Below are 576,716 nucleotides of genomic sequence, written 5' to 3'. Positions count from 1 at the left end.
ACCTGCATGACTTTCTTTCTTCCATGGAACACAAAATCTGATGTTAGATAGAATGTTAGCTTCAGTCACCTTCATTTTCATTGTATGAAAAAAAAGCTGCAATGAAAGTAAATGGTGACTAGGGCTGGGTATTGATACAGATTTCCCGATTCAATTCGATTCCGATTCACAAGCTCTCGATTCGAATTTAATTGAGAGCTTGTGTGAATTGGTATCGAATTTAATTCAATACTGATTCAAATGGGTTTATTTCAGCTATAATGTCCCTTTTGCTTATATATGAAATAAATTCTCTCCCAGCTAATGCTGTTAATTATACAGGGGACCTTTTAACTAGGTACATTAGGCAAATATTAATTTTACTAATTATATTTTATAACTTTTTCATCATTTTGGTCACATTTTGGCTTTTAAAAAATTCACAAATTAATGTATTCAATCAATAAGATATTATATTTGATATATTATTTGTTTGTTACATAAGTATTGTTAAATTGCATAATTTGTACTATTTACAAGTGTTTACATTGATTTGTTGAACACATGCTAAAACCTGTACTGTCTCTTTAAAAATAAAAGCTTTTCCGTAAACAGCGTCTTTAAATGAGCGCAGGTTAACGAGAGAGGACTCGAATGGCTTTACCTCATCTGTGCAATGCATGATTAGAATTAAATGTATTTTTTGTAGATGCTTTTGACCAACAACTGACTGTAAATAACAGAAAGGGTATTAAAAGGGACATTATTCAGTGACAAATGGGTTGCATGGATCTCGTCTTTGGACACACATTACACAGAACAACTTTTGCTCTCAACATGCTGTGAAAGGATTTCGCTTCTGAATACTTCACCACTAAACTGCACAATTACTGGTGAGTGAAATGTAAACATTTACCAACCAGTTGCCAAATATATTCATTTTAATGGCATAGCGTGAAATTTAATTGCTAATGCAAATGGTTTCCTCTCACTGTTTAAGCAATGAGCATAGAGGATTGCTTATTCCTCTATGCTCATCATTTTATCCTTTGCCATTTTACCATGTGCTTTGTTTTTTTCCCATTTGAACTGTGTATATATTACCCCACGCACTGTTTTCTTTTCTATTTTTCCTATTTGTCTACATCTCACATTTCGACTGCATGCATTTATTTTCTCTGTTCTGTTTTACACGGATTACTGCATCAATCTCAAACATCTGCTGATCAGGAACCAACACAACAACAGCAAACAATTGCGTGAGGGATTCACACCGATCTCAAACCCTCGCCATAATAACAATAAAGAATTGCGTTAAAGTCATGGCATCCGCTCATGTTATTGCTTCCTGCTTTGCATGCCACATGTTTACAATTGGTTCTTCCATCAGCAGTGAGGGATTTACATGTGATAAATGTAAGGAATTAGTCAGGCTGATGGGAAGGTTAATGAGTAAGAGACATGCATCCGAACGCTAGTGGAGGTCAGTGAGAGAGAAGCTGGTAGATACAGTTTCGGATGTGGGTAGAACAGCGAGCAACACACACACTTTGGTTCCAGCTGTAGAGCCCCCACAGCAGGGCATTTGGGTGATGTCTCGGCAGCATTCTCGCTCAGCAATGCGACACCACTCTCCTGTTCCTGTTAGGGTTTCCAAACTATTCTCCACAGTCAGTGATGCACCCACTGCGAATCATGTTGGAAGTGCCCTTGTTATAGGAGATTCTATTGTAAGGAACGTGGAAATAGAGACTGCAGCCACAATTGTTAAATGCATTTCGGGGGCTCGGGCATCTGACATCAGATCAAATTTACAAGTGCTGGCTAATGCTAAACGTAGATTTTCTAAAATTGTTATTCATGTCGGCACTAACGATGTCCGGCTTCGCCAGTTGGAGATCACTAGAGATAATATTAAAGAGGTGTGTGGACATGCAAAAATGATGTCAGACACTGTAATATGCTCTGGCCCCCTCCCTGCTCATCATGGTGACGAGGTTTATAGTAGATTATTGTCACTGAATAGCTGGATGTCTGAGTGGTGTCCAAAGAATAGCATAGGATTTATAGACAATTGAAAGAGTTTTTGGGGTAGACCTGACCTGCTAAAGAGAGACAGACTCCATCCCTCTAGGGAAGGTGTCGCTCTCCTTTCAGGTAATATGGCTCATAGTCTTAATAGTGATAGTATTTGACTAACTGGGGCCCAGGTCAGGAAGCAGACAAACTGGCTAATCCGAACGTCTGCTAGATGCCTTGAGACATCACACAGGTCACTTAAACCAGTGGTTCTCAAACTTTTTTGTTCCAAGGCACATCTATGTAAATATTAAATTTCCAAGGCACACCATTTTTTCCCCCTCAAAATACAATGATGTGTACATCCTCATAAATGTGAAATAAACTGTATTAAACCTTATGCTGCCTCTGAAACACAAATTAAAAATGGACTTTTTTACAAAAAAATTTACTTCACAAATTTCATGGAATATTTGAAAAGGGTTATTTAGGCTGTAAGGACAAATCAGGGCTCTAAGCAACCATTTCTATTTAGGAAAAAATGCAAAAGAATAATGACGGATAAAAATAATATATTGATTATAAAACAATGTTTGTTTATTTTTTGGAACTTGCATTGACCTGGAATTTGCATAAATTCCTGTTTGGTAGTCTCATTATAAAGTGTGAACATTTCAACAGGATATGCAGTTTAAAATCTGGCAGTGCGTAGTTATAATGTTACAATGCGCACCTCTGTTAGAAGCAGAATACTGTTCGGTTCGGTGCGCTGTCACCCTCTCGCAGTTGTGCAAGGAGGCTCTTATTGTTAGCGTGACATTTCATGTTTTTTTTTTATGTTTGAGATTTTGCTTATCACGTTGAGTTAGACGAGGATGCCGACATGCTGTTTACTGGTATCGCGCATTTTATGGATTCATGCATTTTTATTTGACACTATTTTTCTCAGAAACTTGTGTTTGAGCGCGAGGTTAAGACATCATCCATCAATAATTAATTATTCAAAACACTGTCAATCATTTTGACAGATAGGCCTACAAGCAAGAATCTCCGCTTTAACGATCTTCAAGTGGTATATCTTCACTATCTGTCGGTCTATGCGTGCATGCGAAAGAGAGAAGAGGAGAGCGCACGCAGCCGCGTGAGACTGAGAAAACGGCACTTTGAATGCAAAACTAACTAACGTGCCTCTTTTAAAAGTACTTGGTATATGATGCAAGATGCATCAGGGAGTTTTTATTCTGAATGTAGGTTGCAATAATAAGTTCATAACTTTGGGTGTAAGATCAGCTGTCACTCGCACTGGTGCAGCCAAATAATTGTCCGAATTCACACGCAGTAATTTTCACTCGCAAATGCTGGAGCTCTGCAAATTCAATGGCACACCGGCCCACCTGCCATGGTACACCAGTGTGCCGCGGCACACCGTTTGAGAACCACTGACATAAACTACAACACATTGAGACTGTATGACCTAGATTTCACATAGAGACTGTGTCTGTTCCCCGAACTACCAAACTCAAACCCTTCACTAAATCATTTAGGAAAAAAAATTAAGGTAAAACTTGAAAATAACAAAAACATTAAAGATAAACATCATATAAAGGTAGGGTTACCAAACATTAGATCTCTTTCAAACAAAACACTAATTGTAAATGAAAGTATTACAGATCATAGTTTGGATGTGCTCTGTTTGACTGAAATCTGGTTTAAACTTGATGACTATATTAGTTTAAATGAATCTACAACCCCAGGTTACTGTTATAAACATGAGCCTCATCTGAAGGGTCGAGGAGAAGGTGTTGCTGCAATTTACAGTGAAGTATTTGGTGTTACTCAGAGGACAGGATATAAGTTTAAATCTTTTGAACTAATAATGCTTAATGTGACACCGTCAGATACAAATAAAAAAATCTGTCGTCTTTTGCCCTTGCTACAGTATATAGATCACCTGGGCCGTATTCTGATTTCCTTTGTGAATTTGCAAATGTTCTATCAGATCTAGTAGTTACTGTGGGTAGAGCTTTCATTTTTGGTGACATCAACATTCACATAGATAATGAAAATGACACACTGGGATTAGGATTTATCAATATTCTCAACTCTTTTGGAATCAGACAAAATGTGACAGGACCAACTCATCACCATAATCATATACTAGATTTAATTCTGTCATATTGAGTTGATGTTGATACTATAGAAATTCTGCCACAGAGCGATGACATCTCAGATCATTACCTCGTCTCTTGTATGCTGTGATCAGCTAATGGTACTCAGTCTACACCATGCTATCATTCAGGTAGAACTATTCTTTCGACCACTAAAGACAGCTTCACTAATAATCTTCCAGATTTATCTCATACACTCAGTAAGCCAAAAAGTCTAGAAGAACTTGAAATAATAACAGAAAATATAAATAGTCTTCTCTAGCACTCTTGATAGTGTTGCCCCCTTCAATTAAAGAAAAAAGCCCCGCACCATGGTTCAATGATCACACTCATGCTCTCAAGAGAGTAGCTCGGAAAATGGAGCGCAAGTGGAAGAATACAAAATTAGAGGTATTTTGCGGTGCATGGAAGGATTGTGTCTGTAGCTACAGGCAGGCACTAAAAGCTGCCAGGTCAGCATATTTTAGGAATCTTATAGAAAATAACCACAACAATCCTAGGTGCTTATTCAGTACTGTGGTTAAATTGGTTAGGAATAAAGCCTCGACTGAACCAGATATTCCGTCGCAGCACAATAGTAATGTCTTCATGAATTTCTTTACTGATAAAATTGAAATAATCAGAAATAAAATTGGAATTATGCAATCGTGTCATAGTACCGCAGAAAAGTGTCTAAATTTTCCTCACAAGCATCTTCAATCATCCACTGTCATAGGTCATGAAGAGCTAACAAAACTTATCGAAACATCAAAAGCCACAACATGAATGTTAGATCCAATACCAACTAAGCTCCTAAAAGAGGTATTCCCTGTAATCTCAGAACCTCTTCTTAACATTAACGCCTCACTATCCTTAGGACATGTCCCAAGAAACTTTAAAATGGCAGTTATCAAACCGCTTATTTACTAGAAATTTCCTTCTACTCAATTCCAACAAAACAGAGGTACTAATTATTGGAACAAAAACCTCTAAAAATAAGCCGCTAATATATAATTTGACTCTTGATGGACGTACTGTTACATCGTTACAGCGAAGAACTTAGGTGTTATATTTGGTACCAATCTGTCCTTTGAAAATCAAATTTCCAGTGTTTGTAGAACAGCATCCTTCCACCTCAGAAATATTGTTAAGTTACAACACATGCTCTCTGTTGCTGATGCTGAAAAATTAATTCATGCGTTCATGACCTCAAGATTATTGTAATGCATTACTCGGAGGATGTCCTACAAGTTCACTAAATAAACTTAAATTGGTTCAAAATGCAGCAGGCAGAGTACTGACTAGAACCAAGAAATATGATCATATTAGCCCCATTTTATCATCATTACATTGGCTACCTGTTAAAATTTCGTATCAGTTTTAAAATGTTGTTAACTACGTACAAAGCTTTGAATGGTCTAGCTCCGCAGTACTTAAGTGACCTTCTACCACGCTATTTTCCATCACGTTCATCAAAAATCTGGCCTGTTAATAGTTCCTAGAATATCAAAATCCACAAAAGGAGGTAGATCCTTTTCCTGTTTGGCTCCTAAACTATGGAATAGTCTCCCTAACTCAGTTTGAGTCTAGACTAAAGACTCATCAATTTAGCCAGGCATACACCTAATTTATCCATCAACTCACAATATTAGGCTGCTTTAGTTAGTATCTGCCGGAAGCAGAAACTTTTATCATGATCTATAACTCTTGAATGGCATCTACACAAATATTATTCTATTTGTTTCCCTGTTTCAACCTCGGGATTCATATCCCAAGGTTACCAGAGCTGGCCAGACCCAGCTCCGTTCCTGCTTGGTGTCGGACTCCATTACTACATGTCTTTGAGTGATGATGACTAAATGTAGCCGGTGCCAGCTAGACATCACTTCAGTCTATTACGATGGACTTCAGGGGATGAACTGATGCCAACTCCAACCATAAGACATGGGATACTTCATATGCCAATACCTGAACATTGGACTTAGGATAGACCTCACCGAAATGACCTGCCGGTTGAACTGCGATGCACCTCACAGATCTCTGCCTGCATCACCTTGGTCTAATGATGGACTACACTCTTAAAATGGAATACATAGTCTATCAATTAATTGCCAACAAAAGCCTTCATCAGCCAACTAACAAAGGACAATGCATCTATGTGAATTTCTGCAGTTAATCCAGGATGAACTTCAAAGACATTAGTCTTACAGTTCATACAAAATCTTTGTTTAAACACTAGCCCTTAACATTTACAGTTGAAATCAGAAGTTTACATACACCTTGGCCAAATACATTTTAACTCAGTTTTTCACAATTCCTGACATTTAATCGTAGAAAACATTCCCTGTCTTAGGTCAGTTAGGATCACTACTATATTTTAAGAATTTGAAATGTCAGAATAATAGCAGAGAGAATTATTTATTTCAGTTTTATTTCTTTCATCACATTCCCAGTGGGTCAGAAGTTTACATACCCTTTGTTAGTATATGGTAGCACTGCCTTTAAATTGTTTAACTTGGGTCAAATGTTTTAGGTAACCTTCCACAAGCTAAGTTGCTGGAATTTTGGCCCATTCCTCCAGACAGAACTGGTGTAACTGAGTCAGCTTTGTAGGCATCCTTGCTCGCACACGCTTTTTCAATTCCCCCACAATGAGCCTGGTTTCTCCCAAGGTTCTTTATCTCCATTAACCAACCAGTTTTGTGTTCCTTGCCACAGTCGCCTTCGGCTTGCTCACTGGGGTTCTAAATACAATTATTATTTAATTATTTATTTTTATACAAAATTTACTAAGATTTTATAGATATTACAGTTTCATTTTCTGTTAATGCATGATTTTCTGTAAAGCTGCTTTGAAACTATGCGTGTTGCGAAAAGCGCAATACAAATAAAAATGACTTGACTTATTGTAGTAGAGGGTTGCGCACTGAGTGAAAGATCGATCTTGGGATTTAAGAATCGATATCGAGATTGTTCAAATGAATCTATATTTTTACCCACCCCTAATGTTGACTAAGGCTAACATTCTGCCTTACATCTCCTTTGGGTTCCATGGAAGAAAGAAAGTATTATGGGTTTGGAACAACATGAAGGTGAGTGAATAATAACAGAATTTTATTTTTGGGGCAAAAGTTTTTTTTTAAATAAACAGCTAAACAAGTTTTTTTTTCCCAATGTGATTTGGCTCACCTGCCAATCTGTATGGTCTACAGAAACGTAGGCCGATGGCAAACAGGGGAAAGGAGTTGATGAAGTCAACACTTAGATGAATCACTCCCTGGAACAGCACCACCACCAGCCGCAGCTAGAAATAAGCAGAGAAACTCTTACCATTGCTAACAAACACCAACCCAGCTAGATATTGCTTTATATAAATAAAAATAACTTTTCTAAGATATTTATGAGTTGTGATTTTTTTTATTTATGGATGAACCAATATTAACATATTTGGCCGATACTGATTGAAACAAATAACTATTGGCCAATACTGATATTTTGCCACTCACCTTATTTTGTTATCAGATCACTGTTTTCCTTAAGAATTATGCTTTCGAAATGTACAAAAGCTTTTTTTTTTTTTTTTTTTTACAGTTCTAACAAAAAAAACTTTCATTGAACATGGACTGGATCTTTTGAACACATGCAGCTGCCATGTGTGTTTGTGTTGTGTGTCTTTTTGTTTAAATTAAATATAATTTTGACTGTTCAGCCGGTTCCCGCCTCCTCCTTTCCCAACCTTAACCGTGTTACATTGGTGCTGAAGCCTGGGAAGGAGGTGGGATGCGCTATCGTGGAGTCCTCGCAACTACAGCCAACCCAAAGGAGCAGCCGCGGCCATCCGCCGGGGGACAAAGGAGTTGCTGCCGAATGCCTGGATGCGGAGGAACGGCCGCCGTCCGCGAGGGGAGGAGGGGCTCGCTGCCGGCCACCTGGAGCGGTGGAGCCGCTGTCAGGGGCGGAGGACTTGCTCCGGTCTGCCCGGGGAGGAGCGGCTATCATCTGCCAGAGGTTGGGGAGTGGCTGAGGGCCGGGCAACAGCGTATCTGGGCGCCGGCGAACCAGGTTATTCCTCTCTCTCTCTCTCGATCCACTTTGCCCTTTCCCTCTCCTTTTTTTTTTTTTTCCTTTTTTCCCTCCCCTCGTCCCCCTCCCCAGCCCTAGAGAGGCAGGGAAAAGCCTGCCGGCAGGCGGAGCCAAAAACAAATCTATACAGTATCAGATTTGTATAAGAACAAAATAAAAACCACTAAGGACATCATAAATTTATACTAATAAAATATTTTAATGGTGATTTTCACAACACAAAGCATGATGACAAAAGGAATGCAATTAACAATCTGACTGATACAGTCCAGAGTTTCCAAACTGAAACACTAGTAACACATGAAAATAGAAAATGGTATCTGCATCAGACTGTTTAATTGAGATAGCATAATGAGGATGAGGGGGAAAAAAGTGACTCACCAGCGTAAAGACTAGGTAATACAGTGCGGTGGTAGGCAGCAGGAACAGCAGAATCGTAAAGAGCAACGTGCCAATGAACAACTGCAAAGGCAACAGACACAGGAAATGTCAATGGGACTGTGTTAAATGTAGCAAGATTATGTTGAATGAGCAGTCGATGAACGAGGGATATAAAATTGTGATGTACCTGGTCCAGGTCGTATGAACACGAGTCAACCCTCTGCCTTAGTACGTTCCATTTCTTTCCTCTGAAGAGCCGCCACAGGGAGGAGAGGCCACAGATCTTTAGGCAATACAATCTGGGTAAAAAGATCAGATGACAAGAAAGTCAGACAATTTCCCGCTCAATCAGCATGCACTGCAATTTTCAGTCAAGATTAAAAGCCCTGGAAATTGCATGAGGGGTAATATGAAAAGAAACTATCTGCCCAGACAGAACTGAGATCACACCACCGTCACAGGCCTCAAGTAATTAAAAATTTGACACTGCCCTCTACTGGAAAACATTGAAAGTGCATGAATATTAAGTGACTTGCCAGTGAAATAATTACAGGTAAACATAAGTGAAACTCACCTGGCACCATACACATAAAAACAGTAGATGTGGAAAGTCAGAAGAGCCACAATGTCAGACACTATGGAGAGAGCAAATGTCAATCCCAAGCAGGCTGAGAGGCCTACATACCACAGTATCCTCTCAATGAAAGGAGACATCAAGTGGATGTAACCTGTGGACACCATCACATACCATACATGAACTACTATGACCATCTCCAACTACAGTTCAGAAGAACTAACCAATTAGAGTCAACGTGTACACTTCAACCTTGAACATTTTACTCACTGATCCACAGATGAATGTGGTAGAGAAAGAATCTCCCCAGCACTTGGTCGAGAGATCTGTTCATCTTCAGACCAGCAGGAGCTCCCATCAGCCATTGTAACAGCTCCTGCAGCTCCTTTGCTACATGCTGAAAGAAATTCAGAAAGACAATTCAGACATTGTCTTTTATTGTTATATTGCTGCATCTATGAGCACTATAAGTAAAATGCATGCTTTTGTGATCCTTCTTGAAATAGAGATACTTAAAGGGATAGTTCACCCAAAACTGAAAATTCTTTCATCATTTACTCACCCTCATGCCATCCCAGATGTGTATGACTTTTTCTTCAGCTTAACACAAATTAAGATTTTTAAAAGAATATATCAGCTCTGTAGGTCCATACAATGCAAGTGAATGGTGACCAGACCTTTGTAGCTCCAAAAATCACAAAGGAATTAAAGAAGTAATCCATAAGACTCCAGTGGTTAAATCCATGTCTTCAGAAGCATATAATAGGTGTGGGTGAGAAACAGATCAAAATTTAAGTCCTTTTTTTCACTCTAAATCTCCACTTTCATTTTTACATCTGAAAGTCACGTGGTGCCTGTTAAGTTTAATTTTCACGTCTCAAAGTGAAAGTTTAAGTGGATGTTTAGAGTAAAAAAGGACTTAAATATTGTTCTGTTTCTCACCCACACCTATTACAATGCTTCTGAAGAGACTGGATTTAACGACTGGAGTCTAGGGCTGGGTGATATGTAAAAAATATTTTAGTGATAATCGCCTTAAAAAATATTGCGATATACGATTATATCGTCAACTCTCCTGCCGAGGGTCAGTTAATATTTTTGCTTTATTGATTTTGTTTTAAAAATTAAATTTATTGAAACATGAAAAACATAAAAGACATTTCTAAATTTAAAATGCACTTTAAACTAAATGAAGAAGCAATTAAAATAAAGTGATCAAAAAATCTTATTTAACCTCCCCGAATCCAAACATTTAATGTCTCCACGGTTCCATTTGCCATCACACAAGCATCCGTCAACGACAACAGGTGGAAAATTACTAACAGCCTACAGATTAAGAACTAAAGACAATTATACATTTACAAATAATAATCTTAATAAATAACCTAATAAATTCCCTTGTGTTTCCAAAATAATGCTGCCAAATGTGTTTGTGTTGCGTTTTGGTAATACAGTTTATGCTACCTAAAGAAAGTAAAATAGAACTCAATTTTAGGTTTAAGGTGAACGTGTCTTGTATTACTTTATGATTTAATCACTTTCGTATTTGTTTCTTTAATACAAAGATACCTGTATATTTACTGAACCTGCAGAGTTGTATTCACAATGCATGTAAACCGCAAACTGCTTTGTGGAAATAAAGTGAACTAAACTCACAGCACCTCCTGAGATGATCGGAGATCATTTGCAGCATTCTCATAGATGACATTATTCTTGCAAACAGTTTTCAGACGAATGAAACAGAGAAAAATGAGTGAAAACTCTTTACATGCACCTGTTCCACAAGACAGCCTCATGCTGCACGCCTCTGAACAAACAGCGAATCAGACACGAGCTTTGATGGCTTTTATTTTGTGTGTCTGTGACTAACAGCATTTCTTTTCATGTGTCACTTTGAGACGTCTTACAGGTCCCCCGCCTGTTGTGGGTAGATGAGCAAAATTACCCACACATGAAATACATTCGGACGAGGAGCTTGCCAAAAGGATTCAGACTCGTCGCATTTGGCGGGTGCTAGTTTCACACCCTGGGCTACAGTTGAATATATTTGCTGACTTCCCAGATCCATGTTTTTGCCATTTCCCAATATTTTCGATCATCGTCTGTCAATTGAGTGTCGCAGTCGGCATCGGGATCTTTGTAAGATATCATCGATATCCAATAACATCGTCCCATCGCCCAGCCTAATCTTCGTTTCTGTTCTGCTGAAGAAAGAAAGTCATACACATCTGGGATGGCATGAGGGTGAGTAAATGATGAGAGAATTTTCATTTTTGGGTGAACTATCCCTTTAACTTGATATTTATATTGAAGTCAAGTTGTTTATTTGTCATTTGCAAAGCTTACACAGGGTTCACTGGGCATTGGAATGCTTGTGACGAGTAATATTACTAAAATGAAATAGAATTTACTAACTTGCTGTAATAGTAACAGTAATGTGTTCAATTAATATTCTCGGTTCAATAGAAGTTAATCTCAACCAAAAGCATTTCTAGAATTGTTTATTACCACAAAAAATAATTTAAACTAAAAATGGAGGTTACAGTGAGGCACTTACAATAGAAGTGAATGGGCCAAGTATTGGAAGACAGAAATGTGAAGCTTATAATTTTATAAAAGCACTTACATTATTTCTTCTTTTAAAACTTGTGTATTATTTGAGCTTTAAAGTTGTTTAAATCATTATTTTTACAGGATTACAGGGTTTATGGCGTTACGCCATCATGACAATGAATATAAATTTACACAAAAATGGTTAGTAAGCAGTTTTATCACACTAAAATCATGTTAACTTGCATATTGGTTACGTCTTGTGGCTATACCTGAAACAGTGAGTATTTTAACACTTATGTATTGGCCCCATTGAATTCCATTGTCAGGGCCTCACTGTTACCCAGATTTTTGCATATTTTTTTTTATTTTTCAAAAAGGAAGGACAAGTTTGGTGTTTATCAACATTATGCCACAAATGCTGTCGATGAGCTTAACTTGTATTGAATGCAGAATATTCCTTTAGGAACTGCAAGTGGGAAAAAAGCGAACAAGTCAGAATGTACAGAACTCTTGCTATACTTACATCAGCCACTGGCGCTACAGTATTCGCTAGCTTGCCAATGCGATTCTCCCTGTAGAGCCACGAGATAAGCAGCAAACCAAGGGCTATGTCCACAAGAAAGGACACAAAAACGTTTGCTTTTCTGTGAGGGAGTGGAAATGAGGTCTTAGTAGGGCTACATGCCTTATTGAATAACAGAGCAAATGACAAAGTCCTAGATAAAGACCTTATAAATGCTGTACCTCATGAAATCCATGTGTGTCGTAGCTTTTTTCGTAGAGAAAACAGTCTTGAAATGTCCTGCCCTGTATCCTGACTGAACACAGGTAGACAGTTTGCTTGAGATTAACAACACTGGGTGTAAATTTAAAATCCTGAAATACAAAAAAAAAAAAAAAAGTTCAGTCTGACACTCTTTGTTTTAGGTTAAAACAAAGCTATACACAAAATAAAAATGAACTAATTATTTACTCACCCTCATGATATTCCAGGTGTGTATTGCTTTCTTTCTTCACCAGAACACATTTGAAGAAAAATAGAAAAATATCTTTGCTCAGTTGGTCCTTAAAATGCAAATGAGTGGTGATCTCTCTTTTGAAGGTCCAAAAATCACAGACAGTCAGCATAAACATCATCCATACGACTCCAGCTGTTAAATCAATGTCTTCTAAAGCAGGGGTCTTCAACAATTTTCGGATCAAGGACCACTTGTGGGTAGAGAGACGGAGCCGGGACCCCTGTTACATATTGTATAAAATTGATTGTTGTGCCTTATGCCTATAAAAATGTGTATGGTAGGCACCATATTATTGCATGTACATACTTTATGGTGTTTTTATTGCAAAGCAATTGAAATAATTATTAAATAATGTACAGCAGCGTTCTGCTACTTTTCTGACATGAAGTGACATTTTTCATTTTCCTTCTTAAACACTGTTTCATACCCCCTCCTTAATAAAAAAGAAAAAGATAGACAGACAGACAGACAGATCCATGCAGAATAACATTTTTTTTAAGGTTACTAATATGGAGTGTTCATCTCATGTGAGTGATCAATTTTATACATATATTTTAAAATTTCATTTCATTAGGAGTAAAAGTTTGCAATGATCAATGGAAACATGTAAATGCTTCACGCAAACAATAATTTGGGGACCCCCTGTGGTACCACCATGCATCCACTGTTGAATACCCTTGTTCTAAAACGTCAATCGCTTATTTACTTTGTACTTTTTAATGATAATCCAATGCTTCAGGAGAGGGTGGAGTCCAAGCGGTCTCTCGTGTGACGTATTTGCATTGCCGTGATACAGACGTAATCTCACATTCTCCACTCAGTTGAGACATCCAGGATAAGCACACAAACGCACCATTGTGAGTAAAGAAACAGATAAATACAGATCTAAACCAAAACCAACCAAGCTACTGTACAGCGTTCCTTCTCACTTGTAAAAAGTGCTGCTCTTCCAGCTGTGACTCACGTGCGTTAGTTCTCACGTTTCAAGTGCGATTACGTCACATGCGCATACCACTGCTGACCGGAAGCATGATTTAGAGTTTAAAAAAGTACTTAAATATTTCTCTTTTTCGCACCAAAAGCAATCGAGTTGCTTTAGAAGACATTTATTTAACAGATGTTGTCATACGAATTAAGTTTATGCTGACTGTCTGTGATTTTTGGAGCTTCAAAAGAGAAATCGCCATTCACTTGCATTTTAAGGACACACTAAGATTTATTTCTATTTTTCTTCAAATGTGTTCTGGTGAAGAAAGTCATACACCCTGTCTACACCGGGCGCGTCCATTGTCGCCACGCACTGCAACGGCTTGAGGCTGTCTACATTGGATGCGTGACACAAATGTTCTAAACCGTTTAATTTGTGTAGTAGCACAAGCATGTGCAGCGCAAAATGGAACACGACACCCATTTATTGTTGGCGCAACGGACGCCTCCAGTGTAGACAGCATCATTGATTATAATGGGGTTCTATTGTTTTCGACGCAACGTGTCACTCACGTCTGGTGTAGACAGGGTGTTACACACCTGGGATATCATGAGGAAGAGTAAATAATGACAGAATTTTCATTTTTGGGTGAACTCTCTCTTTAAGAGTTGAGAAGACACAAGACATGGTTTTATTGATGTTTGTGTTAACGATATACACATTGTACCCAGCAAAGTGTGTGTCAGGGACACATGAACTCACCTGAAGCTACAAAACCAGTTCCACAAAGAAAGTAAATAGGTTAGAAGGATACAGACTGGTACAGAGACCTGTTTTAGAAGCTCTACAATAATACTAGCTTCCCTGCCTTCAGACTGCCAGTGGGTGAGCTTGAGAGGCCCATCATCATATTTGTCCAGGAAAAAGAGAGACTGACTCTGAGCTACTGTCTGAAAGACCAAAAGCAACTCGGAGGGCTCAACGTCAGACTTCTGGCCAACCTCCTGTATTGGGTGGAGCTGGGACAGCATAACCTTCCTCTGATCGTAATGAATGAGGATGATCTTATCTTTCTCACTGCTGCTGTCACCATCCTTTCGTTCTTGGTCTTTTAGAGGTTCCCCATTGTTTTGGACCACCTGGCAAGTAAAACCCCTTTTTCCAATCTCACGACTCAACTGCAGCCAGCATTTCTGAGGAAAGATGGTACTCAGGTCCTTGAGAAAGCTGTCCATTCCTTCTTGTCCTTCTTTGGGCATACTCCAGGAACCCAGGACAGTAAGATCCATTTGCGTCTGGCTCTGCATCTCACTCAAGTATTTCTTCACCTGACCAGGTATGAACGGGTAGTGAATGACAGCCAGTAACACAGCAGCATTGTGACCTGGGATCCAGCGCCCAACCAGCAGGCCGCTGTCAGCAGTGTTGCAGCACTGGGGAAAGAAAATCTTCAGCACCATGACGGTGTGCTATGAAGTCCAGCAACAGTGAACGATAAACTCCTGTATGGGTAAAGCATAGAAAAGGCTTATTTTATGTGCACATTTTTTTAAATAAGCATCTATAGACGTTAGGTGCTTATAATTATTTTTTAGATTGTAAATGGTCAGAAAAGAGATACATGCATAATTCAGCAGCATCCACAGGTCTAGCTGTGTATTCTTGCCCTTCAAATTCATTGAACAGTCGGGTCGTTTCTATGGAAACCACACGCTCCGGGCAAATTTGCTATCGATTTAATTCCCTTTATTTTTACCGGGACCAAATGCAAAGCCGCAGATGCTCTACTTTATATTGTAATAAGAAAATATGCGGTACCTTGTGGAATTTGAAGGGCAAAAATTTGGAGATGTTGCTCTTATCTGATGACCGCCAATGAGCAAGCTAATTTTAAACAAACTAGCTAACGTTGGCATGCTCTCTGTTTAAAACTTTTAGCAAAATATAGGAAGAATTATCGGCATTCATCTGTCCAGACTCTCTCTAAACTCTGTCGAATGACTGGAAACACGTTTTTCTCTACAAGAGAGTACCGATCACAGCAATGCACCGTTCTCATTGTTTATAGCCCGTCTTTTAATCTCCGCCGGACGAACACAATGGATATTTTCTGTTCCGACCCAAGTCATGAAAGCTCGTGACTTTCCGTCGACTTGAGGGAGTTATAAACTATGAAAAATAAATGTAAAATAAATAAAGGAATAAATTATTAAGAAAACGTGAATTATCTAATGAATAAATGTGTAGTAATATATATATATATATATATATATATATATATATATATATATATATATATATATATATATATATATATATATATATATAGACACACACCGATCAGCCACAACATTAAAACCACCTGCCTAACGTTGTGTAGGTCCCCCTCGTGCTGCCAAAACAGCACCAACCCGTATCTTAGAATAGCATTCTGAGATGTTATTCTTTTCACCACAATTGTACAAAGCGGTTTTCTGAGTTACTCTAGACTTTGTCAGTTTGAACTAGTCTGGCCATTCTCTGTTGACCTCTCTCATCAAGTTATTTCCATCCACAGAACTGCCGCTCACTTGATGTTTTTTTTGTTTTTGGCACCATTCAGAGTAAACTCTAGAGACTGTTGTGTGTGAAAATCCCAGGAGATCAGCAGTTACAGAAATACTCAAACCAGCCCATCTGGCATCAACAATCATGCCACACTCCAAATCACTAAGATCACATTTTTTTACCCATTCTGATGGTTGATGTGAGCATTTACTGAAGCTCCTGACCCGTATCTGCATGATTTATGCACTGTACTGCTGCCACACGATTGGCTGATTAGATAATTGCATGGATGATTGCTGGTGCAAGACAGGGTCAGAAATTAACTTTTTTATAATGGGGCAATTTTTGCCATCCGGGTTTGATTTTTAGAGGCATTGTTCTGCCTTTATGAGGGCATTTAAAAAAAAAAGAAAAAAAAAAAGAAAGAAAACAGTGTCACCCTTTTAGGTAAAATACTTTAATTTAATAAATTTATTCAAATACATTTCTAAATTAATTCAGTAAGGTTGTTACTTATAAATTTAAATCAAGTTTGTTACTTATTAATTTGTTCCGGCATAAAGTCATATTTTGTGATGTAAGGTATTAGGCTTTAAATAAAATATTAGAAAAAGTATTAGATGCTAAGAGGGTATTCCTTAAAAGTATTTTTATTTTATTTTTTGCCCCAAAATTTTTAATTTCGAGGGCATTTTTGTCACTTTCAGTGGCATTTTTTGCCCCAAGCCACCATTAATTTCTGACCCTGAAACATATTGTACTAGACATATCACAAGAAATACTGAATATATAATATATAGTCAGGGTTGGGAGGGTTACTTTTGAAATGTATTCCAATACAGATTACAGAATACATGAGGTAAAATGTAATTTGTAATGTATTCAGTTAGATTACTCAAGTTCAGTAATGTATTCCAAATACTTTGGATTACTTCTTCGGCACCGGTAGATTTTTTTCACTTGTTTTGACTATAAAAACTCTGCCAGTACAGTAAGACAAAATACACATGTTAAAAATACATTCTCTGAAAAACCTAAATATCTTATGCAGTGTTGTTTCTAAAACAAGATAAATCAAACTGATCTTGTTTTAAGGATTTTTAGATATGTTTACACGAAAACAACACAAAAATTATCATCAAGAATATGATTTTTGCCCTAATATCAAAGGTCTTACTAGAAAAAAAGAAATTATGATCCAACGTGAATTTTCTTGATAAAAAAATATGATCGTGCCTGGTAACATGTGCATGTAAAATGGCTAGAAATAGCATTTTAGCTTAGCGTAAAGCTGACAATTTACACAAGGTTTATTTCTATTTCTTCTGCTCCAAACTTACTTCAGACTTACTTCTCTGTCTGCTCGTATGAATGTAACACATCATAAGAAAGTGTTTCACCGCTGTTCAAATGCACTTTGAATCGCATCATATATATGTATAAATGTTTTCCATCTGAAAGGACTAAATATTAAATGCAACAAATGACAATAAAATGCAAAGTAATCTCTTCAGTAATCAAAATACTTTTTGAATGTAACTGTATTCTAATTACCAATGATTTAAATTGTAACTGTAGTGGAATATTGTTACTTATATTTTGTATTTTTAATACGTAATCCTGTTACATGTATTCCGTTACTTCCCAACCCTGTATATAGTACTGAATATAAGTGCCTCCTAGATTTACATAGATTTTAACTTCATTTTTTTTATTTTATTTTTTTTTACAGAAAATGAGGGGCAAATCAAAATAATTTTTTTGTGGTTATCAATATTATGCCACAAATATTGTCGATTGAGCTCAACCTTTATGGGCTACTTGCACAAGTGCTTCCGCGTTCTAGTTAGTGCGGCTCAGGCGTTTCCGGTCACAGCGTTCAGTGCAGAGATTTATACATGGGAAGGCAGATTATTTTTTTTTTAGGGCTGTCAGTTGATTAAATAAATAAATAAATAATATTTCTGGCGCTAACGTGACGTCTCAATTTTATAATTTGCTGAAATTTGCCTCTAAATATATTTTTTCCTTTCCAAATGTATAAATCAAACACGTATAACCTGCAGCAGTCTGGCCGTCTCACTGACACGTGTTTCATTCATTGATGATATTTCATACCAGTTGAGATTCAATGATAAATTCCACCATACACCGATTGCAAATGACTTTTCTTTGGATAAATGTCCCAGATGTATTTATTTATAAATGCATATGCTGTTATCTTACTCTGAACATGCTTTAAAATACACTCTGATGAAGCCGTTGTATTATCAAATTACATAAATAAATAACTGAGCTAAAATACTGTATATTTAACCACAATACATATATTTAATCTATTTCAAACGTTATAACTCACTATCTTTAGCAGCTCTTATGGGTTTGCATTTCAACATTTTTTATATGCAGTACTTTTCAATGAAACAATGACACAAAATAAGGATTAAAACATACATTTATTAAAAACAGGGTGATGCATGCGTTCATCGCATCTTTCTCCTCCCTTACACATGGATCACAATGGTGACTGAAGAGATCACCGCTGGTGCTGACACCCTTTGACTCATTCAACCTTTTGTCATTTGCGTTTCGAGCTGATCAGTGTTTAAATGTCTGCTACAGACCTCCGTGTGAGGAGAAACGGTGAAATGCGCTAGGATTGGAGTATCTACTTGACCAGACATTCTCAGATCGGCTCGGGCTGAATTAAAGCTCCGAAAACTGTTCTTCCACTGAAATGTGAAGAAGCTGTACACGGTAATGTTCAAAATACTTCATCTCCTACCTCAGAAAAGATCCTTACTTTAAAATACTCCTTCGAACACATTGCGATTGCATTGCTGTATAGGAGAAACAGAACAACCTATCGGAAGTATGTAGAAAGGCAATACACTTGCTTTCACTTTCATTTTCCCGTAAAACACTGGAATACACAGCGAGGACAGGGAAAACAGACAGGCATGTTTAAATAACAAATGCTGCCGTCCAACCCTACAAGAACCAGGTTTATATAATTATGTAGGTGGATTGCGTGCAACAAGCCTTTTTGCAGGCATACCCTGTATTGCTCTGGCGATTCAATCATATATATATATATATATATATATTAATCTGAGGTGAATGGTCTTGTGAATCAGACAGGTAAACACAAATATGCGATGGAGTGGTCTGCATCCCCAACACAGACCTCAGGCAATTTTGACTTTGAGCAATCCACTGATAGCCTACATGCATCTATGCGAGATAAATAAATGAAATCTAAAAGGAATTGATCATATATTGTTATCACACTTATATCTGTTGGATAATTTGGGGAATGCATACCAATGATTATGGCAAGATTCAAAAACTTTCTCCAGAACATGTTCCCGCATTTCCCCATTCTGATAAAAAGTCTTGTTGCAGGGAAAAGCACTGATTCTTCACACATGTCTGTCATCTGTTTAGATTCCTCTTCCTTGTGTGGAAGTGTAGGCACGTTACCCTCCACTAGTGGTCCTCCTACTGTAAATATATTGTTTCTGAGAAATACAAGAGAACCGAAAGTACAAGTAATTCTACTCCCAAGGCAAACAATTCATTGTAAAGAAGAAGAAGAAGAAGAAGAAGAAGAAAAAAATACACTATTTTGCATGACTGGAATTTCAGTTTCACAATGAGATCATTTAAACGAATGTCAGTGTCAGGAGAGGTCAGCTTTACTCAAACTGCTACGAAGTTGTTTTGATACATACTGATGTCATCATTCTTGTTAAATGGGCAAATGACACATAACACTCCCAAGATATAGCTTATTCTTATGCTTGTCACATGGAAGGCTTCTTAGCTGGGCCATACGCACATGCACCCACTGGAATCGTTTTGATTCCACCAAAAATTGCATGCAAAACTGTAATAACAGGATCTAGATTAGGCTACTTAACATATTGGCACAAGTTGCCATGATGTTTATTACCCAGAGGATTTTTGTGCAGTTGGGGGAGTGTTTACCATACCTGCCTAAAATCAAACATGGTGCATGAAGTCATGCAACTTTAGGTCTATCTCTATTTGCAAGAAATGAAACTCACGGACCAATGTTTGCTCTGTCCACTGTTGTGGATTTATGTTAGACCGATAGTAAGTTTAATTTAACGTGTCAGTCTGGATCTGAACTGTCCTGCACGGATCTGTCAACTGACAGTGTGCCACGTTAACTGGGGAAATGAAAGCATGTGCATCCCATGCATAATCCATTATAATCCCACAACTAATTCTTTATGCTATGTATGAAAATAAACAAGTTTAATGCGGTGAAGATCTATTAAAAGGCAGCTAGGTAGAAGTACACATGGCATTAGGATATTCTCATGTATCTCAATGTTGATCATAAGTATATTTAATTTCTATAAAAATTCAACCTTTTGTTCTTTGAAAATGTTGCTATAGATGTAACTTTACACCAAAGCAAACACAAATACTTCCCATTAATCATTTAACCACATTTTACCAAAAAAAAAGTTTTGAAAAATGTCTAAATGTAGAAATAGCATTGAAAGAACAAAAGCATAACTTTGCTTTGGCTCAGGTAAGAGTGTCGAATCCCTGATTGATTTCACAGAAAGCCTAAAAGTGTAAAGATTCCGGGAAATGGGCGGTGTCTATATTACTCGCAGCTCGTGCTTGTGGCAAATGGAGTTTAAAAGCGCCTGTCAGTTGATTCTGACATTGGAACGCACAGACATAGTTGCGAAGAGTCGATGTCGCGCGCAGCTGTGGAAATAAGTCAATGGGAGTTCCAAACAACCTGATTTTGGAAGCGGCGGCAAGAGTTTGTCAAAGAAAAAGTTGTATTGACTACTCTTGGAGTTCAAATTTGCTAGAACGGTAAGACGCGAGTTACTTTACACAACCGTCTTTACTCTTAGGAGCGGTTTAAGGGTCTACTTTATGCCTTTATAACGCTAATGTATCAATGTGTGCCTTACGCGATCATATTTAAGAGATAATTGTTTTGTTTTGCTTGCTTTACCTTATAATGTAACACTTATAACATGAAAGGATAAAATAAACTAAACGTACTCAAAATAAACGATAAATGCATTGTTAATGGCGTAAACATAGTATAACAGTAATTCTTGAAATAGTCATGTGATAGAAATATCTCCCAGACAATAATTAACCTTAAAAACTAGAGTAGAACAGTAGTGAATCCTGATTTCTACTAAATATCTGAAATCCTTTTAAAACATGAGGTCATTATGGATGTTGCAATGGACGCTTTCCATCAGTCAAGAGTTTTATGTGATGTTTGATACAATATGTGGCTTGACTCGTTGAAGTGCCCATTCGTTAATGGTGTTATTTACTTGATTTTCGACAGACGAATGAGCCTCATCTAGATGACCTTTATATGGTACGGTATGGAAGACCACATTGGCTGGTCTTTCCTGTAGGATGGTGGCGCACAGTTCAGTGGAAGGGAATCAAGGCACAGAAGAACCCAGCGCGAGCACAGAGCCTTCCCCAGAAGTCTCCCAGTCCCAGCGGTCCAGGCCGAACCAGCAGGCAGCGTCTAGGACTGTATTCCAAACACATTTCATGCCCTTCAGCTTTGAGAGAGATTTCAAGACCATCGCAAACACCACTTCTATGCTGGAAGAGAGTGGCTTCTACTGGGGTCCTATGACTGTGGAGGAAGCACATCAAAAGCTGAAGAAGGAGCCAGTTGGAACTTTCCTGATCCGGGACAGTCGTCAAATCAACGTGTTCTTTACACTGAGTTACAAAAGCCAAAACGGTCCCGTGAGTGTCCGGATTAACTTCAAGAATTCCAAATTCAGTTTGACGGGCAGCAAGGAATCTTTTGACACTCTTTTCAAACTCCTGGAATTTTACATCAGTTCCCCTAAGAAGGGTCTAGTCAGGCCCTACAGGAAAGAACCAGTGCAGTCCCTGCAGCAGCTGTGCCGCAGACGGATAATCGAAACATGCGGCGGAAAAGACATCGACCGCATCCCTGTGCACACAATCCTCAAAGACTTCCTTCATGCCTTCCCTTATCCGCTATGAAGACTAGACTTGTTGCATTAAAGCGCTGCTGGAATATTCTGGAGATACTTGAGAGACTCCTCGTGGTCCTGCTCTGTTTTAAGAAGCAGGCATCCGATTGTAGCACATTTTGGAATATGAGACTTGAACACTTCACAATGAAAGTTTACATTGTCTGTGAATGTTTACACTATACAGGAAAACTGTTTTCCTTTCAACATATTTCTGCTATGCAGAGAGAATTATTTCAACATAATTATTTTTATAAAAATAATAAATATATTTGTGACCAATTTAAACCACCTCATTTTCTATTGTCTTTGTTGTTCTAAGCGTGGGGTATATATATACACACAGAGCCCTCACAAAATGATCATAATATTACACAGGACATCAGATCTTTAGTTGTCAAACTAAAACAAGTATTATGTCAATGAAAGGCTAACATGAACACTAATTAATAGGAAAGCATGTCAGAATTCTTATTTAATTGTGCTTAAAGTTGTCAGGCTTTTCAGAATTAAAATATGTAGGTGAGAGCATCTCGGTGACAGTTAAACTTACTAGACTGGCACGTCAGCTATTTTTTCATCACTCTCCTGAATCAAATTGAGCCTCACCCTTACTTAACAAAACTCCCTATTCACACCCTGGCTGAATCCATGCCCAAGAAACCACCCCTTTGTAGGCTATATTTCACTAGAAAACAGACTTACTAGTATCCTGAAATGACACTTATTGGAACTTTAGCCCAGACATTCTATATTGAACTAAGCTGATTAATCTAGGTAGAAGCGTGGTTGAGGGGCAGAGTTGTGGTGACTGTAAACTGCTTATGGCTCAGACAGACATTTACAAGAAATAAAGTGGGTTGTGAGGACTGACGGAGTGTGACGGGGCGGAGCCTGTGATCTCCAAAGACACTCGTACATTATATCAATAAGATGCTTCAACACTTCTGTCAGGCTTACGCAGAAAAATGACTCAGAACAAAACAATACTCAGCATCAGGGGTTCACGTAAACTCTAGATCAATGTTTGGAATTTCTTTTACAAGGCAGAATGAAATGATCTGCACAAAGTGCTGCAAGGCATATGCATAGTCATGAGATAAGGTCTTCCTCTTGTTTAACACTAAGATAAGACCATATATCTGAAGATCAAACATTCGGATACATGTGATTGTGTGTCTGAATTTTCAAATTCAAACCTCACTCTGAGTGGTCTACAATAGAACAATAGAACTTTTTTCAACAAGTGGTGTTTCTTCACAGTCCTAAATACGTAAATCATTAGCTTATATTGGAGTTTTAATGATTTTTCAGAAACGGCACGAAGACAAAGGTCAGCCATACAATCCACAGAAGCATCACCAAGCTCTATTTCAAGTACGTTTATCTCTTACTGAGAAGCATTTAGTGATTCTAATGAAATCATGTTATCATACTGGGGAAGTAAAGGGGAACTCATTTGACGTTCCCGTTCAGCTAGTTTAATTGCGTTATAATTTATCAAGGGATTTCCCATCACCAGACTAAACCTCAGAATGCCTAACACACAGATTACTGATTAACTTGACATTTATATGTTAATTTTACAGGTGAATTCAACACAATAAAGGAAACTACCTAATTACACAGAAAACAAACACAATTAGATAGCCGAAGCCTCATCTGATCACATCTTAGGTGGCTACAAATTTCTGCGCTGATGTTGCCTATAGGGCTCTTGCCATGGTCTCTGTGAATTGGTGATATGGTACGCAGGGCTAATCAGTCTATCTCCCCTTGCTCGCCCAAAGTGATTAATACACATGAAAGTGCACAGTCACTTCCAGGAAAAGAGACAGTTGTTTCCCTGAAGAGCCCCTAATCTCCACTGCATCTGGCCTCAACTCACACAAACATACATACACACACATGGTTCCTGAGCTGTGTATTTCTTTTGGAACTGCAATGCTCCCCTCCAAAACACAGATACTTACAGATATACACACAAGCTTGTGTGGGTAATCTGTTCATAGAAACAGCCCTGGTTTGAGTGTCATGGTTCTTGAATGGTCCTCTCTCAGTTACAACAGTACACAGCATGTATGGTGAATCGAAGTGAACAACCTCAACCGATCCAGACAAAAGAACAGTCTAAATTCCACTCCTGCTACATTTTATTAGAAAGAGGAAGATGAAACTAAAGGAAAAGATTGAATAATGGATGTTTAACTTATATATATATATATATATATATATATATATATATATATATATATATATAAAAAGAAGAAGCAAAAGATGGTATTTTTGTGTGTTACATCCAGAACCACTCATTGACTAAAAACATACTCTGGAAACTCATGACACACCATTAAACTGTAATTTTTTAATCTATTTATGGTTATGACGTTGAAGACCCCTGGGAGTGGTTTTAATAAATTTACAATGTTTCAGATCACAGAGCTAAATTCCAGGAAGGCAAGTGATAAGGCTACCCACATAATGGTTACTATGACAACACTCATCTCTTGTCATCCCACATCAAGGTAGAACGTTCCCATGGCCTCCACTGAGAATAAGTGGGCAGGACTTTCAATTTACTGATTCACAAAGATAAATGTGTTTCACACTGACAGAACACAGAGACCACCTTTCAGTCAAGCCCTCACCCCCTTTTCCATACATGAGCAGATGGGTTTTACGTGATCTGATGACTGTAGAGTGATGATCAGGGGCTGTAAAACATCCTGGCTCTGTTCCAAAACTTAGTGAGCTGCCTTGATGCCTCTTGCCTACATTGGCAGCATCCTAACTGAAATGAAGCCTCATGCGGGAGCAATTTGGAATGCTCTAAATAGGTGGCAACTCTGCGCAGCATACAAATAGACCCTATTCACGCTAGCGCCATCTTTGATTTTTAATAGGAATGAAAACGAGGCTATGAGGGATAAACTTTCCATCGCTTCAATGGCACGAACGGTATAAAGTTCCTAGATCACATCTGATTTTCCACAACTCATGTTGTCTGGAGTTCTTTGTATACTGAATGTTCTTGAACAGATATTTTATCAATGTTTTGTCCGCAGAACAATCCAGAAACACTTTAAACTGCAGTAAAGCCCACTGAAGAGACTGTAAGTCTATCCCTCACAGCCAAAGATGGCGCTAGTGTGAATAAGGTCTATCGCACTGCTCATGCGCAGAGGAGACTCCACTTGAAACTGATTGCAATTGAAGTACCATTTAAGGGAAGTCAGTCCTCTTGGTGTTCATCTTGACTCCCGGCAGCTATTTCTATGGGTCCAAGCAGCATAAAAGTAGATATACTATCTACTTGAATGGGGAAAGGCAGAAATCTCCAAAATAGTTGGTCAAGATTATGACCAAAGAGCATATTTCAAATCAGCAGTAAAATCTGACAACTCTGGTTTCATAAACTGTGCTTCTTTAGCTCAGATCATGCTAAAAAAACGTAACTTTCCAGCTGGTCTAGCTAATGCACATGCACATTCTCGTGTTCATTGACAGGCGATGTCTGTATCTAAAAGGTGACTGGCTCTTTTACCTTTAAGGCGGGACTCGCTTTTCTACATTTGTCATTTTGGGCATTCTAATTTCTCCCATTCATACAAGTGCTCCATCTTGGGCTTAACAGTCTTTGTTTCAATACAAGTGGCATGAGTAGAACGATGCAATACTCTAATGAACATAAATATACATATATTACACACATATTTTCACATATTATAACCATATTTTAGAAATATTGTAAATAGTCAGTTTTCTCTAATTTTTAAGTATTTTGTATCAATATCTTTAGATATTACTAATAACTTAAGTAATGAATGAAATACAATTATATTTATAATCAAAATTCCTCTTGCTTCATCCACCATCTTGGATAAAAATAATACAAATTCCTCTTGCTTTGTCCACAATCTTGTATTTATTTCTTCATAATAAACTCAACACATAGTTCATTCTGCCATCTTTTCTTTCTTTCTTCATCGTCAACCCCACACATAATTCCCTCCAAAATGATTATTTAATGTAAAACATGTTGAAGATCAGAGGACAGGAAGTCACTTCATTAAGTGAGCCATATGCACTTATTATAAATTACTTTGGGCTTTTTTTTTTTTTTTTTGCTTATAAATTTGGGCAGTCGCTGGTTGTTTATTCGGGCTTATTTTTCCAGACCAGATCTGCAATATTGTATATTCTCTAGAACATATTATAAATGTACTGTATGTTCTCTAGGTCTTTGACAAACACATGATTCAATCTGAGAGAAAAAAAAACTTCAATCTCAACATCTCATATATTTACAGTGAAATATAGGTTGCTGTATTGTGGCGAGTCATATGGCTCTTCTCATGCAAATGCTGTGTTATGAAAACCACAAACTACTGAGTAAATGTTCGTTAGATATAACACCCCTGTGCAGCACAACAATTAGTAAGAATTAACACCCCTTCAGTATACATCTCATGCGACTGTGTACTCAATGCATCCATGTATAGTCGTCTTAATTAGTCCCTTTCCAATCACCTAGTTCTTGGACAAAAAAAAACAGCACAAAATGTGCTTATGTGTGTATAAATATATAAAGATATGCATTTAGCAAGTCGAATTACAAGTGCATGATCACGGGTACCTAATTTTCCCCAAATTGCTCATCAATGAATGCTTATCAGGGAATCAAAACTGGTTCACAGCATATTGTGACATTCGTTTATCAGTCAAAGACGAAGAGGTTCTCATGTTAAGCAGAAGTGGTACCCTTGACTTAACGTTTTTCTGCCACAACAGAATACAGGCACAAGTCAATTCCTAATTGCTCACTTTTTTGTTCAAATGAAGTGGGGGTGAATTTCATGTGAATTCTCTGGGAAAACTTTAATGGCCTGAAAATAAAAGGTCAATAATAAATGGTATTGCAGTGATCCATTGGCCTAGTTTCCGGTCTGGCAACAAAATCAATCAATCAGTCAATCAATAAATCAAATCACATTTATTTCTATTGCACATTTAAAAACAACACATGCTGACCAAAGTGCTTTACATTAATTTATAAAAAAAGAAAGATTTAAAATACACACATTTAAAACAATGGACAATATAGAACATAAACCCAAGAATAAATACAACGCATCTAGACACAGTTATAGGCAATAGAGAAAAGATGAGCCTTCAACGGAGATTTAAAAGACTCAGTTGTACCAAAGGATCTAATGTGAAGAGGCAAACTATTCCAAAGGTGAGGGAAATCAACAGAGAAGGCACGATCTCTTTTAGATTTTAAATGAGACTTGGGGACACTCAAAAGCAGGCTCTGTGAAGATCTTAGTGGTCTAGCCGTTTGATATTGAAGTAAAAGTTCTGAAATGTAATCAGGTGCAAGCCCATGCAGACCCTTAAAAACAGTCAAAAGCACTTTAAATTGAACTATATTTAACTGGAAGCCAGTGTAGAGAAGACATCACAGGAGAAATACTAGTGTGCTTCCTGGCGCCAGGAAGAGAACCACTTTAGTGCAATCCCCTGAATCCCAACCCATTGACTTAAGCGGTCCAGGAGAATACCATGATCTATAGTGTCGAAGGCCGCACTAAGATCAAGGAACACTAAGATAGCACAGTCTCCTAAATCTACAGACATCAAGTCACACTCTCTGGTGTGTTTTGCTCTAAAACCTGACTGAAATATATCAAAGATCCTATTTTTGTTTAAAAAGGCAGAAAGCTGAAGTAAAAACAACTTTCTCCAATATTTTTGATAAAAATGGCAATTTCGAGATTGGCCTATAATTCTTTAAAACTGTGGGAGCAAGACCAGACTTTTTAAGGAGGGGTTGCACGACATCATGCTTAAAACAAGATGGGACTGTACCATTCACTAAACTACTGTTCACTATTTCCAAAAGTCTAGGGCCGAAAACATCCAGAACCTGGATCAAAAAGTGAGGGGGAATAATACCTGAAGAACAGTAGGCAGGCTTCAGATGTTGGACAATGTCCACCAAGTGAGAGAGAGTGACAGTCTCAAACTTCACTAAATGAGCAGAAGTAGTGAAGGAACAAAAATAGCTTGATCATGACCAGGCTCAAGATTAAAAAAAAGGTATACTAGATCTAATGGTATTAATCTTACTTTTGAAAAAATATAGAACATTTTCACATGCTGTCAAGGATTCATCATGAAATGTGTTAAGGGCAGGATTGAGTACTGTATTTATTGTGCGAAACAGAACTTTGTGACAATGAGAATTCTTCTAAATTAAATCTGAAAAATTAAGGTGTTATAGTTTTAAAAGGAGCAATAGAGTCCAGGATATTATTGCATGTACTGTTGAAAGAAGACACCAACTCATCTATTCCCAGACTAAATTGAGAAGACTCAAATGGCATGAAACAGCAGAGAGGAATCATATGCCTCATAGAACTGGCAGGCCGATGAAGGTTTTATAAAACAGACACGATGTCCTAATGGCTTAGGGGTGGAAACTAACCCAAAAAAAGAAACATTAAAAATTATAGGCATATGATCAGAGTGACAAATATTATCTATTAACACATCACAAACAGGGACACCCCATGACAATACCAAATCCAAAGTGTGACCCCGTTTGTGAGTGGAGCCCACCACAGATTGAGTATGAATAAAAGAATCCAGCAAATGTAAAAACTCTCTAACCAGCGGGTTAATGGGACAGCAGACATGAATGTTAAAATCACCTACTATTAAAAGGCTGTCACAATTGGGTATCACAGAAGATAAAAACTTCAGAAAATCCTTATTCTAGGAGTGGGTGTAAGGCCCAGTGTTTAATATATGTGTTCATGGGAAATAAAAAAAAAAAAAAAAAAAAAAAAAAAAAAAAACTTCCAAATTGTTGACGCTTTTCACAGTAAGAAAAAAAAAAAAAAACCCTCAACTGCATATCATTAATTTCCTAGAGAATCAGTTTAGTCTGCGTTGCTGTGTATTCTGTTTTTCTTTTCTTATTTTTCCTAATAAAATACACATTTTATTTCCAGAAATCTTTTTATATAACAAATATTCAACAGGGTGTATACATTTATGTTAAAATGAAATCAAAGACCAAGCTTTTAGACTTGAAACTGGATTTCTTCCAGATCACCCCTCTTCTGAGACCCAAACACACAGAAACCGAACTATTCCAAGGATTGATGACCATCAAAAATTTAATAAGCTTGTAAAACAACTCTCCAATACAGGAATTTTGGAAGTTTACACAACTACTACAGATAAAACTTTGAAGGGACAGATTTTATGGCAGATTTATGAGCCCTGGATCATGCACAGAACTGGATCACAATTTGAAAGAAGGGAAAACAAGGCAACAAGACCAAAGTGTATGTCAGAATAATTTATTGCATGACCTTGATAGTTGCTGTTGGTAAATTAATTAACGGATCAAAAGAAAGCTATACACTGTGTACAAACTAAGACATTTTTGATGCCCTGCCACCCACTTCTATGATGAATTTAACCTCAAAATACTGAAATAAGCAGAATTTATTTTATTGCTTTATTATTTAATAAACTCAGCCAACAAAGCTCAAATCTGGGTGATTTTCTTGCGGAGAGAAGCACCTAGTCGTAGCTACCACAACGCAAAGTATATGTGCCATTTCTATGCCCTGCTGTCTAGAAACTGAAAACTAATTTTCCATTTCAGTCCATAAGTACTCACATTTCTTGAATCTGTAAGTGAATTAAATTAGGTCATATAACTTATTTCACACCAAAGTAAACTTAAATCACAAATACATCACACCCAGTTTTGATTACATGTGTCCAGCACAAGCTCTTGAACATTAAAACTTGCCTCAGCTTGAAAATAAGCAAAGGGCCACTTCCAAGTATGTAAAATATATGTGAAAGAGAACAGGTTTATTCACCCTGTGTTGGCAGATTCCAGAACATTTCAAAACAAAAATGTGTGACAGTACGTCTAAGTGGCAGTGAAATAAATGTGTAGGAATTATCAATGACCTCATGCTCCTTTACGTGACAAAAAAAAAACAAAAAAAAAAAACTGAAAAAACTCCTTTTAAAACATGGCTGACATATGTGACTTTTTCATACAAAAAGGTGCAGCAAGAGTGGACTTGTTTGGATAAACCTCCTACGATCGCCGGAACGGAGTGAGAGTTCAGGGGTTTTCAGTGCTAATTATGCAAATGGTATTCAACAAACTTTTTAATCAAAAGAGGAGCTCAGTGAAGCATATGCATTCCTTACAATCTCCAAGGAATAAGACCAAGGGCTTTTTAAAAAAAACACCTGTTGAAGTGCAAATGAATGTTCAGTCAAAATGAAATATACCTTCAGAAAAGAGCACCACTGGATAGACCCAGAAGTCTTTGTACATTCCTCAGTGTTAAGACTGGTAAAATCAAGCGGGCATTCCCCAATAACCCACTCAGATACATATTTATATAAACGCGTCCTTTCATCTTCTGCTCAGTATCATAAAACCACACAGACACACAAAACTCTCAATTACACACATACATACACACACACACAAACAAACAAAAGCTGGAGCTCTTTCAGCACCTTCGCAGAAAGAATGATACACAACACACTCAACAATGCTGTGCTTATAGCAGTGCTCGTGACAATCAATGGTGTAATTCTCTTCTGAGAGTGCTGTTGTCCTTTGAAATTCATCATGGTCTAGATGTAAAGAAAAGTTTTCAGAACCGCCATGTTAAATCAACAGACGCAAGTGTTGACACAATCGGTTACCTACACACAGATTAAACTTGGGCCTGAAACACTAATGCCAAAAGCATGTGGAAACTAGCTTTACTAGCTTGTGCAAAACCAGAACACAACCATTGATTGTGCAAGGAATCAGTCATGCTTATTTCACATTACTGAAACTGCACGGACTGACCGACATAATATGTATTTCTTGTTTTGGCCACAATTTTTCAGCCTTTGAGTTTTTGTACTATTGTTCTTCAGTCAGAGGACTGTTATGGACTAGATCCATCAGTCTATTGCTGTCTCCTTCTCCAGGTCAGGGTTATCGGTCTCGGGCTGAATCACGGGTTCCTCCCATGAATCACCACTAGGCCCAGACTCGGATGTTACAGACTCAAGAGATGGTTCATCTTCTTCAGCTATGACTGAAATGTCCTTCTTGTCCTCTTGAAGCTGTGTATTCACCGCCTCCGTGCTGTCGTCTTCCATTTGGATGGCAGCTGTCGTCTCGTCCCCATCCGCAGATGCGTCATACTGGACAGAGAACTGAGTGCTGAAGGAGCGCAGGCGAGGAGGGTCGGCGGGGGGCAGCAGGGTCAAGGAGTCTACGCTTAGCGTCTCGGCATCGTTGCCAGACAGGAGAGAGATGGTGGGCTGCGGCGCAGGGGTGAGGCTAGGCGCCAGGGCGAGTCCTGAAACAGGAAAAGCAGGGTTGGTCAGATCCAAATATGCCCCTTGTGGAGGAGGGTGATAAGAAAGACACACATGCAAGATCATCTTACTCAAACCAAGTGGCAAAACAAGCAAAGGGCAAGCTAAACCCCATCCAGGGTCAGAAATTAAGCAGGACTCAGGGCAGTGAGAAAATGCCACCAAAATTTTAAATGTGAATTTCTGTTTTTATTTTTATCATTTCATTAATTTCTTCAATTTCAATTCTAAGCCTAGTTAATTAATCTTATAATTCATATGGAGAATTTATTTGAACAGATTAAACTGAATAAATGTTATTAATTTGTCTTATTCACTAGCAACCCACAATCTGGTTTAAGCAGGCACAAACAGCAATAAAACAGCACTATGTCTGCAGTTTAGGCTACATCTACATTAATCCGGATACATTTGAAAACTTCGTTTTCGAAACTCTCTCCATCTACACTGCCGTTTTCAAGCGTTTTCCAAAAGTTGCTCGTCCACACTGAAATGTATGAAAACACTTAAATCCCCTTATTGTGCATGCAAAAAGTCACCGTTGCATGTACGGTCTGAAACGCAATTGTCCTCCTGTTCCGTCACCAGACATCAATTCAGAGTAAACTTCTGGTCGCCTTTGAAGGAATGCAATGTGATGTTATACAAAGTAACATTTATCTTTAACAATGCTATCAAAGTGAATATCAGGCACAGCAGCTCCGATATAACATGGACCGCCATCTTGATTGTTTTGGTTGAATGGATCACATGACTGTGCCACATAACAACAAATACGTCATCATTTTCAGATATACCCTTTTTCCCAGTCCACACTACAATGTGAAGACAGCATTTTCAAATTTATCCACTTGGGAGAGCGTTTTCAAAAAGCTCAGTTTTCGCTTACACAAATGATGTCTCAGGGTACGTTTACACAACAACGATGTACTAAAAATGGAAAAGTTTTTCCTTTGCATTTTTGAAAAGTTTCGCGTACAGACGACAACGTTGTCAAAATGATCCCCGTTCACACGGATCCACGAAAACGACTAAAAATTTTGTATTATGCATGTCAGGCCAGTAGTTGGCGATGTCACTTTGTAAAGAAACTACACACCTGCGCACATAAGCATTCTTCCACAGAGCAGTGAATACAAACAATGAAGTTGGCGAAAGCGTCGAGCAATTTTGTCTGGACGGACGATGAGGTTGCTTTATTACTACAATTACTTTGCTGGAAAAGCGTCAATAAACTCAAAATCTTGAGCAGCACAAACACAGTCCTGTAGTCCGCCATTGTAGTTTTGAACGTCTCGCGTGTTGTTTTGAAGTACTCGTGTGCATGCCTATAGACTGAACACGTAATACGCATGCGCATGACGTCATCCTTTTGTATGTTTACACGGAGACGATAATGGTATCGTTTTCAAAAACTTGCACTTTGAAACCTGTTTTCAGAAGTTTGCATTTTCAGGCCCCAAAACGCCGTTGTCGTGTAAACTAACAGCCAAAACGCATAAAAAGTTTTCCGTTTTTAGTTGAAAACATTGTGGTGTAAACAGCCCCTCAGTGTGGACAAAAGGCCAAAACGTAGAGAAAAAGATGCATTTTCAAACAAAAATGTATTAGTGTGGACATGGCCTTAATTAAGTAATTGTCGTTCCGAACAAACACACCACCTTTCTATGCAATTAGACTCATTATAGATTTATATTCATTCAAAAACTCTGTGCTATTTGCCAGATGCAATACACATTGTGCTATTACCACCCAAGGAAAGCAGGTGGTCAACTGAATTTTATTTAAAAGAGATGCAGTAATTCATCAAATAATTATCAAATGATGGAGAAGAGCATTATAATCTGGCATGAATATCCAGATGCGTTTGTAGTCAAGCGCACTTTCGACATTTTAAAGGGATGGTTCAGGTCTGGATCAAAGAAGTGGAGTGATGCTGTACAGTCCGGGCAGTGTGTGAGATCGCATCTGGTCTTCAGCATTCTCTGCTATGTAGCACTCAGAACTGGTCCGCAAAATTGGAATTACAGAGTGCAAATATGGTTTAGCACAGAATTTGTGGGCGTGTTTGCCTGATTTGCATAATTCCTTTAGTCAATCCTGTGCCGGGAATTCCCTATTCATTCTTGGTAAATTTGCTCCACAGTATTTTAAATAGTCAGAAGAAGAGACCTCAAAGGTAAAAAATGTATTTGAAAATTAATTTCAGGGGGCAAATATTGGCCCCTTAACACAAAAGTGAATTTCGTACACTGATCTCATCCATGCAATTCAGGAGGAAGCCAAATTTGATAGATGGTTCGTTAGTTGTGTATGCTGTGATAAGAAAGTTAAATGGTGTGAAAGTTTGGCAACGTTGCAGACAGTTAATATCTAAATGGTGTGAGAGTTTATCCATTCTGGTGAGATTTACACGAAAGTTAATCACTGAAATTGGCAGGGGTTTTCAATACATAATTCATACAAACAGACAATGGAGAATTCATGCCATAAAGTAAATAGAAACACTTATGAATTAAGTGCAAGAGTCATGTGGGAGGGACGCATGACATGTCAAGAATGAGTGAGTCAGATGCGTGTAAAGCCTTTCTGGTTAGAAACTGTCTGGAAAGATCATGAATGAGAATCTAAATAGAGGAATCTTAATGGCAGAGTGCCATTGAATTGAAAAGGTGAAGATATAAAAGGGTGAAGCTAAAAAACAGAAAATAGAAATGTATTTCTCTTTCTGGGGTGAGATTCATTCATTGGTCCTTTGGAATAACGTTATGCAACACTTGCTATTAAATACCATACACTTTCAAAGACAAGTTTTACCGTTCTTATTTTTTACTTGTTTACATTTAGAAATACCAGTCACCTAGACACAGTCCCATTCAAAACCTTTGACACACCTGACTGAAAGTTCGTTTCTCATGGTCTGTAGACCTATTAATCCATCTGTCTCTCCATTTGTTTGTCTGTCTGTGTCTAAAATAGATTTAATAATTATAACTTAAATGGATGAGTTGAAACATCCAAAAATGTTTTGGTCACTATATAATTCCTCTTAGTTCATTAGTGTTTTTTTCATAGTTTTGATGATTGTATTGTTCCTATTTTTCACATTTTAGAATAATAACAAACAATGAGCAGCTCCGTCTAAACTGATGCTGTATGAATTCAATGACTATGTGCAAAATCTTTCAATATGTAGACTATATATTTTATGCACTAATGCCATTCATTTTGTGAGCAATTATATTATACCAAGCTTACCAAGATCACACACATGCACAAAAGCTAATTTAGTAATTGTCTTTGTTTAATAGCACAAAGCAGGTCTCTGGAAACTCTGCGTAGTCAATCTAAGTAAGAGGGTCATGCCTGTTACGTGTGCATGGAGCTCTAAACCCACTCTCCATCGTGACTGTCATCCTCTGACAGTCTCTCGCCGGTCTTCCCTGCCAGATCTGACTAAAGAACAGAGGGACAGATCAAAGGATAGACAGTGAAACAAATCCTACGGCCAAATGCATATAGCATCTAACCGGAAAGGTGCATGGAACAAAACCTACAGCTTGTGTTACCTTTACATGACAAGATCAAGCACCAAGTAGATTGCCAGCTAGCATAACATGAAAAGCATGCTATTTTTTAATATAAAGTGCATTCATAAAGTATTCAGCCCCCTTCATTTTTTCACATTTTGTTATGTTGCAGCCTTGTGTTAAAATGCTTTAAATGATTTTTTTTCCCATCAATCTACACTCCATACCCCATTTGGGGATTGCCTGCCATTCTTCTCTGCAGATCCTCTTAAGCTCTGTCAGGTTGGATGGGGACCGTCGGTGGACAGCCATTGCTCCAGAGATGTTCGATTGGGTTCAAGTCCATGCTCTGGCTGGACCACTCAAGGACATTCACAGAGTTCTCCCTAAGCCACTCTTGCGTTGTCTTGGTTGTGTGCTTAGGGTCATTGTCCTGTTGGAAGGTGAACCTTCGGCCCAGTCTGAGGTCCTGAGCGCTCTGGACCAGGTTTTTATTAAGGGTATCTCTGTATTTTGCTGCGTTTAGCTTTCCTTCAACCCTGACCAGTCCCCCAGTCCCTGCCGCTGAAAAACACCCCCAAAGCATGATGCTACCACCACCACGCTTCACCGTTGGGATGGTATTGCGCAGGTGATGAGCAGTGCCTGGTTTCCACCAGACATGATGCTTGCAATTGAAGCCAAACAGTTCAATATTAGTTTCATCAGACCAGAGAATCTTGTTTCTCACTGTCTTAGAGTCCTTTAGATGATTTTTTGCAAATTCAAAGCTGGCTTTCACGTGTCTTGCACTGAGGAGTGGCTTCTGCCATAAAGCCCAGATCGGTGGAGTATTGCAGTGATGGCTGTCCTTCAGCGAGTTTCTCCCATCTCCACACATGAGCTCTGGAGCTCAACCAGAGTGACCATCTGGTTCTTGATCACCTCTCTTACCAAGGCTCTTCTCCCCTGATTGCTCAGTTTGGGCAGCTTTAGGAAGAGTCTTGGTTGTTCCAAACTTCTTCCATTTAAGAATTATGGAGGGCACTGTGCATTTTGTTATATTTTTTGCCTTCCCCAGATCTGTGCATTGACACAATCCTGTCTCTGAGCTCTGCAGGAAGTTCCTTTGACCTCATGGCTTGGTTTTTGCTTTGATATGCATTTTCAGCAGTGAGACCTTATATAGACAGGGTGTGCCTTTCCAAATCATGTCCAATCAATTGAATTTGCCACAGATGGACTCCAATCAAAGTGTAGAAAAATCTCAAAGATGATCCAGAGAAATGGGATGCACCTGACCTAAATTTTAAGTGTCATAGCAAAGTGTCTGAATACTTATGTCAATGTGATATTTCAGTTTTTTCTTTTTAATAAAATTGCAAAGTTTTCAAAAATCTGGTTTTTGCTTTGTCATTTTGGGGTATGGAGTGCAGATTGATGTGAAAAAAATAATAATTTAAAGCATTTTAGTATAAGGCTGCAACACAACAAAATGTGAAAAAAAATGAAGGGGTCTGAATACTTTCTGAACGCACGGTATATAAGCAAACAAAATAGGAGGCATATAGGGAAGCTTAATTAAAACTTATTTGCTCATTTGAGAAGTGACGTAGTAGTTGGCACACATGCTCCAGAGATGTTGAGCCTTGGTGCTCAAGCAGGTGACCCAAGTTCAATTCCGGCCCGCGACATGTCCTGATTCCATTTCCCCTCTCTCTCCTAATGAATTCCTGCAACTCTTCACTATTTACTTGTCTGATAAAAGAGGCAATGGCCCCAAAATAAAATCTAAATGGAAAAAAATCAGCTGGTCACCAACGGCTAAAGCAGTTTAAAGTCAACACGAGTAAAGCAGGACATTTAATGAGAAAATACATGTAATATATGGTGGGAATTATTTTATCTAGAGGGAACTGTGATTGGATTGCAAAAAGTAAGTCTCTTTCCCAGAGACATAAGAGACGGGTCACTGATATACTTATGAGTGGGAGAAATCATAACGCTGAATATGGCGGCTGTATGAATGGAAGTCCCACCTTACAGTTAAAAGAGCCAATTGTTTACTCAAGAACGTTTTTTTGAAAAACAGCAGGTTTTTGTGTGTGTGTGTGTGTGTATGTGTGTGTGTTATCCGGGCTAAAGAAGCACATTTTATGATCCTATTGTTGTAAGATTTTACTGTTGAAATATGTTATTTGATTGTAATCTTGACCTACCATTTTGGAGATTTTAAGACCCCATTTAAGTAGATAGGATCTGTATTTGTATGACGGAAAATAAAATTACGAACACGGGCGCAGAGTGATCTGACTTGCCTTAAATGGACTTTGGTGGTCCATAGCAGAATGGAGCCAGACCTGAATGAAAGTTGGGATTGATTGTAAAGGACTACCCCCTCCTGAAACACCACCAGGACACACTTTTAAGAAGGCTTTTTGAGTGGGATGGGAGGCTTAATGTCAGGTTGAACCTTAACAGAATCCTAAATTCCAATGTTAATGCATCTTTTTCCAAATCTAGTGCTACATGCTATTATTATCACAACCTTTATTTCTTTAATGTCAATCAGCATTAAATTACTGTGTAATTATTGGCAAGATTTTAAACAGGCTGCATTACCTACAACAGTAGCCAAAACAGTAACTAAATAGCCATTTGAGTATTGGTTAAAATTATTTTCCTCACCCAAAAGGCTTAGGTGGCCTCCACCGAAAAGGAAAGTCATTTCAGAGACAGAGTAAGTTATTATATTTTAATGAAAGATTATACATAAGCATGAATCGTGCACAATAAGACCATGAACATGTATCAAAAGAGTTAGTGTCAATTTGATTTCATGTTGAATTTAACTCTATACTTGGTGCAAAGGCAAGTTCACATTTACATACAGTATGTGCATTACGTGTCTGTTATGATAGAGGCCAGTTACATGTCTCGCCACAATTCCACACCTCCAAAACAACACGTCATCTGCTGCCGTGGCTGCTACTTCTAAGAACTCCTCTTCAAAAACCAACGAAGCATTAACCAACACTGAATGTGGTCGGCTCACTTAGGGTTGTGTATCTATGTGACAATGTCCCTTATCCAGACACTGTCTCCAAACATCTAGATCAGGTGACTTCATAGAAAAGAATCACAAGCTCTGTCTTTTCAGTTTGAAGAGTTTGTTAAATGTTGAGGACAGCTTCACATCAGACAAAGCCCTAAAGGTTACTCTAATTCAAACAGATCTTTATAGTGATTTAGAGAATAAAGGGAACAAAGATACATACTGAAAGAGAGGGGGGAAAAGTCTATGACCATATTAGTTAAACGCCCCCACAATACAGACAGAAATCTGTAGTAGACTTCACAGAGGCCACAAGGCTCTACTCCTCTGTTCAGAGAAGTCAACTACCAGAATGGTTCCTGGGCTTTTGTGGTGTGAAGACTTTGTGAGCTTTCAGTTTTTCCAAAGTCACACCATGACCACCAGATCTGTTCAGAGATGCAGTGTGGGAGGGAGATGAGCTGAGTGCCCCCACAGTGATTAATAACAGCCTTTCAGAGGCTCCCCAAAAAACGCTCCTCCAGTAAGATGGCTAAACAGCAACCGCATAAATTCCTAAAAGGTCATTTGGGTCAATATTTAGCTGGTGGTTGTTAAATAGTCTACCACTTGACCATCACTTACCACAGAATTGTGTTCAGTGGGGTTGTACTAAATTCTAATTTGCCGAAATAGGCTGTGATTTCTGACAAACACTCAAAGGCTTAAATGGAAATAGACCATAAAAATAAAAATACTCATACACTCAACAGTGTTTACATTTTCTTGAAGAATTTGCAGAGAATTGGAGGATAAATTATACAAGTGAATAAGTGTATGTGTTGTTATTCTTTAAGTTTGTTGTAAAAGAAACATAGGAGTGTTAAGAGAAGGAATATTCCAGGTTCAATTCAAGTTAAGCAAAAAATACTTCAGACTAACCCCTAGTTATTACAAAACGTTATAGTAAGGCACTTAGAATGGAAGTGAATGGGCCATAAATGTAAAAAATACATTTCAAAAGTATAGCCACAAAACATTTGATGTTCAAACATGACTAGTGATAAAATGTGTAATTTTCTAGCGTTACAGAGTTTACCAGATTACGGGTTTTACCACTGTAACATTGGATATTGGATATAATATCTGTAACCCAGTTTTTTTGTACAAGTCAAAAGTGGTGAGTCAAATGTTTTTTTTTTGTAGCATAATTAACATTATGCCACAAATGATGTCAGTTGAGATTGAGATAATTTGTATTGAAGCCAGAACATTCCTTAAAACATGCACTACAACTATAATAGTGCAGTCAAGTTCATAATCCTTAATCATTTAGTGGGGCTGCAACTATCGAGCACACAACAGTGATATCTGCATGATCTAATACAGATGGGATGCAGACATATACTGGAGAAAAGACCAGTGAATGTACTTCTAACAACTTTTTCCACAGTGGAAAATATAACATCAGGGTTTTTGCTAGGAAGTTTTTTCTTTTTCTTTTATTGTGGCAATCATAAGACTCCAGTGTTATTCCACAATGGAGACACAATACACAGAAATAGAAATATGAGGAGGAAAAAACCACAATATTTTTTTATAACAGGTGGCGACTGACTCATATACAGTGGACTGTATGTTTGTGTGTTAATGTTTCGGTCAAGCAGGACGAAGAAATGTCTGGTGAGCTTGAGTGAAGTGAAGTGGAAGTGGAATGATTGAGCATAAGGGGAGGTGGGGGTGGCGTCTGGTTTGTGTTACCTGTTTGATTCTGTGTGGCAGAGTTTGTGGATGCACTGCTGGTTGTGTTGGAGTTGCAGGGTCCAGTGCCGCCACTGGAAGGGGTTGAGGAGGAAGAGGCTGGTGTGGAGCTGTGCTGAGGAACATGAGCAACTGCAAAACCTGGAACACCACACACACATGTGTAACTTGCTTAGATACTGATAGCCAAATCAGTGATTGCCCTGAAACATTTTCTTTATCAGATTACTCAAAAAACAAGTTGGAATCATGTCTAGTGGTTAGTCCTTGATGCTTTAGACATATTGAACTGTAGTGCTCATGTGGGTGATGCAGGTTGAGGTGAGTCAGAGCTGCAACGTATTACAATCCCATTTTCTGCTCTTTCTCACCAATAATATTCTGTCTTCCCTTCACTGACTCTGTCCAATAAAGTGGCAAAAAAAGTATAAAGAGGTCACATACACTGGCGGCCAAAAGTTTGGAATAATGTACAGATTTTGCTGGTTTGGAAGGAAATTGGTACTTTAATTCACCAAAGTGGCATTCAACTGATCACAAAGTATAGTCAGGACATTACTGATGTAAAAAACAGCACTGTCACTATTTGAAAAAAGTATTTTTTGATCAAATCTTGACAGGCCCCATTTCCAGCAGCCATCACTCCAACACCTTATCCTTGAGTAATCATGCCAAATTGCTCATTTTACCAGTTTCATGTACAACAGTAAAGATAAGACTCAGGGGTGCAGGCCTTATGGGAAGAATTGCAAAGAAAAAGCCACTTTTGAAACAGAAAAACAAAAAGAAAATGTTACAGTGGGCAAAGAAACAGACATTGGACAACATATAATTGGAAAAGAGTGTTATGGATCTTAACCCCATTGAGCATTTGTGGGATCAGCTAGACTGTAAGGTGCGTGAGAAGTGCCAGACAATACAGTCACATCTTTGGCAAATGCTACAAGAAGCGTGGGGTGAAATATCACCAGAGTATCTGAACAAACTGACAGCTAGAATGCCAAGGATCTGCAAAGCTGTCATTACTGCATGTGGAGGATTTCTGAATGAGAACTCTTTGAAGTAGTTTAAGAAGTTCTGAATTTTTTTTTTTCAAATTGTAATAGTAATATTTCATGTTATTAATGTCCTGACTATACATTGTGATCAGCTGAATGGCACTTTGGTGAATAAAAGCACCAATTTCTTTCCATAAGAGCAAAATCTGTACATTATTCCAAACTTTTGGCCACCATTATACATCTTATTATATCAAACACTTGTAAATACACTCTTCATCCAAACTTTACTTACTGATTATTGCCATACTAATATTTCAGATCTCTACATTTTACCACAAAATGACAACAACCCTTTTCTAAATGAATGTAAATTAAGCCAGACTGTGAAATGCCAGGCCTGTTGAAGCACTTGGCACTAAGCCAAGAACCAACCTGAACCAACAACACGTCATCAAAAGGGACCGGGAGACTACTCTTAGTCATCCATTTCTCTATACAGACGACGCGCATATTAGTCTAAAAGCCACCTAAATCTAAGCAAAGTAACAAAATATCAATACATTATTAAATATTGAGTGAATTGTTATGATGTGTTTTGGTGCTATATAAGGCCGAAACTGCCAAAATGTGATGCTGATGAAAGTGTGTGGCACAACTTTCCTTCTCTCTACTTATGGGGTGGTCAGCCAAAAAAATCTAAATTCATAATTTACTCACCCTCATGAACACATTTAAGCGGTTCCAAACCTTTTCTTCTGTGGAACACAAAAGATGTTAGGTAAAACTGGCAGCCTCAGTCATCATCATCTTTTTCCATACAATGAAAGTGAATGGTGACTGAGGCTGTCAGTACCTAACATTCTGCCTTGCATCTCCTTTTGTGTTCCACAGAAGAAAGAAAGTCAAAAAGGTTTGGAACTACATAAGGGTGAGTAAATTATGGCAGACTTTTCATTTTTGGGTGAATTATCCCTTTAACAAAACACAGTGCCATATACTGTATGTTCAACAGGTGCCTAATGCACTGATCCCCCATAGGGATGAGTGATCATATTTAAATTCACATGAAACCTACTCAATTTAAAAAAAAAAAAAAAAAAACACTGATCTGGAACCAAAAAAGAAAGGTCAAGTCCAAATAAGGGTAATGTATTCTGACAATGCAAGATCACAGTCAGCTGAGAGGAAGCATTACCTAGAAATCTGGCTCAGGCAAAACACAACTGTAACTAGAAGCACTAGAAAAATTCTGAGGAAAAAAAAATTAGGATGTGCGATTTGCAAGAGAAGTAGTCAAATTTCTATGCAGATCTCAACGGAAAGTGTGCTAGCAAAAGGTTTTAGTATTGTGGTCTCTCTCTCTTTACAATTTCTATTTAAAGGTTGAACAAATGAAAAAGCAAAAGAAAAAAAAAAAATAAAGAAAAAAACAAAATGCAAGGAAACTATTTCCCAGCATGTTTCACAGCATATACTAAATATAACTTATTTAAAAAGAAACAGGAACCTCTGATGTTGTGAACAATTTCCTATAAAAACCAAATTAAAAATTGTAAATAAAAGTCTTCCACTACCATGTCATCTAGAATAATTATCAGAATAACAGAGAATAGCATTTGAATGGATTTTGAAAAATCTTGCGGAAGTTATGCAGCAACTTGCTTTAAAACTGCAATAATAGACAAACAACAAATGCATGTTTTTCATTACCTTTAGCAATAAACAATCACAAATTATCAAAGAAACCCACAAGACATGAAAAATACTGTACAACAGCAAGAGTTTTAAAATACTGTATACTACCACACTTTTTTTTTTTTATATTAGTAGGCCATCTGGGTATTCAAAACATACTAAATAATGCAGAAACAGTAAGGGTAGTATGTTCGACTTGTAATTGTGCCTTCATAAAACATTTGTGATTTAGGGGCATGATTCTCACTTCAAATGTGGAAGGTCCCAGATTCAAATCCTGAATAAGTGTAATATTGTTTTATTATCACAGTTCTGAAGTATGAGGCATAAAACGTCTGTGCACTTGATTCAAGCCTTTGGAACACTCCAGTGAAAATGTGCAACTATTTAATCTTCTGTGATTTCCTCCTTACTCATTCACAAAATTACCTGGAACTTTATCAACAGACACGAAGGCTGGGCCTCGTCTAGACTGGTCATAGAAGCGGAAAGGCAGCTGAGATGAAGTAACAGACGGCTGGCTGAAGCCCAGCACCTCAGTGGAAGGCTGAACAGGAAGGTCCAACAGAGCTACAGCACCAATGTTTATGGGAAGAAAAGGAAGGTGTGATGAGAGAGATGGAGATACTGAATTAGTTTCTGTCACTTTTCCTCTGGCTACTCATTAAAAGAATAGTTCACTCAAAAATGAAAATTCTGTCAACGTTTACTCACCCTCATGTTGTTCCAAACCTGTTTTTCTTTCTTCTGCGTATAAGAAAAGAAAATGTTCCATAGAATGTGCTGGTCGCTCTTTTCCATGCAGTTACAATGAATAGGGACTGAAGCTTTCAAGCTTCAAAAAGGATGCAAAAGCACCAGCTTGGCATGGTCATGAGGAATATCCGATTCGCAAACAAAATCAATCTTTTGAGTCATTCCTTTTCCAGTCCCTTCAGGATTTTGCGATCTTGTGATCACAAGAATTCTTGCAAATTCAACCAATCTCCACATTATTTGGGGTAGCTTGCGATTTTTTTTATAATTTCCGCAAAAAACATAAATCTGAGGGAATCCCATGGCTTCCCTTCATGTTTGACAGCGGAAAAACAAATGTTTGAAAAGCTTGAAGCAGTCGCATCATATCCAAACGCACAGCTGCCATTGTGTCATCTCCACAGTAACAGCTTAAGCGTCTCCGCCTCGTCACCTCCACGTTGTGCGTTCACTATCAAAATCCTTGTCTAAACTTTCACGGGACCACAGACAGCACACATGCCACATACATCACAGCTAGCATTTAATATCCCGTGTGCTACGAATGAGACACAAAACCTGGATTTACACAAAGATTCCCAAACATTCACTTAAAATCCCCATTAGTTGTGTAGTAAAATGTGATTTGATTTTGAAGTGCTTAATACAGTAGGCTACGAATCTGAAAATGGCAATTTATGCTGAACACTTATATACTAAAAACAAATGTTCACGAAGGTATTTTTTTTTTTACTTAAAGGCCTATATGCAACTTATATTTCAAAATATTACAAAAATTTACATTTTCATATATGCAACATATTGTTTTGAAACACTTGAGGAATTCAAATTTGTACATTAATGCTCAAATATATGAATTCTAATTGTATTTGTTCATCTATGGCCATATATCAGATTTCAATATCAGACAATGTAATAATTGCAACAGGCATAATTATTGAATCCTCATTTGTGTTTTAGTTTACAGATTTATTGCATGTCTATTTTAACCTTAGATAAGATTTCTTGCAATGTCTGAGGCAGAACATTTTAATACAAAAATTATTAAGGGTCTTCCAATACCCACAGGTTTCACCTAAATATATGGTATTTTTGTGTGTAATTATTTGGGTTTTTTGCTAACTCCATATTCAGTTATTGTGCACTAAAATATTTACATGTAATTGCATTTACAATGTAATTAACACAATAACAGAGGTGTATAATGATGATTTGTTAGTTTTCACTTCAAAACAGGAAAAAGTGCCACGAAATCCTGGAGGGACTGCTTTTCAGAACAATTCTATGAACCGGATCACATGAATTACTGAGAATGATTCTGCTTTTGTGCATCACTGAAGAAATAAAGTCATTCAGGTTTGGAACGACATGAGGTCGAGCAAATGATGAAAGAATTTTCATTTTTGGGTGCACTCTTCCTTTAAAATGAAGAATAACTGTATAAGAACTGTTGATTAATTAACAATTAATTAATTAACAACTTTACACACCTGGCATCCATTAATCTGATATTTTATGTTTACTCTGTACTGTTAAGTATGACTAAAGTCTAACTCAAAGAACCTATTCCAACTACCCCTCCCTAATGTTGCACAGCAGCTGGGATGGCTGGGAGAGTGTAATTATGTAAACAGACGATACGAGTTGCTGTTTAAAGACACAGTTTATGGACTTGGCTGCAAACAGCAGATTACAGTTTACAACTGGCAGGCATCCAGGAACTGACCTGCTATCCTCTGCATTTTCATGCGTCTGGCCTGGATGCGACCCTTGGCCAGTCTCTGTTTGGCAATGATGCAGCGAATGTGGTCGGCAAAGATGAAATTGGCCTGCAGGATAGGGAGAGGCTTGGCGTGGGGGTTGGATGTGGGCTTGTGAATTATGATATTCAGAGCCCTGCTGTCATCTTCTACCCCTGAAACCTGCATGTCCTGTGAAAATAAGCCTGACAGTTTCTGCACAGTACATACTTTTTGCCTTTTTAAATTGAATCATCAACATATGCAGGGACATTTGATTACGGACATTAGAAGCATTACATCAGCCTTTTAAGCATTCTATCCTGCCAATCAAACTAGCATTCCTTTTATTGCTTGATTACGGCTGTGCCTAATTCAAAACTTCAAAACATGTAATTACATATGCGATGCATCACTTAAGACCAAACATCACCAAAGGTGATTGGTGGTGGCTTTCCGTTAATAAAAATGTTGATGAATTTAGTACAAACATGCAGGCCTATCCATCTCATTACGAGAAGGTAAGAAGTAGAGGTAAACTGATATATCGGTTTTACCGATTAATCGGTGCCGATAGTTGCTTTTTTGAAACTATCGCTATCGGCAAAAATCTATGGTGATATTTAATTGCAGATAGTTTTTTATTTGTCGATTTTTTCATAATTTCAAAATAATAGTCCCTGGTGTGTTTTGGGCTTGTTTATACTTAAAAGTCTCGTGTTATGCACCAAATCTTTATTTTTTCTGGTTATTCTTGGGATTTTGGTTGAACAATAAACAGCATCTGGGATTTTAATCATTAAGGACTCTTTGTCTGTATCCGTCATACCAAGGAAAGAAAAGGATTTTTTTTTTTTTACATTCTATAAATAAATGTTAAAAACTATCAGCCGATTAAAAACTATCTGCCTTTCCCACCATCTTAGTTATCATATCGGTCAACCTCTAGTAAGCAGCAAAAATTTTTTTATTCATAATTAAAACTTGTATATTAATATTAGCTGAAAATTACATTAAAATTGTCTGTTATTGTAGTTAAAATATGTAAGGCTTAGAAAAATAGAAAACGTTATAACAGTTAACATTTTTTGATTATGCCTCTAGCTTTTACCATGTTTAGGTGAGATAGAGTGATGAGGTTTGAAAAGTTCTAAAAGGGTCTAAAGGCTCACATTCACCCTTGCACTGTGAAATTCCACAGGTGATGTAAAGTAATCCCAACCAGAATCTGCATGTTCAGGAATTTCTCCTGATGGACTTCCAGCGGTAAAAATAAAATAAAATAAAAAATAAAATTCCCTATGCAAATTTTGTTCAGGACTTAAGTTTGGTGAACACTGGTGCATGAATTTGCATAGTTGACCAATAGCAAATCTGTGTTTTGCAGTCCTTAACAACTGCTTCACATTCAGCCACAGCTTCTTCACCTGAGAACTTTCACAGTGCAAGCATAAATAAATTTGAAATTTAAGGGTAATTTCATCCATACTGGTTTGTTTAGGATATTTAGGAGTTCACGTTCTCTTTCATTTTAAGGCATTTTGTTTGAGGTAGTGTATTTGTACTTCTGCAACTTTAAACAGCAAGAACAACCAAAACAGATTTACCATTCAGAGATTTTTAGAGTTGGTCTTTAGGGGAAGCCCCTAAATCCATTCCTACATTACATGTGTTAACCCTGTGATCTGATAAAAAGACTATTTTCTCTACTGAGCAGATCAGGGTCCTGACAAGAACAAGGGAAAAGTGCACTTTGCATTGTTTGTTTGCACATCACATTTGCAATGTAGGAGTGGGGTTGAAGCAGACCTGCAGAAGGCCGGCAAACTTGACAACACCCCAGCCCAGACGCTTGGAATCCGGTTCCACCAGACTCATCTGGTACACGTCCACAGCAAGGAAGCGCTGTGCCTGAAGCCCATCTTTACTCACCACCATGCAAGCAATAAGATCACTGTTATCTACAAGACAAAAAAAAAAATGACAAAAATGCTTAGGCTAAATGGATAATTCCAAGGGTCCTTCAACAAACTTACATAAATCAGTAAAGCACGCTCAAAGTTCAGACTATGAATAGGAGCGGTGTGTAACCACTTTGTAGATCAACGTGTTTAAATACACAATAAAGAAATCTATCATGATAAATGGCACAGTTGCCCCAAGAAGTATTTGGCCTCATAAGCCACATTTTAAAAATGTATGAATGTCACTGCGTTAGAATATCCAAGTGGCATCTGCAAACAAATGTGTGACAAGGTCTCTTGCTTAGTCTTGGAGGTAGCAGGGGCCAGGTATACGGTCCATGTAAATCTTTATTTTGCACACTTTTTCTTTCTAACACACAAAGGATTGTTTTTCAGCACACCAATGAACACACACACTGGACTGCTGCATGCGTCTCCCTCTCTCTCTCTCTCTCTCTCTCTCTCCTCCGGTGGTCTGGATTGCCCTTTTATTCCTCTCCACTCTCACTGCAAACACAAAACAGCTGTTAATGGTGATTTCCCACAGGTGTCAATCCTTACTGTTCTGTCTCTTTCCCAGCCTCGCTCTCTGCAAACGTCACTCGGCCACGCCCCCACCACCACAAAATGATGCAGGAGATTTCTCAGAACTCTCTTCACTTTTCCAAGCCATTTTTTTCAATTATTTTAATCAACCAGGCCAAACGTCACTCACAGAATGATCACAGGGGGTTAGTTTGCAACTATGGACATGTTCTACTAACGTTTGACAACCCGAAAGAGTTCAAATACTTTGTCTTAAATCAAAAAATCGATAATTTAAAACATAACAAGCTTCTTTGCAAAATGTTTAGATTGAAAAGTGTGCTTGCGCTATGTTTCTTAAAAATAAATGCACCTTTGTGTGATATATTGTTATCTAACGCAATTTTAAAAATGGCCTAAGTGCCCAAATATTTAGGAGCCACTGTATTCTGGGTACAATGTGTTCTGTACTATACACAATATCACATTGTTTCAATATCCTCTGATTGCATGTTTCATGAACTTTACAATTTAAAATCACCCACTAAACCATTTCCAAAGAAATAGTAGGACTTGCACAGATAAATATTCATCCATTTCCTATTACAAAGTGCTTAAAAAATGTCACCGAAGAGTGAATTCAATCATATTAAAAGTGTGAAAAAGTCAGTGAGTGTTAACCTGGCATAAAACAAAACACTCTTACATGAGGGAGTTTTCAAAAACACTCCATTGAGTCATGACCTACACAGTATATGGCATCTACTAGACCAGGCGTGGGTGGGGAGGGGATGCAGGTCACAGACGACTGAAATTGGTTTCAGGTAGACAAACTAAAACTACTCATGACTGAAACAGCACTGTTACACCTGAGCTCAACAGAGTATGACTTGGTAACAGTTTCTCTTTGTGCACTTCCCAAGAAGTCACTCTTATGAGGTTTTGAGAAATAAATTTAGAACTGAAAGGCAGAGCGCCACTCTTCCTTAACGCATAGCCAAATGTGATGACAGAGAATTGAGTCGCCCCTGGGTAATTTACCTGCTCTATACCAAGGAATACACATCCATGCAGCTGCTGGTTTATTAATCATCCAGAGAGAAAAGGAAAAGTAGTCTTTTGCATATTTAAAGCCACAAATAGCATGAGGCTCAGGAGGCACAGCAGCTTTAAGACATCTCGTATTCTAAGAACGATCGGGAAGCATTTTACTGGTGGTTAGTTCTGGTTGTGTTGGCTAATTTGTAATAAAGTTGTTTTTAAAAAAGGAAACAAAATGGACTGTACTTACACTGTCCTTAAAAAATGACAATGTCTCTCGCTCAACACTGGCAAAAAAAAACAGAAAGAGCTATCTAAAGAATGACCAAGAGCATGTAAAAATAACCATGACCACATATGAGTAACTAAGGAAGACAATCCAGACACTACAGTATCTACTGAATCATCAATACACCCAGAAAAGCAACATTCGGTTTAATTTCAAGGGAATATACAATCTGCAAGTGTGTTTAAACAAACCCTTATTAATAGAAAAGATTTCAGCACTCAACCAAAGTAGGGATAGGGAGTTACATGTAAAAGTATCAAGTGACTAAGTGTTTAAGGTGAGAAACTTTTGCTGAGAACTTAGCAAAAACCATTCACATGACAAGAGTGTTATAATTACTATGTATATACATGCAAAAAAGAAAGCGAGTGGGGCATAAAATATATTTGAGCATGCAGTTGCATGTTTATCCATTAAAATGAATTCTTTAAAACATTGAGAGTAGTGACAGCAAAAAATGGAAAATATTAAATAAGAATTAATGTACAGCTGAAGTCAGAAGTTTACATACACCTTAGCCAAATACATTTAAACTCAGCTTTTCACAATACCTGACATTTAATCGTAGAAAACATTCCCTGTCTTAGGTCAGATAGGATCACTACTTTATTTTAAGAAAGTGAAATGTCAGAATAATAGTAGAGCGAATGATATATATCATCTTTTATTTCTTTCATCACATTCCTAGTGGGTAAGGTTTATATACAATTTGTTAGTATTTGGTAGCATCGCCTTTAAATTGTTTAACTTGGGTCAAATGTTTTGGGTAGCCTTCCACAAGCTTCTCACAATAAGTTGCTGGAATTTTGGCCCATTCCTCCAGAAAGAACTGATATAACTGAGTCAGGTTTGTAGGCCTCCTTGCTCGCACACGCTTTTTCAGTTCTGCCCACAAATTTTCTATCAGATTTAGGTCAGGGCTTTGTGATGGCCACTCCAATACCCTGACTTTGTTGTCCTTAAGCCATTTTGCCACAACTTTGGAGGTATGCTTGTGGTCATTGTCCATTTGGAAGACCCATTTGTGATCTATTTTGTGAAGTGCACCAGTCCCTCCTGCAGCAAATCACCCCCACAACATGATGCTGCCTCCCCCATGCTTCAAGGTTGGGATGGTGTTCTTCGGCTTGCAAGCCTCACACTTTTCCCTCCAAACATAACGATGGTCATTATGGCGAAAAAGTTCAATTTTTGTTCATCAGACCAGAGGAAATTTCTCTAAAAAGTAAGATATTTGTCCCCATGTGCACTTGCAAACTGTAGTCTGTTTTTTTATGGCAGTTTTTGAGCAGTGGCTTCTTCCTTGATAAGCAGCCTTTCAGGTTATGTCGATATAGGACTCGTTTTACTGTGGATATAGATACTTGTCTACCTGTTTCCTCCAGCATCTTCACAAGGTCCCTAGCTGTTGTTCTGGGATTGATTTGTACTTTTTGCACCAAACTACGTTCATCTCTAGGAGACAGAATGCATCTCCTTCCCGAGTGGTATGATGGCTGCATGGTCCCATGGTGTTTATACTTGCGCACTATTGTTTGTACAGATGAACGTGGTACCTTCAGGCATTTGGAAATTGCTCCCAAGGATGAACCAGACTAGTGGAGGTCCACAATTTTTCTTCTGAGGTACAGAGAGGCACTGAGATTGGAGGCAGGCCTTAAAATACAACCAAAGGTACACCTCCTATCAGAAGCTAATTGGCTAATTGTCTAAAGGCTTGACACCATTTTCTGGAATTTTCCAAGCTGCTTAAAGGCACAGTTAACTTAGTGTATGTAAACTTCTGACCCACTGGAATTGTGATATAGTCAATTAAAAGTGAAACAGTCTGTCTGTAAACAATTGTTGGAAAAATTACTTGTGTCACGCACAAAGTAGATCCTAAATGACTTTCCCATACTATAGTTTGCTAATATGAAATCTGTGGAGTGGTTAAAAAATTTGTTTTAATGACTTCAATCTAAGTGTATGTAAACTTCTGACTTCAACTGTAGGTTCATACAATGCATCATGATCTACTCATCATTTCCTGCATGTCTAAAAATAACCCATGTCGACAGAAGCACATCAATATCTCAGGTTTATCTGTCTGTCTATCTGTCTGAATATCTGTCTCTCTCGTCGCTTGAGAGCGAGGCGCTTGTTCCATCCACTCACTCATGAGCCATTCCTGGATGCACATTCAAAGGACATCAAAGGCAACTGCTATTACAAATCATGATGGTGCAAGATGTGCCAGCTGTACATTGCAGGGCAGTTATTGTGAAGTAGGGCTATATATTCAGAGATTTTCCAGACAGGAAAACTGGTGTTCTTAAGAGCCAACAAAAAGGGCAAATCATTTAAAAAATATATTTGAAGTGTACAACCCCAATTCCAAAAAAATTGGGAAAGTATGCAAAATGGCATTAAAAACAAAAAGGAGTGAATTTTTAATTCTATTTACCCTGTGCTATATTGAAAGCACTACAACAACACATTATTTGATGTTTACATAATTGTTTTGGTGTGGAAAATATACACTCATTTCAAATCATTCCAAAAACGTTGTGACAGTCAAATGTTTACCACTGTGTAACATGACAATTTCTTCTAATGACAATTATTAAGCATTTGGGCACTGAAGACACAAGTTTGTTAAGCTTAGCAAGCAGAATGTTCCCCCATGTATGGGCCTTTGTTGCCCTATTTTAAGCTTCATAATGTGGCAACACATTTATTTGTTTTAGTGCGGGCAGTATGTGGTTTGCCGTTGTCCTGCTGGAAAATGCAGGGATGTCCATGGAAAAGATGGCATCTGGATGGCAGTGTATGTTGCTCCAAAATGTATACATATCTTTCTGCATTAAAGATAGGGTGTGCAATATTTTCCAGAAACATTTTTTGTTATACTGGTTGAAAGTCTCTTCACATCCTGTGAATCAATCAATAATTTAAATATATATAAAAAAAAAAAAAAAAAATATATATATATATATATATATATATATATATATATATATATATATATATATATATATATATATATATATATATATCTCTTCTGTGGAAGGGACATGACTAAAAAATGATCGACCAATCATTGCATTCGATCGAATGTAATAATAGGATGTCCTTCCTGTCTGTCAATCTATATTTGCATACTGCCACGCAACTTGTTCGCACAGACAATCACACATCATCAGCGCGGGTTCCTTGATGCTGTGCAGAGCGAGCGCGAGAATGGAAGGCGAACCGCAGCTACCTTATGTTCCTCCTGAACCACTAGTAAAAGGAAACAAGAAAAGACCGTGTTAGAAACTTCTACAATGAAAAAACGTCTGGATCAAGAGCGTGCTAAAAGCAAAATTAACATTGGTGTTGCTTTTCCATGCTGGAGGCAACTGCGGGACTCAAAGGGTCTGAAAAATGAAGCCATGGTTGCTGTTTTTCCTTTTGGACAGTAATTACATGGTTTGATTTGTTTTTAATATATTTTGTTAATGTAATGAAGTATTTAACTCATGTAGTTTGTGTACCTTTACGAAATTATCTCAATGCTAACAGCAGCTATGGTGTAAAATGAAACTATTTTTATGTTTTCAAAGTTACAAAAACACTGCAACATCCACACCTTTGGTGCATGGATTCATAAGGCCACCACCACCAACTGTTTCGACTATTTCATCAGTCTCTCCCAAAACAGTGAGTACAATGTCATGTTTTTACTTGATGTGTGATAGAGGAGGCGTGGCTTTGGAGACACCTCTGAAGCGAGGGCGGGCTCTATGCTTTCAAAGCTAGCTTGCTAACTGCTAACCTCTCTGGATTACACACCCTAGCTTTAATGGTGCCCTCACAGATGTACAAGTTACCCATGCCATGGGCACTGATACACACCCATACCATGACAGACACTGGCTTTTGGACAGGACATTGATAACAGCTTGGACAGTCCTTTTCCTCTTTGGCCTGGAGAACACGACAGCTTTTCTTTCAAAAAACGATTTGAAATGTGGAATCGGACCACATAACACAAATCCACTGTTCAACTTTCCATCTCAGATGAGCCTAGACTCTGGACTGTGTTGATGTATGGCTTAACTTTCATCTGTGGATGCAGCGGCAAATGGTGTTGACTGACAAAAGTTTACAGAAGTATTTCCGAGCCCATGTCATGACGTCAATTACAGAAGTGGTTTTCGCCTTGCCCTTTATGTACCGAGATTTGAAAAAGTTCCACCAATTTCAAGTAATAGTCGACTGCAACCGTCAACATGGTGTTTTAGGCTGTACTCATTGGAAATGGTCCCATGAAATCGACACAAAGTATCTCACCAGGTGCTATAACCTCCGTCGCTTGCATTTTCTCTGCTGGGGTGTGATTTACAGACAATACAGCATCAGATATTTCTGTCCCATTTTTCACTGAAACTAAGCTTAATTGTTATTTTTTGGACATTCAAAACATTAATTTAAGTGAATCAGTGTTGATCAGGGATTTTTGGTGGGACTGACCACGGAAATACACTCACCAGCCACTTTATTAGGTACACCTATACATCTACTTATTCATGTGATTATCTAATCGGCCAATCGTGTGGCAGCAGTGTAATGAATAAAATCATGCAGATATGGGTCAGGAGCTTCAGTTAATTTTCACATCAACCATCAGAATGGGGAATAATGTAATCTCAGTGATTTAGACAGTGGCATGATTGTTGGTGCCAGATGGGCTGGTTTGAATATTTCTTTAACTGCTGATCTCCTGGGATTTTCATGAGCAACAGTCTCTAGAATGTATAGAGAATGGTGCGAAAAACAAAAACCAACCAGTGAGCGGCAGTTCTGTGGACGAAAACACCTTGTTGATGACAGAGGTCAATGGAGAATGGCGAGACTGGTTTGAGCTGACAGAAAGGCTACGGTAACTCAGATAACCCCTCTGTACAATTATAGTGAGCAGAATAGCATCTCAGAATGCACAACATGTTGAACCTTGAGGTGCATGGGCTACAACAGCAGAAGACCACGTTGGGTTCCATTTCTGTCAGCCAACAACAGAAAACCGAGGCTGCAGTGGGCCTACCATTTGTGTACCTCAGCAGAAATCCAGATTTGTCAGACCAGGCGATGTTTTTCCAATCATCTACTGTCCAGTTTTGGTGAGCCTGTGCCCACTGCATCTTCAGTTTCCTGTTCTTAGCTAACAGCAGTGGTACCCGGAATGGTCTTCTGCTGCTGTAGCCCATCCGCCTCAATGTTCGAGGTGTTGTATGTTCAGAAATGCTTTTCTGTATAGAACTGTTGTGATGTGTGTTTACTTGGGTTACGGTCACTTTCCTATCAGCTTGGACCAGTCTGGCTATTCTCTTCTGACCTCCGTCATTAACAAGCCATTTTCACCCACAGAACTGCTGCTCACTGAATGGTGCGAAAAACAAAAAACATTCTCTTTATACTCTAGAGACTGTTGGACATGAAAATCCCAGGGGATCAGTAGTTACAGAAATACTCAAACCAGCCCGTCTGGCACCAACAATCATGCCACAGTCTAAATCAGTGTTTCCCAACCTTTTTTTCTGCCACGGCATAGTTTTTTATGAATAAAACATATCACGGCACACCACTATCCCACATAACCATCGTCAATAGTTTTCCTTTTCAAGAACTTGTCCATGTTTTCTGTCCGTCTTAGTAGTGTGTTTACTTGTAATGTTTAAAATTCGGCTATGCAAAAAACACAAGTCACATAGGTACGCTGTATGAGGTCACAAGTGCTAATTGGGTAATGAAAAAAAAAAAAAAATTTGCTTCTTTTCTAATTTGTAGATTTGTTCTTGCAAATTTGTTCTTGCAATGCCACAGCAAATTACAAGGATGCAAACTCATGAGGGGTGAAAAAAGTCAGACAATCACTGGTCCATGAAAATGTTTTCCGGGGATATTTTTTTTTAAAAGAATAAGCTAAAAGCACCAATTCCAGCAATTTTAGTGATTCAAGTATATCAAATTAACTGCACAACTGTGCAGAATTAGCTGCAAAAATAAAAAGTATTTTGGTGAGAGTCTTGTGGCGCCATGCGAGGCGCAGACGTGTGAATGGCGAGCTCGGTGCACTTTGCTAGTTTCGTTACTATTTGTGTCATAAACCGGTGAGATTCAATACACCCTGATACTTAACTGTTCTAGAAAGACAAAATGTCAAAGAAATCAAAATCCTCAGGCTCTGGAGATATTAAAAGACACTTATGTGCTCAAGCTGCAGCCCCTGAACAACAGGCTGAAAGCCCGGGACTCAATTTGGCCAGTGCAGTGGAAGAGATCCAGCGTCAACTGTCAAACATGATGGCAATGCAGACTTGGAGGATCTTGCTGTAATATGTCGATTGATCACTGCCTTGGAGACGAAATTCACTGAGTTGGTTACAAAAGTATCGGATGTTGAGAAACGGATCGATTATCTGGAGTCACTGGAGAGGGAATTAGCTGCAAACCCACTAGCGACCAAGGTGGATTTGCAGTGCATCTGGGAAAAACTGGAGGATTTAGAAAATCGTAATCGAGGAAACAATGTTCGAATTGTTGGAATTCCTGAGCAATGAGGAAGGCCGAGATATGGTAAAATTCCTAGATGGGCTCTTGCCGAGCCTGCTCGACATAACATGCCATAAGCTAGAAATCGAGGGAGCTCACAGGGTTCTGGCTCGGAGATCCGCTGAGGGAGACAGGCCCCGAGCAATTCTGTGTGAGGCTGAGAGAGGCTGGACTGAGGGCTTGTAGGCCTGTTGTAAGGCAGGTACTTACCAGACATCACCATCGCCTATGGGCACAAACCCACCTTCGCTGGACCAGATAGAACTGGCAAAAATTGCTCTTCACTGACGAGTCGCGGTTTTGTCTCACCAGGGGTGATGGTCGGACTCGAGTTTATCGTTGAAGGAATGAGCGTTACACCGAGGCCAGTACTCTGGAGTGGGATCAATTTGGAGGTGGAGGGTCCGTCATGGTCTGAAGCGGTGTGTCACAGCATCATCGGACTGAGCTTGTTGTCATTGCAGGCAATCTCAATGCTGTGCGTTACAGGGAAGACATCCTCCTCCCCTCATGTGGTAACCTTCCTGCAGGCTCGTCCTGACATGACCCTCCAGCATGACAATGCCACCAGCCATACTGCTCGTTCTGATTTCCTGCAAGACAGGAATGTCAGTGTTCTGCCATGGCCAGCAAAGAGCCCGGATCTCAATCCCGTTGAGCATGTCTGGGACCTGTTGGATCAGAGGGTGAAGGCTAGGGCCATTCCCCCCAGAAATGTCTGGGAAATTGCAAGTGCCTTGGTGGAAGAGTGAGGTAACATCTCACAGCAAGAACTGGCAAATCTGGTGCAGTCCATGAGGAGGAGATGCACTGTAGTACTTAATGCAGCTGGTGGCCACACCAGATACTGACTGTTACTTCTGACCCCTAGATTACATTTTAATAAGTTACACAGGCCGATTGACAAAGGTGGGCTAGGCCTACCCAAGATTTTGTTTTATTATTATGCATTCGGTCTCAGGCATTTGGCTAATTGGTTGCTTCCACTTGAGAGATCCCCTCCCTGGTTTTGTATTGAACAGGAAGTTCGTTTCGTCATTGCAAAGCCTATCAAACTAACCGGAGAGGTTAAGTTACACCCCGTTATCTTGCATTTGCACTCGGTATGGACAAAAGTATCCAGAGTGTTTAATTCGGATATTTATTTAAATGTTGTCTCAAGTATATAGCTGAACCCTAGATTAAGTATTAATAAGTCCCCTTTCTGCTGGTCAGACTGGATTGTGGTGGGGGTGGTGTTACTACACTCTGTAACCTATATGAGAGTGGAGTATTGAGATCTTTTGAAAATTTGTTTCAACATTTTGGGATTCCCAGATCTCAATTCGATAGGTATTTACAGCTGCGCTACCTGCTCTGTATAGTTTTTGGGAGTAGCAGACACCCCCCTAAAGTGGCAGATACTCTGGAAAAGGTGATTACTGCTTTCGGAAAAGGTCATGAGGCATCAGTGTATTACTCCCTGCTAATTCAGAGTCTGAGGGACGGAACTTCCAACTTCTCTTCAGAGATTATGTGAGAAAGATTTAAACTTGGTATTGGAGGAGGGAGTGTGGGCTAGGATTCTAAAAAACGTCAAGTCTGCATCTAGAGATGCAAGGGTTCGCCTTATGCAATTCAAGATATAGATTCTATTGGACCCCCTCATATTGTATAGGCTTGGTCTTAAAGACACACCCACCTGCTGGCGATGCCAATCAGAAGATGGAGACACAACCCATGTTTTCTGGGGGTGTGTTAAGATCCAAGAGTTTTGGTTGAAGGTTCAGAGTTTCATATGTGACATTTTGGGCACTCGAATTTCGTTTTGCCCCAGACTCTGTATTCTGGGTGATGGGGTGGTCATAAATTTGGGGGACAAACACACAAAAAATTGGATCCTGACTAGTATTATGATTGGCAGGAAGATTACTTTAAGGGGATGGAAGTCAGATGGGGCTCCCTCATTTCCGGAGTGGTATGCGAAGATGGGGAGGGTGGCAGCTTTTGAAAAGATGTCAAGCAGAAGGCTGGGGGTTCGAGATTTGTTTGATAGGAAATGGGGCAAGTATTTAGTGTTTTTGGGGAACTCTCATGGAGGGGCTGTGGAGAGAAAAGTTTTGTTTTATTTATATATGATTATTATATTTTCTTTTTTGTTTTCAGTATTCTATTTGTGACCACAGGGGTGTTCGCTGGGGGTCAGGGTGGGGTTGGTGATTGGGGAGGGGTAATAGTGGGGATTAAATGTTAAATGTTGACTCAGTGTATATTTGTTGTGTTTTCTCTTTGCTATATGTTTATGAGTCAAGAAAATGTTAATTAAAAATTATTTTTTTTAAATCTGGATCTGGGACAAGGCCAAAAATAAATATACCAAAAATAAATGATGAAGGCCTGGTAAAACATTTCTAATTACATTTTATTGAGACCATTTTATTGAGAAAAAAAATAAAAAATAAAATAATAATAATAATAATAATAATATATATATATATATATATTTTGGTGAGGCTTGCTTCTGTTTCACAAATTTGTTCAATTTTATTAACTGATTAGTTCAGTGACCCCTTCTGGAGATGCCACTATTTGGTGACAAATGAGCGTCATTGAATCATTTTAAGTCATTCACGACCTAAATCTACCAAGAGACTTTATAGTGTTTAAGCATTAAAAGAACAAAGCAGATCCTTCAGGTTGAGCATGTTTTTTCTTCCAAAAAGACAACAATAATAGTCTAATAATATTAATGAGTATCAATAATGTCCTTAGCTTCTCCTTCATTAAAACGTGCATGAATACAAATCTACTGACTTCAGTCGAACGTTTAAGTATTATAAACACAAAGCAGATTTACGGTATAATTTTCCTACAGTATTTAAACTGCTGAGCATGGCTTTTATCAGAAAAGACCACAATAATAGCCAAATAATAATAATTTTGAGCTTCAGTAATGTTCTTTCGTCACTGTAAATGCATTTTACATGAGTTGAGTTGAGGTGTCAATGCTCCGTTCAACACCAGCATCAAGCAGCGCATTGCACTCCACATGACAAGAGTTGCAGAAAGCGTCACAGAGAGGCAATTTAAGAGTCTGCCACATAAGAATGCGGGAGATGTGCACAATAAATATTGAAAATGTATTTGGAAGAGAGAAAAAAAACTGGGACTCGTTTATGAAAGGACTCGTTTATGTTTAGGCATTTTCTTGGTGAATTTAAATTAGTTCAACAACTGGGGTCTCTGATATTCAGAAACGATAAGGTAATATTTAATTAAAAGAAATTATGAGACATTCAATATCTCTTCACAAATTTGGACAGTTTTTTAATATTTCTTGTTGCGTAGTACTCTCAAAGACATTATTTGTAAAAACGTGTGTGAAAAACACTTTGGTGTAGTAGCTTCACTTCATAGACTTCAATGTCTGCAGCACTGACGCAAGTCATGTGAAAGCCCTTTAACCTGAATAAATATCAGTCACTTTTGCACATAAAAAAAGTGACTGATTATGGTTTCAAACCGGCGAATTTTGTCGAAAGGTGAGGAGTCTGGATCCCTGAAATTATTTTTTTATTATTTATTTATTTTGTGGTATTTGATAATTTTCCATGGCACAGTGGTTGGGAAACACTGGTCTAAATCTGAGATCACATTTCCCCCCATTCTGATGGTTGATGTGAACATTAACTGAAGCTCCGGACCCATATCTGCATGTTTACACTCCTACCAGATGATTGGCTGATTAGATAATCACATGAATAAGTAGATGTACAGGTGTACATGATAAAGTGGCCAGTGAGTGTATATACCTGTATATTTTATTTATTTATTTATTAACATAACCTTGACCTGTCCTTGCTATTGAAGGACTAGGCTTTTTTTGGAGGATCCTTATATACCACAACACGATTGCCTAACCTGTTTAATTCCTGTTTAATCTTCTGTTACACATTACCTAGTTATTTAAATTCTTCAGATTGTTATTAGTCCTAAATTGACCATCTCAACTTTTTGAGTGTGTTGCAATCATCTGATTTGAAATGTGTGTATATATATATATATATATATATATATATATATATATATATATATATATATATATATATATATATATATATAGTCATGTGAAAAAGAAAGTACACCCTCCTTGAATTCTATGGTTTTACGTATCGGGACATAATAAAAATCATCTGGTCCTTAGCAGGTCTTAAAATTAGGTAAATACAACCTCAGATGAACAACAACACATGACATATTACACTGTGTCATGATTTATTTAACAAAAATAAAGCCAAAATGGAGAAGCCATGTGTGAACAACTAAGTACACCCTTACTGCTTCCATAGGATTTAAGAGGCTAAGTAGTAGCCAGGTGATGCTAATCAAATGCCCTTGATTAATTAATCATCAGCAAGTGTGACCACCTCTATAAAAGCCAAAGTTTTAGCAGTTTGCTGGTCTGGAGCATTCAGGTGTGTGTTAACACAATGCCAAGGAGGAAAGACATCAGCAAGATCTTAGAGAAGCAACTGTTGCTACCCATCAATCTGGAAAGGGTTATAAGGCCATTTCCAAACAATTTAAAGTCCATCATTCTACAGTGAGAAAGATTATTCACAAGGGGAAAACATTCAAGACAGTTGCCAATCTTCCCAGGAGTGGACGTCCCAGCAAATTCACCCCAAGGTCAGACCGTGCAATACTCAGAGAAATTGCAAAAAACCCAAGAGTTACATCTCAGACTCTACAGGCCTCAGTTAGCATGTTAAATGTTAAAGTTCATGACAGTACAATTAGAAAAAGACTGAACAAGTATGGTTTGTTTGGAAGGGTTGCCAGGAGAAAGCCTCTTCTCTCTAAAAAGAACATGGCAGCACGGCTTAGGTTTGCAAGGTTGCATCTGAACAAACCACAAGACTTCTGCAACAATGTCCTTTGGACAGACGAGATCAAAGTGGAGATGTTTGGCCATAATGCACAGCACCACGTTTGGCGAAAACCAAACACAGCATATCAGCACAAACACCTCATACCAACTGTCAAGCACGGTGGTGGCGGGGTGATGATTTGGGCTTGTTTGCAGTCACAGAACCTGGGCACCTTGCAGTCATTGAGTCAACCATGAACTCCTCTGTATACCAAAGTATTCTGGAGTCAAATGTGAGGTCATCTGTCTGACAGCTAAAGCTTGGCTGAAATTGGGTCATGCAACAGGACAATGATTCCAAGCACATCAGCAAATCTACAACAGAATGGCTGAAAAAGAATCAAGATGTTGCAATGGCCCAATCGAAGTCCAGACCACAACCCGATTGAAATGCTGTGAAGGACCTTAAGAGAGCTGTGCATAAACAAATGCCCTCAAACCTCAATGAACTGAAGCAACATTGTAAAGAAGAGTGGGCCAAAATTCCTCCACAATGATGTGAGAGACTAATAAAGTCATACAGAAAACAATTACTTGAAGTTATTGCTGCTAAACATGGTTCTACAAGCTATTGAATCATAAGGTGTACTTAGTTTTTCACACATGGCTTCTCCATTTTGGCTTTATTTTTGTTAAATAAATCATGACACAGTGTAATATGTCATGTGTTGTTGTTCATCAGAGGTTGTATTTACCTAATTTTAAGACCTGCTAAGGACCAGATGATTTTTATTATGTCCTGATACGTAAAACCATAGAATTCAAGGAGGGTGTACTTTCTTTTTCACATGACTGTGTGTGTGTGTGTGTGTGTGTGTGTGTGTGTGTGTGTATATATATAAACAATTAAATGTAAAAAATATAACATCAAATAATATTATGTTGCAGTGCTTTCAATTTAGCACAGGGTGAATATAATTTACAAATAACACCTTTTTGTTTTTATTAGCCTTTCCAATCCTTTCCCAACTTTTTTGGAATTGGGGCTTTTTTCACTTTCTTCTATCCCAGCTTAATATACAATGACAAGTACAAGAAAGCCATTTTTAAGTTGATTACCCTGAAAAGTGTAAACACTGCAGGTCTGCTGTGTTTTCAAAAGACTTTTTTGTGCATCCTGACCAGCCTGATACAGACACATTGGCTAAACCAATGGCGTGAGGTTGGGGTGTGATTAACTGTTTGCCCAACAAATGGCAAACAGAGGGAGGGTTCAGGAAACCTGTTTGAAAACAAAAGTGGTGTCCGAAATGCACTATACACTGTGCATGGCGCCTCGTAGTGCCATCTCAAAGAAGCACAAAATCACTGTCTAGGACTTTCACTGCAACTGTTCCTCGCTGGTAGAATGACCTGCCTAATTCCACCCGAGAAGCTGGTTCTCTAACATCCTTCAAAAAGCACATAAAGACACTGCTCTTCCGTGAGCACTTGACCCAATCCCTTTAGTCTTCTTATAAAAATAAATAAATAAATAAAACAATTTTGAAACTTGTATTACAGCACTTGTGTTACTACTGCCTCCCTAGGGTGATTCTCTTCTGTTGTTCTCCTCATTTGGATAAAAGCGTCTGCTAAATGAATAAATGTAAATGTGCACTTACACTAAATGCTATACACTCTGCCATCTAGTGTATAAATATTACAAGTCCAGTATTGTCCCAAATGGAACACTAAAGTTTTTTTTACCACACAGAAGCATTTACAGTTTTTCATTTTACCACTGACTTGCATTTTATATATATATTCACATCACATCTCCATCAAAATATCTTAGTTTGTGTCCTGCAGAAGAAAGAGTTTGAGCAGGCATAAGCGTAAGAAACTATGAGAGAATTTTAGGTTGAACTATTCCCTGAAGTCAAAATGCTCAGTGACCTACTAATGCTCTTTGCAGAAAGTATTTTTATCAATTTATCTTGAATCCTAGTGCTCGACCTATTCAAACACAGACTGAAAACAGTCAGCCAGATGTCTGGCTTGTGCATTAACCCTTTTGTGCACGACTGTGAGACAGGAAGCAACAGTGGGTTGATTTTGGCAGCACATTCTGAGCTTCCTCCCACCTGCTTACACTTCCAGGGCTTGTTCTGCCCACTCTTTGACCCAGCCTGTAGGTGCTGCTCAAAAAGCCTTACTGTTAAGACTCAAGATGTACTGGAAGAGCTCAAGGCTGCTTCCCACAACGGCTGCACCAGCTTTAGCAACGGCCTCGTTGACAATGGAAGGTCTGAGTCAGTTCTCTTGCTCACACACCCCCTCTTACCTGTCAAAGTGAGAGGCCCTGAGATAACCAGGACACCTGGACACAAGAGCTATGTTGGAGGTGCTGAGACAAGGGGCCTCCATGCAACACATTAGGGTGAAGTGAGAATCGGTTAACAGTGCAAACCCACAGATTGCATGAAAGATGTGTACGGTGCATAGGCGATGAGAGTGTGATTTCGTCATGCGTGGTAAACACTTTTTGACTGAGTGAGAGATACAACAAGAAGGAAGGTCATCAGATCTCAAAACCAAGAAAATGGTTGTAGTTCATGAGAAATATATCAATTCCACTTATTTTTCTGTTAAAATTCATTCGTATTAGCATCTTTATCTAACTGCAGTTTATGTGAAACCACAGAAAATAAATGTTCTTAAGAAGAAATTTCTTCTTGACTACCATTTTCTTCTTAATTTGTAACTTAAGATAAAAGTTAAGAATATTTTGCATTCCTGAATAAACTTCTTAAGAAAGTTCTTATATTTTTTTCTTAAGAACATTCAAATTCTCAAAAAAAAAAAAAAAAGTTCTCAAATATTGTCATAAATAACATCTTAAAGTTAGGATAACCTCACAGTTGTCTTAAATTCTAAAAGGTAAGATGTTAATTAATGTGCAATACACAGCATAGTCTTTTCATCTTATCCAACACATCCAACCTCTTCTGACATTACTTTCCCTTGCACTGTATATAACCGATCTGTATTTAGATTTGCACTACGTATGTGTGGTATGTATGTGTTTATGTATATATGTATGTATGTATGTGTATATATGTAGAGTTGTGCTCAAAAGTTTGCATACCCTGGCAGAAATTGTGGCATTGATTTTGAAAATAAGACTGAATATGTCTTTTATTAAGGATAGTGATCATATGAAGCTATTTATTATTACATAGTTGTTTGGCTCCTTTTTAAATCATAATGATAACAGAAATCACCCAAATAGCCGTGATCAAAAGTTTACATACCCTTGAATGTTTGGCCTTGTTACAGACACACAAGGTAACACACATAGGTTTAAATGGCAATTAAAGTTTAATTTCCCACACCTGTGGCTTTTTAAATTGCAATTAGTGTCTGTGTATAAATAGTCAATGAGTTTGTTAGCTCTCACGTGGATGCACTGAGCAGGCTACATACTGAGCCATGGGGAGCAGAAATGAACTGTCAAAAGACCTGCGTAACAAGGTAATGGAACTTTATAAAGATGGAAAAGGATATAAAAAGATATCCAAAGCCTTGAAAATGCCAGTCAGTACTGTTCAATCACTTATTAAGAAGTGGAAAATTCAGGGATCTCTTGATACCAAGCCAAGGTCAGGTAGACCAAGAAAGATTTCAGCCACAACTGCCAGAAGAATTGTTCGGGATACAAGGAAAAACCCAAAGGTAACCTCAGGAGAAATACAGGCTGCTCTAGAAAAAGACGATGTGGTTGTTTAAAGGAGCACAATACGACGATACTTGAACAAATATGAGCTGCATGGTCGTATGGTCAATGCCACAAAAAAGCCTGGTTACAATATGCCCGACAACACCTTGACACGCCTCACAGCTTCTGGCACACTGTAATTTGGAGTGACGAGACCAAAATAGAGATTTATGGTCACAACCATAAGCGCTATGTTTGGAGAGGGGTCAACAAGTATTGTGCTCCTTGAAACAACCACACCGTCTTTTTCCAGAGCAGCCTGTATTTCTCCTGAGGTTACCTGTGGGTTTTTCTTTGTATCCCGAACAATTCTTCTTGCAGTTGTGGCTGAAATCTTTCTTGGTCTACCTGACCTTGGCTTGGTATCAAGAGATCCCCGAATTTTCCACTTCTTAATAAGTGATTGAACAGTACTGACTGGCATTTTCAAGGCTTTGGATATCTTTTTATATCCTTTTCCATCTTTATAAAGTCCCATTACCTTGTTACGCAGGTCTTTTGACAGTTCTTTTCTGCTCCCCATGGCTCAGTATCTAGCCTGCTCAGTGCATCCACGTGAGAGCTACAAACTCATTGACTATTTATACACAGACACTAATTGCAATTTAAAAAGCCACAGGTGTGGGAAATTAACCTTTAATTGCCATTTAAACCTGTGTGTGTCACCTTGTGTGTCTGTAACAAGGCCAAACATTCATGGGTATGTAAACTTTTGATCAGGGCCATTTGGGTGATTTCTGTTATCATTAGGATTTAAAAAGGAGCCAAACAACTATGTGATGATAAATGGCTTCATATGATCACTATCCTTAAATAAAAGACAGTTTTTATGCATGATCAGTCATATTTTCAAAATCAATGCCAAAATTTCACAATTTCTGCCAGTGTATGCAAACTTTTGAACACAACTGTATATATATATATATATATATATATATATATATATATATATATATACACACACAGGTGCATCTCAATAAATTAGAATGTCGTGGAAAAGTTCATTTATTTCAGTAATTCAACTCAAATTGTGAAACTCGTGTATTAAATAAATTCAATGCACACAGACTGAAGTAGTTTAAGTCTTTGGTTCTTTTAATTGTGATGATTTTGGCTCACATTTAACAAAAACCCACCAATTCACTATCTCAAAAAATTAGAATATGGTGACATGCCAATCAGATAATCAACTCAAAACACCTGCAAAGTTTTCCTGAGCCTTCAAAATGGTCTCTCAGTTTGGTTCACTAGGCTACACAATCATGGGGAAGACTGCTGATCTGACAGTTGTCCAGAAGACAATAATTGACACCCTTCACAAGGAGGGTAAGCCACAAACATTCATTGCCAAAGAAGCTGGCTGTTCACAGAGTGCTGTATCCAAGTATGTTAACAGAAAGTTGAGTGGAAGGAAAAAGTGTGGAAGAAAAAGATGAACAACCAACCGAGAGAACCGCAGCCTTATGAGGATTGTCAAGCAAAATCGATTCAAGAATTTGGGTGAACTTCACAAGGAATGGACTGAGGCTGGGGTCAAGGCATCAAGAGCCACCACACACAGACATGTCAAGGAATTTGGCTACAGTTGTCGTATTCCTCTTGTTAAGCCACTCCTGAACCACAGACAACGTCAGAGGCATCTTACCTGGGCTAAGGAGAAGAAGAACTGGACTGTTGCCCAGTGGTCCAAAGTCCTCTTTTCAGATGAGAGCAAGTTTTGTATTTCATTTGGAAACCAAGGTCCTAGAGTCTGGAGGAAGGGTGGAGAAGCTCATAGCCCAAGTTGCTTGAAGTCCAGTGTTAAGTTTCCACAGTCTGTGATGATTTGGGGTGCAATGTCATCTGCTGGTGTTGGTCCATTGTGTTTTTTGAAAAGCAAAGTCACTGCACCCGTTTACCAAGAAATTTTGGAGCTTCCTTCTGCTGACCAGCTTTTTAAAGATGCTGATTTCATTTTCCAGCAGGATTTGGCACCTGCCCACACTGCCAAAAGCACCAAAAGTTGGTTAAATGACCATGGTGTTGGTGTGCTTGACTGGCCAGCAAACTCACCAGACCTGAACCCCATAGAGAATCTATGGGGTATTGTCAAGAGGAAAATGAGAAACAAGAGACCAAAAAATGCAGATGAGCTAAAGGCCACTGTCAAAGAAACCTGGGCTTCCATACCACCTCGGCAGTGCCACAAACTAATCACCTCCATTCCACGCCAAATTGAGGCAGTAATTAAAGCAAAAGGAGCCCCTACTTAGTATTGAGTACATATACAGTAAATGAACATACTTTCCAGAAGGCCAACAATTCACTAAAAATGTTTTTTTTATTGGTCTTATGATGTATTCTAATTTTTTGAGATAGTGAATTGGTAGGTTTTTGTTAAATGTGAGCCAAAATCATCACAATTAAAAGAACCAAAGACTTAAACTACTTCAGTCTGTGTGCACTGAATTTATTTAATACACGAGTTTCACAATTTGAGTTGAATTACTGAAATAAATGAACTTTTCCACGACATTCTAATTTATTGAGATGCACCTGTATATATATATATATATATATATATATATATATACACACACACACACACACACATACATACACACACATACACACACATACACACACTACCGGTCAAAAGTTTTGAAACACTTACTCATTCTTTATTATAATTTTTTTTCCCACATTTTAGAATAATAGTGAAGTCATTAAAACTATGGAATAACATAAATGGAACTATGGGAATTATGTTGTGACTAAACAAAATCCAAAATAAATCAAAACTGTGTTATATTTTAGCATCTTCAAAGTAGTCACCCTTTACCTAGAATTTGCAGACATGTACTCTTGACATTTTTTCAACCAACTTCTTGAGGTATAACCCTGGGTTGCTTTTTAAACAGTACTGAAGGAGTTCCCATCTATATGCTGGGCACTTATTGGCAGCTTTTCTTTATTATTTGGGCCAAGTCATCAATTTCAAAAACTATTTTTTTTTTAATTAAATAAATTAATATGGTGGCACAATTATATTTTTGTCTACAAAACTAATTTCAAACATTTAAGAATACGCCTTCAGATCAAAAGATTTTTAAGATCATGAGAAACATTTCAGTCGTGTTTCAAAACTTTTGACTGGTAGTGTAAAAAATGTCAAAGTTTATACTTGCAAATTTTTCAAGAATTTAATTTAGGAACACTCTTACGAACTTCTTATAATTTATCCTAAGAACTTTCGTTATTTTTGTCTTAAGAACATTTTTGTGAATCCGGCCCCAGACCACAATTAATTTGATCATAAACATTCCAATGTAGAGGTGAGTCATCGTAAAGATTCATATGAATCGAATGGCAACTTTTGGTTGAGATTTGCTTGATATTGCCATAGTGAAAAGGTTTAACTGATGAAGCACTAGCAAGAAATTGCATAATTGTTACGTCACTGGATGCCAGCTATTGTACATAAGTCAAAGAGTACTTTTGACACGGTAAAGTGGTAAATGCTGAGAAAACTATTGAGTGGTATTTGTGCCACTAGGACTTGACTTTGAATATTGAATATGCAGTTTTGATCTTAAAATTTTGTAACCTGATTTGTCACCCTGCTATGTTTTTGTCAGAGTACTCCAGATGTTACAAAATCTGAAATCTTGTAACCTGAATCAGTGTATTACAAAGTTAAAAGTGAATTTTAAGATCTGAATTCATGCCATGTGCATTTGAATTTCAAGTTGGATGCAATTCAAGTTCAAAACTGCATGTTCAATTTCAAGAAAACATATTCAAATTCAAATCCTAAAATTTAAATTCCCATCCTAGTGACGCAAATATCATTCCATAGAAAACCGTAGATTTGAAAACCAGCATAATCATCAAGCTTTGTTTTTGGAATAACTTGTGTAGCATCAGGGCTACGTGACTCAAAAGGTCTTACTCAGGTCAAGCACATCGTCTGTCTTGATGAGATCCTCAGGTCGGGTGAGAGGAAGTTGAGTTTCTGGTTCTCCCTGAAGCTGTAGAGACAGTGAGCGCAGCATAAAGAACACACGGATAGCCTGCAGGGAAACACACACACACACACACACAATTCATTAACACATAATTAATTCATCACAGCCATTACGCATCTTCCTGGAATGTCTGTTTATACAAGGCAATAATAAAAGCCTACATGAAAGCTAAGAGCTATTTTCCTTTGGTGTATTTTAGTGCTTTAGGGTTAATATTTTGTTCTCACTGTCCTCAAATAAAGGACCTATTCATATTAGCCTCAATGTAATGTATTGCATTACAAATGTGACATTACCAGTTATTTATACTGACCACTTCTGATACACTTGACATAAAATCAGTTTCTCAGTATCTCAAACTACTTTGGATGTTTTTTCCAGAATGGCGTACACAAACTGCCCAAGGAACACATGGTTTCATGGACTGTAAGAAATTAGATTCTGGATAAAGTTAACATATTTGACAAAAGGCTACTTTTCCACTTATATACCATCATCTCAGAAATTTCAGTAAGAGTTTATGTTTATCTCTAACCCTGCGTGTCCTTTCAACATCTCCACAGGGCAGTCTCTTCACAAAGTCAATGCCGGTAAGGGGGGTGCCAGTGGGAGGAAGTAAAATGGATGCATCCATCATGAGATACTCCACATTTAGGGGCTTATTCTAAGAGGAAAACAGCACAATATTAATCACTCTAAGAAAAACAATATTTCCAGGAATCTGATTTTTACTGTATAAGAGGAAGAAATATCAAACCATGTGGCATTTGGAAACAAATGATGCTAGAGGTTTTCTCAGGACTAACTCCATTTTTCTGAGCCAACTGCTTTTAACCAACTGGTCTCAAAATCATTTTTAGTGTTTGTATGAAGAAACTTCCCCTTAAGTTCACGCAGGTGCCCTAGCAGAGTAACCACTGGTGTACTTATCATATTATATAGTCCAAGTATGATATATATATATAAATATAAATATCTATAGACATAATCTACTAACATTTGACAACCGGTTGTATTTTGTTATCTAATGCAATGACATTCATACATTTGTTTGTGTGTGACTTCAACACTCACAGGGGCCACAGTAAATAAACACTGCATTAGTCACCCCTTATCCAGTAAATGTCTAATATTGATGTGACAAAGTTTTCCTCTCATCCCGGAAGCAGGATGTATTGCTGTATCATCAAGCAATGGCATAAACTAAGAGTGAGGTTGCAAAAGAGACTGGAAGTGTTTTTGTTCTGTAAGGTGGCTTACCATCATGCTCCTGTATTCATCCTCAAACATGTCCAGGAAGATCTCCTCCCCCTACATGAGCATTCCAGAAAACACGTCTCACCATGAAGTAAACAAGGTACACATAACAAAAGCAAAGCCCACTGCCCTACTGAGAAAGACAAACTTCTTAAAAGATGAAAAATGAGGCCTCTAGGAGAATAACAGTGTGAACAATTATTGCGAAATGTAAGTTGTGTTAAAGAGATAGTTCACCCAAAAATGAAAATTCTGTCATTATTTACTCAATCTAATGTCGCTCCAAAACCATATTTTCGTCATTTAACTTTAGTCTGTTTATCACATAATGTCATTGTATGGCTTCAGAAGACTTGGAATACAGTGTACAAGTCGTATTGACTACTACAGACCTTATTCACAGCAGCGCCATCTTAGATTTTTGACAGGAATGACAACGAGGCTGTGAGGGATAGACATACAGTCTCTTCAATGGGTTGTGTAGTTTCTTAAAAGTGTTTTTGGAACGTTCTGCTGACGAAACATTGAAAAATATCTAATTTCAGTAGAACAGGAGTTGTGGAAAATTAGGTCTGATCTAAGAGCTTTACACTGCTTTTTACAGAGCAAGTCATTGAAGAGACAATAAGTCTATCCCTTACATTTTTATTCCCATCGAATATCAAAGATGCCGCTACTTTGAATAAAGGTCTATTGCTGTGGTTTAATAGTGTGTTTTGTCCTATTTGGAGAATGACAGGCCAGAGTCACTATTTACTCAATAGACTTAAAAAGGGGTTTGGAGCGACATAAGGGCGGGATATCATTTTTGGGCAAACTATTCCTTTAAGAGGTTAAAATAAATAAATAAATAAATAAATAAATAAATAAATAAAACTCACCCCTGACCATTCCAACTTGTATAAACTAACACGTCTCTTATTCGACTAATAGGATGACTATTAGTATTACTTTCCTAAATGGAAATTCATGGTTTAATGTTACTACTTGACTTGTGTTAGTACTAGACTCAAGATCACCACTGCAGAGAACGCAACTGAACATATTAACATAATTCAATTGAACATTCTGTGCCACTAGAAGTCCAGTGGGAAGATGGAGGGAGGGACAGGATGAGAAAGGGTGTTAACGACAGAGAATCCAAGAGAAATTGAGCCTGGCCTCGTCAATTTACATTCTCATGACCTTAAAAACATTTTGATCTAAAGGCTTTTGCTTAACTGCTTGAAATGACAGATGTACAGATGTATATTATGTGCCTATGTCTGAATCTATGTATGATTTTGAATATTTTTGGAATAGATGAGTTGGACTGGAGAGTGTTGGAAAAACAAATCAAAACGTGGCCAGCCTACATGGGAACTCCTTCAATAGTGTTTAAAATTACCCCTGGTGGCACCTCATGTGCAGAGCTATAATCTAGGCAAAAGGTGACTACTTCGAGGAACCCAAATTAAAAGATCATCTTGAAAAAAGTTTGGTCACTACACACTTCTCATACCTCCATCAGTGTTTTTCCATTTTATAGCTCTGATGACTTTACCACTACTCTAAAATGTGAATAATAGTAATATTAAAGAATGAGAAGGTGTGTCCATACGTTTGTCTGGCACTGTGCGTGTCTGGCCAGTTTTGGGACAGCTGGGACACTGATAAACGCACGTAAAGGAATGTAATGTGATACTAAAAACATGGGGCCTCCCAGGGCTCTCCATAATCTCAGAACAGAACATTCAGCACTGCGGTAATTTGTGTACAGTGCATGGATCCTGTTGTCCTAAATAATAATAAACTTGTCAGATAACATCAATTGGAATGTACTGCTTACGTATTGTGTACTGTGTTTTTCTTAGAATTGTGAAAGTAAAACCAACTGCAGTGTCCACATACGCTAAAAACAGTATCATGCCAGGGTACTCAGATTTCATGAGTCAAAATGTCTTAGAGGGAAAATACAAAGGTACAAAAAAGCTGTAGGCTTCTGTAGGCTACAGTAAAAGTCAGGAACAGAAAGAACATCCATCCCTGTTCAGACAAAAATCTTATGGTGGCCAGGGTCCACAGCAAAAAGGTGAACACACTCAGCTACTGTTATCTCGCAGGAACCTGCCTGATTGCCAAAGTCCTGATAGCTGTCACTGATTAGAGTATTCTACTCTACTTAACTGAAGCTCACTTTCACAGAAATGTCTGAAAGTGGATAAGCCACCAAGAGTGCTGACATGTTTTAACAGGATTTTCACGAAAATCTAAACAGCAAAGTCTTAAGGATGAGCTGTCTGAGCTTAATTCTACATCTGTCGTTAAAGGAAATCAAATACAATTGGAGGAAACACTGAGGATAATTACAAGAACAGGAAAACACATTATTAGCATGAAGCTCTGTTGCCTTGAACTAGCAGGGTTCTAGTTCCAGTAAGCAACTGCAAGAGCATTGCTGATCTTGATGTGAGATTTAAAAAGGATAGTGCACCCAAAAATACAAATTCTGTAATTTTTTTACACACCCTCATGTCGAAACCCATATGCTTTTATTTTTTTAGTCGAACACAAAAATGTACATTTTAAGCAGCTTTTGTTTTACATACAATGACGGTTCATAGTGACCATGTCAGTCAAGCTCCAAAAAGGACAATAAATAAATCACCAAAAAAGTGCCAGAAAAAGTAGTTGCATAATATGACTCCTGAAGGCATTTGCTTGGAACAACATGAGGGTGAGCATATAATGATAGCATTAAAATTTTGGGGAGAATTATTCCTTTAAAAGAAGCAACAAACACAAAAAGAGCATCTTGCCTTATAAAACCGCCTCAAAAGGTGAAGACTCTCTTCTCGAGCACCCTAAAAAAGAAACATCATCTTATTCCTAGTATGACTGAGTTGCGCAACACAATATAATAAACAAGTACAGTTTAGCATTGAATAAGGAGTGATTCTTGGATATATTCCATGTAATCTGCCCAGTTTCAAAATAAGAATGAAAGGAACCATTACCCAGTGTGAGAAAAATTACTGGGAAAAACCAATGTGTGCATACTGAGTATTTAGAAACGACCGATAAATCAGAAATATGATGCAACTGATCTTGGATAATCTTGTGTGCAGTGGTTCATGAGCAAATTTGCATGAATCATTTCATTTCTCTTCAACCTAACTGCACATGTCATGAGACACACTTCTCTATTACTGAGAAAGACAGTAAATGCAAAAGTTGCCACAGTTTTTATCCTTGTCGGCCAAGCAGGCCATTAGGAAAATCTTAAAGCCTAGAGTAAAACAGTCAACACAGCTCCATGCTGCAGTGTATTTGGCAATACAACCAACATAATTCTGAATAAAATTTGTTTGCCATGTTTTCATGTGTCATATAGCCTTTTGGACTTCAGTTATTGCAAGCAAGGGCGTGGTGAAATTCAGCAAGGGCACTGTGATGGAAAGCCTAGGGAACAGTCTCCCATCACGGATCATAACAGTGTCTTTATTGACTCAAACCTTGTTTTATTATATTTTTATGGTAATTATTTATTTTGGATCTGCTTTTTACATTTTCTGGGTCTTAGCTGAGAGCGTGTAAACTATAGGGAAGCACAAACCAATGTGGAAGTGCTCATTTGAGCTATTTAAAGAAAATCGACACCATTTAATAGTGCAAATGTTTGTTTTATTTTATCCGTCGTAATTATTATTATTTTTTATTTTTTTGATGTGTTTATTTTCACTCTCTTAATTACAGAGAAGACGTGGTTTAATTGTTTTTAAATTAAAACGTTTTGTTCCAAATAGCAGAGGTGGCAAGGGTTGTGTATTTAAGTTAGCTATCACTTGAGGGGGAAGAGGCGAGTAGATGGATAGTAAGTAACTAGACAAGGTTATGTTACTACTGAGCACAAGAGTCCCTAGCCTCCGATTGCTTGATGGAGGGGAGACGGTGCTGTTTAAGTACCGCAGTGGAACCTTTTCACACTTCCAGGTTTGGAACATGGAAGTTAAGAATGCAGGCTAAACCTTGATAGCGGTGAATGGGAGGGACTGGGTGGCCACAACAAGTATTATTTTTGCTTACCCATTTGCTCCAACATCAAAAGTAAAATGCTGCTGTTACGTTTCCAAATGTATCCTAATGTATTACTAAATACTCTACCTGAGTGGTTACGATTAGGGGTAGGGCTATAGTTTCTCCGACCAATCAGGTAGCGCTTTCCTGATAAATATTACTGAATCATCCAATCAGGTATTGCTTTCCTTGTGAATATTAATGACTCCTTCAATGCCATCATGGAAGCTTCTTTTTGTGTGTTTGTGTGTGTTGTGAGAGCGCTTACGGATACGCATCTATGTGATATGGATACAATCTGGATATGCAAAAAATCTGATTTTTAGTGGCAGTCTGAACAAGGCCTATGTCATTAATATTAACAATAACAAGAAAACCATTCATTGCTCTTGGCTGAATAACTTAACGTTTACTTGAATACTTAAGTTACCTGATACTGCCATTAGAATTTTGTCTTGAATAATTATTTGAGAACTTGAAACAATGTTTACCCAATTAACAAATTAGTTAGTATTAGTTTTTGCATCGAGAATCATCACATTTCACTGGTATTGGTTCCAACTACTGAAATGTTGGTATCGTGACAACACAATATATATTTAAATTGTGCATGGTAGATCTTACTGTAATAGCATTATGGAAAAATAGATCTCATGCCATAAAAGTGTGAGCACCCCTAACTTAAGAAAACAGTTTATTACAGGGATTTTTCAAAAATGCTAATTTACTAGAACGCTGATTTCCTAAAGCCCCTTCAAGGATTAAGAGAAAGCGGTTTAACACACCTAGGTTTCTCTCAGAGAACGCGGCTTAATGTGGTCATGAAAAAACATAAGCGCCATTCTGATGGGTGTTTGAAGAGCGCGTGTGCGTGGAACAGACCGGGATAACAAACGTCATAGGATGGAGCCCAACAACATGTCAACACAGCAGAAAGAATTCAACATTTCTGGAAGTATAGTGGGAAAAAAAAAAATCACACTGGCTCAGCTGATAGTCTATGGTAACATAGAATGAAAACAAAAGATAGACTAGGGGTCTATTGTCTTACATTTTGGTCTTAAATTAGACTGATTTAAGTTTTTATGCAACTGACTAACTAGTAAGACTAGTCTAAAACAGTTTTTTATGCAACCAGCCCCTGAAGTGTGCAATTTCTGCGCCACCGAACTGAATTAGATAGATGGTCATTATTGTCCCAGAGGGAATTGCAAAAATATAAGTTTGTTTTCAAACAGCTTTCTGTATACGCCTCCCATCTGCTGAGTGAACAAATAGACAGTCTTGCCCCCAACTCATGACATTGGTAGTGTCTTTTTTTTTGGGGGGGGGGGGGGGGGATTTTTCCCCTTTTTCTCCCAATTTGGAATTCCCAATGCGCTCCAAGTCCTCGTGGTCGCACAGCGACTCGCCTCAGTCCGGGTGGCGGAGGACGAATCCCAGTTGCCTCCGCGTCTGAGACAGTCAACCCACGCATCTTATCACGTGGCTTGTTGAGCGCATTGCCATGGAGACATAGCGCGTGTGGAGGCTTCACGCCATCCACCGCGGCAACCACGCTCAATTCACCATGCGCCCCACCGAGAACAAACCACATTATAGCGACCACGAGGAGGTTACCCCATGTGACTCTACCCTCCCTAGCAACCGGGCCAATTTGGTTGCTTAAGAGACCTGGCTGGAGTCACTCAGCACGCCCTGGGATTCGAACTAGCGAACTAGCGAACTCCAGGGGTGGTAGCCAGCGTCTTTTACCACTGAGCTACCCAGGTCCCGGTAGTGTCTTTTTTTAAAGAAAAGGAGGGACAAGTCAAAATAAATTTTTGGGGTAATCAATATTATGCCACAAACGCTGTCAATTGAGCTTAACTTGTGTTGAACCCTGAATGTTCTTTAAAAAAGTAAAAAGATTAAAGGGAAGGAATTTTCTGTGTTCTAAAGAACGTACCTCCAAACAGGCCAAATGAACATCCTTTATATTGCACTGAGAGCCGGAGAGCACAGACTGTTTCAGAAGCAGACAGCTCAACTCCAGAGTTGCAAGACGCACCTTCCCATCTAAGACACACAAACACACACTAGGTAAGCTCAGATTGTTAACAAAGTTTTGATTTATTTTTTTAACCGATTTTGTTGTGTGTGATGCTATACACGTTAGGTGTAATTCACTTGGTTTCCAATTATAAATGTCTAAGTGGTATTATGTAAAAGCCTACTGAACATGTGACACTTCCTGTTATGTAATTAACACTCTGACATTCTCCAGAGTGGAAAATCAAAATAATATATTAAAAGGGAAGTGCAGGGCATAAGAATAGCTCACATGTGAAATGTGTGTAACCAAGACACCAGCCACTCAGGTATGGCAATAGACAAACATGCACTGTGAATAAAAGAGCAAGTCTGTGGATTACAGGGAGAGAGGACTATAACTTCTTGGTTGAATGTAGACTTCTATTGCCTCCACTCATTTATGTACTCAAAAGGTTCTTAATGGCCATCATCACAGACAAATGATTTCAAAATGAGTCAAGAGTCACATTGGACACTGGACAAAAGTGTCAAATGTACAAAGCAGCAAGCATCACAAAGCGTGAGGACAACAGCTCATCAAGTTATTATTACTGACTCAACCTTCAGTTCCATATTATAAACCTAAATATAGAACCAGTCATGTGCTACAGAAAACTCAATCGGTAACACTTCATAATAAGTCTGCATTCATTAAATACATTCAACATATTAATATATGTTTAAAATTAAAAGTTGCGTACATTAACGTTAATGCATACTGAACTTACATGAACTGACATTGAAAAATAGTTTTCATACATTAAAATACACCAAGATTAATAAACCAAATCATTGCTCATTGTTGATTCATGATATCTGCTGCCTGTACTAATGTTAAATTTTTTTCATTTTACTCTTGCACAATATATGACCAGATACATTTATCAACAAGTAGATATTAAATTTTCATTTAATGTCATATTTAACTGCTTTGAAATTTCTTATGGCAAAAAGTTTATTGATGCATTGAAATGCTTGATGAAACATATAAAAAGCAGAAGTAACAGATGAGGTTTATTTTGTCATCTAAACTGTGTGTGGCACAAGCAACGGTTGCATAACTACAAGACTAAATTTCTCAAGAAACGGTGAACGCTTTGCTTTACACTGTCAAGTTCAGACACACCAATGGAGTCTGCCGCTGCCAATATTTAATGAGCATATCTAAGCAGGTGAGTGTTTATATTTGGGGTCAGTTAGTAAAGTACAGTAGAGCGAGACAGTGCAGGTGAGACGAGGAGAATGTGTGAGTGTGTGTGTGTACCTGGCTGAGCAGCCTGGCTCATGATTCGGATCACTCTTTCCACTAGCACCTGGCTGTAAGAGCTCCTCTCCTGATCTGGCACGGGCAACTGGATCTTCTCCAAGAGCTCTGGGTTTATACCTGCACGTACACACACACAGCAATGAACCTCTTCCCTTTTAATGGAGGACATTTCCTGAAATTTCTGTGACAAGCAGTATGATCCCATACGTGATCCCACACGTGGGTCCTCAAACACTAGACTGAACACTACAGGTGCATCTCAATAAATTAGAATGTCGTGGAAAAGTTCATTTATTTCAGTAATTCAACTCAAATTGTGAAACTCGTGTATTAAATAAATTCAATGCACACAGACTGAAGTAGTTTAAGTCTTTGGTTCTTTTAATTGTGATGATTTTGGCTCACATTTAACAAAAACCCACCAATTCACTATCTCAGAAAATTAGAATACATCATAAGACCAATAAAAAAAACATTTTTAGTGAATTGTTGGCCTTCTGGAAAGTATGTTAATTTACTGTATATGTACTCAATACTTGGTAGGGGCTCCTTTTGCTTTAATTACTGCCTCAATTCGGCGTGGCATGGAGGTGATCAGTTTGTGGCACTGCTGAGGTGGTATGGAAGCCCAGGTTTCTTTGACAGTGGCCTTCAGCTCATCTGCATTTTTTGGTCTCTTGTTTCTCATTTTCCTCTTGACAATACCCCACAGATTCTCTATGGGGTTCAGGTCTGGTGAGTTTGCTGGCCAGTCAAGCACACCAACACCATGGTCATTTAACCAACTTTTGGTGCTTTTGGCAGTGTGGGCAGGTGCCAAATCCTGCTGGAAAATGAAATCAGCATCTTTAAAAAGCTGGTCATCAGAAGGAAGCATGAAGTGCTCCAAAATTTCTTGGTAAACGTGTGCAGTGACTTTGCTTTTCAAAAAACACAATGGACCAACACCAGCAGATGACATTGCACCCCAAATCATCACAGACTGTGGAAACTTAACACTGGACTTCAAGCAACTTGGGCTATGAGCTTCTCCACCCTTCCTCCAGACTCTAGGACCTTGGTTTCCAAATGAAACACAAAACTTGCTCTCATCTGAAAACAGGACTTTGGAACACTGGGCAACAGTCCAGTTCTTCTTCTCCTTAGCCCAGGTAAGACGCCTCTGACATTGTCTGTGGTTCAGGAGTGGCTTAACAAGAGGAATACGACAACTGTAGCCAAATTCCTTGACATGTCTGTGTGTGTGGTGGCTCTTGATGCCTTGACCCCAGCCTCAGTCCATTCCTTGTGAAGTTCACCCAAATTCTTGAATCGATTTTGCTGGACAATCATAAGGCTGCGGTTCTCTCGGTTGGTTGTGCATCTTTTTCTTCAACACTTTTTCCTTCCACTCAACTTTCTGTTAACATGCTTGGATACGGCACTCTGTGAACAGCCAGCTTCTTTGGCAATGAATGTTTGTGGCTTACCCTCCTTGTGAAGGGTGTCAATTATTGTCTTCTGGACAACTGTCAGATCAGCAGTCTTCCCCATGATTGTGTAGCCTAGTGAACCAAACTGAGAGACCATTTTGAAGGCTCAGGAAACCTTTGCAGGTGTTTTGAGTTGATTAGCTGATTGGCATGTCAAAATATTCTAATTTTTTGAGATAGTGAATTGGTGGGTTTTTGTTAAATGTGAGCCAAAATCATCACAATTAAAAGAACCAAAGACTTAAACTACTTCAGTCTGTGTGCATTGAATTTATTTAATACATGAGTTTCACAATTTGAGTTGAATTACTGAAATAAATGAACTTTTCCACGACATTCTAATTTATTGAGACGCACCTGTATTTCACCAAGCAGGTTTTGAAGACCCTTCGTTAAAGGGCTGTACTCTGATTTAGGGGTGTATCCATCACTGAGCATTAAAGTTATATTTCTGTAATAAAGTTATATTTCAAATAATCTCTGACAGCTGTCAATTACCACATTGTTGATTTGTCCCTCAGTTTGTAAAAACAAAGACATTTTTTTTTAACAGTAATGCACTTAGAATGGAAGCCTAGCAGGTAAGATAGCTGAAGGGTTTAAAAGCAGAAATGTGAATTTCATTTATTTTTAAAGCATACGACTCCAGTGGTTAAGATAGTTTCTGAAGCAATATGATAGGTGTGAGAGAGAAACAGATCAATATTTAAGTCCTTTTTCTGAAAATCTACAATTTCACTTTCACTTCCACATTCTTTCACTTTCAGCCACCTACTGGTTGGGGCTGGTCAAAAGTGGAGATTGATAGTAAAAAAAGACTTAAATAATGAACTGTTTCTCACCCACAGCTATAATATCGCTTCAGAAGATCTGGGTTTTACCACTGGAGTCGTATGGATTACTTTTATGCTGCCTCTATCTCTTTTTTAGGACCTTCTGAGTTCACCATTCACTTGCATTGTATGGACCTACAGAGCAGAGATATTCTTCTAAAAATCTTCATTTGTGTTCTGCAGAAGAAAGTAAGTCATACACATCTGGGATGGCATGAGGGTGAGTAAATCAATCCCTTTAACCTTGTTTTGAACTTTCAATAATGATCAATGTCTAATGCATATGAAGAGGCATAAAGTTAGAACATTTTGATAGCACGGTTTCTGTTAATGTTATAGAAAGTGTAATGGTATAAACATTCTTTGATGTATGATATATAAATGGTTAATGATACATCTTTTATTTAACATTTTAGCACTTACCTTTCACTTGTTTGGCTGTTCGGCCATCATTCGGATCGCGTGTGCTACAGTTTTGGTTACATGTTTGTAACAGTGTGATCTGTGGTGCTGCCACCTTGCCTGCTAGGTTTCTATTGTAAAACTACTGTACGCAAATTTAGTCATGAATTTTTTATAAACAGAGGAATGAATTTACATTATTTTTTGTGGTAATTGACATCAAGATGTACCCATTATTATCATGGACAGTTACAGACTGCAAGTGTTGAAGAGACAGAATGGGTACCTTTACTGTGAGACACGGCGTACAGGAGACAAAGCACAAAAAGAGCCTGGTAATCCTCTGTGTCACAGTCCAATGCATTATACAACATGTCCAGGAAGGGCCTAAGACAATAACAGACAACGGCCATTCGTTCATTCGTTTCCACTGGAAATCAAAGTACGCATGACAAAAGAATGTGCATGCAGCACATGATGATATACTGTAATGTTTGAGAACACGAAGGTATTTACTTAACTAGTTTATTGTTTTAGGAAAGCTAATGACTACAAATATGTTTTGTTCCCAAATGAGGAAAATCCAGTCTGTCAGACTTTGAGCAGCAATCATAGCAAGCTAAACAATTAGATCATATAAACAATCAATGTCTTCAAATGAATGAGCTCTTGCTTCTTCTAAACAACTAAATCATGTCCAAGCAGAGTATTCTTAAGAACTGACTGTTAGAAGGAAGCAACACGAGACTTTATTTGTTATAGATTGGTATTGAGAAAATACATAAATAATGCCTTTGAAAATCATGGAGATCAGTCTGAACACATCCCGGGCCATTTTTCCGTGGAGCATGCTGAATCTAAACAAAGGAGCCTTCTAGGCTGCACTTAAAAGGAACTGAGGATGACATGAAAACTGCAGGGCCATCGGGTTCAACGTTAAGAACCACAGATAGTAAAGAAACTCACAGAGCACAATCTTGGACAATGACACAGTTTGAATGGATGCTCTCAACAGTATGTTGCTTTTCAGTTCAAGGGGAAGACTTATTCTATGGCTACTAAACATGCCAGAAGTAAGATACATACAACTGAGTGGAACAGTACAAATGTGCAGCCACATGGATGAGCATATAGAGCTTGATATTCAATATTTAAGTCTGTTTATAACTCTGACACACTGGTGTCAGGAGCACAACCTCTCCCTCAACATCAGTAAGACAAAGGAGCTTGTGGTGGACTTCAGGAGAAGAGAAAGGGAACACAGCCCCATCACCATCAATGGAGCACCAGTGGAGAGAGTCAGCAGCTTCAAGTTTCTGGGTGTCCACATCACTGAGGAACTCACATGGTCCGTCCACACTGAGGCCGTTGTGAAGAAGTCTCATCTGCGCCTCTTCTTCCTGAGACGGCTGAGGAAGTTTGGAATGAACCACCACATCCTCACACGGTTCTACACCTGCACTGTAGAGAGCATCCTGACTGGATGCATCTCCGCCTGGTACGGCAATAGCACCGCCCACAACTGCAAAGCCATGCAAAGGGTGGTGCGAACTGCCAGACACATCATTGAAGGTGAGCTTCCCTCCCTCCAGGACATATATACCAGGCGGTGTGTGAAAAAAGCTCGGAGGATCATCAGAGACTCCAGCCACCCGAGCCATGGGCTGTTCTCACTGCTACCATCAGGCAGGCGGTATCGCAGCATCAGGACCCGCACCAGCCGACTACATGACAGCTTCTTCCCCCAAGCAAGCAATCAGACTTTTGAACTCTTGATCTCTCACGATCAAAATACATTAGCACTGCACTTTATTACTCTTATATCTCACACCGGACTGTCATAAATTATATTTTCTCTTAACAACACACTGGCAACTTACTATCAACCGACAGCCTGAATGTCAATACAGTACAGTACAACCTACTGTATATTTTATATATACAATTTCTATTGTATAATGTGTATTCTATATTGTGTGTATTGAATACTGTACATTGTATGTTATTTGTATATTGTGTTGTGTGTAATTGTATATTAGATTTTAAATTGTGTTGTGTAAATCTAATGTTTATTGTAAATTGGTATATGTCTCATCACTGTCACGACTACTATGTTGCTCGGAACTGCACCCAAGAATTTCACACACTATTGCACTTGTGTATATGGTTGTGTGACAATAAAAGTGATTTGATTTGATTTGTTTTTACCATACATGTCCCTCCCTGCCCAGTAGGTGGTGATGTGCATGAAGAATGCAAATCACCAAAAACAAAAGTAGAATTTAAAAGTAAAAGTTAAAGTGGAGAGTGATAGTAAAAAAGGACTTAAATATTCAACTGTTTCTCACCCACACTTATCATATTGCTTCAGAACATATGGATTAAACCACTGAATTCTTATGGATTACTTTTATGATGGCTATTTGTGCATTTTGAAGCTTCAAAATTTTGGAACCCATTCACTTGAATTGTATGGACCTACAGAGCTGAAATATTCTTCTAAAAATCTTCATTTCTGTTCAGCAGAAGAAAGTAATACACATCTGGGATGGCATGAAGGTGAGTAAATGATGAGAGAATTTTCATTTTTGGGTGAACTGTCCCTTTAAAACACTTTCTCGGATTCCAGCTTAATATGCAGAGTCAACTGTAAGTAAGCCGAGGTTGATTTCCACAAAAAGTGTGAACACTGTGGCTCTATTAAAACATTGCTCTGTTTGTTTTAGCATCCTGACCAGAAGGACATAGCATTATTGGCTCAACAAATGGCCAATGAGTTTGGAGAGGGATAATTTGTCTATATCCATAAGTCTAAAAATTCTAAATAAACCCACGTGTGTAAATGTGTGTGTGCATATTACCTGCTCTTCTGGCCTTCAGATCGAGCCGCACTCTTTTCTTCATCTGTAATGTTCTGTTCTGTTAACACAGACACTTCTGAAATCCTACATTTTTCCATCACCACCATCTCAATCTCTGCAATAAAACACACACACAGACACATCGACACACACACATACCACAGAGAATATAACGGCAGAGCTGGATTTTGGCATTACTTAGCTCAGATGTCAGCCTTGGAAAATCCCTGCACAAATCCTATCTGAGGTTGCTAGTAATGAATTTCCCTTGAAATTTGTTAATATCTGCTGACAATGTCTTTTTATTGAAGGAGGATACCACTCTGTTTTATATCTTCCAGACGTAAAACTAACAGCCCCAAACAAAAAGGAATGTTTTTTTAAAGCGAAACATAGAGGCTGTTGTGATTATAGATAACAGCTTCAATAGTACAGACTAGTAGTGGCTGGCTAGACCATGACTATATATGCACTAAATAAAGACAAAATCTGCACGCTTCAAAAAAATCTATGAAACGGATTTCAACAAGGTAAAACCTATTAAACAGAGCTGAGCTTACTACTCTTGTATTGGTAGCTGAAAAGATCCTCAAGTTAACCAAAAATTTACCTTTATTTAAACCACATTACAAACTAAAAAAGGTTTTTTATTTTTTTAAATAACAGTTCTAAAGACCATAGGGCACAGAATGTGTAGAGTTTTGTAAAAAATGAACATCTGAATTCTTTGAAAAGCTGGAATTACCAATAATACTAAAGAAATAATACTAATAACAATACTAACAACAACATCAAAACTGTAGCCCTCCAATGACTGAACATCTGATGACTGATCAACTTGTGAACCTTGCAAACACGTGAATGCTGTAATGTAAGCGGTGGATACATTTTTAAAGACAAAAGTTACATGTATGAAAAGTCTTAATCATGAGTTGCAATCGGCTGTGTGTCACATGTGTTGATGTTACAGAAAACTGTGGGGGTTGGAGGATTGACAGAATGGCTGCCATCACACATAGAAGTGAATAAGACAGGAGACAGGGCTTAGCTCACTTTTCCTCTCAATTTTGACAATTCCCAGCAAGACATTTTAAAGTGAGATTAAGATTGAGGTTCTTCCCAGCTCAGAGAGATGGAGAGCACAGAATGAATGTGTACCAAAGTGACCGTGTCAGAACAAAGACATGGAGTGAAACAGCGGCCAAAGTGGAGGGCTCTCGCAACTGACCCAATGTAATTTAGTTAAGTAGGACAAATTCCTTTATTAACTTGCTTTGTAGGTCGTGGAACAACATCCTTATCAAAACAATTATAGGCCAAACACTAAGCATAACCTTTCCATAAAATCAATAAGAATGTTGTTCTAGCCCCTAATCTCAGCCAAAAGCCTACATCTAACCCTAAAATTTGATTGGTTGATAGGAATGTTTTCCCAGGGCCAATAAGGACGTATATCATTTGACATTTACTCACTCTAATGTTGTTCCAAACCTGCATAAGTTTCTTCCATGGAACATAAAAGGAGATATTATGCAGAATGTAAAGGACTGACAGCCTCACTCACCATTTACTTTCATTGTATGGAAAAAGCTGCAATGTAGGTGAATGGTGACTGAGGCCATGCCACTGAACAAAGAAAGTCATACAGGTTTGAAACAAAATGAGGGTAAATAAAGCCTAAAAGCCACAAATCTAAGCTAAGGCTTGTGCAGAGCTCCACTATGGGGCTCGCTAAAGGTTGTCACAGCAGAAACAAACTTACTCGAACACAATGCAGCTGTTTGGGTTAGTTTTGACAGTAGAGCCACGGTCAAAGTGGGGTGTGATTCCAAAGAATGGAGGGTCAATCAGTGATGCTGGGACATTCATCTAGTGCTACTCACCTTCCTTGTCCCCACTTGTCCTGCTGGCCTTTGAGTTAGCCTCTGTACCTTTAGCCTTCTCTTCTTCTGGCCCCTCCTCTGATCCCCGCTCTTCCTCCTCTTCCTCGCCAACATTCTTGTAGTTGGGTCTTTTCTGGGCCCTCTTCCGCCCACGTTGACAACTCATCTCCAGTGAACGCTCCAGACTCTCTGGTGGCTTGGTAAAGCGACGCACACCAGCATTGCTCTAAAATGAATCGAGCAGTGGACGAGGCGTATTACAGACATACATCTTTCTAAGGCCATGTTTACACCTGACATTTAGACGCGTTTTGGTCAATATGATCACAAGTGGTCACGTGAGACACATGATGTTTACACCTGGTTTTAATATGTATCTCTTTTGACCACTTGTGTTTGAATTTTGAGGGGAGGGTGTCTGATTTTTTACAGCGGCATGAAATTACAACGTTAGTGCATTTCCCCCAATTATAATTGCATTTAATTTATGCACAGACATTTAGAGCAGACATTTATTCTCAGTTATTGAGCTTTGTGTATGTGTGCCTCACATTAGAGAGTACCGTGAAGTTTGTGTGGATGTATATGTGCGCTTTTTCAATTTTTCCGATCAGGTGGTTATTTACTTTCAAAAACTGCACGTACATGGCAAAGTTTAAAACCTTTGTTTTAGCACAGCAGTTGACTGACAAGCAGTGTTGGGTGTAATGCATTACTAAGTGGTGGTCAACCGATATATCGCAGAGGCTGAAAATCGCCTGCTTGCATGTGAAGTGACTGAGACATGTAAACAACTAGTCACGGTTCATTTTGTTATTATGTGCATTGTGTTACTACAATAATAGATCAGTGTGCAACACAATCTCATTTAAACAGTCCGCATATCAGAGCCGCGTTTAAGCTCAAAATGTTAAAGTGCTCGCCTGTTTCATTCTCTCTCTCTTCTCAACAGTTCCCTGTAACTTTTAACTGTCTTGTCTAATGATAAAAAGGCAAATATCAATAAAATTAACATCATATATACCGTCAGCTAATATGCATATATCGTTTAAACATGTAATAAACCAACCTCACAACTTCAGCAGATCCAGCATCCTGTGGAACTCTCATTTAATTACATCTAAAGCATGTATTCTAACAGTCTATCCTCAACAGTTCCCTGTACCTTTTCTATTGATAAAAGGCAAATATCAATAAAACTTCTATTATATACCATTTGCAAATATGCAGATATCTCGTTTAAACAGATGTAATTCACGAACCTCACGGAAATCCATTGTTCTCTTCCCATCTAGCACTTATCTAATATCTTCCTCTGAAGCTTGTATTCTATCAGCCAGAATCAAAACTTCAGGATCAGGATCAAAAGTTCCTCTGATTCACAAATCATGACGGTCACTCCATGACAATCCAAGCAGGCGATCCATGCTGTTTAAACTGTCAGGAGATTGCTGCTGCTAGCTGGATCTGCACGGGCATGTAAGTGCAACCAAAGTCTTTCTAGCAAGCCAGTCCACTGTCGGCCATGTTTGGAATGCACTCGGGAGGCTATTTCCAGTCATTACAGTGCAGCTCCTATCTACTTGAATCGGGAAAGACCGAAATCTCCAAAACGGTTTGTCAAGATTATGATAAAAAAACACTGGTATCATAAATGGTGCTTATTTATCTCAGATTATGCTAAAAAATGCATGCACATTCTCGAGTTGATTGACAGGCGATGTCTTTATCTAAAAGGTGATTGGCTATTTTACCTGTAAGGTGGGACTTCCTATATACATTCGTTGACCGTAGGCTGCAGTTGGGGGTTCAAATTTCTCCCATTCATTATAATAGTAGTGGCCCGTCTCTGCTAAATAGTCTCTGGTGCAACTTCAAGGTAAAAGCGCTTCACGTGTGCTATAAGTAAATGTCTTATTCACTGTGCACTGTATGTACAATTGGTTTGATTCTAATTTTTTTTTTAGAAAATGCGATTGCTAACGTGGACATGCCATCCATGGTTGCTGGACTACTGTGTATTATTTACTTATATATTAGCAATTTCTTCATGTGCAAATAAATAACTAAAATTTGATGACTAAACAGAAATCAGAAGAAACTGCTATCTACCACTTAAAATACAAATTATTTTTTTAGATTGTTTTTTACAAAGTTGTGTGTGAAACTGAGTAAATATAGTGCTAAATAAGCATTTATTATTATTTATTTTTTTTTGACAATTTTATGTTTATGTTATTTACTATTTTAAATTGTGTGATATATCGGCATTGTATCGGCCCATCGGCCATCCTGCTCTCTGGATATCAGCATCGGGCATTAAAAACCCATATCAGTCGACCACTATTACTAAGTAATTAATTACTGTATTTAAATTACTTTTTCATTGAAAAAAATAAAGGATTACTCTTAATTTTTCAGTAATTTAATTAGTTACTTCTGATGTAATTGTGTATATTGTATAGACTACAACAATTCTATATAAAACAATAGTGAATTTAAAATCTAAATTTAACGTCTAATGTTAAAATACATGTTTTCTCATTTAACGCTGCCCCTTAAATTCTTTGGCCAGTTCGTGGATAATTTATTTGATTTTATGTGATTTATTTGAAAGAATTAAAAGAACAGTTTCATGTCTATCCTTGTATTTTTAATCTGGTCGAGGTTGATAAGGGTTTTAAAAAGTAATTAGCAATAAGTAATGCAATTACATTTCAGACAGAGTAATCTAATTACAGTGAAGAAGATATAATTAGTAATTAATAACTTTTTTTTATTTATTTTTTTAGTGTTATTTACTTAACGCTGTTGACAAATAAGTAGGCGGTGCTTCACTATTGTTCAAACACATCTGAACAGATGAGCGTTTGTCCTACAAGCTAAATGTAGTCACATGCATTTTCAACCAATACTGATTGAGGCTGATGTGGACAAATCGCAAAATGTTTGGACCAGAAGGAACCGTGTGTCTTTCAATACCTTGTTTTTTGTTGAATAAATATATTAAAATATATATTAGTTGAAGAAATATATTAGTAATATATAGTAATGGAGTAATACAGTTTATTAGAAATATATAGTAGATATAGTAGTATATAGTAAAATATAGTAACCCGATATTCAGAAATATATTCGATGAAGAAATTTAATTTCAAGAAACAGGCCTTTTGTGTGTCAAAAACCATGTTGGATAATTATCCAAAGAAAATTACAGTACACTTATTACAGGAACTGCCCCCTTGGAGTTGCCTTAATCTGGGCACAAAGGTAAGATGATAGATTATGGATTGCTCCTTTCAGTTACCAGCAGAGATCTTTAACCACTAGGCTATACCACCCCAATACACTACACAGCATGAAAATGGTGGTTACATTTTTTGCCAAAGTGTGATCAGGCAATAAAAAATAAAAAAATAAAAAAAAATGTAAATTCACAGTTTGGAGGATTTCTGAGAAAATTGCAAAGTAGGGCTAGTTCTTGTGCATTAAGATTTATATCGTGCACAACCTTCCTTTGTTGACTTCCAAGTAACTTCATAAGTGTTATTACTTAATAAAGCCTATTTAAAAATAAAATGCACTAAACGTTTTCCCTAGAAATATAATGATAGATACTAAGCCTACTGTTACATGACCTTGGAACAACATATTCACACATAAACCTAGTTTTATAGCAACAACAGCTGCTTTTACAAGTTCTGCAGATGCTGAAGAGGCAGTGAAAGGAAAAGAGGCTCTGGCTTCTCAGAAACAAAAGCTGCTAAAACAGGAAACAGCTGTCAAACAGTCAAGGACACTCAATGCAAGTGTAGTATGGGCAGCAATGCTATTTCTTAGGAACTCCAATAAATCATGCAATATGAGAAGCACTGGACAGTGCTGTTGGACAAAACAATGAAGGACCCCATCCTCATTCAGGACAACTGCACACTAGATAAGGCCTTCTTTCTTAGAATGGAAGGAAAACAGAGTGAATAATCACCCGCTCGTGGTCTTACAGATGCACTATTTCATGCTGAACCACTCTGTGTGTTCTTCAAAGAACTCTTGCGAGAATTCAAAGAAGCCACCTCTATTGTGTCATGCATGCACAATTAAATGGTGCGTTTTAGTGTTCTCCATCCACAGACTAAACGTGGCTTCATTTTCAAAAGTTTCTCTTTAAGGGATAGTTCATCCAAAATTTTGCCATAATTTACTCACCATCATGTTAGCCTCAGTCACCATTCACATTCATTGCATCACTGAGGCTAACATTCTGCTAAACATCTCACTTTACATAGAAGATTCATATGGGACTGGAACAATATGAGGGTGAGTAAAAGAGGTTTCCTTAGAAACACACACACACAAACAAAAAAACAACAACTTTATTTTCAATAAAGTTCCTTGGTGAACTATCTGTTTAAAGTTTGAGAAACACAGCATAAGGTGTCTGGTAGCAGGAGTTAAAAACAGCTTCAAGGGTTTCTGCCAGCTGCGCTTTGCCTCCTTGACAAAAACAAAAGCCGGGACCACAACAGGTCACAGCGACACAGTGCGAAGAACATGTGCCTCACATCTGAGAAGTGGAGTGCTCACTAGGATGCCACACTCACACAAAAACAACCATCTGTGGTCTGCCTGTGGTGACAGACTTAATGAGTGAATTCTATTCAAAGTGCAATGAAAACTGCAATTATGAGAAAGAACTACTCAACTAAAACAATAAGAGGTAGCTGATAATGAGAGATTGTACGGAACAGCATTCACGATGACCTCACTCTCTCTTCGTCTATTGTGGAGATGCATAGATAAGCAGAATAAAAAAGTAGGTTTTCATATTTTGCACAGATAACACAGCAACCAGTCTCGTAGTGCAACAAGGGTTAACTCGAGGAGAAAGTGTTGTCATCTGACATGTGCCACGTCCCCTCAGAAATGTGTGGCATCATTTTATGAATCAATAAACAGATCTGTGACATCTAGACAGTGCCTTTGTATCAAGATGATCTAAAAGACACAAGGGGTTCATTTAAAGGAATAGTTCAGCCAAAAATGAAACTTCTGTCATCATTTACTCGCCCTCATATTGTTCCAAACACATAAGACTTCCGTTCTTCTGCAGTACACAAAAGGAAATAATTTAATCCTGTCGGCTGAATTTAAAACAATGGCAGTAGATAGTGATCCACTTGAACACTTAATATAGTGTCATAAAAGTAGTCCATGCGGCTTGTGCATCATATTCAAAGTCTTCTGAAGACACACGATAACTTTGAATAATAGACAGACTGTAATTAAGTCATTATTCATTCTCAAATCATTAATAAATTCCATAAACAGCACTGAAATCCAATATGGTGGCTACATCACTAACATCAAACCTCATAGGTTTTTGTGCGTCTTGTCACCAAACGCCATGACTTCATGTCACCATCTTATCGGTTCTTTGATTCATTAAAGGTGCTGTAAGCGATTTTAGCATTCTGATGCTTTCACGTGACTGAGCTGTTGAATTATCCACCACACCCCCTCATTCCAGAGCCCCGCCCTCTAAAGATAATTTTGAGACCAAAACCGAGCAAAAGAGCAGCACTGTTTGTTCCTGTGGCTGTCAAATTCAACAGTGACACAACAGCGCTCTCGGCTAACAAACATTATGAATCATAGCCTCAATGATCCGCTTCAAATAGGACACTACAAGAACAAGCAAAATGATTGACAGGTGAAAAGCGTCAATGTCTGCGGTACGCGGACACAATTTTGTTTGATGTTTACAAATTCTACAGCTGTAACAGAGACTGTTGAGATATCTCAGGACACTTACTTCATTAATATCTTTAAGGGAGTAGGAAAAATATTTGCATACTTTTCCATGAACAACATAGCTTACAGCACCTTTAAATTATTTCCTTTTGTGTTCCGCAGACAAACGAAAGTTGTATGGGTGCAGGTAAATGAGAATTTTCATTTTTGGGTGAACTAATAGGGTAAAATTTCAGAGGAAATACTTCATAGATTCCTATAAATGTTTAATCCGATTAACATGCAAAACTACAGAAGAAATTTGGAGCAAAATGTTTCGCACTAGCAAAGAGACCTCAGCCAACCAAAATCACCAAATTCTGGTGTTTGCCGAAACTCTGACACGTTACGGTTGTTTTCTTTTCCAGAAACTGGTTACTAAAGCATGCCACCAGGCCACAGGTGCGTTTCCAGAAAACCATGCAGCAGGTGTGTATTAGTGAACACATACACCCTGCTCGTAGTGCAGTATGTAAATCATAGGCTGAGAAAAGAGAGGAAGCTTCTAATACAGTGGAGTTAAAAACATTGCGGTTTTGCCTTTATATGTGCACTACTTAACCTTCATACTTCCTGTCACCCGAGCAGGGACCTGTTTGAAATCCAGATCCTGAGACAGATTTGCCCCTGATGGCTCTGCCTGGTCCCTTCTGTGCTCATCCTCTACCTTGTGGCTTGTGGTGAACAGTCACGTGATGTGTGTGTGTGTGTGTGTGTGTGCGTGCTTGCTTGGGTGTCAGAGTGTTGCTGGTAAAACAGAGGTACCAGTACCTATTTCAGAGGCCTTACGGGAAAGGGAAAGTAGGTTAGAGGCAGTGCGGTGATGGTGTAAGGCAAATCACTTTACATCAGAGGAAAAGAGCCAGAGCATGAGCCACAGCAAAGATAGACCAAAAGGCTGCATTTGCATAAGGATTCCCACCAGCTTCCTTACATTGTTTCATATTGTAAACTTACAAGAAACCTCAAAATGAACAACAATAAATGTATATTAAAGCTGACAGGTGTCATCTTTTCAATGCAAGTATACTTTTAATATACAGAGACAACTGTAAGTAAGCCAGTTGTAGGTTCATTTTCACAAAAAGTGTAAACACTGTGACCCTTTAAAAAAATGTCTCTGTTTGTTCAAGCATTCTGACCAGACCAACATAGCAACACTGGCTCAACCAATGGTGTGAGTTTGGGGGCGGGACTGTCTGTTTGAATGAAACACGGGGAAGTGTTCAGAAAACCAGTTTGAAAACCATTATTATTCTAGTACCGCATAAATCACACACTTCATCTTTAAATGATTTCATTTCCATTATATTTATGCTCATTTCAAATGCACAACACAACAGGACCTTACAGCACTTTTTCTTGTCAGAATTATGCAGACACTGACAGACATGCAAGGCGTTAAACGTTTTGTGCAAGCCGATGAATATGCAAAAGTCAGCAGAACTGCATTTTACAGCACTAAAAACAAACAGTGTCACAGTTGTGATCGGTTTACATTCATCAGAGTGCTGCAGTTAATAAAAGAACCATGCTTAAAAGTGTCTGCATCTAAAGCCATTTAATTTAGAATATGTTTTAAAATTCTTAAAACTAACTTCAATACTACATTGCAGTGTTTCTCCTATATGCATTTTGCAGTGGCGCTGCGCCAATGCTGAATTATGAGCGCCACTGTTGGGATTTCACATGGTTAATTTAATATTCTTGATGCAACATAATGCTTGCCAGCCCCAGTCAGCTGTGCGCTTTCTACACTGTGAAAGGGACCCCACCAAACACACACACACACAAATACATGCACCTACTCACAGTGATGTCACCGCATAACAACACGTGTCAAACTCGCTGCATTTCAAGTGGCCTGCAACCTCATGTCTGAAACGTAGGATGGCAGGGGAATCGCAATGTTTCACTGAACAATCGGTTAATATTACTGAGCCATCCCCTGTCATCTGTATGTTTTTGGAGCGCATTCTGCTCACTTCAAAAGCGGAATGAAACAGCGCTACACGGGTCAATTATCAACACGGCTTAATAATTGCAGCACGAGGGCAGAGCAGGTGCGGTAATTCGCAGACTGGTCTCAACCGAACAACAGACTATTTTAAATGCACTTGTGAACCAGTGAGATGTGCTGCGGGGATCGCGAAACCCATTTGAATGTGGTACAGAATTGTCTGTTGCATAACTCTTATGTCTCAAGGGATCAAACTAGTTTAAAACAGCCCCCTCATTCTAAATGGCACTGACAAAGTAAACAGGAGAAAACATAAATTAGAAGGTTTTTCCATTCTCAGATCACAACACTTAAAAAAAACTTTACCATGGATTTACTGCAGTAACAGTAAACTGTACTATACTATGGTAGTTGTGGCAGAAAAATTATGTATTTAGACTGTTTTTCCGTCATTTTGTTTTTCATTACAAAAATGCCATAGTTCTTTATATAGAAACCACAGTTACTAACCATGGTAGTGAGGAGCCATGCAAGGTTTTACCTATGGTGACCACAGTCTTATTACAAATATCATTGTTAAAACTATGAATACTATGGAAGAACTATGGTGCATTTTCAAAATTATGGTCCAAGCTATCAGTTTTCCATTGGTGTAAAATCTGTACTCTTGTAATGCTCTCTGATTGTAGGAAAATGTAAGTTGCTTTGTTTGCCTTCAGGAATTCCAAGATATGACTATAGTTTAATTAGTAGGAGCCAGATGAAAGGAATTTGTAAAGAAGACTCAACTTATTCACACTGCCAGAATATTTCAATTTAGCCATATAATAATTAGGTGTTTCCACAGATGTTACTGCTGTTAATATCATAATTTCCATCTGCATCCCAACCTCAAAATCAATGCTGTACTGTCAAATGTGCATGTCAATGCACATAACATGTATATTTTTTGCATGGGTGCTACCAAAGCAGGTGCTGGTGCCACATTTTCAAAGCGCTCTTTGAAATTGAGTTTGACACCTGTTTTAATCCATTCTTTGACCAAAACATGGGTTAATACAGGTCCGGCGTTGCATGCTTGGTTACTTGCACAACAGCACCACTGCTGAAAAAAATCCTAGGGGAAACACTGCATTGTGTTGTAGTGATTAAAATTTGTAAAGCCTTTTTGTGTTCAAACGCCCCCTTTCCTTTAACTGATGTGAGTTCAGTGAGGTAGCAGTCACACAGGTCTTGCTGGCTTAGGGAAACTGGGGTTGACAGATTACCATCAGCTTAAAAGGGTCTAGTAGAGCATACTGTGGTTAAGCCTGAGAGGTGAGACAGCAAATCAGACTGCAGAAAGGGCCAGAGAATGGGAAAGAGGAAATAGCTTGATAATACTAACACAAATGAGAAGAGAGACAGTTTCCCTGAAAAGGCAGCTCAACTGCCTGCTTAATTTTTTTCTGATGATAAACATATACTATGTACATGTTTTTATCAGAATAATAGAGGGCGGTGTGCTGAGGCATGTCAACTTGCTGGTATTGGTATCTGCTATAATTAGCATTTTTAATTAGGCCAATAATAAAAGCAGATAATATTAAACTTATTGTTTTCCAATTCAAACATTACTCCTTTGATGCAAGCTTTCAAAAATACTAAACAACTTTTTATGATGCCAGATTTCATTAAATTAGGGATGTTAATGGTTAACTCTAAGATGGCACCACAGATGGCTGCTTTGGTGTGGAGCTCTCTAGCGTTTTTGTTACTTTTGTTTGTTTGTCATGTTTTTTGTCACTCTTTCCCGATCAGTTTCACCAGGGATGAACGGTTGAATATTCGGCAGAGCATACTTGATAATTTCTTGCCGGTGTTTGATTATTCAGACGTTTTATTAGACATCTTTGTTGGAGGCACTGTGGTGCTCTACATGCAATCCAAAAGTTGCAAGCGAGGGAAGAGAGCCGGCATGCTTGTGAAGCTTCATCAATGCGGCTTTAGGACTCCTCTGCCGAGTATTCATCTGGCGAATGTCCGCTCCCTCACCAACAAAATGGAAGAACTGCTTCTGCTCACTAAAACAAATAAGGACTTTTCTAACTCTGCTGCTCTTGTGTTTCATGGAAATCCAACTGAGTGAAGCCATCCCGGACAGCGCATTTCATCTGCCGGGCTTCCAGCTTTTCAGAGCGGATCGCGTTACGGAATCATCTGGGAAAACGAGAGGTGGTGGAACATGCTTTAACATCAACGAAAGTTGGTGTACAGATGTAACAGCATTGAAAAATATGTGCTGTCCTAATTTAGAAGCGCTCTTCAGCAACTGTAAGCCTTTCTACTTGCCAGTTTTCAGCCAACGATCCTGCAAAGCCCAGTCTCACACCCCTCCCCCACTCTGATCTTCACTTCACACACACACAATCTGCACTTATGATCTGTGAGAAGGATGTGTGCCAGGTGTTTTGGAAACAAAAGACTAGGAAAGCTTCAGGCCCAGACGGTGTTTCACCTGTCTGTCTGAAAGTCTGCTCTGACCAACTGGCCCCCATCTTCACACAGAATAGTTCACTGGAGCAGTGTGAAGTTTCATGCTGCTTCAAACGCTGCACAATCATTCCGGTTCACAAAAACCCCAAATCATAGGACTAAATGACTACAGACCTGTCGTTCTCACGTCTATGGTCATGAAGTCGTTTGAGAGACTGGTTTTGGCCTACCTGAAGGACATCACTGGATCCCTGTTGGATCCCCTTCAGTTTACTTACTGAGCAAAGGTCTGTGGATGATGCTGTCAACATGAGACTGCATTATATCCTGCAACACCTCGACAGACCTGGGACTTATACAAGGATCCTATTTGTGGACTTCAGTCCAGCCTTCAATACCATCATGCCTGATCTTCTCTCAACCAAACTGACCAAGCTCTTCATGCCCACCCCAATCTATTGATGGATCACCAGCTTTCTGACAGATAGGCAGCAGCTAGTGAGACTGAGGAAACTCACATATGGGACCCTCACCATTAGCACTGGTGCTCCTCAGGGAAGCGTTCTCTCTCCACTGTTCTTCTCCCTGTACACGAATGACTGCACTGCAAAAGACCCCACTGTCAAGCTCCTGAAGTTTGCAGATGACACCACGTCATCGGCCTCATCCGCGACGAGTCTGCATACAGATGGGATGTTAATCAGATGGCTGTGTGGTGCGGTCACAACAACCTTGATCTGAACCCGCTCAAAACAGTGAAGATGATAGTGGACTTAAGGAGATAGTGGTCTTGTTGGAGCGTTTCTCTATAAATGAACATTATGTTTTCTGCATACTCCATGATTGTGTGGTAAAGTACATGACAGAGCTTTTATTTTGAAGTGTTTCTGTGTTGTTTTGACCAAGCAGCTCTGACGTTATGATGGCAGCTTCCCACTCTGGAAAAGCCGGTCACTACGTGACACAAAGTGATTATTTTTATTTATTTACTTTTAATTTTTTGGGGATTTTCTCCCCTTTATTCCCCAATTTGGCATGACCAATTCCCAATACAGTCTAAGTCCTCATGGTGGCGTAGTGACTCGCCTCAATCCGGGTGGCGGAGGATGAATCTCAGTTGCCTTCCGCGTCTGAGACAGTCAATCCGCGCATCTTAAAACGTGGCTTGTTGAGCGCATCACTGCAGTGATCTAGCATGTGTGGAGGCTCACGCTATTCTCCATGGCATCCACGCACAACTCACCATGCTACCCACTGAGAGCGAGAACCACATTATAGTGACCATGAGGAGGTTAACCCAACGTGACTCTACCCACATTAGCAACCGGGACAATTAGTTGCTTAGGAAGCCTGACTGGAGTCACTCAGCACGCCCTTGATTCGAACTTGTGACTCCAGGTGTGGTAGTCAGCGTCTTTACTTGCTGAGCTACACAGGTCCCCAATCAAAGTGATTATTAAACCACAAAAGTCTGCTATTTAATTAAATAAGTATGTACTCTGTATGTGCCTCGTGCTACAACGTGAATTTGCACTCTGTTTACGGTCATCTGCTACAAACAGAGCGCGTGATTCTCATGACGGTGTTTTCCCGGTATGAGCCAAGGAGGAGCTTTAAAAGGTATGTGCAGTTGGCATCAGCACAACACTGTCTCCACACATTCACAAGCGCTCACATTTGAATTACATGAAAACTATATATTTATCTCATTAAATGGCAGAATTTGCAGTTAAATAATCTCACTATGACATAACACGATTTTAATATGTGGGCTGAATGTTTACGTAATGACATTCATATGTCAGATGGTATAGTTTTTTGTTTTTTTTTTGTATCTGAGCATTTTTACGAGTACCAGTACATGAGTGCAGTATCAGACCCGATACCGATACCAGAATCGGCATCGGGACAACACTAGTTAATTTCCATGACAATCGATTATGAAAATGTCTGAAAATTGACATCCCTACTTTAAATATACTTTCACTAATTGTGATTGGTATTTAGTTGTTTAAAAGCAAAACAGTGTAAATTAATTTCTATCAAGCATCAAATTGGTTTTCGTCCATCATTATTATTATTGGCTATCATATCACACAATAAATGCTGTCTGGAGCGGAAACAATACATGCATTGCATGACATTCTCTTCTTAACCACACTCACTCTCTCAAGAATGTGACAATAGGGTGCTTTTTGCCAGGTATAAGAGAACGGCTCAAGATGACAAACATTCGGGACGCTTTCATTGCAAATATTTGCATATGCACGGCCTGGCCCGGATTCTGACATCAAGAAAAGAAAAAACAAGCGATGTGCTACAGCCCTGCACTACACAATCAGTCTCACATTCACCTACACACTGCAGTGATGTCTGCTGTAGAGAAGACTTCAAAGGAGGCCATTTACACCACTGATATCACACCGCTCTTATCTGCCTCTCTTACCTCAGTGTAAATACCCTCATGAAAATAACAAGGGCAGAGGGAAACCACAATGAACAATTCTCTTCTCCTCTCCAACCATCTCATCCACAGACTGGAGCAGCAGTGTTTTTGTAACTACCTGTTTTCTGAGAAGTTTAATTGAGGGTCTTATTTGCATCTTATATTAAATAAAGGGCACTGTGAGTCTGTCACGAATTGAATGACATCTTTGAAGAGATCGGGAGATCTGATAACATTTAGCAAGCTAATCAGACACAAATGCCACTGTAAAACTTTGCTGACACATCTACAGAACTTTCCTTTAGGTAGAGGAAGGTTAGACCAGTCGGTGTGATACTGATGTTGACAACTCATTTAACACTAAATAAATATCAAAATGTAAATTACATGTAAATGTCAATAGTTAGGCTGGTTTGTGTGGGCCAGTTAGCCCCTGCTGGTAAATGTTGTAATTACAACATTTGGGCTCTGAAAGCATTTTTTTTTCATCCAAAAGGAGCCGTGTATTCGGGTGAAATAAGACGCAAATAATGTATTATTAGTCGGCATTTCTTTTTTTTTCTTTTTTTTTTAGAGTGCTCTTAAAAGCATGACTTCGGATCACACTTCTGGGGGGGCTCATGCCAGGCAAGCAACTAGCCTTGATATGAATGAGAATATTAATGGATAGATCTCTCCTTTACCTAAAGTTAAACTTTGTTGCAATGTCTATCGTTATTCCCGCTCATGTTGCCTCTAATTGCAGTCTCTCATTGAAAATAAATTACTTCTGGTTGCTTTGACATTGCAAACAGCCCCAGATGCAACGTAAGAGTATGTGTATGTATTGTGGTTATTGTAATACACATATGAAAATAAGTACTCACTAAACTCTTGTGAGCACTCTGCTCCATCTGCACGGAGAAAACGGACAGGTCTCCATTGAGAATGACATCCGCCAGGGCGTTCACAAGCGGCTGGTAGTGAATGATAAGGAACACCTAGAGACAGTGAGGCATCATTCCTCATCAGCTTCATGCCCCATAAAATCAGCAGTTTATTGCAAACTCGACCCCAAACATGCTTTACACTTTACGTATAGTGGCAGTTCTCTCACTGCAAGTCTTAACAAAACCAAAGCTGTGTGTACGTACTGTACCTGTGACAGCAGGTAGAGTGACACCTGAGGGTTGATCTTGCGCTCTTCTGACTGAAAAAAAAAAAAGAAAAATAATATTTTTTTTTTTTTTTACTATTATTAACCTTTGACCATAGAGCACCTTAAGTTTATACTCCACCCTGGAAGCACTCTCTATCGTCTCTACCAGTGCATATCTGGTTGCACAAGAGGGCTTTTAATGACTAAACTGTGTGGTAACTTAGGAAGAATTTCACCAGGAATCAAAGACTTTGACTTTGGTTAAAATGATAAAAATGTGTCAACTGGTACTAATTTTTAGAGTATTTTTTATGACACGGTTAGGCAAAATGTTGCCGCATGGTACAGAACACGTTCCAATCAGAATTTGCGCTCCAGCCATATGACATTAACACTAGACACAGGTTACAAAGCGATACATATTGCAATTCCTTGTATGTATTTTTCCATTCTTATTTAACTCCTGTTTATAACTGCATGCAGTAAGGTAGTTTCTTATGACATTACTTGATTGCATATTTGAAGCCTAAGCTCTGTTACGCTGTAAAGATCAAAGTCAATCCACATTCTCAATTTAAATGTGGAAGTGAATTCTCAAATTTGTATATGGTATGGTAAATTATGCCATTTGGATTTTGATTACCACAACTTTCAAATGAGGAAAAAAAAAATAATCTTAATTGCTCTATAAACACTTAACAAGAAATTGATTTGTATGGTTTCAAAAGAGTCATAAATAATAATCTACTGCATAGATTTTGTTCCTGACCTCCAATGGTTACGCAAAGTTGGCCTTGAATAAACACTAGCCTATGGGACTCTTTGAAGAAGGCAAGCTGTGTTTCAGACATGTATGAACCTGAGATTCAGACTCGACTCGCACTTAAAAGAATGTTCCGGGTTCAAGACAAGTTAGGCATAAATTGACAGCATTTGTGACATACAGTAATGTTGATTACCACAAAAAATGTATTTTGACTCATCCCTTTAAAAAAAAAAAAGTAAAAATCAAGGTTACAGTGAGGCACTTACAATGGAAGTGGATGTGGCCAATTTTTGGAGGGTTTAAATACAGAAATGTAAAGCTTATAATTTTATAAAAGCACTTGCATTAGTTCTTCTGTTAAAACTTGCATATTATTTAAGCTGTGAAGATGTTTAAATCATCATTTTTACAGTCGTTTTAGGGTTGTTGACATTACATCGTCATGTTAATGAAGTTGTAAAACTGGCTAAACTTTTCACAGAAAAGGTTAGTAATAGGGATTGGCATTTTGGCTATTTTGTCTACTCGAGTACTCGGACTAATTACTTGAGTACTCGAGGGGCAATGACATGTACATAACTGTATATATAATAACATGTCTGACAAACGTCTTTGGCTGCTGAATTGCATCTTGTTGTTCCAGCATATCGTCTATTCATTATTATAGGCTGTTATAAAATAATCTGTTACAAAATGTACAAATATAAAATAAAACATAATGCATCATATTTTGTCATTATGTGAAGATTCGCTGCCCAACTCAATGAAAAAATGGGCACAATGTGTGTCTGTCTGTTCTTCAGGTTACCGTAGTAATCCTAGTAAGCACGCACCAGTTTTTTTAGTGACTGTCTGAACAAGAGGAGACGCCATAACCATCACATTTATAATATGCGTGTTAAAGCTACACTATGTAACTTTTGGCCCTCTAGTGGTTAAGAAATACAACTGCATGCATCTTGCAGAAGAACATTGTTTTGGTAATGATGCAAGTTGTGCTTCGGCTCTGCTTCTCTGCGCGGATGAATGTGGTTCAAGGCACCAGTGCGCACATGGATACAGGACATCTTATCAGAGTGAATGGACAAATAAATAACAAACGAAAGAAAAAGACGGATATCCGAAAACATGTCATCTGAGCAGGCAAGTGTAATATCTTATGCTGCTGTTTTGACTTATTGGAAACATTGATGATTTGAAATAAATGACGTTACAAAAGTTAGGTGACGTTCGTTAACATTAGACATCACGTTTACTAGTCTGATTAGGTCAAACGTTGTAAAGTTTTTATAACTGCAGGATATTCTGGCCAAATAGACCACGGTAGTAATTAATTTATAGATTGTCATTGTTACCAAACAGTGGTCAACATCATTTCGAGACTCCTATGTCCTTGGCAAGCCTAGGACTAAAGGATATATTTATATAAATTAAAGAAAATTACACACATGTGATGCAAGTGAAAAGTTCTGCACCGATTACTGTATAATTACTGTCATTGCCCCTCGAGTACTCGAGTAATTAGTCTGAGTACTCGAATAGACAAAATGGCCACTACACACTTAATTTCACTACACACACACAGACTCAAACCATATCAATAAAATATCTTACCTGTTGAGTAAGAAAAAAGCCATCTCTGGGTCGCTTTTAAATCTTTTCAGATCTCTGAGTTGTCCCCACCTCTGAAAAGCCAAGCCGATGTTGATTCGGGTTTTATTACAGACACTGTAGCTTTCCTTTTTTGCTTGTAGGCTCTACTCTGTTCGGGGTTTCTTTGTTTTTACAACCGGTGATTCCCCAGAGGATTGCCGTTTTGAATGATCTATGGTCAATTTTTCTCATTCTTTGTGACAACAAACTTTCAGCTTCACGCTACTCCCACACCATATATACGCTTCAGTAGCTGGAGCTTATTTTCTCTGTGTACGGATATGACGTGAACACACACGGGCGAAGGACGTATGTATGCAATTTCCCGTGAAATCCGTCCCGACAGCTCTAAAATATAAATAATTATTATAGGTTTATCAAAGTGTATTTGGGTAAAGACATGGTTTGGAAGATGGATTTTTGTTGCACTCTCTCATTAATAACATTTTGTTATTTTTTACAAAATAAAAGTTACATAGTGTAGCTTTAAGTTGAAGTTCAGTTTTGAAGACGCTGCACTCCGTTCCATTTATCTACGCTCTGTCTAGCTGTTTGAAACACTCGCAGCGCATTGAGTCCACTGCCACATGTCCGGGGTGGGTGGGTGGGTGTGTGTGTCTCCCCAATTTTTCGCTCCTGTGGGGAAAGCCGCGATGCTCCGTATTGTTGTTGCTGTGGTGATTCATGAAGCATTTCATTTAACTTGGAGAGTCAGAATTTTCACCTTTCAACTGGGGAAAGTGCAACGGAATGACACTTTATGTCGGACTTCTAACTTGGAAACTCGAGCGGAAATCTTCAACTCCCATTTCGTCGAGATGCAGGTGTGTATTACTTCACACAAACATTTCAGCAGCCAGGACAGGGAGGTTTACAGTCAGTGACGTTCACTTTTATTTAATAATAGCTATTAACGAGTCAAAGTTCTTACATTAAATTATAATAAAATGTGTTTAGCACAAGTTTTGCAAAGACAGGAGTTCAAAACACAGTTAATTACACTCTCTTTTGATTATCGTAACGATAGCATTGCAGCATTGTACATCAGTTTGGTTGCTAAGAGATGTCTCTGACAATCAATGTACCCCTCAAAATCACAATGTAATCAATCTCAAAATTAAAAATAAGCTCCCTCTTTGACACATTTGTGTTTAGTTGTCAGGTAATTGTCACTGAATTTCAAATTAAGTGAAAAGTCACATCATGCTTGATCACCATCGATCATCGTTTTCATGATCGATCACTGGTGCTACGTCTGAGTACTCATGCCCATCCCTAGTTAGTATGTGATTTTATCACACTAAAATCGTGTATACACGCATATCCTTTATGTCTTGTGGCTATACTTTTGAAACAGTGATTATTTTAACGTTCAAAGATTGGCCCCATTCACTTCCATTGTAAGTTCCTCACTGTAACCCAGACATTTGCTTTTTTAAAGAAAAGGAGGGATGATAATCAATGGTAATCAACATTATGCAACAAATGTGGTCCACCGAGTTTAACTTGTATTGAACCCGGAATATTACTTTAAGTTGAAAAATGATTTGATACTTGGGGCATTTTCAGACCTGTAGCTTGTTTGATTTGTTCTGAAACAGTTGTTACAATGTTGCATTTTCTTCTTGGTACAGTTCACTTTCACAAGGCAACATTTCAAAACTGACCAAAACTGGGCTGTGTCTAGAAGGTAACACCCCAGCAGACAAAGCCGTATGAGAGTCTCAAGGTTAGGGTTAGGTTTGGTGTAGGGTTTCAAGTTAAATCAAGTATTTTTTATTTGTATAGTGCTTTTCACAACACACAGCATTACAAAGCAGCTTTACAGAAAACCATGCTTTAACAGAAAATGAAGCCATAATATCTTTCTGCGGTACTACAAATAAACAATAAACAGTGTGTGAAAATCGAATGCGGCTCTTGCAAGACTGTTGGCAACCGGGGGTTACCTTCCAGACACTACTCCAAAATTGTGTTAATAAAAGTCACATATGAGCAAACTGCCCACTCACTGGTCAGAATGTTTAACGTCTACCTACCTGTGTCTGTTCTGCTGCTCTTCAACAGAAAGCAGCAATCATGCTAATATTACCTCAGGAATTTTTAAACACCACCTTATTTTTATTTATTTTTAAATGTGATTATATATTACAGTATACAGTATAGTTGCCAAAAAGGCTATATCCACGTTCGATTTATGTATTACAGTGACGTGCTGACCTACAGATTTCTTCTCCAAAGATCCATCAGGTATGCTCATGGTTATCGTAGGGATATCGGTTGCTTCATTGGTCAATTAGATCGGATTGCATTCTCACAAGTGTCTTTGTTTGGAATCAGACCAATTGTTTTGGTGCAGATCCGAGTGAAATTACAGTGTTCATATGTGCCTTAAGTAACCGAACTAAAAGAGAAAACGCACCAGGTTCCAAAACAAATGCTCCAAATGAGCCAGGTGTGAAAACGCCCTTACGGCACTTTTCCACTGCACGTTACGGTTCGACTCGACTCTGCTCGCTTTACTTTTCTGAGCTTGCTTTTCCACTGCAGTTTAGTGCCGCCTCAACGTGGGTGGGATTATAGGCTGATCGTCATAGTTGCGCCGCCTCTACTGCCGTGACATCATCTTAAACGCGACACAAACATTACGGACCATAAACAATAACACGACCGCTAGCTGTTAGCTACTAGCTTATTGTGCTGCATAAAGCAGTTGTTGCATGGTGATTTTACACAAGTGTAACAGTTAAATTGGCCTGGTTGTTTTAGAAGCAAGCTTTCCAGTGGCTGGTCAACTAAATAAAGTGAAGCTTTCAAGCAGAATATAGAGTTAACGTAACAAAACATACCATCCTCCATCGTGGACTCCAACAACGCCGTGGCCGAGTCCAGGGCACTCTCCCTCCCATTGCTCGCCGGTTTATTGCCATAGATAGCGTCCATTTGGTCGAACCACTTCCACTTTCTTCTGTTTGAACCACTCCGGCTGTTGTGGTCCTTGCACTCCTTCTGTAGTCACTTTTAAGTTTTTTTAACTTTTCCCTACACTGTTGGTAGGTCCAGTGGTAGCCGTGTGCGGCCAACAGCTGAGAAACTTCCTGAAAGACATTTTCGTTTCACGCTGTTTCGTTCGTCGCTAATGAGAGGAACGTCTGCACCTCGTTTATTGACCACGGCGTGGTTTTGCGATTCAAAAGTCGCATGAACAAATGATATTGCTGTCGCTGTTGCTAACTTTAAAACTAGCGGGTTGATGTCCTGTGTCGCAAATCCAGTGACGCTGGTAGTGACGATTCTCTCGGACCAATCTGTGATCTGCAGTTTTGACGTCACATTTAGTATCGGCTCGGCTTGCTTGGAACCTCAATCGAGGTGGTACTAAAAAAAAGTATCAGGTACCAGGTACTATCCACAGTGGAAAACCCCCAAAAAGCGAGCAGAGTCGAGTCGAGCTGTACCATGCAGTGATGAACAACAAGTCTTTATGTCTAAAAGGAGATATTTTCAGAGAATATTGTGACACTGTATAGATGCAAGGGAGCTTGTCATGCACCCTCTGTTGCTTTTTTTCAGGTAAAAATGTGCAGCCATTTGCTCACTTTTTCAATGAAATCCCTAGAAATAATATATTTTTTTAAAGATTATTAAATTAATTGTAACAGGTTGTTTTTTTAAGTATCAAACCAGCAGCATATAGAAAAGTGTTACCAAAAGAGTTAAGAATTGACTTGGACTCATGACAAAAGACTAAGACTTAAGATTTGACTTGAACTTGTGACAAAAGACTTGACTTGGACTCTTCAGTATATCAGAGACTGAGTAGTTGTGTGCAGAGGACTGGGGTCTCACCTGCTCTTGGCTGACCAGAGAGTACACATACAAGGGCAGGAACAGGCGGTTGAGAAGGTGGTCGGTCAGCACGTCATCGAGAAACTCACAGTTGATGATGAGGATGTCATTCAGATAGTGAAGGTGGTCCAGATGCTCAGCTACCAGATCGCTTAGTTTCCCTCTGTTTTTATGTCTGATGAGGTGTGGGAGTGGTAGGTGAAAAAGGGTAAAACTTTATTGATTATATTAATGAGTAAGCTACACTAGTACATAGCCAGAAGTGTGTACACCCTTGTATTTAGCAAGTTTGGGTATTCCAGTAATTCCAGTGAAGACATCTTTTAATGCTACAACATAAAATGATTTTCTAGAGAATTGTGTGCTTTCAAAATTGTCGCAAAGGTCTGAAAAGCGCCCTTTGGCTATCACCCCTGGAGTCAAAAGTTCGAATCCAGGGCGTGCTGAGTGACTCCAGCCAGGTCTCCTAAGCAACCAAATTGGTCCGGTTGCTAGGGAGGATAGAATCACATGGGGTAACCTCCTCGTGGTCGCAATTAGGGGTTCTTGCTCTCAGTGGGGTGCATGGTAAGTTGTTCGTGGATCGCAGAAAGTAGCATGAGCCTCTACATGCTGGGGGTCTCCGTGGTGTCATCTACAGCGAGCCACATAATAAGATGTGCGGATTGACTGTCTCAGAAGCAGAGGCAACTGAGACTTGTCCTCCGCTACCCGGATTGAGGTGAGTAACTGCGCCACCACGTGGACTTACCAAGTAGTGGGAATTGGGCATTCCAAATTGGGAGAATAGGGGATAAAAAAAGAAAAAAAAAAAGGGCCCTTTGGAGATGTTCCAGCACAACAATGCCCCAGTGCAAAAAGCGAGGTCCATAAAGAAATGGTTTACTGAGTCTGATGCAGAAGAACTTGACTGGCCTTCAAAAAGACCAGACCCGAAGCCCACTGAACACCTTTGAGCTAAACTGGACAACAGACTCCAAGCCAGGCCCATCGCCCAACATCAGTGCCTGACCTCTGTGATGCTTGTGTTCCAACATTTAGTGTAAAGCCTTCCGAGAAGAGAGGAAGATTTAATAGTAGCAAAGGGAGGGATTAATGTCTATAATTTAAAATCAAATGTTCAACATGCACATATGGGTGTGGTGTTCAGGTGTCTATGTACAGTACTTTTGGTCATATAGTGTATGTTTTGAATGAACACGATTTCAGATATGTTATCAATTCCAACTCTGGTCAATGGTGACACCTAGTGGTATGGAGGTGAACTGCACATAGATTTGTCAACAAATTCTGACAAGAATCTCAAATGTCACTTTATCTATTCAGCAACCTTCAGATGTGTCTTTTAAATGTCCTTACTCTTCATCAGTCTGCACACACTTGTCCAACTCGATGACGTGGCTGCCGATGAACCAGACCAAATTGGAGAAGTATGGCACAGCTGTTTTGTCCCGGATGTAGTGCAGCATGTGCTGGTTGTCCACTAAAAAGGTAGGACGAAAGTCACCACGGTTACTTGAGAACAGACAGAGACGTCAAAAAACAGCCACAGTAACATGGGAAAGGAACTGAGGTTTAGTATTACTAATAAAACAACAGCAGCAGACACAGTGATAGCTAATGCTCCTCAAAAAAAAAAAAGAATTTTGTTAATTACTAACCAATGTGCAGTAAGTGGTCAGATGTTGGAGGGTTAATGATGTTTTTCTATACAATGAGTGATGCAACAGGAAGACCATCTGGAATATTTTTGATCCGATGCGATAAACAAGCCTTTAACTAGGCATGCCAGGAGTATTAGATGTTGCCAAACGTTTCTGTAAAAACTTGCAATGGCTTACAATGCAGTAAAAAGTAACAGGAACATATGACTAGATATTTTTATATATTTTTCTAAGAAAACTGCCCATGCCAAAGGTTGCTATGGTGTTCTGGTTGTTTACTGGCCAAAGTCAAAAAAGCCCACACCATATTTCTATCATATATTAGTTCCTAGATATGGCTCAGATCTCCCTCTTCAAAACTCACTATTTCAGTGGGTCTGTTGATGTGCTTGAAACTGTTGGCTCAATTTCCTGTCTAACAAGGTTAGGAATAATTTGAGATTTGAAGGATGGACGGAATTGTACTGTAGGTAAGATCTCTATCTGTGATAATGAGCAATAAAATGCAAATACAAAATGAATTTGAAGATATGGGCCTAATTACGAGATAATGAACCTCCAGCATCTTTTCACTAATAAACAGTAGTTTTTTTTTATTTTTTATTATCAAAATTAAAAACACACATTCAACTAGCAAAATCACCATCAAAGCCAAAAAGAGGGTTCAAATAAAGGCTTAAATATGTGACAGTGCAAAATAAGTTTATAATATTCTCAAAGTCTGAACTGCACACCTTTGTAGACACTCAAAAGCAACTGGTGTGTTTACAATATAAATATAGAGAACATGCAGTACAAGTGGCACAATAGAAGAAAGTACAAGTAACAATTAAGTTCTGAATTTGACCAACTTACATGATACTGGAATAAGGCACACAGGAGTCACCATAGAGGGAGAGGGGAAGAAAAGACAAAGGGTTAACAAGATGAAGGGATCAAGCTAGTGGAGCTCTGGGCTTAGAGGCCTAGTGATAAAACCATCATGCCACCTATTGGCTGGAAATAAACCTGCACAAAAGAGCATCTGGAACCAAGAACATCCCAACAACAGTGCAAGCCCCAATAACTTAACACCATACATAACAACCAGCCCCAAGAAGCTGCCAGAGCATGCTAATAAAACAAAGAGGGAGGATACAATCCAATGGTTTATTCTGACAATCAGGGATTTTAATTGCAATTCTTCAGTGCATTTATATAGTATTTACATGTGATCTATCATAACAATATGTATGTACCGTGGCTCCAAAAATTGGATTTAGACACTTAAGCCTAGGGCTGGTAATCCTAAAGAATTTAACAATTCCGGTTCCGATTCCTCTTAACTTTCTAGTAATTCTTTTAGTACCTTTTTTTTAAAGAATTATTTGGAAATAAGAAATGCAATTCTTATTGTATTTACTACCCTCTGCTGTCTGTTACCAAATAATGAGATCATTTCAGATTTCTACAGAGCAGATATAACAAATTCATGTAAAAGGTGTGTCTGCAGACTTTTTAGAGACATAAATGCAATCCAATAATAGATCCTTACTATATTTTAAATAATCAAATCTAAATCAACAAGAAATGTGATGGAATATTCATTAATTCATTTATTCTAGAAAGAAAGAAAACACAATATTTAAAAAAAAAAAGCTTAGGTTTGCAATTATAAAACAAAATATTGTGTAAAACATTAAGACAAAACATACTTGGATGCTTACTGGTTCTCAAACTGATATACAGTGGTGTGAAAAAGTGTTTGCCCCCTTCCTGATTTCTTATTTTTTTGCATGTTTGTCACACTTAAATGTTTCAGATCAAACAAGTTTAAATATTAGTCAGAGATAACACAAGTAAACACAAAATGCAGTTTTTAAATGAAGGCTGTTATTATTAAGGGAAAACAAAATCCAAACCTACATGGCCCTGTGTGAAAAAGTGTTTGCCCCACCTGTTAAACCACAGTTAAGTTATGTTTTATCACACCTGAGTTCAATTTCTCTAGCCACACCCAGGCCTGATTACTGCCACACCTGTTCTCAATCAAGAAATCACTTAAATAGGACCTGCCTGATAAAGTGAAGTAGACCAAAAGATCTTCAAAAGCTAGACATCATGCCGAGATCCAAAGAAATTCAGGAACAAATGAGAAAGAAAGTAATTGAGATCTATCAGTCTGGAAAAGGTTATAAAGCCATTTCTAAAGCTTTGGGACTCCAGAGAACCACAGTGAGAGCCATTATCCACAAATGGCGAAAACATAGAACAGTGGTGAACCTTCCCAGGAGTGGCCGGCCGACCAAAATTACCCCAAGAGCGCAGCGACGACTCATCCAAGAGGTCCCAAAAGACCCCATAACAACATCCAAAGAACTGCAGGCCTCACTTGCCTCAGTTAACGTCAGTGTTCATGACTCCACCATAAGAAAGAGACTGGGCAAAAATGGCCTGCATGGCAGAGTTCCAAGACGAAAACCACAGCTGAGCAAAAAGAACATTAAGGCTCGTCTCATTTTTGCCAGAAAACATCTTGATGATCCCCAAGACTTTTGGGAAAATACTCTGTGGACTGACGAGACAAAAGTTGAACTTTTTGGAAGGTGTGTGTCCCATTACATCTGGCGTAAAAGTAACACTGCATTTCAGAAAAAGAACATCATACCAACAGTAAAATATGGTGGTGGTAGTGTGGTGGTCTGGGGCTGTTTTGCTGCTTCAGGACCTGGAAGACTTGCTGTGATAAATGGAACCATGAATTCTGCTGTCTAGCAAAAAATCCTGAAGGAGAATGTGCGGCCATCTGTTCGTGACCTCAAGCTGAAGCGAACTTGGGTTCTGCAGCAGGACAATGATCCAAAACACACCAGCAAGTCCACCTCTGAATGGCTGAAGAAAAATAAAATGAAGACTTTGGAGTGGCCTAGTCAAAGTCCTGACCTGAATCCTATTGAGATGCTGTGTCATGACCTTAAAAAGGCAGTTCATGCTCGAAAACCCTCCAATGTGGCTGAATTACAACAATTCTGCAAAGATGAGTGGGCCAAAATTCCTCCACAGCGCTGTAAAAGACCCATTGCAAGTTATCGCAAACGCTTGATTGCAGTTGTTGCTGCTAAGGGTGGCCCAACCAGTTATTAGGTTTAGGGGGCAATCACCTTTTCACACAGGGCCATGTAGGTTTGGATTTTGTTTTCCCTTAATAATAACAACCTTCATTTAAAAACTGCATTTTGTGTTTACTTGTGTTATCTTTGACTAATATTTAAACTTGTTTGATGATCTGAAACATTTAAGTGTGACAAACATGCAAAAAAATAAGAAATCAGGAAGGGGGCAAACACTTTTTCACACCACTGTAAACCGGCGGCCAAAAGTTTAGAATAATGTACAGATTTTTCTGTTTCGGAAGGTAATTGGTACTTTAATTCACCAAAGTGGCATTCAACTGATCACAAAGTATAGTCAAAAAACATGTAAAAAAACAGCACCATCACTATTTGAAAAAAGTCATTTTTGATCAAATCTAGAGAGGCCTCATTCCAGCAGCCATCACTCCAACACCTTGGCTAGTGTCTCGTTTGGAAGGCTGCATGCTAGGTAGGATGCGTCCTTTGAAGGCTGCAGTATACCGAGCGTCCTCCTTTAAACAAGTCTTGTTTAAATGAGATGGCCTTCGTAGGATGAACGGAAACGGAACGTAACATGGTTGCTATGAAAGCACGCCACTTTTTAACAAGCACGAGCGCATCTGAACATCATATTTACGGGCAAATTGGCGTCATTTTTTTTGTAGACATTTCCATTGAAGCAAAGAATTGTGGGTTGTGAGTGCCCACAAAGGATAAACCTCATGCATCCTCCGAATTCCCGTGAAAGAAGGTCGCATTTGAAGGCTGCATTCGAAGTGTCCTACTCGCTTTTCTGAAACGAGACAGCCTCGGTGACGTATGCGGCCGACAAACGCGACCTCCGGAGGACGCAGCCTTCCAAACGAGACAGCCCTTATCCTTGAGCAATCATGCTAAATTGCTAATCTGGTACTAGAAAATCACTTGCCATTATATCAAACACAGTTGAAAACTGGTTCGTTAAATGAAGCTTAACACTGTCTTTGTGTTTGTTTTTGCCACAGTATGCAATAGACATTTTGGGGCTACTGTATGCATATTAAAGCAGCATGCGCCAATGGTAGTTTGACCTAAAAATCAACAAACGGTTCTCAAATAAACACTATCTCTACAGGGACTGATTAATTATAGGGAAATCACAATCCAAGCATAAAGCAGAAATAGGGAAATGTTAAGAACTGTTTTTCAAGAAGGGAAGAAGTATTGAGATACAAGCTCAAGCCAGAGAACAGCGTTGAAACAGATCAGCATAAGCCCTCTGATTTCTGTCCTAAACGAAAATACAGATGACCATAGCCGTGAAGTCCATTTGTTTGCCTATGCGTGTGTGTAGAGTCAGTAGGCCACAGCGAATACTAAATGTAAATGTGCATTACTCACAGATGGCGGAGAGCAGCGTCAGCATGCCCATGCATCAGAGGCATGACAGAGTCATTGACAGCAGAAAGGAAGATGGGGCAGCTGCAGAAGCTGAGTCAGGGATCTACTCACCTTTGTACACATTGAGTGTGATCGTCCTGACTGCGATCCTGACCATGCTCTCTGGGTGGTTGAAAAACTTAATGGCCTCCGTGTACAGGGCAAAATCATTAGTGTGCTGGAAGCATGGGAGACAGAGAGTGAGGCCGTCATTGAGGAGGGTTAGCTTAGAGAGAGCAGAGCTGCAACTAGTGACAAACCAAGATCTTTAGAGTTTTACATTATTCTGTTTTTTAATTCTAGGATGTCTACAGACCAGAAAACTATAACATCAACAACTAGCATTGTCGAGAGTCCCTGAACGCAATGCTACTGGCTGATAAATTGGCTAAAAAAAGCTATTCAAAATCTTTGTTATATAAAACCCACTGCAATAAACTCATGCAGCTATGTAACACAGTGTTTGACTTTATTTCTAGGTTATATTCTAAATGGGCATTCACTCCCACTGACAGTGATTTGCAGCGACAGTGTTCAGGAGTGCTTCTCATTTCTTAAATTGTGCATCCTCATTTCCCCACTCCTCCGTCCTTGAGCCCGTGACCCGGACACTGATCATGGAGGATTTATCAATTAATCCCTGTGGTCAAAGCCTGAGTTACACACATATAAACAAACCCAAAAAAATTAACAGATAAAAAGGAGAAAAAGAAAGAATCCCACAAAGGATACAATTTACAAACTGTGTTTCCACATGGTTCTCACTAAGAGCCTTACAGAAAGGTCCAGTATTTGTTCCATTTCTTACCACAGACGTATAATCTACCAAGCTGCTTATATGACATCTTTTCAAATGCCACCACGCTGCCCAATTCGGTGAACCATTCTTGAAATGAGGGAGCGCCTTTTAACTTCCATCCTCTAAGAATTATCTATCTGCCAATCATTACACTAGTTTGGACCCAGCGTTTTGTATATTTGTCACCTACTTTAATAACTGCCCCATCACCCAATATATATAGTCTGGGGCAGAATGAAATTTCAGTGTCTAGAGCCTCACAGATAAAATTTTGGACTCTTACCCAGAATTCTTGAATCTTAGTGCAGAACCACAGAGCATAGGCTATGTCTCCAACCTCCAAATGACATCGGCAGCAGGTAGGTGTGCCTTTTAAACCAAGCCTAAACAAACTACAGCAAGTCCAGTAGAAGTCCCAAACTGCAGCGTTATATAACGGGAAAAACGCCATAAACAGACATGACAGTTGTGAAAGCGGCACTTAGCTATAGGCTACATGATGAGAGAAACCATCCAAAACGCTTTGAAACTAACAGACTTTGACTTCTGAGACATCGGTATAATATCCATTAATGTTGCATGATTGATTAAATTAAAACTGAAATCACAATATGGCCTTGTGAGATTACTAAACCTTAAAGGGCTGTTTCAAAATATAGTCTTCATTTAGCGCTTCAGTCAGCACTGCGTCAGCAAGTGGCGCCCTCTAGCGGTCAGGACCAATAAAATATTATTTAAAAGGGGATTTTGTTTCTTTGCTTAAATCTTTTTAATTTTCCATAATGTGGTTGACATTTCCATGGAATTGGCCAACATATTCATAGTATGAATTTGTAATGTTCTATCATAAACAGTACAAACCTGTTAAAATGTGAGTTATGTTGTTTTAGAAGTACAAAATATCCCTTTTTCTCATCAATCATGTTATCATATTACGTTTTTTGTTTTTTTATTATCTTTTTAAATGGGGTTATATTCTATTTATCTTTCATTGTTGTCTCTCTTTAAAATTATTTGGCCTGTCATGTGTTCAACAGATCCAATCAATGTTCAATTGAAATTTTTTGTTAGAACAGAAAAAAAAGGAAAAAAAAAAAGCTTTTGTACCTCTTTGAGCATTTTTTAAGCATAATTCTGAAGTAAAACAGTGATCTGATGACAAAATAAGTGGCAAAATATCCATATCGGCCTATAGTTTTTTGTTAAAATCTGAGTTACATAATAAATATAAATGCATTTAATAAATGCACGCTTTTATAACTGATGCACCCTCATGGCCTTGTCTACACTTGCTTGCGTCACCAAAGTCTGGACTCGGAGGAGGATCGCAAGGGCGTTGGATGGGACAGGGCCTTCAGAGACACAAGAAAGATGAGAAAAGTTTAACTTCATGCAAATGAGCAGGGATCCGTTGTGGTGACTACCAATGGGAGTGAAGACATTGGAGCCAATGTGATCCATCTAATGTGAGATGCTGTAGTTTAGCACAGGCAATGAGGAGGTGAAATTAATAGTAGCTGAGATCAACTGTTTCCCTGTGCCATGTTAATTGTCTCTGCACTCAAACAGGAATGTAACGCCAGGTTCACACATCCTCCATGAGCGGGGCGTGAGTGAGGCGTGAGCGGCACATGAGTGGGACGGTCGCGTTGGGCGTTCACATTGGCTGCATCCCTTCAGCGAGAAACAGCAGCACAGAAAATAAAGTTATCTATGGTGTCCTACGCCAATTTTTTTTAATAAGGTCATAATAAACTGAGGTTATTGCTGCTTCAATGACAGCAGTGGGCAGTCACGTGCACTTCATCTTTATCAGCACACTATGTCGTGATTGGTTAATGTTGAGTCTATTCTATACACCTATACAGAATGAGAATGGCAAAAGGTCAGGCAGTTTATTAATTCTTTCCTTTATTAAGTTATTTTATTGAGTTTACTTGCATCCAGACTTATCATTTGTAGTGTACTGTAGATTCGTAATAGAATAATTTGTATTTGCTTTTGCATCTTTTCAATAATCTCCTGATTATTTTAGTGTTGTACTGCATCCAGAAATGTCTTGTTGATGAGAGAGGTCAACAGAGAATGGCCAGACTGCAAACTGACAAAGTCTATGGTAACTTATCTAACCGCTCTGTACAATTGTGGTGAGAAGAATATCATATCAGAATGCTATTCTGAGATGCGGGTTGGTGCTGATTTGGCGGCACGAGGGGGACCTACACGATATTAGGCAGGTGGTTTTAATGTTGTGACTGATCAGTGTATATACAGTCACTGCAGGATTATCAAGGAAAATTGCAGCATCTGATCTCTCATAGAGCAAATCCTTTCACCCAGGTACTCTCTATTCCCAACACCAATGATTAATAACCATCAAAGGTGCCACGGAATAAAGAACACATGGCCTTTAAGTACATCCATTTACAGTACACCAATAACTTCCCCCTATACAAAAGATCCCTAAAACATCTTTTTTTTTTTTTTTTTTTTTAACCTTCAAAGCCCTCATAAAACAGTTGCAAACTTACAGTTGGCCTGGATTTGTTAAAAATGAAAGAACATAATTGCTCAAAGAACTGAGCTGCATGAAAACACAGGAAACACAGTTCTACAAAGTCACCGTGAACTGTTATCTCTTCCTGGAAGTATGCTTCATAGTCTGTTAAATGCAGTATGTGTCAGAGCCCACAATCAAAAGCCCCTCACTACTTCTCACTACTCAACTGTCATTTCAGAAAATTATCCAATAAAAATCAACTGGGTTGAAAATACTCTGACTCTCTTTGAAGCAGCTACAAGCACTTCCATACCTATACATACCTCATTGTAGAAGAAGTGCACAGTATGGTTGTTGAGTTTAAGAGACAATGTCTTCAAAAAGGAGATATAGTAGGCCATAATTTCCTCATCAGAAAAGTCAAATTTATGCACAATGATGGAATTAACATGATTATTGGAAAGCAAGTAATCTAGAAAAAAAGGAACAGTATATTAAAGCTCAGAACATAAAACTAAGATCTTTATAATCTTAACAAAAATGCAATGCATAACATGTAACTGAACTTTGTCCAGATACTTACAGAGTGACGTCTCATGACTTATGTTCTCAAAGAGAATGTTGAGCGTTTGCAGAAGCTGGACACACACATACCGGCCAGATTTCTGCCGTAGTATGTTGAGGAAAAATGCAAGCATGTTCTTCTCCAGAAAGAAGCTACAAAGAGAGCATGGAAAGTGTTGGCCATAAACAAATATGATTTAAACATAATCTGGTGCATCATATATACAGTTATTTAACAGGCAGGAACATTACAGCACTTAACAACAACAATAAAAGCTGAATATGGAAAAATAAGGTCAAACTCACTCAAAGACAGAGCTGTCATTCTGATCACCCCAGATGAGAATCTCAGTAATGGAGCGAATAGTTTCCACCAGCAGGTTTCTGTTGTGATCAGTCACTGTTGTGTTTTTTGTCAGGACGTGGTACATGTATCTAAATGAAAATCAATGAAACTTTAATTACACAATAAAATACATATTATAAACACACAATTTATAACTTCCAAGCATATGTATTGCATATTATGTCATAACAACCATAAATAGCCTACCTGCATACTAAAATATCGCAAGAGCCTTAGAAAATGTATTTTAAAAGACACACTCTAGAACCGAGCACTCAAAATGTTACAAAAATGTCCCAGGCAGCTTACTAGGATTTGAGACACAACCTACCACTGTTTTGCTCCTATAAAACGGCCAATAACAAATTCTGACTAAAGCAGTCTGACTGTTTCAGTTTTCAACGTAATTATTATTAGTGTTTTTTGATAATAATGACAAGTACTCGCTAGCGAGTTAGCTCCAGCAAAACTTACTTTAAATGGTCCAAAGAGTGAATATTTTTGGACTTCCCCTGTCCTCCGACCCAGCTCCTCGATCGTCCGAACATGTTTTCGGGTGTTTTTTATATCGCAATGTCAATGATTTGTAACAAAATTAGCTAGGCGAATTGATCCATATCCGCTGCAGCAAAGGCCTCGAATCCTCACATGAAAACATAACTGACGACCTAGCGTTCATGACATGACACAGACCTCAACTCGGTGTCACTGTGGGACTTGTAGTTTAGTAACGAAGTGATAAACGTGAGTTCGAATTAGTTCACTGACATTGAAGAACTCAATTACCCAGAGTTCCTTTTTAGGTGAAGTCATCAATAAGCGACGTTTGTTTTGTTTTTTTTCCCCACGCGTTATAAAGCTTCGCTGAGCCTCTATGATCAGATTGTTTTTATTCTGAATCTTCAGAATCATCAACTTTACAAAAAAAAAAATAAATAAAAAAAAAAGCTAATTTTTGTGTCGTAATGTTTTAGAGCATCAAGCTTCGGCTGCTGAGAAAGACGAGTGGGTCTTGGAGGATGGATGTTTCAATCAACCAGTCATCTGATTATATTTCAACACAACAACTAATCGGAAAAAGTGTGTTTCTTATTGGGTTTTCAACACCTTAGTCTGTTTCAATAAGTTCCCCATGGACATTTCTCGAAGTCTGCAGTTGTTGACGTGTTTGAAAACTTGGATCTGGTTCGTCGCATTAAAGGAAACACACTGCAAACTGCACCGTCAGCTTGACTGCTTGATGAACATACCACGGAAACTACAGTAGCAGATGTCTGCCATTCCAGGCCTTGGGGCGTGTGCTTAAAATTAAAGCATGCTTCTTTTCCCCAGCTTACTTGCTGTCTGGCGAAAACATACTTCTAGTGTCTGTTGAACGTAACCTAAGGCAATTACAGCTGTGTGATTACCAACAGTGTGATCAAATGCTTTCAATTCACTCTGTGTCTGTCTGCTCAGTGAGACACAATCATATGTTTTGGGTTCTATGTCACACTCCATTTACTCTCAGTTAGATTCAGTGGAATCGCTAATCAACGAGCTTCCATATATGTTTTATCTCGGCCTGTTTTTTGTCAACGTCTTAATTCTCTATTATGCATTTTTAATGGAATACATTGTCCTTAATGTAGGGATAGTATTCTTGCCAGAGGATATGGACCAGGCACTGGTGGATTTGGGTGTTCTCTCTGACCCAGCCTTCATTCCTTATGACACGGACACAGAGTTGGATGTTTTCGAGGGATATCTGGAATAAATAAAGCATGACTGGCATTCCCAACCAAAGCTTTTGTGGGAAAGGAGTAATTTGGCTGATTCATTTGGTTACTCGAGAACCATTGATAAAGGGAATTTTGTGTGCTCTTTGCAGTTATGAAAAGATGTTGCAGTGGTCAGCTCATAAAAGTCACTTTCATGAGTAAGTATTGTTCAGTCTTTAGATCATGATCTATAGAATTAAATCCACACTAAGTGTTATGTTTCCGCAGGCTGTCCAAGTCCAGGGGATTGACCTACAACCAAGCCATAGTGCCACATGGAGTATTTACCTGGAACAGATAATCTGAAAGGACTATGTAGTGCTCCATGAAGCACCCGGACAGTGTCTCCTCAGAGATCATATTCAGGCTCCACCCACTACTGTGGATACCAATCTACTTATTTTTAGTTTGGCATTCAGCACTCAAACAGCATTCTGTGTTAACCCTGCCAAGGGCTTGTTATTACCCTTGAATATGTTTAGACAGCACCCTTATTCACGATCTGTATCAGCATGTTTTTGTCCCTATTTAAATGAGCAATACGTCTTGAGACAAACAGGGTGTCTGTATCAGTATTCTGTTTTTAAGGGTTTTTTGCTATAAGACTCATAGAAACTGCAAATTTGTGACTGCCTGAAAATGAAATATTTGATTGAAGTTCAGTTATTCACACTATATACATTTAATAAATGATTACTTTCACTTTGTGTACTGCAGTGCTGTGTTGGTGTCACATTTGAATTTCAAATATCTGGACACAGCATCTGAGGAGAAACAGAAAGCAGCAGTAGGATCATATCTAACAAAGATTTTTTTTTATTGTTCTTGTGAATTATAGAAGGCCCTACATCAAAGATGTATTGGTCCATTGCTTCAGTTCACAGCTCAAGGTGAAAAAAACAGGTCACAGTGTCCAGAACAATACTCCTGGGTGCCCCTCTTGACAACAGTCCTAGTTTGATGTATTTGACAATTACACAAATTGTTACAATCTGTCACAGAAAGCAGATTTTTGAGAATTCTTTTTATTATTGTAACAAAAAAAGGTGTAAAAAAATAAGTTTGTTTTAGTTATGTCAGAAAGTGCAAAGCAGCCATAATATACACATCAGTCACATAAAGTAATGATTTCTATGAGAAACTGTAACATCTTGAAGTGAGCAAAACCATTTAGTGTCCTTGTTAAAAAATAAGGATGATCTTTTGAATATTGTGATCTACAGTATGCTTTTGTATGGGGAAAAAAAAACCTTGCTTGTAACAGTGTCTAATATGTAGCTATTTGAAATAGTACGTCAAAGAGATCTTATCCGTGGGTCTTGAAGATGAAGGTGTTCAAAAACTCCATATGGAATGAAGTCATTCCAAAGCCTAATGAGGAATAAGGAAAACCAAGATTATTCACATATCAAGAAAATAACACTGAATAATGTCAATGTGATGCACAGTCTCTGTAGCTATGTTTCTTTACTTTATATGAAAAACCATAATATCGCAAAAACAATGTGCGAATAAAGCTGCGTTTCTATACAATGTGTTCAAAAGAACAAAATTGTCCCTTCCAGAGAAATTGTAGCCACTGTGACTATTTTATTAATAAAATGCTTGTGGTTTAGAGCACACAAACAAAACACTTTAAAGAACATGTCTCATGTCTGGGAGCGATTGCGTGTCACACAGTTCTGGGAGTACTATGTGTGTGCATGCACCCATCCTTATGACTTTACCATGTAGATCTATAAGATATTTTCAAAAGCATCAATAAACCTGCTCTTTGGCACAGTTTAAGTTTGGATTCGACTTATCTGCTCAGAAAACTCTTAGCAGGCATTGGATTTTCTAGACACCGTTATTTCAGAATGACCAAAGTAACATTTCAGATGCAATGATTTGTCTGCTGGGTAGTCCAGTTTACGAACAAGTCATTCAGTCACATGACTTTTTTTACATGCATCTTGTATTCCTAAAAAATTAAATAGGAGTTTATTCGGCAGATGTGTTTCCATCATAGTTTATGCGCATTTCATCTTATCGAATAAAAAATGTATCCGCCTCAAGCAAGCGTTTAAGTTTTTATGCGCATTTTGGAGATTTGATTCACATCTTGGTGTTTCCATTCAGCAGTTTTTATGCAATATCCCAAAATGCGCATAAAAATATGTGAATGGAAACCCAGCTAGTGACTATGATCGGTATAACTCCATCTGTCAACTTAAAGAGCACCTATTATGGTTTTTCAAATATTACCTTTCATGTAGTGTGTTATATAGTGGTTTGTGAATGTAAAAAGTCTGCAAAGTTTCAAAAATCAAAGTGCACGACAAATGGAGTTATTGACTCCCAAAGAAAGAACGGATTCTGAACACCTGAAACGAGTCATTAGTAATTCCAGACTTACTTCCTGTACTAACCTACGTAATTTGGTAACAAAAAACACGCCTCTGGTCTTCATTGGCTGCTCGCGAACAGCTTTGACCCGCCCTCAAACACTACACTAAGCAGTAGACCAATCACAACAGACTGGGACATCTGACCAATCAGAGCAGAGTAGGCTCTCTGAAAGGAGGAGTTTAGAATGAATCCTTTATAACGGATCATTGAACGAGTCGTTTTTGACACTGGGAAAAAAAGGTAATGCTACAATTTAAATTATGAGCAAATTAAATTGTTTTTTGACCTTGGATGCATGTAAATCTATTGTATGAGACCTTTAAAACAAAATTAGGCATGTTTAAAAACCATAATAGGTATAATAGTCTGTTGGCAAACTATTCATTTTTAAGATTGCTTATGTTTTGCTTAGTGTCAAGCTGCTAGTTTATGAGACATAATAGAACTAAAACATTTGGAATGTCAGACCACTATATTAAAACTAGTCCCAAAGGTTGTTAAAGACTAGTTACTGAATATTAAAAAATTTGTGACTCACTCTAAGGACTTCATTCCAGTGCAGTTTTTCAGAGCAGCGCTGAGCTTTTTAGCTCCAATGTCTGAAAACTTGTTAAACTTAATGCTGAAATAAACAAACAAAGCATTAGAAAAACAAAATGCATAATATAATAAATCTAAGTTTTCCTTGTTGTAATATAGTTGAAAAGGATGGTTGGAATAGAATAGGACAGGAAAAATATCTCTAAAATTCCCAATGTCCTTATAAATATATGTGGTTATATAAATATCTATTTAGTAGGATTTCACATGATTGACTTACTCCAGGTCCTGCAAGAATTTAATGTCTGGTAAAACTGAGGCCAGATGTTCAGCTCCACTGTCATCAATCAGATTTCCATACAGACTACAAGAATTGATAATGGCATCATTGTGACAAAACAATTAGGGTTTTATATTTAGGTTTTACATAGTGGTAGTTATGGTAAAAAAAACAAATAGTATACACTGAAGGCCAAAAGTTTGGAATAATGTACAGATTTTGCTCTTATGTAAAGAAATTGGTACTTTTTTCACCAAAGTGCAATTCAACTGACCACAATGTATAGTCAGGACATTAATAACATGAAAAATTACTATTACAATTTGAAAAAAAAAAAACGACTTCAAAGAGTTCTCATCAAAAAATCCTTCACATGCAGTAATGACAGCTTTGCAGATCCTTGGCATTCTAGCTGTCAGTTTGTCCAGATACTCAGGTGACATTTAACCCCACGCTTCTTGTAGCACTTGCCAAAGATGTGACTGTCTTGTCGGGCACTTCTCATGCACTTTACAGTCTAGCTGATCCCACAAAAACTCAATGGGGTTAAGATCCATAACACTCTTTTCCAATTATCTGTTGTCCAATGTCTGTTTCTTTGCCCAATTTAACCTTTTCTTTTTGTTTTTCTGTTTCAAAAGTGGCTTTTTCTTTGCAATTCTTCCCATAAGGCCTGCACCCCTGAGTCATCTCTTTACTGTTGCACATGAAACTGGTGTTGAGCGGGTAGAATTCAATGAAGCTGTCAGCTGAGGACATGTGAGGTGTTTATTTCTCAAACTAGAGACTCTGATGTACATATCCTCTTGTTTAGTTGTACATCTGGCCTTCCGCATCTCTTTCTGTCCTTGTTAGAGCCAGTTGTCCTTTGTCTTTGAAGACTGTAGTGTACACCTTTGTATGAAATCTTCAGTTTTTTGGCATTTTCAAGCATTGTATAGCCTTCATTCCTCAAAACAATGATTGACTGATGAGTTTCTAGAGAAAGCTGTTTCTTTTTTTGCCATTTTTGACCTAATATTGACCTTAAGACATGCCAGTCTATTGCATACTGTGGCAACTCAAAAACAAACACAAAGACAGTGTTAAGCTTCATTTAACAAACCAAATAGCTTTCAGCAGTGTTTGATATAATGGCAAGTGATGTTCTAGTACCAAATGAGCAATTTAGCATGATTACTCAAGGATAAGGTGTTGGAGTGATGGCTGCTGGAAATGGGGCCTGTCTAGATTTAATCAAAAATGACTTTTTTCAAATAGTGATGGTGCTGTTTTTAACATCAGTAATGTCCTGACTATACTTTGTGATCAGTTGAATGCCACTTTGGTGAATTAAAGTACCAATTCCATTCAAAACAACAAAATCTGTACATTATTCCAAACTTTTGGCCACCAGTGTAGGTATATTTGAGAGTGACTGTACCTGAGACTCTGTAGAGAAGGGACTGATACTAGAGCCTGAGAAAGTTTCTCTACTCCAGCATCTCCAATGCAGTTCTGAGACAGACTAGTGGATGAAAGAATCAGACAGTTCAATTACTACACATCACAATTTCTAAGGTTATAACCAGTATCACTGTGGCAGATGATACTTACTTTAATAATTTCAGAGATGTCAAAAAGTGCAAAACGCCAGCTAGCTTCTCAGCTCCAAAGTCTCCTATTTTGTTTTTCTCAAGGCTGAAAGTCAAAATCAAACCAACTGTCAAGTAAAATGTAGTATGCATGTAGTTTACACAAAAGAGAGCAGAATCTCACTGTATACAAGTAAAAGAAAAAAATCTTTATCTTTGATTTGAAGTATTTAAGTCCTTTTAAAAAAGCAAAAGCATTCTTTTCTATATGTAAATATAGTCATAAACCTACTAAACAATACAATTAAAATGAAAATGAAAAATGAAAATTGTCATCATTTCTCATGTTGTTCCAAACCCGTATGACTTTCTTCAGTGGAACACAAAAGGAGATGTTAGGTGGTTTGTTAGTCTCAAACACCATTCACATTCATGGCATCTTTTTTTTTTCTTTCTTCCATACAATGATATTGAATGGTGACTGAGGCTGTCATTCTGCCAACATCTCCATTTGTGTTACATAGTCATACGGGTTTGGAACAAAATGATGGTGAAAAAATTATAATTTTTAAATGAACAATCCCTTTAACAGTCCCTGACCCTGTTCTATTTGATATTCACATCTCTGAATGTTTGAGTACTCACTCCAGATGCTCAAGAGACTGCAGGGAAGGCAGGACCTCTATGAGTTTTGGGAAAAGTTCAGGACCAGTCTGGACTCCAAGCCTGAAACACAAAACAAACCCTAGCTGTATTCAGAGAAATAATGCCTATGATAAAAATAACACAAATTAAAGAATGAATGCGAACAGGAATGGTGGGAACAGTATGATGAAGATAACAATGATATTTGCTTACTCAAATTCCACTCTCTGAAGCTGGCTGAGGGCTGGTACACCTTCATCCAGTGCAGATACACATGGACTAAAATCACAATCATATTCATTATCAAACATCATCATTAAAGGCCACAATTTGAATTTGAAGTTGCAAACACATAACAAATACTTGGGCTCAGAAATGAATACTATTATTTTCACAGGCAGCCTCTCTTGAACACACATTTGATGTTTTTACCTCATTGGTAACTTCTTCTCTCTGTGAATCTGGACCAGGAGAGGCAGGTTCTCAATGTGATACCCTTGTGTTGCCTTGAATGGGTTTAAGGTGAATTTCTCAATGGCGCTTTTCAAGTTCAGTTCATCATTGCTTTGCTGTAAGTCCTCCCATAAGCCAATAGTGTCTGCTGTATGTGCCCTTTTTGAAAAACAATTCGATAAATACAAATGAAAAACCTATTGCTTAAAAGAATAGTTCACTTAATAGTTACAATTCTGTCATTCATCACCCACATTATGTTGTTCCAAATCCGCTGGACAGGGCACAGAAAAGATGTTAGGTAGAATGTTAGCCTCAGTCACCATTCACTTCTGTTGCTTCTTTTTCTCAAACAATGAAAGTGAATGATGCCTGAAACTAGCATTCTACTAAAAATCCCATTTTTATTAGAATGTTTGGAACCACATGAGGGTGAGTAAATGATGACAGAATTGGGTGACAATCGTAGATAATAAAAAAAAAAATTATAAAAAAAATTCTCACCAGAATGATTTTATACATTGGAGTCCCACAAGCTCTTTAAGTCCACTGATGGGTATGCATGTATCTTGCAGGTTAATGGAGAAGGTCCTCTTCAATGCGCTGGCCTGCTGAAGAAGATGGCATATGACATACACATCTGACGGGCAAAGCTGCACCCCACAGAACGACAGATTGTCAGGCAAATTCTTCAACAGCACTTTGGCATATTTGCCACTGTTGGTCTCGTAAACACAGTGAAACAGTTCGAGTAACCTGGCAGGGACCAATTCAATAGGCTTAAGGTTCTCCAGATGGGCATCTACAGCCTTCTTTTTGGCCTGTATGTCAATGCTGCTGTCCAGAATGCTAATTCCATTAGTTGGAGCCTTCTGAAAGAGTAGGCCCATGACAAACCTCTGCATCACATCTTGCGACTCTCCCAGAATCTTCCGTTTTCTCAGCTGGACCCCACCGTAGGCTACCAGCGTTTTCTCATTCACCTGTTTAGATTGTACCAAGTGCACGGCACCTAGGAGGTTCTGAGTAAAAAGGCCTGCAAAGTGGTTTTCCTGATGTGACAATGTTTTGTAGGATGTAAGTATACCACTTTTAAGACCACAGTCCACCAGCTCTGCGGAGCTGACACGGTTTGCATGAGTACTGTGGTTCTTGAAACCTTCCCATGCCATTTTGCACAGCTGTGGGATATTCTGCATGTGTTTGTAATCTAATATGCTATTCTCCTGGTTAGCCAGCTGCAGATGCTTGGAAGTCACTCTTTGGCACAAGTCTGTGAGGGTGGTAGGCAAAGCATCACTGCAGCCATCATGATGCTCCAGCAGGAAGCATGTAATCCAGCAAAGTAGTGGGTTGGAGCATAGACTGTATATGTATCTTTGATTCTTAATTTTTGTCAGTGCGTTCTCCTGGATTGAAGTGTCCTTGAAAAATTTTGATGTGTAAAGCTCTATGTCCTCGGGAGAGAAGCAACAAAGCTCCAAAAGGCTGTCCATTTTTCGCAACACCTGATTAAGAACATCTTTAGGCCTGGTGGCAATGAGAAGCGTGCAGCCCGAGAGAATTTCCTTCTGAAACAGACCTGAGAACAGCTGTTTGATTGTGTATTTAGTGCCTGTGGGGGATTTAGCAGGGGACTGAAGAAGCCCCTCAAAGTCTTTAATGTCATCAAAGCTATCGAAAATAATGAGAACATCATCAGGAGAGGAAAGGATGTATTTGAAGACAGTATCAGAGTCCTCGCAGTGGGGAGACATCGACAAATCAAACAGTAAACTTTTCAAGCTGTAGCTCGATTTAGTAAGGTCTAAAAGCTTACAGTTCAGCAAAAAAACAAACTGAAATTGAGGCAGGCTGCCGCTCGCCCAGTCCAAACATAAACGCTGGATAAACGTGGTTTTCCCCACTCCAGCTTTTCCAAGGAGAGCGAATGATTGTTTTGGTCTGGAAGTAGTGTTATGAAACAACTGACTTTTGTCTAATTTTCCTTGCTTTCGCTCTGAATCACTGAGGATGACCAGTTCTTTCTCTAGACACTTGTTTGCATTCTTGCCGGATTTGATAAGGAGTTTTCTCTGGACCAGGTGCATGTCTACGTAGTGTGACTCCATTCCCAAACCCCCACGCATAACACAGCAGGCGTTTTTTATGTGGGATTTGGCATGATGTACGTAGTCCTTGACACATTCTGCAAAACAAACATTGGCCATGTTTTAAACAGTGTAATGATGCCATTCGGGGCTAACACAGTAAGTAATTGTTTACTCACTTGGTGCTTCTGGCTGGACTTTCCTCTCTGTTTTTGGAGGAGGGGATTCTGTGTTCTTCTGTGGCAGTTCATTTGAGACTAGCAACAGAAAGAGCAAAATATTTGTGGCAAACCAATAAGCAGTCATTTTCTGACCATTGATACTGTTCTGAAATGTTAGTAGACTACATGCAGATTACTAATATAACCTTTTTCCTATCCAGAGTTATTATGTTGGCTTGACAAAGCCAACATACTGTTATTCTATAGACATGGTTTCAGGTTTAAAAAAATCTATCTATCTATCCGACCGTTGGGCCTATAAAATCGTCAAATGTTTAAAACTATTTTGAACTTTCAAACAAGGCGTTACGAAGCCAATATTAAAATGTATCTTCATCTGTCTAGTTCTTAGTGTAAAATGCAACATTTTATCTGCTTACAAGGAATATAATTTTTTTTTCATTTGCTTAGCTTAAAGCAATATCACATAAAACACTCATATAAAAAGGTTAAACACTCTCACTCTGTGCATCATTCATAAACTGATTTATCGGTTAGGCCATTATTTGTCCCATTTGATGTTATTGGCATCAGTCAATAACCTTGTCCACTTGGCCAAAGATGTGTTAGTGTCTGTGCCTAAATAGTCTTTATCACAAGGGATATGTAAGAACATCACATTAAGCATTGTACTGTACTTTTGTTTTTAAAATGCTGCTGTTTTTCTCACTGTCATTTAGCTGAGTCTTCCAGAACGAGCACTGAAATATGCAATGCAATTCATTGTAATGTAATGTGCTTCAGGTCCATTTCTCTTGGTTTGTGAAACGCTCTCAGCAGTTTGGGTGTGAGATGCTAAAATACAGGACAAACACACAAGACAGCGTCCAGTATGGATTTCATAAGGAACGCAACTTCGTTCCCTTAACTTATGGACGATTTGTATTATATGGGACGATTCGTATTATACACGACGTTTGCCGACCCTAGCAGTCCTATATATTAACTTAAAACAGAAAATGTGCATTATCCATTTCACAAGGTTGTTGGTAGATTTACTGCCAAAACAACGACACTAATCCTAGGAGAAATACACTATTTTCATTTCAAGCGTTTTCTCTCCCATAAAAATCCATTATCTTGCATGGCTGCTTAAAACAGTAATATGTATTAAGACATATACTGTCTAAAAACTGATGACTCCAATTTTAAATGGAAAGCTGATTCATTGAGCTTCAAAAACAGAAAAGGCATAAGATTAATTATGGGGAAGAAAATACTTGACATAAAAATATTGTTTTTCTCTTTTAATTGCAGCTTCATTTTTTTGACAAAAATTGATGTTTATTAAAAGTGAAGGTTGATGGAAATCTGGTTATTCCTGTTCAATATATGAACACTGTTTTCATTTATTTTTGTTTTCACAAAGATTCAGTGCTCTGAACAAGTTCAGGCTGCATTGTTTCATATTATTCCAGACTGTTCTGCACCAAGCAAAATTTCAGCACATAAACAGTAAAGAAATGCTTTTTTCCCTTCTGCTCTAATGTACTGAGGGGCTGTCGTGCCTTGTTAAAACTGTATACAGTATGTTTACAGTTTCAGTACTGTTACGAATGTTGCCTATATGCTTACATAAAATACAGCCTATTGCAACAGTACTTGCTTGGAGAAGAAATTATAAAAATAGTGAGCAATGTCGGGTTCGGGTCGGGTTTGGGTTTATAATCTGACGGTATTATTCGGGCCAGGTAGGGTCAGGCCACATGGTCTTGGGTACGGGTCGGGTTCGGGTTTCATTTTAAGGCCCATGCAGACCTCTAGTTGCAAGGGAGATGTTCATTTTATGTGTCCTTCCGCGACAGAAAGCTGAGAATCCACGATACAGCGCTTTTTGGGTTGCAAGAGTTGTGATATCAAGTTCACATTAAAAAATACCAAGCATTACAGAAAAATGCAGTCCTGATTTTATTTTGTCAGCCAGCTGAATAAATGAACATAGCTTTGGAATCATACTAGTGAATTCAGTCTATATTTCCCACCACAGCAAATTTAAACTAGAGAAGGCATATATGAGTGATTTGTTTTATTGGCAAAAGAGCAAGCTTAATAAGTATTAAGCGCTGTCTTTCCAAACACAGAAAAATTAAAATTAAATGTTTGATCTGCTTGGACCTGGAATACAGCATAATCATAAGCGTTCCGCACTGACAATGTCATGTCGCGATCCAGTCCGAAACTCACGGATGGTGTCTGATAAATGTATTTTCACCAAAGTCAGTGGTCTTGTTTCGATTGGGATGCTTATTGATAAAGGCTAAATATGGATGTGTGACAAGGAGGGCTAATCAGCCGAGGAGAGGGATAAGTGCAACGAGATGCGACAGTTCGGGAGAGAGAGAGCTACAGGCAGCTGCCCTGTATATGTTTGTGTTTATGTTTTGTCTTTATGTTTTAATGTCTCATTAAACATTACTTTGATACTTCGTCCAGTTCCCGCCTCCTCCTTTCCATTGAAGCCTGTTACATTGGTGCCGAAGCCCAGGAAGGAGGAAGGATGCGCCGTCGTAGAGTCCTCGCCACTACCATCCACCCTAAATGAGCAGCCGCGGCCATCCGCCGGGGGACGGAGGAGTTGCTACTGGCCGCCTGGACGCGGTGGAACGGCCGCCATCCGCGAGGGGAGAGGCTCACTGCTGGCCGCCTGGAGCGGTGGGGCCGCTGCCAGGAGCGGAGGAGTTCCCTACCGGCCACCAAAATGCGGAGGGGCGTTCCGTCCGGCAGGGGTCGGAGGACTGGCTCCGGTCTGCCCGGGGAGGAGCGGCTGTTGTCCGCCAGAGGGTGGAGGAGTGATCGAGGACCAGGTGACGGCGTGTATGGGAACCGATGAGTACGTTTTTCCTCTCTCTCTCTCTCTCACTGTCGCTCCGCGTTGGCCTTTCCCTCTCCTCATTTTGTTGTTTTGTTTTTCCCTCCCCTTGTCTCCCTCCCAGGTTGTGGAAGGCGGGGAAGGACTGGAGGGAAAGGATGGGGGGGGGGGGGTGTACGTCATGCCGGGGGTCCCCTGGCCTGAGGCAAAGGAGGGAGGAGTGTGACAAGGAGGAGGGTGGGGCAGGGCTAGGCCGGGCCGTAACTACGCACACCCGGTTCCCACATCCTCCTTTCCATTGAAGCCTGTTACAGGATGTTATCCCAAAAAAACAAGTTTCAAACTTGGATGAACTCAGAATCAGAATGAGCTTTATTGGCAAGGATGCTCTGTACTTTCATGTACACTGCATGGAGACCTTTCCAATCTGTTTTGACATATTTTGACACTCATGTGCAGCCGGTTCTACAGGGCTAACATTCAAATGAAAGTTAGAGCACCCTCAATTGCAGACCAGGGCAAATTTATCCTGAACGTTTTTTTTTTTATTAGATATTTGGGACCTAACACGCCTCCACAAGCGCTTAATATGCTCAGGGTTGCCAAATAATAGATGTGACCCCCCAATCAGAGATTTATACTTGCACAAATTGGAAATATTCTGCCTAATGTTATAGGGGAGAGCGGGGCACAATCTAACGCGGGGCTAGTTGTAACACACGTGGTTTAAACGTTTTCACACACACTGGTAAAATGAAATTTCATTTGTTTACTTGTTGCCATATCAACACTGTGTAGAGAAAAAATTGCAGCAAAATTCAAAGAACATTGGAAGATAAATTTTTTTGTAATAACATCCATATTTACAGTGGCCTATTTCATTAAGCATCCCAATTGAAACGAGACCACTGATTTTGGTGAAAATAAATCAGACACATTCCATGAGTTTCAGACTCTTTCTAACTACTGGATCTTTTTCACTACCGGATCTGGATCGCGACATTGTCGGTGCGGAATGCTTATGATTGTGCCGTATTCCAGGTCCAAGCAGATCAAACGTTTCATTTTCATTTTTGCTGTGTTTGGAACGACAGCGCTTATTACTTATTAAGCTTGTTCTTATGCCAATAAGAACAAGCTTAATAAGCTTAATAAGCTTGTTCTTATGCTAAACAAATCACTCATATACGCCTTGTCTAGTCTTGACACTATGATATAGGGGATATTGAGGCATATATTTTTACAAGTGTGATTCCAGCACTATGCACATTTTATGTTTTAGTAAATATTGTGTAAAATAAGTTAATTTCAGCAAACTTTGTTTCATTTGCTATCATTAAAGGTGCACTAAGTATTTGGAATAAATTCTCTAAATATGTTTTTCTTAAAAAGTTTTTCCACACACATTAAAGGAATGTTGCTTTAAAAAAAAAAAAAAGAAAAAAAAAACTTTTACATTTATGCTCACTCACAGTGATAATTAAGCAGAAAATCTGGGATGCTGGAAACCCAAACACAACCACAAGTTCTTTCTCAGGATATTTAGCGATTGTTTATATCAAAATATTGTAATTGTTTGAATAATACTTATGCATGTTGCTGACCTCAAATTCTGGGCCTACCTTTTATAGGAGAGGAACTGTCTACAGATTCTGATGGCAAAATCTTGCACAATCTGTCTGATAATGAGCCAACTGGGAGTACTGATGCAGTGAGCTCTGGTGGGGCAACTGTGCCACCAGCTGTAAAAAGAAGGATTCAGGTGCATTTAAATAATTTATCACATTCAGGTACATGACATTACTTGCTTATTTAAAGGGACATTTTTGGGTGAACTATTCCTTTAATGAGAAACCACCTTGTGTTATGAGCCATTTAACTTACGAGGTGAAAGAGGAAGTATTTGTGTGCCTGGACTCACAGATTGGGGTGACACTGCAGAGATAGATGTAGAATTACAGATACACTGGATACATTAAAAGAGCATGTAGCCACATGCAAATGTTTGGAGATGCTGTTATAGGGGACTCACCAAGCACATACGTGGGTCCTGTTGGAATCACAGTGCTTATTAAAGGCTGTGTAAGAGGACTGAGGGTCTGGATGATCTGGAATGCTGGACCACCAGAGATCCGAAGACACACATTGTTTGGGAAAAGCTGAGGCTTAGTAACTAGAAATGAATACAAACCAATATTCATCAAAACAGCTGTAAAACTCACCACTAGTGGGCAGAAGAGGGGGACTGTCAAAGGTAGTGATGCTGGTGAAGGGTACATGCAACAAAGGCTGGAATGCGTTTGCCCTTGAGTGGAAATTACCCTCAGACATAATGGTGGGCGTTCTTTCATTCGGGGGACTTTCAGCACACACTGTTTTTGCAAGGGAGACATCAGATATTTAGGCTTAGTGATTGCAACGTTTAGTTTCACTTGTGGTTTTGCTGGCTTGAGAGCTAAAGATATCATATCCGTTCAAGTTGTTCCTTTTCCATAATTAATATAGATTTTCAAGACAATTTTTTACAAATGGCGGAACATAGGGGGAAAAAGGACTGCTCTTTACAATGACTATTTGGCAGTAAAATAATCTACCAAGACTATGCAACAACACGTCTAGGTCAGTCAACCAGTTATAATGATACTGTAAATGTTTAATGCTACATTGTAATGAATTACCCTTTTTGTTGCGTTTATGGTGGGTAGGTTTGTTCAACTGTGTTTCACCTACCAAAAGAAATTATATTGTAAAACTTGCCATAACTTCTGAGATAAGATTTATTGACTTCAATAAAGGTAGAACATCTAACAGATAATAACATTACCTTTCCGTTTTGTAATTGGCCTTGTTTCTGTAAAATTAGCATTTTCTGGTGTCAGCGAGCAGGTTGTGTCTGTGCCATCTGCTGTTTGTAAAGAGCATGTGAGAGATCTCATCCCAACAAAGACAATATTGAATTAATTTAATATTTACTTTACTCAATCAGTGAAAATGTCAAATAAAAGGACAGTTACTGAGATTAAGTGAATAGTATTTGGCTGGCCATGTGATTCAAACATGGCCGCCCCCATGTCACCATGTAGAATAAAACAGCTTTTATAAGGTTACTGATATGACTGGAGTCTTCATTTTAATGTGTGGTCATGATTTCCTACATATATTGAAAAATGACAATTCATGTCTTTAGGAGTTTAACTTTTTAATGAGGAAAAAATTACAGAGTGCACCTTTAAAGCACCTTAAAAAATAATAATAATAATAAAAAAAGGCATTCAGGAATTTATAACTTAAACTAATTCTAGTTGTGTCCTTGAATAAATGATTTAGAGAAAACTTACATGGAAAATCGAGAACTTCAAGGAAATCTGGATCTGCCGAGACAGAAGGAAATGAGCTAAAACTAACATGCCTCCATGACACATACTGTACAATCTATTGTTATGTAGTATTGTGTGAACTACAAAATGAAATAGAACAATGAGTGAGACTGACCCAATAAGTCTTCGATTGCTCCACTTAGAATGGAATCAAGGTACTCCACGATAACATTGTCTGTGGAAATAGTAAATCTCAGTCATAGATTCACTACTATAAAACGCCACATATATTCTAAATTTATTCATTTATTGAATAAATATATTACACACTAAGTTTTTTTTTTTTTTGCTATATATGCCACATGTGTCAATAAAACAGGTCGCGCGCATCTACCACTCACCAGGTAAGAGTTCAAACGCTGGATCTGAGACAATATCTTGCGTTTCAGCATCTGTCGTAACATAGTGACACATCATGTTGCATTATATATTTTGGACATGTTAAATTTACAGTCACACCAGAGGGAAAACTCATAGCAAGCTCATAGCGTGGATGCGCGAGATGTTGCTCTGGTGCGCGGTGTGAGAAAATAAACTCCAGTTATTGCTATAAAAAAATTGTCGGATTATTCACATTGTAATTTTTTTTTTGCACATTTCTTTATATGAATCATTATCTTTACCGTCAAACAAACAAAATAAATGTGTTGGCATGACGCAAAACACATAACACTAAGATAAAATAAAACATCTTATTAATTTAACTTACCTATTTCACAGAGATGGTCCATCTTTATTCGAGAGTTAATATTCCATCATGTTCAAGTTATTAAGCAAAAAGCTTTATAAAAAACGCGCAGCGTGTCCTCACATAACACTGCGGATGCATTGTTTGGCGAACACCAAAACTGGCTGCACGATCACTGCATGCTTTTACTTTCGGTATGATATGGGAGTTGGTTTGGTCTGCATGCATGAACCAAACTCGACATGCGTTATTTCTCAAATGCAGCATTTAAAGAACTAATTTATTGGTATATTGCATAGTGTTGAGAAACCTGAATCTTATGAAGTGGTAGAGTTGGAGATTTTGAGGATAATGGTGATGGTACTCAGGTTCCAGATCTCTGAGGGTGCTTCTGAATTTAGTAGGGGTGCTCTATAAGTTAAAGTGAAGAGGAAATAAAGCACCAAATTTGATGATTACAATAATGTAATAAGTAAAATATTTTTCATTTGTGACTTTGCCAGCTCTACTTGTCTTTTTACACCTGTTTGTAGTGACGCTGATGATAATCACTGCCTGGCATTGTTTTCTCTGGGCTTGGTACTCACACAGGGAAGTGCACCGATCTGGAGTGGCAGGTATTTTCCATTACCAGACATAACCTACATAATCACTAAGTTCTTTCACATTTTTGCTACATATGCCACGTGTCAATAAAACAGGTTAAGGATGATGGTGATGGTACTCAGGTTCCAGACCAAAATCTCCAAGGGTGCTTCTGAATTTAGTAGGGGTGCTCTATAAGTTAAAGTGAAGAGGAAATAAAGCACCAACTTTGATGATTACAATAATGTATTAAGTAATCTTTTTTGTTTGTGGCTTTGCAAGCTCTACTACCTTGAATAGCTTCAAAAGTTTTTATTTCTTTTTCCAAAACCAACCAACCCTGTTTTGAAGTGTTGATATGAAAGCAAAGAATCCTTGCATCCTTAGTTCTTCCTATTCACCTTAAAGGGTTGTTCACCCAAAAAACGATAATTCAGTCACAGGAGATCAACAGCTGGTCAAGAGTTTCACTTAATAACACATTCGATTTCAGTTTATTTCTCACCAAACCTTAGCATATTTCTTCAGAACAATACATGGGTGGCATTCCATAATTGATTAGACTTCTGTATTATACTTTTGTTTCCTTTTGAATCTTGAAGATGTGGTCACCATAAACTGCCCTTGTATGACTTCACTGAGCACTGCATTTTTTTCACAAATTCCCCCTTTGTGTTAAGAAAAAGAAAGTCTTATGGGGTTATACAGAAACAACACCGGGGTGAGTAAACAATGACTGAATTTTCAATTATGGGTGAACTAATACTATAGTGCTAAAGTGAAGTTCCCTGTTCCAAATCCATGATACCAAAGAATATTTTTATTTGAATTTCCTTCTTTGTCATGCCATCCTTTCAAAGTAAAAGGAAACTATGTGCATGAATCCAACAAATACTGGCGTGTCAATTGCTTTGTTTGCTTTTGTTTTGTGTGGGCACTGTCACTAACAGTCTTGCAAACAGAAATGGTTACTGTAACAGGTAAAGGATGGACAAGGAGGAGCCGGAAACCGGCTGAACAGTCAACATAAAGTTCAATGTGAATCTCAACATAAAACAAACCTAAACAATCACACACACAGCATGGCCTCGTGCCTATCTTTCTGTCTTGAACTGGCATCTCCGGCCCCCCTTTTTCTCGCTCTCCAGCTGATCAGCTGATTCAGTGCCAGCCGTGCACCCTCACGGCCCGGCCACGCCCTCCTCCTCATCACAATCCTCCCCCGTGAACCTGGGGGAGAGACGAGGGGAGGCTTGGGGAGAGGGAAAGGGCAAGAGGACACACAGAGAGAGAAAGAGGAGAGGGAGAGGAAAACTTGCCCGCTGGTTCCTGGACATGCTGTCGCCCGGTCCTCAACCGCTCCTCCGCCCTCTTGCCAACAACAGCTCGCTCCTCCCCGGCGGAGGGTAGCGAGTCCTCCAGCCCCTGGCGGACTGAACCTCTCCACCCCTTCTTCGGCAGATGACAGCGGTTCCTCTGGCTCTTGGCAGCCAGCAGCGACCCCTCCATCCCCAGGCAGATGGCCGCGGCTGCTCCTTTGGCAGACAGTAGCGGCGAGGACTCTGCGACAGCGCATCCCTCCTCCCTCCCGGGTTTCAGCACTACTGTAACAGTTAAAGGTGGGGAAGGAGGCGGCGGGAACCGGCTGAACAGTCAACGCGGCTGCGTGCATCTCTCTCTCTTGAACCGGCAGCTCTGGCTCCCCATTATCTCGCTCTCCCGCTTATCATCTTATTCAGCGCCAGCCGTGCACCATCACGGCCCGGCCACACCCTCCTCCTCGTCAGTTACATTACTTCACATTAATGTTGGTTACATTACATCACATTAACATAAACCTGATTTACAGTGTCTCACTGTCAATTCATATAAAATGAGGAAGGGTGTCTACAATTGTCTGTTTCTCAGGTACTTTTTTATATTGATCGAACTACACTATATTGCCAAAATTCGCTCACCTGCCTTTAGACGCATATGAACTTAAGTGACATCCCATTCTTAATCCATAGGGTTTAATATGACGTCGGCCCACCCTTTGCAGCTATAACAGCTTCAACTATTCTGGGAAGGCTTTCCACAAGGTTTAGGAGTGTGTTTATGGGAATTTTTGACCATTCTTCCAGAAGCGCATTTGTGTGGTCAGACACTGATGTTGGATGAGAAGGCCTGGCTTGCAGTCTTCGCTCTAATTCATCCCAAAGGTGCTCTATCGGGTTGAGGTCAGGACTCTGTGCAGGCCAGTCAAGTTCTTCCACACCAAACTCGCTCATCCATGTCTTTATGGACCTTGCTTTGTGCACTGGTGCGCAGTCATGTTGGAACAGAAAGGGGCCATCCCCAAACTGTTCCCACAAAGTTGGGAGCATGGAATTGTCCAAAATCTCTTGGTATGCTGAAGCATTCAGAGTTCCTTTCACTGGAACTAAGGGGCCAAGCCCAGCTCCTGAAAAACAACCCCACACCATAATCCCCCCTCCGCCAAACTTCACAGTCGGCACAATGCAGCCAGACAAGTACCGTTCTCCTGGCAACCGCCAAACCCAGACTCGTCCATCAGATAGCCTAATGGAGAAGCGTGATTCATCACTCCAGAGAACGCGTCTCCACTGCTCTAGAGTCCAGTGGCGGCGTGCTTTACACCACTGCATCCGACGCTTTGCATTGCACTTGGTGATGTATGGCTTGGATGCAGCTGCTCGGCCATGGAAACCCATTCCATGAAGCTCTCTACGCACTGTTCTTGAGCTAATCTAAAGGCCACATGAACTTTGGAGGTCTGTAGCAATTGACTCTGCAGAAAGTTGGCGACCTCTGCGCACTATGCGCCTCAGTATCCGCTGACCCCGCTCTGTCATTTTACGTGGCCTACCACTTCGTGGCTGAGTTGCTGTCATTCCCAATCGCTTCCACTTTGTTATAATACCACTGACAGTTGACTGTGGAATATTTAGTAGCGAGGAAATTTCATGACTGTACTTGTTGCACAGGTGGCATCCTATCACAGTACCACGCTGGAATTCACTGAGCTCCTGAGAGCGGCCCATTCTTTCACAAATGTTTGTAGAAGCAGTCTGCATGCCTAGGTGCTTCATTTTATACACCTGTGGCCATGGAAGTGATTGGAACACCTGAATTCAATTATTTGGATGGGTGAGCGAATACTTTTGGCAATATAGTGTATGTTTATCTCTCCACCTGACACATATTGTATATCTTCCATGTTCTCTTTCTGTTTAATCAGTGATCTGATTGCAGGACAGTGAATCACAAAATAAAAAAGGAATCTCTTTGGAGCTGCATACTATGCTTTAGCTTAGGTAGCTTTTAGCATCTTAGGATGGGTCCCCAGGAACTGAGATATTTTTACATGTGCTTCAGAGGCATCCTGTCAGGCAGTATCAAACTGACTTGTGTATTGTTTCATCTGTCCTGTCTTGTATGGGAGTTGCATCATATATTTGAGCAATACTTAGCATGCACAGTAAAAGTGGTCAGCGTTAATGTGGATATTTGATTCTTTCACTGCTGAACTAACATGCTGTAGTGTAAGATGAACTGATGCACTCCATAAATAGACTTTAAGTTAGTGTAACTTTTTCAGTGATAAAATACTTTCTGCTATCCTAGGTTAATATGCAGAGACAACAAGTAAGCCATTAATACGTAAATTTTCTTGAAAACTGTAAAAACGGTGTCTCATGTGGCCCTATAAATATTCCTGTTTGTTTTGAGCAGCCTGTCCAGCCTGGCACAACAACACTGACTCAACCAATGACTTGAGTTTGGGGCGGGACTATCTGTTTGTTCCACCAATAGCAGAAAAGGGGCGCATTTGGAAAGCTGTGTTTATTTTTGCAATTCTGTTCAGTGGTGGTAGTGGTCCAGAAGTTACACACTTCAGCTTTAAACTACTGAGACAGCAGCAAACTGTCAAGTCACAAATCATAAATTATATCTATGTCATTTTAGATGCTTGCTAATTCATTGTCTTTTTATATTCCTTCATGCAGTGATGTTCTTTCTTAAAGGAATATTCCAGGTTTAAAAAAAAAGTTAAGCTCAATTGACAGAATTTGTGGGATAATGTTGATTACCACAAAAATTTATTTCGACTCATCCTTCCTTTTCCTTAAAAAAAAAAAGAAAAAAAAAGCAGCATTCTGGGTTACAGTGTGGAACTTACAATGGAAGTGAATGGGGCCAATCCGTAAACACTAAAATACTGACTGTTTCAAAAGTTTAGCCACAAGACGTAAACAATATGTGCTTTAACATGATTTTAGTGTGACAAAATCGCTTACTAATCTTTTTTGTGTAAAGTTATATATAATTTTCTTATATATCTGCCATGATGATGTAACGCCGTGAACCCTGTATTCCCTACAAAAATGGCGATTTAAACAACTTTACGGCTCAAATAATACACGTTTTAACAGAACAAACAATGTAGGTGCTTTCCTTTGGCAGACGGCAGCGGCGAGGACTCTGCGACAGCGCATCCCTCCTCCCTCCCGGGTTTCAGCACCACTGTAACAGTTAAAGGTGGGGAAGGAGGAGGCAGGAATCGGCTGAACAGTCAACATAAAGTTTAATGGTAAAACTCAACTTAAAACAACATAAGACAGACACACACAACGCGGCCGCATGTGTCTCCCTCTGTCTCAAACTGGCGCCTCCGGCTCCCCTTTATCTCGCTCTCCCGCTGATCATTTGATGTATGACGATGTAACGCCATGAACCCTGTATTCCCTGCAAAAATGGCAATTTAAACAACTTTACGGCTCAAATAATACATGTTTTAACAAAACAAACAATGTAGGCGCTTTCATAAAATTATAAGCTTCACATTTTTGTGTTTTAACCCTCCAAAAATTGTCCCCATTCACTTTCATAGTAAGTGCCTCACTGTAACCACGATTTTTCCCTTTTTTTTTTTTTCAAAGGAGGGACGAGTCGAAATTCATTTTTTTTGGGTAATCATCATCATGCCATAAATGCTGTCGATTCAGCTTTACGTTGATTGCATTTAACCCCTATTAAAGAATATTCCTTTAAAGAGAACGTCATTCTCTGTGCATAAGCTTCACTGAATTATTCTTCCTTTAGGGAAACTGGGGAATGTTGTAACATGTTTCATATTTCAACAACTGTAACTGTTTTTTTCAAAATACAGTGCATCCGGAAAGTATTCACAGCACTTCACGTTTTCCACATTTTGTTATGTTACAGCTTTATTCCAAAATGGATTAAATTAATTATTTTCCTCAAAATTCTACAAACAATACCCCATAATGACAACGTGAAAGGAGTTTGTTTGAAATCTTTGCAAATTTATAAAAAAAATAAATAAAAAAAATCACATGTACATAAGTATTCACAGCCTTTGCCATGACACTCAAAATTGAGCTCAGGTGCATCCTGTTTCCACTGATCATCCTTGAGATGTTTCTACAACTTGATTGGGGTCCACCTGTGGTAAATTCAGTTGATTGGACATGATTTGGAAAGGCACACACCTGTCTATATAAGGTCCCACAGTTAACAGTGCATGTCAGAGCACAAACCAAGCCATGAAGTCCAAGGAATTGTCTGTAGAGCTCCGAGACAGGATTGTATCGAGGCACAGATATGGGGAAGGGTACAGAAAAATTTCTGCAGCATTGAAGGTCCCAATGAGCACAGTGGCCTCCATCATCCGTAAATGGAAGAAGTTTGGAACCACCAGGACTCTTCCTAGAGCTGGCCACCTGGCCAAACTGAATGGCAAGTGTCATGTCTGGAGGAAACCAGGCAGCGCTCATCACCTGGCCAATACCATCCCTACAGTGAAGCATGGTGGTGGCAGCATCATGCTGTGGGGATGTTTCTCAGCGGCAGGAACTGGGAGACTAGTCAGGATTGAGGGAAAGATGAATGCAGCAATGTACAGAGACATCCTTGATGAAAACCTGCTCCAGAGCGCTCTGGACCTCAGACTGGGGCGAAAGTTCATCTTCCAACAGGACAACGACCCTAAGCACACAGTCAAGATAACAAAGGAGTGGCTCCGGGACAGCTCTGTGAATGTCCTTGAGTGGCCCGGCCAGAGCCCAGACTTGAACCCGATTGAACATCTCTGGAGAGATCTGAAAATGGCTGTGCACCGACGCTCCCCATCCAACCTGATGGAGCTTGAGAGGTCCTGCAAAGAAGAATGGGAGAAACTGCCCAAAAATAGGTGTGCCATGCTTGTAGCATCATACTCAAAAATACTTGAGGCTGTAATTGGTGCCAAAGGTGCTTCAACAAAGTATTGAGCAAAGGCTGTGAATACTTATGTACATGTGATTTAAAAAATCAAAAAATAATTTATACATTTGCAAAGATTTCAAACTTCGTTCACGTTGTCATTATGGGGTATTGTTTGTAGAATTTTGAGGAAAATAATGAATTTAATCCATTTTGGAATAAGGCTGTAACATAACAAAATGTGGAAAAAATGAAGCGCTGTGAATACTTTCCGGATGCACTGTACATCTCAAACTTTGATATATTCCCATATTTATTAGTTACTAATGAAAATAGTTTATACATCTAAATTGGTTTTTACTCCTGGTGTTTCAAATCAAGTAGTGTACTGTACCTTCTTATTAAGTTATTAAATTGAAATTATGGTTGGATTATTGACAGTCCTATATAACCTGATACAAATTTAAGACATTAAAACAAAATAACATTAGGGGAAATCCGTAATGAGGGATACTTCTCAAAACATACTTGTCGCAGAATGTGATAGATGCACTATAAACAGGCACAGAAAGTGAATATAATTTTTTTAAAGATGTTAACTCACCAAGAGCATCTGTAAATGCATCCAAATCCTCCTCTTTACTAAAAGTAGAATCCATGATGCCTCGACTGATGTCCCACTTTTGCCAAATAGGTAAAGAGAGTTTCCTGGCCAGATCCTCTTCATCATTAAAAAGCATTTCACACAGACTCTTCTCTTCAACTTCACCGTGCTTGAAGAGAGACAGGTAGTACTGTGTGGAGAAGACGTTGGCTTCATGTAGCTCACTGAGGAGTTTAGGCACTAGGCTCGGGCTGACCTGTAACACTTTTCTCACCTGAAACAGCACATCCTCAAAAGGAATCATGACTGGACAACAGCTGTGAGATTCGCTCATATCAACACTTAAGCATAATCAGAAGCCTTTATTTCCTCTTTGCCATACTAATGCCAGCTAAAAACAAATATCTGTGTTGTCGTTTCTAGATGAGAAAGTGCAAGTAAGACCACACCAGATTCAATTGATCATCTTTACTCTCCGACTGACTAAACTATCTTTAAGGACAACAGTTTTAGCCAGGTCAGATGAGGACAGAGTTTCGCATGTACTTTTGCCACAATATACCAAAGTGGCTAATGTGCTGTGCATGGACAAATCAAGGCCACATCTCCATCTCACTTCTCCTTTGTTACTAGGAATTTATAGGGAAGGGAATCAAATGTATACATCCCATTAATTAACAGATCCTAACCATTATCCCTCTGTGTTCTAATACCCTAGATGAAATACTTAATGCTTATGCCAAAAATGCATTATATTCCTCTAAAATTAGATACTTTTTTGATATCATACACATATTAAAATCATCAGTTACATTCTGTATAAAATGCACCTTAAATGGTGAATTGCTCATTCAAGTTGTGTAATATGTAAACAAATCAAAGAGTTTGGTACCTGTAACTTCACCTGACCAACAGAATTTTGCTCAAGTACTCAACAACTCAATAAATAATCAATAACAAAACAAACATTGCTCTGGCAGAAGACTTGTCACTAAACCATGTTAATGGAAATTTCCTGAAATAACCTCCGAACACAATGGTAACACCTTAAAATAAGGTAAAATAAGGTTAGCCTGTGGGTTTGTGGGGCTCTAGGAAAAATCATGAAAATAGGCCCAGGCGGTGTGAATATTGTCATAACATCAGAAGAACATCAACAGAACCACTGCAAACGTGATAAGTGGATTTTGTTTTACAGAGAAAGCATTAAAAAATAAGCAATCTAGAACTCGGTAGATGACAAGTGAACATGAAGGTGTTAGGTTAAAATGTACATGAATGTGTAAGGGAAAGCGTGTATTTTAGGTGCTGTGACATCAGAACATCTTCACTATTTCAGCTTTTTTCTAGAAGTACAAATAAACTATACACTGTAAAAAATGTCCGTAATGTAACAGTAAAAGACTGTAAAAATAGTTCAACGAGTAGTAATTTTTTTTTTAATATAAAGACAATACATATAGTTTTACGGTAAAATGTTGTAAAAAGTATTTTTTTTTAGATGTAAATACATGATTTCCCATATAATTAACGGTTACAATTTTTTTTATGTTTAACAAGAGAGTACATGTACTTTTTACAGTAAATTATTGTTACGGTAAAATACAGTAATCGGGCGTTCCCAGAATTCCCTGCATGACCCATCATATTTCATTATATTTTATGGAAATAGTTATGTTTCTTATTATTTTTAATATCAGTTATGTACTTTGGGGTGTTCTGTGTTATATTTGATGTAGTTTAGTTAATGTTTACTGCATTATTTTAATTTCATGTGTTACCCTGATGGTGTTTAGTGTTTGTGTGAGTGACACTGAGCACTGTCTCTAAAACAAATTGGTCATTGCTCCTGGAAGAGTCACTGTTGATGAACTTCTGTAATTACTACGGTGATGAACAATACTCTTAGTTTCAGAAGGTTAATATTTAAATTAATTATTTAATAATATAAACGACAGTACTGCACCATAAAATATACCGTAAAACAACAGTTTTAAACTGTAAAATTTACAGGTTGTTTTGTAAAGTTGTTTACATTTTTACTGTATTTTTTTCCATAATTATTCTGGCAACCACAGCTGCCATTTTATTTTTTTTTTATAGTGTAGTTTCTCAGTTTATATAATGTCATGGAAACCGCAAGTGTTATAATTACAGGGTAACACTTTACAATAAGTTTCTATTTGTTAACAGTAAATTTATCAGGTATCATGAACTAACAATGAACAATATAATTTTACAGCATGCATTAATCTTGGTTAATGTTAATTTATTTAAAAAAAATACAATTGTTCGTTGTTTGTTCATATTGGTTCATATTGCATTAATTATTGCAATTAACACAACATTTTATGTTACAACTGCATTAGAATTTGTAGAAATTAACATTAATCAAGATTAAGTATTGTTCATTGTTAGTTCATGTTAACTAATGTAGTTCACTAATGATAAATACAAACTTATTGTAAATTTTACCCATTACAGTACACAAAATAAGATAAAGAATTTAGATGAAGAAAGTATATCACAGCACGGCACTGCCTACAATGCTTGAAATTTCACGTCAACTACCCATATACCTATGCGTAAATGTTTATTACTTGCAACTAAATTAATTAAAACAAAAAATTGGCCTGAATATGTGCAAAAGTCTCCCTCTGCCTGGCCAGAGATTATGCTAATGAAACTCACACCTGAAAATCAATGGAAAAATTGTCTTCTGTGTGACTTTAGAGAGCAGATTTTGCAGATAGGATAGTTTGGGATAGTTGATGGGATAAATATGCAATCACACACAATTTCACATAGTAAAGTTACTCCATGAGTCGCAACTTAAATCACTCTATTGCAACTGTTTATGCTCACGCGGTACTCCTACTGATTTTTTCCACTAGCTCCATGTGACAGAGCTTAAGAGAGAGAGATAGCTGTAGTGAGTTGGTCTGTTTGTCGCCCTTCCACCATTTTTTAATCAGTAAGTGTGTCATACCTCTGACTAAGAGAGCGAGATCTCAGCTAAACAGTTGGCAAGTGTGACACCCTCAGCCAAAATCGAGTTGTCTGGATTTTGCTAGTGTAATACCGACTTAAGCCTCAAAGTCTCTAATAACTTATTTTATGTATTTCTGTCAGGTATGAGCATTACTCATCAAGATCTGTGATCTGTGTCTAATAATACTGTAATAAGAATCTGTGCTTCCCAGCAATGCTTTGCTGGGACATATGAATAAATTATGCAGATTATTGTGTACTGCTTATTGCTGTACTGTTTGCCGAACACTGCTGTTGTTGTAACTTTCAGTTATTTTTCGTTTGGTGATTATTCAGAGATCATCTTATCGTATGTTGTTTTTGGTTATCACCGTCATTGTGATTTGTATGTTAAATGATCAGGTCTATGCACGGCAGAATACTTTGGAATTAAAGAAAATGTCAAAATAAAAGATGCTGATGATTCTTAAAAATCATATAAAATGTTCGCGAACCGTGGACCCTTACACAGGGCCTCTGGCCCTGGTAGAATACGAAAACATTATTTAATGCATTAGGTATAAACAAATTCTATCTAGCAAGTCAGTCCACTGTCGGCCATTTTTGGAACACTCCCGGGAGGCTATTTCCAGTCATGCCAGTGCAGCTCCTATCTACTTGAAAGGGGGAAAACCCAAATCTCAAAAACAGTTGGTCAAAATTACGATCAAAGAACATATTTCAAATCGGCAGTAAAATCTGATAATGCTGGTATCATAAATTGAGCTTCTTTACCTCATATTATACGAAAACAAGCAATTTTCCCGGCTTGTATTGCTAATGCGCATGCACGTTCTCGAGTTGATTGACAGGCAATATCTGTATCTAAAAGGTGATTGGCTCTATTACATGTGAGGCGGGACTTCCTTTCTACATCCATTGACTGATGGGCGCTAGAGCTTCTTGGTTGTGCGTTCCAATTTCTCCCATTCATTTTAATAGAAGTGTCCCGTCTATGCTTAATAGTCTCTAATAATAATTAATATTTTTTACAGCATTTAATAATCTTGGTTAATGTTAATTTATAAATAGTGTATAATATTGTTCATTGTTAGTTTATAGTGCATTAACTTTTAAATGTTAAATATTGTATATGTATATTTGTATATGTATAAATTAATATTAACCAAGGCTATGAAATACTGTTCATTATTATTAACAATTGTGCAAACTAATGTTTACATATATAACCTTTTTGTAAAGTGTCACCAACATAATCTGAATGTTGTTAAGAATATTATGAAAACTATCAATATTCAGAAGCAGTTGTTGGTTTAACATATTACAAAGAACAACAAAAAATAAATAAAATAAAGGATAAATAATATTGTATGATAAGTCTCTCTTATTTTAGTCAGGACAGGTTGAATGTTTTTGTGCAGAACTGAAAATGCACTTGATTTTGCATAAAACAATCCTCCTATGGCCTCACAAATGATTTACATTAGATTCTATAGAAAATGCATGGAACCAGTGCTTCAAATATTCTTGCATTTGTTGCACATAAAAAAATATGAAACACAGCACAATGAGATCCAGTTAATGAAATGATTTAAAGAAATTTATTAGCACTTGTACAAAACATTCAAAATACAAATTAAGCAGGGCTATTGACATTAATCAGAGTGCCACATTTAATTTTTGACTGGAATGAAACGAGGCTGTGAGGGACAGAAGTACAGTCTGTTCGATGGTTTGTACTGTTGTTTAAACTGGTATTCATCCCTAATATGATGAATCATTGGAAAACAAAATATTTTCAGTAGACAAGTTACTCCAGAAAACACGAGTTGTAAAAATTACAAGTGATTAGATGTGACCTTTATACAGTGCATGCCATTGTAGGTCCTACCTTCACAGCCTTGTTTTAGTTCCCATCAAAAATAATTTCTAAGAAACAAAACATAATTCCTTTTGCTCTGTTGAAAAATGCCAATTCAATTATCATTTTAATTATGCTTTTATTACCATCACCTGTATCATTGCAATTTTGCAAACCTGGATTCAAGTAGAACTTTTCATTGAGTCCTACTTTTACATCACTTAGAACATAATTTTTAATTCTCAATTTTCATACTTTCCAGTATCTTTGAATTTAGGGGAAGTGAGTGCACAGTATCGAAGGCCATAGTTTCACGCTTGGATACACATTGAATAGTTTCTAATTGTAACAAGTATTTGAACAGATAATTATGACTTCACAAAGACTTTTGTTTTGTGATTGACCAATCACAGGACACTGCACTCTGAATTCATAGGATATCCCAGCAAGCAGGACAAAGATCTACTGGATGTCCTATGTGTTAAGAAAGATCATCTGATGCAGAATGAGAAGAACAGTAATCTCGGATTTCTGTGAAAAGAAAAAATATTTTTGTGATTGTCAGCACAAATGAAGGACATGTTCCCTTTCACATAACAACAGCAGATGGTAAGCACTGAGCAAAAATAACAAGATATCCGGTTTCTGAAGAATGTACGCTTCTGGTATCTGCTTCTCCTTCTATATAGGAGAAGCAGGTATATTTTAATCAAGTGTATTCTAACATTATGGGGAACCACTCAGTCGCCACTTCATTAGGTACACCTTTCTAATACTGGGTAGAAAACATCTTTGCTTACAAAATTAATTCTGAATGGGATGAATTCAACAAGATGCTGGAAACACCCCTTGAAGATTCTGGTCCGTGTTGACATAATAGTATTACATAGTTGCTACAGATATTGAGTTATTTCAATATTGGGAATCTGCTGTTCTAATACATCCATACTCCATTAGATCAAGACCTAATGGGGACATTGGTATATACTAAAGCCAATATCAATAACCAGCTTGAGATGATGTGTGCTTTGTGACATGGCTGTGGCCATAAAGGAATGTGTATAGTCAGCTGTTGAGCCCCAAAACTGCAGTATCGTCAGCAAACTAAGGGGCCCTTCACACCAATCAGAGCAGGACGCAGTTGTCTTGAGACACGTTTTTAAAGCTGAAGTTCTTTTTGACCTGACACCGTGTCTAAAAAAAAAACTTGTCACTCCTTTGCGAAACTGCGAAAAAAACATTGAGATGTGCCGCAAGGACATCCAGGACCTAGAGAGATGTATTCAGTTCAAAAGAAGTTGATAGGTTCTGGTGTATGGTTGTGTTGAGTGCTTTACTCAAGTCAATGAACTGCATTCTGGCACACAGTAGAAGTCTTTGTTTTCCACGTGGGTAAGAGCAAGTTGGGTGGCGGCTCCAAAGTGAGGCTCCAAAGAAGGAGGCTTGATTTGTGCCATAAACAGCTGCTCTTGGAACAGGCTTGTTTGAGGGATGTATTAAATATGACTCTGAAGACATCTACAACTAGGTGAGCTCCTTTAGCACATGTCTGGTGATACCATTCAGGCCAGATTTTTAGAGGGTTCGCTTTTTATAGGGTTCCCCTCATCTCTTTTTGTGTTCCACCAAACAAAGAAAGTCATATGGGTTTGGAACAACACATGGGTGAAAATGTTGATTTTCATTTTTTAGTGAACTTTCCCTTTAAATGCCACATCTTAGGGTCTGAGCAAAGAATGGACCCGTTCCATCCTTAGCTTACAGGAGTGGAAACCTGTGTTGTATTCTGCTGCTTGACGCCTTCCTGTCAGATTCAACCAATCTGGCATTGTCCTCGGACTCTCTTATTAAAGTGATAGTTCACCCAAAAGTGAAAATTCTCTCATCATTTACTCACCCTCATGCCATCCCAGATGTGTATGACTTTCTTCTGCTGAACACAAACAAAGATTTTTAGAAGAATATCTCAGCTCTTTAGGTCCATACAATGCAAGTGAATGGTGATCAGACTTTGTAGCTCCAAAAATCACATAAAGGAAACATAGAAGTAATCCATACGACTCCAGTGGTTAAGTCCATATCTTTAGAAGCGATACGATAGGTGTGGGAGAGAAACAGATCAAAATGTAAATCCTTTTGTTACTCTAAATCTCAACTTTCATTTTACATCTGTGTGCCTGTTTAGTTTCACTTTCACATCTGAAAGTGAAAGTTAAAGTAGAAATTTAGAGTGAAAAAGGACTTAAATATTGTTCTGTTTCTCACCCACACCTATTATATTGCTTAAACACCGATGTCATATGGATTACTTTTATGTTTCCTTTATGTGCTTTTGGAGCTTCAAAATTGTGGTGCCCATTCACTTGCATTGTATGGACCTAAAGAGCAGAGATATTCTTCTAAAAACCTTTGTTTGTGTTCTGCTGAAGAGAGAAAGTCATACACATCTGGGATGGCATCAGGGTAAATAAATTACTTTTAGCTTGCACGTTAAAGTCCCAGGAGATCACAAGTTTCCTGAGATACTCAAACCACACCATGTGGTACAAACAATCATTCCACAGTTAAAGTCAGTTAGATCACATTTCTTCCTCATTCTGATGTTTGAACAACAACTGAAACTCTTGACCATGTCTGCATACTTTTATGCATTAAATTGCTGGTACACGATCACCTGATTATATGTTTGCACTAACAAGCATGTTTAGAGTAGAAAAGTGCCCATACTTTTACTTTTTTAAATGATAAAAGATAAAAAAGATTAAATGAAAGATGACATAATGCAGACTGTACATACAGTACAATTGATTAGCAACCTTGCAACTCATCATAGGTCTGTCTTTAAAGGTTTAAAAGTTATCGTTAAAATCAATTCACCTAGATAAAATGAATGGGATTTTTACTTCCGGAACCCGACTGTTGTGCTCTAAACAGGTATACCTAATAAAGTGTGTGTGGACTGAGAAACAATAAAATATTTTTAAGGAACAAGAAAAAGGGAAGATGAGATACGTGTAAACTAAGTTCTCAGAAATGTATCTAGAGCATTCGTGGCACTGCAATCAAGATTAAGTGTCTTTTGCCAGGAGTCAACATTATGTGTGTGCCACAACCCATAGATCACCTTAAAACCGCTTCCTGACAAAAGGAACGGGGAAATTACCAAGCTTACTTATACAGTTAGCATCACCATATATTTACTGTCTTTGCTGTTGTTGTAGTTTTTCCTCAATCTCGGACATAACTTTGGTAATTATTTTATGAGGTTTATCGTTAAGATGACCCTTGCTCTTTAAATGCTTCTGGCAGAGTTTGGCATTTTTGGCTTGCCAATGGACAATAAACGAGACAAAGAGTGTTGTCAGACCTGTAGATTGTTTGCTTTGATCTAAAAAGTTACTAAATTGTTACAATATTGCATTTGCACAAGGCAGCATTTCAAATTGGACAAAATTTATTTTATAAAAGTCACAGGTGATCAAACTGTCTTCTCAATGGTCAAAATGCTTGCACACTGCTCCAGGTTTTAGGGGTGGGCGATATAGAATTTAAAATGATATAACAGTAAAAATATGTCAACAGGTTGAAATTTTCAAGTACCGTCTATATCACGGTTATGCAAAACCTCTCCCGCAAAGTACAGAATGTGCATTCTAATCAGAGGCTGCACTACAAACATCATCCGTTACTCAGATGAATCTAAACGCGCTCTCTCTCTCTCTACACACACACACTCACACACACACACACACGGTAATCATGAAGATTTTGGTTGGTTGGTTGGTCCGCTGGGTTGGATTGAATTCTCACCACAAGCGAACCGTTCAGGAGTTGTTTTGGTGAGGATCCGAGTGCGACTGCCATGTTCATATATGCCTAAACAAACCCGAACTAAGGGAAAAAAAGCAGGAGATTCTGAATAAAATGAACCAAATGAACTAGGTGTGAAAATGCCAAACCTCAGCTCACCATAGAGTTAAGGGTTACACACTAAAGCAGCAATCCCAGATTGGTGAGAAGTTATTGGCTTACATGTCGGTCATGCACTCCGTAAACAGTCATCTACGTGCACTTCAGCAGTCAATTCAGGATGACTTCAAAGGTACCAAATAATTAATCTTACAATTCCTACACAATCCTTTTGATTCAAACATTGCTCACCCACATCTACTCAGTTTACTTACATAAAACAAGACATGTACTACACACAGATAACTGATATTGGCATTATAATAAAGCTATACAGCCAGAGGGGAACTGGCTTCTCCAGCTGAGCCTGGTTTCTCCCAAGGTTATTTTTCTCCATTAACTAACATCTTATGGAGTTTTGTGCTCCTTGCCACAGTCTTATTTTTAAGGCATGATTTTCAAATCGCATTATTCATTTAAGCTGCATGATGAGGACTTTAAGACATCACAGCATCATTTTCTGTAAAGTTGCTTTGAAACAATGTGTGTAGTGAAAAGCACTACACAAACAAATTTACTTGACTCATATTAGTAAGGGTTGACTTACTTTGGACAATACTCTGATAGGCCATTGCTGCAGGAGAGTCTGGAACTTCTGTCAGGAAAGACTTTCCCTCATCACAGCTTTTCCCTTTGGAAAGCAAAATACAGAACCAAATTTAGAGAACTCAAAACTGCTGGCTGCAGATTTTTCTTTAGACACTATATAAGAACCACAATGGGGAGATTTTAGATACTTTACTGGTTCCTTATACTGACTATAAACTACAATGTAATTTGTAAAACTTCCAAATATCCAAACCACTTAATGTGGAACAAATGTGGGATAGTATTTCATCAAAGATGTTTTAAAACTTGTTTAAAATATTCTCTTCCTTGTGACTGGATTGAGGTTAAGGTTTTAAGTACCTATCCGTGGGTCCAGAGGTACTCTGCCCAGAAGAGGGAGGTTTAGCTCCTCACACATCCTCTGTGCACCTCCAGTGGTCGGAGGAAAGATCTGTGATGTATTCTGACCACAGAGAGAGGAGGGGTATCAAAAAACACTAGATAATGAGACAAATGACTGCACACTTTTAACACATGTAAGCATGATGACATGGCTACACACTTATTTACAGAATGCACAGGGCCAAAACCACCACAGACATTGTGGGGGACACATCCTCCCAATATTCAGATTAGTGGTCAATCAATCTTGGTTTTTCAATGACCGTTGCTTACAATTTTGCATGCCTCCCTGTTCTATTCAGTGGAATATTTGGTGACACCCTTAAGAATGCAGACTATATTTTAGGGATGTCCCGATCCGATCCACGTCATCGGTATCGGGCCGATACCGGCCCAGAACGCTAGATCGGAGGAGAGAAAAAAATATGATCCGATACCTATCCAACACAAAGCATGGGATAATCTAGCTTAAACCATCGCCTAAATGCTTGTATATTAGCATTTCCCATGCTGCGACATCCAGTTAAGCTGCGCGGCCTGTCACGTGATAACAGTAGTAGCCAAATATAGTCGCATGAGAATGATAGTTAGCTAACTTACAGAATAGTCATGTCAGCGGTGTGGAAGTATTTTAACCTTAAAGGAGGAAAAAAGTCCAACGGTCAAATGCAAAATTTGCAACGCAAATGTTTCGAGGGGTGGCAGTGCTGTTGGTCGGTTTAACACCACAAACTTAAGCATTTGGAAAAACACCACACGGAACAACACCAGGAATTTCTGCAAGCAACAGCTGCAAAGAAGAGCAAAATGCCCCAACAGCAGACATTGCTGGAATCAATAAAAAGTCAAGAGAGACTCCCTCCACGCAGCAACAAGGCGAAATTGATAACGGAGAAACTAGTTCAGTTTATTGTCCTGGACGACTAACCCCTTTCAATGGTAGAAAATGTGGGGTTTCAACACTTAATTGAGCATCTCGAGCATCACTACACTTTGCCCAGTCGCCATTATATAACGGAAAAGGTCATCCCTCATATGCACAACGTAGTTTGTGATTTCCTTTCCAAACTCTTGGAGAATGTAGGTGCGGTTAGTCTCACAACAGACATCTGGAGCTCAGACGTTAGTCCAATGTCCTTGTTGAGACTGACCGTGCAATGGATAGATGCTGATTTTACCTTGAAAAAAGCTGTGTTGCATGCCCGAGAGATTCGTGGCTCACACACAGGGGATTCTATTACGGCAGCCATTGAGGAGATGCTGCGTGAATGGAAGATTAATAAAAACAAAGTCCATGTATTTTTAAGGGACAATGCAAAAAACATGAAGAAGGCCATGGATCAACTTGGCGTGGCGAGTTTAGGATGCTTCGCGCACACACTGCAGCTAAATGTACACAAGGGACTGTTGTCGCAGCGCAGTGTAAGTGACGCATTGGCCAATGCGAGAAAAACTGTAGGCCACTTTAAACACTCACCCCTTGCCTATTCACGGTTAGAAGACATCCAAGTAGAGCTAAATATGCAGCCTAAGCGTCTACAGCAGGACGTCCAAACTATATGGAACAGTACCCAGTACATGATTGAAAGCCTCATTGCGCAAAAACGGACACTATCTGCATATACAGCTGAATACGACCTGCCAGCCACACTGACAGCAAACCAGTGGGGGCTGTTGGAGAAGGCTTCCATGGTTCTGGCCCCTTTTGAGGAGATGACAAGGGAGGCGAGTGCCTCCTCCGCATCTGTAGCTGATGTCATCCTCATTGTGTGTGTCCTGAAACGGGTTCTCAGTTGGGAAAACGAGGCTGATCAGGGGATTAAGACAATGAAAAGTACCTTCCTTGACGCAGTCAAATGACGTTTTAATGACGTGGAATCTGAGCCATTATACTCGGTTGCTACTCTGCTTGATCCACATTACAAAGACAGGTAAGGGAATTTCTGTTAACTTTATTTAGCCCTACCTGATTCAGCTGTGTGTGTGTGTGTGTGTGTGTGTGTGTGTGTGTGTGTGTGTGTGTGAGAGAGAGAGAGAGCGAGAGTAACAAATCCCTCATACCTCTGTATGGAATTTGCACTACCATTTCATTATTTTCACAAATCACATGTCAAGTATAAGTCTTCCAAGCAGACAAATAACTTGATATTAAGGAAATACTAGACTATTAATATTTTATATATTTTATTATACCAGGTACTTCACAAATGCAGATACTCTGAGACTTGGAAAAGAAGCATTATGGCAGAGGTAGGAAAGATGGAGGAAGTGTTGAAGAACCAAGTATTACCTGTTCCTAAGATAACCACAAGTGCACAAATTCAAGTGGAGACCTACCTAAGTGAGGCAAATATTACACGGTTGGACAATCCCTTGCTTTACTGGAAAGTAAACCAACCTCGACTGCCCTCCCTGGCAGCCACGGCAGCTAAGTTTATCTGTGCTCCCTGCACAAGTGTAGAGAGTGAGAGGCTCTTTAGCACAGCCTCAAATGTTATTGATGAAAGAAGGAGTAGGCTGACGTCGGAGACCGCTGAAAAACTAATCTTCCTAAAGAAGAATCTGCCCCTCATTGTTATGTGAGCAAACGTAAAACATGTTCAAGTGCTTTGTTACAGAGAAATGGCACCTGTGAAAGTGATTTTTATTTTATTTTTATAATTGTTAAAAATAAAGCAGCTAGGTCAGTAAGGTTAAGGTTTAAACTGTTTAAGGTCAAGGTAAGGTTTAAACTGTTTGTTAATGTTATATTATTTATTTGGAATGTTACACATATTTATTTAAGTCTTACAGTGCCATTTTGTTATTACTACTATGATTTGCACATAGCTGCACTGTAAGGGATAGTTTTGTATTTATTTATTTACAACGCTGAATGCTGCTGTTTAAATTGTTTTAATTTTAAACCTGTTGGTAGCTTTAAGTACAGCAGTACCTGTTTTTTTGTGTGTGTTTTTGTAGTGTTTGAATAAAGGGTTGCAGTCTTTCATAATCAACTGTTGTTGTGGACTATATACTGGAGAAGTATTTGTTCTCCATTTGAGCGAGATGTTTTTAGGTGGCTAATTGAGCAAAGTGCTTCCATATATTATTATTATTATTATTATTATTATTAGTTCAAAAATAAAACAAAATATCGGATTGATATCGTATCGGCAAATAGCCAAAGCTGCGGCATCAGTATCGGAAGTGAAAAAATGGTATCGGGACATCCCTACTATATTTGCATTAAAAAGGCTATAAGACAACTGTGTGGGTAAAATTTAACTTTAACAACAAGAAAACATAATAAACTTAAGAGTAATTAAAGCTACAGTGTGAAATTGTGGCGCCATTATCATCACCAAAACAGAATTCCAAAAGTAATCAATGTTTTAAAAGAGATTCCAGAAAACTCCCTCTGTCATTTATTGGTTAAACAAACAGATAGTCCCACCCCTAACTCACACTATTGGTTGAGCAAACGTTGAGCCATTGTTGCTGTGTCAGGCTGGATGGGTCGCTCAAACAAACAGAAGAATGTTTTGAAAGCACCACAGAGCCTGTTACACTTTTAGGTGAAATCAACCTACAAATGGCTTTCTCTTTATTTATTTATTTTTTTTGTTTTTTCGCCTTTTTCTCCCAATTTGGAATGCCCAATTCCCAATGCACTCTAAGTCCTCATGGTGGCGTAGTGATTCGCCTCAGTCCGGGTGGCGGAGGACGAATCCCAGTTGCCTCCGCGTCTGAGACAGTCAACCCGCACATCTTATCACGTGGCTTGTTGAGCGCGTTGCCACGGAGACGTAGCACGTGTGGAGGCTTCACACCATCCACCGCAGCAACCACGCTCAATTCACCATGCGCCCCACCGAGAAAAAAACACATTATAGCGATAAAATACGCTGGCTACCACCCCTGGAGTTCGCTAGTTCGCTAGTTCGAATCCCAGGGCGTGCTGAGTGACTCCAGCCAGGTCTCCTAAGCAACCAAATTGGCCCGGTTGCTAGGGAGGGTAGAGTCACATGGGGTAACCTCCTCGTGGTCGCTATAATGTGGTTTTTTCTCGGTGGGGCGCATTGGGAATTGGGCATTCCAAATTGGGAGAAAAAGGGGAAAAATCAAAAAAAAAAAAAAAAAAAAAAAAAAAGAGAAAGCCATTTGTAGGTTGATTTCACCTAAAAGTGTAACAGGCTCTGTGGTGCTTTCAAAACATTCTTCTGTTTGTTTGAGCGACCCATCCAGCCTGACACAGCAACAATGGCTCAACGTTTGCTCAACCAATAGTGTGAGTTAGGGGTGGGACTATCTGTTTGTTTAACCAATAAATGACGGAGGGAGTTTTCTGGAATCTCTTTTAAAACAGTGATTACTTTTGGAATTCTTTTTTGGTGACGATAATGACCACGAGGAGGTTACCCCATGTGACTCTACCCTCCCTAGCAACCGGGCCAATTTGGTTGCTTAGGAGACCTGGCTGGAGTCACTCAGCACACCCTGGGATTCGAACTAGTGAACTCCAGGGGTGGTAGCCAGCGTATTTTACCACTGAGCTACCCACGCCCCCTTACAAATGGCTTTCTTATAGTTAACGCTGCATATTAAATTAATAGCTGACCCAAAAATCACCCCTTTTCCTCACCCTCATGCCATTCCAGATGTGTATGACTTTCTTTCTTCTGCTGAACACAAACGAAGATTTTTAGAATATTTCAGCTCTGTAGGTCCATACAATGCAAGTGAATGGTGACCAGACCTTTGAAGTTTCATAATAGGCATAATAGTAATCCATACATCTCCAGTGGTTTAATCAATGTCTTCTGAAGTGATCCAAACAATTTTAAATGAGAACAGACTAGAATATAACTCCTTTTTTTCTATAAATCTTGAAATCAGCAGTCTCCTCGGCGCTCATGATTTAAAGCTCCATTACACTTCCTATAGCGCCATCTAATGCTCTGCGCATGCTTCAAGCACTAGGAAGTGCAACTGAGCTTGAAATCAAGATCGTGCCTGAAGACTGCAATGGCATGATGTGCAGAGAAAAATGAGTTACATTTTGATCTGTTCTCACCCAAAACTGATTAGATCGCTTCAGAAGATATGGATTTAACCACTGGAGCTGAATGGATTACTTTTATGCTGCCTTTATGTGTTTTTATTTTTATTTTATTGAGCTTTAAAGTTCTGGTCACCATTCATTTGCATTGTATGGACCTACAGAGCTGAAATATTCTTCTAAAAATCTTGTCTTAGTTCTGCTGAAGAAAGAATGTCATATACATATCTGGGATGGCATGAGGGTGAATAAATGAAGAGATAATTTTCATTTTTGGTGAACTATTCTTTAAGTTAAAAAACACACACATACACACCAACTTTAAACCTGTTCAAAGAAAAAATAATGTACAAAACCAACAATATATAGAAAAAAAATAGTAAATCCCAAAGTATGCTGTGTTTTGCTGGATGAAGCTAAATATATACTCCTTTACTATACCTTGCACTTAGGACAAACAAAGCCACTCATGTTCTCTATCACACCTATGATGGGTAATTTGACCTTTTTACAGAATCGGATCTCTTTTCTCACATCCTGCAGAGACACTTCCTGTATATTAAAAAAGATAAACAAATTAATTCTGCACTCTTGATTAAAAAAACATGTGGTTACAAATAGTAATAAGGATCATTTAGTAACACTCAACTGTGTGTTATACACACATTTCAAACACCAGGATTTGTATGTTGGCAAGAGAGTGAGAGATTCATGGGGTAGCTGTGTAAAGAGATAGTTTACCCAAAAATGAAAATTCTGTCATCATATACTCACCCTAATGTTGTTCTAAACCCATTTGACTTTCACCCGTGGAACACAAAAGGAGATGTTAGGCTGAATGTCACTCTGTCACCATTTTTCATTGCATCTTTTTCCATACAATTAAAGTGATTGGTGATTTATTCAGCTTAACATCTCTTTTTTTTTGCTCCATGGAGAAAAAAAGTCATATGGGTTTGAAACAACATGAGGAGGAGTAAATGATGACAGAATTTTAATTTTAGGGGAACCTTCCTTTTAAGGTGCAATGATAGTAAAGTGCCAAGAAGAGTGACCTTAACATTTAATTAGTGTTTACTTGGTTAATGAACATGTAACAAATAATTTAAGATAAACACATCTCTATCTAGTTCTGCAACATACCTGCTGCCTTGCAAATAAACAATGATCTTTTACCATGCGTGTCTGCCCTTTCACGCTGCCTTAGCAGAAGCTTGTTTAAACATTCATTACTTCTGATGTTACTAATAAACTGACTGCTATTCAAAGCTTGAATGCTTAGAGGTAGGAAATATGTGTGACTTCTTAAAGCATGTCAGATCCATAAGATCTATATGCAAACAATTTTTATAAAGTGCACCTTGACTGAAGACACAAGTAACAAGTTTTTTTGCATGTAAATTTGTTCACACTGCTGAGTTCCACCTCACCAGCAGCTTGTATACAGGAAACCCATGTTTTTTTTATTATCTACAGTTAAGTGTGAATGCATCTTGGTCCTTTACCATCTCGTGAGAAAGATAGATCGATAGATAGATCTGTCCACTGGTTGTTTCTATTTTTTAATTATGTCATTATATTTTTTTCACATGCAAGCCAAATTAAAGTGTGGAAGAGTAACTTCCTGGAGTGCTTGATGTGTTTAAGTGTTGTTGTTCACCTGTGGGGTGGTGATAATGACCGCTCCATCGATGCCAGCGCTGCTGAGGTACTGCACAATGGACAAGTGCTCATCAGAAGTTCCTGGTGGTGTATCTATAATTAAATAGTCCACTTCTCCCCAGTCCACATCTCTCAAGAACTGTTTTATCATGCCTAAACAACAGTATATCAGAGAATACTTAAAATGTGAAAACCCACCATACATAACACCAATTTTTGACTTGAGATATTGTAAACAGATGAGACCGGAGCTGGTTGTCACACTTTTTACTCCAGTGAATATTTCTCACTGGTTTACTTTTGAAAGTTATTTTCTGCATAACCACATACCTCAAGGTCTTGGCTACAAAATCATTCTTGAAAATTTTTCCTGGACAAAAATGATTCAGTTCATTTAACACGTTGACATTTTGTGACAACTTGCCCCAGTACTGTGGAACTTTCATACTAAACCGGTAGCATTGGTTTCATGTGAATATTGTGAGGGTGACGGGGAACGTGTCCCCACCATCACAAGAACCACAACACATAGTTTATCCTTGGCTTAATGTTTACCAGTGGTTGTGGTTTGATTATGTTTGCTTGTTTACCCAAGAAAGAAAGATATGATGATGGGGAAAATTTACTTTGTAAAGTAGAATTGACCAAATTTAAACAGGGTTTTTAAGTTGTTTGAAACCAACATTAATACCTCTGCTAGAGAAAACACACAAGTTTGTGCAGTTGCACGTTTGACTCTTGAAGCATTCCTAGTGCTCCACAGAGGGGGAAGCTCTGCGATCAGTCTTATCTTCATTATGGGCAGTGCAGTCTCAGTGAAAATCAGATCAGATGAAACAGAAAAAAATAAATAAATAAATATATATATATATATATATATATATATATATATATATATATATATATATATATATATATAATTATTTATTTTTTATTACTCATTTGCTTAGTACATGTTTGAATCCTATTGTGCACCACAATGAAAACCGATTCTATAACTTTTGCAGCTTTTGTATTTGAGATGCAAATATTTTCTACATCCCTAACCTGCAAAAAGTACTGTATGTGCTGGGGCAGCGATAGTGCTTTACTTCTTCTAATAAACCCAATGAATGAATGAATGTAGGCATGCTGGACCTATGAATTGAATTTGTCAGATTTTCCTGATGATTATTCCAACCTTGGTCACCAACACCAAGATTCTTGTGCAGACAGACAGCACAGAGTTCAATTGGAGTGCTCTCTCCAGTAAATATTGACAACACACCATACCAGTCTCATCATGTAACATCCTCACACAATTGTTGTATAATAGTCACTGTCCTGCCAAATCCCCCTATTCTGTGTTTAACCCTTGTGCAACCTTTGAGACATTTTTGTCTTTTTCATTTTCATTTTTTTCGATTATTTTGCCTGTGTTAATGCCAACGGCATACAATTTGCCAGTGGTGTGTATTTTTGGGGTAATTTTGATATTTCAACCTCAGTTCCTATAATACATCTATATTACACTGCGTACACAAAATAGTTGCACTCAGGACCTTAAGGACAAAAATGTCCCCATTAAAATGGCAATATTTGATCCCAGTGCCATTAAAGCATAAAATCATGAACTCTATTATACTATGCTTTCATTCCGGAGCCTGGCTTAAAATATTTTTTTTATTTTTTTTATTTTTTCACCAGATGGTGCCATTTTTCTCATGTTTAGCCTATGGAGCAAATACATGCTTCTTTCCTATTTTCTGTTTGCTGTATTATAGAGCACTGCAGGCCAATTGAATAAATTATGCAACTAAAATTGTGTGGGTGTGTTGGTATGAATGTCAGAGTGTGTTTTGTATGTGTGTATTGAGAAATTTTCGTGTGTGTGTGTGTGGGTAAAAACAACAGTGGCATTATGTAAACAAACTGGCATTTAAAAGGGTTAAAATCCTGAAAATGAATGAATATTTGGTAGTTATGATCAGGACTGATGTTAGTTAAAAAAATTAACTAATTGAAAGTGGAAAATAATATTAATATATAATATTTTTATGGCAGTTCTTTGACGAGGACATGTTTGTCCTCAAAGAACCTCTGAGTAACTTTTTTAAATTGACGCACAAGGGTTAAATTATTACAGTACACATTGCTACAACCCTCTTAAATAATAAAAAAAGCTTTAAATCAAGTGCCAATCTTTAAACCAAGTGTCAACAAGCAAAGTGACTGTCATAATCTTTTATTAAGACAGATACAAATATTGAAAACACAATAAGGTTCTAATCATTAACATTGGTTCATGCATGTTTGGGTTTTTTTAACAGCATTTATTAATCTTGGTTATTGTTAATTTTTCAAAATACTATTCTTCATTGTTTGTTCATGGTAGTTCATAATGCATTAACTAATGTTAATGTATACAACTTCTAATGTATTAGTATACATCATGAAGAAATTAACATTAGCCAAGATTAATAAATGCTATAAAAGAATTGTTCATTGTTAGTTTATGTAAACTACTGGGTTAACTTCTCTTAATGCATACAAGCATATGGTAAAGTGTAACAAAAATATCTCAAAACGCTGATGTCTGTCATATTTTTGGATTCAGTTAGAATCCATTGTGTGCAAATATTTTGCATTCAATTCTAAAATGACAAATAAACTTACTCTTCAAATTCATTTAGTGAGTGCTGTGTGACCCAATCACAAACACAACAGACAACGTATTTACTTCCCCTAAATCACAGAAAGTGACTTCCTTAATGCAAACGAAGATGGCACCCATCTGAACAAAACAGAACCCCTCCCTTCCTTGGCAAGTTTTGCTCTCTACTAAACGTGTTTGAAAGGGTTCTGGGATATATTTCTGTATACTTGGGGTTCTGCAACAATTTAGATTCATTCCACTCAAACAATGTGACTGCATGAGCAATACCCCATTGCTCATGTAGTAAATTACTTCATCAATTAGGTCATAGTTGGCTGTATCTTAATGCTGAAGGAACAGCGATGGGGAGAGAATGTGGAAGCCACAAACTCTACACCTCTAAGATGAACTTTAAAAGGAAATGTGCTTTGAGACCAAAGTCCTTAAATATCACACATGAGAAATCTAGATATCAGACAGTGGTTAAAAAACAGATCGCAAGGAAGTGAAACCAGAGACCCAGTCTAAACTTAGTGATTCACATAAACAGAGCCACGTGTTCTCAACCCCACAGAGAATTGACCGATTTGGTGAGAAACGTATCATAAAAAAAGACACCCACTGTGTTTCTGTTCCTCTGTGGAATAAAATATGATACGCATTTAATGAAAACAAAATTAATGAAGACAAATTTAAAGTCTCAATTTTTTTTTACATTACGTAATGACGTCATTCATTACGCCACGCAAAGCAATATTCTCCAGAGCTGAGCTTCAATAGTTTAACTACTGCTAATTTGCTCAAGAAGTGGATGGTTGGCATACATCAGCTGTCACAGGATCAAAAGTCAATACTATAATTATACTTTAAAAGAAATGTAGAATTCATTCAACAAGCCATTGTTAAGAAACACCAATTAGTGCACACTTGTTGGCAAAATGCACAGAGGATGAAGAATGACAGGAAGAACCCATTTAGTGAATTGAAACCTCATTGTGAAACCAACCACGCATCACTTTGATACTTAACCATAAAAAAACAATCATATGACTGGCACCCACTTCTAAAAATCAAAAACATGTACCTGTTGTCTTATAAAAGAAAAATATAAATTGTGTTTGAGACCTGGTCTGGAAACTTAAGAGGGTTTTTTCACACTCTAGATACAGTATATACTGTACTTTCTAGATTTACAGATCGAAAATTGTTTCCTATAACCAAACTTTCAAGACCTGCATAGAGACCATGGGTTTCTCTAGAGTTGCTAACCTCTTTGACATGATGTGCCCTGTTAAATTTTTCTTGAAAATGACTGAGCTTGTTTACATGGACACTAGAAAGCTGCTTTAGGCTGAAATGCATCGGTCCCGTTTACTTGCTCTGTGTTAGCGTCCTTCTCTTTACTCCTGTATACATGCGGCTCAGACAGTAAGCAGCTTTTTCCACAGCAACTTAATTTCCCTGCGACTCTTGTGTAAATAACAAACATGGGATCTGAGAAAGACTTCGCTATTTTATTCCTGTTGCTTCACTTTATTTTTGTTGCTGTGTTTGTTTCATGAACTTTCTATCGTGACCTGCAGAATTGCGCTAAAATACTTGGATTTACCTCTTACGTCAAACCCCTAATGTACTTGAGCGCATATACGTGGATGTGAGGGACAGTCGATATTTTAAAATGGTGTGTATGAATAGGTATATTTTATAGTGTATGTGTTTTGCCCACTGTAGTACCAGAAATGTTGAATTATTTCAACTGTGTTGACTTGTTGATATGATGTATGGCTCCATCCCATGGCGTTAGTTATCCGGTCTGTTCATGAACATGCACACTCTTCAAAACCCTGTAAGAATGCCGTTAATGTGTTTACATGGCCAAATCAGCCGCGTTCGCCGGGAGAAACATGGGTGTGTTAAACCGCTTTCTCTCAGTCCCTTAAACAGTGTTCTCCTTTACATGACGTTTCAGAACGCCACTTTGGCAAAAACCTGGAATAAATTTTTTTTAAGTGCATGTAAACATGGTAAATGTGCCATATAAACTTTGACAATAAGTTAACACCCCACCAATCTCTTACCCATCTTATTAATAATTTTAGGCTTAGATTTAGTCCTGCAAAGTTTGCACTCAAAGGCATTAAAAACTTGATTCAATTTGCTGTCCCAATAGGTCTATGCTACGCCATTAAAACTGGTCTATGGCATACTAAGAGTAAGTTGAGCAAGTAAATGTGTTTGCATAACTGCTCCACACTATATAGGTCAGGTATGCAATTCTGTCACACCTTTGGCAGATTTGGCAAACCATACAGCTCATAACTAATAAGTAAAGTTGCGTGACCATGAGGTAGGATCACTGCAAGAGATAATTTAGCATGAAGATGACTTCAACATTTCTGAAATGAAAAACTATTGTAAAAAAGATCCATATAACATTCCTTGCTTTTATCTAGTGTGTACAATAGAATACAGGCTTGAAGTGAAGTACGAACCATTCTTTTTTGGGCCTCTCCATATAACAGCATCATCTGGACTATTGAGCAGGAAGCCAATGGACATGACGGCCAAGTTGTCCTCTACATACTAGACAGAAAGAATACATATCAATATTTGGATAGTTGACACATAACATGTCCCTGATGTTTTTATCACCATAGAGAGTTTAGGTTCAAATGTAAATGAATGTAAAAGGGAAAGTGTATTTCAGGTGCTGTGACTGGTCACCATTTCATATAGATATAAATCAAAACCTTTAAACATTTTTAATGACCATTCACTAGTTCATCTTCAATGTTCCTGTGGTGTGACAAATTTCAATTTAACCTCTTAATTGTTATGAGGTCATAGAAGATGCATGCATGATAATTATAATTATCAAATATTTAGCAAAATGCTGTTGAAAAATAAGTTTAGATGGAGAATATCATGTCACACCGTAGGACATTTCAACAACCCATTTAAGATTAAAACACACCCATATAAAAACATCAGTGAGTCATCAGTATACAACCACATCACTAACAGGCCAATCAGATTATATAATGCAAATAGTGCCCGACCAATATATCGGTCGGCCAATATTATCGGCTGATATTAGCCTTTCACTGATATATATGCTTAGTCTTTTTATATTATCCAACACATCCTACCTCTTCTGCCATTACATTCCCTTGGACTGTACATAACTGATTTGTATTTAGATTTGCACTACATATGTGTATGTGTATGTATGTATGTATGTATATATATTCATATATGTGTATATGTATGTATATGTATGTATGTATATATATATATATATATATATATATATATATATATATATGTATGTATATGTATGTATGTATATATATGCATGTGTGTATATATATATATATATATATATATATATATCCTCTACATACTAGACAGAGAGAATACATATCAATATTTGGATAGTTGACACATAACATGTCCCTGATGTTTTTATCACCATAGAGAGTTTAGGTTCAAACTCTCCATTACATTAGTCTCATATATTCATATATATATATATATATATATATATATATATATATATATATATGTATATATATATATATATATAGTGTATTCTATATATACCTTTTTCTTTTCAATATTTATCTATTTTTTTATTCAACTAATTATGTTTTAAAAGTCTTGTTACTGTTTTTTGTATTGTTGTGTACTGGAAGCTCCTGTCACCAAGACAAATTCCTTGTATGTGTAAGCATACTTGGCAATAAAGCTCATTCTGATTCTGATTCTGATATCGGTATCAGAGTATGTTTACCGATATGAAAACTTTTTTTCAGAACATATAATGCAGAAAACAATGCTTTAGAATTGGTGTCATAGCGTAGTTTGTCCAGCAAAGCGCGCTCCGACTCCACTGTTTACAGAGCTGACTCTGAGAGTTCAGCGGTGTCTTCGCTGTAAGTTGCTAACTAGTTTGTGAAATACATACTGGAAAGTTAATAAAAATGACCCCATCATTTTCCCTTTTCAATATAACTAATATAACGTTAACCCTGTCCCTGACAACCATGTCACTCATGTCTATTTGCTATTAGCCAGCTATAGTTTGTAGTAATGTAGCATAATGAAAGGTAAACATCAAAGCATCTTTTTGCAGCTCAGCAGACAATGGTGCGGTGGTGGATTGTGTCTGTTGAGTGTTGATTTCATGCTATGTTATTACCTAGTTGGTGAGACAAAATGCTGGAAAATAAAATAAACAATGTCTGTCTTTTACTCTCCGTGTCTACAAGCTTATAGCTAACTAGCTAATCACGTAGCTACTTTCATTGTTGTCAGCTGAGTGGAAGCTAATGAGTAAACATGTATTCACCAAACTGTTTTGTTCAGGATTCACAGTTTGGTACCCCCTTCAAGCAAACAATTCCAGTCATTGCATTTATAAAATGTAATTTTTAAAAGTCTGGTTTTCCATTGTTGACAGTTTCCCCTGAACTTGCATAGCAGAATACGGTGTAACACCGCTGCCGCTGTTTTTCTTGACTCGGCAGTATTAATATAGTCAGCATTTGACTGATCCTAAACAGTACTGATGTTTATTTAGCTATTTGTTTTATTTTTATTTATTCTTTATTTTAATGGTCAGCATTTGACTGATACTAAACAGTACTGATGTTTGTTAAGCTATTTATTGTATTTTTATTTATTCTTTATTTTAATGGTCAGCATTTGACTGATACTAAACAGTACTGATGTTTATATAGCTATTTATTGTATTTTTATTTATTCTCAATTTTAATGGTCAGCATTTGACTGATCCTAAACAGTACTGATGTTTATTTAGCTATTTATTGTATTTTTATTTATTCTTTATTATCTCAGTGTTCATTTCTAGAATTTGTTGACAATGTATAATAATAATGTCAAATATTCTTTGATAAAAATATTTAAGAAAGCAGCTTTCTGAGTACCTTTGCATAGTCATATCGGTGCAAAATCCACATAGAAAAGGTCTGTTTTCATTCCAGCTCAAAAATGAACGATACCGGCCACTATATTGGTAATCGGTGAATTTTCCCTCTCTAAAATCGGTATCGGTCTCAAAAATCCCATATCGGTCGGGCTCTAAATGCAAACTGGTCTGATAACATGTCTAAGTTAAAAGAGTTCAAAATCTAAAGACTACAGACATTTTAAAGGATCTTACCACTGGGGACCAACCAGAGCCACTCTGATGAACCTGTAGAGATAACAAGGATAGGACTAAGATCACCTGTCCAAAACTTTCATTTTAGCAGAGATTCTGACACAAACATGTTGCATTTGCTGTACGTGTGTTTGAAGCCTACAGTATGGTGACATACCTGCTCTCCCTCCAGCCCCATTATTTTTGGTATTGATGGCCCACAAATGTCTACATCTAGCAGTGCTACCTAAAACAGGAAGAAAAAAAAATTATGAGTACATAAATTGCCATAATATTGTTCAGTAAAGACACTTTTACATAGTGTGCCTTTTCCCTACTCAATATAATGTCACTGACTTACTGTGGTCCTCTGCAATACACTGAAGTTACCACAAGATGTCAGTGTGGCACAGATCACACCTTGGTGAGACAGCAGTTGTCTGACATGCTCTGACTCAGTTATTATGCAAGATAGCTGCACCATCATTCAAATCCTACATCTATATGCACAGACCAAAACCATCTCCAATACAAGCTTTGGCTATTTTAAACTTGTTTGTGAATTTCACTTCTATCCTGCTATGAAAGGGAAACATAACACTTTCCATTGCCCGCATGATTTGAATGAGAGCTCCAGTGATTTGGTCTCTTACATCTTAGTGTAAAGTACAGTGAATATATTATACCAGCCCTGAATCATGTTTATATTTGAACTCTATGCCAGATGTCAAGCAGAGCTCGGAGATAAGAACAGATGCACAATGTGTGTCTGAGTGTGTCAGCGTGACCCATAACACATTCAGTGCACTTTGAGAACTGCCAAAACTAAAGAATAGACAAGAGAATTAAATTCATTTGAATTTCAAACTCAAATATAAACCTAATTAAAAAGTATCATACTGCAAACATTATCCCAATAATATGAGTTAGCCGATAAGCCAGATCAAATTCAATACTAAGAAAACACTAACAAATAGTAACTTTTAAAAGAGGTTTGTAGGGTGGTAATTATCACCCATTATTACATGGCTCTCTGGAATACTCGATTGGGATTAGTCAATGGCACCATCCAGTGGTCAGATATTGCTCTGTAACAACCGCACATCCGGGGATTAAGATGTACAGTATCTGGATTTTGCGAGCAAGTAAAAGCAGCAAAAGAGCACAGAACTCCACAAAATATTCCAAAGGAACAAAGCAGATTCCCTAATCCTCTCTTTCATTCTCCCCTTCACTCTCTCAGGAAATGGCCTCTTGGCGAGCAAGGTTGCAGGGAGGGTAAGACTGATGCAGTAGAAGTCAGGGATTCTCCCCCAGAGCTACAGGGGAAGTCACACCACTTCCTCTCAGAGTCTGTATACTTTTCTTCTGGCAACCGCTGTTCTTTCCAGTACTTCCCTTTTTCCTGGTTTAAAAACACAAACGTACGTGCCTTATTTGGCATTCCTAAATGTCTGAAAACCCTTTGGGCTAATCAAATGAGCAGATGTAGGAGTAGAGAGGCACGTTTTAAACTTCCAAAAATGCAAAGATTCCATGGACCACTTGAGGGACTATAGAGCAGCCACAAACGGGCCTGCTATGTTTAAGATTGGATATACTGTAAGCTTGGTTTCTTTACAATAGTCTATATGCTCCTTTAGGTCTAAAAGAGCAAAGAAAGGCAGTAAGGCTGTTAAAAAAGTTAGGCAGCAACATTACTCTGCCTTTTAGGATACCTCATTCTTGCCAAATTCTAAGGCAGCATCACATGTATGCTTCGTAGAGTAGGCAATTCCAGAATACACTGTGCTGAGCACAAAAAAATAACCAAGACGTGTTGACTGAACTGATTTGAAATATATTTTTCATTCAACAATGAAAAGTGTAGACAAAAAAGGTTCAGCCTAATTAAAAATGTACTATATTTGGCTTATATCGGGTCTGTTCCAAAACTTAGTGAGCTACCTTTCTGTCTCCTGCCTACATAGGCAGCTGTCTTCTTTGGCAGCATCCTTACTGAAATTATGCCTCATAAGAGACCGATTTGGAAAGCTCTAAATAGGAGGCAACTCCTTGCGTTATTCAAATAGCTCTCCTCACACCCAGCGCACAGGAGACTCGACTCACAACTTATTTCAAACCAGGTGACGCGAGAGGAAAGACGCGATACTCTAAGGAGCATAAATACGCATAGCACACACATTTTGGATAAAATAGTATGTTTTTTATGATATTACACTATTTTTTAATAAATAATAATAATAAATAATCTTTGATCCCTCCCTCACTTTTGAAGCTCATATTAAATCTGTATCTAAAATAGCCTTCTTTCACCTTCGCTGCATTGCTCGCCTTCTACCCTTTATCAGTCTCAAAGACGCCGAAACACTGGTTCATGCATTTATATCCTCACGTCTTGACTATTGCAATGCCCTCTTCTTTGGTTTACCTGCTAACTTTATTGCTTGGTTGCAATATATTCAAAATTCTGCTGCTAGAATTCTTACACACACCAAACGCTCAGCTCATATTACTCCAATCCTGTTTGAACTCCACTGGTTACCAGTTTTGTTTCATATCAAATATAAAATAATCCTGCTTACATTTAAATCACTTCATGGTCTGGCACCTCACTATCTTAGTGAATTGCTTCTCCCCTACAACCCGATCCGCTCACTTAGGTCTTCTTGGTCTGGACTCCTTTCTGTCCCTAGATCTCGCCTCTCTACTACGGGTGGCAGGTCATTCTGCGTAGTAGCACCCAATATATGGAATTCACTCCCCCTGACTCTTCGCAGAATTCCTTCTATCTCTGAGTTTAAATCTCAACTTAAAACTTTCATGTTTTCTCAGTGTTATTTATCTTAATGTGTTATGTATTCACGCTCAATGATTGTGCTATCTGAACTGTGTTTCTGTGACTGTTATTCTATATTACTGTGTTACTATTGTAAAGTGTCCTTGAGTTCTGGAAAGGCACTATATAAATGAAACTTATTATTATTATTATTATTATTAAAATTTGGCCAAAATGAGATATCTTAATAGGCAACATAATTAAGATATCTACCTTTTGGAACAGCTTTTGTGTCGGGAGCACATTTATAATGTCATAAAATGCTGCCTCTGAAGGAAGCTCACTAGGTTTTGGAACAGACCCATAGATTCATAACATGCTAACATCAAACCCTACTAAAATCATTCTGTCATTCTGTGGGCTTTGTTTGGCGTTCATTGTTGCTGCCTATGAAGAGTGCTCCAAATCAGTCACATATGAGAAAGCAGTAGTTAGCAACGCAGCTCACTTGTTTTGAAATTAAGCTTATGAGGGTTGAACATTTCATCTACTGTATATGACAATCCTCTCCATTCACTTTCAAGTAACAAGAGTACAACTACATTATCAAACTAACTATTGTTGTTAAAGATCTGGGCTAGCAAGCCAAAAGTAGGTTAAACGGTAGGTTAAAACCAGAGAACGGGAGATTTCTAGAGCTGTTGTGTTCTTGAGCAAGGCACTTAACCCTAGTTGCAAAAATGTACTGTAAGTGGCTTTGGATAAGAAAATGTCTTTTAAACAAATTAAAAGAACTGGGACTTTAAAACTGTTATGCTGCAGACATTTATTTTCAACCATCCAAACAACTGGCTGCTATATTCATCAAAATTCTGCCAGACACACACAGTTCATAAACCACCAGCATTTCCTCAAAAAGCAGCTTGGGAGACATGCAAAACAGAACAAAAACTTTAAGATGTGGAAAGGAAAGAAAAATCTCACATTTGATGTATATTTTGTGGTCACATGTTTTATCTTCCATACCTTAAAATGTACTTGCCTATCTTATGATCGCTTACATCAAACTTTGTAGTGACAGACCAGTATACACGTTTTTTATTTTTTTAAATATATGAGATTTTTAGTCAACTTTGATGCTGCTGTGCATTCAACGTGATTTTGTGGTAAAATACTGCATCATATCCAAGCTTTATATGCAGAGACAAACTAAGTGTTAACCATTTGTTCTTCCATATACTGTTATCACACGCTGGACGGACGTCTTTGACAGTTGCGTGGAATCTTGTGAGTTTTTTCTTTCAGCATCTCGCGCAGGACCACAAAATTTTTAGACACCAAGTTAAAAAAGAAGTTACATTTTTATAAATGCGTCTCAAAACACCTGAGTTATGTTTCATTTGTTGTGCTGCGTTTTGAAGAATTTCATGTTGCAAAGAGGACTTCATGTGACTTACACCATTAAATATGATTCCACCTAACACTAACCCCTAACTCTAACCCTAACTCCACAACACAGAGTTCCAGCACTTGAAACTTTTTGTCCGGTGTGCATATTTACGTATAATTATTAGACAAGTTCAATGCCATTTGATTTTAAACTATTTAAAAATCAAAGCACCCCGAAGAGGTTTAGCTGCCTCATGGAAATGTGAAGCTGAGCACATATACAGTGTACAGTTTGATTTTTTTAATTTTATTTTAATGTGCGATTTTATCATTTGAATATCTATGTATTGTGCTATTTACGTCATAGCTCATTGTGCACTTTATTTGCTGCAATTTTGAGTAGTGTTTGAGGAAATTTCATTGCAATAAATTTTCTTTATTCTCGTGTCCAACGAAAAACCGATTAACCGTTCATGGAACCTCGCGGTTACCCAAATGTTAAAACCGGTAACTGTGCACATACCTAGTCATAACTGTCTCTTCCGGTGTTATGACTGACTCTTCTCTGCTGATGTATGCAAGGCCGCACTGCAGCTTAGCCAGTTTGAGTCAGTTTTAACCCTCCCCATTCAAGACTCTTGTAAACAAACCTGGCGTCAAAGCAGCTAATGCAGAGATGAAGAGCTATATTTTCTGCTGTTCCCTTCCACAAACTACTTTGGTTACAGGGCCGCTGGCTTGGATTTACATTTTGAAGGAGGAATAACAGTAAATTTGCAGTCATGTTCAAGACATTTCATGCCTGAATGCTTCCAGAGGTGATCACTACTGCATACAATGCTAGTCGGATGTATCTGAAGTTTGTTCATATTTTCATTGCAGATATCTTGGGATGTTCTCTTGACATGTAATGGAAAAAAGATAGAACGAAGAAAGTATTTCCCTTTGGATGAACCCTGTCCTCCGCATCCTCCTTACACAGAGGATAAAAACCATGTGCCAATCTAGTCAATGAAACTCCCTATGACTCTCCATGCATGTGTGTTGGAGTGGATGAGGCAGATAAGAGCGAATGTCTTAGCAGCTGAAGGTTGCACTGAAGGGGCCTCTCAAAGCTCTACTCACTTATTCAGTTTTCATCAACAGGAAACGTGAACAAAACCCAAGGCATACAACAGGATGTTCCCCCTAGAGCTCATGTTGCTTGTTAACAGCCCTTCCGGAATAAGAGGTGTCCAAGCTTTCAACACAGCAGACAAACGGGAGTTATCAGCAGGAGTGTGATGTTTGGACGTTATCTATCACACTAACACACACCACTGAGGCTTCAACTGTCAACAGTGTGAGACAGTGTGCACGCACAGGGTCCAACTCTCAATTGGGATGAGCACAAGTGTCTTATTTAAACCAGAGAAAAATCCTTGATTTTATTTTGCAGGCACAAATGTCCGATTACCAGTGTTGGGGAGTAACTAAATCTAAAAGTACAGCTGCTACTAACTTAACTACACTGTGACAGTTGCTCAGCTGTTTTTAAACTGTAGCTTTTCTAGTAACAAGCTATTTTTTTCCAACAAGTTCCAGTCCAGAGTGAGAAAATGCTACATTACTGTTTTCGTCACGTTGTATTGCCCACAAAGCTTTACAGCCGAGCAAGCTTAAGTAATAATCAACCACTTTATTATGTCTTTCTTTCTCTCAAATAGTGCTGGGAAGTCTGATTTATTTTTGTAAGTCAGTTTGATCTGACAGTTCATTTAAATGAATTGGTTAAAAAACAATTAACAGATTCATTTGAAGTATCACAGTTTTGTTTCTGCAACTCACTGCATGACATTTTACATCTTTTTGCAGCAAAAATACATATTTAAATAGTGCTGTTTAACAATATGTTTAATTTAATTTATATGCCGTTTATATCTCATCTGGATATTGTTTAGTTGTACTAATAGTGTAAACTTAGGTTTGATGCTTTCACCCTAAATATTTATCCTTTTAACTGAATCATACTATGTGAAAATTAAATATCTAAAGGATTTTGCCCTCTTATACAGTTTCAATGTAGCTAGCTGTGTTTTGTTAGTAGCTTATAGCGTAGCCAACTACTTTTTAAATAGGGTAGCTTGGCTGTTGTTTAACTTACTTTAAATGAGCGTGTAGCTAGACAAACTAAAGGTTTAAGATCCTCTAGCTTTCCCAACACGGCACATTCCTATGTACGCCATATGGTTACTAACCACTGAGAAATAATAACAGTCTCTGAGGAAAAAAAAAGAAAAAAAAAATCAATGAAGAGAAAAATACCAATACAACTGCACACAACAGCCATCAAATGAGGGATAGAGAAAGAGGGATATGAGAAAAGAAAAAAGCATGACCTATACTTTTAAAGACCTATTAGAGATTGCCACACACTGAAAGCTGAGAGCATAGAACTCTATTCCTTACGGCTTTATAGAAGTCAGTCGACAATAGCGCGTTTCACATTGTGGAAGTCCCCAAGCTAAGATATTTAATTTGTTTGAGGGTTTGAAGATTACTTCAGTCAGTAAGCTGCCAAAGGCTACACAGAGACTGCGGTCTGCACACTGACAGTACTACTGTGGCCACAGTGTGTTGAGACGAGATCAATACATCTCTCCCCAGTGCACTGGATCAGAAAGAGTCGCAGTCAGAGCCGTGCTCTTCTCAATAAACCCGGTAAATCTGGCCGCTTCTGCTACATTGCCCTACACTTTCCAATACACTAAAAATAGCCAGCTATTTCAGATGGAGAAATATAATAAGTAGTTGGCTCCGATGCTGAGATACAAACAAAAGATTTGCCCCCGTTAGCTGCTCTGTCAGTGATTTAGCCAATTTCAAGGTTGTGGCTGGTTGAGTTTCCTATTTTGATTAAAACAATGGTTTCGTAGCCAAAGGTGTCACACTTAAAATGTCTGATATGATTTCGGAAATGTAGTGAAAGATTTTGGAAAAGTGATTTCACAGTGCTCTGAGGCAAAAATTATTTGAACTAATCCAGTGGAACAAGAGGCTACAATGCAATTAAAATGAAGCTCTTTGTATTAAATACATTTATTTGCAATACATTTTAGCAGTCAAACCTGTAGCCCATCTAAAACAATTAACATTTCTGACAATGTGCAAAAATGCCTTTTAAACAGGGTTCCAATGTATTTCCATGACATCTCCATTGCTTTCTAGTCATTTGTACTTGAATAAATATGGTGGAGCAGTAAAAAAAAAAAAAAAAAAAAGTAACACAAGTAAAATGACCTTGGTATTATAGGGACATTTAGGGATTATTAACTTTTAAATGTATTTCTACCATGAAATAAGCATTGTATTCACTAAACATTTTCTTGGTATCTTTAGAGCTCACTTGACTTCATTCTAAATCATTAAACATGTTGTTACGGTGCCTTGAAAGTTGGTCTCAAACCAGTTTCTTTACTGGTAATGAGGTGCATTCATACAAAAACATTTACTGTATGGGAATAGTTCACCCAAAAAATAAAAACTGTCTCATCATTTACTCACCCTCATGCCATCCCAGATGTGTATGACATTCTTTCTTCTGCAGAACACAAATGAAGGTTTTTAGAAGAATATCTCAGCTCTGTAGGTACATACAATGAAAGTGAACAGTGACCAGAACTCATAAGGTTTATGTCCCTTTTGGACCTTCAAAGTTCTGGACACCATTCACTTTTAGTGTGAGGACTAACAGAGCTGAAATATTCTTCTAAAAATCATAATTTGTGTCCTGCAGAAGAAAGAATCAGGGATGGTATGAGGTTTGAGTAAATTATGAGAGAAATTTCATTTTTGGGTAAACTATTTCTTTGAGGCTCTTGTTGACTGGTGAGTGAGGCTACAAGCTGCCTTTAGTTTTATACACAGCCAATGATCTGGCTACTGCTTCAATATTTTTGGTTTCAAAATGTTTAAAGCTCACACAATTAAAAAAAATGTTCCCCGACTGATAACGATCCTGATAATTTAAACTTTTTAACAGGAGCTCTGTCATAACTGGTAATATAATTTTTTTTATATTCATTTTTAATAGGCCTTAAAAACTAATTTTTACAAGGCTTACACAAAATATTCTCTATATTAGGATACACCTATAACGAATGAGGCTTAGTGTTAAACTGAAGTCTTACTGATAACCCATACTGTAGGTGTAAATAAACTTAAAGTGACAGTTTTAGTTATTTATTAATTGTCGTAATTTCATTTAATAATTATTATTCATTATGTTATAATATTTTCTTCAACAATGCATCATATTATAGTATCTAAATATTTTATTTAAACTACAATCCCTGCCTTATAATGTTGTTGAATGTTTGTAATATAGCAAAGTCCCTATTAAGGAAAGTCGGTCCACTCGGTGGCCATCTTTAGAACGCTCCCGGGCAACTATTTTCAACGGATACAAGTGGCATGTAAGTACACCTATCTGCTTGAATGAGGAAAGACTGAAATCTCCAAAATAGCTGGTCAAAATTACAAACAAAGAACATATTTCAAATCAGCAGTAAAATCTGACAACAATGGCATCATAAAATGTGCTTCTTTAGCTTAGATCACGCTAAAAAACGCTATTTTTAGGCAGGTTCATCTAATGTGCATGTTCTTGAATTAACTGACAGGCAATGTCTGTATCTGAAAGGTGATTGGCTCTTTTCCCTGTAAGGCAGGATTTCCTTTTCTACATTCACCATATTGAGTGTTCCAATTTCTCCCATTCATGTTTAATTTCTCTGTCTCAGGCTACATAGTCCCTGATGTTAGTACCGCTTTCACTTGTTCCTGCTGGAGCTTTAATGAGGACAACAACACATGCCCTGCGTCTGAAATCGCGAACTATCAAAATATGTACTGTATTTGATGAAGGATGCACTTCTCTTCTAAAAAAAAAACACTTATAAAACAATACGCTCTTTAGGTATGCATGCAAGTAGTACGAATAGATTCTGGAAATACTTCATCCGGGGACACGGAACTTGACCTGTGACCTGAATATAAGATGTACTAACAACAACCGTGAAAATATTTTACTCTGGTTTTGTTAAACAAGCCCTATTTAAGCACAAGAAACAACTTTCATGGTATATATAGCATTTACAGTTGAAAAGAGCCGTCCGACTCGCAGTCACCGCTGCTCTTTTGAAACCAACGTTTTGAACATGATGTCTCCTCAGCAACCGAGGGATTATGGGAACGGAAAGTGTCCAATCGATCCACATTTCAGAATCTCCCTGGAAATAGTAAGTTATCCAGGTATTTCTCACTTACTGTTTTATGAATACTGAGGATTCGGAAATACTACTTTATTGGCATACTGTTTTTGGCATCCTAGTATGGAAGAATGGATATTCGGATACAGTGATGCTCTCCTGTGAGGGAAGAGATAACATCTAAACAGGTGCTACTGTAAATGCAGTTTATTTGGGAGTTAATTAATAAGATCTTTGAATTATATTCTATCTTGTAACAAGCGTTATTATAATAATGATACTTATGTCCGGCGGAGACTGAGAGGCAGACAGCGTGGACAAAAATAAAGACCGTTTTACACGCCGCTTTCCCTTTGCTGCATAAGAAACAACACATATACAAGCTTTTCATATTCGCCATACCTCGTACAACAGTGCATTGTTTTTAACCGCAGAAAAAAGTTTGCTGGCTTACAACATACGGCCAATGTTCCCCACACACCCACGATGACAGTAAAGCTGAAGTCTTAAAGAAGCCACGTTGGTGATCGGTTTATGTGATTGGCCAAATTATGATACCACTGAACGTGTCTTAGAAAGTGAATATTGGTTGATCTTACATCATCAACAAAACAAAGAAAAGTCAAGCGGATCCTTAAGTCAATGATTAATATTAAACAACTGAAACACTTTAAACCTCCACTTTAATTTGATTCGATTCCTGTTTATAATCTTGGGCGGTGCCAGGCATTGTGTGGGAATGCTTTCCTCTTACGCAAACTTCCCCGAAACTATGGATGAACCAACCAACTACCCATAACAAAACGTCAACAAACTCATCTGCTAGGAGACGGTATAAGCAAAGAAAACCAGATTTCACAGATCAGGCCTTACTGAATCATACTTTGGCCTAACATTGTTAGTGGTAACAATTAATTGTTTTTAACACAAATTTGTGAGCCAAAGTAAAAAAACTGCCAGTCAAAGCAGACTTTTCTGAATAAACTGATGAAAAAATATGAACAAGAGCCTAAATCATGCCCAAAACTAATGATGTCTCGTTGAACTCAGTGTTCATGGGTAGGGCTGGGCAATATATATTAAATATTAATATATTTATTTTGTTGGTGAAATTTAAAGGTGCACTCAGTAATTTTTTCCCCATTAAAAAAGATTTACTCCAAAAGAATTGAATTGTAATTTTGAAACATATGTATAAAATCATGATCACTCACATGAGATGAGGACTCTAGTCATATCAGTAACCTTATAAAAGCTGTTTTATTGTGCATGGGACAGGGGCACCCTCATAGGGGCTACCATTTTAGAATCACATGATCAGCTGAATACTGCTCGCTCAATCTCAGTAACTGTCTTGTTATTGGACACTTTCACTCTTGTATTAACTGAATCATGGCTGATTGTGAATAGTGAATTTCTACAATGGCATCTTTAACTGAAAACTATTGATTTTGAATGATGCTGCATCCACACCACTAGGCGTCACTGTAAGTCCACGATGACAAACAAAAAAGTTACTGAGCACACATTTAAAGCGACATTGTGACTATTGAAGTGATTTTTATGTGCTTTTTATTGGGCCAGTAAGTTTCCTGAAGACAAGAGGCAAGTTTCACATTCCTCCTTGTCTCGTGATTCACGAGTTAAGAGAGCATTATTAGGGATTCAATCCTGAAGGGCTGAAACCCTATTGTATTTGTCAGGATTTTTTTTAGGGGTCCAAGCACCAAAGGTGCTGGAACCCTATTGTATTTGTTCCGATTTTCTTATTTTTTTCCTTCCCTAAAAGTGTCTGGGCATCAGAGACCATAAGTCGTGGAGACAACAAACTTGGCAGGATGATCCCAAATCCCCCACCACTACTCAGGTGGCACTATAATAAACACATTTATGTTTTGATTCATATCTATGCAACTGTAAGGGCTAGAATCAAAATTATTTTTTTCCTCTGATTCCTTGAGTCTATAATAATATTATATCTATAATTTTTTCCGCCATTTTGAATTTTTGGAAAAACCTACTTTTTCGAACTCCTAGACCGTTTGTCCGATCAGCACGCAATTTGGTATACATCATCTACAGACCCCCTTGACAAAAAGTTCTCAAAAGAATTTAGATATGTCAAATCATTCCAAAGATATCAACGATAAAATTCCTTCGGTTTAACGCAATTTGAGTAATTGATCAATATCTACTCAATGCAAACTCCAAATGTAACCAAACTCGGTACACATAGTCAACAGGACGTTTAGAAGATGTCAGCAAAGTTTTGTACAATTCCACCACTAGGGATTTACTACAACTAAAAAAATTTCATAACTTTACAGTCGTTTCAGCGACAAAGTTCAAATTAAATATGCATATCTTTGGTTCAAATGCTAACATATTCTTAAAATCGATTAGACAAATTAACAAAAATGGCTGCCAACAACCAATCAAATTTCAGCACCTTATAACTCGAGGGTTATGGAACTTACTATACACAAGCAGGGTGTCAAGCCGCATATCAAATTTTGTGACAAACAGCCACACAGTGGCGGTATAATTAGCTAATTCGCATTTTTGCTCATAACTCCGGAACCTTATACGCTACAATTTTTTTGAAAAACCTACTTTTTCAAACTCGTCCAAGGCTGTTTTTTCAATTCGCACAAAAATAGCTATACATCATCTACATACCCTCCAGAAGAATTTTGGTATTTCAAATTGTTCTGAAGATATAATCAAATACGTTTTGGGCTGTGGCCCATAATAACTAATTGCCATGTATCTTGTGAGCACAATTTTCAAACATAGCAAAAATTTAAAAAAAAACATGGAAAAAGGAACATTCTGAGGCCACATGCAAAATTACATCAATTTGGCAGAGCTAAAATGAAGAAATAGCTATTTATACAACTACATTTAGAAATATGGAGATAAACAGGCTGTTTTAATGTTTGTCCACCTGAGGGAGTCACACAACAAGAAATGTCTTCAAAGAATACTAAACAAATACATGAAAACAAAGGCTGAGGGACAGATTTAAACCCTATTTGGACAGGATTAATTTTATGTGTATGTGGGGGAATTTAACGATTACCAGAGCTTCAGTCATTTTAATTCCTTGTCATGCTAGTAATTTTATTCAGACTTTTTACGGTGTGCACATTCCCGCACTGGTAATATTTAATCTGTAATAATATGCCTTGGTGATATTAATAGCCTGCGAATTGACATGTTGGTAAAAAAAAGCCTGTAAATCAGCACTTTCCAGTGATGTTGGTTAACAAGATGGCAGAAAATGTAAGACACTGCTGAGTTCACTCCACGAACCTACATAAGATTCCAAGTTGGGCTCTCTGCTTCATTATTCAAAACTGTTTGCATCCATATGACCAAAGTTCATAGTTGTTGCTTCATCCCGAATACAATTGAATTTAGTAATATTGCGATTGTAGACTGTGTGTATTAACCACACGGCATTTGGCTCCAAGTGAAACTACCATCGCAAAATTCATTCACAAACTCACGCACATAAGCATAGTAACGAGAGAGTTTATTCGTAAATGTCAACAAACAGCATGAAAGATGAGCTCGTGCCCTTTATTGCACAACAGGGTAAAGCTGAAAATAATAATGAGACAGCGGTTCGGGAGCAGCGGGTGATGTTTTTAGTTTCAAATAATTTTTTTTCTGCTACTTCCCAATGTCTTTCACTCCTCTTGCACTCTCTATTTCATTGGCTGTTGTTTACTTCCGATCTCTCACTTGTCGGCATGAGTGCGCACACCTGACATCTCGTTAGACAAATTTCAAGCAGGTGATACTTATACTAGCAGAGTAAACAGATGGACCAGCGCATACGAGATGCTTGATAGCAGGGTTGCTGCAGAGTTTTTAAAATCAAATTTAAGACTTTTTAAGACCTTTTTCAAGACCTGAACAAATAAAATGGATACTGTTTCCCCATCCCCAAAAAAAACAAAAAAAACATACAATCTCAAAATAAATTATGTATCACAGACTCTTACTTAAACAGACAGGGACACACATTCAACATGGTTTTAACATTGCTTATCAGTAAAACAGGGTAGGCTGAATGCAAGTTTAAAATACTCAAGACATAATATCCAAATTTATATCACATTAAAATTGGTTTATGTACCATTATATAAATTAATACAAATTAGTGGTTGACAAATATTGGATTTTGCTGATACGATAATGTGTTGAAAAAAAAAAGCAATTAATCTGCAAATAGTTTTTTAAATGACTAGCCTACATTAAATGTCCTTCGTCTTTCATTCCTGTGATGGGGAGGGCCAGACAGAGGCTAAAATAGTCAAAACTGAATTAAATTCCAGATGCAATTTATGGTGCAACCAAAATACCAATAACTAGGGATAAGAAAAAGAAAAAAAGATTTGATTTATAGTGCATAATTTTTAACTTTAAAGGCTGAAATATACAGAGGACTCTTATTTTGAAATTTTTGCGCTTCGCTGCATCCAGCTGCTCATTCAAACAGATAAGGGAAATAAAATGTGCACTCCTACGATAATCTACAACGTATTAAAATATAAACAATTAAAAGTAAACATTATATTTCATCAACACGATATTATCATCATCAACATTTGATCATTAGTGAATGCTTGTCATAAATTTCCGATAAGTCCTAATAATTGCGGACTGCTCTGCAACAGCAGGAAACACTCACAAGCACCCGCATGCTTGGACAAAAATACAACAGTGCCATGTTTTCACTCTGAAGGATGAAGCGCATGCATTTATTTAATTAAATCATAATCTTTTGAAGTTTGATAATCACATTAGGTCATATCAAGATTCCTGTCTTTCAGCCCCCAAATTAAAGACCTCTTTAAATGATAATTAAGACTTTTAATTGTATCATTTAAGATATTTAAGAGCTTTTCTGACCTTTAAGTTGGGGAAACTGAATTTAAGACTTAAGTATTTGCAGGAACCATGGATAGATATTTTTCAAATACTGATCCTGCTATTTGTGCCGCTTTACCATCATCTGTGGTGAAGATAGAAGTTGCCCTGATAGCACACGTACACCACCCAGACATCTATTTGATATGTGCGTTTACATCTGGAAGACATATTTTTTTAGGTTGTTTGTCATCTGCAATATGTCTATAAGACATATGTCAATCAGTGCATCTCGGATGTCAATAAGATATTCAGCAGATGTCTTTGAGACATTATGATTTAGAATGTTTGTAAATCTGATATTTTTAAGATGTTTAGCAGTTGTTAATTAGATTGTGATGCTTTCCAGATGAAAATATTTAAAACAGACATCTCTGAGATGTACATGTGCAATCTGGGTGACATCTGCACTCTCACAGAAGCAGATATCTCATGGACCAGCAATCTCTAGTTATAGTTAAAAAGGCAGATAGATTTATTCTGATGAATAATGTAATACTATTAAATTAAAATCATTAACAATGCTTTAAACATAAAAAAAATAATTTAATATTATCAGGTGAATTATTTAACTTAACAGTATTGTGTTTTGATAGAGAACTAATGTTTATTTTCTATCATTTATTTTATTGTGCTTTAAACAGGTCAGTGTAACAAAACATAACGACCAGACTTTCATTCTGATAACGGTTACATCATGACAACCAAAAAAACTACAATTCCTGCATTCATCTCCAAAACATCAAATTCTGTGACAATACCAGTCCGTTATCATGACATAAAGGGAGCTTTGTACAACAGTACTTGTCTATTGTTAACCAGTTGTTAATTTTTGCATTTCATGATTATTCATATGCACCAATCAAATGCATCAAACTGTCCATTTGAATCAGTTCAAAACACTGATTCACTTAAGCCATCACTAAGAAATGTTCAGAGAAATTTTAATTTTAAATGCTTTTTTTAAATGTTTAAAACTTTTAATATACTAATATATATATATATATATATATATATATATATATTATATATATATTGTTACATTGTGCATATAAAAAGTATTAAATATTACTCTGCCTTGTGTTAATTTAACCAAAATAAAAAAAGAAACAAAAAAACATGGAAAAAATGCCTTTATTATTTTTAACAATAGTTTTAGTACTGAATATTTGATGATAGTAACTCTGACTGATAAACAATTCACCCTTTTATGCCAATTTCAGAGCTAATGCATAAATATGGTTTATCGCCAAATCATGGGTAGTGTGTAGATTACTTTGACAAAAGTTCAGGAGACACACTATTGTTAATTTCAACTGTATATCAATGCCAGCATAATGCAGAAATACTTAATTTGATGATGAATTTTGGATATTAAGATTTTCTTGAGAACATGTGAAATACTGTAAACCACGGGTCAGCAACCTTTTTGACAAGGAGTGCCATTTTTTATTTTCTTGGTCAATGGCTGTGTGTGACGAGACTCGCGCTGCACATGTAAGCCATTTGTGCATCACAAGCCGATCAACTATTTAGCTCTTTTCTGTGAATCGCACCTGCAAAATCCTAAAACTTTTTTTTCCAGGTTTAAATTTATATTTTGAATAGACTCCGATTTTTGAACCCCACGATGTGGGTTTATGTTTTCTCTTTTAATCGTTTAATGTAATTTTGAGTGTGACTATGGTTTAAGGACGGTGTACCTGTATGCTGGGTTGGAAATCTTAAGGATTAATAGTAGTGTTTTCCTTATTACATGACATGTTGTTCTTAAAACAAAAAGAAACAAATGAAACACGGAATGTAGGCTGTCATCAGCATAGCCCGACCGAAACAAAGCGGGCACGTTTACTCGTGTGATTAACCGAAAGTGAAGCGCTGCCAGCTTGTGATGCATGAATGGCTTGCATATGGGTGTACTGCAGTCTCGTCAAATTTTTTATTTTAGTATCGGAATTTATATAAATAAAATAGTCTAGCTCTCTTGCCGTTGCTGGCGTGCCAGTGATTACCCCTCCGCGTAACAATGCTGGCATGCGTGCCATAGGATGCCGACCCCTGCTGTAAACAATTACATTACAGTTAATATTATAAAACTACAAATAATATACTACTAATAAACTACTAATCAAATAAAACTATTAAAATAATCATTAAAATTATCATTATTATAATCATAATTTAATTTATTATTAAATTCTTTGTGATTTTAAATTGTGACCTAGGCTAATGTTTTGACAAATTCTAAAATAGTTGCTTTATTCTAATCTTTGACGTCTGATTCTTAAGATCCTCATAAAAGTACAGAAGTACAGCATTCTTCAGGCTTACCTCTTTGGAGTCATCACTAGCTAATGCATGTGATAAATGTGCACTGAATGTGCTCTTCCCAACACCCCCTTTGCCAGACAGAACTAGAATCTTGTGCTTCACAGAGGTCATCTTCTGCCTGATTTCCTCAATGGCTGCAGTGGGAAAAAGGAGGTTACAGCCTTAAGATTTACCCTGAAACAACAAGCTACATAAAATCAAAAGCATGTTGGTTTTGTGCATTATCACCTGTAAGCATCTCTTTACAACATATTGGACAGGTTACCCATGACTTATTCAAGAGTGGTTTACTGGACCTTCACTGGTTTATATAGGCCTAAAAATATAAATGGGCGTATCTCGTGTACATACCTCATTGCCACTACTTTTATACAATGCCTGTCCTGATCATAACAAGCAATAAAACTTTTGTCTTTTGATAATATAACTAACAAGGAACATTAAAGATGTGTCCATATCAAGTTTGTTGTCAAAAATTGTGCCTCTTTGCTCTTGTCTTTTAAAGTGTTTCAAAGAGCATTTTTTGCTGCATTACAGCATTATAAATCCTCTTAAATGTTATAGCTAATGAGAAGAAAACTACTTAAATATTATTATATCAGATCATTAATACAAATAACAACATGATAGGTTCCAAACAGTTTATGCAATTAAAAGCACATCATAAAGCAGATATACAGTGGCCCCCAAAAGTATTTGGACACTTAAGGGAGTTCAAGGCCAAAGGGTTCAATACAAGTTAAGCTCAATCGACAGAATTTGTGGCATAATGTTGATTACCACACAAATTTATTTAGACTCGTTCTTCCTTTTCTTTAAAAAAAAAAAAAGCACAAATCTGGGTTACAGTGAGGCACTTACAATGGAAGTGAATGTGGCCAATGCTTACTTTTTAAAAAATTATAGCCACAAGACATAAAGGATATGCATGTAAACATGATTTTGGTGTGATAAAATCACTTACTAACCTTTTCTGTGTTAAGTTATAGCCAATTTTACAACTTCATTACCATGACGATGTAATGTCAACAAACCCTAAAATGACTGTAAAAATGACAATTAAAACAACTTTACTGCTCAAATAATATACAAGTTTTAACAGAAGAATTAATGTAAATGCTTTTATAAAATTATAAGCTTTACATTTCTAATTTAAACCCTCCAAAATTTGTCCCCATTCACTTCCATTGTAAGTGCCTCACTGTAACATTGATTTTGACTCTTTTTTATTTTTTTATTTTCCAAGAACAAGTTGAAATTAATTTTTGTGATTATCAAAATGATGCCACAAATGCTGTCGATTGAGCTTAACTTGTATTGAACCCGGAGCATTCCTTTAAAGGAATTGTTCACCCTAAATTAATTTACTCACCCTCATGCCATCCCAGATGTGTATGACTCTTTTTTCTTCAGAACAGGAACAAATATTTTTAGAAGAATATCTCAGCTCTGCAGGTCCATTCAATGCAAGTCAACAGGGTCCAAAACTTTTTAGCTCCAAAAAGCACACAAAGGCAGCATAAAAATATAATTCTTAAGACTCCAGTGGTTAAATCCATGTCTTCAGAAGTGATATGATAGGTGTGGGTGAGAAACAGATCAAAGTCCTTTTTAACTATAAATCTCCACCTTTGACCAGTCCCAAACAGGAGGTGTCGAGACTCGATATGCACGAAGAATACATATCACCAAAAAACAAAAGAAGACGAATGTGAAAGTAAAAGTGAAGATTGATAGTTAAAAAGAACTTAAATGTTTATGTGTCTCTCACCCACACCTATCATAACGACTCGAAGACATAATGAAGACATGGATTTAACCACTGGAGTCTTAAGGATTAAATTTGTATGCTGCCTTTATGTGCTTTTTGGAGCTTCAAATTTTTGGTCGCCATTTGCTTGCATTGTATGGACCTACAGAGCTGAAATATTGTTCTACAAATCTTTGTTTGTGTTCTGCAGAAGAAAGAAAGTCATACACATCTGGGATGGCCTTAGGGTGAGTAAATGATGAGAAAATTTACATTTTGAGTTAACTATCCCTTTAAGCAACACTTGTTGTATGAATTGCATTACATTAGATGCATTAGGTAATGGGGTATGTAAACAAATGATGCTAAACCTTACTAACTAAACTATTATATATAAGATGACCCTAAATATTTATTATTATAGGGTCATCTTAGTGGATGTATGAGGTCAGCAACCCTCAAGTTCACAACAGAGTAGGAACCACAGGTTACATGATCATACAGTACAAATTAATGTATACCGGGATCAGGGGCTTTGGCAGCACCAGATGCACACATATTCTGGTTTGGGCATCCCTGACAGGCAGATGATTTACCAGCCAGGTCACTGCTCGTGCCCGGACAGTCTAGAGAGAATTAAAACACATATAAATAATTAATATACATAAGTAGACATAAGTAAAATGTATCTAAACAGTGACTGTAAGCTTTGCTCTGACATGTCTGACTTTAACTGAAGCTGTTATTTAACGACAGTATAGATGCACACAGTTGAACACAGACCTACGTAAATTACCAGTAGGCTACAACTTTAAAAACAAACCAGAACAAAATTCCCAGACGAAGTTTGATACCATGTTGTAAGTGTAACTGTATATATGGATGCTTAAGTAAGCAGTAAAGTAAATGTTTAAGCAGCTGAAACAGGCAGTTGCTGTGACAGCCTGTCTGACTTGACAGATGTAAAGTTATGTCAGTTTCCATGACATAAATAAACAACTAATGAGGCGTAGCGAGACACATATAAGGATGGCTAGCAATAGCGAACTGTAAACAGTAAATGGCTGCCGTCTAAAAGGTGTCTTTTTAAAGCGCCTAATGACAAACCCTTAAAACATTTATAAGACTCACGCTCTGGTGCGTCACTAGGAACGTCCGCCATCTTTCAAACACGGGCGCATTTCCTGACAGCAGTGCAACGATCATTATATTCCCCGGATAATGAGTCTACTGTCCTGTGTGTCAAAGGTTCCGTTACAGTACTGGCTATGCTTGCATTCATTTGGTCTCTGTTGTACATGGAATTTGAGGTTAATGTGTTTTGCTGCATGTTTTATTTTGTGAAATAACTTATAGCCAAATCTATTTTGACAAAAATATGGATGGGCAGGGTAAAATGGGAAAGTGTGCAGTTGAAGAAGTTTACATACACCTTAGCCAAATACTTTTAAACTCAGTTTTTCACAATTCCTGACATTTAATCGTAGAAAACATTCCCTGTCTTAGGTCAGTTAAGATCACTACTTTATTTTAAGAATGTGAAATGTCAGAATAATTGTAGAGAGAAATATTTATTTCAGCTTTTATTTTTTTTGATCACATTCCCAGTGGGTCAGAAGTTTACATACAATTTGTTAATATTTGGTAGCATTGCCTTTAAATTGTTTAACTTGGGTCAAACGTTTCGGGTAGCCTTCCACAAGCTTCTCACAATAAGTTGCTGGAATTTTGGCCCATTTCTCCTGACAGAACTGGTGTAACTGAGTCAGGTTTGTAGGCCTCCTTGCTCGCACACACTTTTTCAGTTCTGCCCACAAATTTTCTATCGGATTGAGGTCAGGGCTTTGTGATGGCCACTCCAATACCTTAACTTTGTTGTCCTTAAGCCATTTTGCCACAACTTTGGAGGTATGCTTGGGGTCATTGTTTATTTGGAAGACCCATTTGCGACCGAGCTTTAACTTCCTGGCTAATGTCTTGAGATTGCTTCAATATATCCACATAATTTTCCTTCCTCATGATGCCATCTATTTTGTGAAGTGCACCAGTCCCTCCTGCAGCAAAGCACCCCCGCAATATTATGCTGCCACCCCCATGCTTCACGGTTGGGATGGTGTTCTTTGGCTTGCAAGCCTCACCCTTTTTCCTCCAAACATAACGATGGTCATTACGGTCAAAAAGTTCCATTTTTGTTTCATCAGACCAGAGGAAATTTCTCCAAAAAGTAAGATCTTTGTCCCCATGTGCACTTGCAAACTGTAGTCTGGCTTTTTTTTATGGTGGTTTTGGAGCATTGGCTTCTTCCTGGCTGAGCAGCCTTTCAGGTTACGTCGATATAGGACTCGTTTTACTGTGGATATATATACTTGTCTATCTGTTTCCTCCAGCATCTTCACAAGGTCCCTTGCTGTTGTTCTGGGATTGATTTGCACTTTTCACACCAAACTACGTTCCTCTAGGAGACAGAATGCGTCTCCTTCCTGAGCGGTATGATGGCTGCATGGTCCCATGGTGTTTATACTTGCGTACTGTTGTTTGTACAGATGAACTTGGTACCTTCATGCATTTGGAAATTGCTCCCAAGGATGAACCAGTGTTGTGGAGGTCCACAATTTTCTTTCTGAGGTCTTAGTTGATTTCTTTTGATTTTCCCATGACATCAAGCAAAGAGGCACTGAGTTTGAAGGTAGGCCTTAAAATACATCCACAGGTACACCTCCAATTCAGTACACCTCCTATCAGAAGCTAATTGGCTAATTGTCTAAATCATTTTCTGGAATTTTCCAAGCTGATTAAAGGCACAGTTAACTTAGTGTATGTAAACTTCTGACCCACTGTAATTGTCATATAGTCAATTAAAAGGGGAACAATCTGTCTGTAAACAATTGTTGGGAAAATTACTTGTGTCATGCACAAAGTAGATGTCCTAAACAACTTGCCAAAACTATAGTTTGCTAATATTAAATCTGTGGAGTGGTTAAAAAATACGTTTTAATGACTTCAACCTAAGTGTATGTAAACTTCTGACTTCAGCTGTATACTGGGCCACTGTGACATGTATTCCAGGGTCCGCTTGAATTATCAGTATTGGTAAAATTGCTGCTTCTTATGCAGTAACTTACCTTAACCATCACAGACTTGTCGTAACAGAATTGTAATGTTTGTTTAAAGCAATTTAAAAATACCTATTTTATACCACATAACAGTAGCTGACACTCCAAACTGTGTCACAACAACACTTTTGGCTTGGGAAAAATTGCTTATTGAATGTCACAGCTTGCTAATGTCACCCAAAATAGAATATGCTTAAAAATCAATATTTTGCCATCCTAAAAACACTTTCAAGCAGGAAAAAAGAAAATAATTCTCATTGTCAATGTTTGGGGTTATAAACGGAATCTAAAGACTAAATGATGGCCGACATTTTAAACGTTTTTAAATGTAAGAACATAACCCAAAGTCTTTAAATATTACTTTATCTTTTAATACTATTTATTTGTTTTTGGTTAGCCTATATGTTGAGACAGGGATGGTTGGCTACATGGGTTAGTTGAGACAGTTAATTATCACTAATTCTGTAATTAATTTCACAAAAGTGTAACGTAAAAATGTTTACCTTCTAGACCTACACTGATAGATTCTTTCAGAGTATTTGAATGTTAAAATCTGTGAAGGTGAAGACAACTTTTCATTGTATCTATGTCAAAACAGAAATTAAACCCCATATGCTAAATCTGTTATAGAAATCTTTTTTTTATTTTTTTTAAATGTATTAATAGTTAATAGTGATGGGCATCAGTTGTAGAGTATTTCAAATAAGATTGGCAAGCCTGTGATAGCTGTGTTAGCTTGTAAAAAGAGTGTTATTAGATCTGGAGAGCAGGGAGGAAATAGGTTAAATTTGATGATCAGACTAAGTTTGATCAAGATAGACAGTACAGTGGCAAAATTATTATTATTATTTTTTTAAATAATGTAATTCAACATTCAGGTAGTGATGCTTGCAGTGCTACTGTGATATGACAGGTTTGATATTGCACATACACTTTTATTGTGAGTTTACATATAGACATGCACAGATATCAATGTTCAGCATACAAAACTCAACGATGGTGACAATTAACAAACCTTGCAGGTTAAAAAATATACATTTGGGGGGCCTGGGTAGCTCAGCTAGTAAAGACGCTGACTACCTCACCTGGAATCGCAAGTTCGAATCCAGGGCGTGCTGAGTGACTCCAGTCAGGCTTCCTAAGCAACCAGTTGGCCCAGTTGCTAGGGTGGGTAGAGTCACGTTAAGTTAACCTCATCGTGATCGCTATAATGTGGTTCTCGCTCTCGGTCGGGCGCGTGGTGAGTTGTGTGTGGATGCCGTGTAGAATAGCGTGAAGTCTCCACATACACTAGGTCTCTGCGGTGACGCGCTCAAGAAGCCACGTGATAATATGCGCAAATTGATGGTCTCAGACACAGAGGCAACTAAGATTCATCCTCCACCACCCGGATTGAGGGTAGTCACTACGCCACCATGAGGACTTAGAGTGTATTTATATACGTACATACGTATATACACATTTGTTAATTGTGATTCTATAGCACAGCACTGCTACATTACTGTATGTTTCCTGGTCCTGTTCAAGGGAACACAATAGTATACTGTAATTTAATTTAAATAAACTGTAGAAATACTAATGTAAAACATACTGTGAAAGTCATGCAACTACTAGCCAGGAATTTACTGTAAACTCAACCTATATTTTATTTTTGTTTTACAGTATACTTTCACACACACATAACATAAAATAATGGATAAGTTTATTTAAATAAAGATTTATAGATTTAAACAAGTTTAAATAAGTAAATGTTAATATTCATTCAAAAAAATAAATAAAAATAAAAATTAAACCATGAATCCATACATTAATTATATATTAATTAATAATAATAATTTTAATATAATCATATAGAATTCTGTTACTGGTTTAAATTGAGATATTCATAGTTTAAGCTATTGTTTGTTTTTCTGTGTGTTGTTTTTCTTTTTAAACTAGTGATTTAACATTGTTCCAACCAACCCCACAACCTGTGGTTGGTTGGCACAAATGTACAACAAAACTTTAATAATTAACAGTCATTAAATATTTGGTTACATTGAATGCATTTTTTTTTTTTTTTTTTTTACGTAAGCTGGCATATTTTTACGTTTGTTCCACCAGAGATATTCAACAAAGAATGAAAAGTGTGCCAACCAACTCCCGGTCTTCCCTTCAGTACCCTTTGTTCCTTTTACTAAAATACAAGCAAAAACACATTTAACAGTTGTAAAATTATTTATATATCTATTTATCTACTGTATAGCTCAGGATGATCAGATACCACAAAGATGCTACAATTTAAACTTTTTTATTTTAATGTATTTATTTTGTTTGTTTGTTTGTTTGTTTGTTTTGAAATGTTAAATAAGGGATCAATTAAAACTGTTTATATGAGTAGTATATTTCCTTTTAATGAAGCATTCCTGTGTGCTCTCAAATTGAACTGCTTAAATGTATTTACCTCTAATTACACATGGAGGGTTGAAATCTTGAACAAGACTTTAAGTCTTTACCCTTTCATTTAACTTCTCAAGATGTGGTGCTTTTAGTGGTTTTAGCGGTTAGTTGTAGATTGCTTCTTGGTGTTTTACAAAAAGAATTTGAACGACAAGCATGTGGCTTTTGAAGTTGATAGAAAATGTCACAACAATTCATGAGTGACATCAGCAAAATGAACTTCTGCCTATTTGAGCAAACTGGATGAGAGGTCAGCGGTAATAATGCTGTGTAAATCAAAAGGAATGTCGCTCTGTGACTACAAATGCCAAATTTATAACTCTAGCAATCAATTTCTCTGACCTTCATCTCACTCATCTTCTGGTTAGGCGGGGATTGAAATGCAGCAGAGTCTCTCAGTCACCGAAGGATTAACTTAGTGTTTGTACAGAGCTTTTGAGGAAGCAGAAATGGCTTTTGGGAGTTAGTTTCCTAGACCCTCCCAAGGGCCTTGTCACTGTAGACAGGGCTGCTTTGTGGTTGAATTGCCTAGTTACGGATGTTTCTTTTTAAATCTCAGAGAACAACATGAAAGGTAAGGTGATTGGCTGGCTGCTGGCCATTTGTCATCCACAACTCTGGCTTTGCTCTCACAAAGCTTTAGAGTGTGACTCTTTGTGAGGCCAGATAAATTAGAGAATATTGTCTCGGTTATGTACATAACATTGGTTCCCTGAGGGGAACGAGATGCTGCATATGATCGCTATGGGACAACATTCGAGTGTCACGTGGTCTGAAACCCTTATACAATCATGGCAATTTATTGGCTGATGATGCTTAAGCGACGTCTCCTAGGAAGCTATGTCACAGGCTTCGTAAAGGCGCTCGCTTTTGCGCCATCGAGTCAGATTTTCTGCAAAAGGCACAAGCCTATGCAGCTGCTAGAGAGTATGGCCAGCTACGCAGCGTCTTGTTCCCCTCAGGGAACCAAGGTTACGTACATAACAGAGAAGTTCCCTTTCGGAGAACTCGAGCTGCGTATGATCGCTATGGGAATGAATACATTCATGCCATGCAAACAGTAGCTACCAACTGTCTAAGCCCGTGTGGCAAGCATATAGCAGTGCACAAGCGAGCTAAAGCATCTGAATAAAAAAGGAATTATGAATTTACTCCTGTTTCAACAGAAAGAACCTGGAAAGCAAGAGTCAATCCCTCATCCAGATTATAAAATCTAACAAATGTATGCGGAGAGGACCACCCTTCCGCCATAGAAATGTTTTTCAAGGACTGCCATGCTCCTCGTAGAATGGGCTCGAATACCTGAAGGTAAAGGTAAACCACGTGCTCCGTAAGCACTCAAAATTGGATCAATAAGCCAACTGTTCTGACTTACGCCACTGGCTAGTGCGGTCAACATAAACTCGCAGCACCCAAAGTGGGCAAAGCATATGTTTCATGCACCTTCGACTCAAATGGGGGTGAGAAAATTAATGGTCTGCAAGCTAAATGACGTAGAAATAACCTTGGGCAAATAGCCCAAACAAGGACTCTCTTAAACGATGCCAATAACACTAGCAGTGCCGTCTTGAGAGTTAAAAACGTATCAATAACTGATGTCAAGGGCTCGAACGGAGCACCCGAGAGCACCTCTAAAACCACAGATAAATCCCATAAAGGAACATGGACGGGACAAAAAGGTCTAAGCCTGCATACCCCGTGCATAAAGCGAGAGACAAAAGAATGTCTACCGAAAGAGACTCCATTGATCGGCGCATGTTCAGCCGCTATAGCGGCAACATAGACTTTAAGCATTGCCAGGGCAACCCCGGCCCCGAAACGCTCCTGCGAAAATTCCAGCACTGTACTGACAGGACAGTGAACTGGATTTTCACTTTGCGCTGTACACCAAGAAGCAAAAATACGGCATATAAATGCATATAGCCTAGCATTTAGAATGGTTTCAACCACAGCGAGGGATAACCCATCATTCAAAAGAGCTCCCCGTTGAGGGGCCACACCCATAACTTCCATAAGTCCAGCCAGGGGTGCCAAATGCTGCCCTGAGCCTGAGACAACATGCTCGCTCTGACTGGGATCTCCCTAGGCATCTTTTCCAGGACAGAGACCAGAGTCGAAAACCATACTTGAGATGGCCAATACAGTGCCACTAACAGAAGCCGAACCTCCCGAACCCTCTGCAGAACTGCGTTCAGCAGACTGATTAGTGGAAACACATAAAGACGCACTCTCGGCCACTGATGTGCCAGCATATCGATGCCCAGTGGTGCTGGGGGTGAGAGAGAAAAACAGAGGGGACAGTGCGACGTCTCGCTCGAAGCGAACAGGCCCACTTCCGCTCTGCCGAACCTCCTCTAGATCTGTTCCATTATCTGAGGATGTAATATCTACTCTCAGAGCATCAGACCCTGTCTGGACAGGAGATCCACCCCCAAGTCCAACCGGCCCGGAACATGCATGGCTCGTAGAGATAGTACATTGTCCCATGCCCACAGAAGATTGCTATATGCCAGCCTTAGCATGGCACAAGAGCGCACTAGCGATTGATGTAGGACACCACCGTCCTGTTGTCTGACCAGATGAAAACATGACTGTCATGAATCTCCGGAAGGAAAAACCTTAACGCCCGCAGCACCGTGAGCATCTACAGCCAGTTTATGTGGCAATATTGCCACTGGCCCGTCCAGACTCCATAGGATGGACAACATTTGTGTACAGTGCCCCTGCCCGTGGAGAAGGTGTCTGTCATCATCACTTTGCGGCGACACACCTGGCCCAACGGAATGCCCAACATTAGAAGGTGGGACCGTTTCCATGGCAGCAGAGTTTGTTAGCACCCACGGGTCACTCTGAAGGGACGAAGTGCATGCATCAGTGGTTGAAGTCCCTTTTTGGAGTTCATCCAGCACTGAAAAGGTCTCGCATGCAACATGCCCAGGGGAATGACAGCGGACGCCATGATCATGAACCCCAAAAGCCTGTGAAATGTTCTCGCAGGGAGAACACGTCCCACTCTGAACATCGCTAGACACTGGCGCAATGACAGAACGCGAGCTGGAGACAGGTGTGCCTGCATCGCCTGCGACATCTCGATGTTGGGCAGCCAAAGTCTCTGAGTATGCTAACACCAACCCATCATCGAGATAATTCAAAATGCGGATGCCTTAAAGCCTCAAGGGCATCAGAGCTGCATCCATGCATTTTGTGAAAGTGCATGGTGCCAGTGCAAGTCTGAACGGAAGGATGCAAAATTGGTATGCTTTGCCCCCAAAAGCGAATCTGAGAAAATGCCTGTTTTGTTTTGCTGCAATCTGAATATGGAAATAAGCATCCTTCAAATCTATTGTCACAAACCAGTCCCCCGGTGGTACTTGTGACATTATTTGTTTCCTGCGTCAGCATTCTGAAATACATTTCATTAGAGTGAAATTCAAATGTCTCAAATTCAGAATGGGACACAAGCCGGCGTCTTTTTTCGGGACCAGAAAATAATGGCTGTAAAAGCCACATTCTCTCTGAGAAGGGGGAATCTCCTCTACTGCCCCTTTTCTAAGAGAGAGTGGATTTCCCAAATAAGAAACATGGCTTCCCGAACAGAGATGTCTGTCGGAACAACCCCATTGAATACTGGCGGAGCCCACCTGAATTGAATGACATAACCATGCTCTATCATTTGAAATACCCAGTTTGAAATGCCGTGCAACTGCTGCCAAGCCGCTAAACAGGCAGACAGAGGAATTAATGCAAGGCTCTCGACTGTAGCGCGACATTTAACCACTAGGCACACTTGGCTCACTTTTGACGACTGCCCCACAACCTGTGGCACAGCAGAGGGGGGCCTTTGTGTCTCTACTACTGTGGCTAATAATGTTTCTGCCTTTATTGTATTCAGGCATAAATGATGAGTGCCATGAAATGCATTTACAGCAGGGACACTGACAGAATAAACCTTTTCCCTCATATTTTGAATGGGGAAGAGTGTGTGAACATTTGGGAGAATGTTTATTTGAGAACTGGTTTTCCACAACGGCCCCAGCATTCTTTATGGAGGGACGACGTGTGGTGTTTATGTTCACTGTGTGTTTTGTGTACACTTATGCTTGATGAACATCGAATTCTGTTATGCATGTTTTGAGACCCTTGGTCATGGAGACAGAGGCTGAATTCGGGAAGCGTTTTTTTAATGTTCGCTCCCCAGAGCAAGCTGTGGGGGGAAACTGAACCATTTTCTGGTTGTCGGGCATTCGAGGCGTGTACAACGGTGAACTCATCCCGATACTGACCAAAGGGCAAACAGGGGAGAAACCGATACATTTATACCATCCAATTTCATTCACTGAATGGGGGCTCACCCATCGTTACAAAGCAAGCCCGTCAGGCTCGTGTGTAGACCTATTTTAGGTAGAGGCAAAACTTAAGTTGAAAATATTCAAGGCTCGTTCGCCAGGGCAAATTATGGGGAAGACTAAGCTTAATTGGTGTACTTAAAAACTGGTTAGACACTAAACCTGTCCCAGCATATAATGGCGGAACAATATGTAGTATTTTTTTTGCACACCGGATAGAAAATGTAGTTGAGAATGCTCAATATATTTTTTTTTTTTACGGTATTCACATGATACTTGTTGGGGGGCTGGGGGCGCTAACCTCGATTCATAGAAGGAGGCACAAAGTCTGTTGTCTATCACCCTCGCAAACAAAAGCATCACCTTGACCAACACGTTCCCCAGCGTGAGCCGTGGGGGGAAATCGAGGGAAAATCCAAATGGAGCCGGTGAACTCAAAGGTATTCCTTAACGCGATGTGCTTGGTTGGACTGCAAAACCATTGTGTGTAGATCCAACAGCTGTCTGAAAAGAGTAACATCCATGCCGCCATCGAAAAATCGAGCAGGGATAGATGGCCACGTCTCTCCTCTCACCAGAATGCCTGCGTGATCCACGAAATGGGCGAAAGAAAAAGTAGTTAAAATACTTCACATCTCCTGATAGAATCCAGAGAGAATAATGGCACCGACAAAGCACTCTGCGTGTTGTTTCTCCGTCACTCAGTTAGGGAATATTCTCTTATTCCAACCCCCTCATTCTGCGGACAGGCTCACCGGCCATGAGAAAACAAAAACGTCAGTAGATTTTTTTAAATTTTATTTACGTTTATAGTGTTGAGTTGGATCTCCACATGGATCTCAGTTTGCTTCTTGGCAGTTTTTTCTTATAAAACCTCAGCTTTTTCTTATATCTGAATATTGTGTTTTGTTTACCCCCAAGATTTCCCAAGAATTTTATATATCCTTTGTTTTCCCAACCCTTCACAAATGCCAAAAGAGTGCAGGCGGGCCAGGGGAGACATGCCCATGGAAAGGCATTAAAAATGGATTGCTCTCTTTCCCCCTCATCCCCCATTCATATAAAATCCAGCTCTTTTATGAATCCCTCAGGTGTGCTGTGAAACTTTCTCTGTTGCTGAGAATGACAGAAAAGTTAGAACTTTGTTTGTGCAGAAACTATATTCTCTCTGAATGGCATTACTAAATATAAATGAGATACATTTTTTAAATATGTTTTTAGCACTGACTTAAAACTTAAGTGTTAGAAAAAGTTATTTTTAGTGCATTAGTGCACACATCCACATATGCAATACTTCATGCTGCCCTGAAGGGGGCGACAAAAGAATCACTTCAGAAAAAAGGGAATTTTCAAGGGTGCATAAATCAATATTTTATTTATTAATGTTTAATTAAATTAGTCTTTAATTTTTAGATCATTTAACATCATATTTGTAATTGTGTAGAGAAATCCATAACCTAAAAGTGTTATTCAGTCAAAAGTAGTAACAGGAAACAGTTTGAATAAACACATTATTGTGATTGGTTATAAAAAAGCACTGACTAACACTGCCTTCATGTGCTATCGGAATTATCCTACTTCCCATTTCTGAAGTGGTAATTACGAGTACGACATGTTCACGTGCTTTGTCGTCAGAAAGTGTGATGGTGGCATAGTGGGCTAAAGCACATATCTAGTAACCTCAGAAGGTTGCTGGTTTGATCCCCACAGCCACCACCATCGTGTCCTTGAGCAAGGAACTTAACACCAGGTTGCTCTGAGGTTTGTCCCTGTAATAAGTGCACTGTAAGTTGCTTTGGATAAAAGCGTCTGCAAAATGTAAATGTAGAAACATGGACAACGCCAAGTTTATTCATACATATTTCTTGAGAAACTTTTATTTTGACACCATAATACATATTCAGCTTGCTGGCAATAATGGAATTTTGGTCAAATACAAGCTATTTTCACAGTGTAAAAATGTACAACATGCATTGAATGGTTGCTGATATACATAAATATATATGACCAAAACGGCAAGCGCTAACAATTAGCTGTATTTAGAAAAATAAACAAAACCTGTCATTCACAACAGAAACCATACTCTCCTCCGCCATGTTGAAAGTTTAGGAGTCCTCTCATCTCGGAAAATTGGGTATCAAAATTATCTTAGAGTTTCCAAGTTGTAATTACGACTTAAGGGGTCATTCATTTGCAACTTTTGAGTAGGGAAACTCATATTTACAATTATTCCGTTAAGGCAGCATAATGCCTTGAAGCAGAAACAGAAAGCAAGGTGGTCACTGACTTCCCTTAAATGGATAGTTCACTCAAAAATGAAAATTCTCTCCTAATTTACAGAACACGTATGAAGATTTTTAGAAGAATATTTCATCTCTGTAGGTCCATAAAATGCAAGTGAATGGGTGCCAACATCTTGAAGCTCCAAAACATATTGCCATCATAAAAGTAATCCATGTGACTCCAGTGGATTAATTAAAGGAATGCTCCGGGTTCAATACAAGTTAAGCTCAATCAACAGCATTTGTGGCATAATGTTGATTACCACAAAAATTAATTTCGTCCATCCTTTTCTTCAAAATAAGCAAAAATCAAGGTTACAGTGAGGCATTTACAATGGAAGTGAATGAGGCCAATTTTTGGAGGGTTTAAAAGCAGAAATGTGAAGTTTATAATTTTATACAGCATTTACATTAATTCTTCTGTTCTTATCATACTAAAATCATGTTTACATACATATCCTTTATGTCTCGTGGCTATAATTTTGAAACAGTGAATATTTAAAAAAAATTTTTTTGCCCCCATTCACTTCCATTGTAAGTGCCTCACTGTAACCCAGATTTTGCTTTTTTTAAAGAAAAATACATTTTTATTGTAATCAGTATTATGCCACAAATGCTGTTGATTGAGCTTAACTTGTATTGAACCCGGAAAAGTCCTTTAATGTCTTCTGAAGCAAAATGCTAGGTGTGTGTAAGAAATAGATCAATATTTAATTTTTTTTTACAAATAATGTTAGCTTCCATCCAGCTGTGGTGAAAACGATCATGAGCTTGGAGTTCAAGCAGTCTCTCTCGTGACGTAAACGCGTTGGCATGTCAATATCGTCGGATCCCTCGGCTGGTCTGAAATCGGCAGGGGAAAAATGTTCAATGCACACCCTCAATATTTTGAGTGACTCAATAGGTGTATTGATATCTCAGTAAACAGCGAGTAGCCATAGCTTCAGTCGCTCAGGATCATTGATAGGATGATGCCCGTGGATGTAATCTAAAATTTTTCAGTAGGTTGAGGCATCCAGGATAAGCACACGCAAGCACCATATTTAAAAAGAAACAGATAATACAAATAATTAAAAAAAAGAAACAGAAAATACAAATCTATATCAAAACCAACTCAGCTTCTGTAGAACATTCCTCCTCTGTTGTACACAACAACACGCTTCAGTATTTTACGTATTTCACGAGTCAGTTATTGCATGAACTTTCCAATGCGCTTATGTCATGAGAGAGGCTGCGTGACCTGGACCCTTGTGACCGAGCTAGGCAGAAGTGAAATTTTATTGTTAAAAAAGTTTTAAATATTTTATTGTATTGTTTATTGTTAGGTCCACCAAGCCAAGGCACTAAAAGAACTGCACGATGGTAGTTCCACCCCAGATCTGATGCAGGAACTGTGCTCGGCAACCGACCTAGCTCTCCAGGCGATGAAGGTATCCACTTAACTTTGGTGAAGGACGAAACACTGCTACCTTGCACGCGGAGATCACCACCCTCCTACGGAAGGACCTGTCCCTCCAGCCGAGATGAAGAAAGGGTTTTACAGCCCCTACTTCATCGTACCGAAAAAAGGCGGTGGGTTGCGGCCAATCTTGGACCTGCGAGTACTGAACCGGGCTTTACACAGACTCCCGTTCAAGATGCTGACGCAAAAACGCATTCTGGCGAGTGTCTGGCATCAAGATTGGTTCGTGGCGGTAGACCTGAAGGACGCGTACTTTCACGTCTCGATTCTACCTCGACACAGACCCTTCCTCCGGTTTGCATTCGAGGGTCGGGCATATCAGTACAAGGTCCTCCCTTTCGGTCTGTCCTTGTCCCCTCGCGTCTTCACGAAGGTCGCAGAGGCAGCTCTTGCCCCGTTAAGGGAGCTGGGCATTCGCATTCTCAATTATCTCAACAATTGGCTAATCCTAGCTCACTCTCGGGACATGTTGTGTGCACACAGGAATTTGGTGCTCTCGCACCTCAGCCGATTAGGGCTTCGGGTCAACTGGGAAAAGAGCAAGCTCCTCCCGGTTCAGAGCATCTCTTTTCTCGGTTGGAGTTGGACTCAGTCTCATTGACAGCGCGCCTCATGAACGAGCGTGCACAGTTGGTGCTGACCTGTTTGAAGGCGTTCAAACAGAAATCAGCTGTTCCACTGAAACTCTTTCAGAGGCTCCTGGGGCATATGGCATCTTCAGCGGTGGCCATCCCTCTCGGGTTGATGCATATGAGACCGCTTCAGCACTGGCTTCAGACTCGAGTCCCGAGATGGGCATGGCGCTGCGGGACACATCGCGTGGTCATCACGCCGGTCTGTCACGCCTCTTCAGCCCTTGGACCGACCTCACGTTTCTACGGGCAGGCGTTCCCCTAAAGCAGGTCTCCAGGCACGTCGTGGTCACGACAGACGCCTCCAAAATGGGCTGGGGCACTGTTTGCAATGGGCACGCAGCTGCGTTGGCACATCAACTGCCTCGAGTTGCTGGCAATTCTGCTCGCCCTGCGGAGATTCCGGCCGTTGATCCAGGGCATGCATGTGTTAGTTCGGACAGACAACACGGCAACGGTAGCATATGTCAACCACCAAGGCTGTCTGCGCTCTCGTTGTATGTCACAACTCGCCCGCCGTCTCCTCTTCAGCAGCACCTCAAGTCACTGCGAGCCACTCACATCCCGGGCGACCTCAACACTGCAGCGGATGCGCTATCATGGCAGGTTACCCTTAGGGGAGAGTGGAGACTCCACCCTCAGGTGGTCCAGCTGATTTGGAGTCGATTCGGACAGGCACAGGTAGACCTGTTCGCCTCCCAAGAATCCTCCCACTGCCCGCTCTGGTTCACCCTGACCGAGGCACCTCTCGGCATAGACGCGCTGGCCCCCTGGCCTGCGCAAATATGCGTTTCCCCCAGTGAGCATACTTGCACAGACTCTGTTCAAGGTCAGGGAGGATGTTGCAGGTTGTCCTGTTAGCACCCTACTGGCCCAGCCAGACTGTATGCTTTAAGTGGCGTCTGTTTGTTAAGTGGTGTTCTTCCCGACGGGAAGACCCCCAGAGATGCGCAGTCGGATCGGTGCTTTCCTTCCTGCAGGAGAGGTTGAAAGGGCAGCTGTCCCCTTCCACCTTGAAGGTGTACGTTGCTGCTATAGCAGCACACCACGACACGTTAACGGTAAGTCCTTAGGGAAGCACAACCTTATCATCAGGTTCCTGAGAGGAGGCTGAACCCCTCCAGACCGCGCCTCGTTCCCTCATGGGACCTCTCTGTAGTTCTTCAGGGTCTACAGAGAGCCCACTTTGAGCCTTTGCAGTCAGCTGAGCTTGAGCACTGTCGTGGCTGTGTCCGGTGCACGCTTTACGCATCTATTTGGATTGTACGCAGAGCTTTAGGATCTCTGAGCAGCTCTTTGTCTGCTTTGGTGCACAGCGGAAAGGAAGCGCTGTCTCCAAGCAGAGGATCGCCCACTGGCTCATTGACGCCATAGCTATGGCATATCACGCCCAGGACGTGCCGCCCCCGGTAGGGCTACGAGCCCATTCTACCAGGGGTGTAACTGCCTCCTGGGCCCTGGCCAGGGGTGCCTCTCTAACAGACATTTGCAGAGCAGCGGGCTGGGCAACACCCAACACCTTTGCAAGGTTCTACAACCTCCGGGTGGAACCGGTTTCATCCCGAGTAGTGGCACGCAATACAAGTGGATAAGCCTGGGATAGCCGGCTGGGTGTTTCGCTTGCACATAGCACCTTTCACCTCCTCTGAGCTGAAGATGTGTGCCATTAATTCCCAGTAGTGTTCACAAGCTATGTTCCCTGGTTGACTTCCTTCGAGCCTTGTGGCAGTCGAGTTTCAGAGAGACTCGCTACCGGCCCAGTACACGTGCTAACTAAGAGCCCTGTTCTGGGGTAGGTGTTCCGCATGTGGCGGTTCCCTGTAAGGTAACCCCAATCGATGTATATCTTCCGCTAATTCGTTTCCCTGTTGGAAAACTGCATCTTCCTTGGGCAGAGCCACCTCTGCCACAGTCTCCATGTTTGTAGTAACTCCTCCCCCGTTGGGTAGGATCTACCATGAGACTTCTCCACATGACATACTCCCGACATATTTCGGCAAGACCATGTGACGTATTTTCCACTTAAATATGGGCGAGGTGTGGTCTCCGCGGTGTCCTCCCCTTGGGAGGGACACCCCCCGACTAGACCTGGTCGGCCCAGTCGGATATTCCCACTTTTTTTAGGGAGTGGAAAAAAGAAGGGGATAAGAGGCCACGACTGGGCTAGCCTGTCTCTATCTTTTGGGTAGTCGACTTGTCCCCAGAGGGCCGTTCGACACTCATAACTATGTTTGGGGAGGTTACGTGTCGGCCTGGTGCGCTGACTATGAGGCACACAGTGGTCTGCCCGTCACACACCGCCAGTTCACGTAACACAGTTCAGCCAGTAGCGGCGTTTCGAATAGGGACCCCTAGTGTCACTACATCGACACAACGTCGAGTGAGTGACAGATAGGGAACGTCATGGTTACTTGTGTAACCTCCGTTCCCTGATGGAGGGAACGAGACGTTGTGTCCCTCCTGCCACAACACTGAACTACCCGCTGAATTGGCTGGACCTTGTCTCGGCTCCTCAGCATAAAACCTGAATGAGTGGTTGCACGCCAGCTCCTTTTATACCCGTATGTCCGGGGGAGTGGCATGCAAATACCACTCGCCAATTTTCATTGGCCTTTTATCAAAGACCAGAGGTGTCTCGGGCTCCCAAGAGTGACCCCTAGTGTCACTACATCGACACAACGTCTCGTTCCCTCCATCATGGAACGGAGGTTACACAAGTAACCATGATGATTTTTTCCCCTAGTATTTCAGTGCCTTAAACTAGGCTAAGTTCTCTCAGGACAACTTTATTAGGTTTCAAAACAAGCGTGAAGGTGCACAAGGAGGCAAAAAAGCATTGGAGAATACTTCTACTTCTACTGACATAGAACAAGTGCATCAGCTAAAGGAAAGTGCAGGTTCAATAAAAATTATGCTCAATCGAGAGTATTAGTGGCATAATTTTGATTACCACAGAAAAAATAATAATAATTGACGCGCTTCCTGCCTCCTCCTCCACGTGACACGTGACCTTATCAACGAGCTTACGTCATCCCTCTCATGAGCGCACGTCACAGAGATGTACAGAAGAGTTAAAAAGTATATAAGTATTGTTTTGTTTCTCAAAATAATCAATCGTTTGCGTTCAGAAGAACTTTATTTGTCAACTGGAGTCGTGTGGATTATTTTGATGCACCCTAAATATGCATTTTGGACCGTCAAAAAATGGAGGACGTTCATTTGCGTTGTTTAGAGGAGGCCTGAAATGAAATCCTAAAAGCCTTAAATTCTGTTTTGATGAAGAAAGAAACTAGATACATCTTGGATGGCCTGAGGGTGAGTAAATTATCGGCAAATTTTCATTTTTGGGTGAACTAATCCTTTAAGACAGTTTCATGAAACACTTTGGAATACCTAGCATTTTCTGTGCAGAACATATTGTGCTTTGGTGAATTGTCAATAGAAAAGCTGATGTTCTTCAACTCCGAGCCTTTGAGAGGGAAGCTCTATGAGTTATGGTGGAAAGACTGAGATAAGCCCTTACGTGATGTGTCTTACTTCCAAGGCTCTCAAGGGAAAAGACTTAAATCTGCCCTCCTGTTTTCAGTCCTACTCGCTCTCTTGGACAGATTAGTCTCCAAGGCCCAGTTACATGTACAAGCAGGGATTAGATTTTTGCTCTCTGAAACTTGGCCATACCCCACACTGAAATGCCCTTATGGAGGATTGAAGGGCACACTCTGGTCAGCTCGAAGCTGATCAGTGTGCACTCCAAGAGGATGGAGGATGTGCAACCAATCAAAGCTTTCAGCCTGAAGAGCAATAGCACAGAGCTAAGGGCATGTTCAACATTTGATTAAAAGGTGTTCTCTTGTGATCATTGAGAGCTGATCTCCAGTCCTCTACAGCTCTCAGAAAGATGTGGACTGTCATGGATTGACATCATACACAGCCCTCAGTTGTTATACTAGAACAATAACTTCTGTTCAATGAAGTGTCGTGATGAGTCCTAGTGGAACATAGAACTGTCATGTATGATCCAGGATTTCAGCCAAGACCTCATTTAATCCAGTATCTTTGGAGGAGTCTTCAGTAATGGATCCTTGAGAGAAGCCATTTTTTTCTGTGTCTACATGTCACCTAATGTAAATTCAGTGCTTAGTTTTAAGTGTTTGCTAGAGACAAGTGCCCTTTTTTTCTTTTGAAGTTAATTACAGTAATCACCATGCTGGGATGTATTGCCTTTCTCTGTATTATTCTGAACTGAGATGCCTCCCAACAGAGTATGTGGACAGCTAGTAAAACAAAAGACACATAATTTATGGGCAAACAAGCTGTCACTGAAAGAAATAAAGGAATGATTTTTATTAACCAGGTGGATTTTAAGTGGACTAGATAAGATTGTAAAGAAGGAACACAAGCGATTAAGAACTGTAAATATGTTGCAACAACATGATTACACGGGACTTCGGCATATTGTTTCCAAGAGTTCCAGTGCCATATGGCCACATTATGCTAACTCACTGTCAAGCGGCATCTCCTGTCAGGCATTTTTGAAATAGCTCCGCCGTATGGCTTACCTTTTTCACTCGCTTCACAACTCGCTTTTGGCGCCCTTCCGTGGACTGTACACCCAGAAAATTGAGCTCACACATGCCCATACACCAAACAACACTTTCCACTTTGGCCACTGGGGGCAGTGTTTCGAATTTTGGTAAGCACAGACCAGTTTTAATATTGGCAATATTAAACAAGTCTCCAGCCCTCTGAATCTCTTGTGCTGGTAAAAACAGCATTGCAATGTGTGAGTGAGCTTTGTAAAATGCTGGCAAAGCAAATAGAAAAGCGAAAATGCAAATGGACTTTCTCAGAGTGCATCACACTGATTGGATTCACTCACTACAAAAGTGCTAATCTTGCTATTTCTCATTTGCCTTCATAACACTGGAAAAGAAATGGAGAAAGACAGAGATTTCAGCCCATGTTTGACTCTAAAATGGAGTGGTGGTGACGTAGTGGACTAAAGCACTGAACTGGTACGCAGAAGGTTGTTGGTTCAATCCCACAGCCACCACCACTGTGTCCTTGAGCAAGCCACTTAACTCCAGGTTGCTCCAGGGGGATTGAGTCGCTTTGGATAAAAGCATCTGCCAAATGCATAAATGTAAAACACTGGAGTGTCAGACTATGACAGCAAAGCCACCAAAATTTGTACTTGTTCTGTGTCCACAGACCCTGCAGGAGTTTTTTAAGATTGAGAGGACCACCATTGAGCTGAATAGACTACCAATGATACAAAATGTTTCATGAAAGTGGTGCAGACTACAGACTAGGGGAGTGGGCCAAATAACCCAATATAAAATTGTAAGGTTCCCCCATGCTAACTTAGTCATACGTAGACATGATCCCTTACCATTTTTTTACTTACATTTTGGCATTTGGCCATTTAAAAAAATAAAAATAATAATATATATACTTTGTACACTGGCGGCCAAAAGTTTGGAATAATGTACAGAATTTGTTGTTTCAGAAGGAAATTGGTACTTTAAGTCACCAAATTTGCATTCAGCTGATCAGAAAGTATAGTCAGGACATTACTGATGTAAAAAACAGCACCATCACTATTTGAAAAAAGTCATTTTTGATCAAATCTAGACAGGCCCCATTTCCAGCAGCCATCACTCCAACACCTTATCCTTGAGTAATCATGCTAAATTGCTCATTTGGTACTAGAAAATCACTTGCCATTATATCAAACACAGTCGAAAGCTATTTGGCTCGTTAAATGAAGCTTAAAGTTGTGTTTGTTTTTGATTTGCCACAGTATGCAATCGACTGGCATGTCTTAAGGGCAATATTAGGTCAAAAATGGCAAAAAAGAAACAGCTTTCTCTAGAAACTCATCAGTCAATCATTGTTTTGAGAAATGAAGGCTATACAATGCTTGAAATTGCCAAAAACTGAAGATTTTATACAAAGGTGTAGGAGTCTCTAGTTTGAGAAATAGACATCTGACAGCTTCATTGAATTCTACCCACTCAACACCAGTTTCATGTACAACAGTAAAGATAATACTCAGGAGTGTAGGGCTTATGGGAAGAATTGCAAAGAAAAAGCCACTTTTGAAACAGAAAAACAAAAAGAAAAAGTAAGAGTGGGCAAAGAAACAGACATTGGACAACAGATAACTGGAAAAGAGTGTTATGGATCTTAACTCCATTGAGCTTTTGTGGGATCAGCTAGACTGTAAGGTGCATGAGAAGTGCCCGACAAGACAGCTACATCTATGGCAAGTGCTACAGGAAGCGTGGGGTTAAATGTCATCTGAGTATCTGGACAAACTGACAGCTAGAATGCCAAGGATCTGCAAAGCTGTCATAGCTGCACGTGGAGGATTTTTGAAGTAGTTTAAGAAGTTCTGAAATTTTTTTTTCAAATTGTAATAGTAATATTTAACATTATTAATGTCCTGACTATACATTGTGATCAGTTGAATGCCACTTTGGTGAATAAAAGTACCAATTTCTTTCCATAAGAGCAAAATCTGTACATTATTCCAAACATCTGGCCGCCAGTGTATATATGTATATATGAAGTTATTTGTAATATCTCAGTTATGTCTCTTAGACAGCAGTGAGATTACATGGAGATCAAATAGAGACTTTTGCTTCTCACATTTCTCTCCTGAGTCAGATTTCTCTTCTCAAAGTCAACAAATTCAGATTTACCAAGAAAATGCAGTAAAAAGTCATAGATTTCATAATGTGCTCATGAAGATTTTTTTCTCTCAATAAGTTTTTCAAGAGTACTTCTAAAACAAATGACAATATCTCAGCATTGCTGTGCAAATTAATGGTAACACTTTACAATAATGTTCCATTTGTTAACATTAGTTAATGCATTAGGTATTATGAACTAAGAATGAACGATTATTTAAACAGCTTTTATTCATCTTAATTCATGTTAATTGATAAAACACAATTGTTCATTGTTAGTTCATCGTAGTACATATTTTATTAACTAATGTTAACATAAACAACTTTTATACGTTAATTGGAATTCATGTCAACAAATTTAGTTAAATAATGCTAATAAATAGAACCTTATTGTAAAGTTTTACCAAATTAATTATATAACTCTATTGCAGCCATATACTAGAGATTCTCAATAAGTCGCATGAGCTGAGAAAGAACAATCTCTTAGCAATAAAAAAACAAAACAAAACAAAAAGAGTAGGACTAAGATCGGGAAATTCAAGCCAAATTCTGCTCAGCTTCAATGAACTATTACTAACCTTAACAAAGATTTCGTAGTTTCAAAACCTTTTAGTTTGGCTCTTTATACTTGTTCTTTATGCTATACTTAAAACAGGTTGTTTTTTAATTAGTAGGCGTTTAAAGTCAGGTTTAAATTGCTTGCTATAATGATTAAACCTGTTGTCACTGCATCTGGCACTGACCCAAGGGGTTTGAGGTATTACCTCTCACAAATATTGCCCCTGTTCATTCACATTCTCAGCTGTCATCTATCTTTAAAGGCACACATTCCTTTGAGTCGATTATTGTTTGGCCCATATCTCACCCTTTGTTTACACTGTCTTCTCTTTGTTATGAAATCTTTCAGCTGTGTCATAGCACTGCATGCCTCTCCTGGTAATAGTACAGTTTTCACCGCTCACATTGCAGTTTGTGAGATAGGAGCCCACAACAGACCTGTGTGCCATCTCAGAATTTTTTCCTTGTGCATTATGAGAAACTGGCAAGATAAAGCAAGCAGAGCCAGTAGCAAAACTATTGGATGTATTATTAGATCTTTTTGATATGGTAAGATATATATGTGGCAGGTTATATCCATGAGACAATAAACATGCTGGAGCAGCACCCCCGGTGATGCACGTGACACAATGTGACAGCTGGCTGACTTCAAGGCCACACCAGAACAGGAGGCCGATTCATTGTTTATAGACCAGTAATGCGAGTTACCAGTAAGAGTGTTCCCTGTGCACTCTGCCAGGTGTAATATGCCTTGAGGTACTGTATATACTGTACACACCACATACATAGATGAACAGCCCAGACACATACATGTACAGTACACACAACTCTAACTCTAAACTGAGTTCTTCTTTTTCTTCCATAATGTGAGCTTACTCACTACAAGTAAAAAGTTTGGACACACTTGACATAATTTATGTTTCTTATGATCTTAAAGACCTTTTGATCTAAAGATTTGTGCTTAAATGCTTGCAATTAGATTTGTAGACAATTGTGCCAATGTATGAATTTCTTTACAAAACTTTACACAACATTTTAGTTAAATTTTTTATTTTATTATTGTTATATTATTTGTAACACTTTAAAATACAGTGTAACACGGTTAAAATGGGAAAGGAGATGGCAGGAACTGGCTGAACAGTCAAAATAATATTTAATGAAACAAAAAGAGACACAACACAAACGCACACTGCTGCATCCCACTGCACTTATCCCTCTTCTCAGCTGATTAGCCCGACTGGGGGCCCGGCGTGCGTAGTCACGGCCTGGCCCCGCCCTCCTCCTCGTCACATACAGTTCTAATTGTTAAAGTTAGTAAATGCAATAAGTATCATGATCTAACAATAAACAATCATTTTGCAGCATTTATTAATCTTGGTTAATGTCAGTTTAGAAAATACAATTGTACAAACTAATGTAAATATTTTCAACTTTTGATTTTAAAAATGCATTAGTATACTGAAATTAACATAAACCAAAATCAAAAAAGTGCTGTAAAAGTATTGTTTATTGTAAGTTCATGTTAACTAATGTAGTTTACTAAGGATAATGAACACAACCTTTTTGTAAAGTGTTACTATTTTATTTTATATTGATGAGTTTAAAAAGTGGCCAGAATACATGGGAATACCTTTAATGTTGTTTAAAAACATCCCAGGTGGCATCTGATGAAGGTTGTTGTGAGAAGCTCAGACTGTGTAGAACTGTAATCTGTAATGGCGATTTCGAAGAAGCTATAATATAAAATATTGTAGTGTTGATTTGTTTAATTTTTTTGTCACAACATAATTCCCATTCTTACATTTGTGTTATTTCATCATTCTGATTACTGATTTTTTTATTTTTATTTTTTTTAATGTGGAAAATAGTGATCATAAATAATGAGAAGGTGTGGCCAAGCTTTTTAAAGTTTATGTACCATAATGTCATTTTACAGTGAGGATATTTAATCAAAAATAACCTGAGATCAATTTATTTCACAACTGTTAGGGTGTCTCACTCAGCTTCCCTTTTATGAAGAAGATGGATTGTTCCAAATAACGATGCATGACCTGTTTTCAACGGCGATACAAAACAGCACATGCGTGACATCAGTAGTGCAGTCTAGGGCAGCATTTCTCAAACTGTGGTCCACGGACCCCCGGGGTTCCTTTTCAAATAGCCAGGGGGTCCATGGAAAATCCCTGAATTGTGAACATTGTGATGCAATTTTGTAATTAAATAAGCAATAAAAAAGCGAGGAAAAAAAACTACTCAATATAAAGCTATTGATAGTATAAAAATGCAACATAACAGAGGTTTAGAACAATATATTCAAACAGACTATATAAAAAAGTTGTAGATTCTGGACTGCAAATTAAGTGTGAGGAAATCCGCTCATTCCCATGGTAACAGCGACTTCTCTGATTGGTGAATGATTCTCGCTTCAAGATGACTCGAGGGGAAATTACTTTTTACATGCGTTAACTACAGGAGTTTTTTTGCAGATTACATTGGACAATATCCATCAAACATTGAGACACTGCAACACACTCTCACAGCGAAATCATCAGGATTTGTATGACTTTCTAAATTTGGCTAATTTGTATGTTATTGTATGTCTCGTTTGAATTTCTACGACTTCCACTACAGCCAATGACGTCGCTGGACATCATTTTCATCAAATATGCAACAATTACTTGCTTCTATCACAAACAAGAGCTTCCTATCATGTTTACACACTTTACTGATTGGTTAAGTTTAGATAAGGGGTTTGGGTAAGGTCATAATTTAATAAGTATGTCCTTAACACCTCGTGTGCAGACCTCACACTTACTTCTGCATTAGACATCTGGGAATTTGCACTTGATGAAGTCATACGAGTTTATGCGAACAAAATCATATGAATTAGCCAACTCGTAAATTATGTACGAATTTTCATGAGATTGGGTTGGACATGGTTCTGTTACATCATCCAGTAAAAAAGAAGGGGTTAACAGCATGTATTTCAAGTTATGTCGAGTGTGAATATTCAAAAGCCTAGATAAAGTATGCTACTGTCATATCATAAGTTAGTATATATGATGATTGATGATCAAGCTTCATGTCAAATGCGATAATATATTTACTAACACAGTGACCCTTACTTTAACCATACCATCTGTCTAATAGTGGCTAATATTAGTTCATTTCATTATATTTATGCAGTATATATAACTTTCCACTTCCAGTATAACTGTCATTTATGTGGATATAATCCGCGTCCCGTCAGAAGAGAGCCTTTTTACTCTACCTTTCTTCCTTTAATTTTCAGAAAAGCAAAAAGTAACAGTTAACACTGACAAAATAATTTGACACAATAAATAATGATAAAATTGTGTTATTGGATCATTACTGTTGTTCAATTATGATTATTGTGGTGTGATATAGTTTATACGAATAAAAAAGTACTCATGTGTAAACTCATGCTCTAACTAGGGGGAAATTATAATAATTTAGTCTGTACTGTTTATGCTGTGTAGTGTTCTTAGTGATGTTCGTTGCCCTGCAGATGGCACTAAAACCTCAGCTAAGCAATGGACTGTCTCCCTAACTTCATCTTCTGGTGATGGTTTGTGTTCTCTTTGATATGAATTTGAATTTGATTTGATATGATATTACATTTGAAATATAATTGAAACACTTCAGAAGCCTCACACAACAGGACAGCAGTGCATGGCCATTCTACAAGGTATTTAAACTTATTGAAACTGAGCAATATTTGTTGTGAAGGTGGGTGTGGGGCAGGGGTCCGCAAAGAAATTGGCATCATGAAAGGGGTCCTTGGTTCTAAAAAGTTTGAGAAAACCTGGTCTAGGGCATACGCAGGCATACGTCGTATGCCCACCTATCTTTCAAAGGATTTGCGTATGCCCACCTAAAATGATCCTTGATAAAATCGCAGTATGCCCACCTCTTCACTACTTCACCACTGGTGACATGCAAACCATCCCTAAAGACTGTCAGCTAGATGAAAGAAGACCCAAGACTGCCAGCTCTTTACAACCTTTTGACATCACATGCATGCAAATTGAGGCCTGATTTGAATGATTAAAGACACTACTTTTCATTTAGTTCCCTGTTTTCACCTTGCTGCTTTATTTGCTGTTGGACGGAACTGAGATAGAAAGTTCACAGCACTTCGTTGGTCATGTACTTATAGTAAAATTTTTCATGACAGATTTAAATATCTTTCTGTGCAGGTTCACTTGATAAGTGCTTAACACGCATGTTCTGTACCCTAAAGTCATTTCAATAGCTCGAAGAGTATACTTATACTTACCTATGTTTGTAGATACTGTATAAAATAATGCATTGAATTTCAATATGATAGAAATACAAATTTTTTTGTACATATTATATTTTGGTTGCGGTCAAATTCAGAAAGTATACAAGTATGGATGCTATCTGGGATACCGCTCACATTTCTTGAGCAGTGTTGTCTGCGGGAGAGAATAACTCCCTTTTGCGTGGACTTTGTGCTTTGTAACTTTGCAGATCTTTTACATGCACAAACAGCTATATTACACACTAAAGGAATGGTAAAATCCCCAAAGGCATAATAGGGCCTCTTTAAAGAATTTGAAGGGAAAATTAGAAGTTAATTACATTGCCGCGGTCTCTGGGACCTCAAACATAAAAGCATGATTCAATATCAACATAATGCAAAGGTTAAATATATTATTTTTATTATCTTAGATCATACAAAATATAGAGTCTCATTAAAGAAATGCAGGTTTGACTTGAGAACCTGTTCACAAAATTTCTCATTAGCTGCAGAGGTGGGAGAACAATGGCTACAGTACATGAAGCAGTGACTGACAAATCTATCCTCTGAAAAGATCTGAGAGATGATAAAAAGCTTTTGTAATAAGAATCTTTTCTGTGACAATGCCACAGTCCAAATTGAATTTCTCATAGCAGCGTACTAGACAGCGCACCACAGTATTTGTTCTGCTGCTAACACATTGCTACTTTGAGCACACTTCTTTCTTTCTTTTTTTTTTTTTAAGGCATTGTTTTGTGCCAGCATTCTTGAAAGTAAACCTAGCTTCTGTCTGGATAGGATAAATGTGTTTTCATCCAGTTTGTTTGCACAGCCATACTTATACATGGCTACTGTTGTGCCAGCAGGGAGGCGTCCACAGGACCCTGTACAAAATCCTGTACTGTAGCTGCATCATTATCTAGGTGACATTCAATCTTAGTTTTCAAAAAGAACACTGCACCTATTTGACTGAGGTTTGGAGTTTCAGCTTTCATGTTTACATTATGGTTTGAATTTAAAGGTTACAAAAAGAATAGCAGCTGCTACGTTGTTAAATGTGGTAACATGCAATTGCTATCTTAAAGATCCATTTCTGTTTCCTCTAACTCTAAATTACTTTTGTGGGTGTAACCTAATGTAGCCTATTCTAGGTAATTTATTAAAGTTAAATAAGCAGAGATTTTTTAAATAAGCATATTGTTTTAGGTGACCTGTCAAAACATTTTTACAGTGTAGGAAAGTAAATTAATTTTATTTCATAGTTTTGAAGACTGTTTTTTCCCCCTAAAACCTGGAAATTAGTAATTAAAAAGAATAAGTTTAATTTTTAGTAAAATCTGAAAACTAACCTTTTCTTTCTTTATCATTATGTGTATTTTTACATAATATATCTTACACTGTAAAAAGTGGTAACCTGCAATTGTTAGCTTAAGGAGCTTTTACTTGATCTAACCCTAAAAAAAGAGTTTTGTTGTAACAATGTTTTCAAATTGATTCAGTAATGTTAATTATTATTATTATTATTATTATTATTATTATTATTTGAGTTGAATAAAGCTAGTTAATGTAGATGTTACCACACGAAGCATATTTTTAGGTAACATTTTGTCAGTGTAATTTTCAGGAAAAATAAAACAAAACACTACACCGATTTAACAGATGTTTGTTTACATTTTGGTTTGATAAAAAAATAAATAATAAAAAAAAAACATTTACACAGAGAATACTAGCTAGACAAGTACTTTCCCATAGCAGTGATGGGCATAAATACATGAAAATGTATTTAAAATAAAAATGCAAAATACCTCAGTTTAAATGTATCAAAATAAAATACCAAATACTGTGTAAAAACAAATGTATCAAAATAAAATACAGTATTTTGTATCTTGAAAATACACAAAATACATGTAAATTTGGCCTAAAGTTTCATTATTAGGCTGAAATATATCTGGAACTATTCTGAATGCAAAGAACATTTTGGTGTACAATTTTTGTTTTCATTTCAACTACCCCTTCAATCAATTAAAGACAATTATATATAAACAGGTACATGATTGCAAACTTAGTGCAAAATGCCAAATAGCAGCCATTTCTATACTTATTTCTGTCCAGGTTACACTGCAGCCTGCTATTACTTGTGGCGAACCCTATTAAATAAATCACGTGTAAAACAGTGGGTACTTTTCTTGCTATCTAGCAAGGAGTAATGTTTTACACACTTGACTAGCTAGTAAATACACAAGCAGTTGCTAACACAAACAACTGATTAGCTAGCAAGACTGACTAGCTAGGGCTAATGTCCAGTGCTAGTGCTAACACTATTTTCCCCTTCCCAGTGGTCTTTTATTCCTTTATGTTAACTGATGGCAAATCTGAATGACATTCCATTTTAGCTTGCTTGCTAGCGATCGCACTAATGATAGCTAGTGAACTCGCTAATGTTAGTTAGACAAGCTCACTAGCTGGCTGCTGACTAGTTTTGGTTTCCTCACTGTTGACACACATTGCAGTGGCTGATGAGAAGTATTATAGCTACCTTAATATTTTAAGGGAAATTAAATAACAGTTGTCAGCAATTATTATGTTTTTTGCAACAAGCAGAATCGACCATCACATCCTTACCTTATCTTATGCTGCGTTCCATTTAACTCGGAAAGTTGGATTTTACAACTTCCTACTAGGTAAATTGCAATGGAACGCCACTTTAAGTAGGAATTCCAACTGGGAAACTCTTGCGGAAAGTTTCAACGCATGTGCCCTTCAAGTGGAGTCGGAAATATCGTAATTACGAGTTCCGAGCATATGAATGACCCTGCAAAGTCATATTAATGAGTGGGAAACTCGAAATTCTAGATAGTACACAAGTTTTCGGGTTGGGACGTTGGAAGGGGCATGTTGACATAAAAGATGATTAAAAGCAATGATTTTGCAAAATAATTTCAACTTCTGTAATTTATTTAAATAATATTAATTTGTTATATATGACAGTCAATTAATGACTTACCCTCCACGGTTTGTTTTAAGCAAATTAATTAATAATATGTTCAAAACCATGTATTACAGTTTTTCCCAATCGATTTCACACATTTCTCCAAAGTCAGGTAACTGCTCTCAAAACACAGCAAACTAAACACACTCTTATGTTGGCAAAACAGTTCAATATTCACTGCATAATGAAGCACTGCATTTTATTCTAGTAATGCATTTATTAAAAATAAATACTAACATCAAAACTACAAGTGTGTTCTGATAACAAATTCAACTGTAGATACACAAATAAATGAATGAAAATACATGTTTTTCATGAAGTTTTTTAATGAGGAGTTTAGTTGTATAACAATGAGTTTTCACCCCCCCCCCCCCCCCCAAAAAAAAATAATTACATAAATAAATACGTAAGTAATTAAATAAATGTACTGTGATCATTGAATCAATGAACTTTATTGATCTTGCCTCTCAATTACATCTGGCCAGAGAATTTCATCAACATCACAGCATATATTTTCACGAGTCATGCATCGTGGGAAAAAACACCTTGAATGCTGGATCCATCCTTGACATGCTTGTGCCTCAATTTCTCCACAGGCCTCTTCCATCACTTGAAGACTTACTTGGTTGTAAGGGTTGCGATCATATACTTTCCATCTCCAAGAGGAGAAGAACTCCTCAATTGGATTCAGGGAAGGAGAATATGGTGGAAGGAACACCATCCTGAAATGTGGGTGATGCTCAAACCACTTTATTTGTCCCAAATAACTACAAAATTCCGCTCCATTTGCTCCTGATCACCCTGTGGAAAGAGGATTTCATTGAGGAAGTTTAAAAAATGTAGGAGCCTTTCTGTGTTGTATGGCCCCAAGACAGCATTGTGTGCCACAACACCAGTGGTAGAAATCGCAGCACACAGAGTGATGTTGCCTCCTCGTTGTCCAGGGACATTGACTGTGGCACGATGGCCAATCACATTTCTCCCTCTTCTCCTTTTTTTGTGAAGATTGAAGCCAGCTTCATCAATATACAGGTACTCATAATGAGTTGTACTGCTATCCAACTCCAACATTCTCTAGAGTAAAAAGAACACAAGGTACAATACAGTAAGTTAGTTTTTTACAGTAATGGCATTGATTGCAAAGTTGATACTACTGTAAACTGTTGCTGAAGTCTGAGTTCCCACTTTGATGCAGCACTATGCATAGAGATGCCTGAATCTTTTCACTTAGAGTGGAATAGTATATGGACACATACGTAATATCCAGGAAAAAAATATCTTTGTGTTTACAGTAAAAGTGCAATAATTGGCTTGCACGTACTTGAACAAACTGGAATCGCAACTCCTTCACTCTAACGGAGTTCCTCTCAAAGGGCACTTTGTATACCTGCTTCATTCGGATGGCATTTCTCCTTAGAACACGATCAATTGTGGAGAGACTGCATTGGTGAATATTGTGGAATAGTTGATTGTCCTGTATTAACGGAGGTTTCCCCAGCCTGAATCGGCGGTGGGGGTATGTGACGAGGAGGAGGGCATGGCCGGGCCGAGAGGTTTCATGCCTGGCACTGAGTTGCCCAATCAGTGGGAGAGAGATAAAAGGAGGAGCCGAGGATGCCAGAGAGAGAGAGAGAGAGAGAGAGAGAGAGAGAGTGACGTATGCAGTAGTGTTTTGTGTGTGCGCTTTTGTTATGTTTCAGTTCAGTGTTTTATGTTGAATTAAAGTCTTTTTGATTGTTAATCCGGTTCATGCTTCCTCCTTTCATGATGAATGAGAGGCTTGTCTGCCACAACCCCATAAACTCTACAGGTCAGATGTCTGAGGTCAAACTATCTATGGCAACACAGTCAAATGGCTTCATGACATTGCCACCACCATTTATGACACAGTTGATCCAGGAAAACACAGAGCCCAAAAACAGTTGCAGGGAAGGAAAAGAGCCTTCTATTTGTGTTGCACTCTCACCTGTATACATTTTATCTGTTTCTAGCAAAGGAAAGAACCAGACATGCATTTCCTTACAATACCAGCTATGAGTGTTTTCTCTCTATGAATAGTGCAGTACAGGCAGGGAGTCTTCTTGGATGTTAGGGTGTGTGTACTTCGCTACTAGACCATCAGTCACGCTGAAGGAGGGAGCAGTCTCAGGGGAGGATTGCCAGCAATGACCTCAAACAGCTGTGCAAACACACTCCCATCTTACAAACCTCATCCGCAACCATAAAACTCTGCCGAATGGATTTCTATTGCCACACAGAAAGACATTTGTAGAATGGACAGTAGAGAAAAGCCAATGGAACTTGAATGTAGTTGATAGGTAAATATCATATATTTAAGGTGTGTTTGAAATTATGGTTGTACAGGCCTACCCATTTGCAAAAATAAAAAATGAGTTCTCTTTAATATCTAAACTGTTTCTCCTAGACAGCAATGAGATTAAATGTTGAGCAAAATTTTGCTTAACACTCCTGTATCTCAGATTTTTCTCCTGAGAAGAAGACATGCAAATATTACCTTAGGGATCTTCTACTTGATCTAACCCTAAAAGCTCTTTTCATAGTGTAATAATCTTATATGCCTCTCCAGTTTTAGAAGAGACCTCAACCATGTCTGAAATTGTGCTAAGATATCAAAATTTACAATCAAATCAATTTTAAATATGAACTTTCTCAACAAATTCTGCCATTCTTCAAAATTATCTAGGCTATGCAATCCACATAAATTTTATAGCGCTATTCTCTTACATGCCAACAATTGTCTTTTCTGTTTCTATTATTATTTTTCCTACAGAATTTTAGGAGATATATAAGAGATGTAATAGATACTTGAATAAAACATACATGAGAACTGCATTAGATCTCCTGAGACTTTAAAGGTCAGGAGCAATAAAATCTCTGAGCAATACATTTTTCATCTGAATAATTTCCCCTGGAATATTCAGACCACATTTAGTGATGTCCAGTGATACAGTGGCTTGCTCTTGTTAAGGCTTTGCAAGTCAAGTGGTCATTAAGGTAGAACCAAGTTCACTAAAATTAAGTGTAGGTTTATTGACCTATGATATATTTCAATATTTGGTTATTTAGGTCTGTTGATTTAGAAGGTGTGGTCTCATCGAATTGTCCATTAGCCCATCAGTACAAGGACAACCACTCCAAACATACAGGAACTAGACCTTGTTCAAAAGCTTGGACACAATTAGAAACCTTTTATAAGCCTTTCATTCAGTTTCATGACTGCAAATCACTTTCGTCTTAATTTCCCTCCACTTCCACAAGGCCAAAAGCACTTGAGCTTAATCAGAAGAGGGAGAAAGCAATTCATTTAACTTATGTCAATGTGAAAGAGGAGCCCCTGTCATGATGTTGGAGAGCTCTTGACTCTGTCTGCACAAATGCACGTTGTGAGTCACACATTTTAAACAAATCAATGAAAGATGAAATGCAAATTGTATGAAAAACGTGCCCTGCAAAATAAATGTATTGTCCTGCTCTAAGCCAATTATGGGGAATGGGAAAAGTGCAGGAGAGAGTGTTGGAACTGGTTTAACTGCCAACATAATAGAGCTCTTTCTTACCCCTCATTTCTCCCCCAAGCAAATATGCGGTGTCTCCGTGCAATATACTATACGGGCAGAGCTTAGTGTTAAGGCCAGCTCAAGTTCTCAGCAGGAATCACAATAGGGGCAGGAAGTGTTTTAGCCCATGGGAAAAAGTGTGGATAGAGTTTTGGGATGGCATATAGGGGTGACCGTGGCTAGATGTCACATGGGCTACTGTATCTCTCGGAAACTATAAGTTTTGGAGTAAAAGTCCAATTGCACAAATGCTTTAAAAATGATAAACTTAATTTAGAATAAGTTTTGTAAATTCTAACCTCCAAACTAAAATTCCAATATCATCATCATATTTCTGTAATTGCTCTTGGGCAAATTTGTTAACACACACACACACACACACACACACACACACACACACACATACGCACACACACACACAAAACCACACTGCTATTGGTGAGTGTTGTCACAAAAGGTCAATGTGTGTCCAATGAACTGTATTCTTTTTCCTGAGCAATAGTGATGGAAATGTTCAACAGCTTTTTGCAGCCAAGACTTTAACATGAACAACCATACAAAACAGTTGTTAATGCAAACAGTTTACTGTAAAAGCATTTGGGAACAGATCATTCTTTTTAAGTCTGTGATTCTGTGTTTTAGCTATTTGTATTGTGTGGTATTTTACCTGGTTGAGGCCTAATTTGGAGTTTTGCATAAATTGTAAAGCGTGTGATCTTATCTGTTCATAAGGAAACAAACTTTTTATCAAGAGAGCAAACGGACACATTGCTTTTAAAAAATTCAAAACATGGAATAGTCCAATCCACCTCCACCCCTGAGGGCTTCTCTGCTGTAGTACTCCACCTGTGACCTGGTCATCACCCACAGCATAGTTCCCAAAACAGCCTGCAGCTCCTGACCTTCCTCCTCTGCAATTTTTCACTCTGGCTGCACAAGAATCCCAATTATTCAGGCTGCTCGGTTTGTTCACACTCACAGTGAGGAACACACCCACCTGAAAACCCATGGATATGATATCTGTTAGAACTTGAATGGGGGTGATCACTGTTCTAATAATTAACCCTGAACTTAACTAGGTTATTTGATAAACCATTAATGATCAAAACTTATGTTGGATCTTGGCAGTGGTGATAAGATAGGAACCAGAGGCATCTAGGCTAAACCCTTATGTTCCCTTTGGGGTTCCTTTGGAGGCTCGAAAATATTCCTAAAACTTGAGTATAAGGTTGATACTTTGTGACTTAGCACTGACTGTAAACAAACTTTTAACTTGTTAGCACGCTTAAAAGGCCCTCCATGAAAGCTGTAAATTTTTTATGTTTGGGTCTCAGATACCCTATTTCAAACATTAATAAATGCAATTAATTTTACATACTAGGATGCTCTGACCATGAGCGTGTTTACATGCATGTTCTTACACCGATTATTCTTAATAAGCCAACAACACGTATGTTCATGTAAATGCATTAAATGGCTTTCCTTTAACAGTGTATGGTCATGGTCATAAACGGCGTAAGAATATAACCGATCGACGGGAAGGCTTTTGCTGATTACGGCAATTTCGTGTTGCATGCAAACACCTTTACCGATGTTCTTATCGGCTTATCCAATGTGCATACGTGTTGTGCACAATGCCTCTTCATGGTTTGACCTCAAAAAATTAGAATAACACGATTATTTCACATGCCATGTAAATGTGGATTGCTTGCTTTGTCTGATTTTTTAAATAAGCTGATTTTTGGAAGTAATTAGCGTGTTGGTGTGCATGTAAACAGGGTCACTGCAGAAATACACTCCTGCCAGTTGTTTGAAATTTTTATTTATTTATTTTATTTTCTTTTTATTTATTTATTTATTATTTGCAATGTGTTTCTGAATTTGACCACAAATAGAAGATGTTACTAGAATGGATACCAATTACATTTCTGTTTATGCCTATTTTGTGTTAAAACAGAGGGGAATGCAAACATAATATCTGCCATTTTGGTTTTAAATAGATCAGAGAAATGTATTAATAGAATTTAAAAAGAAAATAAGCTGTGATTTTTGAAATTACAATAATTATTTTTTAACATACATCATCGGGGTCTCTGGGACTCCAAACATAACAGTGAAGTCAATACAGAACATGAGGGATAAGTTCACGAAGTACTGTACTGTGGAATTCTTTTTGACTATAAATTTCACATAATCGGCTAGGATCCAGTCCGCACAGTTCATATACTGCATACAGTAAATGCACATAACATTCCCAACACAGATGCATGAAATGGAATTCTTGTTCCATTTTTCCTGTATCATTAGGCAAATATCTGAGGCAGAATGTTAGCCTGGAGAACAACAAGAGGTGGAGGGTGTAGAGAGGCCATAGTGGGGCCGTCCTAGTCTTCAGCTCCATCCTGCTCTATGCTGTTTGGCAGTAGTCCTGCAATTTCACAGCTGTCTGGATCACCAGAATTTCCACATCACTACCCCAACTGAGCCAAAACCATCCAGGCATCCAACACAAAGTCTGAGCACATAAACATGCCATGTCTAATAGAAACCACAACCTTTTAAAATGTAATCTGTGCCGAAAGGTATGTAATTTTTTGTACATTACATTAAAATACTTTCTCCTTTCCCAGCTTAATATGCATAGACAACTATTAGTTAGCCATTTGTAGGTTGATTTCCCAGACAAGCTTGACACAGCATCTTTGGTTTAAAAACTGGCATAGGTTGGGAGAGGGGCTATCTGTTTGGTACCAGTCAATGGTAGACGTGGGAGTGTTCGGGAAACCTGTTTGAAAGCAGTAATTATGGATAATAGTTGATAAACATGGCACATGCACAGCCTTTTCTCTCGGCTGTGCCTTCAAGGGTTTCATGGCTGTTTATTTCGGCTGTCTTTAATTGAACCATGGCATTTCATTATGCGTAGGGGATGCAAATATAACATAAGTTTGCCCACTATAATCACTACACAATACACAAAATGAGAGCTGAGAGGAAAAAGAAGAACTCATTGACTCAAGAGCTGAGGAGAAGTCTTTGCGTGCTATCCAAGAATGGGGTTGTATTGTTAGTCACAGATTCAATTTTCTGAATTTCTTGCTGTTTTATGGCACCAGGGTTGGCATAATAAGTGACAATATACTGTATGCATACTAGCTGCTTCAAAGGGTAAATGACCACAAACATTAATTCAGAGTGTGACAGAATTTGCTGTCCCATGAGAAATCCTACACAGTACTTTGGACAGGTGGCAGAGGAATTGCTATCTGTGTTTCCACTGGATGATTAAAGGCCTTTTAAAGGCTGCTATAACTTTTTACTTGAGCAATAAGAATCACACTTACTTTTAAGCAACCTTAATGCAAAATGAAACATTTATTTCATATGTTGTTGTGTTTTTACTCAGAAATCTACATCAGATAAGAATCTTTGGTCCTTGTCAATAAGAGGCCATAGTCTTTATGCTGCAAAAAGCAGTTGTTTACAGACAGGACAATACATTCAAAATACACACTTTAACCATCTTTTAAACATGCCCCTATGCTCATAGTGAGAAATCTTAGCAAATCAGTCTTTGATTGGATCAGTGTCATTCAAAATAGTAAACACTGTCTAACCCATAAAACAGACAAGCTCACTCAGATAATGCAAACACGCACTCAGGAACCCATGGAGCCAAAAACCTGGGGATGTAATGCAAAAGGGTGGAGCACACAGGAAATGAACAGAGACTAACATTTGAAGATGGCAATAAGCAATATGCACATGTTGTCTATTAATAAAGCCCTGACAACACAATAGATATGTGAGATGGCACTATAAAAAATACATAGATCATGTATTTCTATCTATCTATCTATCTAGCTATCTATCTATCTGTCCGTCTATATACAGTATATGTATATATGTAAACTGTATAGTTATAATTAACCATTATTATATAATTATAGTTATTTAGAGCCACCTGAAGTCAACAGAAGCCGCTAGGAGGAACAAGGGAAGGGTAGCAGGGTGTTCAGTGGTTGAATTTGGGGGTGCAGCCGATGGATTTAACAGTTTTTCTTTGTGAGTAAATCTCCTTGCTGCACTCTTTCTGCTGCTGGCCTCATTCCCTTTTTATTTTGCGCGCGAACGTGTTCGGCTTTAACGGCCCCTTAAACTTTCACAGACATCCTGAGAAGGTCACTTCAGGACAGTTTTCAGTGTTAATGTGATGTGTTGACTTTTAAAGTGTTAAACCTGGTCCAAATTCAAACATAAGCGTTCTACAAAGACTTTTGTAGCCTGCATAATTTCAACACCTAATGCGTCCACAAAGGTTCCCCTCCCCGTTTCCTCGGCTTGTATTAAGTTCTAGACCACACCCAACAAGAGTTCTGGGCAGTTCAAGATTTTGGAGAGGAGGAGCGCGCAATTTCCTCTCTCATTTCACTGCTACTATGTTAGTCAAGTTCACGCTCGCATCACTTATCCACATCTGGCTGCCCTCTCCAAACTATACAGTATTTGACGCCTTTGGCTCCTCTACAGCGGTAAGTGTAAATGATAACTAGCGGCTTTTTTCTTTCTTAAACCAGATGTTTGGACTGTGATAAAACTCATTCAACTTCTTTGCAAATATGTGAATACTGTATTGAGCAACTATGTAGATTATTATTATTAGGCCTACTATTCTTATATATATATATATATATATATATATATATATATATATATATATATATATATATATATATTACATTTAAATGTTTTTTTTTATTTTATTTATTTTTTTTTTTTTTATCAGCCATTCAGAAAAGTGCTGTTTGCAGGGCTTTCCAGAGAATAGGTGGCAGGCTTTATTTATTAGTTTAATAGTTGTAAACTATCAAACTCACGCAGGGAGAAAGTTTGTGAAGAAAGGGGCGTTGGCGGTGCGCGTGCGCTCCGCGCGCTTGTGATGTGTCTACTGATGCTTGCTTAGCTGGTGAATCACTAACTTATTATGATTAGACGTGTTTGTTCATTTGTTATCCTTTTAATCCTATTTTTTTAAACAAGTGTGAGTATTCAGTTTGACTTCGGTTTTAACAATATGAAGGACTAGCCTTATGTTCTGAAAAGAGACATAGGCTAGTAATCTCTTCATATTTTTAGTTCACATGTTTGGCGGTGAGTATTTAAAAGGAGTGAGGTACCACCAACCTATGTCTCGCATGCCGCCTCCTGCTGACAGTAGGCAGCATTTCATCATTCTGCATGTATTACAGTTTTTCTCAATCGCTTTGGCAAGCAGTCTTAACATTCTCTAAACTGCAAGTGCAATTGTCACAGTTTTATGGGACATCACAACTCTATTGCATGTCTGCAAAATGTAGTAACTCACCAAAAACATCTAATGTATGCTTCAAAATCTAATTATTGTGTCAGTAAATTGGCCAATGCCACCAAAATGAAATGTTTTTTTTGTCATCGTGTGAGCCGTACTGGTCAAAATGTTTAGATGCTTTTTCACCATGGCAGTCAACCCTGGAAATATTTGTTATATACAAATGTAATTTTTGTTCTACTTTTTTGTTGACACTGACTGCTTACTGTACTATACAAGAATGTCAGTTTTGTCTAGCTTAATGCTATTGTGTATCGCACTGAGCTTTTTAGATACCGATTTCAACAGTAGGAAAAAGTTTACTGTACAATACTGTAGTACACAGAAAAAGGATATGCACATTTGTATGTATACAGTTTATTTTTGTAGCTATGTGTTACATGTAAACAGAAAATTCACATTTGCATGTCCATTTTTACACATTTCTTACATGTAAAGTCATATGTAGTGAACAGAAAATTGTCACAAAATGACATTCATGAAAAAAGAAAAAAAAAAGAAAAAACAAAAACAAACCTGCAACAATGAAAAAAACCTGTGGTAGTTCTGTAAAAAACAATCAATTGTACCTCCTCACAGTACGTAACACTACAAGTTCCAATCTTCTTGGTGGACATCTTGTCGCTCTTGTTGATCTGTCCAGAGATTTAGCAGATATCACAAACATTCCATGTCATAGATATTTATGGAATATACATGTATGTCTGACAGATTTTGATCATTGAATGGATCATTTTGCATGTGATGGCTCACACAATGAAAGAATGTTTAGAAGTTGTGAAGAGTATGACAATTTCACTGAGAATCAACTCATCAGTTTTGATCAGCAAGCCATGTGCATTTAGTTACTGTGCAAATTGTAGACAATTGTACTTACTCTTTTGCACACATGTGCCAAAACACGTGCAATCTGCTTAAATGAGTAAGAAATTCAAATCTGGTGTGAACAAGAAAAGAATTATTTAGAGATTTGAACTTAATGTTTTGAAAAAAATAATTCTCATTCAAGAATTAGGCCAAAGCGATTGAGAAAAAGTAAAATGTTTAATGGCTCAAATAGTAGATTTCATTCTCCCTTTTGGAATTTCCTTTTCATTTCCTTTTTGAATATGTAATTTACATTTAAAGGAATAGTTCACCCAAAAATGAAAATTCTCTCATCATTTACTCACCTTCAAGCCATCCCAGATGTGTATGACTTTATTTTGCTGAACACAAACGAAGATTTGTAGCAGAATATCTCAGCGCTGTAGGTCCATACAATGCAAGTGAATGTTAACCAGACATTTGAAGCACAAAAAAGCACATAAAGGTACTATAAAAGTAATCCATATGACTTCATTGGTTAAATCCATATCATCTGAAGTGATATGATAGGTGTGGGTGAGAAACAGATCAATATTTAAGTCCTTTTTACTATCAATCTCCACTTTCACTTTCACTTTCACTTTCACATTCTTCTTTTGTTTTTGGCAATTCACATTCATTTATATCAGCACCTACTGGGCAGGGAGGATAATTTATAGTAAAAAGACTTAAATATTGATCTGTTTCTCACCCACCCACACCTATCATTTTACTTCTGAAGATATGGATTTAACCACCGGAGTCATGTGGATTACTTTTATGTTGCCTTTATTTGCTTTTGGCACTTCCAAGTTGTGGTCACCATTCACTTGCATTGTATGGACCTACAGAGCTGAAATATTCTTCTAAAAATCTTTGTTTGTGTTCAGCAGAAGAGAGTCATACACATCTGGGAAGACATGAGGGTGAGTGAATGATGAGAGAATTTCATTTTTAGGTGAACTACCCCTTTAATGTATAAAATACTTTCCATTCAAATATTGACATACTGTATGTGTATATAATTTATAATATAATTTACCTAATGTGACTTTTTGACATACATACTGCTAGTATTGACAATCACTCACCAAACAACATCACATTTTTTAAATTTTATTTAGGAATACATAAATAAACTGTTAAAAGAAGTAAAAATAAATAAATAAATAAATAAATAAATACATTTTTTCAGATGTTAAGGCCAGATTTATTTGACTCGCGGATGCGGTCGCCTTCTATGCGCATCGTCTGCACATGTGCCGGCCATTGATTTTTTTTTACTAAAAGAGTATCACAAAGAAGTTGTAGTGGGCATGCGTCAAACATGTTTGAAGTCGCTCGCGGTCAGAAGAGTATACTCACAAAGGCAACCCGATCTGGAACACGCAAAAACGAAGTATACCTGGGCCTTTACGAAAAAATTTTTTTTAGCTGTTGATGTTGCACAAAACCATGCATTGTTCCTGAGGTGGCCCTCCAACATGTTTTGCATGTTAATTAATTTGGCATGTCTGGCATTTTATCTCGCTCAGTGTGTGTGTAGAATTTCTCAGTGGCACATTCCAGTGTGTTACTCATGGGACTGTTCTAGGGGGTGGGGAGTGTGTCCTGTGCCCATGAGGTGAAACAGTTTTCGCTAGACTGGATTTCTGGACACCTGTCTGCTCTGCTCTTTCAACACAAACACAGCTCGCAGTGAGCGCCATCATTCAAACCTACCTATCAAAAGCAAAATTGCTATAAGGATATGCACAGAAATTATTACCTCTCCCATGCTTTTCTTTCCTCTAATCTATAGCATAGTATAATATAAAGTCTGGCAACCGTGAAAAGTCATATCCACAGATGTTTGAAACAAATTTTTAATCCTACACAGTTTGAGTAGGAGTGCAGTTTATCCATAGATTACACTACATTGTAAAGAATTGTTTGTCAGGTAATGTACTTTATTGATTGCTTGAGGGAAATAGTTTTTTGCCTTTCACTCAATGTTTCTTCACTTTTAGCCTATATACATATTTAAAATAATATTTCAGGTTCAATACAAGTTAAGCTCAGTCGACAGCATATTTGTGGCATAATGTTGATTACCACAAAAATACATTTTACCTTGTTTCTTAAAAAAAAACAAAAAAAACAAAAAAAACAAAATCTGGGTTACAGTGAGGCACACAATGGAAATTAATGGGGCCAATCTGTAAACGTTAAAATACTCACTGTTTCAAAAGTATAGCCACAAGATGTCAACAATATGTGTTAACATGCTTTTAGTGTGATAGAAATGCTTACTAACAATTTCTGTGTTAAGTTATAGCCAATTTTACAAATTTATTGCTATCACGATGTAACACCGTAAATCCTAAAACGACTGTAAAAACAAGGTTATAAACAACTTTACAGCTGAAACAAAACACAAGTTTTAACAGAAGCATTAATGTAAGTTCTTTTATAAAATAATAAGCTTCACATTTTTGCCTTTAAACCTTCCAAAAATTGGCCACATTCACTTCCAGTGTAAGTGCCTCACTGTAACCTCGATTTTGTATTTTTTTATTTTTTTTTATAAGAAAAGAGTGTTGAGTTGAAATTATTTTTTGTGGTAATCAACATTATGACAAAAAAATGCTGTCGATTTAGCTTGACTTGTATTGGACCCAGAATATTCCTTTAAAATACAGTTTTCTCCTCTGGGACATCAGACCAAAAAATTTGATGACTCATACTGCACTTACTCATTTGTCCAATCAAAAGTGTCCATTCCCCTAATATTTGGGTATTAGGTGGTTAGCATTTGACCACCAATTGCAAGTATGTATCCTATTTATTCAGTGAAATACACTACTTCCATTTCTCATCAACTCCTCTTTAAGATTTTATAGGGACGTTTTGGTCAAAGTGATGACTTCTTTTCCACGTATTAATTTTCCATTCTGCAAAAGTGAAAGATTTTTCCAGTCGTTTATTGACTAAGTTGTTTCCTATCCTGATTTTTTCCAATGTCTTTTGTCTTTGGCCATTGACTGATCCAGCAGAACTGATGCCATTCAGAAAAGTGCTGTTTGCAGGGCTTTCCAGAGAATAGGTGGCAGGTTTTGTTGCAGATGGGCAGTTCCATTAGAATCTATGCTGTCAACGTTTGGATCAGGAAGTGCCTCTCCCTTTGGCCAGACTTAAGCTCTGGACCCTTTGTGTTTTTTTAACCATTGCAGCAAGCTCAAAATGACCAAGACTGCTATAATAATTCTGCAGGCCTGAACTTTTGTTTGAAGACAGCAAGGGGGCAGCTGTGTCATGTGTATTTTTTTTATTCATGTTTTTCATGTCTTATATTTTGAAAGTTATTTCCTGTTTCATGTCATGTGTCCCTAGTCATGTGATTTCATGTTTTCCCTCCATGTTCATGTGTCTTTTTTTCATTGGTTTATTGGTTTATTATCTTGTTATGAGTTCTGTTTGTTCATTGGTTTGTTCTCCCATGTCCATGTATTTAAACCCTCATGTTTTCCATTGTCCTTGGTCAAGTATTGTTGATGTAGGTTGGTTCATTGTCATGCCTTGTTTCGTTTATAGTTAGGGTTTATTGGATTTCACTTTTGTAAATAAATTGCACTTGGGTTCTTATCATCATCATCATCATCATCATCGTCGTCGTCGTCGTCATCATCATTGCCAGCGCCAGCGACGTTACAAGCTGCAAGTGCCAACTATTACATTTCTACACAAACTCCATTATTGCTCCAGCAAAAATATGACAATGAATTTAAGATACTTAAATCTTGCAATGAACAGCTAATGTGAGCATATCACATCAGTAGAGCATTTCCAGCAACATAATGCTGTGAAATGAGGGGGAAAATGAAGCAATATACGAAAGAAATTTGGTTTGACTTGGAGGCTTTGTAATCTTTCTTCGTTTTCACCAATTACAGAAAGATTCACAATGACACTCATTTGTCCTCAATGATAGGTGGAAACAATGGTTGCATGACAATTGAGTGAATCAGAAACCCAGTATGAGTGTTTGAGTCTGGGACATTGTGATCTGTTTGCATGTTTTTGGGCAGGACTTGGGATTGAGACAATGAATTACACATGTCTGCACAATTGTGAGCTTCGGTAGCCAAATCTGCGCAGGAGTGAAAGGCTTATACACAGAAAAAGGGTTTTTTGAGTTGGCATGTGAGAAACTCTGAGGGAAAGTCTTAAGAGAGAGAGAGAGCAGTCTAATCAGAGACACCAACTTCAAACACAAGAATGGCATGCTTAGCCATAAACACACATACACACTGCATACTAATATAAAAGGGGTAAAGGAAATGGTGAGGGTCCCCTTTACAGACATACACTTAAAAGGAAAGAGGGATTTGCTGTCTCAAATGTACATACCTTGTTTGCTCAATAGACATACACAGGCTTACTCTTTACAAATCTACAACAACACAATCTCATCTTACATAATTTATGTGCTGTATTATTTTAAAACTTGCAAACTAAAAGCAGCATACTTGTTACTTGGCTTTAAGGAATAGTTTACCCAAAAATGAAACTTTACTCACCCTTATGCCACCCCATATGTGTATGACTTTCTTTCTTCTGCAGAACACAAACATAGATTTTTTTAAAGAATATCTCAGCTCTGTAAGTCCATACAGTGCAAGTGAATTGTGACCAAATCTTTGAAGCTCCAAAAAGGCACATAAAGGCAGCATAAAATAATCCATATGACTCCAGTGGTTTAATTCGTATCTTCTGAAGTGATCCAATCAGTTCTGGGTGAGAACAGTCCAAAATTCTTTTTCACTATAAATCATGACATCAGCAGTCTCCTTTGCGATCACGATTTCAAGCTTGATTACACTTTCTAGCACTCTGCGCATGCATCTAACATTAGGAAATGTAATCGAGCTTGAAATCATGATCATGTCTAGAGACTGCAACGGCAAGATGTACAGTGAAAAAGGAGTTACATTTTGTTCTGTTCTCATCCAAAAATATTTAGATATTTTTATAAGACTTGGATTAAACCACTGGAGTCTTATGGATTACCTTTATACTGCCTTTACTGTAGGTGTTCTTTGGAGCTTCAACGTTTTTGTCACCTTCACTTGGCATGAGGCTAAGCAAATGATGAGAGAATTTACATTTATGGGTGAACTATTCCTTTAAGTTCAACATGAAATCAAAATTGAGCCTAATTACTTAATAAAATGTAATAACTTGCTCTGCCTCTGGAACGGCTTTCCTTTTCGGCTAACATCACAAATACCTCTTCGTTTTCAACCCCTCCAACATCTTTGCTCCATTCTGGTTTGCTCAACTGTTAACAATTCCAGATGGATAAATCAAGTCCCAGCCAATATCTAGCCTTGTTAAATATCCTGTTTCATCCAGAAATATGTCAGATTATGCAAGTTTGGGTTACAAACAGCATTTCACCTGGACTTTATCATCAGCAGCACTTTCAACACAAGCATTTCATGTGATGTTGCACTGCAGTATGATATTTGCATGCAGATACTAAACAAACCTAAATTTGTCCAACAGTCTATGCAAACTTCTCTTTAACATATAGCACATCAGTTTATATACAATACAGCACAATACAACTTCAGTCTGTTTGATTTCACTCTGACATGTTTTTAGAACCAAAATTCTATCTTTCAGAGCCGTGACCTTCGACTCCTTTCTTGTCCGTGACTTTAGCACACATAAGATTCAAACCGCAAGAAGCTGCTGCTTTGGAACAAGAGCCCTCTCTTCATTCCTGCTGAAAGATCAAAGTTGCTGTTAAAGATCCAGACAGTGTGTGAATGAATTATTAAATGCAGCAATCTTGATACCCAGCGAGAGGTGGTCATGTGGATGTGGCTGCGGGGGTCCGTCAGTATGTCTGTTGACAGTTCCATGTGGGCATCGTTATTCGTGCCCACGGCGTGTCATCTGTGATGTGAAAACAGGGCCTGCAGCACCTGAGAACCAAGGCTCTGCGGTAGAGCCACAACGATCCATCAGGGCTCAGCATAATTTTGAAGGCTGTTACTGTGATAAAAGCCTATCAGCCTGTCAGCACCCAGTGCGGGCTTTCAACCCAGCAGGCCTGGCCTAGGGCAGAGCAGGACCCTGCTGTGTGTGAATGAGGCTCCCCCTGAGATCAGCTGTTGCTGTGCCAAAATACATTCCCTTTACAAAACGTGCAGCCTCATGTGCCAAAACTGCCCAAGTAGAGTGTTGAAATATCTGTGGAGAGTCTCAGGTTTGTGCAATAGAGGCCCTAAGGCTTCATACAAGTAGCAGACCATTCAAGGTGTTGTCAGTATGCTCACTGAAGAAAAAAAAAGTTTAGAAAAATGGGTTTTATTAAATGTAATGTAATTTTTGAAACTTTTGGAAACTAATAAGGTTATATTCAGTTTATTATAATAACTGTGCTAAGTAAACCTCTTAAATTCAGCACAAAAATCTAGAAGAACATTATTATTATTTTTGTAAATAATTTTATTATCTTCCCTGAGGTCTACTTATAATGTTAGTAAAGTTTTTTTCTGCACCAAAACAGTCATAATTTAATAATATATGATAATTTTTCACCCTGTCTCTGGCTCTCAGTCTGAAACACTTGGTTTTGGCCTCAGCGTCTCCTTTAAACCTCAATGTAAACTCCCACTGTTTTGATTGGCTAACATCGTGCAGCCCCTCAAATACAGCCATATTTGAAACTCGATCGGAAGAGAATGAATAAGCTTCACATTATAATTTAAAAAACAAAATTTCAGGGTTAACACATAATGTACACACAACACATTTCATTCGAATGTATCAAACTGTTTACTTAAGCACAGCAACTATCAAACATTCATGACATTTGAAACATTTGTGAATGAAAAGGTTTACTCACGGGTCCGGTTGTGTTTAACTGCCCCATCTTTCAGTAACAGTTCCTTTGCAAAGCTTGAGTCATATTGTGACTGGTTCACAAGTGATCCACACTAATATGAGCCTGTAGGTTCTACTGGTTGTTTAGATCAGTGTTACTATCAGAAATAATTAATAATTATTTATTTAGTTATTAATCAATATTTAAATGAAATAATAGAATCTAACTCATTAAAACCTCACACGGCGCACCATAAAATGTAGTGCGCCACGTTCAGGAGCGGGTTTGGTTATTAGCAATAATTAATAATTATCAAAGATAATTATTATTAAAATCAATGAAACATTGATTAAAATTAACACTAGCTTATTGATCCTTCAGATTCAACAATCATCAAAGATAATGATCAATTATCAAAAATCAATAGAATATTAATAAGGATTAATATCGCCGGGGCACCACCCTGCTTTTTTAATCCTTTAAATCAACAATTATCAAAGATAATCATTAATTATTAACATCAATGAAACATTGATTAAAATTAACACTAGCTTATTGATCTTTCAAATTCAACAATCATCGAAGATAATGATCAATTATCAAAAATCAATAGAATATTAATAAGGATTAATATCGCCAGGGCACCACCCTGGAATCAGGGACTAATAACCAGATAGTATAACAGTCTCAATATTAGATTGTTCTCTTAGGAAAATCGACATCCGAAAAATATCGACCTTCGAAAAGAAACAATGAAGGCTTGAATCCGAGCACTGACATCCCCTGTCAGCACTTAACACAGGTGTATGCAAAACAAACCAAAACACTTCTCTTTGAAATATAACAAAGTTTATTTATGCAGTAATATCAATTAGTAATCAATACAATGCAGTCAATAAACTTCCGACTTATAACTACAAACTAACAGTGACATGATTAGATATGGAAACCAAAATAATCCTATAACACATGAGAGGAAGGTGTGTGTGTGTGAGAGAGAGAATGTGTGTGTGTGTGTGTGTGTGTAAGGAGGGACGCACACAAAATGGTGGACGTGACACTCGTGGAGAGTACGTCACGCGAGATTTCTGGCCAGAGAATATGGGCGGAGAGAAGCCGTTTACCGCGTGTCTCCACTTGTACGATAACTTAGGGACAAAGCTGAGCTTTATCACGAAGTTATCTACTAGCCAAAAGTGTGTGCGAGAACGTTTGTGAGGGGTCGCGTGTGTGTGTGGTTAGTACGAAAGAGAGAGAATAAAGTGGTGGCACCAAAGCCGGTTTCGCGATCGTCGTGGGAGAGAAAGCAGCTGTTAGTTTATCACTCAGGGACGCGGTGGACGGCTCGTAAATCGTCCCGCGGTCTTTGATTCTTTAATGGATAAACTCAGTGTGCCGGTCTCACCCGCGATGGCGGAAATACACAACAATCCAATGTGGTTGGACTACAACACAGCAGATCTCATTCGTGATAACGGTACATTACAGTAATACCTTGAGTATTATTAGCAGCAATGAGCGGACTCGGCGGTCCATAAACTGTACAAGCAATAACCTTGATACACAAGAATAACACACTATAATATTCTATCTCTGCCCAGAAGTAAACCTCTTACTTGAATCATATGAGGCCGCAGATGAATGGGTGATCATCCGTCCTTTAACTCCGACTTGGTTCCTCGAGGCTCGGGTGATGATGGGAGGCCGTTTCCTCGCTCTGTTGGCGGGCGGTACGGCTGCTGAATCTTGGCGGGCTGGCAGAGAAATCAGCAACGTTGACTTGATTGAAGATGGAAGATAAATCTTTTATCTCTTCACTTCTGCAGGCAAACGGATGAAGATGCGAATTGCTCAGCAGTCTCCTTCGGATCCGTTAGAGTGTTCAGTGGAACACAGAGTAATCTCAACTCGTCCAGCGAGATGGAGATTGTATGGCCACAGTTTCAAGTCGGATGTTACTTCCTTGTACCACGAGGCTACACCTGAGAGCAGCGATGAGCTGTGTCTACGCAAGGCGAGCAAAGTTGCTGGAAGCAATTCCCAGAAGCATCTTAGAGGTATTTCTACTCCTGATGGTTGAGGGGCGTTCTGTCGTATGCCTCATCCAATAGGAGTTGAGAGTTCGATCCTTTAGTGAGCAAGGCTTCATGTGATTTGTAGTCTGTTTTGGACTCCCTTTGTTTGATTTTGGCGCGGTTTTTATCAGTAAGATTTATAACTGTTTGTGGGCCTCAGTCAGGTTTTATGACTGTGTTAGGCCTGCCTTTGTCTTCTATTTGAATACATGAGGCCCAACAGCCGAAAACACATACAATCCATGCTGAAATGTTCTGAATACGCAAACGTAATACAATCCATGGTGATGTTGGGTGTTTCAACAGGCCAAAGCAGAGACGATGGTCTTCACAGGAGCGACATCTCACACATCTTCCATGTTTGATTACACACAGAACGGCATGTGTTTCTCCCAGTCAGTGGCAGCAGCAGAATGAGACGCGTTTTTAAAAATTGTGCTTGTACCGCTCTTAAAAAGTGGCGCACATTGCCTGAAATGCATTGGAACTAATGCACAGATGGGTGCAAAAAGGGTCCAGGATGCCTTCAAAACAGCAAACAGCAAGATGAAACATGTTAGGGGTCTCCTATTTACAGTTCTAAGCGGCACGAAATGCATGATAACGGTCAAAGCCGTTCATCTAGTGCAGGGGTCAGCAAACTTTTTGACATGGAGTGTAATTTTTTATTTTCCTGGTTAATGGCTGTGCCGACCAGGAAAATGTTTCCATTTTGCATTTTTCTAATTTAATCATTTGTTTTTCATTACAAATAACATTATCAGCATAACAGTTTGAGTTAAACATTTGTGCAAAACCCGATGATTATGATATAATCATGATCCTGCAAGTGAATTTTCACAGAGCATCTTGTGAAAGTGCTTTAATGAAAGAAAACCTGTACTTTTGTACAAAATGAGTTAACACAGTTAATGTCACAAATTTGCTTATTTGATTACTGATCACGAAATTGGAAGTGTGGAATCTTAAATATTTCTTATATTATGTCATTGTAATCATGTAATCACTAGCACGCAAGCAACAGCGAGAGAGGAGCACATAATAGTATAGTGACCACAACTCAAATACATTCATGTACTATTTTTATTACGCCACACAGAACTTTCAGATGCAACCTGTCACTAAACATTCATAAGATGAAGAGTTCTTCTTATTTTTATTTTATAGTGCTGCAGTACCATTTAACAGTGCACGTGTCGCTCTCCCTGGGAGTTTTTTGTTGTTGTTGTCCTTTTTCGTCAGTTTTTTGTGTCCAAGTACTCGGCTGGGATGGGGCTTATCATGCTTCAGAGGCGATACCCAAAACAGGGCTTTGTTTTGTACATTAAACCTCATTTCTGACTGCCTGCCAAAGCAGCAACAGATTTTTTTGTTTTCTCTAAAAATAAGCCTTATGCTCTCATTGTTGTTCGCAAGCACAAATGACGCTGTGGGGGCAGATCGGTGAGGAAAACATAATCAGAGACGTCAGCAAATTATCTGATTCTTGACGTATGTTGGAAAGAGCTGCACAATTCCATTTCATTCTGTTAAAACAGAAAATGTGCAGTTGTTTACCACAAGTGGCTATTTCTTACTTTCATTAGTGTAACCTAATTTAGTCAGGCTAATATAAATTATATTTTTTGCTTAAAAATTTACAACACAAAGAACACAATTTTTAGGTTACTTGACAAACATGGTGTAAATCCATATATTGTTTGAATTTTGTCATAAAACTACACATAAAACGAATACCTTTTAACTAGGCCCAGACAGATTATAAAATTATACTAATTATTTAGCATTTTCTATGGTGATTTTCAAGGGAGCACTGCTAAATTTGTTGTAAATGATTTAAAAAAGGTCAGTTGTGTAAAATGTTTTTGCTGTTTTCAAAGAAAAGGAGGGACGAATCAAAATGTATTGTTGTAGTAATCAACATTAAGCCACAAATGTTGTTGATTGAGCTCAACTTGTATTGAACCTGGAATATTTCTTTAACAAAGGAATGCTCAGTAGGCGGGGTTTTTTCAAAACTTTATAAATGATAGTCATTCAATTTCTATGGAAAATCTGTGGAGTTTTCTGCAGAGCTCCTGTACATTTACATTGAGTCATTTCAGAAACATAAGCAATTTGTCATATAAAAGTGGTACAGAGGTTAGAGCAGAAGAATGACACAGATGAAAGATATATATATATATATATATATATATATATATATATATATATATATATATATATATATATATATATATAACATAAGGCAAGTGACTGATTAAGTGCTAAAGGAAGAGACGTGTCTTCTTCTGCTGTTTTTTTGAATGTTGAGAAGTTCTCAACAGATAAGGTGGGGGTTGGAAGCACAATCCACCACTGTGGAACAGAGAATGTGAATGATCTTGAGAGTGAATTTGTGCCTCATTGCAACCGAACCACCAGGACTCACTCATTTTTTGATCGCAGGGAGCGATAGACCTGGAGGAGTGAATTGAAGTAAGGCCAAAGTCAAAGCCTTGAATTTGATGCGGGCAGCTACAGGTAACCAGTGGAGTGAGATCAAGAGGGGGGCTGACGGGGGGCCCTCTTTGGTTGGTTGAAGACCAGATGTGCCGCAGTGTTCTTCAACCAACAAACTGCAGTGGCTTAATTCTGCTAGTGGGGAGCCCGCCCAAGAGGGAATTGCAGTAGTCAAGTCTTGATATGACAAGAGCTTGGACCAGTAGCTGCACAGCAGAATCTGAAGGCTCAGATTCTGTGTGGGTCTGCCTAGAACTGTCAACACATAGTTACAGTTGTGAAAATCCTCGTCCATTAGATGAACCAAAGATGTATGGGTTTGAAATGATCCTTGTAGTGATTTGTAACAAATACCACAGCTTTCCGATCATGGCACCACTGACAAATATGCTGTACAACAAAATGTTTCTTTTAAGAAAATGAATGCTTTTCATCCATTTGATATCTTTGTGTGAACAGCAGCCATTGAAAGCTGCGTCAGTCGACATACAGCAGACTTCTTAGGAAACAAGTTACATGGGACTCAGCAGGCAACATTTAAGCTGCTCATGTTTAATTTTCACTTTATTGAACCAGAAAAGGCATGCTTTTAATTTATGATTGTATTTTAAAACAAACTCCACCATGATACAATAAGCATGAAAATGAATGTGCAATACATGAGTGCTTCAGTAGAAATGAGTCTCTGAGAATGCATTGATCTTAATTAGATCACTGTTTATAGCTTTAAAAAAGGCTTGCACTTCCCAGGAGATGAAGATGTTATTTATCCATGGTTGTTAACCTTCATAGCTTCACAGATGTTTTGGAGAATGCTTCTTTTCTGCTCTTTCCATTCATGCTCACTGTGAAAGACAACTAAAACGAAGGACATACATGGGGAAGACTCCACATAGGAGGGGAAACCTGTGCATCATCATTTCCCCCCACTTTTGACCCATTGCATGTTTTTGTCTTTCACTGTACCGTCTCTCAGATCTTGAAGTTAGAGTTGGTGTCAGGACTGCAAAACAACCCATGAATGGTTTGTTACCTTTGGGTCGTCATTCAAAACCGCATCCAATGTCTAACTTGCGCTCTAAAACATTCTTCCCTCACATCCCTCGTTTACTTTGAGGTTTTCCCTCTTGCTCAACACTGTTAGGGTAGCTTGGGTCAAGTTAGGTCAAACTGGGCTGTAGTGTGCTCTGTAGGTGACATTTGCATTTTTTGATCACCATTTATGCATTAATTTAACAACTGTCATATTTTCTAGACTTAATGAACGAAAGACTTCTTACAAACACCAGACATAAAAAATAAATAATAATACAACTATTTTTGGCTTTGGCTCATTGATTTGTTTCCTGTGCAGAGTAATGGAGGTGTGTAACACGTTACTAGAGCTCATTTAATTCCTGTTCTTTGAGTTCCCTGCTGTTTAAATATTGGAGGGCACAATTTGTTGAAACAGTAAGGAATTGTCAGGGTGTCTTGGTGGCAGGGACGGCATGCCCCTATTTTTTTTAAAGAACAGTTTTCTTGTAATAATGCAACTAAATCAACCCTCTACAGTCATGTTGGAGAAAGAATCACCATTGGCTAATACATTTTTGCTTTTACTCACCAGATGTTTGATGAAATTTAAGCATAATGCAGCTGAAAAAGATATTAAACAAATCAAGGCCTCTTTATGTACTGTATATGACATCATGCAATATAGTATATTGTACATTTTATTTTTATATTTCACCTTATCATTTTAATCACATTTTAGGTTTTTAAAAATTTAAAAATTTCACATTCGATCTATTTATATAATGTCACGAAATTGCATTTTTAATGTTTGAAATTTCATACACATTTTTAACAAAAAATTCACAAGGTTGGAACTATAATTAGTGGTCGACCGATATATCGCAGAGGCCGATACATCCGATACATTTTCCCGTTTGGCCAATTTTTTCTTGAGGGTGCCGAAAATTACCTGCTTGCATGTGAAGCGACTGAGACATGTAAATGACCAGTAATTCATGTAATTCATGAACCTCACGAAAATTCAGCGTTTTCTTCCCGTCAAGTGCTCATCTAATATCTTCATCTGAAGCCCTTTTCCTATCAGCCAGAATCAAAAGTTCCTCTCATTCACAAATCATGATGGTCACTCCGTGACAATCCAAGTAGGTGATCCAGGCTGTTTAAACTGTCAGGAGATTGAGGCTTGTGCTGGATCCGCACAAGCGCGTGAGTGCAACTTCAAGGCTGTGTCCAAAACCAGGAAAATGCTGCCTCCGGAGGCTGTATACAGAGGTACGATGAAAATAAGGTGCTTTTCAAACTGTTTGGAGACCAGTCCTTAAGAGTTCCATTCATTCAAAACAGATGTCAGTTAAGCCATTAACTGATTAAGCAGCAAGGTAGCAAGTCAGCTGCCTATGTTTTCGGATGCAGCCCAATGTAAAAGCGCTTCACGTGTGCTATAAGTAAATGTCTTATTCACTATGCACTGTATGTACAATTGGTTTGATTCGGTAAATGCAATTGCTAACGTGGACATGCCATCCATGGTTGCTGGACTACTGTGTGTACTGTTATTTCCTTCTTCTTAATATATTAACAATTTCTTCATGTGCAAATAAATTACTAAAATTTGATGACTAAACAGAAATCTGAATAAACTGCTATCTACCATTTAAAATACAATGTTATTTTTTCGTTTTGTGTGAAATTTAGTAAATATAGTGCTAAATATGAGTTTATTATTTTTATTCTTTTTTTTTTTATAGTAATTTTATGTTTGTTATTTACTATATTAAATTGTGTGATATATCTGCATTGTATCGGCCTATCAGCCACCCTGCTCTCTGGATATCGGCATCAGCCATTGAGTTTGGCGCGAGCCTCTGAAAACGTCACGCACATCAGAGCTTGAGAAGCGGTTCATCTTCACGTGCTCTCAAGAGAGCTGCTCTGGGGGGTGGCGTCTGCAGTGCGGTTCCATGAGACGCTCGGAGTTCAACTAAATGGGACACAAATGCGTTTTCCTGCGCACTCAGGCTGCGTTTCCACTGGCAAGGAAGAAATCCGCTCAAAGCCGCTCACAATGATAGGAAACTGCTCGCTCAATCCCACAATCCACTTTGCGAGCGTGGTGCTCGGCTTCCATAGGAATGAACTGAAAATGCTCGCTTAGCTTCGCTCACAAACAATGCGCCAGTGGAAACGTAGGGTCAGGAGACACAGCATGCAGGGAAAGACTAGGCTTAATCCAGTTTTTTTTTCTCCCCTTTTCTGAGATTTTCTCCCCTTTTCTCCCCAATTTGGAATGCCCAATTCCCAATGCGCTCTAAGTCCTTGTGGTGGCATAGTGACTTAATCGCCTGCTTTTTATTTAGTAAAAGGATCTTGGTGCTTCAACACTACATAACTCAATCACTGGCGAGTGAAATGTTAATATTTACTCGCCAGTGGCTAATAACAGACATAGTGCGTAGTGCGATATTTACTTACAATGTAGAGTGCTTTTCATAGATACAAATATTTAAAAATCCACTTTTAACATTTAAAATCCACTTGGCTCAGAAATTTGTGCCCATACCCCCTCACTTGTCTTTGAATGGGCATAATGCTCCTACTTGGTAGCATCCATGTGGTTCCACGATTTAGTTTTAATCCTTCAGATCAGCCTATGATTCAGAGTTGGCTGGTTAGTGTTGTAACATATCATGTACATGTGTGCTGGATGGAAGACATAAAGCTTTGCAGGGTGGCGTTAGAGCTTTCTGTCTCATCTCAATCATTTGTTCCATGACTGCAGACAGTCTCTGTTTTCTGCAGTGGCTGACTTGGAAGCCTGCTGGAGACTGTGGCTTTTATATATAAAAAATTACATTAAAAGTGAAACTCAAGTCAGTGTTTTCCACCAAGCTTAGGGGAACAGAGCGTGGCAGCTAAGGCTGCTTAGCGTTTACACACACTCACACAAAAAGTAGATATTGCTTATCTTGGACATTTTAAAGTCATACGGGTTTGGAAGGTTACAAGAGTGAGTAAATTATGTCAGAATGTTCCTTTTTCGTTGAACTATCCATTTGAGGCATTGACTCCAATTAATTTACTAATGATGGTTGATGTGTGTACTCAACCTCTGAGGCTGAGGTGGTATGGCTGTCATTATCATCCCACAGGATTGCAGATAGCAAACTCAAACCCCACAGCCTTACACTGTCAGTTTCCAAGACAAATGCACATAGGTTTTCATGTCTCAGCCCTTATAAACTTTAAAGGGGCCTCAACACCCAACTCCATTATAAGGCTGAACTAAAAGCTGGAACTTGTTTTCTTTGTCTTGTGCAGCTGAGGTACAGATGTATCTAATATGTGTCAAAGCCTGACTGATTGATCTAATCTATAGAACTGACATATTTATTCATCAAAATGCCTGTGGTACACAAATGGTACTCAAAAGCCACATAAGGTGTCTAGAAAGTATTTATAAATGTCTTTACTTTTCTTGCAGTTATTTCTGTCCTCTCCTGTTTAATTTATGTTGAGATACAACATAAAGATCCATCATTCAGGAGGTTGTGTATATTCATGGTGATATCATAAGTATTCGTATTTGTATTTTACATGTTTACATGTATATTTTTGTAAGTATTTATAGACACTGAGAGGTATTATATCAATGTATTCACAGCATCTAATAGTGCTATAAGTGCACCAAAAAGCCAGTATAAGTGTCTTTACTTATTTAAAACTTTAGAGACATACAAATCTTTACAAATCCTCTGATGACTCGAAAAAGATTTTCCCTGAACTGTTGAACCACTGCAGGATAATGAGTTCAATACTAAAAATAAAAAAATAATGGCCTGTTTATGAATAAATGACATACAGATGGGACTAATGAAATTATAAACATTTCCTCTCTTTGTATTTCTAATTGTAATTATCATCAAACCTCAATAAAGTATAAAATATAAGTGAAGCACTGTCGATGTTACGGTGTAATATTAACGATTGTTTAACTCATTTCCTGATTTGTGTGTCACAATTGTCTCAAATCTGAAGTCATGTATTGTGAGCAGCAAATGGAAATCGACCACGCAGCCACAACACTGGACCATAAAGAAATGGAAATGGCGAACAAGCGCTCAAAGTGGAGAAAACATTTACCTCCAACTCATGTCACAGTCTCCTTCTTTCCACCCAAGAACTCACCCAACTGCATTCGGCCCGTTTATTCTGAGACTCTGAACAGAGCAGCAACATAAGTGGCAGCGCTCCTGTACATCCTTGTTTGTTTACATCTGTCATGCGTCTCCTAGAACAGGGGCGTGTGTTTCCTTGTGAGTTTGTGATCGGATTGACTTGACAGCTTGAGTGATCCTCAGTCCTTGAGTGTGCGATGCACAGTTTTTGTCTGTAGCCATTTTTATAGTCTGTAAGTGTGTGATACCTAGTATTTTTAAAGTCTTTTCATATTTTAACTACATCTGAGAGTTTAATGGCATTTTGGTGCTGATGTGTGAATGCTCACCAAATGGAAAAAAGACAGAAACCATTGCATGTGTGAATAGCACATGTAGTACATTTACCAGTAAATGCAATACAACACTTTTACTGCAATTTACCAGGTTGCATGTGTGAAAGGGGCTTATGCAAACATTTGAAAGTGTATGTCTGATAAAACCACACTTTACATACAGTACAAATACTAATGAGATCATGTTGATATTTTCTCACAGAGATCTCTGCTCTCTTTTAACAACTGTAACTGTATTAGCAATGGGTTATATCTTGCCCAGTTGTAACAGTTTCAATACCAGGTACTCCTGTGAATTTTCATGTTTCCCATTGGCAATGGAGAACTTTTACAGTAGATATTTTGTTCCTAAAAGGCCCAAGGGGACTATGCAAGACGATTATGCATTTGTGTAGCCACCATACCATTTTCACTATGTTCCTCAAAATGTATCCCGTGTATGGTGAGCCTCTGTCTATTTAAAGGGTTTCATTTTTCATCATTTACCATCTACAAGAATTTGCTTTTTTTCAATTTCCCACCATTCATGGAGGCATTGACACATTGAAACAAATAAACACTAGTTCTAGTGTTTCTGAGTTTTCTATGTGATAAATGCCACATTTTGTGCCATTATGGATGTCATCAGATTAACAGGAGCTTCTCAGCAGCTCTTGGGAAAGCAGTGTTCCTAAATTATTGTTTGGTTCAATTATGGAAGCCGAAAAATGCAACATAGAGCAAAAGCTTTAAGACCTTTACCAAAGATCATATTTAATTAAAGATAAATTGTGTAATTTGTTTAATGTTAAAATACGTTCTCCTATCTCAGCTTAATGGCTACAGACAACTATAATTAAGCCATTTTTCGGTTGAATTCCCCACAAATAGAAAACAGAGTGGCTCTGTGGTGCTTTTAAAACATTGCTCTGTTTGTTTGAGCATCCCAACCTGCCCGGTAACAAGGAACATTGGCTCAACCAATACTGTGAGTTTGGGGCGGGACTATCTGTTTTTCTGACCAATGACAGATGGGAGAGTGTTCGGGAAACCTGTTTGAAACAATCATTATTTTTGCAATTCTGTTTGGTGCTGCTAGTGGTGCAGAAATTACACACTTCATCTATTGCAGGTTACTACAATGTATTTATAGCATCAGAAAGAAGGAAAAATATATAAGGTTTTTATTTTTTCTCCAGTAATAAATTCAGAATAATCTGTGGAACAGATTTCATTTTTTGAGTTATAAATTGTTTTGAATTTTTCTTCCCATGTCCCTCATCCCCCAGCTCTGCCCCTTTCTGCCCTTTCTGCCCCTCAGTACAGCAGACAGCTGGAGAGAAAATTAAGAGCATGTGTGGACTGAGACCACGTTACACTACAAATAAATGAAACCAGCCTACCACTTTACACTTTACAGAGACAGACAGCTAATGTAGAGTGTCTCGTGCCCCCCCCCCCCCAAGATGCCGCCATGGCAACTGCACATGTCGCCCATGCCTAAATCCGCTACTTGGGATACGAGAATGAGTTTTAACATCAACAAAATTATATACATCAGCTTTAAATTTGTTCTTTGTAGCTCCCATTGAACTTAAAAGTTAAAGTTAAAAAAAGTAGATTTTCAGGCATTTTTAGGCCTCATGGCAGAGATTGTAAAGCTTAGACACTTCTGCTAGGCACATATTATCCTGTACCCTCCCACTTTGTGCTTCCCTTGTGTACTGAGGCTGGTTTCCTGTTAGCCGACTCAGGTCTCATTTATGATGACTCCATGTTGGCTGAATCTTTAGTCTTTGCTGTCATGGTTGTGAGCTGTTATTGGGTGTGTGCCTTTGCCTTCCTCTTGAGGCTGAGCTCAGTGAGAAACCTTCCATTCTTTAACCATTCTTTCCCGCCTAAACTCTGCGCCGCTCAAATGCCACACCCTGTGTCCCACATTCCATGCTAACTATCGTTATTTGTCTAAAAACAACCATACATAAGTCTCTCTTTTCTGTATTAACTCTGTAGCTGAAAGTTTTAATTTACAGTATTTTGTATGCCTTATTTTAGTTATTTCACATAAAGTGACATTACGATTTAGACTATAACAGATTAGCATGGTCCAGTGAGACCCTGCTGGTAGATGCTGTAACTACACCTATCTGGACCTTAAGAGCATCTTTCTCCATTGATGGCTATTCAAAAGAAGCTGTGTATTCTGATGAAATAAAATTTGTAGCAAGCAATATTTAATGTATTTAATTAGATTATATTACATTACATGTTTTGTAAGTTCTAGATTTTTAAAAAGATCTTAAAAGTGTGAAATGATCTTATATTCATCACTGTCTGTTGCCTTTTTACATCACAGCTCAGGATGGCTGCTAGAGAAGGGCTTGTGACTGTGCTTATTCTTGTGGTGCCATCAGCCAATCAGTGTTGTGATAATGTCATTTTCAAATGGCATGTACGGCTCAAAACTTCAGTGGTTTCACATGAGCAAACCTCCACGGGGTCCTGCACCGGTTGAGCAACAGCCTTTGAGATGAATAGGAATGCTAAGGGAAAGCTCTCTTTAGATATTTCAGACCTTGCCGATTTACACATAGTGCTTGTTAAGTGTTCACATTCTGGCTCAATGGCTCCATCTCAGTTCAGTTTGATCATGGCACTCCTCATTAAAAAAGCACTTGGAGCCAAATGCCTTCATCTTAATTAAGAGGAGTAAAAGGCAGTGCTAGATGAGCTTGTTGGTTTTTAGAAGAAGGCTTATTACAGGGGATTTAATTAGCTGAGGATTACTTGTGTGCTTAAAAGGGGGGAAACATTGCTGGACTACTGATTTTGAATGGTGACTGAGGCTGTCATTCTGCCTTACATTTCCTTTTGTGCTCCATGAAAGAAAGAATGTCATATGGGTTTGTAATAATATCTGAGTGCAAATAAATTATTTTTTATTTTTTGGATGCACTATCACTTTAAATAGATTAAAAAAGATTAAATTGATGAAACTACAATAGAAGGTCAGTGGTCTGTAAATGGACTGTCATTTGGATACATACTCATGGACAGAAATACAGTTTATCACATATGGTGTTGCTAAAGCAATGTGAACCATCTATTTCACAGCCTTAGTGCTGAAGAAATACTGTAATTTCCTTGGAGGTATCTTTTCATTTATTGTTTCCTGAACTACTGAGCATTAAGGCTCCTTTTGAGCATGAGAAATAAGTATAAACTCAAACACACTATATAAGGTAAAGGGGAAAAAGCCATTCATAAACTGCTGGGAGCAGCTCTTGTGCAGATTGAGATGTATATGTGGTCTATATGTGGCTGCACTGCAGTGAATCATGAGAGGTTAAATTAGCAGCCGGCCTCTGAGGCACGTGTGTGACGTAGACAGGAGCTGACTGCATTTGCAGGTGAATCCTGTGCAAGGATTTGGCCTCATACAGCCAAATCTTCTCCTGAATGGAGCCACAGACATGAACTCAGAGCTCAGGAAGTTTCAAGCATTATCTCATCAGTGTATGGGCAGAACAATGAGGTCAGCAGTGCTGTTTCTGCATCATGGTAGACAGACTGTGAGATTGATCAGATCAGAGCCTTGTCCAGAGTCAAGGCAGAATCCTCCAGCAGACAGACTTTGGGCTGCAGTGAAGCTACCATTCTGCCTAACACCTTCTTTTGTGTTCCACAAAGGAAAGAAAGTCATAGGGGGTTCCAGCAACTTGAGGGTGAATAAATTAACAAGTTAGGTCAACACCACATAAAAAATAAACAAAAAATAAAAACAGTGCAAATAATGCAATAAACAGTAAGTAGTAAAACAAGATTTAGTATTTAAAGCAAAATTTATTCATGCCACGTCTACATTCGGTCCACAACAATAATAATTCATGTAGTCCCAAATTTTCTATTTTACAAATTAAAATTGATTGCATGCAGTGAAATTGGGACAAAATCATTCAAAAATTGTGTTGCATAAGCTCATTTGTATTAACTAAATTCACCAAGCAGCAAAAAGATATAAAGAGACAAAAAGGATCAGCTCTCAAATTACAGTTCCAGATCCCAATATTAGCCCATAACACGAGCATCTGTGTATTCATTCAACAGGATGTTTCTTACATTATTTTTTCTTTCTTTCGTAGATTTGCTTGCTTTTGATTTTCTGTTGCACCATCAGCCATGTTGATTATTTTGGCCTTCATCATCCTCTTCCACATCACCTCAGCAATACTACTCTTCATAGCAACCATCGGAAATGTAAGTTGATTTCTTAAAGTCTTATATAAATATGAGCAGTGCTCGCTAAGAGAAGCATTACTATAAAATGGAATTGTTTGTTATAGCAATACATTTTACAGTATTCTCTGTTAAATATAACAATAACATTATAAATAAATAGAGGTGACTTTTTTCTTTATCTTTTTAAGGCATGGTGGGTTTCGAATGAGTTCTCCATGGATCTCTGGTACAACTGCAACAACACAAATTGTTATGACATACCAGACAGTGCAACCTCTGATGCAGGTAGGCTTTCATTATCCCAGAAATAAAAATAAATGTAAACGTTGCACAAGACAACATTACAGTATGTATAGTGATTTCATGTATAAAAGTATTTTCTTTGGTGGAGCACAAAAGGAGATGTTTTTTTCAAAATGACAGCCTCAGTCACCATTCACTGTCATTTTATGGAAAAAAGATACAATGAAAGTGAAAGGTGACTAAGGCTGCTAGGCATTTTTTGAACTATACCTTTAAGAGCAGGGCTAAACTTAAGGCTTATGTTTAAAGAACGGTTTAGAGAAAAGAGTGATTAGCTTTTCTTTAAGATTAATTCAAATTTATGCAAACCAGTGGTATTTAGTATTTTGAGATTATCAGCATTGATTTTGTAAACAACTCCTTTGCTATCATTAATGTGTCTTTTCTATTTGGGATTTTTGATATATTTAATTTAATGCATTTTTTTTATTATTTTATTTTTTTATTTCAATTTATGTTTAATTTTTTTATGTGATTTTTATTGTGGGTATTTTAGAATTTCTTAGTATTTGGTATGTCCCTTTATATTCAATGTGGTCTCAGAGTTTTGGACCCCACTCTATATAGATATTGGCACCAGCCATTGAAAAAAAAAAACCTAGATGAGTAGGCTACTACTGCAGACATAACAGAATGTTCTCCCATTTAAAAAAATTGCTCCACACATTTCTGGTTACAGTATGAAAAAAGACCAAGATTTTCACAAAGGAATCCTGTCTTCTCTTGAACAGCCTATCTTCAGACTATCCAGGCCACCATGATACTGTCCACTATCTTGTGCTGTGTGGGTTTCTTTGTCTTCATCCTTCAACTCTTCCGTCTGAAGCAGGGGGAGAGATTTGTCTTCACAGCAATCATCCAGCTCCTGTCCTGTGAGTTCACTCCCACACTCCATATCTAACTCAAAGATCAGATTGTCTTCTTTTTCTGAACAATTCTCTTTATTTGTATAGAAGAGATCTGTTAAGAATCAAGTCATCTTAAGCAGAAATGGACAGTAATGCCAAAACAATGGCATATTTTGTCAAAATAGAGTTATGACCGAAATCTGGTCTCTTAGACTATGATCTGTTCATGATCAGACGGGTTTGGCTCAGCTATGCTTTTATTCAGAAAAAATGGAATTTGAAAATTTGTATAATCTACATTTGGCTGGAAAATCAAAACTTTGAAGCCATTTTTCAGTTTCAGTGTTGGCGTAATTTGGCAGTTTAGTTAAAAGGGAGTAAATAGTTTAAGAAACATCAGAGTCACCACTGAAGTATTGCATTTGAAGAAGTACACGCAAGAAATAGGTGGCTCATTCTATGATTGCATTGGCAATTGCAATTTTTTTTTTTATTTATTTACCTAACCATACTGTTGGGGAATACAGCTTTACCCTGTAGAGAGACCAATATGCATATATAAACTAACTTAACATACAGAAACATGAGGGATCATAGGCATATGCTAAATCAGTTTACGTCACAGATAAACTTTCTAACACTAAACACAGCAAATAAAAAAATAAAAAAATACTCGGTATACAGTATGTATATATATATATATATATATATATAAACACAGTCTATATGCAGTGCATATGTTATACAGTATATACTATATTATCAAAAACATACAGGACATATCTTAGAACATACAGGTCGTATTTTACTTCCTCAAGGTTACATGGCACACAGACCTAGCTGGAATGCAGGAACCTGCAAGGAGACTAGGGAAGAGCATAAAAAAAAACAGTACACTCATATAAACAAATTCTACATAAAGCTCCCACCTATGAATAAATCAAACGTAACAGAGTGATTAACAGTGATCAATGAGCTAGAAAAAGTTAAACATGTTAACAATAAATGTGTCATGGGTTTTCCTTCTTTTTACCCACAAGGTGCACAGGACACATGTAAATGTCTAATACGGCTTGTATGAATACATTAAAAAAGGCATAACATAAGCACAATAATATTATTAAGAAATAAACTTAATTAAAATGTCTTTCTCTGAAATAAATGTTTAAACTATATAAAAATTAATAATTAAAGTGCAACACAAGTGCATACATTCTCTATGAATGAAGCTGGGCTAAATGTGTAAACACTGTTACTGGATTGCTGACATGGCTCAGTCACTTCTCAGATATGAAATATACACATCGCTTGAGACATTAATAACAATAATCATAGAATCAAATTATATAGGGCTATATTTATATTATAATGAATTACTATAAATTATATAATATGTATTATATGTATTATATAATACAATGATATAAAATATAAAAAATTGATAATAATTAATGTTGGAGGTAACCCCCCAATAATCAAAGTAAGGAAGTACAACCCCCCCAACATTTATACCATGATCAGTGGAAACATGTAAATGCTTCCTTCTGCAACCCCCTCAATGTTTAAGCCCTTGAACACCACTGACATTTAAATAAGGACCCTTCAAAAATCACAAGGTTTTTAATGAAATAAATAAATAAAAATGCATGGACCTCAAAAAGCCTGACAAATAACCTCCAACAGTTATATTAAATAATCTATTTTTCAAATAAATATATAAAATAAAAATGTATATGGAAGCCTGCAATGTTGCCTTTTCAACATTTGAAAAAAAAAAAAAAAAAAAAAAAAACCTGAGTTCACATCCAGACTCAATAACTCAAAGCCAGACTCTATAGCTAACCAAAAGCAAACAAACTTACTGACAGTTTTGTCTTCTTCCTTGTCTTCGTTCTACACTGTTTGAGCCCTCTGAATTGATCTTACATATGAATCAGCAAAACACTGACTGTAAACTGTTAATTTCCCTAAATAGCCCTTTTTCCATCTCTTCTGTAGCTTTTTGTGTGATGACCGCTGCATCCATCTACACAGCGGAGCACTTAAATTTCAAGAGTGATGAATTCAAGACTGGGGACTATGGGTACGCCTTCGTCGTAGCTTGGGTCGCATTTCCCATGACGCAGATCAGCGGCTTGATGTATCTATTGCTGAGAAAACGCAAATAAAGCACAACACTCCACCTCACTACAGCTGCCACCAGCTAGAGCCTTAGCGAAGAGACTATTTGTAATAATACCTGTTTTTTTATTTGGAGATTAAATACATGACGGTATTAAAATGAAAAGTAGATAAACTTTTTAAATTAATCATTGCATACTGGAAACTTAATTAGATTTCCTTCATGGTATGTTATGTAGACTATTTGTAACCTTGTTTTGTATAAATGGGTTTTACCCACCCCTCCGGCAGAAAATGTGCTATGCTGTGATTTAGAGAGATAAAATAGGGGGTGGAAGAAAGTAGACAAGAGTGGGCGGTATTTGAAGTAGGAAATATTTATAATACGGAACCACTAAAGGCTAGACAGCTCACCTGTCCTTAAGGCCTACATACTGTATATTCATGGAAAATGCTTATATGTAATACTCAGCATGTAGAAAATAACATGCTGGTGATATTTTTCCTGGCCAATATAGTCAGGGAATAACCTAATTGTGCCTGGGAAAATAAACAACCAAATTAAAAATTAAATTGTGCTGCCAATTTGCTAAGCACTACGTCAAACTTGTATAGTATTTTTTTTTTTTTTGTGTGTGTTTGTGAAATAGTCGTCTAGTGTTAAATAATTATATTGCATGTTTTTATTTGCAGAATTTAGTTTGAAATCAATATTTACAACAGGAAAAATGTGTAGTTCCTTAGATATTGTAGTAACTCAATATGTTTTATTAGGGCACTTGGGATTTACATAAAATGAATGAGAATATGATGATGTTAAAGGTTTAGTTCACCCAAAAATGAAAATTCTCTCATGATTTACTCACCCTCCTGACATCCCAGATGTGTATGACTTTCTTTCTTCTGCTGAACACAAATGAAGATTTTTAGAAGCATATTTCAGCTCTGTAGTTCCATATAAAGCAAGTGTATGGGTGCCAAAAATTTGAAGCTCACAAAATCCACATAAGGGCACCATTAAAGCACTGCAGCAATGAAGCAAAATGATAGGTGTGGGTGAGAAACAGATAAATATTTAAGTCCTTTTTCCTTTACTTTCATTTTCTCCTTCTGTTTTTGGTGATTCACATTCTTCGTGCATATCGCCACCTACTGGGCTGGGAGGAGAATGTATAACAACAACAACAACAAAAAAAAAAAACTTAATTATTGATCTGTTTCTCATCCACACCTATCATATCACTTCAAAAGACATATATTTAACCACATATGGATTACTTTTATGCTGCCTTTATGTGGATTTTGGAGCTTCAAAATGTTTTCAAAACCCATTCACTTGCATTGTATGGACCTTCAGAGCTGAGAAATTCTTCTAAAAATCTTCATTTGTGTTCTCCTGAAGAAAAAAAAAAAAAAAAAAAGTCATTTAGGGTTATTAAATCATGAGAATTTCAATTTTGGATGAACTACTTCTTTAAGGCAACATTTCAACCCCAAAAAATAAATATTTATAATTCTGAAATCATTTACTCACCTTCGTGTTGTTCCAAACCTATATGACCTTCTTTCTTCTAAAGAGCAAAAAAGATGTTGGGCATTATGTTAGTCCTAGTCACCATTCACTTTCATTGCATCATTGTTTCTTCTTTCATTGTACAATTAACGTGAATGCTGTCTAAGGCTGTCAAGTCTGCTTAACATCTTATTTTTTGTTCAGTGGAAGTAATACGGTTTTGGAACAACATGAAAGTCAGTAAATGATCACAGCATTTTAATTTTTGTCTGAACTATCCCAGTAAGATGTTGTTGGTGAAGTACACCAATGGTTTTATCAATCCCCCCTATATGCAATCTTTTTTTTTTAAATAATCTTTTAACACCCGCTTATGGAAAAACAAAGCATTTAACTAACATTGATTTAAGCAAAAGTAAAATTAAGCTGTATTTATTAAGACTAACTGCATTGTTGCTGTTAATATTTTTTGTAATGAAGTATTATTTCAACAGTTCTGAACAAGTTTCTTTATTGCTCACTTTTAAGAAGGTTTTAATGAAAATTACTGAAGGCTTTTAAAATTGGAATGAAACCACAATGGCAGCTTTTTTTTTTTAAATGTCTGCTGACTTGTTCAGGTCTTCTTTGTTTCCAGAGACTGAACCCACCAAGGGCTCAATATGTTTCTTGTTTTTTAATCAAATAAATGTATTTTACATTACAAAGCAGTTTGAGACTTACTTTCTGTAGCACCAAACACCACAGATGGAAACTTGGGTCCAAAATTTAAGACTTAACTTAGACTTCAAATTACAGAAAGCATTTGTATACTTGGATTGCATTTTAATGTGTGTCAAACATTTTATTCTCATCTCACAGAATCAACAAATGCAGTTATCACAAGAAATATGTGGTGTCTTTGAAATGGTTTTCTAACACTTAAATTGGACTTGAATAATCAGATTTTACTCCTGTCTGTCTATTCTGGCTAGTGACTGCTTTGTTGACTAATGTCACTAAAGAACTGAACAAATGAAATCAGGTTGTTAATTTAACCCATTAAAAACAAAATGTCAGATTCTTAATACTGTTTGAGATAGTAAATTATAAAACGTCAATTTTCAGTCGACTAGTCTGTTCAATGAGGTTGTACTGTTGTTTAAATTCGTATCAAATGTTTATCCCACAAAACATTGAAAATACTTTACAAAAAGAAATTTAGTACACAAGAGTTATGAAAATCAGAACTTCAAGTACTATTATACAGTGCATACCACGGTAAAGATATGCCTAAATCATTTTTGTCCCGGTCCAACAATATGTACATCACTGTACGGCCCATAACGTCCAAATATGTCTCTCCCCACGACGATAAAACACAGTCTTTTATCTGCTCTGCAGTCCGAGACTTTGCAAGCCATAGGAAGAGGCATGGCTTTGATCACTCCGAGGCACTTCCATTCTGCAAAAGTGCCATTTCTGAGTTCATGAGCAACATAGATGTAATAGGTGTCCATTTCAGCAGCATGAGGGTCTTTCACATCAACGTTCCATGCGATGCCCAATTCTTGTGCACGTCCAATTCGTGCTAGTTTCACCACTGGCTTCTGGGGCAAGTTGTGAGAGGCAGCTGCAACTGGAAGCTCCTTGGGAAATGGGGTCTCCGGGAAGGGAGGGAGTTTGGAGTGCCAGTCCTCCTACGAAATGAAAGTACAGTATGTATTGAAATATTATTAATTTAATGCCATATTAGCATCAATGGATATTTTCATGGCAAGATCAAAGTGGTTTAAAAAAATATGATAAACAATAAACAAAAACATTTCTTACAACATAACAATACAAGATCTTTCCATTTGACGTTTAATAGAAATTAAAAAAAAAAAAATTCTGGTGAAACCTTTTAAAAACATCCAATAAAGAATTTTCTGAATAAAACCATTGTCTAGAGTTATTAAAAGCAGGGCAGTCCATTAAAACATGCTTAATAGTCAATTGTATTCTACAGAAATTAAATGTTTATTGAAATATTATGATGACCATTATGATACAAGACTCTTTGGTGAAAAAGAAAATATTCAGGATTAGCATACCTCTTCAAATTGCACTGAAGAACTGACAGTGTCCTCCTCCACTGCTGTTCATTAAAAGTTATACACAAGACAGACAACAGAAGGTTAAAGGTGTTTACAAGCATTCTGAGGGGCCAACCACACAGAACCCATGCATGCACAGGAAGTGTTTTAGGTATTTACTAAAGGGATAGTTCACCCAAAAATGAAATGTCTCATCATTTACTCACCCTCATTCAATCCCAGATGTGTATGACTTTCTTCTGCTGAACACAAAAGATGGACCAACAGTGCAGAGATATTCCCCTGAAAAAACTTTTGTTTTTAGCAGAATAATAGTGCCGTCCAGTTTGGGAACAAATCTCTCTTCTGAACCGATTCTTTTTAATGAACGAGTTGAACCAGTTCACCAAATCGGACTGAATCGTTTGAAACAATTCACGTCTCGAGTCAACACTGATCCACAAGTTACTCTATCTTAAAATGTCTCTCGGATGTGCCTGACACTCCGACTAGATAGGAGTCGATAACCGGGAGTAATATGATCCTAGAACTGGTGATATCTGCTTTTCATAACTCTTTATTGCAATGAACTGCTCCAACTAGTTCACAATGCTCCGGTCGCAGGAGTTCGCGAGTCAACAGTACACTGAACTAAGAATCAACTCTTTTGGAGGCGTCCAACACACTGAGAGCTGATGAGCAGCTGATATCTAGTATGCATGTGATTAAGGGGCGAAATGTATGTTTGTGGTATATTTTTCTGAACAGCAGAAAGTATAACAAATAAAACATACTTGAAATATGTTTATGACTTGATTGTATTACCGTTTTATCAACGTATGAAGATGATCCAGTCGCAACAGTTCTTGAGTCAATAGTACACTCATCCAGGGACAGCAGCTCTCGAGTCAACAGTACATTAAACTGAGAATCGCCTCTTTTGGACATAACATTGAGAACTGTAGTAAACCTGTTGTTAAGACTGTGAAGAGATGGAACAACAAGCCTGTTTTGACTGCACTGATTGGAGTGTTTTCTGACCTTCACTTCACACTAATACCAACATCTCCTGCAACCATCCTCGTCCCCCCTCCTGCTACTCAACCTGCACTTAAGATCTGTGAAGAGGATGTGTGCCAGGTCTTCCGTAAAGAGAAGACAAGGAAAGCACAGGGCCCAGACTGCGTTTCACCCACCTGTCTAAAAGCCTGTGCTAACCAGCTGGCCCCCATCTTCACACAGATCTTCAACACATCACTGGAGCACTGTGAAGTTCCCAGCTGCTTCAAACACTCTACCATTATTCCTGTCCCAAAGAAACCCAAGACTGCAGGACTTGAAGACTACAGACCAGTTGCCCTGATGTCTGTGGTTATGAAAGTCGTTTGAGAGACTGGTGTTGGCCCACCTGAAGGACATCACTGGACCCTTTCTGGATCCCCTGCAGTTTGTCTATCGAGCTAACAGGTCTGTGGATGATGCAGTCAACATGGGATTGCATTACATACTGCAACATCTAGACAGACTAAGGACTTATGCAAGGATCCTATTTGTGGACTTAGGTTCAGCTTTCAACACCATCAGCCCTGCTCTCCTATAGCATAAATGAACCAAGCTCTCAGTTCCCACCTCTGTCAGTGGATCACCAGCTTTGAGAGGTAGGCAGCAGTTAGTGAGACTGGGGAAATTCACTTCCAGCACATGTACAATCAGCACTGGTGCCCCCCAGGGATGTGTGCTCTCCCCACTACTCTTCTACCTGTACATAAATGACTGCACCGCCAAGGACCCCTCTGTCAAGCTCATTAAGTTTGCAGACAACACTACAGTCATCAGCACAAGAATTCAAGCAAATTATCTGATGTACTCCATTCACAATGTATTTAGACAGTGTAGTACTCTCCCCAACCACGGTTTCAGTGCCATGGACCCTGATCATTTAAAAAAATTATTGGAAGGCAGTGCTTGAGTATTAAGGATAATGTCCATATCTCACTAAGAGAAAGAGGCGGCAAGCACCCCTCTGCTTAGCTGGCCCTGGAAGACAAACATTCAGTAGCAGTGAACACCTTTCCAATGAAGCATACTAGCTGATAAGGCTGCAACAGGCACACATACAAATGAATGAATACAATTCGACATGCAGCACCTCAGGGAAAGACAAAAAATGAAAAGGGGCCAAGACTGCAAAAGGGACCAAGATGACAGCGATTCTGCTTACAGAAGTGAGGATGAACAGCTGGCTCACTGGTGTAGTCAAAACAAACTGGAGCTGAACACGCTCAAAACAGTGGATATGATTGTGGACTTTGGTGAGCGGGTCGATGCTGGGGTGTTCCTCCTATTCTAAACAGCACTGTGACAGCAGTGGAGTCATTCAGGTTCCTGGGCACTATCATCTCACAGGACCTGAAGTGGGAGACCCACATTGACTCCACTGTGAAAAAGGCCCAGCAGAGGTTGTACTTCCTTTGCTAGCTGAGGAGGTTCAACCTGCCACAGGTGCTGCTGATCCAGTTCTACTCAGCAGTCATCGAGTCTGTCCTCTGCACTTCTATAACTGTCTGGTTTGGTTCAGCTACCAAGTCAGACATCAGAAGACTTCAGAGGATAGTCTGGACTGCTGAGCAGATTATTGGTTCTCACCTTCCCACCCTCCAAGAAATGTACACCTCCAGAGTGAGGAAAAGGGCAAATCACTTTTGACCCCATTCACCCAGCACACTACCTTTTTGAACTGTTGCCCTCTGGCCACGCTACAGAACACTAAGCACCAGAACAGTCAGGCACAATAACAGTTTCTTCCCTCAGGCCATTCACCTTATGAACAGTTAAAACTGCCCCCAATACTTTCCACTGTGGCAATACAATCATGTGCATATTCAACTATTCATTCATATTTATATTCCATTTATATTTACTTGACATATACTACCTCTTCTGCACATCACATTAAATCACCTTGCACATAACTGTATATAACATATTTGAACAACATTATTGCCCTACTGTATATTTATCTGATGTATCTTATTTATCCTTTTCACCGTTTACATATATGTTTATATGTATACTTCAAATGTTTGTATGTATATGTTGTATGTGTATATTTTTTGTATTCCCTTTGCACTGGAAGCTTCTGTCACCATGACAAATACCTTGTGTGCGCAAGCATACTTGGCAATAAAGCTCATTCTGATCCTGATTCTTCTGAACTGCTGATGAGCATGTGTGAACCGAGGACTTGAATGAGGGGGCGAAACGTTTAAGTCAAGAGATGTAAATGAATTTGACTATTGAGTATTGTTCTTGCAGATTATATTTGAAGTTGTTATGAGTTGGATCATGGTTTCTGTAAAAAAGGGTGAGTTGATTAAGACTAGTTTAATCACTTCATATGCTTTAGACACGTAGAACATCTGCGTTTGTATATCAATGTCAGTATTGGGTGCTTTAGGTGCAAAACTAATGAAAATAAACACCATTATAATTATAACTTAATTAAATGAAAAAATCATCAATATGCGCTTACATATGGCTTTATTGAATGTGTTTGAATGCATGTTCCATGACGCCGGGGTTTTAACATTATGTGCAGTGAACTTCCCATCACTACAGAATAAAAAAATAAAAAAAAAGTAATCCACATCTGGGATAGCGTGAGGGTGAGGAAATGAGAGAATTTTCATTTTTGGGTGAACTTTCCCTTTAACGTAATAAGCCACTCAAGCGCATCATTTTAGAGTGATTTTACCACTCTGAGGTGGGTAAAGGCCAGTTTGCAGTGCCCCAACAAATGCCATAAGATGCCAAGGAACGCTAACATTGTGATGACACTGATCCGAGAAAACCCAACAACTATTGGATGTTGGTGTTTGTTGGGGCAGTGTGAATTAGTTTAAAACGCTTTGCGTTATGCCCAAGAAATACCCCTTACACTTAAAAGAAAAATTGGGGGGCATTTTCGGAAAGCTGCTTTAATATATAATGTGCAGTCATAAGTAGCTTATCCAATCAGAATTTAGAATTGATACGGTCCATTTTATAAATTGGCAAAAAATAATGGGAATTGAAGCACCTATAAATGCACATTCTGTTTAGTTTCGTTGTATTCTGTGTTGTTGTTTGTTAATGCAAGAAATGCATCCTGTGTGAATAGCTCCAAAAAGTTTTCAGGTAATACATGTTCATTTTAGAATCTTTTCTATATTGGTCTAGTGACCTTCTCAAAAGACTAATGTTGTGTATTAACCATATTTATTTTTAGAATTGATGGATGAAACCAGTCTGGTTACTGGGAGAACTCTCTAGATGAATATTCTGTATGTCTTCGGTGAATTATTTATGATTTATTCTTTAAAAAATGCGAAGTATCTTTGTATTCTGTATATGTAGAGTTCAAAAGACTATTTAAATATAACTACCCATTTCCCCACCTCCTAAATATTATCCCTTAAGCAACATTAGACCTAATAGAAAATAATACAACATAACTTACAAGAATGTTTTTTCATTGAAGAAAAAATGAAAAGTCCTTGTACAGTTATTTCATCATACCTTTCATGGATGTGGGTGGTGTGCTTGGGGGTTTTGATCGTTCTGGAGGTTTCATTCTCTGCAGAAATACAGCAAAACACAAATGTAAAAACAATACCACGAAACAGCCATAAACACACATGAACAGTTAACAGAAATATCTGAGTGAGATCATGTTGGTGTACTTGATCCAATAGCTGGGTAACAAGGATCTTTTCATTTGGTCCACCTGCAGTACCAGAACAAAAACATTATTGCCACTATACAGCACATACAACACTGACTGTTCAAAATTAGATTCTATTTTTATTCAAGATAAAATACCTCCGTCTTCCTCTGTAAGGTCTACAACCAGTTCCTTTGACTGCTGAAATAAGAGATTAACCTTTTTTATTATTATTTTAAAAGTGCAAATTTACATTTGGCAAAATTACATCGGCCATTATTTTCTTATAAATCTTGTACAAACTATACAAGAATAAACTAAAGCTAAACACTCATAGAGAAGATGGAAAAGAAAAATGACAGAAAGAAAACAAGTTACCAGACTTTCCCAGTACCCCTTCTTGGGTCTTTTCAAAGCTGCTACTTCACAGTTATTATCTATCAGTGCAAAAATAACAGTTTCAGTGTGTGACATTGCATGCAATTTACATGATCAAAGCTATTTTATTAATAATTCATGATGATAGCAACAAGACCTGCTGATGAAACTGAAGTTCGGTCACTGGAACATCCTCCATTGAGTAAACCTCTGGTAAATACATTGCTTAAAATTAGAATTCTCTACAATACGCCTTGGAAGACAAACATTCAGTAGCAGTGAACACCTTTCCAATGAAGCATACTAGCTGATAAGGCTGCAACAGGCACACATACAAATGAATGAATACAATTCGACATGCAGCACCTCAGGGAAAGTCAAAAAATGAAAAGGGGCCAAGACTGCAGCCTTGAACCATTACTGAACTTAAAACAACAAAGCAAAAACAGATGATTTCACAGTTTCTGATCATACTGTTTGCATTTAAACATATCTTTTTATTAAACAGTAAATTAAATCTTTTAACGACTGACACTGTGAGCCAAACAGCTGTTGCTCACTGGCTCTGTGTAGCTGTTTTCTTAAACACCCCCCTGAAATAGCTCAATGAGGGTATGTTTTTTCCCCCTGCATTAACGGATTTCCAATTGAAAGATGATGTTTGGGCAGGACACAATCAGAAGGCCTCATCCTATTTTTATTTAAAAAAAATTAATTAATGGGTTTTAGTTGCAGGTGGCACTGGGGAGGGACATTCTAATTATAGATAGCATTTGATTGGGCAAAAATCTGTGTAGTGCAAGATGAGTCATCAATATTTTTGGACCATTTTCTTGGATGAGAAAGACCATTTGTCTGCTCAGAGGGACTTTTGTCAACATTCAGGAGTACCGTAGCACATAGATGGCCTTAGATCGAACACACAAGTATTAAAGGGATAGTTCACCCAAAAATGAAAATTCTCTCATTATTTACTCATCCTAATTATATCCCAGGTGTGTATGAATTTCTTTCTTCACCAGAACACATTTGAAGAAAAATATTTTAGCTCAGTAGGTCCTTAAAATGCAAGTGGATGGTGATCCGATTTTTGAAGCTCCAAAAACCACAAGACAGTCAGCATAAACATCATCCATACAACTCCAGCAGTTAAATTAATGTCTTCTAAAGCGATACAATCACTTTTGGTGCGAAAAAGATCAATATTTAAGCACTTTTTAACTAAATCATCACTTCCGGCAAGCTTCATGAGAGGGTGGAGATCACGCAGTCTCTCGTGCCATGATACGGACGTAATCTCACGTTCTCCACTCAGCTGAGACATCCAGGATAAGCACACCAATGAACCATTGTGAGTAAAGAAACAGATAAAAGATCTAAATCAAAACCAAAAAGCATCTGTACAGCGTACCTCCTACTCACTTGTAAACAGCGCTGCTCTTCTGGCTGTGGCACACATGCCTCTGTTCTCACGCGTTTCAAATGCCAATGCGATTACATCACACGCATGTACCGCTGCCAACCAGAAGCATGATTTAGAGTTTAAAAAAGTACTTAAATATTTATCTCTTTTGCACCAAACGTGATCGTGTCACTTAAGACAATAATTTAACAGCTGGAGGCATTTGGATGACGTTTATGCTGACTGTCTTTGATTTTTGGAGCTTCAAAAATCAGATCATCATCCACTTGCACTTTAAGGACCTACTGAGCTGAGATATGTTTCTATTTTTCTTCAAATGTGTTCTGCTGAAGAAAGTCCTACACACCTGGGATATCATGAAGGTGAGTAAATAATGAGAGAATTTTCATTTTTGGGTGAACTATCCCTTAAAGATCTGCAAAACCAATTCTGTTATCATAGGGTCTTTAACACTGGTTGAAAGAAATCAGTCTAAAACATGAAAGCATAGACTATATCGTACAGTATTGTATCAAAACGTATCGCTAACTCTCATTTACATAATGTTTTTTTTTTTTTTTTTTTTTAAACCTACACACATGCAAGGACAAAGTTAGAAAATTAAAACTGAAAGCCCTTACTAGGACTGCAAATATTTCAGGGTACCTGGACATGCTACTGATTCTTGGTTCAGCTGCAGAGATGCATTGCTGTGGCTGCCCAGAAGCAGCACCGTAAAGTACAGTAGGGAGAGACTGTTAAAATGATAAAAAAAAAAAAAGGCATAACAGAGCTAAGTTATGAATATAATATAACAAAGGAACATGCTATTCATAAAATAAGCGAGTCACCATCATAAATATCCTGGTTCTATACCAAAAAACAAAAACAAATACAATCTGTAGTCCATACCGGACTCCCCAAGGATCTGAGTTTCCGGATATATGCAAATACCGCATCTCCCCTTCGTTTTATCTTCATCACATGTGCCTGAAAACAGAGTCATGATTTCACATAGAAAACGGCTATGTAAAGGTTGCATGGGTGATGCATACTGGCCCTGCAGAGCAGTGCAATCATAAAGGCAGCTTATAACACATCTGTCATTCACTGTGGATATTAAGGGAGGGGACTATTTTTTAAATGAACTGCACAGTACACAGAAAAGAAAAGGGAAAAGTGATCACTTACTTCCAGTTTCTGTATTCTTGCATCGTATCTGGGTTCACTCTTCACCTCACTTATTCTCCCCATAAGATCTTTCATCTTGTGGTTGGACAGCTCAATTGCAGTCCTTACTTTATTTGAAATAATCTTTTCAACCTATCAATCAGGTTACAAAAGGAGAGATGTGACTCCTGCTTTTCTGGGATTATGATAGACCGTTTTGGAAATACTGAAGTGTATTTTCCAGGTTATTATAACAAGTGAATTCAAAGCCAGACTTTACAGTTTAGAGACAAAAGGCTCATCAAATACTCTGACATTTCTGCTCTTTTTGTTGAGGTAGAGGCTAGGGATGTGCATGAGTAATCGACCAAGTACTCATTCTGCACCAACTAATTGACTATTAAAAACACTATTTGAATATCGCAAATGGATTTTCTTACGCGCATTTGTCTGCCGCAGGCAATGCTGAATTACACTGTACTTTATGTAGACTTACGGTTTATAAATATGCATTACTCTACAGCCGTCAGTATTGTTTATGTAAGCTCCGGGTGAGTGCAAATGTCTTTTATTGTGTATTTTTAAGTCATATCATCTCTTTTTTTTCTTTTATTAATGCATATAGTTCATTTCATTTTAAAACCGTTCTTGGTAATGTTTGTGAATAAAACAAAATATACATTTCACGGTCATACCTGTTATTTTCAACTTACATCTCAATTTACAAGTACTTGATTACTTTTTTTTTTTTTTTTGTGGGTTAGAGCAGGCGTTTTCAAACTGGGGTGAAAAGTTTGACAATGCTGAATTTGACATTATTACAGTTTCAGACTGGTTGCAAATCATTATATTAATCATGATTACTTTATTCTATTGACAACCATGGTGTGTGTAGGCTTATTGGTAGGTTTGCAATTTAAAAAGATGTTTGAATCCTTTGCTTGCTCACTGAGTGTTGTAAGGCCATATTCTCAGTAATGCTGCTTTTGAACAATATTTATTCAATTTTAAAAGTGCTATATAAATACCTTTGAATTTAACTAATCATTTTTCTCTTCAGGTGTACAAACAAACATTAAAGGAATAGTTCACCCAAAAATGAAAATTCTCTTAATTTTTTTCATTTACTCATGCCATCCCAGATGTTTATGACGTTCTTCTGCTGAACACAAACGAACAAACAGCTTTGTAGGTCCATACAATGCATGTGAATGGGCATCAAAATTGTGAAGCTCCAAAAGCACATAAAGGCAGTATATGATATGACAGGTGTGCGTGAGAAACAGATCAATATTAAAATCTTTTATTTTATTAATTGTATTAATCTCCACTTTCACTTTCTTCCTTTGTTTTTGGCGATTCACATTCTTCTTGCAAACTGCCACCTACAGGGCAGGGAGGAGAATTTGTAGTAAAATATTTATACGTTTCTTACCCACACCTATCATATCGCTTCTGAAGACACTGATATAAACACTGGAGTTGTCTGGATTACTTTTTTGCTGCCTTTGTGCTATTTGGAGCTTCAAACTTTTGGTACCCATTCACTTGCATTGTAAGGACCAAAATTATTTGTCTGTGTTCAGCAGAAGAAAGTTATACGCATCTGGGATGGCAATATGGTGAGAAAATTATTAATGAGGATATTAGGAATCAGGTACCTCACAAGGATATCATTGTATTAGGTGGTCCTTGGCATTGAAAAGTTTGAAAACCCTTGGGTTCGAGTAGTCGACTACAAAATTACTCGATAATGCCTAGGCTAACAGGCAGGATACGTAAATCATAACAAACTTGCCTCTGATCGAGGGAGCTTGTTTGCTCGCAGCCCAGTGTCTCGAACCGAGTGTACTGTTCCAGAGTCTTCTTCAAATCTACTCCTTTTCATACCTAAGAAGCAAAGTTCAGCCATATATAGTTTTGGAAATAAGTTATGGCATTTTTATGAAAACCAAAATATTAAACTTAAGATGAGTTTAAATAAACCATTATAAACATATAGGGTAAGCAAAAGGGGATCCCTTGAAATAAATACCTTTGCACCGCGCTTCAGAATGTTATGACAAATAGATTGCAAACCAGAAATCAGATTTAATCGAAGCCATTTAATTTATCTTTAACGATGCAAACAAACTTGTCTCATACCAAATCGTTGATTCGAACAGAATTACATGTTTGCATGCTACAAAATGAGCGGAGCGCTTTCTGTTAGAGAACATGTGTTCAACTACATCTTCATTTAATGCTACCGTTAATCACTTCCGGGTTGTTAGGTTCAAAAGCAGCGGTACTCTCGAATAAATAAAACGAGTACCAATACCAAAGTCTCTCTAGCAAGTCTGTCCACTGTCGGCCATCTTTGGAACGCTCTCGGGAGGCTATTTCCAGTCATGAAAGTGCAGCTCCTATCTACTTGAATGGGGGAACGCCGAAATTTCAAAAACGGTTCGAAGAAAATATTTAAAATCAGCAATTGAGTTTGATAATACTGGAATCATAAACTGTGCTTCTTTACCTTATATTACGCTAAAACACGCAAGTTTCCCGGCTTGTCTATGCGCATTAGCGAGTTGATTGACAGGCGATGTAAATCACCCGTTGGGCGTTCCAATTTCTCCCATTCATTTAAATAGAAGTGGCCCGTCTCCGCTAAATAATCTCTGCCAATGATGATGGAGCGTAAGTGTTTCTATCGTTTGAAACGCACGTTATATCTGACGATTATGAATCAGGCGTTACAACTGTTGCCACTGACAACTGTAGCTAATGCTAAAATACTCATGTTTACTCTGCTGCCCATGTTCAAAGTTGACGATAAAAAGTCCAACAACGGTACATCCGTATGGTTTAATTAATCACCAAAATTATCAGTATGTATGATGAGTTGTGCAAAACAACAGATTCTGGCGCTCACCATTTAACGCGCGCGGAAGTCTACAAACGGAGCGCGTGATTTTAACAGCTACACCGCGTGCTCTCCCAATACAACATAAAAGACACTAAATAAAATAAAATAACCCACCTGGTCAGCTCCTTCTTTTTAAGAATATGCCTATTGTTTCGTTGCCAACGGACAGCTTTGTGTGTGTGGAGTCGTCTCGCAGCTAGTGTATTTCCTGCTTCTTTAAATAATATAAGTCCCGCCAGGAGATAGTGGGGGTGGAGAGCAGAGACAGGGAACCGCGTCAAACCTGGGTCAGTTACAGTTAGAGCAAAAGTGAAGATGCCTTGTGAGCAGCTGGGTCTAGAACGGTCATGATTATATACATATATAACTTTTAGCAAGGATTTACTATAGACTTATTATTTGTTGTATCCTATGAAATGTTCAACTGGGAATCAGGTTTTGGTGTAACTCACAGTATATTTGAACCACTAAAGTCCTCATTTCAGCTGCCATGAGTTTCACATAGATGACTGAGATGACTTAACTGTTTTCCTCCATTTGGTAGCTGTGTCTAGAACACAGGTGTCAAACTCAAGGCCCACAGGGCAAATCTATGCTAATTTCAGAACGTAGGATGGCAGGAGAACAGAACTTCTCACTGACCAATATTAAGTAATAACATCATCATTTACATCTGCATCCCAGACTCAAAAGCAATGCTTACTGTCCAATGTGAATTGCAATGCATAAAATATACAATAGGTAATTGCATGGACGTGCTACCAAATCACGTGCCGGTGCCACATTTTCAACCGGCCCTTTGAGGGCACACATAACGCTGATGTGGGCCGGGATGAAATTTAGTTTGACACCCCTGGTCTAGAAGGTAACACCCGGACAGCTTTCAGAGAGAGTTCACCCAAAATCTTAAATTCACCATTTACTCACCCTCATGCCATCCCAGATGTGTATGACTTTCTTTCTTCTGCAGAACACAAATTAAGATTTTTAGAAGAATATTTCAGATCTGAAGGTCCACACAATGCAAGTGAATGGTGACCAGAACTTTGAAGCTCCAAAAAGCACATAAAGGCAGCATTAAGGTAATCCATACTGCTCCAGTAGTTTAATCTATATTTTCATAAGCGATATGAAATGTGTGGGAGATAAAGAGATCAACATTTAAGTCAACATTTAAGAATGCCAATCACCAAAAACAAAAGAAGAGGAATGTGAAAGTGGAAATGATAGTAAGTAAAAATAACTTTCATTCACTTTCTTGGAAACATAAAACGTTTCCCCTCCATTAAAAAAATAAAAAAATAAAATGGATTTACCACTTCTTTGATTGAGACATAAAATCTTATGGCACAGTTGCACCCTATAGCCCTATAGGCATTATTGTTTCTTTTTAACCTTTCAGTAGGGTGCACCAAATACATATGCTGCTTTTTCTTCTGTGTGAGCAGGGGCAGCCCTTGGTACAGGCAACATATGTAGTTGCCTAGGGTACAAAATGACAGGGGGGGGGGGGGGGGGGCGCAGCATGAAATTATTTTTTTTGTTGTTGTTATTGTTGTCAGAAGTGCGCCCTCTCGTGACGACCGCGTGCCCCTCTGCTCCTGTGTTGAGTGAAATGTGCCACTAACATCCTTTCAGTACTGATAACTGGTTACAATAACATCATCAACAAAAACAGCCTTTCAGTGACAATAAACATGCTGCACCCCCTGACCTGACAGTCACAAGTTGATAACATGTTGGAATAAACACTGTCTGCTATCATGACATGTTAATTGTTTATGCCACTGTACGCACTATCCTCATATGTAGTCACTATATGCCTATAAATTCCACCATCATGTGTAAAAGAATGAAATTATCAGGCACGCAAGACAGGAAGCAGCACAAAGAAGAGGAGCTCAGCTGAAAAAGAACAATATAGAGGTAAAATCGCAATGACTGTTCATGTTAGTCATTGATGTTTATTTACTATTTGAGGAGCTTATTCAGAATCTCTTAACCAGTTGGCCTATTTTTTTTTTTTTTGATTTACTGGACTAAATAACTTTCAAATCCTACTCTAATTTTGACAAACTATATATCATCTGAAAGTCTCTAGTTTCTAGTTTATGACCACTGTTTTGACCTCCACGTTAAAGATAGAGCAAGGAAACTAACCTCCGATCAGGTTTCAAAATGTATTAGTCACCTTATTTCTGTATATAACCTGAGTGCTGCCCGGTGACTGCCTGTTGCGCTCTGGTTTTGGATGCACTGTTTGCTGATTACTGTAGCAGAAATCTCCTTCATTCAGCAATTAATCTCAACATGGATCCACAAAAGTTTTATGCAACTCTTCATACACTCACTGAGCACTTTATTAAGAACACCTTTACACCTACATATTCACGCGATTATCTAATCAGCCAATCCTGTGGCAGCAGTGAAATGCATAAAATCACGCAGATACGGGTCAGGAGCTTCAGTTAATGTTCACATCAACCATCAGAATGGGGGAAATGTGAGCTCACTGATTTAGACCGTGGCACGATTGTTGGTGTCAGAAGGGCTGGTTTGAGTATTTCTGCATCTGCTGATTTCCTGGGATTTTCACACACAACAGTCTCTAGAGTTTACTCAGCAAGGTGCCAAAAACAAAAAACATCCAGTGAGCGGCAGTTCTGCGGACAGAAATGCCTTGTTGATAAAAGAGGTTTATGGAGAATGGCCAGACTGGTTTGAGCAGATAGAAAGGCTACGGTATCTCAGATAAACCCTCTGTACAATTGTAGTAAGCAGAATAGCATCTCAGAATGCACAACATGTCGAACCATGAGACGGATGGGCTGCAACAGCAGAAGACCACGTTGGGTTCCACTTCTGTCAGCCAAGAACAGAAAGCTGAGGCTGCAGTGGGCACAAGCTCACCAAAACTGGACTGTTGAGGACTGGAAAAAACATTGCCTGGTCTGATGAATATTGATTTCTGCTGAGGCACACAGCTGGTAGGGTCAGAATTTGGCACCAACATCATGAATCCATGGACCTAACATGCCTTGAGTCAACAGTCCAAGCTGCTGGTGGTGGTGTAATTGTGTGGGGAATGTTTTCTTGGCACACTTTGGGACACTTACCAATCAATCATCCCTTGAATGCCACAGCCTATTTGAGTATTGTTGCTGACCATGTGCATCACTTCATGGCCACACATCTAATGGCTACTTCCAGCATGATAATGCACCATGTCACAAAGCAAAAGTTGTCTCAAACTGGTTTCATGAACATGACAATGAGTTCATTGTTCTTCAGTGGCCTTCCCAGTCACCAGATCTGAATCCAGTGGAACACCTTTGGGATGTGACAGAACGGGAGATTCGTAGCATGAATGTGCCGCTGACAAATCTGCAGAAATTGCATGATGCAATCATGTCAGCATGGACCAGAATTTCAAAGGAATGTTTCTAACATCTTGTGGAATCCATGCCATGAAGAACTGAGGCTATTTTGAGAGTAAAGGGAGGCCCTACCCAGTATTAGTATAGTGTTCCTAATAAAGTGCTCAGTGAGTGTATTTTATTAATTATATCTAAATATCGAAATTATTCACTATATCTACATATACTGTAGATATGAGGTGCATCACGCAAAACGTTGAATCCAGCATCCATCAAAAGCCAATCTAAAAGCTCGCCTAGGGCACCAACAGAGTCTGGGCCATCTTTGTGTGTGAGAGAGTATGATATCCATTTAATGATTCTGAAACTGCAGTTAATAGAGTAAAGCATACACACTATAAAGGAGAATGTATTATTAAAACATAAAGAGTGCAGCTTAGCTGACATACTATAACAGGGATGGACAGGGACGTACCCCCTATAGTATCAAACACATATAATACAAAGTGTTACCTGCTATAACCTACTACATAGCTTATTTATATTGATATACAGTGTCTTTTGATGTCTTACATCAATTTGGTTTTGACAGCATGGATGGCCGACTAGCCCACCAGGTAAATTCCTGATGCTCCCTATGGCAAGTGTTCACCTATACCAATGTTTCCCAACATTTTTCTGCCACGGCACACTTTTTACAACTAAAAAATTCTACGGCACACCACTGTCCCACATAGGCTAACCATTGTCAATATTTTTCCTTTTCAAGAACTTGTGTTTGTTTTCTGGGGAATGTTTTCTGTCCATCTTAGTAGCATGTTTACTGTAAAGTTTGAAATTCAGCTATGCAAAAAAAAAAACAAAAAAAAAAAAACAAGTCACATATGTAGGCTACACTGTGTGAGGTCACAGGTGGCAAGAGCGTTAATGGGTAATGAAAAAACAACAGATTTGCTTTTGTAGATTTGTTCTTGCAATGCCACAACAAATTTCAGGGATGCAAACTCATGAGGGGTGAAAAAGGAAAGACAATCACTAGTCCACGAAAAAAAATTCTGGGGATATTTGTTTTAAAGAATAATCTAAAAGCACCAATTCCAGCTATTTTAGTGATTCAAGTTTATTCAAGTTGCTTAAACTTGCTGCAAAATAAAGAGTATTTTGATGTGGCTTGCTTCTGTTTCACAAATATGATCAATTTTATTAACTGATTAGTTCAGTGACCCCTTCTGGAAATGTCACTAGGTGGTGACAAATTAGTGTCTTATGTGCTATGAGTGAGTCAGTGAATCATTTTGAGTCGTTCATGACCGAAATCTACCAAGAGACTTTATAGTGTTTAAGCATTAAAAGAACAAATCAGATATATAGTCTTCCTTCAGTCTGAGCATTATTTTTCATCCAAAAAAAAAACAATAATAGTCTAATAATAGTGAGTTTCAATAATGTCCTTACCTTCTCCTTTATTAAAACTTGCATGGCTACAAATCTATTGACTTCAATATAAGAATTATAAACACAAAGCAGATCTACGGTATCATTTTCCTACAGTAGACTATTTAAACTGCTGAGCATGGCTTTTATCAGAAAAGACCACAATAAAAGACAAATAATAATAATTTTGAGTTTCGATAATGTTCTTTCATCATTGTTAAGTGCATTTCACATGAGTTGAGTCGAGGCGTCAACGCTTCGTTCAACGCCAGCGTCAAATGCTGCATTGCCCTCCACATGACAAGAGTTGAAGAAAGCGTCACAGAGGGGCGATTTTACGAGTTTACCATGTAAAAAAGCAGGAGGTGTGCACAATAAACATTGAAAACACGTATTTGGAAGAGAGAAAAAAGCTTGCAGTTACTTTGATAGTTGAAAGTAATAAAAGGACTCATTTATGTTTAGGTCTAAGCGTTTTCTTGGTGAATTTAAATTAGTTCAATAACTGGGGTCTCTGATATTCGTAAACGATAAGGTAATATATCATTAAAAGAAATTATGAGACATTCAATATCTCTTCACAAATTTGGACAGTTTTTAAATATTTCTTGTTTATTGGTGAAGCAAAAACGTGTGTGTGAAAAACACTTTGGTGTTCATAGACTTCAATGTATACTGCAGCGAGTCATGTGAAAGACCCTTAACGCGTATAAATATCAGTCACTTTTGCACATTAATCATTGCTCTTCACAATCACTAAAGTGACTGGTTTGGGTCCCTGAAATTATATATTTGTTTTTTTTATGCATTTTTTTTTTTTTTTTTTGGAATTTGATAATTCTAGTGCACAGTGGCTGGGAAACACTGACCTATACTACAGTTTCATATTAGCATAACTGCAACAATGTAGTTTCACATTAACACTTCTTTAAGCCTCCTTCTTTAGTGCTGAAATAATTTTTTAGTGTTTTTAGAGTTGTGTGTGGATCGGGTTTCATTTAGTAATTACTTGGATAGTAAAACCTGACATCAGCTAAATTGTGTGGAGGAAAATGGCTTGATAAACATTATTATGTTGTAATGAAAAAGCAGAAAAGTTTGTGTAAGGGTTAGGTTTAGTAGGCATATAGGGAGGCAAAATATAATTAGCTTAGTATAAAAAAGGTAGAAGTCAAAGGATAGTTCCCATCATGATAAGTGTGTGTGAGAGAGTTTGTGCAAGTTGGAGATAAGTCCTGTGCATCTTTCCTAGAAGCTTCATTGGAGCTTTGTTACCAAATTCTTGGCTGCACAGTCTTGATGTAACCACTCACATTTTCTTTGTTTTTGCAGGTATATTCACTTTTCATTACTTCTCAAACAGACATGATACCAACATTCACGCATGACATTACTCCCAGCTCCACCCCTTGAGCAAAACTGAGAGCTCAGTTTGAGCCTGAACAATAGCTTGATTTTATACTAAGCATGAGCTATAGGGTGCAGACAGCTTCCAGAAAATTGGACAGTATGATGGTTGGGATTAAATAGCGCAAAACAGAAAGACCTAGAAAGAGTGCTTGTTGCTTAGATATTGGGTAATTTCTTTTTTCTGTTTGACATGCCGAACTAAAATAGAAACTTCACAAGAACTTCACAAGGCATGAGAAGCATGCTCTCCTCAGAGATGCAAAGGTCTAATAATGAGTAAATCGTGTTCCTTAGAAAATGTGTAAATGTTCATTTCCTCCTGTCTGAGAACATAATGTGAGTTGGGGGCTGGGGGTGTATTAAGAACCATCACTCTGGGGGGCCTGGGTAGCTCAGCGAGTATTGACACTGACTACCAACCCTGGAGTCGTGAGTTCGAATCTAGGGTGTGCTGAGTGACTCCAGCCAGGTCTCCTAAGCAAATTGGCCCGGTTGCTAGGGAGGGTAGAGTCACATGGGGTAACCTCCTCGTGGTCGCTGTAATGTGATTCGCTCTTGGTGGGGGCGCGTGGTGAGTTATGCGTGGATGCTGCGGAGAATAGCGTGAGCCTCCACACGCTATGTCGCCGCGGTAACGCGCTCAACAAGCCACGTGATAAGATGTGCAGATTGATGGTCTCAGATGCGGAGGCAACTGAGATTCGTCCTCCACCACCCGGATTGAGGCAAGTCACTACACCACCACGAGGACTTGGAGCACACTGGGAATTGGGCATTCCAAATTGGGGAGAAAAAGGGGAGAAAAAAATAAAAATAAAAGAATCATCACTTTGGGAATCTTCCATGAGCAAACCTGCTCTCTACAACACAGTGGCTCAGCTTGAGCACAGCAGGTTCCTTCCCACAGAACCTGGTGACATCACATAAGGAGCTTTCCTATGAGTCATGCCAATGCTTTGAATGCTCAGTTTGAATCATACATACTGTATAATAGTGCAAGTCACATTTAATCTCAAATGATTCAGAGGAGGTTGGGATGCCAAAATAGAGAGGAAGCATGTCATAATGTGCTATGTTTATCTTGTGTGCATTTCCTGAAGGGAATATCCCTTGCTTGTTAGGAAAAAGCTTCAAATAACATATCTTCAGACTATTATTCCATCATCCACATAGGCTAATCATATATGCTTTTACCACTTGTATACATTGCTAATGTATCTAATTGTGAATTTTTTGATCTCTGAAGAAAATTATTGTGTGAAGTAAATATACTCTAGCAGAAAATATCAAGTACTAAATAAGTTAGTTTAAATGTGAACTTGAAAATATTAAGTAAATTCTACATTCAAATGTAAAAATTAATGCTCTTGCTTATAAGTAAATATTATTTATGATTGTTTGTTATCTTTACAATGTGTCATCATGTATCAATCCTAAAGTAGAAAACCTTTTGATATTTATTTGCTAATTTGATAACATTTTGACTGGTAAATAAAATAAGTACATTTTGCTTAAATTTAAGAAGCTGGTGTTCCCAGCATGCACTGGGCTCGAATAATTAATGAGCTTGGATGGTTTCACTGTTTGCCATGTTTACTGTTAATTTTGTTGTTACGTTTGGTAACTTCTTGTTTTGTGCAATCTGAAGTTTTTTATATGACCTACTCATGATTAAAAAAAAAATTAAAAAAAAAAAAAAAAAAAAAATATCTGTTAATTGTCACCATCACCGTGTTTTGTGCACCAAGTGTTGAGATCTGTGTGCACAGCTATTTATATTTGCTGACAGTACAGCAAATTGATGTTGTTTTGTGGACTATATAACATAAATTAAGCTTCCCTGTGGAGGCTTACATACAGTATGTCATATGGTACATGTGGGGCTGTTTCTAGCTATAAAGGGATTAGTGGGCGTTGAAGACCCCTGAGCCACCAGGGGCCCCTGCAATGCAAGGTTTATATATATATATACTAAAAGCTGTGACTCAGGCATCTACTTCAGTTAGACAGGTATAAGGGGTCCCCTTGTGGCCCGAGAGGGAAGGGAGAATGTAGTGATCCGATGGGGATAGCTAAGCAGGGTTGAGCCTTGCTAGTACCTGGATAGGAGACCTCCTGGGGAAAACCAAGGTTGCTGCTGGAAGAGGTATTAGGGAGGCCAGCAGGGTGTGCTCACCCTGTGGTCTGTGTGGGTCCTAATGCCCACAGGGTCACTATAATGCAAAAAGGCACCATCTTTCAGATGAGATGTTAAACCAAGGTCCTGACTCTCTGTGGTCATTAAAAATCCCAGGTGTCCTGGCCAAATTACCCCAGTTGGCCCTTCTCAATCATGGCCTCCTAATAATCCCCATTAATTAATTGGCTCTATAACTCTACTCTCTCCACCAATAGCTAGTGTGTGGTGGGTAATTGGTGCACGATGGCTGCTGTCGCATCATCCAGGTGGATGATGCACACTGGTGGTGGTTGAGGAGATTCTGCCTATACTATGTAAAGTGCTTAGAGTGCCTAGAAAAGTGCTATATAAATGTAAGGAATTATTATTAAATAATTCCATATGTGCGAGAGGTCTACTATGAACATTCATGTGACGCGAGTGATCGAACTGACATGAAACGCAGCACGAGGTTCCTCCCTAACAAGTAAGGGAGAAAAAATTCGACGATGATTTGATCCCATATCATGAATTTAATGAACGATTACATCGAAATGACCTTTGAGATGATCTGTATAACATATTGTATTTGTTCACACGTATATTTTTTGTGTCATATTGTGTATTTTTTATATAAACTTCATATTCTATTCACTTATTTTTATTCTTTATTTTATTTTCTATTATTTCTGTCTTGTTTCTTGTATTGTTTGCGCACTGGAAGCTTCTGTCACCAAGTCAAATTCCTTGTGTGTGTAAGCACACGTGGCAATAAAGCTCATTCTGATTCTGAGATGTGTGTTCAAATGACACGCGTGTGTAAGCGCTGCATCTGTTCATGGTGCACATATGAATGATGAGCGCTCAGCGGTTTCCGCAGTGAAGTATGGCTCTGGAATTTCAGCCGCTCGTACGTCACCGAGAGGCAATCCCTCACCGAAATGATTCAAACCATTGATCAAGCTGAAGAATCACGCCGCAGCAGTTTAAAGCTCCACAAACCGAACCGAAGTAATCATTGATAATCAATATCACGAAGGCGTTTGTCCGGTTCATGTCTTTACTAACTTTTAGGACTAAGTGAGAACAAGTGACGACTGGCATTGCATTTTAGGCTAAACACAGGATGTCTGAGAATACTGACCAACTCAAGTTGAATCGTCACATTTGAAGACCTTTGCGTTTAAACGCTGGAACTGTTTTCTTAGGGGGGGTGCCGTGCTCTGAAACAGGGTGTAATTCTCATTTTCACCTCTGTTGACGGCATCCCTCAGTTCCAGAGAGGCTGTGAGGAAAAAGGACTGCGTGAGACTGTCCTGTGGTCCTGCTGCAGAACTGCCTTCATCTAATTTCTTGCGGAATCAGTTCCCAACGTGCGTCTCGCGCTGTTTCATTTGCGAGCGCGCGGCGAGGAAGAGTCATGGATAAATCGCAAACATGCAAACCGTTGGATTAATTTGATTCGTTTGGTTTTGGGGTTGAAGTTGAGGGATTCGTCTGTGGGGATAACTGTCCATATTGCCAACCTGGCTGGTGAGAGGAGGACTGTTGCAATGTCACCCCATTCAACATTTTTGGAGCTTTGTGGAAGAGGGATGCTGTGAGTATAGTAGTATCAGTATCCCTACATTTTTCCTTTTGTTAAATTTTGCTTGGTCCAAAATAAATAAATAAAATAAAGGCACTGGTCTATTTTACGCGTCTCCAAAGCGAATTGCATCAGAGAAAGAACATAAGTGTAGGCTATTAGAATTTAAAATTCACTCATAGTTTTACAATTAATGGTGTTAAAAATAAATATGATGCAGGAAAACGTGATTTTGTTTAACTGCATCACAGGGGTCGCGCGAACCTCACAAACGCATAAAACAGGAGCAAATGAAATGTGTTGCTTTTCAACCGCTAGACACTAGTGTTTTAGAACAATAAAATTTAAACAGAGGCGTCATAAGTTGTGCTTTATCGAGTTCTGTTAAACAACGTGTTCTTGTTTTAGGCTACCTGCGAGAAAACTCGTGTCATGATCATAGAGCAGCAAATCTTTGAGGTTCTGTGCCTTTGCTGGATTAAACGAGAACATTTTGTATTGAACAAGACAGAATAAGGAAAGAAAAGCAGGTGTGTTCATTGAAAAGGGGTTTAAATGAGAGAAGACTTGTCTGTGTTTCTTTTGATGTGGAACAGATGAATGCGGATTTTGGTCCAGTTGTTGATCCAACTTCGAATAGCTACTTTTCGTCGTTTTGAAAGATGATAACTGCAGGCTGCTTTCCTTTTTCAGCGAGGATTTTTTTTTTTTTTTTTTTTGACTGAATGAGGGATACTGTCAAACCTCTTAGTAGTAGTTCTCACAGATAGTTTTCCATTGAATAATATTATTCTGTCCAAAAGCGTCGTTCCAGCTGAGCACGCGGAGCGCACGGGATGTGTCAACAGGGGGCGCAGTTGCATAATGGTCGTTTTGAGGAAATTAATGAGGGGTCAGAATGAATATTCATCTAGATTATATTCCCCATGTTAAGATCTGTGTAACGTTGAAAGAACACTGATATTGCATTTGCTTAAAATAACAAAATCAGGCATTCAGCCCAAACCGCAAAATATTCATAAATTATGTTTAATATCTCTCTCTCTCAAATGTAATAGTCAAAATCTAAGACATAGCCTCCAGCCAAAGAGTGTCAGCCATCTGGGCTCCACATACTTTAAAAAAATTTGTTTTTTTTGTTTTTTGTTTTTTTTGTTGTCAAAGTTAATTCATGATTGTATTAATTTGATGATTTATATATTTTTCACCACGTCTAGAGCATGAACATACAATTTTTATTAAGTACTCAACCACTCCAAAAAAAAAAAAAAAAAAAAGTATAACACATTAACTTTACATGGGGTCATAATAATAATAATAATAATAATAATATTATTATTATTAATAATAATAATAATAATAATAAAAATACATAGGGATTGTTCTGCTGTTATACTTCATATTTGATCATTGTAAAGTCAATGTAAAGCTAAATATAAGTGTCTAAGTGAATATGGACAATCAGGCATCAAAATGCTATGCTAACCTGGCTCTACCGATTTCTTAGTTTGATCAGCCGAAACTATGAAATCGAGCTGGCTCAATCTTAAATAATGATAATGTGATGCTGATGATGCATCTTCATGAGAATAGCAGGCTTCAACCATACCCCCCACCATATGTTATTTCTCTGCAATTTTAAGCCTTGCTTTATAATGCATCTGTTTGCACATACATGCTGGCAACAGTGGCGGAGAGCCTTTCCCTAGCTCCTTCCTCTCAGTCAGTCCAAGACTCTTCATGTAATGATGTCAGCTCCACTCTCTTCTGCCCTGCTTGCTGCTCAGATCCAGTGTCACATGTAATATTCATCATTTTCTCATGCCTAGTTATTCATTGCCTAAATTTCAAAATGAGAATATAAAATTCTGCGCTTACCGCACCACTGGACTCAATTGTATATGTAAGGATGAAAATGAATACTGTTATCAAATAGATATTATAATTAGAGTGATCAATTAAATATTATGATTAATGGAATTCTAAGGTAAACAGAGTATTAAGAATTGCTGCATACGGTTTGGATATGACTCATTTCATGTTTTCTTGGCAAGAATAATGTAGTCTGTACACTGCAATGGCTAAATCTGAAGCAGCATATATACCATGAAAAAGTGAATTTATACAGACACTTCTGCTGCACAGAGGTGGCATGAATGTACAGTATTTTCACAGGAATTTCAGTTGCAAATATAATGTAATAAAATTAATGTTAAATATAAAATAACAAATATACGAATATAGAAACCGGAAATGATGCACAAAAATAATTCAGCTGTGTTAAAGGGATAGTTCACCCAAAAATGAAAATTCTCTCATCATTTACTCACCCTCATGCCATCTCAGATGTGTATGACTTTCTTTCTTCAGCAGAGATTTTAGAAGAATTTCTCAGCTCTGTAGGTCCATTCAATGCAAGTGAATGGTTGCCAAAATTTTGAAGCTCCAAAATGCACATAAACACAGCATAAATGTAATCCATAAGACTCCAGTGGTTAAATCCATATCTTCTGAAGCGATATGATTGGTGTGGGTGAAAAACAGAGCAATATTTAAGTTCTTTTTTTACTATCACTCTCCACTTTCACATTTACTTTTACATTTTTCTTCTTTTGTTTTTGGCGATTTGCATTCTTCGTGCAAATCACCACCTACTGGGCAGGGAGGTAAAAATGGTAAAAACTTATGGACTTAAATATTGATCTCTGTTTGTGTTCTGCAGAAGAAAGAATGTCATACACATCTGGGATGACATGAGGGTGAGTTTATGAATAACATAATTTTCATTTTTGGTGAACTATCCCATTAAGACACCTAAATACTGTTATATACCAGCAGAACAACTGCTTGTAATATCATTTTTACGCATTTAACCACTATTAAGAGTGCACCAGGCATTTACAAAAAGGGAGTACCTGGAGTATTCTAAAATCCTTGAATGCATTATTTAACAAGCAACCTCTACTGTGTGTGTTTGTTCTTCTAGGGAATGAAGTCAAGCACTATGGGGTTCTCCAGGTTGGTTCTTCTGACTCTTTCAGCTCTCCTTACCCTCATCAGCAACTCGCATGCGGCAGAGAAAGTGCCCATACTGAACATTGCTGTGATCCTGGGTCAAACACGCTACATCTCAGACAGAGATATACGGGCTCTGTGGAGCAAAGATGATCCTATTGATGTCAACGTGGTGACCCTGCTAGTGAATGAGACAGACCCCAAAAGCATCATTACCCATGTGTGCGATCTCATGTCGGGGACTAAAATCCATGGGGTGGTGTTTGGGGACGGCACAGATCAGGAAGCCATCGCCCAGATTTTGGATTTTATTTCCTCTCAGACTTTGATACCCATCCTGGGGATCCATGGGGGCTCGTCCATGATCATGGCGGATAAGGTCAGTCTGTCATATTTCAGACATTAACTCACCTGGTTTTCCCTTTGGGTTAAAAATATGCCAAACAAGGATAAAAAGCAGAAGGCTACATTTTTGAATACTAAAGTCTTCAAGAACATTACTTTACTTAAAGGAATAGTTCACACTTAAAATGAAAATTCTCTCAACATTTACTCACCATTATGCCATCCCAGATGTACTGTATATGACTTCCTTTCATCTGCTGAACTTAATTAAGATTTTTAGAAGAATTTCTCAGCTCATTTGGTCCATGCAATGCAATGAGTGCCAACAGTTTGAAGCTCAAAAAATGACATAAGGCAACATAAAAGTAATCCATATAACTCCACTGGTTAAATCAATATCTTCTGAAGATAGGTGTGGGTGAGAAACAGATCAATATTTAAGTCCTTTTTTACTATAAATTCTCCTCCCTGCTCAGTCAATCTCCACTTTAGCTTTCACTTTCACATTCTTCTTCTTGTGTTTTTGGTGATTCACATGCTTCATGAATATCGCCCCCTACTGGGCAGGGAGAAGACTCTAGGAAAAATGGACTTAAATATTGATCTGTTTCTCACCCACACCTATAATATCACTTCTGAAGATATGGATTAAAACACTACAGTTGTATGGATTAATTTTATGATGGCTTTATGTGCTTTTTGGAGCATCAAAATTTTGGCACCCATTAACTCTGCATTGTATGGATTTACAGAGCTGAAATATTCTATAAAAAAATCTTAATTTTTATTTTGCAGAAGAAAGAAAGTCATACACATCTGGTATGGCATGAGGGTGAGTAAATGTTGAGTGAATTTTCATTTTTTGGGTGAACTACCCCTTTAATGCGATAGTTCACCCAGTAATTAAAATTCTGTTATTATTTACTCACCCTATTGTCACACCAAACTAGGATGACTTCTTTTTCCATGGAACACAAAAGGAGAGTATTCAAACTTTTTGCCATGAAATGAAAGTGAATAGTGACTTTGGCTGTCAAGCTTCAAAATGGGCAAAACACACCATAGAACTACAGTAAAAGTAATCGATGCTACTCATGCACTATATTCCAACACTTTTGAAGCCATACAATCACTTTGTGTGATGAACAGACCAAAATTTAATATAAAATCAAACCTCTGATGAGCTGTGTATACGCACCAAAGTCAAATATGGTGAAAAAGGCACAGGTTTGACGTCATGACATTTGGTCACGAGACAAGCAAGAACCAATGGGGTTTGAGGTTACTGACTATTTGTTTCGGGCACCACATTAATTTGTCCTTCCTTTCATTATATTCACCTTTCATTAAGTGGCAAAAAGAAGTGTGAAGACTTTTTTTTTTAAATAGATTTTTGAGCTCCACAAAAGAAAGAAAGTCATTTTGGTTTGGAGTGACATTAGGGTGAGTAAATAATGACAGAATTCAAATTTTTGGGTAAACTCTCTCTTTTTAACATTTAAATCTGTTTACTCCTGAAATGGAAACCTGTAATATTATTGTCATCATAAAATTAGTTCAGTGGGTAAAAATTTACACTCATGTGGTTTAGTAATGACAATGATGTATGTTAATACTATTAGCACAACATGCATCGTGCCTTAATTGTTCCCCTGACAAATTACCATATGGAGTTATTTCACGACATATGCTTAATCAGACCTACAAAAGTTGCTTTTCACTGGAGTAATCACTTTTCTGAAACTGACTTCAAATAACAAATATCGCTTCAGTTACAACTGCCATCATGCAACTCTTACTTCATTGTGTCATGTGGTAAAGAGGGGCAAAAAAGAAAGAAAACAAAATCAGATCAGAGATCAGCTCATGATACAGTTAAGTTACTAAACCAAAGACACAATCATTTGCCACTCTGTTGACTTTGTGCCTTTCTCATTACCTAACACTAACTGCACAGCTGAATTGCAACTCACTATAAAATCCCTTTGTGAGCTTCTCATCGCAGACTTGCATTGAGTTTATGTAATAATCCTGTGTTTCTCATGAGTGCTCACTGCTGCATTTAAATGTGTTTACTCGGTTTTCATCCCTGGATGTCACTGTATTAAATGAAGCAACGTTTTGAAACCTTATTCTCGGGAGATTTTCTTCTGCATTACTTTAAATAATTTTAAAGTACTCTGTGTTGATCCTTAAGAAGATAAATGTCGGCACTGTTTTAACTCACAGGGACCTTTGCATCTTCTTTTGTTGAATTATGTACATCACATGTTTAAATTTTAAACTATATATCGATAGGCCGTGGGTATGTATGCTACTGTACTACTAGTGACGTTGATGTACAGTTTGCATGGTTTACATACATTTAGGCTACATCATGCTAGCAATATGTAATTCTATTTTAAGAATTCTAATTTTATTAAAGGGAAGTTCACCAAAAAATGTATATTACTTTCTTTATTCAGTCAAATGTTGTTCCAAACCCAGATTAATTTCTTTCCTCTGGAACACAAAAGATGATGTTCGGCAGAATGACAGCCTCAGTAACCATTCACTTTCATTGAATGGGAAAAAGATGCAATGCAAGTGAATAGTGACTAACATTCTGCCTAACATCTCCTTTTGTGTTACAAAGGAGATAGGAAGTCATACAGAACAACACGAGGGTGAGAATGATGACTGAATTTTCATTTTTGGGTGCACTCTTCCTTTCACAGGTCAGACAAGGTGAAATTAATGGTAACTCATGGATTTGTCATCCCAGTGTCTGTTGAGCGATGAGAAACCATACACATGGTAATTAATGTTGGGCCTCTGGGCAGGTCTTACTTCATTTAGTGCCCATACAGCAGGATTTGGTCTCTATTAACACAGGGATCATTGGCATGTGTCAGGAGATTCTTTGTTTTATATCTAAAGTGCTGCCTCCCACAGAAGGAGGCTCATGCACAGGCATGCTTGTGGGCATTTACAGCCAAAGATCTACTGATTGTCTTATTGACATTTTTGGGTTACTTTCCCATATATCTCCTGCCTGAAGCAATTGACTAAAGACAAATTTTTGTCAATTAATATACGCAGGTGCCAAGAGTAGAGGCAACATACAATGGAGACGGCCATTTAGGCAATTACTTACCAATGGTACGCTCTCTTTCTCTCGTCCATCACTGACAGGTGAATGCTCAATGCAGTGATCTTTTCTAAGCCTTGCCAGTATGGATATACACATTCTGAAATGCTTATACATTAATGTACCCTTTGATCACAAACCTAATAGACCAAGAAATTGATTCAATATATACACATCGACTCAGCTTCTATTCATGCTACTCTGTTAACATCAGCCCGTTGTTGATGTTCTGTACTTATACAAAGCATTTGCTGTCTGTTAGTTGCTATAAAAAAGATGTTTTGTGTTTTCAATTAGGCATTAGGGCAGGAATTGACTAAGAATGAATTGCTCCCCCTGATAGCGTCATTTATTCGCACTTATACAATGGGTCTGTTGAATGCTTGATTGTGATTGGTGACAAATGTTCTAAGGTGTGCAATTATTTTTCAACTAAATGCACAGTTATGAAGTAGTTCCAGGTCTTGACCGCATAACGGTTCCATATCACTTCGCCAAATTATTTCAGTTATTTCAAAGGGGCCTACAGGTTACCAAAACAAAATAACCAATTAAAGCAAAGACACTGGTTAAGTACATCAGATAAAAATGACAAACAATGTCTATACTATTCTAAATTTATTTCAATTTTGATTGAAAAGCATCCTTGGGCTCCCTCTCTTTCTCTCTCTTTCGCTCTCTTCTCACCCACCCACCCACACACACACACATACACACACACCGTACATGCTACCACAGCAAAATAACCATATAAACAAAGACATTGGTTAAAGTAAATTGGTTAAGAACATCAAACAATGTCTACAGTATCCTACATTTGTTTACATTTTGGTTAAAAAGCACCCATGCGCTCCTCGTCTCACCCACACATTCACACACATAACACGCGCACACACACATACTATGTTTTTATATCATTGTGGGGACTCTCCATAGACTTCCATGCATTTTTTGGATTTTATACAGGTCTAACGATAATTTCTATCCCCTAACCCTAACCCTACCCCTAAACCTAATCCTCATAGAAACCTTTTTGCATTTTTACATTTTCAAAAAAACATAGTTTAGTATGTTTAATAAGCCATTTCCCGCTGGCTGGTCCCCACAATGTAGGTGATCTCAGGTTTTACTATCCTTGTGGTCCCTACAATGTAGTATAAACATGTACACACACACACACACACACACACACACACACACAATACCCTTGTAATTACCAGTTTGTAACCTAAAAAAAAGTCCTTGTAAACCACTTAAACCTGCCCACACACACACACACACACACACCAGGGCTCGACATTAAGCAATTGATCATTCACTTGTCCGTGTAAAAAAGTTACTTGTCCGGAGAGAAAAAAAGTACATTGCTCAAGTACATGTCAAAGTTTCTGTTGTATGTTTCCTAAAATTATGACCGATGCCCAACCTAATAGTGTATCTATGCAATCCACTCAAGTCTCTGTGACAGCAATGTAAACTACACTGGGTAGGGGAGGAGGCTATTGCCATATGATAATTATTTTATGTCAAATAAAGAAAAGCCTCCATCGCCATGCTTTTTTAACAGCTTTAAAAGTTTTTAGCAGTAGGCTATCAAGCATTCAAGTAAACATTCAGAATGAAATGCAACATAGAACTACTAGTATTCACTGTATGATTATAATACATTAATACTTTTTAAAGCTACTAAAGTTACCCAGTGAAGAGCAGTGAGTGTTTTCTCATTTTCTTGTTATGGTTGTTTGATTATTATAATGACACACTACACTAGACGGCAGCAGGCCTATTAGCTTATATTTATACTTATAAGTCTGATGTTTTAATACAAATCCACTTTTTTCTCCACGGTTTACGTTCACTTTAGACATCACTCTCTGTGTTTACATGAATACCTCACCAAGATTTTGCACACGCACACATATGCCGCCTGTCAATCAAACGGCGCAGCTGTTACTAGGTAGCTTGCGAATTATAAAATTACGTGCTCTGGATTACTTTCAGCAGCAGAATAAGAATATGAACTTTCTAATAAGTGACACAGGCCTAGCCTATCACAATTATAACCAGTTATTTTTTCGTTATTGATGTTTTAATCAGTCTGCTTGTCCGGTCGGGCAAGTAAAATTCTCTTTCACTTGCATCTTCTAAAATCCACTTGTCCCGGACAAGCGTTAATGTCGAGCCCTGCAGACACATACACACACAAACACACACACACACACTACTTTATTACTCCAGTAAGTGCTCCAGTAAAGCAGCACAAGCCTCACAATCCTCCGTTGCTAGTTCTAAAGTGGCATTTGCGAACTAGCAACGAAGGCTTGAACTGTATCAAAGCAAGGTGCTGAATCTGTGGCTGAAGAAAGTAGTTCCACTCACAAGAGCGTTTTTCTGGAAACCAGAAAATGTCTTGAGATAAAACCCTTAACGAGGTGTGGTAACCGTGGTATAAGCTGAATAATTGACTCCGGCCTCTTGCATTATTGAAAAGTAATACACACCCGAGGTGTAACGGCATTACCACCTTGGGTGTGCAATATTTTTCGATAATTCAACGGTCTGTCTTCAGTTATTCCTTATATATTGTCTGTGTTGTTTAGCATCTGATTCACTAAAGGAATTGTACAGATCAGGTAACAGTGCAAACACGCTCCAAATGTTAGTGCTGAACGCAGTTTATGCTGCAATATTAGATTTACAATCTGTTCTGAGTGTTCAGTTGTGGACACGTCTCGAGACATTTGCGTTCCGTTATATTCATTGCCTTGCGTCTAAGCAACATTTTGCCCTGCAGGAGCGCGTTTGTTCTAAATGGTGCCTAAGGCTTTATTTTTACCCACTTGTTCGTTCTTTTGACAGTATGGGGGGAGTGGGTACTTTAAACTGCATGTAGAACATCTCTTTCCATCCCTTCTAGAGTGCTGATGCTTGTGGTTTGAGCATGGTTAGCTGGGACACAAATCACAAGCTGAGAGGAGATGTTTTGCTCATGATTAGACAAGACTTTCTATTCAGAGCAGACACCATTCTTACACGCTAATTGTGACCTCCTTTTAGGCATGCAAAGCACTTAAGTTTTTCATGGACCTAGTATCCAGAGTCTGCTGAGCATAATGTTCTTTTTTGGATGAGATATGGCCTAACTCTCAAGTGTTATCAGTTTTGAGGAGGGACTTGTCATCCCAGAGAGGCTTGTTTAATGCATGCAAGAGCACACAATGGTGTAATTGTGAATTGTGTTGTTTAAGCATGCTTACCTGTTTCAGCCCTTACTACGTTGTGTTCACAATTATGTTTTTTTCTGCTGTGATGATTCTTCCATGCGTATGAGTATTTAAAGGCATTGAGGAGCCATGTGCAGAAGATCATGCAAATCTGCATATCCTATTAACCATGCACCTTTGAACTCAAACACACTTATGAATATAGAAAAAGCTCAGACTATAACATATTCCATCCATCCATCCATCCATCCTCTCCTGGTGTGAGTGAAATTTCATATTTACACAAAACATATTTATCTCATCAACGACACACAAAAGAGCTTTTCACTCAAGTAATTGCTTAGTTCATTAATGAACAAATTGTAATTAACTTGCTGCTATCTTAAAAGTAATAACCTGCTGTTGCTCTAGATGAGCGAACAACCACGTGGTGGAGATTGTACATTTAATTAATAATTAACCATCTGTAGGGCCATTGTGATGTCACTGCTTTATCTCAAAACTACCATATTAGGGAACAATGGAAATGGTCAGAGGATTGACCAAAAGCGTTAAAGCATTAAAGGGGTAGTTCAGCCAAAAAGGAAAATTCTCAAATGAGTGAAACTTGATTTTATGGGGGGAACAATTCCTCTGAGTACTTATTCAAATAAACAAATTAAGAAACCTCTTATTTCTGGGGCCAGAACACACTGGGCAAGCACAACCCTAAAAATGGACAGAACTTAATCAGTTCTGTGACTTATACCATTGAGAGTAAAATGGTATCAGTACCACTCAATGTATCCTCATTGATATTATCTGTCTTCTTGCTAATTGTGATTTCAGCGAGGGCTGAACAATTTGCAAGTGTTTTTTGTTTGTTATATTTCAGCAAAAACGCCCCAGAGACTTGTATTCATTCAAAACAATTGTGAGCCACCCTCCTGAGCAATATAATTGTGCCGTTGTAGAGGAATAGTGATTGCAAATATCTCTACAAATGCTAATGTCCTGATTAGAATACACTGTCCCCTGAGCCTCAAATATTCTTCGCAACTGTATCATCGCACGACTAGTGTAAAGAGAGATGCGTATCTGCTCCCCTTGGGAAAAGCACAGTTGTAGGACACCTCTATGTACTCCAAACCTCACACAGATGTTCAGTTTGTCCACTTAACCACATGCCAGCACAATGGATTTAACTTGCCATTACCTCAGAGGGGTTAAACATGGCTACCTATGATAGGTTTTTACTAGCAAAGCTTGCCTAGGGCACAAGAATCACCTCCTGATTTTCTACACACTCTCACGGCGAATTTCGTAAGGATTCATACGACTTTTCTAAATTTGGCTAATTTGTATGATATCATACGACTGCACTGGTATGGATTCGTACGACTTTCACTACAGCCAATGAATAGCGACAATTACTTGCTTCTGTCACACACAACAGCTTCCTGTCATGTTTACACGTACTGTTCGGTTAGGTTTAGATAAGGGTTTTGGGTAAGGGCATAATATTAATATGCATGTCCGTAATGCCTCGTGCACGAAACTCACGCTTACTTCCACATTAGACATCCGGGCATTTGCACGTGATGAAATCGTACAATTTTATATGAACGAACTCGTATGAAATCATATGAAATAGCCAACTCGTAAAATATGAATGAATTTTAATGAGATTGGGTTTGCAATTTTAGGGTTCCCCCACCTCCAAAATCCCAATTTAACACAGGCAGTGGACAGCCAACAGCCACCTATTTTTAAATTCTGCATTTAATCATTCTTTGCCATTAAAAAGTAATTGTAGAGCTAATTTTGAACCTCAAAATGTTTAGATTGACAATTTTTGTTATTTATTTTTTTATGCAAATTAAACCATATAAAATCTGCCAGGAAACATTTGACTGGATTGAATTGAACAGAAAAACAATTTTTTTTTTTTTTTGGAGGAATAGAGATTTATTCACAGGAAAATACCATGCTGGAAATGTTGCTTAAACATGGGGTTCGACTCCTTGTAGACTTTGATTGCGGGAAGTCTATTAATTTATATTGTGCATCCAGGGTTTTTAACCAGGGAAATATTGCGTTCCATGTACAGATGTAAATAATTACTATTTAAAAAATAAAATAAAAACATTTCTACTTGAATGAACATTAAAGGGCCAGTTTACTCAAAAATAAAAACTCTGTCATCATTTACTCTCTCTCAGTGGAGATGTTTGGCAGAACGATAGCCTCAATCACCATTCGCTTTTATTGTCTGGAAAAAAGGGACAACATTAGAGTAAATGATGACAGAATGTCATATCATTATAAAATGTCACCAAGAAAATCTAGCTTTTTTTAAATTGGTGGTCCCTGTGGGTTGGTTAAGAGTGTAAGTGGTCTTTTCAAAGACATTTATTTTGGCTCTAAATAAAAGCAAACAGGTTTGCTGCAGTCCTGCAGCTCAACACAAGGATTCTCAGGCAGCTGCATGCTGCACTATGTTCTGGAAATTTGCCATTGACCCTTGGAAACGCCGCAGTTCAGCCTGGCTGATGCCACTAAAAATGAAATATATTATGAAGACAGGGTAGTGCACCTTAGCAATCTAGGGTCACAGGCCAACCATCTGTTGCTTTAGTTAAATACTGCACATTATTTACCATCAATAATGAGGTAAATGAAGCCACTGACATTTATTAGACAACAAAGGTCTAACTGAGAGATTGACCCCCCCAGCTGCATGCTCTGTTATGTAAGGACAAATCCATTGGAGGGTGTAATCACACTTCGGGCCACTTGCTAACAGCGGACCTTAACACAGCCAAACTGTAATCTTACGTAAGACAAGCTGTAAGTACAGAGCAGGCTTGAAAATGACAGTGAATTCAGAGTGCTATAAAGCTTGGCTTGTTAATTAAAGACAGGTCAGTGCAGCTGTGAAGGGTGAGGCAGGAGGCAGATGTTTTTCTGGCTGCTGGAATGCTCGTTTGCCCCGGTTAAGGGTACGTCAAGGTAATTTGATTACCTCACTCTCTCAAGTAAGAGTATGACAGTACTTTACACAATACAATTTTTAAAGGGATAGTTCACCTATATCATCAATTACTCACCTTCATGTCATGCCAGACCTGTACCTGTATTGATTTTCTGTGTTTTGTGGAACACAAAATGAGATTTTAGGCAGTATGTTCACACTGCTCTTTTTCATATAATGAAAGTAAATTGTGCAGGGACCATCAAATCAAAAAGCTCCAGAAAAGTACCATTACTGTATGTATGACACATGTGTTTTATTCCAAGTCTTCTGAAGACAAATGATAGCTTTCTGTGAGGAACAGACCAAAATTTTACTTGCTCTTCACTAAAAATCTTCCCTTTGAGATCATGACAGCCCTTGGTCACTTTTCACTTTGATTGTATGGAAAAACAAAGGTGACTGAGGCTATCAGTCCCTAACTATCCTTTTAAGACAATACATCCTATTGAGCAGATTGTACCTCACTCCATATCAACCTTGTTTTCATGTGAATCAAATGTAGTTGCCACTGTTTGTGTGTAGAAAAGTGTAAAACAAAAAGAATAGCTTATCCAAAATCTTGAAGGAGAGACTGAAACGTTTACAAACTGAGTGTGACAAGCATTCAGATTTCACTATTATTGACAGAGTGCCAGAGAATTACATATGCTGTGCTTCCAAGTTTTTGGTACCTGATACTGTATTTTAGGCAGAGGAGAAGTGCATCTTCACAGCATGCTACTGGGCTTTCATGTTACTGCAAAATGAATAAAGCTATCCCCAGACTCGCTTGTCCTCTGCTGAGGCAAGATGAGAGATGCACTGCATGCTCATGCAGCGAACACAATTACATCAGAATACACTCCTACGTATTGGTACAATTCCTTGTCAAAAGCAGTGAAGTGTGTTCAAAGACAGAAAATGGAAGTGGATGACATGAATTAAATATCTTTGTGCTTTATGCGTTCATTAGAAACACTTTTTACAAGGGCCTAGTGGAAGGTACAAAATTGTTAATTGCTCACATAAGCATGGTATAATTTTAAGGAAATCTGAAGGCGTATGCCTGGGTAGATCAAGGAACGGCACAAACTGCATTGAGTGGCATTGTTCTCTCTGGCATTGCAGCAGAGCTCGGGTTAATAATATTAAGGACATTAAACCCACTTTGGAATAGGTCCACTGCTTCAATTGAGCTTACAGTTAACAGTACACAGTGAACACTGCCCATCGCTGCTGCTCTAAATTGTGGTAATGAAAGACGAGGCATCCATTCAAGGTGACTTTTTCAAGATAAAAAAGGCAGAAAATAATAATTATGAATTTAAATGGATAGTTCACGCAAAAATTACAATTCTGTCATCATTTACTTTTTCTCATGTTGTTCCAAACCCGTATGACTTTCTTACTTTTTTGGAATAAATTAGTTGTTAGGCAGCATTTTGGTGTCAGTCACCATTCACTTTCATTGCACTTTGTTTCCTTACAATGAAAGTGAATGTTGAACTATACCTTATGTTTTTTCATTCATTTACTTTTTGTTTAAGCTGTTCAGCATGAACAAACCTTTTTCACATTCTTGAGATGTATTTGCTTCAGGCCCTAAGAGGGTGAATTTAATAGAGGTTATCCAAATAGCATTATTGCAAAATGTATTACAAAAGCGTCTGTTGCAGGAGTTTGATTGGGTAATTGATTAACAGAGGCTTAACATCTTAATCAATGACAATTATTGACCTGTTTTATGTGCAACGAGATGTTTTCTGGGCTTATTTCTGAATGGACTGAAGTACTCTAAAGGAATAGTTCACCCAAAAATGAAAATTCTGTTATTTATTCACCTTCATGTTGTTTCAGACTATGATTTTTGTTCTTCTGTGGAACACAAAAGGAATAATTTATCTATAGCAGAATGTCCAAGCTGCTCTTTTCCATATGATAAAAAAATAATGGTGACAAGATTTTGATTGAATAAAGAATAACATTTCAGTCACTTAAAGCTATCATATGGCTTCAGAAGACTTGGAATAGAGTTCATGAATCATATGAACTCATATTAATTCATATAAAAGTAATTAAATCGCTTTTATTATGCTTTTCTTGAAGATTAACAGTGCTGATCCCCATTGACTTTCCTTGTATGGCAGAGAGCAGCTTGGACATTCTGATCAATTTCTCCTTTGGTGTTCCACGGAAAAAAGAAAGTTATACAGGTTTGATATGTGTTTGGAACAACATGAGGAAGAGTACAGGATGACATAATTATACATTTTTGGGGAAACCCTTTTAGGTAATTTTGTATGCTGCATTCTTTTTCAGAATGTCACCATACTGTGTGTATAATATTCGGTGAAAAAGCTATTTATATTTCTAGTAGCTTTTAGATATATGTAGTTTCACCTGGATTCTTGTATAGTCTCGTACCACGGCCTGTTTGGGACAGTGACCGTCAGTGTGTGCTCAGTGTTTTTTTTTAAAATCCAGAACTCGTGATCCTTTTTTAAAATTACATCACGCCTTGAGAGTAAACTAGTTTTTGTTCTACTTCTTCCCATGTTTCGTTCTTAATGGGTGGACATGCCTTAAAAATAGGTCCAAAGGTAGCAAAGATAAATGACAAAACAGCTGAGTTTTTTGGGGTCAGCTTTGACAAATGAGGCAGCGGACTTTCAGAGCTCTAGAGACTTCCACAGTTAGGTCACTAATCTCTTGAGGTAGATGGAAAAGCTTTTTTGTTATGCTTGAGGCAGTCAAGAGCAGAGCAGTCAAGGTCTTGAAATAGTCATATTTGTGATGAATATGTACATAGTCGTACTTCATTGTTCATAGACTTACTGATGTTTGGGAATAAAAGTTAAATAGAGAGGCTTAGTTTCAATGTAATTCTCGTTTCTGAAACCTTGACTGCTTTTTGTGCTTGACAAAAGCCAAAGATTTTCACCGTGGGAGCATGCGCGAGTCGTGACAACTCTAACCTTAGAAAGGAAAGTGTAGAGGCGTTCTGGTGGCCTTGAAGATGTACAGAATGTTGGAGAAAAAAGTCAGGAGTTTATATAATTGGTGAGGCGACAATGTTTGACAGAATCATATTAAATTTTGTGAAGCGCTATCCTGCATGACAACAAAACGGAATGGTTTTAAAGAACTTCCTTTTCATTGTTGATGAAAAGAGTGATTCTGGGGCTGATAAATAGCAGCTTTGCACATTACTCAGTTTCTGAGGTGGAAAGACAAGCTTTACACTTGAGATTTACCTAAATGTAGGTCAAATGTATGACAAATCTACAGCAGGGGTCGGCAACCTTTTTGACATGGAGTGCCATTTTTAATTTTTCTGGTCAATGGCTGTAATCCCACCGCCCCCCCCCCCCCCCCACCTCCCCCAGCATAACAGTTTGAGTGAAAAATTTGTGCAAAACCTGCATGTGAAAAACCTTGCATGTGAATTTTCACAGAGCATCTTGTGAAAGTGCTTTAATGAAAGAAAACCTGTCCTTTTGCACAAAATGAGTTAACACAGTTAATGTCACAAATTTGCTTAATGGATTACTGATCACAAAATTGTGTGGAATCTTAAATATTTCTTATATTATGTCATTGTAATCATGTAATCACTAGCACGCAAGCAACAGCGAGAGAGGAGCAAGCTATTTTATTTATATGAAGTTTTGTCACCTGACCTGCATTCCAATCTACATCTTGATGTAATCCTTCCTCATGATCACGCAGCGTGTTTTCGTCAGCTGAATGGGAGTGTGATGAGACTCGTGCTGCGTGTGCAAGCCGATCAACTATTTAACACTTTTCGATGAATCGCACCTGCAAAATACTAAAACTTTATTTCCAGGTTTAATTTATATTTTGAATAGACTCAGATTTTGAACCCTTATGTTTTCTCTTTTAATCATTTAATGTAATTTTGATTGTGACTGTGGTTTAAGGAGGGTGTACCTGTGTGCTGGGTTGGGAACCTCAAGGATTAATAGTGGTGTTTTCCTTATTACATCACGTGGTGTTCTGAAAACAAAATAAACAAATGAAACATGGAATGCAGGCTGTCATCCGCGCAGCCTGACCAAAGCAAAGCGGGCGCGTTTACTCGTGCGATTAACAGAAAGTGAAGCACTGCCGGCTTGTGATGCGCGAATGGCTTGCACGTGCTGCATGAGTCTGTTAGGTATATTGAAATCTTGTCACATTTTAACTTTTTGTTTAGCCTTCCATTCATCTCATGAAAACATGGTGCGTGATCATGAGGAAGGATTACATCAAGATGTAGATTGGAATGCAGGTGCGGAATTTATATAAATAAAATAGTCTACTCCTCTCTCGCTGTTGCTGGCATGCCAGTGATTACCCCTCCATGTGCCAATGCTGGCACATTTGCCATAGGTTGCCGACCCCTGATCTACAGTATACACCGATCAGCCACAACAATAAACCACCTGCCTAATATTGTGTAGGTCCCCCCCGTTCTGCCAAAACAGCGCCAACCCGCATCTCAGAACAGCATTCTGAGATGCTGTTCTTCTCACCACAGTTGTACAGAGGGGTTATCTGAGTTACCATAGACTTTGTCAGTTCGAACTCACTGGATGTTTTTTGTTTTTGGCACCATTCGGTAAACTCTAGAGACTGTTTTGTGTGAAAATCCCAGGAGATCAGCAGTTACAGAAATACTCAAACCAGCCTGTCTGGCACCAACAATCATGCCACAGCCAAATCACTGAGATCAAATTTTTTTCCCCTATTGTGATGGTTGATGTGAACATTAACTGAAGCTCCTGACCTGTATCTGAATAATTTTATGCACTGCACTGCTGCCATATGATTGGCTGATTAGATAATTGCATGGATGATTGTTGGTGCCAGACAGGCTGGTTTGAGTATTTCTGTAATTGCTGATCTCCTGCGATTTTCACATGTCAACAGTCTCTAGAATTTACTCCAAATGGTGCCAAAAACAAAAAACATCCAGTGAGGGGCAGTTTTGCAGATGGAAATGCCTTGTTGATGAGAGAGGTCAACAGAGAATGGCCAGACTGGTTCGAACTGTCAAAGTCTATGGTAACTCAGATAACCTTTCTGTACAATTTTGGTGAGAAGAATAGCATATCAGAATGCTATTCTGAGATGCGGGTTGGTGCTGATTTGGCAGCATGAGGGGGACCTACACAATATCAGGCAGGTGGTTTTAATGTTGTGGCTGATCGGTGTACACAGACTGTATTATACATGTGTTCCGAAAAGGTTTTTTTAAAATTTTTTTACACCACACAGAAACGCTTCAAACACAAGAGCAAAAATCACAAAAGAATAAAAAGAAGTAACTTATTGTTATTATTAAAATCAAGCTTTGGACTACAATATGACTTTAGAGGTCAATGTAAAGCATGTTAAAGGGATAATTCACCCAAAAATCATTTACTCACCCTTATGAAGTACCAGACACACACACACACACACACACACACACACACACGTTGGTGCGGCTATCCTTATGAGGACTCTCCATAGACATAATGATTTTTATACTGTACAAACTACAGATTCTATCCCCTAACCCTAACCCTAAACCTAACCCTCACAAAAAACTTTCTGCATTTTTACATTTTCAAAAAAACATCGTTTAGTATGTTTTTTTTAAATGACTTGAATTATGAGGACACTAGAAATAAACCACATTTATAGCGTAATACCCTTGTATTACCATAAATAAATGTCCTCGTACACCACTCACCCTCCCCCCTCCCCCACACACACACATAAAAGATTTTAGGCAGAATTGTGGTCACCATTCTCTTTCATTACATGGACAAAAAGATGCAATGAAAGTGAATGGTGGCTGAGGCTAAAAAAAAGTAATAGATGTTTGGAACTTGGAGTAAATGATGATAAGTTTTCATTTTTGGGTGAACTATCCCTTTAAGAAAAATGACTGGGCATCTAATGAGTCCTCAGTCAGTCTGTTCAGAAATACAGCTGATGAACCAAATCAAAGGGCGGGTGTTGACACATTTTAAAAGCCAGGGTTACTTTAAACAGGCACCATAATTTCAGCATCAAACTGGCGGCAGTCCAAGTGCACCAGAGGACTTCACATACAGAGGTTCAAAACCAATTACCTTCACAGGAGGTGACTGATAAAGGAACACTTAACTGTAACATGTCAGATTTTCTGGGGGAAATTATGGTATTTAGGGAAAAAAAGGCACTTGTATTACCTATTTTATATCGAAATAGATTATCCAAAATAGCAGATGCTCTCCAAAGATCTCTCTGTGTAACACAGTTTCTCTTGAAAGTGTCTGTGATTGCCAGAATGTTGCATATTAAGCTCCTTAGAAGTCAATTTGAAATGTGTTTTGCCCCAAAAGGCTGAAGTCTGTACTGGAGTTTGGTGTATTGAGAGGTGGCCCAAGGGCAGTGATGTGAAATCTCCAGTGCCAGCTGAGTTCCACCCCACACAGGCAGCCGGCGTAGCTCGGTTGGACCGGCTTTGATCTGTGTTTTGTGTGTATGGCAGATAACCAAGGCAGAGCAAGGTCAGAGGAAAGTGTCTAAGAGGTCAATTGCATCACCTAATCTCTGCCTTTGGTGACGTGATTAGAGTTCTTTAATGGAAGTATCTTTGACTTTGCCTTTAGTCAGGTGGAATAATGTCTGAGGAAAAGAATGAAGCCTATCTAGTCAATAGCTTATCATCACTGCTAGTCATGTAAAACCTCTGTGTAAAGACCTAGAGCCTCATGTATAAAATTTGTGTACATATTGTCCTAAAAGTGTGTATATGCACAAAAGGCAGATTTGGATACACTAAAATTTTGAGATGGATATTGTAAAACCGTACGTATGTCTGTCACATGTATGTATGTACAAATCTGTGCAAAGTTCACTTTACATATCCCATATAATGTAAGATTGTGGAGTTTACGATGCCTTTTTATTATGCGTGACCTCATCTGCATATACAACTGTAATTTACATATGCATATTGCCATTCAGACACCTGATACTACCGTATTTAACGTTACTAAAAAATTGGAAAATAGATGATACAGACTCTTAATCTCATCTGTTCTGATAAGATAGATGTTACACTGCTAAAATGTTTTCTTAATTAGTATCTTTGTGTTATCTTCGTCTATGTCTAAACATCCTTAAAACAAGATTAATTTACTCAAGAAGCAATAAAATTAATTCGAGAATCATTTTTCACACCAAAGCTAACTACACCATGCCTTATACAGATTTTCGTTATTCTATGAAAATAATTGTACCTGAATAAAAGTAAAAAAAAAAAAAAAAATTATGATTAAATAAAAATTAATCAAACTTTGAATAAAAAATGAACACAAAAGGGTTATGTTGACAGGATGACAGCCTCAGTCACCATTCACTTTCATTGTATGGAAACATTATGCAATGAAAGTGAATGGTGACTGAGACGAACTATGCTGCCTAACATCTCCTTTTGTGTTCTCCTTTTGTGGAACAACATGAGAGTGAGCTTTCTTTCTTTTTAAAAGCTTAATTTTCATGCCAACAAAGACTTTGTTATTATGGATTATCATCAATGATGACCAGACAAAAAGCTGAATATTTTACACAAAGAGTTAATCAGCATATGCTGATTCTACAACAGCTTAGCTTGTCCCTTGGTTATTGTATAAGCTTACAGCCTTAAGACTGTCTTCAAAACTGGCTGAGATCACAGGAACTCAGTTAGATAAAACAGTCACAGAGCTCCACTATGCTCCTCCTACTTGATGGTATGTCCTCACATATAGTACATGCACTTATCCTCTCTCCATGCTCATCTGAAATAGAGATATGACTCACAGGCTGCTGATGAATTATGAAATGCTTTAGGTCACAGCAAATGTGGACAAAGGCTAATGACATGTCATGATGTTATCATGCTTAGCCTGCTTCCTGATAGCTCTTTCCTCCTCTCCTCTCCTGGAATTTTCATTCAGTGTCTTAGCAAGTAACTTTTCAAAGCAGGCCACTCCCATGACTCTTTTTTTTGTTATTGTTTTTACTGAGTTTAGGGCTGTCACAGAAGCAGTAGACATGTAGCCTATTTCAGTGAAATCTGTCAGGTAGTAGGGACATTTTATGAGTGGCATTCCAAAAGAATCGCTTAAGGCACCTATGATATATATTTTATTGCTTAGTGTTTACTTTAATTGCATTGCCATAGCAATGTAACAACAGCTATTTCAAACATATGAAAATACAGTGAAAATCAATATACAGTATGAACTACATTACACAGCAGGCAGACAATGGCATTAGGCCGGCATAAGTCCCGGGATGTTTTTAGTCCCAGTCCATCACTGGTTTAAACAGAAGCTGAATTCTGTGCTCACTCCCAGTCTCTCAGCTCTTTCAGTCTGACTTTGTCAGATGTTCTCATCCCCTGTGTCAGCTCATCGAGTTTCCCCCAGGGGACCCCCATGCGCCTTTCAACACATATTCTCTTATCTCTTTGTCCAACACATGGACCTGTTTGCATTCTTTAGCTCCTCGCTGCCTCTAGCATGTCAGTCACTCTCTGGCTCCCTGGACTGGCGAGACCTGATGATCAAACCAGTGCATCCATCAACAGAGATGAAAAGACTAGAGGAAGCCAGGAAGAGGAGGAGGAGGAGAAGATGTTATCTCCACCAATCTGACTCATGTTATCACTGATAACCTGCAGGCATTAACAAACAAAAGCAGTATGCTGTAGGGCTTCATGATTATAACGTAACTGTTGATTTTTTTCCCATGCCGATACATTTTGATAAATAGAATTTACATTAAAATGCTTATTTTGTGAGGGGCAAATGCGAGCTACTGTATATACTTTATGTAGGCACTACATCTAAAACAAGCTGATAACTGTGTTCCTGAATTACTTTAGTGCTGTTATGTGCATCAGTAATTCAAGACAGTGCCTAAATGGCCAAATTCACATTGGATCTCTTAACAGCATGTTAAACTGTTATTCAAATTTTGAATAAATTATACAAAAAGCGAGCAATGGACCTGTCTGTGATTGGTTACTATAGAGCGCAACAGTGCCTCGCCCACTTATTCAGCATCTGGGTTCTGGAAGTATTTTTCCCATTCATTTCTTCCATAGACTTTTCAAAAAACCTCCATTATAGAGTTGTAAAGCATGAACCAAACCAACCAGGTCAGAGGTAAATCGCAACATTACATACTTTATTTTAAGGCAAAAAAGTATTTAAAAATCCTACAAAAAGTCAAAGGTACAAGTCTGTGTACTTACTGTCTTACACGAAGGGCACAAACTACAATCCCATGAAGCATTGCGAATCACATGATCGAATATAAAACTATGGAAATATATAAAACTATACATTTTAGGTTGTTGATTATAAGTATAGAAACAATATAGTTTGTTTATTGCGAAATATTCCGATATACACAAATATATAAGTGCAGGGAGACCAACTTATGTGCATCATTGAAGTGGGCGGTCGCTTCCGGTCTTATTTCTTAGGCTTTCTTGGCCGCGGTTCTCTGATTGGTGGATCTTTCACTGCTGTACCACGGGCACTGTAGTTGTTCACAAGGAATTCCACTATTAAACTATTAAAATATTTAAACAAGTTGAAATAACGCAGACGGATGGTTTCAACAGAAGCATATACCACGGATTAACAACCTCGGATCTCATGGCAGGTTTGTTTTTAAAGGTTTATAAGTTATTGTTAAAAATCAGTTTGTGTATGAAAAAAATTTATGTGATTTTTACTTCCGGAAACCTGACTGTTCTGCTCTATAGAATGCAACAGTCGGGTTCCAGAAGTAAAATTCCATTAATTTTCCCTTTCATATTGATTTGTAATGATAACATATAAACCTTTAAAAACAGACCTACTGTAAGCACCAATCTTGTTAATCGATGTAATATGCATTTTTTTTTTACATTTATCAGTCAATTTAATCTATTCAGTATCAGTTTAATCTATTTAAAAAAAAATTGTGTTTAATAGGAATTTCTGGTGAAGAACTACAATTCTATCAGGAAGACTCGCAGACTTGAGTAAAATTTAAGATGACATTTATTTGATTAATATAAAAAACAGAAATGTAATGTCTAAGCCCCGTCTGGCGGTCTGAAGAAGTTGTACTCGGAACTGTCATATCCTGCCGGAGATAGGAGGCTGGGGGCGAGGAGCCTACCCCTGTGCAGGACTGGACTCAACTGGTGGCGGTGGGGTGGTGGAGGTTTCTGTGTTGGCACACTGAAACAGCAATGTGATAGATTGTGAGCAGGCTTATAAAGCGATGGCTGACGCATGATTGGCTAAGAGTAACCTAGCTAATGGTTCGATGATGTACAGCTGTGAGTCTTCTCGCTAGAACTACGCTGCACTTACATTTCTATAGGAAGACTGGCAGGCTTGAGTAAAATTTAACATGACATTTATTTGATGAATATAAAAAAATACCCTTTAATACCCTGCAATACCCTTCATTGAAAGAAAACAGCATTTGATTATGAACCCTCCAATGAGGGCTGGCGTTGTTTGAAATATCTTTGCCGAAAGATGAACAACGTAGCGTAAAGCAATATGATAATGGCGACATTGCGTGCAATACCCTTCATTGAAAGATATCCCGTGAGGCTCGAGCCCTCAAATAAGGGCGGCCGTTGTTTGTTGGTTATCTTTGCCAAAAGATGAACAACATGCATAAAGCCATATGATAATGGTGACGTTGTCATGCAGTACCCTTTGTTGATAGATATCCCATGTTGATTATGAGCCCTCCGACGAGGTCGAGCTAGGCTTGTGCAGTACCTATGCAAAGGAAATTCTTGGGATTGTGGAAGCCCTGGTGAGGAGGGTGGATGTGGTTATGTGGTGTCCTTGCAGGACAATAGACATGCTTGAATTTGATAATAGTGTGGGAAAAGATGTGGATGAGGAGTGAGAGCCCCTGACCGCCACCAGATTGGTATGAAAACCTATCGCTGATGGTTGAGCATGTGTGATGATATGAGGGCTGGGTCGAATATATTTCTGGTAGGATGAAGAAGACCACCAGCCGAGCATCTGATTGTGGGTTCTGATAGTCCTTGATGAGCAGCTGTTGTGGCTGCACCAATTCTGGGACTTCAAAGACTAGGGGAGGGTATTGCAATATTTGAGGGGTCAGATGCAGATTGTGAACTAGTTTGCAGATATATGCAGTGAAGGTGTCAAGGCAGAAGGAGCTGGAGATTATAGGTATTGTTATGCTACAACCGCACCTTGGAGTGTTTGAGAAAAAAGGGTGAAATGAGTGTGGACTATGTGAGTCCTTTCTGCATGAGTTTTAGCGGAATCTAAAGGGAAGGAGTGAGGGGCTCCGTCTGGTAGAGGTTCGAAAGGTGTGGGCAGGGGATGAGAAGTATGCTAGTGGAGGGACATAGTTGATGGAACTCCTGAAATGAGATAGAGAGTAGCGATTAAATTGAAAAAAACCCGGGAATGTGCTCGGCAGAGAGAATGTGGTTCTGTTGGTGCTCTGCCATGTCAAATGTCTCAGTAGGGGCTAAGGGCCTGGAGGAGATGGTGGTGGGGTCACAAAAAAAACAAAAAACGACGATACATTTGCGAGCCCAAGGGGGACCCCATATACGCTGGCAACGACGATGGGGTGAATTTCGAAGATGCGGATGAAGGGGAGCTGGCGCGAGTGAAAAATTAGTCTGGCCATTTCCCTTCGAATCATGTTCCTATACAGTAGCCTCAAGAACTTCAGAGGGTGCGCGTCCATGAAAAAGAACATACCATCTGAGGTTTCGGGGTTTTGTTATGGAAAAGGGAAAATCAGTTCCGGTGATTAGCAACAGGGACCAAATTTGTGGTCCGATCGGCAGCGGTCGTCAGTAGACACATTGTCAGAGTGTTAACGATGAAATGGCTAGCGTGAGGAGGTGAGAGATGGAGCGGCCTTGATGAATGATGCACATGGCGAAATGAGGTGACACAAAGGGACAGGAGATTGAATATAGAAACTGCGCGGGAGGGAGGAAATATGAACTAATGATCTGTCTAATTAATAGAGAGGCGGGGAAGCTTGCATCTGTGGGAAATAGAGCACGATGCCGGAAATTGAGAAGCGTAGAAGGGCTATGATTTTTCTACTGGAAAAATGCCCAGTTTGTGAGAACATTTGTTTAAACATTCAGGTGGAGCTGAGAGTGGCATGGGAATAGAGCAGCAGAGAATAGGAGCGGGTGTGTATGGGCAGGAGCTTAAAATATTGGAATGATCCAGCATGAGCCTTCAGATGGAGATTTAAATGTGCAGACTACTACTACAGTCATTTGTGAGCCGGACAGTGAAGTACAGTTTGCTACATGATGCCAAAATGAGAAGCGGAGTGAATGGGTATGACTTTTGGAAGCGTCTTGATGTTTGCTTTGGAGAGGAGGGCCCGTGCCCAGCCTTGAATGGGGTTGAAGTATGTAGATGTGAAAGATGTGATGATTGAAGCTTGACCTCCTGATAAAGCCCGTAAAACCAGCAGCATGACGCATGGTCCATGACATGTAAAGCTTCAGTCGACTGAATATTCGGTATCTGCTTCGCAAGAACACTAATCCGGCATGGTTTTATCCAAGAGTGGACAAATCTTACTTACCTTTTGCTAAATGTAAGCTGTCCTGACCGCAAATATATTTACAGTGAATGGAGCGAAAAGCAAAAACATTGGTAATTTTAAAATCAATAAATACGTTTAGGCAAACATGGTTGTAGAAATAACGTAGAAAGCATTAAGAGGGAGCTTATGACTTATCAGCAGGAACAAAAAATTTACAGTAGCGAAAAAGAAAATGAGCTTTTGAAATTTCGAACGCTGTGAAAACTAATCCGGCATGATTAAACAAAACCTTACATACCTGCTTCTAAATGTTACAGCCCCGACCACGAGCGCATTAAAAGTGAACCGAGCAAAAACTGAAATGCATTGATACTTAAATTAAAATGTAATGTAATTAGGCTGACATAGTTGTGATGAGCTTTGAAATTTGGAACATTGATAAAGCCTCAATGCTTGAAAGTCTCCATTGATTGAAACATGGTCCGAACAGTGATAAAAGAATTAATGATTTACGGAGAGACTGCACTGTAATGATGCCTGAATGAGTAATAAAACATAAATATACTGTGAAATAGGAATTACGCCCCTGTATGACTTGATCATATAAGGCAGCAAAATGCATTACGCTGGTAATAAAATTATCTGATGAAATAAGGAATGTAATGGCGGAGCCTACCGCTAGATGTCAGAGGCACGCAACAACAGTAGTGCTTCCTTATCTGAATGGAGTGATAAGACCCTGTACAATGAGCACTATGCATCATGACATGAATGAATAATAGATCTTGATTCCCCGAGTAGGGGTACAGTTGGGCATGAATATGCATTGTGAACCTTAACTGAGAACGCGTGATTGCCTGCCATAACTATGAGTGCCAAATGCTCTATTGAAATGAAATATTATCTCTTGATTTTGATATTGACGCAGATGAGGGTTATGATGAGTAGACAACATAGGCAACAGAAAGCCTAGACCCATAAACCATCCTCTGAATCCATTTGATGGATATGATTGAGAACTTAGCTTATTTCTGATGGGAATCAGCTGCTGCCTTGAGGTGATGATTTTGACGGACTTGGCGAGGAGCATGCTCCTTCCGCACTGGGTCGTGCATTCCGATTGCGGTAGATGTGGTGGCTCGACTGAGGGAGGTCTCCTATGTGACTGAGGTATGGATGAAGATCCTCGTTTGCTGATCATTTACGCCATGTAGGTTTGATGCGGGGCAGAAAGTTGAGATGTAGCAGTGGCACTGTTGGGGAGGGAAGGCGGGCTTCCCGAGATGTTATGTGAACTGGTTCACCTGTGGCCTGGAGAGATCGGAGTTGACGGAGATGCCGTTAACATGTCTACTATCATTCCAAGAGGGCCGCGATTCCCACTGACAATCCGGAAATTGCAGACGCGTGTTGCGGCGAGGAGCTACTGATCCTAGATGAAAGGTAAGGAGCAGTGAACATGTCCAGAGCTGGATGTTAGCTTGTTGGGGTGTGAATCTGACTCGATGTTAGACATAGTGAGCTATAGAATGATGTTGCCGTGTTGGCACATTGAAACAGCAATGCTGATTGTGAGCAGGCTTATAAAGTGATGGCTGATGCATGATTGGCTAAGAGTAACCTAGCTAATGGTGTGATGATGTACAGCTGTGAGTCTTCCCGCTAGAACTACGCTGCGCTTACTTTACTTGCAGTATGATCAGAGAATCACAAACACGGCAGTGACCGCCTACTCCCATGAAGCATTGTTAATGATGTTATTGAGTCAGTTTCCCTACGCTCTCAAACTACTTATATATTCATTTATTTGGCAATAAACTTCAATAAATCAATAGTTTTTATCAACAGTTTGTCCTTTTTTTTTTATTTTCATATACGTTTTTGCTTCAAATCCAAGTTTGGAATGTTGAGAATTACCTCGGCACTGGTTGTTTTGATTCATGGCTCAGAACTTTTTCATGTAGAAATGTATGAAATCCCTATGAAAAAAATGTATGACAAAAATAGTTCCAGAATGAAGACGGCTGAAAAAGTGGGTGAGCACTGTTGTGCTCAACCGCTGGTAAAAAAAACATGTACATAAAATGTTTTAACATTACGGGAGTAGACCTCAATGGAAAGCTGTAATTGACACTTTTCACAATTTATTAATTGTAGCAGCTGGAAATGTAAGTGCAGCGTAGTTCTAGCGGGAAGACTAGCAGCTGTATATCATCGCACCATTAGCTAGGTAACTCCTAGCCAATCACATGTAATCCATTGCTTTATAAGTCTGCTCACATTATCACATTGCTGTTTCAGTTGTGCTAACACGGCAACCTCCACCACCCCACCACCACCAGTCGAGTTCCATCCTGCACGGGGATAGGCTCCTCGCCCCTGCCTCTTATCTCCGGCAGGATATGACGGTTCCGATTACAACTTCTTCAGACCGCCAGACGGGGCTTATGCCAAAGACAGACATTACATTTTCAGTTTTATATTCATCAAATAAATGTCATCTTGAATTTCACTCAAGTCTGCAAGTATTCCTGATAAGAATTGTAATCTCGATTTTTTTTATTCAATTAATTGTGCAGCTCTATTATGATGTCAGTTGTGAGGGAAAAAGATATAAAGCTTTGAATATGCCTGAGTTTTGCATTTAGATTGCATGCTGAACTTTACAGTAATTGCCCCACAAGTGTCAAGGTGTAGCACATATGCTTAGATATATATTACAGTGTAAAAGAAGCGCCCTCCTTCATGCTCTATCACATGACCTCAATTTAGCTTTGATGAGCCCCCTCATTAGCGGATCAAGTAGAAAATGTCTCAGTGCCATCTCTGATCCAAACTATTGCCCATGTTTCATAGCGGCTTTCGAGATATAAAGGAATTCCCAGCTTCTGGGTAAAGAGATAAATGAAACACAGAGAAACTGGAATAGAAACTACGTTAAAGCAGAGTAAATGTGACAGCACTGCTTAAAATAAAACAGTTAAAATCAAATGATGGTATGTAATTCAGTTTAGAAATGATATCAAGTGAATTTCTGTTTTTATTGTGGAGATAGATTCAGTGTTGATTTAGCATAAAGAGGGCTGGAGGATGCTGTTCTTTACCTTCTTGTTTTGTCAAGCTTCTAGTACCGCTTGAGTGGTAAGCATACTTTATTTGTTCATTGTTGTGTATAGTTATCTAAAATAAACTTGTGAGTCTCTCATTCTAAACAACATGGAATGTGGCTTTCGGAGGATTCCATTTGCTCCATTTAAAGGCTATAATCAAAAAGCTGGGTTCAAAGAATCGACATATGCTCTCTTTTAAACTTTGCTGCATAATGCATACAGAAATTACTCAGCTTTGCAAGCTCGCTGAACAAATTTATATAGGAGTACTAACGTTTTCTGCCTTTCATTGAACTACATCTCATCTGTTCTTAACATTTGTACCATGTGAATGGACTGTCATATGGACAAGCATGGAGATTTCTGTGTTTTGACAGATGACTGTGGCTGCCCATGTGTGTGAGGTTTAAAGGGATAGTTCACCCACTTTTATTTTAAGGTTGGCATTAGATAGAGGGAAAAGCAGACAAGTGTCGACAGCAAGCAAGTTTCCATTGATTATTGATAAATATAGACTGCAACCATTATTTTCTTTATTTTCCGTGTTTTCTGAAGTATTCCTGTTGGCGAGTGAGATAACATTTCAAATGATTCAGCAGCGTGAGTGTGGGTTTTCTGAGTCATTCCGATTGAATCGCAAACCGATACAACCACTTTGCTATCATGTGAAAAATTCATTGCAAAGAACTGACTCAAATGAGTGTTTCATCACTGCCATTTACTTCTTTTTAAGTGCTGTATTTTAACCACGATTTTTGCTTATTTGTATTTATTTTTTTAATAAATGAGGGTTGAGTCAGGATTATTCTTGTGGTATTCAACATTATGCCACACTGCTGTCGATTGTGCTTAACTTGTAGTGAACCTGCACTGTAAAAAAAATTCTGTTGTTTAAAAAAAAAAAAACCTGGCAGCTGTGGTTGCAGAATAATGATGTAAAAAAATACAGTAAAAATGTAAACAACTTTACAGAACAACCTGTACATTTTACAGTTTAAAATGGTTGTTTTTACGGTATATTTTACAGTGCAGTACCATCCTTTATATTATTAAACTTAAAGGAGACCTATTATGCCCCTTTTTACAAGATGTAATATAAGTCTCAGGTGTCCCCAGAATGTGTCTGTGAAGTTTCAGCTCAAAATACCCCACAGATCATTTATTATACCATGTTGTAAATACCTCTTTTTGGGTGGAATCAAAAACACGCTGTTTTCGTGTGTGTTTCTTTAAATGCAAAAGAGCTGCTGCTCCCCGCCCCCTTTCCGGAAGAGGGCTGTACTTTTACAGCTTGTGCTTCGGATACTATAGCAACAACAAATCAGAACCAATATGACTGACACCGTAAATACCGGAGTTCAGCCATATATGTATGAGCAACCGTAAATGACGCAAAACATAGGCATTTTGAGTTTGTGATAGTGCTTCTTATGTAGAAAATCACTTCCTGCCTTCCATTTGCATTTCATGCCACAGCAACGCAGTGACGTGACGTCATGTGCAAACAAGCTATAACGACATAGCTCTGGTCTCCGTGAGTACAATCAGAGACAATGGTGACTTTAGCTGTATTAGCCATGGAATCAGCTAACAAGCACATTCGGAAAGGCGATTTGCAAACATTCACAAAATATAAAGTGCGATACTTACATCTTCAGGATATAAAGCTGGAACACGAACAGTTGGTACTGATCCATGCTTGAGAGTCAATTTTTTTTAAATCCTGCTTTATATTGACCCTCATTCACAAAGCAGTCAGGTGCAAAATGATTTGCACAAACATACACAAATTTTGGTATGTTTTGGGGCACATTTTCTTCAAAAACAAAACTTGTCCACTGCGTCTTCAGTGGCTCTGATGCCGGGAGTACATGAAGACTCTTATGTTCACTTTTACAGCCAACAACAGAACACTTATGACACTTATGAAGCTTATGATTATTCTTCTCACTGTAGCTGCTCCAATGCGAAAAAAATGGCAGACTGTGTGTCGATCACTCAGGGGAGGATCTATGATAATAGGGTGGAGTCCGTCACCAATCGTGGGCGTGGCCTACTCTAAAGTGACGTCACTTTAGAGTGGATACGAAAACCATTCATTTTGGGACACTGTTTTTGATTCATAGAAATATAAGAAAGAGGAGTGGGTGGACTTTTACATTGTAGGGTGGTTGTGTACACACACTAATGACTCACATTTATGTTCAAACACCATGTAAAAGTGAATTTTGCATAATAGGTCCCCTTTAATATATTAACCTTCTGAAACTGTAAAAATCTGCTTTTCACTTTATAATGTATTGTTAATCACCATAGTAACAGAAGGGCACATGATGACATGAAGTTCATCAATAGTGGCCCTTCCAGGAGCAATAACTAATAAACATGTAGAGACCGTGTTCAGTGTCACTCACACAAACACTAAACACCATCAGTGTAACAAATGAAATTAAAATAATGCAGTAAACATTAACTAATCTACATCAAATATAAAACAGAACACCCCAATGTATGTAACTGATATTAAAAATTAGAAGAAACATAACTATTCCCATAAAATATAATGAAATGTAATGGGTCATGCAGGGAATTCTGGGAATGCCCGATTACTGTATTTTACCGTAACAATAATTTACTGTAAAAGGTATGTACTCTCTTGTTAAACATAATATACATTTTAACCATTAATTATATGGGAAAATCATACTTTTTACATCTTAAAATTTACATTTTACCATAAAACTACATGTATTGACTTTTTAACGTATATTTTACGGTAACTACTCATTAAACAATTTACAGTTTTTTACTGTAGCATTTTTACAGTCTTTTACCGTTAAAATTACAGACATTTTTTACGGTGTGGAATATTCATATAAATATGTTCTGTCAAACAGAGTATGTCATTTTGCTTTTGTTTTGTGAAATCCTGCATGTGATTTTTGCTTTTCCTTGCCCAAATGCCTCTTCTGTGGTGGGTCTAAAAGCTGTGAGAGATGGTCCAAATGTAGGCCCGTTATAATTCTCATCCCCCAGGACATTCCATCGACTGGATAAATCCAATCCCCATAGCTCTGTTTTTCATTGGCTACAAGTCATCAGTCATCTTAGATCCTTTTGATTTAGACGACCTGATTAGCTCACCATGGGTCTGCTTCACTACATGTTCAATGAGACAGTCTCCACTGATTGTATGTGTTCAGTGTGTGCAAATTTGTGTGTCTCTTACATGCTTCCCAACATCAGACAGCCTTACGCTACGTTTCCACTGGTTGGAAGAAATCCGCTCAAAGCTGCTCACAACGCTAGAGAACAGCTTGCGCTGCGTGCTGTCAATCCCACAAGCCACCTCGCTAGCATGGCGCTCTGCTTCATAGGAATGAATTGAAAACACTCACTCAGCTTTGTTCACAACTCGCAAGTGGAAACGTATGGTAAACCTGCCGTTCCTGGCAGATTAATTATGTGTGAGGTCAGCCTCTAGATGCATCTGATATCTGGCAATACATTGTTCTCTATGTGCTGGATGTGTCTGTCACTAAACGTTCACGGTTGAGTCACAAGTTGTGCTCTGTTTTGGGTGAAGCTTTCTATGAAAGACAAGCTTTGTCTCGATGAAAGAAAAACTCCTTTTGTACCTACTGCCATGATTGTGCTAGATGTCATGTTGGGAGAGCTTTTGCAACATGGTTTTTGATTTACAAATAAAAAAAAAAAAGTCTCCTTTATCTGGCACTTCAGGACTTGGAGCCTCTACTGATGAGCTGATGAGTTCAATTAGCTCTATTAAAGGAATAGTTTCTAAAATGAAATTTCTGTAATAATTTTCTAACCCTCATGTCGTTCCAAACCTATATGATTTTCTTTATTCTGTGAAACACAAAAGCAGAATGTTTGCTTAGTCACGATTCACTTACATTGTATGGAAAAAGGCAATGAAAGTGAATGGTGGCTAAGTCTGAACAAACTGAATTGTGACCGAGTCTGGTCACAGTGCCTAACATCTCTTTTTGTGTTCCACAAAAGAAAGAGAGTCATACAGTTTTGGAATAACATGAGGGTAAGCAAATGATGACAGAATGAAATATTTTGGCGAACCTTCCCTTTAAATAAGGGAGACATCCAAAATGTGCAGATTGACAACCACTGTCTTAAAGATCACATGAAATTGTATGACGAGCGCAGTTTTTTGTCCTTTGTTGCCTCCCCAATTTTGATGATTAATGGGCTCTTTAAGAAAACCTGATGTTGAACAGGTATTCATTAAGGCATTTCTATTCACAGTAAGCTCTGTATTTTAATTCTCTAGCACACTGCCACTGAAAACAGATCAAGGACAGGTCCTTCACTATTCTTCTGTCTCACATGTTCTTGGTACAGCGCAGAGGACCTCAGGATTATGGGGGTGTTTTGATTGAAGCGGCAGCTATTTCAATGATGTGTTTTCACTTTTTATCACAGATTTCTTGCTCTGTAATGCAAGTGCTTTTATCTGCAGGTGAAAGTCAGAACATGCAGTGCAGTATCTGTGACGACAGAGTCTGCTTCAGTTGTCTTGGAGATGGGGCAAATTACGAGAATGATGTTTTCTCTCCTCTGGCCCAAGAAAAAAAAATCACCTCACCCATCCAGTAAAGTATGCAGCCTCTTCCTGGCTTGGTGATGAATGGGGGAGACTCTATCTGTTGCTCGCCGGCTGTGAGACGGCGAGTGTGTTTGTGTGTGTTTCTGAGGGTGTGTGTATAGTGGAGAGTGCTGTGGTTATCGTTGTGCATTTTGGAGTGTATGTGTTCTCGTGTGTGTGTGCCCTGTGGGTTCTCTTTCTCTTACACTGTAATTATTAATGGTGCTTGGACAGTGCCAGCTCCCCTCTTCTCTCTGGCTCAGAAGCTGTGCACACTGGGCGGACCTGGGGCTCTTAAACTGAAGTGGCTGGTGCTAGGGGTATCTGGCAAGTAGAGTAGGGTCATCAGAATTACAGTCAGTAAATTTACATGCATCTTAAAAGTTACATTTCAGTTGAACTAATACAATAATTTGTCTTTTTAAAAGGTCATGTTAATGCTTTAGTCCGACTGAAATTATACCAGTTTAATTTTTGTGAAGTCAGACTAATAGACCTTGATAATGCAACTATAGCTCTGCTTCGTCCAACATGTACAGTATATATGTTAATGGGACTACAATTGCCCTCTGTGCATGCTCAGAGAGACAGAGGTTACGCACAATATAGATGACCTTTATTAAATACTGACGTAAAAGAAGGAATGAAGGATACTTCTTACAAATAATCACAAAAAAGCTAAAAGCCCTGAACAGATCCAAGTAAAAAGCACCTCAAAAAGAGCTAGTACAGGGCAAAGAAGATGAATGGAAGAATTTGCCCACATCCAGATGTGCAAAAACTATGTATGCAATGCATGGGGCGCCACACAAAGGGGGCACCAACAGGGCCATGTCTAGGCAAAGCTAATGAAGCTAAACAAAGCCCCCTATAAAACATTCAAGTCAAGACAGCCCTTGGCGCCAATGTTGATATTGCATACATCCCCGTAAATGGGAAGATACTGCATACATCCCAGTAAATGGGAAGCCCGCACGCAGAGGTTTTGTAGGAGCCTCACTACCTCAGCTGTCGTCTTCAAATATTCTATCAGCATTTGTGTCATGTATACTTTGACAGACTGTAGCTCGACTACGCAAACCCAGCTGTAGCTCAGTTATAACTGCGCATGTTAAAGTATGAGTGAGTCCCCTTGCGTAGGCCTCCTGTGTGTGTGTTGGGCTGTGTTGCATGTATTTCTCTGCAGGGTTTAAGGAGGGTTGGTTAACGGCTCCCTCTCCTATCCTCAGAGTGATCCCAATGAGGTACAGAGTGGCTAACAATATCACTGAAATTTCCTGAGGAAGCTCCTCGACTGATGGAGATCATCCTCCACCAGTCGATCTGACAACTCTCTCCTCTGCATCTGTCTGCTGACCCAGTCACACACCCTAATGTCACTTTTAAGGGATAGTTCACTCAAAAATGACAATTCTGTCATTTACTTATGCTCATTTTGTTATGACTTTCTTATTATCTTAAAAAATTGCTGGTTTTGTGCAATTTTTGTGAGGTCTGTGAATTCAATTTCAAAAAAACTAATATCAGCCAATTTATCGGCCTCTGCGATAAATCAGTTGACCACTACTGCATACGTCTCACACAAACACTCCACACCTCCCACATGTCTCCCCATCCACCGAAATGTCAGCAGACATGCAGCTCTCTTGCCCTGTAAGGCATCATGATGAGTGGGAGCCATACATAGACTAAAGCATCTGTCTGTCTGATGTCCTCAGTGGGTTTGGGAGATGCAGACACCTGTGTTATTCCTGAATCATTAGTCACTGCAGTGAAGCATGCTAAGCTGTGTGGCATGGTACCTCCTCCTGGGTTCCTCACTAAAAGCCAGAGATGATTTCTTTAAACTGGGAGCTTTGCCAGGGAAAGCAAGAGAATTACAAAATCAATGATACAGTGGGTATCCATTCAGAATAGGCTTTCTACCGCCGTGATCACCGCTTGAATGAGTCATTAGCAGCTCTAACCCGCTAAGGTGCGCTATAACCATAGAATTTCAACAGGCCAGAGCTGAATGCCTCAGAGCTCTGTCTCCCAATGTAACGACCGTTAAGTTGGATGCGGTAAGGGCAAGTTAAGCTTGTTTTGCCAACCGCCATAAAAGAGAAGAAAAAGAGGAAGAAGAAAAAGAAACAAGAAGAACAAACACTGATTTGCTGGAGGGATGCTGCAATGGAGACCATGATAAACACGAGGATGCCAACGCATCGGGAATTATTTGTTTCCATTTATCCATTCACATTTCATTAGAGAGAAATATCGTTTGTGAGTATTTTTATGCAGACGTTATGAGCGAGCGTTGTATAGGCTGCATATTTAAACAACTTCCGAAAACCGCAAATACTCTAAACCTGTGCTTTCTTTTAATGTGCCGATGGGCTAGCCCATATATTCTATTTTTAAACAGGATTATCAAATGTGAATGAATTAATTTATATGTGAACCATTGTATCATACTGTATGTTATATTATCCTGGCAATAAAAATGAAAGGAAAAGTGAACAGAATCATTTTTCATGGAATCATCAAGTGAAATATTTTAATAAGAATCGCAATTTTCCATTACACGTATTAGGCTGGAAGTGTTGTGATTACATTATTTGTATAATATTTGTTTCAATACATGCGTTTGAGTGTTACGCTCCATGTAATAACCAGAAATGCTATGCAGTTTAAAACTGTAGGTTACGTTCTTTGTTATTCGTTATCTGTCTAGTATTGTATTAGTAGTTGCAAAGCTTGATAATATTGTTTATTTTATAATATTATTCTGAATGAGTGTTTGCACCCATATGTAAATAGCATTTGTAAACAGCTGTTTGCACCCCAGTAGTCTCTTGACAACATAGAAATACATGACAAACTGCAGTGAGAGTGTCGATCCGGTGTGCCTGTACCTTGTCACCCGAGTCTGCGTATGTCTTTTACATTTTCCCATTCTGTTTCCTGTCTTCACTCTTAATGTTTTCTTTAATAGTACTTATAATAATACATAAAAATGAATATAAATGTAGTTTTAATATGGTAATATTGTTGTAAATGTGTTTTTAGGCGGAAAACAGATTAGATTCAATTAACCATGGTGTTACTACAGTAATATGGTGTTGATATATTAATAATTAACCATGTTTAATTTTGTGAATAAATGTGTATTTATGCAAAAAAAGGCATGTCACCTTTTACTTCAAGTTATGAAATCGAATGCTTGAGGTGGCCGTTAAATGTGGGCTATTATCTACCCCATCCCCCATGTGAACACAGACAAAGGTAATGTAGTGGGGCCGTGGTGTGACACTCCAAAAGATTGGAAGAGATTTGGACGTTTAGATTTTTCACCCAGTTAACTGAACTACCCTCATGCTATTGTTCTGTATTAATGTAATTAAGATGAAATATAAACTTTATCATGTAATCATGAAAGCTGCTGCACTATGCGACTGTACCATCTATGGTTTTACCTTTTAAAACACAATCGTGGCAACAAATGCTTTATATGGTTAATTGTATGAAACCAAATGACCAACAATAATCTTAAAGGACACGGAGTCAGAACCAGCCACAGCGCAAAATGGAATGAAATGCAAATAAAAACCATGCAATGCTGAAATAATATCTACATTTGTTTTGAATGTTGAAATTCAATTCAGGAATATCAAATGTGACTATATATGATCAAATATGTATTTATTACAAACAATCCGAAGATCTTTTGCTAGAGTGCCGAACACACTACTCTGCTGACTTATCAGTCCATGTGTTTATATTTAAAGAACGTGACTACGTACTACCATGTCATTTACAGTACAACATGGGTTAAAATCGTTGTTGTTGTTTTTTTCAATAGGGCTAACAAATAAAATTACGAATGTTCACAATGTATTTTCATTTAGATTTTCTGGAAGATAATTAAATAACTAATACCTATGAAGCAACTGTTTTCATTTATTGAAAAAGGCAGACATTATAGTGTAGCATTTTCTTTCTGTATACCAATACATGTCACTTTATGACCGCCTTGCCATGTTTGTGACCAAAATTCCATATTCCAGAGATCTTCTATACTGATATAACAACCTCTGCTTTTTTAACATTGGAGAGAGCATAATGGTCAACTAGCGTGTTACGACAGTAAGTCACTGTTTGCGGATACCATACAAATGAATGGGGAGAGCCATAAACTGACACCTACCTGTCGCAGGATTTTCCGTGTCTTCTCTTTTAAAACAGCAATTTTATCATAGTAAACTCCACACACAGTTAATTCCAAAAGGATTGTTTATTGTAAAACATGTTGAAGATTAGTGTACAGGCTGTCAGTTCATTAAATGATGAGCTGTTTCATCACAAAATCAGTTTATTGAGTGTAATGAAGCATCTCCTACATAGACATCCATCTTGTCTCCTCGCCAGTTTACCGACCATAGAATGCCAATGGGACCGTCACGTTATGCTATTTTAGGCTAAGTTTGTAGTCTCCTCTATGTAAGAAGGGTTCTGCATCTACCTTCAATGTGCTGCGATGTGGGATGCGGCAAAAGTCGGCTATATTTTTGTTTATAATTATAAATCATGAAAAGGTGATACTGCTGTTTGACCAGAGACAAAATGTAATTTTTCTTTTAATAATGTTTTATCTTTCAAGTGACATGGCTTCATTTCGCCAAAGTCAAGCAGTGATGAAGGGAGAGAGCAGGGATAAAAACACTTGTGGGTCTTTGCTTATTTATTTAGACATGTCAGTTATCTGTACACGTGTCAGTTATATTTATAACATCATCGATTCGGATACAATTAAACTGGAAATGCACACAGTACGATGTTATTCTTAAATAACACCTAGTATGTCATAATTTTAACACACTGTAATAAATAAAATAAAAAAACACTATAATGTGAATATATATTTAATGTATATATACTAATGTTAGTCAATAAACAAAACATCATAAGATTATGAAGCACAGACATTATTTACACCACCAGACTACAATGTAAACATTAGTAGTGGTCGACCGATATGTTTTTTTTAATGGCCGATGCCGATATCCAGAAAGCAGGTTGGCCGATAGGCTGATACAATTCCGATATATAACAAAATTGAATAAAGTAAATAACAGAAACATAAAATTACTAAAAAAATGAATAAACTCTTATTTAGCACTATATTTACTCAATTTCACACTAAACTTTAACTTATAATTACATAAAATATAAGAATATAAAATAATATTGTATTTAAAATGGTAGATAGCAGTTTCTTCTGATTTCTATTTAGTCATCAAATTTTAGTAATTTATTTGCACACTAAGAAATTGTTACTATATTAGAAAGAAGGAAATAACAATACACACAGTAGTCCAGCAACCATGGATGGCATGTGCGCATTAACAATCGCTTTTTCTCAAAAAATATCGAATTAAACCAGTTGCACATACAGTGCATAGTGAATAAGACATTTACTCATAGCACACGTGAAGCGCTTTTACTTTGAAGTTGCACTCACGCGCTTGTGCGGATCCAGCTAGCAGCAGCAATCTCCTAACAGATTAAATAGCCTGGATTGCCTGTTTGGATTGTCACGGAGTAACCGTCATGATTTGTGAATCAGAGGAACTTTTGATCCTGATCCTGAAGTTTTGATTCTGGCTGATAGAATACATGCTTCAGAACAAGATATTAGATGAGCGCTGGATTTTCGTGAGGTTCGTGAATTACATCTGGTTAAACGAGATATGCGCATATTTGCAGACGGTATATGATATTAGTTTTATTGATATTTGCTTTTTTTACATTAGACAAGACAGTTAAATGTTACAAGGAACTGTTGAGGAGAGGCTGATAGAATACATGCTTCAGAGGAAGATGTATGAGCGTTCCACAGGATGCTGGATCTGCTGAAGTTGTGAGAGGTTGGTTTATTACATTTGTTTAAACGAGATATGCGGATATTTTCAGACGGTATATGATATTAGTTTTATTGAAATTTGCCTTTTTATCATTAGACAAGACAGTTAAATGTTACAGGCAACTGTTGAGGAGAGAGAGAGAATGAAACTGGCGAGCACATTAACATTATGAGCTCAAACGTGTCTGCCGCAGCTCTGATATGCGGACTGTTTAAATGACACTGTGTTGCACACCGGTCTATTATTGTAGTAACACGATGGCACGTAACAACAAAACAAACCGTGACTGGTCACTTACATGTCTCAGTTGCTTCACATGCAAGCAGGTGATTCTCAGTGCACTCAAGAAACATATTGGACAAATGGGAAATTTTATCGGTTGATGCTGATAATTAAAAAAATTAAGAATATTGGTTGATTTATCGGCCTCGGCGATGTATCGGTCGATCATTAAGCATTAGTCTTATACACTAATATGCCTCGGTTACTTTCTGTGTATTCTTCTTGAGTTAAAGCAGATCTTACATTCAATCAGATGGGATCATCACAGATGTTTTGTAATATTGTTACCAAATCAGAGCGGATAACAATGCGAACATGTGTAACTTCTGAATGAGAGATATTCACGGTGATGTACCGGTAGTTGTGTGTGCACCGGTATACGGAGATGAATTGTGGATAAAATATATTTAAATGTCCGGAAAAGTCAAATTTGGCCATATTTGTGCTGACCACAGACCTGTATACATCTTTGCTGGGACTTGGCATGGATGAAAAGTGTTTTTTGAGGTTTTTCTTGATATCGGTTTATGGGTGTTTTTCCATTGACCACCATTACTTCCTCCCGCTGATGATCACAAATACAGCGACTGCGGGGAAAAAGTGACGTCACTGAAACAGGTCACTTTAATACTGCCATTAATTTTGCATTGTTAGATCATTGTTAGAAAATACAATACAAATAATAATATTAACAATGTTAGTCATAATAACTTCACACGATGGTGCCAAAAAAACAATGGTGACAAAAGTGTTCCTTTGCGCCTCCTGGCGATGATTTTGCGAATGTGTCTCACATGTGAGAAATTAAAGTTTTCACGCGGCGGTACTCCCCGTGGTAGTAAGGCTCAATCTGGTTGCTGACCCACTGTACACCAAAAGAGTCATTCAAGGGTGCCAGGCTGATTTTGCAGGAAGCATGTCTGCTTCATTGAGATAGTTGGTGGCATAGTCAAGTGGTGGATAAAGGCTGCAGTGTGTATAGGGAACAGAACAGAGGAATGAGGGGTGGGATTAAAGGGACTGAAGGATGTGTATGAATGAGTGGAGGGAGCAGATGAGAACAGAGGGGTAGACTGATGCCCAGTGTTTCCAAGACTATCAGTGTCAATCTGGATACATTCAACCACTGCTACGACTGCTAAATGAGGCATTTAGGAAGACCTCTGCAATCTCTCTTTCTTTCTTTAACTCTCCCTCCTTTTGCTGTGCTGCTTGGAGGTTTGGTGCTGATTTGGCCCATGTCTTGGAGAGCCATTACTCCATCCCTTGCCTCATATTGATTCTTTCTGTATTTTACCACATAGCCCCTTCCTGATGGGGTGGGTGGCCATTTGTCGCTAAAGGATTTGTTCTAATCTTCAAGGTTGTCTTGCCACATGGTAAGGCCGACCTTGTGAAAACAGCATGTCCATTACTTCTACTGTGACACCTATGACAGAACCTGTTAGTCTTGGCCTCAATCTGCAGAGCAGTCGCAATCACAACCCATCCAGATCTACCACCTCATTCAGACCATCCTGGCTAGACACGTTACACCAACAATCCAAAGCAAACATAAATGTCCATAACCCTCAGAGACCCAGCGTGGCAATGTTGCAACATTTGTACAAAGCAATTAAATAATACATATTTTTTTTATTAAAAACTGTAAAAAGTGAACACTCATGTTTGTAACACAACGACAGTTTTGGTGGCAAAAAATGCATATTGAAGGTCACAGATCAAATAAAGCAAATTATTCACTACAAAGAAAAAGATTTTCTCACTGACTGCAATTGCTTGCTAAAGTCACACAAAATTTACACGAAAGCAAAATCAAGAAGTCTTGATTTTTATAATCAGTGGCTTCCTAAAAACACTTTAAAGGAGAAAAAAGGGAAAATATGCCAACAATGTCAATGCGTGGGTCTCTAAGAGGTTAAAATAAAACATTGAAATGTATCAATATTGCCATAAGCTGCACAGGCCCAACAAAATATGCAAAAAATTAAAAATAAAATATAAATGTTTGTTTCTAAAATGTGTTAAATTTCATGCTCTCAGGAGCCAGTATTTCATCAGACACAAAAAAATAACTGTAGTTGGCACAAATCATGTTTAACCTTGCTGTAAGTAAACCTGTATTAACCATACTATGGGTCATCATTTATTTTTATCTTGCATAATTTTGTTCATGGTTTTCAAAGATGGCATGTCATGCAACCTGTGCATAGTGGCATCAGCTAAATTGACTTGATATTTATTGATTTTGTGCCAAAAAATACTTTGATTGAGGATAGATACTTTGGATAAGATACTTCGAGTTTGATTGGATGCATAGCCTTTTAAGATATGGGAATGTTTTCTCCTCACTTTTAAACATTAATAAGCTTTTTTATTTGCCATCTTAAATTAACTACTGCATGTTGAATTGTTCTAATTATTCTCAGAACAGACCTGCAACTCATTTTTGGGTCCTGACCCACCAGTTGAGAACCACTGCAATACACCCTAACTCCACCAGGTTCAAGTAGACTTCCCTGCAAAGAGATAAACTGCAAATGGTGGCATCAACACTCTTCCAAAAATTTAAAATCTGCCATCTCCTATCAGACTTTCTACTGAGAGACAGACTGTGAATCCACCTATATTTGACTTGTCACCCAAAACTCGGATAGCTACTGTATGTCCAAACTTTTTCACTAGCAGAGTAATGGACTACAGGCAGATAACTCATCTAGCTTTATAGGTCACCTTTAGCCTGTCCAGAAGCATTATTAGATGCTATATTGATACCGTTTTTCTTGATGGTAATAAAGAGATGGTCATTGATAATATATTTCCCAGCCTTCAAGTCTTGTGACAGCAGCATTGATTAAAACAAGGCCATGCTGTAGAATAGGTACAAAATGTTGTTTGTTCGGAATGCTGATGGCATTTTATTTGTACAGGATTCCTTTCATAATTAATCTACTTGTCTTCCTGCAAACCCACTGACGATGGGGAGGAAGCATCTGTGTACTCTAGGGACTGCTTCGCACACATTTTTTGGGGGGCCAGTGTAAATGGTGTTTAAAGGACATCAACGTTGCTGTAAAATACTGTCCAGGGACTCAGGTAATGGGCTCAGGGAATATAAATCTTGGTGTCTCTCATATCGACTTTAAACATTACACTCACATCCGTGGTACAAGAGCAGATAAATTGCTCTCATATGTATATGCGAGCTGTGAATATATAAACAGAACCGCATATTTCTCCGAAGCCTCTGGATCAGCTCCAGCAAGGATCCGCAGGACTTTGAGACTGACATGCTGCTTGCTCTTTCCCTGATTAACACTGCTATTTTTTTTTTCTGCATCATAAACTGTCTCATAACTTTAATCTTAAAATGAACTGGGTCACATATTCCTCTCCTTTAACACTAATTATGGCTTGCACTTTTAAATTATTAAGATGATCTTACTCCTTTCCACAGCCATATTCAAGAAGACAAGATCAAGAGAAATATAGAGCTATGAGTGAGATGAAGATGCATATATCTAGGAAATATGACACATAGACAGTCCTTTAGGAAGAGCTTTTTGTATGAATTCTTGCTGTACCTGTAACCCTGTTTCCCTGCTTATAGTTAACTTTTGCTGCCTGGCTCTCCAGCCGGACACAATGGGGGAATAAAAGTGTGGGAATTTATGGTGAAAAAGAAGCTGATGTGGCATTTGACTCCATAATCTTTCTATTTTGTGTGTGTGATTGAGACACTGGCCCTGAATAATAATGAGAAGAGATTTAGCTTATGCGTGCATTCAAAGAAGTTTTAGCCGCAAGTGTCAAACTTTTTCCATTGCACCAAGCACCATGCTTAACCTACCTCCGTGTGTTTTGGTGTTGTTCATTTTATGCTGAAAAAACTGAAGGTAGTTACCAATGTCTTTGATGCATTTGTGAACATTGTTTTCCTACCCATACACACCAGCAGTGTTGGGAAGTAAATGCATGTAGACAGTAAGTGTAGACAGTACACACTAGCAGAGTAAAACAGTATTTAATGAGACAGTTCACTGGTATAGGCCTACTTATTAATGGTAGAAATCATAACCATTTTCAATCAATGACTTTTTGATAGAGACATTGCCTGTCAGTTTTTATCTAAAACATGCATGCACATTGGCTGGATCAACCTGAAAAAAAATTTCAGTCTTGGAGATTTCAGTCTTTTCCCATTTAAGTAGATAGCAGCTGTACCTAGGATCTGCATCTGCAGAAAATAGCTCCCTGGAGGTGTTACGAACATGGTCACCGTTTAAATCTGACTTGCTTTAAAGGGACTTTGGGTGTAACTAACTGAAACTACTAATGCTATTAACTAGTACTTCAGTTTTGTGACAGTAGCTCACCTGTTTTCAAAACAGAGTAGCTTTTCCAATAACAAGCTTGTAGTGTAGGTACATACTTTTTCAAAAGAATAGCTTGACTTGTAGCTTGAATAGCTACAGTTTCTAAGTAGCTTCCGCACAGTGCACCAGCAATTTTTTGTGGGTTTTGGGAAATGTTAACATTAGCTTTAACGTACACTACCGGTCAAAAGTTTTGAAACACTTGACTGAAATGTTTCTCATGATTTAAAAATCTTTTGATTTGAAGGCTTATGATTAAATGTTTGAAATTAGTTTTGTAGACAAAAATATAATTGTGCCAACATATTAATTTATTTCATTATACAACTAAAATTTAATAAAAAAAATAAATAAAAAAAAAGTTTTTTGAAATTGATGACTTGGACCAAATAATAAAGAAAAGCTGCCAATAAGTGCCCAACATAGATGGGAACTCCTTCAATACTGTTTAAAAAGCATCCCAGGGTGATACCTTAAGAAATTGGTTGAGAAAATGTCAAGACTTCATGTCTGCAAATTCTAGGTAAAGGGTGACTACTTTGAAGATGCTAAAATATAACACATTTGATTTATTTTGGATTTTGTTTACTCACATCATAATTCCCATAGTTCCATTGATGTTATTCCATAGTTTTGATGACTTTACTATTATTCTAAAATGTGAAAAAAAAATATATGTATATAATAAAGAATGAGCAAGTGTTTCAAAACTTTTGACCGGTAGTGTAGCATATTCTGCAATTACCCTTGTACTGTATGTCTGCTTTCCAGATAGTCTTTGTTGAGAGAAATTTTGTAGTCCCCAAGAGCTCATTGTTACTCTCTAAATGACTCTCAACTCCAGTATCAGGTACAAGAACAGCAGACACACTGCCAACCCTTCTTCTCCTATATCAAAATGACCATGTGCTCCAATTTGACTTTCCATTACATTCGTTCAACACAATTCCATGCAGACTTTGCCAGCCAGACTGCCCAGGGTGCAATCCAAGATCAGGTGTAATTTTCACAAGTACCTGTTTATTATTGATGATCTATTATTGCTGATCTATTATTGTTGTGTAAAACTCTACAGTATGTTCTGATACAGTACATTCACACAGACATAGCTATAAGATACAGTACCAGGCAGAGGGTAAAGATGACAGAGGCACTAGGTACTATAAGCTACTGGACACTACCAGCACTCATCAGCTGAACTCATCAGTGATGTATATTATTAATTCACCTCCAATTTGCCAAACAAAATTCACCATCCCATTTTCAAAAGCCATCAGTTTTTAAAAGCATACTTTAGACTCGCTGGTAGATCTATAATTTAACAGTTCTTTACAAAATTTTGGATATTTTTGCAATCACACACGGGGCCGAATATGAAGTCTAGGAATTAATTTTGCAAGCTTCTCACATAGTGTAATGCAATGTTCTTTTTTTAATTTTTCCATCAATTTGGAAAAATGTGTTGACTTCTCTTTTGCCCACAGAACTTGCAGGAGAGGGTTAAAAATGTGGAGAAGATATTTGTCATCACTTAATGCAGTATTTGTTTGGGATGCACCAATACCACTTTTCCTCAAGGATCCCTATCCGATACCAGTGTTGTTGTTTTCTTTTTTCTTAATCAGTTTATATAGAGTACCTCACTGTGTGGAACTAATCGGGGATACTCATTTATATATGGAAACAAACAATCAAAAAAAAACACAAACCTCTAACTTAACATGATTTCAGTATAAATGTGTAGCCTATTAAGAAAAACTTTATTGTGAACAACTATTCTACTGCAGAATGCAGCAGCAAAATTAATTTTTTAATTTCAGTGAAAGTCTTCAGTAGAAAAAAAAGCCAGTTCACTTGAAAGTCGGAACATTCAAGGAAGTCCTTTGAGTGTGTAGCCTAGTTCACAATAATTTATTATGCTTCTTATTCAAAATCTGGTGAAATGATTCTCCCACGCTGTTTTCGATGCATGTTATTGGTTAACCAAACTATTGAGCATCTACATTTGAGATGTCGTGTGTGTGTAGTGCTCACAAATTCCACATATTACTGAGAACTGAAAATAGCAGTGCATCATCACGTGCCCAGCGCGGGCTATTAGTGTTTGTCAACAGAGCAGCTTGCATTCACTGAAATGTGCAGGACATCTAGAGTATACAGTATATTTGCTTATTAAATGCTGCCTTTTGTGATTCACAAAGCTATTGTTTGTCTAAGTAAGAGACTTTGAATAAAATGCACAAGTAATATGAACCTGGGCTGTCTTCCAGGTGGGGCGCCTGCTCTGCCCTGCCGCGAACCACCCTGCCTGGGCACGGTAAGTCCAGTCATCCCCGCATCCTGGCATCAGTACGACATCAGGATTGGTTCGCGGCCATCGACCTGAAGGACGCATACTTTCACGCATCGATCCTTCCTCGACACAGACCTTTTCCTCAGTTTGACTTAGAGGGACGAGCATATTAGTACAAGGTTCTCCCCTTCGGTCTGTCCATGTCCCCTCGCATCTTTACCAAGCTCGCAGAGCCTGCCCTGGCCCCGCTGAGGGAGAAGGGCATACGCATTCTCAATTATCTCGACGACTGGCTAATCCTAGCTCACTCGCGAGATCTATTGTGTGCACACAGGGATCTTGTGCTTCAGCACCTCGACCGACTCAGGCTTCAGGTCAACTGGGAGAAGAGCAAGCTCTCCCCTGTGCAGAGCATCTCTTTTCTCGGTATAGAGTTGGACTCGGTCACTCTCAAGGCACGTCTTACGACTGAACGTGCTCAGTCAGTGCTGAAGACCTTCAGGCAGAAGGTAGTGGAGCCAGTGAAACAATTTCAGAGGCTCCATGGGCATATGGCATCCTTGGCGGTGGTTCTCCACCTCAGGTTGATGCATGTGAGACCGCTTCAGCACTGGCTACAGACTCGAGTCCCGAGGTGGGCATGGCGCCACGGCACACGGCGTGTGACCATCACGCCACAGTGCCGTCACACTTTCAGCCCTTGGTCAGACCTGGCATTTCTACGGGCAGGTGTTCCCCTAGAGCAGGTCTCAAGGCGCGTCGTGGTCACAACAGCTGGGGTGCCGTGTGCAATGGGCAGGCAGTGTCAGTGCTCTGGATGGGTCTGTACCGGCAACACAGCGACCGTAGCGTACATAAACCGCCAAGGCAGCATACGCTCGCGACGCATGTCGCAACTCGCCCGCCGCCTCCTCCTTTGGAGTCAGCAGACGTTGAAATCTCTGCGAGCCACTCACCTCCCGGGCGTCCTCAACCGTGCAGCGGACGTGCTCTCTCGGCAGGTAACGCTCTGTGGGGAGTGGAGACTCCACCCCCACGCAGTCCAGCTGATTTGGGAGAGATTCGGGGAGGCGCAGGTAGACCTGTTCGCCTCCCAAGAGTCCTCTCACTGCCCCCTTTGGTACTCCCTGTCCGAGGCCCCCCTCGGCATGGATGCTTTGGCGCACAGCTGGCCTCGGGGCTACACAAGTATGCGTTTCCTCCTGTGAGCCTCATTGCACAGACTCTGTTCAAAGTCAGGGAGGATGAGCAGCAAGTCCTGTTCGTTGCGCCGTACTGGCCCAACCGGACTTGGTTCTCGGATTTGATATTCCTCCCTGGCGCATTCCCCTGAGGCAGGACCTTCTCACTCAGGGGCAGGGCACGCTCCAGGACCCGCAGCCGGACCTCTGGAATCTCCACGTCTGGCTCCTGGACAGGACGCGGAAGACCTAGCGGGATACTGTGCGCCTTTTTGTCCACAACAGTTCCCCGTATCCGGTGAACCCCGGACGCCTCTCTAATTCTTAAGCACTGTTCAGTGACTAACTCAGTGGAGGAGTAATGGCACCAGGCCCAGTACTCGTGGTATGCCCCTTTCCAGGTGAGCCCGTGTGCTTGGGCTCATTGCTCCATGCATGGTGATTCCCCCTTGGCAATCCTGTATGATGAGTTTCCACTGTTCGGTTTCCCCTTAGGTGAACCCTGTGTTTCCCCTCGCTAGAGCTTTCTCTGCCTCAGCCACTGTGGCTGCATACCCTCTCTGTGGATAGGGTCCTCTGGTAGTATCATTCCATATGTGAACTTCCCCATTCGTAAGTCCATGTGAGGTATTCTCCACATGTTAACCTCCCTCCAGGAGGATGTGGTCTCCGTAGTGCCCTCCCTCCTGGAGAGGGATGAGCACTTCCCAGCACTATTCTAGAAAGTGCTCGGCGGGAAATTGCTTAACAGCAAATCAGGAAAGGCTCTGCCGGTAACCTCCTTGGGTAAGTGCCTCCTCCCCCCCCTTAACAGGACTAGGGAGATGCTTTACCTAACTCGCTGGAAGGTCACGACATGGTTGAGTGCTCGCTGTGAGGCACGCAGCAGCTTGCCCGTGTCCACTCTTCCGTACCTCATGACATGGTTCATCGCCTGCGGCATTTCCTATAGGAACCCCTAGTGTCACTACATCGACACAACGTTGAGTGAGTGACAGACAGGGAACATCTTGGTTACTGATGTAACCTCTGTTCACTGATGGAGGGAACAAGATGTTGTGTCCCTCCGCCTCGGTGTTAAACCGGCCGCTGACATGGCCGGAACTCTCTATCGGTTCCTCAGAATAAATTTGAATGAGTGGGCATGCCATCTCCTTTTATACCCGTATGTCCAGGGTGGAGAGTGGCATGCAAATTCCACTTGCCAATTCTCATTGGCCTTTTCTATTTTAAGCAAAGGTGATTGGGGCTCTCAAGATCGAACCCCTAGTGTCACTACATCGACACAATGTCTCGTTCCCTCCATCAGGGAACAGAGGTTACATCAGTAACCAAGACATTACTGTCATGGTTACAATACTATAGTAAAATCGTGGTTACTATATGGAAACTGCAGTATTACTGTTATAAAATGTCATGGTTACTTTCGTAACCTCCGTTCCCTGATGGAGGTAACAAGACGTTGTGTCTTGAGTGGAATACGTCACATGGTCTTACCGAGTCTTGTCGGAAGTATGTCATGTGGAGAGGTCCCATGGTAAGTCCTACCCAAAGGGGGAGGAGTTTCTACAAAGCATGGCGACCGGGGGCAGAGGGGCCTCTGCCCAAGGAAGACGCAGTTTACCGACAGGGAAACGATTTTGCGGAAGATATCACAAGGGGTCGCCTTCGGGGAACCAGCATATGTGGAGCACCTACCTCAGTACAGGGTCTCATTAGCGCACGTACTGGCCGGCAGCGAGTTTCGCCTGCCCGAGAGACCACGCCGTGACCTTCGTTGCCCGGAGAGCGAGGTCAGTCACCGAGCACAGTTCCTGCATCAATCCCGGGTCAGAATGTGCAGTTCTTTTAGCACCTTGGCTTGGTGTACTTGCAGGAGAGCCATGGTGTGCAGGGCGGAGGCGGCTTGTCCAGCGGCACCGTAGGCCCTATTCATCAGGGATGACGTAAACCTACAGGCCCTGGACGGGAGCTTCGGGCGCCCACACCAGGTGGCGGCGCTCTGCGGACACAAGTGCATTGCGAGCGCCTTATCCACCTGGGGGATCACTGAATACCCCCTGGCCGCTCCACCATTGAGGGTAGTGAGAGCGGGGGAGCTGAAAGAATGGGACCGGTCAGTAAAAGGTGCCTCCCTCGATCTTGTCAGCTCCTCAAGCACTTCTGGAAAGAAAGGAACGGGGGCAGGGCATGGCCGTGGGCCGCGAGGGTTCAGGGGAGAGTGGAGGGTTCCACTCTAACCCGACGTTCGAGGCCACCTGGGAAAGCATGTCCATCGTTTCCACATTGGCCTGGGACTGGGTGACCATTCCCGAAGGAGGAAGCCCGGTCAAAGCCTCTGCGTCCGACTGGACGAGCCCGCTCTCCGATGCTGCGCTCTATAACTCATCGTCTTCCCGGGCTCCGAACAAGAGGTCGAACTCGCCCTGAGACGAGCCGGTGGTCTCATCTGAGCGCCAGACGGGGCAAGCGAGCGTGCTGGGGAATGGGAGGTCCGTGGGGGGATACCCGGCGGAGGTGGTCCCATTGATGTCCCCAAATCGCCCCCAGTGCTAACCGGCACGGCCTCATACCCGTAGGTAGAAGGACCAAGGCGGGGAGCCGCTGGGGTGGCTTGCTTTCTAACGAATCTAAGCCGCGACCACAACGTTGCCATGGTCATGTTCTCGCAATGAGGACAAGATCCATCCATGAACAATGTCTCCGTGTGGGCAGTGCCCAGACACGTAAGACCGCAACCAGGAATAACACACAAACGGAAAGGCATCTTTAAAAAGACGTTCCATATGTGCCTCTCTTTTAGAATGAAAATATAATCTTTTTTTAGAATATACTCTTTTGTTATTCTGCTGAAGCGCCCAGGGGCGTTCTCTGCACTCCACGGGTGCAGAGGGGGAGAAGCTGCTGAAATGCGCCGTAAAATCCAGCAAATGAGGTGAGTGAACTCACGGATGAATTCAGCTTCAATGAATAGAACCGCTCGGCTCCAAAGAGAAAATCTGAATGAGTGGTTGCATACCAGCTCCTTTTATACCTCTATGTCCGGGGGAGTGGCATGCAAATTCTACTCGCCAATTCCCATTGGCCTTTTTTCACAAAGCAGAGGTGTTTGGGGCTCCCAAGAGTGACCCCTAGTGTCACTACATCGTCACAACATCGAGTGAGTGACAGATAGGGAACCATGGTTAATTGTATCAAAACTATGATTTCTGCCATGAAAACAATGGTGACAGCAGTCATTGTTATGACAGTCATAGTTACTACAATATTACTAGTAAAACCATGGTTAATTTTCGTTAGGGTCCTTAACAAAAAAAAAAAAAAAACTTTCTCTAATTACTAACTCAACATTTTAACTTATTACCTGCATTATCACAGAACATGCATCAACATAAAGTGCATTTCAAACTCAACTCAACATACTGTATATTCAACGTATATTCAGCGTTCAGAAGCTCATCACTATAGAAGAAATAAACTTGCTATTAAAATGAATACGAGAAAGGATGTCGTAACATGACTTCATCAACGGATTAGGGCAACATAACTTTGGCTATGAACACCCCAAGCGCTTTAATTCTTGTTTCGTGTGTGTCTGAAGTAGCACTGAGCACCTGCTTATAGACGGAAGGGAGTGTGTCTGTGTGCAGTTTCAGGCTCACCTGCGGCTCTGTGCGCGCTGCACGCTATCTATCCTCGGGTGATGTCGGAGTAAATAGCTAATCAAATATCTATGTATTACCAGTATACGGCACTCGCGTCGAGCAGTTTCTGCAAACAGTGCCTGTTTTGTAAAAGTTTTTTGACCATCGATGTTGTGATTGACTGCAAAATGAAAAATTTGACAGAGCTTCTGTATCTTGTGTCTTGTTTTCTCCACTTGCCATTTTCAACTAATGCGTGCAGAACTGTTAACTGTTAAACAGTTAATAGGACTGCTTCTCTCTGTAGAAAGTTGACCCATGTTAAACACAGGCAGAGTGTGTCCATCTACAGAGCCATACAGGTGCATTAGTGGAGGTTATAACTGTGCATGTCTATTTGCTGCTTTATTTTCTTCACCAAACTGTATGATGTGTCATAAAACTTGAGATGAACCGTGGTGCACTGTGGGTGGTGAACCTTATGGTTCGTTTTTTTTTTACCGAGAACCGTTACACCCCTGGTAACAACCATGACTAACACACAGTATCGGATTTGGATTGGGCATCAGACCGATACCCAATCCGGTTAAAAACATCAGTATTGGAGCCAGTACTAATCCAAGTATCGGACTGGTGCATCCCTAGTATTTGTTAGCTGATTACTTGTATTCGGAAGCAGAACACAGTGGGTTTGTTACTAGTGAGCTCTCTCCGGAGGCAGCACTTTAAGACATCATAGGCATGCTCCTGACTGCTGGTCCAAAAGGTAGGTAATCTTACCATAATTTGATTATGCTGCCTCTTAAGATATCTCGTTTTGGCCATATTCTTATGTAGATACACAAGTAGGCAAGCCCAGAATGCACCGTGATGAGCTCGCCAAAAAAATAAATCCAAGACTGTGGAAGAAGCAAGAGAAATTTGGATTATAAAAATACTTAAAATTCATTCAATTCTGAAAAGTATCGATAATAAATAGTTTAAAATGATAGAAAACTATTTTACCCAAAGTGTGTGTGTGCTATTTATATTTTTGCTCATTAGAGTATTTTGTTTTTCCTCTCGCATCACCTGTATAATCAGTTAGTGATGGGATTTATAGAGTAATTTTGCAATCAAGTACTCTAACCCCCCCCCCCCCCCGCTGAAAGAACACAAAAGAATGGTACCAAGAACGATAACAAAGAATGGTTTCAAAATAAGCTAACTTCAACAAACTATGCTTTTCTTTTGGAAAAAATTAAATACAGTATGAGCAATATGAATTAATAAAACTGAAAGAAAAATAGAGATCATTTTATTGATAAAAATAACAATAAAAGACATTTGCACTCAACCTGAGCTTACATAACAAAACAATACTGAGAGCAGTAGAGTAATGTACATATACTGTATAAACTGTGAGTCCATATAAAGTACAGTATAATTCAGTATTGCCAACGGCAGGCAAATGCGCAAAAGAAAATACATTTACGATAGTGTTTTGAATAATCGACTAGTTGGTGCAGAACAAGTACATGACTCGTGGACATCGCTAAAATCAGTTGTAAGTCGAGTCTCCTGTACGCTGCATGTGAGGACTGCTATTTGGATGACATCTGTAATTACTGCCTTTGTAGATCATTCCAAATCGGTCCCTTATGAGGTTCCATTTCAGTTAGGATGCTGCCATAGAAGGCAGGTTACTATCTACGCAGGAGAACGCATGGTAGCTCACTAGGTTTTGGAACAGACCCAATGATTTATGTTACTGGATTTGTGCCCCCAACCCCTGGAACTGTTTACTCATTTAGTTAATAACATAAATATGCAAAATAATGTTTATATTTCTTCAGTTTGCCTTTTCATCACTGTCTTTTTCCAAGAATGAAATGAGGGAGGGAGCAATAGAAAACGGTGGAATAAAATGTACACCAAATGTACACTACCAAGCCTGATCACGAGTGTTGGCGTCTCTATTTCCGTGAAGGAACCTGTAATAACAACTGTGCTTTCTGTCACATTGACGACATATGTGGCACTGACTAAATTTAACCGCATTGGTACTGTTGAGTCATGATAAGGGCTATGAAAGCAATATACTGTAGGAGTTTTGTTCAATGCTTTAAACACACTCACACACACACACATACACACACACACACACACACACATGTTTTGTTTTATTATCATCGTGGGGACTTTATATAGACTTCTATGGATTTTATACGGATCTAACGATAATTTCTATACCCTAACCCTACCCCTAAACCTAACCCTCACAGAAACCTTTTTGAATTATGGGGACACTAGAAATGTCCTCATAAACCACATTTATAGCATAATACCCTTGTAATTACCAGTTTGTAACCTAAAAAAATGTCCTTGTGAACCACACAGTTTATGTGTGTGCATGTGCTTATATTATATATACTCTGTATGTATACTGTATATACTGTATATATATATATATATATATATATATATATAGTATACAGTATATATACATACACAATGTTGAGAACAATGTTACATTTCCCTGGTGAAAGTGTGGTGAAAGGTGAAGGTGTGAAGAAACAATCCACCTCACAAAACCCCTGAGGCTGCATACGTCACAACTGGCTTCATTAAAATGGAGCAAAGAGGAGCAAATTGTGCTCATTGCACCAAAAAATATTCCATCGACTGTTTTATAATCCTACCTAATTACTGCAAAAACCCCACCGAAGGCTCCTGATCTGCTACTGTAAAATTGAACATGGTCTAAGTGCGTCCCCGGCTCAGTTTGTAGGAGAATATGGAGGACATTGAGGGTAGTTTGTCATTTTAAAGAGAATCAATGTTGGATCAAGGAGTAATTTATTAATCAACAAGGTGCACGGAGGGAGAAATCATCTATTGGCAGAATTTGGATTTAAGTCCCTGGCATTCAGCATTCTGAAGTATGTGCTGTAATGCAGATAATGCTAAATCAACAACCCCATAATAACTAGTTAAGTCCTGAAGCTGCTGGTGTGCAGTCAGGTCAAAGTAAATCCAATGGTGGGGGTAATTCAGTGTTGGTAAGAAATAACGATGTGGGTTGATGAGGTGACCGGCCATGTTTGTGAACCCCTGCTTTGTGTGTGTGTACTTTTGTTTGTGATATTATTCAGCGGGAGTGCTATTGTGTAGCTGTTAATGAATGGGAAGAGAAACATAGCTTAGCTAGTGCTAACAGCAGGGGTGTAAAATGGTGAACAGACAAGATAAAAAAGATGCAGAAATGAAAAGAGGTGTGATCATCTAAAGAGAGATAGAGAGACACAGAGTGGTGGAAGAATTCCATGATACATACAGTATGATGATCTCTTCGCTTGTGAGTTAGACAGCAATCAACTGCTTAATATCATGTGAAACACTGTTCACAACCCATTTTTCTTCCATTATCTAGCATATTTTCAAGTGAAAGGATATTCAACATGAAAAAATATAGGGAGGCAAGACTTTTTATCTATCTGGAATAGAGTGCAACAGTTACTGCCCACATTTTCAGTGGTCTTTGGACATATTTTCAGAGGTTACCGAAGTATTTTATCAATTCACTTTCTCCATAGGGATTAAAAAAAATAAAAAATAAAAAAAAATAAAATATATATATATATATATATATATATATATATATATATATATATATATATATAAACTTCATTAAAGAGTTCTAAGTCATGAACCAAACCAATCAGCATTACAAACTTTGTTTGAAAATAAAAGTATAAAGAAATGAAGGAAAGTTCAATTTTTTTTGCAATATTGCAATAGTGTACAACATTTTGGGTAGTGTTCTACCCGACATTTCTTTGGATAGTGTAGATCTTTGGCTTTTAAAATGAAGTATACAGAAGCAACAACTTCAGAGCTCATGATTGGTCTGTCTGAAAGGTTAATACATCATTGTTAAAAATAAATTTCTCAAAGGAGAAAAATTAATGGGATTTCCACTTCAGGAACCCTACTATTGTGTTCTATGGATTGGATCAAGAAAAGTGAGCATTACATACAGTACTAGAATTTTAAACAGTTTTAAAGTAAACAGGATTGGTGACATCAGCCAAGAAGGAAAGTTGTTTCAGAGGTGGATCAAGTTATTACATTTGAAATAATATGCGTAATATGCACTAATGAATCTTGCACAATAAGACTGCACAACAGTGAATAGGGCCCATTTTTATTCCATGTTAAAGTAACCCCAAAATGAAAATTGTCTCATCATTTACTCACCCTCATGTCATCCCAGATGTGTATGACTTTCTTTCTTCTACAGAACACAAATTAAGATTTTAAGAAGAATATCTCAGCTCTGTAGGTCCTCTTAATGTAAGTGAATGGTGACCAAAACTTTGGAGCTCAAAAAAAGCACAAAAAGGCAGCATTAAAGTAATTCATATGACTCCAGTAGTTAAATACTTGTATTCAGAAGTGATATGATAGGTGTGGGTGAGAAACAGATCAATATTTAAGCCCTTTTTCAGTATAAATTATCCTCCCTACCCAATAGGTGGTGATATGCACAAAGAATGTGAATCGCCAAAAACAAAAGAAGAACTCTTAGGAAAGAATGGCGTTTAGGAGGGCTGTTTGAAAGTGGAGATTTATACTGTAGTACAAAAAAAAATTGACCTATCATATCACATTTGAAGACTTAATCCACTGGAGTCATGTGGATTACTTTTATGCTCCCTTTATGTGCTTTTTGAGCTTGAAATTTGGAACCTGGTGTCTTGCATTGTATGGACCCACAGAGCTGAGAGTCTTCTAAAAATCTTTGTTTGTGTTCTGTAGAGGAAAGAAAGTCATACACAATGGTGTATTTTTTATACAAATTTAAATTTTTGGGTGAACTATCCCTTTAAATCCTCACTTATGGAGGCACAGAATGAGAAAATGCCAGTTAGGGTGAAAGGTCAGATGGTATGATACCTTACGAACCTTAACTGATGATGTCATAATAATTGATGCTATAAGACAGTGAACCCTGATACAGAAATTTTCTGCAAGTACTCTAAAAGGTATTAGCTCCCTAATGCCAATTACAAAAAAATAAAAAAATAAATGTAATCTTGAAAGAGAGAAAGAGAGTGAGAGCAGTTAACCCTGAATGACAGAAGTGACTGTGTCACATTTTTGCTGAAAACAAGTGTTGTTAAGGAGTACAGACAAGATCCAAATTAAAAATCTCTCTTATCTTGTTCACCAAATTAGCAGATGTGCCAGGGCCACAGCATGGGGCTCTAATGAGTGGCAACCTCTGCCGAGCGTGATGGACAGGAAATTGGAGCTGGTCAGAGGTTTTGCATCGTTAACGAGTCAGCACTTTGTGAAGGGGAGCAATGTTCAAATCCCATTAGTCTGTATCTGCAGGGGATTACCGCAGTTCGTTCCCGTTCTGTCTTACTTTAGAGGTGGTGCAGAGAAGACGTTTGTGACAAAAGAAACTTGGAGGCAGGAGGTATTACTTGTTGACACCATTGTACTGTCGAATCGTTGATTACCACTGTGCTAAGCAAGGTTTATCTCTGTGAGGGAAGGGAAATTTAGACGTTATTACAACAGTAGCTTCTGGAGCTTCACCAAACCCCTGTGGAGCATTTTAACACATTCCAGAACACGGACCTCATTCACAGTACAACAAAGCCTTCTTCTTCAGTGCTTTGATGCCTCTCACCGGCTCCCTGCACCAACAGTGCTTTTGTTTAGCGGGAGAGACAAACTGTTATTTATGCATGCAGCAAAGTTTGGTTGTAAAAAGAACATTCATCTGTATCGTTCTTCTAAGGCCTTAATCAACCATGTCTTGGGAGAATAGGCTCTGGGTCCCAGCTCTAGTTATGGCCAGGTGACTGATAAGTAGAACTGATCAATCTTTATTCTAACCCATTACTCCTATTGCAGGTAATGGAGAACCTGATGGAGAGCTATTTTCAGGACCACAGATAGCTCCTGTCCTCCTATTGCTCTGCTAATTTTACTGCCACTGGGGTTTTGTTGTTTATAGACACATGCATGCTTGCCTTTTAAGATCAATACTTTTATTGATTCATTTAGCCATTCTATATCAGAGGGGGTTTCTTAGGACATATATCACTTTCCTTTCCTTTCCTTTCCTTTCCTTTCCTTTCCTTCCCTTCCCTTCCCTTCCCTTCCCTTTCCCTTCCTTTCCTTTCCTTTCCTTTCCTTTCCTTTCCTTTCCTTCCCTTCGCTTCCCTTCCCTTCCCTTCCCTTCCCTTCCCTACCCTACCCTACGCAACACTACACTACACTACACTACAAAATAATGTAGTACTTATACACTTCTGCGATTTAGTGCACCAGAAAGTGAAGACTGGTAGGAGAGGCAGTACATCCTGTTATATTGGTAAAATGTTTCATGAAGAAAAGGCTTACTTTGGAAAATGCTTATTGTAGTCCCACAAACAAAGAGATTTATTTTCTGTATGTTTGGGTAATGAAATATATTTTTTGAAATAGTTAATTTGAAATAGCAAATGTATAGTATTGTTTTGTAGGTTTATAAACCAAATTTCTATGTTTTACAACATATTTAAGTCACTTAAATACTTAAATGTCTCTGAAATAAAGTATGAGCTAAAAAATAGTCTTTTAAAAATAAGCCTTTAAAATAAGTATTTTCTCATCTCTACATTTTATCCCTTGTCTATCTCCTTTTCCCCTATCCCCAAGTCTAGTTGAATAACCTGAACAGTGAGTTTTGTGTAGCCTGCTGCAGTGCAGTTACTACCCACCCCATCCCTCTCTCTCTCTCTCTCTCTCTCTCTCTCTCTCTCTCTCTCTCTTTGACTCTGTTTCTCTCTCACGCTTTTTTTTACTCTGTTTCTCTCATCCATGTATTGTTTTCTCTCTATTGCTCCCTCTTTCTCTCTGTGCTACACTATGTTCCTCTGTCTAGCTGTTGTCTTTGTTAGGAAACAAAGGCTTGTATATATGCCTTTCCTGTTTCTCTCTCTCCCCCTCTCATGCTTTCAGTCCCCCTCGCTCGCTCTGCGCAGCCCCTGATGGTTTAGAGCATTTATTGGTTGCTTCCACTGGCTGCTAATGTGCGAGAATAACCTTGATTATGTGTTTGTCGGGACTTATGCTTGTGTGCATGCGTGTTGTTGAGTGATGGATCTCATCTGGGATTCAGTGCGGGGTGATAACCGCTTCCAGCTGCTGCCTTTCATCCATTATCAACACAGCTGGATCAACCTCTTTCCTCTCCATCTCTGCCCATCTCTCACTCTCTCTTTCTCTCTCTCTCCTTTTCTCAGCATATTTTGCTCTCTCATATGCTCACGGCATTCACAGCAATCACATCCCTCCCGATACCAAGCCAAATCGAAGCTGTTTTGCTGTTTTGCTGACTTGCTTTATTTTGCAATTCTTGCCTGCTAAATAATTTACCACATACATATGTGGCTGTATACCCATTGAGAACAATCAGAATTGTCTCTCTACCTGCAAAGAAAGAGTCGTGAGATTGTATTACACCTATGTAAGCATGTGTTAGTGCTTTGATACTTCTGCACTTTTCAACTTGCAGCTGTTTTTAGCATGTTTGATGCAATCGCAAAGAAAGAATTTGCTATAAAAAGATCTGTTTGAGTGTCTGTGCACTGAGCCTTTGGTGTCAGAGCACTTTAATGACTATCTCAATTAGTGATTGTTGTATTTTTTTCCTGGGCCCATTTAAAATGACACTCTTTATTAGATTTTTTTTTTTTTTTCTGTGACGTTATGAGTTTCTGAACTCTTTCCAAATTAAATAGCATTCACTGTAAGAGATATCTATTGAAACTCTCAACCATCAGGGTAACAAAAGACTCTCATCTATTGTTTATTATTTTTTATTTTATTTAGCTGCTGTTGCTTTTGTCTTTCCAAAAACTTGAGCCAATTTCATCTCAGCCTGTAGGCTAACCGTAACATGGGAGATTGTGATGGGTTCAAGGGTTTTGTTTTTGCAGTGGATGCCAGATCTTCAGTGGCAGAACTGACCATCTCAAATCCAAACCAAAACCTCAAGAGCCAAACCATTTTTGTCATTGTTCACTGCATACACTCTATGAATAAAATTTAGATCTGTATCAGTTGATTAACAATAATATCTTTGTAATTATAATAATAAAAAGTATGATTATTATTTTTATATAATTATAGATTACATTAATAATAATAATTATAATACTTACTAATAATTTGCATATTTGTTTTATCTTTGTTATAATAAAAATATGTTTATTTATAAAAAATATTTTTAAATATCTTTTCATTAATTTTTTTTATATATTAACAAATAATTAATTATTTGTATAAACAAAAAAAATTACAACAGCAACAACAACATAATAATAATAATAATTGTTATTATTACTATTATTATCGATGTTTTTATTGTTATTAATATTTTAAATATTAATGATAATGTATAATTTATTATTCAAATATTAATTATGTAAATTATGTTTTTATTAATAAAATGATTTAGTTATTGTGTCAAAACCCAGAAATCATACTTAAGTAATTATTATTATTTTAATAATAATTAAAAAGCAGTTATCGGCAAATCGGTTACTGGACATTTAAACAAAAATTATCAGTATTGGTTTTGTTCGTAAAAACGACTGTAAATATCTGCCAATCTCTAAAAAAAAAACTGGCTATGATTTCACAAGACAAACAGGTACAGCCCCTCCCCAACCAAATATATAAGTGGACAAAATATATAGCAAAACCATCAAAATTATGAAGCCTCCACTTTGTGCTTGCAGGTTGCATGTGGTTCTAGTAATGGAGATGTTGGCAGCCACCTGTGCGCCGCTTCCAGACAGCTCTGTGGCATGCAGGGAGCTCAGGGTTTCATCCTGTATTAATGATGTCCCTATAGGTCAATGGAAACTTTTTGCAACTCTGCTGAGATGGCCACATTAAAGATACGCTGATAATTGAAGGATGGAAGGGGTGGCTCTTTCTTTTCCAAGTGCCTTCATTAATTCAGCGATCAGAATTTTAAATAACTGGCTTGATTACACACTCTAGAGTTGTTCCATTGGGTTGCCACAGAATCACCGGCTAAAGCCTCACTAACCCACCCATCCCGGCATGTCTGCATGTATGATCATGGACGATCTGAGCTGAGCAAGTCTAAGTGGCCATGAGAACAAGCTTGAAGTGAATAGCTCCCAAGTTCCCCTTAGATATTTTGAGGGTCCTCAGCTAGTTTCACATTAAACTGCCCCTCAGAGAGCTGGGCATTGATGCAGGCTTTAAGATGGGACAAACATGTCAGAGATGTGGCATACTGTAGTGGTTATGGACACACGCTCCAGAAGCATTGAGCTGAGATGCTCATATGAGAGACATGAGTCTGGCCCACGTTGTGTCCTACTCTGTTATCCATTTGTCTCCAGGTTTGCAACCACCATAGACATGATGTCCATTCCAATATTCAGATTAGTGGTCAATAACTTTGTTTTTTACAGTGCAAGATTCCTAAAGGGATAAATTATCCAAAAATGAACATTCTTTCATTTACTCATCTTCATATTGTGCCAAACCCTGTTACTTTTGGTCCCCACCAATTCACCATTTAACCCCATAATTTTCTGTCCTCTCTTCACTGTCGCTGCTTTTTTTACCATTGCCTTCTAAACTCAGTAGGAGGGGAGGTGGGTCTGCACCATTTCTCAGCTCACAGACTGCTCCTGAGGAGAATGTTTCAATTACTAAGCTCTGATTGATGTTCTCTCTGGTCATCTGGCATGCAGCGAGGCACAATAATCAGAGGATCGCTGTTACAGTGTGCCTGACACCACTGACATAAATGAGCAACAAATCCAATCAAATCCAATATCAGCTGAGCACTATAAGCCCCCTGACGCTGGGAGAGAGATCAATAGTCTTTCATGCCAAACCTCATGTTGGGATTGATGCACAGTCTTCAAGTCAACAAGTCAGGATGTTGTCTGGAGATAACAACGTTCTTGTGTTTTACACTTCATTGAAACAAATCATGCTTAAAATGTGATGATAAACATTTGATTGAAACCGTTAATATGAGCACATCATATGAACACAGCTCCCATCAGACATTTTTGCATTGGCTCAAGCTTGTTTATCTTCCCTTGTGACATGACCGGAAGTACATTGGGTCAGCAGAGTGGGAGACCCAGGTTCGCATCCCACATTGAAACCAGGAAGTAATCATGTTTGCATAAGCAGTGAGGAGCACGATTCAGAGGTTGCATTTTTCCCCCTACTAATTTTTTTTTACTCCATTGATAGTTACATTTAAGGTTTTGGTTGAGAGGGGTACAGTTTATAAAATATGCATTCCTCTTCACTGTATTATTGCCTGTGCAGGTGAAGACAACTCACTTTACAACTCTCTTTTGGCGCCCCTCCGTAGACATTTCACCTGGAAAATAGAGCTCAGACATGCCCATACACCCAACAACACTTACCACTTTGTTGGTAATTTAGAACTGCTGTAAGCTTTTTAGACTTTAGCTAAAGAAAAATCAGCCTACTGTTTCTGATTTCACTGTAAAATCAGTCTGATTTTACTCAGCATAGAATTTGAATCATCGCAGCAAATATACTGTTTACACAGACTCTTTAATGGCACACAGAGGCAACCTAAAAGTATTTACATTTGCTCTTAAATTTTGAGTATTGATTTGTGTGCTCAGCGAAATGAAAACAAGACACAGGCTAGGATGGACCGGCAGATGGAGGCAAAAAGTGACAAGGAAAAGCCAGTGGATATATTCCCAAGGTGATTTATTGGTGCAAAGATAGTGAATGCCCAAAATTTTAACTTTTAGAAATACAAAACAACAACAAAAAACTGTACAATTATTTACAATATATACACTGTTAGATTGGCTAAATCAAATGATCCAATCAACATGTTATTGCAACACTCACTTCTCTATAAACAACCTCTACTCTCCACTACAATCACCTACTTCAACTACCCACCCTGAACTGGCTTCCTGGAGCCCTTTTTATAGCCCTGGCTCCTCCTCCTGGACCATACTATTTTCAGAGATAAACATAGTTCAGAAATATATGCATACAAAAATAATAATTAGAAAAAAATAATAAACATACATGTAGTTTGTATGCACATTACTTTCCATAATATAATAACATATTTAAACAACAAAACATTCAGAAAATTATTTTTACACAGACACACAAGCCGGAACCCCTATGACGTCATCACCATATGGATGCGCTGCTCTAATGACGTAATTGTACGTGTAATGTATTGCATAAATGAACCAGGTTTTGAACTGTACATGTTTGGCAGATGACTCATCAAAAGAGGTAAGGACAACTGTAACTTCTATGTGTTTGAATATTTAATAAATGAGATTAAAACTGTGTTTACTGTGTATACTTGATGTTCATGCTGGCAAACAGATCGTGTAAACATGGCGTCTGTGTATGTGCATGTGTGATATGGGTGCGTGTGTGTGGTGCGTTCTCATTCAATACATAAGTCCATTATGGTCACAGTCTTACACTGTGACAGGCTGATTGACATGGTAACAATTCACTTGTTTCTAATCCTGACGATTTATATGCATTAATCTTGAAATATGATTTTTTAAATTGACAATCATTAGTATTGGTTAATAATCGATTTAAAATGCTAAAAATCTAATCAAATCTTTGAAAAAACAGTGTACAATATTTTAAAATATACACATATTTAATTAGTTACATGTGCAATTTAATAGAGACATGTGGATTGTCGTTTTCTAGCACCTCGGAATGCGCGCCCTCATAGCTCTTCCCTCACTGATGCACGCTGCACTCTCTGTCGCCCTTCACGGGATCACGCCCACTCTTTTTTCTGTCTGTAATTCTCAATGAAACATTTTCTGAACAGCTTGCAAGCACCTTGGGTCTGATCTCTGCTGAGGATGGCAACTGAATATCACATGAGCAATTGACAGCTCGCGCTCTTGTCTCAAGTGAAACGCGCTCAAAGCAGCGTACAGCAGTGTACAACTTAAAGGGATAGTTCACCCAAAAATGAAAATTCTCTCATCATTTACCCACCCTCATGCCATCCCAGATGTGAATGACTTTTTTTTTCTGCACAACACAAATAAAGATTTTTAAAAGAATATTTCAGCTCTGTTGGTCCTCACAATGCAAGTGAAAGGTGACCAGAACTTTGAAGGCCCAAAAGCAGTAAAAAAATAACCCACACAACTCCAGTTGTTAAATCCATATCTTCTGAAATTATATGATAGGTGTGGGTGAGAAAACAGACCAATATTTAAGTCCTTTTTTAACTGTAAATCTACACTTTCACCTTCTGGTGTGGAAGTAATTTTCACATTCAGCCACCCACTGGTTGGGGCTAGTCAAAGGTGCAGATTGATAGTAAAAAGGACTTAAATATTGATCTGTTTCTCAACCACACCTATCATATCACTTCAGAAGACACGGATTTAACCACTGGAATCTTATAGATTACTTTTTTACCACCTTTATGTCATTTATGGACCTTGTGAGTTCAGGTCACCATTCAGTTGCATTGTGAGGACCAACATAGCTGAGATATTCTTCTAAAAAATTTAATTTGTGTTCTGCAGAAGAAAGAAAGTCATACACATTTGGGATGGCATGAGAGTGAAGAATTTTTATTTTTGGGTAAACTATCCCATTAATGCGTGGCCACTACTGAAATAAAATGCTTTTATTGCGGGGAAATTTAGCAGTTATTTCCTATAAAATGAATAGTGCCATTTTACTGGTTTCATTGTTTAGTTGGTGACTTGCCATGCAGAACACATTTAAGTTGAAGTCATCTAGTTGATATTGCTTTTCTCTTTTCCTTATTTGTATATGAGCTCTTGAATAAACTGAATGTAGTCATACAGTATGATGTTATTTTAATGCTGTAAAATTGTGATTGTTTTACTGATTCAGGGTTCCCATGGTCATGGAAAACCTGAAAATATCAGGGAATTTTAAAATTGGGAAAGAAACTTAAAAAAAAAAAAAACGTTAAATAATCATGGAATTCTTATAGTGAAATATGGAATTCTTTTGTAGTTATGCTTGGCTCTAAAATATTTTATCGGCACAATGCACGCTGTTGTATTCCATGAAGCCTGTATGTACATTTAAGCAGTTTTCTTTTCAGCTTCTTTTGGTGCAATAAACTTGATCTAAATAAATCTTAAGTATTTTATCTTTCTTTTTCTTGTCTAAGACACATAAGTGGGAGTATTTAAAGGATCCTATAAATGTACAGTATTTTAAAAATTACAGAATCAAATCGTTAATCATATTGAATTTCATTGTGAATCAAACTGATTTGCTTTCAACCCAAAGATTCACCTCCCTTATAATTAGATTCAAAATGTTAAAGTATATTGTCTACTCAATTTCCAGCAACAATAAAAACACGCAGCTCTGAACTATGTATTCTTTGTATAGAGCCAAGAGGTCACGTTTCAGTCTTCTATTAGTCACTTGTCTTCTCGTCACACAAATTTGCAGGTCAGAGTTCACCAAACTTGAACTTTGGTGTGAAGCAGAACGCAAATTTTATTGTATGAGCTTGCATTTAGGATTTTCTGTTTTCGAAAGTAAGTTTTCTGTGGAGTGAAACACCATTCGAATGTGGATGAGAGAAATAAAGGTAGTAAAATCTTTTTTTTTAACCAAATACGTAGTGTGGACATGGCTTCATTTTAGATAAATGTTTACTGAGTGATTTATAATCTCCAATGCTGACGTACTGTAGACTTGCTGTAGTGCATCAGATTTAAAGTCTAAATGACAAAAATATTGCAAGACAAAATATATCAGCATCAATAACTTCACTGTCTGTCTTCCACAGCAATATTAGACCCTGCTCATACATAATGCCACCGCATGTGGGTTTGGGCCCGTTTAATGGTTCGCAAAGATTTTTGGTCCTAAGATTTTTGGCATGTCACTGAGTAGCAGTACTTCTGTTTGGCCACCAGATGGCTGTGCGCTTTCTCTGTTTCTCTCTCTCACTCTGCTTGGCCCTGATCAGCGTAGCTGGGCTCTGTGTGTATAAGAGGGACAATCAGCAGCCGTGAGCTGTGCAGTGTGTGTGTGTGTGTGCGCGCGCGCGCACGTGTGTGTGTGTGTGTGTGTGTGTGTGAGGGAGTCAGACCCTGCTCCGCAGTGCCGTATGAATGCTGATGTCTTACGCTGCAGCAATGGCCCACTTATCCAAGTAACCTCAAACAAGTCTGTCTTTTCCACCTCTTTCATCACTCACTTTTGCTCTCCTCCTCTCTCTCGCTCTCTGACTGAATGGAATAGGAGGGGTGAATCAGCCCACGGACTGAAATGAGGACGCCTTACTGCTGATGCACACACTTCTGCTCAAACAGCATACAGCTCTGTCTTCTGAGGTGTGTGTGTGTGAAAGTGTGTGTTATGCATACTATTTGTGTTTGTGTTTTCGGGACACTCCTCAGCACACATGCTCAAGGTAACGTCACAGGATATTTGGAGCAGGTTGATCCATGGCAGCCTGCACCAGGCGGTATGTGTGTGAGTGTGTGCTTGTGTTTGTGCTAATGGTGACTGGCCCTGGCACATTAGCTGAGGGAAGCGCTCGAGCTTGTGACAGCCGTGCCCACGGCAGCCCTCATATGTCCACCCCAGCACGGGGAGCACGGCAGCAAGCGAGCCTCACTGTCAGTGGCATCTGGGGTCCACTCAGAGCACAAATCTACTAAAACATCAAACACAGGCATTAAAACAAACTTCCCATGTACAGCACATGCTCCCTGTGTCGACGGCTGCGCTAGATAGAGCACAGTACAATGTTAAAAGACTCACAGTGAAGCTGTGTGTTTGTGTGTGTGTGTGTGTGTGTGTGTGTGTGTGTGTGTGTGTGTGTGTGTCTGTGTACGTACTTAGCTAAACATCCCTTTGGGAACATTTGGTCAGTTTGAAAATAGATTCATAAATAAAGCAAATATTCCTATTCTTTTAGGGATAGGGTTAGTTTATAGTAATTATAATTAGCTCTCGATTTACATTTTCTCCCAAACAGATGAGGTTCTTGAAGGGTTAGTTCACCCAAAAATAAAAATTTAGTAATTGTTTACTCACCCCTGTGTTGTTATAACCCCGTATGACTTTCTTACTTTGTCTTAACGCAAAGGGAGAAATTGTGAAAAAATATTGTGCTCAGTGTTGTCATACAATGGCAGTTTATGGTGACCACCTCCTCAAGTTTCAAAAGAATGGAAAATTAAAATTCATAATAATTGAAATAATAATTGAAACTGTTGACCGACCGTTGCTCTCCTCTGTGCATCCATGAGACTGCACAAGAGGGCGTTCATGTGAAAACTCATTTTATTTATCTAAAAACAGGTCCGCCACAGCGATACTAACAATCCCTGAATTTCTATGGTGAGCCTTATTTGAACTATCCCTTAATGCTCCATCGAGATTTAAATCAACAAATCTGACCTTCCTACCCTAAACCTTAAACCTAAATCTAACCGATAATGTCATAAAAAGCGCGAATTCTGAAGCAACCACGTAGTTTTATAGAGCTTATATGACACTTTGGACTCACATGTCAACTCACATGCTCTTCAGGACACTTGCCTCAGCACTTTGTATTGCAAGTGCAGCGTTTTATCCATTGAGCTACCATACTATGTTCTGCAAACTTTAAAATTAGGGCTGTCAATCAATTAAATAGTATGATTCATTGCGTAAATTGTTTTCATGTGTTATTTTTATATGATTAATTGCACTAAATGAATGCTTTAAATCAAGAGCCCTAGTTTACATTTGTAAGGTAAGTCATAAAGTAGCATTTTATGAGGAACAGGGCACAAAGTAAGTGTTTATGAACTGATAATCTGTGATTTGTGTAAAAGTTAATACAAAATCATTGTTGTAGCTCATCTAGTTTTCATTTCACCAGGAAACCTCTATGATATGTACAACGAGCCACATAAAAAACTTTTATACTAACCTGATTCTATGAGACCAGGTTGGCACATACTGAAATCCCCATACACTGTGGGGATCAGCCAGTAGTCCCCATGAGAAAAATGGCTTAATAGACACAATAATGTTTTAATTACCACCTAAAAATACACAAATGTTTTATGAGGGTTAGATTTAGTGTGTGTGTGTGCGTGTGTGCGTGTGTGTGTGTGTGTGTGTGTGTGTGTGTGTCTGTGAGTTATACTGTACCCACAGTTAAGCACCAAGCATTAGACGTCACCACAGTTTTGCTGGACATATGTATTTCACACATTGCAACATGAAAATTGATTTGCAATAATACAAGAGAAGCTTCTCAATCGTGTGAGATCATATCTGAGATCAAAGAGAAACTGTGTGGATGTAAAGATTACATGATGCATTAGATCTGCTATGGTACTTAAAGAGCTGCTCCATGCCGCAAGCATTCTTTTATCAGGACTGATTTGTTTCATATAATGGCAGTAATCTGGATATGTAGGAACAAAGTACCAGACCACAACATGTTTCATACGTGTTAACTCATCAACACGTGACATTATTTGTTTTTCTTATTATTTTAGTCTTCAATGGCATGAATGTGCTTTTTGTCAGCTTTCTGTATTTGTCATCAGTTGGACTGGCCTAACAATATATTTCGAGTGCTTTGCTGTGTCTTTCCTCTCTGGCCATTTTACTGTTTTAACTGCTGGGGTAAATGGTGTGGCAGGGTGAGCAAGAGACAGACACAGTGGGTGTGGTGTCAGGCCTCAGAGAGGCATGAATTGGAAATTATAATAAGCATAAAATGTAAAAAAAAATGGGAAACAAAATGTGTCCATGGGGAAATAGTGTCCAAAATAAAGGTGGATCTGGCGTTCTCGCGGTGAATGGGGCTATGTGAAGGTGGGGACTTCCTTGGTCTGAGGTGCAAGGGGCGGCAGCTTCTTTGTAGCGGCCTGGCTTCCCTGGGGCTGGGACGTACAAGGGGAATAGACGGCGACATGTATTCCAGTCCCTGGCGCCGCATCTAATTCGCGGCTCTAATTTGCTCCGTTCCTGGACCTGTGAGGACGCCAGTGTGTACACAATGAGATAGAAGCTGGCTTACAGAGGAAAGGTGTGCTCTACATTTTTATGGCAGCAGTGAGAAGGCCATATTCACATCAGGTGTGCCTCATCATCCGCTGCCCAAACGAGGCTTGTTAAACACCTCTCCTTTCTCCTGCCCATTCCCGTTGTGAGCCTGTCTGAAGGACGGCCCTCAGAGGTGTGGCAACGATAACGAGAAGGAGGGGAGGGTCATTCCATCACAATATGATAATAATTCAACTGAACTTAATGAAAGTGATCAAAACATTACACATGCTTTTAAAAAGGCAACATGTTTTTTAAAGGGAATACTGTCAAATTAAGCCTTGAAATAATTACTTAAGATGGATAAGATGTCCTTGATTCTTTATTGTGGCATGATTGGACTGTAATATGAATCTTTGGAGACCTATTTGGCCATATTATACAAATATTTAGTAAATCCAGTGGTTTTATGTGTAATTTAGGAGAGCACATTTTATTATTAACCATTTCATATGTTTGAAGGTTAATAACTGGCCCCGCAGAGTAGCGTCACACGTATGTGTTTCTGCAACAGCCAGTTACGTTACAAGCTGCCAGATTCAAATCGGCTTTCGTGCCGACCCAGGCTGCGCTGGTCAAGTGTCTGTAAATTATATTTACTCATACAGCCTTTTAAACCACAGAATAAGTTTATTTTAAATACATTCATCCAACTCGTCACCAAAGTATCACGATAAAATTTTTACAGCTCTTATATGCATAGTCAATACATCAAACAACAAACAGCTACTCAAAGAGTCTTTTCAAGCACATAATATGTTTATTTTATATAACAAACAGCCAAATTGTCACCAAAATACCACAATAACAGTTCACAGCTTGTACTGTATATGAACAGCCATCATATCTAAACGCGATCTTCCCATGCACGCAGCCACGTCTGCTGATTAGGTGCAGATGCAGTTTTCATTCACACAAACAGCAACTCAAACAGTCTTTTCAGGCATATAATACATTTATTTTCTGAAACAGACAGTCAAACTATCCCAAAAGCACCACAGTAACAGTTTAAAACTTGTATACTCACAGTGAAAAATGTCTGAGATGTCAAACAGAGCACAGGCAAACCTGACTGCTGATATTATTTGTTAATTTGTTTTTTACAGCTATAAAAATGAAATAAATGAAACAAAAAAAGTACAGCAGGCATAACTCATTTGTTCACATGTTTACTATATATTCATATACAGTATTTTTTATGACAAGAAATCAAAAATATAAATAAAAAAATTTAAAAAATCGTCTACACTCTGCCCCCTCTACCAGCTGTGCAGTGTCACGTGCAAAAATAACTCTCTACTCATGAAAAGGTTAATAATAAAATTCCCTCTCTGAGTAGCGTGCTTCATCATTATAGGAAACTAAGCCTGTCGCATCTGTCTGATGCTCAGCCAGACATTACAGTTTGAACTTCCCAGTCTTTTCTTCTATTATTTAAAGAACTGCTCTCCACTTACTGTTCGATTTTATTTCATGTGCTACTCCTTTGATCTCATTTGCAGAAGAAATGCAGAACAGCTCTGGCAGTTGCTTACTATTCTGAAAAGGGTTGGGTGAAATTCTGAATTTAAGACTTTAAGAAATGGAAATTAAATTGGAATGACAGGAAGAGGAATTTACTCAATTACAATTAAAAAAAATTCAACACAGTCACACAGCAGAAGACTTTAATTAGTCCAAAACAATAACTAAATGGACAATAACTGATAACTTCTTAGGTGTTGTATATAATGTTTACATTTTGTAAGCTTGCTTCATGTTGTTTGGCTTGATTTTAAAGACTAATTTAAGGTAAATTGTTAGGGCATTATGTTCGGTTCTTCCCCAATAGTTCATAAAGTTAATTTACAAAATAAAATGAAATATATGTAAAATAAATACCAATTTCTGAATCTAGCATTTCAAACATTGATTTTTAATATCATATAACTCTCCTGGAAATGCCTAATATGTTGTTTGTTTGATAACATGTTTATGGGTAATTCATACTGAAAAATGAAATGCATTTTTAAAAACTACTGCAGCACATACAGCAGTTAATATCAGTTCATTTGTGTATAGCACAAAGCCCTGATTCTGGAGGACTCCTCAGTGTAGCAATTGTTTAGTAATTACAGTTGTGCTCAAAAGTTTGCATACCCTGGCAGAAATTGTGACATTTTGGCATTAATTTTGAAAATATGACTGATCATGCAAAAAAAGTCATGGTTACTTTCATAACCTCCATTCCCTGATGGAGGGAATGAGATGTTGTGTCAATGTAGTGACACTAGGGGTCAATCTTGGGAGCCCCAAACACCTCTGCTTTTTGGAAAAAAGGCCAATGAGAATTGGCGAGTGGAATTTGCATGCCACTCCCCCAGACATTCGGGTATAAAAGGAGCTGATATGCAACCACTCATTCAGGTTTTGTGCTGAGGAGCCGAGACCAGGTCCCGGCCATTTCAGCGGGTAGTTCAGCGTTGTGGCAAGAGGGACACAACGTCTCGTTCCCTCCATCAGGGAACAGAGGTTACGAAAGTAACCATGACGTTCCCTATCTGTCACTCACTCGACTTTGTGTCGATGTAGTGACACTAGGGGTCCATATACAAAACAGTATACAGTAAAAGGTGCCTCCCACGATCTTGTCAGCTCCTTATGCACTTCCGGGAAGAAAGGAACGGGGGCCCAGGAACCAATCGTCGAGCCGCAAGGGTTCAGGGGAGAGTGGACGGTTCCACTCTAGTGGAGGGTTCCACTTTATTCCCGAAGGAGGAAGCTCAGTCGAAGCCTCTGCGTCCGACTGGACGAGCCCACTCTCCGATGCTGCGCTCGATAACTCATCGTCTTCCCGGGCTCCGAACAAGAGGTCGAACTCACCCTGAGACGAGCCGGCAGTCTCGTCTGAGCGCCCGACCGGGGCAAGCGAGCGTGCTGGGGAATGGGAGGTCTGTGGGGGGATACCCGGCGGAGGTGGTCCCATTGATGTCCCCAAAATGCCCCCAGCACTAACCGGCATGGCCTCATACCCGTATGTAGAAGGACCGAGGCGTGGAGCCGCTGGGGTGGCTTGCTTTCTTACAAATGCAAGCCGTGACCGCTACATTGCCATGGTCTTGTTCTCGCAATGAGGACAAGACCCATCCACGAACGATGTCTCCACGTGGGCAGCGACCAGACACGTAAGACAACGATCGTGGCCGTTAGAAGCGGAGAGATAATGACCACAACCAGGAATAACACACAAACGGAAAGGCATCTTTAAAAAGACATTCTGTGTGTGCCACTCTTTTAGAATGAAAATATACTCTTTTAGAATATACTCTTTTGTTGTTCTGCCGAAGTGCCCAGGGGCGTTCTCTGCACTCCATGGGTGCAGAGGGGGAGAAGCCACTGAAATGTGCCATAAAATCCAACAGATGAGGTGAATGAACTTGCGGATGAATTCAGCTTCAATGAATAGAACCGCTCGGCTCCGAAGAGAAAATCTGAATGAGTGGTTGCATACCAGCTCCTTTTATACCCGTATGTCCAGGGGAGTGGCATGCAAATTCCACTCGCCAATTCTCATTGGCCTTTTTTCAAAAAAGCAGAGGTGTTTGGGGCTCCCAAGAGTGACCCCTAGTGTCATTACATCGACACAACATCGAGTGAGTGACAGATAGGGAACTGTCTTTTATTTAAGGATAGTTATCATATGAAGCCATTTATTATCACATAGTTGTTTGGCTCCTTTTTAAATCATAATGATAACAGAAATGGCCCAGATCAAATGTTTACATACCCTTGAATGTTTGGCCTTGTTACAGACACACAAGGTGACACACACAGGTTTAAATGGCAATTAAAGGTTAATTTCCCACACCTGTGGATTTTTAAATTGCAATTAGTGTCTGTGTATAAATAGTCAATGAGTTTGTTAGCTCTCACGTGGATGCACTGAGCAGGCTAGATACTGAGCCATGGGGAGCAGAAAAGAACTGTCAAAAGACTTGCGTAACAAGGTAATGAAACTTTATAAAGATGGAAAAGGATATAAAAAGATATCCAAAGCCTTGAAAATTCCAGTCAGTACTGTTCAATCACTTATTAAGAAGTGGAAAATTCGGGGATCTCTTGATACCAAGCCAAAGTCAGGTAGACCAATAAAGATTTCAGCCACAACTGCCAGAAGAATTGTTCGGGATACAAAGAAAAACCCACAGGTAACCTCAGGAGAAATACAGGCTGCTCTGGAAAAAGATGGTGTGGTTGTTTCAAGGAGCACAATACAATGATATTTGAACAAAAATGAGCTGCCTTTACTGCGCCAATGCCACAAAAAAGCCCGGTTACAATATACCCGACAACACCTTGACACACCTCACAGCTTCTGGCACACTGTAATTTGGAGTGACGAGACCAAAATAGAGCTTTATGGTCACAACCATAAGCGCTATGTTTGGAGAGGGGTCAACAAGGCCTATAGTGAAAAGAATACCATGCCCACTGTGAAGCATGGTGGTGGCTCACTGATGTTTTAGGGGTGTGTGAGCTCTAAAGGCACAGGGAATCTTGTGTAAATTGATGGCAATATGAATGCAGCATGTTATCAGAAAATACTGGCAGACAATTTGCATTCTTCTGCACGAAAGCTGCGCATGGGACGCTATTGGACTTTCCAGCACGACAATGACACTAAGCACAAGGCCAAGTTGACCCTCCAGTGGTTTCAGCAGAAAAAGGTGAAGGTTCTGGAGTGGCCATCACAGTCTCCTGACCTTAATATCATCGAGCCACTCTGGGGAGATCTCAAATGTGTTTCATGCAAGACGACCAAAGACTTTGCATGACCTGGAGGCATTTTGCCAAGACGAATGGGCAGCTATACCACCTGCAAGAATTTGGGGCCTCATAGACAACTATTACAAAAGACTGCACGCTGTCATTGATGCTAAAGGGGGCAATACACAATATTAAGGACTAAGGGTATGCAGACTTTTGAACAGGGGTCATTTCATTTTTTCTTTGTTGCCATGTTTTGTTTTATGATTGTACCATTCTGTTATAACCTACAGTTGAATATGAATCCCATAAGAAATAAAAGAAATGTGTTTTGCCTGCTCACTCATGTTTTCTTTAAAAATGTTACATATATTACCAATTCTCCAAGGGTATGCAAACTTTTGAGCACAACTGTATATACCCTCTGCAAACACACTTTCACCCACTCAGTGAAATTACAGCTGTTTTTTTACCTCTCTGCAGTGCTTGTGAAGCACTTCAGGAACAGGTAATGTTAATGATTACAGTACCTTGACCATAAAGTCCACACACGGGACCTCATCTAGCCATTGTCAGGCTAATTAATCATTGTACTTAGCAATGCATAACTGACTGCCTCAAATGTGCCTCGATGTACACAGGCTCAGAGCAAGCAGAGTTTCAGCTCTATATAAAGTTGTCATCTTCACTGCCCTTGTCCTGCTTAAAGCAAGCACATGACTGGGGTAGTCAGAAATAGCATTCGGAAGCAGAGTGTGAGAGATAGAACGAGAGGAAGAAGGTAAAAGAGGAAAGGAAGGAAGAGAGGAAGTGAGAAAAAGGAGGTCAGAAAGATTGAGATCATATTCAAAGGTATAGTTTACCCAGCCTCGGCCCGTGCATTTTAAGTCTAGGCCTTTAGTGCGATTCATGCCATTAAGAAAACACAATTTCACCGTATGCCTGTTACGTGGCAGTCAACTAATAATACCAATTGACATTTTAAAAACATGTCCACGCACGAAAGCCAAAATCAAGGAGGTCTAATACCAAGAAAAATCTCTCTAATAATATTTGCGATTTAAAGTTTGCTTGCAATAAATTTTGTTTCATCAGGGTACATGGTTACTTTTCAAAACTTGATCCGACACAGAATGCTGAAGCAGCCTAATTTACACTTAGAAAACTCCCGATGTTGCTATAACAATGCAAAAAGCACTTACCAATTTGCTTGAAGTGAAAATCAGTCCTCCTTTCCTGTTTAATTAATCAATCGCATGATCATGCAGAACATCTCAGGTTTTTAAATCCATAAGGATCTCTTTCTCAGTGGTGATGAGGCAGTGATGACAGCCATCTCGTCAGCAAGACTTGCGCTCTTTGCTTTCAAATTAAGTACATCACTTAAAGTGTGATTGTGTCATTCAAGGCCAGCTAGAAGGCCTGGACTGGGACATATCCTAAAGACCACACCCACCAAGAACAAATAAATCAATCTGATTGGCTGATGAATCTGACAATCTGACTTTAGATGCCTATTCACTGCAGTGTTGAGGGATTCTGCAGAAATTCTGAAGGCTTGACGGGGTGGAGCTCAGACTCACGCGCTGCTTCGGCATGGCTTGCGATTTGTGAAACAGTTGTCACACTTTGCTTGTAAGCATCGAGGAATAAATTCTGATTGGCTAAACATTTTATTATTTGCTATTCATTTGTAGATGAATTAGGATTGGAAAGTGATTGAAAAGACATTTTTTGTATTTTCAATGAGAAAATGAGAAAAGTCAATGAGAATGAAAGGATGAAAAAAATATTGATTTATTAGGCATGGTACGCCAGCAGAGAAGGCTTTGCTGGCCCTGAGAAATCACCACTGATTTTACCCAAAATTAAAGTTCTATCTAGTGGTCGACCGATATGGGTTTTTTAATGGCTGATGCCGATATCCAGATAGCAGGGTGGCCGATAGGCCGAGACAATGCTGATATATCACACAATTTAATATAGTAAATAACATAAACATAAAATTGCTAAAAGAAATTGAACAAACTCTTATTTAGCACTATATTTACTCAGTTTCACACAAAACTTTAACTTTGTAAAAAAGAATCTAAAAAATAAAATTGTATTTTAAATGGTAGATAGCAGTTTCTTCTGATTTCTGTTTAGTCATCAAATTTTTGTAATTTATTTGCACATTAAGAAATTGTTAATATATTAGGTAGAAGGAAATAACAATACACACAGTAGTCCAGCAACCATGGATGGCATGTCCACGTTAGCAATCGCATTTCCTCAAAAAATACATAATCAAACTAGTTGTACATACAGTGCATAGTGAATAAGAAGACATTTACTCATAGCACACGTGAAGCGCTTTTACTTTGAAGTTGCACTCACGTGCTTGTGCGGATCCAGCGCCGGCGCGTCCTGCTGGAATTTTTCCTCATAACAGCGGAAACAACTTAAAATACTCTGTCATTTTTGGGCATACAGATAAGTGTAAGACATCATTAGAAACTAATGCCAGCCAGTATTCAGAGTATTGAAATTTGAAATATGTCCTAATTGGCAAGTTTTAGTTACATTTAAATGTTGTTTCGGCTAAAGCAGGTATTTAAATTGTATGCTGTATGATATCAATATGATATGTAATATGATATAAAAAATAATATGAATGTTTAGATTATATTTTAACTAGTGTTTTATGCTGACTCATTATCATCAACGAAGCTTGTGCTCGCAAATATATGTTCGGGTGTAAATGTGTAAAATGTGCTGTAAATATGCCCGGTCGATGAAGTGCGCAAAGTGCAAAAGAAAATGTATAGTCAGATTACTTCTTTTAAATTAAACTTGATTTTGTGAATAAGCTACAAACAATACATTCAGTCATTAAGTCTCCTCACATTCATTCACTCTCAGGGGAGGGGTCTTTGTCTCCTCAGGTGTGAATCACATCAATATTCATGATCATTCACGCCTCCTCGCATATGGCCTTTCCAACACTAAAAGTGTCTTACAAAAGTTAAATGACTATATTGTTTTGTATGAATGAGTGATCAGGATGGTTTTCACATCATTTTGTAGCAAAAACTCTAGGCTACAAGATCCAGTTCTCAAAAGTCTTGTGAACAAATGTTTAGTATGTGTTATATGGCTTAAAATTTTTGTTTTTTCAAAAGTTATGCATAAATGTTATTTTCTCAAAAATACAAACATGTACATACATGTTGCTCACATGTTATTGTAGCCCAGTTTGTGCTGAATACAGTGTTATCAGACTTTAGCCATTAATATGTTTTTAAGCAACTGAAAAAAGCACAAATGTCAAGGCATGTCAAAACTTCTCCAGGGCCCAAAACACCATCAGACCCCAGAGGGTTAAACAATATATCTGCATATTTGCAAACAGTATATAATAGAAGTTTTATTGGTATTTGCCTTTTATCATTAGAAAAGAAAGTTAAAAGTGACAGGGAACTGCTGAGGAGAGGCTGATAGAATACGTGTGTTAGAGGTAAATAAATTAGCGCTCCAGAGGATGCTGGATCTGCTCAAGTTTTATGAGGTTTGTTTATTACATCTGTTTAAATGAGATATGAGCATATTTGCAGACGGTATATGATATTAGTTTTATGGATATTTGCCTTTTTATCATTGGACAAGACAGTTAAAAGTTACAGGGAACTGTTGAGGAGAGAGAGGGAGAATGAAACAGACGAGCACTTTAACATCATGAGCTCCAATGTGTTTGCCGCAGCTCTGATATGCAGACTCTTTAAATGACACAGTGTTGCACACCGGTCTGTTATTGTAGTAACATGATGACACGTTACAACAAAATTAACCGTGACTAGTCGTTTAGATGTCTCTGTTGCTTCACATGCAATCAGGCGTTTTTCGGGAACCTCAAGAAACAAATCGGCCAAATAGTATAATTTATCGGCCGATGTGATAATTAAAAAAAGTCAGAATATCGGCGATATATCGGTTGACCACTAATTCTATCATCAGTTACTCCCCCTCATGTCGTTCCAAACCTGTATGACTTCCTTTCTTCTTTGGAACACAAAAGGATCATCATTTATGTGTGATGAAGAATGACAGCCTCAGCCACCATTTGCTTTCATTTCAAAGTGAATGGTGACTGAAACTAACACAGTGCCTCTTTTGTGTTCCATGGAATAAAGTCATACAGGTCTGGCTATTAGGGCATTGCCCACTATTGTGGAATGTTGTCACAAAAGTTGAACTTGTTTTCAATCAACAGTATCCTTTTTTCCTGGGCAATAACTGTGTGAATGTTTAATAACTTTTTTGTAGCTAAGACTTTAAAATATGTGCATATACAGGAATTGACTTTCAAAAATAAACGAACCCTGAGAAATATTCACTCGAATATTAGGTACCGTCCTTCGGATGAGATGTTAAAACAGAGGTCCTGACTGACTGTGGTCGTTAAAAATCCCAGGACACTTCTCGAAAAGAGTAAGGGTATAACCCTGGTGTCCTGGCCAAATTACCCCCATTGGCCCTTATCAATCATGGCTTCCTAATAATCCCCATCCATTAATTGGCTCAATAACTCTACTCTCACCTCTCCACCAATAGCTGGTGTGTGGTGAGTGTACTGGTGCACTATGGCTGCCGTCGCATCATCCAGGTGGATGCTGCACACTGGTGGTGGTTGAGGAGAGTCCCCTGTTCACTGTGTAAAGCGCTTTGAGTGCAGTGTCAGAAAAGCACTATAAAAATGTAACATTCATTCATTTAATGAAAAGGGTTGTTCATGAAAATGCATGCAACACTTGCTGTTAGAATACGTGGCATGGAAACTCACTGCATTCATTGTGCGTATTACTGTACTGTAGTACGACAAAGTCTTAAAGTAGCAATGTTGACTATTTATGACAATGATATCATCCATTCTGGCCAGCAGTTCCTCTTAGAGAGAGGTCCTGCAGCAACCAGATTATCCTTTGAAAATAAAAAATGCAGGTTTACACTGACTGATTTCGCTGTTGCGCACAGTCTCCGTGTTTATGTCACTGTCTCCCACTGAACGCGTTTACACCTGCAGCCACGGGCCCCGTGTGTTAATATGGCCCTGTTTAAAGTCATTGCGAAATGCTAATAATTATTGGAATTGAAAACAGTTAGTTCTGCTATTTACAGAAGTTCTGTTGTCACTATCAAAAACCATGAGAGCATCACAGACAGCAGAGATCTGTTAGAAAAATAAGAGAGATATATCCATTACAAAACAGCTCCAGTAAGAAATCATTAGTATCTATGATTTGTTTACCGTCTTTGGTGTTTTGGCGTTTGTTGAAAGTATAAATTCACAAATGCATAGAATTGCCAATAACTCCTGTGGCCGCAGTGTCATGCATTGAGGGCTGAGCAAGTGCTCATTCATTAGGGAAGCAGTTTGTGTGATTTTGTGTATGCTGCAATTATAAAAAGATCGGCCTTGAATCAAGATCGGTGGCCGATGGATCAGTGCATCCCTAAATGATATGAAATGATATTCTTTTTGCTATAAGTAAATACATTTTTTTTTATATATGTATAAATAATATTGAAATAATATTGAAAATTCATTATTTAAAAATAAGTAAATACATTAACAAATAAACATTTATGTAAATAAAAATAACATTTTGTTCTCCTCCATTCTCCCTCTTTTACTCTCCAGATCAGTGTAAACCCTATTGATATTTATCGACAGATGACTTGTGTCCTCCTCAATATTTTTTTTTGTAGGAAACAAGATATTTTGTATTCAGAGGGCAGTAAAATCAGTAAGGGTGGACTGAGAATCACTGTGAAAGTATCTACTGACAAGTAAGATCTGTCAAAATGTGTTAACCAAACTTTTTGTGCAGCGTGAGACCTAGTGACCCCATGTCAGTCATAATATGTGTGATTCAGCAATGTCTCAGCATGTGTGACTCATCAATAGCATCAACTAGGTGGCCTGTCATGCTGCTACATATTTTCCATAACAACCTTGAGACTACTTTGAGAAAACCCTCTGTGGGTGGACAAGCTTGTTTGATATTGATTATTTTTACAGGAACAACATACCTCTTTTTTCAGTATTATGCGGTTAGCTTGCTCTGAATGGTTGACCTCTTTAATTGAACACATAGTTCCAGAGAGGAAAGTGCTGGAGTGCCTCATTTTCATTCATTTGAGATCTTTATTGTTTACTGCAAGAAAGCTGGAGTAGGAAATGAAGGAACAACTCATTAGCAGCCAAGTTTCGTGAAATTATAAAGAGCCTGGGGGCCAAAATAATACGCAGGCTGTAGCTCAGTCAGCCTTGCAGTGCGAGGCAGCCTCGTGGAAGAATGGGAACGCAAGGGCCGAGCAGAGAGACAGGTACTCTTAAGAGTGGGGGTGTAGTGGGATGTTATTGCAGTCTTTAGATTCAGCAAACATTCTGTAAACAAACAGGATGTCAAGGAGCGCGCTGGGGACTTTTTGTGGCAAATCTGAAGTATTGATTAATTGAATGTACTGTGAGAGAGAAAGAGAAAGGTAGCTCTATTCTTTGTATTCACTGAGAGAATTTTAAATTGTGCACAAAGCAAGGACTCTTTGTTATAATAAAAAGAAACTCCTACTTATTGTGAGCACTCTTCTGTAGCGTGTCTCCAGTGTCCTCTAAATTCTAATGGTGTACCTGATTGTGAAAGACTTGAAATTCTCACAGCCTTGTGAGACCGCACGGAGCTCTCAAGGAGATTTTGCTTGTGAATGACTTTATCATTGTCTCTCGTTTAAAGGACAGCTTCTAAAAATGTACAGGATGCAAATGTACTGGATATATATATACAGTGCATGAGCATGCATGTGTGTCTGTGTAAAGTCCCTGATGTATCGCTTGTCATATAGGCAGATACAATGGTACACCTGAAAATCTAGGTCAGAGTACGTTAAGAACCCTTCAGTAGGCCTTACTAATAATGTATGTTTATGGTACTACATATAGAAGCACATAGACTGCACATCCAACTTATCCCTTTTGTTTCTGTTTCTCCACTGTGATCAATTTGTTCACCCAGTAAGAATGGCTAATGTGTCCCAGGCAATCCATTGACAGCAAATTGTCCTTTTTAACTGTGGAGAACTAGCCTAAATCTATTAGCAGAGTCTTTATTCATACAGCGATCACAGAGTATTCATACAGAGATCACAGAATAATAGCCTATTAAAGGATTAGTTCACCCAAAAATGATAATTCTCTCATCATTTACTCACCCTATCCAGATGTGTATGAATTTCTTTCACCTGCTGAACACAAACAAAGATTTTTAGAAGAATATCTCAGCTCTGTGGGTCCATACAATGCAAGTGAATGGGTGCCAAGATATTGAAACTCCAAAATCCACATAAGGGCAACATAAAAGTACTCCAGATGACTCTGGTGGTTAAATCCATATCTTCTGAAGTGATACAATAGGTGTGAGTGAGAAATATCAATATCAATATTTAAGTCCTTTTTCCTTCACTTTCATTTTATCCCTCTTCTGTTTTTGGTGATTCACATTCTTTGTGCATTTCGCCCCCTACTGGGCAGGGAGGAGAATTTATGATGAAAAATGACATAAATATTGATCTTTTTCTCACCCACACATATCATATCGTGTCTGAACACATGGATTTAACCACTGGAGTCATATGGATTACTTTTATGCTCCCTTTAGGTGGATTTTGGAGCTTCAACATTTCGGCACCCATTCACTTGCACTGTATGGACATACAGAGCTGAAATATAGTTCTAAAAATCAAAATTTGTGTTCTGCAGAAGAAAGAAAGTCATACACATCTGGGATGGCAGGAGGGTGAGTAAATGATGAGAGCATTTTCATTTTTGGGTGAACAGTCCCTTTAATGTCAAGTCTGATGTGACACAAAAGGAAAAAATACTTTCAAACAATTCTCTGGAAAAAAATATTTACAGTTTTACAGTTGTAAAGTAACTAAAGGCTGTAGGCTATTTATATATATAAAAAAAGGGATGAGTTCTTCGATATGGGATATGTCCCACCCCAGCTTCGTGTTTTAGTCGGAAATATGAAAGGACGGAGACGGAATACACAAGGTATTATGATGGTGAAGCTCCATCATGCGACCAAAAGATGAAAACATTTCAATGTTTGCTGCAATGCACTATTTGCGCTGTGAAATCGATTCCCTGTCCTCTATTATCTTTCTCTGTCAGACTAAAAAAATAATTGTGGAGAGAGAGCCTGGAGAAATGTTTACTGGTATAATGTCAAAGAGATATATTTTAAATAGCCTTCTCTATCCCTGACCGACTTTTCCCTGTGTGGTACACGCCTTCCAAACAGTCCTTACGCATACCCATGTACCAAATGCTTCGTCTGAGCTTTCACTAGTGTGTAAGCGCCCTTATACATGAGCTGTTGTACGTATCATGCCAGTTTCCTGAATTCTATCACCCGAATAGCAAAAGCAGTTCCCTATCTGTCACTCACTCAACGTTGTGTCGATGTTGTGGCACTAGGGGTCACTCTTGGGAGCCCGAGACACCTCTGGTCTTTAATAAAAGGCCAATGAAAATTGGCGAGTGGTATTTGCATGCCACTTCCCCAAACATACGGGAATAAAAGGAGCTGGTATGCAACCACTCATTCAGATTTTCTCTTCGGAGCCGAATGGTCATGCTCACTGAGCTGAATTCCCATGACTGTTCATTCACCTCTGCTGGATCTGACGGTGCATTTCAGTGGCTTCTCCCTCCTCTGCACTGGTGCACTGCAGAGAATGCCCCTGGCGCTTCGGCAGAAATAAAAGTGTATATTTCTCTAAAAGAGTATATTTCTCTAAAAGAGTGGCACACACGGAACGTCTTTTTAAAGACGCATCTTTTTAAAGATGCCTTTCCTTTGTGTGTTATTCCTGGTTGCACTCGTTATCTCTCGCCTTCTGACGGTCACGATCACTGTCTTTCGTGTCTGGGCACTGCTCACGTGGAGACAGCGTTCGTGGATGGGTCATGTACTCATTGCTAGAACATGTCCATGGCAACGATGCGGTCGTGGCTTACCTTTGTAAGAAAGCAAGCCACCCCAGAGGCTCCCTGCCTCGGTCCTTCTACCCACGGGTATGAGGCCAGCGCGGCTAGCACTGGGGGCGATTTGGGGACCCCAATGGGACCATCTCCGCCGGGTATCCCCTCACGGACCTCCCAGTCCCCAGCACGCTCCTCTGCCCCGATCGGGCTTCCGGATGAGTCCACCGGCTCGTCTCGCGGTGAGTTCGACCTCTTATTCGGAGCCCGCGAAAGTGATGAGCTCTCGAGCGTAGCATCGGAGAGCGGGCTCGTCCAGTCGGACATGGAAGCCTCAGCTGGGCTCCTCCCTTCGGGTGCAGTCGCCCAGTCACAGGCTGACGCGGAGATGACGACATGCTTTCCCGGGCAGCCGCAAGCGTCGGGCTAGAGTGGAACCCTCCGCTCTCTCCTGAACCCTCGTGGCTCAATGATTGGTTCCTGGGCTCGCGGCACCGCTCAAAGCCACGCCCTGCCCCCGTTCCTTTCTTCCCGGAAGTGCATGAAGAGCTGACAAGGTCGTGTGAGGCACTTTTTACTGCCCGGTCCCGATCTTTCAGCTACCCTGCCCTCACTACCCTCGATGGTGGGGCGGCCAAGGGCTGTTCGGCAATCCCCCCGGTGGATAAAGGCGCTCGCGGTGCACCTATGCCTGCAGAGCGCCACCACCTGGCACGGGTGCCCAAAGCTCCTGTCCAAGGCCTGTAGGTTTACATCGTCTCCGACGGCCAAGGCCTATGGTGCCACTGGACAAGCTGTCTCCGCCTTGCTCTCCTGCAAGTCCGCCAAGGCGCTAAAGGAACTGCACGAGGGTAGTTCTGTCCCGGGATTGATGCAGGAGCTGCGCTCGGTGACCGACCTCGCTCTCCGGGCAACGAAGGTCAAGGCGCGGTCTCTCGGGCGGGCGATGTCCACCTTAGTGGTCCAGGAGCGCCACCTTTGGCTCAACCTGGTCGAGATGGGAGAGGCCGACAAGGCACGGTTCCTTGCTGCCCCCATTTCCCAAGTTGGCTAGTCCGGTGACACTGAGGACTTTGCCCAGCAGTTCTCAGCAGTGAAGCAGCAGACGGAGGTTATCCGGCACATCCTGCCCCGGTGCGGCACAAGATCCCGCACCCCGTCTGCTCGTGCCCCTGCGGCCCGGCCCCGGCGTGGAGCCCACTGTAGTAAGCAGATGCCACCCGTCTCGTGGCTGCCAAGAACCCGTGAAAGGCTTTGAAGTGCCCCTGAGGTTACTTGCGTAACCTCTGCAAGTAACCATGGAGGGAACGAGATGTTGTGTCCCTACTGCCACAATGCTGAACTACCCGCTGAAATGGCCGGACCTTGTCTCGGCTCCTCAGCATAAAACCTGAATGAGTGGTTGCATACCAGCTCCTTTTATACCCGTATGTTCGGGGGAGTGGCATGCAAATACCACTTGCCAATTTTCATTGGCCTTTTATCAAAGACCAGAGATGTCTCGGGCTCCCAAGAGTGACCCCTAGTGTCACTACATCGACACAACATCTCGTTCCCTCCATTAGGGAACAGAGGTTACGCAAGTAACCATGACATTTGCAAACCATGATTAGTGGTTGTGATGTAAACTAAAGGCTATTGCCTATTTATAAAAAAGAGGTGAGCCCTTTGATATGTCCCCCTAAACTACACAATTGTTTCAATTGAAATTCCTCATCACAGCAATGGAAATCGCTCTCGCCAAGCAGTTTCATGGGGTCGTTAACATGAGTTTGAGTTTAAGTTTTATTTATTTATACAGGAAAAAGATTTTAAAAGCAAAAACAATCTTTGCCTGGCCCAATTCAGAAGATCTGATTTTCAATGGGTTCCTGTCCTACTGGCTAAAAGAAGTGGGAAAAAGAAAATGAAAAAAGAAAAGTAACAAGAAATAAGGATAAATAATATAAAGTTGAAAAAAGGACTACAAATTTAGTGGTTAAAAAATAAAAAATAAAAAAAGGAAAAGAAAAAAGAAAGAAAGAAAAAGAAATAGCAACAAAGAAACAAAGCAAGTCAGAAAAAGAATGTCCGAACAATCAAAATGTAGGCCCATGCATAAAGACAAATGAAGGAATTCATTGAGATGCACTCTTTAATTTTAACATCTTGTTTCACCTCTTTTTCATGCTAAAATTTTTATATGAATAGTCTTTTCGTCTGAATCTGCAGCTTCGGTGATAATGATAAAATTTGAGGACCTCTTCAAAGTTTTGAGGAAGAGAGAGAGCATGTCATGAGGTGCATGCAACACAGCTTAATGAAAAGATAAAGGGACATTGGCCTAGTACTTGAGTGAGAGGAGAGAGACAATGCAGTGGATGTGTGGTCTAGACCGGGACTCCCTCTGGGACTGATCTGTCAGTGGCAGAAGAGAGAGAGAGCTGTTTTTAGATCCTTGCTGGCAAACCTAAAATCGATCGTGGGTGATTGAATTTTCAGAGGGAGGTGAGCGAAGATAAATTAGGAATGCCATCACACTGACTTGTGGAGGGAGAGGACTGGAAATAGAAATACATCAGATCAAACCACTGAAAGTGAATTTCAGGCCAGCAGTGGGCATGAAAGATGCAGCTGTTCCTATCATTGGAGAAAAGATTCAGTGACAGCTGTTAAAGGGGTAGTTCACCCAAAAATGAAAATGAAATATTAGGCAGAATGTTAACCTCATTCACCATTCACTTTAAAGGAAAAGTTCACCCAAAATAAAATTCTCTCATAATTTACTCACCCTCCTGTCATCCCAGATGTGTATGACTTTCTTTCTTCTGTTGAACACAAATTAAGATTTTTAGAAGAACATTTCAGCTCTGTAGGTCCCCACAATGCAAGTGAATGGGTGCCAAAATTTTGAAGCGCCAAAATCCACATAAAGGGAGCATAAAAGTAATCCATACAACTTCAGTACTTAAACCCATATGTTTAGACACAATATGATAGGTGTGGGTGAGAAACAGATCAATATTTAAATTAATTTTTATCATAAATTCTGCTCCCTGCCCAGTAGGGGGCGATATGCACAAAGGATGTGAATCACCAAAAACAAAAGAAATTGAAAATGAAATTGAAAATGAAGTGGAGATTGACTCAGAATTTATAGTAAAAAAGGACTTAAATATTGATCTGTTTTTCACCCACACTTATCATGGATTTAACCACCGTTATCTGGAGTACTTTTATTTTGCCCTTTTGTGGATTTCGGATCTTCAAAATTTTGGCACCCATTCACTTGCATTGTATGGACCTACAGAGATGAAATATTTTCCTAAAAATCTTCGTTTGTGTTCAGCAGAGGAAAGAAAGTCATACACATCTGGGATGGCATGAGTGTGAGTAAATGATGAGAGATTTTTAATTTTTAGGTGAACTAACCCTTTAATTGCATATTTTTTCTATACAATGAAATGGAATGGTGACCAAGTCTAACATCTCCAAAAGTCTTACAGGTTTCGAACATCATGAAGGTGAGTAAATAATGATAGATTATATATATATATATAGATTTTTGGGATATATATATATATATATATATATATATATATATATATATATATATATATATATATATATATATATAGCTCTGGAAAAATTAAGAGACCACTGCAAAATGATCAGTTTCTCTGGATTTACTATTTATAGGTATGTTTGAGTAAAATTAACATTTTTGTTTTATTCTATAAAGTACTGACGACATTTATCTCAAATTCCAAATAAAAATATTGTCATTTAGAGCATTTATTTGCAGAAAATGACAACTGGTCAAAATAACAAAATTGATGCAGTGTTTCCAGATCTCGAATAATGCAAAGAAAACAAGTTCATATTAAATTTTAAACAACACAATACTAATGTTTTAACATAGGAAGAGTTCAGAAATCAATATTTGGTGGAATAACCCTGATTTTCTATCACAGCTATCATGCGTCTTGGCATACCAGTCTTTCACATTGCTGTTGAGTGAATTTTTGCCACTCCTGGTGCAAATATTTTAGCAGCTCGGCTTTGTTTGATGGCTTGTGGTCATCCATCTTCCTCTTGATCACATTCCAGAGGTTTTCAATGGGGTTTAGATCTGGAGATTGGGCTGGCCATGACAGGGTATTGATCTGGTGGTCCTCCATCCACACCTTGATTGACCTGGCTGGAGCATTGTCCTGCTGGAAAAACCAATCCTCAGAGTTGGGGAACATTGTCAGAGCAGAAGGAAGCAAGTTTTCTTCCAGGATAACCTTGTTCGTGGCTTGATTCATGCGTCCTTCACAAAGACGTATCTGCCTGATTCCAGCCTTGCTGAAGCACCCCCAGATCATCACCAATCCTCCACCAAATTTCACAATGGGTGCTTGAAGGCCTATGCAGGTCTCCGTCTAATCATTAGACGACCAGGTGGAGGATCGGTGATGATATGGGGGTGCTTCAGCAAGCCTGGAATCGGGCAGAACTTGGTGAGTGACACTATTACTATTATTACTACAATTTAACACAGAATAATTTTATAGCCTGAATGAACACACCCACTCATTTTGTCACCATTGATCACAGATTATAAAATTTCTGTGAACTGTGAAATCAAATCTAGCTTAACCAACCATTATGACTGCTTGGTGGACTGTCAGTAAATCTGTTTATGCTACCCATGGGACTAACACAGGGAGTCCAGGTAAGCTGTAAACTCGATCCCAGCCATGCACGCCAGATACAGCTTTGTGCAATGACTTGTGCTTTATAGAGCATGGCACTCTAACAATCCCGTGGGAACAGGATTACAGCTCTGTTACGACTCTCTCTCACTCCTTCACTATTGATATACACCATCGCTGGGGTGCAAACCCACGTGGTGCCTGGTCCTCTAAACGGCTGGCACCGCCCAGCCCTGCTGGGGCTTATAAAATTCCGAGCCGCTGCTGTGTACAGCTGCTGTCGGACCTGGAAACCAATCGCCTGGTGAAAACAAGCTTACAACAGCATGCTTTTATCCACTCACTGGACGATTCTGATGAAAGTGGTATTTTAATTGGATCAACGTTGTTGTGATAAAGAGATCATCTCACTCACTGAGTAAACACAATACTGTGGCTTGGCCTCTTTCTGATCTGATGTGTACTGTGTGTGTGTGTGTGTGTGTGTGTGTGTGTGTGTGTGTGTTTGGGGTGTAGAAACTCTCTCTCTCTCTCTTACAAAGCCAAGTGCTTCCCAGCATCAAACTTCTCCAAAAGCCTTAGTGCAAATGAGCAGGCTCAAACTGCCAGGAAGATATGAACACCGAATCACGAAGGGGTTTTGCAGTGATCACTAGGCAGAAACTGTAATTGGAAGGTGCACTGAGCTGTGCGGTACAGTGTGATAAGGCCAGAAGATTTTCTACCATCCTTTTGCACAAAGTCCAAACTCCGCTCATTACATGCTACCTTCTAGCAAATCACAGTGTTCAGCCACTATTGCCAAGTGCACAGTACAAGCCTGAAGATCATTGCCCTGCACATATTTGAAGACTCACAGTTTCTTGTTTTCTGTTATCTTGGTGCACACTTTACACAACTATTCGCAGATCAGGTGGGTCAATTACAAAATCATATTTCTTCCAGTTATAATCTCTAAATTCCATCCTCACACAAAGTCATGCACATAGCAGTGTGTCAACCAACAACACTGAGGATGTGCTTGCGATTGTTCTTACACTAATTAGCAGAGAACGGGTAAAAGAACAAAAAGAGCTGAAAGATGTGGATGAGAGAGCGGTTGTGGAGACATGGGCAGCAATTTGACATTTTATCTTACTTTGTTTTAGATAAAATATATAAAATAGATATAATATTATAAATATATAATTGTTATTTATATTTATTTTTTTAGCTCACACTTCCCAATACTTTGCCTCCCTCTCACAATCTTCACAAGTCACAAGTCTCTTGCAATTTCATTGGCTGTTGCACATTGCTGATTTGCTGCTAGTTTGCACTGTGCTAATGTTAACATATGCAAGCTTATTATAAAGTGTTACCAGTTCATTTAAATAATGGCTCAGCAGTCTCAACAAACTAGCACAAAATAGTGGAAATGTGTAAAGACTTTGTGATCAGAATTTCTGTCTGTCCAAAAGTAATAAGTACAAACTATTTCACAGATATAATTCAGAAAAAAACCCCCCGGAATATTCTGCTTGTGAATATGGCTCTGTCCCAAATGACACCCTAAGCCCTGGTGGTCCTCCTCTGACTTCTATCAGACTTTGGGAACACTGCAAGTGCAAATTGATGGGGCGCTAGTTAGCAAGTCAATGAGGGTGCATGAGTTATAAAAGCGTGCATTTGGGACTTCAGTCAGATGACACATTTTTATATATTATGTTTTTCATATATATGCAGTTTTACAAATTATTATTTGAAAATTCTTAACAATGATAAGGTAAAAAAACACTTTCATATAACAATGATTCAAATAAACAGGATTCATGGATGTTATAGGCTGGTGCTTAGAACACAAATGTAAATAAAGGAGAACATACATTTCACACACCACCGTAGATCGAAAAAATATTTTTTAAAAACACACAGCTGCACTTCTTCAGATATATATACAGTATATCACTGATAGACCAAAAGTTGCTCTGTCAATAAATATAAGCAATCTTACAAGCAACAGCTATGTGCATGACAGTATTCTCTCCTGTTTTTATATTTTAGTCACAATAATTCTAAAACCCTCTTTGAAACAACAATAACAAAGGTTTATTGTTAAGTTACTTACTTTTATGAACATAAAACTTCCCATAGAAAAACTATTCAGTAAAAACTCAATAGGAGTAATTCAATATCTTTGGAATTCAAAATAAAACTTTCTGAAGCAATTGCACACATCAGACTAAAATGTGATACTTAATACACAAGAAAAGCAAGTGATCTGTTGTTGACAATCAGGAAAAAAATTATCATTGAAATAAATATATTTTATCCACACATATTTAATCCACACATTGACATCGCCTCATTCGCTTTTTTCTCCAGCACATAACTCCAGTCCACTGTGATCAGCAGCGGGGACTATTTGGGAGCTCAACTGATGCAGGCTCAGCCAAAGTGCGTGTTAAGGGAGCAAAGGGGGTGCTCGTTAACAGAATCTGAGTGCTAAAATGTCAAATGTGACACCCTACGGTCTCGTGGACTTCACGTGAATGTGCAAATGAAGGCCATGAGACCGCAAGTCCACATCTGGTGTAGTGATAGACCAATAGACTCACGCGCTCGTGCGGATCAAGCGAACAGCAATCTCCTGACAGTTTAAACGGCTGGATCGCCTGCTTGGATTGTCACGGAGTGACCATCATGATTTGTGAATCAGAGGAACTTTTGATCCTGATCCTGAAGTTTTGATTCTGGCTGATGGAATACAAGCTTCAGAGGAAGATATTAGATGAGCGCTCAACGGGAAGAAAACGCTGGATCTGTTTAAATGAGATACCTGCATACGGTATATAATTACACATTTTATTGATATTTGCCTTTTATCATTAGAAAAGAAAGTTAAACGTTACAGGGAACTGTTGAGGAGAGACTCTAATTAACTTGCCCTTAACAATACTCAAAAAAAGTTAATGCAACTAATCTCGCAAACTTTAACAAATCCTTTGATTATTTTATCCTTAAAGCAGTATCTTGTAAACAGGACTTCCTCTCTAGACTGACAAAAACCCTGTGTGTCCTGTTAGTTGTGTAAAGTCAGACAGTCAAATTAGAGTTTACCAGGTCAAGAAAGTTCTTTCCAGTTTTGCAATATGCATAAGACTGTCAATGAATGAATTATGGGCAGTCAGTTGTGCCATCTGAGGATGCGACTAGATTGATTTTCAGTTTATGGACAACATCTAAAGATCCACTCATGCAACCCTTTCCTGAGAGAAAATCCCAGGGTGTGTGTTGAATCTGATGTTCCATATCAAATCTATAAACATGACTTATTGACTGTTAGATTAATCTGACCAGTCCTATTACAGTTAGTGCAAATCAATCTCTACTGTATTAAGTTACATTAAGTGAGACATTAAGTGCTAGTGGGGGATGTGAGTTATGAACTAAAATGTGAAGTTGAGTTGGAGTAGAATTAAGTCACTTTCTTCATCTGTTAGTCGGAGAGGCTTCTTCTGTTGCTCTGGCTGTAGGCTGTTATTTTTATTGATCAATTTGTGTATGTGTGTACAGCTCTTTAAGAAATCTTTCATAAGTTTTCACCTGGTAATTACCCTGAATCCCATGTGTGTTTTTTGTAAATCTCTGTAAAGGAGAGCAAGTGTCCCGATCCACCATCTATAGTTCACTGAAGATCTACTGGATCCATTTTTCATTTTTACACAGATTTTTATTTTAGTTATAGTTTTAGTCTTTTGATGAAAATGTCCTTTAAATATAGTCAATATTTTGTCATGTCATATTCATTCATTTTTGTCAGTTTTACTTGACTAAATTGATATATAATTTTAGTCAGCGAAAATAACATTTTAGTTAGTGATAATGTGCAAAATTATAAAATAACGTGTTAAAATGTTACTTTAATCAAATATTCAAACATTTAGAAAAAAGTATAAACAGTTATTTGGCCTAATTTAAACATGTATCAAACATTTAATAGATACAAAAAGTACAACTGTCCTTGGTGTGAAAACCTGAGCTCCTGCAATAGGAGCTATTACAAATATATTGAAGTATGAGCTAAAATGTTTTATTTTTTTTGCAGCACAAGCAGGGAAATCACCAACATGCAGTACTAGATAATTGGATTATATGAATCAATTCTTTCTAGATATTTCTTCTTCTAAAAATAGAGGCTTATTTAGATATTTTTTCTTCTGTTTGTGCACTGTTTCAGTTTTAAAGGAATAGTTCACCCAAAAATGAAAATTATTTCATTATTAACTAGGGCTGGGTGATATGGCCAAAAATGTCATCACACAAATTTTTTCATATCGTTCGATATCAATATTTATCACAATACACTTTTCATACCATTTATTACATTTATTAAACATAACTTGTTTGTTTACAAGTAGAATCCACAGTGTAATTTAACTATTAATTTGAAGTTCGAGAAGTATACTCAGTTTAGGATTTAATCAAGATGCGCAATCTCTTTCATCTTCAGCACACGTTTGACTCCGCTGAAAAACTTTAGGCCCAAACATACTTCACTCAATTACACAAACGTAGACGCATCTTGCTTCGCAAGCTCGACTTCACAAGTTGTTGTGTTGTGAAATGTGTGAGAGCGCAATTCATAACCTAACGCAGGTATGCGCTGAATTCTCAGCTTTGCCGCATGGGGCGCTACAGCAGATTTTATTTTTCAATCAACAACTATCATGGCGGAGCAGCAATTTGAGGAGAGTCTTGCCGAACAAGTTAGATTATACAAACATATTTTTCTGTCATCTTTTCAGCAAATAAAAAACTCGACATGTCGACATGCTGACTCCACCACATCCAGTTTTGTGACGCCTTATAAAACTCTTTCGCCCTCTTGTGGTCCGAGGTTTGTAACTGCCAGAGTAATGCAAAAGCACATGAGATGTATGTACAATGGAACCACGCGTTGGCCATGCATTGGCAAAGTGCTCATGTCTGCATTTGCGTAATTGCGTAAAGTATGTTTGGGCATTTTCTTGTGATGCTCCACTCTACGGCTCAGTAGATGGTGGCAGTGCACCGTAAGATGGATTGCCAACCACCAATAAACATCACATTAAGAAGAAACACTTTCTTGCCTGTGTCAACACAGGCGGATGTAACAGCACTCATTTGATAGCTGTTTTGCATTGTCAGTGCTGTCTTGTTAAGGTACACAACAATATAATTTTAGCTGGATAGCTACATTTTAAAGAATGTTGCTGTATACTAGAGTATACTATATTTGGACTCTTTATACTCTATATACTTCATCATACAATGTGATTGTCTGCCTTTAGAAGACTTGGTATATGACATGCAAGTTGCTTGGATTACTTTTATGGTTGCTTTTTGAAGCTTTAAAATGAGTCATAACTGCTAGTGCATGGAAATCAGTGATTATGACATTTTAAAAGAATATAGTATTTTATGTTCTGCAGAGGAAAGACAATAATAAGGGGTTGGAAAGACATAAATATAAATAAATAATGACAGAATTTCATTGTTGGGTGAACTTGTTCTTTAAGTATCAACTGAGTTCCACACCTTCCTTGCACACATCAGATGCATCCGAATTCCTTACATACTTTCATGGTATGTACTGAATTCAATGAAGAACTTATTTGTTTGACTGTTAATTAAGTATGTTTTGTAGGTTTGGTAATAAAGACGTACAGTACATTGTTGATTTATCACCAACAACAGTGAAAACAGTTTGGTTGGGGTTTGCTTAAAAACTATTATGTATTGTTTGCATACTGTATAATGAATACTGAGTATTCAGACATCTAACTCATTGGACATACAGCTTTTTGCATTCTATATAACAGGAAAGTATACATTTGGAAACAGTGATACACATACCTGCACACTATTCCCTTGCAAAATAGTAAATAAACCTCCAAGGAAAGAGGCAAGCCTCACTGTTGTCTTGCAAACATAGGGGAATTAAAAGACACACACAGAGAGAGAGATGGCATATAGAGAATAAGAAGACAGACAGAAAGAGAGAAAAATTTATGCAGTAAGTGACATCATAACTTTCCTCATCACAAATAATTTGACATGTGACACAATCCAGGAGAATAGATTCTGAGGAAGTCTCTGAGGAAGCAGGCGTCTTTATTTAGTGCTGTCTAAGAGCTCTGTGTTGACCTATGTGAGGTATAGCTCCCCGCTCTAATAATCAACCAGTTCTGGGCCTCCAGTCTGTTTACTTTTCTGTTTTATAGGAAGGCCTGTCACTTACTATCACCTTGCCCAGTCATACAGGAAGTAGTCTGGTCACAATTTGAAAGGAAATTTTCCTAAGGAAAATAAATGTTCTATATATTTATAATTGTAAATGTTCAAACTCCAAGAGTGTGTTTGAAATGGCTCAGATGAGAGAGCTTGCAGATGTAAATGTGTGTGAGGGAGAAAGAACTGAATTTTGATGGTTTTAGTGAGGCCTGACTCGAGAACTGTTTGCAAGGAGCCTCTTGGCAGGGTAAACAATATGCGCTAATGAGGTAAAGCCACAGAAACAGGTGGAGTACATTCGGTTCCAAGATTGACTGAAATATCATGCATGTCAAATCTCTGACTGATGCATATTCTCTCTCTCCTCTTTACCCTGAAGTCAGTGTAGTATGTGAGCTGCATTCAGGGCTGGTTTTGATTGCTGTAGCTGAAAAAATACATATGCACACTTTCACACACACATTCACACATTTGACAGCAGTGGAAGCAGGGGACTTGCTGTGCTTCAGGGCAGGATAAACTGCCCTAGAATTCCTTGCCCATGTGCTCACCCACAACTTAGCCTGTATTGCCTGTCCTGGTCTCACATATGACCAGCAAAGAGCCTTTCACCTGACCTGTCACTGCCATCTTGTCCTGCATTCCTTTTTTGTAGTTTCTTTGCATTAGATAAATAAATGTCAAATTGCAAAGTTATATATACTCTATGTGTGTGTGTGTATATATATATATATATATATATATATATATATATATATATATATATATATATATATATATACACACACACACACACACACAGTGCCTTGCAAAAGTATTCAGACCCCTGACCAATTATCTCATATTACTGAATTACAAATGGTGCAATGAAATTTCATTCTGTTTAATGTTTTATTTTAAATCACTGGAACTCAAAATCAATTATTGTTAGGTGACATTGGTTTTATGTTGGGAAATTAAAAAAATATCTTGCTTGCATAAGTATTCAACCCCTGTGCTGTGGAAGCTGCCAGGTTACACCAATGAAAGAAAGTGCCCTAACGAGGACACAATTACTTTACCATTGGCATCCACCAGTGAATCATTAAATTTGCAATCACATTATATGGATAAATAACCCATTGTTGAAGGATCATTGGTCAGACTGTGAATCTGAAGGAAAATGAAGACCAAAGAGCATTCCACAGAAGTTAGAGATAAAGTAATAAAAATGCATAGATTAGGGAAAGGGTACAAAATAATATCCAAATGTTTGGATATCCCAGTGAGCACAGTTGGATCAATAATCAGGAAGTGGAAGCTGCACCACACCACCCAGGCACTGCCAAGAAAAGGCCGTCCCTCAAAACTCAGTGCTCTAACAAAAAGGAGACTTGTGAGAGAAGCCACAGAGAGGCCAACAAACACTTTGAAGGAGATACAGAGTTCAGTGGTTGGGAGAGGAGCAATGGTGCACCACCGCAGCAATGGTGCACCAGTCAACCAAATCAAGAGCACTGCATAACGCCAGCCTGTATGGGAGGGTGGCAAGAAAGAAGTTTGAAGTTTGCCAGAAAGCATGTGAGTGACACAGCTGCGATGTGGGAGAAGGTTTTGTGGACAGATGAGACCAAGATAGAGCTTTTTGGCCAAAACTCAAAGCGCTATGTGTGGCGCAAACCTAACACTTCCTATGCCTCAAGACACACCATCCTTACAGTGAAGTATGGTGGTGGCAGCATCATGCTGTGGGGATGCTTCTCATCGGCAGGGACTGGGCATCTTGTTAGAATTGAAGGAAGAATGGATGGAGCAAAATATAGGGAAATACTGCAAGAGAACCTGCTTCATTCTGCTAAAAAAACTGAAACTTGGGAGGAAATTCACCTTTCAGCATGACAATGATCCCAAGCACAAGGTCAAAGCAACATTGGAGTGGCTCAAGAACAAAAAGATAAATGTCCTTCAGTTGCCCAGTCAAAGTCCTGATCTCAATCCTATTGAGAATCTGTGGCACTATTTGAAAATTGCAGTCCACAAGCATTACCCAACCAAACTGAACAACCTGGAGCAAATCTACTGAGAAGAATTGGCCTAAATCACTTCGTCACTGTGTGCAAAGCTTATACATATGTACCCCAAAAGACTTACATCAGTTATAGCAGCAAAAGTTGGCTCAACCAAATATTAATGTGTGGGGGTTGAATACTGAAGCAAGCAAGATATTTAATTTTTTTATTTTTCATAAAAATATTTCCCAACAAAAAAACAATTGTCACCTTACAATAATTGATTTTGAGTTTCAGTGTTTTAAAATAAAATATCAATCAGAATTAAATTTCAGTGTACCATTTGTAATTCGGTAATATGAGAGAACTGGTCAGGGGTCTGAATACTTTTGCAAGGCACTGTATATATATATATATATATATATATATATATATATATATATATATATTATACTGAATATGTAAACTTTACAAACTTCTTTATGTGAAAAGTTTTGCTTGAAAAGTGTGTTTATGCTATATTTCCTTTAAAATAAATGCCACTTGGTTTGATATTTTGTTATATAATGCAAAGACATTTTTGAGTGTGGCCTAAGTGTTCAAATACTTTTTGGGGTCACAGTTGATAGTTTGACCCCAAGAAACTGCAGTGTTTTTGCATGTTACAGTAGCTATGAGATCTTAACTGATCTCTGATCTGTGTCATATATACGCACGCTCCGCTGACTGCGTGGTGCCCGTGTGACTCACTGTCCCTTCGGCCAATGTCTAATGCATTACATAGTAGAGCTCTGGACATGCCCCCTTAGAAGTTCACCTTTAATTGCGTGCTTTGTTTGGAGATTGTTGTCATGGAGTTAATGCAGGGTGAGGCCTGTCTCCTGTTGTCATGCCTGTTGTTGTGGATGTTGTTTATGCCAACTCACATATGCCAGAACTGCTCAGTGAGACAGAAGCCTCCAACGCCATGGCTGGAGAGAGACAGAGGAACTTCTGTTGCAGGGTCAGGGTGGGTCTCAATGGGTGTACCGCTGATTTGTACCTATCGATGACGTTAGATGTGAGTTGTAGATGCCAGTTCGCAGCAAGAAAGAAAGTGCAGAGTAGAAAAAGTGGGCTAGATCTCCTCAGGCTGTTTCGGCTATAAATATCTAACTCTAGTTTCTTTGATTTGCAAATTAGGAAGAGTTTTTTTGTTTTTTTTAGCTTTCCATCCCCTCCATCATTTTATTCCTCCATTCCTCTCCAGCATCACACTATAATTTAGGGCCAAGCAGAGCATCTGTGATCAGGGTTCAGAATTTACTGTTTGACACACCTGCCAATGGCGAGCAAGTTTAGAAAATATACCAGCCATAAATATTCCTTACTGGGCTTGAAACTGTATTTTATAATATAATTTGTCTTTTTTCCTTAAATATTAGTGACAATCTATGCGGATGGATGAATGGATGGATGGCATTTTTATCTGTTTTTATTTTCTTGCATATTAGTGGCAAACTAAGTAGATGGATGGATGGATATTAGAGTTCCTTATAAAGTTACCAGCTATTGTCATTCATTTCTGTTTTATTTACTTAATACAGCTTTTACTCATATTTGACACTCAGCAAGTGTTAATTTTGGACCCTGTCTGTGATAATCTCTCCACTAACACAGCATTACACGTAGTCGAGCCTGTAGCACAGAGCTGTGTCAGATCCTTTAGTCATGAGACGCAAATGTTGTCTGTTCAGCTCCATCTGCCAGCCCCATCCAATGACAGTGTTCATTAGCGTACATGGACGCACACGTACATTCCCTCATTCTATTTCATTCTTCTCTGCATCTCTCATCTTCCCTGTCTCTCTGTTTGCACTTTCATCTTCACTCCTGCTTTCTCATTACCAAATGACACTAGAATCTAACTACAGAATATCTTGTGTGGTAAGGATGGGTCACGACCAGCCTGATCTTATGAAATTTACGTGAACATGACAACATTTTTGCAGTTCAGAATGTACGTGCTGTATAACATGTTTGGCTGCAGTTTTTCAGTGAACTGTCCAGCTGGGGGTACCCAAAGTTAGTAAAATGGTGTTGTAATCAGACGAGGTTTTAAGGTAAATTTTAGATGGATGTTTTTAAAACATACCTCCCTAACCTAAAACTTTTGCCTGAACCTAACTAATAGTGTTTAAAAATATAAATGAGATGTTAAAAAAGACATCCTTACCTAATCAATCAATACAATACTAAATATTATTTTGATAATCATCTAATCTAACGATTATTAGAATGATTATTTGACTATTCAGGCGATTATTGCAATGATTAATCATTAGCTCTTAACCGACTATTCAGCTTGTGCCTCCACTTAAAAGGTTGTATTAAACATGCTTACTAACAATAAAGAGAACAAAATCATCTTTTAAAAATACCTCTAAATGACATGCCCTGAATTAAAGGAAAAAAAATACTTTTTATTAAGTTTAATTCAGTAAAAACTTCACTGCAAAAAATCCTATTGTTATCAAGTGTTTTTGTCTTGTTTTCCATTTAAAATAGTCTAAAAATCCTTAAAACATAATACATTTACTTGAAGCAATATATAAGATATTTAGACTTGCTTTAAGATAATGTATCTTAAATATAAGTGTATTTCTTCACTTGGTTATACTTCTGTGAGTGCAGTAAAGACAAAATATATTCAAGATCTATTCTCTAAAAGCAAGTCTAAATATCATGTATGCTGCTTCTCAGGTGAATGTATCTTTTTTAAAGGATTTATAGATATTTTAAAATATCTGTATTCAACATTCTCAAATATTTTTTTTTCTTCTGCAGTATAGCTTAGCTGCTAAAGTAAATGTACATTGTTTTAAAGGAGTTTTAGATATTTATGTTGGAAAACAAGCCAAAACAAAAACAAACCAAAAACGTCATGGTTACTGGTGTAACCTCCGTTCCTTGATGGAGGGAACGAGACGTTGGTGTCGATGTAGTGACACTAGGGGTCACTCTTGGGAGCCCGAGACACCTCTGGTCTTTGATAAAAGGCCAATGAAAATTGGCGAGTGGTATTTGCATGCCACTCCCCCGAACATACGGGTATAAAAGGAGCTGGTATGCAACCACTCATTCAGGTTTTACGCTGAGGAGCCGATATAAGGTCCGGCCATTTCAGCGGGTAGTTCAGCGTTGTGGCAGGAGGGACCAACGTCTCGTTCCCTCCATCAGGGAATGGAGGTTACACCAGTAACCATGACGTTCCCTATCTGTCACTCACTCGACGTTGGTGTCGATGTAGTGACACTAGGGGTCCCTATACAAAACGCCACAAGGCTGAACTGTGTTACGTGAACTGGCGGTGTGTGGTGGGCAGACTTGCTGTGTGCCTCCTAGCCAGCACACCAGGTCAACACGTAACCTCCCCCAACACAGTTATGAGTGTCGAACGGCCCTTTTTGGGGACAAGTCGACTGCCCAGAGATAGAGACAGGCTTAACCCAGTCGTGGCCTCTTTCCCCTTCTCTTTTTCCACTCCCTAAAAAAGAAGGGGGATTATCTGACTGGGCTGCCAGGTCTAGTCGGGGGGTGTCCCTCCCAAGGGGAGGACACCGCGTAGACCACACCTCGCCCCAAGAGAGGGGGGGATATTTAAGTGGAAGAATACATCACATGGTCTTTCCAACCATGTGGAGAGCCTTCAAGGTAGATCCTGCCCAATGGGGGAGGAGTTACTACAACATGGAGACTGGGGCAGAGGGGCTCTGCCCAAGGAAGACGCAGTTTGCCAGTAGGGAAACGAACTAGCGGAAGATATAGATCGCATGGGGTTAGCCTTACAGGGAACCGCCACATGCGGAGCACCTACCCCAGAACAGGACTCTTAGTTAGCGCGTGTACTGGGCCGGCAGCGAGTCTCTCCAAAAACTCGACTGCCACAGGGCTCGGAGGAAGTCAACCAGGGAACAACTTTTGTGAACACTACTGGGAATTAACAGCGCACGTCTTCAGCTCAAAAGGAGGTGGAAGGCGCTATGTGCAAGCGATACACCCGGCCGGCTATCCCGGGCTTATCCACTTGTGTTGCGTGCCACTACCTGGGATGAAACTGGTTCCACCCGGAGGTTGTAGAACCTTGCAAAGGTGTTGGGTGTTGCCCAGCCCGCTGCTCTGCAAATGTCTGTTAGAGAGGCACCTCTGGCCAGGGCCCAAGAAGCCGCTACACCACGGGTAGAATGGGCTCGTAGCCCTAACGGGGGCGGCATGTTTTGGGCGAGATATGCCATAGTTATGGCGTCAAAGAGCCAGTGGGTGATCCTCTGCTTGGAGACAGCGCTTCCTTTCCGCTGTGCACCAAAGCAGACAAAGAGCTACTCAAGAGATTCTAAAGCTCTGCGTGCGATCCAAATAGATGCGTAAAGCGCGCACCGGACACAGCAACGACAGGGCTGGGTCTGCCTCCTCCTGGGGCAGCGCTTGCAGGTTCACCACCTGGTCCCTAAAAGGAGTGGTGGGAACCTTGGGCACATAGCCCGGTCGGGGGTCTCAAGATCACGTGAGAATAGCCCGGACCGAACTCCAGGCACATTTCGCTGACAGAGAACACTTGCAGGTCACCTACCCTCTTGATGGAAGTGAGCGCAGTCAGGAGGGCAGTCTTCAAGGAGAGTGCTTAAGCTCGGCTGACTGCAAGCTCAAAGGGGGCTCTCTGTAGACCCTGAAAAACTACAGAGGTCCGATGAGGGAACGAGGCGCGGCCTGGAGGAATTCAGCCTCCTGGAGCCTCTTAGGAACCTGATGATCAGATCATGCTTCCCTAAGGACTTACCGTCGACTGCGTCGTGGTGTGCTGCTATGGCAGCAACGTACACCTTCAAGGTGGAAGGGGACAGCCTCCCTTCCAACCTCTCTTGCAGGAAGGAAAGCACTGATCTGACTGCGCATCTCTGGGGGTCTTCCCGAGGGGAAGAACACCACTAAGCGAACAGACGCCACTTAAAAGGCATACAGGCACCTCGTAGGGGGAGCCCTAGCCTGAGTGAAAGCATCTACCATCGCAGGTGGGAGACAGCTTAGGTCTTCCGCGTCCCGTCCAGGGGCCAGACATGGAGATTCCAGAGGTCTGGGCGCGGGTGCCGGATGGTGCCCCTTCCCTGAGAAAGGAGGTCCTTCCTCAGGGGAATTTGCCCAGGGGGAGCTGTCGCGAGGAGTGTGAGGTCCGAGCACCACGTCTGGGCGGGCCAGTAGAGTGCTTACCAGGACGACCTTCTCCTCGTCCTCCCTGACCTTGCACAGGGTCTGTGCGAGCAGGCTCACTGGGGGAAAACACATATTTGCGAATGCCAGGGGACCAGCTGTGTGCCAGCGCGTCTGTGCCGAGGAAGGCCTCGGTGAGGGCGTACCAGAGCAGGCAGTGGGAGGATTCTTGGGAGACGGCGGGCGAGTTGTGACATACAGCGGGAGCGCAGACCTCCTTGGCGGTTGACATATGCAACCACGGCCGTGCTGTCTGTCCGAACTAGCACGTGCTTGCCCTGGATCAACGGTCGGAACCTCTGCAGGGCGAGCAGAATTGCCAGTAACTCGAGGCAGTTGATATGCCAACGCAGCCGCGGACCCGTCCAGAGGCCGAGAGGTCGGTCCAAGGGCTGAAAAGACGGTGACAGACCGACGTAATGGCCACGCGGTGTGCCCCGTGGCGCCATGCCCATCTCGGGACTTGAGTCTGGAGCCAGTGCTGAAGCGGCCTCATATGCATCAACCCGAGCGGGGTGGCCACCGCTGAGGATGCCATATGCCCCAGGAGCCTCTGAAAAAGTTTCAGTGGAACCGCTGTTTTCTGTTTGAACGCCTTCAAACAGGCCAGCACCGACTGGGCGCGCTCGTTCGTAAGGTTTGCCGTCAAGGAGACTGAGTCCAACTCCAAACCGAGAAAAGAGATGCTCTGAATCGGGAGGAGCTTGCTCTTTTCCCAGCTGACCCGAAGCCCTAGTCGGCTGAGGTGTGAGAGCACCAGGTTCCTGTGTGCGCATAACACGTCTCGAAAGTGAGCTAAGATTAGCCAGTCGTCGAGATAGTTGAGAATGCGAATGCCCACCTCCCTTAACGGGGCAAGGGCAGCCTCTGCGATCTTCGTAAAGACACGAGGAGACAGGGACAGGCCGAAAGGGAGGACTTTGTACTGATACGCCTGACCCTCGAACGCGAACCGCAGGAAGGGTCTGTGTCGAGGAAGGATCGAGACGTGAAAGTACGCATCCTTCGGGTCTACTGCCGCGAACCAATCTTGATGCCGGACGCTCGCTAGAATGCATCTTTGCGTCAGCATCTTGAACGGGAGTCTGTGTAAAGCCCAGTTCAGTACTCGCAGGTCCAAGATTGGCCGCAACCCACCGCCTTTTTTCGGTACAATGAAGTAGGGGCTGTAAAACCCCTTCTTCATCTCGGCTGGAGGGACAGGTTCTATCGTTTTCTTTCCGTAGGAGGGTAGAGATCTCCGCGCAAGGTAGCAGCGTTTCCGTCTTTCACCAAGGTGAAGTGGACACCGCTGGACCTGGGCGGATGCCTGGCGAAGTGAATCACGCAGCCGAGTCGGACGGTCCGGACAAGCCCTCGTGACAGACTGGAAAGCTCAAGCCATGCGTCCAAGTTCTGTGCAAGGGGGACCAAAGGCACAACGTCATCGGATGTACCGGCAGGTGGGGCCTCGCGGCGGGGTGGAGCTCAAGGTGCCACACTACATCGCGGCGTGCTGAGTCCGAGGACATCAAAGCACTTATCTGGCTCCTTGTGACCACCCCCGGAACAGCCTGGGACGGGGGAGGAAGAGGCCTGTCCTCGTGACCCGTGGAGACTGTCACGTCGGGGGCGGATTTGTGCCACTGCTGGGCGCTCAGGGCGGGAGACCGCTGCTGGAGCGCCAACCTGCCAAATGGAGTGGTGGACGGTGGTCGTGATGCCAGCCGTACACACCGGATATGTGACCCAGGGAACAAGGAAACCACTCTTGCTGAGCTCTTGAGTACTGCAGCCACTTGGGCATGCAGCGCAATTAAATGCAAAAGGTAACAAAAAGATGAAGATCTGCTTACCAGCTCCAGAGCAGCGGGTTTCGTTGTCCCTGGGTCGCCCGTCTCAAGGGCGCTTTGAAGCCTTTCATGGGTTCTGGGCAGCCGCGAGACGGATGGCCTCTGCTTCCTGCGGTGGGCTCCACGCCGGGGCCAGGCCAAAGGGGCGGGCTGCGGCGGAGCCGGTGCAGTCACCGCAGGGGGACGCCCTCGGCGATGAGTAGATGGGGTGCGGGATATTGAGCCGCGCCGGGGCAGGATAAGCCGGCTAGCATCCATCTACTGCTCTACCATCGAGAACTGCTGGGCAAAGTCCTCGACGGTGTCGCCGAATAGGCCCGCCTGGGAAATGGGGGCAGCAAGGAATCGTGTCCTGTTGGCCTCACCCATCTCAACCAGGTTGAGCCAAAGGTGGCGCTCCTGGACCACTAGTGTGGCCATCGTCCGTCCGAGAGACCGCGCCGTGACCTCCATCGCTCGGAGAGCGAGTTCGGACGCCGAGCGCAGTTCCTGCATCAATCCCGGGGCGGAACTACCCTCGTGCAGTTCCTTTAGCACCTTGGCGGACTTGCAGGAGTGCCATGGCATGCAGGGCGGAGGCGGCTTGTCCAGCAGCACCGTAGGCTTTGACCGTCAGAGACGACGTAAACCTACAGGCCTTGGACGGGGGCTTTGGGCACCCGCGCCAGGTGGCGGTGCTCTGCGGGCATAGGTGCACCGCGAGCGCCTTTATCCACCGGGGGATTGCCGATTAACCCTTGGCCGCCCCACCATCGAGGGTAGTGAGAGCGGGGAAGCTGAAAAGATCGGGACCGGGCAGTAAAAAGTGCCTCCCGCGACCTTGTCAGCTCTTCATGTACTTCCGGGAAGAAAGGAACGGGGCGGGGCGTGGCTTTGAGCGGTGCCGTGAGCCCAGGAACCAATCACAGAGCCGCAAGGGTTCAGGGAAGAGTGGTGAAATCCACTCTAACCGACGCTCGCGGCTGTCCGGGAAAGCATGTCGTCATCTCTGCGTCAGCCTGTGACTGGGCGATCGACCCCGAAGGGAGGAGCCCAGCTGAGGCTTCCGACTGGACGAGCCCGCTCTCCGATGCTGCGCTCGAGAGCTCATCACTTTCGCGGGCTCCGAATAAGAGGTCGAACTCGCCGTGAGACGAGCCGGCGGACACACCCGGAAGCCTGATCAGGGCAGACGAGCGTGCTGGGGAATGGGAGGTCCGCGGGTGGATACCCGGCGGAGGCGGTCCCATTGGGGTCCCCAAATCACCCCCAGTGCTAGCCGCGCTGGCCTCAAACCCGTGGGTAAAAGGACCGAGGCGGGAGCCTCTGGGGTGGCTCGCTTTCTTACGAAGGCGAGCCGCGACCGCAACGTTGCCATGGACATATTCTCGCAATGAGAACGTGACCATCCACGAACGCTGTCTCCGCGTGAGCAGTGCCCAGACACGAAAGACAGTGATCATGTCCGTTAGAAGGCGAGAGGTAACGAGCACAACCAGGAATAACAGACAATCGGAAAAGCATCTTTAAAAAGACGCGTCTTTAAAAAGACGTTCCGTGTGTGCGCTCTTTTAGAGAAATATATACTCTTTTAGAGGGGAAAAATGCTCTTTCAGAAAATATACTCTCTAGTTTTTCTGCCGAAGCGCCCAGGGGCGTTCTCTGCAGTGCACCAGTGCAGAGGAGGGAGAAGCCGCTGAAATGCGCCGTCAGATTCAGCAGGTGAATGAACAGTAGTATTCAGCTCAGCGAGCATGACCGTTCGGCTCCGAAGAGAACATCTGAATGAGTGGTTGCATACCAGCTCCTTTTATACCCGTATGTTCGGGGGAGTGGCATGCAAATACCACTCGCCAATTTTCATTGGCCTTTTATCAAAGACCAGAGGTGTCTCGGGCTCCCAAGAGTGACCCCTAGTGTCACTACATCGACACCAACGTCGAGTGAGTGACAGATAGGGAACATATTTTGTTGCAGTGTATAATGGGGCGAAGGCTACCCTCTCTCACCTTTCTGTTCACTTCAATCCATCTTTAACTCACAGAAAACAAGCTCTCTTATTAATAAAGCTGCGTATTGCCAATTTTCTTCACGAGAAGAAATGCACAGTGACACATAAAGTATGTTATGATTCAGTAAGTCGTGAGCCATCATGTTATAATTTAGCTGCAGCAAGCATGCACGCTCGAGGGACGAGTGTCCCCGCAATAGAGTGTGCATGAGTGTGCATTAGACGGGTGCAGTTTCAATCTCTCTCCCTTAGACATCAGGGCACAACTCATAGAAGAGGTGCTGACCGCACAGAGAAATACCAGTTTCTGAGTTTTTAGTTATTTACCTGACCTGCTTCCTTATTATTTGAACTTTAATAAAGCTATAATGCAGTAAATATAACTGCATTATAGATGTAACGCTGGGGTTTTTCCTTTGTAGACTCTCGACATGCAAGTTTTGCTTAAGCAGAGCCGTAGCTCCGGCTCCACTTATTCCACAAGAGAGTGCTTCTATATTTACTTATTTTGTATTTTTGTATAATTCCCTCATACTTTGCGATCTACATCACCCAAAATTGTTTGGAAAGTTTAGTGTGCGTCTGGACTGTGTGCTGTTTTCTTCCTCTCCTCAGCTACAGTGCGGCTCTCGTGTGCCATCATTAGAGTTTCATATGATCTCATGTTATGTTAAATGAGATTAAACAACTATTCGACAACGAAAATGTTTGTCGACAGTTTTTTGTTGTCAATGTTGTCGATAACGTCGACTAATCATTTCAGCCCTAATAACAAGTTTTGCAAAAATGTATATAGAGTCACGTTTTCACTATGAAACCAGGTTGGTCACGTTAGTTGAGTAGACCAACAACCGACTAGTCAATTTGTGAGGTCTACTAGTTTATCTACATTTTTTCTACTAGTTTATCTACATTTTTTCATTTATATTTTTTAGTTTTGATATCGTTAGTGGTGGTGCTTTAATTAGCGTGCTGACAGCGTGCTGTTCTCTAGCCGTTTTTGAGCATCCTGATATGAGAGATGCATTTGTAAGGTGGTGTGACAATTTACAAAATATTTAAACTTAAAAACATTTAAAAATGCGTCTTGAGACCCCTGCATTCTTTTGCATTCTGTTGTTGTCCGTCTCACTATTTTTGAGCATCCTATGTGAATGCCCCCCAAGAAACATGTCTGAGGGAATTATAAATTTCTTCCTTAAGAGAAGTTGTAGTACGTGGATGGTGACTGATAATTTTCAGAAGGCTAGGCATCTGATTTCCACATGTTAGCAGGTGAGCCCTCTCTGTGGAGCACAGCTCTCTTAAAGAACAGCTTGAGTCTGGCCCTCCTCCTCTGTTCCCATGCTGGAAGAGCTTTACCATCACACCGTTCCACGGCCCTCTCAGAAGGGGGATTGAAAACTTTGAAGGAGTGAAAGTAGGTCAGCAACTTTTGGTGTGTTCTCCTCAGCCTTTTGATGTGAATTAAGCAAATGAGAGAAACATAAATGGTAATAAAGCCATGTAATATTTGTTTCAGCATTACAGCGTAATGGTGACTTGTGTCCTTGAGATGTTAATTGGCTGTTCTTCATCTTTAGTGGTTGTGGACTCAAGTTAAAATGCTGAGATTGGTTTAACCCAATGTCTGGGTGAAGGCGAAGGTCTTAAGGCTTTTGTGTAAGACTTTACCTGTGCATTGAAGTTGCGCAGGCTCTTTGCTCCAGGCTTAAGCAAGATAGAGGACAGGACGGGTGGATGACCCAGTTACACTTCTCTCTTTCAAGCAGTGCGGATCACAGATGGCTCACACTGCCTTATATAAGCACTTAAATTTACTGTTACTAAATGTTTATATTTCTCTGCTCATGCCCTCACATTGAATGCCAGAGGGGGCCATTTGGAGCATACCATTGATTTGGTAAGTTTTATGAGCACTGCGGAGATGTCAGATTGCTGTATTTTACAAGCATCAGAGCAAAGACGCATTTGCAAATACTGATGGATTTAAAGACGCTATATGACGTATATGTTCAAATGTAGAATAAGCAAGCGTTTACATCTCTTCAAAGGTCAGGCTATTTATTTATGATATGAACTGTGTTGACTCTAGTCCGATTAGACTGAGGTAAAACACCAGACTCTAATAAGTCAAGTCATTTTTATTTGTATAGCGCTTTTCACAACACACATCGTTTCAAAGCAGCTTTACGGAAAATCATGCATTAACAAAAAATGGAACTGTAATATCTATAAAGTCTTAGAGTGATTATTGTGTAGTTTGATTAAATGTGATTGTAAATTGTGTATAAAAATTAAATAATTAAGTAATAATTGTATTTAGAACCCCTGTGAGCAAGTTGAAGGTATCTGTGGCAAGGATCACAAAACTCCATAAGATGTTGGTTAATGGAGAAAAATAACCTTGGGAGAAACCAGGCTCACTGTGGGGGCCAGTTCCCCTCTGGCTAACATCATGAATATAATGTGTGCAGTGCAAATCATGGTTTAAAATTTGTAAACTAAGTAAGTGTTAAGCGCCAGTGTTTAAACAAAGGTTTTGTATGAACTGTAAGATTAATGACTAATGTCTTTGAAGTTCATCCTGGATTAACTGCAGAAGTTCACATAGATGAATTGTCCTTTTTTAGCTGGCTGATGAAGGCTTTTGTTGACAGTTAATTGATAGTCTATGTATTCCCTTTTCAGGAGTGTAGTCCATCATTAGACCAAGGTGATGCAGGCAGAGATCAGTGAGGTGCATCACATTTAAACCGGCAGGTCATTTCGGTGAGGTCAATCATAAGTCCAAGTTTCAGGCAGTGGCATATGAAGTATCCTATGTTTTATGTTGGTTGGAGTTGGCATCAGTTCATCCCCTGAAGTTCACCGTAATAGACTGAAGTGATGTCTGGCTAGCACCGGCTGCATTTAGTCGTCATCACTCAGAGACATGTAGCAGTGGACTCCGACACCAAGCAGGAACGGAGCTGGATCTGGCCGGCTCTGGTAACCTCAGAATATGAATCCCGAGGATGAGACAGGGAAACAAATAGAATAATATTAGTGTAGATGCCATTACATTTTTTGCAGAGTTATAGATGTTATATATAGATAATTGTTTCTGGTTCTGGCAGACCTAACTAAAGCAGACTAATTGTGTGTTGATGGATAAATTAGGTGTATGCCTGGCTAAAGAGATAAGTCTTTAGTCTAGACTTAAACTGAACACACTTGATTTTAATAGGTTAATTTTAAAGTAGGTCTAGAAATTGGAGGCTGCACTTTGGGGCTCCTTCCACATACATCTCTGAAACTAGACTAAAATTCATCAGGATTTGTTTTCTGGATGTTTGATGATTATTCTATGTTCCAAACTCAGAGCTGACACTGTGTAATTGAAGGTATAGTTCACCCAAAATAAAATTTCTGTCACTATTTACTGACTTTCATGTTTTATCAAACCCATATGACTTTCTTTCTTCTGTGGAACACAAAAGGAAATAATTTAACGAATGTTCGGTTGGCTGAATTCAATACAAAGGCACAGACACTGACTCATTTTAACACCCAAAAGTGTCATAAAAGTAGCCCATGTGACTTGTCATCAAATACCAAGACTTATGAAGCTAGATGATCACTTTGTATGATGAACAGACTGTAATTGAAGTCATTATTGACTTTCAAATCATTAATAAAGTCCAGAAACAGTGCTGAAATCCAATATAGTGTTCATGCCATGAAACCTCATTGGTTCTTGCATATCTTCTGACCAAACTTCATGGCTTCATTTTGCAAGAACCAAGTCAGACAGGAATGTTTTGGCCATAGGAAGCAGAGGTCTACATTCCAGCGGAACTCCTGCAGGACTCATGGGACCCGATCAGATTTCTTGCGGCGCAGGATTTAATTTAAGTTGAAGAGTTGAAGGCGGTAGCAGATGGTACACCATGAGTTATGTGCGGGAGCGACAAAGCGTCAGAGAAAGCCTGAAAAATCTGATGTGGATATCTATTTTTATATGGTTGATTTATGAATGCAAAAAAAACCCAAAAAAATGTATTATTTTATTTTACAATTAATTTAATTTTGATAACAATAAACAGAAAATCCACCTGTAAACATGTGCTCACAACACGTGCATCAAACTATCCAAGATTTAGAGCACGCCGTAGTCAACTGGGCTTTACAAGTGTGGCAGAGCAAAGCGTGGACACACTGTCATCAAAGGATGTGAAACTTGGACTAGAAAATGGTCAATTAAAGTTTTAAGAAACAAACCTCAGGCAAGTCAGATGGGTCACGCGTCATCTGATAATAGCAATAACAGAAATATAAAATGTTATTTGTGTACACTTGTCTGTTTGTATGGCTTTTGCCCTATGTGGAAAACAACGCAGTGTTGCTGGAACGGGAAGGATCGAGAAGAAAATCACTGCGGGCAGAGAGCGGGTGAACAAGTAAAATTCAGTGGGAGCATTCGGGTGCGGGATAGAAACTTGCGAGAGCGGGCGGGAAGGGATGGAAAAACCAGTCAGGTGCAGACCTCTAATAGGAAGCATTGGAAGTGTTGGGGAAGCTACTTTGAAACTGTATCTTTCTAAGCTGTCAGGCCAGGTAAACCAAGATTGTCAAATAACAAAATAAATGCCTTCAAATGCAACTCCGATACTAGGTTTAATTAAAACTTTAAAAAAATTGTGCAGCCTTTGCGATGTATAAACAGCTGTTTCAGATATATAAAAATACAGTCCAAATCAGTACTGAATATGAACTAGATAATACAACAGGCAGTAGTTTATATTAGGCTGACATACATCCCAGACTGTTTTTTCGTCTCAGTCCATCGCTGACATCAGATCACCCTCGGGTGCAGTCTGATCAGACAAAACGTCTGCTCTAGTGAAGATGCTGATTGGCTGAGAGTGAACCAGACATGCTGTCAATCAAGCTGATGAGTACACAGCGAATGGGCAGCCAGCGGAAAATGAGCCACAAAGACCAATAGAGGGTCCAGTCAATGGTGACATTTTGGTCAATGCCTGTTTATTCTTGTCCTTAGGAAAGTTCACAAAAACTTTTGCCACAACTGAGGGAGTGTGTATATGTCTGGCAGAGGAAATCTAATGTTTAATGCATGGCTGTATTAAGACAGATGTGGCAGACTGAGATGTTTACACAAACATCTTTTTTTTCTTTTTGCTCTGTATCTGTTTTCGCCCGATTTGTATGAACACTCACAAATGTGAGTTTACACATTTTGTCATTTTTATTCTCTCATAATATTTTTTTCAGTTTGTGCAAACTCCAATAATAGATTTAACAATTGTTAGAAAGAAAAAAAACAATTATTGCACAATGACTATAGTGACACAGTGAATTATGAGTCTTTGCAGTTGTTTTATCCATTTACTTTTTCTTTTAGCCAGACTAATGTTTCTAAACTCTGATCTTATATCAGTTTGTAAGACATTTCATATAACATTTTTACCTCTCTACCCTCAATACCCTAAGTGTGAGATTTGTTTTTGTTCATTTTAGATTTGCTCTTAAAGCTCTGGAGAGTTATTGGAGGTCTCTGTTATGTTTCATTTAAGTTTCATCTTTGTCTCAGATGTTTCTCTTAACACTGAAGTGAAGATTAAAATAGACACAAATAAGAGATTTGTTTATATACAGTAAAAGTACCGAGATATAAAATTAATGTGGATAGCATAGCTCAGATAATATTTCTTATAAGAAAGTGACAATAAATGTTATTATTGCTTACATCTGTGTTGTGACTCTTCTAACACTCTTAAGGAGATAAATATGAGATTACTGGGGTCCTTTTGTTTTTGTTTTTTTTAAAAGAAGGGAAAAAAAAGACTTAAGCAAAAGTCTCTATTTGCTCTTTTCTTTGCTAAGAAAAAACAAAACAACAACAACTGAAGATAAAGGACAAATCTGTGATGGCATTTTTGGTGGTTGCTTGTATCAGATGCGACTGTTGAGATTTAATTCAGATTCCTGTGATTTGAAAAGCTTCTCTTCTTTCTGCTCAAATAGGGGTCTACTGTGTGTGTATCAGTGAACCGCTTATGCATTCAGTTATGCTGCTTCATTTCAGGTTCAGTTGCTCTGGGTGGATACGTCACTGCCTCAAGTGTGCCTGATAGACATCTCCCAGGAGTGCTGTTTGTATCCTGAAGTATGACAAACGGCAGTTACTCTGTGCTGTTTGCTGGCAGCCAATCAAAATGAACAGGAGTATATAACAGGGAATTGTTTGAAACCCTGGTGCAGTCCCACAACACCTGCCATGTGGCGAAAGGCATTAATGCATTTGTTAGTGCCAATATTAGAGGTAGACCGATAATGGATTTAGCTGTAACTGAAATGATTAATCAGCTGATTGATTTAAAATCAATATACTATGTTAAATGTTTTTTTTTCTTCACGTAGATAACATTTATAAAAAAATAAAATAAAAAAAAGAAGAACATTTTAGAGCTAATGTGTGTAACTTCAACTAGACCTACAATTGTTATTGTTCAAGTTGGACATTAATAAAGTTGTGATGATTTGTGGCTCAATAAGTGAATCAGATGTTAATTCAGCAACTGCTCTAGCACAGGGGTTTTCAGACTTTTTGATGCTAAGGACCCCTAAATATGATGATACCCTTGCAAAGGACTCCACAATATGAAGGAAGCTTTATATTTTCATGTTTGAAGACCCAGTTATACTTTGTGTAAAAAAAACAAAAAAACAAAACAAAACAAAAAAACAGTAAGTGTGATATTATAAAATATAGCATACTAGTAAAATTAAATTATTGGCTTTTATATTGTCATTGTACTAAAACCAAAACATTTAGTTAAAATATTTTGTATTAAGTTTACAGTGTATCATTTTTCTTATCATCTTATTATGTGTTATTAAACATTAATCACTATTAATGTTTGTATATAAATATAAAGAAAAACATTTTCAATTACATTTAAATGTAGTTGTATATCGCTTTCACAATAAATATTTTCCCAAAGCATCTTTAATAAGAACATTACCTAGCAAGCTAAAGATGACAGCGAAAGGTAGAAATATTTTCTTATTATAAACCTATATGCAGAGTTTTGTTAAAAATGTATTTCTTATGTGTAAAACTTGTCAACAGAAAAAAGAAAAGAAAAGATTAATCTCATGATTTCCAGCCAGTCGTGAGAAAACAGAATGAGACAAGAATAATGTCATCTTCGGTAATGTCAAACTTAAGCTGCATTTTTCTTGTGCAGCAACTAGTAATTATGTAAATAACAAACCACCTACTATTACATTTTTATTGCCTTCAATTATTGATTCATTTTATCATTACTACATGCAGTATGTGAATAGCCTATCTTTTCTGTGTCCATGTTGTTATAAATCAGCATTCATTTTAAGTATCCGGCTCTGTTTTGACAATTATTTGGCGAAACCATAAATTGATCAACCTCTAGTAAATATGGCATCTACTTTGGTGGTTTTAAAAAAATGCTAAAAGTAAAGTGAACATACCCTTCCTGAGTAAGTAATAAATATCAAGTTAGTTTAATTTGTTGATTTCAGTTAATATACTCGTGAATGTGTGCTAATCTAACTTAAGACTTAATGGTAAGTAGAAATCTTACTTTTTAAACTATTTTATCTACAAACGTAGTGCAGTCGCTTTCCCGCTATACAGTGAACATGTCTTTTTTTAGTAAAACTAAAACAGAAGGCACTCAACACAAGTTTGCATTAAAAACGGTTTATTTTTCTAAATAAAGAAACTGTGCACATTCAGCCCATTTGCTTCAGCTAGGTGTGGGTAGGGCAGGGGAAATTGTGCACGAGTGTGCATGCATGACAGAACGTCTTAGACATTTCAAGTAATTTTACTTAAATTCTGTTAGTTCTGCAAGCTATTCTAACATTTTAACAACAATTGAAAATCTATAAACACAAAATTGCTATGATTTTTATAGTAAGGTATACTATTTGCTTTTACAGTGAAGTCATATGATGAAGTTTTCTTCAACACAAAATCCAGAGGGGAGAACATCCATCTGTTCACTGATGGCTTCCGTTCCAACACTCAGGCCCTGCCCAGAGCATCTATGTACTTACTACATAATCTGATTTTGTCTTGATGTATGTGTGCGTATTCTGAATAAATGAATGGAAGCTATAAAAAAATGAAAAAGAAAACTCAAATAGACAGTTGATGTAAAGCGTATAGATTTTTCATTTCTGTAATGTTAATTATTTGGCTTCTTGTAACGTCTTGCGGTTTGAAATGCCAAACCCATAATGCAGTGCTCCTCTGTCTCTCTCTCCTTCCCTCTTTTTTCCCTCTCTTGCACTACACTATCCTTCTGAACTGCTGCTTAAGGTTTAAGTGCCTTCAGAACGGCTCCTTAAGTGCGATTGAACTCAAAGAAAATGAATCATTTATTAAAGCTCTATTGCTTTTGGATTAAAAGCAGGAGGAAATATTGATGTTGCCATTCTGGCTTATAATGCTCTGTGTTGAGTCATAGTCATTCCAGTGAAAAGAGCGCATGCTTTCTGTTACATTCCCTGCCACATCTGATGATTACCAGCAATTGTGACACTGGCCTCCCTGCCTTTTGTATGATGCGTGGATCATCATCATCTTCCTGGATGGCCTGCGTCACAGATCATGACATCTAAAGATGGAACAACAAATCAAATAGAGTGTAAACATGCAGTTCTTCTCAGAATGACAGCACTTGTAATGTGATTAGCAATCTGATGATGTAAACACAAATGACTGGGAAGGGGACGTCCTGAGGAATTTTCTGACAGGAGTGGGGCAGTGCCCACAGAGAGAGCAAGAGAGAGACTATCTGTGCTGGGAGAAATTTTATCTGCCTTTGTCAGCTTGCCCCTGTGGGGTTTTGGTGCTTGTTAAAAAGTCCTGACAAAAAAACAGCAGCAGTAACAAAAAGACAGTGAGCGTGCAGATGAACAAAATTGGGCCATCTGCTATTTTTAAATTGACTCCTGTTGCCTCACTTATCAAATATACACTTTAGCCACACTTAAAAATGTTTGAATACTATTGCATCAGATATCAAAATATTAGACCAAGTGGCATCTGCAAACAAATGGTGCTTGACCTTTTCTTAGAAGTAACTATTAAATTAAGTAACCAATTTGTGATTACTTTAAACCAACTTATTCTAAAGTAATTTTCAGTGAATGTATGACATCAGTTCCCCTTGAATTCATACAAGTCTCCCGTTTACACAATCACATTTTTCCATCCATCTGCACTGTTTCTCAGTTGCTGTTCTATGTAAACGTGATAAATGGACATCTTTGAGTCTTGCTCAGCAAGTAAAGATGCTGACTACCACCCCTGGGGTTGCGAGTTTGAATCCAGGGCGTGCTGAGTGACTCCAGCCTGGTCTCCTAAGCAACCAAATTGTCCCAGTTGCTTAGGGACAGTAGTCCTCGTGGTTGCTATAATGTGTGGTTCTCACTCTCAGTGGGGCGCGTGGTGAGTTGTGCGTGGATGCCGCGGAGAATAGTGTGAAGCCTCCACACGCGCTGTCTCTGCAGTAATGCGCTCAACAAGCCACGTGATAAGATGCACGGATTGACGGTCTCAGACGCGGAGGCAACTGAGATTCGTCCTCCACCACCCAGATTGAGGCAAGTCACTACGCCACCACGAGGACTTAGAGAGCGCATTGGGAATTGGACATTCCAAATTGGGGAGAAAAGGGGAGAATGTTTTTTTTTACGTATGTAATTTACAGGTTCTTTGCTTAAGGGAAAGGAGGAGGCAGGAACTGGCTGAGCAGTCAAAGTAAACTTTTAACAACACAAAGGAACTTAAACATAACATAAAACACACAGACAGCGCGGCCGCATTTGTCTCTCTCCCTCTCGAACTGGCATCTCCGGCTCCTCTTTATCCATCTCCCAGCTGATTGGGCTGATTCAGCATCGGGGGTCCATTGTTACGGGCCGGCCACGCCCTCCTTCTAATCACAACATATTAACCAATTAAATTAAAACTGTGGCATGTTGCCTTAGTGTTTTTTCAATTTAGTACATTCTATTCAGGTAAATAGTCATAATAATAAAGAAGTAGCCTAAGTATAAATTAAACTAAGAACAAAGTAGGGTAATATAAAACATAAATAAAGAGCAGTCAGTGGCTTTCTTTTCAATATTGTTGTTTGAGTAATATTAACAACAGCGACAGATCTATTAGGTTGCATTAGTGCATTTACACTGCAACGTCTTATGCACAGATCCAAAATTTTGACACATACCTGATTTCTTGTTGCACCTGTTTGCATTCACGTAAGACATAAGCGACTGTTTGTTATTCACTCGCGGGACGGCCATTGACCATGAAGCACGTTTAACTGTTCGGGTCCACAGCCGCATATCCGCATATCCCAAAAGCGCTCACGCCTAATGGTAAATGCGGTTATTTGGATGTGTTGTTTCACGACTTAATGCATATTTCCACCTAGTTTTCACACAGGATTTCACTCACAGTTTCAGTTCCATACTGGAAAAATTAACATTCACATGGACTCCAGTTGAAACACTGAGCATGCATTTAGCTCTAATACAAGAAATCATCTTGGTTACGTATGTAACCTCGGTTCCCTGAGATGAAGGGAACGCGACATTGCATCAGGAAGCTGACGCTATGGTGAGTGTCTTTCTACACAACCTAGTTGAAACCTTTCTACAATAACGGCAGGATTGGCTATGGTGTTTAAGCCCCGCAAAGCTCTCTGGTATAAAAGCGGGCGCGCAAACACCATTCCTCAGAATTTTCTGACTGAGGGACAAATATACGCATCGCTCGCACCTCAAAAAACCATCCAGTCCATAGTGCAGCCAGCATACGCAATGTCTCTTCCCTTCATCTCAGGGAACCGAGGTTACATACATAACCGAGATGTTCCCTTGTGATTCAGTACACTTGACATTGCGTCAGGAAGCTGATGCTATGGGGAACAGATTCCCATCATGCCACACTACATGACATAACCTTTTGTAAGGTGACAGGGAGCCCGTACTTAAAAAGAGGGGCATAAATATATATTTGGCCAATAAAATAGCAAGCGCTCTAGACAGAGAGGACTTGTTTTGAGAGAGACGTTGCGTCTAGGTTGTAAAACCTGGTGAATGAGTTTTGAGAAGGCCATCCTGCTGCAAAACATATGTTTTGTAAGGACATGCTGTTCACCCATGCCCATGAAGGGGACACGCCTCAAGTTGAGAGTACTTTAACACCAGTTGGGCAATTCGCACCCTGCAACTCGTAAGCCAGGTTGATCATATCAACGATCCAGTCTTTGCTTGGAGATGGACATTCCTTTCGTGCATCCTCCATAGCACACAAAGAGTTGGTCAGACAGTCTGAACTAGCATGTGTGCTCAACATATGTGTGTAGCACTCGCAAAGGGCATAACAAATGCAAGAACTGTTCCTCATCTGAATTAAATGGACGAGGGAAAATGTCTTGAAGGTGAACCACCTGCGCTCTGAAGGGTGTGGTTATAACCTTACGTGAGTACTTTTAGGATCAAGTTAGGTCCTGTTGGGACTGTAGCTGGGTGAGGGGGATTTAGCCACCCCCCTAGGAATTATGGTTAAATCATGTTTTCCTATAGAGGTGCTGGTTTCAGGTGCGTGATACACAGATGTAGTTGCCACATAAACTTTGAGCATAGACGAAGTGAGCCCTGCCTCCGATCACTCTTTTTTTTTCCTCCCCTTTTTCTCCTCAATTTGGAATGCCCAATTCCCAATGCGTTCTAAAACTCACCTCAATCTGGGTGGCAGAGAACAAATCTCAGTTGCCTCCGGGTCTGAGACCGTCAATCCGTGCATCTTATCACATGGCTTGTTGTGCGCGTTACCGCGGAGACATAGTGCATGTGGAGGCCCACGCTATTCTCCACGGCATTCACGCACAACTCACCATGCGCCCCACCGAGAGCGAACCACATTATAGCGACCATGAGGAGGTTACCCCATGTGACTCTACCCTCCCTAGCAACCGGGCCAATTTGGTTGCTTAGGAGACCTGGCTGGAGTCACTCAGCATGCCCTGGATTCGAACTCGCGACTCCAGGGGTGGTAGTCAGCGTCTTTACTCGCTGAGCTACCCAGGCCCCGTATACGATCACTCTTAAGAAATGTATGAATTTCAGGTATGGAGTAGTTCACTGGGTCTTTTCCATGTGAAAAGCACCAATTAGTGAACACATTCCATTTCAGTGCCTAAAGGCGTCTCGTGGACGGCGCTCTAGCTTGTAAAATTCTGGCTCGTCTGCTGTGCTCTGGTCAAAGGCCACACATGTAGGCTTCACAGCTCTGGCTAGGGATGTCAAACCGTGCCTTGTGTTTGAGAGAAGATCTTTCTTCAGCGGTATTTTCCATGGAGGCCCATCCAGTATTTCTACCATCTCCAGAAACCAGGACTGATTGGGCCATTTCGGTGCAATTAACAAAACTTTTTTCCTGTCCACTCAGACTTTGCTGATGACAGAATGAAGGAGGTGCACTGGGGGAAACTTTAGTTTTGCCAACCATACATGGGCCAGTGCATCCTGGCGACTTATATACGCCACTACTGTTGTGATGTCCGAACGAATCAGAATGTGGTGATTCAAAATATCGGAATGAAAAGCTCTCAAATCTAGAAAGACAGCCAGTTGCTCTAGGAGGTTGAAATGTCATGCCCGTTTCGCACCTGTCCAGGTGTCGAAAGTCAGGCGTCCATCACACACCCCCAACCTGTGTTGGATGCATTTGTGGTCAGCACTTTCCTTCTGAAAATTTGACCCAGCATAACACCCTGTTGGTAGACGGCTGGCGCTGTCCATGGTGCTAGAGCAGCCAGACAGTGGCAAGTCACCGTGATGCGCATGAAAATGAAATTACTTCAGTGGTAATGTTTGTTTCAGTTTGAGCTGAAACAGACACCGAAGAATGGTCTGTACGTGCTTGTTCATGAGGTGTGCACACATGAACTCCTAAAAAGGAGATTTACTGGCTGGGGAAAAGTGTGCTTTTGCCCAGTTGACATTAGACCAGATTTTCCATATAGCAAAGCAGCAAATCTCTGTGTTCGCTCAGTAGTGCCTCCGATTGGCTAGTAATAACCAATCGCTGAGGTAATTCAAAACACGCACACCATTCATTTTCAATGGGGCGAGCACCACATCGATACATTTCGTGAACGGGCGGGGAGCCAGAGACAGACTAAAATGAAGGACTTTAAATTGATACGCAGTTCCCTTGAACATGAATCAAAATATTCACCTGTAACGCGGTACAATTGGTGAATGAAGTGTGCGTCCTTCAGATCTATTGACGCAAATCAGTCCAGAGGATGGATGAGTGATAAGATCTGTTTCTGAGTTAACATTTTGAATGGGCGCGTCACGAGCACACAATTCAAGTGTCTCAGAACCAGAATGGGCTGAAGCCCGCCATCCTTCTCCAGAACGAGGAAATAACGGCTGTAAATCCCGCTGTGTGTGTCACAGTCTGTGCACGCAACACTGGCACATTTTTTTTTTTTTTTTTTTTTTTTGTGATTCAGTGTTTTTATTTTCCTTATTTTCAGCATGAAGACATACAAGCATGCAATTATCACATATCCATTTAAATGAAAAGTCCATGCTGAAACCCCCACCCCACCCACAACCTCAGCACCACAGGGACTGAAACTAAAATTACATAAAAGAAAAACATAGAACAAATGAAGTTGTTACATATAATAACATGAAGAATAAAGGAAGCATAATAATACTGACATTAATAATAATAACAATAATAATAATAATAATAATTATTATGTATAAATCAAGTAAAAGCTTAACCAATAGATTATACTAGACAGAGATTCACAAATCAACCCAAAAGATCTTTAATAGCAGCTATTCTGTTGTTTAGAGCCAGGCCAAGTATTTGCCTTGGAGAAGTCCACAGCATTATGGTTTGTAAGACAACTATATAAAATATAGATTTACTCCAACCAGAACCTTCTGAGATTTTAAAACAGCTCGCAATTTAAAATAGAGAAATAGAGTGTTACGAGAAATATTGAACCTGTCGAGTAACTCTTGGAAGTCAAGAACTGATTCGTCTCCCATTACATTGCTTAACATGAGAATACCCTTTGTGGCCAATGAATTTTGAACAAACGGTTACTAGAAAGTAAATTTAAATTATGCCATATAGGTGAATGTTTGAACCATATATTTTTTATACCCAAGAACCTTTCCATCATTTTAAACATATGAAGTGTATATGACAATATAGGTCCGAAATGTAAAGAGCATTTCTTATTAGAAAGACCTGAAAACAGAAAATCCTGCAAGCGAATTGGAGAAATAAGTTATTTTTCAATTAGTTTCCATGAAGGATGCGAATTAGAATCAAACCATTGCGCAACTGAGCGAAGAATAAAAGACCAATGATATTATTTAAAATTTGGGCATCCCCATCCACCTTCCAATTTGTTTCTTTGTAGAGTGGACCATTTAATTCAGGCATGCTTGCCATTCCATAGATATTTGGTCAGCAAAGCATCTAGCTTTTTCCAGTAATTGACTGGAGGGGAAAGAGGAATCATAGAACTAATGAAGTTTATTCAGGGTAAAATATTCCTTTTTACTACTGACATGTGAGCTGGCGGAGAAGAGGGTAGAAACTTCCATCTCTGAATGTCCGACAGAGATGGGTAGAGTAGCCAAAAACTGTACTCAAGTAAAAGTACAATTACTTTAAAAAACTAATTACTCAAGTAGAAGTAAAAGTACTAACATAAATAATTACTTGAGTAAAAGTATCTAATTAAAAGAGTACTCAAGTAGTGAGTAACTCGTTACTTTCACAAATGACATAATTGACATTAACTCCCCTATATTCCATTACATAATACAAATTTAAAATGTATTACAGAATTATTATTATTATTAATGGAAATTCTGTCATTCACCATCATGTTATTCCAAACCTGTATGACTTTCTTGCATGCAACACAATAAGGAGATATTAGACAGAATGTTTGCCTGAGTCAATATTTACTCTTAGTGGATGTTTTTTTTCTCTCCATATTTTGAAAGTGAATGGTGACCGAGACTGTCAGTCCCTAACATTCTGTCTAACATATTTTGTGTTCCACATAATACAAAGGGTCACACGGGGTTGGAACAATATGAGGGTAGGGAAATTATAACAGAATATTAAATTATGGCTGAGCTATCACTTTAAAGGGATAGTTCACCCAAAACTGAAAATTCTCTCATCAATTACTCACCCTCATGCCGTCCCAGATATGTATGACTTCCTTTCTTCTGCAGAACAAAAATGACTTTTTTTAGAAGAATATTTTAGCTCTGTAAGCCAAAATTTTGATGTTCCAAAAAGCACATAAAGGCAGTGTAAAAGTAATCCATAAGACTCCAGTAGTTAAATCCATTCTTTCAGAAGTGATATGATAGGTGTGGGTGAGAAACAACTCAATATTTGTCATTGTTTGCTAGACATTCTTCTCCCTGCCCAGCAGGGGTGATATGCAGAGAATCACCAAAAACACAAGAAGAAGAATGTGAAGGTTTCTCTGTTTCTCATCCACACCTATCACATCACTTCTGAAGATACTGATTTAACCACTGGAGTCTTATGGATTACTTTTATGCTGACTTGTGTGATTTTGTTTAGTTTTAAAATGTTGCCACCCATTCGCTTGCATTGTATGGACCTACAGAGCTGAGAAATTCTTCTAAAAATCTTCATTTGAGTTCAGCAGATGAAAGAAAGTCATACACATCTGGGATGGCATGAGGGTGAGTAAATAATGAGAATTTAAATTTTTGGGTGAACTATCCCTTTAAGGGCTCTTGTCAGATCTGGATGAATTTGTCAATAAGAAGAGAGGTTTGGAAACACTTCTAGTAATTATTACGGTGAAAACGTGAAAATGTCCCACAGGGACATTATATATAATGCTGAAATATAAACCAAAGCAAGATCATGCTTTATTAATGCCTACTTTCAGTATGTCATAGCTTTTAAAGTCCTGCGTTGATTCTAATTGCAGTGTAGTTACAGTTTTCAGTGTCGAAAGAATTTAGATCATTAGTTCTGTACAGCAGTACAGCCGCTCTCTAAATGCAGAGTACGCAGCCTGCGTAGGGCACCAACCCTAGTCGTGGAACACTCGCTGTGTCTGAAACTGCCCCCTATCCACTTTTGTTCACTCATTCTTACCCACAATGCACTCTAATTTCAAGTGTACATTTGATGTACACTGGACAATGGTTAATTGCCCACAATCCACCATGGGGAAGACGTATGAGCTGGGAGTTTACTGCTTCCTTCACTCCTGCAATGTTTTATTTCATGCTGAATGTATTAAATAACTTTTTGACAAATAATTTCTTGATTAAAATAACATAATAACATATAGAGAGGCAAAACATATAGATACATTTTAAAATGTACTATTTATTTGATAAAATGTGTTTACTCTTTATATTAACATACAGTATATATTAAAAATGACAAACAGAATTAAGATTTATTGTATTAATATATTATTTAATAAGAATAACAAGTAAGGCCCAAGTATTTTAAAAGTTCATATGTGACGTTGTTTCTGTGACAGCCCCAGAGCTCCGACACTCGGTGTATATGTCAGCATCCGAATTCACTCACTCATTTCATTCACTCACTGCTGAGATATAGTGCACTAACTGCCATTCACTATATAGGAAATAGTGAATGAGTGAACGAGTGACACAGCCACTCTCTTCGCCATACGATCGCCTCGCGCCCGCACATCTCTCATGCGCGTGCCTCGCTCCCCTCGCTGTACAGGCGCAGAAATACTGTCTGTTCGCGCTCCAGTTGTCAATCACGTGAACGGCAGAGCAAATGCCATTTACACTTAACTTGGATGTTTACATGGATTTATACAGTTAATCCGCCCGAAGTAGCTGCAATAATTTCCAGTAAATGCGTAAATACTGTTCATGACATGCGGGTTGCAGGACAAAGCGCACTGATATATTGCTGCACTGACTTAAAAATGTACACATAAAAACTGATGTCATAAGAGCCCAGTTACAGAATCACCCTGAAAATGACCATCACATTACACAGAAAAGCCCGTGTTATCATTAGAGCCAAATCTTACCTCAACATGCTGCCTTAAGTTGAAGCTGAGATTTTAATCTTGAAATATCAGCTAGTCTTGGTGTTAAATGAAGGCACTGCATGACGAAACTATTATTTTTTTCACTGTGCAGAGTGAAGAAAGTGTTTCACTTTGAAGAGTTTGATGCTGCAGCATTGATGACTTGAGTGACAGTCTGTGTCAACAACAGTAATGTAACGACGGGAACGCCGCCCATTGTAAAGAAGTAAAAGTTAAAAAAAATCATTTGAAATTATTCGAACCCTGGTTCCTTTATGAACACCGAAAATGTCTGAGATAAGCCCACCGATGGATACTCTAGCTTATTTGCATAGAAACTTGTATCATATTAATGAACCATTCACCGAAGTTAAACCTTTTCAGCGTGTGCCATAGGTATCTCCATTTTTACCGATCAAAGGCCATTTCGGCGTCCACAAATAATAAACCGCTGGGCGACTCCAATTTTCCTGCTTCTGCTATTATGTGTAACACCCGACGAATGTTATCTGAAGCCAAACGACTGGTAATAAAACAAGACTGGTCTGGGTTAATTAACCTGTTGATGCTCATTTACCCCACCCGTGGGTTTGACTTTACTTTGCTTAAATGAGTTCACATTTACTATATAGTGTTCTGTTCAAAATTGTTCATAATGTTGACAAATTATACATCTTTATAATTTGTCAACAATATTAACTCTTTTTTGACTAGACTATATAGTAAATGTGAACTAATTTAAGCAAAGTGTCATCAGTTCTGTTGGGGGGCATGCACATCAACAGGTTAAATTGTGAATCACAGATTGCAATCTACGTGCAATCATTTTGGCATATACTTTTATATCTTCATTAATCAAAGAAATAGGTCTATAATTGGAGCAGTCGGTATCATCTCTTTTAGGTTTAGGTAATTAATGCTGTATTTTGGTCTCTATGAGTTTATAGTTGATAACCAAATAGGGCCCAGTATATCCCATAGCGATATAAATAATTCCACCGGAATGCCATCTATACCTGGGGATTTCTCTTTGCAAGTATATTGCTTGGTGCATTTCAACCAATGTAATTGGGGTGTCGAGAAGCCCCGCCTCTTCCTCTGAGAGTGTGGTTAAATTAAGATGTTCTAAAAAGTTTTCTAACTGGTCAAAGCAGGGCTGTCTTTCTGAACTGTATAAATTCTCAAAAAAAAATAAATGAATGACTCGTTAATATTGGTGGGCCGTGAACTGAGACCCTTCTTTGGATGTTTAGTTGCTTTGATATGAAAGTGTCTGTCGTGCTTTTTCAATGTGAGGCTAAGAAGCCGGGTAGGCCTACTACCATCAATATAGTATTAATGTTTAGTGATATGCATCAAATATTCAGAGCGCTGCCTTAACAAATCATTGAGAGCAGCCCTTTCTATATTCAGTTTTTGCTCTATTGCTGTGGAATTTTTTTTAAAATTCCCTACATTTTCCGTCTAGTGAAGATATTTGTTTCACATGCTGTTTTTTGAGATTGGATGAGAAAGAGATAGCGTTGTTCCTTAAGAACCCTTTTACAGCTGCCCAAAGCATGTCAAGATCAGAAACAGAATCTTGATTGCTACTAATAAAATGTATTAATTTAACTCTCAGTTGCACAAGGAACCCTTCATTTTGTAGTAACTGTGTATTGAACCTCCATCTTGATGGCTTACGGAGCGTGTTAATCTGAATAGTAGTCATTATGGCATTATGACCTGAGATATTTTGGTAAATATTCAATATTTATCAAGCCCAGCTAGTAATTCTGATGACAATAAAATATAGTCAATTCTTGAAAACGATTTGTGGAATGAGGAAAAGTATGTGAATTCTTTCGATGTTGGATTCTGAGTTCACCAGGCGTCACTAACACCCAAATCAGCCGAAAACATTCTGAGTGCATTTGATGCTAATTTTTGTGCCATGGAGACAGTTTTTCTAGTACGGTCTAGTGTTGTGTTAAATACTGCGTTCGTGTCAGAACTTATCAGAAGTTGGTAATCTGCAAATGATAGCAATAATTTTGTGAGTACTGGAAAAAAGGAAGCATCATAAATATTCAGGGCATAAATGCTAACAAAAGCAATCTTCCTTTTCTCGATAGAAGTGCAGCAATAGGACTTATCTTCCCCCGAGCGTTCAATGGTAAAATTAGAATTGCATTTAAATAGGATCACCACCCCTTTTTTCTTAGAGCTGCAACCTGATGAAGCAACCGGAATGCAATGTCTTTTTTGTATTTTATGAGGGTCAGTATTTGATAAATGCATTTCTTGAAGTAGCGCAACATCAGTCTCTTTTCTATGTAATAGATCCAGAACTTGTGTGCGTTTATTTGGAGAGTTTAAACCTCTTACATTAAGAGAGAGTGCTTAGAGCTTAACCATTATCTACTGGTCCTTTACACCTGCAAAATAGCATGTAAAACTGTAGGTCACTCCAGCTTCCTCTGATCTGAATATTCAAATTTAAGAATGTAAATGAGAGAATATAAATCCCTGTGTGCTTGAAATGTAACATCCCATACCACACCGCTAAACCCCCTATAGCAAACATCTGTGGTGTTCACAAGGCAACATATTAGCACTATTCTCCCCATTACCCCCATTAATAGTAATTGTTGTATAATATTGCTATTGCCTTAACTGAAGAAAAATTTAAATATCAAGGAACATAGAACAGCATCCATTATCCAAACTAATTTTCATTGATAAACAATTAACTAAAATAGTCTCAGCTAAGGAATCAATATAAACAGTCCACCTTTTGAGATGAGATCTTGAAGTTAGGATGCAGCAGCAGATCAAGAACAAAACCGGAAAGTGTAAATTAAGTTAGCGCATCCTAATGTGGGTCAAAAAGCCTGGATTTGACAGAGAGAACGTTCAGACAGTCTGACTCCGCAGACATTTAAGAGATAGTTGGATAGTTGCCTTTGATGAACAGTGGGCAGTTGGTAGTCCGGTGACATCCATCTTCTCCAGAAATTTTTCCACCTCCTACGGCTATTCGAACGCTTGTTTTTGACCCTTATGAGAGACTCTCAAAGTTGCAGGGTAGATAAGGAATGATTCTACCCCCTGCTGGTGAAGTTTTGCCCTGATGGTTGAAAAAGCCTTTCTTCTTTGAGAGGTCTCACGGCTGTAATCTGCATAAAATCCAAGGCGGACATCATCAGGTAAGGTGGGCTTTGCTTTCCGAGCACCTTGAAGGATGATTTGTCTGTCAGGATAACGAAGAAGCCGAAAGATCAATGCCCGCGGATTAGAGGAGTCAGAGTTGGAATAAATTTGATGTGCCCTGTCAATCTGTATGGGGTGTGAATACGTGGAAAGATCAGGGATCCATTTGGGGAGCATTTTTTGCAAGTACCTGATGGGGTCACTTCCTTTCGAACACGGCGGTAGGTTGACCAGGCGGACATTATTTCAGCGCAACCTGTCTACCATCTCAATGCACTTTCATTGTACTTGTTTTATCTGAGAAGGAGAGTAGTTTGTGTCCTTCTTGAATGAACGCAAACTCCCTTGTGGATTGTCAACTTTTGATGACAAGGAGCAAAAACTCTTGCCCATTGAAATTAACTCCTCTTTAAGTGACCGGATAATGGCTCCATTTTCCATGACAAAGTCATTAAAAGGAATAAGAGCCATCTTTATCGCCTCTGACAGCATGCCTGAGACTGTTTCGTGCATAACCTCCCACTGTGCTTCGATGGTCTGATTAACAATTGCAGCGACTTCATCGTCAAAAGTTTTGACACGCTTGTTACTCATGCTGGATTTATGTGGAGACAGAATTTTTTTCCTGGAAGCCATTTTAGATAATAAAGGACTTGGATGCAAAAATGGTTCCAAATGCTACATTTAAACTTGAAAAATCTTTGAAAATCAGGGGATTTTTCAAAGGAGCTTAGTGCCGTGCGACCATCTTGCTGCGTGCGCCACTGGAAGTGTGTACTCGATCGTTTTAAACACCAGCTCTGACACACCCATGAGGACTTGCCACACATTTGCACAGCAGGACAATAGGCTTATTAATTCATATGAAACAACCTCTATCACGTTCTTTGCAAGGAGACTGTGTATTTTGGCTCGTAACAACGGCGCATCTTTGGACGGAACCATGGAAGACAGAACACTGTAGAAACAGGGCGGCCAATGTGCAAATTGGATCGTATAACCATTTTTGATCGTTTTTAGCACCCAGTCAGAATGCCAGTAAGAGCTCGCCACGCATCCATGTAACAGGACAGCGGGCAATTTGGTATGTTCATTACATGATATAATGCAGAGCTCACCATTGGGAAGTGGTTGTGCATAATGTGTGGGCTTTGAAGTGGGAAAGCCATTTATTGAAAAAGTGTGAGCGTCTCATGTGTGTACAACGAGCACTGTACTCTTTTTTGCATTTTTGTTCATTCATTACATGATATAATGCACCGCTCACCATTGGGAAGTGGTTGTGCATAATGTGTGGGCTTAGAAGTGGGAAAGCCCTTTATTGAAAAAGTGTGAGCGTCTTGTGCATGTGCAACTAGCGCTGTACTCTTTTTTGCTAAGTTATTGCATGTGATTAAATGTGAGACATTTAATCACATATTAAACAACATTTTGAACAACAGTATTCCTTTCCTGACAAACAGCAGTGGGGAAGATGGGAAAAGCATTGTGTGTTGGGAGCGAGCCGGTTGTGATGAAGTACTGCTCCGTTCTGGCGTAAAATGTCTCATAGCCTGAGTGTTGCTGAGTTGTGACGTAGCGCTCAGCAAATCTATCAACAGAGCCTCCGAAAATGCCAGCTGGAAACACTGGAGCATCAAATAGAGTGGCTTTTTCCGCGTCACGCATTTCTATGAGGGTCAGCCAGATGTGACGATCCAAAAACACCAGGTTGCTCACTGACTTGCCAGTGGTCTGTTCAGTGACTTTCGTGGCTCACAGCGCTAAGTCCGTAGTGGTGAGGAGCTCTTTGAATGTCTCTGGATCGTAGCCTTGCTCATCCATTTGTTTGAGGAGCTTAGCTTGGAAAACTTGGAGCATCATCCTGCTCGACCACGCGGCCTAGCCGTGCCTCCTCGTGTGATCCCTCTTGTCACACAAGAGGTGGCTGGGAGGGCGCTTGAGGCTGAATCGTCCCTCAGAACGAGGGCGATTTGCAAGCTAAGCGTTTTAAGACTCATGCCCTTACAGTGAGGGCAGCCTGTCTCCATGAGAGCTGTCTCAGCATGGGCATGGCCCAGACAGTTGTCAATCTCATGCTGATCTGATGGCAGGATGTGTCCCTTGCTTAAGAAACACTTACGGAACGACATCTTTAAAAAGACGCGAACACGTAAGCTGCTCTTTTATATATATATATATATATATATATATATATACCAATAAATATATATACACAATAGCTTATAAGGATACAAAACTCCTGCCGAAGTGCTGCAGGGAATCAGGAAACTGAAGCGGCCTGTCTACCAGCGAAGCATCAAGGCGAAGTAAATGTTCGCCGGAACACTGCAGGGGAGCGGAGAGTCTTCTCGTTGCCATGAAGATCCCACCCACTGACTCGTCAGTGGCAAAATATTAGAAGGAAGAAAATTCTGAGGAATGATGTTTGCGTGCCCGCTTTTATAACAGACAGCTTTGCGGGGCTTAAACACCGCAGCCAATCCTGGCGTGATTGTAGAAAGGTTTCAACTAGGTCGTGTAGAAGGACACCCCCCATAGCGTCAGCTTCCTGACGCAATGTCAAGTGTACTGAATCGTAAGGGAACTCTAGGTTTTCCCCACACATCTTAGTCTGTGCGCAGTGTGCAGAGGTTTTTTCCATCTGCGCGGGAGTAGTCATAAGTGCGCGGCCGTGCACGCGTGCAGCTTAGAGGGAACAGTGCCACAGGTGTAGTTCATCACATTTACTGTTTGTTCCACTCACTTTAGATAACCAGAAAGTCTTCAAAAGTTTTTGTCTTACTTTTGAACATTATGGGAGGTATTCACTAAACAGTTGCGCCACTTTCGTGCATATTTCAGCACGAAAACCTGTGTCTTGTTCACTAACCACCCACATGTCTCTGGATCGTAGCCTTGCTCATCCATTTGTTTGAGGAGCTTAGCTTGGAAAACTTGGAGCATCATCCTGCTAGACCTCGCGGCCTAGCCGTGCCTCCTCGTGTGATCCCTTTGGAGTCACACAAGAGGTGGCTGGGAGGGCGCTTGAGGCTGAATCATCTCTCAGAACGAGGGCGATTTGCAAGCTAAGCGTCTTGAGACTCATGCCCTCACAGTGAGGGCAGTCTGTCTCCATGAGAGCTGTCTCAGCATGACGCAATGTCAAGTGTACTGAATCGTAAGGGAACTCTAGGTTTTCCCCACACATCTTAGTCTGTGCGCAGTGTGCAGAGGTTTTTTCCATCTGCACGGGAGTAGTCATACAGGTGCATCTCAATAAATTAGAATGTCGTGGAAAAGTTCATTTATTTCAGTAATTCAACTCAAATTGTGAAACTCGTGTATTAAATAAATTCAATACACACAGACTGAAGTAGTTTAAGTCTTTGGTTCTTTTAATTGTGATGATTTTGGCTCACATTTAACAAAAACCCACCAATTCACTATCTCAAAAAATTTGAATATGGTGACATGCCAATCAGCTAATCAGCTCAAAACACCTGCAAAGGTTTCCTGAGCCTTCAAAATGGTCTCTCAGTTTGGTTCACTAGGCTACACAATCTGCTGATCTGACAGTTGTCCAGAAGACAATCACTGACACCCTTCACAAGGAGGGTAAGCCACAAACATTCATTGCCAAAGAAGCTGGCTATTCACAGAGTGCTGTATCCAAGCATGTTAACAGAAAGTTGAGTGGAAGGGAAAAGTGTGGAAGAAAAAGATGCACAACCAACCGAGAGAACCGCAGCCTTATGAGGATTGTCAAGCAAAATCGATTCAAGAATTTGGGTGAACTTCACAAGGAATGGACTGAGGCTGGGGTCAAGGCATCAAGAGCCACCACACACAGACGTGTCAAGGAATTTGGCTACAGTTGTCATATTCCTCTTGTTAAGCCACTCCTGAACCACAGACAACGTCAGAGGCGTCTTACCTGGGCTAAGGAGAAGAAGAACTGGACTGTTGCCCAGTGGTCCAAAGTCCTCTTTTCAGATGAGAGCAAGTTTTGTATTTCATTTGGAAACCAAGGTCCTAGAGTCTGGAGGAAGGGTGGAGAAGCTCATAGCCCAAGTTGCTTGAAGTCCAGTGTTAAGTTTCCACAGTCTGTGATGATTTGGGGTGCAATGTCATCTGCTGGTGTTGGTCCATTGTGTTTTTTGAAAACCAAAGTCACTGCACCCGTTTACCAAGGAATTTTGGAGCACTTCATGCTTCCTTCTGCTGACCAGCTTTTTAAAGATGCTGATTTCATTTTCCAGCAGGATTTGGCACCTGCCCACACTGCCAAAAGCACCAAAAGTTGGTTAAATGACCATGGTGTTGGTGTGCTTGACTGGCCAGCAAACTCACCAGACCTGAACCCCATAGAGAATCTATGGGGTATTGTCAAGAGGAAAATGAGAAACAAGAGACCAAAAAATGCAGATGAGCTGAAGGCCACTGTCAAAGAAACCTGGGCTTCCATACCACCTCAGCAGTGCCACAAACTGATCACCTCCATGCCACGCCGAATTGAGGCAGTAATTAAAGCAAAAGGAGCCCCTACCAAGTATTGAGTACATATACAGTAAATGAACATACTTTCCAGAAGGCCAACAATTCACTAAAAATGTTTTTTTTATTGGTCTTATGATGTATTCTAATTTTTTGAGATAGTGAATTGGTGGGTTTTTGTTAAATGTGAGCCAAAATCATCACTTAAACTACTTCAGTCTGTGTGCATTGAATTTATTTAATACACGAGTTTCACAATTTGAGTTGAATTACTGAAATAAATGAACTTTTCCACGACATTCTAATTTATTGAGATGCACCTGTAAGTGCGCGGCCGTGCACGCATGCAGCTTAGAGGGAACAGTGCCACAGGTGTAGTTCATCACATTTACTGTTTGTTCCACTCACTTTAGACAACCAGAAAATCTTCAAAAGTTTTTGTCTTACTTTTGAACATTATGGGGGGTATTCACTTAACAGTTGCACCACTTTCGTGCATATTTCAGCACGAAAACCTGTGTCTTATTCATCACCCACATGTCTCTGGATCGTAGCCTTGCTCATCCATTTGTTTGAGGAGCTTAGCTTGGAAAATAATCTATTCTAGCAGGAGCAATCAGTACTGAAATTGCACTGCATCTTGAGTATTTAAATGAAGTCATTGTCCTTACTTTCCATGCAAACATGCCTCCTTTCTATATAAATTAGGCTCATTGTAGATTGTGCTTCATTTATAAAAATAGCCCGCCGCTATTACATCGCGCTATTTCCGCCAAATGAAAGCAGGCGGTAAACTGCATTATATTTAAAAGACATGTTTGTGTAAATTTGTAACTATCATAAAAGCAGTAATTCATTAAACAATGATCAAATGATGGAGAAGAGCGTTATAACCTGCCATATACCCAGATGCACGGTGTTGTCACGCGCCCTTTCGGCATGTTAAAGAAATGATTCAGGTGTCTGGATCACAGTAGTCAGTGATGCTGTTCAATCCCCGCAGAGTGTCAGATAACGGTGGTCTGCTACTTCCTCCACTATAGACAGCTCTCAGAATCGGCCCACAAGTTCAGAATTGCATGTGCAAATTGCATTCAGCAGCGAATTTATGGCCATGTATGCACCATTGCCTGATTTCCATCATTTGTTTAACAAATTGGGTGCTAAACCAGCACAGACAAAAAAAAAAAATTAAAAAAAAAAACTCTCTTTTACCGGCTGCAATTTATTCTTAGAGAATTATATCTGTTTTATAATTCAAAACCTAACAAACATCTTTTTCTGAAATGTTTTGCTTGAAAAGAATGCTTGTGCTATGTTTCTCTAATTCTGTGACATGTCACTTGGTTTTATTTTTAATAATCTCTTTTAATGGCATTCATACATTTTCAGGTGTGGCTTAAATGGCCAAATACTTTCTGGGGCCACTGTGTCTGACTGTATTGAGAAAGTAGCTGATCATCTGTTGGACTTCACCATGATGTCTTAATTATCGCACAACCTCCTGAAATAGTCCCGGCTTAGACAATTGATTAAGCATCATACGCTTGAAATTGTGGGTTCAATCAAGGTCTTTCAGTGTTATTTTAAAGTGCTTTAGGGGATCATTGCAAGAGGAAACCACTCTGATCATTCATTCATTACTGCTGCTTGTTTGAGGTAAAATATAACCTCTGTTCTGTATTGATCTCCTAACAGTTTCCAGCAAGGATCAGGTCTTATTCTGATGTGACGATGGGAACTAATGAAGGGCTCTTTCCTGGTGAGCATGGAAGATTCATTACGATGGGTCGAAAATATAACAAATGTTCTGTTTTCTAGTGAACCGTCTCCTTAAACCTAATTTATACTATGAAAGAATCCAAACTTTTTTTCTCCTGGATGAACTAAATCACCCTATATGCGAACAAAGTCGTTGTTTATACTTTGCACAAGTTAGTTTGTTGAGGGTGCTGTCACAGTGTTTAATGTACTGTTCCAGCCATGGAAGTAATGCCAATAATGCTGGTCTTTCTCTTGGTGAATCGCTGCTTTTAGTGCTGTATCGCTTCTTTGCCATATTAACTTCATAAAAACTGACTTAATTAAAACCCAATCTCTCTCCACGGATTTGTAGTGGCCACACTGTCTTTGTGGAGTTTGTGTCAGGAATCATATAATAAAGTGTACTTCCACACAATCTCTGAAATACAGGCTTTAAAGTTGTCCATTTAACGATAGCAACTTAGATAACTACTCAACTCGCACACGCGATTGTAAATAAAAAACGTCACGCCCAAACCACATCCATGATTATTTTTAACCAATCATAAATGCTCTTCGGCTAAGTTCTAAGTCAAGAACTTCAGAGATGTGCGTGAACAGGAGAAATATCAGCAAACGAACACCTTGACAGAACAAAAACATCACTGCATTTTGTCATCATTTTTAAGCAAACTAAAAGAATCTTGTTCACCCAGTAAATATAAATTAGCTTGGAACTTTAAATCAGGAGTTATCTCCAATTCTCTCCCTTTACCATGATTCCTATCAGGGTTTGGATCCTCTGAGCCCCTAATCTTTTTAGCAGGGGTCTAGGAGCAAGGGGTGTGGGGCCCATTAAAAAAAAAAAAAAAACTTATCAGCTTGGCTCATGAGTATTAATTAGGTTACTTAACATTTGCTCAGTAGTTGTAACTGATTGGCTGAAAGGCAGGTAAGCGAGTGCTAGCTTAATAGGAACTCTAGCAGATCGCACATATATTTTGTCAATTCTACTATTTGGCCATGCGTTTTATAGCCTTAGTCCATGTCTATTACTTTGAGGTCATATATATGCAACTGAGCTTCTAAAAGCAGATATACAGTACACATTTAAAACTTACAGTCTTTCTCTTCTGGGAAGACAGACCAAAATTATTGATGACTCCTCTTGCATTCAGGAACATCCAATGAAATGCTCATTAGAATGTGGATGTCCCTCTCCCTAAAACCACCTGCCTCTGACTAGCAATAACAAGTACTTTTGCTATTTGTCACTGTGATGTAAACTAAAGCCTAAACACATTTTTAAAGCCCTTTGATATGCCACCCAAGTTTCCTGATTTTAGTGTGATACTATCGCTTACTGACCTTATCTCTGTTAATATACTGTATATACATTACTAAAACTTCGCTGCCATAACAACGGAATGCTGGTGAACCCTGTAAGCTATTTCATCACATTAAAATCATGTAACATTTTTACGTCTTGTGGCTATACTTTTGAAAGGTGTATTGGTTTCTTTCACTTCCATTGTAACTACCTTACTGCAACCGTGATTTTTGATAGTGGGGCGGTGGGGCATGTTCCCCCAATGTTATAAAGATTTTTATGCCCCTGCTTTCCAACAAGCCACCTTAAGCATGTAATTCATTGTCAACTACAAAACTACATGTCGCTGATGCTTAGAACATGGAGCTATTAAGGGTTTCTTAGGCATCTTACTATAAATTGGGTTCTTCTGTTATTGTTAGTTAGTAATCTGTACCTCACTTGTACTGTGAGGTGAACACCTTATTGTCTACAGCAGCTGTCAGTCATGTTACCCTAAGGCGGAGGGAACGTTCTGCAAAATCTGTTTTTGATAAGAAACTCCTGACAGTTATGTAATGAACACTTCATGAGATAGTGGCGTAGTCATCACTCAGTGCACAGCATCCAGGGGCTTACAGATCCTCTTTATCATACCTCCACCTGTTCACTCTCTCCCTCTCTTTTCGTTCAAGCATTGTGGAGGAATTTCAGAAGAATTCAACAGAATCTGTGCCAAAAGGATCATAAATAATGCTTCGCTCACAGTTTTTCAGACATGATCTAAAAAGGAATAATCACTTCTTTTGTATGGAGGAGAGCTAATTGCACTTCGGTGAGTGGTATTTCTCTGGGAGGGCACTGCTTTTTCTTCCCTCTCTTTGTTTCTCTTTCTCTGTCTCTTCTTTTTTTCTCCCTCTCTCTATCTCTGTCATCAGCATGTCAGGGTAATTGAATTTCTGCACACGTTCCCCTTTTTTATCAATCACACGTGCTGATAAGGTGGGTTTCGGAGGGACACTCAGGCAAAGACCAGAAGAAAGAGAGGATAGAAAAGAGAAACAGACAGGAACAAAGGGGAAGAATGCAAAAGGAGAGAAAAAGTAAAGAGAGACACTGAATGAATGAAAAACTGAGCAGGAATTTGGTGCTGTGGAGTTGTGTAACTAGTGACGTGGGTGCAGTACAGAAACTCTAGCTGTGTTCTGATTCACAGGGTCCCTATGCAGTGTTCACTGCTCGCTACACACTCAGCAGAGGGTATCACTGCACTTAAATATTTTTTTTTTTCATTTGGAATGCTCTGAAATATCATCAAATACAGACAACACTTGAGTTGCACAGATAATGGGTTTTCCGATACAATTACGTCATGTACTGGTGTAAATAAAGTAGCAATAAATATCAATGCATATATAAATGTATTTAATACATTTAAGTGAATTAATTTAAAATATGAATTATCATGTTTAATTGATATAATGTATCATTCTTAAAACCCCTACATTTAGACTTTTGTGATGACTTGGAGGCGTCTGTCGTGATGACGACTTGGGGAACCCCTGCCAGTAGAAATGCCAGGCCCATCCAAGGGCTGAACAAGCGGTGACAGATCGGCTTGATGACCACGCGATGTGCCTCGTGGCGCCATGCCCATCTCGGGACTCGAGTCTGAAGCCAGTGCTGAAGCGGTCTCATATGCATCAGCCTGAGCGGTGTGACCGCCGCCGAGGATGCCATATGCCCTAGGAGCCTCTGAAATTGCTTCAGTGGGACCGCTGTTCTCCACCTGAACGATTTCAGGCAGTTCAGCACCGACTGTGAGGCGCGCCATCATCAAGACTGAGTCTAACTCCAACCCGAGAAAAGAGATGCTCTGAACCGGGGAGAGCTTGCTCTTTTCCCAGTTGACTTGAAGCCCCAGTCGGCTGAGGTGCCTGAGCTCCAGGTCCCTGTGCGCACACAACAAATCTCGAGAGTGAGCTAGGATTAGCCAGTTGTCGAGATAGTTGAGGATGCGGATGCCCACTTCCCTTAGCGGGGCAAGGGCTGCTTCTGCAACTTTCGTGAAGACGCGAGGCGACAAGAACAGACCGAAGGGGAGGACCTTGTACTGGTACGCCCGGCCCTCGAAGGCAAACTGCAGGAAGGGCCTGCGTCGAGGTAAAACCGAGACGTGGAGGTACGTGTCCTTCAGGTCTACCACCGCAAACCAATCTTGATGCCGAATGCTTGCTAAAATGTGTTTCTGCGTCAGCATCTTCAACAGGAGTCTGTGCAATGCCTGGTTCAGTACTCGCAGGTCCAAGATTGGCCACAACCCACCGCCTTCTTCGGTACGATGAAGTGGGGTTGTAGAACCCCTTCTTCATCTTGGCTGGAGGGACAGGCTCTATCGTGCCCTTCCGCAAAAGCGTTGTGGTCTCCGCATACAGGGCAGCGGCGTTCTCGCCCTTCACTGAGGTGAAATGGACGCCGTTGAACCTGGACGGATGCCTGGTGAACTGAATCACATAGCCGAGTCGGACGGTCCTGGTCAGCCATCGCGACGTGTTGGAGAGCGCATGCCACGCCTCCAAACTCCGGGCGAGGGGGACCAAGGGGACAATCGCGTCGGACGTACTGGCGGGTGGTGCCTCGCGGTGGGGTGGAGCCTGAGGCGCCACATTGAGGGGGCTTGAGCCCCGAATTCGTGGCCGTGCTGAGTCTGGGGACATCGAAGCACTTACCTGGCTTCGGATACCCACCATAGGACCGGTCAGGGACGGGGGAGGAAGGAAATAGTCCTTGTAGTCCATCAAAACCGCCCTGGCATGGCTGTGTTTGTGCCACAGCTGGGTGCGCAGGGGAATGGGGCCTGCCTCTGGAGCGCCATGCCTGCCGTAAAGGTGCAGTGTCTGGCGGTCGTGATAACGACGGCCATGAACACTAGATGTGTGACCCAGGGAATGAGGAAACTGCTCTTTTCTTGACAATGTGGGTACTGCAGCCCTTTGGGCATGTGGTCAAATCAAAAGAAAAGGAAACAAAATATTCTCCTCCCGGCCCTCCACCGGGGGATGGAGTGGTCTGCTTACCACCTCCAATGCAGCGGGTCTTCACGTCCCTGGGGCGGTCGTCTCAGGGGCGCTTCCTCAGGTTCTTGGCAGCAGGCCGTGAGAAGGGGGGCGCGTCTGCTTCCTGTGGGTGGCTCCATGCTGGGGCCGGGCCGCCGGGGCAGGCTGCGGTGGAGCCAGTGTTTTTGCCGCAGCGGGACACCCTTGGCGACGAGCAGACGGGATGCGGGATCTTGATGTGCTGAATAGCCTCCGTCTGCTTCTTAACTGCCGAGAACTGCTGGGCAAAGTCCTCGACGGTGTCGCCGAATAGGCCAACCTGGGAGATGGGGTGTCAAGGAACCGTACCTTGTCAGCCTCCCTCATCTCAACCAGACTGAGCCAAAGTTGGCGTTTCTGGACCACAAGGGTGGACATCACCTGCCCGAGAGTCCGCGCCATGACCTTCGTCGCCCGGAGATCGAGATCGGTCGCCGAACGAAGCTCCTACATCAATCCTGGGTCAGAACTACCCTCATGCAGTTCTTTTAGTGCCTTGGCTAAAGGGAGTCCAGGCCCTGGATGGGAGTCTCGGACGGGTCCGCCAGGTGGCAGCTTTTTGCGGGCACAGGTGCACCGCAACCGCCTTATCGACAGCTTATCCTCTTCGCGAGCCCCGAATGAGACTGCGAACTCGCCCAAAGACGAGCCAGCAGTCTCATCCCAGAACTCGACCGGGGCAAACGAGCGTGCTGGGGAATGGGAGATCCGTGGGGGGTTACCTGGCGGAGCAGCTCCCATTGGGATCCCCAAATCGCTCCCAGTGCTAACCGACACGGCCTCATACCCGTAGGTAGAAGGACCGAGGCAGTGCGCCGCTGGGGTGGCTTTCCCTCTGACGAAAGGAAGCCGCGACAGCAACATTGCCATGGTCATGTTCTCGCAGTGAGGACATGATCCGTCCACGAACGCTGTCTCAGTGTGGGCAGCGCCCAAGCACGTAAGACAGCGATCGTGGCCGTCGGAAGCGGAGAGGTAACGACCGCAACCAGGAATTAAACACAAACGGAAAGTCATCTTTAAAAAGACGCTCTCCGTGAGTGCCACTCTTTTAGAAGGGAAAATATACTCTTTCAGTAGAAGAATATAGTCTTTTAGCTGCTGAAGCGCCCAGGGGCGTTCTCTGCACTCGACCAGTGCACGAGGGGGAGAAACCGCTGTAATGCGCCATAAATCCAACAGCTTTCGACGTGAATAGATCGGCAGAGTAATTCAGCTCACTGAATACAACTGCTCGGCTCTGAAGAGAAAATCTGAATGAGTGGTTGTGAGCCAGCTCCTTTTATACACGTATGTCCGAGGGAGTGGCATGCAAATTCCACTCACCAATTCCCATTGGCCTTTTCTCAAAGATCAGAGGTGTTTGGGGCTCCCAAGGGCGACCCCTAGTGTCACTACATTGACACAATGTCGAGTGAGTGACAGATAGGGAACATTGGCATTAGCGGCAACATCGTTATGCTTTTTGGTTGTTACCACTCCATTAACAGGGAATTGACAATTTGTAGAGTTTACAAATTCACAATTTAACGATGTGGACTGGAGCTCAGTGCTGTGATTGTGTTAGCACTGTGCAGCTCTTCTGTGCTGTGGTGTCGGGCTAACTCTGCTGTGTTTGAACTGCTGTCAGGGATGACATGAGGTGTGGGAAAAAACCGACCACACCTGAGGCTTGCCTGTGAACCGCTTTACATTATCCCCACACATGCTCTCACATACAAAATGGTATACTTTAAATTATATACAATATATGCACTCTCACTGCGTTCTTAGCTGACAACAGCAACCTACACTGGCTGATCTCTTCTTCTTCTCATACTGAACATCTAATCAGGCTAACAGGAAAAAAGATCCATCAAGCAGGGCTTCAAAGACATTGTGACCTCTTGTTCTGTGAGTCTCTGGATGAATATCTTAGCTCTGCTCAGAAATGATCATGATATAAACTGCTCTAAAGTGCCTGAGAGCTCACGCTCTTGAGATGCCAAAAGAGCACCTTAAATGGCAGTGAGAAAACTCTTTATTGGTTATTGATGTGATTCATTGCATTGTTTCCTTAGAAATTCCAAGTTTGTCAACTGCTTTTAAATGTAAAATAATGCAAGAACACAAGGAGAATTATGTGCTTTTGATGTGACGCTGTCCTTTTGGCACAAAGGATGAAGCATGCTATTAAGACTTGGTTACATTACAATTTGAGAAAACCTGTTCAAGCACTTTAAGAGATGATAGATGTTTGAAATGATAGATATCAAACCACAGAACGTGAAGTATCTTACAAAGAACTTTAAGCTTTTGACAAGCACAGTTTTCTTTCCTGTATTGATGTATTTCCTGTTGAAACGGCAAGTTCAGGTGGGACATTTTGAATTGCTTGGCCTTTTTTTTTATTTATTTTTTTTATTTATTTTTTTATATATAGGTGAAGCAGTGAAATTATATTAGAACCTTCTTGTCATGTGTCTCCTGCATAAATAAATGTGCCCAGACTCATACTTTGCAGAAAATGATTTTCTTAATCAGTATTTAGTCTTGTTTTCTACTAAAACATCTAAACAGCTTTACTTAATAAGCAAAATTGGAACCACAGTAATTGGTTTGACATTAAAATGGTGACTGAGAAAATTGTACCCTCATGATTGAGAAGGTTAATAAAAGAACAGTGCTGCTCCCCCTCATTCTTTCAAAGGCCCCGGTCCTCTCATTCATAAAATTACTGAAAGGTTGAAACCCAAATATGAATTTTAAAATGAAACTGGCCTTTGTGTCTCAGATGGCCTGTTAAAGCTGTGGAATTGTGCAACACTGAAGGGAACAGTTCTTACGGCACAAGGGGATTGAATCTGCTCAGCCAGAAAGAGCTGGAACGGTGCATCATTATGATTAGACAATGAGATCATCAAGGCTAGAGCGGCACATATCACAATGATCTCAAAGGAGTTAAAGAACCAGAAAAGCTCTTCTCTTTTCAGATTTTTCTCATTGCATTTTAATAAAGAACCTTATTAACTTGTTAAATTTGTCAGTCTGTAATATTGAAAACAGTACTCAATATATTGGAATGATTTTTCCATTCTGGCTGTTCAATTACATTTATTTGAGGGAATTATTTTTGTCTTTGTGACCTGAAATGTTCTTTGTGAAAATCTGCATCTGTTGTGTCATGACTCACCTCTTTTTTTTACTCTCTTTTTGTTTAACAGGATGTGAAATCAACATTCTTCCAGTTTGGGGCCTCCATCCAACAGGAGGCGCTGCTCATGCTCAACATCATGGAAGAGTACGACTGGCATGTCTTCTCCATTGTGACCAGCAAGTTTCCAGGATATCAGGATTTCATTGCCATTCTGAAGACCACGGTGGACAACAGCTTTGTGGGTTGGGACCTTCAGCACACCATCACTCTGGATGCAGTAGACGGGGACTCTCGAACCCAGATTCAGCTGAAGAAAGTGCAGTCTCCAGTCATCCTGTTGTACTGCTCCAAGGACGAAGCAGCTTATATACTGGAGGAGGGTCGTTCGCTGGGACTGACCGGATTTGGCTACATCTGGATCGTGCCTAGTATGACAACAGGCAATACGGACATCATGCCAGATTCGTTCCCCTCTGGAATGATCTCTGTATCCTACGATGACTGGGACTATCCTCTGGAGGCTCGGGTTCGAGATGGGCTTGGGATTATAACTACAGCGGCTGCAGCCATGTTGGAAGAGTTTGGGGATATTCCCGAGGCCAAAACCAGTTGTTATGGCCAAATGGAGAAAGCAAAGTTGCCACCCAGCGCGTTACACAAGTAAGTAGAGGGGCCGGAGCCAGACCAAATGGTGTATTATCCTCTGTGTCTTTGTTTCAGAGTTCCCACAACTTTTGATCATGAATCTCCATGACTTTTCCATTAGTTATTTAATCATTGGATAAAGATTGTAGAGGTAGACCAATATATCGGTTTTACAGATGAATCTGTGCTGATAGTTGCTTTTTGGGACTATCATTATCAGAAAAAATCTGTGCTGAATGTTGCTGATAGTTTTTCATAATTTATTCATTTCAAAATAAGAGTCCCTGGTGTATTTCAGGCTTGTTTATACTGCTGCATCATGCACCAAATCTTTTTTTCTGGTTATTTTTGGGAATTTGGTTGAAAAATAAACTGCATCTGAGGTTTATTTATTTAGGACTCTTTGTCTCTGCCTGTCATAGCAAGCAAAGTATACAATCTTTTTTTTTTTTTTGGACATTTTAAAAATGTATTTGAAAAACTATCGGCCAATTAATTGGTTATTAATTAATTGGTTTCCCACCTCCTTAGTTATAGGTATCTGCAAAATCCACTATCGATCAACCTCTAAAGGATTGTTTGGAACATTAATATCTAGCCTGAACATAAAATGAAAAAATATATAGTCACTAGGAATTCACCCAAAAGGAGATGTTAAGCAGAATGTTAGCCTTAGTTAGCCTTCTGTAATGATGACAGGACTTACATTTTTGGGTGAACTATGGTTTTATGGATTTCCATGACTTTTCCAGGCATGGAAATCACAATTTTAATACTCTCTGATATTCTCATGACTTTAGGAACCCTGATGTTAGTGTATTCTGTCTGCATCTTGTCCATCATGTTTCTGCACTCAATATTAAAAGTTGAGGCAAATGCATGAGAGCCTTTTATGTGGAAAACACAGTTTTCAGTCAGTCGAGTGGAAAAGGGACAGAAGGGGGTGGAAAAAAGCCACCCAGGAGGTCTGTGTGAGAGGCATGGGTCTGGCGTATGCAAAATTTATTGTTACATTCCTCTAATATATTTCTCAGCATGAGCAGCACTATACAGTAAGTTAATGGTAGAATATGGTAGGGCGCCAGGCAGGGGACCTGGATGGGGGCGTAGAGGCATTTTTGGGAAGTGGTGCACAAAGTTGCTTAAACACCCAGAGGTGGGTACTGGTGCACTTCTCCACCTCTCCAGGGACAGTGCATAGCTTCTGTGCTTTTAATGAATAATGTTTTACACAGCATTCTGTGAGAGCCGGAGAGAGCCAGAGCGAGAGACAAATAGAACAGATCTCATTCACTAATAATAATCACATACAAGTTTTCTTACTTAGGTGCACAGAGAAGGTTCTCATGCAAAATTTTCAGCTGTTTCACAACAGGTGTGTATGCACAAAAAGTACACTGGCAACCAAAAGTTTGGAATAATGGACAGATTTTGCTGTTTCGGAAGGAAATTTGTACTTTAATTCACCAAAGTGTCATTCAACTGATCACAAAGTATAGTCAGGACATTACTGATGTAAAAAAAAAGGACCATCACTATTTGAAAAAAGTAAATTTTGATCAAATCTAGACAGGCCCCATTTCCAGCAGCCATCACTCCAACACCTTATCTAAATTGCTAATTTGGTACTAGAAAATCACTTGCCATTATATCAAACACAGTTGAAAGCTATTTGGTTTGTTAAATGAAGCTTAACATTGTCTTTGTGTTAGTTTTTGAGTTGCCACAGTATGCAATAGGCTGGCATGTCTTAAGGTTAATATTAGGTCAAATATGGCAAAAAAGAAACAGCTTTCTCTAGAAACTCATAGTCAATCATTGTTTTGAGGAATGAAGGCTATACAATGCTTGAAATCACCAAAAAATTGAAGATTTCATACAAAGGTGTACACTACAGTCTTCAAAGACAAAGGACAACTGGCTCTAACAAGGACAGAAAGAGATGTGAAGGCCAGATGTAGAACTAAACAAGAGGATAAGTACATCAGAGTCTCTAGTTTGAGAAATAAATGCCTCACATGTCCTCAGCTGACAGCTTCTTTGAATTCCACCTGCTCAACACCAGTTTCATGTACAACAGTAAAGAGAAGACTCTGCAGGCCTTATGGGAAGAATTGCAAAGAAAAAGCCACTGTCTGTCTATCTATCTATCTATCTATCTATCTATCTATCTATCTATCTATCTGCCTGCCTGCCTGCCTATCTGTCTGTTTGTCTGTCTGTCTGTCTGTCTGTCAAACATCTTTATCATAGTATATATATATTTATACTGTATACACACACACATTCCATTGGCACACAGTTAGCGAATGAGACCAGTTGAGACAATGACAGGGAGAACTACATGTAGACGTTGCTAATGCACTCGTAGAGCTCTCCAAATGTGAAGTGCTCTTGATGGGCTGGTTGCTTTGTTCCTTTTACTCTTGGGTGGAGCTAGTGCCTGCTGCTTGCACATTGCCAGTCCTGAGACCGTCTCATCCATATGCCTCCATAGTACCTGCCAGTGCTGAGCGGAGAAGGGGAGACACGTTTAATTGCCCCATTTGCTGTAGAGCACTGTTGCCCGAGATACACGTTCACCCTGGTGTCTAGGGTGCATTAATCCTGATAGGCTCAACACAGATGGTCTTGGCCAGAGATTGCCTGTACTAGAGCCAGCAAATAAAATAACTTGTGCCTTGACTAGTTTTTTTTTTTTTAATCTAGATTTTTCAGGCGTGTCTATCATGAATATATGAATGTATGAGAAGATGCAGATTCCTTGAAAGTACAGTCTTGTGAGAAAGCATTTACTATGTGCTTTGAATAAATCCCAAAAAATCATTACATCAATGTGTTTTATTTCCTGTAAGCACAACTTTCTTTACATATAAAGGAAAAGTTCAACTAGAAATGTAATTTCCATCATAATTTCCTCACTCTTATGTTATTCCAAACCCGTCTGACTTTCTTTCTTCCATAGAACATAAAGGAGAAATTGAAGAAATTGAAGTGCTGAATGCTCTTGTCCATGAAATTGTATTGACTTAAATTTCAGTTAATTTCTCACACAAAGCTTTTGAATGGTTTAAGAAGACTTGTAATTTACCACACAAATTGTATAGATGAAACTCATTCACATTCGGAATGACAAGAGGGTGAGTAAATAATGACAGAATTTTCATTTTTGTTATCCAACATCAAATTATCTTTGTTGTAGACAAGTTTTTTTTTTTTTTTCTGAAACGAAGATTGCCATAATTTTGTTGATAAAGCGTCATGGTTACTTGCGTAACCTCCGTTCCCTGATGGAGGGAATGAGATGTTGTGTCGATGTAGTGACACTAGGGGTCACTCTTGGGAGCCTGAGACACCTCTGGTCTTTGATAAAAGGCCAATGAAAATTGGCGAGTGGTATTTGCATGCCACTCCCCGGACATACGGGTATAAAAGGAGCTGGTATGCAACCACTCATTCAGGTTTTATGCTGAGGACACGAGACAAGGTCCGGCCATTTCAGAGGGTAGTTCAGCATTGTGGCAGGAGGGATACTTCTCATTCCCTCCATCAGGGAACGGAGGTTACACAAGTAACCATGACGTTCCCTATCTGTCACACACTCGACGTTGTGTCGATGTAGTGACACTAGGGTTCCCTATACAAAACGCCGCAACTGATTGAACTGTGTTACATGAACTGGCGGTGTGTGACGGGCAGACAACTGTGTGCCTCGTAGCCAGCGCACCAGGCTGACATGTAACCTCCCCCAACATAGTTATGAGTGTCGAATGGCCCTTTGGGGACAAGTCGACTACCCAAAAGATAGAGACAGGCTAGCCCAGTCATGGCCTCTTTTCCCCTTCTTTTTTTTCACTCCCTAAAAAAAAGGGGGATTTTCCGACTGGGATGACCAGGTCTAGTCGGGGGGTTTCCCTCCCAAGGGGAGGACACCGCGGAGACCACACCTCACCCAGAGAGAGGGGGGGATATTTAAGTGGAAAATACTTCACATGGTCTTGCCAATCATGTGGAGAAGTCTCATGGTAGATCTTACCCAATGGGGGAGGAGTTACTACAAACATGGAGACTGCATGGGAATGCAGAGCACCTACCCCAGAACAGGGCTCTTAGTTAGCACGTGTACTGGGCCGGCAGCAAGTCTTTCCGAAAACTCGACTGCCACAGGGCTCGGTGGAAGTCAACCAGGGAACATAGTTTGTGAACAACTGGGAATTAATGGCGCATGTCTTCAGCTCAGAGGAGGTGAAAGGCACTATGTGCAAGCGATACATCCGGCCGGCTATCCCGGGCTTATCCACTTGTATTGCGTGCCACTATCCGGGATGAAACCAGTTCCACCCGGAGGTTGTAGAACCTCGCAAGGTGTTGGGTGTTGCCCAGCCTGCTGCTCTGCAAATGTCTGTTAGAGAGGCACCCCTGGCCAGGGCCCAGGAGGCCACTACACCCCTGGTAGAATGGGCCCGTAGCCCTACCAGGGGCGGCACATCCTGGGCGTGATGTGCCATAGCTATGGTGCCGAGAGGTGCCTCGGTCAGGGCGTAACAGAGCGGGCAGTGGGAGGATTCTTGGGAGGCGAATCAACTCCAGATCAGCTGGACCACCTGAGGGTGGAGTCTCCACTCTCCCCTGAGGGTAACCTGCCGTGACAGCGCGTCTGATGCAGTGTTGATGTCGCCCGGGACATGAGTGGCTCACAGTGACTTGAGGTGCTGCTGACTCCAGAGGATTAGACGGCGGGCAAGTTGTGACATACAACAAGAGCGCAGACCACCTTGGCGGTTGACATATGCTACCGTTGCCATGTTGTCTGTCCGAACTAACACGTGCTTGCCCTGGATCAACGGCCGGAACCTCCGCAGGGCGAGCAGAATTGCCAGCAACTCGAGGCAGTTGATATACCAACGCAGCCGCGGGCCCGTCCATAAGCCAGCGGCTGTGTGCCCATTGCAAACAGCGCCCTAGACCGTTTTGGAAGTGTCTGTCATGACCAAGACGTGCCTGGAGACCTGCTCTGGGGGAATGCTTGCCCGTAGAAACGTGAGGTCAGTCCAAGGGCTGAAGAGGCGTTGACAGACCGGTGTGATGACCACGCGATGTGTCCCGCGGCGCCATGCCCATCTCGGGACTCGAGTCTGAAGCCAGTGCTGAAGCGGTCTCATATGCATCAACCCAAGCGGGGTGGCCACTGCTGAGGATGCCATATGCCCCAGGAGCCTCTGAAAGAGTTTCAGTGGAACCGCTGTTTTCTCTTTGAACGCCTTCAAACAGGTCAGCACTGACTGTGCGCGCTCGTTCGTGAGGTGCGCCATCAACGAGACTGAGTCCAACTCCAAACCGAGAAAAGAGATGCTCTGAACCGGGAGGAGCTTGCTCTTTTCCCAGTTGACCCGAAGCCCTTGTCGGTTGAGGTGCGAGAGCACCAAGTCCCTGTGTGCACACCACACATCCCAAGAGTGGGCTAGGATTAGCCAACCGTCGGGATAGTTGAGGATGTGAATGCCCACTTCCCTAAGCGGGGCAAGGGCTGCCTCTGCGACCTTCGTGAAGACGCGAGGGAACAAGGACAGACCGGAAGGGAGGACCTTCTACTGATACGCCTGACCCTCGAATGCAAACCGCAGGAAGGGTGTGTGTCAAGGTAGAATCGAGACGTGGAAGTACGCGTCCTTCAAGTCTTCCACCGCGAACCAATCTTGATGCTGGACGCTCGCTAGAATGCGTCTCTGCATCAGCATCTAGGACAGGAGTCTGTGTAAAGCCCAGTTCAGTACTCGCAGGTCCAAGATTGGCTGCAACCCACCGCCTTTTTTCGGTACAATGAAGTAGGGGCTGTAAAACTCCTTCTTCATCTCGGCCGGAGGGACAATCTCGTCAGATGTACTGGTGGATGGGGCCTCACGGCTGGGCGGAGCCTGAGGTGCCACACCATGTCGTGGCCGTACTGAGTTCAGGGACATCGAAGTACTTACCTGGCTCCTTGTGACCACCCATGGAACAGCCTGGGATGGGGGATGAAGAGGCCTGTCCTTGTGACCCGTGGAGACTGTCACATCGGGGGTGGATTTGTGCCACTGCTGGGCGCTCAGGGGCGGGGAGACCGCCGCTGGAGCGCCAAACCTGCCAAATAGAGTGTTGGAAGTTGGTCATGATGATGGCCGTGCACACCGGATATGTGACCCAGGGAACAAGGAAACTGCTCTTGCTGAACTCTTGGGTACTGCAGCCACTTGGGCATGCAGCGCAATTAAATGCAAAGGTAACAAAAGATTCTCCTCCCAGCCCTCGACCGGGGGATGGAGTGGTCTGCTTACCAGCTCCAGAGCAGCGGTTTCATCGTCCCTGGGTCGCCCATCTCAGGGGCGCTTCGAAGCCTTTCGTGGGTTCTTGGCGGCCGCGAGACGGGTGGCGTCTGCTTCCTGCGGTGGGCCCACCATCGAGGGTAGTGAGGGCGAGGAAGCTGAAAGATCAGGACCGGGCAGGTAAAAAGTGCCTCCCACGACCTTGTCAGCTCTTCATGTACTTCCGGGAAGAAAGGAACGGGGGCGGGGCTCTATCCCGACGCTCGCAGCTGCCCGGGAAAGCATGTCGTCATCTCCATGTCAGCCTGTGACTGGGTGACCGCAGTTGAAGGGAGGAGCCCAGCTGAGGCTTCCGCATCCGACTGGACGAGTCCGCTCTCCGATGCTGCGCTCGAGAGCTCATCACTTCCCCGGGCTCCGAATAAGAGGTCGAACTCGCCATGAGACGAGCCGGCAGACTCATCTGGAAGCCCGATCCGGGCAGACGAATGTGCTGGGGAATGGGAGGTCCACGGGGGGATACCCGGTGGAGGCGGTTCCATTGGGGTCCCCAAATCGCCCCCAGTGCTAGCCGCACTGGTCTCATACCCGTGGGTAGAAGAACCGAGGCAGGGAGCCTCTGGGATGGCTTGCTTTCTTACGAAGGTAAGCCGCGACCACATCGTTGCCATGGACATGTTCTCGCAATGAGTATATGACCCATCCACGAATGCTGTCTCCGTGTGAGCAGTGCCCAGACACATAAGACAGTGATCGTGACCGTCAGAAGGCGAGAGATAACGAGCGCAACCAGGAATAACACACAAAGGAAAGGCATCTTTAAAAATATGCGTCTTTATAAAGACGTTCCGTGTGTGCCGCTCTTTTAGAGAAATATACTCTTTTAGAGAAATATACTCTTTTTATTTCTGCCGAAGCACCCAGGGGCATTCTCTGCAGTGCACCAGTGCAGAAGAGGGAGAAGCCGCTGAAATGCACCATCAGATCCAGCAGAGGTGAATGAACAGTCGTGGGAATTCAGCTCAGTGAGCATGACCGTTCGGCTCCGAAGAGAAAATCTGAATGAGTGGTTGCATACAAGCTCCTTTTATACCCGTATGTCCGGGGGCGTGACATGCAAATACCAAATACTTTTATCAAAGACCAGAGGTGTCTCGGGCTCCCAAGACTGACCCCTAGTGTCACTACATCGACACAACGTCGAGTGAGTGACAGATAGGGAACAAAATGCATTTGTATTGCCTAATCATGTTATTGCAGAAAAATCGACCTTGTATACATAAGATGTAATTTCTTTAAATTTGGCAGAGTGTTTTTTCCTGGAAGTAAAAAAATAAAAATAACATTTGGCAAGTGAACCCCTTTCTGCATTTCATGTTCTTGTTAATATGGAGTGTCAGAAGTCTGGGTGAAATATGTGGTCGTCAAGCAAAAGTTTCCTTTATGACAGATTTAAGACGGGAGTCTGTGAAAAGTGGGCCTTAGCAAAATTTAACCTTCATATATCAGTGACAAATATTGAAATTACCTGTCAACAGGGGAGAGTCCACTGTGCCTCCTTCCCCTGTTGAGGACCAAGGGTAGCTGTCAGTTGTGCTCTCTTGAACCATAGATTGCTGAAATAAAGGGCACTTTAAACACTTCTATTGAGATGGGAGACAATCTAAGCACCATTTCAGAGAGGGCAATACCACCAGGGAAGTCCTGAAGAGTCACGGCTATTACTTTGAAACTTTCAAAGGCAAAAATAAATAAGACTTATGACAGTTATAATGGTGAAATATGGGCAGAAATAGATTGAACTTCAACAACCAGTGCCGACAGATCATTCTGCTGTGGGGAGGCATAGTTGTGATGTCATTGACGCCTGGGCCTTAAAGAGACCAAGCTCAACCCTTCAATGGGAACAGAGTTAGGCTTGTTAGCATGGAACAGTTAGCCCCTGCTGGTAGATACTGCATCCTCACCCTTATTTGGGCAAAAAGCCTTTGGCTCCATTGCAGATCATTCAAAAGTAGCTGTGTATTCTGTGTAAATACTAGTTTCCAGCAAGCAACTGTAACAGGTGTTATATTTATTTATTAATTTCACACAAAATCTCTCTTTTTGTTATTATCATTTGTTATATTTATATAATTATTTTGTATTCTGGAAATTCTTTTAATATTGATTTCTTTTATTTGAGATGTCATGTTTCTATGGTTATATGGTACTTTTTCAGTATTGTTAAAAATGGCGCGTGGCTCCTTTAAGACTTATGTTCCGGTTCCGGTTGCTCTCCTTCAGTTCGCGGTAAGCGCGACTGAAGAGAGGTTAGTTGTGCTGAAGCTCCGTCTAAAAAGTTTGATATGGGTTTTTTTTATTGTAATAAGACATGTAATTTTGTTCTTAAATTCACTTTAATCTTATTCAAACATGTATGAAGTTTGTGTGAATGATATGGAGCATGTATTTTTGGAGAGAGTTCATTAAGCATGAGTGTGCAAGCTCTGTGGCTAAAATAATGCTTTTCACGGACAGGCTGGTGTTCCAGTTGTGAGAGAAGGCCACAGATTGATTAATTTGTTTCTTTATTCATGCAGGTATGTTCTCTTTCATGCTTCTGATAATATTGTTTTGAATTTATGTAAAATGCTTTATTTTATTTAGTTTTATTTTTCTATTTTTTTATGAAATATGTTGAACACAATTGATTTTGATTTACATGAAAAGTGTAAAATGTGTTCAGTTCGCGGTAAGCGCGACTGAAGAGAGGCTGGTGTTCCAGTTGTGAGAGAAGGCCACAGATTGATTAATTTGTTTCTTTATTCATGCAGAATAAAATCTGGCCTGAGTAATTCCTGTTGCCCGGTCTTGTTCATTTATCCACACAACGCAGAGCTAAACGAAGGCCGGTCACATTGGTGCCGTGACTTTTATTTGATGCAAGTCATCGTGGATCCTCCTTGATCAACGTCAGCTTGGTCGCTGGGGTTTGCTGCATTCAAACGTCCTAATTCTGCCTGTACCTGTGTGTAAGAAAAAAAAAAAAAGGTTGGACATTAGACTGTACATAATTCAGAAAAAAGGTTGAAAGTTCATATTTACAGAAGAGAGAAAAGAAAAAGAAAAGGTTGAATTTGTAATACCATTTTGTTTGATTATTTGGTTGCTATGATCATTATCTGTTCTAATTTACTTTTGTTGATCTGTAAAACTCAAAATGTCAAAAAATAGTGAGAAGACAAGTTACTCTCCTAATGATGGGTTTGAATTGGGTTTTGCCAGGGGGCGTATCTTTGGTGAACTTGAACAGACACCACTCAGAAGGACAGTTAATATTGGTTCTCCTGATTTCTGTTCTACCCGTAACCCCGGTAGAGTACATAATACTGAATCAGAAAAGTGTGAAGGTGCTGCTTCAGACAACCGAGACTACAGTAACACTGACTTAAGTAGTTTAATCACACAGCTTGCTCAACAAATAGGGCAGTCAATATCTGATCAGCTGAAAAAAAGCAGTGAAAAAAATGAGTGTCCTGATATTCAAACGCAGAGCATAGGGACGAGCCAGGTTCTCGTGGAGTCACCTTCTCTAAATTTGACTGGTATGAAGTTGGTGATGAAGCCTGATGTTAAGGCACCTCCCTGTTTCAGAGGGGATGGATCTGACAAATTATCAGTACACGAATGGGAAGAATTCATGGATGTTTATTTGAGGAAGAAAGGTGTTCCTTTAGCTGAACAATCCGATGAGATCATGTCGAATTTAATGGGGAGAGCTAAAGATGTAATCAAGATAGCACTACGCAGCAATCCATCACTGAAGCCTAAAACAAACCCAAGGATTGTCACAGACATACTCAAACAGCACTTCAGCGAATTGTCATATTCATCTATGCCGCTTGCTGACTTCTATGGCACTTTACCTGTAGCAGGAGAGAATGCAATGGAATATTGGATTCGGCTTAATAAAGCTGTTGATGTAGCTGACGAGTGTTTGAGAAGACAGGGCAGAAGTATTGAAGATCCTACCCGTGAGGTGACACAAATGTTTGTTAAGCATTGCCCTGACCAATCTCTTTCTGCTATCTTGAAGTTCAAGTCTGCTGATAGGTGGACGGCGGCTGAAATACAAGAACGTCTTGATGAATATCAAGCTGAGAAAAGAGCACAAATGAAGGCACAGTCTAACCATTCTGCCTTTACGAAGACTGTAGCTACCAATGCCCAAATGTCAAATTTAGATGATGGAACATCTGGGAATGTGCCGAAAGTATCAGCAGGTCAAGGTGGGCTGTCAGTTACACCATCAGTTCAGACAAGTGACAGCTGTACTCAGTCCCTTATCAGTTTGCTCGATCGTGTGCTGAAGCATAACATGCAAACCCCCTCTGTACCTGTAGATTCATTTAGGCATGGGAATGCAAGCAGGAAGTTTTGCAAAGTGTGCAGAGGCATGGACCATTCTACAGTTGCACATTGTAGAAGAGATGGTTTATGCTTGTTTTGTTTTGAACATGGACACAGAAAAAGAGAGTGTCCGAAGTGGAGTAGTCATGACAGTCTGGAGGTAAACTACTCGCCACGAGGAGCTGGTCCTTTAAACCATTAGACCCACATTTGGAGAGGGGATGTGTGGGTGAGGATCAAACCCTCATAAGTGATCTGGAACAGCAGTATGAGAATGCATGTCATACAGCATCTGATGGTACTTGCGTGATATACGCACAAAACATGCAGAAAATAAAGGCTTTTGATGATCTTTTCTATACTTCTGTGATTGTAAATGACCAGTTCCACATGAGAGGAATGCTTGACACTGGTTCTATGTCTTGTACTCTTAGTGAGACAGCTGAACAAAAGTTGTTGGCTGAAAATGTTGTCTTGGACAAAAGATCACTACCTGAGAATATCATTCTTGTCGGTGTTGGGGGTAAGACCGCACAGCCAAAATGTTTGTACGAAGTTAGTATGAAAGTGTATGGCATCAGCTGTCGAGTTCCAATTCTTGTTGTTCCAGGACAACATGATGATTTAATTCTTGGCACCAACTTGATCAAGCATATTGTGAATCAAATGAAGAACACAGATGAGTATTGGGACTTCATATCGCAAAGCGCTACACAGTTATCACCGGATGGTGAACACTTTTTGGATGTGATGTCAAATCTCACTCGCTGGCGACATGATGAGATCCCTAGCAAAATCGGAACAATAAAGCTTCATCATGCTGTCACTCTTGCTGCTAGACAAGAACATTTAGTGTGGGGAAGACTGCCCAGCGACACTTTATTGTCCCTCGGGAGTACCATTCTTGTTGAACCAACTACCTCCAAGACTATGCCAAGAAACATCATGGTAGCTCGTGTGATAACATCTATGTGGGGTGATAGGTGGGTACCTATGAAAATAACCAATTTGTCAGACCAACCTGTCACGCTAAGAAAGAATCGGAAATTGGCAGATGTTTCACCTTGTTTGGCTGTTGAAGATTTCCCAGTTTTGCAGGGCACTGGAAAGATAAAGGAGGTTAGTTCAGAGATGCAAGCTTCTCCAAATTATACTTCAAATTTGAGACTGCAAGATGTTGGGTTAAGTGAAATTGACATTGATCTCTGCAAAGTTACTGATGCATCCAAAGAGAAACTTGTACAGTTATTGGTGAATTACAATGATGTGTTTTCAAAGCATCCCTTAGACTGTGGTGAGGCTAAGGAGTTTGAACACCGTATCCGACTTACAGATGAGAGGCCTTTCCGGTTGCCATATCGGAGGATCCCTCCTGCTCATTACCAGAAGCTGCGTCAGGTGTTAACTGAGATGGAGGAGCAAGGGATAATTAGAAAATCGGTAAGCGAATATGCATCGCCTTTGGTGCTTGTGTGGAAAAAGGATGGAAGCCTCCGCATCTGTACGGACTTCAGGTGGCTTAATGCGAGGACACTCAAGGATGCTCACCCACTCCCTCATCAGTCCGACTGTCTCGCTGCTTTAGGAGGTAACAATTACTTCAGCACCTTGGACTTAACCTCCGGATTCTACAATTTGCCTATGCATGAACAAGACAAAAAATACACCGCGTTCATTACTCCTATGGGACTACATGAGTATAACCGCATGCCACAAGGCTTGTGCAACAGCCCAGCTTCGTTCATGCGGATGATGCTTAGCATTTTTGGGGATATGAACTTTAGCAGTCTGCTCTGCTATTTGGATGATTTACTTGTGTTTGCACCCACGGAGCAAGAGGCTTTAAGCAGGTTGGAAATGGTTTTTCAGCGGCTTAGGTTATATCACCTGAAACTGAGTCCCAAAAAATGTCATTTCTTGCGTGATTCAGTGAGATTCTTGGGTCATATTATTTCTGGCCATGGCATCTCAGTGGACTTCACGAAGGTGGATGTTATATCCAAAATGTCCAAGTTGCAACTTATGGAGGAAGATGGTTGCACTCCATCAGCGCGAAGAATCAAGTCATTTCTAGGAATGATTTTCTACTATCAACACTTCATCCATAATTGTTCTTCGATCGCCAAGCCTCTCTTTGCTCTAACTGCGGGTCAGAAGAGACGAGGTAAAGAGAAAGTTAGGAAGCCTGTTGGCACATTCAGAAAGCTGAATCCAAGTGATTGGACGGAGGACTGTGACATTGCTTTCAATACACTCAAGGAGAGGTTGTCGAACTGTGCTGTGCTAGCACATCCTGATTTCTCTAGGCCTTTGATTCTCTCAATTGACGCATCTTTAGATGGGTTAGGTGCTGTGCTATCCCAAGTTCCAGCAGGGGAAGAAATAGCTCGGCCTATTGCCTTCGCCAGCAAGACCCTAACCGTGTCACAGAGGAAGTACCCTGCGCACAGGCTTGAGTTTTTGGCTTTGAAATGGAGTGTGTGCGAAAAGTTCAGCCACTGGCTCAAGGGGCACAGCTTCACAGTTTGGACTGACAACAATCCACTTACACACATTATGACTAAGCCAAAACTCGATGCCTGTGAACAAAGGTGGGTTTCAAAATTAGCCTCTTATTCTTTTGACATAAAACATATTGCAGGAGTCAAGAACATTGTGGCTGATACCTTAAGCAGAGATCCATTTGCAAGGTCAATTAGTCATAGGCTCATGAATGAGAGTTACAACCGCTTACTTAACGAAGTTGATGCTGTAGGAGAAGAAGGAATACAGGATGTGTTTCGTCTGAAGGTTGAGTGTCACAAGATGAGTGATCAGCTTGGATGTCAGTCAAGTTGTCATGTGCAGTCATGTGATCCAGTAACCGTCAAGACACTTTGCCATGTCCAAGATGACTGGGAAATGGCGACAGTGACGCGAGCAGTTCAGCTGGTGCAGTTAGTTCAGCAGATTGCAGCTACTAGCCAAGGTGAACAGCCTCTACCCATGTTCTCTCATGATGAGTTGGAAAGAAGTCAAGAGCTCGACCTTACCATTTCCAAGGTTCTCCCTTTTGTACTTCGTAAAAGACGCCCTTCAAGAAGAGAGAAAGAAAAGCTCGACTACAGAGCTTTAGCCCTTGTCAAGCAATGGGATCACCTAAAAGTGTGTGATGGGATTCTGTACAGGTTAACTAAGGACCCAATAAGCAGACAGAGAAGACATCAGTATGTTCTGCCTCATAGCATGGTAGAAAAAGTTCTACACGGTCTTCACGATCTTGCCGGTCACCAAGGACAGGCTAGAACAGTTCATTTGGCAAGACAGCGCTTCTTCTGGCCCAAGATGGAGAGCGAGATCAGAGAATATGTGAAGTGTTGCAAGAGGTGTATTCTGGCAAAAACACCTGAGCCAGCTGCTCGAGCTCCATTGGAAAGTATTCAAACTTCTGCACCTATGGAGTTGGTTTGTCTTGACTTTTGGAGTGCAGAGGATAACAAGCAGCGTTCAGTGGATGTGTTGGTCTTGACAGATCATTTCACTAAACTCGCTCATGCCTTTCCTTGCATTAACCAAACGGCAAAGCAAGTTGCTCGAAAGTTATGGGATCATGTGTTCTGCGTGTATGGGTTCCCTGAGCGGATCCATACGGATCAAGGCACAAATTTTGAGAGTGAGCTTATTGCTGAATTGCTAGCACTTTCTGGGGTTTCCAAATCTCGTACAACTGCCTATCATCCTATGGGAAATGGCATCACAGAGCGGTTCAACCGAACATTAGGAAATATGCTTCGCTCCTTGCCCCTGAGATCTAAGGATAAGTGGCCACAACAAATTCAGACTCTGACCTTCGCTTACAACTCAACAATACATGAGACGACTGGTTACGCACCTTTCCAACTCATGTTTGGACGTGTCCCACGATTACCTGTGGACATAATGTTCAAGCAAGTATCGAAGGATCCGGTGATTGTTGATTATAGCAGCTATGTTGCAACTTTAATGTCTCACCTTCACGAAGCAGCTGAAATTGCTCAAAAACATGCTGTACAAGAACAGAGGAAACAGACCAAGATTTATAACCGCAAGATCAAGGGAGTACATTTGAGCAATGGAGATAGAGTGCTCATTGCCAATAAAGGAGAAAGAGGAAAAAGGAAGTTGGCAGATAGATGGGAACCTACTGTGTACACCATTGTGGATAATGATCCCCAGACACACATATACAAAGTGAAGGATGACAAAGGGCACACTAAAGTGGTACATCGGAACATGCTCTTAGACATTAGTTTCTTACCAGTGATATGTCCTGAGGATGAAACATGTGGATCAACGGTTGCCGATTGCTCAAATGATTTTGAGTGTGAGAGCCGATCAACAAATTCCACTGATTCCTTGGAGGATGAAGATCCTGAAAACAAAACACATTCATTAGTATTAAATGAGGATGTTTCAAAGAGTTCAAAACCTTTTGATGTACAAATGGAACAGGAGGAAGATGAAGGTGATGACACTTACTGTGTTAATTCTGGTCAAGACAGTCAAAACCAGATGCTCCCTGATAAAACATTGAACACAGGAAATTCTGATTGTGACAATGCATCATTGGCAACATCTGATTTGACCAATTCAGGTATTACTGACTCTGATTTACCTGTCTGTGATGATGCGTCAATGCCAGGTCCTGAACAAGGCACAATTACAACACGGGCTGGTAGAGTAGTAAAAAAAGTCAACCGTTTGATTGAGACTATGGCCCAAAAGCCATTTAAAATGGCAAACTTGTCAAACAGATTCCAGAAAAAGTCACAGTCCCTTTTAAGCCTATTCTAAATTTCGTGATTGCGTAGGAAGTTTACTTTCTATTTCTTTTTCTTTTTGGGATCAATTTTTCATTAAGTGATATAAGAATAATGTGAGTGAGGATTTGTTGCAAAGGTTAAGTGTGGTATGGTGTATTTGGCAACATACTTTACTAAGAGGTTTTGAGGCTTGATCACCCTTAAATTTCTCTGTATCTGTCAAGACAGATAGCTTTCATTGCTGTAACTATGGTATTTTTGCATTGTGATTCTTTAGGAAATTCTCGTTACTCATGTAGAATTTTGGTGAAATTAGGGGAGGTGAATGTAACAGGTGTTATATTTATTTATTAATTTCACACAAAATCTCTCTTTTTGTTATTATCATTTGTTATATTTATATAATTATTTTGTATTCTGGAAATTCTTTTAATATTGATTTCTTTTATTTGAGATGTCATGTTTCTATGGTTATATGGTACTTTTTCAGTATTGTTAAAAATGGCGCGTGGCTCCTTTAAGACTTATGTTCCGGTTCCGGTTGCTCTCCTTCAGTTCGCGGTAAGCGCGACTGAAGAGAGGTTAGTTGTGCTGAAGCTCCGTCTAAAAAGTTTGATATGGGTTTTTTTTATTGTAATAAGACATGTAATTTTGTTCTTAAATTCACTTTAATCTTATTCAAACATGTATGAAGTTTGTGTGACTGATATGGAGCATGTATTTTTGGAGAGAGTTCATTAAGCATGAGTGTGCAAGCTCTGTGGCTAAAATAATGCTTTTCACGGACAGGCTGGTGTTCCAGTTGTGAGAGAAGGCCACAGATTGATTAATTTGTTTCTTTATTCATGCAGGTATGTTCTCTTTCATGCTTCTGATAATATTGTTTTGAATTTATGTAAAATGCTTTATTTTATTTAGTTTTATTTTTCTATTTTTTTATGAAATATGTTGAACACAATTGATTTTGATTTACATGAAAAGTGTAAAATGTGTTCAGTTCGCGGTAAGCGCGACTGAAGAGAGGCTGGTGTTCCAGTTGTGAGAGAAGGCCACAGGTTGATTAATTTGTTTCTTTATTCATGCAGAATAAAATCTGGCCTGAGTAATTCCTGTTGCCCGGTCTTGTTCATTTATCCACACAACGCAGAGCTAAACGAAGGCCGGTCACACAACATATATATCACAAATAGTTCATTATATTACAGTAGATAGTAGTTATTGGAGGGCTCTTAAAAGCATTACATGGATTTATGTTTTTCCCTGTCTGCTACTTTTCACACAGCTCAGGATAGTCAATAGTAAAGGGCTTGGGACTGTGCGCATTCTTGTTAACTGTCAGCCAATCAGTGTGATGAAATAATTTTCCTGCTGCTCCAGAATGATTAGTCACATGGTATTTATGACTCAGGGGATTAGCTCCAAAACTTCTGTGCCCAAAACTGCGTGTCGATGAGCAAATATGGCATATTTCAAACCACATACTTTCTGCCCCAGCCGAGAAACTGCCATTCAGATGAATGGAGATGTTAGCGTACAGCTTTCTCAAGCTATTATAGACCTCCTTGGTACCCATTCTTCAAAGTGAGAGAAAATGCAAGCCCCTGTAGAACCAGTGTAGTTGCTTTATATGGCCATGACAAGGTGTTAAAGCACATTCAGTGTGAAAGCAATATCAGAATGATAAGCATCTGCGTTTAAATAGCTGCCTCGCCATTCTGCCTATGATTAAGATGGCAGTTTGCAAAGGTGCTGATTTTATTGAAGTTAAAAATATGATTTAATATGACCGAATCAACCTGAATACATTAGGTTACACCAACAAAACTCCCTACGGTAACAATTGCAGGTTATAACTTTTTACAGTGTACACACACACACATACTGTATAATCTATAGATGTTGAAAGTTCACACAGAGAAAAGTGAGAGATGATTTTTAGACTCACTTTTTCAGACAGCAGTAAAGGACAGTATAGTAAAATAGAGAAACTGACAGAGCGCACAATTTACTGAGTGTACGGTGGAAAGAAAGATCTTGTACACTTGATGAGTTAAAGTAGGTAGAGAGTGTCAACCAGAAGCATGAAGATGGTTTTAAATGTGTATGGGCATTGACTTAAAGTGCAGGTGTAGAGTGCCGAAATCCAGTTTTTACGCAAGTCTGGCAAAAGAGAGCATGTTCGGGTCATGTTTTATTTTAAAAAAAACTTTGGCTGGAAGGACTTTAATTGACCTGAATGTGTCCTCAAGGGGAGAGGAGAGAGGGGACACACACACACACACACACACACACACACACACATATCAGTCACTTCCTTTTCCTGTGCTGTCAGGACCATATTTTCTCTTAAATGGCTTGCTGTGCCCCACTTTGTATCAGATGCACTTAGTACCACAGGTTTACACATGCACTCATTCTGCCAGCCTTGGTTCTGTGCAGCGTGTAGTGTCTCCCAGAGCCCCAGGTGAACAGACCTCTACTGCCCCATCTGTTCTGGCATTGTCGCACACATATAATGCTCTCTTATGACTTTGGGTCTCATTCAGTAATAATTGTGTATAAGTTTTCTCACTTTTTTGTGCACAGAAAAGATTCTCATGCAGAATTGCCGCTTGATTCACAACAGGTATGCACATATAGTACATTTGTTACCAGCCTCATTCTAATGTTGATGAATCTGGATTATTCTAAATGAGGGAATCTGGATTATTCTAAATGTGTCCGCAGTTGGTAATTTGCATAATTCACCATCTCTATATAAGGACTTTCTGCACAACCTTACCTGTAAAGCCATTCGTAATTTTCTGAAAAGTATCTCTAAGCTCTCTAAAGATGAATTCTCTGCAGAGAGCATTCACAGCAAGAAAATGTGCCATTCTCAAAACCAGTTGAAACACAATAAAGCCCTTTTATAGGCCCTATATTATTTGCTGCATTTTTATGCAGAACCTATCCTTGACCGAACTACAGTATAACATGTAATATGAAATATGTAAGGGATAGTTCAGACTGAACATGTTCTTGATCTAAGAAAAGCACAACACAGCACAGCAAATATAACAGAACACTGGTGTCTAAACACGTTTTCAGAAACTGAAGTTCTTTTTAAACTGGCACAGAGGCTAAAAATGTGAGTTGCTGGACATAAAACAGCAAGATGTAGTGCAACGTACAAAGTAGGGATGTGCAGCGAAGCCATTATCTGTATCTGTATTTGTTCATATGACAAAATTATCTGTATCTGTCTCTGTATTCGTATAGAACTGGGTGTGGGCACGGCTTAAACTGAAAGTGCATTAAAACTAAATGAAATGCAGATTTTTAAATGTTACTCTAACATTTATAGTTTCTATTAATAAAATATGCTTTGTATATGCCTTTTCATAATAATAGCCTAATAATAATAATAAGTATTATTATTATTCAATTATTATTTAAATTATAATAATAAAAAAAATCTTACCAGATGAAGCTGAATTTGTTGCCTACATTAACTGTAGAATATGTTTTTAAATTTGGTTTCTTCATGGTATTTCTGATATTAATATCTGCCTGAAACAGAACTTTCATTCGTCTGTTAATGTATAACAACAATATTCTGGAGTCAAGTGGTGTTAAGCAAAATGTGAAATGTCAAGCACACATTTAGCAGTGAATAATAAATACAAATTGAAGCATTAAAATAAATATAATGAATCAATAGAGCCTACAAACAGGTGAAAGTCCCATAAGTTTGTCAGGAATTTTTACGATATTTAATTAAATAATAATATTTATAATAATAATACTAATAATGTTAGATTTATTCAGCGACTTTTTAGAGCTCAAGAACACTTAACATTCTCAAAATTAGCACAGTTTAAAGAAGAAGAAAAAAGACAGAGCAAGTTTCCGTTTCTTCATTTTAAATGAGGAATATTATCAGACACAGAAGGTAGATTGAACCCAGATGCGGGAGCTTTATTGGAGACACAGAAACAGGTAAATCAATAGAGATGCGTAGAGTGGAGAACTTAACTTGACAGGAGTAGTGTGTGTGTTTGCAGAGGGCAAACTGGAGGGTTGTCACTCCAGAAGATAGAGGGAATATGCAGGAACTCAGGGAGAACGTGGATACGGGATTCTCGGGAGAGAGTATAGCTTCTCTAGGGAAGTCCGAAGAGTAGGTGAGACTGTCAGTTCCTTTTGGGAGACTAGACAAGGATGGAGTGGTGGGATTGAGTATTTATAGCGGTGAGGTGATGCGAGATGAATTGGGATCAGGTGTGGGTGATTAATAGTCAGGAAAGAGGGAGCGGAGTGTGGAGTGAGAGAGGGGATCTGATGTGGATGTGACATTACCCCCCTCTCCACGGGCCACTTCAGAGGCCCAGAACTCCCGAAGTCAAGGCCGGCCCGACCACGCGGTGCAGGGTAATGGGGATGGTCCACGTGGAAACTGGTTAACAGGGCCGGGTCCAGGATGTCATCCGAGCCACCCAAGATCTTTCTTCTGGGCCGTACCCCTCCCAGTCAACGAGGTACTCGAGACGACCTCTTCGACATCGAGAGTCCAGGATCTCGTGCACAGTGTACGCTGAGCCATCATTGAGGAGCAGCGGTGGAGGGGGGTCCACAACCTCACCGGACCTAGGGGGAGAGGAGGATTGAGATGAGTGATAAGGCTTCAGGAGGGATACGTGGAAGGTAGGTGAGATACGGTAATGTGTGGGGAGTTGTAGACGGTATGTGATTGGGTTTATGTGGTGAGAAATTGTGAAGGGTCTTATGTATCGGGGACTTAGATAGTCAGAGTCTGATGTCCTGTGTGGAGAGCCATACTTTCTGTCCTGGTTGGTAAGGCGGTGGAGTGGAACGCCGAGCATCCGCTTGATCCTTGTTGCATTGGACAGCTCTTTGAAGGTGTACATGGGCGGCATCCCAGACCCTCTCACTCTCCGAGAACCAGTGGTCGATGGCTGGTAAGTCGGAAGGTTCCCCTGACCAGAGCACACACTGTAAGGGAGTTAGGCCAATAGTGGATTGACGTAGGGAGTTTTGGGCATATTCTGCCCAAGGGAGGTACCGGTTCCAGCTGTGCTGGTTGTGGTGGCAGTAGGTTCTAAGGAAGCATCCGATCTGAATCTTTCATTCAGTCTGTCCGTTTGTCTGGGGGTGATACCCAGAGGAGAGGCTTACTGACATGCCTAGGAGGGAGAAAAAGGCCTTCCATACTCTAGATGTAAATTGGGGGCCGCGATCCGATACGTTGTCCTCCGGTAGGCCGAAGTTTAGAAAGATGTGATGGAACAGGGATTCTGCGGTCTCCAAAGCAGTGGGAAGGGCCTTCATGGGGACCAGATGACATGCCTTGGAAAACCGGTCACAGCAACTAGCACACATGTGAAGCCCTCAGAAGAAGGGAGGTCAGTGATGAAATCCACTCCTAGGTGTGACCAGGGTCTGTGTGGGATGGGTAGAGGTACCAGTTTGCCAGAAGGAAGATGACGGGGGACTTTGAGATGGTGCACTCGGAGCAGGACTGGACGAAATGTTGGACCTCCTGAGACATTCTGGGCCACCAATAACAGTCCTTAAAAAGCGAGAGGGTCTGGTAGACTCCTGGATGTCCCGTTCCCAAGGAGAAATGGACTCTTCCATTAGTTGTTGGCGGAGGGGTGTGGAAATGTAGGTAAGTCCTTCCGGGCACCCCAGTGGAGCGGGTTTGGTGATGGTGGCCTCAGAAATCTGGTCGTTTAGGATCCAATGGATGGGGCTGATTATGAGGTAGGAGGGCAGGATGTTCTCAGGAGTAGTGGTGACTGGATCAGGAGTGTGTAGTCGGGAGAGAGCGTCAGCCTTGGTTTTCTTGGACCCTGGACGATATGTGACGCGGAAATGGAACCTGGTGAAGAATAGTGCCCACCGGGCCTGGCGGGGGTTCAGCAGTCGCGCATCTCTTAGGTACTCCAGGTTACGAAGGTCAGTAATGACCTGAAAGGGGTGACAAGAACCCTCCAACCAGTGGTGCCATTCCTCTAGTGCCAGCTTGTTGGCTAAGAGCTCCCAGTTGCCGATGTCGTAGTTCTGCTCCGCCGGGGATAGCTTGCGGGAAAAGAAGGCACAGGGGTGCAGTTTGGTGGGACTCCCCTGTCGCTGGGAGGGGACTGCTCCGATGCCGGTGGTGGAGGTGTCAACTTCGACCACGAAAGGTAATTCAGGATTGGGGTGTACGAGAATGGGAGCAGAAGTGAAGGCTTTCTTGAGCCGTTGGAAGGCGGCGGCTGCAGGTACTGACCAGGACAGGGATTTGGGCTTCGAACGGAGGAGCGATGTGAGGGTGCTGTATGATGATGAACCGGTGGTAGAAGCTACCGAATCTGAGGAAGCGTTGTAATTTCTTTATAGTGGTCGGAGATGGCCAAAATTGGACTGCTTGAACCTTCCCTTTGTCCATTTCCACTCCCGCTGGGCCGATGTTGTATCCTAGGAGAAATTCCCTGAAGATCTCATTCATGAAATTTTGGAAAATGGAGGCATTTAAACCTTTATGGAGCATTTTAACTTTTTTTCGGAATAAAGTCTTAACCAGATGATTACCTTAATCACTGATGTGAATATAATTGTGGTCAACTTTAAGAGATGGCTTGACGAGCTGAAAGTGAAATCATCACTTCAGGTCAGGAATTTAACATCATGCTCAGGTTTAGTCTATAAATAAATACATGGGAATCATGTGTGAATTGTGTGATACATTAACATAGACATTTCAAGCAGTGGAAAGTGTATATGATGATGTATCTTAGTTAATATTACACTTGACAAGCTCCAGATGGGCACAATTAACAGAGACCGCAAGCCATCCAATCTGAAATCACACCGTGTGCATTTTCATTGATAAGGTTTGCACTTTAGAAAAATTGGCTGCACAGATTCATAAATTCGTTGTAGTTTAGAATATGTTCATTTTTCAATGTTGCTTTATGCATGTGTTTCTTGGATTATCAGTCAAACTAATATTTTTTATATTATTTGGATTAATCCGTTATTTATAATATGTCATTATTCGTGCCTTTCCGAATTATTCGGCTTTGGGCACATCCCTAAAACAAAGATGTCAATCTAGCACATGTTTACATTGGAAAAAGCAGCAAAAAAAAAAAAAAGAAAAAAGAAAAAATTCTAAAATTATAATATATATATATATATATATATATAAACACATTCCATGTTTATAAGGTCACCGGGTGTCTGTGATTTTTGCAAATGTGTAGTTTGAATTGATTCTATATTTAGATGTAAGTGTGAACTAATTGATGAATAATGATTTCTGCATGAAAATTTTGCACTCAAGTTTTATGTAATAATTTATGTAGATGATCCAAGAGCAGCCTTGCAGGCCTTTTGGACACAGCTGCTGTACATAGTGTGTAAGCTTGGGTCAGGGGTGTGATGCGCTTCAATTAGTGAGAGGTGAAGTGTGCTCAGGTTGGGTACTTGTCCTTGCCTCCCAGGGTTGTTTTGGCATTACGGAGAAGTTCATGGAAGGGGGCATCAGGTTGGGCCAGGATGCTGTGTTGGTGCAGGGCAGAGTGGGGCAGTTCACATATGCCCCAATTTCCACATGCAAACCATGTCTCTAATATTCTCCATTCCATGGTTTTTAACCAGGGGTCCACGGTACCCTGAGGGTCCATGAAGGGACCGTAGGGGGTCTGTGCACTGATACAGGCTATACAACAAACTGAAATTTTGTTAACACTTTACAATAAGGTTGTATACTTTAACTGTAGTTAAATTATAGAATTTATTAGTGGCGTAGTGGGCTAAAGCACATAACTGGTAATCTGGTTCAAATCTGGTTGCTGGTTCAATCCCCACAGCCACCACCATTGTGTCCTTGAGCAAGGCACCTAACTCCAGGTTGCTCCAGGGGGATGGTCCCTGTAATAAGTGCACTGTAAGTTGCTTTGGATAAAAGCTTCTGCTAAATGTAAATGAGATGTTTTAATGAATATCCCAGTCTATCTTTTAAATACAATGTTAAAAAAAATAAAAAAAAAGACTACCAATGTAGCCCACACAATGTCTGCGTCATATTACAAGTCTTCTGAAGGCATACGATTTTGGTGAGAAATAATCAGAAATTTATTTTTTCAGTCATTTTTAAAAAACAAATCTTGACGTCTGTGGCACATTCATGAACTCTTTAGGGGAGGTTTTTCACAGTGGCTTGCGTGTTCGTTGTTTGTTTATGATACCTAACTCATTAACTAACATATAGAACATCCTTGTAAATATATAAATATACGTAAGTATATAACAATTATATTGACCTGTTTCATGTGATGTCACTGTATAACCACACCACCATGTTTGTGACCAATATTCCATATACCTTTATTGTGAGATGCGACAAAAACCTTCTTCAGGAGTTAAAGCAGCTCCTACATTCATACAGATGGGATCATCACAAAAGTTTTTTAATACTATGACTAAATCAGACCAGAAAACAACACAAAAACATTTGTAACTTTTGAATGAAAGATGTTTACGGTGATGTGCCTGTAGGCATGTGTACTCGCCCAGTCACACATCAGACTCACCTGCGTCCGTGGATGAATCGTGGATAAAATATTTTTAAATGTCCACAAATTTCATTTTGGCAACATTTGTGCTGTCTTCAGACCTGTATGAACTTTTCCTGGGACTTGGCATGGATCAAACGCAATTTTTGTTGTTTTTCTTGATATCGTTTTTCGGGTGTTTTTCCATTCATTGCCATTGTTTCCTCCCGCTGATGGTCACAAATATGGTGACTGCGGGGAAAAGTGACATCACATGTACTTTAAAATCCATTTCTAAATGTTGTTAAATTTAGGCTTGGGATAAATAGGACTACTCGTTGCACAATAGTTTTTGTCTCTTCATATGTATTTCTCAACACAACTTTGGTAAAGTGTAAGCCGCAGGGTAACTTGCACACCAAACGCATCAGGCGGACAACATGGCACGTTCTACCATTAGTAGCAATTATTTTCTGTGAAGGTATGCACACCGCTTCCACTGCTAGGGGTCTGTTGGCGGTGCCCAGCTATGACTCCAGAAGCTGCTCAAAATGAGGCTGCAGTGCCACGGAGTGCAACTTAAATTAGACTCATTATCAAACGACATAGATTGTTTACTCTAACAATAACTGGATGATATATTGTGTATATGTATCTTTCATATAACCTACACAATGTATTTTCAGTTATAGGTATGTCTTTTTGTGGTTTGAAAGAAACCTATTCAAGTCTTCATACAGAGAAATTGCATAATAAAGGTTTGCACAGTTATACCTGTTTCATACCCTAACTTGCAAAATCATCAACGTCACTTTGTTCATTCTTCAAGAAGTACAAAAACATTTGTAACTTTTGTGTGTATGGTGACTAGATTCACAACTTTGGACTGCCACTTGTACCGCATCGACGCGTCCTTCTGTACTAAGTACAGTAAATGTTATATCACCACTTGTGGTCTCCCAAAGGATTACGCCAGACTACATTAAATGGTAGGCCAACTGACAGTGAATTGGGAAGCACACAAAATTAGGCTTCTAATTTAAATGTTGGCAAAGGTTAATATATCGATGCCTCAAAAACGTATTGAGAAAATAATGTGCCGATCAATAATAGATATTTTATGACATTCCTATAATTTTTTTTATAAAGCCTTTAAAAAAAAAAAGTCAAAATAAACAATCAACAGCAAAAACAAAAAAAAAAATTAAAAAAAAAACTTTTTCTATCATCTTTTATATCATTGGTTGATTTAGTTGCTTCTACAAAGCATAAAATATAACATGAACAAATTCTTTCTCCTTTCCCCCTACCCACCCCATAGTTTTTGTTTTATTTTCTATCTATTTCTATTCCATGTGACAAAGGTCTAGCAGTGACAGAACATACTAAGCTAATGAGCACGACTGTCACACCCCTGTGGTTCTGCAGAGAACCTAAAGCTTTATTGATACACACTGTGTCCAGTATCTGGTTTCCTGAGTAATTGGTGAAAGAGCCTCTGCAGGTGTGACTATTGTAGTGATCCAGGACTTGCAATCTTAGCTGCAGCAAAGGCAACTGGGAGAGGTGTGAAATGCGAAAGAATGTTTTATAATAAATAAGGGAGCCTGTTGTGAGTGGAAACAAGTTTTGTAGTAGAGGAGAGTGGAGCTCATCGATTCTCTTCCTCTCCTGCAGTCTGAAGTAATTGGATTCAACAAGATATCTAGGGTGAGTGGGCCTTCGCTTCACCCCCCTAAATGAGACCACTAATCAATTCAACAAGCTACTCTTCCATTCAGTCACTAGATGCCCACTAAGACCCTTTTAATAAATCGATCATCACTCTGTCTAATTCCACCAGAGACAATGTAAAGGGATGAGATGGCCCACTTGGAGATATATGAATGGGGTAAATTGTAATGGCTGTAGTCTCACATTGCAATTAAAAATGCCAGTCGCCATTTTGATGAGGTCATTGGTTTTTATTTTTTTGCACGATTTAAGCAAAAGAAGCATAATTTATGATACCATTGTTGTCATATGTTATTCTTGTTTGGAAATATGTTATTTGATCATAATCTCAACCAAAAGTTTAAGGGTTTTCTTTCTTTAACTGTTCAAGAAGAAATAGCATTACTTAAATGGCCGCCAGGTGCACTGACTTTCTTTAAAGGGACATACCCTGCATTCCAAATGGGATAAATCCATCTCCGAAGGGCACTTAGAAGGGGGAACAATCATGGCCGACATGCTGATGGGTCATTCCAAAACGAAGGGCTCATAAATAGCTGCTTCGAAGGGCCCTTCAAAACGAGTGTTTTTGTAGGGTTCAACTAATGGACACTTCACTGCCAAGTGGACCAGAACCGGAACATATGTCATAAATCTGCAAGTTTGTTATCAGTTAAACCAGCTGCACCTCTAAGCACAATCTGGTTTTATAAACAAAATATATGTGGTTTATAAAGGCTTTTAATTATTATTATGAGCTTTTTAATACATTTAAACCCCTGGCTTTCTGTTTGAAACTGGCTAATGCTTGTATTATTTTCCTGTAAATTCGCTTGATCTGTTATTATAATAAAGGAGTTGAAATAAAAGTAATATACACAGTGGCATTTTATTTATTTAATATTTAACATGTACTGTACATTTTCATTCTGGTTCATTTTTTAAATAAACAAATATTTAAACATGAAGCTTAAATTTCTTCAAAAGTCGAAAAGTTTTAAAGCATGTAATTTTGGTTTGCATTCTGAAAATAGTTAATAGTAAGGCAAAATCATGTATAAATATTTCAGATTAGGGGCAGGTGATTGTCATTAGCGTCATCCTTTGTGTGACGGCAGCGACTCCTTTGGTTTGGATAGATGACACTGAAGTGTGTTACAAATGATGTTTTTGAGCCCTACATCCTTCAACCCTCTGAAGCTCTCACTCTGGAGGCCAAACCCTCTGAATGGATTAGGGCATAGGAATGAGCCCTTCAGAATTGAACAAACCCTACGACATCTCATTCCCCTCACCTGAGAGACAGTGCCATAAAATTCATGAATGGTGGCCACACCCACGACAGAGTACTCATTAAAATAGCTGGGATGCAGTTAATGAGAGTAGGGTCAGTCAGATGTGTTTGTGTCAGCCACCATTTTGCCAGTTTCTGAGGGATTCCTGAAGACATCCTGGTGTGAAAAGTGGGTAGGCGACACAATATGCTCCTTGGTTTATTGCACTTAAAGCGATATGACAGGAACACAATGGCATTGTGATAAGTGAAGAAAGCAGTCTCTATTCACTTGGGTTTTACTATCTTAACGTGTCTGTTATCTTTTGAACCTATGGTCATGAAGCCATCATTTATTAACTCCTTTTTTCTTTTTTTTTTTATCTTAAAGGAATATTTTGGGTTAAATTCAAGTTAAGCTTAATCGACAGCATAATACTGATTATGCCACAAGACATAAACAATATGCATTTGATATGATTTTAGTGTGATACAATCACTTACAAACCTTTTCTGTGTAAAGTTAGTCAATTTTACAACTTTGTTGCCATGACAATGTAATGTCAAATTTGATACAAATTGAAAGGTTGGAAAAAAGGCTGGGACCTCCTGAAAATAGAATTAATAATTATATTATAAAAATAATAATTTAAGTGCTGCTATATCAAAACTACTATGCAAAAAAATAAAAAATAATAATAATAATATTTTTTTTACCAAACCCTTGCATAGATTTGTTAAAGATTTGTATTTGTGAAATTTTACTTTCATATTTACATTTTCTCAATGTATGATTTCAAAATGTGTGATTGTACCTATAAAAATTCAAGTATTTACAAATGTATTACACTTACTACATAACTATTCATATGATTTTAGTGTGATAAAATCACTTACTAACCTTTTCTGTGTAAAGTTATAGCCAGTTTTACAACTTAGTTGCCATGATGATATAATGTCAGCAAACCCAAAAACAACTGTAAAAATTACAATTTAAACAACTTTACAGCTCAAATAATAAATGAGTTTTAACAGAAGAATTAATGTAAGTACTTTTATAAAATGATAAGCTTCACATTTCTGTGTTCACCAAACATTTGGCCAAACATTGGCCAAATTCACTTCCATTGTAAGTGCCTCACTGTAACCTTGAGTTTTGCTTCTTTTTTTATATGTATTTTTTAAAGAAAACGAGGGATGTCAAAATTAATTTTTTGTGGTAATCAACATTATGTCACAAATGCTGTCGATTGAGCTCAACTTGTATTGAACCCAGAATATTCCTTTTAAAACTGATTTAATCATATGTATCTAAGGCACTTACAATGGAAGTAAAACTTTTAACAAGACTTTAACATTATATCACTGTTGATATGAGACTGTGATAGAATTGCTTACAGAGCATGTCTGTGTAAAGTTACTGTATATCAAATCTTTCAATGTCTTGAATCTTGACCATGTAACAAAGCCTGTAATCCCTGTAACTTTCACACAGTGTGTGCAAGGATACCATAAAGGGACTGTTTACATAGGAATTCACAGTTCACAGGAATTACACCAGTAATGCACAAACAGAAGTTTATCCTCCTAGAAACTTATTCCAACCTCAAAAAGGACGATATCGACAACTTTTCAGCTCAAATAATAAAAGGTTTTCACTGAATAATTTATGTAAGTGCTTTAACAAAAATACTGCTTTTAACCCACCCGGAATTCTGGCTTTTATTTATTTATTTATTTATTTTTCTTTTTTTTTTTTTCTTTCTTTCTTTTTTTTTTCATGTGTCTTACTGTAACCATGATTTTGTTTTTCTTTTGTTTTTCTTTTCTGTTTTTTTATTATTTTTATATAATTTTCTGTGGTAATCAGCATTATGACATAGACGCTGTCGATGGAGCTTAACTTGAATTGATTTCAGAATATTCCTTTAAAATGTGCTCTTCTGTTTAATGTTTGGAGTCTCTTTCTATTTTTTTGAAGATAAGGACAAAGGAATGGTTATGATTCATGTAGATCTGATACTAATAATAACACACTGATTTTTCATCTTCGGTTAATGTGACATCTGATTTAGGTCAGTCATTAGTCTTCAGATGGCTCATTAATTCCTCCTTTTGTTTTTGTGCATGTTGAAAATGACCTCCATATGTTATTTTGATCTTTTTACGTATAGAATGAATATCATTTGGATGAATAGTTCTTTTTGTGCCTATTGCAGCAGATGAGATTTGTGTAAACTAACTGCTCTATATCTGGGCCTGATGATCACTCTGTTTCCTGTAGGTACATGATGAACGTGTCCTGGGACGGCAGAGATTTGTCCTTCACAGAGGATGGTTACCAAGTGTATCCCAAACTGGTGGTGATCGTGTTGAACAAGGACAGAGAGTGGGAAAAGGTAAGCGAGCTCTGTTCCACTGTAGAAAATAACTGACCCTCATAACTGTGCCATTATAATTTCATTATACTGTATCTCCTCCAAGCAAAGCCATTAGTCATTAACAACTGTTCACACAATATTAGTACTCATGAATCCGCCATCTTAATTAGACCCTGGAACAGTGTAAAAGTATGTCAGTGCGATAATTACCTCAGCCGCACACTTCCAAAGTCTGCAAATTTGAGGTGTAATTAGAGCCTGTTTTTTTTTTTTTTTTTTCAAAGACTACAATCCACCCCAAGTTACTCAAACAAGAACAGGAACACACACACACACACAAACACACACACACACACACACACACGTGTACACTAGCACAGGTATCTTGGACAGGCACCTCCCTCTTTTTTATTTTCTAGGAGTGAATGTGGTTCAGTACAATGGAAGAAACTGATTTGTGGGGTTTGCTCTGCAAATCAGTCAATATCGGTTGGAGTCTAATTGACAGAATAGGGCTCACACTGTGAGACGGACTCGGTTATGAATACACATTCATGCGGCAAAAGGACGATTTGCTCTGATCAGACCGATTGAAGAATACAGAGACTGCAAGAGTCATCAATGATATTAAAGCATCCCGAATAAATAGTTTTATTTGCTGGGGAACCCACAAACTGGCGGTTTGTCTTGATATAACATCTTATGGCTCATTACACTGCTGTTGTTTTGCAGATAGGATATTGGGTTTGTATTAAAGTAGAAAAGAACACACTAAATTAGCTCCCCAAGGTTTTTAGTAATAAATAAATAATAATAATGAATACAATCCATATAATAAAAATATTCATTACATCATTGTGGCAGACAAGTAAAGCATTAATTAGGCAATATAAAATGTTGCTGTAAAAGGCTATATATTGTTTATTTCCATATCGTTGAACAAGCTTATCATTGGCACACAGTCCACAACAATCCATTTTTAATTCAATTAATAAATCTGTCAGTTCGTCAGTTATAAGGACAGACACATTGAACTTTGAAAAATCTAGAGACCCCTCTATTTGCAGTTGCGCTCTGTCCAGTTATATTTGAACGCATGTACACTTCCTCATCTTGAGCTGTCTGTTTTGGTTTTGTTATGGTTTGTTCTCTGTACAGCTGCATGTTGGCTGTAGAGCAATATGATAGGTGTGGGTGAGAAACAGATCAATATTTAAGTCCTTTTTTACTATCAATCTCAACTTTCACTTTTACATTCTTCTTTTGTTTTTGGTGATTCGCATTATTTGTGCATATCGCTACCTACTGGGCAGGAAGGAGAATTTCTAGTAAAAAAAGAACATAGATATTAATCTGTTTCTCAACCTTAGCTATTATATCACTTCTGAAGATAAGGATTAAAACACTGGAGTCTTATGGATTACTTTTATGATGCCTTTATGTGCTTTTTTGAGCTTCAAAATTTTGGTACCCATTTACTTGCATTGTATGGACCTACAGAGCTGAAATATTCTTCTAAAAATCTTTCTTTGTGTTCAGCTGAAGAAAGGGTGAGTAAATTGTGAGAGATTTAAATTTCTGGGTGAACTATTCCTTTAAATTGTTCAGATGGTAGGAAAATTCTTTATTATGGTACGGGGGAATTATTAATTGCGTAATTATTTTTAACACATTTGTAACACGGTTAAAATGGGCAAGGAGGAGGCGGGAACCAGACGAAGCATCAAAGTAATATTTTAATGAAAACTAAACAAACAAAAAACACAAACATAAACACACACACACACGGCAGCTGCGTGTGGCTCTCTCTCTCCCAAATTGCCGCATCCAGCTTGGCCTTATCCCTCTCCTCGGCTGATTAGCCCGACTGGGGGCCGGCCGTACGCACTCACGGCCCGGCCCCGCCCTCCTTCTCGTCACAACATTATTTTTTATTTAATTAAGTTCACATAAATAGGGGTGGATAGAAATATTGATTTTCCAATGCATCATGATCTTCATCTCAATATTGATTCTTAAATCCCAAGATCGATCTTTTACTCTGTGAGCAACCCTCCACTATCGCATTTGCAATCACTTGCATTTGCAATCAAATTTCGCACTATGCGACAAAAATGTATATATTTGGCAACTGGATGGTTAATGTATACATTTCACTCAGTAATTGTGTAGTTTAGTCATTAAGTATTCAGCAACAAGATCCTTTCACTGTGTGTTGAGAGTAAAAGTTGTTCCATGTTTTGTGTGTCCAAAGACGAGATCCACCCATTGACAAACCCATGTGTCATTGAATACTGTCTCTTTTAATATCCTTTCGGTCCTCTACAGTCAGTTGTTGATCAAAAACAACATTTAACATTAAACATTTAATTTTAATAATGCATCACACAGATGAGGTAAAGCCATTCGAGTCCTCTCTCGTTAACATGCATTCATCTACATATGCTCTTTACAGAAATGCCTGTTTTTTGTTAAAGAGACAGTACCGGTTTTAGCACGTGTTCAACAAATCAATGCAAGTACGTTTAAATAGTAGAAATTATGCAATTAAACAATAAACATGTAACAAAAAATAATATATGAAATATATTCATTTTTAAAAAGCCAAAATGTGACCAAAATTATGAAAAACGAATAAAATATAATAAAATACAATGTACCTAGTAAGAAGATAAATGTAAAATTAAAAGCATTATCTGGGAGAATTTCTTCATAAGCAAAAGGAACATTATAACTAAATATATAACCATATGAATAAATAAAATTTGATCGATATCAAATTGAATCAAATCAAATCGAGAGCTTGTGAATCGGAATCGTATCGAATCGGGAAATCTTTATCAATACCCAGTCCTAGTGTTAAATTGACAGCTATTTATAACATAATTACATTCCCTTCTGTGTAGTCCAGCTCATTTGAAAGTTTGGAACTAGATTCTTAGTACATAGTTCTAAGGGATTGTTCACCCAAAAATGAAAATTCTTTCATCATTTCCTCACCAGCATGTTAATCCAAACCTGTATGACTCATATCCTTTTTCTGTGGAACTCAAAAGGAAATTAGGCATCTGCTAAATGAATAAATGTAAATGTAAAAAAAAAAATACTGTACCATCGTTGCATCATAGTACTTTTTTGTGAGTGCAGCCTGTATCACTTTTTTCTATCTTGCTTGGAGTCTGACTCTTTTGTTTGATGGGACAAATAATGGCAGATGGATTATTTGTTGGGCCCAGTCACTCTAAAAATAGCCTTTGACTCCTTGCACTGTTTGCTTGCCAGTGGCCATGTAAAAATCCAACGTGCTCCTCCTTCCTTTTATCAATTAGCTGACAACTGCAAAGATCAAGTGCCAAATTAAATCCATATGAAAGTAATTACATTAATTAATTCCATGTCAGGTTGCCTCTTGTTGATGTGATTAAAGCGGATAAAATGTTGAACCGGATGTCACTCTGGCTGTGTGCTGTCACTTATTATTTTCCTTGTTGGACACCGTTTTGGAAAGAGATGACAGGAAACACTGGACTACAAGTATCAGGAAAAGAATCACAACTTCATAGGAAATACCCACACAAATGTTGTGACCTCATGGCAGACTGCTAGCCTCTCACTGACTCACCACGGAACCTTCAATTGGCTTTCATCTCAATGGATTGAAAAGATACCTGCAGAATGCTGTAGATCCACAGTGGAGAAAAAAGAAAATCAAAAGTAAAAAAAAAAAAAAAAAAATTGAAATAGACATTCCCTGAGGTTTTATTATTTTATTTTTTTGCTCAGAGGTTGCTCTTTCACAGCTTAGGACATTTAGGGGGGAATTCACTAAATAGTTGCACCACTTTTGCGTGTGGTATTTCGGCACAAAAAGCTTAGTCTTATTCACTAACAACCCGCAATCCAGTATAAGCAGGCACAATCAGCACTAAAATAGCGCTGCATTTTGAGTATTTAAATTAAGTCATTGTCATTCATACAGACACAACTCCTTTCTGTGTAAATTAAATTAATTTTATTTAAAAGAGTTGTGCAAGCAGAATGTGTAATATATACATATATATATATATATATATATATATATATATATATATATATATATATATATATATTTTAAATGCTTTTATCGGGCGCAATTCATTCTTAGTGAATTCTTCTTAATGTTCTCATTTAAGTTATTTATATTTAATTTAAGTATCAACTTTGTCTCAGATTGTTCTCATAAAATTTTTGGAAATCAAATTGGAAACATGTGAGGCAATTGCTGACATTCATTACAGTAAAAGGTAAAATTTATGTGGATAGCATAGCTCAGACAATTTGGTATTGGAAGTATTTGATAAGAAATGCTTGAATTGATTTTAAAATCAGTGAGATTTTGAAACGTGAGATTACTAGTCTTTTTCAAAATGTGTGAAGCAGGAGACTCAAGTGAAATTTCCTTTTCAAGTGAAAGTTTCCTTTTGCTCTCCATTAATCACATTGTTAGGAGAAACAATTTAGATATTAAAGATATTAAATTAAATATATATATATATATATATTATTATTATTATTTTTTTTTTTTTTCAATGGGCAGCCGTTATACAAAAATCTGCCTTGGCACAGAAATGTGGGGAGCTCTTGAAGCCTTTAGGAGGACACACAGGGCCAGGCAGAGTTACATGTCAAACGTGTTGCTCTAAGGAACATAACTAGAGTGTAATGCAGTCTGACACCACTCTATGTTGATATTAATCTGACAAAGCCTATTCATCAGTGTGAACTGCTGGCTGAGCAAAGGCAAAAGCATGGGACAGATTTACAGCCCTGTTGCACTGAAGCAATATCTCACAGTTTGCCCTGACGAAAGGCCCACATGGCCCTCAGTGTGCAGAATGTCATAAAGCATATTGCACTTTTATAAAGACTACACCAATGGCAGTAATTGAGCACCAAATACAAAGCAGACTCTGAGGATTTACTCAGCATTCAGTACATTTATGCATTTGGCAGACACTTTTATCCAAAGAAACCTAAGCAAAATGCACACTTAAAGAATGATGCTTATTGCCCTAAGCACGTTTAAAAACACACCGTTTCTTGTCCTCTGCCGTGTTGGTGTGCACTTTATACAAATAATGGACGAATAGGTGTGTCAATTACATGATTGTTCTCCTCCCCAACTGTAGTTATGATCCCAAAAATCTCACAAATTTATGAACATAGTAACAGTGATTCTTGATGACAACATGGAGAAGGGGCTTGTGGTTGTTTTGGCACCTTGACAACAAACAACATGGAGGAAGGGCTTGCGGTCAAATTTGCACCTTTCTGCACAGAATACAAAAAAGAAATGCAAAATGGGGTGGTTGGCATGATATTTCACAGATCATTTAAAACATAAAAGGTCGGAAAACTTTAGTTTGCAGTGTGAGCTTGACTTTACAACACAATCAAGATATACATTTAATCAAAATTATCAATTCCCTGGGAATTGAACCCATGACCTTTGCGTTGACGGTGCCATGCTCTAACAATTCAGCTACAGGAAGATAAAACACTAATGTTCGACTTACAGAGTTGCAACTTCAGTCAAATGCAGAATCTGCTAGCAAAAACGGACATTTTCTCCTCTAGAACTTTAAAACTGAAATTTTTTTTTTACAATTTGTTTCAGCTGCTGTTCTTTAGCTCTGCAGTTGATATAAATGATGTAATATAACACTGGGTGTTTTGCTGCAAATGCCACAGTCTGTGTGTAACAATGTTTATGAATGATATCACAACATTGCAGGCTGCCATGAAAGCAGTTTACACAATTTTTTGTCATTGTTTACATTTATGTGTTGTGTATGTGATTTTGTTTAGTCTGCAAGATGTCACTTCTGGGCAGCTCCGCCAAACACAAACATCTGTTTATTCTCTTTGTTCCTGTTGATCTTATTGTGTCTGGCACATTTTTGTTGTTATTATGACAGTAAAAATAACATGTCTGTTGTGTCTGGAAATGTCTGTTGTGTCTGAGCTTCAAGTCTTTTTTTTTTCTTTTTTTTATGCGCATTCATTTAAACACCAAAATAGATACACAAATGAAGACAAAGAGTCATGATTAACTGCTTTGCTCACAATTAGTATGCTTGGGCTAAAACTCTATTTTGACAATTATATGTGTTCTGCTGGAGTTGATTGCTAGAGTAATTGCTTTGTACTTCATCTACAGATTTAGATGAAAAGCACAGCCTAGACAAGTTTGCAATCAGCAGGCCATACACTGGTGTCACTGTGTTTTTGAGTAGACTGGACATAAGGGTGGTATTAAAATCATATTACTGCTCAAGGGAAAGATTGTCCTTAATGATAAAACTTTTTTTTGTTTCTGAAATTGCTAATTTAGGTATACAAAAGAATGCCTCCAGTATGACTGACATTTCAAGTTGATACAGGAGCTGTAATATTTGTCATGTAAAACAAGTAAATATCACCATTGATCTGCTCATTTCAAAAACTCCCCAGTCTAGTTTGATAAGTAATACTGAGAACAGAGAAATGCATGAGAGACAATGTTTTTTGTTGAAGTAAGTTTTTTTTAAACTTTTTTCTTACTGCTTTGTGTGCAATGGCTACATTTATTCACAGCACGATAGTCTACACGCAGAACACCACAGCACTGCACTTACATTAAAGTACCAAAAGCACAATGGTATTACCATATTTTTTTCCCCATGGTAAATCTTTAGTTTTTTGGACATGTACCATGGTAATACCATGTTTTGGGGCATTTCCCACAGTTTTACCACTGTATTCTTTGAAGCACATTTACATTTAACTGGCACTCTTATCCATAGAGATCTTGGAGTACCATGGTAGTTGAATATGATAATTATTCAGTAGTCACAACACAACAGCATTAGAAATCTCTGCAAAAAAATAAATAATATAAAATAAATAAAATTTCCAAGTCGCTTATAATGAATCTGCTCTGGATTACAAGGAGCAGTATGGCATGGGATGGACAAAAATGGTCTCAAAGTCTCGACCTAACAAAACCACAAAGTTTCAAGCCAAACAGGCAGTGCTGGCAAGGCCCAACTCCAGCTGCTGTGTTGAGGGCTTGTCTGAATGCCAATTAGAGATGGAGTGATGAAGAAGGCTCCAGAACCTGAGGCCTGATGAGGCTGGCGATTGTTCAGGGGATGGCTGAGCTACACTGTGTTTCTGTTTTGACGCCAAGCAGGAGAGAAGGGCTCTCATGAAGAGCCAGGAGGAGAACATGATTGGCTAATAAAAACAGATGAAGTCTGAGCATCTTGGCTGCTGATGGGCCTCCCTGGAAGTGACTGGTACATTCAGGGGCCACATGGCTGCTCACTTCAATCTTATAGGGGCAGCAGTAGGTTTGTTTCTGTTTTAAAATGGCACATATTACCTAGGGATGTGAAAAACTACATATTTGCATTATCCAGTAGTTGGTGGATTGTCTAAATGACTAGTTGAATAGCTGGTCTTAAGGAATCACTGTAGGCTGTTTTAGGGTTAATTTTCAGATGCGTTATATTACTGTGGCTCAATGTAGTTTGCCCTCAGAATTTCATTATTGACAGAGCTGCTGCATGAGGCCATCAAGCTCAACCTCTGGGCACCTTCTCTGAGAGACATATTTATCTGAGTGATCTCTCCATGACAGAGGATTGACCACTAGATGGCAAAAGATTTGAGACCTTGAGGGGGCAATTGCTGGTCAAATAACAGTCAACGGACAACATATTTTTCTGCCTCTCTCTCTCTCTGTCTCTTTCTTAAACACACAAAAAAGGAGTTTATGGCTTACTATTGTAGAGATGGTGGGAAACCCTAGGGACTTCCTTTAATTGGCAATCTGTGGAAGGCAGTTGTTGTAAACTATTTTGGTGTGAAATGGATCTCGCTTCCATTTTTTTGCTATCTCACAGTGGGAAAGTAATAAAACCCTGTGATTGTGCAATGTGACCATCTGCTGGGGTCTCACTGTCCAAACAGCCCTCTCCCAAAGGCAAAGAAAGGAAGGAAAACCTCCCTTAATAAATCTTTTAATAAATGTTCCCTTCATAATTTAAATTAAGTTAAGATACATTTATTCACCAAAGGCAATAAGGACAGGTACAGGTACATTGGAATTATTAATCCCACTCTGCTCATCTATACCAAACATTAAAAACCTAAATAAAGAATATACGATAATCTCAATCGTGTTATCTTAAAAAAGTTAAATCTGAATCTGAAAATCTGAAAAGCACAAAAACAAACAAACAAAAAAAAAAAATCAGAATTTCTAATACGCCCTATAACATCTGTATACTATGTGCAAATACATTATTCCTTATTACACAATTAAATAATTGAGTAATTTGTATTACCAATTTTTTATTTATTTCTTTTTGTTAAATTTGCTGATTGTTAATTTCTAATCTGACTCTGCACTGTTATTGTATATTATTTTAGTTTATTTTTAATACTAGTTTACTCTATTTGCATTATTCATATTTTACCAACAAGGGGATCCACAACCCCAAGTGGATCTGCCAGTTATTGTTTGATCTCAAACTAATATTAGTAAAAAATTAAAACCAAAAGCCAAAGTTGAGAAGTCAATTTTATCTTAAATTGTTTGTTTATTACAAATTGCATTAAAATGTATGTAACAGTATAAGGATGGGCAAGGAGGAGGCGGGAACCGGCTGAACAGTAAACATTATGTTTTAATGTCAAACTCAACTTAAAACCAACATAAACAAACATGCAGCGCGTCCGCGTGCGTCTCTCTCTCTCGAACCGGTGTCTCCGGCTGCCCCTTATCTCGCTCTCCCTCTGATCAGCTGATTCAGCGTCGGCCGTGCTCTATCACGGCCGGGCACGCCCTCCCCCTCGTCACAATGTATTAATATTCAAATATATTAATTACAGTCAAATTAAAGGTAATGTACAAGTATAAAACTCTGTACATCAGTAATGATTATTTTAAGAAAGAAAGAAAGACAGAAAATCAAGCAAACAGAGAAAGAAAAAGTGAGAAAAGCGATAGAATAAGAGGAAGGATTGATGATTTAGAGAGGGAGCCTGAGGCAGGACTGCTGTCTGCACTGGCTTTGACTCATCCACCAGAGGTAAGTTGTAATTCTCTTTAGTGAGCCTGGTGTGCTTCTCTTCACCTCTGCTGTCTGTCATACTTATAGCCACGCCCCTCTGCATCTCCACCACTCACTACACTGCCAATCACAGCTCTGTCCTTCATAACCGCTTCATTTTCCCGTGGAGATACACTTGATGATGTGCTTGTCTGCTGCCTAATTTAATGCACTATCAAATCAACAGTGTTTGACAGATGGGATGTCTATGTTGTCATGGTCAACAGTGAAGTGCTGCACACAGTCTTCCTCAATCTCATTCCTTCATATTCACAATCAGTGTTCATTGCGCTATCTGGATGCAAGAAAGATAACTGCCAGGTTCAGGACGATGGCAACACATCGAGGTGTTTTTTCTCAGTTTACTAGGGCTGTAATTTTATTTCTAAGACATTTAGCAGATGCTTTATCCTTAGTGACTTACAGTACACTTAATACAGTGAACGTCTCCCTATAGCATCTTGGGGTTAAGCGTCTCGCTCAAAGGCCCAGCTCGCTCCAGGCGGGTTTCGAACCTACAACCTTTCGGTTACCAGTCTAGATCTTTAAACCACTACATACATTTTTTGCAATTAATCGAACCGATTGGTCCCAAGATAATTTTTGGTGATTGTATGAAGTCAGTGAAGTTTTTTTCCAATACCCACAGTCATAACCTAAAGCTGCCATTGCACAAAGTCAAGCATGTGACTGATTTTCTGGATGGCTTTTCATGCTGTGTAATTACTTCGTCAACAAGCGTTGAAGAAAGAAGGCAAACACTTATGCAACTTAAGCAGGTGTGACCAGCGGTTCAGTCACCAAAACATCTGTTTGTCTCTACAGGGAAAGCTCGTATTCAAAATAAAGCCATCAGAATTCGCTGTATGCATGGGTGCCTTAAGATAGGATTTGCACTTAAGCAAGATGTCTGCACGCGGAGATGGATGAGAAGACGGCTGTATCAAGACTAGAGCTTTCTTCTTGTGAATAATTGTTTGCACAACAATTGGTTTTTATTTCAGAGTGGAGGCATTCAATTTTTTAAGAATGGTACAGGGCGCTAAGGGAGGGCCACGGTTGTGTTTTTGACTACTGATGAGATTAAATAATGCACAAGTGCCATCCGCCTCCTTTAAAATTATGCAGAAAGCTTTCTGTTCTGTTTGTCTGTCAATTTCACTCTCCTTGTCTCCCCTTTTGCTTGTGGCCTCAATGGCTGTGTGGCAATTTGCTTATGTTGTGTCATTTACTTAGGGACAAAAGCTTCCCCTCAGGATTCCCTTTTGGGGGGTCTGCTCTGTCCTACTCATCTCTGATTTGGGCAGCCCTTGATATTGCCCATAAATTTGGGTATTGCCAATGATTTTGTCCTCTCCAAGTAATCCTCCTATCTCTGTGACCTACCAGAGACCTGCAGTGAATTGGCGAGGCCAGTAAGCCATGGACTATTGTAGCAAGAAATAAGCTGCTGCCCTGCTTCCATTATTCTCCTCCTCTCTTTTCACAGAGTGAAGAGAGAAAGAGTCGCCTTACTATAGCATTTAAACTGTACCGCTGTCACCTTAAAAAACAGCTCTCATTTTTCACCGCTGTATTCCTCTTCAATTTAGGAAGCCAAAAACACACAACTCTCCCAAGCTATTCCCCCAATGTGCATTTAATTTTGTTCAGTCAGGGCTCATTAAAACGTTGAGTCATCATTGAACTGTGCCAGGACTTCTAGATGATGGCAGAGTGTTTAACTGAGGTGTAATGTGTTTATGTTGGAGTTTGTTGCCGTTTGTTGGGGCAATGTGAACCAGCCTTAAAATTTCTAGTTTACATTTAAGTAATTGGCAGACACTTTTACGTAGTACAACTTACTGGTAGATTCAAGGTGATCATTTTATCAATATGTGTGTTTTCTGATAATTGAACCCATGATCTTGATATTGCTAGTGAAGTAAGCTTAACTGAGGAATCTTTTAAGGGACTCACTGTTCATTTAACTTCTCTGAAGAGTGATGTTGCTCTAGATTTTTGTGCTGAGTTTAAGAGGTTTACTCAGCACTTATAATAAACTGACCCAAATATCTTCATATGTTATACTGATAACAGTAACAATAAGGTTTTATATGTTAGCATTAGTTAACTTTTTAAACAGCATTTATAAATCTTGGTTAATCTCTCATCATTTACTCACCCTCATGCCATCCCAGATGTGTATGACTTACTTTCTTCTGCTGAACACAAATAAAGATTTTTAGAAGAATATTTCAGCTCTGTAGGTCCATACAATGCAAGTCAATAGGGGCCAAAACTTTAAAGCTCCAAAAAGCACATAAAGACACAATAAAAGTAATCCATAAGACTCTGGTGGTTAAATCCATGTCAACAGAAGTGATATGATAAAGTTCTTTTTTACTTTAAATCTTGACATCGGCTGTCTCCTTGGCAATCATGATTTCAAGCTCAATTTTATTTCCTAGCACCATCTAGCACTCTGCGGACTTTACTAGTAAGTGTAATCGAGCTTGAAATAATAATCGGTCCTGTACACTGCAAATGTAAGGTGTGCATTGAAAAAGGAGTTACATTTTGATCTGTTCTCACCCAAAACAGATCACTTCAGAAGATATTGAATAAACCACTTATGGATGACTTTTTTGCTGCATTTATGTGCTTTTTGGAGTGTCATAGTTTTGGACCCTGTTGACTTGCATTGTATGGACCAACAGAGCTGAAATATTCTTCTACAAACCTTTGTTTGTGTTCAGCAGAAGAAAGAAAGTCATACACATCTAGGATGGCATGAGGGTGAATAAATGATGAGAGAACTTTATTTTAGGGTCAACTATCCCTTTATCTTTTTGAGGTTTTAAATTGATGATTTTACTTTTATGTGTGGAAGAGCTCATTTCATGACCACTGATGGGAAAAGCAATAGTAAAGAAAATGACAGAAATTTGAGGTAAATCTTGTTAAGGTTATAAAAAAGTGTAAGTTAACTTAATGTTATGACGTGAAAGTGTGTATGAAAATATAAAAATGTACTCCAAATAGATGTAGATATTTTCTAGAGAATAATTTTCCTCTGTCCCACTTCAGGGGGAAATCTGGGATTTGGTCAAAAGAGGGTCTTCAAAAGTTCTTCATCCTAGTATTGAATATTTCTTCATTTTTGCTTTTGACAAAGGTAGAAGATATCCTAATCTTTGTTTAAAGGTATAATCTTAGGTTATGTGTCATTTAGATCATAATTCAAAGTGTCAAGAAAAGTAAAATTTCCAAAAGTGTCCCACTTTGCCCATATCCACCCTAGTATAACAAAAACTAAAATGAATTTGAGATCATTTTTATTTAGTTAGTTTTGGAGTTATGAAAAAGTATTTGTTTAGTTTAAGTTTTTTTTTCCAATAATTTATTTTTATTTTAGTTAATGAAAATTATTTTATGATTTCGTTTTCATTAACTATAATAACACTGGATGGGGCAGGTCACATACTTATAAATGAACATCAACCCATATTAAAGGGATCATTTAATGCACTTTTTTACTTTATTATTTTTCTTGAGGTTCACTTGCAATGTTAGTAAAGGTTGTTGCACAAAAAATATAAAAAAACATAATATAGTATTACCATTTTACGCCCCGTCTTCTGTATGAAACAATTGTTTTTCGTGCTGTGTTCCCTTTAGCGCTTCAATATACATGCCCACCCTTATGAATGGCTAATATCTTTGCAGAGCAAACACCCCCGCCATAACACATGTGGAACTGTTTTTATTTTCCCGAGAAAGAATTTAAATACATTTTAGCCACTCATTCCTAACAGTCGGATCCATCGATTGGACTCAAGATGGCTGCTGCGTTGCGAGCTCCGACACAACATTGTAGTGTTTTCTTTGTTTTGTTTACAGTTCTTATGTTTTTTGTCTTGGATGTTGTCTTCCTTATTGTCTACAACAGACAAACACTTTTGGACATTGGTTCTGCAATTACACACCGTAAACCAGACTTCAAATTCCTCAATGCCGACCCGCTGTTTACAAACACACCAGCGGAGCCCTTTGTCTGGGCTGCCCGACCGCAGAAACGCAAAAGGAATAGGGGAAACAGAGCCGGCGTTCTCATCAGAGTAAGGCGTCGCGCAAATGGACCCCCCGCTACCCAGTATTCTACTGGCAAATGTTCAGTCTCTGGACAACAAGCTCTGCGAGCTGAGAGCGCGGATCTCTTTCCAACGAGAGACGAGGGACTGCTGCATTATCTGCCTTACGGAAATTGGATGTCTGCTGAGATTCCAGATTCAGCCATTGAACCCACGGGGTTCTCCGTGCACTGAGCGAACAGAGCGAAAGACCTCTCAGGTAAAAGCAGAGGTGGTGGTGTATGTTTTATGATCAACAAATCCTGGTGTGATCAGAGGAACGTACATTCTATCAAGTCTTTCTGCTCTCCTGATCTGGAATTTCTCATGCTTCTGTGTCGACAATTCTGGCTACTGAGGGAATTCACAGCGGTCATTATCACTGCTGTGTACATCCCACCACAAGCCGACACAGACCAGGCACTCAAGGAACTGTATGGGATTATAAGCAAGCAGGAAACCGCGCACCCTGAGGCCGCGTTCATTGTGACCGGGGAATTTAATAAAGCCAGTTTCAAATCAGTCGCACCAAAATACCACCAACACATTAGTTTTAACACACGAGGGGACCAGGTTTTGGACCATTGCTACTCTCCCTTCCGGGACGGCTACAAATCCCTCCCCCGCCCACCATTTGGCAAATCGGACCACTCTTCCATTCTGCTTCTGCCCGCTTACAGGCAGAAACTGAAACAGGAAGCACCCATTCTCAGAACGATCCAGTGCTGGTCGGACCAATCAGACTCTACGCTACATTGATCACGCGGACTGGGAGATGTTCCGGTCCGCCTATGATGACGACATCGAGCTTTACGCTGATAGCATAACATGTTTCATCAGAAAATGCGTAGAGAACATCGTTCCGACCAGAACAATTCGGATCTACCCGAACCAGAAACCTTGGATAAATAGCGATGTTCGCACGGCACTTGATGCGCGGACCTCCGCTTTTAATTCCGGGAACGTGGAGGAACATAAACAAGCCAGTTATGCCCTCTGAAAAACGATCAGAACAGCAAAACACCAATACAGGAACAAGATTGAAGGACAGTTCAACACCACCAACTCTAGAAGCATGTGGCAGGGAATTAATATCATCACGGACTTCAAAGGGAATAAAAACTCCGCCATGAACACCGCTGCCTCTCTCCTGAATGAGCTAAATACTTTTTATGCTCGTTTTGAGGGAAATAACACTGCCCTCGCGGAGAGAGCTCTCGCGGCCGAAGCTACAGAGGTTAGTTCACTCTCTGTCTCTGTAGCGGATGTAACTCGATCCTTCCGACGGGTGAATATCTGCAAAGCCGCGGCATTCCGGGCCGCGTCATCAGAGCGTGCGTGAAGCAACTGGCTGGTGTTTTTACGGACATTTTCAACCTTTCCCTCTCTTTGTCTGTAGTCCCCACATGCTTTAAAACATTCACCATTGTGTCTGTTCCAAAGCAATCCAAAATCACTTGCTTAAATGACTAGCGTCCTGTTGCTCTGACCCCCATCATCAGCAAATGCTTTGAGAGACTAATCAGAGATTACATCTGCTCTGTGCTGCCTTCATCACTAGACCCATTGCAGTTTGCTTACCACAACAACCGCTCCACTGATGATGCCATTGCATCTACAATACACACTGCTCTCTCTCACCTGGAAAAAAGAACACATGTGAGAATGTTGTTTGTAGACTACAGCTCAGCATTCAACACTATAGTGCCCTCCAAGCTTGATGAGAAACACCGGGCTCTGGGCTTAAACAGCTCGCTGTGCAGCTGGATTCTGGACTTCCTGTCAAGCAGACGCCAGATGGTTAGAATGGGCAGCAACATCTCCTCATCGCTGACCCTCAACACTGGAGCCCCGCAGGGCTGTGTTCTCAGCCCACTCCTTTATTCCCTGTACACACATGACTGTGTGGCAACACACAGCTCCAATGCCATCATTAAGTTTGCTGATGATATGACGGTGGTAGGTCTGATCACTGACAATGATGAAACAGCCTACGGAGAGGAGGTGCACACTCTGACACATTGGTGTCAGGAGCACAACCTCTCCCTCAACGTCAGTAAGACAAAGGAGCTTGTGGTGGACTTCAGGAGAAGAGATAGATAACACAGTCCCATCACCATCAATGGAGCACCAGTGGAGAAAGTCAGCAGCTTCAAGTTCCTGCGTGTCCACATCACTGAGGAACTCACATGGTCCATCCACACTGAAGCCAATGTGAAGAAGGCTCATCAGCGCCTCTTCTTCCTGAGACGGCTGAGGAAGTTTGGAATGAACCACCACATCCTCACACGGTTCTACACCTGCACTGTAGAGAGCATCCTGACTTGCTGCATCTCCGCCTGGTACGGCAATAGCACCGCCCACAACCGCAAAGCACTGCAAAGGGTGGTGCGAACTGCCAGACACATCATCAGAGGTGAGCTTCCCTCCCTCCAGGACATACAGTGGTGTGAAAAAGTGTTTGCCCCCTTCCTGATTTCTTATTTTTTTGCATGTTTGTCACACTTAAATGTTTCAGATCATCAAACAAGTTTAAATATTAGTCAAAGATAACACAAGTAAACACAAAATGCAGTTTTTAAATGAAGGTTGTTATTATTAAGGGAAAACAAAATCCAAACCTACATGGCCCTGTGTGAAAAAGTGTTTGCCCCACCTGTTAAAACATAACTTAACTGTGGTTTATCACACCTGAGTTCAATTTCTCTAGCCACACCCAGGCCTGATTACTGCCACACCTGTTCTCAATCAAGAAATCACTTAAATAGGACCTGCCTGACAAAGTGAAGTAGACCAAAAGATCTTCAAAAGCTAGACATCATGCCGAGATCCAAAGAAATACAGGAACAAATGAGAAAGAAAGTAATTGAGATCTATCAGCCTGGAAAAGGTTATAAAGCCATTTCTAAAGCTTTGGGACTCCAGAGAACCACAGTGAGAGCCATTATCCACAAATGGCGAAAACATGGAACAGTGGTGAACCTTCCCAGGAGTGGCCGGCTGACCAAAATTACCCCATGAGCGCAGCGATGACTCATCCAAGAGGTCACAAAAGACCCCACAACAACATCCAAAGAACTGCAGGCCTCACTTGCCTCAGTTAAGGTCAGTGTTCATGACTCCACCATAAGAAAGAGACTGGGCAAAAATGGCCTGCATGGCAGAGTTCCAAGACGAAAACAACTGCTGAGCAAAATGAACATTAAGGCTCATCTCATTTTTGCCAGAAAACATCTTGATGATCCCCATGACTTTTGGGAAAATACTCTGTGGACTGATGAGACAAAAGTTTAACTTTTTGGAAGGTGTGTGTCCCATTACATCTGGCGTAAAAGTAACACCGCATTTCAGAAAAAGAACATCATACCAACAGTAAAATATGGTGGTGGTAGTGTGATGGTCTGGGGCTGTTTTGCTGCTTCAGGACCTGGAAGACTTGCTGTGATAAATGGAACCATGAATTCTGCTGTCTACCAAAAAATCCTGAAGGAGAATGTCCGGCCATCTGTTTGCGACCTCAAGCTGAAGCGAACTTGGGTTCTGCAGCAGGACAATGATCCAAAACACACCAGCAAGTCCACCTCTGAATGGCTGAAGAAAAACAAAATGAAGACTTTGGAGTGGCCTAGTCAAAGTCCTGACCTGAATCCTATTGAGATGCTGTGGCATGACCTTAAAAAGGCAGTTCATGCTCGAAAACCCTCCAATGTGGCTGAATTACAACAATTCTGCAAAGATGAGTGGGCCAAAATTCCTCCACAGCGCTGTAAAAGACTCATTGCAAGTTATCGCAAACGCTTGATTGCAGTTGTTGCTGCTAAGGGTGGCCCAACCAGTTATTAGGTTTAGGGGGCAATCACTTTTTCACACAGGGCCATGTAGGTTTGGATTTTGTTTTCCCTTAATAATAACAACCTTCATTTAAAAACTGCATTTTGTGTTTACTTGTGTTATCTTTGACTAATATTTAAACTTGTTTGATGATCTGAAACATTTAAGTGTGACAAACATGCAAAAAAATAAGAAATCAGGAAGGGGGCAAACACTTTTTCACACCACTGTATATACCAGGCGGTGTGTGAAAAAAGCTCGGAGGATCATCAGAGACTCCAGCCACCCGGGCCATGGGCTGTTCTCACTGCTACCATCAGGTAGGCGGTATCGCAGCATCAGGACCCGCACCTGCCGACTTCATGATAGTTTCTTCCCCCAAGCAATCAGAAATCTCCCACGATCAAAATACATCAGCATTGCACTTTATTACTCTTACTCCTATATCTCACACCGGACTGTCATAAATTATATTATTATTATATTATATTCTCTCTTAACAACACACTGGCAACTTACTATCAACCGACAGCCTGAATGTCAATACAGTACAATACAACCTACTGTATATTTTATATATACTATATATACTTTTTTTGATTGTATAATGTGTATTCTATATTGTATGTATTGTATACTGTACATTGTATGTTATTATTTGTATACTGTGTTATGTGTAATTATGTGTATATTAGATTTTAAATTGTGTTGTAAATCTGATGTTTATTGTAAATTGGTATATGTCCCATCACTGTCACGACTATGTTGCTCGGAACCGCACCCAAGAATTTCAAACACTATTGCACTTGTGTATATGGTTGTGTGACAATAAAAGTGATTTTGATTGATCAGAAGGCAGCACAGGTGCAGTTTTTCCACAACCAGTGGAAAGTGGACCTTACTTAATGTCTTAATCTTTTCGTTGGTTAAAAGTAAGGATGTGCGAGACTAGTCGACTAGTCGACTAAACGGTTCTGATGCTGCTAGTTGACACTGGAATTACTAGTCAGTTAATATTTTTCCCCATTAAACTGTTCAACATTTTTTTGAACAGTCTCCCCAATTTGGGATGCCCAATTCCCAATGCACTCTAAGTCCTTGTGGTGGTGTAGTGACTCAATCCGTGTGGCGGAGGACGAATCTCAGTTGCGTCCGCATCTGAGACTGTCAATCCACGCATTTTATCACGCATTTTTTTTTCATCGTAACTGTTGGTTAATGTTCTTTACAGAACAGCTGTTATATTAGATCAATGGCTAATGCATGACGACTGCACGTCATGAAATACATGCATGCGTTTTTTCAATGTGTTTTTTTCTCTCTCGTATATTTGGCTTAGCCTACCTGTTAATTATTTTCAACAATGTCCTGACTGTTTTAATATGTTTAGTAACTTTTACTTGGTGAATTCTGTTTAGAACAGGCTATCAAAGTTGTGCTATTGGTCCTGCACTATTTATTCAATTGTTTTCAATAAATAAACCTGTACTTGCTAAAAGTGAATGCGTGTCATGTTCTATATTTAATGTACAATGACAATAATGCAAGGCGAGCACGTTGCAGATAATTGCCCCTTTTCAGCAGAATTTAGCATCAGATTTGGAATAGATAAAGTATTTTAAATGGATCACATAAACAAATTTTTTTGGACTGTTTTCTGGAGGTTGGTTTATTTTTAGACTAGTCGACTCCAAAAATTTTGTTTAAATATCAGTGAAATTAGTTGTTCTGCACATCCCTAGTTAAAAGTAAGCTACAGTAGCAATAGTACCACTTTTAGTGTTTGATTACCTTACCGCTCTCTCTCTCTCTCTCTATAAATTCATTGTGACAATTATGTGTGTTGTAGAGGTGGGGATATTCAATTGGCACTACACTGTGATGTCACAGTGTAGCCGATTTTCAGAAGGAGTGGTTTTTCCAGAGTGGAAACAATAAATACTGTTTTTGGACTGGAGAGGAAGTTTTGAGTTCTGAAATTTATAGTATTTTTTTCAAGTAAAATGACCTACCATTTTTAAAATATGAAGGAAAATTTGATTCCTCATGACATGACGCCTTCAATAAATGCTGTAAAAGATATTGGTAACACTTTAAAAAAAGGTTCCATTTGTAAACATTAGTTTACTACATTAGTTAACATGAACTAACAACATAACCTGAATGGATTCCCCAGGTTCAACTGTCAGTAAATAGATTCAAATGACATGTGAACTGAGCAAGCCATAGTGCAGACTAGATGCGTTGTGCTGTAGCAACACTGTGGCTGAGAGGCAGTTCATCAATGTGACGCTGCTTTTAATTAAAGAGTGGCCCACTGTAAATCGTGACCAGAGGCTGTGATGAAAACAACTGCGCAATAGCAACTCTTGACGCACATTAGAGCCCTGTTGTCCTTTTTTTTCTGCTGTTTATCTTGCTTTCCTTCTCTCGCATCCTCCTCTATGTCTCAGTCAAGCAGTATTCCCATGCTGCCCAGTCCAGCTTTGCTCTACTAACATTGAACTATAAATAATACAAACCTCATGCTCAAGCAAATCTATCCTCTGCAGAAGTTACGGAGGAGTTGGGCTTTCTGCAGAGCTAATTACAGCACTGGCCTACGTTATTAAACTTGGCCTCGTCTTTGATTGGCAGCCAGGGAATCTGTTGTAGTCATTGTCTCATGTTGTCTAAGTACTGGATCTTATATTCTCATTGCACTTGAGCACTGAAACTACTGCAGCCCACACAGAACACCCAGACTTGCTTTGACAGATGTGGTCCCCAATTTAACAAACAAAAGAGAATATAACAGTGTCTTAATGGGCAGCACATTGTGCATTGTTTTGGGGAAGCTACTTGAAAACTGTAGCTTTCCAAGCTACAAGCTGCTCATGAATTTAAATAGTGAAACTATAGTCAAGCTAATCTTTTAAAAGAGTATTAAACTACACTACAAGCTACTAATAAAAAGTAGCAACATTATAGCTATTTAAGAGGGCAATATCTTTTAAAATATATAACTTGATTATATAATTTATAATTTAATCAGCGCTTTACTACTTTGATTCAAAAACATTGATGGTTTTGAATGAATTCATTAGTTTGACAACATTAAACTTAAACAGATACATTTAAACTAGGCCTATACATATAAATAAAAACCTAGAATTTAAAAGCGTCAAAAGCACTGTGCTGAACCACAATGTTTAATTGATATTTCACTATAAAAATATATGCAAAAATGCCACACAGGGACTTCTGCACAGAGACTTGAATCTGTGAATCGTTCCTTTTTGAACCGGTTAAATAAACTGATTCACTAAAATGAATCAGACTTTCTAATACTTCCCATGTTTACACAAATTGTACAGTTAATCAGGACATAAACATTTTATAAACAAATCATTTATTAATATATTTCATGTAGGGCTGTCACGATTATGAAATTTGGCTGACGATTAATTGTCAAACAATTAATTGCGATTATGATGATTCCTTGTCTGTTTTAGTCTTGGACAGTAAGCCCACCACCAAATTTACAAGACTGCAACCCACCCCCCCCACGTGTCCAGTTTTGAGGGAGAGCAAAGGATGTCCACGTGCAAGTGGAGAGATTCTCGCTGCCGCAACCGGTACATGGATGCGCTCTCGAAGGATTTTCATGTTGTGCTCTCGACATTACCAGTTTACACCATAGAGCTGTGCTCTATTAAGCTGGATTTTGGTCTATTAAGCCAATAATTTTCATTTATCTTCACAATACATTTTTATGTACATTTATGTATCTTTTGATTTCACTTGGGAAGGCACGCCTCACAGTTTGAAATCTGTGGTGCTATGACGATTAATTGTCTCTTTTAGGGCTTTCATGATTAATTGTCAAATAAATTGTCATATTTCTTAAGGTGCATATATGCTTCATACACCATAAGAAGCCATTTTTTCTACATATTTAACTTCAAATCTATAAATAAAATTAAATAAGGATATATGATTTCCTTTTAAGACTTTAAAAACATATAAATTAAATTAATAATATGTTAAATATCAAAATATTTATAAATACTTAAATAACTTTAGTTTTGGTCAATTTTAAATTTACACTGTTGTTTTTGGAACTCCTATAAAAATTATTTTATTTAATATATATATATATATATATATATATATATATATATATATATAATATATTTATTGATTATATTATATTATGCAAAAGTAAAATAGGTCTGTTCTAATTTCTACACTTTCATACACTATTTTAATGCTATTTGATTAAACCCACGATTCCTTATTTCTCATGAAGCAAAACCTTTGAGATTTTGATTCATAATTGTATCACTCTACATAAATAAAGTAAGTGTGTGTCTCTTTCTCTGTGTCACTGCGTGTATGACCAGGAACATTTGCCATGACCCAATCGTTAAAATAAAGTGAAACCGTTTATATTTTTTTGTTTATATTTTCATGGGAGTTTGACACGAGCCTCTGCTGACGGTGCGCGCATCAGAGCGCTTGAGAAGCAGTTCACGCGCTCGGACAGGAACTGCTCTGGTTGACGTGCGACTCAGTGACGCTCAGAGTTCAACTGAATGACACAAGTGTTGAGTTTACATTGACATGAATATCAAGCACTAAATTGGTACTGTCTCTTTAAGATAATGGCTGCCTCCGCATGCAACTGTTTACGGTTGAATCAGCACTGCGCACATTACCTCATCCGTGCAATGTGTTACAAGAATTAATGTTTATTTTTACCTTTTTGATCACCAATTGACTGTAAAAAAAACTGAAAGGATATTAAAAGAAACATTAAATGAGACAGGAAATTGTTGAAAAATACTCACTGTATGTGTCATATGTGCTCATACTCCAAATGTCGCTATGATTAAAAAAAAAAAAACACAAACAAAAACAAAACAAAAACACATTGCAAACCTTTTTGTGGGGTCCCAGGAGAATATCAACAATTAATCAAACCACAGTGTATGAAATCCACTCTAGTACTCAGTGTCCAGTGTAGAGAGTTCAGATACATAACTACTGTAGCTTGTTCTTTGGCCCTGAAAATGAATGACTCTTCTAGAAACATACTGTATGGATGGAGTTAAGTATTCTAAACAAGGTCAATACTCTGCAGCAAGCCGCAGCTCTACCAATGTAGAATTTTGAGTGGGCAGCAGCAGACGTGTTGCTGAGTGTCAGCCACTTTCAAGCTAGCTATTTGGTTAGCGCTTAGTGCACACACATCTCCACCCCTCTGCGCAGGAGTCATTAATTATACCTCCTCAACCGAATTAGACATGGATTGTTTTATCTTAATAGCTCTCTGCAAGCAAGCCTCCAGGATGGACATTATACTGTTTACATCTGGCAAAGGCGTTCTCCTTCAATTCAGTTCTTCTTTGTCTTTCTGAGCAACTCTGAATGCTTGACGCAAGACTTCTCCACCCTCAGAAGGCCTGAAGGTGAAGCCTTGGCCCTCAAAATTGTGTGACACTCAGGTAATCACTCCTAAAATGGGGGACATTAATTGGAATAGAAGCAGGTTGAGATCTACAAGCACAAAATCTATTTGCACCGTGACCATGGAAATGTGCGGTGAGCAAACAATTAAAATGCTAATTTCCCATCCCTGTGGTAAAGTGCTAATGACTTTGCTAGTCATCCAGTGCCTAATAAATAGTTCCTGGTGAAGGTTATGATGCAGCATTGAAACCAGTTGAGGACAAACCTCTTTTTCTCGTGTTCAGATCATTCCATATAGTGTATGCTGCATGCATGCTGGGACAGTGGTGCAGATCAATAAAAAAGAATGAGTGAATGGCAACAGCCTTTGGCATAAATAGATAAACCAAATGAACAAACAGTGGCATGTATAATTAAATAAACAAATAAGAAAAAATAAATAAATAAACAAACAAATAAGGAACCACAAACAAGTAAACAGAAAAACAAATAGTAGAATAAATAAATAATCAAACAAACAAGCAAAAATAAATAAGTAACCAACTTAACAAGCCAGCAACCACAAACAATCAAGCAAATAAATAAGGAAGAAATAAATAAATAAGCAAAAAATGAATGAATGAATGAATGTTACACTTATATAGCACTTTTCTATAAGACAAAGAGTTTTACAAAGTGCTTTACATAATGACCAGGGGACTCTCCTCAACCTCCACCTCCACCAAAAAACAAACAAATTGTGGCATAAATAAATAAATCACACAACAAAAAGCAACCACAAACAAATAGCTGAATAAATAAAAACCAACCAAACAAGAATAAATAAATAACCAAACAAACAAGCAAATACATAAATAGGGAACTTTATGCCTCTCTATTCCCTCACAAGCTATTGCACATATTTTCAATGTGTGTGTGTGTTGCTTGTGAGTTAGTACATCTCAGGTGTTCATTGTGGGTGGAAATTTAAACACTGTCAGGGACAGCCTTATTGGCAAGACAGGCACATTATCACAGATAACCATAACTGTTTGGGTAAAAATATTATATCACATTGATTGTTTTTACAAACATTTGGAATATATGTCAGCTTTTCATTAGCTGTCAGATCCTTTGATATTTAACAGCTGGAAGAACCAGGAACAGTGTACTGCACCTCATCTGACAGGGAATAAAACAAAGCTTTATATGTCATGCTGCTTGGCAAAAGAACTGCATTGCATTCTGACTTGATACATTGCAGAGATTCACCTTACAATCTCCCTGCTTCACGTCCCATTCTTCCCCAACACAAAGATCCAATGTATCTTCAGGTATACACCACTAAATGTGTGCCTCAATATTGAGATTTAGTAACATCCTCTTATTTTATTTCAGTTATCTGTGAACAGTTCAGTACAGTAAGTGCTGTTAGTCTCGCCTAACTCAAACAGTTCATCTGTAAGTACTTTACCTAAAATTAATTATTTAATGCCTTAGGAATCATGAACTAACAATGAACAATGATTTATTATAGCATTTATTAATCTTGGTTAATGTTAATTATGTTGGCATGTCAAAGCCGACATACAGGTCTACTATTTAAGCTTCTTCTTCTTGTGAGCCAAAATTTAAACAGTATCTCCTCCTAAAGCTTTCAAGCTACAAACATCAAACTCGCCACAGACTTTCAGACTGGTCTGACTCAGGTTGCTATCTCTTTTCTAACTGATGGGACTTCGGTATTCCCATATCTGTCTTCCGAACCGGACTGATTTTAAATTGACTCCCATTTTAGGTGTGAAAACTTTTCCCTGTAATAACTCCTTTAGAGGATTCAATCTATTACTATCACTCTACCACTCATACTTTCTATCTATCAACAATGCCAACAATGCCAATAAAGTGATTTGATTTGATTTGATTTGATATCACTCTCTTTTCTATCTTTCCATCACTCCACTCTTTTTATTATTTCTTTCACTCCATCACTTTAACACCCTATCAACTGCATACAACCTAGCAACCATTTAGTGCACCTTAGCAACCAAAACCCATTGACTGCCATTCAAAATGGCTTAGATAAATATCTTCAGATCAGAATGCCCTACAGACATGAGAGTTGGCTTGTTTGAATTGGGTGAGCAATCAGTCTTCAAGTATCATCATGGAAACTACTTAGCCATGCCCTAGCAACCATTTCGAGCACCCTAGCAACCAAACCCCAATGACTTCCATTTAAAATTGCTTATATGGGTATCTCAGGATCAGAATGTCTTAGAGAGTTCATTGTTGGCTTGTATGACTCAGAACAGTAAGCAGCCGTCTTTGTATCACACTGGCAACTGCCTAGCAATCAGATGGGGTTACCCTAGCAACCAAGTAACAAATCACATATCTCTGACTCAGAACATCGTAGAGATTTCTGGTTTCATTCATTTGACTCAAGGTAGCAAGGAGCCTTTTCAGTATCACCTTGGTAACTGCCTAGCAACCAAATAGGGTTACCCTAGCAACCAATTTGCCATTCAGAAAAACAAGCAAGGGGTAGGGTTGCATAAGACTTCTTGCAGCTGGCTGTCTATCTGTATGATGTTCCTTCTGTCTGTCTGACTGTAAGACCTTCAAACTTCCAACTCTTCAAACTATTTTAAACTTTCAGACAAGGCTTTGTCAAGCCAACATAAAGTTTGTCTTCAAACTTTACTATCTAGTTTATCAATACTATTGTTTATTGTTTGTTGATGTTCGTTCATAGTGAATTAACAAATGTTATACCACGGGGTTGATGAATGCTTGATTCTGATTGGTTGGAAGATTTTCTAATGTGTAATTATTTTCCAATATACACACGGCAAAGATGTATTTCCAGACTGTACCACATCACCATATCACTTCGCCAAATTATTTCAGTTATTACAAAGAGCTGTAAAGCCTGCCATAGCAAAATAACCAAATAAAACAAACACATTGGCACATTGCTATACTATCAGAAATTACTTATACTTACTTAATATCTGTGGGAAGCACCCTTGCTATCTTTCTTGCTCACTTGGTCTCACCCACACTCACACACATACATATGCACGCACATACAAAGACACTCGCGAGCAAGACACAGAACCTTGATTTCCATACACCCTGCGACTTAATCAATGCAACAGTTTTGCAACTAAAAAGCTAGTTGCTACTACCCTGCTACTGAGAAGTGTAGTGAAATGAACATCATGGCAATCTGAAGCAATGTTACTGACATACTCAACTTATGAGAGCCACTACAAACATAGGTTAATATCTCCTAAGATCTCTCTCTCACTCTCTATCTCTCAGACATGCATGCACACACACACACAGCAAGACACTAAATCTGTGGCATAAAAATGTAGTTCTACTCACAATGTTTTAGGGACGAAAACCTGAAAACCTGAAAAATTTCTTGAGGTGTGGTAACCATGTAATAAGCAGAAAAATTGACTCCGGACTTTTCAATTATTGTAAAATAATGCACCTTGGGTGTATATTATTTATCAGTAATTCCACTGTCCGTCGTCAGTTATTCCTTACTTACTGTGGCAGCACTAGGGTGGGGCTTGTCGGGGCTATAGCCCTGTCAGAAATTTGCAAAGCACCGGAACAGCCCCCCCCCCAAGGATTTCCTAAAGATGTTACTATATCTTTCATTAAACATTTGAAAATAAATCAGTATAAACCTGAAAAATATTGATAAGATTAAAATGTGAGTGTATATGTATAAAACAAACTCTATTCTTGATTAGATTTGTTAGGGGGGAGGACTCAATTAGGTTATTCACTCAGATAAAGGTGCGCATTAGGGTTGCACGGTTTACCGGTACTAACGAAGTATCGCGATACCAAATAAATGAAAACGGTATGATATCATCTTGTTGCTAATTTCAGTACCATATTACAGTATGCTGTCATTAGCAAAATTATATGAGATGTGACAAATTTGAGATGAAATGAATGACAATTTGAAAATAAAATAAAAAAACCTCTGGATATGGCCAAGTGTGATCATTAAACAGCAGAAGGATGTAATTTAATTAAATAATATACAGTCACATACACTGCACAATACAGAATGAACAAGAGGTGCCGCTCTGCTCTGTCATATGATTCCCACACACACACACACACAGGCACACAGGCGCATGCATGCGCACACACTCACACAAATGCAGCACACACTGCTGGTGCTTAATTTTCATGCAGTGTGTTTAGAGTATAAACGGCTATTAACACTTAAATGAACTCCATGGGTGTAGCTCGGAGATTTCAAACTGACAGTGGCAACGGGATTATCCCAGCATTAATGGGAAGCTTGATATAACTAGCACGTAAAAACAGGAAGAACTCAAAGCTCTATCAAAATAAAAGTCCTGCTAACATGAAAGATACATAAAATAACTACTCTATAAAAATGTAATATTAAAAAGTAGCAGTAATACTCATAAAAACAACTATGTAGTATTAAATAGTAATGTTATTATTATTATTATTATTATTATTATTATTATTATTATTATTATCTGTAAGCAATATCACAAACGCAAGCAGCCTTGTGCCACAGGTAATCAGATTTTTGTGCAGCATTTTAATTTACCAAAAATATAATTGAATTGTTTTTTTTTGTAAAAAAAAAACAAAAAAAAAATATATACATATATATATATATATATATATATATATATATATATATATATATATATATATATATATGTAAATATATTTATTTATTTATTTGATTAAAACTGTATGTATCTATTTGATTGAACACCATTTGATCATAACATTTTATTAAAGCATTTAACATGGAATCCAGAAAAATGTAAACAGAAAATGCATAAAACTGTAAGACTTTAAGACCTGTAAGACTTTAAGTCATTTTCTGTGTAATTTCATAAAAAATCTGAGGCTTTTTATTTTTGATTATAGAATTGATTTAATATCGATACTGAGGTACCAGGGCTGGTATCGTACCGAAGCCAAAATTTTGGTATCGGAGCATATCTAATATGAAGCAAAAGACCACACATTTTATCTCTGGTAGGTGAGCGAAATTTTTGTCAACTACTTGAAAGTTAACTAGGAAGAGTCTAACTGGCTAGTTATTTCTTTATGTGCTCTAAAAACAACCTTATACAGTACATCACTCCCATTAAAAACAATGAAGCTGTGCAAGTACGCGCTTGCAGCGTTATCAACTTCATTGATTATAAGGAGCGATCATATATTCCAGCCCTTTCTGCTAAGGAAATAATTATAAGCATCTAAACTACAATACACTTCAATTGCTGTGACCAGATGTCTGGATAAAACTGGGACAGTCACAATTTTACAAGCTGAGTCCCGCGTCTTGATGGAGGTACAGTCAGGATGCCTTTTTTCCCGATTATCAGTCTTAGCTTAAATGTTTTATGAAACTGACATGGGTGTGCTGTTGCTTAGTTTGTGCCTGCACCCAGCTTTAGTAGCACAACTAAATACACAGTAAACACAACAGGAGTCGAAAGAAATAATACAAAACGTCCTTCTTATCTATTAAGAGCAGTAATACAATGAGGACGAAATTAAGCATCTTAATTTGGATTCTCTGCTCCATTGCTTCATGAATCTCCCTTTTAATTATATTTATCTAATGAGGTTATTGAAATGCATAGCTGCAGCCCGCTTGCTTGGCATAGTGGCGGAATGGGGCAGTTTTCATCACAGGCACTACATTGCCTGCGTTGTTTGATTAGATTTTGAGTGGCTCAAACACTGTCATTACTTGGTGTTTTGGGCTGTGTGGAACACAAGTGCCTTTCTTCATCAATTTGGCTTATCCAATTTCTTTGTCTTTTTCTCTCTCTCGCCCTTTGCTTTTTACTAGTCTCATCCTGTTTAAGTGTCTTCTTGGTTTTTGCTTTTTAGAATTTTTGCTGCTTCAATCTTGTCTGTTCATGAAAGGCAAGAACTTTCACACAAAATACAAAATATTGCATTCACAGCCGGATTTTAATGCCTTATAAATATATTATTGCTATTTTGATTTTTAAACCCTTCGCATTGAAAATTTCTCATGAGCAAGGACATTCTATATGGTTTGCACAATTATGGTGATCAACTATGTGCATAATTCACCTCATTGGGCTTTTTGATCAGAAAGATATTTTAAAGGATTTCCTTAGAAATCTGCTTCAAAGAGATCATGATTTATCTAGTGTGTTTAAACTGGGGGAAATATATATGCAAAACCATAGTCTGTGACTGTGTGCTCCTTTAGACTTAAGACATCAGACGTGCAATGTCTACAAATGTTTACAATTCAGGGATGGGTGTGCATTTTTATGCATGTGTACTATTCTGGGCAAGAAAGCTTCAAAAACAAATGCTCAAATGTTCTCAAAGCTAAGGCTAAGCCAGAGGCCAAGAAGCGAGCAGAATGAGAGAGGGAGAGATAAAGAGAGAGAGAGACGTGAGAGCTACACAAGAGACAGTGAAGAAAAAATTTAGATAAGAGAGAGAGGGCAAAGCTAGGTTTAGCCATTTCTGAATCCTGTTACATTAAGAATTGATGGTTCGGTGAATGCTCTGTTAGTTTTTTTTTAATAATGTTTGTCTTCCTCTGGGGAGGGGGACCTGTGCTGATGTGGCCCTCCCCTTCCAAAACACACTGAATTATTCAGTTGTCGTGGCCTATCACTCCATCATCAGCATGTAGCAACATATGTGTCCTGACAGACATGCATCAGCATAACAGTTGACAAGCAAAGTGGGAATTATGGCTGAATGTAACACAACTTTATTCTAGCATTACTAAAAGGTTTGCACGTCATCTCTGACAGTAGATTTAGGATAGTCATGTTATTTTAATTCTTAAGACTTATAATTTTTAAGGGATGATTTTCAATCACATTATTTATTTACACGCACAAAAGGATTTTTAGGACTTAATTTTCGGTTTATGCAAAATTTTCTGTAAAGCTGCTTTCAAACAATGTGCGTTGTGAAAAGCACTGTACAAAAAAACTTTTACTTTTAGGAAAGGAAATTAAATAAACAACGAAAAACCCTGTAAAGAATTGATTTAACCAAAAATTCAAATTCTTCCATCATTCACTCACCCTGATCATGTCATTCCATATGAAATTCTTCCATGGAAAACGTCCTGGTTACTTGCGTAACCTCCGTTCCCTGATGGAGGGAACGAGACGTTGTGTCGATGTAGTGACACTAGGGGTCACTCTTGGGAGCCTGAAACACCTCTGGTCTTTGATAAAAGGCCAATGAAAATTGGCTAGTGGTATTTGCATGCCACTCCCCCGGAAATACGGATATAAAAGGAGCTGGTATGCAACCACTCATTCAGGTTTTATGCTGAGGAGCCGAGACAAGGTCTGGCCATTTCAGTGGGTAGTTCAACGTTGTGGCAGGAGGGACACAATGTCTCGTTCCCTCCATCAGGGAACAGAGGTTACGCAAGTAACCAGGACGTTCCCTATATGTCACTCACTCGACGTTGTGTCTATGTAGTGACACTAGGGGTCCCTATACAAAACGCCGCAACTGGCTGAACTGTGTTACGTGAACTGGCGGTGTGTGACGGGCAGACGACTGTGTGCCTCGTAGCCAGCGCACCAGGCCGACACGTAACCTCCCCCAACATAGTTATGAGTGTTGAACGGTCCATTGGAGACAAGTCGACTACCCAAAAGATAGAGACAGGCTAACCCAGTCGTGGCCTCTTTTCCCCTTCTTTTTTTCCACTCCCTAAAAAACAAGGGGGATTACTCGACTGGGCCACCAGGTCTAGTCGGGGGATGTCCCTCCCAAGGGGAGGACACCGCGGAGACCACACCTCGCCCAAAGAGAGAGGGGATATTTAAGTGGAAAAATACATCTTGCCGACCATGTGGAGAAGTCTCATGGTAGATCCTACCCAACGGGGGAGGAGTTACTACAAACATGGAGACTGGGGCAGAGGGGCTCTGCCCAAGGAAGACGCCGTTTGCCAACAGGGAAACGAATTAGCAGAAAATATACATCGCACAGGGTTACCTTACAGGGAACCGCCACATGCGGAGCATCTACCCCAGAACAGGGCTCTTAGTTAGCACGTGTACTGGGCCGGCAGGGAGTCAACCAGGGGACATAGTTTGTGAACACTACTGGGAATTAATGGCACACGTCTTCAGCTCAGAGGAGGTGAATGGCGCTATGTGCAAGCGATAAACCCGGCTGGCTATCCCGGGCTTATCCACTTGTATTGTGTGCCACTACCTGGGACGAAACCGGTTCCACCCGGAGGTTGTAGAACCTTGCAAAGGTGTTGGGTGTTGCCCAGCCCGCTGCACTGCAAATGTCTGTTAGAGAGGCACCCCTGGCCAGGTCCCAGGAAGCCGCTACACCCCTGGTAGAATAGGCTCGTAGCCCTACCGGGGGCGGCACGTCCTGGGCGTGATATGCCATAGTTATGGTGTCAATGAGTCAGTGGGCGATCCTTTGCTTGGAGACAGTGTGCGATCCAAATAGATGCGTAAAGCACGCAACGGACACAGCAACGACAGGGCTGGGTCTGCCTCCCCTGGTGCAGTGCTTGCAGTTTCACCACCTGGTCCCTAAAAGGGGTCATGGGAACTTTGGGCACATAGCCCAATCGGGGTCTCAAGATCCCATAAGAGTAGCCCAGACTGAACTCCAGGCACGTTTCGCTGACAGAGAACGCTTGCAGGTCTCCTACCCTCTTGATGGAAGTGAGCGCAGTCAGGAGGGCAGTCTTCAAGGAGAGTGCCTTAAGCTCAGCTGACTGTAAAGGCTCAAAGGGGGCTCTCTGTAGACCCTGAAGAACTACAGAGAGGTCCCATGAGGGAACAAGGCGCGGTCTGGAGGGGTTCAGCCTCCTGGCCCCTCTCAGGAACCTGATGATCAGGTCGTGCTTCCCTAAGGACTTACTGTCCACTGTGTTGTGGTGTGCTGCTATAGCAGCAACGTACACCTTCAAGGTGGAAGGGGATAGCCGCTCTTCTCTGGGGGTCTTCCCGTCGGGAAGAATACCACTTAGCGAACAGATGCCACTTAAAGGCATACAGGCACCTTGTAGAGGGGGCCCTAGCCTGAGTGATCGTGTCTACCACCGTCCCTGAGAAAGAAGGTCCTTCCTCGGGAATTTGCCGGGGGAGGGGGGCTGTCGCGAGGAGCGTGAGGTCTGAGAACCACGTCTGGGTGGGCCAGTAGGGTGCTACCAGGATGACCTGCTCCTCGTCCTCCCTGACCATGCACAGAGTCTGAGCAAGTAGGCTCACTGGGGGAAACGCATATTTGCGTAGGCCAGGAGGCCAGCTGTGTGCCAGCGCGTCTATGCCGAGGGTTGCCTTGGTCAGGGCGTACCAGAGTGGGCAGTGGGAGGATTATTGGGAGGCGAACAGGTCTACCTGTGCCTGTCCGAATCGACTCCAAATCAGCTGGACCACCTGAGGGTGGATTCTCCACTCTCCCCTGAGGGTAACCTGCCGTGACAGCGCGTCCGCTGTAGTGTTGAGGTCGCCCGGGATGTGAGTGGCTTGCAGCGACTTGAAGTGCTGCCGACTCCAGAGGAGGAGACGGTGGGCGAGTTGTGACATACAACGAGATCGCAGACCGCCTTGGTGGTTGACATATGCTACCGTTGCCGTGTTGTCTGTCCGAACTAACACGTGCTTGCCCTGGATCAATGGCCGGAACCTACGCAGGGCGAGCAGAATTGCCAACAACTCGAGGCAGTTGATGTGCCAACGCAGCCGCGGGCCCGTCCATAAGCCGGCGGCTGCATGCCCATTGCAAACAGCGCCCCAGCCCATTTTGAAGGCATCTGTCATGACCACGACGAGCCTGGAAACCTGCTCTAGGGGAACACCAGCCCGTAGAAACGAGAGGTCATCCAAGGGCTGAAAAGACGGTGACAGACCGGCGTGATGACCACGCTGTGTGTCCCATGGCGCCATGCCCATCTCGGGACTCGAGTCTAAAGCCAGTGCTGAAGCGGTCTCATATGCATCAACCTGAGCGGGGTGGTCACCGCTGAGGATGCCATATGCCCCAGGAGCCTTTAAAGAGTTCTGTCAAAGAGACTGAGTCCAACTCCAAACCGAGAAAAGAGATACTCTGAACCGGGAGGAGCTTGCTCTTTTCCCAGTTGACCCGAAGCCCTAATCAGCTGAAGTGTGAGAGCACCAAGTCCCTGTGTGCACACAACATGTCCGGTGAGTGAGCTAGGATTAGCCAATCGTCGAGATAGTTGAGAATGCGAATGCCCACTTCCCTAAATGGGGCAAGGACAGGCCGAAAGGGAGGACCATGTACTGATACGCCTGACCCTCAAATGCAAACCGCAGGAAGGGTCTGTGTCGAGGTAGAATCGAGTCGTGAAAGTACGCATCCTTCAGGTCTACCGCTGTGAACCAATCTTGATGCCGGATGCTCGTCAGAATGCATTTTTGCGTCAGCATCTTGAACGGGAGTCTGTGTAAAGCCCAGTTCAGTACTCGCAGGTCCAAGATTGGACGCAACCCACCGTCTTTTTTCGGTACGATGAAGTAGGGGCTGTAAAACCCCTTCTTCATCTCGGCCAGAAGGACAGGTTCTATCGCACCCTTCCGTAGGAGGGTAGCGATCTCTGCGCGCAAGGTAGCAGCGTTTTAGTCCTTCACCAAGGTGAAGTGGATACCGCTGAACCTGGGTGGATGCCTGGCGAACTGAATCGCATAGCCGAATCGGACGGTCCGGACCAGCCATCGCGCCGGATTGGAAAGCGCAAGCCACGCATCCAAGTTCCGCGCAAGGGGGAACAAAGGGACAACGTCGTCGGACGTACTGGCAGGTGGGGCCTTGCGGCGGGGCGGAGCTTGAGGTGCCACACCATGTCGTGGCTGTGCTGAGTCTAGGGACATCGAAGCACTTACCTGGCTCCTTGTGACCACCCCCGGAACAGCCTGGGATGGGGGAGGAAGAGGCCTGTCCTCGCAACCCGTGGAGACTGTTACATCGGGGGCGGATGTGTGCCACGGCTGGGCGCGCAGGGGCGGGGAGACTGCTGCTGAAGCGCCAATCCTGCAAGGAAAAACCCGTGGACGGTGGTCGTGATGACGACCGTGCAGACTGGGTATGTGACACAGTGAAGGAGGAAACCACTCTTTTGCTGAACTGTTGGGTACTGCAGTCACTTGGGCATGTGGCAAAATCAAATAAAAAGGCAACAAAAGATTCTCCACCCTGCCCTCCACTGGGGGATGGAGTGGTCTTACTACCAGCTCCAATGCAGTGGGTTTCGTCGACCCTGGGTCGACCTTCGTGGGTTCTTAGCGGCCGGCCGTTAGACAGGCAGCATCTGCCTCCTGCGGTGGGCTCCACGCCGGGGCTGGGCCGAAGAGGCGGGCTGCGGCGGAGCCAGTGCAGTCACCGCAGGGAGACGCCCTTGGCGACGAGCAGACGGGGTGCAGGATCTTGAGCCACGCCGGAGCAGGATATGCCGGATAGCCTCCGTCTGCTGATCTCCAAACAAGGTGCCTCCCATGATTTTGTCAGCTCCTCGTGCACTTCTGGGATGAAAGGCACTGGAGCGGGGCATGGCTGCTTCGAGCAGTGCCGCGAGCCCAGGAACCAATCATCGAGCCACGAGGGTTCAGGGGAGAGCGGAGGGTTCCACTCTAGATGCGTCTTTAAAAAGACGTTCCGTGTGTGCCGCTCTTTTAGAAAAATATACTCTTTCAGAATAATATACTCTCTTTTTTCTGCCGAAGCACCCAGGGGCGTTCTCTGCAGTGCACCAGTGCAGAGGAGGGAGAAGTCGCTGAAATGCACCGTCAGATCCAGCAGAGGTGAATGAACAGTCGTGAGAATTCAGCTCAATGAGTATGGCTGTTCGGCTCCGAAGAGAAAATCTGAATGAGTGGTTGCATACCAGCTCCTTTTATACCCGTATGTCCGGGGGAGCGGCATGCAAATACCACTCGCCAATTTTCATTGGCCTTTTATCAAAAACCAGAGGTGTTTCGGGCTCCCAAGATTGACCCCTAGTGTCACTACATCGACACAATGTCGAGTGACGTAGTTCCATACAGTGAAAGTGAATAGTGACCACCACGGCTGTCAAGAAACAAAGCTTTCATAATGCTTCAAAAGACGTGGAATATAGTGCACAAGCCATATGGACTACTTTTATGAATCTTTTGTGGAGCTTTTTAGTCCATATTAAAGCTGGGCAGCCCCTGGTTACCATCCATTTTCATTGTATGAAAGACAGCAGTGTGAACATTCTTCCATGAAAGAAAGAGAGTGAAATACAACACAAGGGTGAGTGAATGATGACAGATTTTTAATTTTCGGGTGAACTATTCCTTTAACTATTCCTTCCTATAAGTAGTTACTTTTGTCTTCATTTAAGACAGTTAAGCTGTATGGGCCATTTTTACCCACAGTGCTTGACAAAAGAAATGTGCCATCAAACCAAATGAGACAGGTTAATGAAACGAATTTTTCACACGTTAGAAAAAAACAAAGCGTAGGAGAAAGTCGAAGTGAGAGAAGTCAAAAGAAAAGCATTTAGACTCTAATAAGTTTGCGTTTAAATCAGGGACTATTGATAAAGGAAACTCGTTGTTGGATAGGTCTTCATTCTCTGGTTCAGCAGGTGAAGAAGAAACTGGATGTCTGCCACCTTCTAAAGCATGCTGATAGGATTAACTGCATTAACCCAAATTTTCCATTACGTTTGTTAGCACAGAGATACTCCAGTCACACCAATCACTACTTATCTCTCTCCAGTGCACTGACCTAGCACACTTCTGAAAGTTTGGTTTGTGTGAGCCCTGAATATTTGACTGCAAACGTGCTGGGAATGAGGATCATCACAGTCTATCAATGTTATATTCTTTCAGTGTGGCTGAATATCAGTCTTCCTCTGTATTTTTATGGTCTTTTTCATGTTCCTCAGAGTGTGGCGTGCTGTAGATGTCCGTTTCAGTTGACAGGAAGACCAGAGCTCCCTGTAGTGTTCTCTGTGTTATAGGGTCACACTGTGTTATTTGACAGAAGGTGATGTATGTCTTGTCCTTGGCTCTGTGGATTTGATATGGTGTGGATCTGATATGTTTTGCTCTCAAGCATTGCTTCATACACACACCTTTCCCTCTGGGAAAGAAAGAGAGAGAGAGAAGGATCCTCAACAAATACAGGCTCAGTGAGCAAGTCTAGCCACAGAAAATGGCAGACACAGATAAACATGGTTTCCAAAGGAAGAAAGTCTGTGCTCACTGTAAAACTGGTGAGGTTGAGGCATTTGTTGCCACTTTTTCTTATATTGCCTCAAACAAAAAAACAAAAAAATGCAGTGTAAAATACGTACTTTGGGAAACATTCAAACCTCATTCAACATTTTTAAATGGTCTGAAATGTTAGAATTTCTGGAGAAAGACACTCATGCATCGGTTATTAGCTAAATTAATTTTATTCTTTAAACTTATTTGAGCTGCACACCCTTTTAATTTTATTGTATTAATGGTTCATATGTGTGTTATTATTTTGTTTACCTTTACTGAACTTATGTATTGATATTTTTGAAATACTGCATTTAAAACAAACAGTTCCAATTAATTACTATGAAACTGAAAATGGAAAGAAAGAGAGTGACAGTATTTGTGTGCTCTGATATGTTACACTGCTCCTCTGGCTCATTTTTCAGATGGGCAAATGGGAGAACCAGAGTTTGACCTTAAAATTTCCGGTGTGGCCACGCTTCAACTCTTTCGGTGACGCTGAGACTGATGACAATCACCTGACCATTGTAACACTGGAGGAGAAGCCTTTTGTCATCGTGGAGAACGTAGAGCGTCTTACGGGCACCTGCATGAGAAACTCCGTCCCCTGCCGCAAACACATCAAAGAGTGAGGCTCATTTTTCTCCTTTGTGTATCTTCACTTTCCCCTCATATGCTCCCCTCCTCCATCACCGCTCATATGCTCCCCTCCTCCATCACTCACATGTCACCGCTCTCAAGCACTCTCCACTGTTGGACCCTATATACAGTTCTGTTGACACCTGGTGATAACATGAATCTCAAATACATATATGAAAATCCAATCACCAATAGCCATATATATATATATATATATATATATATATATATATATATATATATATATATATATATATATATATATATATATATATATACACTGTATATACATACAGTATATATATGGGAGGGTCTCTGTTTTCATGACAGCTTATGTCACTTACTATGTCAGTGTGTTTACATGTTGATAAAGCACAGAAAATTCTGCACACTGTTGCTTTAATATGCAGGCCAACTTGAAATGTAATCTCACCATTAACAATATTCATCTCATTCAAAGCACTGCCGCTACAGTCATACACATGCAGACAGACAGCTTTGCAGTCATGTCTTTTTTTGAGCATTGTGTTTTTAAGACAACATGTCAAGTTAGCTGTTTTTCATCCTATGTGAACTCCCCTAGCTGTTTCTGAACACCACACATCTTATGTGAACACCCCCTAAGAAATGCTATTTTTCAATACAGCCATGCGCCCTAGGTGAAAGCCCCAAAAAGGGAATAATAATTAATTAGGGGAATATTGAAAGAGTTAATGTTTTCGTCTGCTCAACCTCTTCATCCAGCAGTAAGTTGAGCTAAACACTAACTCTAAAGGGATATTACTCTTGTTGGCCACTGACAAACATATTGTAAATATAGTGAAAAAGTTTTTAAGCAAAGTAGCAAGGTTCAGCAGATTTTAAGTGACTAAAAAGTGTAATCATAAACCACAGTCAACTTTTTTTGAAAATCGACTTTAAAAAGACTTTAAAAAAGAATTAATTTTGCTAATCTAAAACTACTACATGAAACTAAACTAACACACATAGACACACATAAACACGGTTAGTGTATAAATGAATGAGCTTTGAACAGAGCAGATGAATCAACATTAAAATGTTGATCTCATATAGACTCTAGCCAAGAAAACAGTTGTGTATTGATCACTGATTATATGCAGCCTAGCAGATCATGCCTTTCTTTTTCATCTGAACATGCCTTGAAACAAACCATCAATACTAGAGATCAACCAATAGTGGGTTTTGCCGATACCGATAACTAAGGTGGGAAAACAGGCTGATAGCCGATTAATTGGCTGATAGTTTTTAAAATGTATAATATTAATGAAAACTTCCACTCAATGTAAAATATTGTGCTGAACTTAAGTAAGTATCACTTTCGATGGCAATACTTTATACAGTACATTTCTCTCACACTGGTACCTTCTTCAGAGCCTTTGTCATCTGAAATTAATGGAAATATTAATTAAAATATTACAGGTCAAATGTGTTCGGCAGTAACATAAAACACTGCCTTATAAATCCTTATAGCTCCTGTATGCTTCATCACTACTGACAATATTTATTAGTTTATTTTATTTTCATATTAAATATATGAATGATGTATAAGAAAGGGTGAGAGAAAAAGGGATAGAAATAAAATCTACTCAAGTCTTATCTTTTTAAAGGTAATTTTATAATGACATTGTATATATTATATGTGCCCTCACATGAACACATTGGATTATATAACAATGTGCCCTCTCATAAATATCAAATGTATATTTCAGACATAGGCCTAAGTATTTTACCATGCTCTTACGTTGTTGTTGTTTTTTTTTTTTTCATAACTACATCATAAAATTAGGAAGCTTGGACAGAACAGAGAAAAGTTTGGGAACTTTGAAAGGGAAAACTACAAAACTGTCCCTGTGCGTGTGCATTCACGCAATGTAATTTGCTAACATTTGGTCTTCTGAAGCAGGCAAAGTTGCGAATGGCCGAACAAAAGCAAAAACTCAGGCGGCATATTCATATATGGTTTGCATTAATGATTGATTTACTACTGATTATTATCTTATAAATCTATTTAGCAACAAAACCTCTTTGGAGTGCTGAACATATTGGATGCAATAAAAACTCAACAGATCTGCACGAATTCATAAGTGAATTCTTTTTTCTCTTCAAAACAGCGTATGAAGAGGAAAAGTAAACAGTTTCTATCCTTGACTTATAACATTGTTCTAACCTTTCAAACAGCTAATGTTAGCTTTAATGTTATCATCTCTCCACCTTGTTGGCAATGCAATTCTCCAGTGCAGCGATTAGTTATAAACAAATTAATTATCAAACCACCTTTGGTTGTCTTAAATGACTGATTTATTGTACCATGTCAATAATAATAACGTGTATTGTATATATACCTTGGCTTTCCTCTGTCGATGTTCTAAACCCGCTTTTGAAGCGTTCATCAATATAAATAGCCCAGTCATGTTGCACAACAAACTCCACAAGGAGTGATTAATAGTGATTGTTAAAACTGTTAGAATACTGGAGTAAGCCATCTGGACCACCAAAACACCTCACTTTATTTCATAATGACTTCTTTGACTATAAGTTCTTGGAATATTCAAGGCCTCTACTCCACAATCTTTGGGGCCAAGACTTTAAAAACATTTATAACCAGGACATCATTATTCTGCAAGAAACATGGTGCAGATCAGACGTGGACAGTCATTGGCCTTTAGGATACAGGGAAATTGTATTCCCATCACTTAAAAACATTAACGTGAAATGCCGAAGAGACTCTGGTGGGGTCATCATTTGGTACAAAGAGACTTTAAAAAACAACCTATCAATCATGAAAAAAGACTCAACACATGTTTGGCTTAAACTAAAAAAAGGCATCATACACTGTGATAAGGACCTTTACATCTGTGCAGCCTACATACCTCTATTGGAGTCTCTGTACTACAAGGACAATCATTTTGATCAGCTTCAGATGGAACCATCCAATTCAAAGCCCAGGGGATTCTGATGTTATGTGGGGACCTAAATGCAAGGACAGGTTCAGAATCAGACATTATAAATACCAATGGGAATAACCACATACTGAAACCAACACACATCTAATCCCCACCACTACAGCACGGAACAATCCGGACAGTACAGTCAACAAAAACGGTAAGGAGTTAGTGTGTCTCTGTCGAGGCCTGGGTCTGTATATGCTTAATGGTAGGATCCGAGGGGATGCTTTAGGTTGATTCACTTTCTGCTGAACTCTTGGGGCTAGTGTAGTCAACTATGCCATCACAGACATGGACCCCTTCTATACATGCATTCACTGTCAGACCACAGTCTTTCTTATCAGACCTCTGTCAAATTAATGTGTTCCTAAAGAAAATTCAACACCATAGAACAGACCAAGAGCCCAGAAATCTGTTCAAACTAACCCAACATACAAATGGTCCCAAATGTGAGTCTGAATTTCTTAGTGCAATTAGCTCCATAGAAATGTAAAACCTAATCAATAGATTTCAAATAACACAGTTTATGGCTAACAAGATTGATGTAAATTCTGCAGTACAATAAATAAATTATATTTATAAAAGGTGCTCAATCAAAGCAAACCATCTCTGTACAAACATGAAAACTAAACTTAAACTGGGGATGAAATTTTGTTTGATAAAGAATGTAAAATTAAAAGAAAACTACTCAGACAGCTCTTCAAACAAAAACACAGAGAGCCTCACAAAGCTGTCAAAACCAGACAAAATTACTGTGTAGCACTCAGGGATTATAAAAATACAGTATGCCACAAAAAGCAACAACATCTAAACCACACTCGATGAAATTGAAGACTCAATTAATGATGATAAGTTCTGGGAAAAATGGAAAAGTCTAAATAAACACAGCCAGGACATAGCCATACAAAACTGAGAATTATGGAAAGACTATTTTAAAAATGTATTCAAAGAAATTTCTCCAGAAAATCTCACACCTGACCAGAAAAACATGCAAAATAAGCAGTCAATTGGAATCTACAATAAAAAGAACCAAAAACCTTTAGACTATCAGATTAGCAGAGAATAACTGACAGATGCACTTGAGAAACTAAAACCCAGAAAGGCATGTGGTTTAGACCAGTGGTTCTTAACCAGGGGGTCAGGACCCACTAGGGGGCGTTCTATAACATAACATTTTATTATATAATATGAAAAGATTTGAAAATTTGTTTACACATTTTTTAGAATATAGATTTGAATTTGTCAGTTGCCTGAAAAACCCTTGTCCCCTTCATCTGGTACATCACTTCTATGACATTTACAGATATTAATGTGTTTATTTATTTACTCATTTTGTTTTCTCATGTCAAGCATTAGTGCAAGGCAAAACAAGTGTGCAAAAAAGCAAACCAAAATAATAATTCATAATTTAAATAATTTAAAAATAATGTCATTGGTGTTATCAATGTTAAAAACTTCCGGGGGGGGGGGGAGGGGGCTCAAAATCTCTTACAATTATTTAAAATATGATAGATTATTATAATTGTATATAATTATTATAATTCAACTTACTGAAAATTCTAAAAATGTAATAACTCCCTTCAACAGCTTGCTTTTTATGAAGAATATACAGTTCTAGACATTTCTGGAGTCAAGTTTTAAGGAAATATCTTATAATAGATATATCTTATAATATAAATATCTAATCGCCTACATGGGGGGCCTTCGAATATTTTCTCCAACAATGGGGTGCCTTGGAGTCAAAAAGGTTGAGAACCACTGGTTTAGACAACATTAAAACAGAAATGCTGAAGCACAGCCCTGCAGTAATGCAGGAGGCCTTGTTAAAAATGTTCGGTCTGGTTCTGCAAACTGGCTACTTTCCTGATACCTGGAGTATGGGCTTAATACACCCATTATATAAGAGTGGAGACAAATTCCACACCAATAACTACCGAGGCATTTGTGTGAACAGTAATCTTGGGAAGACTTTCTGTTGTATCCTGAAAGCCCGGATACAGGCCTTCCTTACCAAGCACAATGTCTTGAGTAAGAGTCAGATTGGATTCCTACTAAACCACCGACCACATTTACACGCTACACATGATAATCAACCAGTTCGTTCATCAAAAAAGCAAAGGCAAAATTTATGCATGTTTTGTTGATTTTAAAAAAAAGCATTTGATTCCATTTGGCACAATGATCTATATTATAAAATTCAACAATCCGGCATTGGGGGTAAAATGTACAACACAATCAAATCTATACATTTGGACAACAGGTGCGGAGTTAAAATTGGCAATAAAAGAACAGAATTCTTCACTCAAGGGCGTGGAGTGAGACAGGGCTGCAGTTTTAGTCCAACTCTGTTCAACTTTTACATTAATGAGTTAGTAGTGCTACTGGAACAATCTGCAACAACCGGTCTTACTCTAAATAATTCCGAAGTTAAATTTCTTCTCTATGCAGATGATCTGGTGCAGCTGTCAGCTACTGCACAAGGGCTACAGCAGCATCTGGACCTGCTGGAGATCTACTGTCACAACTGGGACCTGACAGTCAATTTGAAAAAAATGAAAATTATTATCTTCCAGAAAAAAGCCAGATTACAGGAAACAAGATACACATTCACTCTGGGAAACACTGCAGCAGAACACACCCCACACTACGATTACCTCGGTCTAAAAATCATTGCTTCATGGGGTTTTGGTCTGGCAGTGAATGCACTAAAAGAGAAAGCTAGAAGAGCATTCTGTTCTATTAAGGGCAAATTTACCCAAATAGACATTCCTGTAACAATTTGGTGTAAAATCTTTGTTAGTGTATTATTATGCCTATTGCTCTGTACGGATGTGAGATTTGGGGTCCACTCTGTCTGGCAGATTACTCTAGATGGGACAAACACCCCACTGAATCCCTGCATGCAGAATTCTGTAGAAACATTCTAAGAGTTCAGAGAAGAGCACCTACTAATGCATGCCTGGCTGAACTAGGCAGATACCCCCTAATTATACATATTGAAAAACGATCCCTCAAATTTAGGACACACCTAAATTCAAGTTTCCCTAACACACTGCAACATGAAGCCCTTAAAACCCAAGAGTTGAAGCCTAAAACCAGTCCCTTTTGTCAGCTGGCTGTGAAACTCACAAACCTGCTAACAACTAACTAACACCAGTTTCAGACCAGCACTGCCGAACAAAACCAAATCAGAATAAACCAAATCATAAAAGAAAGCAAAAATTCATGTTTGGACCATTGGGAAAATTAAAGTAAAAACCAAAGCAAATTGGATTGTTATCGGGCCCTAAACTGAAATTATAATCTGGCAGAATATCTCCTAACTGTAAGAGATCCAAAACAGAGACGGATCCTCACCAAATACTGGTTTGGTGATCACAGTCTGGCCATAGAAAAAGGCAGACACAGACAAACATGGCTTCCAAAGGAAGAACGAGTCTGTGCTCACTGTGACACTGGTGAGGTCGAGACAGAGACACTGTGTCTTTCACTGTGAGAAACTGACAGAGGTGAGAGAGAAATACTTTGACAAACTTTCAAACCTCATGCATAGTTTTCTAGTTCAGCAGAAACAGATCAAATGCAGGTGTTACTGGGGGAGGACAATCATGCATCAGTTGCAGCAAAATTCACCTTTGAGCTGCACACCCTCAGAAACCAATCACTGCCTTAATGTACTTTGGTCACAGTATATTTTTATGTTAATAATATCTTGTTAAATGCTTATTTTTTAGATTGTATAGTGTATATTGTTATTATAGTTGTTTTATTTTTATTTTATTCATTACCTGCCACCTTATTTTATTACATTTTACATTTACAGTTCTTTATTTGTCAGACGCTTTTAGCGACTTACAAAAGAGGAACACATAAGCGAATCATCTCAAGGAGACAGTGCTACGAAAAAGTGCCATATTACAAAGTATCACTAGCATCAGAATAGTTAATTATTATTTTTTTTAGTGACTGGTTAAGTGCTCTTGGAAAAGATGTGTTTTTAGCCATTTTTTGAAGAAAGCGAGTCAGCTTCACGGATGAAGTTGGGAAGGTCATTCCACCAACATGGTACGATGGAGCCGAAAGTCCGGGAAAGTGTTTTGGTGCCTCTTTGTGTTGGTACAAAAAGGCGACATTCATTAGTGGGTGCGTAGCTCTGTAGAAATGATTTTAGGTATGCTGGAGCAGACCCAGTGACTGTTCTGTATGCCAGCATCAGAGCCTTGAATTTGATCTGTGCATCAACTGGCAACCAGTGAAGAGAGACAAGGAGTGGTGTAACATGTGCTCTTTGGTTCATTAAAGACCGGACGTGCTCCTGCATTCTGGATCATTTGCAGGGGTCTAATTTCACATGCAGGGAGGCCTGCAATGAGAGCGTTACAGTAGTCCAGTCTAGTTATGACAAGTGACTGAACAAGAAGTTGTGTGGCATGTTCCGAAAGGAAGGGTCTTATCTTCCTGATAGTGTAGAGTGTAAATCTACATGATCTTGCGGTCTTTGAGATGTGGTCTGTGAAATTTTGTTTGTTATCGATGATTACCCCTAGATTTCTGACCGTTTTTGAAGGCGTTACTGTAGTTGAACCCAGCTGCATGCTGATGTTGTGTTCAACAACATCACCGTGTATATTTTATTATTATTATTATTATTATTATTATTCTCCCCTTTTTTCTCTCCATTTTGGAATGCCCAATTCCCAATCTAGTGACTACTAGATAGCAAAGTAGTGACTCGCCTCAATCCGGGTGGCAGAGGACGAATCTCAGTTGCCTCCGCGTCTGAGACCATTAATCCGCGCATCTTATCACGTGGCTTGTTGAGCGTGTTACCGCGGAGAAATGTGTGTGTGGAGGCTTCACGCTATTCTCCACGGAATCCACGCACAACTCACCACGCGCCCCACCGAGAGCGAGAACCACATTATAGCGATCACGATGAGGTTAACCCATGTGACTCTACTCTCCCTAGCAACCGGGCCAATTTGGTTGCTTAGGATACCTGGCTGGAGTCACCCAGCACACCCTGGATTGGAACTTGTGACTCCAGGGGTGGTAGTCAGCGTCTTTACTCGCTGAGCTACCCAGGCCCCTGCCACCTTATTTAAATACTATTTTATTGTGATTCGTTGCCGTTTTATTTTTTATAAAACGGTCATTATCTATTTTGTGTATTAATGCTTTGGCGATATTGTATATAAACACAATCATGCTAATAAAGTACTTTAAAGGGATATTCATTAGTTCTCTAGCTAGCATTAGCATTGCTCTTCTTCGTGTACTTTAAGTACTGATGTCACAGTGGTGTTAGATGCTGTACTGCCATCTATCGATGTGGATAAGCATGATCGTCTCTGCTGCCCCCGCTAGCTTTGGAATATCATTTGCCTTTGGAAAATGTCAGAGTTTGAGGTTATTTCTAAAGTTATTTATTACTACTATAATTGCTTTGCCTAAAAACAAACGTCAGAATTCAAGCGAACAGACTTATTCAGTTAAGGACAGATTATTATTGTCCCTCATATCAATAATCTTTGGAGACTGTCTATGTTTCATGTTATTTGTAAAGACAGTTATTACCTTTTTTAGAGAAATGCTTAACGTAAAATAAACCTCAAATTCTAGCGATACAGAATGTTATGGTAAAGGAAAGATTAGAATAGTTTTTGATGATCAAATTTAGCATGCCCATAAATACTGTATTTGAAGTACTCGTATTGTTTCCAAGCAAACCTACATCATGGTTTACTCAAAATTCACAGCAATCGCTGTGTCAAGCTACTAAACGAATGAAGACATATGCCATTTCATTGAGGTGGAGGTAGATGGGCCCCCCTTACTATAGCTGTGATAACAAAGAAAATAAAATTACATGTTGCTTTCTGGTTGTGTTTGTAAACACAGCTGAAAACTGTCCATTACTAACATAAGTTGACTACACACGTAATTTTAAAAAGTTTGCAGGAAACTTGAATGAGTTTTCTGTAAATTCCACTGATACTATTTTAGAGAGTGGTCTAAACAATTAATAATGTCTTACCTGTCCAACAAAAAAAGAAGCAACATTGGCATCGCTACTCATGTTTTTCTCCGTCATCAAATCTTTCCACCTTGTGTATGGCGTAACAATGTTTACTCTAGTTTTTTGCCTTTGCTGGTCTTTCTGTCTTCTTGCTTCGGACCTTTTCGTTTCTTCGGCAGTACAGCTACTGAATCTTCTGTTGTATTCTTTTTGCTCTTCGCATTACCAAACAACACTGCGCTAAGAATAGACACGCATATCTACATAGGCGGCAGCCAATGAGCGTGAGGATTTTCTTCTTCGATGTTTGGTGAAACACAGCGGACCATGTCATTTCAATATGGTGAAACACACTGAAGGGGTGACCCGCACCATGTATAATAAAAACACTTTTTATAGAAAACTATTATGGGTACAGTCTTCATCTCATGTGAGTGTACACCATTCAGATCACTCTTCACAAAAACAAAATTAATTTGTTAATGTGTAAAACTTTTTAAATTAGCCCCAAATTACTGAATGCACCTTTAAAATTGAATTGTTTTTTATCTAACCTCTAGAGGGCACCGTTATACTGTAGAACAGAGGAGTTCAGAGTGTAGAACCCTCCAGTGCTGGCCACGGAGGAAGTAGTCCAAAAATAACAATTGGAGTTGATTTTTTCCGATAGCCGATAGATAGAAAATGCAACTATCGGCCCCAATTAATCAGTAAATCCAATATATCGGTTGACCTCTAATCAATACTTCATATAATACACCTCATTTTGAAAATAGGGTTGTAAAATTATATTTTTTATGCACCAGCTTAGCAATAGTCTGGAGGTTTGTACTTGCTTTCTGCTGGGAAGGAAGTTCTTTGGCTTGGTTAGTTGGGAAGAAAGTCTCTGTTTTGTATTGGAGTTCCTTTGAAGATAGAGTCGACTCACTACACATCCTATGTGAAAGAAATACTGTATTTGAATGCAAAAACATCCTATATGAACACCCCCTAAGAAGTGTTTGTGAACAGCCCCTAAAAATTTAGCATTTAGTCGTTGAATACAATAACACGTCCTATGTGAACGTCCCCTATGAAAACGCAGTTTATGAATGAAATAACTCGTCCAATGTGAACGCCACCTAAGAAGCGCTGTTTTCGAACGCAAAAATGTGTTCATGTGAATGTCCCCTAAAAAAGTTGCTTTTCGAATGCAATAATGTGGCCTTTGTGTACACCCCCTACCAAAACGCAGTTTATAAATGCAACAGCATGTCCAATGTGAAACCCCTAGTTGTTTTTAAACTACAAGCATTCCTTGAAGCATTTACTCACCCTCATGCCATCCCAGATGTGTATGACTTTCTTTCTTCAGCAGAACACGAATGAAGATTTTTAGAAGAATATTTCAGCTCTGTAGGTCCATACAATACAAGTGAATGGGTGCCAAAATTTTGAAGCTCAAAAAATCACATTAGTCAGCATAAAAGTAATCCATAAGAATCCAGTGGTTAAATCAGTGTCTTCAGAAATGTTATGAAAGGTGAGGGTGAGAAACAGATCACTTTCACATTCTTCTTCTTGTGTTTTTGGTGATTCTCATTCTTCATGCATACCGCCCCCTACTGGGCAGGGAGAAGATTTTCTTGCAAAAAAGGACTTAAATATTGATCTGTTTCTCACCCACACCTATCATTTCACTTCTGAAGATATGGATTAAAACACGTTTGGATTACTTTTATGATACCTTTATGTGATTTTTGGAGTGTCAACATTTTGGCACCCATTCACTTGCATTGCCTACAGACCTGAAATATTCTTCTAAAATTCATAATTTGTGTTCTTCAGAACAGAGAAAGTCATACACATCTGGGATGGCATGAGGATGAGTAAATGATTGGAGAATATTTATTTTTGGGTGAACTATCCCTTTAAGACCATTTAGCCTTCTTGCAATTCAGCCAACCCATTGACTAGTCAATTTTGAAAATATGTAGTTTTGCACATTCCTAGAAAATGTACATCCTCGGGTGTAAACGGGTTCTTGATTGTTTAATGTTTTCCCCCCAAAGTGTAGATAAAGAGGTATGTAGAGTGATGTAGGAGCCCTAAGACCGTTTGAAATATGTTGCAGGTCGTTTTACTGCCTCTAAGTTACTCACTCTTGAATGTACCACCTAGATGCTCACTGTCCACAGGGGGCCCGCAGGTGTTTTGGAAGAGATAAACAGATAGTGTGTGTTTGTTTCAGTGTACTTGGACAATTATTTAATAGGTCATGGTCATAAAAGTTGTTTTGATCTGTGAGCCGTGATTAACAGTGGTTGTGAAAACTGCCAACACCCCCTAACGAAACGCAAAGGGGATTATAGGAAATTTTATACATTGCTAAATAGGACGAATAATATATGGTCTTCTAGGATCACCATAGCCTACTCTGTATGCGTGAAGCTTAGTCTCATCAAAGGATCACAAACACACACGAGAAAATACACATGTGTGCTTTGTGGATGCCGCACATGCCCACTTCCAAACAGGCCAACGCTCTCTGTTGCCTTCCTCCAACGGCACAATTCCCACTCAAGCATCCATTGCACTCATTTGGAGGAAGAGGAGGCAGAAATTACTGATGCATCAAAGATACTGGCAGGAGAAAGCTCATGGCCCATTCCTCTTTGAGATAGACCTGCCTCTCTTTCTTCCTCTCTTACAATCTCTTTCTCTCTGTTTCTCACACAGTCTAGCTCTCCCCAGCCTCACAACTTTATGGGTTCCTTGTCTGCTTGCTTTTATCTGAGAAGTTACTCACTCAATTTAACTATTGAGCTATTATCAGTTTAGAACAGGGAAAAGTTGCTTTACTTCTTCAGAAACACGAAAGAGAACTTCTGCCCTAATTCAACATAACTTGTTTAAACAATCAGAGAGTTGTATGATTTAGCAGATTACATTTTGCACAGCTTCATAGTGTTTGATAAATGACCTATGATTTACTTTCTTAAAACATTAGTTAGCTTATAAGGCATACAGTATTTTTATGGTAAATTTTTTCCCACTTTTTGGAAAGGTCATTTGTCACTAACATACAGCGATGTATCACACTTAAAATGTTTACATTTAATTGATTACTGTAGATAACAAATTATACAACTGTCATGTGCAGACAAATTATGCTAGATTTTTTCTCAGAATTTTCTCAGAATTACTTTTAATCAACAGGTCCAAAAGTTCTTTTTAGAGGCTGTATAGTCACACACGTGCCCTAGTAAAGTTTTTGTCTTCATTTTGAACAGTATATTTTTTTGTTTTAGCATTTAACACCTAACAAACTTGTGAAATGTGTGGCTTGAAAAATATGTTTGTGTAATATTTATTTTAAATAAATGCCACTTGATTTATATTGTTTTATATATAGCTATGACTAAGGTTGTCACGGTACAAAAATTTCAGTAGTCGGCACTGATACCAGTGAAATTTTACGGTTCTCAATACCAGTTTTGATACCACAGCAAAAATATGCTTATATGATAATGTGCTATTGAACACACCAGTTTAATTAATAATTTAATAATTATTTTAATAATTATATTTTAATTATTATTATTATTATTATTTTCCAGAACTTTCCAGAACATGTCATTTCATCATGAAAATGATGTCTAATCAATGAATTCTTAAAACTTTAACAAGTGAAAATAGAAGTTTTAAACATGTCATTGCATTTTTTTGATTTATTGATTAATTATTATTATTATTACAGAAATATTACATTTTACTATACAGCTGTAATATATTTTTATTCAGTTTCTTCAATTTCAGGCATCTAGATTTTATTTTGAATCATGCTTTTATTATGACACTTATTATACACTTTTCCGGATAAACAGTTCCTAACAAGGCCGTGTCTAGAAGGGATCCCTCCCTCGTCAATCTCGCGCATGTGCATTCTATTATGATTCTATGGTGCTTTTGCCGCTCACCTCAGCGTTTAATGATAGAGAGCATTAGAAAAGTAAATAATATCAATAATATAACATTATTACTATTATTATGGAGTGACTATTTATACTAGTGCTCCTTGTGGGCCCACCACCTGCAAGGAGAGAAATAGGGGACCAGTGCAATGCCCAACAGGTAGCAGGCGAAGGCGGGGGCTTGTGCGGACTGGACCTTGGTTACAGAAACTGGCTTTTGGAACATGGAATGTGACCTCACTGGTGGGGAAGGAGCCAGAATTAGTGTGTGAGGTTGAGAGATACCAGCTAGATAAAGTTGGACTCACCTCTACACGCTGTTCTTGCTCTGGAACCAAAGTCCTGGACAGAGGTTGGACTCTCTCCTCCTCTGGAGTTGCTCAGGGTGAAAGGCGTCGAGCGGAGGTGGCTGCTGTGAGCTTTGGCTGGAAGGTTATTGGTGCCTGCCAGGGTGGCAATCCTAGAACCCGCTGGTTGACACCTGCAGTGAAAGAAGCCATCAGGCTGAAGAAGGAGGCTTTTCAGGATTGGTTAGCCCGCTGAACTTCGGACTCGGCTGACAGGTACTGGCAGGCCAGAAGGACTGCAGGGGCAGTGGTTGTGGAAGCGAAAACACGGGTGTGGGAGGAGTTTTGGGAGGCCAAGGAGAAGGACTTTTGGTCGGCCTCAATGAGGTTCTGGCAAACTAGCTCAGGCATGGAAAGCAGGGATTTGTCCAGGCCATTGTTGGCTGAGGCAGGGAACTGTTGACCTCGCCTGGCAATATAGTCGAGCGATGGAAGAAACACTTTGAGGAACTCCTAAACATTACTAACATGCACTCTGTGGAGGAGGCAGGGATGGAGGACTGGGGGGGGGGGGGGGTTGACATCCATTTTCCTGGCAGAGGTCACTGAGGTAGTCAAAGAGCTCCGAAGTGGCAAGGTGCCAGGGGTGGATGAGATTCGCCATTAGATGCTGAAGGCCCGGGATGTTGTTGGGCTGTCATGGCTGACACGCCTTTTCAGCATTGCTAGGACATATGGAGTGGTACCTAGGGATTGGCAGACAGGTGTGGTGGTTCACACTTTTAAAAAGGGGGACAAGAGGGTGTGTTCCAACTATCGAGGGATCACACTTCTCAGCCTTCCTGGGAAAGCTTATGCCAGGTTGCTGGAGAGGAGACTCTGGCCGATTGTCGAACCTCAGATTGAGGAGGAACAATGCGGATTCCGTCCCGATCATGGAACAGTGGATCAGCTCTTTACCTTAGCGCGGGTCCTAGAGGGGGCATGGGAGTTTGCTCTTCCAGTTTACATGTGTTTTTTGGACTTGGAGAAGGCATATGACCGTGTCCCCCATGATATCCTATGGGGGATGCTGTGGGAGTGCTAGTGCAAGTGCGTGTCATTCGGTTACTGTATAAACATTGAGAGAGCTGTGTTCACATCCTCAGCATTAAGTCAAGCTTGTGCACAGTTAGCATTGGACTCCGACAGGGCTGTCCCATGTCACCAATCCTGTTTGTGATATTCATGGATAGGATCTAAAGGAGCAGCCGTGGTGTGGAGTGTGTCCAGTTTGGGGGTCTCAGGATTGCAACCCTGCAGTTTGCAGATGATGTGGTCCTGTTGGCATCATCATGCTGTGACCTCCAGCGTGCACTTGGGAGGTTCATGGCCGACTGTGAAGCGGTTGGGATGAAGGTCAGCACCTCCAAGTCTGAGGCCATGGTTCTCTACCGGAAAAGGGTGGTTTGCTCTCTTCAGGTAGGGAGAGAGCAGCTGTCCCAAGTGGAGGAGTTTAAGTATCTCAGAGTCTTGTTCACGAGTGAGGGAAAGTTGAAGCGTGAGATCTACAGGCATGCGGTCACTGTACCGGACCATGGTGGTAAAGAAGGAGCTGAGCCTGAAGGAAAAGCTTTCAATTTAGCAGTCGTTGTACGTTCCAACCCTCACCTATGGTCATGAGCTTTGGGTATGGTCATAAGCTTTGGGTAGTGACTACCCATTGGGTAGAGAATAAGATGTGAGCCGAAATGAGCTTCCTTCGTGGGGTGTCAGGGCTCACCCTAAGGGATAGGGTGCAAAATTCTGACATCTGAAAGGGGCTCAGAGTAGAAATACTGCTCCTTCGCGTTGAAAGGAGCCAGTTGAGGTGGTTCAGTCATCTGATTAGGATGCCTCCTGGACACCTTCCTGCGGAAGTGTTTCGAGCATGTCCAACTGGGAGGAGGCTCAGAGGAAGACCCAGAACATGCTGGAGGGATTATATCTCTTGGCTGGCCCGGGAATGCCTCAGGATCTCCCAGGATGAGCTGGAGGATGTGGCTGGGGAAAAGGATGGATGGGCTACTTTGCTTAGTCTGCGCCACCATGACCCGGTCCTGGATTACTGGTCGAAGATGGATGGATGGATGAATATTTACACTAGTTGTACAGACCTGCCAAACAGTGCTGCAATGGCTCAGTCTGTAAGAACAGTATGGATGTGTTTTTTCCATGTGGACAACCTGGGATCAAATCTGCCTTTTAACCCAGTTTTCCCCATCCTGTTACCTGTCTCCACTCAATCTTTTTCTTTAATACTATATAATAATAAATAAAATGAATGTAAAGCTGATTTCCTCTTAGTGATTTGGTCACAATGAAGGTTGAGTGAAAGGTTTAATCCGGGTAAAATTACGGCATGCTCGTGAACTGCTTTTAATTTTAAAAACATTATATGCTTTAATTATATAGTAATAAGAAGATGGCAACATATGTGCCACAGTAATGTACTTGGGGAAATGAGAATGGGTGGCGAGCGCTCCTTGTTTCTGTGAGCTCTGCAGCTTGCGCTCCTTTCCAGTTGAATTTTCCAAAGAAAAATGCCACTAGACCACCCAGTCAGATGCTTAATAAGATAACTGATTGATGTACTTCTCCACTGACCAACACTATCTCATAACCAACAATAGCAGATGCAGAGCTGAATGTTATCAAATTTGTTAAATATTTATTTTAGAGCTTGAATTGGTCATCAAGAATGACTATTCATCAAAATTAAAACAATTTAAAATAATCCTTTACGAGCGCTCCTCATTGCTGTGAGACTCCAAATTAACGGCGTGTAAGAATCTCGTGAGATTCACGAGGGATGGATCCCTTCTAGACATGACCCCAGTGTGATCATTTAAGTTGTGCCTGAAATCTCATCACTTTACACTGGCATTTGAGTTTGACAAATGAAAGGTAGGACACAGATTTGAAGTGTTTGTATTTGAGATTACTGGTGTTTGTGTATGTGGTAATTTTGAAATGTTGTTATGTTTTAAATTTTATTACTGTGAAGCACTTTGTTCCCCTTCTGTCACTCACTTGACGTTGTGTCCATGTAGTGACTCTAGGGGTCGCACTTGGGAGCCCCAAACACCTCTAATCTTTGACAAAAGGCCAATGAGAATTGGCGAGCGGAATTTGCATACCACTCCCCAGGACATACGGGTAAAAAAGGAGCTGGCTCGCAACCACTCAATCAGATTTTTTCTTTGGAGCTGAGCGATTGTGTGTCAACGAGCTGAATTCCACTGCCAGTCCATTCCCCTCAGATAGAAGCGTATGCTATTGGATATACGCCGCATTCCAGCGGCTTTCTCTCCTTCTGCATTTTTAGTGCAGACTATGCCCCTGGGCGCTTCGACAGCGCTACTAAGAGAGTATATATCTCTGCAAAGAGTATATTTTCCTCTTTTAGAGCAGCACATTGACGTGAACATCTTTTTAAAGACGCGTCTTTTTAAAGATGCCGTTCTGTCTTTGTATAATTCCTGGATGCGGTCGTTATCTCTCCGCCTCCGACGGCCACGGGCGCTGCCTCACGTGTCTGGGCCATGCTCACACTGAGGCTGCGTTTGTGGATGGTTCGTGTTCTCATTGCGAGAACATAACCATGGCAACGTTGCGGTCGCGGCTTTCCTTCCTCTGAGGGAAAGCCATTCCAGCCGCCCCCCGCGCTGCGCCTTCTACCTATGGGTACGAGGCCAGCCTGGCTGGCGCTGGAGGCGATTTGGGGATTTCAATGGGTGTGGTCTCGCTGGGTAATTCCCCGCGGACCTCCCGTTCCCCAGCATGCTCATCTGCCTCCGTCGAGTTCCGAGATGAAACCAGCTCGCCTCATGGCCAGCCTAACATCTCTCTCGGGGCTTGTGAGCAGGATGAGTCCTTGATCGCTGTGTCGGAGAGTGCACTGGCAATGTTGGATGCTGAGAACTTGACTGGGCTGCCACCTTTGGGCCTGCCCGCCCAGTCTGAGGCCAATGCAGAGCTGACTGCCATGCTTGCCCAGGCCGCTGCGAGTGTCGGGTTGGACTGGAACTCTCCACCCTCCCCTGAGCCCTTGCGGCTAGATGACTGGTTCCTGGGCTCGGGACGATGCTCACAGCCGCGCCCCCCAGTCCTCTTCTTCCCGGAAGTGGACGACAAGTTGACGAGGTCCTGGACGGCACCTTTTTCTGCCCAAACTTGACTTCCCAGCTCATCCGCTCTCACTGCCTTCGACAGCGGGGTGGCCCACGGGTACGCAGAGATCCCTCAGGTGGATAAGGCGGTTGCGTTTCATCTCTGCCCGCATAACACTGCCACCTGGCGGGATCATCTGGCGCTCCCCTCCAGGGCCTGTAGGACTACGTCTTCTCTGGCAACTAAAGCCTACAGTGCTGCTGGACAGGCTGCCTCCGCCCTGCATGCCATGGCCCTCCTGCAAGTACACCAGGCCAAGGCACTGAAAGAGCTGCACGTGGGTAGTCCTGATCCCGATGTGATGCAGGAGCTGCGCTCGGTGACCAACCTCGCCTTCTGGGCGACGAAGGTCACGGTGCGAGCAATTGGGCAGGCGATGTCCACCTTGGTGGTCCAGGAGCACCACCTGTGGCTGAATCTGGTCGAGATGAGGGACGCCGACAAGGCTCGCTTTCTCAACGCTCCCATCTCCCAGATCGGCCTATTCAGTGACACCATCGAGGACTTTGCCCAGCAGTTCTCGGCGATGAAGAAGCAGACTGAGGGGATACAGCATATCTTGCCCTGGCGCCACTGAAGATCCTGTACCCCATCTGCTCGCCGAGGGCATCCCCCTGCGGCGGCGAAAGCCCAGGCGTCTCCGCCACAGCCCGAGCCCAGTTCTCGGCCCCAGTGTAGAGCCCCCCGCAGGAAGATGATGCCCCCTGGCTCCTAAGCGCCCCTGAGACGGACAACCCAGGGAGGGAGATGTCCGCTGCTACCATGGAGCTGGTATCCAGATCACTCTGTCCCCCCGGTGGAGGGCCGGGAGGTAAATCTTATGTTCCCTTTTGTTTTGTGTTCAACGCACCCCGAACGGGCTGTGGTACCCACATTTTCAAAAAAAGAGCTGTTTCCTCACTCCTTGGGTCACAAGGTCGGTGTTCCCGACCTCACCACACTCACACCCATGGCCAGGCGGTTGTGACGAGTTACGAGGACGGGCAAAAAGTCCCTCATCCCCAGTCACCGACCCCCCGACGCCTGGTACATAGAGCAAGGTAAGTGCTTCGAGGGCCCCCTCAGCGATGCCATGAGTTTGAGACGAAGCAAGGCTCCTCGACATGGTGTCCCCTGTACCCCCTACGCCGCAAGGCCTCACCCACAGGTATGTTAGATGCGATTGTCACCGTAGTGCCCCTCGCCCGGAGCTTGGACGCATGGTTAGCGCTTTCCAACCCATTGCGGTGGCTGGTCAGAACCATCCGACTTGGCTAAGCGATTCAGTTCGCCAGGCGCCCGCCCCAGTTCAGCGGTGTCCGCTTCACCTCAGTGCAGGGCGAGAACGCCGCCACCCTGCGTGCGGAGATCGCAACCCTTCTGCGCAAGGGCGCGATAGAGCCTGTTCCTCCAGCCGAAATGAGGAAAGGGTTCTACAGCCCTTACTTCATTGTGCCAAAGAAAGGAGGTGGGTTGCGGCCAATCTTGGACCTGCGAGTTTTGAACCGGGCCTTACACAGACTCCCGTTCAAGATGCTGACGCAGAAGCACATTTTGCCATGCGTCCGGCATCAAGATTGGTTCACGGCAGTAGACCTGAAGGAAGCGTACTTCCACGTCTCAGTTTTACCTCATCACAGACCCTTCCTACGGTTTGCTTTCGACGGCTGGGCGTATCAGTACAAGGTCCTCCCCTTCGGCCTGTCCCCTTGCATCTTCACGAAGGTTGCAGAGGCAGCTCTTGCCCCGTTAAGGGAAGTGAGCGTCCGCATACTCAACTACCTCAACGACTGGCTGATTCTAGCGCACTCTCGAGAGTTGCTGTGCACACACAGGGACCTGGTGCTCAGGCACCTCATCCGTCTAGGGCTTCAGGTCAACTGGGAAAAGAGCAAGCTCTCCCCGGTTCAGAGCATCTTTTTTCTCAGCATGGAGTTAGACTCGGTCTCAATGATAGTGCACCTCACAAGCGAGTGCGCGCAGTCGGTGCCGAACTGCCTGAAGTCATTCAGGCGGAAGACAGCGGTTCCACTGAAACACTTTCAGAGGCTCCTGGGGCATATGGCATCCTCAGCGAAGGTCACGCCGCTCAGGTTGATGCATATGAGACCACTTCAGCACTGGCTTCAGACTTGAGTCCCGAGATGAGCATGGCATCGCGGCACACATCGCGTGGCTATCACGCCACTCTGCCGCCACTTGTTCAGCCCTTGGACAGACCTTGCATTTCTGCTGGCAGAAGTCCCCCTACAGCAAGTGTCCAGATGCGTTGCAGTCACCACAGACGCCTCCAAGTTGGGCTGGGGCACCGTGTGCAACGGGCACGCAGCCGCTGGCTCCTGGACAGGACCACAGCTGTGTTGGCACATCAATTGCCTCGAGTTGCTGGCTGTACTGCTCGCCCTGCGGAGGCTATTGCCATTGATCCGGGGCAAGCATGTGTTGGTCCGGTTGGACAATACAGTGACTGTAGCATACAGCTGGCCCCGGGGGCTGCGCAAATACACATTCCCCCCAGTGAGCCTACTTGCACAGACCCTGTGCAAGGTCAGGGAGGACGAGGAACAGGTCACCCTCGTAGCGCGGTAATGGCCCACTCAGACTTGGTTCTCGGATCTCACGCTCCTCGCGACAGCCCCTCCCTGGCAGATTCCCCTGAGGAAGGACCTCCTCTCTCAGGGATGGGGCACCATCTAGCACCCACGCCCAGACCTCTGGAACCTCCACGTCTGGCCCTTGGATGGGATGCGGCAGACCTAAGTGGCCTACCACCAGCAGTGGTAGACACAATCACTCAGGCCAGGGCTCCCTCTTCGAGGCAGCTTTATGCCCTGAAGTGGCGTTTGTTCGTGAGTTGGTGTTCTTCCTGAGGTGAAGACCCCCAGAGATATGCTGACCGGTCAGTGCTTTCCTTCCTGCAAGAGAGGCTGGAGGGGTGGCTGTCCACCCTGAAGGTGTATGTGGCCCCCATAGCGGCACACCACGATGCAGTGGATAGTAAGTCCTTAGGGAACTACGACCTGATCATCAGGTTCCTGAGAGGCGCCCAGAGGCTGAATCCTCCTAGGACATGCCTCTTTCCCTCATGAGATCTCTCCGTGGTCCTCCTGGGCCTTCGGAGAGCCCCGTTTGAGCTGCTAGAGTCAGTTGAGCTGAAAGCCCTCTCTTTGAAGACGGCCCTCCTGATTGAGTTCACCTCCATCAAGAGGGTTGGGGACCTGCAGGCGTTCTCTGTTAGCGATACCTGCCTGGAGTTCAGTCCGGTAGACTCTCACGTGGTCCTGAGACCCCGGCCGGGCTATGTGCCCAAGGTTCCCAAGACCCCCTTCAGGGATCAGGTGGTGAGCCTGCAAGCGCTGCCCCGGGAGGCGGCAGACCCAGCCCTGTCATTGCTGTGTCCGGTGCGTGCTTTGCACATCTACTTGGATTGCACGCAGAGCTTTAGACGCTCTGAGCAGCTCGTTGTCTGCTTCGGCGGACAGCGGAAAGGGAACACTGTCTCCAAACAGAGGCTTGCCCACTGGATCGTGGATGCCATCGCTATGGCATTCCAAACCCAGGCCGTCCCCACCCCTTTGGGAATATGAGCACACTCTACAAGGAGTCTGGCATCCTCGTGGCACTGGCCACTTGGGCAACATCCAATACCTTTGCGAGATTTTACAATCTCCGGGTTGAGCCGGTTTCATCCCTTGTTTTGTCAGGTACGAACAGGTACGTTTGGTAATACGGAACAGCTGGCCGGGTGTATCGCTTGCGTATAGCGCCTTTTCCCTCAGTGAGGCGAAGACGTGCACTTCTTCTCCCATGCAAGTTCATGAACCATGAACCCTGGATGTCCTTCCTTCCTAGCCCTGGGGCTCACGAATTCGACAGAGGAATTCGCAGCCAGACCCACTACGGGTACTAATATGCCCTGTACTGGGATAGGTGCTCCACAGGTGCTGGTTACTCCGGTAATGTATTTTCCGCGGTACGGTCTCCCTGTCAGCAGACCCACGTCTCCCTTGGGCAGAGCGCTCTCTGCCCCCGGTCGCTGTGTTTGTAGAGCTCCTCCCCTTCCAAGCAGGACCTACCACCGTGCCTCTTCCATGTGCGGCTAGTGAGCCCACGTGACGTATTGCCACGTTACCTCTCCTCCGGGCAGGATGTGGTCTCCGCGGGGTCTTTTCCCCCTGAAAGAATAGGAAAGGAAAAGAACACCTTCCCCGGTGCATGTAATAGCGTTAGATGGCCCCAGCTGAATCTAATATCTGTGGAGAGAAAACATAGAGAGAAAAGGCCGCGGCTGGCGTGGTCTGCTCCCACGCTAGTTACATCACTTCCCCCTCTGGGATGTGGGGAACTACATGACGTCTTGTGGGGCGTTGGGAGAGGTTATGTGCGGACTGATGCTATTCCGCACGCAGCAGCTTGCTTGCACCTGCATCGGCAGTTCACGTAACATGGTCCGGCTGTTGTGACACAACATCGAATGAGTGACAGAAGGGGAACGTCTCGTTTACTGTTGTAACCTGTTACTGTTTATTGTTGTCCCTCTTGCCACAATGCGGTACTATCCGCTGAAATGGCCGGGACCTTGTCTCAGCTCCTCAGCACAAAACCTGAATGAGTGGTTGCGAGCCAGCTCCTTTTATACCCGTATGTCCGGAGGAGTGGCATGCAAATTCCACTCGCCAATTCTCATTGGCCTTTTCTCAAAGATTAGAGGTGTTTGGGGCTCCCAAGGGTGACCCCTAGTGTCACTACATCGACAAAACATCCCGTTCCCTCCATCAGGGAATGGAGGTTACAACAGTAACCGAGACGGTCAACTCTGTTGTTTTAAATGCTATATAAGTCAAGTAATTTTTATTTGTATAGTGCTTTTCACAATACACATCGTTTCAAAGCAGCTTTACATAAAATCATCCATTAACAGAAAATGAAACTGTTATATCTATAAAGTCTTAGAGTCATCATTGTGTAGTTTGATAAAAAATACATTGTGGATAAAAGTAAATAATTAAATAATAATTGTATTTAAAACCCCAGTGAGCAAGCTGAAGGTGACTTTATATAAATAAAGCTGAGTTGAGATTAAAGCGCAAATGCTGTGATTTAATTATACAGATATGTAGTTTACATGTGCTGCATGGTTCACAATGGATGAGAGCTCTACTTTGTCAACATGAATGATTCTCAATGTCTGTGGAGTTTCCAGTGTTTGAGCGGTCGGATTTATACATTCATTTACAGCACGCAGCTCATCCACACTAAGATTGCAGCCTTTAACGGTTTAATAATCACACTAGGACATGTCCTGATTTTTTGATTAATTGTCCATTTCAGTGTAAAGGGAGTAACAGAGCACACATTCAAAATAAGCCTGTGAGCATTTTAAAGCTGTCGTGTGTCAGTCATACTGCCAGATAGAGTCTGTGCTCGGTACTACCAGTACTGCAGAAACACTAGTATCATTACAACCTTTTTATTTTAGTATCGACATGGTACCGAAGTATCAGTAATTTTGATAACACTAGCTATGGCATTCATACATTTTAAAGTGTAGCTCAAGTGTCCAAATACTTGGGCCACTGTATGCATTTGCTAAAGCATTGTTAACATCACACACAATCTATTGAACTATATTTGTATAAATTTAACCACTGGTCCAGTCTGACAGGCAGACAGACTGACTGAGAGTCTGACTGATCTTTGATAAATGTATGATGATGTGAAAATGGCAGCTCATCTGGAATCCTCAGCTGTCATTTTACCCTCTATTTCAGCTGTTGCTCAATTCTGTAGATGCAGAAATTGATAAGCACAGGCAACAGGTCAAGCCCCAGACACAGAGTAAACATGCTTCAGTGACCTGGATGCACATACACAAACACATATGCAAACAATTCAAGGACACTTGGAGCCACTGAGATATTTATGCTTTTGTTCAAAGCAAATATCAGTATTTAAATATCTGAAGTCTATTTTCTATTCTATCTGTTGTCTACACTACAGACCCAAACCAACCTCCAACAACAATTTTCATCTTTTTTCCTAGATTTACACTGTGTTTACATGCACAAAAATATTCAGATATTAATAAGAATTTGGTTATAGTCCTATTATGCACATATGATATGATATGTCAATGCATTAACTTGATTTCCATAATCAGATTAAGCCAATATTCTTGATTAGGACTGCATGTATGTGTCTTGATTAAACAGAATGGATAGCGATTATCTTATTTGTAGTATCCAACTGAACATTTATTAATATCTGTGTATGTCCATTAAAAAGGTAAATCTGTGTTATATTAGATACAGTCAGTTGTGGAAAGCGAAGCTATTAAAGAAAGCAAGAAGGAGAATTGATTTTCTAACTAACATTTTGCAGACTTTAAAATAAACATCATAGCCTACATTTGTAAGAGTCTCATGACCTACATTTTTCAGTTCATCATGCTCTTGTGTGTTCTTGTGAAGGACACACTCTAAAGTACATGAGAATTACTAAGAGTTAATTAAATTACTGTCCACAATTATTAAAGTGCAGCATAAAAAATGGCAAGAGCATCTCCAGTATTTCCAGAAGAGAATAGCATGAAAAAAATGCACATATCTTAGTTTATTCAGATTATGCTGATTACATTTATACAGAAATATTTAAAAAGCTGTGGAGCATGTAAACTTCTTTTTTTCACAATATGGAGCTTAAGTGGAAAGTGATGCAGACATGGTCACTATGTGCTGTCTTGGCAAGTGATCACATTAGCCAGCCATATAAAAAAGGATTTTCTTTAGAAGTAGAAACAAACATGACGGGCAGTGTGTCTTCATAAGATGTAATTGCCGTAGTAAAGGTGGTGAGGAAGTGGTCTGGCGACATACAAGAGACCTTTTATTGCCTCTGGTTATCGAAATGTGAGGAAGACTCTGTAATATAGATTCTGCCATGTGAGAGTTTGAATTAAGCACCTGCAAGAGCCAGGGGAATTCAATGTGTGTGTCATAGCCAGTGCAAAGAGGGGAAGAGATTGATTTTAAACTGGATTTTGCCGGGGCAGTTGAATGCGTGTCTTTCTCAATGTGGAGACAGAAAAGTTTGTTAATTTCTGCAGTCAAAAGGCATACAGCCACCTCTTTCTGTCAAAAGCACTTCTCTGTTCTTGTGTGATCAGCACTGGATGTCTTTACAATAAGCTGAGCTTTTTCTTTTTTTTTTTCTCTCTTTTTTTTAAATAGGATAACAGAATACTAAAGCATATTTTGTTCAAGGATACAATAGTTTATTGAGCCAGTGTGCCAATTATGCAAGTGATTTAATCATGTGGCTTCTATTCCAGCATATGACTACTGTAATTACAGTGCATCCGGAAAGTATTCACAGCGCTTCACTTTTTCCACATTTTGTTATGTTACAGCCTTATTCCAAAATGGATTAAATTCATTATTTTCCTAAAAATTCTACAAACAATACCCCATAATGACAACGTGAAAGAAGTTTGTTTGAAATCTTTGCAAATTTATTAAAAATAAAAACGAAAAAAAATCACATGTACATAAGTATTCACAGCCTTTGCTCAATACTTTGTTGATGCACCTTTGGCACCAATTACAGCCTCAAGTCTTTTTGAGTATGATGCTACAAGCTTGGCACACCTATTTTTGGGCAGTTTCTCCCATTCTTTTTGCAGGACCTCTCAAGCTCCATCAGGTTGGATGGGGAGTGTCGGTGCACAGCCGTTTTCAGATCTCTCCAGAGATGTTCAATCGGGTTCAAGTCTGGGCTCTGGCTGGGCCACTCAAGGACATTCACAGAGTTGTCCCGTAGCCACTCCTTTGTTATCTTGGCTGTGTGTTTAGGGTCGTTGTCCTGTTGGAAGATGAACCTTCGCCCCAGTCTGAGGTCCAGAGCGCTCTGGAGCAGGTTTTCATCAAGGATGTCTTTGTACATTGCTGCATTCATCTTTCCCTCGATCCTGACTAGTCTCCCAGTTCCTGCCGCTGAAAAACATCCCCACACCATGATGCTGCCACCACCATGCTTCACTATAGGGATGGTATTGGCCAGGTGATGAGCGGTGCCTGGTTTCCTCCAGACATGATGCTTGCCATTCAGGCCAGAGAGTTCAATCTTTGTTTCTCATGGTCTGAGAGTCCTTCAGGTGCCTTTTAGCAAACTCCAGGCAGGCTGTCATGTGCCTTTTACTGAGGAGTGGCTTCCATCTGGCCACTCTACCATACAGGCCTGATTGGTGGAGTGCTGCAGAGATGGTTGTTCTTCTGGAAGGTTCTCCTCTCTCCACAGAGAAACACTGGAGCTCTGTCAGAGTGACCATTGGGTTCTTGGTCACCTCCCTGACTAAGGCCCATCTCCCCCCCGATCGCTCAGTTTGGCCGGGCGGCCAGCTCTAGTAAGAGTCCTGGTGGTTCCAAACTTCTTCCATTTACAGATGATGGAGGCCAATGTGCTCATTGGGACCTTCAATGCTGCAGAAATGCAAAGGCTGTGAATACTTATGTACGTGACTTTTTTTCTTTTTTTCTTTTTAATAAATTTGCAAAGATTGCAAACAAACTTCTTTCACGTTGTCATTATGGGGTATTGTTTGTAGAATTTTGAGGAAAATAATGAATTTAATCCATTTTGGAATAAGGCTGTAACATAACAAAATGTGGAAAAAGTGAAGCGCTGTGAATACTTTCCGGATGCACTGTAATTGAAATTAAAAGTGAAATTTTCAAGTTATGCTGAGTAAACTTGATATCTTGAGTGAAAGGGGCAGTTTACTCAGTATGCATTCTTGCACCCTTGCTTTTTCAAGTCAAGTAATTTTTATTTGTTGCTATAGTGCTTTTCACAACAGCTTCAAAGCAGCTGTACAGAAAACTATGTTATAACAGAAAATAAAGCTGTAATGTCTCATCTTTGTACTAAATGATAAAGATGTGATTGGAGATTGTGCGTTAATAAGTAAATAATATTTGTTTTTAGACCCCCAAGTGAGCAAGCCAAAGGCAACCGTGGTGTGATGAGGAGGAGGCCCACAATTAGCCCTCAGTTTGAATGGCCTTGTGCTATTTAATATTTTAAAAAGTAAGCAAATTTGCACGTGATTAATTAGGCAAAAAAAGGTGAAAGCAACTTTTCACTGCTGCCATGGTAAGCAAGGCTTTAATGATTTCAGCATCGGTTAGATGAGTATGGCTAAAGCCCTATTCGGAGAGGATTAGTTTTCCTGACAAATATCCATGAAGAAATTATTACTGAGGACATCTGTAATATTTACCGTCAGTTCACATGTATGGGATCAACTGTGTCTTTAAAAATCACATACAGTAGATGAGTGTGTCTACAGCATTTATACACTGCTGTCACGCATAACTGACCTATTAAAAAATTTATAATGGGCTTATTTATGCAGGACATATTAAACATGATCATATACTGTATCTGTAATTATAAGAAGAAATTGATTGGAATATCTGGCTAAATACCACAGAACTGGTGAAATTAACTAGCCTGTAATCTTGTATTACACTCTTGAATTAAAATGATGGACAATCCATTCACATCATGTAATTTTATGTTCCGAAATGCTGGGCTCTACACAATTTCATGAACTCACTCTGCTCAAATCATTATCAAACACTGCTTGTTTCTCTTTTATATTGTTAAATATTTAATAATTAAATAGCTCAAGTGCTTGAAAGTTCAGATATACGGGTTTTTTAGTAATTCGCACTGGATTAATATTACCAGGGGTTACTTTTACAGATTGTTTTATAGTAGGTAATCACGCTGTAATTTTTACCGGTGCAGGAATGCACAGCCTGGAAAAATTACTGTCATGACCAATTCGCACGGCATAAAAATTATCCCATGTCCCCATATAAAACTAATTTTGTCCGAATAGGGCTAGAATTCAGTAGTGGTGGGACCAAGTCCACACGTTTGACGACAGGGAGAGGGTACAAAATGCCTCGACAAGAGAAGCTTTGAGTTTTTGTGTGAGCGCCTACAGGCATGTCTGTTTATAAGGACATGCCGTTAAGAAAATCCAAGGGGAATTGGATATGCATGTTTAGACATAGGCCAGATGTCCAGATTCAGATATGTATCTGATTTAAAACCACATTTGGAAGTGCCAGGGCAACAGACTAGTTTCTAGGAGTGGAGCTGGACTCGCGGGCGATGTAGGCGCGCCAGTCTCCAGCTCGCGTTTCTGTCATTAGTACATGTTGAATTTGGGGTTGGATCTCCTGTCCAGACAGGGCTTGGTGCCCGGACAGTAGACATTACATCCTCAGATTCTAGAACAAATCTGGAGAAGGTTCGACAGAGTAGAAATGGTCCTGTTCGCTCCAAGCAAGATGTTGCAATGTCCCCTCTGGTTTTCCCTCTCACCACTGGGCATCAAGGCACTGGTGCATCAGTGGCCGACAGCGCGTCTTTACTTGCTTCTACTGACCAGTCTGCTGCACGGGGCAGCATTTGGCACCCCCTGCCCGACTTGTGGAAGTTATGGGTATGGCCCCTCAACGGGGCGCTCTTTTGAATGATGGGTTATCCCCCGCTGTGGTTGATACCATTCTAAATGCTAGAGCTCCATCAACTAGGAGGCTTTATACTTTCAGCTGGCATATTTTTGCGTCTTGGTATACAGCACGAGGTGAAAATCCAGTTCACTGCCCTGTCGGTACAGTGTACTCGGGTTGCCCCGGAAATGCTAAAGTCTATGTATAGCAGCTGAGCATGCACTTATAAATGGAGTCTCTGTCAGTAGACATTCTCTTGTCTTTCGTTTTATGCGTGGGGTATGCAGGCTTTGAACTTTTTGTCCCATCCACGTTCCTTTATGGGATTTATCTATTGTTTTAGAGGTTTAGAGGCTCTCGGGTGCTCCGTTTTAGCCCTTGGCAACAGTCACTGATAAGTTTTTGACTCTTAAAACTGCACTGCTAGTGGCATGGGCATCATTTAGAAGAGTTGGTGATTTGCATGCCCTGTCAATTAATCCCTTATATATGGATTTGGCACCAGGGTGTTCAAGGGGTTAAGAGCTCTTTTGGGCTATTTGCCCAAGGTTATATCAACATAATTTAGCTCGCAGACTATTAATTTTCAGGCTTTCTATCCTCCCCCATTTGAGTCGGAGGAGCATGAAAGGTTGCTTATGCTTTGCCCAGTTTGGGCGCTGCAAGTTTATGTTGACCTTACTAGCCAGTGGCTTAAGTCAGAACAGTTGCTTTGGTGGCCGCAACAGGGTGTTTTGGTGGTCCAAGCAAAGACTGTCTCATTGGCTTATTGATGAAATTTCAAGTGCAGACGAAATGTGCAGTTTACCTTCGCTTCGGGTATTCGAGCCCATTCTACAAGGAGCATGGCATCCTCATGGACTTTGGCTATATATTGTTCCCATAGTGAATACGCAGCTCAAGTTCCTACGAAAGGGAATGTCTCGGTTACGTGGAACGTAACCCTTGTTCCCTGAGTGGGAACGAGACACTGAATAGCTGGCCATACTCTCTAGCAGCTGCATAGGCTCGTGCCTTACTGCAGAAAATCTGACTCTGGCGCAAAAGCGAGCACCTTTATGGAGCCTGTGATGTAGCTCCCTAGGGGCATTGCTTAAGCACCATTAGCCAATAAATTGACAAGATTGTATAAGGGCTTCAGACCACATGACACACAGACGGTGTCCCATAGCGAATACGCAGCATCTCTTCCCACTCAGGGAACCAGAGTTACATTTCATTTAACCGAGACAATTTTTTTGTGACAGTGTAAACATAGCCAAAAAACTCCATAAGATGTTGGTTAATAGAAAGAAAACAACCCTGGGAGAATCAGGGCTCACTTTGGGGGCCAGTACCCTTCTGGCTAAACAGCACGAATGTAATGCCAATATTAGTTAATTATGTGTAGAACAAGTCATGGCTTAAATTAAGTAACATTTACTAAGTAAATGTTAGGGACCACTGTTTAAACAAAATAATGTTGTATGAACTAATTGTTGGACTATGTAAATGTGTTAGACAAAGTTTTTGACTATTGCAACATCTATTGCTGTTTTTCAGCATCACTGGCCATGAGCGACAAGTTGTTAATAATGTAATACAGTCATCAGGAATGCATATTTTATTAACCCTACTCCCTAACCCAAAGCCCAACCCTAAACCTAATGTTGAGTGGAGTAAAAATTTTATTTTAGAGCGAAAATGCTCTGAATCACGCTCGCCATTGTTCATGTGAACGCAATCCACTTCTGGTTTTCATGGGGCCAGTATGTGTGTCTCGGTCGATTTCAGTGCACATGAACATTCGGATGCAGCATGCCGATTTCCCATGTAATCATTTTGCAAGAACAATCCTGTGTGAATGGCCCCTTACACTCAGGACAACAACTTGACAGTTTCACTTTTAATTCATGTTACAAAGTTATGTTACATAACCAGAAAGAGAACTCACAGTAAAAAAGTAACACAAAATAACAATTGTGTTACTATCCATAAAAATAACATGGTTACTTTTGTTTGGATTAACGCAATGTTGCAACTCATAGCCCAACAGAACATTCCCCAACACTGACCGTCAATGCAGCAAGAGCTGAAGGAACTAGCGCACATAGGAGCAATCTTTGTAGTCAAAGTATATTCAAAAGTGTTTCTTTCTTAGTCTTGATTTGTTTAATGAACACAGAGAGCTAAGATTTAATTAGCTTCAATCTAAAAGTTAAATAAGGCTCCCAGGTGGCTGTGCCAGTTTAAGCATTCAGTGTGTCTGAACTCTGCAGTGGAGAGTCTCGTTTCACAGATGGTGGCTTGATTACCAATTCAGCTATGTCCTGTCTGCAACCCTGTCATTTATTTCTCCCAAAGCACACTTCTCTCTACAAGCTTAACTACTTTGGAACAACTGCCTGCTAATTGGGGAGTGCACCACCAAATTCACCTCAGTCTAACATAATGATGTCCAGAACATGCCTCCAGGAACCCATGGCAATGGTGCATACTAGTGGTTGAAGATTTGAGCTGTTAACCACAAGATTTCAGTTTTAAACCCCACAAAGGATGATCCGTTTAACCATTGCCATTGTCCCCTCTTGCAAGGCACTTAACCCCTGCTTCCTAGGGGGAATAACTTCTGTTATCATTTACTCACCATCATGTTCTTTCAAACCTGTATGGTTTGATTGTTCTTCTGTGTAACACAATAAGGAGCTATTAGGGACTCATAGAATCCTAGGGACTGACAGCCTCAGTCAACATATAGTTTTATTGTATGGGCAGCATCAAAATTCTACAAAAGTTATCCTCTTATATTCCAGTGAAGAAAGAATCTCTTCTTTCTTTCTTTCTTTCTTTCTTTCTTTCTTTCTTTCTTTGGAAGAAAGTCAAATGGGTTTGAAATAACATGAGGATGAGTAAATGAATACAGAATTTTCATTTTGGGGTTAACTATCCCTTTAGAAATGGGGTTGGACTGTCCCTGAGTCAGTGTAAAGGGCTCTTCTAAGAAGATGTAACACCCCTAGAGAAATCTGATTGAGTAATTTAAACAGGTTTTATGAGAATACAGACTCCTACTCCAGTCAGCCCCTCCTGACTCTGTCTAAGGGCAGGACCTTCTCCCCCAATCTAAATGAAATAATTATCTTGATTGCTCTGTAAATAGAATTGTATTTCTCCTTGCCTGGGAAAACAAGACCCCCTCTGCAATTAAGTCAGCACAGATTGGCGGTGGTCTTTACGAGCCATCGGAAATCTCCAGCCGACTGCAATTTTCACTAGAGGTTTGGCACTCCCTTGATGGCTCCCTTAGAGGCTCTCAATGGAAAGCCCTACTGTTCATTGTAATTAAGAAATTTCTTGTTAGAGCCAGTTGTCCTTTGTCTTTGAAGACTTTGGTGTACACCTTTGCATGAATTTTTTTTGTCTTTTGGCAATTACAAGGATTGTATAGCATTCATTCCTCAGAACAATGATTGGCTGACAAGTTTCTAGAGAAACTAGTTTCCTTTTTTGACCTAATATTGACCTTAAGACATGCCAGTCTATTGCATACTGTGGCAACTCAAAAACAAACACAAAGACAATGTTAAGCTTATTTAACAAACCAAATAGCTTTCAACTGTGTTTGATATAATGGCAAGTGATTTTCTAGTACCAAATTACCAATTTAGGTGTTGGAGTGATGACTGCTGGAAATGGGGCCTGCCTAGATTTGATCAAAATTTACTTTTTTCAAATAGTGTTGGTGCTGTTTTTTTACATCAGTAATGTCCTGACTATACTTTGTGATCAGTTGAATGCCACTTTGGTGAATTAAAGTACCAATTTCCTTCCGAAACAGCAAAATCTGTACATTATTCCAAACTTTTGGCAGCCAGTGTATATTGATTTTAAGACAGTTTCCCCCAAAATTGTTTCACATTTATAATTTGCAAGATATGATTTATGCCTTATGTAACCCCTTATAAATATAAATTCATAAATACATCATATTAACCTCAGCAGTCCTGCCATTTACACGTGTTTTTAAGTGAAGAGTCCAGTGGAGTGGAGGATGGGTTTTCGGTCACCCGTTCAGTCATGTTGTCAACTTTTGGGCCCTGGGAAGTGTTTTCACAAGCATTATCAAAGATTTAGTCACTGAGTTGGCTGAATGTTATAAACATTAGAATCCCTGAGAAAGAAGACTTGCTACTAAATCAGTTATGACATATACAGTAGGTAGACATTAGACCTAATCTATGAATTAAGACTGTGTATTTACACATAAAATCAGACAACCCAAACAAGACCAACACTAACTTATACACAAAGCACAAAAACACCAGTCCAGAAATGAGAAATGTAACAGGTGTGTTATGAGGATGATATGAAGTAGACTGTTTTAAATAGTCACCCTTCAGCTGAATAGCTCTGATAATAATAGCCTAATAGCTATAGTGATTTTGCTTCTATTCATATAAAACACCATTATCATGTTGAATTAATGTTTATGCTTTGAAACATTACCTAATTAAATGTAGCCTATGCTTTCATTTTGGATACTGATCAGCTCATGATTTCCGACCACGTATATAACCGGGGTTTAACAAAATTTGCTATGTTTCATCCAGTGCTTCATATCTAAAGGTGAATTAAAGAAAGAAAATTCGTTTTTTTCTACTGTGGGAACAGTATTAGTGCTCTGTGCCTTCACGAGTGCGCATACACGTTAAGCAGTGTCTACGCTGCACGGAGAGAGATGTGCTGAGAGACATAGATTTACAGTCCAATAGAAAGAAATGTCGACGTTGTGTCGATGTAGTGACACTAGGGGTCCCTATACGAAACGCCACAATTGGCTGAACTGTGTTACGTGAACTGGCGGTGTGTGGTGGGCAGACTACTGTGTGCCTCATAGCCAGCACACCAGGTCGACACGTAACCTCCCCCAACAGTGTCGAACGGCCCTTTGGGGACAAGTCGACTACCCAAAATATAAAGACAGGCTTAACCCAGTCGTGGCCTCTTTTCCCCTTCTCTTTTTCCACTCCCTAAAAAAGAAGGGGGATTATCCGACTGGGCTGCCAGGTCTAGTCGGGGGGTGTCCCTCCCAAGGGGAAGACACCGCAGAGACCACACCTCGCCCAAAGGGGGGGGGTGGGGGGGTTTAAGTGAGGAGTGTAAAAATACGTCACATGGTCTTTCCGACCATGTGGAGAGTCTTCAAGGTAGATCCTCCCCAACGGGGGAGGAGTTACTACAAACATGGAGACTGGGGCAGAGGAGCTCTGCCCTAGAAAGACGCAGTTTGCCGACAGGGAAATGAACTAGCGGAAGATATATATCGCATGGGGTTAGCCTTACAGGGAACCGCCACATGCAGAGAACCTACCCCAGAACAGGGCTCTTAGTTAGTACGTGTACTGGGCCAGCAGCGAGTCTCTCCGAAAACTCGACTGCCACAGGGCTCGGAGGAAGTCAACCAGGGAACAAAGTTTGTGAACACTACTGGGAATTAATGCCGCACGTCTTCAGCTCAAAAGGAGGTGGAAAGCGCTATGTGCAAGCGATACACCCGGCCAGCTATCCCGGGCTTATCCACTTGTGTTACAGGCCTCTACCTGGGATGAAACCATTTCCACCCGGAGGTTGTAGAACCTTGCAAAGGTGTTGGGTGTTGCCCAGCCCGCTGCTCTGCAAATGTCTGTTAGAGAGGCACCTCTGGCCAGTGCCCAGGAGGCCGCTACACCCCTGGTAGAATGGGCTCGTAGCCCTATCGGGGGCGGCATGTCCTGGGTGAGATATGCCATAGTTATGGCATCAATGAGCCAGTGGGCGATCCTCTGCTCGGAGACAGTGCTTCCTTTCCGCTGTGCACCAAAGCATACAAAGAGCTGCTCAGAGATTCTAAAGCTCTGCATGCGATCCAAATAGATGCGTAAAGCACGCACCGGACACAGCAACGACAGGGCTGGGTCTGCCTCCTCCTGGGGCAGCGCTTGCAGGTTCACCACCTGGTCCCTAAAAGGGGTGGTGGGAACCTTGGGCACATAGCCCGGTTGGGGTCTCAGGATCACGTGAGTGTAACCTGGACTGAACTCCAGGCACGTTTCGCTGACAGAGAACGCTTGCAGGTCACATACCCTCTTGTTGGAAGTGAGCGCAGTCAGGAGGGCAGTCTTCAAGGAGAGTGCCTTAAGCTCTGCTGACTGCAAAGGCTCAAAGAGGGCTCTCTGTAGACCCTGAAGAACTACAGAGAGGTCCCATGAGGGAACGAGGCGCGGTCTGGAGGGATTCAGCCTCCTGGCACCTCTTAGGAACCTGATGATCAGGTCGTGCTTCCCTAAGGACTTGCCGTCGACTGCATCGTGGTGTGCTGCTATGGCGGCAACGTACACTTTCAAGGTGGAAGGGGACAGCCTCCCTTCCAACCTCTCCTGCAGGAAGGAAAGCACTGATCCGACTGCGCATCTCTGCGGGTCTTCGCGTTGGGAAGAACACCACTTAGCGAACAGACGCCACTTAAAGGCATACAGGTGCCTCGTAGAGGGGGCCCTAGCCTGAGTGATCGTGTCTACCACCGCAGGTGGTAGACCGCTTAGGTCTTCCGCATCCCGTCCAGGGGCCAGACATGGAGATTCCAGAGGTCTGGGCGTGGGTGCCAGAGGGTTCCCCGTCCCTGAGAAAGAAGGTCCTTCCTCAGGGGAATTCGCCAGGTGGGGAGCTGTCGCAAGGAGCGTGAGGTCAGAGAACCATGTCTGGGTGGGCCAGTAGGGTGCTACCAGGACGACCTGCTCCTCGTCCTCCCTGACCTTGCACAGGGACTGTGCAAACAGGCTCACTGGGGGAAGCGCATATTTGCATAGGCCAGGAGGCCAGTTGTGTGCCAGCACGTCTATGCCAAGGGGAGCCTCGTTGAGGTCGTACCAGAGCGGGCAGTGGGAGAATTCTTGGGAGGCAAACAGGTCCCCCTGTGCCCATCCGAATCGACTCCAAATCAGCTGGACCACCTGAGGGTGGAGTCTCCACTCTCCCCTGAGGGTAACTTGCTGTGACAGTGTGTCCGCTGTAGTGTTGAGGTTGCCCGAAATGTGAGTGGCTCGCAGCGACTTGAAGTGCTGCTGACTCCAGAGGAGGAGGCGGCGGGCGAGTTGTGACACACAACGAGAGCGCAGAATGCCTTGGCGGTTGACATATGCTACCATTGCCGCGTTGTCTGTCCGAACTAACATGTGCTTGCCCTGGATCAACGGCCGGAACCTCTGCAGGGCGAGCAGAATTGCCAACAACTCGAGGCAGTTGATGTGCCAATGCAGTCGCAGACCCGTCCAGAGGCCGGCGGCTGCGTGCCCATTACAAACAGTGCCCCAGCCCGTTTTGGAGGCATCTGTCATGACCACGACGCGACTGGAGACCAGTTCTAAAGGAACACCTGCCCGTAGAAACGAGACGTCGGTCCAAGGGCTGAAAAGACGGTGACAGACCGACGTGATGTGTCCCGTGGTGCCATGCCCATCTCGGGACTTGAGTCTGGAGCCAGTGCTGAAGCGGCCTCATATGCATCAACCCAAGTGGGGTGGCCACCGCCGAGGATGCCATATGGCCCCAGGAGCCTCTGAAAAAGTTTCAGTGGAACTGCTGTTTTCTGTTTGAATGCCTTCAAACAGGCCAGCACCGACTGTGGAGTCCAACTCCAAACTGAGAAAAGAGATGCTCTGAACCGGGAGGAGCTTGCTCTTTTCCCAGTTGACCCGAAGCCCTAGTCGGCTGAGGTGTGAGAGCACCAGGTCCCTGTGTACGCACAACATGTCTCGAGAGTGAGCTAGGATTAGCCAGTCGTCGAGATAGTTGAGAATACGAATGCCCACCTCCCTTAACGGGGCAAGGGCAGCCTCTGCGACCTTCGTAAAGATGCAGGGAGACAGGGACAGGCCGAAAGGGAGGACTTTGTACTGATATGACTGACCCTCGAATGCAAACCGCAGGAAGGGTGTGTGTCGAGGAAGGATCAAGACATGGAAGTACGCATCCTTCAGGTCTACCGCTGCGAACCAATCTTGATGCCGGACGCTCGCCAGAATGCGTTTTTGCGTCAGCATCTTGAACGGGAGTCTGTGTAAAGCCCAGTTCAGTACTCGCAGGTCCAAGATTGGCCACAACCCACTGCCTTTTTTCATTACGATGAAGTAGGGGCTGTAAAACCCTTTCTTCATCTCGGCTGGAGGGACAGGTTCTATCGCGCCCTTCCGTAGGAGGGTAGCGATCTCCGCGCGCAAGGTGGCAGCGTTTTCGCTCTTGACCAAGGTGAAGTGAATACCGCTGAACCTGGGCAGGCGCCTGGTGAACTGAATTGCGTAGCCAAGTCGGATGGTCCGGATCAGCCATCGGGACGGATTGTAAAGCGCGAGCCACGTGTCCAAGTTCTGCGCAAGGGGGACCAAGGGGACAACATCGTCGGACGTACCGGCAGGTGGGGCCTCGCGTGGGGCGGAGCTCGATGTGCCACACCATGTCGTGGCCGTGCTGAGTCTAGGGACATCAAAGCACTTACCTGGCTCCTTGTGACCACCCCCGGAACAGCCTGGGATGGGGGAGGAAGAGGCCTGTCCTCATAACGCGTGGAGACTGCCACATCGGGGGCGGCTGTGTGCCACAGCTGGGCGCTCAGGGGCGGAAAGGCCACCGCTAGAGTGCCAATCCTGCAAGAAAAAACCGTGGACGGTAGTCGTGGTGACGACCATACACACCGGGTATGTGACCCAGGGATGAAGGAAGCCGCTTTTTTGCTGAACTGTTGGGTACCGCAGCCACTTGGGCATGCGGTGAAATCAAACAAAAAGGCAACAAAAGATTTTCTGCCCGGCCCTCCACTGAGGGATGGAGTGGTCTTTTTACCGGCTCCACGTGAGTGGGTTCCCTCGTCCCTGGGTCATCCATCTCAGGGGTGCTTTGAGGACCTCCGTGGGTTCTTAGGCGCTGGCTGTGAGATGGGTGGCGTCTGCTTCCTGCGGTGGGCTCCACGCCGGGGCCGGGCCAAAGGGGCGGGCTGCAGCGGAGCCGGTGCAGTCACCGCAGGGGGACGCCCTTGACGACGAGCAGACGGGGTGCGGGATCTTGAGTTGCGCAAGATGTGCTGGATTGCCTCCGTCTGCTGCTTCACCGCCGAGAACGGCTGGGCAAAATCCTCTACGGTGTCACCGAATAGGCCCGCCTGGGAAATGGGGGCAGCAAGGAACCGTGTCTTGTCAGCCTCGCCCATCTCGACCAGGTTGAGCCAAAGGTGGCGCTCCTGGACCACTAGTGTGGCCATCGTCCGCCCGAGAGACTGCGGCGTGACCTTCGTCGCTCGGAGAGCGAGGTTGGTCGCCGAGCGCAGTTCCTGCATTAATTCTGGTGCGGAACTATCCTCGTGCAGTTCTTTCAACACCTTGGCTTGGTGGACCTGCAGGAGAGCCATGGCGTGCAGGGCAGAGGTGGCTTGTCCAGCAGCGCTGTTGGCTTTAGCCGTCAAGGATGACGTGAGCCTACAGGGCTTGGACGGGAGCTTAGGGCGTCCGTGCCAGGTGGCAGCGCTCTGCGGGCATAGGTGCACCGCGAGCGCCTTATCCAGCGGGGGAATCGCTGTATAGCCCCTGGCCGCCCCGCCATCGAGGGTAGTGAGAGCGGGGGAACTGCGGAATCGGGGCCGGGCAGTAAAAGGTGCCTCCCATGACTTCGTCAGCTCCTCATGCACTTCCGGGAAGAATGGCATTGGAGCGAGGCGTGGCTACTTTGAGCGGCGCCACGAGCCCAGGAACCAATCATCAAGCCGCGAGGGTTCAGGGGAGAGCAGATGGTTCCACTCTAAACCAACGCTCGCGGCCGCCCGGGAAAGCATGTCCATCATTTCGGCATCAGCCTGTGACTGGGCAAATGTACCCGAAGGGGGAAGCCCAGCTGAGGCTTCTTCGTCCGACTGGACAAGCCCGCTCTCCGATGCTGCGCTCGAGAGCTCATCGTCTTTGCGGGCTCTGAACAAGAAGCCAGACTCGCCGTGAGATGAGCCGGCGAACTCATCCGGAAGCCCGATTGGGGCAGACGAGCGTGCTGGGGAATGTTAGGTCCGCGGGGGGTACCCGGCGGAGACGATCCCATTGGGGTCCCAAAATCGCCCCCAGTGCTAGCCGCGCTGGCCTCATACCCGTAGGTAGAAGGACCGAGGCGGGGAGCCGCTGGGGTGGCTTACTTTCTTATGGAAGCAAGCCGTGACCGCAACATTGCCATGGTCATGTTCTCGCAGTGAGAACATGAACCATCCACAAACGTTGCCTCCATGTGGGTCGTGCCCAGACACGAAAGACAGCGATTATGACCATCCGAAGTTGAGAGATAACGACCGCAACCAGGAATAACACACAATCGGAAAGGCATCTTTAGAAAGACTTGTCTTTAAAAAGACGTTCCGTGTGTGCCGCTCTTATAGAAAAATATATACTCTTTTAGAGGAGGAAAATCTCTTTCAGAAAATATACTCTCGTGTTTTTCTGCCGAAGCGCCCAGGGGCATTCTCTGCAGTACACCAGTGCAGAGGAAGGAGAAGCCGCTGAAATGCGCCGTCAGATCCAGCAGAGGTGAATGAACAGTAGTATTCAGCTCAATGAGCATGACCGTTCGGCTCCGAAAAGAAAATCTGAATGAGTGGTTGCATACCAGCTCATTTTAGAACTGTATGTCTGGGGGAGTGGCATGCAAATACCACTCGCCAATTTTCATTGGCCTTTTATCAAAGACCAGAGGTGTCTCGAGCTCCCAAGAGTGACTCCTAGTGTCACTACATCGACACAACGTTGAGTGAGCGACAGATAGGGAACTGTTGATTTCTTGTGTTCCAATGTGTGGATTATGAATTTTCACCAACATGTTAAAATGAAAAATGTGGGAATTTCACATACTGTGAACACAGAATGTGCAGGGATTCTTAAATAAAATGTTGAGCTAAACATGCAATCCTGCTACGAAATTCATGAAGTGGGTTTTTTTTTTTTTTCTGCTATTTTCTACACATTGGTAATTGTTATGCCAAGACACTTGGAAAAGAGCAAGGACAGTTATAAGAGAACGCGCTCTGTGTCTGCACACTCTTGTGCGCACACGTGACTCTGCCTTGGCACGTCCAGTATATTATGCGCTTGTATTTGCAAGCTAAATGTAATTGTACTCACTCATCTCTGAGTGCTTGGTTAGGAGACTTTGTTCGCTTTGTGTAATTTTTGTGCTCTCTCTTGTTGTCTGCTTGCAATAATGTTGTAAATGCAGCACTGGCCCGATCGGGCAATTGACAGTTCTAGCAACTGGCCCGAATCTCTCTCACACTAGCCCTGGGCCATCGGACAGTCCTTAATGTCAATTAAAATAAAATGTAGCATTATAAATTCTGAATCTATGTACTGATTACCATTGTCAACCATGTTGAGTGGTGCAAACATCATCTGCAGCCTGAAACTAAACTTTTGGTCGAATTTTAGGAATCAATGCACTTAGCTGCATAGGAAAGCTAGAGGATGCTCCCTTGCTCCCTATTTAGTGAATTTCTTAACCTCCAGTGTGCTGTCTGTCTGCACTTGTCTCAGAACAGTCCGAAATGCACCTTATTATTTTATTAACTCCATATAAAGCCTCTGAAAGATATTTTTTTCTCAATGTGAAAATGCACAGTAAATATAGTGTTTCGTTCAAATGATCATAGTGGCATATCTGATGAAACAAGAGACTCTAGTCTTTTGACTCAAACAGGTTTCAGTGTAAAAACTTAATGAGGTTTGTTACCAGATGTAGTTTTGTTGGCGTTTCTCCCAAAGCCAGACTTCTCTGTGATCGACACCATATTGTTTTATCACATGACTTAGTGCGTCAAAAGTTAAACCCTTAAACTAGCGTATTGTAAAGACAAAAAACAATGTCCACGCAAGAGGACGCGGGGTCCCACGAGGATATATATACTCCCTATCCACCTAATTCCTACACCCCGTGATGCTTTGCGTGAAATGTGGCAGGTACTTCCGCTAAGAAGTAAACACAGTTGTAGTTGCATCGTACGTTCATTAATTTTTTAGTTGCGGTGTTGATCATTCATTCATACTTCTAGATGTGTGAGCACAGCCTAAAGGAGCTTAATAAGGACAATATATGGATAGCCGTTCCATCTTTAATAGAGGTTTGGGAGGATGATTTAAAGAAGTGGCTCTACAAGGACATGTTTAAGCCGAAACGACTTGAGCAAAACATAATACAAAACTCACTAAGACCTTGTTTATAGCTGGTACTTTTTGACTCAGATCACAACATGTCTCTGTTTATTGACTGATCGCACATTACATGTAGGTCTTGTACGTCTGTTTCTCAAACCATTTTTAACATTTGCTGTAACAGTGCCATCTACTGGATTCTTGAAGAACAACATGTATTATAATTAATGCACATCATCACAGTATTAAGATGTATCTCGGGTGATCCGATTACATGTGGTCAGGCGAGACGCATCGCTGTTGATCACACAAATCCTGTGAGCAGTTGTGATCAGTTTTGAGGGGAGGGTTTCATGATGGCACATATCATCACTACATCATAAATTAATAAACCAGAAAAATGTCGCAAAAGACAAAGAAGCATGGAAAAAATGGTGCACTAGGTACAGCTCAAATTTCATCTACTTTAAGTGCACACAAAGACACTGAAGTAGATCTGTAAAGATCTCGTAGATGTATATGTTAGCTATTTTTAAATTTTTCCGACCGGACAGTTATTTCCTTTTAAAGCCATATGTCATGAACAGTTTAAACTCTTGATTTAGCACAGCGATTGATTGACAGATAAGAAGTGACACTTCGCTGCATCCTGGATGGTGTTTACAGTGTTTTAAATGCGTTTTTGACTACCTCCGTATGTGGTTTTTATGATTCGATCACAAAAGGTTTTGCACCTCATTTAAACCTGTATATAGTGCTTATCACTTGTTATTGGATCATCCGATTCACATCCTAATACCATCTGAAAACAGGGTCTAAATGACCACTGCCTAAATTAGCGAATGCTACAGAATGACTTACGGCAGAAGTTCATCCCATATCCGTTTCCCCAGTAAGACCCCAGGAATAAGGTGGATACATGAAACAATCCAGAAAATGCGACAGTCAGCTAGATGTGAAATGGGTCCTGACATCATGACTCAGATATTTCGCTTCATGTTGAGCTGTGATTAATGTGCCCTTTTCAACAGCAATTCCACAGAGGGAGGTGGAACGTACATTAAAAAGTGCTGCAAAGGCTTCTGCATCGACATCCTGAAGAAGATTGCTCGGAATGTGAAGTTCACGTATGATCTTTATCTAGTGACCAATGGGAAGCATGGGAAGAAGATCAACAATGTGTGGAATGGCATGGTGGGAGAGGTGAGAAGATTTCAATAGACAATTCTGTTGATGTGGTGTGCTATTGAATACAGATTTTCTATTTACAGGGCAAAACAGACATTAGATTGAAAAAAGTTTTTTTCAGATAAAAAATGGAGCTATGCATCTCTTTATAGTTGAAGCTATTTTGTAACAGTCATCGCCTGATAGCAGTCAAATGTGAAATTGAAAAAGGAAGGTAGCTATTTGTTCAGTCTGGATTCAAAAGGAGTGAAATAGTGGAACTAAAGTTTCAGTCGACTGCAAAATTCCTGCTGGAAAGAACAGCTGAAACAAGCCTAAAATGGTTTACAGGTTTTAGCTGGTCTCCTACCCTGGTATAGCTGATCTGTTTGCTGGGTTTAGAGGGGGTTTTGGCACTTGTAAGCTGGTCAGGCTAAAACATAGTCAGACATCTTAAACCAGCTAAGAACAGAAAACGACTTAGGCTAGTTTAAGCTGGCTTTTTTCATCAGGGATTTCCTAAGATAGCTTGCTGGTTTAACCTGGTTTAGCTGGTCTCCCGGCCTGGCCAAGCTGGTCTTCAGCTGGTATAGCTGGACAACCAGCTAGTCTCTGAGCCCGGCCCTCTAATACGAACAAACAAGGCCTGCTAAGATCAGTTAAACCATCTGAACACCAACTTGGCTGGCAGTGGTAGCTCAGCGGGTAAGGCTCTGAGTTACTGATCAGAAGGTTGGGGGTTCAAGCCCCAGCACCACCAAGATGCCACTGTTGGGCCCTTGAGCAAGGCCCTTGACCCTATCTGCTCCAGGGGTGCTGTATCATGGCTGACCCTGCACTCTGACCCCAGCCTAGCTGGGATATGTGAAAAATAAGAATTTCACTGTATATGTGCAAATGTGTGATAAATAAAGAAAATTATTATTATTGATGGCACATACCGTCTTAGGCTGTTTTTATTTTTTTTATTTTTTTTTAAGCAGGGATAATAGTACATACAGCTATTTGAATCTGAATATCCCTGCTTGGGTGCAGGTGTTCTGTGTTTCATAGCTATTGTCTCAACCTCTATATTGTCTTGTCTCCTGCCACAGGTGTTGACCAAAAAAGCAGTCATGGCCGTGGGCTCCCTGACAATCAATGAGGAGCGCTCAGAGGTCATTGATTTCTCTGTCCCCTTCGTTGAAACAGGAATTAGTGTGATGGTATCCCGTAGCAATGGAACTGTTTCTCCATCAGCATTTTTAGGTAACTATCTGCAGGGCACAGGAGACATTTCAGGACAATTTTAAGGGGCACGTCTTATTTTCACCCAAATAATGAGGACCTTTGCACCATCGTGTTCATCAAACTGAAGATCCAAAAGGCCTATAGATGAAATTATCATGATGTCACACAATAGGCAACTGCCCTTCCGGGCTTTTCAGACAAGAAGCTTTTAGTGAGGACATTGAGCAGCACTGCTCTAATGATTTGTTAAAGGTATAGTTTACCCAAAATTTAAAATCCTGTCATAATTTACACACCCCGTATGATATTCTTTCCTCCGTAGAAGATTTTAGGCAGAACGTTAGCCTCAGTCAACAGTCTAACATCTCCTTTTCTGTTCCACAGAAGAAAGAAAATCAACTGGGTTTGGAACAATATTAGGGTATTCCTTTAAGCATTATTAATATAATAATGTTATAAAGTGATACCTATGGTTTATAATGAAGAAATAGGTTATTTTTGAACTTTTGACCAAATCATTTTCAACTTTTGTCGGTGTTTGAACATTTAAAAAAAACTGTACGTGTAACAGTTTGTTGAATACACATCCTCACATTTATAACACAACACTTCCAAAGACAATGTGGCATATCAAAGTAAAATTGCACAGCAGACAAGCGATATGCGTCTTTATTGCTTGAATGCACATTTAGCCTCGTATGTAATAATAGGTTTAAAATTAATCAGACATAATAACAGCTAGTTTAATTGTACAAGTTACTTACTACATTCAAAATGAATTTAAAGATGTATTTTTATCAGCATTTAATGGTTTTTATTGCATATCCTTTCACAAAGGTCTTGTATTTGGTCTTATATTTGTCACGTTTTCGTGCATTGTTCTTTTAAAGATAAAATCAGCTGATATATAAAATGTCTGTTTTCATCATTTGATATATTTCTGCTGCCATGGTCAATATAAAATGACAAACATTTCTTTTTTAAATAAAATTCTGTTTACCACCTGCTTACTGTGAGTGTTAATAGCATAGCATTAAACATCAGGCAAATAGCTTAAATTAACCCAATTTACATAGAAGGCGTGTTTGCACTGAACAGAATGACAAAGACTTACTTTTAATGCTGATGGTGGAAATGGATTGCGGGTTTTTACTGAATACAGAATGACATAGTTTTCTGCACTAAAATACCATGCACAAATGTTTTATTGAATTCACTCCAGAGTCGGTTCCGCTGAAGTAGACTCAACTTTGATAGGCTGCTTTTAAATTCATGGCACCCTCTGTGCTCCTTTATGCTTGATGGCACTAGATCAGCAACCCATTATTTAATTAGCATAAGGCCAATAATTACAGGGTTTGGAAAACCTCCTCAATGGACACTTGCCAGTTTCCCATTTACTTCCCACAGTAAAGCTCTTTAATCTCTTCAGCTTGTCTATAGTCACATATCACTGGGAAAGCAAAGTGCATGGATAATAGTTGCTGACTGTGTCTTTTCTTCCCAATCTCTACATGTCTCTTGCTCCTCTCTCTGCAGAGCCCTTCAGTGCATCTGTTTGGGTGATGATGTTTGTAATGCTGCTGCTGGTCACTGCAATGGCTGTCTTCATGTTTGAGTACATCAGCCCCTTAGGCTTCAACAGGAACCTAGCTCAGGGCAAAGGTATGTAACTTCCATTCTCAGCTACAACCCCCTCTGTAGCTCAGACTTCATGCTGCTCTCTCCCTGCAATGCAGTCAGGCTTTCAGTCTCAGCCACACTCGTAAATCCTTAGCCTGCTCTGATAGAGCCAGTGCTCGAAGTGGGCAATTCTGTGTGATTTTCTGGCATTCCGGCAGATCTCATAAACTGTCAGTATTCTCTCTGTCTATGCTTGACAAGACAGTCTGCCCTGTCACTCTCACTAGTCAAAGACTGTTAGTCTCGCGAGCCAAAGTGTTGACATTAAGGGCCCAAACGTACTTCATGCAAGTACGCAAACAGATACACAAGTGCTTCGCCAACGCATGGCCATCGCGTGGTCCCGTTGTACATGCATAGCATGTGCTCTTGCATTGCTCTGGCGGTTACAAACCTCGGACCTGAATGCGCCGAAAACGGATGTGGTGGAGTCCACATGTCGACAGTTGAGGAGTGTGTGCTTTTGTATTAGCTGAAAAGACGACAGAAAAATATGTTTGTATAACCTAACTTGTTCGGCAAGACTCTCCTCAAATCGCTGCTCTGCCATAACAGTTGTTGATTGAAAAAAGAAAATCCACTGTAGTGCCCCTTGTGGCAACACTGAGAATACAGCATACTTGCGTTAGGTTATGAATTGCGCTCTCACACATTTCACAGTGCAACGACGCATGAAATTGATCTTGCGTAGAAAGATGCATCTACGTTCACGTATATACATAGAGTATGTTTGGGCCTTAAATGTGCCGTATATTGTATCTTATTCTGACCAAGAACTGTTCATGAATATACTTTATGAGAGGGCCGTCTGACTGACATATTAAACCACCAATCACACTTTGATTAATTTTTGTGTTGTTTAGGGGAGGACAATAACTTGTGAATCAAAAGTGAATGTTCTGCAATCATGCATAGATATCTTATTTACTTGCAACTTCTTGCAACACTTGCGTCTTCTACAAATAAAATTCTTAAGTATTTTAAAAAAAAGATTTGATGTCTTGAAATTAGAGCCATTTTATTGCCAAATTAATTACCAATTAATTAATTAATTGCTGCATTAAACAAATGACATTTTTATACATGTAAATAAGTATGTATTTTGTTACATAGATACAGTATATATTTTCAGTAAAGTGTCAGTCCATTTTCATTTGTTTCAAGTGTACCAGATCTAATTTATGTAGTCTCCTTTGGAGTGCTTTTGTTGCTTGGAACTGAAAAGCATTTCTTAGTGTTAGATGACTCATTTAAAGCTTAGATGTTCCATTTTTGAAAAGGGAAGCATGTCAAAGCAATCTAAAGATGAACTGAATTGACATTGGAATGCCTAGTTCTACACCCTCCTACGAAGGAACGATTTCCAGTTGCATTTCTGTGCATTCATCCAAATATTTTAAAATGAATATTTTGAGCTCTTGCATGCAGTCCCACTTGGATCAAAGCAAAATTTCAGTGAAATAGACAAGAAAATAAAGATTAACTGCATCGTTGCTGAGCAGTAAGGGGCTGTATTATTATTCTGTGCAAATACTCTTAATAACCATGCATAGGCAAGATTATATTATATCAAAATAAAAGCCCAGAAGAATGCTTGTGCATAAATGAGACATGATAATGAAAACGTGTGTCTTCCGCAGATCCCCATGGACCTTCCTTCACAATGGGGAAAGCAGTTTGGTTGTTGTGGGGTCTGGTATTCAACAACTCTGTGCCTGTGCAAAACCCCAAAGGCACCACGAGTAAATTCATAGTGTCTGTCTGGGCCTTCTTCGCTGTCATCTTCCTGGCCAGTTACACAGCTAACCTGGCTGCCTTCATGATTCAAGAGGAATTTGTTGACCAAGTGACTGGTCTGAGTGACAAAAAGGTAAAACTGATCAAATTCTTTATCTCAAAGCATTTTGATAAGTTGAGATCTCATTAAACAACACCAATTTACAAAATAGTTTATTGGTAGATGGTATTTTCATAGTACACCAAGGTACTTCAATGAATACCATGATATTCCTATAGTACAGGGGTACTCAATAGAATCAGAATCAGAGTGAGCTTTATTGCCAAGTATGCTTGCACACACAAGGAATTTGTCATTGTGACAGAAGCAATAGGCGGACTCCTGTCCGGATCCATACCAAAGAACATTTCAGTCCGGACTGAGCTCTAAATCTTTGTTCTAGTTATCTGACACCTGGCTAAGTGATTGTGTAAGCATACGTGTATATGCGTGTGGAGTGGGAATAAAGTGCTGGAGAGAAATCTTTCTCTCTGGAGCAGGAATAAAGCACATTCAGCGCTGGAGAGAAATCTGCACGCTTTATTCCCGCTCCACGCGTGTTGCCTCCCTCCCCGCTATAGACATGAGGTTCCATATAAAGCCTAATTTACTGTACATACGAGTTGCGGGTGTGGTTATTTTAACATAAAAAACATTAACATCAAAAACATTAACATCAAAAACATTAACATCAAAAACGTTAACGTGGCGCCATACATAAAGAGACAGAAGCAATTGAGACAGCCTAAATAGATTGAACATCCTGTCTGCCAACAACCAAGAAAAACTGTGTCCAGGTGTACCTAGGAGAATTGGGGCTGTTTTAAAGGCAAATGTGGCCACACCAAATATTGATTTAGCTTTTTTATGTTTACTGAACTTTGTATGACATTAAGTGATAAATGAAAACTATTTATGGCATTATTTTTTAAAACATCCTCACTAGTGCCTAAAAATATATATATATTTTACAAAGTACTATTGCTGCCAACGTGGCAAATTATAAAAAACTATTTAAAAAAATACATAATTTCCTAGCCATATAACTACTGACACTATGTAAACTACATATTATTATCCAGACCTTTGCTGGGAAGGAAATGTAGAGACCGGACCTCTTGGAACTTTAATTGAGTACCCCTGCTATAGTACATGTCCATAGAAACATGGTATTACCATGGTACTTTTTACAAGTGACCTTAAAATAGGATTAATATTACCAAAATTTGTTTTCCAAACATATATTGATCCATGCAAGAACAGATCATCAAACATAGGACAATAAGGCAGCTGTAGGTGTATGTCTTTTGTAATCAATGTTGAAAAAACATTGCATAAGTTGCCAGTTAATTAAGAACTTATCACTGTTTAGAGAACTGAAGAGTCATGCAGGTAATGTTGAACTTTTAATGATTGCTCATCAAAGGGTTAATTGTGGACACATGTTTCTGGAATTAATAAAGAAATCAATAAGATAATACTGTATGAATGAAATCAATAACTGAGTCACTCAAATAACTGCTTTTTATCACAGTATGTAAATAAACATCGCACTGAATGTTGATGTATACTGTAGATCTCCGCTGTGTATATTTATACACACTCAATATTTCAAAACATGCTCACGTTGCAGTTACAAGCTAATATTGATATTACTGCATTTAAAATTTTGAGTTATTACTCACTAAATCAATGCTATGGTAACTAAAACTAAATTGACTTTCTCTTTTTACTCATATACCATCCACTTATGAACATAAACAACCAAACTTATCTAATGTAAAAAAAAAAAACTGATAATTATTTTGAAGATTTTGATTAAACATAATCATTGTTTTCTTCATTCTAAAACCTGAATCTCTTGCTTGTACAAAAGCTTTCACATGTTGGGAAAAGCTCTTTGTTTTGCTTATTACCAGTGTTAGCTAAAATTGTCTGAGATTATATCAAACAATTAGGCTAGAGGGTTGTATACTGCAACTATGCCATGGGTTCTGTAATATTCATGTTTGTTTGAAAGATTGCAATAAACAAAGTAAAATAATTTGTTAATAAGGTTAATAAAGATAATGACACTTATACCTTTGTGATCACACTATGTTTATGAAGATGAGAGTTTTGTCTGAAATGCAATGACAGTACAGTTCTAATGAAACCTACACCACTGATGGGAGCTCAGTGGTTTCGATCCTGTAAGATGTTGCAGTGTCTGCTTGGATATTAACTGCAGTCTACAGAGATCAGCAGAGTGTTTATCTTGCAGGCTTAAAGTTATTTTGGACACTGAATATTTTTGTCATGTGGCTTGTATCCAAGCCTAACCAGTGTTCCTTCTTTACATGAAAACAAAGACTTCACAACTAATTAGTATTTATTTCAGGCCAGAGAATGCAGGAGATTCTTTCATCATAATCTTGCAGCTCAGCGACATTCTGCTCTGAGTGTTGGATGACAATGTGGTCTAGTCTCCTTTAAAATAATTAGAATGCTTAGACGTTTTCTTCAATCAGAGGAATAAAAGAAAGCCCAAACCTCTTTGACATAGATTTTGAACTCCTTTATGTAGTGCTGAGCTCTATTTAGAGTAGAGTCATTTGTCTTGTTTAGCTATCATGGGACTTTTTGTTGGTGTTTGACTGTAAGCTCAGCATTTGAGCATGATGTAGTTTGTGCCTTGATGCAGATTTTATCCACAGAATACAGGGCATTGTACATTTGTGCAAGTCAAGATAGGAGTGCTTGTGTGTGGGCCAGGTTTTGCCTACATTGTGGGCACCAAATGTCCCCACAAGGATGGTAAAACCTGAAATAACCTACATTGTAGGGACTAGCCAACAGTCCCCAAAAGGGAAACGGCTTAATAAACATACTAAGAAATGGCTTAATGAAAATCTAAAAATGAAAAAAGATTTCTGTGAGGCTCAGGAGTAGGGTTTGGGGACAGCCAATATCATTAGCTCAGTATAAAACAATAGAATTCGATAATAAGTTCCCATCGTGATAGAAACACAAACGTGTGGATGCGTTTTCATAATCCAAATAAAAACTTTTTTAAATAAAAAAAAATTTTTTAGATACACACTGTCAATCCAAGAACTGTTACAGAAGTTTGTGACTTGGCTGCCCAGTGAAAAGAAAAACCATACTGTGTCAAGTATGGAGGCCACTCTCTTTTAAAAAGTGGAGAAGAGAGAGGAAAAGATGTTTGAAGGTCTAGATTGACTCTAGAAGAACTCTGCAATGCCTCTTATCCCAGGTGGAGAGGACACAGTTTGCAACATAATCAAGAATAAATTGGTATAAAAGACAGGCAATGACAGTTCTATAATATGGATGTCTGAGAGGAGACCTAAAGACATGTGTGGGCTGAAGAAAAAGAGAACAAACCAGAGGAGATGAAGAGAAGCCAGGGACAGGGAATAAGAGAGAATAGGAAAGGAGAAAGCCTAGGGCCTGCACTCATGACGCACACTGCCAGCCTCACATAATGCCACACTTTGAAGTGGCACAATTCTGGCAGAACAGTCAATAAACAAACGGCAGAGGCATTCAAGCACAGTAAACTAACAATACATTCTGACTACCTACGAATGCTGCTTCTCTATGGCACAGGTCATAATTAAGCACTTTGACACTATGAATAAGTGCAGGATAGAGTGTAAAGGAAAGAGAAAGGTGCAGAGCTGTACATGCCTGGGTTAGTCCTGTGATTTTGCATCATACTTTTACCCTGGCCCCTATCAAGCACATCTTAAACTTAGTCTACCTACAGGTCAATGGACTGGATGTATCTATTGTATGCACTGAAATGGTGAGAAAAGGCAGACAGAGCTTTTAGGGTCTGGTGTAAAATGTGTCCACAATATTGCAAAAAGTTTTAAGTTTACAAATGTGCTAAAAAAATATAGGTTCTTCAATAGTTCTTTGTGGTTCTTTGTTATACTGAATATGGCAGCTGTAGGAATGAAAGTCCCACCTTATAGTTAAAAGATCCAATCACCTTTTTGATAGAGACATCAATTTTCTTGAGGACGCACATGTGCATTAGCTTGACCAGCCTGAAAAATGTTTTTTTTTTTTTGCACAATCCAATCTGCAAATAGGATATTTCTACAAAAGCATTGGTATGTCTGTTTTTGCATAATGCTTTTCCGTTGCTACATGTCAGCACAACATAAATATGATGGACACACCTTTAAATAAGCTTAATCTTAATCTTATATTATAGGTTCTTCAGATCAGCGTATAGGTTCCTGGGTTCTTTAACACACCAGTACATGTGTTTTCTAAAGAACTAACTAATAAAGTTATTTGTAAAGCTTTCTTATATGGTATCAGCTTGTAAAACCCATATTGGTTATTACTGGAAACGGTATCTTTAAGAGTGTAAGTGATAAAAGTCCAAGTTCAGTATATTGCATTTGTTTATTGCCAGTGCAGAATTTTATGTCCTGTTGTGTTTTTGTTGATTGTTTATTTATTTTTTAAAATGTGTTTTTACTTTTTAGTTCCAGAGTCCCTACTCCTACTCCCCTCCTTTCCGCTTTGGAACGGTTCCAAATGGCAGCACAGAGAGGAACATCAAAAAGAATTACCCAGACATGCACCAGTACATGGTGAAGTACCATCAGTCCGGGGTGAACGATGCGCTGGTCAGTCTTAAGACTGGGTAAGTATTACACACATACTCCAAAATGCTATCAGTGTCACTTTAGTTAGGTAACTGTCTTCCCTTTATCAGCTCTGAGGTCCAGTCTCACCTGGAGAGCCATTGTGAACTCCTCCCTCATTCTGGTCACAGTGTTGAAAATTGCAATTTCACCATAAAAGGTTGTTTTCCAGCACAATGTTTGTGCAAGTTCTGTTTTATGAAAGTGATAAAAATCAATGATGATCAAATTTCATCCCTAGTTCATTTTCTGACAGTTTTACTGTATGTAAGACATGCAATACAAGCAATGCTCCTTCAGAGCATTATTAGGGACTGTGACAGAGGAGCGCAATACATCATCAGCGGGGGATATTAAATAGCTTTCATTATAACTAAACTGCAGCAAGGCTGCACCGTTGTGTATTCATGGAGGGGTACGGCACGTACGGTTTATTAAATTGCCTTTTGGTATATAAAATAAAGCATAGACACCTTCTTTTGGATGTCATTTCTTCCAGCTTGACACATCAGTACAAATACTGCAGATCCAGCCAGCTAGCACCCACTACAAAAGAATAATTGAGCAAATCTAGTGGATGTCAGTGTGATCCCTGAGTTACATTTGTCATTCTTGAAATGTCAGAGAACCAGACTGATGACTCTTAGACAAAGGCTTTTCCAACAGAGAGATTGCGTCTGACGACTGGGTCACTGTAGCTCCAAATGTCAGTTTGTAGATGTACAATTACAAATTTCTGAATACTTGTACTCAGGGTGCATACGTTGGTATGAGATCCACAGATCAGAGCTCAGGTGGATTTGTTGGTTGTGAAGGGCTGATTTAGCTAAGGAGGAAGTCATGCATGTGGATTCAGTCCTGACCCCGTTTCAAAGGAGAGTGCTTGAAGGCTCAAAGACAGAAGCAATAGCACAAGGCTCCACTACTTCGTAATTAAGAGCACAGATGTAATGATGCCATAGGCTGGATACAGAGACAACATCTCAGCTCTGTACAAGCTGCTCCTTATAACTAACTGTGTTCATGCTATTGTGCATTACATTTATGGCTGCACGAAATAGCTAAAAAATCTCAGTATTTTACACCCTGAGAGAATATTTGATATGTTTTGATATTGTGAATTTTATCTGAAATAGCATAAAATAATGATATTGTGAAGAGGAGGAAGGCGTAGCCGAACCGTAAGGATGGACACCTGGCGCTGAGTAACCCCAATCAGCCGGGAGGGGGATAAAGAGGAGCCGGAGATGCCAGTTTGAGAGAGAGAGAGAGAGAGAGAGAGAGAGAGATGCATGCAGCCGCTAAACGTGTGCATTCCGCGTGTTGGGCTGAAAAGCCAACGGAGTGAGAGAGCACACGGAGCTATGTGTGTGCGTAAATGTATGGTTATGCTGAAAAGCAGTTTTATGTTGTGTCTAATTAAAAGTCTTCGTGATTGTTCACCTGGTTCCTACTTCCTCCTTTACGATAAGAAAGACCTTTTGCCACAGATATTTTTTTAAAGGACAATAATTTCTACCAAACAGGCATTGTTGCCATTAAGTCAAATATATAAAAAATCTAGTTAAAAAAATAATCAAGGTCATAAGATTCAGAATTCTAAATGTTCAACGCAAAAGTAAAAAGACAGTAAAAATATAGTCAAAAATAATCAAAGGATGTTTTCTGCAAATGAATACAAGGAAGAAACATATATAACTATTTTCATTTATAAAAGTTAAATAATTAAAATAGTAATTAACTGCAATATTTACCTACATACATTTGTACTAAAACTTTTTAATATATATAAAAATTAAACGCTTAGACTTCAATAATTTTTTTTAGTTATTATGGGAATCATTGAAATAAATCTAACTTGGGCCACATCCACAATAATACATTTTCATTTGAAAACGCATGAATTTCACTATACGTTTAAAGCTCTCAAGCACACTAGAATGGCATTTTCCTCCACCTAAAACAGATCATTTTGAAAACGCTCTCCATAACCACACACTTTGGAAAACGATGATGTTAGGAAACTGAAAAAGAGTTTTCAAATGAAAATCCATTAGTGTGGATGTGGCCTTAGTAACTAGAAACTCAGTAACTTAGTTATGCTGCATTTAAATCGCTACAAAACATTTGAGTACTATTAAAGCATTCGAGTTGTTATTAAAACATCTCTCTCTATTATTGCTTTAATACAAGGAATGATTGCGAAGTTTAGTCTTTAGGTAACTTCATGGACAAATAAAAAGCGCATTAAAATCATCACAATATTCTTGATGTTACTTAATTTTATATCACCATCAAAATCAACACAAATATATTGTGAATATTTGATATACTCTATCACCCAGTCCTAATCACATTAGGCCCAATGCCAATCAAATAAAGCTTTATTGTGCTGTATTTTTCAATTGCAAATGGTGTGATTGCATCCCTGTGCTGTCTCTCACCTGAAACCTGTGACTCAACGTCTACACCATTATGTCTACACCATTGCTGTAAAGTTAATATGTGTTAGGATTCATTTGTGCCTTTTGGTGGCATTAAGTCAGTGTTAAGAGATGAGAATGACTCAGAACATTTAACCTTTCTATTTGCCATTGAAAATAGTGTCTCTGTTCTTTCTTTTTTACCAGCAAACTTGATGCCTTCATTTACGACGCAGCTGTGCTGAATTACATGGCCGGTAGGGACGAGGGCTGTAAACTAGTGACTATTGGCAGCGGCTACATCTTTGCCACCACTGGCTACGGCATCGCCCTGCAGAAAGGTTCGCTCTGGAAGCGCCCGGTGGATCTGGCCATCCTTGCTATTATTGGAGATGGTTAGTGTCTGCTTTCCCAAATTTGAAAGTAGTCCAGAATGCCATGCTGCTGTGTCATGCATGTTAGATAGGACAGCATGAAAACCCAGTGAACTTACTGTGAAAGCAATTGTACAAACAGCACATAGAGTCCCCAACACAAAATGCATGATTCAAATTCTTTTAAAAGACCTTCATAAAATCAAATTTAAGTTTTGTGGGTTTTAGTCCATGTGTGTTTGCTTTAAATCCATGAATACACTTTCTAAAATTAATTTTTAGCAGGTAAATGCATTTAAAATGTAAATTCTTCTCTTCTGAAAAAAATAAAAAAATAAAAATATTTATATATGACTCATCATGCACTACACAGATTTTTGTCCAGTAAAATGCTCTATTGCTTTTTGATATGCTCGACCCATACTTTTTGTTTCAGTAGGAAGTAAGTCAACACAGGACAGAAAGCTGTGTTTGTCAGTTTCATCAGGTCTTTAAATATGTGCATTTATATACATATACATGTGCGTGTGGTTTTCCAACATCTTAGAATATTCATTGGTGCAGCTGTCTCTGTGTTAAAAATGCACTGTCCTAAAGAGTTTTAATGCAGTGTGCTAAAGTCTAGAACTATTGCATTATTGCAATGCATTATTCTTATGCAGCAATGTCCATATGATAAATTATTTAGCTTTAACTTTCATTTTAATTCAGGGTTACACAGGAGCTTGTCTAAAGCTCCGTTCGAAGACATCTGCAGCTAATTTTTTCTCTCTCCATACTATATGCTGTACTTCACAGTAGTGATGTACGTTACCCTCCTGGCAGATGCACCTTGTAGAAGGAGAGAAAAAACGTCTCAGATGGTGCAAACATATGGCTAAAGCTTGAGTGTATAATTTTACTGATCCTCCCTTTGACATGTTAGCGCACAGGGAGTTGTGGGACAGGAGGATATATCTGTGGATGGTTGCAGTGCGGCCCACTGAGGTGTACGTGAAATGGGAGATGGAGTTAATTGATGACGTGTCTCTCCTCAGGTGAGATGGAGGAGTTGGAAGCTCAGTGGCTGACTGGGATCTGCCACAATGAGAAGAACGAGGTAATGAGCAGCCAGCTGGATGTGGACAACATGGCTGGAGTGTTCTACATGCTGGCGACCGCCATGGGTCTCAGCCTCATTACCTTTGTCTGGGAGCACCTGTTCTACTGGAGACTCCGATACTGCTTCACTGGCGTCTGCTCAGGCAAACCTGGCCTGCTTTTCAGCATCAGCAGGGTAAGGGTGTCATTCAGTGAAAAGAATCACACCTGGTCATAAAAAACATAAAGTTGATGCATTAAGAAGTTATATTCAGTGTTGGGGAGTAACTAACAAAATGTAGCAACTCTACTAACTTTTTTTAAGTAGAGTGAAAGTTGCTAAACTGTTTTCTAAATTGAATTTTCTGTTTAAACTGTTTTCAAAATCGCAGAGTAGCCTTTCCCTTAGTGACCTACTTTTCCAACAAGTTACGTTGTAAAGTTACAGAACACTACATCACTGTTTTCATGTCACATTGTATTGCACAATGACATTGCATGTCATATTTACACAGCTTTAAAGACAAAAAAGCTGAGGCAATAACCAACTTCCTCCTACTCAAATGTTATAAAACTTTTTATAATTATTTTTTAAATTATATATTGAATTATTGTTAATTGAGGGGCTTTCTCAGCAAATATTTATATATGCAATTAATTGCAATTAATTAGACTAAAAAATAATCATATCATGTAATTAATTCGATTAAAATTTTTAATCGTTTGACAGTCCTATTAATAATATTATCTTCTAGTTATATATTTTAAATTATATTTCTCCCTTAATTAGCTTAAATAGAGTGTAGTTAGCTACTTTTTGTTAGTAGCTTATACTTTAGCTAACTACTTTCAAACAATTAGTTGGACTGTAGTTCAACTACTTGAAATTGTGAGCAGTCACACCCGTTCCTTCTTAGATTTCATATGTAGTGTGCAGGGGCCTTTACAGTTTTTGATTGTAATGTCATGGCACAGAAGAAGTCCTCAGCCTGAGTTTTCCTGAGTCCTGTGTCTTGAGGGACAGCCAATATCACTCAGCATAACTTGTGAGAGCATCAGTGCTAATCCAGTTAGTGTTTAAGCTCAGTCTTTACTCTGACATGGCCAGGCCCTGAAAGACAAAGTTTGTCATAAATAAGATTTTAGACCACTTATTTCATGGCCAGGGAGCTTAAAATGACAGTGCAGCAGTCTGTTTTGACAGCATGATCTCTAGCACAGACAACAGCTCAGTATGTCTTTGTTTAGTTTTGATCCCTGATGGGTTTGTGTACATGCTGTCAGTGTGAGAATATGGTGGCTCTAATTAGCATCTCTAAGGTAATGAAATATGGGAGTTGGAGGACACAAGCATAACTGATAGAATGTTTACTGGTGAAAAGTGATTTATAGAAAAAGTAAGGGGAAAGGATCGTTTGAAAGGAAATGTGCTTTTCAACACTAACCCCTTGGCATTTTTTAAATGTATTTTTTAATACATAGTATTTGATGGCATTCTTGCCACCGCTTTTATCTGTGCCCTAATTAAAACTGCATAAGTCCCCTCTGGTCTCACTGATAGGTTTATTTGAAAGTCTCTTCAGGAAAATTAAGATATAGAGGATCTTATAATACAGTAATAAGAACTGAAATTTACATATTATTTTTTCAAAGAGGTTGCAGGCATCAGGGAATTTTATAAGCAGACCAGAAATTAGCCAGGGCTCAGGGCAAAAATGCCACTGAAAGTAAGAATAATGACCCACGTAAAAATATTTTAAAATGTTTTTATAATCTGTTACATACATTTGATATAGTTCATAGTATTGAATATCTATCTAGTTATGGGGTTTAAAATCACAACTGTCAAAAATAGTTCTGTTTTATCTGTCTCAGAGGCGTGTTGTTGCATGTGTAGCTAATATGAAGTAGGTTTTGATGAAAACAGAAACAACTCCAAACATGAAAAAATAACAGTGAAATTTAAAAACACACAATGTGAAGAAAACACTAACAAAGCTAAAATGCATAAATGCAATCTAAATGCTTTGAAGTCTATTGTGATGATAGACAGGAGAGAATGGTTTAATTTAATTTAACTTAGGGCCCGACTAAATATTTACAATGTATTCTTGCAGAGTGTTGGCATTAATGCATTGTGACTTACTGACATTCTTTTGTATTTGTATTTGATGTTGATTTGATGTTATAGGTAAGAGAACTTACATATAACAAGAGAACTGAGAATGTGTTTCGTTTTATTGATTCAATTGAAACATTTGACATAAAGGGACGACATGGTTTCTGTAAGGTTTGGTAAAAAAACAAAACAAAACAACAACAACAAAAAAATTACCCTAAAAATCAATTCTAAGGGGCAACTATTGTTCTTTAATAAAGGAAGTTAATTTCAGACACTGTTTGGAAGCCATAATTTTGGGGGAAAATGTGTCAGTTGTTTTGCAGTTAATGTATGAGTACTGAGATGGATTTCACTCTTTTTTTTGCCATAGGGTATATGGAGTTGCATTCATGGTGTCCATATCGACATGAAAAAGAAGTCATCTGACTTGGACTTCAGCCCACAGTCCAACATGCTTAAGCTGATCAAGTCTGCCAAGCAGATGACTAACATGACAAACCTCAGTGGCTCCAGGATCAGCTCTCCTAAACGTGGCAGCGAGTTCATGCACTCGGCCAGCCCCATGATCATGGACATGATGGCTGAGAAAGGAAACTTCATCTACACAGACAATCGCAGCTATGCCCAAAAGGATATTTATGGAGACTCCAGCGACTTGCAGGCTTATCTAACCAATCGCCACAAAGACCACCTGAACAACTACATCTTTCAAGGTCAACACCCCCTCACCCTCAATGAATCAAACCCCAATACGGTCGAGGTGGCAGTGAGTGCAGATACGGCCCAGACCAATGCGAAACCTCGAGCTCTGTGGAAAAAATCAGTGGATACATTACGTCAAACCCAGGGGCCTGATACTTTGGCCCCAGACCCCCGTCTGTCCATGAAGAGTCAGAGGTACCTGCCAGAGGACACGGCACACTCTGATATCTCTGACTGCTCGAGCAGGGCCACCTCCTACAAGGATCCTGACAATAACAAGCACCTGAAGCCCAAGGATAACTTAAAAAAAAGATCGATGACGTCAAAATACCCTAGGGATTGCAGCGAAGTAGAGCTGTCCTACTTAAAGAATAAGCAGGGCGGAGTGGGCCGGGAAAAAATCTACACCATAGACTCTGAACGGGAGCTGAGTCTGCACTCAGAACCACAGCACTACAGAGAAGGCCGAGGCCTCACAACTGATGATTTGGATTTCTCCGAAATTTACTCCGACCACAATGACAATTACAGGAAATGCGACCAGCCCATCATCCATCTAAACAGCAGCCCCCTGCATCAAAGCAACTCCGACCTCCTGCCAGACAATGTCTACAACAAACACTATAGCTTGAAAGAGAAGAATGTCAGCAGTCCGCATGAAAGCAACGACCGTTTCAAACAGACTCACTGCCGGAGCTGTCTTTCCAAGGTGCCCAACTATAGCACGGGGCCATACGCCCCCATACGCTCCCCGTATAACCGATGCGAGGCTTGCCTCCACATGGGCAACCTTTATGACATCAGTGAGGACCAGATGCTACAGGAGGCCATGATTAGCCCTAGCATGCACGATGATGACATGTTCAGCCACTACTGGCCTCAGACGGATGGGCCGCACGTACAGAGGAGGAACAGACTGAGGCTCAGCCGCCAGCATTCCTTTGACAATATCATACTTGAGAAGCCCAAAGAGATTGACCTGAACCGGCCGGCGCGGAGCGTCAGCCTAAAAGAGAAGGACCGCTTCCTTGAGGACAGCCCTTATGAGAACATGTTTAACATCAAGGCTGACAAACTGTTTGGCAGCAGGTCCATGTTCTTTAACCGAAACCTAGAGGAAAGCAAGCGAAGTAAGTCACTTTACCCTGATCACCCAACAGACAACCCCTTCATGCAATCTATACGGGACGACACACGCCTGGTCCACAGGAGCTCATCTGACATTTACAAACAATTGGCTCCCATCAAAACCAGGAATGAGAACAATCTGAGGTCCTCTGTGAAGTCCACCACCTCATATTGTTCCAGGGATGGTCGAATACCCAATGACATGTACATTTCAGAGCATGTGATGCCTTATGTAGCCAACAAGACTAGTGCATACTCAGCTCCCCGGGTTCTCAACTCTTCACAGTTTAGCAATAGACGAGTATATAAGAAAATACCTAGTCTTGAGTCAGACGTTTAATTCTTTTTGTGTAGAAATATTTACTCACTTAGAATGCCACAGTCACCTTCATCTAAAAAGTACCCAAGTACTGTCTTTGCAGATATCACTTTTCTTATACAAGTGAATCAGCCTGCAGATAGCGATTTCCAAAGATTTCAGCATTTTAAGATGTCTGCAAGGCAACTAGTTGCTGAAAGACAGTCAATTATGAGCCAATAATATGTGGTCCAGGATGGAAGTGTGTACACAAAATGCTAAGTGCTAAAATAGATGCACTGCTTTGAAGTCCGACCCAGCACTATGGTGGACTGAAGCAGATTATAGGGTGGGGTTTCAGGTGTTTGGCCCATCACAGCATGTGATGAGTGCATACCTGTATCAAACTGAATGTGGCTGGATTAGTTCCTGAAGCTTGGGTATTTCATTCACGGCACTCAGCAATTGCATTTTTGCTTTTATTACTATAGACTTGGGATTTTTGGCATTCTAATCCCTATTTAGAATTTAGAAGTGATCTTATTTGGTAGCACAATAATCATTAGTTACCCGCCCACCTCTGCTTTATAAACAGAACTTCTATATTACTGTCAGGAATAGATTTTATGTTTTGCATGTGTGTTTTTTCCTTGTCTTTTTTCTGTTGTTTTGGTTGAAAATACATTTACATTAAGGTGATTTGACTGGACAACTGAGGTGGTCATCTGTGCAATGAAAACATGACCTGTAAGTAGGTGATTAGACCCTGCATTGTGTTGGAACCCTGAGATAAGACAAACGAGCAGCCTCTAGGAATATTGTGTTGATCCTCCATTTACAAATAAGTGCTCTTTTGTGATGGAAGTTTGTCTCATATTTATTTTGTTCAGTTCTTCCATTCTGTCACTGTACACTGTGAAACCAAATCAGAACATCACCTCCAAAAGACTGTTGTTTATGTTGTAGTTTGGCAGAGCTTTTACTTACAAAAAAGTATTAAAAGTGTCATGGTAGTATCATGTTTTTTTGGGCATGCACCATGGTACTACCATGGATTTTTGGACACATATCATGGTACTATAATGGTTTTTGAACATTTATGTTTGTATTTCCATGTTTGTTTGTTTTTTTTTTGTTTGTTTTTTACATATAACATGGTACTACTATGTTTTTCTACATGGTACTACCATGGTATTCTTGTAAGTACCGTGGAGTACATATAAATACTGTGGTACATGAATTTCAGTTTCGTGTTATATCAAAGTACCATGGTATTACCATCTGATACTATCACTGTACCATTTATTTATTTTTTTTAAAAATTTTTTTACATTTTTGTATGGGTTGCTTTGCATTTGTGATCCAGTCAAGTCTAAAGAGTGGTGCATTTGAAACATTGGGTTAGCTTGAAGTCTGACTCATTGGTTTTCTGTTGCAGTCCGAACATCGAAATATGCTATTCAAATAGAGGACTACAATGCAAAACCGTTGTTCTGCAGACCTATTACTGAACGTTATACTGTACAAACATGCTCAATGAACTCCATGCAATGTGAATCAAAACACATAGCCAAATTGTATATTAGATCAAATATCTCAGGATGCTTCTTTGTCATTTTGTGTACTATTTTCACTGCAGCACTGAGAGACACATTCACATTTTGTTAGGCATACTACTGAATGAATGGGTTATTTTATTTCCTTGCACTCCAGTGTTGTCCAAGGAATTCCAGTGCAGTTGTGATACACAATTAGACATGAAAGACGAGAAAAACAGCAATCAGTGATCATTCAGCTATCTTTGAAACAAGCTTTTTGTTTAAGAGTTCAAAATTTGCAGTGAAACAGGATGTTTATCAGACTTGCCCTTATAGTCACTGTTTCTTTTACCTTACTTAATAATCTGACACTATTCAATGTACACCATCATTTTGAATATTTCATCACTTTCGTAGTAATGAACATTTTCATCATATGAAGTGCTGCTTTATGAAGCTAATGTGCTGTATGCACATGTAAAATATCAAGGTCTTGTAATCATGTATGCCATATATAGTTTTTACTCTTTGCAACTTGTTTTTGTTTTGAGTTTTATTTTCACCCTTGTAATACCCTAGTCTTTAAAGAAAATGTATTTTGATTACATGAAAAATTATAATAATGGCATGCAACTTAATTGTAACTCTTTCTATGTTTTTGTTATGATGTTATGATCACAGATTATTTGTAACAGGGTGCAAATATAGCATATATATGAAAAGAAAATTTTCAAAAGCATTTCAGTGCTGCTGTTTTGGGGAAATAAGCAAGGTATTAGCCTCTTGGCCATCACAATATTTCATATATTAATCACTAAGCCACATCTGCATTTATCTAATATCTGGTGGCCATTTTTGTGAGGTGAGGTGAATATCCTTGCTCTTCCATGATTGGCAGGTGAAAACGTCACCAGCTGCGCTTTCTGTCTCTTACCTGTCATGTATTGCCAGACTTCAGCTGTAAAGAGAAAAAAAAGGGTCTGCTGTGCCTCCAAAGATATGGCGTCTTCTTGAGTTTCTCTATTATCTATGGTTTGCTGTAAGAATAGAGCTTTTTTTAATTCCTCAAAGATTTAAGCAACTATTTTGAATATAAGCCACTTGTAAATTGCTTGTAAATTCATATTCGAATATGTCATTATCAAAGCTACGATTATACAGAGTAAACAATATTTTTTGTGTGGGTTTCACAGGTCTGTACAGTAGCACTTGTTTTCTGTAGCGTACATTCCGAAAAAAAAAAAAAAAAAGACATCACTCACAAGGTCTGCATTAAAACGTCACCTTAAGAGATTTCAAGTGTTCAAGCAGTTTGTATACAGGGGTTGTAGCCCTGCAGTTTTTGTAAGCTTGACAAAGCTTGATGGGGGGGGGGGGGGGGATGGGGGGTGATACAGGCATTGCAGCAGATTTTTCAAGGTAAACACTGTCAATCCACTTGAAGGTGAGCTTGGATCAAGCATGCCTATAGTTCGGTTTGTGGAGAGCTGAGAGAGGCCTCTTTGGTTCATAGGCGTACTGCGCAGGGGCCATTGTGAGACTGCAGGGTTTTGAATCATCCTGCTCATGAACCAAAGCTTTTTGGCCACTCGGCCTGTCGTTTTGGCCGCCAAACTTCTGGGATTTTTACACAACATTTTGAAAACCAAAATGTACTTTTTACTTCACCAGTATTGTCATTCTGTGTTTATCGATGGCTATTTGAGGTGGTCACATCTGTTACGTAGAACAGTGCAGGTCAGGTTTTGATTGCATCTAGATAGATATGAAATGTATGAAATTATTTTATATAGCAGTTTTTGGCTAGGCAAAAGCCATGCATAGTTTATTTAAAATCTAATATAATATATTTTGATTTTATTTGCCTTTCATAGAATAGTTAAACAATTGTGAATTTAAAGTAGCTCAAATGCAAATTATTTCTATAAAAAGAGCTAGACTAGGCAAAGTAGTTGACTTACTAAAAGTAAGCAAGGTACAAGATTTTTTTTAAGTCACAGAAACAATTAGTACTTTCTCAATCACACCTTAAATGCCAGTTAAGGATTAATCTATTTGTGCGTAACATTTGTTATGCCCCATTGTTTTCGTCAGAGAATCAGGCTTTTTTGTTTGTTTAATGTGTGTATATGTGCATATCTGTGAATCGAGATAGGCATTCATTAAAGGGATAGTTCACCCATAAATGAAAATCCTGTCATCATTTACTCAGCCTCATGTTCTTCCAAATCCATAGGACTTTCTTTCTTCTGTGGAACACAAAAGGAGATGTAACACCGCGTCCTAACCAGATATGCCGCGATATAAGGCTTTTCCATGTAAACAGAGTTTTTGTCCTAACCAGCCATGACACACGATGAGCGACAGGGCTTTACATTTTTGGAATGGTTTCAATTTCTGCAACGTTGTGCCAGGCAGCACAGTAAAAAAATGTGTCTAAAAATATTCTTATTACAGTATATTAAAGCCGGCATCTCACTAGCCAGTTTAGAACAACTTGATTTTGGCCGGGGGTATCACACACCTACCGAATGTTGTGCTTGAGGTCTCATTCTCTTCAGTCGGAGCTCTATCACACACACACACCGGATCAGAATGGCAAATGGGAGACAAACCCGCTCATTCTGGCTTTCTTTCTGCTTCCGTGTCATGTGGAGATCGGAAAAATAACAACTGGAGGATCGCATGAACATAATCATAACAGACTGAAGAAGGATGTGATTCATAAAGTAACTTTTTTCCTGTGTATGTGTGTGGTTGTGTAATTATCTCCTTGGGGCTTGCCGTAGAAAATGTTATGGAGCTTATGTGAGAAAATGAGTTGCATTCAATAAATAGACTGTTTATTGAATGATAAACCTGTGATTGCTCTGTTTTCTGAATTTTATTGGCAATTGTCCTCATTTTAGTGTATGAATATCATGGTGTTGTGTCCCACCTGGTGCTGATAGACAGATTGCTTGGTGCTGGAATCTTATTGCGTCGCATCTTGTTAGGACAAGGTGTTAGGCAGAATGTTATGGACAGACAGTCTCAGTCACTATGCATGTTCACTGAATGAAAAAATAAAAAGAAAAAATGCAATAAAAATTTTGGACCCACTTTATATTAGGTGGCCTTAACTACAATGTACTTAACCATTTGATACAGTGTACTTATTATGTACATACATGTTGTTGCATTGTAATTACATTTAAATTACTTGCATTTGATTACATTTGTAGTTACACTATTAACTTTGCCCCTAACACAACTCTTACCCCAAAACCTAACTCTAACCCCTAATCCTACCCTTACTCCTAAACTTACCTGTACCTCAACCTCAGTATCAGCAAATGTGGGCATTTTGCAGAACAACATGTAGTTACACAGTGAATACATAGTCTTGTATGTATTTAATGTTATTACATAGTAGTTAAGGCCACCTAATATAAAGTATGAGCAAGTCATGGGTGTTTGGAATTACATATGGGTGAGTAAACGATGACAGAGTTTTTATTTTAGGGTGAACTATCCCTTTAAGATTTTCACAGTCTGTAACAACTCTTGAAATAATGCATAGATAAGCTGACTATTTACACTTGGAAGTGTTTTATGACTTTTCAGACAGCTGAAATAGCTCCATTAACATGAGTTTTGTCTGTTATAAAATCCATTAAAGTGAAAGATACATACAAAAACACTTTCTCTCCTTTGAGGTGAATTTTACGGCAGTATAGGGCAGAATAAAAAATAAATAAAAAAAGAGATGCGTTTGATGCAGTTAAGGGAAGCAGGGATGTGAGACCATTACCAATTTTGCATCCACATGGAAGACCATTCTAAATCCATTCTTTCCAATTCTGATATTTTGCCGAGTGCAGTGTAATAAGAACTATGGGCCCTCTCTGCTGCCAGGCAAGCTGTTGTACTGTCACTGCATTGTTGGCGGTGTTCCCATCGAGGTAGTTTCAAGGAGAAAGCCCTTCAACTCAAATTACATCTGCCAGAATTGCACAAGGCACAGTGAGATGGGGCAGGTGGGCAAAGACAGGAGTATGAGCCCTCATGCATGGCAGTGTCAACTATGTAGCTCACTCCCTTTCACTCTCAGGCTGCTTTATTACCCTCAGGAAGACATTTGCAGGGGCAAAAAAAAAAAAAAAAAAAAAAAAAAAAAGGGCAGCTTGGAAACAAAATGAGCAGTTTACTTGATTCCAACAAATCCCTTGCTCAAATTCTCCTCCATTTCTTAAATGAGAGCTTTTACTTTCTCAGTCATTCAGTTCTTTTGGAAATGCCATATTTTAAAGTAGTACTTCAATTTGCATTGCAGTACTGATATTTATTATCTGAAGTATTTGGTCACTAAACTTAAGGTACTTTTTGCCAAATTTTATGGATATACACAGTTAGAGAGAGAGGGAAACAGGGTGGTAACACAACCTGGACTTGAACCCTGGACTCCCATGAGTACCATGGCTCAAGATGTCAAAGTGCTCACACTGACCACAAGGCCACTGTTTCAACAACCTTGAGCAGTAAAACCAAACTCTGCTTTTGATTCTAATCCTATAACACATTCATCAACACAATGTCCTTTTATGATTTATGTTTTAAGTATTCAATTATTTTAATTGGGAATTAAAAGGACAAATGACCCTTAAAGAGCAAAAAAACAAACAAAAAAAAGTGTTATTTTGAATTGTGTATTTGATTGAATGAGCACAGAGCTGCTGGAATATGCTGCCTTCCCTCTATGAAATAATTTTGATCTTGGATTCACAAATGAGAGAAGCATTATTTAAAATGAATCACTTGTGTTTTCTGTTTAATATTCACTCTTATGTGCTTTGCATTCATATTTTATGTGGATAAAAGTAGAAATTATTTTAGAATAGTGTTTTATACTGGGGAAGGGTTGTCATGTGACTATAACTTATTTATCACTGAAAACCATGTAACCTGCTGCCAAAATGTTCTTTTATAATAAAGCACTATCATTTGTGTGCATACTGAAATGTCTTAAGAACTTTTTTTAATGTAAGTTGAAACTAATCTCTTACATAAAGCTGACATAAACTTGCATTATTAGAACCATTTCTGCTATTGGCAAATTGCATGAGAAAGTACTAATTCAGTGGAGCAGGTCGAACATATCTCTTGTTATCTCTAAAATACATTTGTTTCCAGTAATTTGTAACATAAAGAAAGTATTGTGTTCGGACTTATTTTTGGTTTTCTGCTTTTTTATGTATATGTAGATCATATTAAGGAACAGCTATGATACGTGACTTGTGAAATGTCAATACGATGTGGTTGCAGGAAATGTGTGCTGGGTTACAAGATGTAAAAACATGTATATAAGTAAAAGTTTCATTTTTCTAATAAAGACTTTTCTGCCACTTTATATGGTCACTGTATCTATTGCAGTATGTTTTCAAAACCCGAGCTCTGGCTGCATTTTGTAGACACCTAAAAAGTTCATGAACCAGGGGGTTGGTAAAACACTGACTGACAGCTCTTTTTATTCCAAGTGATGATTGGTACATGCTGTATGGCAACAAACCTAGTGCTCACCCCAGTTCATTCAGGCCTCTAGTTATAGTCTGAAAATGTGTGAAACTGGGGCTGTTACCCAGCAATATTGCAAGAGTCGAGAAAGCAGCTTTGCTATGGGCAGAAGTGAGGCATTATGTGTGCACAATGGAGATGCTCTGGCGCATACAGCCCGAGGACGGAGCACACTAAGAAATGAAAAAGGAACTTATCTGTTTTGTCATTTCTCCAAATATGGGCTAATTCAAATGAGACAATCTGTTTGTTTTGTTTTCTCAGTGCAGTAATTAAATATTCAAGATAACAGTGTAGTTCTTAGTTATCATATTAATAAAAACAATACTTAAAATATTTTTTTATTATTGTTATTACAAATGTCAACTTTTGTAGAACCAGTTGTTATTATTGCCAGATGCTATGTGCACCCTGGTGCAAATAATGGTATAATGTATTTACGCCCCAGCGCAAATAGTGTCAGATATTATTTGCACCCCATCCCCTGTGCAAATAATGGTAGATACTAATTGCACCCTGGTGCACATAGTGTCAGATGCTATTTGCACCCTGGTGAAAAAAAGGATATATGTTATTTACACCCAGTACAAATAGTGGCAAATATTATTTACACCCCAACCCTGGTGCAAATAATGGTAGATTTTAATTGCACCCTGGTGCACATAGTGTCAGATGCTATTTGCACCTTGGTGCTTAATAATGATATATGTTATTTACATCCAGTATAAATAGTGGCAAATAATATTTGCACCCTAACCCTGGTGCAAATAATGGTAGATACTAATTGCACCCTGGTGCAAATAGTGTCAGATACTATTTACATCCATATTTAAATACAAACATACAGCAGTGTGTTTATTATGTTTATTTAGAGTCCCACAGACAAACTACATTAATCCCTACCCCTAAATCTAACCTTAACCTTACCTTACCTAAAAAAATAACCTTGGTTTTACTACAGTAACCATGGTTTCATGTGGGAACGAGTGCGATCGACAGACCCCGCCTCCGGATCAAACCCTTCTCTGCACTCTTTGACATTCACTGTGACCAAATCACTGCAATGAAATCAACATTTATATTAATTTTTATCTATTATTTTAAGTAGTATTAAAGGAAATATTAAGATTTTATTGCACTTTATAGCATGATCATATATGATTATAAAGTAAGTGGTCTTGGCATGCTTTAAATGACAAAAGCAATACCTTATTGAAAGTCAATCAGAGTCAGAATCAGCTTTATTGCCAAGTATGCTTACACATACAAGGAATTTTTCTTGGTGACAGGAGCTTCCAGTGTACAACAATACAAAAAAATAAAAAATAAATAAAATACAAAAATACAAAAACAGCAGCAAGACATAGATAATAATAGAAAATAAAAAATTGTTATACACTTACGTACATACACACACATTCATACATACACATATACACATACGTAGTGCAATCTAATACAAGTCTGTTATCTGTTATATACAGTGCAAATACAAATATGTTTTGTATAACCTATAATCCTCTCAGCAGTCCAAACTGTCCTTTGTAGTCTTCTGATGTCTGATTTCGTAGCTGAATCAAACCAGACAGTTATTGAAGTGCAGAGGACGGACTCAATGACTGCTGAGTACAACTGAATCAGCAGCACCTGTGGCAGGTTGAACTTCCTCAGCTGGCGAAGGAAGTACAACCTCTGCTGGCCCTTTTTCACAATGGAGTCAATGTGTGTCTCCCACTTCAGGTCCTGTGAGATGGTAGTGCCCAGGAACCTGAATGACTCCACTGCTGCCACAGTGCAGTTTAGAATGGTGAGGGGGGTCAGTGTTGGGGTGTTCCTCCTAAAGCCCACAATCATCTCCACCATTTTGAGCATGTACAGCTCAAGGTTGTTTTGACTGCACCACACAGCCAGCTGTTCAATCTCCCTTCTGTATGCAGACTCATCGTCATCTCAGATGAGGCCGATGACAGCGGTGTTATATGCAAACTTCAGGAGCTTGACAGAGGGGTCCTTGGTGTTGCAGTCATTGGTGTAGAGGGAGAAGAGTAGTGGGGAGAGCACACATCCCTGGGGGGCACGAGTGCTGATTGTACAGGTGCTGGAAGTGAGTTTCCCCTGTCTCACAAGCTGCTGCCTGTCCGTCAGAAAGCTGGTAATCCACTGACAGATAGACATGGGAACAGAGAGTTGGTGTAATTTATTCTGGAGTATAGCTGGGATGATGGTGTTGAAAGCCGAACTGAAGTCCACAAAAAGGATCCTTGCATATGTCCCTGGTCTGTCCAGATGTTGCAGGATATGATGCAATTACCTGGTTGACTGCATCATCCACAGACCTGTTTAATCTATAAGCAAATTGAAGGGGATCTAGAAAGGGTCCAGTGATGTTCTTCGGGTGGGACAACACCAGTCTCTCAAATGATTCCATGACCACAGACATCAGGGCGACAGGTCTGTAGTCATTAAGTCCAGTGATTTTTTATTTCTTTGGGACAGGAATAATTATTGAGCATGTGAAGCAGCATGGGACTTCACACTGCTCCAGTGATCTATTGAAGATCTGTGTGAAGATGGGGGCCAGCTGGTTAGCACAGGATCGAAGACACGCTGGTGAGACGCCATCTGGGCCTGAAGCTTTCCTTGTCTTTTGTTTCCGAAAGACGTGGCTCACATCATCTTCACAGATCTTAAGTGCAGGTTGAGTAGCAGGAGGGGGGAGGATGGGGGTTGCAGGAGGTGTTGGTGTTTGTGTGAAGTGAAGGTAAGAGTGGGTGTGGGGTGTGAGATTGGGCCTTTAAAATCTGCAGTAGAACACATTCAGGTTGTCAGCCAGTTGTTTGTCCACCACAGGGTTGGGGGTAGGAGTCCTGTAATTTGTGAGTTGTTTCATGCCATTCCACACTGATGCAGGGTCATTAGCTGAAAACTTGTTTTTCAGCTTCTCAGAGTATCTTCTTTTAGCCACTCTGATTTCCTTGTTCAGTGTGTTCCTGGCCTGATTGTACAAGACTTTATCCCCACCCCTGTAAGCATCCTCTTTGGCCTGACGAAGCTGCCTGAGCTCTGCTGTAAACCACGGTTTGTCGTTGTTGAACTTAGTCCTAGTAGGAATGCACATATCCTCACAGAAACTGATATATGATGTAACAGTATCTGTGAGCTCGTCCAGGTCTGCGGCTGCAGCCCCAAAAACACTCCAATCCGTGCAATCGAAGCAGGCTTGTAGTTCCTGTTCTGCTTCATTGGTCCATCTCTTTACAGTCCTTACTACTGGCTTGGTTGATTTTAATTTCTGCCTGTAGGTTGGAAGAAGATGAACCAGACAGTGATCAGAGAGTCCCAAAGCTGCTCTAGGGACAGAGCGATATGCATCCTGTATTGTTGTGTAGCAATGATCCAGTATGTTCCTGTCTCTGGTTGGGCATGTAATGTGCTGTTTGTATTTGGGCAGTTCACGTGTGAGATTTGCTTTGTTAAAATCCCCAAGAATAATAATCAAGTGAGTCCGGGTATTGTTGTTCCGTGTCTGTGATTTGATCAGCCAGCTGTTGCAGTGTTGTGTTCACACACGTGTTTGGCGCGATATACACACTCACCAGAATAAACGAGGAAAACTCCTGCGGCGAGTAGAAAGGCTTACAGTTAATAAAAAGCACTTCAAAATTAGGACAGCACATCATCTTTAACGTTGTTACATCTGTACACCAACTTTCATTGATGTAAAAGCATGTTCCACCGCCTCTCGTTTTCCCCGTTAACTCCGCGATGCAATCCGCTCTGAACAGCTGAAAGCCCAGCAGATGTAACGCGCTGTCCAGAATGGCTTCACTCAGCCAGGTTTCTGTGAAGCACAAGGCAGCAGAGGTTGAAAAGTCCTTGTTTGTGCGGGTGAGGAGATGTAGTTCGTCTGTTCGTCGCAAGATGAATGCTCGGCAGCGCTGTTTGAAAGCCGCGCCGACGGAGTTTGACCAGCGCACCGGCTCGTCTCCCTCGCCTGCGTCTCCTGAACAACAAAGCCGTGCCTCCAACTAAAATGTCCAGCAAAACGTCTGAATATTCAAAAACCGGGAAAAGACTGGCTGGTATAAGCTGTCGAATGTTCAGCAGTTTGTCTCTGGTAAAATTGACTGGAAAAAGATTACTAAACACAGGACAAACAAACAAAAACAACAAAACAATAGGAGCGCTCCACACCGAGGTGGCCATCCGCGGCACCAACATGATTTCCCAAGCTTATATAATGGATGTTAGTCTATTAAAAATGCACAGGATACAATGGAATACATATTCACAATGTACATTTAGATATTTCCCATGTACATTTTTCTAAACAGGGTATAATTTAAGTTACATAGGCCTATATGGAAAGCTTGCAAATACTGTATATTGAAATATATAATCAGCATTTTACAAGCTTGACTTGTAATGTCTTATAACCACTTAAAAATATCCTATGGATGGTTTATATTGGTCATGTTATAATGCCTTATGTTTTATAACAGTGTTTATAATTATTTTTGAGAAGTTATAACATATTATAAGGTGTATTATAAGACATTGAAGAAATGAACAAAAGTGTGCACATCCAATGACAAAACAGCTCAGTGTGGGTGCCCGGCCAAATAGGTATCAGAAAAAGAGAGAAAAAAGTAGGCACACCACAGCTCCAAAAATAAATATTTTTATTATAGTGTTCTCACCTAAGGTGACATTTCGAGCTCATGACTCTTCATCAGACAATAAAACCAATCAAAATTCAGCCTTTATATACCCTAGAACAATCGATCAATATACATCATAATTAACCAAAGATAAAAAAAAATTATGATGCCTCAACCTGCACAAAATAAAACTGAATACCACAAATAAATAAATAAATAAATAAATAAATAAATAAAGGTAAGGTAAGGTATTATGAGACATTAAAATGCATTATAAATATGGACTTCATAGAAAGTGCTACCAGCGATAAATTTACATGTATTGTTAATTTTCATTGGAAAAGGACATCAAATCGCACAAAATACGTGATTTTAATTTTGGACTTTTGAACCCATCAGACACTTTTGCATCGATTCAAGTGTGATTACCTTTTCCTTGTGTGCAACCAGAAGCTTGTTGCATTAGCAGCATGGGAGACCCATGCTGTGTCCGAAATCACTCACACGTTCACTCATTCATTGTTTCCTATGGATAACAGTGAATCAGCAAAGAATGAACAAAATGAGTGAGTGAATATGGATGCTGGCATATACACCGTGCGTCAGAGACAGTCCTGGCGCATCTTTGTCACATAGGGTAAAATGTGTGCATTTAATTTTAAACTGTAACATATACTGATAAATGTTTAGCATGTACAGGATGATGATGCAACATCCAACATACTATCAAGGGAAATAAATAGAAACATTTACTAATTTAGTTGTCATAGCACAAAATTTTAAATTATGAAAAGGTTTGCTAATGAAAAGTCAACCTAGTGTTTCCAAATGATTCACTGCGAGATCAGTATATTTGTCTACTGCTCATACATAGTGTCATGTAACGAGTATTTCTAGCAATGATTCAGGGCTTGATGTTTCACAAATGCCCCCAGAACCCTTACTGAGCAAAATGGAAATTTTATATAATTTTCGTTTAAAGCACCACCCACACATACATGCTTTTGTTCCCCACTTGTAGGCATCATAAGTAATAAGAGGGGTGTAATGATTAGTGCTTCTGTAATAATGTGATATTGATCATATCTGCTATGATTGGGACAAATATCCTTTCAATATCTAAATGGCCTTTGTGCTGTGGGGAGAAGAAGACTATCACTTGGGTGTGTGCTATTTATTGGATCTTTAAGCTTCTGGTGTTCATGGTTGAATACACTTCAACAAAGCAAAATAGCTGTGCTGTCTGGCTAACAATGCCTTACTTTTCCTAGGAGAAAGATAACAGATGAAGATGTAATCTTTAGCACAAAAGGTTTTTCAGAGTAAGTAACTTGGTTTGATGTAAATGCTTGCAGCATTTCAGCACTAACGCATATTCATAACTACTCATGATAAAGATGCTGCAGGCGCCAACATTTGAACAATCACAGCATTACCTGTTAAGTCAGATGAGATTTTCTTGATAAATGACTGCTTTTTAAAATCTCTCTCAACCAGTTTCTTATTGTAATCTTATGAGTAATCTACAAGAAAGAGAAACATGAAATAAAAATTCAAATGGAAGACAAAAAATTGGCCTTGCAGGCACTGATAGGAAATATGTAAAGACAGCAAAATATGGGGCCAGCATCTGTGCACTGTGAGTTACTTGTATGCGGAATGACTTGAGCTGCAGTTGCGCCTTTGTTGCTCAGTGAAGGAAATTTAATAATAATAATGCAGTAATAACTTTGCTCTGTTTCAAACACTGGCTGATGCAGACTCCTGATCTCCTGCATGAATCTTTTAAAGGGCTGCAATTAATCATCACAAGCCTGATGTGGACTGACAGGACTAAAACTGTAATTAATTACTTCACAAACTAGCCAACAAAAAGCACTTTTGTAGTTGACATGGCCTGACAAAATACAGCATTCTGGGCTAAACACTGTCTTTCTCTGACCTTTTCTTCTGTTATGATCCTTCTCCATGTAGAACAATAAATGTAACTCAATATACATGAATCTAGAAGACAGACTGGAGATTTTCATAACAAATAGATTGTACAAAGGAATTCTCTTCTGCGTTACAACCCCGACAATCTTTTTCACATTCAAAGGCACACATCACCCTTTTACCAAAAATAGTATGCTGTTGCTGGAGTCTGAGCCCAATCTGTGTAATGTTGGTATCTAGCAGTGGAAGAGAGGAGACACAGGAGTGGAATCTTTAAATCCTTTAATTATAATCGCTGGAGTGGAACAAACACTGGAGTGGAACAAACGCTAAACATTACAAACTAGCTAAACAACTTAACACTTCATAAACTCAGCACAATACTTCAATAACTCAACGTAACACTGCAAGGACTGACAAATGATGAAGAAAACTAGAGGGTATTTATACACAAGAAACTAATGAGGGAATGGAAGGCAGGTGGGGATGGCGATGAACAGATGGAAGTGATTAGGGCAGTGAACTATGGGAAATGTAGTGCAGGGGAAAACTTCAAAATAAGAGTCCTTGAGGAAAATGAGGGCAACAGGCTGTGACATTACCCCCCCCCCTTTAAAGGGCGACTCCTGGCACCCAAAGACAGATGAGGAGGGTAGGATGACACAGAAGATGAGGGATCCAAGGAGGATGATCAGGAGGCCTAGGGGGCAGCTTCAGGGCTGGGAATTGATCCGGGGGCCTGGGGGGCAGCTTCAGGGCTGGGAATGGGTCAGGAGGCCTGGGAGGCTGCCACAGGGCTAGGAATGGGTCAGAAGGCTGAACCACTGGGGAAGCGGGAGGAGCCAAGGGAGGCTCAAGGAGAGGAGCCGAAGAAGGTGGAGCCGTGGAAGACTCGGGGGGCTGAGCGCCGTGGAAGGCATTACAAACTAGCTAAACAACTTAACACTTCATAAACTCAATGCAATACTTCAGTAACTCAACGTAACACTTCAAGGACTGACAAATGATGAAGAAAACTAGAGGGTATTTATACACAAGAAACTAATGTGGGAATGGAAGGCAGGTGGGGATGATGATGAACAGATGGAAGTGGTTAGGGCAGTGAACTATGGGAAACGTAGTGCAGGGGAAAATTTCAAAATAAGAGTCCTTGAAGAAAATGAGGGAGACAGACTGTGACAATCTGGAACCCTTTTCAAAATGTTTAATGTGATACATGCTTAATGTGGCTTAATGCACTAAACATTCACCAAGGAGAACCTAATTTTTCTCAAACATTATCTTGTAATGAACATTATCTGCTGTCAGAAAAACGCAGCTGTAATCCTCAGAGATAAACAATATTTTATGTTAAACATTTTCTACCTCATAGAAACCCATTATGGAAACACACCTTAATGTTACTTAATGTAAACTTAACTGTGTTTAGATTCTGGGCTCATCAGTCTGTCTGAAGACAGTATTTAAAAAATAAGGTGTAAAATAATAATAAGCATTTATAGCAGTTTTCGGTAGTGTAAAAAACAAAACAAAAAGCTTTACATTAAACATTGTGATTTGCATTGAGATTATGAGTTTATCAGTTTGTCTGTAGGAAGTATTTATGATCAATAACGTACAAAAAAAGGTCTTCCAAATCCACATTAAGCTGTTTCCTTATAAAAGGCCTCTATGAGGGAGAAAACGTTTAGAACAAAATATGCCACATGATTCTCTTTAGTCAATGATTTCTGTGCCAAAATTATATATGTGAACTTGAGACTTAGCTTTAAAGCGACATTAAAAAACAAGCTGTAGTCTAGTGCAGTCTAGTCTAGTCCAGTCCAGTAAAATAGAGTAAGTTGTATAGTACTATAGAATAGTACTATAGTACAGTATAGTATAGTATATTATAGTATAGTATATACCCTCCATTAACCATTTCTATTCACTTGATTTAAATGAAGCTACAAATGCTCTTTGCTCAGCATTAACTTCTTGCCTTGATAGTGTCTGTCCTCTTACCTCCAGGCCAGCATGTGCCACACCCTCCAACCCCTGGCTGTCGGAGACACTTCATGATCACCGAACCAAGCTGAGGGCTGCGGAGAGAAAGTGGCACAAGTAAAAAGACCGTGCTGACCTGTGTAAGTATCAATCACTTCTCTCCTCTTTTTCCACTAGAGTTTCTGCTGCTAAAATTAATTATTACCAGAACAAGATAAGTAACACTTCAGATTCCTGTAAACTATTTTCAGCTTTCTCATCTCTTCTCTATCCTCCTCCACCACATCCTTCTACTTCTCTGACTGCTGATAACTTTGCCACATTTTTTACTGACAAGGTAGTGAGCATCAGCAACCAGTTCTCTACACCTAACACCCACAGCTACTCTCTTCCAACATCCCATCCTCTGTTTTCCTCTTTCTCTCCTCTCTCTGATACTGAGGTCTCCAAAGTGCTTCAAAAAGGGACATTCAACAGAGACTGCCCTCTTGACATTAGCTGAAACCCTACAACTGGTGAGAGCTAACTCCAGATCATCTGTCCTCATCCTCCTTGACTTGTCTTTAGCCTTTGACACAGTAACCACAAGATCATCCTGTCCACCCTCTCTGACCTGGGCATCACAGGAACTGCACTTGGGTGGTTTGAGTCATATCTCACTGGCAGATCGTTCAAGGTCTCCTGGGAGGAGAGGTGTCCAAGACACACCAGCTGACCACTGGGGTTCCACAAGTACTTGTTCCACAGTGCTTGGACCCCTCCTCTTCTCGATGTACACAACATCACTCGGGCCGGTCATTGAGGCACATGGCTTTTCCTACCACTGCTACGCAGATGATACACAGCTCTACCTATCATTCCAGCCTGAAGACCCTACTGTCTCAGCTCGTATCTCTGCCTGCCTCTCGGACATTTAGGCCTGGATGAAGGAACGACACCTTCAGCTCAATCTTGCCAAGACAAAACTCCTTGTGATCACAGCCAACCCATCTGTTGACCAAAACCTCACTATTCATCTTGGTTCAACTACATAACACCAACCAGAACAGGCCAGAACCTGGGAGTGGTGGTAGATTACCAGCTTAATTTCACTGCATACATCTCATCAACCGCCTGGTCTTGCAGGTTCGCACTTTACAACATCAGGAAAATCAGACCTTTCCTGTCTGAATATGCTACACAGTTCAATTTAGCTATACTGTTAAATGACTAAATGTAAAGTATATTATAGTATAGTATAGTACTGTACAGTACAGTACAGAACAGTACAGTATAGTTTAGAGTAGCATCTGCAAAACTAAATCATAGTCAGCAATCCCTCTACCTATTTGAGAACTGATTTATATTTAGTATGGATATATTCACAGCACCAAGTCTTGCTGCCCCATGGTAATGCAACAACAGAAATGGCAAATCTTTCTGGAGTCATAATGCATGGGGCAAAAGATATATGTTATACTCAATAATGGTCCATGGCCAAAGACACCTTCCAGCGTGCTGAGGTTATCCCATTTAAAAATCAAAAAGTTATCTGGGTTAGAAGTATAGATCCCTCCCAGCTGACTGTGCTGTAAATGATTTCCCTCAACTGAGGCAGACTTATTTGGGTATCTAGGGCATGAATTCAAACGCATCATGTCGACAGCTAGGCTGTGCAAGCTCATACCAAATGCTTCAGGTCTCACTCCACCATCTTTCATCAGGTTGTTAACTTCAGTTTATCCAACCGATGGAGAGATAGTTATCATGGTTAGCAGGAGAGGTCTTTCTTGTGTGTTTTTAAGATCATAGATGTTCTGAAAGAGCATTTTTTCTTAATTAAATGCATATACCTAGAGGAGATCTTTTACTATGATGTCAAGGTTTATCTTAGCTACTTAGCTTCTGCTGGCAGCATTATGATGGTAAATGCAGTATGCTGGCAAAAAGCATGTTTCTCCATTGTATTGTATGAAATGTTTTTTTGTTTTTTTTCTCCAAGAAACAAATACAGTATACACATGAAAATGTCATTATATTATAGTACACTGATTCAGGGGAGTTGACAGGGCAATAAACTCAGCAGGGAGTTAAGTTCTTTATATCATTAACATTCACTCAATAACAGGCACCAACACCCTGTTTTTCAATTGCTTATGTAAATGAGGTTATCGGCTTAAAATAGGGAGAAAAATTGGTTAGTGGGCCAATAGGTTAAGTAAAATCTCCTAAACTCAAAAAGCAATGTCAAGGCTCAGCAGAGACAAAGGAAGGCATTTTGGCTCCAGATATCGACTAAGCTATGTGCTCAGAATACATATTTGATGATTATGCCGTTATTTTCATCCATTCTATATAATTTTGCCTTTGGTCAAGCAAGATTGGGCGTTCTCACACTTGTTTGTGGATAAGAGACTAATCCATGCAGAATGTACACATTTGGTCATTGTAGATAAGACCTAATGGCTTTCTGGGTGAAGGACCAGCAGTTGATTGCTTGTGACATTAAAGTCCTTTATGCAATCAAGAAGTTACGTGCAGTTATTGACGGCTTAATGCGACAAATTAGGATTTATTCTAAGTGTCTCTAAATTTTGGTCCTTAATTTGTTCTAGCACATTGAAAATCATCTTAGTTTCACAGATGAAAATAAATGCATAACACTATTTAACAGGTTATCAATGAGCCAAGGGCAGACAAAGTTAGTCATCCATGTTCTGAATCACAGGCTGGTTTCTGGGCAATATGAAAGACTACCAGTGACTCACTGCTGTCTGCAATTAAGCTGTTGAATATCTCTTTTAATAAGCAAAATAATGATGCATATGGAGGGCAAAAACACAGCTCATTGTTCAATGTCTGTGCTTATCTATTTGCTATGAAATGCAGTCAAAGCTTTGACTGTCCTTCACAACTCAGCAGTCAGTGATTTGACTTTCAGCCTAATTTACTTAGCAGCAAGAATCTCTCTAGAGAATTCCACTCTATATCTGAACATATGGACAGAGTCTCATTGGTAAAGCTCAATTTGGGACAAAATCGCCAATAAGTCAGAGAGATGCTGTTTTCTCTATCTTTATATTTAGATAATGAATATTATCATATTTAGAACATTTGGTCATCTGGAGGTCATTAAATTGATGACACAGACCAGAAAATGATAGGCCATTATCATCAATAATGTAAGTCAAGGGCTACATGTAGAAATTGTAGTATGAGGCTTAGTTATCAGGATTCGCACTGTGTCCATTTGTGGTAAAATTGACAGAAGTGGATGGTTCTAATCCGTACTGCCAGCTCCGTTATTGAAGGGAGCCATGATGCATGAAATTAAGTGTTCACACTGACCGTCCCTCACCGTCCTCTTCTCCTCTCAGCTCTGCCTACTTTTGAGCTGCTCTCTGTGGTGTAAGTTTAATTAGTACAAATAAAAAAATAAAAAATTTAAACCTTTGTTGTAAAGTCGAGAAAGAAACTGAGAGAAAGTCACAGTTTGGATCAATTCAGTGTGCTCCTTTGGAGTTTCACTCTGAGACACAGCTAGTGTTGTGAATGCTAATGCAGGAGACTAGCGCACTGCTACAAACCTGCACATGCTCCTTATCTCGGTGCAGGCACTTGAGAGAACTACAAATGACCCCAAAAACAATTTTGGGAAAAGTTGCTGAGTATTCGAATGCAGCTTAACCAGATAAAAAGACAGCACTAAGCCATTTTAAAGTAGCTATTTAATGTATTTTATTTTTATGCATAAAGTGATGGATAAAGCAGTTAAGACCGATTAAATGTCAAACAACTGACTTACACTCACATAACCATATAGGAATATGTATTCTTATGAAAAAGCATTTTGCTTGCTTGGATAAAACTGAATTTGTTCTTACACCTAAAATTATTAAAAAGCTGCTATCAGAAACCTGAGCCCTTGCAAAAGTACTGTAAATAAAACATATTGCAACCTTGATTCATTCTTAGATGCTACCTTGACTGACTATAAACTAGTGATGGACTCAAATATAGGTCATCCATTTAAATAGGCTGATATTTGGTCATTTTGATGATTAATAAGTCTGTCTGCTTGGCTCATTAACAGAAGTGTTAGCCTCCCTTTGTGTCAGTTTCCAAATCTGACAGCTTTGCAAATGGATATTAAAAATTTCTGACAAAGACAAATTGAGTAAATATTGTGCAAAACAAGTGTACATTAATTTCAGCAATTTTGTATACCTCTCAGTTGCTGTCATCAGAATGATTGCCTAGCTGATTACACATCAAAGGACCTTTCATCTTACACCATGTGATCCGTTTGGCTTGACATATCTCATGAGCGAGCGGATTGGCTAACAGATAACAAGTTCAATAAGATAATCAGCTTGTACCACATAGAGTTTCATACCTGAACTTAATAATTTGTTTTAAGCAGTGGCACTACGGCCAACCTCTTTAAAGTTTTGAAACTATAGAAAGATACCATAATACATATACACAGTATTTACACTTTTCAGGGAAATCAACCAACAGGTGGCTTACTACATATCGTTGTCCCTGCATATTAAGCTTGGATATGCTAAAGTATTTTATCGAAAAAATAACACACATTACCTTTAACCAGGATTCCTGGCTCACACATGAGACAATCATGAAAGTGCTATTTTTCAGACAGGGGAAGCAAACAAGCCATTGTGATCACTATTCCTGCAAAGTGTTTCTTGTTTCCTCCTGCCAAAATACCAATTAAAACTGAAACAAACAAGTGATAAATAACAGCTTTTAGCTGTAAGTTAATAATATTATTTTGCATTGAAACATTCTCCATTGCTTTTAATGTGATATTAAGACAGGAGACATTTCATAGTGAATGTGGAGGTCAGACATTTCGGCTGGTGCTTCAGTTTGACTATATTTCATGGTTGTTCTTCCAGAAACATTTAAATAGATGATTCATAGCTCCTTCAGTGGCTCGTGGTATAAATATTTCAGCAGTTCTAAATATAATTTATGAGGAGATCTGTTGAAAAATGGCCGATAGACTTTTTTCATTGTATCTCACAAATTCAATTGTCAGTATGCAGACAGTCAGTGTCTGTGCAAGGCAAAAACCACAGATAGTTTTTATCTAAAAGCAACTTAATACAGAACCCTAATTTCAGGGATAGCAAATCTTCTAAAAGCAACCCAGGGTTAATTGCCTAACTCAAAGGCACGATGGTCTCAAAAAAATAGAGTACTGTCAGAGTATGTACTGCATTTGATTAAGAACACACTTCAGTAAAAAGGTATGTTCTTTTGGTATGCAGGTGAGTAGTATTAATACATCCTGGACATATACTTCATCAGGGAAAGTGGGCATTATCCTGTGACCCAAATAACTGCGATAATAATCTACTTTTTTTTTTTTAAATACAATTTAACCACTTTCTTGGTATATATATTTCACTTACATTTTAAATGACATGCTCTACTCTCAGTTTTTCCATTATTATTATTATTATTTTTTATCCAGTATTTTGAATACGACGTCTCCTCAGCTCCTGTGGAATTGTGAAATAGTCGAGTGTCCAGTGGATGCACACTTCAGTATGTAATAGGTCATCCGAGTATTTTTTTCCCCTTTTCTCCCAAATATGGAATGCCCAATTCCCAATGCGCTCTAAGTCCTCGTGGTGGTGTAGTGACTCACCTCAATCTGGGTGGCGGAGGACAAATCTCAGTTGCCTCCACGTCTGAGACAGTCAATCCGCATATCTTAACACGTGGCTTGTTGAGTGCATTACCGCGGAGACATAGTGCATGTGGAGGCTTCATGCTATTCTCCGCGGAATCCATGCACAGCTCACCACGTGCCCCACCGAGAGTGAGAACCACATTATGGCGACCACGAGGAGGTTACCTCATGTGACTCTATCTTCCCTAGCAACCGGGCCAATTTGGTTGCTTAGGAGACCTGGCTGGAGTCACTCAGCATGCCCTGGATTCAGACTTGCGACTCCAGGGGTGGTAGTCAGCGTCTTTACTCGCTGAGCTACCAAGGCCCCCAAAATTGCTATTATTATTTTAAGGACACCATGAAATTAAAATTGGAGTTTTGTAGCTTTAAGTACATTTGAAGCCATCTACTCACCTTATACGCCAGAGAAGCTAGTGCGCAGATTTAAAATTTTGTCTTGAAACTTCCGGTCTAATCGTTGTTCTATAGATATCTCTGGAGTTGATATCGAAGTGTTATTAGCTAGCAAATTGATTCCCTTTTGTAGAAACTTCACGCTATGTGAATACGCAGTGGGAACACATCAGTGGTCAGGGTTGAGAGGGTTACTTTTGAAATGTATTCCACTACAGAATACAGAATACATGCTGTAAAATGTAATTTGTAATGTATTCCGTTAGATTACTCAAAGTCAGTAACGTATTCTAAATACTTTGGATTACTTCTTCAGCATTGTTAGATTTTTTCACTTGTTTTGACTATAAAAACTCTGCCAGTACAGTAAGACAAAATACACATGTTAAAAATACATTCTCTGAAAAACCTAAATATCTTATGCAGTGTTGTTTCTAAAACAAGATAAATCAAATTGATCATATTTTAAGGATTTTTAGATATTTTTACAGGAAAACAATAAAAAAAATTATTATCAAGAATACGATTTTTGCCCTAATATCAAAGGTCTTACTAGAAAAAAGAAATTATGATCCAACGTGATCATACATGTATTCAGGGTTGGGGAGTAACGAAATACAAGTAACGGGAATACGTATTTAAAATACAAAATATAAGTAACTGTATTCCACTACAGTTACAATTTAAATCATTGGTATTTAGAATACAGTTACATTCAAAAAGTATTTTGATTACAGAAGAGATTACTTTGCATTTTATTGTCAATTGTTTCATTAAATATTTAGTCCTTTCAGATGGAAAACATTTAAACATAAATGATGCAATCCAAAGTGCATTTGAACAGCGGTGAAACACTTTCTTATAATGTGTTATATTCATATGAGCAGAAGTAAGTTTGAAGTAAGTTTGGAGCAGAAGAAATTGAAATAAACCTTGTGTAAATTGTCAGCTTTACGCTAAGCTAAAATGCTATTTCTAGCCATTTTACATGCATGTTACCAGGCACGATCATATTTTTTTATCAAGAAAATTCACCTTGGATCATAATTTCTTTTTTCTAGTAAGACCTTTGGTATTAGGTTGATATAAGATCGTATTCTTGATAATAATTTTTGTATTGTTTTCCTGTAAAAATATCTAAAAATCCTTAAAACAAGATCAATTTGATTAATCTGGTTTTAGAAACAACACTGCATAATATATTCAGAGAATATATTTTTAACATGTATATTTTGTCTTACTGTACTGGCAGAGTTTTTATAGTCAAAACAAGTGAAAAAATCTACTAGTGCTGAAGAAGTAATCCAAAGTATTTAGAATACATTACTGACCTTGAGTGATCTAACAGAATATGTTACAAATTACATTTTACAGCATGTATTCTGTAATCTGTAGTGGAATACATTTCAAAAGTAACCCTCCCAACCCTGCATGTATTCTGTTACTCCCCAAACCTGTCAGTGGTCACGTGGCTGAAGCCCTTTTACAATCACACCAGTTCATTGGCTGATTGATTCATCATTGGACAGTTAGAAAACATAAGGGGCTACTTTGCCCCTATTGTCTTTTTCTGTCTAAATTCTGAGAGAGTGCACATGAATAAGGCAGTGGCGGCATGGCCTCGGCCTCTCTTTCTCTCTCCACCCTGAGTGCTGTCTCACGGTGGTTGAGATCCCATATGGACCTGTGAACCCCAGCCACGGAACAAGGAGGCTGGAATTAGAGAAAACAATAAAACTCAAGGTACACCAAGCATAAGTGAACAAAAAGGACACTGTTATAACACCACACACTTTCCACTCATAATAAATGCTGGGGTAGCTGTAGCAGACCAGCTTGTTTCCAATTCCCCCCATGTTCATACACTCTTCCCCGTTCAAAATGCCAGGGAAGAAATTTTCTAAATGAGCATCCCTGCTGTACACACACTTCAGGGTGACTTTTGTACATGTCTAGATATAATAAAGGCAATCCTCTTCATTCTTTTCCCGTTCAACATGCCAGGGAAGGGGTTTTATCAATGAGGGTCCCTGCTGTAGGCACACTTCAGGGCAACTTTAACACACGCCTGGATATTATAAAGGCAAAAACAGTATTTACTCTCATTCAATCAGCCGCAGTAGCAAGGGCGCAGGGGTCTCCCTCCACTGTGATGCTGATTGCGAAGCAACCGCCAAAAGTAAGTCAATGGTGGAATCTAGTGGTTTCTCTAAGGATTTGTTCAATAGAGAATAATGCGTTAATTCCACTGTCTGCCCGTCTATTGGCCTGGCAGCAGTTACAGATTATATCAAATAGGGTCATTCATATGATGAAGCATGGTTATGTCATTTAATTCAGATGGGTATCACTGATATTCAATGGGGTACTTCATGCAGTGGTTTCTGTTCAGGAAGCCACATTCTTCACTCAGGTAATTTATTCTGTCTTACAGAAGGAACAATAGAGGGGATTCCTCCTTCTCAGAGAGTTTGGCTATTACAGCTTTATTTCCTGGTCCCAGAGAAAGAAGGATGGCTTGCGTCTCATTCTGGTTTTGAGGCGATTCATTTCACTTTAATGAAATGTTGTTTAACTATGCTGAATAAATGAATAATTAAATAAGTAAATACTGTCACAAATATGACTGGGGGACTGGTTTATGACAATAGATTTGAAGGAGGCTTATTTTCACATTCAGGCAGTTTCTCAGATTCGCTTTTATGAGAAAAGCGTACGTTTTGTGTCATTCTTTCCGCTTGCATTGGCACCAAGTGCACTCACAGAGTGCATGGATGCAGCTCTGGCCCCTTTGAGGCTTCAGGGTATCTGCATTTTGAATTATCTCAATGAACGTTGTGTTAACCCACTCAGAGAGTCTGGCTGCTCAACACTGAGATGTTATTCTCAGCCACCTTGACAAATTAGGGCTGCGAGTCAACCTGGAGAAGAGTGTCCTGTTGCTAAGGCAACATATTCTGCTTTTAGGTGTGGAGCTGGACTTGCTGGCAATTAAGGCGCGCCTGTCGTCCACTCGCATTCAGTCATTATGCCAGTGTCTAGCGATGTTTATAGAGGGATGTGTTCTCCCTGCGAGAATGTTTCACAGGCTGTTGGGGCTTATCATCATGGTGTCCGCTAACATTCCCCTGGGCATGTTGCATGCAACTTCACCCGCTAAGGCATACGCTTCGTCCCTTTAAAATGATGTGTGGTTGCTTCCAGGCTCTGTTACCATGGAAACAATTTCTGATATTGGGTGTTCCACTGGGACACGTGTGTCACCGCAAAGTGGTGATGACAGACACCTCCTCTGTGGGTTGAGGTGCTGTGTACGAAGGCCATCCAGCTTAGGGAGTCTGGACTAGCCAGCAGCAAATGTGGCACATAATATGCCTGGAAATGTTGCAGTGCTGTGACATTGAAATACTTCCTTAAGGAGAATCGAGGCAGTCATGTCCTCATCCGGTTGGACAATGTGACGGTGGTAGGTTGTATCAACCGTAAAGGAGAAGTGTGCTCTCGTGCCATGCTGAGGTTGGCACATCTCATTCTTCTATGGGCTCAAGACAATGTACTGTCTCCAGGACCCATACACATCCTGGGTCGCTTTTGGGGCCGGATCTCCTGTCCAGACAGGGTTTGATACCTGGAGAATGGAAATTACATCCTCAGATTGTGAAACAGATCTGGAGGAGGTTCGACATCACACTGTCCCCTATGGTTTTCTCTCTCGCCCCCGGCACTGCTGGGCATCGATGCGCTGGCGCATCAGTGGCTGACAGTGTGTCTCTATGTGTTACCAGCAGCATTTTGCACCCCTGGACAGATTTATAGAAGTTATGGGTTTGGCCCTTCAATGGGGTGCTGTTATGAATGATGGTTTATCCCCTGCTGTGGTTAATACCATTCTGAATGCACTGTATATATTTAAGTGGTGTATTTTTGCCTCCTGGTGTTCAACATGAAGTGAAGGTCCAATTCATTACCGTATTGGTTTAGTGCTGGAGTTTTTACAGGAACTTTTTGTGGCCGGGGTTGCCTAGGCAACGCTTAAAGTTTATGTTGCCGCTATATCAGCTAAGCACGTGCTTGTGAAAGAGGTTTTCAATCTGTAGACATTCTCTTATCTCTCATTGTATGTGTGGAGTGCTGGCTTATGTTGACTGCACTATCCAGTGGCATAAGTCAGAACAGCAGTTTATATGCTTTGGTGGCTGCAATAGAGGTGATTTGGTCTCCAAGCAGAGGCTGTCTCATTGGCTTGTCGATGCAAATTTGAGTGCTAATGAGGCACATGGTTTGCCTTCACCTTTGGGTATTCGGGTTCATTCTATATGGAGCGTGGCATCCTCGTGGGCTTGGCCAGTGTATGGCAGAAGGGTGGCTCTTTGCATACTTTTGTCAGATTTTATAATCTGGAAGAGGGTTTGACTCCTGCTTCCCAAGTTTTTCTCTGCTGGAACAGGAGTAAAGTCATAGTTTTTGTATGTTTAAGCTTGCTTGTGCGCCGCTGTATTGGCAGCTACTGTTTGCATGGCGTGATGGTATACCTTTCCCATTGCGTCATCACACAGCGTAGAGTTCCGGTGAAAGGGAACATCTCGGTTACGTACGTAACCTTGGTTCCCTGAGTGGGAACAAGATGCTGCGTATCTGGCCATGCTTTCTATTAGCTGCATAGGCTTGTGCTTCTTGCAGGAAATCTGAGGGATGGCGCTGAAGGAGCCCATGACATAGTTCCTTAGGTGCGTCGCTTAAGTGCCATCAGCCAATGAATTGGCATGTTTGTATAAGGGCTTCTGACCATGTGACCACTGACATATTCCCATTACGTCATCATGCAGCACCTCGTTCCCACTCAGGGAACCAAGGTTACATACGTAACTGAGGTGATTTTCAGGTTGCAGAGTTGCCAAAAGTTATCATGAGTATTTTAAAGTGTTCATGGGATGTCATAAAAACATAGAAAATAGATCAGAGAGATTTTAATACAGGTGAACTTCACACATAAAGGAAGTACTAATGTGACGCATTGCCTTGTGCTTATGAAACTCAATGAGACAACACAAAGCCATTAAAAATATTTCTGTATGACACCTCTGGCCTTCTTGTCATTATGTTAAAGTGTTAACTGTGTTAATAGCAAAAGTGAGCTGATTTTTTGAGTGTTAAACCAGGACGCGGGAAGAGGTGAAACTACACACACATACATACATTGTGAAAGTGTATATTTTATTTTATATTCCATTTACAATTTTGATCACATTTAATAATTTAAAACATTTTGAGTGACAAATCAATTTTAGAAAGTTAAAATGTTATTTCCTTTAATGTCATGAAAATAATACACTTAAATGTAAAATAATACGAGCTGTCACTGTTTTAAATTTCATATCAACTACACAAATTAAGAACAGTTACACAAATAATAATTAAACGCTTGTATCATGAAAAAGTGCAGTGTGACACAGCTGTCCGTATGTGATCTGCCAGGTCCAATGTATCAACGTGGGTGTACATTTACAGTGACAGCAAAACACCTCACTAGCATTTTCACATAGTAGATGTGACTAGCTTGTAGCAAATCAAGTTCATGGCTGTGACATTAACTAGAGTATATTGGCAACCCAAATTTCCTGTTTCAACAGGAAATACATCAACTATGGGCAGAAAACTGCACTCGTCAAGCAATTTAATGGTCTTTAACTTGCTAAAAGACAAACGCATAATTTTCATTGAACAGCCAACCCATCTTATGAATGAATACAAAAGCCATGGTAAGGTAATGTGTAAAGCTTGACAAAATTTTTAAGCAGAAAAAGGGGATTTCATCTAATCTGTGTAAGGGGGTTTATTATGTCTGCAGTGGCTTTTTTGGTGGTTATGATAATACCCATAAAGAAACCTTTCTCTGGCACATTTCCTCCTCCTGTCCTCTGACTCTCCTCCTGACTCAACAATTTCAGCAAAACAAAAAACATCTGGGTCTTTGTTACCAAACAAACATGCCATATTTTTTGTGACACTCATGACTGGATGGAGCAGAGCCATGATTGGCAGTTATGTAGCCACAAGCTAATGCTGTTTCTTTGTCTTGAAGGAGCTTACACAGCTGCTGGATGGATGACCCCCTAATATAAAAATGCTTGATTTTCATTTTAACTATATATTATCTTCCCTACATACTGTATCAAACAGTATTGCATTATCTTAAACTTGTGTTGACCTAGTTTCTCTATTAACTACATTTACATCCCTTGCTATATACAGGATTCATTATGCCACTTTCAGACGCAGAGAGATTTAAATTTAACAATTACTTTAATCCCTATAGAATCAACCAAATTAACCAAAGATGATATATGGGTTTTCTTTTAACCATAATTATTAATAAAGCAACAGAAAAATAATATTTTTATGTTGTTAAAGACAGACAACATTTGAATGGTGCAATTTACTTCTACTTTGGCAATACACAAAACGTTTGTACATTAACAACAACAAGCTTTGTAATTAAAGTCTTTTTAAAATTAAAAATTAAATGTGTTCTGTACATTTACGCCCACACAGAATCACATCTACTGATACAGCATTACAGTTCTGTACCCCTATCAAATGGAATAGGCTACCAGAAAAGCACAAAACTCTTCTCTACACAGCCACAGCACTTTTCAACTTTTGTGCTGAATAATCCAGCACAAGTAATAGTGAGTCTTTATTCCTATACTGGTAAGGACCATTATTTCTCAGTTTAAAGCTGCTGAAATTGAATGTTTAATCATTGTAAATTAAAGCAAAATCAGCCGACAAATTTCTAATTTCCTCTGTTGATTCTTCTCTATTTTTTATTCTTTTGCACAAGCTCCCCTCTTTCTATTTAGGATTCATATCAATATGCAGAACAACTTTTCAAGAAAAAATTTGTGTTGCACTAATGAACCACAATCTTGTCAACAGCAACATGACTAAACTATTATTTTCCCTTTTAATGTTTTGGTTTTGCAATCACTGTGATGCAGTTTGGCTGAAAGTTACAAAACTATTTGCTTATATTGCATGAATAATTGAATTGCTGCACAGCTTTATGATCGTGATAGAAGTGCAAATATTCATATGCATTTGATATGTTATAATGGAATTGTATTTTTATTTATGTATTGTTTTGGTTGATTGATCAGAAACATGCCAACTGAAATGTTCATTTGATTGATTGGTTAATCGTTAGTTATGCAGCCATTTAAAAAGCAGAACGATTATACAAATCTCTAAAACAGAAAACAAAGAAACTAATGCAAACACACAGTAAAAACATTTGTCATAGTGTAACGGTAGCCAGCTGGTATGTGATAGCTGTGCAGTCAGTGTGTAAACCTCACTCTCCTAGCCTTAAGAGACGCACTTGTGACCGAGGTTAGAGGCTATGACTTTTCTAGCCTCCTTGATAGCGCATTCGACTCCTATGCCAGGGATTGCTGGTTCGAATCCCGCTTGGAGCTGGTTGAGTAGGACCGGTGACAATAGCATAGACAATATAGGATTGTACCTTACTTTTCTGAGATTATCCTTCAAGTATTTCAGTTGTAATGATTGTAACGTCTGTGTAAGATCAGTGATGGCTAATTACACTTTGTTTGAAAAAAACTTTGTTTGAAAAAAAACCTTTTAGCCTTTTGACATTTGCATATAAATTACTGACCTGGCCTCCACGTTTACATTTATATGGGTGCTAAATTGCAGATGGTCTTTATCACTATCAAAAGGATGCTAAAACAGGTCTCCTCTGAAGTGTCTCCATCAAGCTTCAAACACATTCCACAGAAAGGGGGGTGACCCCCCCATGCCAGGCACCAGAGCAGTTGTCTGTCTCCAGTAACTCCAATACACGTCACACACACACCTAAAGACATTTTCTCTATTTAGGCCATAGTAAGCAGTTATAAATGTATCTGCTATATGCATGTGTTGTATGTATATTCCCCTATCATATTAACTTAGTTAAAACCCTTTACTTGTATTAGTTAGACGTTAAATGCCTATATTCAAGTGTATGAGTGTATCTCTGCTTTAATATCGTCTGGAGGTTACCTTCTTGGTATCAAAATGATCTTCCCTTTATTTCTCACACAATAATGTACACCATGTGATCGTGAAATGCATCGAACAATTCTTACTATGTTTTGAATTAAAAGCTGCACTAGCGGTCCAGAAAATGCGAATGGGCCATAAACGGAGACAAAGGATGTTTCTCCTGCTCAAAATGCATGCCTCTGATTGGCCACTCCACCCACAAAATGGGTGCGGCAATGAACTATCAAAACTCCAGAGCGCAGACTAATCATCGCTCAAAAACTCTTCTTCTTGAGACCAACACACTCCAAAACTCTCTCTTGAGTTTAACCTTCTGGCAGTGTTTACCTTCAAGTAACTTTGTGGATTTCCTGTGGACTTCTTCAACTCACTCCTAAAGAAATCGTCGAGAACCTCGTCTACCGCATCAAGACTCTTATTCAGCAACAAACCAATGCAAGTAACCATTTACAACTGATTAGATGCGCGTTTAAGTTTGAACCCCTTTTAAGGTGAATTGTGCCTCTGATGATTCTCATTTAGGTTGTGGTTAACTGACGTGAAATACTGCCTTCTTTGCTCTCTGTCTCTCCTTTCCTTACTTTCTTTCATTCTATATATGTATGTTTTGCTTAGTTTGTTTGTATGTTAGTTATAGTTTCATTTATTAAATCCCTTATATTCACAATTGATTGTCTCTGTGTTCCACTCACAATTCAAAGTCACTGAATGTTGCTCCTTGCTACATGCTAAACTACTGCTAGCACTGTATAAGTAGGAAGGCTATTGTTCCTTGGCCAGGAAAGTAATCTTCCTAGAATTGATAAATAATTATATTGTCTGCTTGCTGGACGGACAGATCAAGTAATTGTAATATCGATTCTGCTACAGTTAATTCTAAGATCTAATCTAAATATTTGTTATTAATTATAACCAGTTATAATTAATTATAAATAATTCCCTTTTAAGCTAATTTGCTACATGATACACTGTTACTGTGACATTAATACTATTACAGTTGCTATCTGAATATTAATCTAAATTTTAAGTTGAAGATTTCAATTTCAAGCCTTTGTATATTGGATGCTTGTTAATGACTGACCCCATATGTTGGGCTTTTGGAAGTAATGAAAGATAAACCACAGTTTGAAGCCATTACACCCCCCATTAGGCTACTGAGTATTGCCCTTGAAATAAATATGGCTTTACAACATCTGGGCTGATGTTATTATGCAGGTATAAACTAGCACCATCTGTTTTCATCTTTGTTAATCATCATTCCATTCTCCGGACTTCAATTTAGTTAACCATTTGGGAGGCAGGAATGGTTCAACCATTCATTGTTCCCTTTCAAAATGAAAGCCAAATGTGAAATCTTTATTCTTTTAAATAAGCAAATATGATGAGTCAAATTCCATAGAGTGAACAATGTTTCTACTTAAAGTACATCAAAAGCAGTGGTTCTGGGTCACAACCCCAATATGGGTCACAGATCTGTTCTGATGGGATTGCATAGAATAACAATAGCTAAATGCAAATAATAAAATGTAACTAACCATATAATTGTGTATAATTAGGACAGCAAAATACAGAGGCTTAACACATTTAAAAGGGAGGAGAAAACACATTTCATATCTTTTATTGTTGATGTCAAAATATGTGAATCCATTCAAACTCTAGCTAAGCAAATGTATCTGTCGCTTAGCTAGAAGCTAGCTAAAATTAGGCAGGTGCCAGTGAGGACAGATTGCATGACATGACTTTTTCTTGAAAAACATGTACCAAACTATGCAAGAAACAAGACTATATTAAAAACATCTTGGTTACTGTCGAAACCTCCGTTCCCTGATGGAGGGAACGAGACGTTGTGTTGATGTAGTGACACTCGGGGTCGATCTTGAGAGCCCGAGACACCTTCAGATCTTTGAGAAAAGGCCAAATGAGAATTGGCGAGTAGAATTTGCATGCCACTCCCCCCGACATATGGGTATAAAAGGGAGGCTGGAATACGGATTCAGTCAGGTTTTTGCACCGAGGAGCCGAGACAAGGCCCCGGACATTACAGCGGTGTAGTTCAGCCTGTGGCAAGTGGGACAAAACGTCTCGTTCCCTCCATCAGGGAACGGAGGTTACGAAAGTAACCGAGACGTTCCCCTTCTGTCACTCACTCGACGTTGTGTCGATGTAGTGACACTAGGAGTCCCTATACGAAACACCACAATGGCTGAACTGTTACAGCAAGCTACTGTGAGCGTAGGAGCAGATGCGATTGGACTGCACGTAGCCTCCCCAGACGCCCCAAAAAGTCATGTAATTCCCAACAACCCTGAGGGGAGAAGGAGACGTATCTAGTATGGGAGCAGGCCGTGCCAGCCGCGGCCTTTTCTCTCTACGTTTTTATCTCCACAGAAAATTGGATTCGGCTGGGGCCTTTAAATGCTCATAAAATGCGCTGGGGAAGGCATTCTTTTCCACTCCTATTCTTTCAGGGGGAAAAGACCCCGCGGAGGCCATACCCTGCCCTGAAGGGGAGGGTAAAAAAGTGGTGAATACGTCATATGGGCCTAAGGCCACACATGGAAGAGGCGCGGCGGTAGGTCCTGCCCTTCATAGGAGAGGAGCTCTACAAATGCTGCCACCGGGGCAGAGAGGTAACAACCGCATCCAGGAACTGCACAGAGACGGAAGGGCATCTTTAAAAAGATGCGTCTTTAAAAAGACGTTCAACGTCACTGTGCCTGCTCTAATAGAGGAAATAAACTCTTTTAAAGTACTGTCAAAGCGCCCAGGGGCGTAGTCTGCATTGGAGTGCAGAGTGGAGAGAAAGCTGCTGGAATGCGCCGTATATCCAACAGCACATGCTTCTGAAGAGGTGAATGGATCAGTAGTAGTATTCAGCTCACTGAAATACAACTGCTCGGCTCCGAAGAAAAAATCTGAATGAATCCGTATTCCAGCCTCCCTTTTATACCTGTATGACGGGGGGAGTGGCATGCAAATTCTACTCGCCAATTCTCATTGGCCTTTTCTCAAAGATCTGAAGGTGTCTCGGGCTCTCAAGATCGACCCCTAGTGTCACTACATCGACACAACGTTGAGTGAGTGACAGAAGGGGAACTGGTTTGCAACTCATGCAACAAGGATAAACAAGGTTTGTGCAACTACAATGCGTTTTGTACACTAATTCATTGGCTGAATAAGTAATTAAAAAAATAAATGTACTATAAATAAAATATTATTTATACATTTATTTATTAAGTATATGTAAATGTTTGGTTGTGAGGAAATTTTGTTAACAATGTACCATAAACCATTTGGTAATGTGATGGGTCACCACTAGTTCAATTTAAAATCTGGGTCCTGAAGCAAAACCAGTTGAGAATCACAGATCTACAGTAAAACCATATATAATGCTTGGTAAATGGAACCATGTGGTGGTTAGACTTTGAGGGCTGGGCTCAGATCTATTAAAAATAGGAAAATGTACAAATGTACATAGTGCATGCACTGTAGAATTCCTAAGAGACCAAAGGAAATGTACAGGAAAGCTGCTCTCTTCAATAGAGCACATAACAGATGGACAGAGTACTGACAGCTGACCCAGACACGCACGCACAGCAAAATGTGAATCCTTATGCAAAAACGTGAATTACATAATATTTTAACATTGCATTCACTCACACACTCTAATGCACAAACATTCACACTCAGTGTTGTGATGTTTAGTGACAGCAATGAACTACAGCTATATTTTGTATCATCTCCATCAGTGGCTGATACTATCTTTTACTACCAGTCTAATTGACACTAGATGCAAATATAGTCCTAAAACTGTCAGCAAAATCATCCCAAAGAACTGCAGGTATATTAAAAGATATATGTCAAAGTGCCTGTCAGCGAATGCGGGAAAAATTCTTAGCTGGAAAGTGGTAATGGGGCAATATTTAGAGTGATGACTTTTTGAAAGGAGTAGCAGATCATAACCCATCGTTCTTATTAAAGTACAGGGAGATCATATTTGCAGGGAAATAAAAAGAAAAAATATAGGATGAAAAGACTTGGGGGGCGGGGGGGTCCTTTCCCAAGGGGAAAGACACCACAGAGACCACACCCTGCCTGAAGGGGAGGTAATTGTGTGGAAAGACGTCACATGGACTTTGCGACCAGCAGTATCGCATGTGGTAGGTCCTACCCGGAGGAGATGGAGCTCTACAAATATGGCGACCGGTGGCAGAGGGAACTCTGCCCAAGGAAGATGCGGGTTTATCAACGGGGAAACCGTACCGCGGAAGATACATCACACGGGGTTACTCACGGGCAACCAGCGCATGTGGAGCACTTACCCACGTACTGGGCCGGCATCAAATTTCTCCGCCGAATTCGCCTGCCTAAGGAGGCTAAGGAGGAAGGACATCAAGGGTCCACAGTCTCGTGAACTCGGCTGGGGGGAAAAAGCACACGTAAGGTGCTGTACACAAGCGGTACACCCGGCCAGTTGCCCCGCATACTTACCTGTGCGTACCTGACAACACACGGGACGAAACTGGCTCAACCCGGAGATTGTAGAATCTCGCAAAGGTATTGGGTGTTGCCCAGCCCGCTGCTCTACAGCTCCAGCATCACTCCTGGGTTGGGACTTCCCTCGTGCAGCTCTTTCAGCGCCTTGGCCTGGTGCACTTGCGGGAGGGCCATGGCGTGCAGGGTGGAGGCGACCTGTCCAGCAGCACTGCAAGCCTTGGTCACCAAGGACGACATGGATTTACAGGCCTTGGACTGGAGTCTCGTGCGATTCCGCCAGGTTTCGGTGTTTTGCGGGCACAGGTGCACTGCAACTGTCTTGTCTACCTGGGGAATTGCCGTGTACCCCCTGGCCACCACACCGTCGAGAGTAGTGAGAACGGAGAGGCTCAGAGGTCTGGTCCGGGCAGTAAAAGGTGCCTGCCACGACTTTGTGAGCTCCTCGTGCACCTCCGGGAAGAATGGAACCGGGCCAGGAACCAATCATCAAGCCGCGAGGGCTCAGGGCAGGGTGGAGGGTTCCACTCAAACCCGACGCTCGCGGCAGCCTAGGCAAGGATGGCCGCCAGCTCTGTGTCAGCCTCAGTCTGGGCGACCACACCCCAAGGTGGGAGCCCAGTCGAGTCCTCCGCGTCTGACTGGATCAGCCCGCTCTCCGATGCTGCGATTGAGAGCTCATCCTGATCTCGAGCCCCGAATGAGACATCAAACTCGCCCTGGGGCGAGCTGCCTGTCTCATCCCAGAACTCGACTGGGGCAAACGAGCATACTGGGGAATGAGATGTCCATGGGGGTTTACCCGGTGGAACCACTCCCATTGGGGTCCCCAAATCGCCCCCAGCACTAATCGACGTGGCCTCGTACCCGTAGGTAGAAGGACCGGGGCGGGGAGCGACTGGAGTGGCTTTCCCCTTTAAGAAAGAAAGCCACAACCGCAATGTTGCCATTGTCACACTCTCGCAGTGAGAGCATGAGCCATCCGTGAACGCTGTCTTAGTGTGGCTGTAGCCCAGACACATGAGGCAGCGATCGTGGCTGTCAGAGGCAGAGAGGTAACGACCGCAACCGGGAAGTATACACAGATGGAAAGGCATCTTAAAAAAGACGCTCTCCGTAATAAATGATATCCCCATTGAAATATGATATGTAATAAAACAAGATTTAATTAATAGTTTATTTAGCCTATGTAAATAACAATATTTAATAACTGTATCTAAAATGAATAAGGGGCAATAAATAAATAAGTACTAATACAACAGACTGGAAAAATAGACATTTGAATATTTATTCATACATTTTGTATGTTGAAATTTGACACTGGGCAGCGTACACAGGAAAGTGCACCGTTAGATCGGTTTCATGCTGAAGAAGTTTTTTACTTAGTGTTTTCTCCTGTAAATTTTAATGCATGTTATGCAACATCATCATATATGTCAAAAGGACTGAAGCCTGTCAATCAAAACATGAGCTCATTGATTTCATTAAATGAGTCTGCTTTTTTATTCCATCTGTTACTCCTGGTCAGAGGCTTCCGTAAATATTTAGTTTATACGTAGGGTTACATCCTACCTAAGTTTAATAGCTCAAATATTTAGTAGTGCCTAAACTGTGACTTAGTGCCCATTTACGCTACAACTAGGCTAAGTTGTAATGTACGTATAGCTGGTGCAACCGGCCCCTGGTGAACAACTACACTACCCATGGTCAAGCAGAGAAAGATTTACCAATCAGAGAACAGCGGCAAGAAAGCCCACCAAACAAGTTCGGAAGTGACCGTCCATTCCGATGATGTACTGTGAATGACGCAAATGAGTCGGTCTCCCTTACCCCTCAAACTACTTATAAAGTAGATTTGTATATATTGTAATATTTTGCAATAAACTTCAGTTATGTAGCTTCTATACTTATAGTCAACAACCTAAAATCAATACATTTTTTTTATACTGTATTTCCATAGTTTTATATTCTATTGTCTCATTCGCAATGCTTCATTGGATTGTAATTTGTGCCCTCTTGAAAGACGGTAAGTTCACAGTCTCTTACCTTTGTCTGTTTGTCAGTTTTTTAAATACTTTTTAAGTTTGTAATGTTGTGATTCACATCAGAGATGATTGGTTTGGTTCATGGCTTTGAACTCTTATATGAAGGATTTTATGAAAAGTCTATGGAAGAAATGAATGGGAAAAATACTTCAGGAACCCAGACAGCTAAAGAAGTGGGCAGGTACTGTTGCGCTCTATAGAGTTTGACGTTACTATGTCGCTAATGATCAGTCTGTCAGGCTATTCTGAGAGATAGTTTTTAGTATATATTGAATTTCTTAAGTATATTTATAATCTACATATCTCTCAGTTCGTCCACCATCTTGAATTTATTTTTTTCACTGAGCTCATCGCAATGCATTCAAGGATTGCCTTCTCCATGAAGGGTAAATGCAATGCTGCCTTAGAATATGGCTAAAACAAGGTATTTTAAATGATGTTGCCTAACTTTTGGAATGCTATTCATATAGGGAGCGTGTCTATGATTTGTAGGCAGCTCACTACATTCTGGAACAGAGCTCTAATGTGGTCTGCTCTAGCTATGCTGCTCATTTTGTGATCTTTGTATCATTTTAAGGTAGCAATCTTTCTCTTTTGGAGTGAACAGCACAGAGCTGACCACATGTCTGTGCAGCAGGGAGCCAACAAACAAGCAAAGGAAAATCAACAGGTCCAAAGCAACAATCCTCCAACTGCAGAACAGCATGTCTCAGTATGAAATCAGGTTGTGCTATCCTTTAATCATTCATGTTTTTCTGGCGCTACTAATCTCACAATGTCTGACAATGTTGTTTATAGTGGTGTGGTACATTCAAACACTCCCAGTGGTCCAAAATACAACAAAATGCACATTTGTCTGTAGATTTAAGCACAGCCAGTGCTAGGCAGGCAGCTAAATGTTCTCTATTTGATGGGTCATATAATTTTATAAAGTGACATCTGCAGTTATAATCACCAAATGAAGGTGATTATTAACATGTTGTGATGAGGAGGAATGCACACGGCCGGCCCCAATCAGGCTGATCAGCTGAGGAGAGGGATAAAGCTGAGCCGGATGCGGGAGTTCGGGAGAGCGAGAACAACACGCAGCTGCCGTGTGTGTTTATGTTTGTGTCTTTTTCTTTCATTAAATATTACTTTGACTGTTCAGCCAGTTCCCGCCTCCTCCTTGCACATTTTAAACCCTGTTACACACGTCTTATCACAGGGAAAATAAAATCAGTGGAAATTCACTATGTGAGTTGGCTATTTACATGTTGTTGGCTCTGAAACTTCTATTTTTCTAATCCTTATATTAAAATTATTTTCATAACTTTGTCAGGTGCTTCTAATATTTTGGTTTCTCTTAGGGGAAGAAAATTCTCCCATCATTTACTCACTCTCATGCCATCCCAGATATATATATAAATGTATCTGTTAAAATATACTCAGCTCTGTAAGTCCATTCAATGCAAGTGAATGGTGGCCAGAACTCTAAAGGTCCAAAAAGCACATAAAGGCAGCATAAAAGTAATCCATACGACTCCAGAGTGATTAATCCATGTCTTCAGAAGTGATATGATAGGTGTGGGTGAGAATCAGATCAATATTTAAGTATTTTTTTATTCTAAAGCTCCACTTTCACTTTAATTTACACATTCATCTTTAGTTTTTTTGGTGATTCGCATTCTTCGTGCATATCTCCACCTTCTGGTTAAGGCTGGTCAAAGGTGGAGATTTATAGTAAAAAAAAGTACTTAAATTTATATATAGCATCACACAAAATGTGTAGCGTCACACAAAAAAGTCATTTTAAAAATGTGCTATTCGTAGTCAGTCATTTACAAAGGATTACTGAGATAAAGCAAGTAAAATTTGGTGGGTCACATGATCGCAACATAGCAGCACTCATGTATGTGCACCCAGCACCAGATGTAGAATAAACCAGCCTCTTAAGACTCTCAAGTGAGTGTACATCATTTTAAACACATACCCCCCCAGCCCCCCCGCCCCCCACCACCAAAAAATACTATTCTGCTTTTACTATTTCTTTCTGTTTAAAAGTTATATAAGCAAAAAATAAAATAAAATACTGAGTGTACCGTTAATATAAAGTTATTATAGAACATGCCTTTGTTTTTGGTTATGGTTTGGTTCTCTCATCATTCACTCACCCTCATGCAAAAGCACATAAAGGTAGCATAAAAGTAATCCATTTGACTCTAGTGGTTTAATCCATATCTTCAGAAGATATATGATAGGGGTGGGAGGGAAACAGATCAATATTTAAATCCTTTTTGAGTACAAATTCTCCTCCCTGCTCAGTAGGTGGCGATATGCAAAAAGAATGTGAATCACCAAAAACAAAAGAAGAATAATGTGAAAGTGAAGATTGATAGTAAAAAAAAAAAAAAAAAGGACATAATTATCGATTTGTTTCTCACCCACATCTGTCATATCGCTTCTGAAAACACTGATTTATGTGCTTTTGGAGCATCAAAGGACCAACAGAGCTGAGATATTCTTCTAAAAATCTGTGTTTGTGTTCAGCAGAGGAAAGAAAGTCATACACATCTGGGATGGCATGAGGGTGAGTGAATGATGAGAGAATTTTCATTATTGGGTGAACTATTCCTTTAAGCCGTTTCTTGAAGAACAGCTTTCTTGTGATGCTCTCAGTAGATCAGATGGAGGTTGAAAGCTCATTCCACCACAGAGGAACAGAGCGTGTGAAGGTTCTGGTAAGTGAGACAAGATGCCTCATCAGTCACTAATCGCAGATGACGGGAGGGAATATAGAGGCTTAGTGGTTAAAGAGCTGTGTCAAGTTGCAATAAATTCTTTACAGTAAGTTAAGAAAACCTTTAGTTTTACTGTAAATGTATTGCAATCAGCTGTTGGGAACCTAAAAGGGAGGCTCAAACCACTGAAGGGGTGATTCCTATGCTACCACTGTTTTGCCTTTGAGCAATGCACTAAACCACAGGCTGCTGCAAGGGGGATTGTCCCTGCAGTAAAATGTAGTGTAAATCACTTTGAATAAGAAAGCATCTGCTAAATGAATAATGTAATGCAATAGCACTGCTGGGTGGGATATTTGTGGAAGAATTACAGGCAGACTCATGCATCATGTTAACTGAAAAGGTTAAGGTAAATCTCTAGGTCATATCCTACATACCCATGTAATGCATATGGATGATGTACTGTTTAAAGGGATAGTGCAACAAAAGGAAATGTTAGGCAAATCATTAGCCTCAGTCACCATTCACTTAATTTTACTTATTCCCTCATACAATAAAAGTGATTAGTGACTGAGGCTGTCATTCTGCATAAGATCTCCTTTTGAGTTCCACAGAAAAAAGTCTTATGGGTTTGAAACAACATGAGGGTGAGTAAATGATGACTCAGAATTTTCATTTTCGGGTGAACTATTCCTTTGAAAACAGTAGTGTCCACTGGATGTGGGGTGAGAGGATCATGTGAATGTTGAAAACAGAGAGCTAGATTAATGAATGTATGACTTACTAGACAATACCTTTTAATTTTGTTTGTGTGTGGTATGTCATTCTTGGAAAGCTTACATTGTTTTTCATGTTTGCTTGATTTCGTGACAACAATGGCACAATTGGCGTTTCGTGGGAGTTTGACCTTTCAGTGCTATTCTTCTCGCTCAGAGTAGATGAATTGACCAATCAGGGGAGACTGAATGCCCAAATTCAATTCAAGTCATAAAATAGGGCCAAATCAATATAATTTGTAGGGCAAATGTCATATGGCATGGAGTTGATGAATGGAATATTGTCTCTGATCCATATTTGATGCTTTTCTCTCCATCACACCCCACAAATAGATTGATCATGTCCGGCATGACAAACGAATGAAGGTCATTAGGACAGAGTCTACTCACAGTGCTGTGCAATATTTCACACAGTCTCTGGACTGCATTCCATTAAGCTCAGCCAGATAATTATTCAGGAAAAAAGCTCTATTGATCAATTCAATAATTACAGAGCTGACCTCCAGGAAGTGAAATAAACTTGCATGCATGCACCCAAATGCAGATGCACCCAAACACTTAACTGGACTTAACTTGCATAAAAGCAACACTTTTAGCATGTCTTCCAGCATCTCCACAGGGGAAGAGAAGATCTTCTACATTAAAAGCAGATGCTTTATATGAATGATTGTACAACAGTCAGTTCCAGTCCTCTAATCTGATTGGACAGTGTTCCAAGAGCGCTGATATGAAACACATCTCGTCTCACTTTTAACATCTGTGTTCAAAGCGTTCCAGACAAGCTGCCAGCCTGTGTGTGACTCTTCGAAATGCAATGGTTGATTCTGCTCTGGCTTCATTCTGCTCTGGCTTCATTTGGAATTATTTTTGTTACTTGAAGTTACTTGATATTAACTTCTTGTTAACAGAACTTTTGTATTAAAGCAAAATCATACTTGCAATCATAATGTTGTACTTTTAATCAGCACTACTGTAATGTGATATTGCTTAACCCTCAGAGACAGAAGCATTGAGATTGGTAATGTACATATTTATTTTATTTTATTTTTCATACTTGATTGTCTTTTTAGGAAGTGTCTTAAGGATTATGGCAAGATGTGACATTCAACATGCAATTTTTTTCACCAAAACTGTTATTGTGATACAGTTCAGGGCAGGGTTGGGAGGGTTACTTTTTAAATGTATTCCTCTACAGATTACAGAATACATGCTGTAAAATGTAATTTGTAACGTATTCCTTTAGATTACTCAAGGTCTGTAACGTATTCTAAATACTTTGGATTTCTTCTTCAGCACTGGTAGATTTTTTCACTTGTTTTGACTATAAAAACTCTGCCAGTACAGCAAGACAAAATACACATGTTAAAAATACATTCTCTGAAAAACCTAAATATCTTATGCAGTGTTGTTTCTAAAACAAGATAAATCAAACTGATCTTGTTTCAATAATATTTTGATATTTTTACAGGAAAACAATACAAAAATTATTATCAAGAATATGATTTTTGCCTTAATATCAAAGGTCTTACTAGATAAAAAGAAATTATGATCCAAGGTGAATTTTCTTGATAAAAAAATATGATCGTGCCTTGTAACATGAGCATGTAAAATGGCTAGAAATAGCATTTTAGCTTAGCATAAAGCTGACAATTTACACAAGGTTTATCTCTGTTTCTTCTGCTACAAACTTACTTCAAACTTACCTCTCTGTCTGCTCATATGAATGTAACACATAATAAGAAAGACCGCTGTTCAAATGCACTTTGGATCACATCATTTATATGTATAAATGTTTTCCATCTGAAAGGACTAAATATTAAATGAAACAAATGACAAGAAAATGCAAAGTAATCTCTTCAGTAATCACAATACTTTTTGAATGTAACTGTATTCTAATTACCAATGATTTAAAATGTAACTGTAGTGGAATACAGTTACTTATATTTTGTATTTTATATATGTAATCCCGTTACATGTATTCCGTTACTCCCCAACATTGTTTCAGGGTGAGCTACTGTTATGTATTTTTATTTTTTACCTTTTTTTTTTTTTTTAAACCATTTTTAATAAAAACTCATTGTTTAATTGCTGTAAAAAAATAATAATAAATAAATTAAAAAAAATGTTTTACTGATTCTGCTACGCTGGGTCTCTGAGGTTTAAAGTAATGTATAGCCACAAGATGTAAACATTATATGTGTTATTATGGTTTTAGAGTGATAAAATCACTTACTAATCTTATCTGTGTCAAGTTAAATCCAATATTACAATGCCGGAAAACCCTGTAATCTGATTTTATCACACTAAAATCATGTTAACATGTATAATGTTTACATCTTAAAGCTATACTTTTGAAACAGGGTGTATTTGAGTGATTATGGACTGGCCCATTCATTTCCACTGTAAATGTATTACTGTAACAGCGATTTTATTATAAAAAATAAAATTACAATTAAAATATTGTTGTAATCAACATTATCAGAAATACTGTCAATTGAGTTAAACTTGTATTGAATCTGAAGAATTTTTAATAACCTTTAAAAACCGTAAAAAAGAAAAGCACATAATGCAGTACTTCTGATTGAATTGCAAGTGTTTCAAAGCCTTTTCTTACTGTAAAGCCACAGCAGAAAGTATAGCAGCTGCAGTTGTTAGACTCCTCAAATTGCTGTAAGGAAGAGCTGGTCACAATAATCTAGTAGCATGCTTGACTCTCCTATCTCCTCCCCTTTCCTCTGTGGAGAACTCAGAATGTGGAGACACAGAGCCTATCACACCCTATTAAAGGAATGTGGGGATAAGTTGCACAGCCGGGGCAAAATGTTGGGTTTTATGCCTATGGCATTATCAGCCACTTACAGCTGCAGGCCCAGAAAACCAGTTTTCTGCAGATTCCACCCTGGAGGACAGACAGATTCAAAGCAGCAGAACCATCTCAATAGAACAGTAACAGTTTTCAGTTTTAACACAACTTTAATGCCATGACCTCTTAATTACATGACACATTTTATTTTGTTGTGTCTTTTTTAAAGGAATTCAACCATTTCACTCTTTTATGTAACAATATTTGCAGACAGAAGAGTTCAAAATTTGTAGTTCAGAGAAACTGGGCTCCTAACAAACAAGAAAAAGCCTGCTATAGCTGAAACCAGCAAATCATTAGCGGTAGTCCTATAGCAACTGTCTAAAGGCCTGTCCATGTGGCTTCAAACAGCAGATTAATTCCTGGTATATAAGGGTTGCTGCTTCAGCAATTATGGATTCTGCCTGATTCTATGGATCCAGTTTGGCAAGAAGTGTGGGGCATGGAGAGAGAGAGAGAGAGAGAGTGCATGAGTGAGAGAGAGATTTTTAATCTAATCAGCTGTGTTTCCTAATCGACGTCTTCCAGGTCATTCAATATTTTGCCTCTTATCCGTTTGTCTTTTCAAGTTGATTTTCATGTTTTGGACAGATTATGACCTTGCACTGGAACTGAAAAAAAAAAAAAAAAAAAAAGAAAAACTCATAATAGTACGCACACTGTGGCGGAGCAGAACTGCGCACTGCCCCTTTAAGGATCCACCACCACTACCTAAAATGGCTGCTCGTTTGATTGCCATGTGGCAACAATAAAGGACAGGGGCCAGTTGCACCAGCTATAAGTACGTTACAACTTAGCCTAGTTGTGGCGTAAATGGGCACTAAGTCACAATTTACGCACAACTAAATATTTGAGCATTGAACCATTAAACTTAGGTAGAATATAACTCTATGTATAAACTAAATATTTACGGCAGGCTCTGACCAGGAGTAACTGATGGAATAAAAAAGCAGACTCATTTAACAACATCAATGAACTCATGTTCCCCTTCTGTTACTCACTCGACGTTGTGTCGAAGTAGTGACACTAGGGGTTGCTCTTGAGAGCCCTGATCACCTCAGATCTTTGAGAAAAAACCAATGAGAATTGGCGAGTGGAATTTGCATGCCACTCCCCCGGACATACGGGTATAAAAGGGAGCTGGAATGCAAGATTCATTCAGATTTTTTCTTGGGAGCCGAGCGGTTGTACTATCAGCGAGCTGAATACTACTGCTGTTCCATTCACCTCTTAAGAAGCGTATGCTGTTGGATATATGGTGCATTTCCAGCGGCTTTCTCTCCTTCTGCACGACGAGTGCAGATTTCGCCCCTGGGCACTTCGACAGCGCTAAAAGAGTGTATGTTCCTGCTAAAGAGTATATTTTCTCTATTAGTGCACACACACTGACGTTGAACGTCTTTTTAAAGATGCCTTTCCGTCTTTATGTGATTCTTGGATGCTGTCGTTATCTCTCCGCCTCCGACGGCCACGTGTCTTGGCAGCGATCACACTGAGGCAGCGTTTGTGGATGGTTCATGTTCTCATTGCGAGGATATGACCATGGCAACATTGCGGTCGTGGCTTTCCTCCTTCCAAGGGAAAGCCAATCTAGCCGCCCCCCCCCCCCCCGTGCTGTGCCTTCTACTCACGGGTGTGAGGCTGGTGCTGGAGGCGATTTGGGGAGTTCAGTGGGCGCGATCTCGCCGGTCTCCCAGATTGGACTTTTCGGCGACACCATTGAGGACTTTGCCCAGCAGTTCTCGGCGGTGAAGAAGCAGACGGAGGCCATCCAGCACATCTTGCCCCGGCACGGCTCAAGATCCTGCACCCTGTCTGCTCGCCGAGGGCGTCCCCCTGCGGCGGCGAAAGCCCAGGCGGCTCCGCCTCAGCCCGAGCCTAGTTCTCGGCCCCAGCGTAGAGCCCCCCGCAAGAAGCTGAAGCCCCCCGTCTCTCGAGGGCCAGCACTAGGACCCGGAAGGCTCCTAATCGCCCCTGAGACGGACGACCCAGGAAGTGAGTCGTCCACTACGG

The 576,716-nt window shown here is 39.6% G+C and overlaps 9 protein-coding genes across 24 annotated transcripts in view; 4 read left to right on the top strand and 5 right to left on the bottom strand.

Moving 5' to 3' along the window:
* LOC127450096 (phosphatidylinositol N-acetylglucosaminyltransferase subunit Q-like) overlaps positions 1-15,759 on the bottom strand; it is a 19,560-nt gene extending 3,801 nt beyond the window's left edge. For 2 of the 5 annotated variants that reach the window (XR_007898908.1, XM_051713862.1), the window contains exons 1-8: positions 14,446-15,759; positions 12,481-12,612; positions 12,260-12,380; positions 9,454-9,580; positions 9,184-9,337; positions 8,797-8,908; positions 8,610-8,690; positions 7,335-7,449 (exon numbers count right to left, since the gene is read on the bottom strand). Coding sequence is in view for 4 of the 5 variants with exons in the window: in XM_051713862.1 (XP_051569822.1) it covers positions 7,335-7,449; positions 8,610-8,690; positions 8,797-8,908; positions 9,184-9,337; positions 9,454-9,580; positions 12,260-12,380; positions 12,481-12,612; positions 14,446-15,143 (1,540 nt within the window). In the remaining variant the exon portion in view is untranslated. The remainder of the gene's footprint in view (positions 1-7,334; positions 7,450-8,609; positions 8,691-8,796; positions 8,909-9,183; positions 9,338-9,453; positions 9,581-12,259; positions 12,381-12,480; positions 12,613-14,445) is intronic. The other 3 variants (XM_051713866.1, XM_051713863.1, XM_051713865.1) reach the window with 3 other exon arrangements.
* Positions 15,760-20,910: 5,151 nt separating this feature from the next.
* Positions 20,911-22,548, top strand: socs1a (suppressor of cytokine signaling 1a). The gene is made up of 2 exons (XM_051713918.1): positions 20,911-21,096; positions 21,593-22,548. Exon 2 carries the CDS (start codon positions 21,667-21,669, stop codon positions 22,279-22,281), a length of 615 nt encoding a protein of 204 aa, XP_051569878.1. The 5' UTR covers positions 20,911-21,096; positions 21,593-21,666; the 3' UTR covers positions 22,282-22,548.
* Positions 22,549-29,097: 6,549 nt separating this feature from the next.
* LOC127450089 (protein CLEC16A-like) lies at positions 29,098-115,485 on the bottom strand. Of its 3 annotated transcripts, none has more exons than XM_051713837.1 (23): positions 115,270-115,485; positions 114,756-114,884; positions 114,469-114,602; positions 114,209-114,357; positions 110,659-110,764; positions 105,750-105,873; positions 104,391-104,565; positions 98,123-98,173; positions 97,851-97,964; positions 84,314-84,539; positions 82,431-82,545; positions 79,856-79,956; positions 76,860-76,979; positions 75,471-75,580; positions 72,265-72,309; positions 69,470-69,520; positions 68,745-68,873; positions 68,134-68,254; positions 47,008-47,159; positions 45,186-45,390; positions 43,133-43,273; positions 40,008-40,148; positions 29,098-31,684 (listed from the first exon to the last, which is right to left on the bottom strand). In XM_051713837.1, exons 1-23 carry the CDS (start codon positions 115,341-115,343, stop codon positions 31,281-31,283), a joined length of 3,117 nt encoding a protein of 1,038 aa, XP_051569797.1. In that variant the 5' UTR covers positions 115,344-115,485; the 3' UTR covers positions 29,098-31,280. The 3 variants fall into 3 exon arrangements, with proteins under 3 accessions (XP_051569797.1, XP_051569798.1, XP_051569799.1); XM_051713838.1 differs by having other exon boundaries at positions 84,362-84,539; XM_051713839.1 differs by lacking the exons at positions 110,659-110,764; positions 114,209-114,357; positions 114,469-114,602; positions 114,756-114,884; positions 115,270-115,485 and adding an exon at positions 106,052-106,839.
* A 144-nt stretch (positions 115,486-115,629) lies between these two features.
* dexi (Dexi homolog (mouse)) lies at positions 115,630-117,271 on the top strand. Its single transcript, XM_051713928.1, has 2 exons — positions 115,630-116,713; positions 116,784-117,271. Exon 1 carries the CDS (start codon positions 116,282-116,284, stop codon positions 116,549-116,551), a length of 270 nt encoding a protein of 89 aa, XP_051569888.1. The 5' UTR covers positions 115,630-116,281; the 3' UTR covers positions 116,552-116,713; positions 116,784-117,271.
* A 102-nt stretch (positions 117,272-117,373) lies between these two features.
* Positions 117,374-131,807, bottom strand: LOC127450088 (MHC class II transactivator-like). 4 transcript variants are annotated; one of them, XM_051713833.1, is made up of 20 exons: positions 131,645-131,807; positions 131,277-131,327; positions 131,051-131,110; positions 130,897-130,929; positions 130,383-130,463; positions 130,237-130,284; positions 129,781-129,930; positions 129,591-129,674; positions 129,443-129,493; positions 129,181-129,300; positions 124,708-124,785; positions 122,943-124,626; positions 122,418-122,597; positions 122,199-122,264; positions 121,986-122,066; positions 121,363-121,446; positions 121,190-121,273; positions 119,767-119,850; positions 119,485-119,568; positions 117,374-117,926 (listed from the first exon to the last, which is right to left on the bottom strand). In XM_051713833.1, exons 1-20 carry the CDS (start codon positions 131,664-131,666, stop codon positions 117,851-117,853), a joined length of 3,201 nt encoding a protein of 1,066 aa, XP_051569793.1. In that variant the 5' UTR covers positions 131,667-131,807; the 3' UTR covers positions 117,374-117,850. The 4 variants fall into 4 exon arrangements, with proteins under 4 accessions (XP_051569793.1, XP_051569794.1, XP_051569795.1 ...); XM_051713834.1 differs by having other exon boundaries at positions 130,383-130,460; XM_051713836.1 differs by lacking the exons at positions 131,277-131,327; positions 131,645-131,807 and having other exon boundaries at positions 117,380-117,926; positions 130,383-130,489; positions 131,051-131,090.
* An 11,797-nt stretch (positions 131,808-143,604) lies between these two features.
* On the bottom strand, positions 143,605-182,962 carry nubp1 (nucleotide binding protein 1 (MinD homolog, E. coli)). Of its 3 annotated transcripts, XM_051713901.1 has the most exons (11): positions 182,885-182,962; positions 182,275-182,379; positions 180,004-180,137; positions 163,493-163,561; positions 163,336-163,368; positions 160,643-160,733; positions 155,514-155,668; positions 154,295-154,405; positions 148,771-148,873; positions 148,409-148,492; positions 143,605-144,423 (listed from the first exon to the last, which is right to left on the bottom strand). In XM_051713901.1, the coding sequence occupies exons 1-11, from the start codon at positions 182,913-182,915 to the stop codon at positions 144,374-144,376; spliced, it is 966 nt and encodes a 321-aa protein (XP_051569861.1). In that variant the 5' UTR covers positions 182,916-182,962; the 3' UTR covers positions 143,605-144,373. The 3 variants fall into 3 exon arrangements, with proteins under 3 accessions (XP_051569861.1, XP_051569862.1, XP_051569863.1); XM_051713902.1 differs by lacking the exon at positions 154,295-154,405; XM_051713903.1 differs by lacking the exons at positions 182,275-182,379; positions 182,885-182,962 and adding an exon at positions 180,232-180,731.
* A 35,567-nt stretch (positions 182,963-218,529) lies between these two features.
* Positions 218,530-244,864, top strand: LOC127450117 (epithelial membrane protein 2-like). Its single transcript, XM_051713920.1, has 5 exons — positions 218,530-218,664; positions 241,449-241,563; positions 241,734-241,830; positions 242,580-242,720; positions 244,695-244,864. Exons 2-5 carry the CDS (start codon positions 241,486-241,488, stop codon positions 244,862-244,864), a joined length of 486 nt encoding a protein of 161 aa, XP_051569880.1. The 5' UTR covers positions 218,530-218,664; positions 241,449-241,485.
* Positions 244,865-246,216: 1,352 nt separating this feature from the next.
* LOC127450104 (activating transcription factor 7-interacting protein 2-like) lies at positions 246,217-259,189 on the bottom strand. 5 transcript variants are annotated; one of them, XM_051713894.1, is made up of 12 exons: positions 259,062-259,189; positions 257,838-257,929; positions 256,061-256,192; positions 255,782-255,859; positions 255,536-255,624; positions 253,625-253,677; positions 253,468-253,526; positions 253,248-253,290; positions 253,109-253,152; positions 252,945-253,002; positions 248,406-248,449; positions 246,217-248,009 (listed from the first exon to the last, which is right to left on the bottom strand). In XM_051713894.1, the coding sequence occupies exons 2-12, from the start codon at positions 257,925-257,927 to the stop codon at positions 247,608-247,610; spliced, it is 1,092 nt and encodes a 363-aa protein (XP_051569854.1). In that variant the 5' UTR covers positions 257,928-257,929; positions 259,062-259,189; the 3' UTR covers positions 246,217-247,607. The 5 variants fall into 5 exon arrangements, with proteins under 5 accessions (XP_051569854.1, XP_051569855.1, XP_051569857.1 ...); XM_051713895.1 differs by lacking the exon at positions 259,062-259,189 and adding an exon at positions 258,185-258,311; XM_051713897.1 differs by lacking the exon at positions 259,062-259,189 and adding an exon at positions 258,075-258,309 and having other exon boundaries at positions 248,406-248,446.
* Positions 259,190-268,728: 9,539 nt separating this feature from the next.
* LOC127450085 (glutamate receptor ionotropic, NMDA 2A-like) lies at positions 268,729-533,019 on the top strand. The gene is made up of 13 exons (XM_051713824.1): positions 268,729-268,926; positions 271,901-272,308; positions 406,793-407,385; positions 436,662-436,776; positions 472,992-473,194; positions 514,340-514,511; positions 515,570-515,723; positions 517,245-517,370; positions 519,029-519,258; positions 523,674-523,834; positions 526,466-526,653; positions 527,670-527,908; positions 530,205-533,019. Exons 2-13 carry the CDS (start codon positions 271,904-271,906, stop codon positions 532,002-532,004), a joined length of 4,386 nt encoding a protein of 1,461 aa, XP_051569784.1. The 5' UTR covers positions 268,729-268,926; positions 271,901-271,903; the 3' UTR covers positions 532,005-533,019.
* The last annotated feature ends 43,697 nt before the right edge of the window (positions 533,020-576,716 follow it).

Source organism: Myxocyprinus asiaticus, chromosome 13, assembly GCF_019703515.2.
Source record: "Myxocyprinus asiaticus isolate MX2 ecotype Aquarium Trade chromosome 13, UBuf_Myxa_2, whole genome shotgun sequence".
Taxonomy (NCBI): domain Eukaryota; kingdom Metazoa; phylum Chordata; class Actinopteri; order Cypriniformes; family Catostomidae; genus Myxocyprinus; species Myxocyprinus asiaticus.
Note: the sequence above shows the minus strand (reverse complement) of the source record. Positions and strands in the feature narration are given on the sequence as shown.

Coding starts and splice junctions, on each gene's coding strand:
- socs1a (XM_051713918.1), top strand. CDS start 21,667: ATGGTGGCGCACAGTTCAGTGGAAGGGAATCAAGGCACAGAAGAACCC.
- LOC127450089 (XM_051713837.1), bottom strand. CDS start 115,343: ATGTTCGGACGATCGAGGAGCTGGGTCGGAGGACAGGGGAAGTCCAAA. Junction 68,255..68,744: donor ATGTTGAAAGGACACGCAGG/GTTAGAGATAAA, acceptor GTTTCCCTGCAG/GCTATCCGTGTGTTCTTTAT. Junction 43,274..45,185: donor GAAAATGCAGAGGATAGCAG/GTCAGTTCCTGG, acceptor TTGGTGCTGTAG/CTCTGTTGGACCTTCCTGTT.
- dexi (XM_051713928.1), top strand. CDS start 116,282: ATGTCACACTCCATTTACTCTCAGTTAGATTCAGTGGAATCGCTAATC.
- LOC127450088 (XM_051713833.1), bottom strand. CDS start 131,666: ATGGACCATCTCTGTGAAATAG. Junction 122,067..122,198: donor CTTCAGAGAGTGGAATTTGA/GTAAGCAAATAT, acceptor TTTGTGTTTCAG/GCTTGGAGTCCAGACTGGTC. Junction 121,447..121,985: donor CAGTCTCTTGAGCATCTGGA/GTGAGTACTCAA, acceptor TTTGACTTTCAG/CCTTGAGAAAAACAAAATAG.
- nubp1 (XM_051713901.1), bottom strand. CDS start 182,915: ATGGCGGACGTTCCTAGTGACGCACCAGAGC. Junction 182,380..182,884: donor TCCTAGTGACGCACCAGAGC/GTGAGTCTTATA, acceptor AATTCTCTCTAG/ACTGTCCGGGCACGAGCAGT. Junction 148,493..148,770: donor ACCTCTGGACCCACGGATAG/GTACTTAAAACC, acceptor TGCTTTCCAAAG/GGAAAAGCTGTGATGAGGGA.
- LOC127450117 (XM_051713920.1), top strand. CDS start 241,486: ATGTTGATTATTTTGGCCTTCATCATCCTCTTCCACATCACCTCAGCA. Junction 241,564..241,733: donor TCATAGCAACCATCGGAAAT/GTAAGTTGATTT, acceptor TATCTTTTTAAG/GCATGGTGGGTTTCGAATGA. Junction 241,831..242,579: donor CAGTGCAACCTCTGATGCAG/GTAGGCTTTCAT, acceptor TCTCTTGAACAG/CCTATCTTCAGACTATCCAG.
- LOC127450104 (XM_051713894.1), bottom strand. CDS start 257,927: ATGAAAAGGAGTAGATTTGAAGAAGACTCTGGAACAGTACACTCGGTT. Junction 253,153..253,247: donor CCTTACAGAGGAAGACGGAG/GTATTTTATCTT, acceptor CTGGTACTGCAG/GTGGACCAAATGAAAAGATC. Junction 253,003..253,108: donor TTACCCAGCTATTGGATCAA/GTACACCAACAT, acceptor GTATTTCTGCAG/AGAATGAAACCTCCAGAACG.
- LOC127450085 (XM_051713824.1), top strand. CDS start 271,904: ATGAAGTCAAGCACTATGGGGTTCTCCAGGTTGGTTCTTCTGACTCTT. Junction 515,724..517,244: donor TTCTCCATCAGCATTTTTAG/GTAACTATCTGC, acceptor CTCTCTCTGCAG/AGCCCTTCAGTGCATCTGTT. Junction 526,654..527,669: donor CCTTGCTATTATTGGAGATG/GTTAGTGTCTGC, acceptor GTCTCTCCTCAG/GTGAGATGGAGGAGTTGGAA.